General features: G+C 38.0%; 29 protein-coding genes and 7 long non-coding RNA genes across 66 annotated transcripts in view; 14 read left to right on the top strand and 22 right to left on the bottom strand.

The window, feature by feature from the left end:
* The window catches only part of abce1 (ATP-binding cassette, sub-family E (OABP), member 1), a 13658-nt gene extending 4947 nt beyond the window's left edge, over positions 1-8711 (bottom strand). Inside the window, exons 1-12 of the mRNA XM_044342001.1 lie at positions 8582-8711; positions 6336-6477; positions 6151-6236; positions 5876-5973; positions 4710-4827; positions 3544-3681; positions 3339-3408; positions 2352-2448; positions 2122-2211; positions 1314-1435; positions 250-374; positions 61-157 (exon numbers count right to left, since the gene is read on the bottom strand). Of these exons, the coding sequence (XP_044197936.1) occupies positions 61-157; positions 250-374; positions 1314-1435; positions 2122-2211; positions 2352-2448; positions 3339-3408; positions 3544-3681; positions 4710-4827; positions 5876-5973; positions 6151-6236; positions 6336-6438 (1144 nt within the window). The 5' untranslated portion in view covers positions 6439-6477; positions 8582-8711. The remainder of the gene's footprint in view (positions 1-60; positions 158-249; positions 375-1313; positions 1436-2121; positions 2212-2351; positions 2449-3338; positions 3409-3543; positions 3682-4709; positions 4828-5875; positions 5974-6150; positions 6237-6335; positions 6478-8581) is intronic.
* Positions 7957-12838, top strand: anapc10 (anaphase promoting complex subunit 10). 2 transcript variants are annotated; one of them, XM_044342275.1, is made up of 6 exons: positions 7957-8123; positions 10355-10470; positions 10566-10656; positions 11186-11306; positions 11402-11455; positions 12256-12838. In XM_044342275.1, exons 2-6 carry the CDS (start codon positions 10356-10358, stop codon positions 12433-12435), a joined length of 561 nt encoding a protein of 186 aa, XP_044198210.1. In that variant the 5' UTR covers positions 7957-8123; position 10355; the 3' UTR covers positions 12436-12838. The 2 variants fall into 2 exon arrangements, with proteins under 2 accessions (XP_044198210.1, XP_044198209.1); XM_044342274.1 differs by lacking the exon at positions 7957-8123 and adding an exon at positions 8790-8920.
* A 9734-nt stretch (positions 12839-22572) lies between these two features.
* Positions 22573-62156, bottom strand: LOC122974095 (F-box/WD repeat-containing protein 7-like). 3 transcript variants are annotated; one of them, XM_044341975.1, is made up of 14 exons: positions 61931-62156; positions 59734-60290; positions 39520-39602; positions 38721-38856; positions 37397-37531; positions 37150-37273; positions 33579-33715; positions 33345-33458; positions 29529-29710; positions 28599-28824; positions 28429-28495; positions 26694-26837; positions 25367-25516; positions 22573-24651 (listed from the first exon to the last, which is right to left on the bottom strand). In XM_044341975.1, exons 2-14 carry the CDS (start codon positions 60220-60222, stop codon positions 24518-24520), a joined length of 2121 nt encoding a protein of 706 aa, XP_044197910.1. In that variant the 5' UTR covers positions 60223-60290; positions 61931-62156; the 3' UTR covers positions 22573-24517. The 3 variants fall into 3 exon arrangements, with proteins under 3 accessions (XP_044197910.1, XP_044197912.1, XP_044197911.1); XM_044341977.1 differs by lacking the exons at positions 59734-60290; positions 61931-62156 and adding an exon at positions 52877-53051; XM_044341976.1 differs by lacking the exons at positions 59734-60290; positions 61931-62156 and adding an exon at positions 43198-43571.
* A 2684-nt stretch (positions 62157-64840) lies between these two features.
* On the bottom strand, positions 64841-87712 carry LOC122974279 (NACHT, LRR and PYD domains-containing protein 14-like). Its single transcript, XM_044342303.1, has 18 exons — positions 87515-87712; positions 86738-86879; positions 85622-85760; positions 85457-85528; positions 85012-85291; positions 81958-83803; positions 80830-81003; positions 79499-79672; positions 78248-78421; positions 77378-77551; positions 75556-75729; positions 74958-75131; positions 71687-71860; positions 69948-70121; positions 68939-69115; positions 68503-68676; positions 66603-66776; positions 64841-65135 (listed from the first exon to the last, which is right to left on the bottom strand). The coding sequence occupies exons 4-18, from the start codon at positions 85517-85519 to the stop codon at positions 65117-65119; spliced, it is 4125 nt and encodes a 1374-aa protein (XP_044198238.1). The 5' UTR covers positions 85520-85528; positions 85622-85760; positions 86738-86879; positions 87515-87712; the 3' UTR covers positions 64841-65116.
* Positions 87713-89756: 2044 nt separating this feature from the next.
* LOC122974064 (FH2 domain-containing protein 1-like) lies at positions 89757-122585 on the bottom strand. Its single transcript, XM_044341908.1, has 14 exons — positions 122414-122585; positions 105521-106008; positions 105266-105436; positions 105061-105122; positions 102043-102145; positions 101843-101928; positions 100210-100310; positions 99341-99411; positions 98252-98359; positions 97467-97537; positions 97126-97243; positions 96074-96238; positions 94392-94487; positions 89757-94302 (listed from the first exon to the last, which is right to left on the bottom strand). Exons 2-14 carry the CDS (start codon positions 105896-105898, stop codon positions 91768-91770), a joined length of 4065 nt encoding a protein of 1354 aa, XP_044197843.1. The 5' UTR covers positions 105899-106008; positions 122414-122585; the 3' UTR covers positions 89757-91767.
* Positions 122586-128160: 5575 nt separating this feature from the next.
* LOC122974176 (arfaptin-1-like) lies at positions 128161-143157 on the bottom strand. The gene is made up of 7 exons (XM_044342138.1): positions 143093-143157; positions 137569-137665; positions 136232-136350; positions 135898-136119; positions 135088-135245; positions 133245-133419; positions 128161-132288 (listed from the first exon to the last, which is right to left on the bottom strand). The coding sequence occupies exons 1-7, from the start codon at positions 143144-143146 to the stop codon at positions 132133-132135; spliced, it is 981 nt and encodes a 326-aa protein (XP_044198073.1). The 5' UTR covers positions 143147-143157; the 3' UTR covers positions 128161-132132.
* A 7993-nt stretch (positions 143158-151150) lies between these two features.
* On the bottom strand, positions 151151-156604 carry LOC122974206 (low affinity immunoglobulin gamma Fc region receptor II-a-like). The gene is made up of 7 exons (XM_044342177.1): positions 156469-156604; positions 155268-155300; positions 154591-154709; positions 154354-154474; positions 152965-153207; positions 151690-151821; positions 151151-151481 (listed from the first exon to the last, which is right to left on the bottom strand). The coding sequence occupies exons 1-7, from the start codon at positions 156602-156604 to the stop codon at positions 151420-151422; spliced, it is 846 nt and encodes a 281-aa protein (XP_044198112.1). The 3' UTR covers positions 151151-151419.
* Positions 151768-157272, top strand: LOC122974340. The gene is made up of 3 exons (XR_006400351.1): positions 151768-151852; positions 154432-154513; positions 156471-157272. It is a non-coding gene; the product is annotated as an uncharacterized LOC122974340 (long non-coding RNA).
* Positions 157273-161747: 4475 nt separating this feature from the next.
* Positions 161748-167038, bottom strand: LOC122974459 (zinc finger protein 239-like). Its single transcript, XM_044342492.1, has 4 exons — positions 166766-167038; positions 164349-164582; positions 162211-162700; positions 161748-161770 (listed from the first exon to the last, which is right to left on the bottom strand). Exons 1-4 carry the CDS (start codon positions 166853-166855, stop codon positions 161748-161750), a joined length of 837 nt encoding a protein of 278 aa, XP_044198427.1. The 5' UTR covers positions 166856-167038.
* An 18914-nt stretch (positions 167039-185952) lies between these two features.
* Positions 185953-276659, bottom strand: LOC122974260 (butyrophilin subfamily 2 member A1-like). 9 transcript variants are annotated; one of them, XR_006400270.1, is made up of 9 exons: positions 276118-276659; positions 275749-275819; positions 274930-275013; positions 265421-265502; positions 263831-264623; positions 258519-258612; positions 239531-239622; positions 224055-224213; positions 186041-186105 (listed from the first exon to the last, which is right to left on the bottom strand). XR_006400270.1 is itself a non-coding variant. In XM_044342281.1 (4 exons), the coding sequence occupies exons 1-4, from the start codon at positions 191962-191964 to the stop codon at positions 185963-185965; spliced, it is 438 nt and encodes a 145-aa protein (XP_044198216.1). In that variant the 5' UTR covers positions 191965-192513; the 3' UTR covers positions 185953-185962. The 9 variants fall into 9 exon arrangements, 2 of the variants coding, with proteins under 2 accessions (XP_044198216.1, XP_044198215.1); XR_006400271.1 differs by lacking the exon at positions 186041-186105 and adding an exon at positions 222408-222419; XR_006400274.1 differs by lacking the exons at positions 186041-186105; positions 224055-224213; positions 239531-239622; ... (3 more) ...; positions 275749-275819; positions 276118-276659 and adding exons at positions 245480-245687; positions 247157-247204; positions 249748-249858; ... (1 more) ...; positions 258901-258932; positions 259074-259709.
* On the top strand, positions 188441-206067 carry LOC122974223 (sialoadhesin-like). Its single transcript, XM_044342208.1, has 6 exons — positions 188441-188506; positions 198493-198589; positions 199946-200209; positions 200297-200557; positions 203283-203423; positions 204580-206067. The coding sequence occupies exons 2-6, from the start codon at positions 198559-198561 to the stop codon at positions 204627-204629; spliced, it is 747 nt and encodes a 248-aa protein (XP_044198143.1). The 5' UTR covers positions 188441-188506; positions 198493-198558; the 3' UTR covers positions 204630-206067.
* Positions 269528-274795, top strand: LOC122974070 (protein NYNRIN-like). Of its 2 annotated transcripts, none has more exons than XM_044341923.1 (2): positions 269528-273558; positions 273768-274795. In XM_044341923.1, exon 1 carries the CDS (start codon positions 269651-269653, stop codon positions 273287-273289), a length of 3639 nt encoding a protein of 1212 aa, XP_044197858.1. In that variant the 5' UTR covers positions 269528-269650; the 3' UTR covers positions 273290-273558; positions 273768-274795. The 2 variants fall into 2 exon arrangements, with proteins under 2 accessions (XP_044197858.1, XP_044197859.1); XM_044341924.1 differs by having other exon boundaries at positions 273749-274795.
* Positions 276660-277477: 818 nt separating the features above from the next.
* Positions 277478-293980, top strand: LOC122974325. Of its 3 annotated transcripts, XR_006400330.1 has the most exons (4): positions 277478-277559; positions 291186-291230; positions 291317-291423; positions 291502-293980. It is a non-coding gene; the product is annotated as an uncharacterized LOC122974325 (long non-coding RNA). The 3 variants fall into 3 exon arrangements; XR_006400331.1 differs by having other exon boundaries at positions 291317-293980; XR_006400332.1 differs by lacking the exon at positions 277478-277559 and adding an exon at positions 290311-291107 and having other exon boundaries at positions 291317-293980.
* LOC122974231 (low affinity immunoglobulin gamma Fc region receptor II-like) lies at positions 277829-289841 on the top strand. Its single transcript, XM_044342218.1, has 7 exons — positions 277829-279478; positions 280326-280397; positions 283158-283258; positions 284747-285013; positions 285101-285355; positions 286317-286433; positions 288090-289841. The coding sequence occupies exons 3-7, from the start codon at positions 283228-283230 to the stop codon at positions 288137-288139; spliced, it is 720 nt and encodes a 239-aa protein (XP_044198153.1). The 5' UTR covers positions 277829-279478; positions 280326-280397; positions 283158-283227; the 3' UTR covers positions 288140-289841.
* Positions 293981-304439: 10459 nt separating the features above from the next.
* LOC122974201 (low affinity immunoglobulin gamma Fc region receptor II-c-like) lies at positions 304440-313042 on the bottom strand. Of its 2 annotated transcripts, XM_044342170.1 has the most exons (8): positions 312972-313042; positions 312424-312512; positions 311760-312064; positions 309517-309780; positions 308832-309083; positions 308012-308125; positions 306859-306930; positions 304440-305076 (listed from the first exon to the last, which is right to left on the bottom strand). In XM_044342170.1, the coding sequence occupies exons 3-8, from the start codon at positions 311869-311871 to the stop codon at positions 305027-305029; spliced, it is 864 nt and encodes a 287-aa protein (XP_044198105.1). In that variant the 5' UTR covers positions 311872-312064; positions 312424-312512; positions 312972-313042; the 3' UTR covers positions 304440-305026. The 2 variants fall into 2 exon arrangements, with proteins under 2 accessions (XP_044198105.1, XP_044198106.1); XM_044342171.1 differs by lacking the exons at positions 311760-312064; positions 312424-312512; positions 312972-313042 and adding an exon at positions 310850-311248 and having other exon boundaries at positions 304441-305076.
* LOC122974228 (myelin-oligodendrocyte glycoprotein-like) lies at positions 312999-386222 on the top strand. Of its 7 annotated transcripts, none has more exons than XR_006400254.1 (6): positions 352222-352420; positions 354526-354906; positions 373331-373414; positions 373566-373681; positions 373769-373942; positions 385237-386222. XR_006400254.1 is itself a non-coding variant. In XM_044342216.1 (5 exons), exons 1-5 carry the CDS (start codon positions 313154-313156, stop codon positions 345596-345598), a joined length of 654 nt encoding a protein of 217 aa, XP_044198151.1. In that variant the 5' UTR covers positions 312999-313153; the 3' UTR covers positions 345599-345743. The 7 variants fall into 7 exon arrangements, 4 of the variants coding, with proteins under 4 accessions (XP_044198151.1, XP_044198147.1, XP_044198148.1 ...); XR_006400253.1 differs by lacking the exon at positions 385237-386222 and adding an exon at positions 374479-374870 and having other exon boundaries at positions 373769-373982; XM_044342216.1 differs by lacking the exons at positions 352222-352420; positions 354526-354906; positions 373331-373414; ... (1 more) ...; positions 373769-373942; positions 385237-386222 and adding exons at positions 312999-313181; positions 344537-344917; positions 345105-345188; positions 345340-345455; positions 345554-345743.
* Positions 315885-319907, top strand: LOC122974235 (selection and upkeep of intraepithelial T-cells protein 4-like). Its single transcript, XM_044342222.1, has 6 exons — positions 315885-316083; positions 316846-317226; positions 317392-317472; positions 317624-317739; positions 317844-318060; positions 318545-319907. The coding sequence occupies exons 1-5, from the start codon at positions 315990-315992 to the stop codon at positions 317880-317882; spliced, it is 711 nt and encodes a 236-aa protein (XP_044198157.1). The 5' UTR covers positions 315885-315989; the 3' UTR covers positions 317883-318060; positions 318545-319907.
* On the top strand, positions 323578-327564 carry LOC122974232 (myelin-oligodendrocyte glycoprotein-like). The gene is made up of 5 exons (XM_044342219.1): positions 323578-324031; positions 326439-326816; positions 327020-327103; positions 327245-327360; positions 327465-327564. Exons 1-5 carry the CDS (start codon positions 323938-323940, stop codon positions 327507-327509), a joined length of 717 nt encoding a protein of 238 aa, XP_044198154.1. The 5' UTR covers positions 323578-323937; the 3' UTR covers positions 327510-327564.
* LOC122974292 lies at positions 327009-346172 on the bottom strand. Of its 2 annotated transcripts, none has more exons than XR_006400286.1 (4): positions 345754-346172; positions 327571-327672; positions 327215-327315; positions 327009-327122 (listed from the first exon to the last, which is right to left on the bottom strand). It is a non-coding gene; the product is annotated as an uncharacterized LOC122974292 (long non-coding RNA). The 2 variants fall into 2 exon arrangements; XR_006400285.1 differs by having other exon boundaries at positions 327219-327315; positions 345754-346171.
* Positions 330763-341133, bottom strand: LOC122974124 (cytochrome P450 4B1-like). The gene is made up of 12 exons (XM_044342037.1): positions 340648-341133; positions 340021-340165; positions 339834-339878; positions 339614-339741; positions 339314-339438; positions 339022-339176; positions 338746-338852; positions 336522-336712; positions 336293-336426; positions 335601-335665; positions 335104-335186; positions 330763-332566 (listed from the first exon to the last, which is right to left on the bottom strand). Exons 1-12 carry the CDS (start codon positions 340837-340839, stop codon positions 332389-332391), a joined length of 1548 nt encoding a protein of 515 aa, XP_044197972.1. The 5' UTR covers positions 340840-341133; the 3' UTR covers positions 330763-332388.
* LOC122974317 lies at positions 353980-354519 on the bottom strand. The gene is made up of 2 exons (XR_006400321.1): positions 354141-354519; positions 353980-354030 (listed from the first exon to the last, which is right to left on the bottom strand). It is a non-coding gene; the product is annotated as an uncharacterized LOC122974317 (long non-coding RNA).
* On the bottom strand, positions 360633-407739 carry LOC122974275 (butyrophilin subfamily 2 member A2-like). Of its 2 annotated transcripts, XM_044342298.1 has the most exons (3): positions 391062-391194; positions 361492-361594; positions 360633-360990 (listed from the first exon to the last, which is right to left on the bottom strand). In XM_044342298.1, the coding sequence occupies exons 2-3, from the start codon at positions 361583-361585 to the stop codon at positions 360740-360742; spliced, it is 345 nt and encodes a 114-aa protein (XP_044198233.1). In that variant the 5' UTR covers positions 361586-361594; positions 391062-391194; the 3' UTR covers positions 360633-360739. The 2 variants fall into 2 exon arrangements, with proteins under 2 accessions (XP_044198233.1, XP_044198231.1); XM_044342296.1 differs by lacking the exons at positions 361492-361594; positions 391062-391194 and adding an exon at positions 407634-407739.
* Positions 367035-371642, top strand: LOC122974194 (sialoadhesin-like). Its single transcript, XM_044342165.1, has 3 exons — positions 367035-367389; positions 370528-370791; positions 371204-371642. The coding sequence occupies exons 1-3, from the start codon at positions 367077-367079 to the stop codon at positions 371521-371523; spliced, it is 897 nt and encodes a 298-aa protein (XP_044198100.1). The 5' UTR covers positions 367035-367076; the 3' UTR covers positions 371524-371642.
* On the top strand, positions 379478-392707 carry LOC122974215 (myelin-oligodendrocyte glycoprotein-like). 4 transcript variants are annotated; one of them, XM_044342192.1, is made up of 5 exons: positions 379478-379651; positions 381157-381534; positions 383669-383859; positions 384608-384691; positions 392231-392316. In XM_044342192.1, exons 1-4 carry the CDS (start codon positions 379558-379560, stop codon positions 384686-384688), a joined length of 744 nt encoding a protein of 247 aa, XP_044198127.1. In that variant the 5' UTR covers positions 379478-379557; the 3' UTR covers positions 384689-384691; positions 392231-392316. The 4 variants fall into 4 exon arrangements, with proteins under 4 accessions (XP_044198127.1, XP_044198126.1, XP_044198130.1 ...); XM_044342191.1 differs by lacking the exons at positions 379478-379651; positions 381157-381534; positions 383669-383859; positions 384608-384691 and adding exons at positions 389719-389794; positions 391447-391827; positions 391995-392078; positions 392451-392707 and having other exon boundaries at positions 392231-392346; XM_044342195.1 differs by lacking the exons at positions 379478-379651; positions 381157-381534; positions 383669-383859; positions 384608-384691 and adding exons at positions 389719-389794; positions 391447-391824; positions 392451-392707 and having other exon boundaries at positions 392231-392346.
* Positions 391984-392296, bottom strand: LOC122974337. The gene is made up of 2 exons (XR_006400347.1): positions 392205-392296; positions 391984-392097 (listed from the first exon to the last, which is right to left on the bottom strand). It is a non-coding gene; the product is annotated as an uncharacterized LOC122974337 (long non-coding RNA).
* LOC122974306 lies at positions 392613-398630 on the bottom strand. Its single transcript, XR_006400307.1, has 3 exons — positions 398572-398630; positions 398306-398350; positions 392613-392691 (listed from the first exon to the last, which is right to left on the bottom strand). It is a non-coding gene; the product is annotated as an uncharacterized LOC122974306 (long non-coding RNA).
* Positions 407740-423378: 15639 nt separating the features above from the next.
* On the top strand, positions 423379-460317 carry LOC122974168 (endophilin-A1-like). Of its 3 annotated transcripts, none has more exons than XM_044342125.1 (9): positions 423379-423618; positions 450023-450091; positions 450273-450345; positions 450470-450613; positions 451731-451864; positions 451990-452148; positions 453288-453391; positions 453492-453622; positions 454525-460317. In XM_044342125.1, exons 1-9 carry the CDS (start codon positions 423574-423576, stop codon positions 454719-454721), a joined length of 1056 nt encoding a protein of 351 aa, XP_044198060.1. In that variant the 5' UTR covers positions 423379-423573; the 3' UTR covers positions 454722-460317. The 3 variants fall into 3 exon arrangements, with proteins under 3 accessions (XP_044198060.1, XP_044198062.1, XP_044198061.1); XM_044342127.1 differs by lacking the exon at positions 423379-423618 and adding an exon at positions 447740-447902; XM_044342126.1 differs by lacking the exon at positions 423379-423618 and adding an exon at positions 448441-448804.
* LOC122974330 lies at positions 450519-451771 on the bottom strand. Of its 2 annotated transcripts, none has more exons than XR_006400339.1 (3): positions 451695-451771; positions 451100-451218; positions 450519-450605 (listed from the first exon to the last, which is right to left on the bottom strand). It is a non-coding gene; the product is annotated as an uncharacterized LOC122974330 (long non-coding RNA). The 2 variants fall into 2 exon arrangements; XR_006400338.1 differs by having other exon boundaries at positions 450523-450608.
* Positions 460318-462807: 2490 nt separating the features above from the next.
* On the top strand, positions 462808-470802 carry LOC122974220 (acidic leucine-rich nuclear phosphoprotein 32 family member B-like). Its single transcript, XM_044342203.1, has 7 exons — positions 462808-462996; positions 465814-465963; positions 467202-467324; positions 468498-468684; positions 468794-468891; positions 469001-469070; positions 469943-470802. Exons 1-7 carry the CDS (start codon positions 462943-462945, stop codon positions 470017-470019), a joined length of 759 nt encoding a protein of 252 aa, XP_044198138.1. The 5' UTR covers positions 462808-462942; the 3' UTR covers positions 470020-470802.
* Positions 470803-474376: 3574 nt separating this feature from the next.
* LOC122974115 (coronin-2B-like) lies at positions 474377-482919 on the bottom strand. Its single transcript, XM_044342014.1, has 13 exons — positions 482563-482919; positions 481353-481469; positions 480403-480552; positions 479920-480120; positions 479671-479787; positions 478464-478568; positions 477976-478072; positions 477052-477167; positions 476863-476953; positions 476601-476755; positions 475191-475358; positions 474674-474742; positions 474377-474534 (listed from the first exon to the last, which is right to left on the bottom strand). Exons 1-13 carry the CDS (start codon positions 482761-482763, stop codon positions 474469-474471), a joined length of 1653 nt encoding a protein of 550 aa, XP_044197949.1. The 5' UTR covers positions 482764-482919; the 3' UTR covers positions 474377-474468.
* A 3679-nt stretch (positions 482920-486598) lies between these two features.
* Positions 486599-492235, top strand: LOC122974261 (baculoviral IAP repeat-containing protein 3-like). Its single transcript, XM_044342283.1, has 4 exons — positions 486599-486702; positions 488717-488801; positions 490058-490122; positions 491047-492235. The coding sequence occupies exons 2-4, from the start codon at positions 488721-488723 to the stop codon at positions 491432-491434; spliced, it is 534 nt and encodes a 177-aa protein (XP_044198218.1). The 5' UTR covers positions 486599-486702; positions 488717-488720; the 3' UTR covers positions 491435-492235.
* Positions 492236-496291: 4056 nt separating this feature from the next.
* Positions 496292-500170, bottom strand: LOC122974458 (mucin-5AC-like). Its single transcript, XM_044342490.1, has 5 exons — positions 500067-500170; positions 497873-499638; positions 497315-497434; positions 496929-497227; positions 496292-496687 (listed from the first exon to the last, which is right to left on the bottom strand). The coding sequence occupies exons 1-5, from the start codon at positions 500168-500170 to the stop codon at positions 496292-496294; spliced, it is 2685 nt and encodes an 894-aa protein (XP_044198425.1).
* Positions 500171-508460: 8290 nt separating this feature from the next.
* Positions 508461-519082, bottom strand: LOC122974457 (protein-glutamine gamma-glutamyltransferase 2-like). Its single transcript, XM_044342489.1, has 14 exons — positions 519073-519082; positions 518471-518638; positions 516841-516959; positions 516377-516505; positions 515497-515674; positions 515243-515378; positions 514420-514562; positions 514131-514246; positions 513618-513744; positions 512883-512995; positions 512089-512263; positions 511521-511684; positions 509986-510119; positions 508461-509006 (listed from the first exon to the last, which is right to left on the bottom strand). The coding sequence occupies exons 1-14, from the start codon at positions 519080-519082 to the stop codon at positions 508856-508858; spliced, it is 1863 nt and encodes a 620-aa protein (XP_044198424.1). The 3' UTR covers positions 508461-508855.
* Positions 519083-521443: 2361 nt separating this feature from the next.
* Positions 521444-525501, bottom strand: LOC122974456 (galactose-specific lectin nattectin-like). The gene is made up of 5 exons (XM_044342488.1): positions 525480-525501; positions 524975-525084; positions 523194-523328; positions 522996-523104; positions 521444-521634 (listed from the first exon to the last, which is right to left on the bottom strand). Exons 1-5 carry the CDS (start codon positions 525499-525501, stop codon positions 521444-521446), a joined length of 567 nt encoding a protein of 188 aa, XP_044198423.1.
* A 4851-nt stretch (positions 525502-530352) lies between these two features.
* Positions 530353-533795, bottom strand: LOC122974251 (ladderlectin-like). Of its 2 annotated transcripts, none has more exons than XM_044342265.1 (7): positions 533688-533795; positions 533476-533570; positions 533324-533365; positions 532856-532965; positions 531982-532116; positions 531687-531795; positions 530353-530761 (listed from the first exon to the last, which is right to left on the bottom strand). In XM_044342265.1, the coding sequence occupies exons 2-7, from the start codon at positions 533534-533536 to the stop codon at positions 530694-530696; spliced, it is 525 nt and encodes a 174-aa protein (XP_044198200.1). In that variant the 5' UTR covers positions 533537-533570; positions 533688-533795; the 3' UTR covers positions 530353-530693. The 2 variants fall into 2 exon arrangements, with proteins under 2 accessions (XP_044198200.1, XP_044198199.1); XM_044342264.1 differs by having other exon boundaries at positions 533692-533734.
* A 7682-nt stretch (positions 533796-541477) lies between these two features.
* Positions 541478-543039, bottom strand: LOC122974454 (tyrosine-protein kinase Tec-like). Its single transcript, XM_044342487.1, has 4 exons — positions 542978-543039; positions 542209-542327; positions 541880-542037; positions 541478-541561 (listed from the first exon to the last, which is right to left on the bottom strand). Exons 1-4 carry the CDS (start codon positions 543037-543039, stop codon positions 541478-541480), a joined length of 423 nt encoding a protein of 140 aa, XP_044198422.1.
* Between the last annotated feature and the right edge of the window lie 3001 nt (positions 543040-546040).

Here is a 546040-nt window from a genome sequence, read left to right as displayed (position 1 = left end):
AGAACAATTTAATAGAAGAAGAAGAAGATATTTAACACCGATTTTATTGATCCGTCTCACCGTTCTCTCCCAGCATCACCATGATCTCAGAGTCCGTGAACTCTCCTCCTTTGATCTCCAGCGTGAACTCGCCCATCGTCTTCGCCATGTCTGGATACTGAGAGACGACGACAACAAAACATCAGCGACAAACTTTCACCTCAGTCGGCGAGAGAAGAGAGACGACGACGGTAAAGACGGGGAACAGACCTGGTAGTGCCTGAGTCTCTTCACTTCCTCCTCGTTGGCCGTTTCAGCCACCTTGAAGACCAACGAGGTCTCGCGAAACCTGAGATTCTCCGTAGGAACGTAACCGTCCAGGAAGATGTTGATGCCTGCGGGACGGACGCAGGAAGACGTTAAAGAGGATCAAACGGTCGTTACGACTGTCAGAGTATCCTGATGTAGATCTTAATTAATCCTTCTTTAAAACTACTGCGTATAAAACGTCATTATTCTGAGAAATATTGATGACTATAAATACAGAATATATAATATTAGAATCATATTTTCACATTATTATTGATCAAATACATTATTTCATCTTATTTTATCTTCGATCATATTTCACTTAAATCATAGAAACTCTTCTTCTTTCAGCCACTTTAGGTTTTTAATTGATTGTTTGTTAAAAAAGTGAAAAAAAAACATAATTAAAATGTTTAACAGTTCGAAGTTTGATGATTTTCTGTCATAAAAACAACAAAGAAAGAAAGAAAATCACATTTGAGAAGCTGGAACCAGTAAATGTTTTGACATTTTCACTTAAATGATTAATTAAACTAATTTAACTTCTGGCGACTAATTGATTAATCAAGTCATTGTTGTTGTTTTTTATTCCGTCTTCAGCTGCAGATTAAAAACACAAAAACACTGAATCAAACTTCATAAATGTTCATATTTTCTGACAATAAAACTGATTTTTTGTCGGACAAAATAATTTGATTGACGATCAATAATCAAGAAAACAAAACAAAAAAAAGGGACGATGAAAATAAAGAGTGTGTGTGTGTGAGTGTGTGTGTGTGAGTGAGTGTGTGTGAGTGAGTGTGTGTGAGTGTGTGTGTGTGTGTGTGTGTGTGTGTGTGTGTGTGTGAGTGAGAGTGTGTGTGTGAGAGTGTGTGTGTGAGTGAGAGTGTGTGTGTGAGAGTGTGTGTGTGAGTGTGTGTGTGTGTGTGTGTGTGAGTGTGTGCGTGTGTGTGAGTGTGTGTGTGTGTGTGTGTGTGTGTGTGAGTGTGTGTGTGTGTGTGTGTGTGTGAGTGTGTGTGTGTTACCCTCTCGGACGCTGAAGGGCATGGTGACGACTCCGTAGGCGCTGGGGACTCCGTACAGACAGCAGATGAAGTCAGACAGGTAGTCCAGCACACTCAGGTCGTGTTCGACCACGATGATGTACCTGAAACACACACACACACACATACACGTTTACTTTACATCCTTATGAGGACGCTCCTTGACATGATGCATCACGAGCCCCAAAACCATCACAACTAAAGACCTGAACCTGAACTGAACCAGTTCTAACCAGTTCTGAACCCTCAAACTGCCCTTTGCAGTCGTGACGAGGTGAATCAACACTTTACTAGTAATTTAAAACCTTCTGATAGTTTATAAAGACGATCAAAGCTGCTAAACATCAACTAATGATCATTTTCATTATTGATTAATCTGCCAATTATCTTCTTGATTGATCAGCTGATCATTTGATCAATAAACTGCCAGAAAAAACTGAAAAATTACTTCAAACAGGAAACGTCACAACTTGTGAAATATTTTAACTGAGAATGTAAACTGTTGTTCTTATTATCAATCAACATGTCAATTTGCTCCAATCAATCAATCGTTTTATGTTTAAAATGTCAGAAAACAGTGGAAACAGTTTCCAACATTCAAAGATGATCAGTTTACGATCACATACGATGAAGAATTCGCTTTTAAAATGATCAGTTATTGAAATATTATTGATTAATCGACGTTTATCAGCGGAGTCAACGAAGCTTCTTGAACGTTAACTGAACATCTGTTTGTTTCCAGCTGTTATCCAAATGTTATTGATCATCTCTTTAAATCGATCGGCGTTACCTGTCCGGAGTGATGAGCGAGCGGATGGTGATGGCGGCCTTCAGCCTCTGTTTCACATCCAGGTAACTGGACGGTTCGTCAAACATGAAACTGCAGCAGAGAAGAAGAAGAAGAAGAAGAAGAAGAAGGAGAAGAAGGAGAAGGAGGAGAAGAGAAAACACGTCAGTCAGTCAGTGAGTTAAAGTTTTAAGCTGGATAAACGTCGAGTGGCGGTAGAAACGTTTCCTCACATGTCGGCTCTCTGGATGCAGACGACGGCGCAGGCGAACCTCTGCAGCTCCCCTCCGGACAGATCCTCCACGTTCCTCTCCCGCAGGTGACTCAGATCTGCCCCCAAAAACGCACCAAGAACAACCAATCACAACACAGAAATATCTTCTTCACTGATTCTTTGATCAAACTGTTTCCTGATAGTTTTAACACAAAGTTACTGTAAAACAACTGGAAACGATCTTCAAGATGTTTGTGTAACTGTTGGAATCATAACTTCAAACTTTTCTTAACATAGAAAATGAAATATTTAAAATAACTCATGATCAGTTAATTATCAATTAATCTGCCAGATTGTTTAGATTAATCGTTTTATCTTCAGTTACTATCAGAGTGAAACCTTTAAACGTCTCTTTGTCAAACTTATAAAGATAAAAAACTAAGGAAAAGCAGCAAATCTTCACAGTTAAGAAGCTTCAGATATTAATTAACGGCGTCTTGTTTTCTTGTTTATTATCTAAAGTCTCACTGTTGTATTTTAAATCCTGTGTTAATTACATCCATGTTTACAAGCGTACAGTCTTCTTCTTCTCTGCTTTTGTTGGCGTTTTACTGCCACATGAAACCATCATCAGGACTCAACACAAGAAACAAAGTGGAAAAAACTGATCCACGACGCTGTGAAACGGGCTCAGAAACTCCACATGTAGCTTTAAAAGATTAATCAATAATTGTTGTGATTCATTTCCTGTTGCTCATCTCATCATTTAACCCGCTAATTGCTTTCGTACTAAATGTGTATATTCAGTGTGTGATCACATGTTCAGACTCTTTTATCAACAGCAGACGTCTGACGTTGTTCTTTGTTTGTTTGTTGTTATTTATTAAACGTCTCTCAGACTGTGTGTGTGTGTATGAATGTGTGTGTATCCGTGTGTGTGTGTGTGTGTATGAATGTGTGTGTATCCTCGTGTGTGTGTGTGTGTGTGTGTGTGTGTGTGTCTTACCGAGCTGTTGACAGACCAGGTCCTGTGTTTCTGTGTCGTCTTTCCTGCTCAGGATGGCCCCTACTGACCCCTGCAGGCAGAGACCCGCAATTACAACCAAATCCTGACTCACTGCTGCAACATTCAAACCATTAAAAAAAAAACCACAAACACAAGCTGGTGCTGTCGTGTGTGTGTGTGTGTGTGTGTGTGTGTGTGTGTTCACCTTGACAGTCTTTGGGATCTGGTCGACGTACTGCGGCTTGACGATGGCCCGCAGGTCGTCCTCCAGGATTTTGGTGAAGTAGTTCTGCAGCTCGGAGCCTCTAAAGTAGGTCAAGATCTCCTGCCAGTCTGGAGGATTCTGGGACGGAGACAGACCAGTATAACGACATGTAACAGCTGTGATAGTATCCAGTTATTTCACTCTGAGTGTAACAAGTTTGTGTTTTAACCAAATTTATTCTCTCATTAAGTCTGTAAAACGTCGAGTGGAAGCGTTTCCTCCCTGAGTGACTGATCCTGATTAACAACAGACTGAAATAAAAGGATCCTGATAGAAATCTGACTCCATAAACATGAGAAACCTTCATAAAACTCTCTTATTTTGGATTTTCCTCTAATCTTTGGATCATTTTACCTTTTTCACCTCAGATCAGTAAAGATTATTAATATAAATCTCTATCACCTTCAGACTGAGTGACATGAACGATGGTGGACGTACGAGACCAGTCTGAAGCCGTCAGGTTGTTCGGTGAATCGTAGCGCTATGACGTCAACAGTCATCAATAATAAACAATCGTCTAACAGCAAATCCAGCAAAGTGACACCAACGTTATGGATTTACAACCAGAGATTTCACCGTCGTGTTTCAGACGGCAAACACAGCAGACGATTAGTTGATTAATTAACCGATTGAAGGAAAATTTGTTGCCAATTATTCTGATAATCAATTTATCGTTTCAGTTATTTTACGAGTGCTAAATATTTACTGGTTGCAGCTTCTCAGATTTCAGGATTTTATCAGATATCGTTGAAACATTTTTGGTTTAGTAATTGAAGGACACGTTTGGCTTTGAGAAGCTGTGTTTGATGTTTAAAACAATAAATCTGCAGGTGAATCAGTCCTGATCGTTTGTTTCAGCCTCAGTGTGACGGATTATTAAACCACATCGACACAGAATGTAAATACCAGTAAATCCACAACAGCTGACCGTCACATGACTGTCAGAACCCCAGCAGTCCCAGTCCCAGTCATACAAACACCCAGACTGGGACTGCTGGGTGTTTGTATCTTTGACCATAGTGAAGACGTGTCTACGTTTTGAGGGTTGAGACCTGGTTTCAGGGTTTCGGTCGGTGGTACAGTATCTGTGATGTTTGAACACTCACATCGAACTTGCCCAGGTTGGGTTTCTGTTTTCCAGCCAGGATCTTCAGAGCTGTGGACTTGCCGATACCGTTGGTCCCCACCAGCCCCAGAACCTCCCCCGGCCTGGGGATCGGCAGCCTGCGCACACACACACACACACACACACACACACACACACACACACATCTCAGTATTACACCACATTTAACACCAAGTATCCAGCTAATAAACATATCGGCTCATCGTTCAGGACTCAGGTGGTTTAGTCGTCTGTTCTCAGATGTTTAATCTTCTATTTAAAGGATCAGATTGTTCAGAAACATCGATGTGAATCACGACGGACCAGAACGCCTTCACACAACAATTTAACAACGACAGCGGGGAAAACAGTAACTTCCCTCCTTTAGAAAACCTCCTAAAACATAATTAAACATTTTTTTCCTTTGACATTGAAAACTTTTAGTCTGAAATAGTTTGCTGACTGTTGAAGAAAAACCCTGCAGCAGTTCAGTCGCCGACTGACGGTGGAAGCTGCAAATTTCAGGTCTAAAAGTAGCTCGAAATTCCTAAAAATAAACCTTAAATGTAGGACTCGTAAGTTTATTATCTGAGGAGTTTTTCACTAAACATTTTAGCTTCTGACTCACTAAAGACTCACAGTCAGTCAGCTGTAACGAGCCTCGTTGCATCAGTGTCTCATCAACATAAAGTTAATAACATATCTAGATGACGCTCGAGTTAATAAGGATCCAATCAGATCACAAACAAACACAAACAATCCAGTGAATTAATCTCAAGAGGAAACTTTCAGCAGCACTTCAGAGGACTCTTACTGTCACCAGTAAGAGTCCTCTGAACAATACGACCTCTGAACATCAACTTATTAGACGCTGAAATCTCAAATTAAACACAAATTATTTTGTTTCAGGTTGATTTAAAGAGGCTGAAAGCAAAACATGGACTAACCCTAACTTAAATGAAGCTGTAATCACATTATATTCTGTATATAAATATGATTATTTCATGATAAAAGAGTAGTCAGCCTTCAATACTGGCTAAACTGAACTGTTTTAAATGGTCTAAGTCTGGTCACTTCCTTGTATATCCAGTAACATTACTGCTGCTGTGTTTCCATAGTTTATATTCATGTTTAAGTCCCAGATGAACGGTGAGTTTATCGGCGTACCGGTGCAGTTTGAAGGAGTTGGCGCAGTATCTGTGTGTGGTTTCCTTCTCCAGGTTGCTGGGCAGGTTGACAATCGACAAAGCTCCAAACGGACATTTCTACAACGACAAGAAACATCATCAGAACAACTGAAAACGAAGCTGCAAATCATCCTCGTTGTTTGAGGAACAACGATGATATTCTGGGATTTCTGACTGTTGAAGTGAAACGGCAACATGAAGCATGTTATAAGCGATATTTTCTCCACAAGACAGGAGACGTTCAGGTGTTTTTACCTTGACGCAGATGCCGCAGCCTATACACAGAGACTCTGAGATCCAGGCAATCTTACTCTGTGGTGTCACCTCGATACACAGTTTACCTGCAGACACACAAACATGAATACAAGTTAGTTTCTGGGGACGTCAAATCTCTGGAGATGAGAAATAACACACGACGACGACGTCTTCTCCACACTGACCCATGCGGACCACCGGGCAGCTCTTCTTGCACTCCTGACGGCATTTCTTGGGTTTGCATTTGTCGTGGTTGACGATGGCGATCCTCGTGTTTTTATCCGCCATGATGGAGGGCTGGAATGACGGACGCTAGGACCTGCGGAGCTGCAAAAGACACGAGTTGTTAACGAGGTTCATCATGACAGACGTTGATTTCAAGAAGAGTTGAAGTTAGTGAAGCGTTTCCAGCCGACAGACACAAACTTAAAGGACACGTTCATAATTTTTCAAATGTCAGGAGCCCAAATGAACAGTGAAACATGTTTTTCTTGCTGTAATCGTTCATCCTGTTCATACTGACCATTAGAAGATCCCTTCATAATGAACTTACAATCCACAGTCCTCCGTCTGTGCAAAAAATGTATTTCAAAGTTTATCTGAAGCTAATATGAAGCTTCAGCGTCCAGATGAGTCAAATCAAGTAGATATCTTTCAACGTTACAGTCTTTTTAGTGTCAAAGTCCCTCTTTTTGTTACTATACTTCCACCGCAGCTCAACAGGGAAACACAAAGAGTGAATTTGATGCTAAAAAGACTGTAAATGTGTCAGACATCCACTTGATATGACTAACTCAGACTGCTGAAGCTGAATAGAAGCTTCACATCTACTTTTAAATGACTGTGTGGACTTATACTGTCAGTAGAGATGTACCGGTCAAACTGTTTCTACTATATAAAAAGGTGGTGAAACATTGTGACAGTATCAATACCGCCAAACATTTCTATTACTGTCATTACTGTGATTAAGAGCTCGGTGTAACTTTTATTAAACTGTGTGTGTTTCTCTTTAACTGTTAATACTCAACACACTCGCACTCCAGAAATCAATCAAAAACTCATGGATCCGTCTTAAAACTTTGAACGACCTGCTTTTGTTTACAGAGTTTAAACTGTTTTGGATGTTATTATATTATAGCTGCAACATTCAGACCGCTATCGACCACTAAAATCCAAGGCGATCATGTTGTGAAGTAACTTAACTGTATTCTGGCACTAATAGCACCATAATAACACCATTTGTGATATTTTTACCTATGATAATCATAGCGTCGGTCCCTAATTGAAAGCTCATTTGAAGGGGATCCTTTAATAACCAGTATGAAGAGGAGGAAAACCTCTTTCACTGCTCATGTGGACACCTGACTGTTGAGGGAACTCAGTAATATCCACCAAAGTGCCACCAGACTGACATTAACCTCATCTGAAGAGGACAGTTGTGAGGCTCAATCCTGTGTCCACTCTGTTCACTCTGCTGAAGCAACACATTCAATTATGAACAAAAAAAAAACCGCTCAGCCTTTCTATGTAACAAAAGGGCTGCCATACATCTAATACCACAACCCCAAAACCAGCCTCTACCTGAACCTGACTGCACCCACATTTATTAATCAGGATCCTTGGTTTGATTGGATTTTTCCATCTCAGGCCTCAAGAGAGAGATGAAAATGTAGCAGCTCAGTCAGCGCTTCAGTCTTTTTTTAAAGGGAGAGTGAGTCACACCGGAGTCCATTCAAAAAAACCTTGTATTTAATTGTTACCTCACCTCTGAATGTATGAGCCTGCTGCGACGTCATTTAAGGCCTTTAACTAGTAATTAGTGTCCGACTTTTCAATTCGGCGTATATTTCATACATAACAGTTGAATATATCTAGAAATAATCTGCTAATCTGTTGATCTTAACGGTAACATTAACGTTATTCCTTCGTCGAAACGCAACGTGACGGGCGGTGGCGAGCAGCAGCAAATTAAGGTTTGTCCTTGTTTAACCCGCTGATATTTGAGTCATCCATATGCCGAATACTTTCACACATCCTAAAGATTAATTAAACGTCTTCAATCGTGAGCTGACAGTTGTGTATATTTGTCAGCGAGCGGGGGAAGTTTAATTGTTGTTATTTTTTGAAGGGGGTTTGGAGCGCAAAAAGAAAACGTCATCTTTTCTGGGGCCCTTTTGCCATTTAACAACAGCTCTGTTAATTACTGTCAACATATAAATAAACTTTGACTCCTTGTGAGCTTCAATTGTTTCATTCAGAGGTTTAAATGACAACAACTGAAGCTTTAATGAACCGTTAGGTTCGGTTATTAGAGGTTGCTAACGGTTAGCTTCAGCGCAGGCCCAGCACTTTGACAGCTGCTCCGTTAGAGATCAACGCTCGTTTCTATGGCAATAAAAACAAAATCCGGAGTAGTACGTTAATAACTCACCCCTCTTCGGCCCCCGTTAACCGGCTTTGGAGGAAAAAAAGATAATAAATGAGGTTTAGTAACAAATAATTAGGAGTGAAAGTTCTCTTTTTTTCCAGCAACGTGTTCTTCTCCTCCTGGACGCCGGCTGGAAAGATGGCGGGAGATACGCACAAAGCGTGCGACACGGTCTTAGGTGACGTCACTCATAAAAGCGACATAGAAACTACAAAAGTGGGAGATTCGAAGGACCTAAAATAAGCAGTCACAAACAAAAACGGATTTAAACTGAATTTTATTAAACTGTCGGGCGTCTGATGTATTAAGACGACTCAGTGGAGACTTGCACTAATTCGTCTTGTAAGTTTGACTTGTATTTATGTCATGAAATAAGTTTTACTGGCTGTGAGACTGTAAACAGCGAAGAAATGTTAGCTGCTAGCAGCTAGCTCCGCTAAAACTTTATTTACATGTCGAGTTTGCTTTTATTTCAGAAAATAACTTACGACTTATCAATCAAACGACATCTTCCCCCTTTTAAAATTAATTTTAAATAATGAACATGTTTCATATTTCCCGAGTTTCCCTCCTTAAACATGCAGAGTGGAGCCATTATAGTGTTTAAAAATGTGTCTTTTTGTGTGAATAATGTTCAGTTAGTTGCGTCACTTCAATGCCGAATTTTAATTAAGGACCAAATAATTATCTTATACTCTTAAATCAGATGCTGATATTTATATATATCTTGAAATTGACAAGAAAACTTAAAAATGTGAAATTTTTAAAGGGAGTTTGGTGTTATCTCACTAATTTCCGAATAAAAATGGAAATAAACGAGGCTAAAAGACCACGTAGCTTTCACCAAACTTGTGTTTTTATCTCTCCTCGTGTTAATATGATGGTCACCTCCTGTACTGTCATTTATATACAAAATTAAATATACAACAGAACTTACAAAATGTTAGATTTTGAATGCTTAATAAGGAGGAGACAAATCAGGATGCAGTTCTGGCAAATTAAGAGCTGATCCAGGTGTCAGAACTATATATAATGTGGGAAATGGGGGGAAACTTAATGATGTTGTTGTCTTGGAGAGAGTTTGGATGGAAAAATATGGTCAGACAACATGTTGGAGAGCCTGTGGGGTTGAGATTCACTATCATGTGTTTTGGGAATGCTGAAGATTTCCTGTTTCTGGACGGTAGTCTGAGACGGCAGGGAAAAGGTTTAAAAAATCAAAATTGAATTAGTTTTCAGGTGTTGTGTTTGGGGCCACCAGATCCTCCTTGTTGCTAGTAAAAACCAGCCAGACTTAAACCTGACTGGTTTAATGTGATTCATGACATTTTTGTGATGAATAAATTGACGTTTGCTTTGAGACATTTTTGATAAATATTGTAAAGGATGGGTTGAGTTTGTCAAACTATTTAGATCAGATTTTCGGTAAAATTGTATCAGTTGCACAGTAACACTCCTGGTTCTCTGCTACAATCAGTGATGAGTTAATATAATCGACTTTTGATTGTTTTCTCATTGCATATTTTCTGAGTTATCTCTTTTGTTGAAGATTATTACATGCACAGTATACATAATTTTTAAACGTGTATGATGCCTTTATGTTTGTTGATTCTCTATTCCTAAATAAAAAGAGGGTTGGGATGTTGTTGTTTGTTAGATTTTTAAAGGGAGTTTGGTGTTACCTCACTAACTTTAGAGATAATCTGCATCTAAGAGTGATTAGAAGTGAAGTAGTGTTCGCTAAACGTGTGTTTTTGTCTCTCCTGGTGTTTATAGGATGGCCACTCCGAGCAAGACCCCGCCTGGAGCCGACCCGAAGCAGCTGGAGCGGACCGGGACTGTCCGAGAGATCGGCTCCCAAGCGGTGTGGTCCCTCTCCTCCTGTAAACCCGGTCAGCGCCAAAACCCTTCGATGTACAGTCTGATGTGTGTTTGTGTGTAAACAGAGTGATGAATCTAGTCTGATGTTATTTGAACTCATGTCCAGGTTTCGGTGTAGATCAGCTGAGGGACGACAATCTGGAGACCTACTGGCAGTCAGACGGATCCCAACCGCACCTAGTCAACATACAGTTCAGGTAACGTGGAGTTATTTCCTTTCTTTCTGTGTATCTCAGGGATTGTATCACCAGGAGTTTATTAGAATGTGTTTTCCACTTTATTTCAGACCTTTTACGTCAGGATCTTGTATGAAGACCTGGTTGTTTTTATTCCTTATCATTTGATTCCTCTCTTTTTATTTAATTATTAATTTCTGTTTGTTGTTTCAAGGAGGAAGTGAAGATATCTTTGTATTTCTGCTTGTTAATCGTCTGTAGAGCTGCAACGTTTAGTCGATTTATCAACAGAAAATAAATTGGCAATTATTTTGATAATAGAATCATTGTTTGTCATTTTTTTTTAAGCAAAAACACAAATTTTTCCAGTTGCAGCTTCTCAAATGTGAAGATGTGAAGCTTTTCTGTGCAAATATGATAGTAAACTTCTTTTTTTTTTTATTTTGGACTTTAGAAAATAAGAAAATAATCAAAGTCGCAGCCATGATGATCTGTAACTGTGTGTCTGTATTTGTTTTCTCTCATTGATGTTTTTATTGGTTGTGTTCAGGAGGAGGACGACGGTGAAGATGTTGTGTATTTATGCCGATTATAAATCTGATGAGAGCTACACACCCAGTAAGATCTCTGTCAGAGTGGGCAACAACTTCCACAACCTTCAAGAAATCAGGGTAACAAATATTTATTAGATGATTGTCTGTCCTGGATTTAAAAGGTCAAGTTTCATAATCACTCAAATTCTTCCTCTTCCTCTTCCTCTCTGCAGCAGTTGGAGATGGTGGAGCCCAGCGGCTGGATCCACATCTCTCTGATGAATCAGGTAAAACAAAAAAACAGATCACTTTACTTTCACTTTACTGTGTGTGAACTTTATTCCCTTTAAGATGAGCTGTTTAAACACAGAAATCTGCATCAAGACAAACTGAATAGTAACAAATATACAGAAACAAACAACATTTCACAGCTTTAAACACCTTTTTGTTTACTGAATCTCCTTTTTGCACATTTACAAGCTCAGTGTGTTTATAGCTTTGACTACAGCAGCAGACGTCTCTTCCTGTGGAAAACAAACTGGAGGTTAAATGAGCCGCATAAAGAAACAAGATACTGAGAAAGTTTATTTGTTGTCAGCTGATGCGAGTGTTTGTCCTCAGGTTTCTGTCAACAGTTGGAGGTAAATATTAGTTTGTGTGATGGATTTCAGTCATTTTACAGATAAAGTTCTGTTATATTGTGATGAGGTTCATAACTTTAGTATACAGCAGCAACTAATGATGATTTTTATTATCGATTTATCTGCTGATTATATTCTCGAACAATCATTTTATCTATAAAATGTTAGAGTTCATATTTTCAAGTTGCTTGTTTTGTTCAAAAATTTTTAATTTACTGTCATATATGACAAAAAAGTTGAATAGTTTGACTAATCTATTATTAAAAGGACAAATTATTCTTCACAGAACAATCTGAACAAGAACAAACAAATAAATATAAATATAAACACACACACCATCCTAACAAAAAATGGAAAAGTAAAAAACACATGGACATGAATAAAAACCACAAGTAAGATTCATGTGTGAAGTCTTTGCGTGACTCTCGTGTGTTTTTGTGTCTCAGCGGACGAACGAGCCGATCAGCACCTTCATGATCCAGATCGCAGTTCTGGCCAACCACCAGAACGGCAGAGACACACACATGCGGCAGATCAAAGTCTACACGCCAGTGGAGGAGAGCTCCATCGGAAAGTTCCCACGATGCACCACGGTCGACTTCATGATGTACCGCACTATCAGGTGATCTGGACTCGCCCTCCGTGACCCCCCGGAGAGTTCGGGAACCGCACGAAACGAACACTGATATCTGGAGCCACTGCTGTGGAAAAAAATCTAATCTGGTGCATCCTCGATTGATTCCGTATTGATTACGGAGTCGATCGGTCTTTGTGAAAGTTCTGATGTTTTAACGTGAAGCTGCCAATATTTAACGTATTTAAACGTGACTGTAACAAACGTCCAGCGTTTGTCTTCTCAGGATGGAAAAGCCTCGTTATACGACCGCAGGACGATTAAGCTGATGACGCTTAAAGGTCGGCAGCAAATAAATCTTAATATTTCTCTACTTGTGTTAATTAACAATCATATCAGGGGAAGATGACACCAACTAGACAACATCTGATGAATAAAATGTGTTTATAAATGTTCTTTTCCCCAAACAGTTTTATTAATTTTTCAAATATTATGTAAAAAGCACCGTCAGGCTGCAACAAACAATTATTTTCACCATTAATCGATTAGATTTTGGTCTATAAAATGTCATAAAATGAAGATATTCAGTTTATTGTCTTAAAGGACGAAAGAAACCAGAAAATATTCACGTTTTCAGCGTTTTTGTTTCTTCTCAACTCTTCAAAACGATTCCTCAAAAAAACTAATCACTGCAGTTCTAAACATATAAACACATAAAGAGTAAGAAATACACATGAAGACAACAACACAGAACAACAATCAACAACAAAACAAGGTCCATAGTTCAGGTCCGTGTCACCTTTGACCTCTAAGTCCATGAGTCCAACACCAGTATGCTGTCCTGATGGTTTCCAGTTCAAGAAACAAAGTCTCTTTGACAGTAAATCGACTCTCTGCTTGTTGATGGTCCGTCGTTTACAATTCTGATAATCGATTCATAATTTTTAAGCAAAAATGCCCAAAATATGAAGGTTTCAGATGCTCAAATTTGAGTATTTGCTGCTTTTCTCGTCTCACATCACAGACGATGTGAGATCTTTGGGTGGATTGGGTTTTTTTTCACTGTTTAGATTTTTTTAGAGCAAAACAATTAACTGAAAAGATACTGGGGATTAACTGATGGTGAAAATAATCGTTAGTTGCAGGAATCTGTATCTGTATGTAGTTTGGTATCTTTGTTTTAAACGATTATCAAACTGGTTGTTGATTATTTTTCTGACTCGAGAAAGATCGAGGACATTAATATCTGACGTTAACCTCCACGTAGACCATCACGATTACACAATTCAGTCTGTGAGAAGACCATGAGATTTGGTTCAAAGCTCCGGAAACCAGTCAGTCAGTGTATCTCGGACTCTTGATGGTCTGAACATTTGTTTCAGAGGCTTTTCCTTCATGATAAGAAGAAACACTGAATACTGACATTTATCTTTGGCAAGAGAACGTAAAGATATTAAACTCACATGTTTGTTTGTTTGTTTGTGACGTTTTGAAGAAATTTAGCAGCACTTGAAAGAAAAAACAAACTGTAACTTGAACAATATGGTTTTTATGCAAGTAAAGCACATTATACAGTAGATTATGACTAAATTTAATCCTGTTTTTGATGTTTGGGTCTAAAAATATTCACTGAATTTCAGGAAGGACGAAATATTTTCAGGAATTCTGAGCGACATGTTTTATTCATGATCAACATTTTGCTGTGACGAAGTGAATTAAGAAGCCGAAATGTTGAGGTTTTTTGGTCAGTTAAGACTTCTTGTTCATAAGTATCATAAACTCACAGTTGAAAACCCAAACTGCTCCGTGCCTACAGACCGTCTCTGTTGTGGATTTGTTACCAAACACTGAATTAAACAAGTTTCAAAGTGACACGGCTGCAAATGTGACTGAGTTCATGAATGAAAGAAAGAGAGAGAGAGTCAGTCCAATTCTATTATTATCTAAACTTACAGTTGTTGGAAAATCACTAAAAAGACAGTTTCTGCTGCCAAAATGAGCTGGTTTGCACGTTATTCCCAGTAGTTTTCATGGAGACTTTTAGGTTTTCTGAATTCCAGAGATCCTTGAAGAGCTCCACAGACTTTCATACTCCCAGAAACCTCCGAGATCAAGGTGGTGTGCCAAGGCTCCGGGGACGTCCAGGTGCTTTGAGATACTGTCAAGGCTCCTACAGGTAAGTTCAGTGAACTTCAGGGGTCTTTTGAGATATTTTTAGACTTCCTTGGTTCTGAGAGATGTTCAAGAGCCTTTGTGGGTTTTTAAAAGTGAAAAGACGGTTCAGAAGTTTTCAAGTCTGTCTTAAAGGCTGTGGATTTTGGTCTCCATCACTTACATTGAAAGCACATTTGAAGGATCTTTTAATATCCAGTATGAACAGGAGGAATGATTAGACACCTGACTGCTGGTTTAAGACAGATGTTGAAGGTTGTGAATCGTCCTTTAAGAGATTTTTAGCAGCATCCAGAGATTTTAAAGAAATGTTTAGACCACCTCTCATATTAGTCATGAAGTGTTTTGCTTTAAAAAGATGTTTTTTAGCATCTAACGTCATGTCAAAACATTTCCTCCTTATTTCCGTCTCAGCCAGCAGCTCTGTTACTGGTTTACTGTCACTGTTTTTACTCTGAGAACATTTCTGTGACTGAAACTTGCTCACATGCCTTATTTAGACATTTAACGGGTGTGAATTATGTGATTGATTATCTGACACAAAATACAAATATACACAACTCGTACCCAAACCTATAAATATCTAAAGACCAACCAAGGAGGTTGTGTATGAAAATGAGAAAATAATACATAAAGTGGAGAGTTACAGGCAGAAAATAATATTTAAAATCAGCGTTTTTAATTATTTTACTTTCAATGCGGTGGGACGTCAGCTGCAGCAAAGTGCAGAAGAGAATAAAGTCACATTAACTGCAGTTCAACAGTTTCACCACTAGAGGGAGACACATAGATACAAATGATGATAAACTTTATTTATACAGCACTTTTCAAAACAAACTTACAAAGTGATTTACATGGTTAAACATTTAAGTGCTACAATTAGCAGTGGTGGAAAGTAACTAAGTACATTTACTCAAGTACTGTACTTAAGTATAATTTTTAGGTACTTGTACTTTGAGTATTTCCATGTGATGCTACTTTATACTTCCACTTCACTACATTTCAGAGGGAAATATTGTACTTTCTACTCCACTACATTTATTTGACAGCTTTAGTTACTTTTCAGATGAAGATTTGACACAATGGATAATATAACAAGCTTTTAAAATACAACACATTGTTAAAGATGAAACCAGTGGTTTCCAACCTTTTTGGCTTTTGACGTCTTACAAAAAGCAGTGTGTAGTCGGGGTCACATTTCACATGTCTATGAGTTGTTAACAGCTCCACCAAATAGTGATTTTTCCCTCTAAACTTCTCACATGCTTTCATTTCAATAAATGTTCAAATGATCCAATATTTCAGCAAAAATCAAAGATTAGAGAAAAAGTCCAAAAACTGAAAACAGATTTGTGTATCAGAACTTTGTTTTTTCTTCTTTCCTCTCCCATTAATCATCTCACCACCCCTCAGATTTATCTGCTGACCCTTTGGAGGGGCCCGACCCCTAGGTTGGGAACCAGTGGACTAAACTAGCTAACTGTATATAAAGTAGTGTAAACTAGCTCCACCTCCAGCAGCTACAACAGTAACATGCTGCTCTAACACTGATGCTTCACTATTAATAATCTAATGATGTCATATATAATAATATATCAGTCAGAGGGACCAAACCACTACTTTTACTGCAATACTTTAACTACATCAAGCTCATAATACTTATGTACTTTTACTGCAATACTTTAACTACATCAAGCTCATAATACTTATGTACTTTTACTGCAATACTTTAACTACATCAAGCTCATAATACTTATGTACTTTTACTGTAGTAGGATTTTTCATGCAGGACTTTTACTTGTAATGAAGTAATTTAATTGCTGTGTTGCTACTTTTACTTTAGTAAATGATCTGATGATGAGGCAGTAAAATAAAGACAATTGAAATGTAAACAACAGAATGAATCTCTGGTTTAAGATTAAAAAGCTCATTTGAACTGAAATAAACAGCAACACGATCAACAGAAGATTGATCTATAACCTATTTTGATAATCAATGAATCACTTCAGTCATTTTTTTTTTTTTAGCAAAAATGCCAAATATTATGATGGTTCCAGCTTATAAAATGTGAAGATTTACTGTTTTTCCTTTTCATAAATGAGTTAATTGAACATCTGAACATTTTGAACTGTCAGTCACACAAAACAAGCAGTTAGACGACGTCATCAAGCCTCTGAGAAACAGTAAAGATCATTTATCTTATTACTTTTACTTTGAAGAACATTTAAGACAGTAAATTTAATCTAGCAGATACACAGCAATTGAATTTTAAGCAAATTATTAACTTTTTATTCTCCTTGTGCAGCTCTGTGCACCTAAAGAACATTTTTTATTTTAATTTACATTATCAATCAATTAGTTTCCACTATTTTGATAAATAATTAATCATTTTGAGTCATTTTCACACTGAATCTTTATTCCGACTGCTGATCTGAACAAAAACAGACATTTGATGACGTCGTCTTGGAAACAGCGATCGATATTTTATGGACCAAACAACTAATCAAGAAATTAATCAGCAGATTAATCGATACTGAAAATATCGATGCAGCTCTAATTGAAGCACAGAGCAAAGTGTGTGTGTGTGTGTGTGTGTGTGTGATGGGAGGGTCTGATGGGAAATCCTCCCTGGTTGCCGTAGTAACTGAAACTACTTCAGCCAATAAGTATCGCTCTTAGTTGAATTACATTGATCTGATTTGTGTGTGTGTGTGTGTGTGTGTGTGTGTGTGTGTGTGTGTGTGTGTGTGTGTGTCTCTGCCTCACACAGTAAACACATTTAATCTGGATTACACTCTTTTCAGTTTGAACATTTAATTTGGCAACAAACACAGACACACACGGATTTATACTCACACACACACACACACACACTAAAAACAAACACACACTGTGACGGTCGGTCGTTGTCTCGCGTTAACGAGTCCCAGACGGATGTTTTGATGTTGTGTTTTACTGTCTGCTACTTAAGCCAAGTGCTTTTTTTTAAAACTTTATTAGCTGCTTTAATCACACACAGCAGCCTGCTGCAGCACAGATATCCAACGCTGCTCCTCTGTGTGTGTGTGTGTGTGTGTGTGTGTGTGTGTGTGTGTGTGTGTGTATAACCTATATTTTATTTTTCTAGTCCACACTGAGGGGTTGATTGATTATGTATGTTCAGCCTGTAGCACTGTGTGTGTTGTCAGGAAGCACAGAAGACTCGTTTCATCTCCTTCCTCGCCGCTCTGAGCCATGATCTCACACACACACACACACACACACACACACACACACACACACACACACACACACACACACACACACACACCAGCACACACACGCCTGTAGAAAGAACACAGAGTTCTACTGTTTGGGGTTTTATTGTCAGATGTTTGTGCTGTTGTACTGAACTGAGGTGTTTCTGTTATTTTGTCCACACCCTGTGTGTGTACAGAGAGCGAGACGAGTGTGTTTGTGCTTTTAGTGAGATTAAATCAGCCTGATAGTCCTCTGCTTTTTATTTGATGCCCACAGCAATTACATTAATAGCTCACACACACACACACACACACACACACACACACACACACACACACACACACACACACACACTGAGGTGTTTCTGTACTTGTGAGATCCTTCACTCAGAAACCTGAATCTCAGTCTGACCTCTAAACTAAGTCTGACGCCTCAAACAGAAGCGACGACCAGACACAATGTCCTCGAGTTATTATAACGTCTCCACCTTCAAAAAAATGTCCCTCAAAAATTCATTTTCTCAGAAATGCCCTAATTTTCAAAGCAGCAAAAAATGTCAACACTTTACAAAATGTCCTTTATAAATGTTAGCGACGTCCTCACGCTCACGTCAAAGAAATGTTCTCTTTAAAGGTCGTCAGTCTACAAAAATGTCCTTTTATCCCAAAACTGTCCTCACGCAACAAAAATCATTTCATACAAAAATTCTGATTTTCAAAAAAATGTTTTCAATCTTTACAAATGTCTTTTACCTTTTTAAAAATGTCCTAATTAAATAAAAAAAGTCTTCATTTACAAAAATCTCTTCACTTTGTATAAACGGCCTCATTTTCCAGAAATATCTCGACCTTCAAAAAAACGTCCTGATGTCACAAAGTTGTCGTCACTTTCAAGGTTGTCAGAAACATGTAAGAAACACACACACACACACACACACTCACTAACACACACACTAACACACACACACACACACACACTAACACACACACACACTCACTAACACACACACACACTCACTAACACACACACACACACACACGGCGTCCTCTGAGCTGCGTTTGTGTTTATTTGGCTGTTTTTTTTTTTTAAGGTGTTTTAACCTTCAGGTGACAGAAGAAAGTCAAACTGCAAAATGTCTGAAAAGACTCTTTAACACACAGCAGCTACCTGTGTGTGTGTGTGTTAGTGTTTGTTTGTGTGTGTGTGTGTGTACTCGATGACTACAGCTCGCCCTGAGGGGATTCACTATTGTGCTGTCAACAAGCTGCAAAGCCTCATGGGTAATAGTTGAGATGCTTTTCAGCTGTTAACTGCACACACACACGTTTTGTGTTCCTTCCTCTCCTCTTCTTTCCCTCCTTTGCTTTCCTTTCACTTCCTTTCCCTTTCTCTCATTTCCTTCATTTTCTTTCATTTCCTTCTTCTACCCTCGGTTCCATTCCTCTCGTTTCATTTCTTCCTTCCTTTCCTTTCCTTTCGTCTCACTTCCTCTTCTTTCCTTCCTTTCCTTTCTTCTCGTTTCCTTTCCTTTCTTCTCGTTTCCTTTCCTTTCGTCTCACTTCCTTTCCTTTCCTCTCGTTTCCTTTCCTTTCGTCTCACTTCCTTTCCTTTCCTCTCGTTTCCTTTCCTACTCTGTTATCCAGGAACAGAAACTCTTCTCGGGGTTTTTGCTGCGTATCAAACTCTTCACATTTTGTTTCCTTCGGGTCATAAACGTATAAAACTCATAAAATCGCTCCGTTTGCTTTCATGTGGTTTCAGGAAGCAGGAAGAAAACAATCCAGATGTTGTAAATGTTCACATGCGACCAAAACAAACTGTTGGCAAAACAAATCGAGCTCAAACTCAGATAAATAACTTTATGTATGTTTTTACTTTAACAGCTTTTTAACAGTTTCTCTCTCATCTGTTTTATTTGCCATTGTCTTTTAACACTTTTATCTTGTTTTAAATCTTTAATCGTTTTATTTATTGCGTTTGTCTCTTATTGTTTTACTGTTGACATTTATTAGCTTGTCTTTCATCTGTAAAACATTTAAATTGTCCAACAGAAGCTAAAACCACTGAAGAAACATCCAAACTGACAATAATAATCTCAAAATGTGTAATTCTGATATAATGAAAGGAACAGTTTTGTAAATACATGTATGTCTGTCCGTTAAATATGAAGCTACAGTCAGCAGGCAGTTAGCTTAGCTTAGCATAAAGACTGTAAACGGGGGGGAAACTGCTAGCCTGCCTCTGTCCGAAGGTAACAAACTCCACCTGTCAGCACCTTTAAAACCTTCTAAACATCTGATTTTATCTCGTTAATAAACACAAATAAAACAAATTAAATCGTTTAGTCGACACATCGATGATCTGTCAGAGAAACACAAACATCTTAATAATCTTTCTTCTTTCTTTCTCTCCCTGAAGCTTCCTGCTCCTGATGAGGACACAGCCCGCTGCCCTCCGGCACCGTTACCGTGGCAACCTCCACATCAGTTTCTGGGCCAAACGGGCTGGAAACACACAGGATGTGCGACTGCAGTGAGTCTTTTTTTTTTCTTCTTTTAATAAATTCTCTTTTAACTTGTATTCCTCGGGGGAACTTCGGTCTGATTTACATTCACACAGATGCAGCGAGCGGTTCTCTGTGGAGCCGCTGGGGTTCGCTGCCTTGCTCGAAGGCTCCTCGGTGGTGTTTGTGAATCTGACCGATGAGTTATTATCGTTAGTTACAAAGATTTCTTGCTGGACTCGAACCTCAAACTCCTTCCTGTGACGTTTCCTTTATAAACTGGAACTAATAATGTTAAAATCGATACTTTCCTTGAGAGAAAGAAGAGCTCGATTTATGCAAATATCACTTTTTTGCACGTTTTTTGCTCATTCAGTTGACCTGCTGGGAACTGACTCATGTTAAAATAAATGTCCTTCCTCCACTAAAGCTAAGCTGCAAAAACTATAATAATAAAACCTTTAAATTGTATTTCTGTCCAGATTAAATCAACTTTTAAATGTTTACGTCTAACTTTCAAACTTCTAAATAAGACGTCAAATTAATGAGATAAAAACCATCAAATAATGATTATTATATTATATTACTATTAAGATTTCTTGCTGGACTCGAACCTCAAACTCCTTCCTGTGAAGTTTCCTTTGTAAACTAGAACTAATAATGTGAAAATCAATATTTTCTTGAGAGAAAGAAAGGTTCATTTTAAATATTCATTTTTAGTTTGTTCATGTCGACTTTATTCTTCATAAACTAAATGATTTTATAAGCAAATATCACTTTTTTGCTCATTCAGTTGACCTGCTGGGTTAAAATAAATGTTCTTCCTCCTTACAATTTTATTTCTGTGCATCTTCCAGATTAAATTAACTTTCAAATGTTTACTTCTAACCTTCAAACTTCTAAATAAGACGTCAAATTAATGAGCCAATAAGCCATCAAATTAAGACCGTTTCCTTGCTGTAAATGTGTCACGTTTGTCTTTTCTGTGCAGCTCGACTGAATTTGTTAAATGTTCACAAAAATCCGTTTTAAACCAACAGTCAGGAGCCCAAATGAACATTGAAACATGTTTTTCTTGCTGTAATCATTCCTCCTGTTCATACTGACCATTAGAAGATCCCTTCATAATGACCTTACAATGGAAGTGATGGAGGACAAAATCCACAGTCCTCCTTCTGTGCAAAAATGTATTTAAAAGTTTATCTGAAGTTAATATGAAGCTTCAGCGTCCAAATGAGTCAAATCAAGTAGATATCTTTCAATGTTACAGTCTTTTTAGTGCCAAAGTTCCTCTTTTTGTTACTATACTTCCACCTGCAGCTCAACAGGGAAACACAAAGAGGGAATTTGATGCTAAAAAGACTGTAAATGCTTTAAAACCAGAACAAACAGGAAACATTAGCTTCTCTTCACTTGTAAACAGAAGGACAAAGATATAAAATGAGCAGAAAACATCCACCATGTTAAATTATTATTCATAAAAGAGCATCAAGACATTAACATCTGTGGGAATCAACCAGTAAAACCACTCAGCGCTTTATAAAACTCATCTTTATTGATCCTTTTTCATCCCTCCATCCTCGTTCCACCCGGACAATATTTTTGTTTCTTCTTTATAAAAAGCTGAATATTTACATCCTCTGTGTATTTACACTATTTTACATGATTACATCATCAGGACAGCGTCGCCTCTCCGGAGCCTCACACCTGCAAAAAGGTCAACTTCCAGCCTGAAATACCACTTGTTGCTAGGGGAAATATCACCCGAATCTCTGCTTATTGGCTGGAGGTGTTGCCTGGCAACCACAGCTTATTAGACTAATATCTATCTGGTAAGGGGAGATGTTTTAAATTATTTATCTTTTTCTTTTTTTTTTTTAATATTTCATAAGCTCAGGAAACATGTGAGGTGACTGTTTAAAGGATTATTTTAAATTCAGCTGTTGTTATATGGAAGCAAAGAAAAGACAAAACTGAAGCTGCAACAATTAATCTGTTAATTACTATAAACTGATGGTTGCAACGTCTCCACTGTGAGGATTTGCTGCTTTTCTCCCTTTTTATATCATTTAAAACTGAATCTCTTTGGTTTTTGGACGATACAGCGGAAAACAAACAACAAACAAACAAACATAAAAAACATCACAACAAGTGATTTAGTGTTCAGTAAACAGGTTTGGTGATTGTTTTCCTGTCCGTGGCGGAGCTGAGCGCTGTGTTTCAGGTCGCTCCGTTTAGTTTTTCTCGTGTATAAAGTGTAAATTAGTTATTTTAAAAAGTCACAGCTGCTTTTCTCAGTTTCTTTCTTTTTAAATAGTGAATTCTGACACAAGACTAAACTATCAGGAGCTGCTAACAAGCAAACATCGTTTAAACCAGTGGTTCCCAACTGGGATGATTTTCATTATCAAGTTACTTTATCAATCAGTCAGTTTAACATATCGTCTATAAAATGCCTCAAAGCGACATTTTAAAGTAGTTTGTTTTGTCCAAAATCCAAAGATATTGAATTTCTAACAATATAAAAAAAGAGAAAACTGCAAATCTCAACATCTGAGAATCTGGAAACAGAAAATATTTGATTTATTTATTTTAATAAATGTCAGTTAATTTTCTGTGCAATAAATTGAATGAATTCGACTGTTTCGGCATTTTTCCTAACTCTTAAAAAGAAGTAATATATCTATGGTAAATGGCCAAAAAGTTATTAATTGGGTCTGAAGAGGTTAAATCGATCACAAGAGAAACAACTTTGTGTAATTAAATGTGTTTTTTTTCATGTTCCAGGTTGAGAACAGCTGATCAATCCTCTGCTGACTGATAATCTAATTATTATTGATTGTTTGATCCATTTAAGGTTAAACGTGACTCTTAGTAGTGTCCTTGTGAGTTTTGTATGAGTCCAAGAAAGAGGGAGTGACCTAAAATTTGACCTACAGCGAAGAAAACGGCGGCCAACTGAGCACTCAGCACCGTTTTCTACATTTAATTTCACTTCTGGCGGGATAATAAGTAGCACGAGGACCTACATTACGTTAAAATTGCGCCATAAATCACTGAAACACACGAGTGATTTTAATGTGCAGTAAACCTGTTAAGGTTTATAGAGGTGACAAGCAGCTTGGAGTAATTACATTAATCCTCCTCCTGCCTTTAAAAAAAACCAAAATAACGTTTAAAAAGACGACTGTAAAGCTGGAACACTAGTGAGGGTTTTAAATGTTTTGGATCGTGCAGATGTAAGGCTCTGGTTGTGGCTGATTTTTATACAAGTTGAGGGGAAACTACTTTTAATTCCCAGAATCCACCGGTGACGTTCAGAGTTTCACCGGCTGAAATGGCGTCCAGCAGTTTGTTCAAGTTTCCCAAAAAAAAAAAAACCGACATATGTTACAGTACTGCAGGGCCGAAACACAAAAACATACATTTAAAGGCAACGGAGACGATTATGGCGGGAAAAAACCCAACAAACATCCACTCTGATAAAACGGCTGCTGGTATGAAAACAACACTGACTGAATATGAGGTTCTTTTAGCGACGTTGTTCATCTCTGTTGCCTCTAAAAGTGTCTCTGGTGGCCTTCACGATTTGGTACATTTGGATTGGTTGGTTTAAAACAGCGTTGTTGACCTTCCTCATTGGTTAGCAGCAATAAAAGTCAATGCCCTCCTCGTCTCCCATTGGTTACATTCAACCATCATCTTCACTGTTTATAAATCCGTCGTTTTCTATAAAAAAATCCGTCTTCTTCTTCTTCGAGCCGTTCTGTATATCCATCCATGTCTGTTAAACATTCACTTGTTGTCATAGAAACCATTTACATCCATGTTTCAGTCTGTCGTTTGGCGCCACAGCTCCGGGCTGATGGTCGTTTTAGTCCGTCCCGACTGCGGCAAACAGTTTTTTTTTTAAATTTTGGCAGAATCAGTGCAGCCGTGTTTCGTTGCACGTTTATCTTCCATCATTTTGGCTGTTTTTTGTGAATCATTTCTTCATAAATTGTGTTTCCAGGGTTTTTTGGAGGCTTTTTGTTGAATTAAAACAGCCAATCAGGACGTAACATTCATACCTGTCTTGACTGTTGTTGGACAAACTGAATCCAGTCGTGACTTTGGTCAAAGAAGTCAGTGTTTGTTTCCTTTTTTTTAGAAAATAAAATCCTTTTTCGTCGTCATCGCTGTTCCTTTAGCTCTGTTCGATGACATCACTCCCTCCTCCTCAGTCCGTCTCTTTCTTCCTGTCGTCCAGGTCGAAGTCCAGCACCAGCAGTTTGGTTTCCTCAGTGCCGTTCCTGCTGCCGGCGGCGCACACAAGCCGAGTGTCTGACGCCCTGATCCGCCAAACCACACCGCCTGTCGAGAAAAGATGACACGTGATTGAAGTAAAAGTACCAACACAGCAATGTAAAAATACTACATTACAAGTAAAAGTACATAAGTATTATGAGCTTGATGTAGTTAAAGTATTGCAGTAAAAGTAGTGGTTTGGTCCCTCTGACTGATATATTATTATATATGACATCATTAGATTATTAATAGTGAAGCATCAGTGTTAGAGCAGCATGTTACTGTTGTAGCTGCTGGAGGTGGAGCTAGTTTCAACTACTTTATATACAGTTAGCTAGTTTAGTCCAGTGGTTCCCAACCTAGGGGTCGGGCCCCTCCAAAGGGTCAGCAGATAAATCTGAGGGGTGGTGAGATGATTAATGGGAGAGGAAAGAAGAAAAAACAAAGTTCTGATACACAAATCTGTTTTCAGTTTTTGGACTTTTTCTCTAATCTTTGATTTTTGCTGAAATATTGGATCATTTGAACATTTATTGAAATGAAAGCATGTGAGAAGTTTAGAGGGAAAAATCACTATTTGGTGGAGCTGTTAACAACTCATAGACATGTGAAATGTGACCCCGACTACACACTGCTTTTTGTAAGACGTCAAAAGCCAAAAAGGTTGGAAACCACTGGTTTCATCTTTAACAATGTGTTGTATTTTAAAAGCTTGTTATATTATCCATTGTGTCAAATCTTCATCTGAAAAGTAACTAAAGCTGTCAAATAATGTCGTTACCTGATCCTCGGCTCTGCAGCGCCACCACGTCCCGCAGCCAGGCTCCGGTCCGCAGGTCCCACAGTTTGACCGTCCCGTCGTCAGAGCTGGACAGAACCAGACCTCTGCAGAACTGCAGACACGTCACCGCCGACTGGTGCTTGTTGGGACCTGAAGGAGACACATCATCACACTGTGACCTCCGACCTCTGATCTCCTCACCACGGCAACCACTGGTCTCACACACTCATCACCACTGGAGCAGCTTCTTCTACAGCAGCAACGTTCAACTCTGTGTTTATTTTATTTTTCATGATTTATTCTAATCTTTCTCACCAAATATCTCAACTATAAATGCTAAAAACATTAAATTTGGTAAACATGGTCGTTATAAAATGGCACCAACAGCGCCACCGTGTCGCCAGTTATTGACGATTTTGTGACCATCGAGTTTCTGCTAATAAGTCGACTCATGACGTGACGATAATGTTCTGTAAACTGGTTGTTTTGTCCAGTCAAAAACCCAAAATATATTCAATCTGCAATGATTTAAAACAAAAAAGCAGAAAATTCTCACACTTGAGACGCTCTAACCAGAGAATATTTGGCATTTTTGCCATAAAAACTGCTTTAATAATTAATTGTTTATCAATATAATTGTCAATTAAGTTTTAATTTCAAGGTTTGTGCTGGTGGTGCATGACGACCACTAGAGGGCAGAAAGACAACAAAACGTTCTCTCAGAAACAAAACCTGAGATATTATTGTGCTTATCAAGTTATTATGCACCAGTAAGCATCCAGTAGAGTTATCAACCCTCTGGAGTCAAACTGGTTTTCTCTTTGTGAAGATTAATTTAATAATTTAAAAGCCGCAGTTTTGACTGATGTCCAACAGTAAACACATTGTGTCACTTCCTGTTAGTATAAAATGCTTTTAAATATGTTAATTTCTTATATACTAACTGCAAAAACAATCTGCTAAAAAACACGTTAGATGATTTCATCTGTTTGTCATTTATGACAGTAAACTGATGGTCTTTGGGTTTGAAACACTTCAGGATGTCACTTTTTAACAGATATTCTTCACTAATTTCTGACATTTTATAGAGAACAACACACTTGTTTCTCTTCTCTTGTTTTCCCCTCATCCCTCTGCTTCCTGTCTTTCTCCTGGCGGACTGCAGACTTTTGGTGTCGGTGTGTTTTAGTGCTGAGTCAGCGACGAGATGGATCACACACACACACCAACACACACACACACACAGTAACTCTCAACCCTCAAGCTGCTCTCATTGTTTTCTCTTGACACGTAACCTCGGAGGAATGTTATTGTTTCTCCGTCTCACCTTGCAGCGTGTGCAGACACTGTCCCGTCCTCACGTCCCACACTCGGACCGTGGAGTCGGCGTTCCCGGACACCAGGACGTTGTCGCGCAGCTCCATGCCGCTGGTCAGCGACTGGTGGCCGGTCAGCGTGTGGACACACCCACCTGGAGACGACACACACACACACACACACGTACTATGATGTGATGTTGTGATTCTTTGTTAGAAAAAAAAAAGGAAAATCTTGATAAAAAGATGTTGATGTTATGAAAAGAAGGAGTCGTCTGATCTCAGAGGACGAGACAATCAGGAGATCAGATGTTGTTTTTGACTGTTTATAGCAGTTAGTCAGCTTTCAAAGTGTTTTCATAGTTCAGTTTAAGCTCCAGGAGTTTCTGAAGACTGAAGAAAATGAATAAATGACGAGTGAAAATGAATCGTCTGTCAAACAGCCAATAATTACCGCCGTCAGAGACGATGAGGAGCTCGAACTGACGCACACGTTCAGTCTGAGAAATGCTAACTGTCAGAGAAAATCACCCCGGTGCTTCTAAACAGGCTGACGGGAGAGACTGTGATTGATGGACGAATGTCAAGTTTAAAGATGAATTCACAGAGAACAATTTGTCTTTCTGAGTTTTATTACAATAAACAGAGTTCACATTTGCATATGTGGATCTGTGTAAAGTTCAGTGTTGCCGCGTGCGTCAGTCTAATAGGTTTCTTCTGATTAATTTAACATTTTTGTCATATTTATCTCTGGGGAGTTTTTTTTTTTCAGTCTTCTGGGAATTAAAGAGCTGAGAGCTGAATTCTTATCTGCGTTTCCTCCCTGAAAGCTTTCCTCTCTCTGCCTCCGTCTAATGAGAAGTTACAGTTACGGCGACCGAGTCCCGCAGCTCACCTTTGATCACACCTGGTGGGAACGTTTTCACACGAGAAGCAGAAAGTCTTATGATGTGCTTTTGGGTATTAAAAGGCAGAATAACATAAAGTTTCCATTTCAACAAGCTACACAAATGTTGGATTTAATCATTCCTCCTGTTCATACTGACCGTTAGAGGATCCCTTCATAATGACCTTACAAGCTAATATGAAGCTTCAGCGTCCAAATGAGTCAAATCAAGTAGATATCTTTCAACGTTACAGTCTTTTTAGTGCCAAAGTTCCTCTTTTTGTTACTATACTTCCACCTGCAGCTCAACAGGGAAACACTGATGCTAAAAAGACTGTAAATTAGACAATAATCTAACCTTTAATATGGTTTTATGAAAGCATTACTGCTTATTTTATCTTTAACATCACAATTCAATCATATTCGTAACGTTAACTCCTCTAAAGAGGTTTTAGTGAGCAGGCGTTTGGAGAACAGAGATGCAGCGTTTCAGTTCCACAGAAAAGAGACGACAAACTGGTTTGTAATTAAGGATTTAGCCAATGAACCAGTATGAACATGAGGAACCATTACAGCGAGAAAAACCTGTTTCGATGTTCATTTGGTTTCCTGACTGATGATTTAAGACACACCTATGAAATTATAAACCCGTCCTTTAATGGTTTTATTTCTTTTTTATGAGAGAAAAGGCTTCAGGCATGAGAACTCTTCTTCTCCTGGGATTAATTGTATCTCAGGGAAAGTTTCCCAGAAATACCAGTTTGAAGTGTGTTGTATCTTCAAAAAGAGGGGGGCTTATATTCTGGCCAATACGGTATTTATTCTACTCATGTCTGGGCTGAACAGAGAGAGATCAGTACCTGTTTCTGCGTCCCAGACTCTGATTGAAGTGTCCAGCGAGCCGCTCACCACAAACACGCCATCAAACTGCAGAAGAAGAAGAAGAAGAAGTCGTTTAATTTACTGAAATATCAACGACACGCAGCTGTGTGACAGTCGGTTAGTGTGTTTGATGTGTGTGTGTGTGTACCTGCAGTGAGTACACTCGGTTGGTGTGTCCCTGCAGCGTGTGCAGACACGCCTCCGTCTCGGGGTCCCACACCTTCACCATGTAGTCGTAGCCGCCCGACACCACGCGCCGGCCGTCGTACTGAACGCAGCGCACCGCCGCCACGTGGCCCGTCAGCACGTGCTCGCAGCGGCCCGTCGACACGTCCCACACACGCAGCGTGGTGTCCCGGGAGCCCGACACCACCCTGAAGAAGACGAAGACGAAGGAGAAGAAGAGGAGGGGTGTTACATCACTGCAGCATCATCCAATCAAATCAGTTCGATTCTGTGTTTCATTAGCATGAAAGTTGAATACAAGGTTGTGTGTGTGTGTGTGTGTGTGTGTGTGTGTGTGTGTGTGTGTGTGTGTGTGTGTGTGTGTGTTGCTGTGGTGACCCAGTTTCATCATTTCTGTACTTCATGTGTGTATTTTTAGTGTATATTTGCATTAATGTCTATTTGCAATGTAAATGTGTGTGTGTTGGTGTTTGTGTACTGTGCAGATAAGTGTGTATTTATTATTGTGTATTTGTGTTTATGTGTTGTCTGTATTTATTGTGTTAGTGTTAATTTATGTATATTTATTAATGTATGCGTGTGTAATTAGTGTGTGTGTGTATTTTTATGTGTTTGTGCTACAGGTGTGTTTATGTGTGTGTGTGTGTGTGTGTGTGTGTATTCATGGATGTTCATATATAATTAATGCACTACATTAATGTTATGCTTGTTACCGTGGAGATGAGCAGTAAGCAGTGTGTGTGCCATTAAAGTATATGAATCTTTGTGTGTGTGTGTGTGTGTGTGTGTGTGTGTGTGTGTGTGTGTGTGTGTGTGTCCTGGTCGTCATGGAAATCAATGCAGCAAAATGTTAGGTGTTCCTAAAGTGAGAGAGAGAGAGGGAGAGTTTTACCGGTTGCCGTGGAGATGCATGCAGCGCACGGTGGACGTGTGTCCGTACAGCGTGTGGACACACTCTCCGCTCTCGGCGTCCCACACCCGAAGCGTCCGGTCGGTGGAGCCGCTGATCACCGTGGCAACCGCCATCTGACTGCACCACACCCCGCCGGTGTGACCCGTCAACGTCCGCAGACACTGAGAGACAGAAAAGACAAACGTTAATGAACAATCACTCGTTTAATTAAATGATCTAAAGACTCGTTTACAGGTCAGAGGTCACCGTCGCCACAACTGACAACCACAGGATGGCGTTTATTGTTAAAACCAGCAGTAGAAGAAGTGACAACACTGTAAAAACACCTCGTTAAGAGTATAAATCATGTATTCAAAGTATTACTGCAGGAAAACAAGTATACTGTAGTAAGTAGTATCAAGTAAACTGTATTAATTATTATTGATTAGATATTATATAACTGTTTTATTATCAGTAATACATTAATTGTGATTTAACATCCTAAAAACATTGTTGAACCAACAACGGACAGTTTAAAAAAAACACAATTATTTTACTGATAATAATTATAAACTGAAGTTTTTAGTTTAATTTAATTTACAGAGTTTCAGTTGAACAAACTGTTTCTCTCTCTGAATCTCATTATAGATTATCTTTATAAACTGGCCACCAGTAACTAGTCATTTTAATTTTATTTTAATTACTTTGTGTATATGGTCATCTGCTATTGTGTGTAATCTCATATTTTAGTTTTTCTCTCTTTCCTTTTAATAGTTTTTCTCCTTTTCTAACTGAGTGAGTTCTGCCTACTGAAGTCTGAGGATTTATAAATGAACGGCCGCTAACAAACCTACGTCTCTTAAACTTTGTCAAGGACAGACGTCAGTAGAAATGATGCTCCGTCTCCTCCATAGTGAACATAGTGTCACTGCTACAATATGAAGGGCCGCCGTAAAGACTTTAGATTGCATGATCTGCAATGCAGGTTTTATTAAAACTCTTATTGTTTCCACTCAGTTTTAACAATGAAAGCAGGCAGATTGTCCTCAACGAGTGAAGCATTTAAAGACCTGTGAGTTTATTTTTGTATATGTGAAAACAAATATTTTTTAATCTGGCACCTACATCACTCACTACGACTATCAAAGGTAAAAATATCACATTGTCATGATAATCATCCTGCTATTAGTGTCAAAATATAGTTTTATTTTGGGTTTTATTCATTGAACAGTCGTCTGTATGTTGCAGTTTTGTTGGACTTTTTAATAAGAAATAACATCAGAACCAGTTGAAACAGAAGCAGCTCAGTGTGTGTTACAGTCTGCGCACACACCTTCACATTTTGTAAATTCATGTAGCCTCGAGCCGCTAACTACACCCGACTTTAATGTTAGAAACACAGCGAACAGGAAATACGAGCCGGAGCATCGTCAAAGTCTGTTTTATTCACGCACATCAAACTCGAGAGTCTTCTGGGAAAAACACTGTTTTCCATCTTTCTCTCTCTCTTTTGTCAGAGTGTGTGTTTAAAAGTGTGTGTGTGTCAATATTTGTTCCACTTTCACAGCTGAACCTTGAAGGACACACACACACACACACACACGGAGAGAGAGAGAGAGAGCAGTTTCACCTTGAAGGTGTTGTAGTGGTGGTTGCCGTGGCAACAGAGGGAAACTTTGCCTTGGCAACTGTTGCAGAGACAACAGAGGAGATACTGCAGCTATCAGACAGTTACTGCACGATTATCAGCAGCAGCATACAAACTGTGTGTCTGTGTGTGTGTGTGTGTGTGTGTGTGTGTGTGTCTGTGTGTGTGTGTGTGTGTCTCTGTGTGTGTGTCTCTGTGTGTGTGTGTCTCTGTATGTGTGTGTGTCTCTCTCTCTCTTTGTGTATGTGTGTGTGTGTGTGTGTGTATGTGTGTGTGTGTGTGTGTGTGTGTGTATGTGTGTGTGTGTGTGTGTGTGTGTGTGTGTGTGTGTGTGTGTGTAGTGAACCTGTCATCACTTACCGCCAATAAAGATAAACTAAATTAAATTGTGTTGAATTTTACAGTCAGTCATCCCTTCAGGCAACAAGATGTGTGTGTTTTTCTTTCTGCAGGCAGCACACACACACACACACACACACACACACACACACACACGCACACACATACACACACACACACACACACACACACACACACACATTACTGGGCAGGTCCAGGCGGAGGAGAGAGCAGGTGTGTCTACTGGAAGAATGTTTCAACCGAAACCCGACAGACACGCTCGGCGGTGTGTGTGTGTGGGTGTTTTCTTTAACAGCCTGATGATGTTCGATACAAGATGAGAGTAAAGACAGGAAGTGTGTGTGTGTGACCTCTGAAATACACGCACAGCAGAGTCCTAAAGTCCGAGACCACGTTCCCTAGTGGTCTCGGACTTTAGGACCCTGCTGTAAACAAAGAGTCTTATGAGAAACACACACACAGGTTGTGGATGTGGTTGCCTCAGGCTGCGTCAATGTGTGTTTTAGTGAATGTGTGTTTAAACAACAACACACCCCGACTAACACAACCGGTCTGCCTGCTTCTACTCTATTGTATTCTATTGTATTCTATTATACCCTATTGTATTATATTATATTCTATTGTTCTGGTCCATATGAGCTTCATAGTTGATCTTACGAAGGACACGTGGGCCTCGACAGAAAGCACCAATAAAAAGAGGCTGAGAGGAGATTCAGTAAATCAGTTAATAATTTCAATCCTCCTTCTAGAGGAAGTAGTCGGTTCCAGCTTTTCTCTGTTTTAGATTATCGTGAACTGAACAGCTTTTGTTTTTTTTTTTACTGTTGATCAGATGAAATAAGACGTCTGAAGACGTCACGTCGGGCTCTGGGAGGCTTTAACGGACGTGTGTCGCTGTTTTATGACATAATAAAGGACAAAAACATTGTTTGTATAATCAGGAATATAACTAATATAAATATTAAAGTGGTTCCTGCTGCATGAAATTATTACTTTTCTCAAATGTTTGCTTGTTATTTTTTATTGTGAAATACAGGATCCTGTCTTCTCTTCTAACCTCTTAAAGTCTTTTAAATTATATAAATAAAGAAGGAAAAATCCACGTTTCCATGGCTGCAACTAATGATTAATTTCATGATTAGTCAATTAGTTGTCTTTTTTTGTGCCGACCAACAGTCGACAACCCAAAAATATTTAGTTTACTGTCACAGAAAACTGAAGAAACCAGAAAATATTCACATTTAAGAAGCTTTAAGAAGAGAAGTTTAGAATTTTTCCATAAAAAATGACTCAAAAACGTCATAAAAATCGATTATCATAATAGTTGGTGATGCATTCATTAATCGTTGCAGCTCTAGTTGTGTCCACACTAAGTCTGGTGTGACACCTGAATGTTGGTACTTAAGTAGAATTTAATTACTTAAACAAAGAAGCCAAATGTTTAACGTTGTTTAAACACAAAATTAGGATTAAAACAAATAAAAATCTGACAAACATTTAACGTTAACTTTCAATACTTGATAGTTTTTGGCTTTAACTCATTTCAGAGCCAAAAAAAGTAGAAACACAGGATCAATATTTGACATCACGGCTGCTATAAATAAAATAACTGCTTGTAGAAATAAAATATGATCAGTATTTGATCAAACACGTAGACATAATCCCCCGTCTGTCCCTCTAATTTACACAAACGTGTGTTTACAGCTGAAGCAGCAGAAAACATTCATCTACATAATCAATACATCTGTCTACAGACACACACACACACACACACACACACACACACACACACACACACAGCGTCCCACCTTGCCGGTGATGGCTGACCAGACTTTGAGCGTGTTGTCGTCGGAGCCGCTGACGATCAGGTCGCCGCTGAACTGGAGACACGTGATCACATGATCGTCGTGACCTTTCAACACCTACGGAGACGGAAACAGATTTTAACGGCGATTTAACGTCACTCAGTCATATCAAACACACGCCGGTCAGCTGAGTCGGTGTGTGTGTGTGTGTGTGTGTGTGTGTGTGTGTAAATGTACCATGGGCTCCCGGGTGTCCCCCTTCCTCCAGTTGTTTTCTATGCGGTGTTGTCTAATGTAGGCCGACTTCCACGGGCTGACCGCCACGCCTGGCCGCACACACTTGCTGCGACGAGATGACGAACACTCTGATATACCTGAAGAGAAGATGAGAGAGAGAGAAATCTAATCAAAGAGCTTCTCAAGACCCCAATTAGAGAGGACACATATTCTGCATATTTCCAGCTTTATATTTATATTCTGGGGCTCTACTGGAATATATTTGCATGATTTATAGTTAAAAACTCCTTATTTATCTTCTACTGGCTCCTCATGCAGCCGCTCGGTTCAGCCTCCGTCTGAAACAGGCAGTTTTAGCTCCTGATATCAGCTCATTGGTAGGAAAACCCGTCGCACACAAAGCATCCAGAGCAGATTGAAGGCCTGACTTTTGACTTGCAGGAACAAAGATAACATAGATATCAATATCAATCACAGTAATTTCATTCTTAGTACATTTGTTGTCATTTAACAGTTTAATTAACGTGGTTTAAGCTAACATCAGCTGGTGTAGCTTCATAGAAATCACCGTCAGATATTCTTATAATCACAACAGCTGTTAAATCAATCATTAGTTAATCAATAACATTAGTTACTAAGTCCAATCTATTAGTTGTTTGGTCCATAAACTGTCAGAAAATGGTGAATCATGTCCAAGATGCAACCTAAAATGTATTTTTTGTCCCGACCAACAGTCGACAACACAAAGATATTCAGTTTACTGTCATAAAAAGACTAAAGAAACCAGAAAATATTCACATTTAAGAAGTTGGAATCAGAGAATTTGGACGTTTTTGACTTTTGACTTATGTTAAAAACTCCTATTAACTCTCTCCAGTGGGCTTTGAGCTACATGCTAACTTGCTAAAGAGTTCAGCTGAAAGAAATATTGAACTATTTCAGTCTGTTTGGACATTTTTTCTTAAAGAATGACGACTAATCAATCATCAAATGGTTGGTGATTAATTTATTAGTTGACAACTAATAGTATGAGGTATAAATGCTAACATTAGCTGCTTTAGTTTCACTGGTAACTAGCTAACATAAGTTTTTTACCATCATATAACAAGCCCACCATGGCTACTGTCACTGTTACTGGTGTGACTGTGGTGTAGTTGAATCGCATCTACTGTGGTTTTACTGGTATGACCTCACTGTTACTGACATCATCGCTCCTTTCATTAATATGGAGCTGGCGTGCGGCTAATGCAGGCTAACTGCATTCATATTCTCACTGAGTTCTGGCTAATGTCAACACTGTTCCCATTGGTATGACAGAAGTGTAGCACAAATACAAATTAGCCTCATTTGTGAAGCCGGTGAGCTGCAGTTAACGCTGGCTTCATTAGTATGGCTGTGGTGTGGCGCTAACGCTAGGTAGTCTCATTGGTATGGCTGCCGAGTGCTGGCAGTGATTCTCGGCTGACTGGCAGAAAGCCCAGAGAGAAACACACACACACACACACACACACACACACACACACACACACACAGCCACTGCATTGCGCTGAATGAAGGAGGAGTGACTGACTGTGTAGCTGTATTTGCATGTTACACTCGGTTTAGAAAGCACTATACATCCAGTAAGCTCCTGTCTCTATTTGTATCCTGTTTTTCATATTTCCCCCTGTGAAAACACTGGAAACCACACCTACAGAGAGTCTCTGCTCAGGCACCACATGATGAACTCTCTCAGTCAGAACAGAGGATACAACAGCTTTTCCTCGTTTTGAAGGATTAAGGAGAGGATTCATCACCATTTGCCAAAAAACAAAAGAGAGACCAAAAGAGAGACCCAAAAGAGAATGAAGAGGAGGAAAAGGAAGGAGGCAGATCTGCACAGTTAATGATACATTATTATAATTCTGGCTTCTACTATTAAAGGATAAATCTGGTGATGTATAACAAATATATAATATTAAATAAACCCAATGAAAATACCCAAAACACAGCTGGCAACAAATGCACTATTTACTGCTGTTTTAGTAACGTTTGTAAAAACTAAAGTGACCAGATGGAAATTATTTACTTACTATTTGCAATTCAAATCATCAAAATGCAAAAAAAGCCTCTTTTTTTCTGTTTCTTGAGACTCATGATGTCTCAAATACTGACATCATGAGTTCAAACCTCCAACACATTTTCACCCAAGACATTTTTGACTTGAAACTAACCAAATTCTGCAATTTTTCCTTTTGCTAATTTAGAAAACAAACACAGAATCGTACCTTTTTATTAATAAATCTTATCTACTCACTTAGGTCTTCCAACCAAAACCTGTTGGCCGTACCACGTGCCAAACTAAAAACCAAAGGTGTTTTTGCTGCCCTGACAACCAGACTTTCATCAGATCAGCTGAATCTGTTGACTGTTTCACCTAAACACCTAAAAAACCTACTTTTTTTAGAACAGCTTTCTCATAACGTTTCATTAATTCAAGTGTGTGCTCTGGTGATGACTGTATGTGTTCTTGAATGTGTCTTTCATGGTTTTTGTGTCCTATTTTCTTTGTGTCCCAATGTCACTGTAAAGCACTTTGTAACCTGTGTTAAAAAAGGTGCTATATAAATAAAGTTTTACTTACTTACTTGCTTTACTTACTTAACTTATTTTACTTACTTAACTTATTTTACTTACTTACTTACTTACTTACCTTACTCAACTTACTTACTTTACTTACTTAACTTACTTACTTACCTTACTCAACTTACTTACTTTACTTAACTTACTTTACTTACCTTACTCAACTTACTTACTTACCTTACTTACTTTACTTACTTACCTTACTCAACTTACTTACTTAACTTACTTTACTTACCTTACTTACTCAACTTACTTACTTTACTTAACTTACTTTACTTACCTTACTTACTTTACTTACTTACATTACTCAACTTACTTACTTAACTTACTTTACTTACCTTACTCAACTTACTTACTTAACTTACTTTACTTACCTTACTTACTTTACTTACTTACCTTACTCAACTTACTTACTTTACTTACTTAGTTACTTAACTTACCATTTCAATTGTATCTCCCTAAATCAAATGTTCTTTCACATCCTTCTCTACGCTGTCAAGTGACTCACGGCGATGAAGAAAACTAAATTTCTTTTGAGTTGTTTGTTTTTGTGTAATAACAGTCACATTTTAAGATATTTAGTCTTAAAAATATCAGAATCAACATACAGTATGTTGTGTGTTTAATCGTTCAATTCACAGACACATTACTGAAGACTTGACCTCGGTTGTAACTACAGACCTGTTTGTGACCCAGAAAGATCTGCGTCAGTTAGAACCAAAGTACTGAGAGACGGAATAAACACATTGTTGGATTTTGTCTTTTTATGGGATTTGTTGAACACCAGACTTATCTCACTATATTCAATTACTATATTAATTAAACAGAGACAGATAAAAGAAGCCCAAAAAGAAGAGAAATTAAAAAAGGAGACAAAAAACCAGATAAGACACCAGTAAAACCAGTACCTTGTAGACTGTGTATTTAGCGTATTTGTACGTTTCTTTACCTTCCTCGCGGCACTTCTCCCTCCACAGCAGGTTGTCCTCAGCCAGGATCCTCCAGTACCTGCAGGTCTGAGCGGCCTGAAGCAGGTCGCCGGGAGCCAGGAAGGTCAACACGTACAGAGCCAGCTGCAAACACACACATGTTCAATATATTTATCTGTTCTGTCAACATTTCAGGGCAGATTTTGGACTTGAAAGAGTTTTAAGCATGAAAATGTTTGTTTTATGTGTGTGTTGTTTTTTTTGTACCTCTTTGGGCAGCAGGGATATGAAGTCTCTCTGGAACTGGGGCTCGATGACCTGCATCATGTGCTTCACCTGACTGGTTTCACACCTGTCAATCAACTCGTCCAGAGCCAATAGCCTCTCGGGACCGCTCCACGTCTGCAGAGGAGGGAAAGGGAGGAAGAAGAAGAGGAAGAGAGAAACTTAACATCTCTGTTTGAGTGTGTTTTCCTGTTTGTGTCTGACTTTGTAGTTGTGTGTTTGTGTGTTTTTCCATTTGGGTGTTTCAAGGTATTTCTGAAATAGTTTTAACTTCCTCCTCAGGCAACAAGAGACGTCCGTGTTTTTCATCTGAATCTGTGTGTGTGTGTGTGTGTGTGTGTGTGTTTACTTGTACTTGTATGTTTTTTATTAGTTACATAAGAACAGCTCGGAGGCAGCGCTCCTCTACCAGCTCTGTGTTTACGTGCAGCAAGCGGAAAACACACACACACACAAACACACACAGATTACCCAAAATGCAACACGGCTGCATTTTACCACGCTGCAGGACAGTAGTATGTGTGTGTGTGTGTGTATTATTGTTGTCTTGGTAAGAAATCTTAACTGGTTGTAGTTTGGACTCACTAACCACTACAAATATCTGCTATGACACATGTTATATAATGTGGGATAATTAGCAGTTAATTAACAGAAAATACAGTGTAACCCTCCTTAGTTACTGTTGCTATGCCTGTCAAACTCTCTGTTCCTGTACAGATATGCAGTTTATGATGACTGTTGCAGATTTACAACTTGAAATTTTTGAGGATTTTTTTTTAAACAATTCGATTTCACACAGAAGTAAAAAGATGCAGCAACTGTCAATTTTTTCAGCTGTAGCTAGCTAACTGGGGCTGCAACTAATGATTATTTTCATGATTATAGCGAAGATGCAACCTAAAATATCTTATTTTTTCCCGACTAACAGTCCAAAACCCAAAGATATTCAGTTTATTGTCATTAAAGACTAAAGGAACCAGAAAATATTCATAATTAAGATGCTGGAACCAGAGAATTTTAACATTTTTTAGAATTTTTTTTGGATTATCATAATAGTTGGCGCTTAATTTTCTGTTGATCTTTGCAGTTCTAGTTTCCAGCTTACTTGTTTCAAAACAGGAACCCTATAAAAGACGTTTTAAATATCCACATGATGGCTACATACATATCCTGCTAAAAAACTGAAGCTAACGTATCATGTAGATGACATTTAAATAAAGAAGCAGCATCGTTGGTGTTTCAGCGTGGAGTTCGTTAGCTTTAGTCTTCTAGTATAAGGAAGAAACTTGTGTTATCGTGTGCTGACCTGGAAGACGTGAAGCCAGTCCTGCAGACCAGAAGGAGGCGGGCCGGAGGTGACGCGCCGCCGCTGAGACGAATGCCCATTGGCCAGCCGCAGGTCGCCGAACGTGGTGGGCGTGGCCTGAACCAGACTGGAAGGACTGAAGAGAGAAAGAAAGCATAGTTAGCATCATCAGAAAACTTCTTCTGTAGTCCAAAATAACTAATAAAAAATATATATTATATATCAGAAAGAAATTGTTCTGGCAGCTAAAATACATCCAGAAGAATCAGTTTTACCACATTTAAACTTTTGTTTTAGTTTTTCTATCAGATTTTGTGAACAGAATGCTAATTATCAGGGGACAGACTACAGTCGTGGTGATACGTGACTTCTTTCACGTCTCCTCTTGACTGTGTTGAACATTGAAAAGCGTTTTTCACAGCATTAGTTTAAAATGTAGTTATGTTCCTTCGCTGTTTAGAAGTTAAGTTGTTCTAGTTAGCTGTTGGCTAACGACTAATATCCAAAAATGAATATTAAAGAGGATAATGTTAGTTAATGTAGTTTATTTCATTAAACTAAATGTAGTTTAGGTGAATAACACAGACTTCTGTTATTAACTCTCTCCGGTGGGATTTTAACTACATGCTAACTTGCTAAAACGTAAACATTCAGATTAAGTTCAGCTGAAAGAAACATTGAACTATTTCAATTATTTACTCAAATTTCTACAACTGTTAACTTGTAACTTACATTTTTTTTCTGTCAACTCAGAGTGACAATCATGTTTCTGAGACTCGTGTTGAAACGCGTGACTGACCTGAGGTATCCGTTGCCTTTGCAGTGTTTCTTCCCCGAAGGGAACGGCCGGCCGTCTGGACCGTGATCCAACTTCCTCTTCATCTGGTGTTCGAGAGACGTTGACAAGAGACACAGAGAGAAAAAACAGACACAGTGAGAGACGATAACGTGTCAGACTGCTACTTCTATAACGAATTTATAACATTCAGTCGAGTAGCTTCATTGTGTTTTGATTTAACTTCCTGTTACGTTTTTGCTAACTTTATGTGCATTACCACCACAGTCTCGTTTGTCAGAGATTCAGGTCTGTTGTCGTGCTCGTTGACGGCTGTTTCCCAGTTGTACAAACAACCGAACCAGTTGGGAGTTTTGTTGGCGGGATTAATAACAGAATCTGTTTAGACTCAGATATGTTGTGATGGAAAAATGGCAACATGTGGATGTTGATCGACACATGTGTACAGGTCGTTGGAAGCAGACTTACACATCAGCGTCTATCAAAATGACAAATGTTTAAGAGGCTGTAACTGATTCTTTTCATAATAATAACGTCTGATCTGTCAGTGTGTAATGTGTTGGTTGTGGCTCGTAGTGATGAGCCTACAGAGAATTATCAGCGACTCTGCAGCTCCTCTCGGCTTTACGGAGCTTTATAGCGAGTTTCAGCTCGTTATTTATCTGTCCGGCTGCAACTTTACTGTTCTGGTTCACTCACAAAGCTCTTATAGCCTTGTTGTTGGCCGCAGCAGGCAGCTGTTTTCAGACAAAAAGGTCTAAAAAAGCCACTGTACTCTACCTGCTCAGCACCAAACGTAGACTAGCTGGTGAACATAGTGGAGCATTTAGCAGCTAAAGAGCCAGATATTTCCCTCAGGAGTTGGTAGAGAGCAAAAACAGAGCTAAAAGAGAGTGAATACTGGACTTACATTCACCCGGTGGACAGAAACACGACTCCACGTGAATGATAATGTTGCTTGATGTGGAAAATAAGCAACTTGTTTGCTAACAAGTTCAACATATCAGCTTAAAAGCCGATGATGTGTCAGTGTTGTGTTCACTACTTGTTTGTGCTGAAAACTAGCGGCCGAAAAAAAAAAAAAATCAGTCATTGCGGGTTTAACTACTTATAGCTATTGTGTCGACTAACAAAAGAGAAAATAGCCAACGTGAATGTGTTTTACAGCTGGATTTTATGTTGATATGAGGCACATGAACTGTGGTCACAAACAAAAAAACAAAAAAACCCCATGTGTAATTGATAACATTTATATAGATATACAGATAAGCTGCGGCCTTTTATCTAAACTACAGCGACACTGAAAACACCTACGCTGTGAAGTAACACGAACGCAACAACTCAGAGGTCTGAATCAGCCTTCTATCTCTTTCCTCTCTCTGTGTCTCTCAGTGAATGAACGCAGGAATGCAGAAAATCGGAGGAATGTCGCCGGTGCAGCACTGGTCTAAAATAGAGCAGCACGCGCTAACAGGCTGCTGCACACACACACACACACACACACACACACACACACACACTGGAGGCTGGAGATGTACTGGACAGCATGTGTGTGTGTGTGTGTGTGTGTGTGTGTGTGTGTGTGTCCTTCCTCCTCTTGGCATCTTTCTATGAATCACAGCTTTATCTGGCTGCAGTGTTACAAATCTGTGTCACTATACAGGATAATAATAAAAAAAAAAAAAAAAAACGCCAGAAGATCGTCAGTAAAGACGGAATTTAACCCACAAGCCCGCAATCTTTCTACTCACAGAAAAAAAAAAAAAAAATCACAACATACGGCTGTGATTTTCAGCTCTGAGCTTTAGCCTAAACTCATAATCTGCTTTTCATTTTCTGACTTTTTTTTTTTTTTTTTTAATGTCACTGGCTTTTAATAACAGATGTCGCGTCTGTGTGGAACTCATTAAAACCTTAAAAAGAAAAACTTCACTCGGGGGTGAAGAGCAACCAAAAAAAAAAAAAAAAAAGCCGTGTTTACTGGTTTAAACCAGAATTTTTCACAACACAAGACATCTCACAGGAAAAAACACATCTGTATATGAATGTTTGATCTGTAAAATAAGTTTATAATGATACTTTTTGATTGATTTCTACTTTAATGACTTACAGTGAGTCTATGATATGTAATAGGTCATTTACAGTGACCTCATTGTACCTTTTTTTTAACATTTTGTAGCTGTAACATCTCTAAAATATGACTTAAGTGACTCATGGTGTGTCTATGATAATCTGGAGTGGACATATGGTGACCTTATGGTGACTCGCAGGCAATAATGTCCCACTTTAATCTGTTTTTAATAGTGCAGGGAAGCAGAAAATGTACATTTCTAAATCATTTTTATAGATTTTTGCTGCTTTATTTGCCTGTAATAAACCATATTTGACCAAAAACATGCAGTTTACAGCAGGTTCAACACAGATTCAAACCCTTAAACTGCCAGTAAGTATAAACAGAATGATATACAGTGATCTCACTGTATCTTTTTACATTTTGGAGCCGTAGCATCTAAGTAATAATGCTATAATGACTTATGGATACTTATCTTATAATCTGTAGTGAATATACTGTGACTTTACAGTGACCTTTGTGTAATAATCTGTAATCCATAATCTGTATTTTCCTGTGTAAGAAAGCAGAAATGACAATTTCTTTGATCTTGAGGTTTGCAGCTGTAAAGATGAACAAGTGTTAGATACCGAAGTTTTGCTTGATGTCAATTAATTTTCAAGGATTTTTGCAGTTTTATACACCATGTTTGACCCCAAAGACAGCAGCTGTTCCTTTGTAGTATCCCTTCTTTTGTGTTTTCACAGTGTAGGGAGGCAAACACAGATGAACAAGCACTGGATACTAAAGTTTTGTCTGGTTTTAATTAATATATATTGATTTTTGCAGTTTTATACACCATATTTGACTCCAGTAATGCAGTTTACAGCATTTCCACAGTGTAGAGAAGCAAAAATGTCAATTTCTTGAAACTATTAGGATTATCAAGCAGTGGATAGCAGGGCTTCTTCCACAATATTATTACCTGCCATTGATGGTTGCTACTTAATTCACCATATATGTTCCCAAAAATGCAGTTTACAGCAGCTTGGCTGTATATTATCCCTCATTTATTTGTGTTTTTACACTGTAGGGACACAATAATGTAATTTCCCTGAAGCTATGAAGATGATCAAGCATTAGATACTAATGTTTTGTGAGATTTTAATTAATTTCTGCTGTTTTATTCACATGTACAAAGCACATCTGACCCAAAATTATGCAGTTTACAGCAGTTGAGCAGGGATTCAAACCTTTACTAGCCCTGCCTGCCTACACAACACTACACACTACTGAGGCTGATCTATAATCAATAATCATATCAGAGAGAGAGAGGAAGATACAGGAAGGAGAGGAAGACAGAGGATGGACATGAAATGAGTCTCCCGGTTCCGCAGTGGTCCACACACACACGCACGCGCGCACACACACACACACACACACACACACATATATATATACACACACACTACCGAGGCATGTAAGAGAGAGAAACGCCTTGTCATCCCGGTGTACGAGCCTGACAACCTTCAATTCCTGCACGACAGCATTCAACAAAAACTCAAAACGGATTTCAAACCGCAGCTGTTGACGTCAGCCTATCGATCAACACTCCTATAATCAATACTCACTTTGTAGAAGATGAGCTTCAAGGTGCCGTAGAAACCCATGGCTGCACCCCGGTAGGTAGAAACCCTCCCGGTAGTCCGAGAAACGTGAAGATATTACAACTAAAAGCAAAATTTATGACGGGAATGTCAACAACTCCAGAAGAGGGATATCACTAATAGTGAGCGTGACGTCGATGGTCCATCCAGTCAATCAGTGAATCGATGAGGAGCATAAATCGATCCGTGCTTCAGGAGGAGACTGACACTCTCTCTCCTCTCTCTCTCTCTCTCTCTGCCTCGGTGTGACTCGACCTCCAGCAGGAACACGCAGGGACATGCCTCACTCTCTCTGCCGGGGGAGAGAGGGAGGAATGCGGACAGAGAGAGAGGGGTGGAGCCGGGTGGAGAGGGGCGTGAGCGCGGCGCGAACAGGAAGCAGCAGATTCTGATTAAAGTTCACAGTTATGTGGAAAACGTATCCAATTAAACGTTGGAGTTTATATGGAAGCACAAAGGTGTCAAAAGTCACTTAATTGGTTGGAAGTACAACTGAGTATATATACATAGCTCTTTTCACTTCCAATTTATTTTCACTATATTTACGATATTTTTTACATTCTAATTGTAATTTTTTATTCGTAGTTATATCACCTATCGTTCATGTAGTGGTATTTTTCTCTTACTTTGTACAGGTACTTTTGTTTTCTCTTACCCAGTGAGCATTTTCCTGTTGAAAAGACGTTTAAAAAAACGGCTGAAAGTTTTTTTCACCGACTATTTTAAGACGCTGATCAAACGTTCACATTTACACTGTATTTTACACCAGGATTTGCAATACTGGCTTTCAACTGAGAAATTTGGATGCGGTTCGTAGTTAAGCTCCACAATGACGACAGGCTATCATTTGCACATTGTAGAGGATGAAAGTTTTCACTATTGCAAATCCCAATGAAATATGGTCTAGCGAAGGAGGGTTCCCACACCAGGTCTCGAACCCCGGTCTCTTAGACCACAGACGACTGCGCTGACTACTTCCCGAAAACAAATATTTTTTGAAATATTTGTACGAGATAAATATTCATAAAAACCCACTATTTGTGCTTTTCCGAATACTGTATTCGGATTCGGTCCCACCCCTGCTATATAGTTCCGTATTTATGACATTTTATATGAAACATTAAATGCGTTGAAATTACATCTTTGTGTAGACCACATTTAACCAGTGCAATATGAAGAAATACCTTCACATTAATCAATATCATCTCCCTTTCCAGCTACAACTAAACAAATTATCAAAATGATTAAACAAATTTGTGTTTTGTGATACAATGATGTTGTAACGGCATTTTAGCAGAGGGCAAAAAGAGGTCTTAGACATTAAAACAAACATCACCCAGATTTCAACTAGAAATCAACATTGAAATCCCGGTTGGGTCTCAATGGTTACCTTCTGTTTTTTGAGTGTTATGCACCACAACCCAAAGGCAAATGTAAGCCTACCTTGCAATAAACCTGTTTCTGATTCTGATATTTCTATTTTGGCTTGTTTTTACTGTAAATACATTAAAACACTGACACATTTGAGAAGTTTGGCTTATATTTAAAGCTGTACTGATCAATATTTTTACATGAACACTGGTTTAAATGATGTTGGTGGATGTGTAAATAAAAACAGTTTGCTACACGTTTGCCAGAGCCCCAAAGCGGTTAAATAAATCAGTTAATTAACAAATGTTTGTGGTTTAACATGTTTACAACAACAATATCCTGGTATATTGATATTGGTGTATATGTTGGTGATTGTTATAGAAAACTGTAGCACAGATTTACACAGCTGGAAACATCTGGATGTGATGTCAACATAAATATTCTGGTGTATTAGGTTGATTTTTCTTACGTATCGTTGAACCTGAACAGCAGGATCATTATCACCGTCAGAGCTGCCTCAAGTCTGATGAGAAACCTCGAACACAGCAGCCAGACAGTCAGAAATCTCCACTATCAGCACTGATCAGTGAGCTCCAATCAATAGCTAATTGAGCAACTCAAACAGCAGCTGTTAACAAGACTGCAACCCCGGGGGATCAGAGCCTTAACAAGAAGGTAGTCCGATCAATACAGATCTTTAGAGGCTGATACCAATTTCAGTATTCAGTGTTTGGAGTTTTAAAAATCTGACATCAATTCTTCTTCTTCTTATTTTCTTTTACAAAAACACATAAAAACATTTTAATGCAGTGTTTTTAACTTTTACTTGTGTACTTTTTTTTTATCATTATTGAGTTTCAAAGGAATTATATGTGTATGGACTGTGCTGCACCAAATTCCAATCAATTTGTTGCGATGGTGATAAAGTATTGAACTAAACTGAACTGAATTGAACTGAATAAGAATCCTTTAAATTTGGTTATCAAAGAATTGACCACAACACCCCTGGTTCAAATCCTTGTTTCCTGTCTGCATCTCCACTATCAGCTCTGCATTAAAGGGAAAAAATACCCAAAAAACACATCTTTAAAAAAAAAAATAAACCTGTCAGTACTCCTTGGTGGGAAACTATGCAACAGTGACACCGTTTATAAATTACCAAACATATCTTTGGTATTTCTGTGTTGCAACTCCTTGTTACTTATCTGCAGACACATACGTCAATATGAAGTGTTTCCATCCACCGGTTTTTATTCGTATTTTCATTTTGAGCATAAAAAACGACGCAAGTGCAAACGCTGAAAATCAAAAAATATATATATTGAGATATTTGTGGTATTTCACTTTGTGATTTCTTTAAAGAACATTTTGTAATTGTAGCTGAGGTAGAAAAGTTGGTGTATTGAGAAATTAATGACACCGACGGGAGAATTAATGCCACCAACTGTTTATGTCCTGATATTCACATTCAACAGTAGTGGATAGAAACAAGCATTAATTAGCATTTTGCTAATTTTAAAATTAGTGTTACATTTAATTGGAAACTTGGCTACTGATATATATATATATATATATATGTGATAAGCTAATGTCGCCCTAATTAAGACAGACGAGTAAAAGGGTCTAATTTAAAATTGTCACAACAAAAAATAAATACAACATGTGCCCATACAGTGCTTGCATGTACACACACACACACATAGTCTCACACACAAACACACTCACACAGACGCCCAGTAGGGGGGTTGTTAGAGGTCACCGCTTTCTCACAGCTGATTGACCTTTGAGGTCGTCACACTGAAACTCCCACAGGCTCTCTGTACATTAGGTGGTGTTGGGAGGTGGCGGGGGATAATTTGGGAGGTCAAACCTTCACCCAAGAGCCTGGAGAGACAAAACATACAACACCCCCACCTCTCTCACCTGTTCAACCCCCTCCCTCTTGTTTGTTTCTCTCCTGCCTCTACCTGTTTTCCCTTTTTCTGTCTTTACCCCGCAGGCCTCAAGTTGTCAACACAGCGACGACAGAAAACCCACCGACGCACATTCTGCTCAAGTCGTTTCAATGAGAAATCAGGATCCAACACATCAAACAGAAACCTCGAGCAGATTTTCCTTCACATGTTCAGACGAGCGCGTGAGAGAGAAGCTGCGATATAAACTTAGCGTCCAGAAAAACACAAACACCTGTGGAGATAATGTAATCCGACGCAACAGCCCCGCAGCCATCAAAACCGTCTCTGCGTGAAGCGTCAAACGTTCAGTTTCTGTTGACACAGAGTCGGAGAGGTGTTTGTGACGGTGGTTGCACTGGATTGTATCATTTTGACAGGTGTTTCTAATATTTTGTACCTCAACGTATGAAAAAACTGCATATTGGAAACACCTTTCAGTATAAATAATGCATTCCGATCCAAAGATGTAAGCTGGACTCACACTAGAGGAAAATTACCAGAAGAGCTCATGTGATGAACAAAGTCTGTATCTACAAGTAATAAGAAGAAGAACAAGAACAATATAGAAAATCACCAGACTTATGTTCAGGTTGACTTGGATACAGTTCAATTAAATTTAATTTAGGCTGAATTTCTCCCAGATTAGAAGTAAACTGCCAGTGTGAAAGCAACATTAAACTGCTGAAAACTAAGATTCATAAAATATCAAATAAGAAATAAAATCCATAATGAAAAGAGTATTAATGTTTTACATTGTGTACATATTTATCCCACAAACACACCTTTCGTCAGCTTCACCAGCTGTCATTCACCTGACCTGCTTTGACCCCGCCCCCTGGCTTTTTCCATCCCCACCCCGTCCAATCAGGGCCCAGATGACCTTTAACCTTTAAGCCTGTTAATCTGAAAATTTCTCTCCGTGTGTCAGTTTCTATCACTGATCAATCCCATAATGCCTCAGACTTCGCTTCCATCTCCCCTTTTTCTGTTTCTGATTCTCTTCTTCTTCTTCTTCTTCTTCTTCTTCTTCTTCTTCTTCTTCTCTTCGTCGTCGTTCCTTTCTGTTGCAACACTTTCTCCATTCCTCTTTTCTTTTCTTTACGTCTGGTACTAATTCCTACCTCTTTTCTTTCTCCTCCTTCATCCCACTCAGTCCATATTGTCATAAATCTGAATTTAACATCTCCCTCTTTCTGCTTCTAATTTACATCTTTTTCATGTTTTTTCATCCTTCCAACCCTCTGGTCGTTCCTCCCAATTTACTTCAAACATCCTGTATTTGCAAAACAAATTTTTATGTTACAAAAAAAAGACATTTAGCATAAAGAATGAAGTCAAATCCATCTGATGATATAGATGCCAAACTAGGAAGGGAAATATGATTTTAGAATTTTCAAATATTAACAGAAAGTAAAAGTTTGTTTAGTTTTTCACTACATTTATAAAAATAATATAATAGAATAACAGGACATTTGAGATCTGGGGAGTATTTTTAAAAGAAATCTAAAATGTATGGAAGTCAAGAGCAGACGTTTTCTTTTGATACATAAAAATAAACTTAATGATTATGGAAATCACTATTGTTCTTAAATGAACGTATGTTTATGTCACCCTTTTGTAAAGATTTATGCCACAGACACACACTGACTTAATGCTTGTTTTGGTCTTTTCATGAGATTTGTTGACAATAAGAAAAAATACAGAATAACACCAAGTTTTAGCTCATTATATCAAGATAACGATGAAAAATAATGTTAAAAAATGCAAGCTCTTGACTTCCGTACAATTTAGGAACAGTTAAAAAGTCGTTTTTAATCAAACAAACAGGAGGAAATAGTGCATTTGTTAGGGACTATTTTCAGCGGCGGATGAATCCACAGTTGGTGCTCTAGTGTGTATCTCTGGCAGCAGGACGGTGTGTGAGTCAAAATAAACGAGTGTGTCATCATGGTAATGAAGGAACATGTCATCCAGTGCAGCCGTGTGGCTCACTGACGTGTTTTTAATAGTTTTTGGAAAATAACGGAGGTTTACGGCACAGAGGAATAAGATATATCAGGCTTTAGAAACACACACAATACGTGTTAGTCGATCAATTTAGATCTATTTAGTGTTTTTATGGGATTTGTTGACAACAAGAAAAATATAGAAAATCGCCAGAAATATCCCATCATTATCTTGGGATAACTGGTTAAAAGTGTGAAAAATGCAAATATTTATACATTTGCATATTATTCCTTTAAAAAAATAATCATATTACTTTACTACTTACTCTTTTTCACTGTTTTCTGATGTTTTATAGACAGGCACATTAATCAATAATGACAATAATTGTTAGTTGCAGCCTTACAATCATGGCTGCTCGAGGCTTCCACACAACTGTTATAATTAAATAGTAAAAAAAAAAAAAAAGAGACTGCATAAAGGCTTTCTTTCTCTACTCACTCACATGTTTCTTTGTAACTCTGAACCTCCGTCTCTTTTTGATCTGTTTTCACTCCGTCCCATTCATCTTTTAAAACTCTCTCTGGTATGCAAACCCACTGAGTCTTTCCCTCTGATGGCCTTGTAAAACCTGAAACTCGTGTGTGTGTTGTGCATTAAAACAGCTGACTCTTTCCCACACTTGAGGACATACTGTGTGCATGTGTGTGTGTGTGTGTGTGTGTGTGTGTGTGTGTATTCCCCATCAGAGAGAGTGTGAGGATAAAGAAACATGTTTGAAAGTGACAACCGCTTCAGTGCATATGGAGGAAATATATACGTACACTTGTGTTTGTTTTTATCCTCGCAGCTAACTACTGTCAGACACTGGAAACAGAGAAAACCACTTCAAAGACCGAGGCAGATGTGGCCTTTGTGTGTGTGTGTGTGTGTGTGTGTGTGTGTGTGTGTGTGTGTGTGTGTGCGCTAGCTGGATTAGCCTACAAGTGTGTGAAGAATCAATACACAGAGAGAGAGCGAGTGAGGATCAGAGGAATGTGTGAAAGATTGATTTTCAGCAGAAGATGTTTCATCTCTCTGTCTGTCTGTGTATATGACTGAATGTGCTGAGTAGAGTAGAGTAGAAACCGACTCTTATACTTTTAATTCTCCACATCGGACACATAAACAACCAACAGCAATAATTACAGGTCACCAGTAGGGCTGTAGTCTGCTGGTCGATTAGTTGGTCGATATGCTCTCGTCCGACTAAATTCTCATTGGTCGAATAATCTCCGTGTTATTTTCATAAGGAGAAAAGTGCTACATCAACAGCTTTCCAGGATTAATCCATTATTTCCTGCGGCGGGAGGGACAGACTAACAAACTACCTGTGAAAACAACGGGGGTGTATTCAAAACACCCCCGTTGTTTTCACAACTTTGAACTCGCCCAACCTGATGGAGACTGCTGGGTCTAACTGTACTCAACGGTTACTGAACGTATAATCGATTAGTTGAAGATTATGTACGATTTTCGTCGACCAAGATCTTCTGTGGTTGACTGCAGCCCTAGTCACCAGCTTCTAAGACAGCATGAAAGTGTTCACTGTCTTTGTCGGTGTTTCTCTTGCTCTTGGCGTTCAAACTTGGCTCGGCTGCAAGGATTCATCAATTAGTTGATCGACAGAAAGTAATCGCCAACTATTTTGATAACTGATTAATTGTTTTGAGTCATTTCTTAAAGAAAAAGTACTGAAATTCTCCAGTTCCAGCTTCTTAATTGTGAATGTTTTCTGGTTTCTTTAGTCCTCTGACAGTAAACTGAATATCTTTGTGGACAAAACAAGACAGTTGATGACGTCATCTTGGGCTTTAGTGATTGACATTTTCATCTTTGACATTTTATAAACCAAACAACTAATCAATCAATCAAAAAAACAGCCTTAAGTTCAACCATAGATGGATTAATTTTTTCAGAATACTACTTTGAATGATGAGGCTGCAACCTAATTTTTCTTCAAACCTTTTTCTGCCTTTGAAGAAAGTATTGATTATGATATTTGATGGTATTTATCATGATTGTATGTATGTAAAGGGAAATGGAAGCGGCCTCAGACACCACCCTGATGAAGACGAGATAGCCCAAAACGTTTGGTGAATAAAGCCGAGTTAATGGTTTTAATTGTGACGTTAACTGAACATGTTTTCTTTGACTCTGTCTACATTAAGTCGTCCACATTAAAACTCCAAAAACGAGTAACTCTCCTCCTTCTGGGCATGTGCGGAGGACGGACGAGCAGTTCAGCCACAGGAAACCAGCGAAAACCAGCGAAGAAGAAACAGTATACTATACTCAGTTTCCGCAGCGGCTTCCTGACATTTAGTTTATTGCGAGCGGATTACAACAGTTTAGATAGCTACGTATAACTCTAAGCTAGCCATCAAAGTAGACAATAAAGAGAACAACACTCGCATGAAGCCGTCCGCCATTGTCGTGTTTCCTCTTCTTCCTCTTCCAATGAAACGCCGCGCTAATGCCACCATCTGTTTTGTCGCCGATCTGACGGCGTTTTCAGATTTACACGCTCTATTTTCGGGGGAGAAAAGTGTAATTTTTGTCTGGATGGAGGGCCAAAACGGAGAGAAAAAGAGATCCATATTTCCGAACTTAGCCAGCTTAGTGTGGACATGATCTTATATCGGGACATCTTGCTGTTTATTAGAGGTCTTCATGGGTGCAAAGTTTCAAACCTGATCTGAAACGGACCTAAAATAAACACACGAGAACAGTCCGACCCAATCCAAACAGACTGGAGATTTAACTCAGATTCTCTCTTTAAGTTTCAGACATACCGACACACAGACCTGCAGCAACACTTCATCCATGAACTCAACATGGTTTTGACAGTTTAGAGGCGACGTGCCCTCAGACTAACGACTGAGTCGACAGGACGTGTTTCCGGTGGGACAGATTACAGCGGTGCAATGCAGCAAACAACAGGTGCTTTAAAAAGCAAATAAACACAACGGCTGCAGAGCGGAGCGTGTGTTGATCAATAATGAATGCAGGGAGTGTTGCAGGGATGTAAGGGACTTAGTGCTCATGTATATTTTAATGAGCAGCTGTATGTGTGTGTCTGAGCTGCAATCGTTCTCAGGGGAGAAATCGAGAGTCAGTGTTTGCAATCAGGATTCATAAGAAAGGAAGAAAGAATACAAGGATGAAGGCAGGAAGGAACGAAAAATGAAGATTCATAGAAAAAAGAAAATGCACGCAAGTTAAGACAGGAAAGAAATAGTGAAATAAATACTGTATGTGAGGACGAAGTTTGTCAATTCAGCCATTTTTCAAGCAGAAGATGGAGAAAATGCCAAATATTTCTTTGTTCTGGTGTTTATTTCAGAGGATTTGCAGCTTTTCTTCTGATATTAAACTCAATATCTTTAGGTTTTGATGGGACAAAACAAGCAATGTGAACACGTCACTTTGGGCTCCAGAAATTTTGATGGATACTCTTCACTTTTAAATCCACCGATTATTTTCTCGATCAATCAAGTTTATGTCTATAAAATGTCAGAAAACAGTGAAAAATGTCAGTTATAACATCTTCAAATGTCATGTTTTACCTGATCAACAGTCTGAAATCTAAACATATTCAGTTTATTATCATGTATGACAAAGAAAAGCTTCAAATTATCACATTCGAGAAGCTGGAACGGAGACAATTTTAGCTTTTTTGCTTTAAAAAAATGACTAAAACTGTTGTTCGATTATCAGAATAGCTGCAGATTTATTCACTCAAATCAAATAATCAACTAATTGTTGCAGCTCTACAGACGGGAACTCAGAGAAAGAAAAACAACGAAGGGTAGCGCAAGAACGACTGGAGACTGTCTGTGTTGCTACAGTTGTTCAATATATTGTTCATGCTCATATTTCAGATCAGATTCGGGTTCGAACATGAACGGATGTATTTGATAAGTTTACATTTCAAGTAAATAATGAGAAAAAGAAGTGAAATCCTGCTGCTACTGTTTGTTTACATACCCTCCAGAGCCGCCAGAAGTTGTTTTTGCTTAAAAAAATGACTCAAAACGATCGATCAATTATCAAAGTAGTTGCTGATTAATTTTCTGTCAATCAGCCAATTGATTAATTGACTAATTGTAGCAGCTGTAGTTGCAGCTGGGAGCTAAAGAGAAAGAAAAACAGAGCGGGGGAGCGCGAGAACGACTGGAAACTGAAGGTTTTTACTGGCATTCTTCAAGTGTCGCATTACACACTGTAAAACACCGTGTGTGTGTGTGTGTGTGTGTGTGTGTGTGTGTGTGTGTGTGTGTGTGTGTGTGTGTGTGTGTGTGTGTGTGTGTGTAGACAGGACAGCAGAGCACCTGTTCCTCATTGTGTCCTCTGCAGGTCAGTGGAACAGAGCCGCCTGCTGCCGCTTCGTGCAACCCACCAATAGGGACCCGGTGCTGTCCGGTTGCCACGGTGATGATGCTGACAGAGTGGTTAGGCTGATAAGTTTGAGCACACCTGTCTGTCTGACCTGCTTTCTATCTTTCAGCAGCCTGTCGTCTGGCAAAAAAAAAAAAAAAAGAAAGTTGAATGTGGCTCAACTTTTGCTGCAACGTGACATCATCCAGTAAGACGCTGCGTCGACCAATCACATACAAGCACAGGCGCCCTATTTATTCTATTAAAATCAGAAAACTCTAAACATATGAAACGAGACACACGACATACTGTTGAGAAAGGTTCTGTTCAAGACTGGATTTGTAGTTAATAGCAGAGTTATGAATGTCAGTGAGGTTTTCTCACTTCAGGAACAGAACTCGGATGTTCTGGTTTCACTTCAGTTCTTAATATTTCTCCAACTGGAGAAGAACCGGATTGACAGGACAGGATACGGAATAAAACATATTTCCAGCATGCAAAACAGTTGTGAATTACTTTATTTTATCTCCTCAAACCTCTAAAAGTTGTCCAAATAAAACAAAACAAGTCCTCTTCCATTTGACGGATAGACGATGCAACATGTGACGAGGGGTCCCAGGTGGACTTTGCTTTATTTTAAGAGGTCAAAGGCCAAAAAAGTTGACGCAGCATCACCGACGCAGCAAGTTTCAGTTTGATGTTTGAGCTTTACAGAAGAGATACTAAATGTTTTAAATATGTAACGTCATGTTCAGTTGAAGCTAAACGTAGATGAAAACGTAACAAGTGAAGCAGGTTAAAGACTGAAGGTTTAATTATTCGTCTCCATCGAGCTGGTTGTTAATTACACTTCAGACCCAAAGAGACGACGCTGAAACCAGAAGGTCGCAGGTTCAAACCTCCGTCCTGCTGACGAGCAGAAGACTCCAGGAATGCTGCCGCAGCTACAGGAATGTGTGTGTGCTGACTCGGCGAGATCAGTGTGGCGGACTTGACTGGCTGGAATGTGACCTCGCGCACACACACACACACACACACACACATAGAGGGTACGAGGGTGTGTTCAGGTATGTGTGGATTAAAAACAAGAGACAGTAAGGAAACAGAGAAAGTGATTTGAGTATATCTCCTCGGGTGTGACGGCCAATAATGACAATAAATGCTAGTCGCAGCTACTTTTAATTCACTGTCTGCTTATTTCATCCACAGATTTTGTTGCAAAGTAAAATGACACTTACTGTAAAATAATAGGAAACGATTCAATCGGAAAATAGTCAGCAGACTGATTAATAATGGAAATAAACTTTGGTAAGTGTTCAGACAGACATCAGCTCTGCGTGAAAAAGTGCAGAAGAGCAAGTCAGCCACAGAAAACCAGCAAAGAGGAAAGTAAAACCTTGTTTGTTACAAACTGCTGTTTTGGCGTCTGATGAGCCTTTGAACACACTGTTCCACTGTTTTCAGGTGGATGTGAGTTCCTGAAACTAAATTTTGGCGCTGCTCAGGGAGGTGGCACTAAATCTAAGTTCCAGGTACTCATAAGGGGGAAAGGAATGCAACAGCTGGTTCACAACATGGCAAACACTGTGATTAGTAATGGAGGACCAAGTGGAAACCTCCGGGGCTGTAAAACAAAGCCAATGCAGAAGTGCCAAAAACTGCAGTTCCTTGAATGACCACTTGAGGCTCCAAAAGCAAGTCAATCCCCATAGACCCCCATGTTAACTTTACAGCAGAAATAAACATGTTTACAGCCTGGTACAAGAAACGCTTTAGGTCTCTGTAGCTAATTTCCTCGTTCATGACAACTGTACAGTGTGAATTTTTTTATAACTCACCTGTTTAAGTTTTATTAAGCCGTAAAGTTCTGCATAATGAAGGACATGGCTGCTTTGAGTGACAGGTCCGCCAGCCGCTAGGTGGCTTGTTTCAGTCATTCAGCCCCGCCTCTTTACCCATTTTTGATTGGCTGGGAGTCAGGCGGTGTCACGCACTGCCAAGATGGCGACGGCCGGAGCGGCTCGCTTTGAGCTTCAAAACCGCTCTTCAGAAACCAACGGGTGACGTCACGGTAACTACGTCCATATTTTTATACCGTCTATGTGAAGGACATGTGCTTGGATACGTTTAGATTGGACGTTTGGGCTTCAACCAACGATTATTTTCATTATTGATTCATCTGTCGAGAATTTTCTTGATTTGTCGATTAGTTGTTTGGTTTATAAAATGTCAGAAAATGGTGAAAAATGTCGATCACTGTTTTCCCAAAGTCCAAGATGACGTCCTCAAATGTCTTGTTTGTCCCGACCAACAGCCCACAACTCAAAGATATTCAGTTTAATGTCATAGCGGACTAAAGAGAACAGAGAATATTCACATTTCAGAGACTGGAATGAAAGAATTTCAGCATTTTTTTCTTAAAAATGACTCAAAACAAATGATTATCAAAATAATTGTTGATTAACTGATAGAATAATTGCTGCAGCTCTAGTTTCATTACACAAAACATGTTCTGATCGGGAATATCTAACATGTGTTCTGCATTTCTCAAGGTAACCTGTGGATTGTTGGAGAGTACGTCCTTAATTACGATTCCCAGTAACGTTCCGGTAGAGTCCATTTACATTTCTAACATAACAAGTAGCCGCCAATCGTGACCAAAAACTACGACAAAAAAATCAAATTATCTTTATGTAAAAGAAACTCTACATTAGCGGTATGACTGTATTGTTCTCGCCACACTCACCAACCAAACAGATTAAGTGATGATGGACATACGGAGTCGCCTACTAGCGTATATCTGAAACGTTCTAGTCTGAAAAACATATTGGATTACGGATCGTTAGGTTTCCGTAGTAGAAAAGAAGCTAAACTGAACTTCCTGGATTATATTTGTTTGAATTCTCGTTTAGGCCTACGATTGATTTCCAATGTGGTCGGACAACAACAACACATAACTTGAGGCTTCCACATTTTTGGGTGCACATCACACATGTTCTTCTCTGGCTGGATCAGAAAACTCTCCGGACACATGAATGACATAAAAATTAGCCGACACGCTCAGGATTTTATGTCTATGGAGATAAATCTTCACGGGCCAAAGCGTGTCATGTGGCGTTCACTTCCTGGACTTGACCTCCTCTGACAGGAAACAAGCCGTGACATGTTCAGGTTCATCATTTGCTTCCTGATTCCCAGAAACTAACAGAGTTCAGACAAAACACCTCATTTAGGACACAACACAACAGAGAGAGAGAGAAACTGAAATTAAATGAAATGTGTGTCCACATACCAGACATACCGCTGCAGCTCTAATGTGCTTCTATTCACACCAGTCATCTGACCCTAGCATGATCAGTGTGTGTGTGTGTGTGTGTGTGTGTGTGTGTGTGTTAACAACACGCAGAGGTCATGTGTTTCAGTTAAAGACAGAAAGATGGAGAGACTGTAACATATAAGGGAATTATCAAACAGACTGACACACTGTATTATTATTATTATTATTATCATTAATTCCTCTGTATGTGTGTGTGTGTATAATCTCCTATATGTGTGGTAATCTAGAAAAAAGCTCTTAGATTAAAGACTGTTCTCACCAGATTAGTGCCCTAGTTTTTCTGTCTCACTGACTGACACACACACACACACACACACACACACATGAACACACACATCAACAAATCTGATCTTCAAAAATCTACTTTCATGTGCTGCAATTGAATCAAAACCACCACACTGCCTCTAGTGGTCGTAAAAAGAAGTGCAGAACTGGACCTAAATCAATCAGCAGGTGTCCCATCATGCTATGACACCATGTGTGTATGTATGTATGTGGTGTGTGTGTGTGTGTGTGTGTGTGTGTTAATCTAACAGTTCCCATGGGAGCAGACTTCATATCCCATGATCCTGATGGAGCTATGAGTTATGGGAGGAATCTGAGGAATGTTCACTGCTGCACATTCCTGTATAAATCTACTGTCTGTGTGTGTGTGTGTGTGTGTGTGTGTGTGTGTGTGTGTGTGTGTGTGTGTGACATTGGGGGATATTTACTAAGCCTGTCACAAAATTACGGGCAGGGATGCAAAATTTTGTGTCACTGCAATTTTTAAAATTTAGTGAATATCTCTGTCTCTAAGAGAGGTGGGTGATTTTAAAAGGATAAATTCACAGTTTTTACACAAGTTTGTCTTAAAACAACAGTCAGGAGCCCAAATGAACAGTGAAACCTGTTTTTCCTGCTGTAATCATTCCTCCTGTTCATACTGACCATTAGAAGATCCCTTCATAATGACCTTACAATGGAAGTGATGGAGGACAAAATCCACAGACCTCCTTCTGAGTAAAAATGTATTTCAAAGTTTATCTGAAGCTAATATGAAACTTCAGCGTCCAAATGAGTCAAATCAAGTAGATATCTTTCAACGTTACAGTCTTTTTAGTGCCAAAGTTCCTCTTTTTGTTACTATACTTCCACCGCAGCTCAACAGGGAAACACTGTCCGAGGAAACACAAAGAGGGAATTTGATGCTAAAAAGACTGTAAATGTGTCAAATATCCACTTGATATGACTAACTCAGACTGCTGAAGACTCATATAAGCTTCACATCAACTTTTAAATGACTGTGTGGACACACTGTGGATTTTGGCCTCCATCACTTCCATTGAAAACACATTTGAAGGATATTTTAACATCCAGTATGAACAGGAGGAATGATTACAGTGAGGAAAACCTCTTTCACTGTTCATATGGACACCTGACTGCTGTTTTAAGACAGATGTGACAAATTGTGAGTCTATCCTTTAAAATAACAATGATTATAATTACTTTTTTATCTACAAACGAGCCAAAACAACTGTATTTACAGTCACACTTTTAATTAACAAATTCTTGTGCATTTAGTTTTTTAAAAACGCGTTTTTGAAATGAATACTCAAAAGCATATTTACAGTTTAAAGTGATTCATTACTGCAGGAAAAGAAACACTTAAATGACTCTATATTGCTGCAGTATTCTTACACACACACACACACACACACACACACTCGCAGCAGTTGGTGTTCAGCTTGTTTATAAAGACAACAAAACAGGAGACACAATGGCACCTGAATGCCACACACACAGACGCTGACGTCGTCGGCTGGTACCTGAACACCACAAACACAAAACACACAAGACCACACAAAGCATTTCTGAGCCAGCTGTTGTGCTTGTTTCAGCCTCCGTGTGAGTGTGTGTGTGTGTGTGTTTTGTTTCTCATTCACAGTGAGGAGATAAAGTGTGGACTGACGCCACCTGCTGGCTGCTGTCAGACAGTTCAAAAACAAAGATCATTCTGTCAGCAGATGAGAGTAAACAGGGACAAAATTTCTGCCTCCAGTCATGTTCAGTGAATCAGTGATAGTTTGGTGTGAACTTCTTCCACTTTCACTGTCTGAATACGATACTCACATACATTCTCTAATTATTCCCCTTTATTCACAGGGGACATATCGTGCAAATTTCCTGGTGTATATTTATATTCTGGGGCTCTACTGGAATATCTTTGTATGATTTCCAGTTAAAAACTCCTTATTTATCTTATACTGGCCCTTCCTCCGACTCCAGAGGGCTGCAACTACAGATTATTTTCATTATCGACTAATCTATCGATTGTATCAATTAGTTGTTTGGTTTATAAAACGTCAGAAAATGGTGAAAATGTCGATCACTGCTTCCCAAAGCCCAAGATGACGTCCTTATTTTGTCCACAACCCAAAGATGTTCACTTTACTGTCATTGAAGACTAAAGAAACCAGAAAATATTCACATTTGAGAGGCTGAATGACAGAATTTGGACTGTTTTTCTTAAAAAATGACTCCAAACGATTAAACAATTATCAAAATAGTTGGCGATTATATTAATATTGGCAGCTAATCAATTAATTGACTACTTTACTCAAAATATCAACTTCTCAAATATATCTGTACGTGTTCGAGCCAGAATCTGATCTGAAATATGTGAGTAGGACAACGTCAACAACCTCAGTAGCAAAGACAACCAATGGACGACCATTTGTGGGCATGTGCGAACAATCTGATGTCATCGCGAGGAGGAAGTAGAGGTAACTTTACAAACAGAGTTTTCAGAGAAGGTTGAAGCCCTGGATTTTGACTTGCGGGGAGCATTTTTACATACATACGTTGGACCTTTGATAAACTGAAGCTAATATCCGATTCACACTCACTCACTCGTACGAGATCAGTTGAATCAATTGACTGATTTAATTGCTTATTAGTGCTTTACTTTATTTATTTTAAGCCCACATATTAGGGAGGAGGAATGTATGCATGCATGCACTATGTGTATATGTTAGTGTATCCAGTATGTCCGCATGTATTTGTGCATGAATGTTACTATCTTTGTTCATTTAACCCTCAAAAACCCAACTCCCATCCCTGGTCAACGCAACACACATCCATCTACTTGCTCTCATCAGAGATCTTATATTCCTTTCTTTGTCTTATCCCACTTTGTTGTCTTACCATCTGTTATCTTTCTTGGTTGTTTATGTGTTCCTGTACTTACTGTGACCTCACCTGTTTTGTACCCATCGTTATTCACAATAAAAAAAATTACAAAAAAAACTTCAGATAAACTTTTAAAGACATTTTTGCACAGGACTGTGGATTTTGTAAGTGTAAGTGTATTATGAAGGGATCTTCTAATGGTCAGTATGAACAGGAGGAACTCTTTCAATGTTCATATGGGTATGTACGTTTTGTTTTAAGACTTGAAAAAGTCTGGACAAAAAATAGAGGGAGCGGTCCTACCTGGCTCAGCAGGTGATGAAATGGCGACGTCACCTCTAGGTCCTCCTCCTCCTCCTCATTCTCCTCCTCCTCCTCTCTTTCATCACTCTCTTCATCCTCCTCTTCCTTTTCCTCCTCTGCTCCCTGCCTCTCTCCTTCCTCTCTTCCCTTTTCCTCCGTTCTGCCTCCTCCATCCTCCACCCTTGTGATCTGACTGGCCGTTTCAAGGTGTGCGGTGCCGAAAGGCTCCGACAGGCAAGAATCATCCTCGATGGTGACTATGGCGACTCTGACCTCATCTTCCTCTCCGTCCTCCTCGCCTCCTCCTCCTCTTCCTTGGCGGATGGAGGTAGAGAGGTAAGGAGAGGAGTCGAAGGAGGAGGAGGCGGAGATCGGGGTGTGTCCATCAATCAGATCTCTTCTAGCTGAGTCTTTGCTGCTTACCTTCATCATTTCTCTCTCCTCCTCATCCTCCTCCTCTTCTCTCCTTGCTCGAAGTTCACCCTCCATCTTTTCCTCAGTCCTCCGTTTCCTCTTTAGTTCCTCACACAGCAGAGAGAAAGAAGCAAAGAAGCATCCTGGAAAGACACAACATGAATAATAATGATGAGAAAGAGCTGCAACTAATAATTATTTTCAATATTGATTCATCTGTCGATTATTTTCTTGATTAATCGATTAGATGTTTGATAGATAATATGTCAGCAGATGATAATTCATGTATCCGTTATTTACGAGAAGAAAAAACAAGCAAAAATTAGAGAAAATTCAGGAAAAGAAATAAACATAATCTTGTGTATGACATTTTTCAGCATCTTCTGACATTTTATGGACCACACAACTGACTTACTAATCAAAGAAATAAGCGAGAGATTAATCAATAATGAAAATAATCATTAGTTGCAGCCATACTTCTTACATATAACAAGTTGGTTTGTTTATATTAGGTAAACCTGCCACCAGTGTTGGAAAGTAATTAAGTACATTTATTCACATACTGTGCTGTAAGAATAATTTTGAGGTGCTTACTTTCTTTATACTTCCACTCCACTACATTTCAGAGGGAAATATTGTACTTTCTACTCCACTACATTTATTTGACAGCTTTAGTTACTTTCCAGATGAAGATTTGACACAATGGATAATATAACAAGCTTTTAAAATACAACACATTGTTAAAGATGAAACCAGTGGTTTCCAACCTTTTTGGCTTTTGACGTCTTACAAAAAGCAGTGTGTAGTCGGGGTCACATTTCACATGTCTATGAGTTGTTAACAGCTCCACCAAATAGTGATTTTTCCCTCTAAACTTCTCACATGCTTTCATTTCAATAAATGTTCAAATGATCCAATATTTCAGCAAAAATCAAAGATTAGAGAAAAAGTCCAAAAACTGAAAACAGATTTGTGTATGAGAACTTTGTTTTTTCTTCTTTGCTCTCCCATTAATCATCTCACCACCCCTCAGATTTATCTGCTGACCCTTTGGAGGGGCCCGACCCCTTGGTTGGGAACCACTGGACTAAGCTATCTAACTGTATATAAAGTAGTTGAAACTAGCTCCACCTCCAGCAGCTACAACAGTAACATGCTGCTCTAACACTGATGCTTCACTATTAATAATCTAATGATGTCATATATAATAATATATCAGTCAGAGGGACCAAACCACTACTTTTACTGTAATACTTTAACTACATCAAGCTCATAATACTTATGTACTTTTACTGCAATACTTTAACTACATCAAGCTCATAATACTTATGTACTTTTACTTAAGTGGGATTTTTCACGCATGACTTTTACTTGTAATGGAGTAATTTTACATTGTTGTATTGATACTTTTACTTAAGTAAAGAATCTGAATACTTCTTCCACCACTGCCCGACACGCTGGTAAAATATTATTCCTCTTTGTGTTCTTCGAAGTGTAAACAAAGGTTAAATCAACGAATAAATGACATAATTAAGTTGGCTGACCGATACAACTACAGAAACTCATATAGTGTTTATTAAGATGAACGCTTTACGATACTAGATGTTGCTTTGTAACGTTAGACGTTTATTGTCTAAAGTCAACGGTTGTTAGCTTGTAGTGATGTCCCAGTATCTAACTTAAGTAATGTAACATCTACTGTAGTAAAACGTTTCTAAAATATAAATAGCAATTTATGCATTCTTAAAACAAAGACAAAAGTTGTAAATTAAACCGGACTGACCTTTAAACCTCCTCTGGTCTTTAAACTTTAAACACCGGGATTTCTTCTTTTTCTTTATTTCTTTCACAGCCGCTTCGGTACTTCAGCTCGAAATACAACTAGACGGCTTTATATTCAACTTCAACAACTTGGTTAAAAAAAAAAAAATCATCACAAGTTAAAAACAGACTAAAACTTTCTTCGGTTCATTTTGGGTGTATTTTTCCTCCTCCTGCACATGGAGCTTTGTTTGGCGCATTTTGATGACGTCACTCGCTTTATTTACGCGGGTAATGATGGCACCGTAGCATATTAAGTTATCAATATTTTATTATTATTAACTCAAAAAAATACCGATGAAACTATTATAAAACATGTTATATATGGACATCATGGTGTAGCTGATCATTAGCTTATAAGCTTAAAAACTGTATGTGGAATTGGTTACAAATATACAAATATTGTTTTCTGAATTTCTGTGAAACGCTACAAAACAAGGAACATTCAGACAAGAAAAAGAAATAAATAATTTCAATATTTTAAAAAACATTAGCATACTTGTGAAAATCACATACCACCACATCAGGGTTGACTCTTCTCATTTCATCCGTTTGATGAATAAAAATATAAGAGACAACTTTAAAAAATATGTTTTGTATAGAGCAGAATTATTATATCAATCAATTTTTTAAAATGAACTGAGACCCGAAAGGGCAAATGCAAAATCAGTACTCTGTCCACAAATAAGAGTAAAAATCTGAAAATAAATAAATATCTAAATTCCAGGTTAAGCAGGCTTTTGAGATAAAACTCAGTTTAAAATACACTTTTAGCAAGTAGAGTAGTTTTATTAGTGGCAGGACAGGATATAAAGTCATTGATATTCAATTATTATAAACTCATATCAAAATAGTAATACAATTATTATGAAACATGTAATAAAAATGTATGAAAATCATGGTGTAGCTGATCATTAACTGAATATTATATATAATCAGTTTAAGGGCAAATGTAAAAACAAAGCTTTGTCCACATATAAGAGTACAAATCTGGCTGGGGGGGGGGGGGGGCATCTCAAGAAAAGGTTTGAATTAATGCAGGTGAAAAATTTATATTTTTGATAACATGGATGGCAAAAGTGTTTTTTTTAATGGTTTTCCTGCTTGTAAACTTCTTGAGTATGTATTACTAAGGGCAAAACGTCCATACTGTCACACTTGTGCAACTTCCCTGAGTTCAACTTGAAATAACCCTAAATGTAGTTTTATACAGATGTTTTCCAGATTTACTGTCCAATGTTTAAACAGAAACCAACTCTCAATAGTTTTTCATTTAGTCATTTCTCAGGTTAACCATAACTGTAAAGAGCTTTTTTGGTTGACAACTGCAGCTGAACTTCAGTATCCCTGTGTAAGAAATGAAGAGAGGATGTCTAAATTCAATCCAAAGCCTCCAGACACAGCAGATACATACCAACACTCCTCTCCACATATATCATACAAAATACTATTGGACACATAAAACAATATAAGAAACTATCAAAGGAAACCTGTGATACAGGTTATATTCTCTCTGCATTATATGGAAACAAGACAAAAGACATGTGTGACTAAGTAAAGTTTATTTAGTATAGCACCTTTTACAGAACAAAGTCACTAAGTGCTTCACAAGAGTAAAATTATTAAAAAATAAGACTATAAAAAGCAGTAAAGAAAGAAAAAAAATAGAATATAAGCAACAGAAAGACATTAAAAACACAAAATTACAAACACTAGACCACACAAGGAGAGACAAAGGCCAGTTTGAATAAATGAGTCTTCAGCTGATTTTTAAAGGCATCAACAGAGACCGCAGATCATACATCTAGTGGAAGAGCGTTCCACAATGTCAGAGCCACAACTTCAAAGGCATGATCACCTTTTGTTTTTAGTCAAGAGCGAGGGACAACCAGTAAGCCCAGTTAGAAGACCTAAGTGACCTACTGGTGATATCAGGATGGAGCAGGTCACAGATGTACACAGGTGCCTGACCATGCAGGGCTCTATATGTAACAACAAGAACCTTAAAAATAAATCCTAAAATTGATGGGAAGCCAATGTAAAAATGATAAGATGGTACCAGGCTTAAAAGAGACATATAGCTGAATATCACCAGTCCAAGGCACTCCCAGAGACACTGACCCACTCCCTGAGCCTTTCAGTCAGGATGCTGTGGTCTACATTATCAAAAACTGCACCAAGATCCAGCAGCACCAAAACAGAGCATTCACCAACATAAGACATCATTATGTCCTCTAATGTGGGTGTCTGCAGGCTGTACTTAAAGTTATAATCTTGTAGATTTTCATTTAAACAAATGTCTATTAAGTCACTATCTATTGCCAAATTAGGTAACACAATGCTGATTGAGCCTATGGCCCACTAATGACAGCTCTTGCATTTACAGTATTATGATTATTACGAACCAGGTGTCAAAGACAACTTTCCATACATTCAAATCTCAAGTGGCACAGTTAGTGATGCATTTTCCATCACCCAGTGGTTGAGCCGCAAGAGATGGAAGGTGGACCTAACACAACAGACTCACTGTTCACACAACTGATTCACTGTTTGCTTGTGCTAGCATGATGTCACACAGCAATTAGGGGTGGAGCCATAGTGAGGTTACATCGCTGTCTCCATCTCTCTCCTCTGCTCCACTCCATCTATCTCTGTGTCATGAATGTATAAATAGCTGCAGGTCTGTGTGGCAGAGTTAAGCTTTTGTTGAGTAGTCAGCACAAGTTGTCCGTGGTCTGAAAGATTGGAGTTTGAGACCTGGTTTGGTAACCCTACTTTGCGTAATAGTTTATTGAAGAACACCTATTTTTAACACTTTAATATCCTACAATTTGAAGTGTAATAAAAACAAAAACAGGATTGCTATGCCTATTTCCACTTTTATTCAAGCACAAATAATTTTGCTGGCTCAACAAATACAGATACAAATACAAATACTGGGCTCTCTGTACATCCCTAACAGACACACTGTTTGATCTCTGGAAGTGAGGTCCAAAAACACACCTGCGGTTACTACTTAATGCCATATGGTTCCGCAGAAGAGAAGGAAACAGCCACTTTAAGTGAAGATGACAAAATCCAGATTGAGACTCCAGTCCAGATGGATCATCAGGATACAGCTGATCCTCTCTCAACACACTCACTCACACTAAGACCACCCCGTCCAGCTGATGAGAGAAGAAGAAACAACAGAGGTAATAAATCAGTGTTTAGTGAGACTCACTTCATCAGCTGTCAGTCAGTGATGCAGCACATCCAGTATAAAGACCATCAAGGACTTCAGATCCTGTTCAGACCAGAAGTGGAACAGCTGTGAAGCATAGCCAGCTCCTTTTCAGCTCTCATATTAACATGTCAAAAGTCTGTTTACTCTGCAGATTTTACTGAAGTACACAGAGGAAATAAACTGCTGATAGTCATGAACAAATCATCACTGCACCTACATGGCCATTACATGAACGCAACTGTATTACTTATTATAAATTATGCACACTGCATACACTGTTTACTCCTGGTCAATACCCTGTACATTCATTGCATTCTCTTCTGTTTAATATCAACTATGGTGCTTGACTATGGTGTTCTGTTGTACATGCATGCCTCTGCCCAATACTTGCATTAGCTGTATACTGTGTACGATGGCACTCTGAGGTTTGTCACAGGCTGCAAAGCTCTCATTCATCATTGCACCTTACATGCCACAGTTCAGTGGCCATCATTGGCCTTGCGCAGACTCACTCACTGGTACATATTTATTTATAAGTCCATCCTTGGTCCGGTCCCCTCTTACCTTTGTGAGTATATCTCACTCAAAACTAGTAATTGTTTACACTCATATGACACCCTCCTACTGTCCGTCCCTAAGGTTCACACTGAATTTAGCAAACAGGCTTTCATGTTCTCTGCCCCTGCAGCCTGGAACCGCTTGCAGACAGATTTGCATCTAGATGAGCTGATCTCGATGAGGGCATTTAAAAATTTAGGGAAGGGTTTGGACGCAAATTCAATTTGAATTTGTAATTGCTTCCTTAGCTAGATGCGTCACCTCCTGTCTGTCTTTTTAGGCATATGATTCTGTGAGTTGCTACGGTATGTTTTGTTTTATGTGTTTTTAATGTTTTCTTGTATGTCCTTTGAAACACTGTATTGCTGCTATCTTGGCCAGGGCTCCCTCAAAAAAGAGATCTTGTAATCTTAACGGGACTCACCTGGTTAAATAAAGGTTTAATAAAAATAATAACTTCCAATTTTAATCTATAGCTGCTCCTCTCATCAAAATATATTTCCTGTTTTATTTATTTATTTTATATTCATATCTTACATTTTTCTTCTATTGTAATTTCTTCTTTTTAAATTATTTAGGACCCCTTAATTTTGTGTATATCTTTTGTATATTTTTGACCACTATGCACCATAACAACAACAACTAAAATTTTATGTAATCTGATTACCTACTTGGCAATTGAAGCTGATTCTGATTCTGATCAATTCAGATTATTCTCCTCTCACAGCTTCACTGGGGAAAGCAGCCAATGGAGGTTCACCAGGAAAGACTGGATCTTTGCTTTGATACTAACTGTGTTTAATACAATACTGCTGGAACCAGCTTGGACTGACTCCAACTCTCTACTGACCTCAGAATCTCCAAGCTACAGTTTGGACTCTCCTTAAGATCACACAGCAACTTCACATCTGAATCTTGCAACATGTTTCCTCTCAGATCCAGCTCTTTCAGATGGGAAGGGTTGGACTTCAGAGCTGAAGCCAGAGAAGCACAGCCGATCTCTGACAAACTGCACCAACTCAATCTGTAATCATAAAGAATAAATAATGTCATTTTAGAAGACAAAGTTCCTGCTTGAACTGTGTTTCATAATCTGTTCAGAACTAAAGAAGGTTTAGAATGTAGAAGTTTAGAAAATGGGAATTTCAAACACCTGAATCAAACAGGATGCAGGTTAAAAATCTGTCAACAGTTAAAATACAAACAGTGAAAAAGAGTTTTCATTAATATTAATATATGTGGGGGCAGAGCAGGTGAACCCAAGTGCAGATACACAGAGGCAAGGAGACGGGCACAGAAGGGCAAGGTATTTATTAAAGCAGGCCAGAGGAAACTAGTACTGGTAGCTGGGAACCTGGGACTGGGGCTTGGGCTGGAAGCTGGGAACCAGGAGCTGAGGCAGAGTGGGGCAAGGGGAGCAGGTATGGAGTGAAAGCTGTGAAAGCTGGGTAGGAGCTGGGGTCCAAGGCAGGGAAGCAGGACTGACAAGATGAGGGACAGGAGACAGGGGCTGGAGACAGAGCAGACAGGACTGCAGTGAACAGGAGACAGGGACAGGAGCCGGAGCAGATGGGACTGCAGGGAACAGGAGACACGGAGGGGAGCCAGAGCAGATGGGACTGCAGGGAACAGGAGACACAGAGGGGAGCCAGAGCAGACAGGAAGGTCCTAACAGGGAATCCGTCTGAATCAGCTGGCAGGCAGGCCGAGGGTCTAAACCACAGGATCAGTCAGGAACAGGAACAGGAACAGGAACAGGAACAGGCAGAATCAGGAGCAGGATCAGGTTGGTGAAAACTTCAGAGTCCATGGAAGAAACTAAGATGAACTGGCAGGGAATGGATGATAGAGACCAGTATTTGTACTAAGGAGCTGATGAGAGAATGGGCAGCAGGTGCAGACAATTACTGAGTGGCAAGAGGTGAGCAGGTGGGTATGGTAAACAGTAAGAAAAGTCTGGGGGAGTCTAGTGGACAGCTGGAGAAATGGCAAAGACTAGACAGAGACAGAGAGGGCAAGGGAATCACAAACAGGGTGTAAGAAGGAATCATGACATAATATTAATAACAACATGCTCCCACATCAATAAAGACATAGTGACTTCACCTCTTAAACTCTGCAGCTACATCAGTGACTCCATCTATACACATTCATGTTGTGCAGCCAAACACAATTAAAAAGCCAGGAGAAATTTATTTCAGATTCTACTCAACATCTAAACGTTTACAAAGATACTAAATATGTCAAGATGGATTTGGGGAAAATAGGAGAAACAGTATGTTCAGTATATCTACAATATTTACATTTAATGGAATGGTGTCACCATAAAGAAATCACAGCATCTTGCATTAAATATTTCAGCCAGTATAAACACTGCATAGCTTCACAGAAGTGTTGGAACAAGTAAATACTGGATATTATATTGGCTGTCTGATTGAGTTTTTTGGTTTAAATTTAACGAAAGAAATTTAAAGTGAAGGTGAATTTGAATGTGAAAATCAGGAGTTGCAGAGGTTTAGAGTGAGTTATCCAGTGTGGGATTTTTCTTGTTATACGAAAGTTTTAAATGTGCAGCTCATCATTGTTCTGACACAGTCAATGGACTAAAGCACTGAAGAAGAAAATACACTTTACCATTAAGATGGTCAATGTGGATCAGCATGATATTGGCTTTATGTCTGCAGTTTAGTGTTATCACAACTTTCACATCACATTAATCTCAGCACAGAAGTAAAAAAATGGAGTCTGACCTCAGAATCTCCAGTCTACAGTGTGGGCTCCCCAGAAAATCACACAGCAGCCTCACTCCTGAATCCTGAAGTTCGTTGATACTTAGCCACAGTTCTCTCAAATGGGAGGAGTTGGACTTCAGAGCTGCGGCCAGAGAAGCACAGCTGATCTCTGACAAACTGCAGTCATTCAATCTGAATAAAGAATAAACGATGTAGATAAAAATCCATTTGTAATCCAATTAGATATGTTCAGGTTCTAAATGTGTAGATCACCATTATTATGTGCTCATCAATAAGCATCAATACAATACAATACAACTACAGACTAAGCTTCGTACAAAAAAATTAAATGTAAAAAAGGAAATTAACTTCATGGATGTAAGTTATAAATGTCGGTTAATTAGGTTCAGTTGTTAAACATTAAGATCAACATAGTTAGAGTCAGTGAACTGACCTCAGAATCTCCACTCTACAGTGTGGACTCTCCAGAAAATGACACAGCAGTTTCATTCCTGAATCATCTAGGTCATTGTTTTCACTCAGATCCAGTTCTCTCAGATGGCAGGGCTTGGACATCAGAGCTGAGGCCAGAGTAGCACAGCTGATCTCTGACAAACTGCAGAGACACAATCTGAATAAGGAATAAATGATGTAGATAAAAATCCATTCATAATCAAATCAGATGTGTTCAGGTTTTTAAAGTGTAGTTCAACAACACTATGTCCTCATCAATGAGCTTTTTTCCTAAGATTGGTTGAGTAACTTTTTTATTGTGTTATTGTGGATCATCATAATGTCACCTGTATTGATATTTACCGTTGTATACTTTCTAATCTAACAGGCCAGAGCCTCATAACCGGATGTGGTATAATGATGCAACTGCCAAGTAAAGTTATACTGACTAGATTACTGGGTGTGTAAGCCTCATCAATACATCAGCCCTCTACAAACATCATCCAAATGTCACCACAATATTCAGACACATATTGATGTCAGCACTGATTTATGAAGTATACTTTAAACACCTGCATTGATCTCTCTTTGTCCCTCCAAGTGTGTGCATGTGTGTGTTCTGAAGGATCAATATCCATTATCAGTCATTATTCATGAAAACACATTAAGATATAATAATAAATATTTCTCCTTCACCATGTAAACTTGATCAATTTAAAACAGATATTTCTCATATCTCCTCTCATTAGTTGAGAGGATTTTCTGTATACAGATGTGACTCTTTACCAAAAAGTATCAATATTAATTTACGTTAACAACTAACAGTGGACATTTTCTACAGCTTCCTTAAGAATCAGTCATCTTTTATAACTGCAGAGTAAACTTTGTACAATAAAAAATTTAAATATGGAAAAAATAACTTCATGGATGTAAATTATGTATGTGCATAAATTAGGTTTAATTGTTAAACATTAAGATCAACAATAGTAACACACAGTCAGTGAACTGACCCCAGTGTCTCCAGTCTACAGTGTGGACTCGCTAGAAAATCACACAGCAGCTTCACTCCTGAATCCTGCAGCTCGTTGAAACCCAGCCACAGCTTTCTCAGATGGGAGGGGTTGGACTTCAGAACTGAGGCCAGAGAAGCACAGCTGATCTCTGACAAACAGCAGGAACTCAATCTGAATAAAGAATAAATTATATAGATTAAATACATTTATAGTCCAATCATGTTTTAAGGTTTTAAATATGTAGTTCAACATTACTATGTCCTCATCAATGAATTTTTCTCTAAAATGAGAAGAGTAACTTTGTCACTTTAAACACCTGCATTGATCTCTTTGTGTCCCTCTATGTGTGTGTGTGTGTGTGTGTGTGTGTGTGTGTGTGTATGTGTGTGTGAGTGTGTGTGCTAATGGATCATTATCAATTTTATCAATCATATTTTATTCATTAAACACATTAAAGAATATAATAAATAAATATTTCTCCTTCAGCAAGTAAACTTGATTGATTTGAAACAGATATTATTTGATGGATGGATCTTCTATATACAGATGTGACTCTTTACCAAAAATTGACAAATATTAATTTGCCCTAACAACTAACAGTGAACATTTTCTACATTTTCTTTAAGAATCAGTTATCTTTTATAACTACAGACTAAATGTTGTAAAGTAAAAATTAAAATATGGAAAACAGAAAAAATAACTTCATGGATGTAAGTTATGTATGTTCACAAATTATAAGTAATCGTTTATAAGTACAGACTAAATTTTGTGCAGTACAGTTAGGATCAGTTGTAAAACATTAAGATCAACAATAGTAATACACAGTCAGTTAACTAACCCCAGAGTCTGCAGTCTACAGTGTGGACTCTCCAGAAAACCACACAGCAGCTTCACTCCTGAATCCTGCAGAATGTTGTCACTCAACCACAGCTCTCTCAAATGGGAGGGATTGGACTTCAGAGCTGAGGCCAGAGAAGCACAGCTGATCTCCGACAAACTGCAGTGACTCAGTCTGAATAAAGAAAAAATTATGTAGATTAAAATACATTTATATTCCAATCACATGTTAAGGTTTTAGATGTGTAGTTCAACATTACTATGTCCTCATCAATGAATGTTTCTCTAAAATGAGAAGAGTAACTTTGTCGTTGTGTTATTGTGGATCGTCATGATGTCTGCCTTCTACAGACATCGTCCAAATGTCACCACAACATTCAGACACCTATTCATGACAACACTGATTCATAAAAAACACTTTAAACACCTGCATTGATCTCTGTGTGTCTGTATGTGTATGGGTGTGTGTTTGTGTGTTCTGATGGATCATTATCAATGATCAAACATTATTCATTAAACACATTAAAGAATATAATAAGGAAATATTTCTCCTTCAGCAAGTAAACTTGATCAATTTAAAACAGATACTATTTGGGAGGATCTTCTGTATACAGATGTGACTCTTTACCAAAAATGATAAACATTAATTTACTCTAACAGCTAACAGTGAACATTTTCTATAGTTTCTTTAAGAATCAGTCATATTTTATAACACAGACTAAACTTTGTACAGTAAAAAAAAAGTTAAAACAGAAAAATAACTTAATGAATGTAAGTTATGTGTATACACAAATTATAAGTCATCTTTTATACATACATACTAAACTTTGTACAGCACAGTTAGGTTCAGTTGTGAAACATTAAGATCAACACTAGTAATACACAGTCAGTGAACTAACCCCAGAGTCTGCAGTCTACATTGCGGACTCTCCAGAAAATCACACAGCAGCTTCACTCCTGAATCCTGAAGCTTGTTGTCAGTCAACTCCAGCTCTCTCAGATGGGAGGGGTTGGACTTCAGAGCTGAGGCCAGAGAAGAACAGCTGATCTCTGACAAACTGCAGTCTTCCAATCTGAATAAAGAATAAATGATGTGGATAAAAATCCATTTATAATCTAATTAGATATGTTCTGGTTTTAAATGTGTAGTTCAATATAATCATGTGGTCATCAATCAGCATCAATACAATTTTCTTTAAATATCAATCATCTTCTATAACTACAGACTAAGCTTTATACAATGGAAACTCAATCTGAATAAATGATGTAGATTAAAATACATTTATATTCCAATCACATGTTCAGGTTTTAAATGTGTAATTCAACATTAGTATGTCCTCATCGCTGAACTTTTCTCTAAAATGAGAAGAGTAACTTTGTCATTCAGTTATTGTGGCTCATCATAATGTTGGCCTCCTACAGACATCATCCAAATGTCACCACAACATCCAGACACCTATTCATGACAACACTGATTCATAAAAAACACTTTAAACACCTGCATTGATCTGTGTGTGTGTGTGTGTGTGTGTGTGTGTGTGTGTGTTCCGATGGATCTTTATCAATGATCAGACTTTATTCATTAAACACATTAAATAATATAATAAAGACATATTTCTTCTTCAGCAAGTAAATTTGATCAATTTAAAACAGATATTAGTTGAGAGGATCTTCTGTATACAGATGTGATGCTTTACCAAAAATTATGAACATTAATTTACTAACAGTGGATATTTTCTACAGTTCCTTTAAGAATCAGTCATCTTTTATAACCACAGACTAAACTTTGTACAGTACAGTTCAGTTTTAAACACTAAGATCAACAATAGTTGCAGTCAGTGAACTGACCTCAGAGTCTCCAATCTACAGTGTGGACTCTCCAGAAAATCACACAGCAGCTTCACTCCTGAATTCTGAAGCTTGTTTTCATTCAGATCCAGCTCTCTCAGATGGGAGGGATTGGACTTCAGAGCTGAGGCCAAAGAAGCCCAGCTGATCTCTGACAAACTGCAGCCACTGAATCTGAAGAAAGAATGAATGATGTAGATAAAAAAACATTCATAATCCAATCAGATGTATTCAGGTTTTCGATGTGTAGTTCAACACTACAATGTCCTCATCAATGAGCCTTTCCCTAAAATGAGTAGAATAATTTTGTCATTGTGTTATTGTGGATCATCATAACGTCAGCCTTCTACAGACATCATCCAAATGTCACCACAACATTCAGGCAGCTATTGATGTCACCACTGATTCATAAAAAAATACTTTAAAACACCTTCCTTCTGTGTGTGTTGTGAAGTAACAATATCAATGATCAGACATTACGCATTAAACAATAAAAAACATAATTTAAAAAATGATCGTTAAGCAAGTAAACTTGATCAATTTAAAACATATATTAGTTGAGAGGATCTTCTGTATGCAGATGTGACTCTACCAAAAATGAAAGACATTTGTTAATTTGTTGTTAAAGTAAATTATAAAAGTGGACATTTTCTACAGTTTCCATAGGAATCAGTCATCTTTCATAACTAGCAACAACTTAATGGATGTAAATTATGTATGTACACAAATTAGGTTCAGTTGTTAAACATTAAGATCAACAATAGTAACAGACAGTCAGTGAACTGACCTCAGGGTCTCCAGTCTACATTGTGGACTCTCCAGAAAATCACACAGCAGCTTCACTCTTGAATCATGCAGCTCACTGTTGTCACTCACATGCAGCTTTTTCAAAAGGGAGGGGTTAGACTTCAGAACTGTGGCCAGAGAAGCACAGCTGATCTCTGACAAAATGCAGAGACTCAATCTGAATAAAGAATAAATGATGTATATAAAAATCAATTCATAATGAAATCAGATGTGTCCAGGTTATAAATGTGTAGTTCAACATTATTAAGTCCTCATCAATCAGTGTATTTACTTTCTATGTAGTAACCTGGTTACTGTAAATCTTTGTGTACATGCAGCAAATCAGTAATCAGATTTCTCCCCTAAATCTGATTTGAACTGTAATAAGGGAGAAGACGCTGTTTTCTGACCTCTTGATATTAATACAGTGAGAAGAGGACAGACTGAGCAGAGCTTTTCCTCACAACATGGAAATGTCTGAATTTAACAAATACTTAAATGTTCAGAGCTGGAAACCAACTTATTTAGACTTCTACAGGCTGCTTTGTGTAAGTTTCAGTTAGAGTTGGACTTTAGATGCTAACATGTAAAAAGCTAATACATGACAGAAATCAGAGTTCTCCAGGAGAGTGTTCTGAAGGATCAATATCAATGATCAGACATTATTCAATAAAACATATTAAAACTAACATAATCCAAATAATATTTAACTTTATTTTCTATATTAATATTCATGAAATTAACTTGACGTAAAACAGATATTAGTTGAGAGGATCTTCTGTATACAGATGTGACTCTTTACCAAATATTATGAACATTAATTTACTTTTACAACAAACAGTGGATATTTTCCACTGTTACTATTGATACATGTGAACTGTTATAAAAGTTTCAAAGCTACAGAGTTTCTGTGGAATTTGAAGATCTTTCCTGCTGTTTAATCATCACATGACAATCGGTCACAGCTCTCAGCTTAACACCTGCTGTGATTCCTGGACTTCAGTAGAGGTTCTCATCTGTATATGAACCACATAGTTACTACACGCAATGATGGTTTTGTGAAATAAGAGCCAGTGATTTGCAGGCTTTAGTCAGGCTGATTTTAGAGCTCTAACAAGGATGAACTGATAAATTATTTAGTGATGAAATGAGAGAACAAACATTTTCAGATCAGTTTTGATGGTGCAACAGTTTGATGATGAGGACCACTGTCTCTATACATCTTGTAAGGTTGTCAGCTATAATCCAGCTTTATTTTCTGCAGACATGAACGCAACAAGAAGAGTCATTTTCACATCAACCCAAACACACGATCAGAACAAGCCTCTGACTGAACTGATTGGCTGACTATTCTCTCTGTCTGTCTTTCTGTCCAATACTGAAACCTGTCACCATTCTCCTCTCACAGCTTCAATGAGGAAAGCAACCACTGAGAAGGTTGGAGGTTCACCAGGTAATACTGGATCTTTGCTTTGATACTGTTTCTAATACAATACTGCTGAGCCCAGCACAGACTGACTCAAACTCTCTACTGACCTCAGAGTCTCCAGTCTACAGTGTGGACTCTCCTTAAGATCATACAGTTGTTTCACTCCTGAATCCTGCAGTGTGTTGATCCACATCTCCAGCTCTCTGAGATGGGAGGGGTTGGACTTCAGAGCTGAGGCCAGAGAAACACAGCTGATCTCTGACAATGTGCAGAACCTCAATCTGAATAAAGAATAAATAATGAAGAGAAAAATCCATTTATAATCCAATCAGATGTTTTCAGGTCCTAAATGTGTAGTTCAACATTACTATGTCCTCATCACTGTGTGTGTGTGTTCTGAAGGATCAATATCAATGATCAGACATTACTCATTAAAGCATGTTAACAAATATAATAAGGAAATATTTATCTTTCAGCAAGTAAACTTGACCCATCTAAAACAGATATTAGTTGAGAGGATCTTTCACCTACAGATGTGACTCTTTACCAAAAATGATAAACATTAATTTACTTTAACAACTAACAGTGGAGATTTTCTACAGTCTCTTTAAGACTCAGTCATCTATTATAACTACAGACTAAACTTTTTACAGTATAATTAGGTTCACTCGATAAACAATAGTAACAGACAGTCAGTGAACTGACCTCAGCGTCTCCAGTCTACAGTGTGGACTCGCTAGAAAATCACACAGCAGCTTCACTCCTGAATCATGTAGCTTGTTGTCACTTAGTTCCAGTTCTCTCAGATGGGAGGGGTTGGACTTCAGAGCTGAGGCCAGAGAAGCACAACTGATCTCTGACAAACTGCAGAGATTCAGTCTGGATAAAGAATAAATATTTCACTTTAGAAGACAAAGATCATGCTTCAAATCATTCAGTGTTTCATAATCTGCTCAGAGGTGAAGAAGATTCAGAATGCAGAAGTTTAGAAAATTGAAATTCCAAACACCTGAACCCAACAGGATACAGGTTAAAACAGTCAAAAACAAACAGTGAAAAGGAGCTCTCATTAATATTAATGACAACATGCTGCTACTTCAATAAAGACGTTGTGACTTCAGCTCTTAAACTCTGCAGCTCCACAAGTGATCCCATCTATGCAAAATCATATTGTGCAGCCAACACACAAAAAAACTCCACAGAAATGTATTTAATATTCTACTTAAAAATCCCAACATTTACAAAGATACCAAATATGTCAGGATGGATTTTGGGAAAATAGGAGGAAAGGGATGTTCAATACATTTGTATATTTACATTTAATGGAATGGTGTCACCATAAAAATCACAGCATCTTATGTTAATATTCAGTCAGTATAAACACTGCAGTTTTTTGGTTTAAATGTTTAAAGAACAAAATGTGTAGATTTTTCTTGTTATATGAAGGTTTTAAATGTGCAGCTCAAGATTGCTCTGAAATGTGGTCAATGGACTAAACCACTGAAGAAGAAAAAAAGAATCTACCATTAAGATATTCAGTGTGGATCAGCATAACAATTTTATATTTGCAGTTTAGTGTCACCACAACTTTCACATCATATTAATCTCAGCACAGAAGTGAAAAAAAGTGTCTGACCTCAGAGTCTGCAGTCTACAGTGTGGACTCTCCAGAAAACCACACAGCAGCTTCACTCCTGAATCCTGCAGCTTGTTTCCACTCACATCCAGCTCTCTCACATGGGAGGAGTTGGACTTCAGAGCTGTGACCAGAGAAGCACGGCTGATCTCTGACAAACTGCAGCAACTAAGTCTAAATAAAGAATAAATGATGTAGGTAAAAATCCATTTATTATCCAAACAGATGTGTTCAGGTTTTAAATGTGTAGTTCAACATTACTATGTCCTCATGTAGAGTGACTTTGTTATTGTGTAATTGTGGGTCATCATAATGTTCCACCTTCTACAGACATCATCCAAAGGTAAACACAACATTCAGACACCTATTCATGTCAACACTGATTCATAAAAAATATTGTATTCATACTCAACACCTGCATTGATCTCTTGGTGTCCCTCTGTGTGTGTGTGTGTGTGTGTGTGTGTGTGTGTGTGTGTGTGTGTGTGTGTGTGTGTATGTGTGTGTGTTTGTGTTATGAAAGATCAATGTAAATGATCAGTCTTTATTCATTAAAACACATTTAAAATATGATAAAGAAAAAAATCTTCAGAAAGTTAACCTGGTCAATTTAAAACAGATATTATTTGAGAGGATCTTCTGTATGTATATGTGACTCTTTACCAAAATTGATAAACATGAATTTAATTAAACAACTAATAACGGACATTTTCTAGTTTCTTTAAGAATTAGTCATCTTATATAACTAAAGACCAAACTTTGTACAGTAAAAAATAAATATAGAAAACAGAAAAATAACTTCATGAATGTAAGTTGTGTATGTACACAGATTAGGTTCAGTTGTTAAACATTAGGATCAACAATAGTAATACAGTGACTCAGTGAACTGACCTCAGAGTCTCTAGTCTACATTGTGGAATCTCCAGAAAATCACACAGCAGCTTAACTCCTGAATCTTGCGGTTCGTTGCAGCTCAGATCCAGCTCTTTCAGATGGGAGGGGTTGGACTTCAGAGCTGAGGCCAGGGAAGCACAGCTGATCTCTGACAAACTGCAGCCCCTCAATCTGGAAAAAGAATGATTGATGTAGATAAAAATCCATTTATAATTCAATTCATCAAATCAAAGATGTTTTCAGGTTTTTAAAGTGTAGTTCAACAATACTATGTCCTCATCAATGAGCTTTTTTCCTAAGATGGGTTGAGTAACTTTTTCATTGTATTATTGTGGATCATCATCATGTCAGCATTCTACAGACATCATCCAAATGTCACCACAACATTCAACTATTCATGACAACACTGATTCCTAAAAATACTTTAAACACCTGCAATGATCTCTCTGTGCCCCTCTGTGTGTAAGTGTGTTCTGAGGGATCAATATCAATGATCAGACATTATTCATTAAAACACACAAAAGAATATAATAAACAAATATTTCTGCTTCAGCGAGTAAATATGATCTATTTAAAACAGATATTACTTGAGAGGATCTTCTGTATACAGATTTGACTCTTTTCAAAAAATGATTGACATTAATTTACTTTAACAACAAATTACCAAATAACAGTGGACATTTTCTACAGGTTCTTTAAGAATCAGTCATCTTTTATAACTACAGACTAAACTTTGTACAATAAAAAAATCAAATGTGGAAAACAGAAAAATAACTTAATGAATGTAAGTTGTGTATGTACACAGATTAGGTTCAGTTGTTAAACATTAAGATCAGCAATAGTAATACAGTGACTCAGTGAACTGACCTTAGAGTCTCCAGTCTACAGTGTGGACTCTCTAGAAAATCACACAGCAGCTTCACTCCTGAATCCTGCAGCTTGTTGAAGTTCAGATCCAGTTCTCTCAGATGGGAGGGGTTGGACTTCAGAGCTGAGGCCAGAGAAGCAGAACTGATCTCTGACAAACTGCAGCCCCTCAATCTGAATAAAGAATAAATGATGTAGCTTAACCCTAATCGTACTGACTGGGGTACCCACAGACTGTAGAGGTATACTTTTTTGTCATATTTCACAGGTGCTTTATTCTGACATTCTCATCTTTCATGACTTTGTCAATTAATTTTATCATTGTTTTTTGTTTCTGTTTTAATTAGTACTTTTTAAAAGTACCAATGCATTGGGGTTCTGGAGGACCCCAGAAGCACTCTGTCAGTCATTTTGAAGGAGAAAGACACAGATCTAGCAGACACAGATTTCCATATGTGCTCTTTCCACGACCTGCATTTTTTTACACAACATGCAAATTAACTGTAACTTTCCAATAATAATAATAATCTGTTTTTTTCAGGTGACATTAATTACATAACTAATAATGTTTTGAGAAGAAATAAGTTAACATTCTGCTATGATGGTTGTTTCTTACAGTAGTTGATTCTTGGGGTCCACAGAGACCACAGTCAGTAGTCCCTGTATGTTAAATATGTTGGTAGGATGAGGATTAAAATACATTTATAATCCAATCAGTTGTGTTCAGGTTTTATGTGTAGTTCAACATTACTATGCCCTAATCAATGATCTTTTCTCTAAAATGAGAAGAGTAACTTTGTCATTGTGTTATTGTAAAACACTATGTCAGCCTTCTACTGACATCATCCAAATGTCACCAAAACATTCATACACCTATTCATGTCAACACTGATTCATCAAAAATACTTTAAACACCTGCATTGACCTCTCTGTGTCCCTCTGTGTGTGTGTGTCCTGAAGGATCAATATCAATGATCAGACATTATTAATGAAACTCATTAAAGAATATATTAAAGAAATAGTTCTCCTACAGCAAGTAAACTATCAATTTAAAACAGATATTAGTTGAGAGGATCTTCTGTATACAGATGTGACTAAAAATTATAAATATTGATTTACTTTAGCAACAGTGGACATTTTCTAGTTTCTCGAAGAATCAGTCATCTTTCATAACAACATACTAAACTCTGTACCGTGCAGTTAGGCTCAGTTGTTAAACATTAAGATCAACAATAGTAACAGTGAACTGACCTTAGAGTCTCCAGTCTACAGTGTGGACTCTCCAGAAAATCACACAGCAGCTTCACTCCTGAAACCTGAAGCTTGTTGTCACTGAGATCCAGTTCTCTCATATGGGAGAGGTTGGACTTCAGAGCTGAGGCCAGAGAAGCACAGCTGATCTCTGACAAACTGCAGGAACTCAATCTGAATAAAGAATAAATGATGCAGATAAAAATCCATTTATGATTCAATCAGATGTTTTCAGGTTATGAATGTGTAGTTCAACATTACTATGTCCTCATCAATCAGTGTCTTTACATTCTATGTAGTAACCTGGTTACTGTAAATCCTTGTGTACATGTAGCCAGTCAGTACTTAGATTTCTCCCCTAAATCTGACCTCATTCTGGAAGCAAGGCGCACTGATTTGAACTGTATTATTGAAAGAAGATGCTGATTTCTGACTTTTTGTTTGATGTTTTTGGTGTGAGTGTTTGTGTTGAAGCAGACTGATAGCACAGTGAGAAGATGACAGACAGAGCAGAGCCTTTCCTCACTACATGAAAGTGTCTGAATTTAACAAATATTTAAATGTTCAGTGCTGGGAACCAACATATTAAGACTTCTACTGGGTGCTTTGTGTTAGTTTCAGTTTTAGTTGGACTTTAGATGGGCATATTTTAAATACTAGGACACATCACTATGTAATGATCTCTGCTTTAGTCTAGCTGCTCTGTCTGCAGTCTTTTATCCTGCACATGCTCACATGTAAAAGGCAATACATGACAGAGAAATCAGAGTTCTCCAGGAGAAATCTACCTGTGGAAACCAGGTTTCTCTAATCCCCGACCCTGATTACAGAAACCAGGTTTCTTGTTTGTTGTTGTTCAGTTAAAATTCCATTTATAATCCAATCAGATGTGTTCAGGTTTTATATGTGGAGTTCAACATTACTATGTCCTCATCAATGAGCTTTTCCGTAAAATGAGTGGAGTGACTTTGTCAGCGTGTTATCGTGGACCATCATAATCACAGCCTTCTACAGACATCACCTTAATGTCACTACAACATTCAAACACCTATTCATGTCAACACTGATTCATAAAAAATGCTTTATACACCTGCAATGATTTCTCAGTGTCCTTGTTATGGATGTGCAGAGAGGCCAGTATTTGTATTTGTATCTGTATTTGAGAGTATTGAGGCAGCAAAATTATTTGCATTTGTATTCAAATAAAAGAAAAAAAAATCATGCTTTTGTTCTCATTACACTTCTAATTTGCCAGGCACTCCTGTGGCAACTGGTCAGAGTGCTACTGAACATTAAGATGAACAATAGTGACAGACAGCCAGTGAACTGACCCCAGAGCTTCCAGTCTACAGTTTGGACTCTCCAGTCCCGCAGACAGCAGCTTTACTCCTGAACCCTGCAGCTCATTTCCACTCAGCTGCAGCTCTCTCAGATGCGAGGGGTTGGACTTCAGAGCTGAGGCCACAACATCACAGTGAATCTCTGAGAATCTACAGTCAGAAAGTCTGTAATGACACATATATTACAACATATGTTATCATGAAAGAGGACACTTTATATTTACTTTATGCAATTGATGACGAAACAGTTTGATGTTCCATATTTTGATTAACATTTGTTCTTACATGAGTGTTTCAACTAATCTTTTTACGTAACACAATGTCCCTCTTTAAAATAAAAAGTTGAATTCATGAGAAATAAAGGGCACCATTGATTGGTTAACACATTCAGGGGTTTTGTCTCGTATGACCAGTAGTTTATGGAGGCTAATGTTGGTTAATTTTAGCAAACTTTAAATATTGTTGTGTAACTTAATGGAATCAGTTTGCTAATTTGCTGTACCCTGTGCTCACTATGAAGTTGTTCAGAAACCATTCAGAAAAATCAAAAAATGACAATGGAGCAATCTCTCTGACTTCAGAAATCACCTTTGGAAAATGATACAGATCTTATTTTAAACTCTTAATTATAGTGGTAAAAACAGTGTGTGTGAATATATATTATTTACAGAACCATATTTATGCAATAATAATTTTACTGCATTCACTGATAACTGTAAAATACTGATATATGTTGTGATACAATGCTGCGGTAATAACACCTCAACCACAACGTCTAAAGTCCTTTGTTTTACCAGGTTTGAATGGCGCCTCTGTCACCCAAAAGAGGACAAACAGAAGAAAAAAATTGTGAAATCCAATAATTACTAGAAATAAATAGAATAACTGTTCATTAACTTGACAGCTATAAACACAACCAACTGAAAAATCAACATTATTTGCACTCACAATATTTGAAACAGCTCAAGAACATCTGTGACTAAATATAACTGACATTATTTTGGCTATAGACAAGTAGAGCACTATTTTAACAATAAAAAGGATTTTATATTATTTATATTTGAAGAACTAAACTACTAATCTAGACTGATTGATAATGCTTATCACATCTGGACTTACTGAGCCTTTCTGCAGTTCCTCACAGCTGGGATCAGTCTCCGTCGTCCCTCCTCTGATGTCTTGTACTTCTTCAGGTCCAATTCATCCAGAACCTCCTCTGACATCTGCAGCATGTAGGCCAGAGCTGAGCAGTGGATATCAGAGAGTATCTTCTCTGATCTGTTCTCTGACTTCAGGAACTCTTGGATCTCCTTATGTACTGAGTGGTCGTTCATCTCCATCAGACAGTGGAAGATATTGATACTTCTGTCAGGAGAGATATTATGAGTATAGATCTTCTTCAGGTTGTTGATGGCTCTCTGGATGATTGCAGGACTGTTCTCTGTCCGACCCAGCAGGCCTCCTAAGAGACTCTGGTTGGACTGTAGAGAGAGGCCATGGAGGAAGCGAACAAACAGGTCCAGGTGGCCATTTTTACTTTTGAGAGATTTCTCCATGGCTCCCATCAGGAAGTCATTGAGTGATAAGTCACTGTATTTTGTCCCCAGGAAGTGCTCCAGTACCTCTGTGTTGCTGTTGGTGTAACAGTGGTACATGTAGACTGCAGCGAGAAACTCCTGAACGCTCAGATGAACAAAGCAGTAGACTGTTTTCTGGTAGATCCCATATTCTCTTTTGAGGATCTTTGTACAAAATCCTGAGAACACAGAGGCCTCTGTGACATCAAGACCACACTGCTCCAGGTCTTTTTGGTAGAACATGATGTTTCCTTTCTCCAGATGTTCAAACGCCAGCCTCCCCAGCTTCAGAAGAAATTCCCTGTCAGCCTCTGTCAGCTCTTGTGGACTTGTCTCATGTCCCTCTTCATACTTCTTACTCTGTGTCTGAACTTGTGGACTTGACTCATGTCCCTCTTCATACTTGTGCTTCTTCCTCTTTGTCTGAACCAGCAGGAAGTGTGAGTACATGTCAGTCAGGGTCTTGGGCAGCTCCCCTTTCTGGTCTGTAGCCAACATGTGCTCCAGAACTGTAGCAGTAATCCAGCAGAAGACTGGGATGTGACACATGATGTAGAGAATCCTGGATTTCTTGATATGTGAGATGATTCTGCAGGACATCTCTTTATCACTGAATCGCCTCCTGAAATACTCCTCCTTCTGGGCATCAGTGAAGCCTCGTACTTCTGTTACCCTTTGAACAAATGTCAGAGGGATCTGATTGGCTGCTGCAGGTCGAGAAGTTATCCAGACAAGAGCCAAAGGAAGCAGATTCCCCTTGAAGAGGTTTGTCAACAGCACATTGACTGATGACTTCTGTGTGACATCAGACACAACCTTCCTGTTATTGAAATCTAATGAAAGTCTGCTTTCATCAAGGCCGTCAAAGATGAACAAAACTTTACAGTGAGCAAACTTCTCAGCTGTGACCTTCTGTAATGTTGGATAGAAATCATGGATCAGCATGAGAAGACTGTACTGCTCATCTTTGATAAAGTTCAGCTCCCTGAACGAAAGCAGAATCACCAGAGTGAGATCTTGGTTTTCCGAGCCCTCTGCCCAGTCCAGAGTGAACTTTTGCACTGAGAAGGTTTTTCCAATGCCAGCGACACCATTCGTCAGAACGACTCTAATTATGCGTTTCTGTTGGTCAGGTAAGGTTTTAAAGATGTCGTGGCAATTGATTGGAGTATCACAGAGGGTCACCATCTTGGAAGCTTTCTCAAGCTGCCACACCTCATGCTGGGTATTAACCTCTTTACACTGTCCCTCTGTGATGTAGAGCTCAGTGTAGATACTGTTGAGGAGGGTTTCATTTCCTCCTTCATCAGTTCCTTCAGTCACATTTTGTAATCTCATCCTCAGACTGAGCTTATATAGAGCTAAAACCTCCTGCAAACCACTTTCTGCTGAAAGAAAAGAAACATATTGATTTGAACATCCATCAATGTGTTTACATTTGCTTCTGTAACCAGGTTACTGAGAAAAACCAGGTTACGTGGGTAATCAGGGAACGTATTAACATGCACAGAACTGATTACTGTACTGTGTTATACAAGCAACAAATCAGTGATCAGATTTCTCCTCTAACTGATCTTATTCTTAAAGCATGCCTTTCTTATTTTATCAGCATTAGTGATAGAAGATGTTTATTGGTCCTGATTTTTCATTGTGTTTTGCTCTGTGTGTCTGAGTCAGAGCTTTTCCTCACAACATGAATGTCTCTGAATTCAACAAACAGTAAAATGTTAAGGGGTGGAAACCAACTTATTTAGACTTATAGAGGATACATTGTGTTAGTTTCAGTTTTACTTGGACTTTAAATACAAGGATGAATTGTTCTGTGCAATGATCTCTCCTTTCATTCAGCTGCTCCACTTTCCCTATCTACAGTCTTTTGTCAAGTATATGTAATGTGCATACATGGCATAGAAATTGATGTTCTCCATGAAAAATCTACTTGGGGAAATCAAGTTTCTCCAATACCCAATCCCCGTTACAGTAACCAATAACAGTTACCTATCAGAATTATGTCACTGCCCACCTGGCAAGAGTTGTTGTGTTTTCCACAGTTGCACCCACAATCGTTAAATAATCCAATGACGACCCCCCAAATTACCCGCAGTGTGAAACCAGCCTCCAGGAAGTACTATATGTCTCAGAGCCACCAGTGTCTGTTGGTCAGTGGAGGAGCTATTAACAGATTTACTGTAGGCAATGGTTTGGGCGTAGTTTTATCTGTGTTGTTATATGATTGTTTTGTCTGACTTCATGTGTATCTGTCCTATTACTTTTGAACTCCTGTAATTTGGGCACTATGTGTTAAAAGGTCTATATCCTCCACACAGTTCTTTCAATGTTGACGTAAACCTACTCAAATTAAAGCTGCAACTTTAATGTAGTATCAATTATTTTATTTTAAATTAAATGTACTGAAGCACAGAGCCTGAAGAACAAAAAAAAGAGTATGTGTTACTGTCCAAATACTTACTGTCTGGACTGTATCTACAATTATCTTAAAAAAATATAAAGTAAAAATACATAAAGATACAGGGTGTTCCTCCTCACAGACCTGCTGTCTGGATGTAATGTCATGTTTGTCTCTCCTGTGACTGACCTTCTGCTCCTGAGCCGATGTTTGGCAACTTCCTCACCAGATCATTCCTGCTGATCTTCTTTAAAATGCTTTTGAGCACTTCCACAGCTCCAGCAAATTCATATTTCTGCACCATCAGATCCACCGTGTCCCGCCTCTCTGCCTTCGACAGCGGGTTATCTTTGATGGGTGGGATGTCACCCACCTTTTCATCCTTCAGGTGCCACTTGAAGTTGTCAAATTCATTGTCTCTTAAATCATCCAGGATGTTGAGGAGGTCACTCTTCATCATCTTGGCTCTCTGGTAAAATCAGAGAACACTGATAAGAGAACAGTTCTGTCTGTCTGCCAATAGAAACTCATTGTGTTTCTACTGTATCTGACTGATTTGACAAAAAGCCCAGTTTGGCCACAGTCGTTTAAGTGTCTGAGAAACTCAAGAGGATCTTCTGTCAAAATGTCTCACCGTAAGTCTACTCAGTAGCTGTTCTGCAGCTTTCCATCCAAATTTACCTGTTAAAATGTACATTTTTCTGGCCTAAATATTGAGAATAAAAGTTCAATTTTAAACATTAGTCGACAAAGTAATCTCACCACAAAGTCCAGTCAGTCTTCTGCTTTCCCAACTCACCTGTTTGTTATGGTTCAATGAACTCTGGTGTCTTTACGTGTTTTTATTGGCTTGTTAATGCTGGTGTGAAAGCTGTCAACCGAGAGTGCCTGAAAATGATGGTCTTTTCTCAAAGTGCACTCTTGTGTCTTTTTTTGTTCTGTGAAAGCAAAAGGAACAAACCACAGGATTTTAATAGTAAGGTACACATGTGATTTAGTCATTAATTAAAAATTAAACTACTGTTAAATCAATCTGCTGGATGCAAAACCATCAAGGAAGTGATCTTATACATGATCTGTAAGCCAGCAGTTCCCCCCCAAAAAATGAGTGAAACAAGTGAAACACAGTGATTGTCCTCCTATAATATCACACTTTTTCATCATGTTTCATCCTTTCTGTCTGTCTCTAGTTATGATAAATCACATTCTAGTCCTAACTTATGATGCTGATAGTAAGTTATTTCTCTTTGAGCTCTTTGTGACACCAGAGAAGATCAATAAAGTCAGCAGGTTAAGTCTGTGATTTTGATGACTGTATGAAGAATTTTCAGAACTCAACACTTTTTGGAGCTTTTTCTGTTCTGCAAATAAGAAACAAGGTTTAAGTGTTTGTGTCAGAACTGGGCTATTTGTTTTTAACTGGTAATGCTGAACCCAGCTTAAAGCCTTCATCATTCCAGGTGATATTGTACTTTTACGCCATATTCACAAACAAGTGTTTGAATACCAAATAACAAAACGACCAACGTACACACTATGAATATGGCATCTGTGGTTCTTTTTGTATTTGTATGTAGTGAACAGATCTGAGCTTCTAAAAGTGTAAACATTGTGAATATAACACATATCCTGAACATTTATCTCATGTAAACTCACAGTTTGTAGAGTCTGATTCATGCATGTAGTTTGACTGTATCATTTACAGACATTTTATGAGCTGCACAGCTTTGCTAAATACATCAGGTGCCACTTAATATTTAGATGGCTAAGGTTGCTGCAGAAGATCTTGGCATTCACTAATAACTGGTGGAAATGGCTGTAGTGGAGTGTGGGTTGTCAGTCAGTGGTGTTTTTAAATGACATTAAAACACTGTCATCATCTTCAGGTCAGTTTACAGTAGAAACAGTCACTTACTTTGTGTCTGAGGGTCCGGGTTCATTATTGAAGTTTGGAGGATCATCTTTAGACCGGTCACTCTTCATAAACAGACTGCTGGCTATTAGATACTCTACTCCGTCCTCCTCTTCTGACAAGTCTGGGAGGTAAACCAGTAACACTGGAGACACACACACATACACAGTATAATAAGCCCAGTCATACCTTGACAAGTTTACATTATTAATTTCTAATTGACATTGTGGGTGTATGTGATGTGCTGTTGTGTGTAGCTTTGTATTTTGTATGGTGTGTTCTGTGTGTTTTTTTGCTTTGTACTGTCTGTTGTTATGCTGTTGTATGTTTTGATTGTGGGGGACTGTGGATGTAAATTAGCTTTGAGCTAACTCTGGTGCAGTGCATCATTTATGTTAAAAACTGTGCACTGTCCCAATAAATAAATACAATCAATCCTCTCAAGCTAGCAGCTATTAGTTTATATTACTTTAACTACAACCATGCGTGTTTTCTAGCCATCACAAAAATAAAGATACACTTTAAAAATAAACTCTGGTTAAATCCAACAAACAGACTTCAGATAAACATCTGTCTTGTTCTTAACTGTGACTTCTCTCTATTTTGACCGAACCAGCGAGCCACGTTACATCGCTGTGAGGACGCAGCAAACAGGAAAAGAAAAGAGGAAACGTTTGAAGACTGTGATTACATCAAATGAACAATTAATCAGAAAAATAATCAGCAGATTGATCAAAGATGACAGTGCTCATTATTTGCAGTCCTAATATTAACACTCACCCTGCCTCAGACTTGCTGTTTTCCTCCTTCTGCTCCGTCGACTTTAAAATGTAGTCTGTGAACAGACCTAATACTTTCAACTTTACTTCCTACATGTTTTCTCCTCCCCTCCCTTCTTCAGTAGAAATCGTGTGTGTGTGTGTGTGTGCAACACAGATAAACCCCATTAGCCGCCCCGCCTTTGGCAACATCCAACCAGGGCTTCCTCCTCACATACAAACGGTAACCATTTCATGTATTAGCAGTTTTCCTCCTTGTTTTTTAAAACAATATAATCAACAAACAAAGAAATATTAATAAAAAAGGTCACATCAACACAAACGATACAGACATCGAACAATACTTGAACAAGCGTCTACAGCCATGCAGTGAGACTGTATAGTGACTGTCATGCTTTAAATGCTGACATCATCAAACTAACATGGTGATGTTTAGCAAGTGTAATGTTTGTGTTCGCGTGTGTGTGTTCGCTCGCTGTCAAACACAAAAACGAAGACCTCCTTATTGTACAGTTATTTTTCAGTAAACGTGTGTTCTGTGTCAACAGATGAAGTCAAACAGATACATCCGTGCCTACAGTCCACAGGGAGACTACACCAAGCCCTCTGACAGTGAAAAAATGACCATAATACTGTAACACTCACGCTGCGTCACCAATGCTCCTCTGCCAGCAACATCTGTCACACTTCCTCAAACATGATTTGCAGTGTTACACTCTCTGCAGCAAACTTCTTCTGGTCTTCAATAATGGGCAATTTACAGTGGAAAAAGGCTTGTTGTATTCTAAATAATTATTGTTTTAATAATAAAGTGAAAGAAGTATCCTTCAAGATTTCACATTGAATTTACCCTGTTAGAGAAGTGTTGGAAAAATTTAAGCTAAATATAGACTATAACTGATTTTTTTGTAATTCAGAGTGAAAATATATCATTTATTTTTTCAATGTGATAATTCAAATTTATTTTGGACATATATGCTAAACTTTATGAATAGAAAAATGGGTACTAATGTATAGATTAATGTAGCTGATGTAATGTTATATTTTGTGTTCTATGGGTGGACAGCAATATTACCCATATAATTCAGCTTCTGGTCATTCTTGGTAAATTCCACATCCACAAAGCAAAACGGTCTGGCTCCAAACCCTGCTTTCATCAATTTGTTGTTGGATTCTGACTCGAATTTTCTTACTCAAATAATAAAAAAAGAATCAGAGTCAGGATTTAATAAGAACCAGAATCAGAATTGGAGTCAGAACTGATCAAATCTTAAAGCTCAACTCAAACATGGAGCTTTTTCTGTGAAATAAACAAAGGTGTAGGAAGTATTCAGTTCATTTACTCTAAACTGTCAATACTACAGTGAAAAAAATCCATTACAGGTTAAAGTCATCCATTTGTAAGATCTAAATCTGCAAAGTAAAAATAAGTTAAATGAATGTAGTGGAGGAAAAAGTATAAAGTAGCATTAAAATGCGTTTACTCATGTGCAAGTACCTGATGATTGTACTAAAAGATAGTACTTGAGTAAACAGAACACTGGATATAGAGAAAACACGGATGATGGTTTGCTGTTTTACTTCAACACTGAATCTAATCGAGCTCCAGCACCTTTAAAACTTTAAAGCTTTGAGTTAAATGCTAACATCAGCATACTTACATGCTCACAATGACAACGCTAACATGCTGATGCTAAGCAGGAGCAGATTTGAACACACTCACCATCTTTGTATTAGCATGCTAATTAGCACTATACTCAAAGTACAGCTAAGGCTGATGGGAATGTCATTAGTTTTTCAAGTATTTGGTCATAAACTACAGTTTTGGACAAAATACATTTTTGACCTCATTATGGCACTAGATGTTACGTTCCTGATTTCATGGTGATCCATCCAATAGTTGTTGAGACATTTCACTCTGAACTAAAAATGTCAACTTCATGTAACTAGAAGAAAAGTCAGGATCATCAAAGTTAGTAGGAATTATCATCTGGGAACCATGCATATCTGTACACAATCTTGTACCAATCCATTGAGTAGATGCTGAGATAGTTTACTGGATAGATGAAAACTCTGACATGCTTGTGGCACTAGAGGAAAAGTCAGTAGGATTCATTCTCTGTGGATCAGATTATTGTTGCTTTTTTGACAGCTGTTATTGGATTGAATGAACTCTTCCTAGTGCTAAATATATTTTCAGGTGAAGTCCACTGATTCAAATATTCAAAATGGGCAAAAGAAAACTGCAGCAGAAGAAAGAAAAGAAATACAATGACAGTTTTTGAATGAGCTCTGGTGAACAGAAAAAGTGCAGTGTTGGAGGAATAACACTTTATTAATTAGTAGATAGACATATATATATCAAATATTAACTACATACATACATAAATAGAGGTACATAAACATACAAATATCCTCATATGAACAAACTTGGTACTGCAGACTTTTCTCAATATCAGTCACTGTTGGTTTGAATCAGAGACACTTTAAATATCTCCTCGTCTAAACTAATCTCTCTTTTTTAAAATTATATGATTCTCAGTGATTTAGCGTTTCATTTTTTAAATACAAGGATAATTATCATAATACAATTTCTATTCCAATCAGGCCAGATGTACAAAGATTCCTCAGCTTGGTTAGTGAAATTAAAGGTGCAAATCACAAAAGGCATTTCAGACATGAAGTTGTTTAATCAGAAGGAGATAGGAAACAAACAGCTGGGATTCAGTCCCATTAATTATCATAAACATTGCAGAAAAGACAGTATATTTTTTAAAAATCTCATTACATATTTGTAGATGTAGACATTTATTTTCTTCCTTCATCTTCCGTTTAAAACTGACTAATGTGACCGATGTGTTGGACCTGAGCTCTCAGAAGACTGTGTGCATGTAATTATTTGTGCTTGAACCCTGGGGTATCTGTTTGCAGGTCTAAGTATTTTTCATGTTTTGGTTTTTCAAAACACAAAATAATTAGGTCATGAAAACTTTCTTATGATTGTTTTTTTGTGATGATGAGAAAATGGTTTCTGACCTCCAGAAAAGGAGGATTAGTCTAATTAATTGTTGTTTTTCATTTTTTTCATTTATTTAATGACTCTATTGACATTGTATATTGAATATTGTTTGGACCGAAGGGAAGGCAGAAGGCAGATACTCTAAATTAGTTGCAGGAATTTGTGGGGTTATGCATGTTAGAGTGAAAATTCTGTCGACTAAAGTAAAATGGTTTATCACTGAAACAAACAATTTTCAAACGACTAATTGGTTTAATCGATTGATCATTCAAGGACTAAAACGGGGGAATGTTTCATGCTGAAATGCTGCTCCCCTTCATCCTCTGAGGACCAAACATTTTAAACTTTATAACTATATATAACTATAAAGTCATTAGCATGAGCATGCTACGTATTGGAAGAAGACCACTTCGACTTTAGACAGGAAACCTGTATATGTACGTACTATTCTCATTGCATTTTTTAAAAACTAAAAGACTGTTGGCCTCTAAATATTGGAATGTTACTTCTAATGTCAATAAAAAGCTTGCGTGTGGTTTCTTTTGCAATTTTGTCCTCTAATGCTCCGCAAAGGACACATGGAGCCCATGCTTTCAAGAGAAAAAAACTGCAAAATTCAGAAAATATTTCCGCAATAGAAGGCAATTCCTAATTGAAAGCTGGAATGACTGTTTTGTCTGAGGGTCCATGAAACAGTTATTGTATTTCATATTGGAATGTAGCCTATATCTGCTGTGTATAGGGCACTTTGCATGTTTATATTGGAATGGGTCCCCCCATCTCAATGTGGGATTTATGCTGGAATCTGGCCTTTACACACCTGAATTAAATTGGAATGCATTCTCATCTAAAGTGTTTGAATGAACACCTTGGACAGAATTTATTATTAATATTGGAATGCAGCCACTTTAGAAATGATGATGAAATATAATGTACTTTCGTACTGGAATGTGTCCTTTTACCACCACATCAAATATTTTCATATTAGAATTCAGCCTTTCATTCAAAGACTAGAAAGCAGTGTCTGTCTGTCTTCATATCGGAATGCAACGTTCCTTCTTTCATGAGCTAAACCTTTGCTTTGGAAGACCATCTGTTTTTCATATGGGAATGCATCCTTTCTGTATGACTTCATTACTGGAATGTATCATCTGGTTTTCTTTCCAAATCCAGAAAAGGAGGAAGGAGTAGGAGGCACTGTCTAGACTTCATATTGGAAAGCAGCCTCACATTGGTTATCTCCAGCTGGGTCTGGTGGCCTTGCCTGAGTCCCGAGAGTGAGTGGACTTGTCGGAAAAGCTGCCGCTATTGTTCCGCCGGTGGCCTTTCGGGGGAGCCAGTGAGTCATGAAGTGGTGAGCGAGGAGCTGCCCTGATGCTCTGAGTCCTCCTCAGTGGTGAGGAGGCCGAGGAGGGCGGGTTGTGTAGATCTGAGGATTTGGAGGGGGTGGAGACTCTCAGTGAGCCTGTTCGGGTGAAAGGCGTGGAGGTGCTGGTTGGGGGGACGGAGGAGGAGGAAGTCTTGGGGGAGGATTTAGGGGACGAGTCTGAGCCAGTGTGGGCTGAATGAGGAGGAGTAAGGGTGGTGTGGGTCCGTCTGAAAGAAGAAGAGGCGGTGCTTCGGGCAAAACCTGGAAGCAGTGATGATGAAGGGATAGTGGCTTTATGCAAAGGGGTGGCTGGGGCACTGAGGCTGCCTCCTCCTCCACTTCCTTCTACAGCCTGATTGAGTGCCCGCAGAGTGGAGCGACACATCTTCTCCTCTGGCTGGGGTTTGGGTTTCATTAAGGGCCTTTGGGTGGATGGCTTTCTTTCCTGGTTCTGCTCTCTGGCAGACGATTGAGTGCCTGGAACTTTCTGATCCTTTGGATCCTTAGGGTCCTTGTGGATAATGGAGTGTTGGGATGGTGGAGCAGTCGAGGGCCTCCCTCCTTGTCGGAGGGAGGTGCTGTTAAGGTTGGCGACGTTCAAACTGGAGGGCGCTGCAGTGCTGGAAGAACCTCGGTGACCAGGAGGCTTCTCAGGATGTTTGCCCAGGGATGGAGGACCTCGGCTGGTCCTTGAAATGGGCACAACCCGCCTCATGCCTTGATTCTCTGAGTTGGTGAGTGTGCGGACAGGTTTGCATTTGTTGGTGTTTGGGGTTGTGTGTTTGATCCCAGCCAGTCGAGTTTTAGAGGTAGCAAGGTTCTTGGTGGATGGTTTGGACAATGTAGCAGCTTCTGCCTTTCCATTGGTGGAAGGAGCTGCTTCTGTATTTTCACTAGTCATGTGAGAATGAGCAGTCTTGTTTTTGCTCTCTGTTGATTGCTCAGGGGGGGGTTCCAATTTTCTCTCCTCACTGGTGGAGCCCTCTTCTTCTTCTCCTTTATTGACTGGTTCTTTAGCATCTTTAGAGGCATCTGCGGTGATAGTTAGACTGGAAGATGCCGGCTCTGCTGGTTGCCACCTCTTGGAAGATACGGTAAGTGGTGAGTCGTCACAGCGGGAGACAGGCACTGGTTGGCTGCTGATGGGTACAGGCACTGGCGTCTCATTGGCTGGCTGAGGTTCTGAAGGCGTGCGATTGGCTGGGGCAGAGGAAGCTTTCTCATTTCCTCCTTGATTGTCACTTGTACACTGATTCCTCTCGGTTTGTTCAAGTGTGTTGTCAGTGTGTGTGTGCTCACCAGCTGCCTCGCACACACCAGTCACACACCATACAACCACCTTGTCCTCTCGGCCCTCCTCTTCCTCTCTCTGTGATGAGGAAGAACTTGTGTCAGAAATTAGAACACCAAATTTTTCTGTATTCCCGATGTGGGAGTTAGTCTGTGCCTCCTGGACTTTGGATTTGTCCACTCCCTTCTCTTCCATATCTGTGATTACCATATCGTCCTGGTGATATCCCTGGAGATGGCTGTGGTGTGTGTTCTTGTCGAACACTTTCAGCTCAGGAACCAGTGTGCATTTTTCTAAAACCACTGACATGTTGCTGTTTGCAGCACTGGGTTGGGGTTTCTCATCACAGGAGACAATTTGTCCACTAAAATCCTGATCAGCTCTTGATTTTTCAGCATTGTCATTCATTGTAGATGTTTCCCCCCTCAAACCAAAGTACGTTTGATGGTCTGAAGGTGTTACCTGGCTGCTAAAACCCAGACTGAGTCGATCTTTGCCATTGTTGTTGTGGTCAGATTGCTGGTTCAAATCAGAGGTAGGTTTGACTGTAACTTTATTTGTGGGATTGATGGTGTCAACTTGAGTCTGGGTAGCATCATTGTTGAGGTAAGTGGTGGTTGTACGGTATGCGTTTGAGTTTTTTGGACTCCTAGGGGTCTTGGGAGGTGAGGAGGGGGTTTGCGATGCTATCTCGCCTGCCTGAGACTGCTGGTTTTGGGGGAAGCTGAATGTTGTCACTCTCAGATTTCGAGGCCAAGTCTGAGGGGAGAGTCCTGGACTTCTAAGCCCAGATTCAGGTGAGGCTGATTGGAAAGCTGTCCTTGCCTCTTCCTCTCCTCTCTGCTGGGTGACTTTGTGGTCAGGGGTCGCCATTCTGAGGAGCATGCTCAATTCACGCTCAGCAGCAACGGATGGCGAGCTGGATGGAGAGTTCCGGGAACGCCGTAGGCTCCCCGAGCGCCCCAGAGGAAAGTGGGAGTTGTTTAGAGGTGAACGAGGGCTGAATCTAGGAGACAGGAGCTCCATCAGCAGCCCGGCCTCGTCGTGGCGTGACATAGCAGCTGACATGTCTGTCTCGCTGCTGCAGCGCAACCCAAAGGCTCCTCCCACCTACAACAGGATCACATAGTTTAAATTCATTACTAGTCAAGCAGATTGAGTGTATTTATATTCCAGCGTTTGGTTGTGTGTTGTCTTACCTCCTCGCCCCCCGACCAAGAGTGCCTCTTCTGCTCCTCCAGCTCCTGCAATCGACGGCGACGGGCCATCTCTTTAGCCTCCCTCTCCATGTTCTCCTTTAGTGACAGACAGACAGGAGTGAGTCTTATGCAAGTCTTCTATCTTTGAATACCAGGAGCCAGTTGCAGCAGCTGTTCGCATATTCAAACTTAGCCTCATTATAATATAAGTGTTCACTAAGTGCAGATTTAAGCATCAGTAAATTAAACCCTGTTATATCACACAAACTAGTTCTTACATAGAGTTTAGTTGTTGCTAACTATTTACACCCACTAACTGTCAGGTAGAACTGTTGTGTAAACTTGCTAAATGAACCAACTGAAGCTAATATTAGCTTGCTAATATCTGACTTGGATTGAAGAGTAAAAGAGGTAATATGGAATATGGTTGACATATCTGACCAGACACTTTCATTTTCACAGAAAAACACACTAAATCTCAAATTACAAAACTTTATGTCAATAACTTTAGACTAAATAACCAAATAACTAAGTTTATTTAGCATAGCTTAGCATAATCAGATATTTCCCTCTCACTGTAAACTGCGTGAATACTCCTAATTCTAAAACACACATTTTTCTCCAGATATGAAGATATGAATAAAATGGTATAGAGCAACAATTAGTTGATTAATCGATTGAAATGAAATTATTCAGCAACTATTTTGATCATTCAACAATTGTTTTAGCAATTTTCCAAATTGCCAAAAACTCTCTAGTTGCTGTAAAGGTGTTATTTTTGGAAGTTATGTTACAGCTCATGATGCTACAGTGACTTCCTGTTTACATAGCTGGTTGCTTCTTACAGATGTTTCCTTGCAATATATTTACAGATTACTTAAGTGTAGACAACATATTTCTTTTAATGGTGTAACCCAAGTTGTTAAATCACTAGTTTGAAACTAGTTAGCGGTAGGTTAGTTACCTAGTTGTTACTGAAAACTTGGGGACAACTTTACGCAAACTTAGTGATGGATTTATGAACTGCTGGTGCAACTCAATTGGGCAACTGTCATATTTTCAGAAACAGTATGGAGTTGCAGTATGTCACACTGTGAACTTCGGCACAGATTACAGCCTGCGATATGGACACACAAGCACTTCCCTACATCATGACAGGATGCCACAGTAAAATGTGTTGTACTCACTACAATAATGTGTTGCATGTAGCTTTAGATCTAACCAGCTCACTGAGACTGCTTCCTCTTTTACTTACAATATTTAAAACTAATTCATCAATAAAAAGGCATAAAAATTCCCCACCTCTCCTAAAATTTTTGCAAGCAATGAGTTGTGACAAAAACCCTGCTTCTAACGTGAAATAGAAGTGGAAGGAAACATTTGCTTGTTTAAATAAGTGTACAAGATGAATTTTCAAAATGTTTTTGACCAAATATTCTGGCACTGATCATGTAAAGAATTTTTGATGGTTTGTGTTTCGGTGCTTTTAGAGGAACATTCAGTGGTAGAAGCATTCATTTCATAAGTAAATTAATCACATTACAGCTCTAAACTGTACTGCAGCACAGTCGATTACAACATTAAAGCTATATCATAAAATTCATAACCGTTACTAAGCATATCACAATACTGATATATGCCAGCTTTGGTGTATGTTGTTGTTTATATTTAATTGTGTGTACCTTGACAGCATCAGTGAACCTGGAGCAGAAGGTGTGGAAGATGCTGAAGCAGTCATCCAGTCTGAACATGTCTCTGTCCTCACAGAAGAAATCAATCAGCTCACTGCCTTCCTTCTTCAGCTGCTGCCGGCTGCCACGCAGCAAGCATAGAGATGACGTTGCACACTGAGAGACAGAAAAACAGAGGCAGACAGGAGAAACTTTAACTTTATCATTATCCTGCAGGAAATTTAGTTTGTAAGCAGGTGTTAACGCAGAGATCACAGGAATGCACTGATGACAATGAACAGCAAATATCAATAATCAGATATAAGATATAAAAGATAAGATATAAAACAAATAAAATACACAGTATAAATAATAAAATATACCAATAAAAATAAAGACTGCAACAGATTCAGCCAAAAATAGAAACATTACTGCCATACATACATTTAAGAAACTATTTGTGGGTACATACTTGAAAGTTTGAGACATAATTATGTGTTTATTGATTTTAATTGGTGTCTAATTTAATAAATGTATATGGACCTTATATGTGGGTGTATATGGTTTTTTATTTGACCATTTTAAGTTTTACTACCCAACTAACTAGCTATAGTTTGTGTCTATATGTTGGCTTGTCTGGCTATCTTTGTGAGGGCCTATTTCAATTTTGACTCCCAGCAATATCTTTATTAATATTATCAAATAACCTCCAACAATAAGAAGCACATGTGTTCACAGCCAGTATGAGGGATAATATCAAAGACATAATTAGACATTTGAAAGAAAATAATAGTACAAAGAACAAATATATATACAAATTAGAGAGAAAAAAAAGTTTCTCTGCTTTCCAAAAGGGTTCCCATACTGGTATAATCACATGATATTTTCATTATTTGTACATCTGTGTTGAATTCAAAAGTATAATTCACAGAAAACAGAACAATCAACCTACAGTATGTTAATTTTAAACCATCTTAGTGAGGACATTTGGGCCGTTCCTCACAGCCTAAAAGAGCTGTTTGAGGGTGAAGACTTGGTTTTGATGGTCACTTGCAGGAAGTTACCTGCAGGAAGCTGTCCAGTTGCTGCAACAGTTCTGTGTCTCTCTGGACGCTCTCCTCTACTGAGTGTGTGCGCGACGTCAGACACTGCAGGTCAGCATCCAGCGTTTCCAAGGAGATCCTACAAACAAACAAAAAAAGACCATTAAAAACAAGAAATATGGAAAATATTCTGAAACTGAACTATACATTACTCCCTTTCTGCATTTTACACCAATCTACAGGTTTAAATTTGGCGCGAAATCTGCTTTTTACCAGCAGAGGGCGTTGTTACAGAGCAAATGACTTTTAAGTTTTCAGAGGTTTTAAGTTTGAGGTGATGAAGTGATAAAGTGAGTTCTTACCTGGCTGCAGTCTGAACATGAATCAACTTCAGTGGAAACTCCAACAGCTTCTCGTCTTTTTTCTGTGCTTCCTGAAGGAGAGAGAAGGAATATTTAATTTCTAGAGTTTGTATTTAAGTGCTTTCTGTGGTCTTGTTTTCCTAAATGATTTATATTGGGGTCAATTTTAAGATCAGGACAACGCTTTATTTTACAACTCCCTTAATTTTATGCAAATTTCCATGAATTTATTTTACATAATTGCAGATATTTTTTAAGTATAAGTTGGCGGGTTTCATTTTTTTGAATATTTTACAGAAAGGATGGTGCAATTTGGTACAAATTATCAAAGAAAAGTGTTAAGTTGGTTTGGTTGTACCCACTCATTTATATTTGGGTTGTTACTTTGAAAAAAATCTTAATAAATTAGACTCTTAACAATTACTTAACTGACAGAAAATTCTCAGTTTTCAGTGTGCAGTTTTGTACACACTGAAAACTGAGTATTTTCTGTCAGTTAAAGAATTATGAAAGAGTCTAATTCATTAAGAATTTTTACACTTACATCTGCATTATGTATGAACCCAAATATAATGAATCAGCACTTACCAACTAAACCAACTTCACACTTTGTCAGTTTTTTCTTATAATTTTTACCAAATTGCACCACCCTCTCTGTAAAATGTTCTAAAAATTAACTGTTAAATACTTGCAAATTACTCAGAAAATTTCCAGGAAGTTAATATAAAATTAAGGGACCTGTAAACTAAAGTGTTACCAATATTAGCAATTTTTTTGTTACTGACCAGAGCAACAAAGTGCAGTAGGTTCATGCCCGGCTTGTTGGCCTTGGTGTCGGCCAGAGACAGGAGGGATGACAGCTTGAAACCAACTGCGTTTCCTGCATAACCTCCCTGCAACACACAGAAACACAAAACAACACAGCAAATAAACACAAACAAAATTCTGCACATGTAAAGGCTGCAGCACAAGATTCTGCATTTCACATGAAGCGGCTTCTGTTTGCTGTAGATTTTGTGCTAAGTGACAATGAACACTAACAGAAACCACAACTGGCTATAAAAGTATCTTAACACTGGTGAGCATTGAGGGAGAAGGAAGAAATTTAATGAGGCAGTTGAACTTTTTTGGGGTGTTTTTTGTTTATATGTCTAAAAACTAATATGTCTGAAGGGGAGTTTTAAAAGACGGCTAGACAAAAACCAACAATAAAAATAACTTCAACTTTGGACTAAAACAGAAAGTAGAATCTTCTGATCCATTTTTTTAAAATCAAATCCTCACATCAGAAAGACTAACTTAACTAACTATCGTTTTGGAATATATATTGATTTTTTGTATTTTTCCTTTAGACCCACATTGCTATTATTATCATTTTATCATTATAATTTCTATTTTTTATTTAGTCACTGATGTTTATTATTGGGAACATACTGTTTTGTTTTGCCTATCATGAAAGGTATCAATATATTGATATAAAACTGATGAAAATTCAATAAATAAGGGTACATTAACACTAAATACACCTTTTTAGTTAACAAATTACATGCAGTCACATGTATTTAATCTGATTTCAAGGCAATAAATTATGCATTGCACATTTGTTGTTTATTGCACAACACTTTTATATCCATACTGTGGAGGTCAGACAAAAGCGGCATGTTTTATGTCACTTCCCTCCAAATCTGTGCCCTAATCAATTTTACATTTATGTTTTGAGACAGGATAAACTCCATATTCACACCGACTACCTTGTGAACCTTATGTGGTCAGTTTGACCTTGCTTCCACAGTAATGGCATTTACTTTTTCTTTTCTAATTATTCATTATTGCTGTTTTTATTCCTTTATACAGTCTTTAAGTCTCTCACTCACAGCATTGAGGATGTTTCCAGCCTGCAGCACCAGATGAAGAACAGCATGGAGCTCCTCACAGCACATTAACTCTGGAACAGAAGAAGATCAAGTTGTTTATTTGCATCACAACAAAGGACAGACAAATCCAAAAACATCACCTGCTTCAAATCAGGAAGCAGAGACATAAATGCATAAATAAATAATGTGGAAAACATCTTCACACACACACACACAATAAAAAAGATTACCAGGAGTGTATAATCCTAAAATCCCTGCGTGCACCAGAGAGTGTGTGTGTGTTGTCACTGGCAGCGTTAGTGTGTGAAGGGTTAGTTAACATTCATGCAGTTATCAAGTTCACACACGCTTGCTAAAAATAGCAAAGGTGTTATTGTGTCGAATGTGTGTGTCTTTGGGGAGGAGAGTAATTTACTGGTGATGTCTCACTCTGTTTGTATCATTTGTACCAAAGATGGAGACGAGAAACCAACTCTGTATTAACTAAGTACATTTACTCAAGTACTGTACAAATGTGAGGTACTTGTACTTTACTTAGTATTTCCATGTGATGCTACTTTATACTTCCACTCCACTATATTTCAGAGGGAAATATTGTACTTTCTACTCCACTACATTTATTTGACAGCTTTAGTTACTTTTCAGGTGAAGATTTGACACAATGGATAATATAACAAGCTTTTAAAATACAACACATTGTTAAAGATGAAACCAGTGGTTTCCAACCTTTTTGGCTTTATCCTTACGAGACTTTACAGAGTTGTTGAAGCTTCCAACAACATGCAGATGTTAACTGTGAGAGCTTAAAGACAGAGGCCTCATGCAGAGAGCAGTAAACTGATGAACTAATGATGCTGCGAGGTCGTTACCTTTGGTGGCAGAGCGAAGGATCTTAATGTCACGTTTCATGGCGTCACACGCCCCGGGAAACTCTCTCTTCAGCAGCATGGACTCAATACGGACCGAGTAACTATAAATGGAGATAAAAATAAATGAAAACCCTAAATCTTATAAAGATACGAGCCTGAAAGACAGAGAAGGGGAGCAATAGTGGATTGAGAGGTTGATAAAAACAACATAAATAAAACCATAAATACACAATAATTCCATCTTATAATAATAGTCATCAACAAAAATGCATGTTGGACACAATTTTGTATGAGTCACTATGTTTCACCAAATTAAAACTACATTTCCCACCAACCCCCACTGCATCACATTCCCCGACTCCCGCAAGTGAATCAGATTTTGTCGTCTTTTCATTCTTTCCACCATCTGCTGTTACCAGAAACCCTGAAAGCTTTAAGCTCCATTTGCTCTGGATGAAGTCTTTATTCTTCATTTGGATCCCCTTTAGCTTTCACACAGCGGCTGCTACAGTAAGCTTTAAGAGAGCCGATTTATCTTATTTATTGGTTCATTTAACAGGAAGCGCACATTAATAAAAATGATGTAAATATGCAAGTGTGGCCAAGAGGCTATTTTTTTTTAATGGACAGATGTTACAATATCTAATGTAATACTAAATACTCCTGTGTGCTTACAGAACTTAAGGTAATGTCTACAGATTGATGTAAAATTGTAAAATAAAATATGGAGGGAGGGCTCACGCAGTTTAAAGGATAAGTTCACACTTTTTGAGTCTGTCTTAAAACAACAGTCAGGTGTCCATATGAACAGTGAAAGAGGTTTCCCTCGCTGTAATCATTCCTCCTGTTCATACTGGATATTAAAGGATCCTTCAAATGTGCTTTCAATGTAAGTGATGGAGGATAAAATCCACAGTGTGTCCACACAGTCATTTAAAAGTTGATGTGAAGCTTATATGAGTCTTCAGCAGTCTGAGTTAGTCATATCAAGTGGATATCTGACACATTTACAGTCTTTTTAACATCAAATTCCCTCTTTGTGTTTCCTCGGACAGTGTTTCCCTGTTGAGCTGCAGGTGGAAGTATAGTAACAAAAAGAGGGACTTTGGCACTAAAAAGACTGTAACGTTGAAAGATATCTACTTGATTTGACTCATTTGGACACTGAAGCTTCATATTAGCTTCAGATAAACTTTAAAATACATTTTTGCACAGAAGGAGGACTGTGGATTTTGTCCCCCATCACTTCCATTGTAAGTGCATTATGAAGGGATCTTCTAATGGTCAGTATGAACAGGAGGAACGATTACAGCAAGAAAAACATGTTTCACTGTTCATTTGAGATCCTGATTGTTGTTTTAAGACACCAAACATGAGCTGTCTCTTTCTTGGTTCCAGTCCAGCGGGGACCTTTATTGCATCATATCCACTCATTTTCCTGCCATCAACTTCTATAAACTCTCTAATAAATTAACATGTCTACGAAAAGACACAGCGCTTCTTCAACAACAAAATAAACCCTTTGATCACCAACATTATAAACAAATTAATGTAATGCGAATATAAAGCCAGAGGTCACTTCACCTAGACAAAAATCTAAAACAAGATACCACTCTGATCTTTAAACTCGCACCTGGGGAGCTGAATCAGCAGGTACACGAATGAGTCGGCCAATGAGAGTTTAGAGATGTCGCCTTGGTACGCCTTCAGCTTCATCACCTTCAGGAGAGAAAACAGATGAGACACAAACTAACATGATGACATTAATGTGTGTGTGTGTGTGTGTGTGTGTGTGTGTGTGTGTGTGTGTGTGTGTGTGTGTGTGTGTGTCACCTCCTCAGTATCTGGCAGCAGTTTCAGCAGCTCCCTCAGAGGCTCCGCCCCGTATGGATCACTGTTTCCATGGCGAATATCGTCTACTATCACCTGATTGGACCTGGAGGAGAAAGAAGATTTCACATTTAATTAACAGTAAGAAATTATTCCCAAGTAGTTCTGAAATCATTACCAACAGAAAATTAATCATTTCAGTCACTTGTCAAGCAAAAAAATCCAAAACATTCTCTGTTTCTAGCTTCTCAAATGTGAGGATTTGCTGCTTCTCTCTGTTTTATATCATTGTGAACTAAGTATCTTTGGTTGGTCCGACAAAACAAGACATTTGGAGACGGTATTGGGCTTCTGGGGAATTGTGAAGAGCATTATTCACTATTTTCTGATATTTTCCAGACAAAAAAAACGAACAAATGGACTAGAGCTGCTACGATTAGTTGATTAATCGATTAGTTGTTCCACAGCAAATTAATCTGTAACAACAAACATTTGCTGGTTGCAGCTTCTCAAATGTCATACATGAGAGTAAACTGAATATCTTTGGGTTTTGGATGGTTGGTCAGACAAAACATGACATTTGAAGACGTCCTCTTGGGCTGTAAGAAATTATAATTTCTTATATAATAATTTTTTTTTACTATTTTGTGACACTTTATGAACAAAGTGATTAATCAATTATGAAAACAATCATTCGCTGCAGCCCTAAAATGGACAACTGTATTTCAGAGCATTTCCCTCCAAAAGCTGAGTTTCCAGTTACTGAATTGTATCAGCTCTGTACTCAACTTGCATTACGTGGCTGACGTCAGAATGTTTTCGTTAAACTGATGGATGGAAAATAAAGGCCAGCCTGAACCCAAATGGAGATCATGGATACTGTACAAGTGGCCGAAGTGAATTTTCTTCGCAGGGTGGCTGGGCTCACACTTAAAGAGAAGATCCAACATCGAGAAGGAGATCGGGGAAGAACTGCCGGTCTTTGGTATCAAAAGGAGACAGTTGAGGATGGCTGCCGGACCCCAGAAGGATTTATTTATCAAGTCTGGTTGGGGAATCCTTCAGGAGCCCATCAGAAAGAGCTGGAGGTTATGGCTGGGTACTTTGCTTAGCCTGCTGCCACCCTAACCCAGAGGAGTGGTGGAAAATGGATATATAGATGGAGAACTCAAACACACAAGCTCATCAGCTCATGAGCCGTTAATGTCAGCTACAGATGAGGTTTCTATAAAGGTGCTTAACAAGAGAAATCCTTTACATACATACATTACAGTGTTATTGTGCAGGTTTATTAGTGAGGTATTATCGCAGTGAAGGCTGCTTGTTAACGTCCAACTACAATTCATCTATAAGTGTTTTCAGGTGCAGTAACTGAACTGTTTCTAGAGAGAATGGGAAATCATATATATCAATACTTATATAATACTTATATAATACTTATATTTATTGGTGGCTTATGTGCTTGTTTCTGGTTCATACTGTGGCTGTCATACATGCTCTCGCTCCCTCATGCCTGTATGTCTCTCAGTGTGTTTGGTAAGCACTCAGTCTGAACATATTGACACAGTCAATACAACATAAACACATTCAGGACACTTAATGATCCCGTTGCCCTCCCCTTATGTTACTAAAACACTCTGCTGCAGTATATGGACACCATTTGGCTCCCTCCCAGTCTGTGCTGAAGCTTCATATTAACTTCAGATAAACTTTTAAATAAGGTTTTGCACAGAATGGCCAGTATGAACAAGAGGAATGACTACAGCAAGAAAAACCTGTTTCAGTGGTCATTTGGGCTCCTGACTGTTGTTTTAAGACAAACTTGAAAAATTGTGAACCTGTCCTTTGAAGTTATTTGGATGACAGATATTCAATCAATTCTTCTAACTCGTTGTGCTGTGACATCACCCCGGTCCTCTGATGTGATGCAAACGTGGAATTAGTCACATGTCAGCAGCGTGTCTGTCTACATTCTTGCACAACATGCCAGCATAACCACATCTATTTACCCACTACACTTTGTGATGAGGGCGAGAAGACACATCACGCCAACACCCTTTCTGTCAGATTGTTACCCCGGGGCGCGTCCTACAAGAGACATTATTCAAACGCAGATCTATTGAAAGCATCTTCAACTTATCGAGATGTAAACCTCCCATCCTGACTGGACACGTGTGTTCATCAAAGCCATTCAGTGTCCATCAGTCCAGGTCTGCTGTTTGTCTCCCTCGTAAAATATCTGAAATTTCTTTAACTATAAAAAACAGCTGCTGAAATGTGATTTTTAGAGAGTGTTTACATTTGCATTTTGCTCTATCAAAACCTTCTTATTCATGTCAGGGATGCTGTAAAAGATGCTCATACAGAAAACAGGTTTGCTGGCAACAAAAGCTGAACCAGGCTTGATATTAAAGGAACATTTCGAGAAATACATTTAATACATGCTTTCTTGCTGAGAGTGAGCTGAGAAGATTGATACTGCTCTGAAGTCTGTACAGTAAATATGAAGCTACTGTAAGTTTAGCTTAACATAAAGGCTGGAAACAGAAGGAAACTCTCTTCAAAGGTAACAAAATCCGCCAACAAACACCTATAAAGCTCATTAATTTACACGTCATATCGTGTCTGTTTAATTTGTACAAAAACTGAAGTGTAAAAACAAAAATTTTATGGGGACAGATTCAGGCTAAATGTTTCCCCCCTGTTTCCATTCTTTATGCTAGGCTAAGATAACGTGAGTATAGTAAAGTGATTATTGTTGTGATAACTTTCCAGAATTGTAAAATCCTGTCTCATAGCTCCATAAACTGCTCGGTAGTATTTTGACATCTGATAAGCTTTTTAACGCGTGTGATATTTCAATGTAAATAGCCATTTTGGTTCTTGTTTTATTGAATTCTGGAGTAATTTATTTGCCTTTCATGTTAGAAAATATTCAGGCTACAGTGGAAAATCTCAATGGAGGTGAAAAGTGTGTGTGACTGTGTGTGTTTGTTGTAAGAGTCACAAAGTGAGGCTTACCTCTTGAACTGTTTGAGGAAAATCCCAATGTTCATCCCTCTCTTTGAGTCAAGAATAGAGACCTGGTTGGTAGAGAGACATATAGAGACAGAGAGAGAGAGAAAGAGAGGTAAAGGTGAGAAGTTTGAGGTCACACAGCCCAGGTGGAAACTGTCCACACACACTTCACCTCCTCCACACCTTCAACAAACAGCAGCACACACACCTCCTCTCTGATGTCCCTGAACGAGCTCCTGGCCTTCCCTCCTCTTTTGGGCGTGGTCTTGGCGTTTGACTGAGAGTCGTTCTGACCAAACAGCTCCTCGATGGTCTGGACATCAATCTGGTACTCCTGCTGCACCAGACCCTGAGTCCACAGGTTGGCCCGCCCCTTCACCTGTGACACACAAACAGAGGATATTAGGATGTTCAATGTGCTTGAATATAATAAATGTGTGAATCAGTTTTTCAGAGACTTTACCTGCTCCGCTGGTATTGTTTTCCAGAAGAAACTCCTCACCCTCTTCTTCTTCCTCAGGCCTCCTGTGGGGTCTCCCAGTCCAGGGAGCAGAGATGGCAGGGGAGGAGGGGGAGGAGGAGGAAGACAAGGAGGAGGAGGAGGAGGAGGAGGTGGAGGTGGTGGCGGAGATGCTCTCGTCTGGTTATCAGAAAATCTCGATAGAGGACAAGGAGGGGAAGGAGGAGACGTCGGCACAGCCACGGCAACGTCCTCCTCATGGAGAGAGAAACTCTCCCTCTCGTTGGCCGGGGAGACGCTGCCCATCACGTGCATTCTCACAGCCAGTTGACGGAGGGTATAGCAACAGACTGGATGGTCACCGAGCTGATGGGCGACCATAGTGAGAGGAGGGACGCTGAGTGTGGTGATGACAGTGAAGATGCGTCATCGTGTTAGGAACATCAGAGGTCATTAAAAGGTCAAAGGTCAAATCCAGAGGTCAGCAGATACTGCGGAGAAATTAAGAAAAATCTAAATGAGGAAAACTCCAGAAACTTTGTAGAAGCTTTGAAGAAGCTCTGTCTTTTCTTAGACATGTTTTCGACATTTATTACAGAGTTTATAGTACAGATGAAAGGAAAATTAGTGGAAATGATGCAATAAAGGTCCCTAGCGGACTTGAGCCGGGGAAGACACAGCTCATGTTCAGTGCTAAGTTAAAAGGACAGGTTCACAAATGAACACTGAATCCACTTATATTTAGTCATTTCAAAGCTTTTAATATGAAGCAGTAAAGCAGTAAATGTTGGGTTTGCATCGGCAGTAACTTAACAGAACTCTGACACTGCAGCACCTTGGCGGACTTCCAGAAAGCTGGCCAATCAGAACAGGGCTCATCAGGAGGGGGGGCCTTAAAGAGACAGGAGGGGCTGCATAATGGCCTGTATAAGATAAATAAGGAGTTTTTTGAACTGTGAGTCATGCAAAGCTACTCTAGTGGAGTCCCAGAATAAAATTATAGAGCTGGAAATGAGCATAATAGGTCCTCTTTAAATTTTGATTGTAGGTTAGATTGATTATATCAGAAGAAGAAATTGTACTGCAGAGCTAAATGTAAACTGAAACCACAGCACAGACACGAATGACTTGGAAAAATCCATTTGGCATGCGACCATGTTGGACTCACACTGACATTCTTCTGTTTTATTCATATTGACCAATGTGAGTGTGTGTGTGTTGCTTTCAAAAATGTCTTGTAATTATATGAATGTTAATTAAACATTTATAACATTACGTAATGTTAAACATTTCCTTTTGTGTCACGTATATTTGTGTGTGAGTGACTCTTGTCTCCATTGAAACCTGTTTGTTTTCTCTGAACGATCAAACAACTCCAGCTGGCAGTTTCTTTATCATTGTCCTCCTCACACACACACACACACACACACACACACACACACACACACACACACACACACACACACACCTATCACACCTTCACCCTCACCTTCTGTCTGTATTGTGGCTGGATGGCAAGTTGTTGAACAAACTATTAAAGCTGTAGAAAAGTTCAGAAAACATTAAAAGTCAAGAGTTGATCTGTTGTTATTGCAGTATATAAAAGAGACGAGGATTCAATCAGTCAACTGGTATTAATAAATGTGTTGCTGATGGTGACATTTCTACCTGCCGATTATCTTTATTACCTTAAAGCATTTTTTTTTATCTGTATGTCCATCGGTTTTCAACACAGGACAAATATATGAATGGACAGAGGAGAGTAAATATAAATAAATATAATTCTGAGCATTAGTAATGTCATAAAACTATTGATAAAAGTTAATATTAATGGATTTTGTCACTCCTATTATTATTATTTGTGCCTTGTCTTTGATTTGGGGGATAATCATGCTCTCAGTTCCCATAGTGCTTTGATATAGCTGCAGGCTATATTTGTTTACATTTTGGCAAATTGGCGCCATTAAAATAAGCCAAATTAGCTATTATCACTTCCTGTTTGCAGTGTAGACATAAACATACATACAAACATACATACATCTTGATTAGTATTTTCTAGATAAATTGACACACCTGCCGAGTCACATTGCGTCATTTACGAGTTGAGTTGAGTTGAGTGCGTTAAAACTATTGCTTTTCTGAAGCGCTGAAGTGTGTTGAAACTGAGAAATAGGTGTGTTGTATGTTGCCCTTAAAAGAAAAACTCTGGTTGTATTCTATATTTTCCTTATTGTCAACAAATCCCATGAAAAGGCAAAAACCAACAATGAACTGATCTACTTACAAGTGTTGTGTGTATATCCAAAGTCCGATACATTATATGTGCCGTAGACCTCCATTGTTTGTCCAAAAACTATTAAAAACACATCAATAATAGAGGTGACATGCTCCTTCATTACCGTCAACACACACACTGTATTTGGACTCAACCCCACACATACCATCCTGCTGCCAAAAGTACTCAGTAAGTGAACAAACAAATGTGTATTACTCCACCAATGAAAATAGTCCCTAATAAAAGCACTATTTCCTCCTGTTTGAGTAACGTTCATTAAAAACTACAGTGCCCAGCTGTTTTAAGAAATTACTGAGCCTTTTTGAAAAATGACAGTATACAAAATGTGTGCAACAAAACCATTGCGAGTATAATTGTAGCAATTAAATGTTTTAACCATGTAAAGCACTTTGTAACTTTGATTTAAAAACTGCTGTATAAATAATGTTTATATTATATATTATATTTGATTATTTAGTGTCTAAAATGTCGAAAAGAAACATTCAAAATGTTTGCTTATACAAAACATCATCAGTCTTATCAAGCAACTAATTAGCTTTTCCCATAAAATGTGGGAAAATAGTGAAAAATGTCTTCATTTTTGCTTGTTTTAGCAGACCAACTGTGTGAAACCAAAGACATAAAACAGAGATATGACGCAAATCCTCATATCAGAGAAAGTTGGTAGTTTTGCTTGAAAACAGACACATTCTCAATTATCAAAATTTCCTGTTGATCCGTTACTCATTTCAGTAACACATTGATGAGCATTTCTCATTTTGTTTCTACCCACAGATGTTTATATCTGAATAAGGCCACTTCATTATGGTGACACTTGTATTTTTTTCTCACAATAATGAGCAAAAACATTCACTGTAACACTCTGTAATAACTGCCCTTCTGCTTTGTTTACTCCACTCTGCACAGGAAGAGGATCGTACCAGGAAATCCGTATATGGCTGACATCGCATTCGGACTAAATCCCTGCACTGCTAAATTATTTAACACACACACACACACACAGGCGGAGTCCCCTGTGTGAAATTCTGGATACATGTCAACAAAGATATACACTTCCTGCTGATGAATTAAAGATGTGTGTGTAAGTGTGTTACATAACCTAATCTCACATCTCTGTTTGATTGCCCGATTTCTTCCATCAAACTTGCCACTTAATCGTGCTAACAACCCGGCCTGCCCAGTGAGTGAGTGTGTATGAGTGTGTGTGTGTGCAGTGGTGAGTTACTGCTGCAATAAGTTCTGGTCTGTACTGACCTGATTACTGCTGATCCATTTATTTATTTGGGGAAAGAATGGCACATTCAAACTCCATTCAAAAACTCAGAAGTTTAATGCTGCCTTGCTCATAGGCAAAAATAAGTGATTTGTCGAACATGACTTGACATGACAAGCTGTTACACAACTAAAATGTTAAGTTTCATGACTGTTAGTTTTTATTTTTATATAGTTTTTAAATTCTTTTCCACTTTAAATGTGCCAAGATTAACATGTAAGTTCAATAGCATCCTATTCATTCATTAAGTTCCACTTGTTTTTGTATTATTGGCAGACATGCTATAGCTAAAAGGTAACACAGTCACATATATTATGTATCTGTTTGAAGCAGGGGAAGAATACAAACATCTTGAATTCTTTGAAAAATATATATTTAGATTAATTTTTAATGAGCATTCAAGGGAAACAAATCGTTGTTTCATCCTGTGAATAAACAACAAGATGCACATATTTAAAGATTTTTATATTTTTAGCATTACAAGAGTGCAATGTAGCTTTAGTTTAATTTTTTTCTTTTTAATATCCATTTCTGGCTCGTGTCAGTTTAGAAAAACCATTATGGTCGCAACTTGTGCAAATAATGTCGATAAAACTGTCTTTCCATTAAAATAATTATTACTTGGTGACTTCATTGAGCTGAATTTACCAGCACATGTTCATACTTCAGAAAACAGCTGAACTCATTTTATAGGTTTGATGCATTTACTAAAAGGAAAAGTTAACTAAATTAACAGAATTTGCAATGGAGTTTGGTGTGTCGTTCTCTCTCTTGTAGGGAGAGAGTACAAGACATGTGTGTGTGTGTGTTTCAGATGCCAGGGCTGGGGTTGCCATGTCTACCATGGCAACCAGTCAGAGTGCTACTGATTGTTGTGGTAACAGACCTGGTTACAAACAATGACAGTTTGTTTACTTGGCAGACAACAAAATCGGGGTCACAGTGGGTTTTTTGTGTGCTTGTACATGTATGTGCATGTGCATGTGCATGTGCATGTGCATGTGTGTGTGTGTAAACCAGTGGGTCAGATTATTAATATCATCCCTTCATCTTCAAAGGTTCAAAGGCTTACTGTAAACAAAAGGTGACGGGCTGCGATTTAAACTCGAGATGACATCATCCAATCACGCGACTCCAAATGTAAAAATAGATGGGGCCAAACCGCTGACCCGGTTCACACGAAGGGCCCTGATTGGCTAACGGGGTCACAGGGTTAATGAGGAGTCAGAATGAACAAGACGCAGTGATGTGTGAACTCAGTTTGACAACTTTGTTACTACTACTGTCAACAAATATTACTACTACTGCTAACTACTACTACTGCTGCTAATACTATTACTACTGCTTATACTACTACTACTACTACTAGTAATATACTGTTAGTACCACTAATACTACTGCTAAATTACAGTACACTACTACTATTGCCATTAATACTACTACTACTGCTACTAATACTATTACTACTACTACTGCTAAATTACAGTACACTACTACTACTGCCATTAATACTACTACTGCTAACTTATACTACTACTACTGCTACTAATACTATTACTACTAATACTACTGCTAAATTACAGTATACTACTATTACAGTATACTACTACTGCCAATAATACTACTAGTGTATACTACAGTATACTACTACTGCCAATAATACTACTACTAGTGCTGGTGCTTTTACTACCACTACTGTCAACTAATACAATGGGTAACTCTACTGCTGCTGCATCTTTATTTTCTTAGAAAAATTAACTTTTTTAATGTTTGTGGATCCATGATGACTCTGTTTTATCACATTTTCATTGAATCAGATTTTTCTTTTTGCACTGTACTGTGGTATGTGAACCTCAGTCTGTCCAACAAAAATGGATTAAATTGTCTTGTGAAAGTGTCCAGTAAAGTTACTGGAGTGGGCCAGGTTCAGCTCTCTGACATCTATAATAAACATTTTCTCAGGAAGGTTGAGGTTATTCAGGCTTACTAAGACCATCCTTTGTTCAGGGAGTTTGAGTTACTTCCATCTGGTTGTCTTTTTTAGGGTACCAGTTGTAAGGACTAAAAGGTCTAAATCATACTTTGTTTCAGTTGTTTTACTTAAAGGTTATGTCTGGTGATTTCTGTATTTTTCTTATTGTTAACAAACCACATTTACAGAGGCAAACCAACAATGAACTGATCTACTAACAAGTATTGTGTGCGTATCCAAAGCCTGATATATCTTATTCCTCTGTGCCATAGACCTCCGTTGTTTTCCTAAAAACTATTAAAAACATGTTAGTAAGCCACCACTGCTGCACTGGGTGACATGTTCCTTCATCATGAAGAGCTTGGTCACGTTAGTTTGTTTAGAATCCACCATTGGAAGTGACTCTGAACACCATTGGTTGACGCAGGGCAAAGGCTGGTGAAGAGGCTCCATTTCAAACGCATGCTGCGACACTGAAATCTACTCATTCAGAAAAAGAAACTTCTAATTCGCCTGAGCTGTGCTTGTGTGTGTGTTTGGTGAGCTGACTGCGCAATTGTTAGTTATCTTTTCTCAGCCAACCCAATTATGATCCCTTTATACATCCATCTCTTGCCTTTGCTCCACATTCCTACAGCGTCGGCTCTGACCTCAATACAGAGAGAGAGAGAGAGAGTAGGGAGAAAGAGACAGCCCACGGCTCTGAGATGGGAAAAAAAATGAAGTGACGACTCGTGAAAGACTGGTGGTGAAAAAATAGACAAAGAGTGAATGAGTAACTGACAGTGACAGTGCATGACAAAACTTAAATCCACCATGAAAAATCCCTCCCCCCTGTTTTCTCCTGTAATGATTTTTCTAACTAACTGGCTGCTTTACACACATCAGAGTTTAGACGATGGTATGAAACACTGTCATCTGTGTGTTTCCATTATGAAGGAACATTAGAGAACAGTCTGATAGAGGATAATAAGCAGAGAGCCGGTCGAGCAGGATTGTCGTTGAGGTTTGTCCGTGGATGTAATTCAGCTACGTTTGCAGCATGGCTGGGAATTAAAACCATGCAGGCAGGTAAAAATGAACTTTACAGGTTACACTGTAAAAAGTGATACTCTGTTGTCCTAAAATCTCCTTTTGTGGCTGGTAAAAGCTGGAATTCAGTAAGTTACAGTGGATTACAATAAGAGTGGGCAATAGAGTTACAAAGTGGGAGGAGATATTTCGGGAAGTAAAAATTCCATTTATTATTCTCATAGACAATGTTATGTGACTCATAGTTTTAGCATTTCTGCAGCTTTGATATGCATCAAACTCTCCCGCTTAAATCATCAGTACAAAAGGTGAACAACAATATCTGGTTCTTTAGTGAAAAGTAAAAAGGTAAAAGACTGTACTTAAACATTTTGGGCTAGAAGTTAACTACGGCTCCCAAGGATCACCAAGCTTAAAATTTGGTCACATGTGCCTTTATCGGTGGGTAGAAGCTAAAGATTACGGTGTTGAGAAAACTGATTTAACAGTCTACAGAGTGAATCAATACAGTTTAAATTACTGGGTCACTTTTGAGTGAATTCAAACAACTATGGCTACAACTTGTTTACAACTTCAACAAGATAGCGCCCGTTGCTTCTTCTCCAATGCAACGACCACTGAGGCTCATGGGGTATTGTAGTATTCTTAGCTGTCCACCAAAATCAAGGACAAAATGTAATTTCTCAGAAACAAAGTTGAAATAACTGAAACTGATGGTCATAATATAATCCTATAGGATTGTTACATTATCCAGGAGAGTCCTGAGTTTCTATGTGCAGTAACATCGAGGACATCATTGAAAGAAATATTTGAAATGGGAATACAGAATGGGGAAAAGCACTTCCAGAACTAGCGGCCCCTCACATTTCGCAACTCTATATGGATAAAATCCTCTATCGGCAGTACATGTAATTTAACACAGTGATGCCAATAGATTGTGATATCTGGAAAACTAATTGAGAAACTGTTTATGGATACATCAATAGGAGATTAATTTCTGTTTCTGGCCAACTGCAAAATAAGTACCTGCAAAATCAAAGTACTTCATCACATTGATGCCCAGTAAATGTGTTTATATGCGAACTAGTATCCCTGTTTTGATCATATTCGGGATATGGTGTTTACATGGAACATGAACAGGGGTTAAAATTAATACCTGACAATCCCCCAAATGTGGGTAAACATTAACTGTGACGTGTAACATTGTAAAGTTACTTGCAAACTTGGCTGGTGATGAATCAGCTGCAAAACATAACCAGGATACTCCAAAAACCCGATAATATCCAGGATACTAGTGCGCATGTAAACACACTCACTGTGTTAGAAGGTTGGGTTAGCTAGCTAGTTGGCTAGCTAACAGAGGCTAGCAAGGAGGAGGGGCAGGTCTTTGACTAACTATTATTCAGTGCGAAAATTTACATTTGTTAAGAGTCAAAGTCCTGCCCCTGTTAACAAATGTAAAGTTATGTGGCCTTGAGCTAGAGTTGGCAGAGCTGGTTTATGGACAGAAATCAAACAGCATTAAATTCGGGTTTAGTTACTTTTAACAATGAACTTTGGCTGATATAATATGTCATTATTTGTTTGCTTCATGTCAGAGCTTTCAGTAAAACAAAAATCTCAAGGTCATAATTACTACTTGGATGTTGACAAAGATGTCTTATATAATTTATTGAAATTTTATTGGAATTTATTGAAACTGTTCTGGAACAAGATACAAATCCTCCACACCAGACTCCAATACTCCAATACCATACAACAAAACAACATCACAATATACTTCAGTGTTTCCTCTATAATAGTACAGGCCTGGCGGGCCACCAGGCCAACGAGAACCCCTGCAAGGCCAAACAATATTTTTTTAAATGCCAAAAATAATGCCAAACATCCATTCATTTGCAAATCAATAGCCTTTGGTAGCCTCTGAGCAGCGCTGTTTGGAAACGTGAGTCAATGTCTGTGTTGTTGCCTGGGAAACTCCAGGTAGCATAACTCCTTTTAAGGAATAGGGCAGTGATAAGTGAGTGAGTGGTTAAGCAAGAGAGCGAGTGTCAGAAAAGTGATAGTGAATGCGAGCGGAGCAGTGGAAAAGGTTAGCAGTAAGTTGTCAGTCTGGCAGTAAATGTACAGTACAGACTACAGCGTGTCAGTTAATAAATGCTGCAGATTGTCAAGACCATAGACTGTATATACATTTATATACAGTCTATGGTCAAGGCCATGAAAAGTCACGTCTGTTGTTTCCCCAACTGCTGGAAAAGTGAAGGGGTTAGCTCCAAAGTTAGCAATAATGGGTTAGCCTAACCTGCGACGTTAAACAGAGAACTAGAGAACGGAGAAATGTGCGGCTGCTAATCACCCCCTACCCAACCCCCCCACCAGACCAAACCACTCAACCTAAAGGAAACACTGTACTTGTTTAAAATAACAATAACTCTGCAAATAATCACAAATCAACTTTATAATTATAAAAAATATTCTTTGTTGGCCAGAATTTATCCAGTCTATTTTAAAAGGAGCTGAACTACGTTCTCTGGAAGCTTGTTCCATGCATTTACAACACAAAGTGTGACTCGGCAAACTGGGATTATAGTAACTTTTGTACAATATAACCGTGGCATATGGTTATGGGAATCACTGGTTGCTATAGCAACATTCATAGAGCTGGACTGCGAAGCTAATATGGCCGCCAGTGAAAGTGTACACACACACAAAAAAGTCACCACAAACCTGTTTGAGAAATAATACACTGACAAATATTTACACTACAAATGAATTTGACCTCTCAAGGGAGGACACACACACACACACAACACACACACACACAACACACAAAGATATCACAGCATTCAAATCTTTTACTAATCAAACATCTGCTTACACACACTCAAACACACATACACACTCAAACACACCTATATGAGGCTGAAGATGATGACTAACGCTCTGCCACCCGCAGTGACTCATGCTGTGTGACAAGTTATTATTACATGACAGCTGATTAATGAAACAAAGATTATCCGGAACAACCAGAGGTTTTCCAACTTTCTTGACATGTATCTCATGGAAGATGAAAGCTTTTAAGGCAATTGTGAAAAAAGTAAATCATTAGATTATTAATAGTGAAGCATCAGTGTTAGAGCAGCATGTTACTGTTGTAGCTGCTGGAGGTGGACCTAGTTTACACTACTTTATATACAGTTAGCTAGTTTAGTCCAGTGGTTCCCAACCTAGGGGTCGGGCCCCTCCAAAGGGTCAGCAGATAAATCTGAGGGGTGGTGAGATGATTAATGGGAGAGGAAAGAAGAAAAAACAAAATTCTGATACACAAATCTGTTTTCAGTTTTTGGACTTTTTCTCTAATCTTTGATTTATGGTGAAATATTGGATCATTTGAACATGTATTGAAATGAAAGCATGTGAGAAGTTTAGAGGGAAAAATCACTATTTGGTGGAGCTGTTAACAACTCATAGACATGTGAAATGTGACCCCGACTACACACTGCTTTTTGTAAGACGTCAAAAGCCAAAAAGGTTGGAAACCACTGGTTTCATCTTTAACAACGTGTTGTATTTTAAAAGCTTGTTATATTATCCATTGTGTCAAATCTTCATCTGAAAAGTAACTAAAGCTGTCAAATAAATGTAGTGGAGTAGAAAGCACAATATTTCCCTCTGAAATATAGTGGAGTGAAAGTATAAAGTAGCATCACATGGAAACACTCAAGTAAAGTACAAGTATCTCAAAACTGTATTTAAGTACAGTACTTGAGTAAATGAACTTGTAAAAGTTGTGTAGCCTTGAGCTAAAGGTAAGGCAGAGCTGGTTTATGAGGACACAAAATAGTGTGCGTGATCAAAAACAGCACTTAATTAACCTCCTAAAATGAACTTTGGTTGATATAAAGATATGTTTGTTTGCACACTGATATTCCAGAGCTTTTAGTAAATATAAAACTTATAAATTCATAATCACTATTAGGAGAATGAGAAAGATATCTTACAAGTCGGAAAAATTGTGTTCCTTCACCACCATGAACACACACACTGTAGTTTATTTTGACTCAATCCCACACACATCATCCTGCTGCCAGAAAGAGCAAAAATGCTGAAAATAGTGCCCAACAGATGAACAATTTACTCTTGTTTGAGTAACATTTGTTAAAAACTATAGTGCCTAGCTGTTTTAGGAAATTACTGAGCCTTTTTTAAAAATGAAACTACATATTTGTGACCAGTATTAAAAGATCAACATCATCAGGCACCAACTGACAACCAACCAAACAGCTAAACATCCCTTCGGGGCAGGGTAGGGATGGGAAGGGAAACTTCTGCCACCTGCAGAAGTTTCCAAATGACTCAGCAGTCGGCAGGTGTGTCTCGGACACAGAGGAAGGTGAGTGGGGTGAGGAGGCTGATGAAGAACTTTATGCAGACAAAACCACTTTTACAAGTCCACATATACCAGAGAAGTCACCTCAATATAAAATTATCACACCGATGTCCTGCAAGAGAGGGATTAAGTTGACTCAGAGGTGGGTCCCTGTATACCTTACCTGTAGAAAAGATGCTAATACAGAAACAAAAGCCACCACTGCTGACAGCACCATTAATGCTGTTAATGCTTTTTCCAAAATGCTGCAGCTATCAATTTTAGAGTTTCTCCAGTGACTCGGCGGAAAATCTCTGGCATTTTAATGTGACATTAAGGAAAGTTTTGGATCCAACATGGTGAGACGGGACAAAATAAGTGCTAGTTTGCTGGACGAGCGAGACACCCAGACCCTCGTCTCTAATCCCCGGTGGTTGACACTGAGGTTGAGTTCAGATAGTTTCCAGCCAGAGATGAACGTCAGCACAGATCCTCCATCGCTGTGGCTGTTTTCCACCCACGCAGTTTGAGTTTCTGCAGGTGGTTTCTATATCTGTTCTGCCATGATTATTAAAAGAAAATAAAAAAATAAAATCCTCTACAGTAGGAAAGAGCTTACAGACGGAAAGTCTTAAAGAGGACATATTATGCACATTTCCAGGTCTATATTTATATTGTGGGTCTCTGGGGCTTAAAAACCTCCTTATTTATCTTATACTGGCTCTTTATGCAGCCCCTCAGTTCAGCTTCTTTCTGAAACAGGCTGTTTCAGCTCCTTCTCTTTAAGGCCCCCCATCCTGATCAGGAGGAAGTAGAGGTAACTTTGCAAATGAAGCGTCAAGAGCAGGTTGAAGCCCTGGCTTTTGACTTGCAGGCAGTTTTTCATATTTTTTACACATACGTTCACCTCAAGTTTTGGGACTTTGACCATGTTTAACATCTGACTTAACAGTATAAAAATAATCACAAAAAGCATAATATGTCCCCTTTAAAACAGCTAATTGAACGGCCTCACTTACAGCCAGCAGATAAAGAAAAGGAAGATACAACTGTGAGCAGTTATTACTAGAACATCATTTACACCTTGTGAGCACAGAAACGTCTGATTAGCAACCTGACAGTATCGTAATGAAGCTGTTGCTGGAGCTCCGAGGGCTAAATTAGACAGAGAAGAAACTGCTCCAAACAGCAACACATGAGTCACAGCAGGGTTTAAAGCCTTTCCCCCCCTTTTCTTATAATTTCTTTAGGTTTACAAGCTGGCTGGTTGCTGCTCAGCATTCTGACAGATTATCTCCTGCACTTTCTCCAGCAGTGACAGATCTCCTAACGCCTCAGTTTGAGGATTACAGCAGCGGGTCAGCAGACCACACTGCCAAGACTGAATATCCAGAAACTGAAAACAGCATACATGTCCAGAAACTACCCTGACATCATGTAGCAATGATTAAAAAAGTATCCAGAAAGGACACAGGAACTATTCCAGAAATGAAGCACAAGTTCTACAAAAATGTAGCCCAGAAATAATTCAGAACATCTCCAGAAAATATGCAAGAAACCACCCAAAAGAAATCACGGGCACAACCTTGAAACTACTTTAAATTTTGCAGAAACTACCCACTCTTACTTCACAAGAGGAAACAGGTGCAGTTCTCTAGAGCTGCGACTGATGATTATTTTCATTATCGATTAATCTATCAAATATTCTCTCAATTCATCGATTTGTTCTTTGGTCCATAAATGTTAGAAAATGGTAAAAAATGTTTTCTAAAGCCCAAGGTGACGTCCTCAAATGTCTTGTTTTGTCCAACCCAGAGATATTCAGTTTACTGTCACAGAAGACTGAAGAAACCAGAAAAAAATCACATTTGAGAAGCTGGAAACAGAGAATATACTTTTTTTTCTTTAAAAATGACTCAAAATGATCAATCAATTATTAAAATAGTTGGCAACTGTTCGATTAATCAACTAATCATTGCAACTATAAACTTCGCCTGCACTGAAATCCAGTCTGGTGTTCTGCCTTTAAAAAGAAAGCAGTGTCTATGTTCTCCAGAGCAAAGTCACAGTTGACGGTGAAATTTTGGCATTTTTGCTGAAGAAATGACTGAAACAATTCTTCGATTATCAAAATGCTGATTAATTTTCTGATGATCAACTAATAGATCAATTTTTTCATGTCTAAAACAATTACTGAAGAAACAGTGAAAGAAACTACCTCAGAGTGTATCCACAAATTCTTCAGAAACTATCCAGACCCACAGATGCTGGGTACAACAGATTAGACGCACACACACTTTCAGTCACCGTGGAAACCACAGTAAAACTCCCCGAGGAGGAGAAGGCCTCTGTCTTATTTACCAGACAAACAACAGTAAACACATGTGTGTGTGTGTGTTGTTGATGTGATGGAGGAGAAACCAAGGACCCCCCACATTGATGTGGCTCAGAAAAGCTGCTTTTTAAACAACATTAGCATTAAAAAACATCAGTTTTGGCCGAGTTTTTGGCTCTGTTGTACCAAAAAAAAAAGTGTTAAAAAAGTAGAAAAATCCTCTTTAAATCTCTTTCACGGCTCTACTGAGCGACTGACGGGTCCTTTCTTCACCAAAGGAAGCGAGAGAGATTAAGGTTTACAGCTGTGTTTTACAGTCAGGCAAAGCAAATGGCTGGCTGCGCATCGCTCGACTCTGGGGTTACCATGGCGACGGAGACAGGCAGTTCCCCAACAGCGACCTGTATCTAAAATGTCATCACTCGAGCTCCAGGCGGGTCAGGGGGGTCGGGGAAGAACACTCAACCCGCTGAGGGAGCACCGCGGCCTGGCCACGGTCTGCAGGGAGGCCTGGAGGGAGAACCAGCAGGAGACATAACCACACACACCTGTTTGACACACACTATCCAGGAATAAAAGAGATATAGCTCTATATCTTCCATTATTCCAGTAGAAAGCAGTCAAACAAGGCTTTCTCATAAGATTTTGTGACATTAGCATGAAGTCCAAAAGTCAAGATGAATTGTTGTTTGACAGGAATAATGTGCAGCAGGAAGTGAATTAGCATGCTTCATGTTTTGATGCTTGTTTAGTCAATCATAAACTTCCTTCCCAGTGGAAAACTGATCTATTAATTAAGTCTACCTTGGTCTCCCTCTACGACCTGCACAATGATTCAATAAATATTAGAGTTAACATTATTGTTCAATCTTTAGTCTCTATACTCAGTTTTTAATTCTATTCTATGTTATATTTTACCTACATTCTAAGCTATCTATGTAATTCATCTTAAAAGTGAGAAAGATTGAGTTCAATTCTGTTGAAATGATAGAAAAGACTTTCAGTACAGGTTCATAATTAACCAGTTCATCACCAAAAAAAGTTTGTTTAAAGTATTGATTTATTAAGCTGCAGGATGGTTCATGGATTCTTGTCCAGGTTTCTTAATTAGAGAGCATGTAAAGCAACTTTACTAGCAGATACAGTATAAATCCTGGATGTCAAGATTTTTCACATGATGCACTTATATCTGCTATAAAACTTGACAATTTATGAAAATAAGTGCAGCTTTGTGGATTTCAAGTTTGCTGAATTCATTAGATCATGATGTTGAGCTATTGAAGTTGTTAGTGTGGATTAAACTGATTTTTGAATGAAGTCTGGTGTTAGAGATGCTGCAGTTTGAACAGAAGGTTGCAGGTAATTCCTCAGCAGCTGAATTTCCCAGCTGAAGTGCCTTTGAGCAACACACACCCTTGATAGAAGCATCAAGTTCAAGTCTATAAAATTAAAGTTTTCATACATTAAGCTCAACATAAAATTGTGACTGTTTACAGCAGTTTAGTTTAGTTTCTCACGTTGGTGGTTTGAGTTATAATCTGTGTTGACTTGTGTCATGTGCAGTGAACGTTGCGACGCCCCGAGGCCTGAAAACCTGCTGAATACTAATATCTAATCGTCTCTGCAAATATACAGCAGTTTGTGTTTTAAATACTTCTGCTGCACTTATAAGCAAATGGAAAAGAGCTTATATACAGTTGACCCACAGAGCTCAGAGGAATACAATGCAGATTAGTAGACTGATAGAAAATGAATTGATTAAAATATGAATAACCTAACTGTAACATTTGCAGCTTTTCTGTTCATTATAAACTGAATATGGTGTTTTTGTTGGTTTTGTTGGCTGCTGATTAGAAATAATAAAGTTTATTTGGGTTTTGGCAATTTCACTGGAGAGACATGATAGATGAGAAACTAAACTTATCGTATTATTGTGGCTCCACAGTGGAAAAATATCATTAATCATCACAAAAACTTCAATTCCAACAGGGGATCTCTGTTGCATTTCATACCCCCCCTCGTTCTCTCCATATTTCCCTTCCAACCTAATTGCTGTTTTCTTCTGGAGAGTGGGTTGTTCTCTCCACTGAAATCTGTCTAATAAAGCCAAATAGGACAAAAAAAAAATCTTTGAAAAACAGACATTAGGAGGAGTCAGTGAGGAGCTCCATAAGCACACTATCAGGATGTTATTGGAGTTAAAAAGATTAAAAAATTAACAGAAACATATACTGCAACTATTTTGATCAGTTAATTTAGGGCTGCAACTAACAAATATTTACATTATACACAGAGTATTTGCTTGATTCATTAATTTGTTAGAAAACTGTCAAAAATGCCTGATATAACTTCTTAGAACCCATGGTGACGTCTTCAAATGTCCAGTTTTGTCTGATCAATAGTCCAAAATCCAAAGATATTCAGTTTAATATCATTTATGACACAGAAAAGCTTCAAAACACCACATTTGAGAAGCTGCAACTAGTAAATGTTTGACATTCTTCCTTCAAAATGACTAAAATGATCATTTTCTGCTAATTGGTTAATGGAAAAGGTGTTGCAGCTCTAAATTAATTGTTCATTTTTAAGGAAATATGCCTATCTCAGCTTCTCAAATGTGCGGATTTGTTCATTTTCTTTGCCATACAGGACAGTAAAGTATATATATTTGTGTTTTGGACTGTTGGTCGGACTAAACAAGCTATTCGAATACATTGATTTGGGCTCTGGGAGATTAAAATGGGCATTTTTCACTATTTCCTGACATTTTATTGAAGCTGTACTGAGCACCACATACTGAAGATAACATATTGGAATATTATACAGTTAGCACATAAGATGACGCCACTGCCCTTCTATAAATAGCAACTGGGCACCACTATACAGTATATCACTATCAGTATATCATTCAGTCATATGAATATACTGATTACAACAATAATACATAAAAAGTGCCTGAAATAGTGAGAATATTATAGAAATATTAATGAAGATGAAGTGCCACAAAGTCAGAAAAAACTCAGCGTGGACAAAGTGCAAATGACTATGAACATAATAGAGATAAACACCAAAAAAAACATCCAGAGCAACAAAGACAAATTTCATGTCTTTCAATGGTCGTTGGGCTGCAAAGAAACTCACTACAGGAATATTATGGGACATAAACGGTAGCAAAGAGTGATACACCAGGAAACTAAGCATCACAAAGCCATATAATAAAAACATTAATTATTAAGTAGAGTTTACCAGCAACACACGTGTTCTGAGACCAATAAAAACTCACATTGAGGAAATAGAGACGTTATTAACCGTAATTTAAAAGAATACACACCTTAAAGTCAGTATGATCTTACTACATTGCCGATATATTGTAGAGGTTGAACGCCACAATATAAACCACTATCATAGGACTGTTTTAGAGGATGGTTGTAGGCTTTTTGTAAGATAATGCTGGAATGTGGATGCAGTCTGGTTGCTGTGTTAATGAGCCTGTTAGCCTGCAGAGTAAATTCACTGCGCTTCATCTGATCAACACCGAAGTGAACAGACTGTCACAGAGAAACCAACAGGAGTCAAAGATACACAAGTGTGAGCTGATTTTTCCATCAAAACTTACCGGAGAAAAGGTCTCCGGCGGCGGGGACGATCCTCCGCAGAACTCCCGTTTAAAAAATGAGCAAAATTTACGGCAAAACAAGATTTACTGATCCAGTTTGACTCCGGTGGGCATCCAAAGGGCAGCGCGCGCTGTGCAGCAGACCGACACACTGACACTGTGTGTGCGTGAGGTGCGGGAGAGGGAGTGAGTGAGTGAGAGAGAGAGAGAGAGAGAGAGAGAGAGAGAGAGAGAGAGAGAGAGAGAGAGAGAGAGAGAGAGGTGGGAACCCCAGCCATCCAGCGCATGCGTGATCACTCAGGTGGAACGGGGAAGCGTTTTTCTCTCGTACACGCCCACCTGCGCACAAGTCACTCATCAGATTGGAGAAGGAATAGCTTCGTTAGTGCTTTAGATGTCCTAAATTAAATACATGTGGTAATTAACCAACTCGGAATATCCTTGTTGAGAATAATATTCCCTCAGTACAAATGTTCAGCTCTTCTATTTATGGTGACCTGAAATGGAAAAGGCATGAAGAATATCAGACAAATATTATATTAACAATAAAATGAAACAGGTCTAATTAAAAATTTTTCATTGAATATATCCTGTTAAGTTCAGTGTTTCCCAACTTTGGGGTCGGGACCCCAACAAATACAGGAAAAAAACAAACAAACAAACATATTTTGGACTCACAAAATTGTGATCTTTTAATTTTTGCTTTATTTCTTCGAAAGCTGCAAGATTAATCGATTAGTCAATCAATGGAAGATTAAACAGCAACTATTTTAATAATTGAATAATTGTTTTAGTCATTTTTTAAGCAAAAATGGAAAAAAGTAGCTGTTTTCAGTTTCTCAAATGTGATGAGAAACTGAGAACCACTGCTATAAAGGTTTAAACTGAATGTTTACTATTATTGTGATTTCTTTGGTCTAAACAAAGACACACATTTTCACTTATTTTCCATTGTATGTATTCCAAAATATGTTGGATTGATATGCACAACTTTCTATCTAGAAAAACTGGTCACATGTTCACACTTTATAATAGTGACATTTTAAGTATATTTTGAAAATAACTCAATGAACAAGAATGTTAATTTTTTTAATTGAACTATTTATAATTTTTGGCAGATAACATATACATAAAATGAAATGGACCAATAAAAAATGAACTTTACCTTATTTCTAATGGATATTGAGCTCTATTACAACTCTCTTGTCAAGTTGCAATATAAAAAAGCAACAAAGACCCAAACAATATTTAAAACATAGAATCATTGACTAATGTTACTTGATTATTACTTGATCATTATTTATTTATTGCTTTTTCTTCCTCCTCTGTGTTATTTTGTTTTTATTGAATGTAAAAAGCTTCTTGGACAATCCTTTTACCAAATGTTTTTTTAACTTTATTTTATTATGTCACATTGAATTCTCTGCCACTTTGTTTCCTCTTTTTGTTCTTCATAATTGTTTATATGTTACAGTTTTTTGAGTTTGACTGTTGTAAATAAGGTTGAGGGAACACAGACGCAGAGTTAGTGAATTTTACATTAAAGACTTCACTTGTGCAAAAAATAACTGACATCCAGTTGTGTGTTTGTGTGTGTGTGTGTGTGTGTGTGTGTGTGTGTGTATGTGTGTGCAGTCCAGATAAGCTCCGTCAGCTGCCCCGCCTTTGGCAACATCCAATCAGGGCTTCCTCCTCACACACAAACACATACACGGTTATCATGTATCAGCAGTTTCCCTCCTTTTTTTAAAAAAAAATATGATCAATAAACAAATAAATATCAATAATAAAAGGTCACAATAACACAAACGATTCAGAAAGACACCGAACAATACTTGAACAAACGTCAACAGCCATGCAGTGAGACTGTATTTAGTGACTGTGTTGCTTTAAATGCTGACGTCATCAAACTTACATGCTGATGTTTAGCAGGTGTAATGTTTATGTTCTCCATCTTAGTTTAGCATGTTAACATTATGGACTGGATGACATGTTGACTGTTATGTTACAAGTGTTCAGAGATGAAGTTCAGTTGAAGTTATTTTCAAGTCAAGTCAATTCAGTTTTATTTATATAACACCAAATCACAACAGAAATTATCTCAGGGCACTTTTTACATAGATTAGGTCTAGATTGTACTCTTTAATTTACAGAGACCCAACATTCCTCCATGAGCAGCACTTGATGACAGGAAAAACTCTCCTTTAATGGGAAGAAACCTCAAACCTCAAGCAGAAGGGGCGGCCATTTGCTTTCAGGGTTACAATTTGTCAGCTTAGATGCTGTGAAGCCGTCAGTCACTCAGACTAACAGTGATTGATTTGTGTCAGATAATATGCCTGTGATTTGCATAAAAAGTGAATGTTTGATGTTTTTCCTGCTTAGGGGAGCAAGAGTGAGCCAGAGTCTAAGTGAAAGGCTCACAGCTAACAGCACAGATAACAGGTTTTGATTTTTGGTGATAGCCTGTTGACCGTAAATTGTCAGTGAAAGTAGGTGCAGTCTCTTTGTCTTCCTGCTGAGGCTACATAACTAAACACAAAGTACAGCTGTCGTTAGTTATCCTGAGGGGAACATGAATATGTGAACCAAATTTCACAGTTGTTGAGACATTAAGGGGATCACCAAAGTCATCAGGATTCATCCTCTGGGAACCATGGACGTTTGTACAAAATGTAATCGCAACCCATCCAATAGTTGTGTTATTTTAGTCCAGACCAAAGTGGACTGACCGACATCCCTGCGCTGCTAGCATGTATAAAAGCAAAGATTAAAAAAGCGTAACTGTGTGTAGAATAACATTTTTTGCTCTCCTCTTTTCATGGTAATCATCTGACAACCCTTAAATTTTATCTTTTGACTCCAGATTGAGAACCACAACTGTGAACTACTGTAGTCCTGTCAGCTTTTTCCATGACCTCTGACCTTCAATACAGTTCAATACTTCACTGAGTTTCGGTCCAACAATGAACCTTTTTTTTTTAAAAAAGTTGAGAGGTTCGAAAGAGAGAGAGTCTTTGTTGAGTAACTTATTGCCAGCAGTGGAAGAAGTACTCAGATCCAGTAAAAGTCAATATCAATCAATATCACAATGTAAAAATACTTCATTACAAATAAAAATCCTGCATTTAAAATCCTACTTAAGTAAAGGTATAGAAGTATTACCAGTTAAGTACTAAAGTGAAAGTACTCAGTCTGTGACTGTTATATAAATAAATTTACCTAAGACAAACATTTCAATTCAACTAAGTACATACTGATAAGTCAGTGTGTAAGCAACATTTTATTGCTGTAGCTGCTCGAGGTGGAGCTAGTTTAAACTGCTTTGTAAGATAAATCTGAGGGGTTGTCAGATGATAGGTTGGGTAGGAAAGTTCTGCCACGTAAATTTGGGTTATTTTTTCAGAACCTTTCTTTCATATTTGCATTTTTGTGAAATATTGGAGGGTTTTACCTCATTCTCTCTGTAGTGGAGCTGCAAACAACTCATAGATATCTGAAACATGAAAAGGAGACACAAATACACACTGATTTTTTGTAAGATGTCAAAAGTCAAAAAGTTTGGGAAGGTAAGGCATTCTAAAATATTTGGTCCCCATTCTTAGACTATATTGGTGCTAGACTGGCAAACATGGTGTTCATGGGTGTGGTGGACCATAGATAGGAAACCACACAATGTACTAATGCACAACTGATTTCCTATGGGATTGTACAGATTACAATATGCAATTAACAACGCTGTACTGTACAAGAATGCAAGACTTGGATGTTGTCTCTGATGGGGGTGACCCCCTCTTTACTTATCTATATTATTTTATTTTATGATTTATTGGTTGTTCTGTATGTGTGACATGGCCTCCCCCTCCCCCCTGTTTTTATTACTGTTTAATATGTTGGTTTATCTGTGAATTTGTTTACACTGGTCTGTGTATTTGTTTGTGTCAAAGTGTTTCTGATGCTGTACTTTATGTAGGGAAGTGCAAAACTAACCCTTTGTTTCTTTCAGGCTTCCCCCTTGATACTATTTGGCTCGTTGGCCTGTTTTGTAGTTGTTTGTATATCAGAACGCTCAATAAAGACATTGACCAAAAAAAAAATTAAATAAAATAAAAGTAGTAAGGCTGTAAAATAATTGTAGTGGAGTATTGTATAGTATCAAGTAGCATAAAATGAAAATATTCAAGGGAAGTACAAGTACCTTAAAATTGTACTTAAGCACAGTACCTGAGTAAATGTACTTAGTTACAGTACTTAGAGCTTGTTGCTCTCTGTTCTGCTGTTGAAATGTTTGTGAAAATGAGCCTGGATGAAGGAAGAAACAGTCACACAGACAAACAGTGGACTCAGGTTTGTGTGTTGATGTTGCCTGGTGAATAATTGCCTCTATTTAAAGCAGTCAGAGCAACAGAACCACAAACAGACCAGAGATTCATTGTAAAATCACTTCACTAATCCCCCACACTTAGACAGAAACACACACATACTGCATACTAATCCTAACTGTGTTGTGAGTCTTTGGTTCACATTTCTTGATGTTTTATATTTTTTTACATCCTGGTTCAGCCAGTTTTTCATAAACATGACAGAGAGGAGAGTTTTACAGATGCAGGGATTTTTGTTGCAGTATCATGTTACTCTTAACGGATGTTGTCATCTATTAGATGCCCTGTAATTGAGAAAAAGTATATCTTTCATCTCAAAACTTTCTGCTTTCTACTCAAAATCTATACTGGTATTAGACGATAAGACAAGATGATTAACCTCAAATGGTGAACTAAGAAAATTATGCACTTTTACTATTTTTAAAAAAATAATTTACAAACAAAAATGTATTTTTTAAAATTTGAGAATAAAGTGCTTGACCTGAACAACAAAGAAGAAAATTAAACACGTTTGAATAAACTCAAATGTTCCGGCACACATTTTTACAATGAACACAATCTTATTTTCAAAGAAAAATGTAAATATTTGCTATATTTTACCAGCAATAATTGCAGCATTTTTTATTGTTATAAAGATCTGGTTATGATTTATGTTATGGGTCTCTGCTTTCCTGGAAAGAACTATATAACGTGATGGTAATAACAGATAAAGTTATTTGAATTTAGTTAGTTGTGTTGAATTTATAAGCACAACCAATCATTCCAAGTCCAATCAAAGACTCATTCATTATTGATTTATTATTGAAAACTTTGTTTCGTACATTTATAATTGTATTCTTGTCTGTAGACAAATTTGACATTGTTGCATCTTCAGATGACTTGAAGACTGTAGTTTACTCCAGCAACTTGTTTACATTTAATTAAATGCAAGTATAACAATACAACACTTTCTCAATCTCATCCACATTTAGCACCAAATTACACAGTTCTTTCCAGGAAATGTCCTTGGAAATGATCACAAAAAGCACCTTAACATCCTCATTTCTTTTTCTTTTAAATGTTTCTTCTTAACATTAAAACATAGCTCAAATATTTTCAGATTACTGCCAATAAAACTCTTGTTGGAGTGAAAGAAAATAAAAACCACCATGGAGAGGAAGGTGAAATTCAAACTGTGGCAGTGGAAAGCACCTGAAAGATGCACCAAACTAGGGCTGGTGAAACCATTAATTAGTGCGGTAATCATCCAAGTCATTATTTATGATAATAATCTGATCCTGTGAGGACTTTGACAGTTATAGTTATACCTTTTATTGGTTCACATTTACATAGGAACCATTTTTTTGAAGAAAAAAGTTCAGTCACTGTTTTGCTTTCAATAGCTTTATTTGGCAGTTTTCAAACAACAATAAAACAATTTGATATTTCTGCACATTTTGTCCTATTTTGTCATTTATAATGCAAAAGAAGAAGAAAATCCCACTTTACCTGTTAACCCGTGGTCTTACTAGTACAAATGGATTGCAGGCTGATTTGAGACTGATCCATTTTTCAAGATTTTCACAAACCTGTGTTGTGATTATGAGATCAGTCTGTTGGAAGAAAGCCAGGGGACAACCAGCACTATTACTGCTGCTGCTGGAAAAAACCCAAAACATTCATTCCCCTGCTGCAGATCCAAAAGTTTTCCTCAATAGTTAATTGCACAGAATGCTTGGTTTGTGAACAGAGGTTACAAATGATTTAAGTTACGTTTTGGTTTTCATAAAACCCTGAAAATAATTAAGGGAGATTGGAGTAAATCTCATATCAGATTGGAGAATATGAATTACTCAGGAGGTGTGATGGCCAATAACCTCCCTATACATTTTGTCTTTCAAGAGTTGAAAAAACAAACATTTAAGAGAAACGGCACTCGATTTAAAAATTCATCATTATGTTTCCTGTAGTGTACAATATATAATAACAGGTGGAAATTTCCAAGAGGCAAATGTAAAACCAAGCTAAAAAGGTTTTTGCTTTCCAGTGATTATCAGGTAATTATTTATGATTATTGTGTCACGTTTCCAGTGATCAAAAAATAATAATTACAAGATCAAATGGGAATAATAATCTGTCATCACAAGGTAAAGAGTCTTGATAGCATGTTTTGTCATGACCATGAAAAAATAATCTTGAAATAATCTTAACTCAAGGTCCTTTTACTATCTTTTTTCCAGGGTTTTTATCTCATGGTCATCCTCAGTGAATGGAGTTTTGCTCAGTGTACTTAGTACTGGACCTTGAGTAAAAAAATAAAAAGTTTCCTTGCTGGCTTTTTCAGGAGCTTTACTAGGAAAAAAGTGCATCCACTGAGGAAGACCACGAGATGCTGGTGCAAGCTCTGGAAAATAAAGGCTTGTAGGTGGACCTTGAGGTAAGATTTTATCCCCCAAGATTATTATTATGATTTTTTTTTTAAACAAACTACTGGTTTGACAAAATTAAATGACAAAATAATACGTTTTCACTCAAAATCACCATAATCGTTTAAAAAACAAACAAACAAACAAACAACAATGGAAAAAAAATAAAATTACTGTCTTATTATCACCTGGAAACAAAATCTTAAAAAACAAAATTTGCCTCCCAAAACATCCATATTGTTTGCAGTTTCTTTTTGTCAAACTTATTTGACAAAAACTAAGAATTCTGTGGTTTATGACTTTGGTTGGTGGCTGTTTTTGGCCTCTTATCACATGACAGGAACTACAGTTTTAAATTTTTTAATTGAGTGGGATTTCCCTTTAAGGTGATATTTTATCCAGGTGGGACAGTTCTGTTTTTCAAAACACACACTGACTAAGCCAAGACAATTCACTGGCGGTGTACAGTATATATAGTTTTTTAAAGTGAGAAGGACTTTGGGGGTTATTATTGCACAAAAACATCCACAGTCATTGCATAGTTATAACAAGGCTATGAGATACAGTGACAAACAAAAACACTTCCATACATGTTAACAAAACAGTCTGAAAGGAGTAAATTCACTGAACATTTCATCATACAGTATCATGGAAAAAACTGAAGGCAGGTAATGCTTTGGAAAGGCATTTTAAGTGCAAAGAGTGCAAGAACATACAGTAGGTGGACAAAAAAACAGGAACGTTTCACATTATGATGCAATCTAATTCAACACTGCCTAAAAATCTAAAATGAAGGGTGATCGACAAAAATAAACTGTATGAGCTTCACAATGTTCAGGATGTTGCATCGGACAACATCAAACTGTCTAGGTGTTTCTGTTATTTTGTCCACCAAATGGATCAGGATGATCAGGTGGATTTTTGATCTCGATCAGAAAAATACATATAAAATCAGCACAATTACTCAGCATTTTCAACTAAGCTGAGCATCTTTACCAGCATAGTATTGTGGGGGTAAAAACAGAAAAACTGGTCTTTTCAGCACAATTGCAAAGTGTGCAAAAGGAATATTTTGGTTTTAAATTTTAATGAAGACTAAGAAACTAATTATAATGTTGTCTTTTGATCAAACATGGATCATATGTTACCCAAAATGCTTGCGACTGCCAAACTTTCCTAACTGACAATAAAGACAATCATGCACAACAATAGGCAACATTTCTTAAATTGTAGAGATTGAACACACTAGACAGGCAACTCAACTGATTTCTTGATGTTTTATGTTGTGTAGCTGTCTGATAGAATAGTTAAATGAATATTAAGTCAGTGTACATGGAGCCATCTATCAACTGGAATGTAACTGGAGTGCAACACTGGAGTATACTGAGAAGTGACAACCACTGTAGGTTGTGGACGCAACTTAAGTTCCGGTTAATCATATCTGTATAGGAAGTCAGCTGAGGTTTAAACACTTTTAATAAGCTTACAGACTGATGATGATATAGCATTTGATTAGACAGACAGTAAATAAACACCAACACTTTGGCTACTGATGAGACATTGCCTGAAAGATTGGTTATAACCAACCTTTCTTTACCAACAACCAAGACAACATCATCGGCATACAGCAGCATTTTTTGGATTCGCGGAAATGTTTGGTCCCAACACGTTTCTGAACTTCTTAAATCTGTAAACCAGAGAAGGAAATGACCAGCAGACAACCAGACAAGAACAAGTGAAACTAAATCTGTGGCTGGAAAGTTAAGTAAACAAGTGATCATCCATCAGCTGTCCTGTCTTTCCTCAATGTGTAATCAGCTGGTGCGAGGGTTGAGTTTCGGTAAAAATTTTTCAAATCCAAACCCAAATTGTCAAAGCTTTTCTGTGTCATACGTGATAGTAAACTGAATATCTTTGGATTTTTGACTGTTGATGAGACAAAACAATACATTTCAAGAAGTCACCTTGGGCTCTAGGAAATTACAACGGGCATAATAGTTGCTGCCCTACATTATTTAGGTACATCTGACGTAATCTGCTGCTGATGCAATGTTTGACATCAAAACCGGCGAAAGTGGCGGTCAGAGCTAGCTTAAAAAGGCAAGCTGTTACCTGTATGTTTTCTATATTATTTAAAATATGAGACAAAAATTAAATAGATTTGATAGCTTTAGAGCTCAGTGAATCCAGATATTATCAAAATATAACTCACTATAAGAACCTAACCCTAGCTGGTGAAAATGTTTTCTGTGGTGTTGAGGCACTTTTAGTGGCTCTAAGTTTCTGACTGCAGTGGCTGAGGATTTTTAAAGTTCAAAGAAAGGCTTAGTGCCTCACAGAGGATTAGATGGATTTACTCCCAAACACAGTGAGACAGAGGAAAGAAAACCAGGAGGGGTACATATATATATGTGTGTGTGTGTGTCGCTGTTAAACAGGTCAGAAGTCACAAGTACTGTATGTCTGTGAGAGCATGTGAGGTACAAAAAGAGATTTCTTTTGTCCTAAATATAATCTCAACAGTTCAAAATGATGGACATCCATTTCAGAACTTTCTTGACTGACTTTTATGCTGTTCCACAACATTTTGAAACCTGGAGAGTCAACATTTTCTAGGCCTTTCCAGACCAGTATGAGAAACCCCAGGACCCAGAAACCCCATACAATGTCCAAAACAATTAATTTCCCTCTGGCATAATAATCTCAATATATAAAGAGTTTTCCAGAAGCTGGAAATCCATCCCAATTCAATTCATCCCAAAATTCAAATTCACCATTATAAATAGGTATACATCAAATTCCTACCTATCTACGTGACTAACTATTGCTCTCAAACTTTTCTAACAGCAGCGTCCATGAACCCCAGAACGTCTTCCAAACCCACATCTGTCCACCTGCCATACGGTGAATTTTTGTTGCTGTTGTTGTTGTGTCAGCAGTCCTCCAGCCAGGAGGGGGCATCCATGCTGGGGTTGTTGAGGTGCTCGCCGGCCTGCTGGATGTTTTGCTCCAGGAAACTATGACACGATAAACTGTGAGCTGCTATAGCGTTATGGAGAAGCCATAACTGGTTATGAAGGACTTTGACCTGGAGGCAGAGAGAAAAAATGAAGGATATGTCAAGTCTGAACCCGCTAGAATGTGAAACTCTTTACTTTTTTTGTGTATTTGTTCATAAATAGTTATGAATCAATTTTGGCATTTTCATAATAACACTTATTTGTCAAACCAGGGTGGCGACTGCATTTAACTGCCCCAAAATCACACACTTACTAGTCATTATATTACTGTGGCTCTAACTGGAAGTCACTTTACATTAGAGCGTCTGCTGAATTGTAAATTAAGATATTTAGGGCTGCATATCAACCCCTTAATATTAGATACCCCTAAATAAAATATTTTTTTGGTATCAACAGAAATGTGTCCATAGTTCAGAGTATTGAAAAATATAAAGATTAGAGAAAGCTACCCTTTGCAGAGTTACAGAAAGCTAAATCTGTGCATGCTATCGAAAGTGTGCACAGATTTGTAACTTTGTTTACTGTTTTTGATCAGAGAGTTCCTGATTTAATTAAAACTGCCAATTTTAGAAATGTTTTGTAAAGTTGTTGTATGGCTGCTTGTATCTTGACAATATTTAATATTTTTTAACTTTGTTAAAAGGTTTATATTTCTCAAAGTAAGCTATCAAAAGTGTTGTTTGGGTATTAGTACTGATGTTCAGGTATTGTTTTGGCACTGAAACATTTAAAACGATACACAACTTAAGTGATATTATTCCTACTGTTTCTTACCTCTAAACAAAAAGTTATTTATCAGAGAATCTATTTCTTACTTAATGAGATTTATGCAAACTTTCAATTTGCCCACAAGTGTAAATGCCAGAAATCTGGAGAAAAAAAAAGCCAAAAAAAAGAAAAATTTATACTTGACTGATTAGGCAGTTCAGGAGCATCAGCAATGAATGGAAAGATAAATCACATCACAAAAGATGACCATTTCCTGGTCTTCCAAGACCCTGAGTGGTCTCTCATTCTGTATCACCTTATTCTCCTCTAGCAGCTTGAGTTTGACAGACAGGTCGTCTTTGACCTTCTGGTACTTCTCCCTCTGGCTCTGGAAGTCTTTCTGGGCCTGCTCCAGTTTCGGCAGGGTGATGGCGTCACGGGGCTTCAGGTTCAGCTCCTCCAGGTCAACTCGGTACGCATCGTACTCAATTCTGGAAGTCACAAAAATTTGCATGGTCATCTACAATGGCTGTCTCAAACAGTTTTTTCTCACTACAGGTCACTGAGGTCCTGTTGGGGTGGGATATCACTGAATGGATGTTAGGCTCTAGGTAGGTAAAATATCAACTCTACTGATATAATATCTGAAAAAACATGTCCTGAGTTCATGCTATTGATAGTATACAACTAAAAATGTGCAGTTGTGACGTTGTCTACTGCACAAATTAGGGGTGTAACCATTTGTGAATTCATCCCCAACTGTTCGGTATGCAACCTTCCTCAGTTTGGTATGCTCCCTGACCCAAACAATTACTGTCAAAATAGTTTAATAATCCACTTACTCTGACGTGTGGAACAATAATTCTAGGGCTTGAGTTGCACCCGGAATGTTTTGGCAATGCATCACCTACAGTAGCGGTAGCATGCCAGTAGCATACTCATGGATGTAGGCTTAGACAAGTTACTCTGGTTACCTATGCTCATGTAGTGTCACTGCCATCATTATTATTAAAATACGCCCTGTAGTGAAACAATACCATGTCTCCTTGTCCCCCTCGCCTCTCTGTGAGGGTTACCTTTGAGTGAAGGTATTCAGAACAACTGCAAACACATTTGAGTCGTAAGAACCAGTTTTGAGTGAATGTAAATCATCATAAAACAGCTGTCAGCAGGTGTCCTGACCCTGAGTGTGTCACTAATAGTTCTGGTCAGTGAGCCATTGTTGGATGTTTACATTTTTCAAAATAAATATTATTTTCTTCCTTTATTCCTTTCAATTAGTCACTTAGTCAATGGAAAGAAACTATTTTGATTTGATTTATGTCATTTTTTTAAGCAAAAATACCAAATATTTGATGGTTTTAGGTTCTCAAATTTGCTGCTTTTTTCTTGTCTAACATTATAGTAGTAATTTGATATCTTTTGCGTCGTTCATTGGGCTCTAGGTAATTGTGATGGGCACCTTTCCCAGTTTTATGATGTTTTAAGGACCGAACAATTAGTTGTTTGATTAATTAAAATTAGTTGTTTAAATGATTAGTCGACTGACAGAAAATTTATCCGCAACTACTTTGATAATTGATTGAATAATTGTCAGTCATTTTTTAAGCAAAGATACCTATATTTGCAGTTTCTCAAATGTGATTATTTAATGCTTTTCTGTTTTATACTATTGTAAACTGAATATCTTTGGATTTTTGACTGCTGCTCAGACAAAATGATGATTCATTGAGAAAATAACTGGCAGATTAATTAAGATTAATCAATAATGAAAATAATCATTAGCTGTAGCCCCAGTTTAATTTGTTTAGTCTGTGACATTAAACACATTGGACTTCAAGTGCTGTCATCATGTGATTTCTACTTCTATCATGTTTTCCTACATTTCCCAGAATGCCTTTCTTTATCATCCCTTACCAAAACCCCAACCGTCCTTGTGACTGCGTTGCATTCTGGTTTATTTTCATCTCCTGTGCGTGCAGAGACTAGTCTCTCTCTTTCTTTTTTGGTGGATTTCTCTGTTTGACTGTTGAATGTCAAAACATTTTTTGCTATTAAACTCATAAATATCTGGATATGACAGCTGTGACATCATCTACATCCATACTGTTGTCGTGTCTGGATGCTGACAGGAAACAGGAAGTGTGTTTTCCACCTACCTGACAGTCTCGTACTGCTTGGCGTTGATCATGGTGTCCTCGATGGTTTTGTTGACCAAAGTGTTCATGTCGGATGTGAAGGAGTTAATGGCCGCCGTCAGAGTCTCGCCGCTCTTAGACAGAAACTTCTGAGCTTCTGCATTCACACCAAACTCCACCTGATGTCCAGTATAGTATTACAATGATCAGAGCCTCGTTAAGGCCTCAGTGTCAGCCAATAATTTTTGTATTCTTCTCCTAAACTTCTTTCTCTGTTTGTTTGTACGAGTTCGGATTCAACAAACTCTCTGAACCATCTGAAATTAATCGTACGACAGATCTCGTAAATTTAATTTGTACCTCAGAGAAAATTCCACATACAAGAACACTGTAAATACCACAAATTGTCTTATATCACTTGTAGGTGCCACTTAATAATGAATCACTTTGTCTGAGTGTTTCTTGCTTGAGGCCCAATGTGTCAAATTCAGATATTGACAAGTTTTGCAACCACAAAAACAACAACAAGTCGTAAGTGGCAACATTTTTGTTGATTACTGACAGTGATGTTGTGTCCTGGTTTTAACGAATAGTGCGTTAGGTTCCAGCTCTTAAAATCTGAGGATTAGTTGTTTTTTTCTGTTGGTTAAACAAAACAAGCAATTTGAGGACGTCGCCTTGTGCTTTTAGAACTCATGATGGACATTTTATTTTTAAAGGGGGACATAAAATGTATTAACCATAAAAAACCTCATCAGAGCATCCTCGTTAGCAGCAGTAGTACATTAATAGTTTTAAGGGTAATAGCAATGACAATATTTTTAAACTCACATGCAGTGTTGGCGTTTTGAGGCTGAGCTCGTTGAAGGCGTCCCCCAGTGTCTTCTGGGTAACTGTGAACTGAGAGAGCTGATTGGCCAGCGTCTGAGCTAACTTGGTCATGTGATCGTAGCGTTGTCGGTCGTCTTTGAGCAACTCCAGGCGAGGCTCCAGGTCCAGATCCACCGTACGAGATCCACGACCGAGCTTCTCTGACAGAGCCTGCCGGGTGCACTGCAGACAGAGAGAGGGAGGGTACTATTGATCTGAAGATTGATTGATCATCTTTCACCAGATATCAGTTTCATTTTCTGCTTTGTAAACACAGATCTCTCACTTCTCTCACCTTATAGGTGTTGATGCTCCACTTGCGGACTCTCTGCAGCTTCTCGCTGGCCGGGCTCTTGTTGTTGCCTGGGACAATCACAGGTCCACTCTCCTGTTTCTGGGGTGTCTCTGGGACCTCTGTAGGTTAGGTCAAAGGTCAGAGTCTATTTAATTGGCTGAATAGACAGATTGTCTGATATTGAAAATATATTTTTACAAATTATTTAATTTATATAATCTTTTTTTAAAGTGACATTCATGCCAGTAAAGAAAGTAACTAAGTACTTCTACTTTCTACTCCACTACATTTATTTAACAGCTTTAGTTACTTTTCAGATGAAGATTTGACACAATGGATAATATAACAAGCTTTTAAATGTTCAAATGATCCAATATTTCGGCAAAAATCAAAGATTAGAGAAAAAGTCCAAAAACTGAAAACAGATTTGTGTATCAGAACTTTGTTTTTTCTTCTTTCCTCTCCCATTAATCATCTCACGACCCCTCAGATTTATCTGCTGACCCTTTGGAGGGGCCCGACCCCTAGGTTAGGAACCACTGGGCGAAACTAGCTAACTGTATATAAAGTAGTGTAAACTAGCTCCACCTCCAGCAGCTACAACAGTAACATGCTGCTCTAACACTGATGCTTCACTATTAATAATCTAATGATGTCATATATAATAATATATCAGTCAGAGGGACCAAACCACTACTTTTACTGCAATACTTTAACTACATCAAGCTCATAATACAAACGTCCCCCTTGCTGCTTGTTCCTTCAGTTGGATGTTTGAGCTTCACTTTGCAGAATGATGTATGTGCAGAGTTCGCCAAGTCTCGCTGAGCTCACTGAAAATCCAATTTGGGGGTTTTACAAGCATGATTTGTGACATCACAAATAGCTTGGAGCCAATCCTGGTCCAATATTCCCCTTATTACACAAGTGTGATGTGGAAACTAGAAGCCTCCAGTGCACAAACACTGAGGACTGACTTAACAGTGAAGCAGGAGACATCTTCTGTGAAGTAGTTAAACTTTTGAAATGAAATGAAATATGTCTGCATATTCATAGACTCTGGAATTTTTAATGAGGAAGAGGGAGTAGATGCCATTTTAACATGGTGATACTTTCTTTGTGGAAAAAACAAATCAGACACACATTATGTTCCAAGCAGAGTATTCTTATATGTCTAAATATATGTCTGGAGGGGATCTTTAAGTAGGATTTTTCATGCATGCATGCACTTGTAATGGAGTATTTTTACATTGCTGTGTTGGTACTTTTACTTAAGTAAAGGATCTGAATACTTCTTCCAGCACAAGTCACATTTACTCTTCTTCTGCTCTACTTGCCTTTGCTCTGTTCCGTTTCCATGGTGATCTCTGGTGTGTCCTCAGCTTGACAGGAAGTAACATCGTTGTCAGTGTGGTTGCTGTTACTGTTCACTTCCTATAAAAAACAACAACAACAAAACAAAACAAACCATAGTAAGTAAATGGTACACATAGTGCTGGGTATTTCATCAAAGTATGTCCACAAATAAACAGGGCGTCCAATCAGCTTCAAGCCTCCTCAAGTTGGTTTTCATAACTGACTGAAAAGAAGAAAAATCTACACTTCTGTTCAACATCAAGAAAATTCAGACTTGAAGGAGGACAGCACGTTTTAGGGTGCCACTTGGAGGGGAGAAATATGACTGAGAGGTTCTGGTTCAGACCTTCAAAGCAACTAGAACAGATCATCTAGGAGGGAGGAAATTAATGAAAAAACAAAACCTCACATTATCTCTGTTACTGCTGTATTTAATTACGACATGTACGGTGTATAGACGAGCATCACGGAGAACCACAACAAGTGTGGTTAATTGGCAAATTAAATATATTGAGAAAACACATACATTGCCATCCAGGTAGAAGAGGCATTTTTCATCTAGTTATGGCAATATCGGTTGGTCACCACTTTGGACTGGACAGAAATATTGAAACAACTATTCCCATTCATTTCACTCTGAAATGATGAAATCCCTTTGGTGACCCTCTAACTTTTAGCATTGAAAAAACTGTTTTATTTAGTTTTTGTTTTTATTTCTGTGCCAAACATGTGGCCCTTCCCACATGGCATTAAAAAGACCACACAATATTCCAAACGTAGTATCTACTTTGAATACTTTTTGGACAGAAAGTTTTACTGTGGCTGACCTGTGACCAGAGGTATTATAGTGTCCTCTTGCTTTCTAGTAACTGAGACCCAACCCTAACCCTAACCCTAACCCAGACCCAGACAAGGTCCAACTTAGTCTGGGTTTGGTCCTGTTGTTTTGTCACATCGTAAATATGTCAAATACTCGAGTTGAACTGAGCAGACTCTCTGTCAGCTCTGATCACATGATGCGGGAGAAAACTATGAGGTTTTCTTTTTGGTTTGGATGATGGTGCAAAAAAAAAAAAAGACAACTTCCTTCAACCCTGGCTGCTTGTTAATTGTCTGTTTTGAACTGGTTTTGAACGTCCTCGGGTCCCTTTTGGGATCAGAGTCAGAATCAGGTTATTTGCCGAGTAGGTTCACACATACAATGAATTTGCCTCGGTGTTGTGGTGTAAACAATCAAAAAATACAAGATACAAGAGAAGATACAAGTAACAAGAGTTAAGTCATTTGAAATAATATAAAATAGAAATTTACAATAAAACTATTTAGAATATATCGTAAACTGAGAAGAGCTGCAACAGATTTAAAATGAAGAGAATGAAATGTACAAAATATTGTTTACAGTTTATGCAATGTGGAATCTCTATATGAAAATAAATTTTTGCACGTCAAACTGCAGTTGGTTTTCTATTGGTCTGTTTTTTCATCTTGTACAAAATCTTGGACGACTGAAGACCAGTAGCAGGTGGAGTTAAAGGTTGCAGGTTCAAATCCCAATCTCCCTCTCTCATCAGCTGCTGCCTCTGAGCCCTTTATCAAGTAAACCAGCAGAGTTTTCCTGGACTTCCTACAGCCCTCGAACACAACACGAACATCAGAAGTAGTCAACAGTAAAAAAAAAGGTCAAAGGTCAGATGTCAGTGCACTGTGACAATACGGTAAGGATCACCGTGGGAACTGGAGCTTACAGGGGCCAATCAGAATCCAGATCAAAAGGTTGTGAGGTTGCCACGGAGATGATGGCTCCCTGTTGTGATTGGCGGCAGGCAAACAGGTCAGAGGTTAGTGGAGCACTCAAGACAGGAAATAGTCACCTGACACAGATGAGAGGTAACGACACACACACACACACACACACACACACACACACACACACACACACACACGCTATACTGCTGTCCACTCAGATTAAAAGAGATGACACACAAGAAATGTCAACAACCTGTGTGTGTGTGTATGTGTATTTCCAGTCTGGTCCCCGAACATCACTTCCTGGAAAACGGCGAAAACACGACAGAGGAGGGAGTTAATGTTGTTTCACACACACACACCTGTGGAGGGCTCACCGGGCCGGAGGAATTTGGCTCAAAGTTGTTGTGTCGCATTGAAGAGACAGCGAGGCATGTAGTGACGCAAAACGAGCCACACACACACACACACACACACACACACACACACACACACACACACACACACACACACACACACACACACACACACACACACACACACACACACACACACACACACACACACACACACTTTATCCACCTTTGCTTTTACCAAAGGTTAGAGAAGTTGTCGTGTGACCGGAAGGTTGCTGGTTTCTACATTAAGCTCTTAAAGGGAAAATCCGCCCAAAACACTTCAAAGACACACATTTATTTTTGCACTTGTGGCTCCATTTACATCCTCACTTTCAACATCACAGCTTGTTTTAAAGCAACATTCACACAATCCCCCTCCAAAAGACTGTTTGGATCACTGGACTGGACCAGGAACGACTGACCAGTCCCTCCAGGAAACAGTGATTTTGTGATGGCAATAATTAACTCTAATTCAAGAAATGTCAGCAATATTTGTGAAAGCTTGCAATTTTGCTAAATTTACCGCAACTTTTCCGCATTCCCAAACGAACAGACCGCTTGCGTCATCGCAGTGCAATCAGCAAGGACTTAGGCGGACAAATCTCACCTGCCAACAAAAATGATTCCAGAGACCGAGCAAAACAATTCCCAAACGCTCCCAAATGAGGTTTGCAGTCAGTTAGTCAGAAGAATACAAGTTGATGTTGTTCAGACAGCAAAGATAGACGTAATCTACCTCAAACATAGAAATGTGCACCTTCTAAATGAAACTATATTTTTATGTTAATGGATTGATTTTAATAGCATTATTGACTGATTGTATTTGGTGCTAATGTTGAGTAACTACAGTACAGTATTTTTCTTTTTTATATAACTTTGAGCTCATGGTTCTCATATTCAGAAAATAAATAAACAGAGCAAATAGTAGCACTGAAATATAGTTGTTTCTGTGTTTTTATGTTAGAAAATGAATTTTTGTGTTCGTTATCAAACGTTTCTTGGCCACATAAATCCAGCTTCTCATTCACTTCAACAGTCTGAGGTCCTGAGAGCAACATCTAAAGCTACAACTGTAAAACAAAACACTTTTTTAAAGAGACATTTATTCAATCGGGCGCCGTTAAGTAGAAAAATATTTAATGGAAAGGATAAAGTAACACTTGACATCCATTTGCTTTAAAAAAAAACACCCAACAAACTGCTTTTAAATAACGCAGCTACACTTATAAAACAATAAGACTCAAACTACTTTCCATCAGCTGTTATTTGTATTGACTGCTCTGCACACAGGTGAGTCACCTGCTGACATCACAGCAGCAGGACCACGCCCGTTACCTGCCGTCACACGATAACTGTTAACCACAACAACGGCCGTCTTATCAGACACAGAAACACTTTCCCATCCATTTCATCCACACTGTCACCATTTATCACTACAGTTTGCTTTTGTTGTCGTGACAACAGGTGATAACATTGTAGAGGCTGTTCGCGAGTTGTTTTACTCTTTTATTTAACAGGTTACATAACGTGTGTTTGGGAATATCTACAAAGAACAAATAAATCCATCACGTCTGTTTTACACGTGTATAATACAGTGTTAACACGCTCAGTCACTCATGTAGCTGCAGCCTGCGATTACGTGAACATACAAGGATGTGAGGATATGTAAATATACACTTATAGCGTTAAAATGTGAATATTTAAGACAAATTGATTCATACGTATAACTTCAGACATGTAAATTCCTTTTTTTTCTCCAAGATTTTGAACAATTCTCTTTCAATTCAGATATGCAGCATCTCACAAACTTTTAATTTAAGGCTTAAAGCTCATTTGTTGAGACAAAATACTTGCATTTTGTATGTTGTGGCCTTCTTTCTTTGTCCTAATATCTTTTCTAGCAGTTGTATATTTTATTGTTGACATATAATTTATCCTAAATTTTTTTCTATTTTTGTAATTTTTTCTTTTTTGAATGTTATGCTAATGTACTATTTTAATTTCATGTTTTTATAAACTCTTTTTGTTTGTTTGTTTTTAAACTCACCAGCACAATCCTTTTATACTCCTTCAATGCATTTTGTTTTTTTGTATCTTATTATTCATGTGAAAAAATAAACAAAAACTGACACATATAAGGACTATTTCTTCAAAAGTTAACAACAGCAAAGTTTGTAGATTAAAAGTTTGTAGGATAATGTCACAGTTCTTGAGCAGCACAAACTAAATTCAATTCACTTCCACTGCACTAAAGTAGAAGCAGAAACCTCAGAGAGAGATATCTCCAAAACACATACTATCTGCACGGCTAGATACTAAGAGAAGTGAGAATTATTATCTTTTTTTGCAGTTAGAGTGAAACAATCCAATTCAAAAAGCCCCAGTTTTTATAGAGCAGAGAGCAAATAAAATAATGCCAAACCACACACCTGTTAAATATCATCAAAATACTGAATAAATATTGCAGCGCCCCCCTGAGGCCAAAACAGAGTAAATGTTGAAAACACAAAAACAGAACAATGAGAACCTTTAATCTTTGAACCTACAATAAGCAGCAGACACTCATTACCTTACTGTAAGTGCAATAAAACCTCCGCAAGTAAACACCCAATAAGGGTAAATTATTAATGTACAACGCTGTCTGATTTCCATTTGGGCTGAATAATTTGGATTTTGCCTGCATGTCAAGGTCTTAGCAAACTTCTTCTTCTGTTAATTTCTGGTAGACCAGGCACAGGAAGTGTACCGCTGCCTCCCGCCGGTTAAAAACAACAACAACGCATTTGGTCTTTGCAAACAGAAATTATGTACATGTTTATTTGCATATAGAGCGGGGAAGTGGGATCTGATCACAAGAGGTCACTCAAAATGAATGCGGAGACGCATTTTGATGCCAGGTCTGAATTGACGTACTTAGAGCTGCCCACTTGTGGTCGGATCACCTCAAGGAGTATTTTGTCATATCGTCAAGAATATAATTATCGAAGAAATACCCTGAAATATTGTGATGTTACTTTAGGGCCATATATCGCCCAACTGTACCGGACAACTAAACAATGATCTGAAACTCGCTATAAAGCTCCGTGAAGCCGACGGGAGATGCAGAGTTGCTGATAATTCTCTGTAGATTCATCACTATGATTTCATACATTGTTGTTGTAAAATATATCAATTATAGCTGCTTCATGTTTGAGGAAAACACATCCAGCTGTGTTTGAGATCTGCTCCAATGTGAGAGTGAAAAACTAAAAGTCTGTTTTGACAGTAAGAATTATTTTAAAAAAATCAGTTTTCAACACTCTGATTGAGTCAAACAGAGCAGAAGAAATGTCAGTAACGAGCGGTTTTCATGCTGTCTCACCCTGGAAGGAGCTTCCTCCTCCTGGACGCCTCCTTTTTGCTCCACCCCCTCCATCCTCTTCCTCCTCCTCCTCCTCCTCTTCTTCTTCTTCGACTCCCTCCTCTAGACAAAACAGAAAACATCAATCTACAATGTTTCTTGTGGTTGCTTTTATGTTATGTTATGCTTTTATGTTTAGTCAGTTTTATATTATTGTCCTGAAAATATGATATTTCATGCCAACTTTTGCCGACTGAAAATATGAACTTTAAAATCTACAAACAGACCTCACATGCAGCAGAAAACACCTCAGAGGCTTTTTTTTGTTACTCACATCAAAACACAACACTCACACTCATATTACTGTCTGCTATCGCCATCTAGTGGTCATACACTGCTAGTGGATCAAAATTAAAGTCCACACATGCAGCGCTGTCTGATTTCATACAGCAGGAAACAAAAACGACTAAATAAGCTAAGATGGAGGTAAATATAAGATGGAGGTAAGACACACTGACAATCATAACCAACAGCAACATGATGAATCATTTACGAGTCAGGACATGTTTGCACTTTATGAAGCCAAAGCAACAAGTCCCAGCCTCGTTGTTATGTTGCATCAGAGGTTTCTTTCATCATCAGTTGCTTTCATTCAGCAGATTTATGCTTCACAATATGAAATAAATAAAAATACATCCAAAGGAAACATCACAGAGACGCTATCAGTTATTATTAACATATGAATGTTGTAGAAATTTGTTTATAAATGGATTAATGTTGAGAACTCTGCAGCAGTGACGCAGTGTTTACTGCAATTTCACCTCTTTCCTGTCATAAGTAATAAAGTAATTCCCCTAAATCTTTATTTTCAGTAAGTACAAAGTACAATCACCTCATCTTAAGTGTATGATTGGAAACACAAGATAAAAAGTGAACTTTGACTTCTTGTGTGTCATATCATGAGCCAGAAACCGCTAATATAATCATATACAAGAAACGCCCTGACAGATCCAATCTAAAAATCAATAAAATAAATGTCACCTTGTGTGAATTATAAGGCTGCAACTAACAATTATTTTCATTTTGATTCATCTGCCAGATATTTTCTCAATTAATCAATTATTTGTTGATTATCAAAATGTCGGTAAATAGTAATAAAAGCCTGAGTCAAAGAGTCCAAAACCCAAAGATATTCAGCTTACTGTCATGTATGACAAAGAAAAACATGAAATCTCCACATTTGAGAATCTGAAACCTTAAAATTTTTGCTTAAAAACTTACGAAAATGATCATTGGATTACCAAAATGGGCTGCTGGTTAATTTTCTGTGGATCGACTATTTGGTTAATTGTTGCAGCTCTAGTGAATTCCGTACACAAAATGGTTCAAATGACCCTTAAAAAGTAAGGACTCTTGATTTCTGAATATAAAAGTGTGGGCAATCATTAATATATAAAAGAAGACCTGAAAAGATGAGTTGATGAATCGATTAGTCAACTGACGATCATCGATTCAGTCATTGTTAAAGCAAAAATAGTGGAAAAAATGCCAAATTTTCTCTGATTCCAGCCTCTCAAATGAAGGATTTTGCTGCTTTTCTTCATCATATATTATTGTGAACTGAATATATTTGGGTTTTGACTGCTGAAGATGTCAATCGTTGGCTCTGGGAAGTTGCAATTCGAAATTTTTCCCCACTTTTGGACACTGCAATTAATCGGTTAATTGAAAAAAAATAATAGTGAGATAGGCCTAATTGTTTTAGTTGCAGCCCAACAGGGGTTGCAATGAGTAAGAATTCTTCCACTTATTATTAAAAAACTTCTACTTCTGCTTAATAAAAGGGAAGATTAACTTCACTTCTGCAACAGCAAGCTCAGTAAACACTACAGTGAACTAAAGTAAAGCTCCGTCCAAAAACTGAGCACTGAAGGCCGAATTACCAAAGAGGCAAAATGGACACAGAACCCTCAAAAGGCCTCAAGTTCAACTTCAGCTCAACTCAAGATTGTAGTCTCCAGATATTCTGTATGTGAGGCATTGAGGGAACAGTGGTAAATTGTAGTGTCTACCAATAGCCTGCAGCGTCTATTGATAGTCTACATGAGAGGCGTTTAGGGGTACAACCCTCTCTTAGTATTGAGAAAGGCACGTTTTGGACAGGCACTGCACTAGTTAGACTGCAGAAACCAGAAAATAGTCACATTTAAGAAGCTAGAACCATTTTATTTTTCATTTTTAGCTTTAAAAATTGCTTATTTGATTATTTAGCGAGTATCGTTTTATTTTGATGAATTTACTGTCGGTGGCCTAATCAATTAAAGACTGCAGCTCTAATATGAATAAAACATAAAAATAATTAAAAATATTAGGCAGAAATAAAAATAATAGTAAATGCTATAAAATGTACTATTATTGGCGTTCATAATAATAATAATAATATTAATAAGAATAAAATTTAATTAAAACCCAACAAATACTCTGTAAATAACACAAATATATCAGATGTATACGATATTACAAAAGAAATAAGTACTCTACAGGCTAACTAAGGAGAAAAGCGATGTTTAGAAGCTAATTCTACTTTATTAAAGACACGTTTCGGCCACTGTGAATTTTCCAGCACACATTACGAAAATACACTCAGTTGCACTAAAACTAGAGTTACAACCTTCATGCAAGTAACGTAGGTTTTATTGCAGGGCTGTTGTGTTATTTTTATTAAACTATCTGAGTTTAAACATGTTTTAGGATTTTTTTGGTCTGTACTGAAGACATTTTGTTCCCTTACGAACCAGGTGATGTCTGTATACAAACATTTCGAGTTAGAAACATTACGAAGCGAGTAAACGCTGTTTCTGCATCAATTTTGGCAGTTTCTGTCCGTTAAAGGCAGAATAAATGTGACATTAATGAGGTTAAACCGGATAACAACAAACATAAAGAGAAAATAGCGCCCAAAGGTGACAGTTCAAACACGTTTTTACCTTCACAGCTTTCAAAACAAACCCCTCTTTTGTCCTCTTCTTCTTATAACCGTCAGCGTTTCTTCCGTCTGTCGGTTCTTCCGTTAACTCCGCGCATTAAAACGCTCCAAACTGAAAAACTTAACTCTGATTCAAAAGTTAAGAAGCTAAAGCGAGTAAAAGTCAAAGACACCCGGAACTGTTTTCTAACAGCTTTTTCTTCTGTAGCGGATGCTTGGTTTAAGTTAGAGTGTTTACCGGAGGGGCGGTGATAGCCAAGGTGACCCCGAACAAACGGGCTGTGTCGGAGTTTAAAACAAACTTAATTTTAGTGTCAAGGTTACAGGTCAAAAAGTACAGTAAAAATATTTAAAAAAAAAAACAAAAAAAACAAACAGCATTTAGGATCACAAAATACAATTCAAAACACACAAAAAAGTAAAATGTCAACTGAATTTTTGAAAAGCTCGCTCACTCACACAGAAACAGAAAAAAATTCTAATAAAAATAAAAGATTAGCAAAGTCATATGTTTGCAGCAGGGTCAGAATTTCCGAAAACATTAAAAACATTTTATGATTTATGAAAAAATAGAAATACTGAGGTCATGAGTGCCACCACCTCTGTCTAGAATAACTAAAAGAAACATAGAATGTTTCACTATTTTTTTTCTTGGCCTAAAAATAGTTGAATTTATAATGTGTTACTTGTTTCATTTACTTCTTACTTTATATTCATATGTCTATAAGTTGTATAAAGATACGTTTGTGCCAAGTATTTGAGTAGTGTGAAAAGTTGCTTGCGAAAAAAAAAAGCAAAGACCTTTGAGGAGCTTTGAAATACGGTGGCAACTAATGATTATTTTCATTATCAATTAATCTGTCAATTATTTTCCTGATTAACCATAAATTCTGGTCCACAAAATGTCAGAAAATAGTGAAAAATGTCAATCACTGTTTCCCAAAGCTCAAGCTAACGTCTTCAAATGTCTTGTTTTGACCCAACTAACAGTCCTTGACCCAAAAATATGCAGTTTACTGTCACAGAAGACTAAAGAAACCAATCAGTTATCAAATAATTTAATAGGCAACCAATCAATTAATTGAATTGAATTGTTGCAGCTCTGCTTTAAAAACTCAATGTGTAACTGTTGATTATTGAATGTAAACTGCACATCAGTGGATTCATTGAACTCATGAAACATTTTGACCAGAAATAACGAGGACAAGATCTTGGTTCATATTAAAAACTCAACCCATGGACTTTATTTGTATTACTTAAAACTACATTGTTTGACTTTTTTGGCCACAAGGGGGCAGCAGAACCAGCTGCAGCCACTACATTAAGTAAGGAAACAGTTGCCTTTTTACACAGACACGGAGCAACATTATCATCCCATTAGAGTTGTATTTGTGCCCACATGGTGAATGTAATATTCACTGTCTTTTAGCTCTGTTTTTGGTCTCCACCGATTCCAGCTTCTAGATGTGTCACTTTCTTCACTACCTTGTCGCTAATTGGGTCTGCTGTTTGGTGCTGAGCAGGTAGTGTGCAGTCTGTTAAGAGTAGTTAGTTAATAGTGGTGAAAGTAGTTTCAGGCTGAAAACCAAAACAATGATCTGAAAGATACTAAAATGCTCTTTGGACCTGACAGGAACTGCAGAGTTGGGAGATAATTCTCTATGGGTTCATTATTTAATTTATATAATTTGATCCATTGTTCATATAAATATATTGATTAGTGCAGCTTTAAGGCAAATTTCCTTGTCAGTGTAATATATTGTAATTGTGTTTCTCACCTTCAGACCATACTCCAGTCTTTATTTGTTACATGTTTTGTCAGCTGTGACCTCTGACCTTTGACCTCTCCACTGTTGGTTACTTAAGATTCTGCTGATCATAAAGATATAAGGTGACTTTATAGCAGATTGCCTTAAAGGACTGAAGAGCTAAAACGTAAAATAAAATCTCACCCCTTAAAACTTCAGTGTATGAAGTCTGTAAAGATATTTTAGTTACTTTTAACTTTAATAGTAATACATTTGAATAGTACACTCAGAGACACACAGGAAACATACAGAGACAGAGAAGAGGATGTGGTACGCCTTTTAGACCACAAGAACATCAGGACACCCTGCACAGTGCTCTCCATTTTGCTGCGTTGGAGTTTTTTGTTTTTTCTAATCACTAAAAAAAGTGTGAAAAGCAGAGGATCGAGAGTTATGGACAGAGTGAGGGAAAGAAGAGCAGCAGGTTTTCTTCTAAACACGATGCAGTTGCTGTCAAACCGGAAGGTGCCTGACAGCAATGAAACTGGCTAACTAAGGGGAAACAAACAATGGTTGTGCTTACTTTCTGCTGCCTGCTGCTCACCGCTGCACTGCTCTTATACTATAACATTCATAGATTTTACAGATTTGTTGATCCAGATCTCTTCATAATACTATATATCTTAAGCGAGAACTGCTTTTAGTTGCTGGTGGGAAAATCAGAAAGTTTTGGACTTGTTCACACTGAAAAAGTGACAAAAATAAGTATCTCAGTGAACCTACAGATAATTATCAGTGACTCTGAAGCTCTCCGCGGCTTTACAGAACTTTATATTGAATTTCAGCTCATTGTTTATCTGTCTGGCTGCACCTTTACTGTTTCGGTTCACTGTCAGCACTCTCATAGCTTTGTTTTTGACCGCAGCAGGCAGCTGTTTTCAGAGAAAAAGCTCTAAAAAAACCCACTGTACACTACCTGCTCAGCACCAAATAGAAAATAGACACAGCTAGCTGTAGACTAGCTGGTGAACATAGTGGAGCATTTAGCAGCTAAAGAGCCAGATATTTCCCTCAGGAGTTGGTAGAAAGTAAAAACAGAGCTAAAAGAGAGTGAATATTGGACTTACATTCACCAGGTGGACAGAAACACGACTCCAAATGAACGATAATGTTGCTCTGTAACTGTGGAAATAAGCAACTGTTTGCTAACAAGTTCAACATATCTTGTCTGTGTACTCAAGTTTCTGGATTTCTGAGTGTGCTGTGGATAGATATATTTTTAAAAAAATATCAGAATTCAATGCAAATAGAAAACGGAGGAGGTGGCCACAGACAGAAAAAAATAGAAGAAATTGTGATGAAATTTTGCTCACCTAGCTCCAGGAACAACATTAAACTTTGTATTTGTTAACTTTCAAAACAGCACATCAGCAGCTATTTATACTATGAACATTTGCACATTCCTTGTTTTTTTTATTTTAAACTCTGTTACAGCTCTTTTCACTTTATTAAATTGTAAATTTCTATTTTATATTATTTATAATCTTTATTTTTGTACTTACCATGTATATTTTGATTGTTGTGCACCACAACACCTCTGCAAATGTATTATATGTACAGTATTTATAAACTTACTTGGCCATAAACCTGCTTCTGACTTCTTCTAGACTTTCAAAACTCACAGTTTGACTTACATCCGTCAGCACATTTTGTACCATTTCAACAAGATAAGTACATTCATTTCTTGCACACTACCTGCCACAAAAGTATAGTATGGTGATCAGACCACTGTGTATATTTTGAAGTAATAGTATTTAGTAAAACACTGGAGTCCTCTGAGAAGGATCAGGCTCAACGGGGAACTCTTCATATTACTTTCAAGGTTGTTGTTGTGTTTTAAATGAAGATTCTGTGACACAAAGACATCCATGTGTTTGATTTGACAGTAAAGCTGGATGACATCATGCTGTATTACATAATTTCATATTGTTTTGTCTTGCAGAGTGTTGGTGGGCAGCGGAGCGGCTCAGTTGTTAGCAAAGCTTCCTTACAGCAGCTGGTTTCCTTCCACAGTGCAAAGACATTTAGGTTAGTGAAAGTTTTAGGTGTGAATGTGAGTGTGAATGTATGTCTTTATGTATGTACAGGCTGTACCTGGACTCTTGCCCTGCTGCAAATTGCCATTTCCCTGAATACCATAAGCGGCATTTAGAGAACGGATGGCTTGTGGATATTGCACTACATTCTATTTTATCATTTGGATTATATGCTATTATAGTGATTGAGAGTGGGTAAAAACTAATTGGCAAGCAAGCACAGAAGTCTAAACAGTTAGCTACAATTGTTGAAATAGCTAAAAGTAATGGATCAACAGTTAAAATAGTTTGCTTAAAGCAATGGTTCTCAAAGTGGTGTCCAGGGACTCCCAGGGGTCCTTGAGGGGTTCCAGAGGGTCCCCAGCAAAAAGGGGGATAATTTATTTTCTCTATAATTCCATCCATAAGTAAAAGACAGAAAGACAGAATGCATGGGTATTTTGGTCACAGGTTTCATACACTTTCTTCAATAAAACATCTAAAAGCAAAAATCTTAATGGATAGGGGTCCATGGTCTAATGTGTTGGGGTCCTTGATGTGAAAAAGTTTGAGAACCACTGGTTTAAAGAATTGGATAAATGGTTGTAATGCCCAGCTTCTGCCTCTCCAAGCGGCAGTGCTACAAATGCAAACTTGAGCTAAACATTGACTTTTTAAACAATATCCACTTTTATCTAATTAACAGTGTTAAATAAAATCTGGTTAAAATGAATTCCAATGGAACATGACGGGTGGTGTCATGAAGGACACTGTACATTGAAGGTGCAGTACATGTACTTGAGTATTTTCATTTTTTACTTTATACTTCAAGGTCATGGTGCAGGTGTATAACAGCAAAGGCAGTGGTAGTAGTGGCTAGTATCAATATACTGTTGCAGCAGTGGCAGCAGGACCATGATAAGTAGTGGCACAGTAGTATAGTGGTATAAGTGCAGTCGCTATCATATATATAAGTGCAGCTGTAATCTATTAATAATAATGGATAAATTAATATTTACTTATAATAAATGTAACAATCACAAGTTAACAGCAACCATAATTGACTGTTTTATAGCCACTAACACAGATATACACTCACAGCCACCATGCCCACCCTCCACCTCCACCTTACTTCACCTCACACCTCAAACGCCTTCAGCTTCCTGTCAGACCCATTGCCACGGAAACGGTGAGTGCTTTACCTTGGCCACAGAGCAGCCCAAACGCCTGAATGCACTTCTGACTCTATTGATAACAACAGTGAGGCAAATTCAGACGTTCAATAGTTTATTTTGCATGTCAGCAAAACACAAACAAACATCACAAAATGACAGAAAACACAAAGATGTTGTTTAAACTAACAATGTAAAAACTGCATGAAAAGCATCTTTTTAAGTTCATACTGTCTACAGAATGACACCAAAAAGCCTAAATAGGCAACATTTTTTAAAAAGGAGTCAAACCAACAAAACCAGGATGTTTTCTTCTTCTTTTTTGGTTGAATCTGAAGATGCTCGTCCCTCTTAAATGTCACTGTTGTCATGCAGCCATTTCCATTATGACATCATTACATTTTCGCCTTGCTTTATTGGCATGCCGCGCTGCAAAAAAATATGCAAAAACGACAAAAAATTGGCCTTAAAGGGACCTTTCAGTGACACAGTTTTACTTCTTCACCAACAGCTATTCCTTTAAAAAGCCAAATAAAATCTACAGTATTCTGCTTTGTTTAAAATGTGTTTTCTGCAGATCTTTTTCACTCTCTTTACTTTCTGGTTTGGTTTAAATTGTCAGTTCAGCTGTTCTCACCTCTTGCTCTGTCTCTGTATATGAGTCCCAGTATGATGGTGGACAGCAGGTAAGGAGTTCCTACCACCAGGTGGCGCACCAGTGTGAAGACAGGCAACAGGGGCGCTGGAGGATCCTGGCCTTCAGATGGCGCTGCAGAGGCAACAGAGACATCAGTGAGCAAGTCAGTTGCTGGTTAGCTAGTCATAGTTTGTTGTAAGCTCTTGTCTGCTCTCAAGTTTTTTGGACTCGACTTTAAGAACAACAAAAGACAAGAGTGATCAACATGCCATGATGTGAACTTTTTTTTTTTTAAGGATTTTTTTTTTTTGGCGTTTTGCCTTTATTGGACAATGAGAAGCGAAGAGGCAGATAGGAAACAAGGGGAGATAGAGATGGGTATAATATCTGCCCACAATGTGAGCTTGATGGCTGATATCAAGGAAGCATCAGGTGGAGACTTGCTTAATACAAACAACTTAAAACAACAACACAGAGATGGACACAACAAGACACTGATTCAAGTTTAAGTTATGTTCTTTAAAGGGACATATCATGCACGTTTCCAGGTGTATATTTATATTCTATGGCTCTACTGGAATATCTTTGCATGATTTACAGTTAAAACTCCTTATTTATCTTATACTGGCCCTTTATGGAGCTCCTCAGTTCAGCCTCTGTCTGAAACAGGCCATTTTAGCTCTTGTCTCTTTAAGGCCCGCCCTCCCGATGAGCCCACTCTGTTCTGATTGGTCAGCTTCCTCCAGCGCCAGAGGCTATGGAAACAAACTATAATAGCAGGATTTCACTTATTTTTCCTTACTCGAAATGGAAACTACTCAAATACATCCCTACATGTTTGTTTAGATTTTATTTATTGAAGTGGATTTATTCTAATGCATGTGCTGGTGTAGGAACAGTTGGCCGCTTAAGAGCCTCAAATAAGTGAGTTCTTGACAGGGAAATGCAATTTAGTCGTCCATTTATTTCCTCCGTTCAAGTCATGGTTTTCTGTGGTATGGTCAAAGAAACAAATGCATAAATCAATAATCAATACTATAAACCAGCTATCCATCAGTGAGGTAGAAATGTAATCAAACATATGGCCACAAGCATAATTCAAACAATAAACTGAAACTCACATTGTCAGTAAGGCAAGAGGGAGACAGGACTGTCTGCTCTGAACTGGCAGTGATCAGTCTTCACCTGAGTACACCTGGAATCACTTATTCCAATCAGGAGGGTTATGTAAGAGGTAGTGCTTGTTCAGACCTCTTAAACATCCAAATATCTCACCTCTGACAGTCAGCCAGCTCTGTGGTGATTCTTCAAATCCGCAGACATCACACTTGTAGAGTCCCTCATCAGATTTGGTGACATTATGGACGGTCATGTTTCCAGTCGTGCTGTTCTGGATGAGGTAGCCATCTTTATAGAAATTAATGGGGCGGTCACAGGAAACTCTGTGTCTGCAGTTCAGAGTCACATTGTCTCCCTCCATCACAGGATAAACAGGACTCTCCAGTATCACAGAACCAGCTGAATGACAAGTAGATGAACACACAGAGTACACACATCACACATAACCAACAGTATCTTTGTATTGAAGGTTAGATGTGGTTCAGTCTTCCACCCCTGATAATTTATCAGTGCTTTACTAGATGTTGATATAAAAATCTTAATGTTTAGAATTACTATTGTGTTGGATTTTAGTGAACATTTTCACTCACGATAAAGTTCAATTGGAGGGGAAACAGGAAAGTAACTGCTTTAAAATTGTTGAAAACTGGGTTACATACTGTTTTGTAGCTTTAATCTAAAGAACATATCAATTAAGCACAGGAGTCCTTCGAGCTAAATGCTAAAGTCAGTGTGCTAACATGTTCATGATGATAATACAAGTATGTTGATGTTTAGCAGGTATCATTTTTACCATCTTAGTTTAGCATGTTAGCATACTAACATTTGTTAATTAGCACTAAACACAAAGTTTAAATGAAGCTGATGGGAATGTCATTAGTTTTGCTGGTATTTAGTCATAAACCAAAGGGAAGGTCAAGGGATCAGAGTTTTTCAGATCCATCCTCTGGAGATTATGAATGTCTTTACAAAATGTCACAGCAATCCATCCAATAGTGGCTGAGATATTTCAATAAAAAACAATGGCAATGCCAAGGTGGAGCTGCATGGAAAGTCAGGGGGTCACCAGAGTCATTACAATACATTGTCTGGGAACAATTAATGTCTGTACAGAATTTGGTACCAATCCATCTAAAGGAAAAGTCAGCGGATCACCAAAGTTGTGTTTTGGGAGCCTGAATATCTGTCGTAAATTTCATGCCAATGCATCAAATAGTTGTCGAGATATTTCACTTTGAACCATAAGAGGAAAGGTCAGGTGATTAACAAAGTTAGGAGGATTCATCCTCTGGGTAACATGAATGTGTGAACAAAATTTCATGGCAATCCATCCAGTAGTTGTTGAAATATTTCATTCTGAGCCAAAGTGGCTGACCAAATGAACGGCCATCATTACCCCCCTTGGAGCCAGTATGACTAAATCCAGTCCAATCCAGTCAACACTGTCTGATTTAATCCTCTGTCACCAGCATTGACCCATACTTCCACTACACTTTCAAACAGTATATATCAAGTCATCTGTTATTATTTTTGATCCAAGCCTACCAGTGACAGTGATGTTGATGGCACTGCTGCTTGCTCCCACTCCAGTTTCACACCAGTACACTCCGCTATCTGTGGCAGGGAAGGCAGCAATGACGGAGCAGGACAATGGACATGGATGCACCTGAAGGGGAGTGAATCAGAAGTCATCCAACATTTACGAGTTAGTAAATGTTAATAATTAATAATTGTAATCAATGTGCTGTGAGTGGAAAAGCTAATATGTTTTCTCAGACAAACCTCCCCATCCTCCATCCTCTTCATCACCCTCCATTCAGTCATTTCTTCCTCCTCGCAGCTCACGGAAAAACTGTCATACTTAAAGAACTGTGACCTTTCAGGGTGGACCGTCACAGAGACTGAAGGCAGGATGGAGACAGGAGAAGTAAAATTAAGTCAATTTATTTATAGAGCACATTTAAAAACAAGAAAAATTGCGTCACAGTGACTGAGAAACACAATCAAATGAAAACAGAGACATAGTTATGAGGATCAAGTCAATGACCATGTCAATGAAATTGGGAGCATGGAATGAAGAGCAGTGACTGGTCAGCAGATCTGAGAGGTCTGGCGGTAGATAGGGGATGAGGAGTTCAGAAAGATAAGGTAGTGCCAGTCCATCCAGAGCTTTAAAGACAAATAAAAGACTCTTCAATTCTGTATTTCATTGATAACCAGTGAAGACAGACCAGTACTGTTTTTGGTACTAGTGAGTCATGTTGCTGCTGCAGGCTGGATGGATGTGTGAAAGAGAGAGAGCATTAAAATCATACATGTAAGACTGAGAAAGGCAAAACGTAAGGTAGGTTTCATAATTAAAACCAGAATGACTAAACTGTTACAAATAATAATGACTTTGACAAAGAGTTTCATTACTTGTCCTGGACTAAATTTGATACTCCTGACTTTAATCTTACCTTGTGCTTGACCAGAATCCCAAGGACTCATCACTAAATCAGACAAAATGAAAGACACACACATTAAAAGTCATTTTTATTATAAAAAAAAAACATTACCATGTTTGGCAGTGGTGAGCTCATTTGAAATTTTGTTTTTTAATTACCCTGCGAGGCAGCTGGATTTGCAAGATCACAAGATCACATGAGAATCCATTTTGTCATGCTTCAAATTATGCACGTGTCTGAACCACTGGTGGTTTGGACCAATCAGCATTGCGAATCCAGCTGCCTCGCAAGGTAAGACGATGATAGATGGTGATTGACAGATGGTTAATCTAATCACCTGCCAAGTATTTTTAGAAAGTGCCTGCCTTTTTCCAAACAGTTTCCAAGGATGACTTCTCAGGTGGTTCAGTGTAAGAAACCATCTGGTGTGTCAGGTTACGTTTTTAAGGCTGTATGTTACATGTTTTGTGTCTGTTTTTTTTTTAACTTAGTTAGACCAAAGTTGGAAATTAACATGTTATCCTGAGGATTAAGTAAGTTTTGCAGATCCATGAATAAATCAAATCCTTATTTATGAGTATAAAGGTAGAGGAATTACAATATAGTAAAACAAAGTTGCAATAATATAAAATATGTCTTCATAGAAGAAGTTAGAGTTGTTTACACAGTGTACATTAATGAACACTTAAAAATGTCACCTGCTTAAAACTACATTATAGTGTGTTTTAAAGCATGTATTAACTGCTTATATACTGCTTGTAAATGCTAAATAGGTGGTAGAGTGTAAAACATGAGGATCTTTGTGGAAAAAATCAAAATCAGACTCAAAATATCACATAACTCAAGATGAGGAAGGAACACAGGTAGGACAACAAAGTACTGTTTGATATAGAGAGCAAAAAAACAATTGAAACTAATAAAAAGGCTGTAAAGATAAAAGAAAAACAGATTTTACACTACACTCATACACTGTAAGCTGAGATTAAGCTCACTATAGGACAATTAGTGTTTGCATTTGTCTGATTTATACATATACTGTCCAAGATAAAAGTCAATATGCAGAATGTGCAATATAAAAATGTGTAAATCAGCCATGCAGTGATGAAATGTGGCAAACACAGTATAAAACAGGGCATTTAAGAAACATAATAATACAATGAACAAAAGATATAAGTAAAACAAAAGACAAATGTCTCACAGTCATGTTACTTACAGAGAAGCAGAGAGAGAGCTGTTACTTCCATCCTGACCTGCTGCTGACTGACAGAGAGAGTGAGAGGACAGAAAAGACGAGTGAAGACCCAAGACAGGATGTGCAGAAGCAGAACTAGACAGACAGATAGATACATGAGGGCATTAATTTCTATTTATTTCAATACAGAACGCATTTTTTGTATGGTATACTTTTCATTTGAGTCAACTTAAGTGTATGATTTACTGTTTTTGGAGGTTTTAGTTTTTTTGTTTGTGTAATCTTAGGGAAAGAATCTCCTAATGACTCATTATCTCACACCTGTTGTCCAAAATACCCAATTAAAAGGGTCAAGCTACGGTACTGTTTCTTCACTGTTTATGTAACTAATAGAGACTTTTTCCCCAATATTCCATAATCTTCCTCTCCTCTACTGACTCGAGGTGTTTCTGTACAAGCCAAGTTGAACTTATGTATTATTATTTTATTATTTATTTTACATTATGTTATTATTTAGCTTTGATATATGGAGCCTTTTTTGTCTTTTGGCTAGATTGATTTGTTTTGATTGAACCACAAGATGACGCCATAATGTGTAAAGCAGACACACATGACCTAACAGCTGATACAGATGATGCCTTGTTTGATGTTTGAAAATGTATAAAAAGTGGTTTTCAACCCATTATTCCTGTTTAGCCCCTTTATGAAGGTATAAGTTGAAACGTTGGGCTTTGTTCTAACATAATGCCATTTGAATAAAGAGGAAGTTGATGTCCACTTTCAAATTGCTATGTAATTAATAAAGGCTTTTTCCTCAATATTCCATATACTCCCTCCCCTCTGCTGCGATTTCCTTTGTTTTCTTTGCATCTTTGAAGAAAAAGTCATATTTATACCTCAACATTTATGAATGCATAGTTTGGCCAAAAATAATTTAACAATTACACAACATTTCCAATTTTCCTTCCTCCATTATAAGTTTTATATCATAGTAATTTTTATGCATGTGTCCTTTTCAGGTGTCCAGATTCTGCAGCTCTGTGCTTCTTTAAGTTTGTGGATTGATATCTTAAAATCAGTCCAAACATCCCTCCAGAAGAGTCCTACAGACTGTAGAATCAAACCAAGGCTGATGAACGCCACTCTTTAAAAAGATATTCTTTCATTTGGTGTTTTGATGATGGTGGTGGAGAGCGCTGTCTAACACATCAGTCCAAAATCTCACATTGGTGTTCAATTGGGTTGAGAGATTTGAGAGAATGTGTTTCTTTCTTAAAACTAACTCAAAATCTCTAATATTTCCATGTATATCTGGAAATAATCAACGTTTTTCCAGATTCAGACATTTAAAAAAATGCTATGACATGTAAAATGAGGAAGATATATTTAAGATTCTACACTACTTCTCGGTCAGCAATCAAATTTAAGCAAATTTGTGGCTCCTCCTAACTCCTTTGTACAAAATGTGAGATTTCCTTGAGTTGTATCCCTTCCATTGAAGCATGTGTTCAGATGACTCTCAGGCCTTGTTTACATCTGTTATTAACATGCGTCTTGAATGACCACTTGTCTTACTTGTCAGATCTCACCTCCCCGCTCTATATGCAAATAAACACGGACATCATTTCCGTTTTCAATGACCAAATTCGTTCGTTATTCGTCCAAAGCTGTGTTCAACTTGTTAACAGGATAAATATTCAGGATATATATAAATATACCGCGTCGAGAAAGAGACAGGGAGAGAGAGAGAGATGCAACGATCTCCTCGCGGCTTCGTGCGCATTTACGCACAAGACACAGCAGAATAACTTAATTGATTATTTAAATCTCCGACACGCCGACAGTGTGGATTTGATCTACTTATCAGATGCTTGTTCAAGTAACTCAACTTGCAGCCAGTTTTAGGTAAAGTAAGGTACATTATTTTCAAAGTGTACTGCACCAAAAGGTGTCTACCCCGCATGTTCTTACAAGGTTCTTACGGGGGCAATAACATAACATAATGAGAGCAAAAGAACAAATATAATACACTTCCATACATGTCAATCAATGTCAAACTAAATATGAACACAATCCTGCTCCTTTGACATTAAACTATAAAACATACTACTACTATAAAACATAAGTTAGACATATCTGAGGCACAGACTGTCCCTTTAACAAATCAAACATAAAGCACCCTCGCATGGTGTTGCACAAAATGAGCGAAGTGAAACACTTTGTTCGTAAACAGGTACTGATACCTACATTCATCAGACATAGAAATCACATCAGGACATTCTGCAGACATTTTAAGGAAAAGTCTATATTTTAAATTGTGATGCATGTGATGTACAATAGAACAAAAAGTGAATTTCATTTTTGACTCTCACATCTCACGGGTGACACTTTCTGTTCTCCTCAGGAATTGAATGAACGCGTCCAGTTTCCACCGCCAGAGGCATGATAGCACATCTCAGCTGGTCAGGTTAAGGGTGGCGTAATGCTCAGAGTGGCAAGTGCACTTAATCAAACTCTCCGTTCTCACTTTTGGGTTACACAAAATTTCTTGTGACCGTTTCTCTTTATAATTTTCAAACAGTATTGGTTAATTTGACTAACACTACTAGATAATTTCTTTCTAAATATATATTGAAGACCTGCCTTTCCAAATATTTTTGCGAGCTCCCTTATCCAAGAGTAATTATTTGAAAAATCCCAAGAGAAAATTTGTTTGGCAAGTCTGTTATCGGGCATGTTGATTAATCTATTCCACAGTTGCAACATGTCACCCTGATGCTGCACATCCCATGCCACCACATACTGCAAGTTTTGGGGCTGTTTTATGCATAACCAGAAAACAACACACAGCTCTATTCTGAACTGCATCACATTTTTTGCTTGCTTACAATAACCCCAGACTCCTGCACCACAATCTAAAATAGGACAGACACAGAACCTCATGTTTCTGCATTCAACCTTTTACTGAACAAACTGTGCATTATTACATTGTAAAACACATGGCATTGCACTGATTACATACATCTTGTGCTATCAAAACTTCTCTCAAGCTGACCTCCTTCCTCTGCTTGTAACTCTGGTCTGAAACATTACTGCCACCTTGTGGTCTGTATTCACTGTTCACAATCTTTCACTTCTAATACCACAAATAAATGACTCCACATTTGTAAAATTTAACCTTCATAATTGTATATTTTAAACTATATGAACAACTGTATGAATTACTGTATCAGTGAACTAAAGATACAACATCCTCTCCCCCATTAAGACAGTTCATGCAATCAATTCTCAACACGATATGAGTTGAACTGGTCTTCTTATTATTGTCCTGTCTGATGTGCACACTCACAGATTTCAAAAGTCATCTAGTCTCCCAGGTAGCAACTAATGGGGAGCCTAATAAACAAATAAAGAAATACACTTATGGCAGTATGTCCTATTCAGGCTGTTTGCACAGATGTTTCAGTCAAAACCTTTTAAGATTATACATGGTGCAGGTCTGTGAATCCTAGCTCTGCCTTGGACTCAACTCAATGCCAAGTCCCCCTTGCTTTCCACTAAGCAGAAATGTAGAACACATCACTTCCTGTGCAACCAAAACATTTAGAACAGCCAGTTGAAAACCACCAATGAACTGGAATTGGTTAGAATACAAATATACAGAAAGTGCTAAAACAGACTATTTAAACATTGAAATGTTATAGTTTATTGATAAGAATGAAAACCTGTCTCACTTAGAGGAGCTTTCTAGGTTTCACCTCCTTCTCCATCAGAGATCTGCTCAGGTCGAAGGAGCCTCACATCTCTCTGAGCCTCAGGTAAACACACCCTCAGTTCTCCTGTATTCACCCGTTCTCATTAATGCATCATTAGAAGACACGTTACCTTAAATTCTCTCTTAAACCTAACTTTATCAACATCCCATGTATTTTATCTCCTATTTTAGTGTCACCTTGTCTCAGTCTGTCCCCAAACATACTGTTACTCCTTAAAATCGAATTACCATTAAACTCAATGTAAAGTTTAAACTCAACTGTTCCTCAATCTGCTGTAAAACCACCAACTAATGCTAAATCTCAAACTAATTTCAAGGTTTATTTAACTTTTAATATACGCACCTTTAACCACCATACATATCTGCTGTGCCGCGTTTTTTTTGTAGAGCAGTATAAAGTTGTAAAGAGCAAAAATGCTGTTTTTTTCCCCCAATGACAATGTTATGTGACTCACACTTTGAGCACCTCTACAACTTGGATCAACATGAAACCCAAGGTTAAAAAAAAGAAAAATTTCAGGGTTACGTGGGCTGCTAATGGCAAGCATGCTGTTTCTCAAGTTAAAGTTGGCAGCCCTCAGTTTGTAGAGAAGCTCAAGATAGAACACCAATGTTATTAGAGGCATGTAGAGCAGACAGGTGGACATCGCTAACCTGCCTCTAAAACATGTTCAACACAATGCTGAGTGATCAGCATCTGTATTTCCACTCGTTCACTCCATGGGCAGAAGAAGAAGCAGAAGCGGTGTTATTTATGAGGTATTTTTATATAATTCTCAAGAACCGCTCATCCAAACAACTTCACACTTGACACATTACTTCTTTGGGTCCTCAGCAATACATCCGCCAGGTATGAAGTAGATCAGATAAATAGTTTTCGATAAACATACATACCTATATACAGACAGATTCCTTGCTTTATATGGAGAGACACTGAGGATCAGTTTTAGGCCCTACGCCATTTTCTATTTATATCAACAATGTTGCCTTTTCCTTTGATGGTTGTCATGTTCATTTATACGCAGATGATACCATATTGTACTGTACTGCTGACTGTAAAATTAGCCACTGAGGAGTCACAGTTCTCCTTTAATGTCCTTCAAGATGCACTCATTTAGCTCAGACTAGTTCTTAATGCAAATAAAACAAAATTCATGGTGTTCTCTAGAGACAAAAATATAATAATCATAACGACTTGCATATATCCACTACAAATGGATATAACATTGACAGAGTGACAGTATATAAATACCTTGGCATTTGGCTAAACAAGAAGTTTACATTCAAATATCGTGTGCACAACCTGTTGGTAAACTGAAGCAAAAAGTCAGCTTCTTTTACAGAAACACCTTTCCAATGTGTAGTAGGAAGAGGGTGATCAAAGCAGTTTTTATGCCGGTTCTGGATTATGGTGATGTAATGTACAGGCATGCCTCTACCTCAGCAATTAAACCCCTGGACACTGTATAACACTCAGCCTTTATTTTTATTTCAGGTGATAGTTACACTCATCATTGTATTCTAATCAAAAAGGTTGGCTGGTCTTCACTGAAAGACACAACAAGCATTGGTATCTGTTTATCTATAAGGCACTTCTTGGGAAACTACCACCCTACAGAATGAGTGACTGCGTTGGTGGGTTTTTAGGGAACTAGCCTGAGTGAAAGTTTTCCCACATTGCTCACACTTGTACGGTTTCTCTCCAGTGTGAATGCGTTGGTGTTTTTTTAGATTACCGTCTTGAGTGAAAGTTTTCCCACATTGGTCACACCAGTACGGCTTCTCTCCAGTATGAACACGTTGGTGGTTTCTTAGATTACTGTCATCGGTGAAAGTTTTCCCACATTGCTCACACCAGTACGGCTTCTCTCCAGTGTGAGTGCGTTGGTGGCTTTTAAGAGTACTGACATGAGTGAAGGTTTTCCCACATTGTTCACACCAGTGCGGCTTCTCTCCAGTATGAATGCGTTGGTGGATTTTTAAATTACTGTCTTGAGAGAAAGTTTTCCCACATTGTTCACACCTGTAGGGCTTCTCTCCAGTGTGAATGCGTTGGTGCCTTTTTAGAGTACTGTCATCAGTGAAAGTTTTCCCACATTGTTCACACCAGTATGGCTTCTCTCCAGTATGAATGCGTTGGTGCCTTTTTAAAGTGCTGTCTTGAGAGAAAGTTTTCCCACATTGTTCACACCAGTACGGCTTCTCTCCAGTGTGTGTCCGTTGGTGGATTTTTAGATTAGTGTCTGTAGTGAAAGTTTTCCCACATTGCTCACAGCTGTACGGTTTCTTTCCAGTGTGAATGCGTTGGTGGATTTTCAAATGACCGTCTGTAGTGAAAGTTTTCCCACACTGGTCACAACTAGGGCGTTTCTCTCCTGTGTGAACTTTCTGATGAATCTTTAAATATTGTGACGTCGTGAAGGCTTTGTCACAGTGCTGACAGCAGTGATGTTTGAGTCCCTCTCGTCCTGTTTGTTTCTATGACAACAGACATAGAGAGAAAGAGAGAGAGAGAGATGACATGGTGGAACGAGTGATCTCAAAGCATAAATAGAGTTGCATAATGGGAAATATAGGATCCAGAGTTTTTTAAGCTTTATTCCAACCACAGACATAGTCAGGATATCTAGACCTCTCTTGACCTTTGTGCGAAAACTTTACTTTTTCGCTGTTCGGTAAAATAAAATAAGAGCATTGACAGTCAACCCCCCCCACAAATAATTACAAGACAATCAGACAATGGCAGAGAGATTGATAGACAGATTGAGGACAGCTGGCATCATAATTTGAGCACATTTTTGCCATTTTTTTCTGGAGAGAAGTAGAGATGAGTAAATTTAAAGTGCTACAAATGGAGGAGTAAATGCAATCAATAATGAGATCCTACTGACCAGTATTCAGTATGTTGCAGCTTTTTCGGACTCTGGAGAAGAGAAATCAAAAACTTTTTCAACTCTAAAAGCAGGTTGTTCAATGTTCAAGACTGGAAAATGACAGGAAATCACTGTAAATGCAGCTCAAAGTGTCTTGGATTCTTAACACAAATTCATATTTCAAAAATTCATGATTTTACATGTCACTTGCGTCTAAAGAAAATCAAACTACTAATGAAGGCAGGAGAGCTGCTCTGTGGTTCCCTGAAAACACTGAGGAAATGAAGACAGTAATGACAGTAATAGAAATGGTTGCTGGTATTAATACCATCAGCATGTTTCCCATGATCCCAGTTTGGAGCGTTAATATTTGCTGAAACAACAGACATGATATACAGTTTTCTGGTAACGATAACGTATGAACCATTAATATCAGAGCGAGTATTAGTGGAAATAAATGGGGTGTTGTTCTTAAAGGGAAGTTCAGGTATTTTTTAACCTGGAGTCTGAGTGACTAATGGGGACAAAATTTTTTGGAATTGGTCCAGTATTGAGCGAGATCACTTCAGCCAGCAGCCGTGAAACAGGCTGCAATGTAATCCTTGGTGGCAATTGTCCCCTTCAAAGTACGTCCACTAAAAGTACTTGTTTTTGCCACTGACAGGCTCAGACTGTTATAAGTGTCTGATGGTGAAAGTAACCACAGGAACTAGCCGCCCACAGTGGCATTATAGCTAACCGGATAGGGATCTTTATCCAGGGTAACTTGACGGCTAACTGAACCGCCCACATATTCATCCACGCACGCTGGTTTGTTTACATGTATGAAGCTGACTTTCACCACAGTTAGACTGTAAGGAAACTAAAAAAAAAAGAGTGCAATGACAGATTATCCCGTGGACTATTTAGAGGATGATTGTGAGTTATTTCACTTTGATTGACCAACTGTATTTATTTGTGCTGGAGTACTGCTGCGCAGGAGAACGGAAAATTCCTCCAACAAAAAGTAAATGGAGATTATTTTCTAGCTTTGTTCGTTACAAGGTGAAACCAGGAAACACTGAAACCTTTTTGTAGTTTTTACAGCTGAAAAGCTGCGTGAACATAAAGTCTGAAAGTGTTTTAGTTTCCTTTTTCCCAGACTTTCTCTCCAACAACACAATGAACAGATGATACACCAACCCTTAAGACTCGTCCTCATGTCTTAAGTCTCGTTATGAAGCCAGTTTCATCAGGAAGTCATGAACACTGACCTGTTTATCGCTGGTAGCAGAAGGCGAGCCTGATTCTTCCCTTTTAATGGGTTTCTGGTTCTCCATTCTGCTCCTGTAGTGGTCCTGGTCGATGAAATCCAGCAGGTCTCCTCTCTGACTGATGGACTGTTCTTCTTCTTCTTTTTCCTGTTTTATGTTGGGTGGCAACCAGCGTTGAGGTGCATTATTGCCACCTACTGTATTGTTTGAATGTGAACCACAGTCATCTATCCCCTTAAAGAAACAAACACAATGAATAAATATATAAATATACAAAAAACTATATTTTTACTGAACACTTAGTTATTTTGTTCAGTTTAGTTTCTTCCAAATAATGGAATAGACTGCCTAACCTGATCACAAATCCATTTTTCAGACTCAGTTCTTCCGCTCCAAGCTTTCCTCTTTTCCTTTTCAATAATTTTTGTTCAGTGTTTTTGGAAGTGACAAATTATATGCTGCACTGATTTCTCTATTCAACAGTGCTCACATAATCCTGATGATTGCAGTGTTTATTGTGTCCAACCTTCAGCCTTGCTAAGATGTTCTCCTCTTTGTTGCTCCTTTTAACTAACCTCACTGTGCCTAATTTTGGCTGCACTGCATAAAGGTGTCGTTCTGTGTTTGCTGTATCCCAACTGTGCTGCCGCTCTTGATTATTCCTTTTGCCTCAGATTTACTGAGTGAAATGTCCATGATCTCCTTGTGTTTCAGTTTTGCTAATGTGAAACCAGGAAACACTAAAACCTACACCCAAAAAACTCTGAACACTTAGCCTGGAAGTGTTTTAGTCTCCTTTTTTCAGACTTTCTCTCCAACAACAGAATGAAGGGATGATACACAGACCCTTGTAACTGTTTAACAGGTGTTTGAATTAACTGATGATATCCACATGCGTGAGACAGACTGTTGATTGTCCCAATGTTGGCTAACCAGGAAATAAACATTCTGATTACTTTGCTTCTATGGGTACATCTCAAGTCTCTTAATTGCAGTTTGGCTCTGCGTGCCAGATTGGCCGACATTTACGGATGACATCACACATTATAATTGGTTGTATGCTGGAAAGTGTACAGATGCCATATGTTTGCGTCATAGACTAACATTTACATGAGCAAATTTTGATTGTACGATTGTGTAGAGAAAGAGGTCCACATCTAATAAAATGTAGAGGAAAAACTTTACATTTAATTATTTCATATTTTTGTGTAGAGAGTGTAAGTTCACTATGTATATATAGTATGTATACATACACTAATGGGAAAGTGGTCTCAGACTTCTGATCCTTTATAGGTATTTTAATAATACAATAATAGATAAATGTAGATTTTTAATATGTTTAATATATTTAATGTAGACAGTCTCATTTATAAACAAGATTTTTTACTTTTTAAAAATTATTTATTTAATTCTGTGCTGGGCATAAATGTACTGCTGCAGTCATGGGCTGCTCCATTATTAGAAAAAGTACAACAACAAATTCCATGTACAACCCACAAATGGAATTCACTGAGGCACAAATGCTGCAAAACTGTAGTTTGCTCCGTCTTGACAAAGGAAACCTCAGTTGCGTCTCAGCATTCAAATCTCCTACCAACTGTCTTCTTAATACAATATGTAATGTGTGTAATATGGAAGCCCATTTCCACCAATGTGATGAAAAAAAGATCCTGTAAGTCATTATAATGAGAAACTTTCTCAAAATAATGACTGAGTATCTCAAAAATAACAAGTTAGTAGCATTACGCCTGTGGATGGCGTTGTTTAGTTATTTTCAAGCTAATTCACGAACTGAAAAACATAACAAATAGGGGGAAGATGAGACTGACTGAACAACGTCATCTACAGGCGTTATGCCACTAACTCATTTGAGAAAGTTTCTCATTATAATGAGTTACAGAATCTTTTTCTTCATCACATTGGCGGAAATGGGCTCCCATAACTATGAGTCTCTCCTAGAACCATGTATTCGCACGAAAAATACGCCCCATGACGCAAAAAAATACTGTCGAAATAGATTAATAATCCAATTTACTCAGACATGCGGAACAACAGTTCTACAGCGCGAGTTCCACCCGGAATGTTTTGGCAGCGCACCACTTAGCTCTAGCATGTATGCTAGAATCCGAAAAACGGATAAATTCTCCACAACAAAACACGCACTGACTCCACACAAACAAACATAACTCGTGGCATTTCATAAAGGATGATATTCTTGAATTAGATTAGTCAGACAGCTAGCACAGCTAAATTAACACCCCGAGCCGATCTGGTACCTAAATTACACCATAATCCTCTTCTCTAGTGTCCCCAGATCGCCTTCTACCACGTGCCCAATCACGCGGATACCACCACTTAATTCAAAAACCAGTTAAACTGCAACTGCAAATTTTATCATGCAGTCATGACACACTGACCTGTTTATCGGTGGTAGCAGAGGCTGAGCCTGATTCTTCCCCTTTAACGGGGTTGTCGGTGCGGTGCTCCGGGTTCTGATTCTCCTCCATTCCGCTCTTGTAGTGGTCCTGGTCGGTGAAATCCAGCAGGTCTCCTCTCTGACTAACACAAGTTTATCCAGCTGAACGTGCAGCATCTACACGACACACACACACTTGGTCGGGTTTAGGTGGTGGATGGTTGGGTTTAGAGAGGCCGGGGTCATGTAGTAAAGTGGGTGTGTCATGTAGGACATAATCAAAAAGACACTTGTCATACTCAAGAGACTGCAGTTCATTTCAGCCAAAAAACCCCCAACAACACAACAATAACAAAAACAAAATAAATTACAAAACAGAAATAAATAAGAGGCACACAAGTGGTCAATCAGGAATTAAGGTTCATAGATATTCATAAAGGTAAAGAGCTTTTTGAATTTTACAACTACAACTACAACAATATTTTTTTTATATAGTGTTATCTCTTTTAGATGTGTGGAAAATATAGGATTAGTTTTTAAAAGGCCTGCATGAAATATTTTGTCAAATAATCAAATTATTATTACAGATTCTGTTTTCTTGTCCTCCAGTTGGGGACCAAACTTTATATTTTCATGTAGAAACAGAATACTTTGACCATTATATTTTATCCAATTGGCTATTGAAAAGCATCCCAAAAAGTCCCGGTTAATCTACAAAAGAAAAAAAAAGATGTTTTATGGTTTCAACATCTCAGTTACAGAAAGTACAAATATTTAAATCTAAATTAAACCTTTGGTGTAAGAAGTCATTACATGGGTAAATCATGTTCATCATTTTAAAATGAACTTCTTTAGCCTTAGGTGGCATTGGAAAGGTAAATGGTAAGTACTTGTATAGCACCTTTCTAGTCTTCCAACCATTCAAAGCTCTTTTACACTACAAATCACATTCACACACTGAATGGGTACAGGGGCTACCATGCAAGATCCCAACCTGCCCATCAGAGGAAACTAACCATTCACACATATCGGCATGTGGACTGGGGGAGCCGGGAATCAAACCGCCAATCTTCCGATTAGTGGACGACCTGCTCTACCTCCTGAACCACAGCCAGGAGAGGTAACTAGTTCTTACTACTGTTGTATTCTTGGAACATATGTTTCCTCTTCAAGGGTGATGGGAAACAACCTGAAGTGAGAATAGTCATTGACAATGTATTATCGCATTTTTTTATCCAAAAAACTACATCCATCTATAACTAATGAAGGCTTCTGTGAAAAAAACACAGAATAAGTCAGCATGCCTTTGATTAAAAGAATCATTTCTTGCAGGATTGCTTTAATTACTGTATTATATTGCCTATTAGTACAAGCAAGATTGTATTTTTCAATGAAAACATTATATGTCAGAATATTATCATGATTATCTAATAAATGTACAATGGGCCAGATACCTTTTTCCATCATTAATGGAGTGTTGCATGTATTCATACCAAAGACAAAAGAGCTTGTGTAAAAGATATGGAAAAAAGGTTGAAGCCAGTACAATTAATTTTTTCAGACAGCAAATGTGTTGATTCATAATTAATAACAATATATGATTATTATGTGGCCTGGACAGATTGTAAAATTAAATAAATCATCATCATCACAAGCCTTCAAGCTCTTCAGTTAACTCACAGCATCAGTGACTATTTTTGCTGTAGTGGAACAGTGAAACTACCTCGTTCTATCTGCTCTGCCTGTTTACAAGAACAGAGCTGCTGCTGCTGCAGATTTAAAAAAATATACTCACTGTGGTCAGCAGCTAAGATGATGATTTTAAGCCAGTTTTACTAAAAGCAGACACACAGTTTACATCCTCAACTACTAATGCAGTAACATTACATAAATGAAACCACTATCATTATAATTACCTGTTCATTGAACAAAATACAAAACATTTGTGATTTATACACAAGTAACCCATTGTTATTATGGCACATTCAAATTAATAAAAAGTAATGTTCCGCATAACCTTTTACATGAAAATAACATAACATCAAATGTTCAATTGTATTGTTTTTGTTCTTTGGGAATCACATTAAAGCACACATTTGAGGCAAGGCAGGTTTATTTGTGGCACAATATGAGGAAATTCAGTATTTTACAAAATTTAAAAAAATACAAGAACAAGACCAATAAAACAAAAGAGGAATATAAAATTAATAGAACAGTAAAACACATTAAAAGTAAAGGCAGCAAAAGGATAAAAAAAAAATTATGAAGTTTCCTTTACTGAATTTATTTATCAGGGACCATGGACAAATTACATTTATCTCAAACAAAGAGAAGAGATGCTTTGTACCAGATTAACTACTAGCTTATTTCCATCTGTAGTCCCTGGGCAGGTGAATAGAAACAATAAAACAGAGCAAACCTATCATCTCCACTACAAATGGACCAACAACTTATTGACATCCACGCAGAAATATGTGCAGTGCGGCTTTAAACTTTAATTAAAAGCCATGGCAAACAAATGTGTCTTCAGTTTGAATTCAAAAGTAGTCAGCTTTGAAGCTAAAAGCAGCTTCACAATGTTAAACTTTAAGAACAACAACAAGCCCAAAACCAGCTGACCTGAGAGCTCTGGAAGCTTCATAATGTTCCAGAAGATCTGAGATGAAATATTCAGAGACTTATGGACAAGCAGAAATACGTTACAGTTGGTTCTTTGACATACTGGCATATGCTCTGATTTTTACCTTTACCCAAACAGATAAATATCCAAATCCATACAATCACATTTGCAGTTCTCAGCTCTATGCTGCCCCCCCAAAGGATCAATATTGCTAGTAGCAATGTACACATGGTATTTATGGACAGGACTATAATTCAGTTTCACCTGTTAAAACCAATCCAACTCAAACAATCCTCAGCAAAGGCTACCTTTTGAAGGTTAAAATGCAACTTCAGTTTAAATTGTGTGACATGTAGTCTATTCAACTCTATGGTCATTTTAGATGAGGTGATTAGAAATAAATTATCGCTATAAAAATAAAGTATTTTTTGCAAATCTACATTATAAAGGACTTTCTCATGAATATGTGTGTCTTTGCTGTACTTAACAACTGTTTTTCATCAAAAATTATTCAAACTGTTCAAATCTTTTGTTGAGGTTCATGGATCCTCTTTTGTATTCATCTCTCTGAATGGTCTGACTGGAGTTTCTTTTGTATATCATCTCTCTCTTTACCTCATTCAGCTGTTTATTCATTTGCCCCTTGCAGTTATCTAATGCTTTCTGTATCCTGTAGTTGTTTCGTTTTGTAGTCTCAACAGAGAATGTCATGTGACTCACAGTTTGAGCTCTTCTAGGAATTGGATCAACAGGAAACTCAAACATTAAATATAAAAAAAACTTTCAAGGTAGAAGTTAACGATGACTACCAAGATGCATTTCTGCAAGAAATAGTCAAATCACTGAGCTTAAAGTTGCAATACACAACATTCAGCCACTAGATGTTGCACTACAGCACCAACATCTCAGACCAAAACAAACATGTGTTGTTTATTCGATAAAGTTGGGGGTAATTTGAGAACGTTTGTGACGTGGCCGCCATCTTGGAAACGGAGGCGGATGACACGGAGGGTCTCACATGCACTAATATGCACGCTCACATACGTTAACATGCCTGCATGGCCGGTGTATCCACCAAAACAAAGAACAGAGAAGATTTGACAACAACATGCACAGAGGGAGTGCGACTTCACTCACTGGTAAGGACGCCATTACTATGAGATATCGCTACATTGAAAACTGTTGTTTTCTGACAACTAATATGGCTAAAAAACATTTATTGCACCCTTAAGATTTGGTCATGTGCATGCATGCTGATTCTAAAGTTACAGTTGGCAGCACTCAGTTTGTAGAGAGGCTCAGGATAAAACAACACTGTTACTGAAGGCATGGAGAGGAGACAGGGGGACACCACTAACCTGCTTCTAAAACATGTTCAACACGATGCTGAGCAAATGCATTGGTGGGTTTTTAAGTCACTGCCCTGAGTGAAAGTTTTCCCACATTGCTCACAGCAGTATGACTTCTCCCCAGTGGAAATGCATTGGTGGCATTTTAGAGTACTGCGATCAATGAAAGTTTTCCCAATCTGTCACAACAGTGCGGCTCCCTTGTGTGAATGTGTTGGTGGGTTTTTAAAGAACTGCCATGGGTGAAAGTTTTCCCACATTGCTCAAAGCAGTACGGTTTCTCTCCAGTGTGAACACATTGGTGCCTTTTTAGAGTACTAAGGTCAGTGAAAGTTTTCCCACATTGCGTGCACCAGTATGGCTTCTCTCCAGTGTGAATGCGTTGGTGGCTTTTTAGAACGCTGTTCTGAGTGAAAGTTTTCCCACGTTGGTCACACCTGTGAAGTTTCTCTACTGTATGAACTTTCTGATGACTCTTTAAATATTTTGATGTCGTGAAGGCTTTGTCACAGTGCTGACAGCAGTGATGTCTGAGTCCCTTTTTTCCTGTTTGTTTCTATGACAACAGACAAACATACAGAGAAAGAAAGAGAAAGAGTGAGTGAGATAACATGGTGGAGCGAGTGATCTAAAACCATAAATAGAGTTGCATCATGGAAAATGTAGGATCAAAAGATTTCAGGCTTGACTCCGACCACAGACTAAAGTCCCTTTCACACATGCACTGCAACCCGGAAATTTCCATCCGGAGGACGTGCATGTGTGAACATAAGTGTTAAGATGTAGTGTAAATAGAGTACAACTTGCATTGCTTAGTTTTATTACATGTGATTGGTTGTTTATGAGTCATGTCATGTTTCCTGTACTGTGATTGGCTGTGGAGCGGGAGCTAAGAGGAGCAGGGGTCGGGAAAAAGAAAACAGAGTGAGTGAGCGGCAGTGATGAGGGAGCTTGGAGGGAAAGCGAAGGAAAGAAAAAGACTAAGAGAGATGTAATAACAAGATTTACAGTGCAAAGTGAGTTTGCAAGTTATAATGCTGTATAAATTAGATCATTAGACTGCAAACCAGTGAACACTGGATGTGTGTACTGTGAGTAGTGAAGTAACATGTCAACGCAGTAGTCAATATAGTGTGGTTAGCCTTCCCAGCTAGGTAGCCTAGCTAGCTGCCAACGAGGGACTTTCTGAACTGCCCAGAAAGCGTTTGGACTGCTCAGCTAGCAATTTGAACTGCCCCAATAGTGCTTTGGTCTGCCCAGATAGCGCTCCAGGTGACCAGGATAAAGCCTGGTAGCTTCTGTGGCGATGAGGGAGAAGATTTCTTCAGTCCACCATAGTCAGCCAACAGCCCGCCATCAGCTGCCAGTTTATTCCATCATGCCTAGCTGTGTAACATCAGGACTCTGTGAATTGTGTGTGTGTTTGTGTGTGCGTGTGCGTCCGTGTGTGTGTGGGTCCACCAGGTTATTAAGTGTCAGTTAAACGGTACCATAAGATTTCATTTTTTATTCTTTGGGGTTGCTTTATAGGATTTAGGGATAAGCAAAAAAATACTTTAAAAGATAAAATACTGTAACACAGGAAGGTTAAAGGTACACAGATAAGATTAATTTGTGTGAGTAAAAATTGGTTTATTTTTGTGAAAGTTCAGTAGACTGCTCTTTTCTTGGTTTACTGTTATCTATTTTAGTGCAAACCTTTTATTTTTTATTAAATATTACTATTTTCCTCTTTAGTTAATACATTTTGAGTTAATTTGTGGGGACATAGTTGGATTTATTCATCGTCATTTAAATTCTCTGCTGACATAGTTGTTCTGTGCTTTCATTCCTTCTCCACAGGTAGTTTTCCTGACCTGCTGTATTACAATAACAGCCTGACTTTTTACTGCCCCGTCAGATCAGCTGACCAATCAATACACACTTTGGATCAAAGGGGTGTTGTCGTCCATTAAAACACTTCTGTGTAGGATACACCTGTGTTTCCTTGCTCTAAGCACCTCCAGGAGCCTCCTCTCTCCTCGCTCCTCGTCTCCTCCACGTGCATTTAAGGGATTGGAAGATCCTCTAAGATGGCGGAGGGAGATCGGTTTCCGGGTCATGGAGGAGAGAGGACGCGAGGAAGCATAGAATTAGCGTAATGAAAAGCACCTAAGGTGGCGGCAGCAGCAGGAGGAGCAAGTTCCAGTCAAGTTGGAGAGTTTCCAGCAGCCTTTTAAGAATATACAGGAAGTCACAGAAAAATTTACATCCTGTTAGATCTGATCCTGATTTAATAAAATGTTATCAGATCAATCTACTCAAGCTTAGCTGCTCAATCAATAACATTGTTTTAATGCTGTTCTGTATGACAGAGTACAGCCTATTAAAACAGACTCGTGATAAATCAAAACGGCATTTATACTGTAATTGCCAATATTAGGCTATAAAATTATTTTACATAGAAATTCAGCTGATAGCAGTCATAGATATATCAAGATAATGAAAAAAAATCAGATGAAATTAATTTATTTTTATTCAATGTTATTTTTATTCCGTTATCTTGATTTGAGTTTTTGGAAGAGGTCTTGGTATAAACTTTTAGCCTCCTGTCTCTCTTGCACAGATGTTTATTTACTTGAATGTATATCTGAGTAGCCTATATGCAGGTAAAAGTGTTTTATGTGTGAATGTCATTTGAACATATGAAATCTTTAAATGTGTTAGGTAAAAAAGTATTTTCTAATGTGAAACAAATAAAGGAATAAAGTAGAACATCAATCAGTACTCAAACTACAAGGGGACAGGAGCAGAAATACTTATATCCTTTATTTGTCAAATATTTATACTGTCAGGGCTTCACATCTGTACAGAGGAGAATCTTTATGTCACACTTGTTACCAAAAGTTTTATGTCATTTCAGTTCACCATGCAGACAAGAATTAAATTATGACAATATTCATATTGTGTCTATCTTTAATATTTGGTTTGGTTTGGTTTATGCCTCTGGCTGATAAAAATTGTCATCAACACATCTGAACTCTTAGTACACGATCAGACAAATGAAATCAGAATCTTTACAACCAAAACAAAAATGAAGAGTTTCTATAAGACGTCATGTAGTTGATTAAACATCTGAGCCAATCAGCTCTTTGATCAGGTGACAGCCAGGTGTCTCCTATCATGCCCTGATCCTTGCAGTCAGTGGAGAGCAGCTTTTTTAAAACTTTATTTAGAACAATACAGTATATGTACAATTTCTTGGGATTTATTTAGGAATATTGATCATGCATTCCTCAATAAAAAAATAGAAGCAGATTCAAAACAGCAAGGCTATATTGACAATGAATACATATAGATAATAAATAAATAAATAAAAATAAAATAATAAAATAATAGCATGTACATAATAAAAATAAATATACTAAATGCAAAGCATCTTCACATTCCAGCAGTCAATGTAACAATCCTCAACTAGAGTTCAATACACAACCAAACATACCATTGTACCACAAATCATTTATATATCATGTAATTGTTCTGCTGTTCCACAAGGTGGAGCCATGAGGAGTACAATTATGGGTAAATATCATCTTCCAATAGTACATACTGTATTTGTCTATGAAATTCTGACAACTTCAAAGATAATCTTATAATTTCATAATCAAATTTTAACAAAAAATTCAACTCGCTCTTATTACAGTCTTTGACCAGTTGGGATTTTTTTTTTTTACGATTACCTGCAGCAACATGGTGGACGACAATCACAATGGTCATCGGTAAACAGGAGGTAATGTGACAAAATTTCCCACTTTTAACACAGAAGTACAATCTTCCCTATAAACTTTATTTAACTAAAGGACTCACCTTACTGCAAGAAGTCAAGTCATCTTTTCAAACCGGAAGTAGAATTTTCCCACAGAAACTTTACTTAAATGAGTTAACAAACAAAGCCAGGAGTATTTTTCTGCATCCTTGTCATTTCTCATTTATTTATTATCTTAAAACTAACTTAAACATTTTTTTACAGTAAAATTCTGTTTTGTCAAAACTGCAGTATTTTCAAAGACTGCATGAGAACATATAGGTCCTCTGTATAACAACAAAAATGTATTAAGTTTTAAGTAAACGGTATTCTTATTTGCCAGGCTGAAACTCTAAACCCCCCTGGTCAAAAGTATGTAGACAACTAAACATTTTCTCCACATGTAATGGTGATAAGTGATTGTGATACCATGGACATAGAACAGCCTCCAGCCCTCTGGTTTAACTCAGGGATGTGCTCCCATTGACGTTTGTTGATAAGCTCAGCTCACAGTGTTCTGTTTCATCCCAAACATTTTAAAAAGAAGTCTCTCAAGGACACATATCATTTCAAGTCTGTTAATGAAGGGTTTTTATATAGCCTGATGCCCAGTTGCATGGCCCTTTCCTCTTCACAGAACCTGCTGAGGCCATTGCAGCCCTCTAGGACTCTGATTGTCACCTGGAAAACATAAAGAATTAAATAGCACATTCAATTAATTACTTTTTACTACACTGTTAGAAGAACCACTTCTGCTGCATGATGTCAAATGACTTCTGGTGTATGGATGACCTCCCACATGATCTGACCTCCTATTTCCTCCATGAAATCCACCATGTTTCTGCAACTGCCACAATGTTGTTGTGTTTAATCAAAATGGCCCCTTGATTTCCTTCAGATAAATTAAACTGGACTGCAGCGTTGGGACAAATAAATAATAAAGAATAATGAGGTAAAATAAGTTTCTTATAAACTAATTTCTCAGAGTACACCCTGTAAAAACATATGTTACACAAAGATTTGAAGTTTAACAGGATGTAATGTGTATGTTGTTCCTGCCCTGAAATACTTAAATTTTGGAAACTTCCTTTGGACTAAAAAAAATTTAACTGTGAATTTAAATAATTTAAAGGACTTATCTTCTACTATAATGACAATAGAAACAATGATAGTTAATGTCAGTCCTTTTATTGTACTATATTGTACAATATTTTCATACAAAAAAAATTTTTTTAAATTTATTTAAAAAAGTAAATAGTCAGCAAACAAACCGCTAATGAGCTAAAAACAGTAGTTTGAGTTCTAGTCTTTTTAGTAAAGGTTCCTAGGTTGGCAATGTAATGCTTAAGTTTATTTGCTGTGTTTTCTCAGTGTGATTTGTGCACTTATTTGAGTTATATTTGTATAATTCCAGGACAGTTTGGTGAATGACGGTTTATATATGAAGAAGACTGTGCATGGTTATATTGTGGACTTTTATCTGGCTCATGGTGAAGTTCTGTTTTTGATGTGTCCTCAGCCCAGTGCAGTTATTGCTTTTTGTGTTTTTTCTTGTTTTCCTCGGCCTGCTCTTCCCTCCGCACCTGCCCTGCATCAGTTTCCTTAGCTCTGCTCTGCCCTCTGTGTCTTCCCAGCCAGTCAGCTCCCAGCCTGCCCTTGTGTCTTTCCACCTGTTCCTTTTTGTTTCATTAGTTCAGTTTGTATTTAAGTCCATGTTTTCAGTTCAGTCTTGTTGGATCCTTTGTTCAGTCTGCTCAGTTAGTTCTTCTTTGCGTTGTTTAGTTTTGCTCTGTTCAGTTCAGTTTAGCCTCGTCTGCATTCGAGCCTAGATAAAGATATTCTTCAGTTTCTGTGCCCGATGTTTCCTGCACTGGGGTCCACCTGCTCTGTTCCACCTAACACCTCCAGGCAGGTCTTCTTTCTGAACTTCAGTTTTCTGATGTAAGGAATATTATTGTTGTTATTCTAGATTAGTTTCCAGTGAGATATTATTGAGTCTATATTGTGACTTTGCTGTTGTAAACATTACTGTTGCTGCTCTAGAAACAATATTTAGTTATATTTAGAATATAAGTCAGTTTTAGTCCTGTTCTAAATGTATTCTTTTTCATTATAATATATTTTTAAAAATAAATTCTTAAGTAATGAAAAATATCTGGTAAGAAAACTGAATGATAAGGAGTATTGATGAATTCATAATGGTACCCATCCTTACTCACATCACTCTACTGCAAAGTATAATGAATGAGTCACAAACTGTCACTTTTGGCTCTAACCATCATAAAAAAACATGGTCTTTGGTAGAAAATACAATATACTTTTACCAACAAAAACAAACTTATTAAGGTGTTTTTAACTGAGGTTATAGGCATCAACCTACCACAGAGAAACACACCAGTAACAGAATTTGGGTTTGGGCTTACACATGACACACCAGTCCCAGTGAACTAATAATAATAATAATAATAATACATTAAATGCAATAAAAATAGTAAATAACACGATATTAAGATATACAGGTGACCAATAACACATTTGATTTATAGTAATAATAGCAGTAATTGACTAGTGATAGCAAGTGGAATCATTAACTCTTGTTCTTGTCTGTAATCATCTGCTTGTTACGTTTCTGATAAGACCGCCCTCTTTCCAGTAACTATTCACAGCTACAATTTAATGACACTTATTGACACTATTTTGTATTTAATAGCAATATTGAACAAGAAAATGTTAATGTTGAGAAAGCTCATACATGAGTGGTGAATGCTTGCTAAGTTCCTTTTCTTTTCACAAATAACAGATAAAAAAACAGAATATTTTTCTTAATGTTTTATAGAGTGATATTAAATGTACATCAGTGCAGAGGAATTGATAACAAAATTTACTAATTTTATTTAAGCTTTATTTAATCTCTTTTTCAAGGGATACCTGAGAACATGAAACATTGATAATCAGAATGGCACAAAATCAGCAAACAGAAACAACACAACTAAGATGAGGCAGCAAAAATCAATAAAATAATTGATAAAAACAGTCACAACAGTCATAAAAATATCACATAATAATGCTTTAAAAGGTCCAAGGGAAATGAAAGACTCCAGTTTGAAGGCCTTTGTAGTTTTAAAATTTCAGAGTAGCTGAGACCAGTTCTGCCCACATTATATATATATATATATATATATATATATATATATATATATATATATATATATATATATATATATATATGTATATATATGTATATATATATATATACATACAGTACACACAGTAGAATCTCCTGTCAAGAAAAAAAAGAATGATAGTAAAAATGAAAATAATAAAACTGATAAAAAAGATGAAACTTTAAAAAGATCATGAAACTGATAACCAGGCTGCTGCTACCACAGTTGGGAGTTCAACGTACGAAATTTAACTCTTTTTTTTAATTACATCACAGTTAGAGAGCAGCCAGCTGAACTGAACTTTAAAATTGAAGTAGACTACTTTTAGCAGAAAAGTTATTGTTTTTTTTTTAAAACAATGTTGGTATAAAAACTTCACACATCACGTCTCGAGCAAACTAAACCCTTCCTTCACTACAGCTGCTTGTTTTTCAGAAATAGTCGATTTTTCTCAACAAGATTTGTATTTTGGTGGGTAATTTAAGTTAAAAGCCAATATTAGTCCAAACAGCAGAGCACAAAAAGTGCATTGCTCCAATAAAACTAAGGACAATCATCCTCTTTGTAATTTTCAGGCTCCACACCCTCCGACTGCAAAAACTTCCATCACAGTTGTGTCCATGGAACTGTTGGTCTCAGTCTTGGTTTTCTGTGGAGGTTTGATACCGAGAGCTCATAAACAAACAATACAATAAAATCCAAAAGATATACAGCAAGAGACTGGAGGCAAGTTAAGTATTATCAACAAAATGTTATGAAAAGTATTTAAAGATGTTCTGCAGTAAAAGTACATAAGTATTATGAGCTTGATGTAGTTAAAGTATTGTAGTAAAAGTAGTGGTTTGGTCCCTCTGACTGATATATTATTATATATGACATCATTAGATTATTAATAGTGAAGCATCAGTGTTAGAGCAGCATGTTACTGTTGTAGCTACTGGAGGTGGAGCTAGTTTCAACTACTTTATATACAGTAAGCTAGTTTAGTCCAGTGGTTCCCAACCTAGGGGTCGGGCCCCTCCAAAGGGTCAGCAGATAAATCTGAGGGGTTGTGAGATGATTAATGGGAGAGGTAATTTGGGGGTTTTTTGGGGGATAATATTGGATAATTTTAAATTCTTGGACTAGACACTGTTTTTTGTTAGGAGTCACAAGCCAAAAAGCCTCTGATTTAATGTTTAATGTCTGATTTAATAATATAACTTTCAATATGACAGAGTATCTGATAATGACATCATATATTTCTTTGACTGTGAAGCACTTTGTAACTGGTTTTTGTGAAAGATGCTATATGAATAAACTTTGCTTTGCTTGCTTTGCCACTGTCAGATGAATAAATTTCAATAAAAGTACAATATAACTCTCTGAAATAGAGTTAAGTAGAAGTATTAAGTAGCATTGAATGGAAATACTCAAGTACAAGCACTTCAAATTTGCACTTTACAGCACAATACAGTACTTCAGTTAATGTACTGTTAATTTCCACCACTGTATTTAGTAACAGTCTAAGACTCTGTATTTATCATTTATACCCAGTTAATAAATAAACAATTACTAAATACTTCAAACAACTATAACTCCTCCTATGAACACAAGCTGCTGTGTAAACAGATAATGAATGCCTAGATGGCGAAACACAGTTGTAATACTATCAAATGTGTCTTCATAGAGGATATAATTAGAGAAGATATAATTGTTGACAAATACTGTGTGTATTAATGAGGAAATAGGGATTTTATGAGGAAAAGAAGTGAAAATGAGGACTCACAAGAATTTAGTTCATCACTGGGGGTCAACATTCAGTCACCTTCACTTGCACTGAGGAAAAAAATAAAGACAAAACACTTTCATTACAAAATATCCTGCAGTGTTCATAACAAGAGTGAACTTAAAGATTTAGCTCTCAAAATGTGTTTTGCTTCTTGTTCCTTCACTTAGAAGTTGAGCTTCACGGTGTAGAATGATGTATGTGCAGAGTTTGACACTAGAGGAAGGAACGTTTTCAGTCTTAACCTTAAATCTGATTTGTGACATCACCACTAGTTTGGAACCAATCCTGGTCCGTTATGCAACTCACATAAGTATGAGTGAAAACTTAAAGCTTCCAGTACACAAACACTGAGAATGGAGTGAAGTAAGAAACATCTTGTGTCCATCAGGAAAACTTTTGAAGTAAACAATATTTGCATGTTCATAGATCCTGAATTGTTCAATGACGGAGAACAAGTACATGTGTTTTTCTGAATTTCTAACTAGTTAACTGAACTTTTTAATGGGAAAACCATATTAGACACAAATTCTTGTTCAATGCAAATTATTTTGGATGTGTCTGTAAACATGTCTAGAGAGGATCTTTAAATCTGGCATGTTGTCTGTTTTAAAAAAATATAACTATATACTATGTAATATAACTATAGGAGCCTTAGTGCTGTTGATGGGAGTAGAAATGAGATCATTTATTTATATACAAGTAGCAATACCGCACAATAAAAATAGCCAATTTCAGGTAAAACCCTTCATTCATAATTATACTTCAGTGGAAGTATAAAAGCATAATGTGTGTGTATATTATTATTATTATTATCATTTTTCTTCTTCTTCTTCTTCTTCTTCTTCTTATTATTATTATTATTATTATTACTGATGCATTAAGCAGCATTTTAATGATTAGTTATTTGAGGTGGAGCTAATTAGGCTACAATTAACTAAACATCTTGTTTAACTAAAACAGCTCCCATGTTCCTGAACTCCTTCATCCAGGTCTACACTCCCTCTGCTCACTACGCTCTGTCAATGAAAGGCGTTTGGTACCTCCACCACAACAGGACCCTAAATCACTACCCAGACTCTTCTCTTCTGTAGTTCCCTCTTTCACCAACACCTCTGCACTTGATGGATGGAAACCCCCCCCCCCCGCTTCTATGCACTCTGTGCACTGCCTGTTGGCACCTACGTCCTATTGGAACTTAGCTTTATGGCACTTACTCACATTGTTCTCACCAGACTAGATCCTTGCTTGTGTTGTATCAACTCTCAGATGTACGTCGCTTTGGATAAAAGCGTCTGCAATTGTAAAATATTTCTCTTCAAAGTAACTAAAAACTATGTCTTTCAAATGAATGTAGTGGAGTAAAAGAGCACAAAATATGCCTCTAAAATGTTGTGGTGGTGAAGTATTAAGAACCATTAAATGGAAACACTCAAGTAAAGTACCTTCAATTTGTACTTAAACTTGCAGGAACTGATTTTTTGTCCATTTGGGGGCAGCAGAAACAAGTTGTGAACACAACACTGACACATCATCAGATTTCAAAATTATATGTTGAACTTGTTAGCAAACAGTTGCTTATTTCCACATCCAGCAGTTATGGAGCAACATTATCATTCATTTGGAGTCGTGTGTCTGTCCACCTGGTGAATGTAAGTTCAATATGCTCCACTATGTTCACCAGCTAGTCTACAGCTAACTGTGTCTTTTTGCTGTTTAGTGCTGAGCAGGTAGTGTACAATGGACTTTTAGAGCTTTTTCTCTGAAAACAGCTGCCTGCTGCAGCCGGAAACACCGCTATGAGAGCACTGAGAGTGAAGCAAAACAGTAAAGTTGCAGCCGGACAGATAAACAATGAGCTGAAACTGAAAGCTCCATAAAGCCGAGAGGAGCTGCAGAGTTACTGATAATTTTCTGTAGGTTCATCACTACGAGCCACAACCAACATATTACACAGTTACAGCTCATACAGTGGAGTTAAAGAAAATATTGATTATAGCTGCTTTAATTAAGGTACTTCAGTAAATGTACTTGCACTCTAAAACATACAACAGTGGGTTAACTTTACTCAGTAGCAATCTGTTATTTTGACCCAGTGTTACACACAAAAAGCTTTGGCTAAAAGCTGTTACAAATGTATTGTTTCTTGTACAAAACGATGTGCATGTGGCATTCAAAACATACACAAGTTATGAACAATGAATAAAAAAAACTGTGACATGTAAGTACCATCAGAAATATCATCACTGATGGTGAACTACTTTTTTACCTTTGTGTGTGATCCTCTGAACTCAGACGCTCACTAGACTTCCTGTATCTCGGGTTCGTTGTTCCCCTCTCTGGCAGTAGGTATTTAGACCGTTGTTGCTCCTGATTTTCTGTGTCAGCGTCATCTTCCTCCTTCACTGGATTCTCTGTGTGGGATCATGGAGGTTTTTACTGAGTTAATTCAGTTTGACAGTAATAAAGCAACCAAATCTCCAGACAGATCACTGCTACTGGACAATTCTGCAAAACCCAAATTACATTCAATGACAACATTAAGAACATACAACTTCCTGCCTTGACATTAAATGTTGGCATTGGATTTAAATTGTGAGGAATGAAACTGTACACTTCATTCTCAGGATTGCAGGCTAATTAATAAGTTGGTATACTGCTGTAAATGGACATATCACACACATCTAAACATATTCAAACAAAGCAATTGAAATTATATCAAGTTTAACATTATTATTAATTAATTATAGTTTGTCAGTTTCAAAAATTTTTCTGTTTTTTAGAATTTATAATCATGAGTTCACGTACACATATAGTTTCACTGTTGATTGTTGTCGGGTGAAAACTGACCAACCAGTAAGGATTTGAAAATCAAACCAGATGGAAACCAATGCAAGTCAATGGGGGGAAAGAAACAAAACTAGACACACTGAGTATCCATACACTGAATCAGAGCTCCCTTTTCTTTATTTACTTCTTGTATCTAATTTTATTGTTTTCTGTATCCAGCATCTACCCCACTGACTGTTTTGTTTTGCACACGTGACTACTTTGTTTCATTGAACAAGTGCGTGTTTCCAAAAGCTGTATAAAAGCAAACACACCTATTGGTAAGAAAAAAACAAAAGAAAAACATGTCCCATACATGTGGTGCCCCCTCCCTTATTTGGCACACTAGGCAACCACCTATGTGGCCTGTGCCACGGCCACTCTGCAGAGGGGCCATTTAAAAGAATAACCCATCACAAAGTACAGTACTTCAGTTAATGTACTGCTCATTTACACCACTGTATTAGTAACACCTTACTTTAAGCTGCTGTATCATTTATAAGCAGCATACAAACAGTAAATAAATGGTTTATATCAAACTATAATATAGTTATCAGCAGATATGAAGTATTTGATTGATTTTGATGTTTGTCAACAAATATAACTCATAAAATAAAAACTATAAAATATGTTGTCATAGGCGAAATTATAGATGTTGACAATTACTGTGCATTAATAAACACTTAAAAATGTCTTTATAGCTGCTTATAACTATAACCGTTATAGTGTGTTATAAACCATGTATTAACCATGTATGTACTGCTTTTAAATGTTAAATAAAGGGGATTTCTCTGTGTTCTGGAAAATCCCACAAGGACACAATTGGCTTAAAGCTGTCTCCACCTGCAGGACATTCAAATGAGCATTTTATGAGGAAAAGAAGTGAAAATGAAGACTCACGAGGATCTGGATCATCATTGGAGATCAACAGTGGGTCGCCTTCACTTGCACTGAGGTAAAAATAAAGACAAAACGTTTCAAAAACTTAAAAAATCTTTCATTACAAAATATTCTGCAGTGTCCATAACAAGAGTGAAGTGAGAGCCAAAACTTGGCTAAAAAACTGTATTCGCCATTTGGTGCTGAGCAGGTAGTGAACAGTGGTTTTTTAGAGCTTTTTCTGTGAAAATAGCTGCCCGCTGCAGCCCATAACAACAATATAGTTTCAGCTGGACAGCTAAACAATGAGCTGAAATTCGCTATAAAGCTCAATAATGCCAAGAGGAGCTAGATAAGATGAGCCACAACCAACACATTACACACTGACAGTTCATACATGAATATGATGAGAAAATGTACCTACACACTAAAACACACAACATTGAGTTAGCTTTACTCAGTAGCAATCTGTTAGTTTGACCCAGTGTTACATTCAACAAACTTTAGCTAAAAACTGTAACAAATATGTATATGACATTCAATAGATACACAAGTTAGAAACAATCAATAACAAACAGTGCCATGTAAGAGGCTGGAATAGATAATAAGCTTTAAGTTTGAGTAAATAACCCAACAATAAAATTAAAAAATAACATTAAACCTGGGTCAGAATAACTGCTTGTCTCCAGTGGATTTCTGGGTAACATTAACTCAGTTTTGTGTTGGTGCTCTAATGACCCAAACTGGGTAAAATAACTCAGTGATTTTTACAGTGTAAAAGATATCTTATCTGGTAAATTCAGAAATGCATTTAGTTTAGTTTTCTAGGGAGATCATGGACTGCTGAGGAATCAGTTAACAGAGTTACTGAAGCAGATGAACTTCCCCTCAGTGCTGTTGATGGTCTGCAACTAAACCAAATATCATCACTGATGGTGAGCTTCTTTTTTACCCTGCTGTGTTATCATCTCTCTGTTGGTTCTGTGGTTGCTGCAGATTGTCCATCTCCATGCCATCTCCCTGATCCGCTGGATTCTCTGTGTGAGATAATGGAAGTTTTTTAGTTAATTCAGCTTGACAGTCATAATGCAACTGTATCTCCAGAAAGAACACTGCAGCACCCAAATTACATTCATTGGCAATGTTTTGTAATGTCCTCTGCCAACATTTGAAATTATTTTTTTCTACAATATCAGTGCATGACAACTACAATATAGTCGAGGTTAGGGAACTTAAACTGCATACAGCTTTCAAGTGATCACATGATTGATCACATGAAGGAACAGCCAAGCAGGGGTTTGAATTGACAGTACATCTGCTTTATGATATGTTATTTTTCACTCTTCCCTCTTGTGTACTTTGTCCTTAAGGGGCCACCGTATCAAACAGTGATGATAAGCTACATCAACTACACTGCCACATGTGGATTTTTGCCTGCATTTGCTTGCTGAAAGCATGTAGTCTTATGTAGAGTTAGTGCCCTTATTACTTACCAACAATGAGACGAACATTGCAGCTGATTCCACCTCCAACAGAGCAGGAACAGGTGTAGTTTCCATCATCAGTTATTCCAACTGATGAGATTTTCACTGTAAGGTTCCCTCTGCTCAGTTCCTCTACATCAAGAGCTGCTCTGCCTTTGAATTCTTCTGCTTGCTCATCAGGAGACAAACCTCTGTTTTTGTAAATGATGACAAAGGAATCATTGAATTTCCATTCAACTGATTCTCCCGTCACATCACGTTTAGACTTAAGGTGGCAGTCTAAAGTGACGTCCTCTCCAACTGCAGCTTTAACTGGCTCAGATGGGCAATTAATGTCATGACTGCCTGTAACAACACACAGTAATAAATCCTTTAATACAAACAGGGTCATACTCAGGTCCTACCTGTTTGGTGGCACCTGGGTGTTGCCTGATGTCCTCCTGCTATATCCCTCATATATGTTATCATTTATCTATAATTTTGTCATCCTGTTTTTCCCATACTGTAATTTTGCTATTTGCTCTATTCTGTACACCCATCTATTGCATGTGTGTCTGTTCTGGGAGAGTGATCCCTCCTCTGTTGCTCTTCCTGAGCTTTCTTCCATTTTTTTCCCTGTTTAAAGAATGTTTTAGGTGGAGTTTTTCCATTTCTGAATCGAGGGTCTGAAGACAGAGGATCTTGTATCGCTGTACAGATTGTAAACCCCCTGAATAAAATTTGTAATGGTGATGTTGGGCTATATATTTTCTACTGATGAAACACTCCCTATGAAAATGGCCAGTAGTGTGGTCTTTAGAAACCACCCAACCCCTCAATAGACAAGGACCCCCCTCCTCAAAAATCCCTATTTAACCCCTGATTATGGTGTAAACATCAATCCCTCTGGAGCGCTGATGGATGTCTGGAGACATCAAAATGTCCAGAAACAGCCCTGTGGTTAGAGTTAAATATAAAGTGAACAGACACAAACTCCTCGCTACATCAGGAAAACACGACTTCCTGTCTTGATACTTAATGTTTGGCAGCTGACGTTAATCATGAGGTGTGAAATTGTCCATTATGAATGTAATTCCTAGAATACTGGGCTGATTAATAAGGAGGCATACTGCTGTAGATGGAAATATCACACATGTTTCAACATATTCAAAGTGAATTATAACAAGTTTAATGTCAACAAATGGGAGGCAGAAATAAGTAACTTACGTGGTCTCCATCTCCTCCAGATCGAGTGTACTGCAGTGACAGCAAGAGCAACTGTAACAAGAAGACCAAGAAAAACAAGACCATTGAATTATAACAAGTCTTTTATAACAAGTTGTCAAAAATGGGAGGCAGAAATAAGAGACTTACGATCTTGGGGTCTCTTCCAGATCAAGAATCCGAGAACAACAGCAAGAACAACAACAACTCCTCCAAAAAATCCTCCAACAATATGTCCAATGTTCCCACCCTTGTTGCCATCTGGAAGAATAGAAGAGAAGCTGAGTTGAGTCCGGGGAGTTCAAAGTGCTGCACTGCAGGTTACTGTTTACAGGGAGCATTTGTTTACTGTGCTGCAGAACTTTCTCTGCAAAACCATTTTCAACCAATTTGATTACTTTACATACATATGCAATCTGTCTTCATTTACTAAAACAATTGTTTTAATATGAAATAATTTGCTGACTATGAGTAGTGGCACATGAGTAGTTTCACAAACCCTAAAACATTTTATATTCAAAGCAAAAGATAAAAATATGGTAAACAACTGCAAATAATCTGTTTTTTTCTGCAACAACTGAGAAGTCACAGTACTTACTTTCCGGTGAGGGGGTCGTGCCAATAACTTCAGGTGACCTCTCTTGGGATTTGTTGCTCAGTCTATCTGTTAAATCTGCAATGACACAGAAGAGCATTAAATTAGTTGGGACTGATAAAGACATTACACAAAAATCTGTACATGCATTTAATCATCACACACTTTCACACAACTCAATCTGTTCTGTGCTCATTAAAGATACAAACATGGTAAACAACACAACTATGAAGAATGTTAAGACAGTTACTATATTTTCTTCTAGTGCTTTTTCTGACATGTTTTCTTTGATGACTGAAATTACAGCAGCTCTCAAGTGATCACATGATTGATCACATGAAGGAATGGCCAATCAGAGATATGGATTGACAGTACATCTAATTTGTTGTATTTTTTTTCTACAGCCATGCTAGCAGCTCTGTGAGGCTGTAGGTACAGTGATGCTTTGAGCTAAATGCTAACATGCTTATGTTTAGCAGGTAAAATGTTTACCATGTTCATCATGTGAGTTTAACATGTGAGTATGCTAACATTTGCTAATTAGCACCAAACACAAAACAGACCTACAGCTGAGGCTGATGGGAATATCATTTTGCAGGTATTTGGTCAAAAACCAAAGTACTGGATGAACTGAAATTTTGACCTAATGGTGAAAAAGTCTGAGGATCACCAAAGTTATTAGTATATATCCTGAAGGGAACATGAATGTCTGTCATATAGCCCAACCAGTAGGCTATTGGGTTTTTTAGGCCAATACTGAAATAAGACTTTGACAGTATAAAATATCTGATAAGGATATATTGGCCATAGATTGGCCATAGTATTTATTTACATTAATACATAACATGCATAAACAACCTTGATTATAATCTGTTAAATTTATTTCGTTTTTTAAGAATTGTGATCAAGATACAAACATTTCTGATGTTTTACAGTCTAAAAATCAACTTGTCAGTGTTCTCTGGTAGACAAACTACATCATGATGACACTGCTACTAACCTCAAACCCAGTTCAATCAGACAGTTGTTGTTTTTGAGCACACAGGGTTTCTTGGTGCTGTTGAAGCCATTGCACTGTTGCTGTGTGACTAAGAAAAATTTCCTTTGGTAGAATATAAAGATTTCTTTATAAAATTGAGGCCTATTGTGTTGCCTAATGTGTGTACTTTGTCCTTAAGGGGCCACCGTATCAAACAGTGATGATAAGCTACATCAACTACACTGCCACATGTGAATTTTTGTCTGCATTTGCTTGCTGAAAGCATGTAGTCTTATGTAGAGTTAGTGTCCTTATTACTTACCAACAATGAGATGAACATTGCAGCTGATTCGTGGCTGTTTCCCAATTTTAACAGAGCAGGTGTAGATTCCACCATCAGTTGTATTAACTGATGAGATTTGCACTGTAAAGTTCCCTTTCTCTGGTTTCTCGTTAACAAAAGTTGCTCTGTTTTTGAATTGTTCTGTTTGATCATCAGGAGACAAACCTCCACTTCTGTGAACCACAACATAGTGAGAACCATTGAATTTCCATTCAACTAATGCTCCCGTCACATCACGTTTAGACTTAAGGTGGCAGTCTAAAGTGACGTTGTCTCCGACTGCAGCTTTAACTGGCTCAGATGAGCAAATGATGTCATCATTGTCTGTAACAACACACAATAATAAATCCTTTAATACAAACAGGGTCATACTCAGGTCCTACCTGTTTGGTGGCACCTGGGTGTTGCCCAGTGTCCTCCTGCTATATCCCTCATATATGTTATCGTTTATCTATAATTTTGTCATCCTGTTTTTCCCATACTGTAATTTTGCAATTTGGTCTATTCTGTACAAACATCTATTACATTGTTCTGTTACGGTTGTATTTAAATTGTTAAATTGTTGATTAGACACCATCTAGTGGTTGACTGGGGTATTTTCAGTCGTTATTCCATGTTCCACGTCATGTGATTAGACAGGAAATAGGAAGCTAATGCTCAGCCTCCTAACAGACAGTATCGCAGACCTGCAGCTGGTTACTCTGCATCCATCTGCAAACATCTTATGTGTATGGCAGCATCGTCCGTATGTATCTTTGCTTTTTATGCTTAAGTGCATTTCTAGAATTTCATTTCATATATTTGATCATTTTGTGAGTATATAATATATGTTAGCCTCATCCTGTATTAGTTAATACACAACGATAGCTACAGCTATATTTCCTCTAGTTTATAGACTTATTTACAGTAGTCCGGAGATTTAATTGCTCCATTGTTATTGTAATTCATGTTTATATACAATCAGTACAAAAAATAATTTAGTTTAGAAGATAACTTAATAAGCTAAGCATATAATAGCTTGTTGTCGAATTCAATGCAGTTTAAGTAATCACACCTTCTGTATCTGTGTTCAGTTTTACCTTTTCTTAGCCAATAAACCTGTGGGCAAAATACAACCTTGTCTATGGAGTCTCGGTGAAAGTAAGGAGTTTATCTGGCTGTCAAAATACCTCACTCATGTATAGAGGACAGCACATACATGTGCGTCTGTTCTGGGACAGTGACCCCTCCTCTGTTGCTCTTCTTGAGCTTTCTTCCATTTTTTCCCTGTTAAAGGAATGTTTTAGGAGGAGTTTTTCTTTTTCTGAATTGAAGGTCTGAAGACAGAGGATGTTGTATCGCTGTGCCAATTGTAAACCCCCTGAACCAAGGCTATATTCTCCTCACAGGCAGTGACATTTGGAAAGTCTTGAAGAGCTGCACGATTAACAGCCAAATGGCCAAGGCGAGAATGTCGCCCCCAACATGAGATTTAAGAACTCTGTATACTGTGAACTACAGAGAGATTTATCTGACGGTGACAGGCTTGATCAGCATTGTGTGAAGTAGTTTGGTGAGGGCTTGAATGTAACGGATGTTCATTTATATGTTAAAGTTCCGCCTGCAGATTTAAGTTGATATGAGAAACATGTTAGCAAACATCTTCATATTTATTTAGCAGTTACAGTTCAACATTATTATTCATTTGGAGTTGTGTTTCTGGCCTTTATGCTAAATCATCCCAACCAGTATTTTTAACAATCTTCAATGATCTTGTCTTTTCAGCTTGTCATAGTATTTCCGGTAAGATCTTTAGAGTTGCCAGGTTTGTTTTCTAAAAAAGTGGGCTATTTTAATGAAGAGTGACAGAGCAAGAGATGGTGGATACCTGACCTGATGGTCTGGTATCCACATGGTCTGGTCACAGCTGTCACACTAGAAATTTTGCCTGTGTGAGGCAAAATTCTCTTTATATTTCTATTAATATTCTATTAAAATTTTGAACTATTTCAGTATAGTCAGTAAACACAATGCCAACAAAGTATGGAAGTGCATTGCATTTACCAAAGGAAAAAAAAAAGGTTTATTTCATTGCCTACTTTACCTCATCTTACTTTCTTCTGTTTTAGAAATCTGCAAATCAACAGATTTTGAGATAACTTGATCTAGTTTTTCTTCATTCTTTTTTCAGGATTGGTGTAACAAACAACTGTATAACCAAAGAAAAACATTTTGGTGATCCAGGTAGTGGATTCATATGAGGAACCATTAATTCACATCTGGGACAAGATGTGCCCTTGTGGTTTGAGGCAAAATGAGGCATCTTCCCCCCTCATATTTTTCTATGCAGTCTGATTTTTGTGGATGTGTAAAAATTAATAAAAAAGACACAACAACTAAGACATTACATCATGTTTCTATGAAAGGACATAAAAACAACTCATCCTCTGATCATGCTACTAGCCTAATTATGACTACTTGGTGTTTTTTGTGAACCATCAGATTATGTGACCTGATTGGGAATTTCAGCCAAATGTTTTTTTTTTTTTTTTTAAATCATTATTTATTTTGTGCTCTGATAGCTGTTATCAAATGGTAGCATCTTTATATGGGGCACAAATTTTGAAAGCTTGTAGCCCATGTATCCATGAAGCATCCCATCCTACTGGTTTAACTGGTTCTCAACGGACAGACATTTGCCTAATGTTGGCATAATGCCCTCCACATTACTCAGTGAGATTAATATCCCCCACTGTCTCAAAATAAAAGTGCATTAAATAAGGTAATGTCATCATGCCTCAGTGTCCATAGCAATGATTCATAACCACCTTAAACTTTTTTCATCAAGAAAAAACAAACTCATCATTCTTGTAATTATGAGATATAGAAAGTCAAATGAGATACTACGGTTAATTAGGCAACGACATAAACTTTTTCCCCCTTTGGATTCCATACTTTGCTGGCATTGTGATTAGGCTACTGACTTTACTTAAAAGGGTTGACATAAGATTAAACACAAGTTGAGAGTTTAAAAAATAAAAATAATAATATGAGATGATTAATAATGTAAGGTTTAAAAGTGAAGTTAATTTATACATTCAAGTTAATTCACAAAATATGTATTTACAATGTTCACACAGTTAATTATTTATATATCGATGCTGTATTATTTATATATTTACAAGTTCAAATATTTGCATCAGCACCCTGCTAAGGTTGAAACAGTATTGAATCTGCTTCTGTGGTTTTACCTCATTACAGTTGGATCTGCCTCAGTCTAGCTTATGATTGGTTGATTTAGTCACATGTGCCTAAAAGACGAGGAAGTGTTGTTATGTCTCTGATGCCGGGAGCTAGAGTAAAGTGCTGCTTAAAAAGTCACCTGTCTCCATTCTGCTATTTTCTCTCATGAAGAGTGTCAAATTACCACCTACCGAACCCTCACGTTACAATAATAACAGAAAGAGTCTCCAGTGGTCCTCTCGGGTCTCTAAAACAGTAAATCTACACAGGAGACCTGATTTAAATATTAATTATGTTTTTGTTGAATACAACATCAGTTAGGTGATTCTATCTAAATTTCAGGAGTAAGGTGTTAGCTAATGTGTGTTCATTGGTTAATTGTCATTTCAGTATCAGATAACAAAAATGTCACAAATGTCAGAAACAACGTCCCTAACAAGAAAGTTTTGTATTTAAAGCTGAGCAAAGATCCTTTTTGACATCAGTAAGTAATTATTTGGTAAACTAATGCTATCACTCAGTAGTAAAGCTGACATGCACAGATTGACCGGTTGATTAATTTGTTTGTTCGTGAATACTATCGTTATATTGGTTGGCAAGGATCTTAATCACTACTTTTTAAAGCGTGCTGCTCCAATTGTAGTTAGCTACATAACATATATTTTAAACATTTCTGTTTTACCTGGTAGTTCTACAGTTCCTAAATTAAATGAAATCTGAATTTGTTCAAACTGCATAAGATGTGAAGGGGATAAAATGCGATTTAGATAAGGCAGAAGGACGCGCCCAACTCTTGATTTCCGTGAGGAAATCACATCATGGGTGATGAAACCAGGTGCCACCAAAGTTAAATCATTCAAACAAATATAAAAAACTTAAAATAATAAAACATACTAATGTACATTTTGATATAATTCAAGTTAGTAGCCTACCTGTGGCTGAGATCAGTAGAAGAAAAAACAGTCCAATTTCCCTCTTCATTGCACACTGCGTCGATCAAAATATCGATAATCTGCTGTTTTAGCGATGGAAACCGTGAAAAACTAATTTTTTTTTGAGAGTTTAAGAGCTGTCTGAATCGCTTTGAAAGCAAACATTTAAGTTTCGTTTTGAAAACAGGAGGAGCTAAGTGATGGCTCATAATTCATATAATACGTCATTGGCTCTCCACAGAAGTTAAGGATTGACATATCACCTGCACGCATAATCGGACGTGGCGTGGCCTCTGCACTGCATGCAATTTTAAAGTGTAAAGTGTACGCAGATTGATGAGACTGCGTTGATCATTGAATAAACTTGTCACGAAAGTAGCAGGAATGGACCCAAATGCAGAGACCGTAGGCGAAGCAGGTCTGAAGAAAACTTTATTTAAAGTGTGCGGGGAAAAAACAAAAACTGGAGGTTCAAAAGGCAAAACTGAAAGCAGAGCCATGACTGAACAAACTAGAACAGGCTGAATAAAAACAGAACAGAGGATCCAACAAAGACTGACTCCAAACCAAGACTTAAATACTAACTGAACTAATACGGGGATGTGGAACAGGACCAGACACAAGGGCAGGCTGGGAAAGAAACTGGGAGCAGGGCAGGACTAACGAGGATGACTTCAGGGCAGGTGTGAGGAGGAGTAAAGGAACACAGAGGAACCAAAACCCAGAACACACTAATACTCAAACTACAACCCAGCAGAAATTAAACTGTCCCAGAATATGTAAACCTAGATACCCAACACCACAAACCAACTAATAATGTAAGAAAGTCATTCAACGATAAGTCAGACAACATAAATGAGCAAAACCAAATGACCCAACAGACCAGAGTCCCAAAACCATGAGTCCATGACAAAACCTTTCTTTTTGCTAAAATATGATATAAATATCATATCTAAAATAATATTATGAAATTTAGAGAAAGAAAACAACTTTAGCAACTTCCTTTTGATTAACAGAATTAGGTTTATGTCTGTTATTAGGTATTGAAAACTGATAATTTCAGAAGCTCATGTCTTGACACTGAAAAGCTTTTATTAAACTTTATTCAGGAAATCTGACTGAGATCAAGATCTCTTTTGCAGAGAGACCTGAGGGATGTACTGCGAAGCGAGATTAGTGGGTTTAGCATAGTCAGGGTTTTCAATGTCACAAAGATGGCTCTCTTTTAACCTGCTACATCACCATGGTAATTTATACTGCAAACTTAACCTGGTTATGTTCCGAGTTTCAGCTTAAATCGGCAATAAAAAGCGCCGTCCTTTCACTGACTACATGATTTGCTGCCAAGTCCGTTTAACACTGCTGCTACTGCAGCTATTAGAACATCGATTAGAAAACTGATTAGTCTTTTATCATACTTACCATTGATTTGATATGTCATATTGTAAATTTGTAATGGTGCAATAGGTTAGGATTACTTGTGGGAGGGGATTTTGTTACAATTTATCAAACTGTATTTCAAATTGAAAAAAAACTAATTAAAAACAAGAAACTAATGAAGAACAAAAAAATAGAATAAAATTGATTAGTCTATTGGTATTTATCACAGATAATATTAAATATATAATATTAATTTAACTTTGATTTGGCCAAAAACTAAAGTGATTTCCACTGATCCTTCATTATGGGAGTCAGACCTGAATGCACTTCTTGAGAATAATGTTTAAATCTGCTGCATCAATTTCAGAGTTTAAGAGCTCTGGGTGTGGGAGGCACGGAGAGTGCAATGAGTGATAAAATCAGTATATTAACTAATTACGAATTGTTTTTTTAATTACCAAATTCACACGATCAGTAATTATCTGCCAGCATTCCTCTCTCTGCTTCATAGCTCTCCATTAGAATGATCTGTTCCTCCTGATTGAAGCAGGCGGCACGCGATCGGTCCATTTTACGTGGAAAAAGCGTCAAATGACGCGCCAAACGCCCCTTTCATGGGGACGCGTACAGACTCTGAAGCAGAAAGCCTGGGTTAACAAAGAAAGTTCATAACCACCATCGTGATACCACTTATCTCTGATCGCAGTTTGTCGAGCCAGCTCACACAAAAAAAGCCTGGGTATGTTGAACTTGCTTTGTAGTACACCCCTCTGAGAACATACATACATATACATGATAGGAGTGTGCCCGAAAACAAATACATTGTTTGGCAAAGCACAAATAGTTTTTTTTTTTTTTTTTTTTTTTTTTTTTTTTTACGAATATTTGTTTCATACAAATATTTTAAAAAATGATTTGTTTTCAGGAAGAAAAAAAAATAGGCAATAAATGAAAAGGGCAATAATCGCCTTTGAAGTTCTTCCCTGCACACTGTGCTGTCTCTGTGTTATGGTAGTTTATTCATGAACACTTATTGTAACACTTTAATTTTCTAAAATTAAAAGCGTAATAAGAACAAAAACAGGATTTTTAAGCCTCTTTCCACTTTTCGATTTGAATATAAATACAAATAATTTTGTTGCCTCAACAAATACAGATACAAATACAAATACCGGGCCCTCTGCACATCCCTAATACACGTTACAGATACACAGGATCACAATAAGACGGTTCATTCACATCACAAGCACAAAAACAATCATCATACACACTCAGACACACAAACATTATGAAGAACAGCAGCAAGTAAAACTTTAAAATCCCTCAGAGGAACACTGTTCTCTCCAGATCCCTCGTTAACAGATATTACTTTTACAATACAAAATATTTGGCAATTTTCTTTTTTCAGTAGATATTGTCAATAGTATTTCCTAAAGTATTATGATCAGTTTCAATATAGTTCCTGGATCAAACTCAAACTTTCACCTGAATTCTCTGTATGTTCCTGTGATGCAGTTTCTCCAACATACCAGCAGATGATGGTCTTAACCTGAGAATGGTATTTCCTCTTCAAGGTATTACAGTAAATCTTGTTTAGGTCTTTTCTTTTACAGATCAGAAATCTGCTTCTCTGGTATTTACTGTTGTAATTTGTGTTTTAGACGTGCAGCTGACAAACCTTCATTTGTCATTACTTTCATTATTCAGCTCAAAATGTGCTCTCTGGTAGGTTATAGTAAAGATTAGCCTTTTTTAAACAAAAAATATTTAAATCGGGAACAAAACTTGTTTAAAACTAAGACCAATCTTTACAGCTGCAGTGTGAGCCTAATTTTATTCACAATTGGATTGTTAATTGGATTTTCGAGTATACAGAATGCAACCTCTCCTCTCTGCCTTTTCCTCCTCTGCAGCTGTTTGAGCTCCTCCCACCTGCACACACACACACACACACACATACACACACACACACACACACACACACACACACACACACACACACACACACACACACGCATGCACGCACACACACAAAACAACCACAAAATGGAAACCATGACCTATAAATTCATATGTGTCTCTAACATGCAGCTTACCAACTTCTGATGCACACAGCCACCATAAAATGGAGAGATCTTAGCTGATCAAGTTTTATTTTCACCCTAGAATGTCATACAACGAAATTCTTGCTGCTCTTGCACATAAAGGACGAAAAATGGGGCTGCAGGGGCTAATGAAAATCCATTTATAAACAGACAAAATACAGACTAAAATTCTTTTCATGAATAGCTTATTGAATATAACTGCAGACCTGATAACTTAGAGCATGTGAAACACTAACTCTTCATTACTGACAAATCTGATCTTAAAATCTAATCTTAATTATAACTGCAGACCTGATGAACTTAAGGAAAGTGTGAAACATTTAATCCTTTAATGGTTCACAATCATTAAAGTTTCAGAATGATGAGCCCAGCTTGGCTCTAAACTTCCTAATGGTCTACTTGGTCATTTTTTACAGGGACATTATGTCACACGCCAGTGATTTGAGTTAAATATTTAGTTTGACTTGCTTATGTTGTGGTATCGGCATCTGTGTTGGGTTCTCTTTTATTGATATGGTTTTGTTATGCATGTTAATTTGCTTTGTACCTTCTTTGCATGTACAGATGGGTGACAAATTCAAGGAAAAACGGGTACAGGCCTGAATGCTTGACCCCTACAATGAGGAGATCTGGTGGCTCTTTTATGCTTTGGGGGCATTTTGCTGGTATGGTTTGGGTCCACTTGTCCCCTTAGAGCGTTGGGTCACTACAAATCAATACAAAGTTGTTCTGAGTGATCACCTTTATCCTATGATGAAACATTTCTATCCTGATGGGAGTGGTCTCTTTCAGGATGACAATGCCCCAATTCACAGGGCACGAGGGGTCACTGAATGGTTTGATGAGTATGAAAATGATGTGAATCATGTGCTATGACCTTCACAGTCTCCAGATCTCAACCCAGTTGAGCACCTATGGGAGATGTTGGACTGACTTGTTAGATGCTCTCCACCACCATCATCAAAACACCAAATGAGGGAATATCTTTTTGAACAACTTTGTATTGATTTGCAGTGACCCTTCCCTCTAAGGGGACAAGTGGACCCAAACCATACCAGCAAAATGCCCCCCAAAGCATAACAGAGCCACTTGATCCCCTCACTGTAGGGGTCAAGCATTCAAGCCTGTACCGGTTTTTCCTTTAATTTGTCACCCGTCTGTATGTTCATGTGCTCATTTTTCTGATAAGTTTGTTTTTCATTAGTTATTGGTCGATATATAAAAAGGGACCGTGACGTCATGATTGACAGCTATGACAGCCGCTTTCAAACTTCCGTCAGATGACAGAACAGCTGATGGAGCGTATCCCGCCGGCCATCATCCTGCCGCCTGACTCTACTGTGCAGACTTTGGCTCCAAATGACGTCACACAAGCAAAATGGCAGCTCCCAAAAAGGAGATATTTTGGCTTCACTTTTGCATAGCAGTGGGAAGTGGAGGTGCACTGTCCATATCTATATACAGTCAATGGGAACACCTGTGCAATCTAATGCAATCCAATACAACAGCTCTGCCAGAAATTCTTGTTTTACGAGATCTTGTTTTCAAAAGATAAAAAAGTATCACCTTTTGGGACTTTAGGGGCTCCGAAGGTTTGTAGCATGTGCACAAAACTCAGCATAGACAATAAAAAACGCACTCACTAAGAAAGAAAGAGAAACAATCAGAGTATTCCACGACATAGTCCACACATGGCATACATCCTTTGTAAAATTATAGGGTATCTTCAGGCAGTTAATCCACATTCGCTGCAGAGGGAAGATGAATAACTGATTCAAAACTGACTCTATGTTTTGATGTCAGGAATATTATTTATGTTATTTAGATTTTACTTTTGTTTCCAGTAAGATAGCCTATTGTTATTGATTTTCCTTTTTAAAACACTGTTGCTCTGGAGACAAAATGTTGTTATATTAAGAATATAAATAAAATCTAATCTTGTTCTGAACTGATAAGAGTATTGATAAAGTACCAGACCAATAAGAAGCATTTGTAAGAGTAGCGGTAGTAAAAGATACATATCTCTAACAACGAGAGAGTGAAAGTTCACCTACAGTATAGGGCACTAAAGCAGCCAGGACTGCCACTGAGAGCCTACTGTTGCCTTTCAAAGTGACAGGTAGGACAAGAAAACACTTTGATTATAGCTAGCTTCTCATAAAGCAATGCTTATTGATTAATTTACTAAATAAATGACATTACTGAGGTGTAACTGACTAAAGATGGACGTACAATACACAGTGAGAAAACAGAGAAACAGTCTGATGGTGGGTGGACACCATGCAGACCTTCATTTCCCAGACATAGACATGAAATCAGGAAGTGATGTCACGTCATTGTCTGCTAGTGTTGTTGTGGTGAAGTACGATGAGGTTTCGGTGTTTAATTATTAAATTACATCAATGACAATGGTTTTTGGTCCAACAAGTCCTCCAAATTAAATGACCAAATACGTGGTTTGACCATGTGACTCCAGAACGACACATAGGAGCATTTTCTAATCTGTTTTTTCTATTGGCAGGAATATTTTTCTGTGTACATCACTGTTAAGAAATAATGATGTTATATGACTTGGCATTGCTGTAGTTAAAGTCTGGTTGGTTTAATGAAAGATCATGGTTTGGGTCAAAATAATCACAAAATCAGTCTAAAATGATCAAAGCAGTCTGAGTCTTTTATTGCAGTCTTTGTTGAAGTTGTTTATGTGGTTACTTCATATCCTGTTTTACTTAAATGTGACGTAGCTGATAACCAGTGTTTTTTTGTGACAAGAACGGCCTATATTATGATGAGGTTGACTGTTGTTCTCATGCAGATGAGCAGCAAGTGGAATTGATTTGGTTAAACTCAGTAGAAGATCATCAGCAAACTGACAACACAGAATGAAATCATAACTTCCCAAAGAATATTTTTATAACTGAATATTTTAAAAAAACGCTGACATCTGTTTACAGCCAAGGTTGATTACTTTTTAAAGGTTTTGAATACTGAGCTCAAGAGAGTTTGCAAAATTTATTAACTTTGTTGTGGATCATCAGTGTTTTTTATGTTGTTTCTATTTCACCCCTGGCTTTGATGATTTCCTGTGTCAGGTCAGGATGTGGTAGACTGCAGGGCGAAGCATAGACTTAGAGGAAGACAGACTGCACTGACACAACATGGAGCTCACATCACTTTGCCTGATGCTCTGTAAGAAATTTTACTTTTTAAAAATGTTTACCTCCTGTTCTTTCTTTTTCCCCATCTACCAACTACTTGAGCATATTATTTACTTAATCTTTTTCATTGACTTCTCCTTTCTAAATCACGTAGCTTGCTCATAAATCAACCAGGATCTGCCTAACCTTTGGTCTGAAGTCCTTGATGATTTTCTTCATTTATATGTTGTTATAACATAATTGATTTAAAAAAGTCAAGCAGTGTGTAGGCTGTTGATTACTGAGGTATCTGTTTGAGAAAATCTTATAGCAGTAACAACTAAATTTAATTTGCCTGCTGCACTTGGAAAGAAGCTTGTTAACAGCTCTGAGACTGAACAGTCTTTTGGCATGATCAATGTGCTGTAAAACCAAAACGATGATGTAATTAATAAGATTTAATCTTAAAGGGGGCATATTCTGCTTTTAGTAATTTTCTGTCATTTATATGCTGTTATGATGTTGGATGCTAGACATGGTCAAACTTCCACAACTTGAGGGGAGTGTATGCAGAAATGCTCCCTGCAAGTCAAAAGTCAGGGCTTCAACTGGGTCTGAACGCTTCATTTGCGATTTTTTTTCTATCTTGCTGATGAACTGACATTGTCTTGTCACATATGCCCATAAATGGCCGTAGGTTCTGTAGCCTTGGTTAATAAGGTTGTTGCTAAGGTTATTGCTTAGGTTGTTGCTAAGGTTTTTCCATGTATTGTTTGTGGGATCCACTCTCATATTTCGGATTGGATGTCGGCTTAAACATGCACGGATGTATTTAAGAAGTTGACATTTCAAGTAAGGAACAAGAAAAACTAGCCAATCAGAAAAGAGTGGGCTCATTGGGACGGGGGAGGAGGGGGAGGGGTACGGGGGACGGGGGGACGGGTGACGGGGGGGACGGGGGGAGGGGGGGTTCTTAAAGAGACAGGAGCTAAAACTGCCTGTTTAAGACTGAAGCTAAACTGAGGGGTTGTGCAAAGGACCAGTATAAGATAAATATGGTGTTTTTTGAACTGTAAATCATGCAAAGATCCCCTGAATAAAAATATAGACCTAGAAATGTGCAAGATACATGAGTGAATTTGACGGAATACTATTAGTTCTTTGACTTCATAAATGGAGACCTAGTTTCCATATAGCCAATTAAATTAATTTTCAACCACATACGCATGAATTGATAATGTGTTGTTCTATCATAGGCTAGAATGATGCAGCTTTAAATGTTATCAATACTTAACTGCACTTAACAATATAACTGCAGCAAGCAGGTTGTACGCATGTGATTATGAATTATCTATACAGAAGAAAATTTAAATACATTCATAATTATTTCCATTTTAAACCCCTGCAGCCACACTGAGCATCAGTCCCAAAAGATCTCAGTTTTTTCAGGATGACCAAATCTCTCTGAGCTGTGAGGCACCAGCAAACTCCAGCGGCTGGATAGTGAGGAGAAACACCTCGAAAAGGACATCTCAGAACTGCACGTATGGCTGGGGAATCCCAAGTGAATCCTCCTGCATCATTCAGCATGCCTTCCCGTCAGACACTGGATTGTACTGGTGTGAGTCCCAGCGGGGGGAGTGCAGCAACCGCGTCAACATCACTGTTACTGGTAATACTAAATGTAAACCCTTTTATTAATGAATAAAATAACTCAATTATGGAATTTTATACTGATGTTTATTCTTCTATATTTCAGCTGGTGTTGTGATCCTGGAGAGCCCTGGACTTCCTATGACAGAGGGAGACGATGTGACACTTCTGTGTTCCTACAAGGAAGAAGATGAAACTAAATCTACATCAAATTTCTCTGCTTCATTCTACAGAAATGGTGTTTTCATCGGGTCTCAGCCTGCAGGAAAGATGACCCTCCGACCTGTTTCCAAGTCTGATGAAGGCCTTTACAAGTGCCAACACCCCACAAAAGGAGAGTCACCACAGAGCTGGCTGGCAGTGAGAGGTGACGATGATCTTCTGCTTCCTGTAGACACTAGAGTGTGTGATAGGAGGAGGTCAGCTGTAGTGGCACAAATTAGCTGCTTTGGAAGCTGAAATTATGTGATCTGAGTTTAAACCCACTGTGTGGAGCCAAAGCACCATAGTGCAGCAAGTTGGGAAAGAGGTCTGCCTGCAGGTCTCCTGGGGACGGTTCCTTTGCAGGCTGTGCTCTTGCAGCAGCTCCACTGTCAGGACAGTAAATAATATGTTGTTTTTCTTTTCTTTGATCCACATAAAAAACAGTAGAAGAAGACACTATGGTTGTTCTAAAGAGCTGTTCATAGAAAATGTGACCGTGACTTGTTTGGCAATTCATGTTTAGTTGTTTTAAACCTTGTTTTAAACTAGACGAGTTCACACAATGCTAGTTAAGCCAATCATGGCCAGATAAATCTCTGTATTTCACAGTATATGGAGTTTTTAAATCTCATGTTGTTGTATCAAATTGTTGCAGAAAAAGGTACCAGAGCAAAAAACTCTCTCTTGAAAATAAAAAGGGAGTCAGAGGTCCAAGCAGCAAAGTGTTCTTTAATGCCGGCAAAAAAGGGGAGCAATCAGCACTTTTACAACGAACCAAATCGCTCAGAAGGTTTTTTCTTTGGGGCATTGTTTTTATGCCCTTGGGTCGGCTTAGGTCACACCTTCTCATCCACCCTCCCTAATTTTTGACCAATTATTATGTTACTTTTATCTCCGTCACTCGTTGTTGGTCAAAACTCTTCAAAACAGGTTTTGAGCTGTTTGAGGATATGTACTGGCATATTCAATTCTAAGTATTGGGAATCATTTTACACCATTATTGCCAAGTTGTCTTCTAGCCTCTTATTTTTTTTTATAAGTTATTCTAGTCATTTTACACCCTTACTTCTTGATCTCCTCCAGAGAGTATTTTTTTTTAAAAGGTGAAGACTTTAATGCAGACCCAAGCAAAGTGACATGTAATACTAACACACTCAAATTTCTCCAGTGTATGATTATGATTCTTCTACCGTGCCTCTATACGTACATTGTGATTAAATATGGTTCATGAGATTATAACTACACCAATACAAATTGTATCACACTAGCCCTTATTGCTTATAAACTTATAAAATCAATCTGCATAGCTTAATATTGTCTTTAAGCACACCAATGACATTTAATGAAAATACACCACAATGTCCTGCGCTGGCCATTTGGCCATTAATCGTGTCTGGTGTGAGCTCATCAAATCAATCTCACACACACAAAACAAACATTTCCTTATATGCTATATTAATATAAAGCTTGTTTTGGTAGATTTCTCATATATCAATAAATATATAGACTAGAGTCTGTAAAGGTAAATACATCCAAAAAGAGTGTGATCAAATAGACTATCAATTGTCAGCTTTTCATATTAAATTCAACTGATCACAGTTAAATAGTCTGTTTGAAAAGAGAAATGATGACTCAGACATTGTGAATAAAAGGAGAACAGTGCATGTGTTTGTGTCTGTGAGAGAGAAAGAGAGGCTTCAAGCAATACTTGTTGAATCAATGAGCTATAGGCTCTATTTGTTTTCGAATCTATCAATAAATATTGCTATTTTGACAGAGTTAATCACAATGTGCTACACTGACAGAATAAATCAATGCATTCAATATTTAAATAATACTACTGCATTGAGGGCCTATAATTATTGAATCAATATGTATTGTTATATTGGCAGTCAATCACTTCACATAGTATGTTGACAGATGTATGTCGCTACATTAAAAAAATTTATAGGATAACGTTACTGCATGGCAGGATTATTTAATATCTTTTTGCCTGACATTTAAATGTATCGTCTTGTGTGTTTTGTTTTATTTTGATGGCATTTCTTGTCCTGACAGTACAGCTGCCCTGAGAGCAGAGCCTGTACTGGAAGCATCCCCACAGAGGAGCCCTGCAGGCAGACTGTCTTAAGGGTTGTAGCTACCATTTAGGATAATGACATTATGTCCTCTGTATTTTAAGTCTGAGGTTCATGAACTCTAAATTGTAAATTTACAATTGCTTATTTAAAAAAAGAACACATTTGGTTATTTTTTAAGTTTCTCCCAGTGTTTTTGTGTCCAACAGATAAAGTATTCAGTATTTTCCCACCAAACCTTTATTCCTGTCAGTGTGGATAAGGCTTTAAAACACCATTTAGACCTTAATGTTGGGAAATCAAATGTACAGAAAATATAGAGAACTGTTACAGGATGAGCCTGGTAATTTTTTTATATTTCTTCTATTGTTAACAAATTTCATGTGCAGAGCCAAACCAGTGATGTTCTGATCTACTAACAAGTGTGTGTGTATCCAAAGCCTGCATATCTTATTCCCCTGTGCTTTAGACCTCTGTAATCCAAAAACTATTAAAATCATGTCAATGAGCCACACCAGTGCACTGGGTGACATGTTCCTTCGAAATAAGTTTGTTTAGAAACGGCCCCAAAGACTAATAACAGCGATCACGTTTTCAGTCTCCAGATAGTAGTTCTGTGTAAGGCAGACACAACTGAGCATGTGTGGGATTGCGGTTCTGTTTACAGCTTCAGCTACAGTTAGGTTGCAACTTACAGAATATTCCTGTGGCACTAATGTGGAATTAATTAAGAGGGACTTTTTTATGACTTTTTGGGAAATGTCCTTAAATTGAGCCTAATTGTTGATCACGCACTTTTCTTCCTCACAGTTGGAACTCAGCCCATAAGTGTCCCTACCACTCCTCCTCCTCCTCTTATGTCTCTGCGCCTGTTGTACACCATCCTGCTGTTCATCCTCTACAATGTCATCCTCATTGTGTGTGTAATCATTTACCGAAGGTGGGCTCGAGGTAAGAACACCTCAGAAAACCCTTAAAATATCAGAATATATTGATCCCTTTATTGATGATGTTTTCTGTTGGCCTCTTCCACAGGGGGTCAGAGGTCAGACGCTGCAAAGACTAAATGTCAAGACACTGGTGCTAAACCTCAGCACTTTGTAAACTCATATTATCAGTTTAGTTAAGTCAACTTATCTGTTGTCATTAACTTAAATATAATAATTAGATTGGTTTGTCAGTTTTATGTTATGTCAAGTTGACATTAACTTAAAATCAAAACCCATTTCAGAGCTTATAATCATGAATTCAAGTCTTAGGACCAAAAATCAAGAGTTGTGTTTCCCAATACCACCACCACCTTTTTACCCTGCTCTCCTCTGGACAGTGGTGGAAGAATTACTCAGATCCTGCACTAAAGTAAAAGTAGCAATACATCAATGTAAAAATACTTCATTACAAGTAAAAGTCCTGCATGAAAAATCCTACTTAAGTAAAAGTACATAAGTATTATGAGCTTGATGTAGTTAAAGTATTGCAGTAAAAGTACATAAGTATTATGAGCTTGATGTAGTTAAAGTATTGCAGTAAAAGTACATAAGTATTATGAGCTTGATGTAGTTAAAGTATTGCAGTAAAAGTACATAAGTATTATGAGCTTGATGTAGTTAAAGTATTGCAGTAAAAGTAGTGGTTTGGTCCCTCTGACTGATATATTATTATATATGACATCATTAGATTATTAATAGTGAAGCATCAGTGTTAGAGCAGCATGTTACTGTTGTAGCTGCTGGAGGTGGAGCTAGTTTACACTACTTTATATACAGTTAGCTAGTTTAGTCCAGTGGTTCCCAACCTAGGGGTCGGGTCCCTCCAAAGGGTCAGCATCCTTAACAATGTGTTGTATTTTAAAAGCTTGTTATATTATCCATTGTGTCAAATCTTCATCTGAAAAGTAACCAAAGCTGTCAAATAAATGTAGCGGAGTAGAAAGTACAATATTTCCCTCTGAAATGTAGTGGAGTGGAAGTATAAAGTAGCATCTCATTGAAAAAATCATGTAAAAGTAACTAAAACTTTTTAATGCCACTTATGTGGATTTAAATCAAAATAAAAAGTAGAAAAAAAAGAAAATAAAAAGATTCTCTTCTCTCTGCTCTTCTTACAGCTCGAGCTGAAGCAAAGAGGAGAGCCTCTCATCATCTCACTCTGGAGTGATGAGTCCTATTTCCAAGAGGACCAATTATATAAGGGAGTATCTTCATTTTATAATAGTATTGGTGGAAGTACCAGTAGCAGTAGTAATAGTGGAAGTAGTTGCAGTAGTTGCAGTAGCAGTAGTAATGGTGGAATTATCTTAGTTTTAGAATGTATTATCTCTTAGCTACTATAAATTGTGTAGTATTATTCACTTATGTGAAAAGTGATATTGAATCTTTTAATTAACAGTCCTAATAGTCTGCATGCACTGCACATGCTGAAAGTACAATTTTCTGATCTTGCATCTGACGACAACATATATATATTGAATTCTTGAAACTGAATGTCTTTTTATTTATCATATATCATATATTTATCATGATTATATTTGCATATTGAAATATAATCATTTTAATATTTTTTATAAAGACCTAGTTGGTCATGTGGAAGGCTATATTGATTACATAAATACCCACCCCAGTTAGTGTATTCTGGAGCTGGTATCAACAAAAAAATCTAGACTTCCTTGTTCTGCCATGCTTTTATTAATATGACTAGATTCATGGTTTTTCCTATCCTTACATTGTGCTTTTTGGATGAAAAACATATATGCACTGATTAAGAGTAATGGTTCTTTGTACTATTTTATCCATATAGCCTCTGTAATAACACTTAAGTAATTTAAATTATATGTGACTGTATAGATCAATGATAAATTGGCATTTAGGCCCTTATTTCGGCTTTGCATAAATAACACCTTACATCCTTGACTTGTGACAATCTGGTGCCATTTGGAGGTAGATATAATGTTTATTTTATGATGATATTGCAAGATTTTTGACTAATTGCCACTTTTGTCCTTAATTTTATCTTTCCTTTTTGACTTTTTGGATAGAATGGGTTTCCGCTGCAATATGTTTGATAGCATTGTAAGATTTATGATATATCAGTTCTTTTGCTTTTGAGGAACTTGTTATTTTTATTCTTGAGTTTTTGGGGTTTATATGGATATACTGTTACCCTTGTGTCATTTTGTATTTTTCTAGTCTTTCCAATGCTTTTTTCTGACTAACCTGGATGGTGACACGTATGCTCGGGGTTCGTTAAAGGTGTTCATCAGTAAAACTAAATTAATCTGTAGCCCTCTGATTGGATGATTGAGACAGTTATGATGTGTATGAGGTTTATGGGCAATATCATAACACTTCTATACATACAGTGTATGTATAGAAGTGTTGTGATACTGCCCATAAACCTGATGACGGTCAGAAAGACCAAAACATAGTGATTTAATAAATATTCCAGCAGTAAGCGAGACAGTGTGCTGGAGTTCTTTTCATTGTATTAGTTGCACCTTCCTCTGACGCATCTGTCATGTATTCAGGTGTACAGAGATTTTTTTCCCCAAAATATATCATATGTAACATTTCTTATGTGTATTGTTCCTGTAAAATTACCAAAGAAGAAATAAATAAATTGCCTTCTGTTTTATAGGTATTTGTTTTTGGATTGTTTGTTGTACAAGGATAACTTCTATCATACTTTTGGTCATTTTCACTGACAAAAAAGACATTTTAAAGACATTTTAGAGCTGACAGATACATTTCAGAGGCACCATCAGCCATGTAGACGAAATGTCACAGTATGGACCAACTTATGGTCTGGTATCAGCGTCAGCATGCTAACATGCTGTTGTCTAGCAGATATAATATTTACTATGTTCACCGTCTTAGTTTAGCCTATCAGTGTGCTAGCATTTAGCTAACACAGCTGAGATAATGAGAATATGTTTTAAGCTAAGTTGGCTTCCTTCTGTCTCACAAGACAATGGAGTATGTGACTAAACAGCCCAATTCTTGAGTGGCAGTCTCTCTTGCAGTTTCAGCAGGTGTAGTCCATGCCTGACTCTGTGGGTGCTGATTCTGCCTTTTGTCATCTGCGCTCTCTCCTTTCTTCCCACAGGTCCTCTCTTCTCTTCTCGCTCTTCTCGATGCCTGTCTTGATGGCGAGTCTCCATCTGTTGAGCCAGCTCAAGTGCCTATGAGCAAGCAAGGCGAACATGCTTTGTATTCCCGTCTGTGCTACAACTTTTTTGTTTAATGTGGCCCTTCCAGGTGATGCCCAGAATCCCTCTGAGACAGCATAAATGGAAGGCATTGAGTCTGCATTCTTGGCGGGAGTAAAGAGTCAATTCTTTGTTTCCATACAGCAGCATGCTAAGCATGCAGGTATTGGTGGTCAGAATGGAGTTGTCCCAGATGCGCTTTGCTAGGCGGGCTATTGTTGTTGTTGCCCTGCCAATATGTGTGTTCAGTTCAGTGTCAGGGGAGAGGTTGTTGGAGATGGTGGAGCCAAGGTAGGTGAAGACCTCCACCACCTCAAGGGTGTAGTTGCCGATGGAGATGCTGTGGGTGCTGCTAATGTCTTGACCCATAATGTTGGTCTTCTTGAGACTGATAGCAAGACCAAGTTCTCTGCATGCATGTGCGAAGCAGCTTATGAGTCATTGTAGGGCTTCCTTAGCATGTGCTGTCAAGGCAGCATTATCTGCAAAGAGCATCTCACTAATCAGTACTTCCACACTTTAGTCTTTGCTCAGAGACATGCAAGGTTTCCGTCGCTTCTGGTGTAGAGGTGTATGCCGTCATCTGACTGGCTGAAGGTGTAAGACAGCAACAAGGAGAAGAAGATACCGAAAAGTGTCAGGGCAAGCACACACCCTTGTTTCACTCTGCTCCTGTTTGGGAATGGGTCCGAGGAAGAGCTGTCATACTGGACAGTGCCTTGCATGTCTTCATGAAAAGATGTAATCATCCCCAGGAGATTGGGGGGGCATCCAATCCTCTGTAGAAGGGTGAAGAGGCCTTTCCTCCTCTGCTTGCGTCACTTCTCTTGAAGCTGCCTTAGTGAGAAGATCATGTCAATTGTTGATCTTCCTGCTCTGAATCCACACTGTACCTCAGAGTATACTCGTTCTGCAAGTGACTGTGGCCTGTTCAGTACTAAACAAGTGAAGGCCTTGCCAACTATACTGAGGAGGGACATTCTGTGGTAGTTGTTGCAGTTGGAGCTTTACTGCAGGCTAGGGAGTAGATGGCGTTGCTGAACTCTCCTACAGAGGGTTGAAGGTCAAGCTCTTCCATGACAGGCAGGAGGTTGATATTCTCGACTGCTGTCGACTTGAATAGCGCTCCTGGTGATGCTCTGCCCATCTGTTTACCTCAGTCTGTTATAATGTCACCTGAAGCAGACTTTATGGGTGTGATCTTGGTGACACTTGGGCTGGAGACTTTCTTTGTACATGGCGGGAATGTTGCAGTCAGTGGAGAGTTGGATGCTCTGACGAAGGTCCAGCCAATAGCTATTGGACCCATCTCCGGGTGATGACGAGATTCAGCTGGTGCCAGTGATGTACTGGGGTGCAGCCAGGATACTCTGTGGTGGGATTTGGTGGAGAAAAATGTGTTGGTTATGCGAAGGTCATGGTAAGAGCAAAACTCTAACAGTCTCCACCCATTCTCATTCAGCTTGCCGATGTGTGGCCAATGCTGTGGGACCAAGAGTCATAGTCTGCCCCAACTCAGGCATTGAAGTCCTTGAACATGTACAGATATTCTGTTTCTTAAATCCCTTTGACAATGGTCTCAAGCTCCTCATGAAACTTGTCCTTTGCCTCGGCTGAGGAGCAGAGTGTGGGAGTATAAACGATCAGGATGTTCACTGGGCCTGAGGAGGTTGGTAGGCAGAGAGAGAGGATCCAGGCTGTGCCTTTTAGATGGCGGTTCAAAGACAGTAAGGAGTTTTTTACTGCAAAACCAACACCCGCAGTTGATGTTCCTCTGGTTCCTTTCTCTGCCAAAAGAATAAGTAATCCTGTTCTCTGAGGCTACTGTTTGATGGAAGTCTGGTCTCTTGCAGTGCAGCAATGTCGATGTTGAGCCTCTTGAGCTCCAGGTTTATGATGGCCGTTTTCCTTGCATCATTGACCTGTTGTTGGTCATCTGTGAGGCCTGTGTCTTGATGTGCCAGCTTGCTAGCTGCAAGATTGGTAGTTTTCCTCTTTCTTTGCCTGGTGCGAAGTTTACAGTCTGCTTTTCTGTCTTTCCCCTTAGCTCAAAGCAACCATTGAAGCAAGCAGACTGTGGTGGGTCAGCACCTGCTGCTAGATCTGTCAGTTGCCTTTGATACAGATAACGACCAAATCCTCTCCACACTCACTGAGCTTGGTATCTCAGGATCCACCCTCTGCTGGTTCATGTCCTACCTCTCATGTAGATATTTTATCTTGGACAGGAAAAGTGTCCAAACCGCACGGCTTATCCACAGGAGTTCCTCAAGGGTCAGTGCTTGGTCCCCTTCTTTTCTCAATATACACCATCTCACTTGGCGCAATCATCCACTCACATGATTTCTCATACCATTACTATGTTGATGATACCCAATTTCTCCTGTTGTTCCCGCCAAAATACCAGACAGTCTTGGCTTGGATCTCGTCATGCCTTGGCATGGATAATAGAACGGCACTTCAACTCAACCTCTCCTCTGAGCTCCTTGTCATCCCAGCCAGTCCCTCTATACAACAAAACATCAGCGGCCAGCTCGAATCAACCCAACTCATGCCCACAAAGTCTGCCTAAAACTTGGGTGTCATGATCAATGACCAACTAACCTTCAAGGTTCATGTGGCCTCAATCACTGGATCATGTCGGTTTGCCCTGTACGACATCAAGAAGGTCAGACCCTACCTCTCTCAGCATGCAGCCCAACTCCTGGTACAGGCTCTTGTAATATCACGGATTGACTATTGCAACTCCTTACTGGCGGGCCTCCCTGCATGTAAATTCAAACCTCTACAGATGATCCATAATGCAGCGACATGGCTGGTCTTCAATCAGCCCAAAACAGCACTTCACCCCACTGTTGATATCCTTCCACTGGCTCCGAGTTGCTTTCCGCATCAAATTCAAAACCCTGACACTCACTTACAAAACAGCAACTAAAACAGCTCCCGTGTACATGAACTCCCTCATCAAGGTCTACGCTCCCTCTGCTTACTACACTCTGCCAATGAAAGGCACCTGGTACCACCACCACAACAGGGCCCTAAGTCACTGGCTAGATTCTTCTCTTCTGTAGTTCCCTGGTGGTGGTACAAGTTACCAAACTTTCTTTGATCCACAGAGTCCCTCTCAAACTTAAAGAAAAGACTAAGATCCAGCTCTTTTGTGAACACCTCTGTACTTGATGGACTGAAGGAAGAGAAAAAAATAAATAAATAAAAAAAATTACTTCTTAGCAATCTATGCACTCTATGTATTGCCTCTGTGCGATGACTGTTGGCATCTACATCCTATTGGACTTAAACTTAGCTTTATAGCACTCCCGTGTTGTTCCCTCCTTTTGTTGTATCAGCTCTCAGATGTACGTTTCTTTGGATAAAAACATCTGCTAAATGAAATTGTAAGATTGTATCAGGGAGCACCAGGAGGAGCGCTGACTGAGCACTCATGCCGACTCTGTGAGAGTTGGCCTGCAGCGCAGGCTAAATGTTGGGACTCGCAATATATTTTTTGACTGCTCGCTTCCGCCCGCAGCAAAGTTAAAACCACCTTCTCCTGCAAGATTTGCATTGGGTCCCACGGGATCCGCATTGAAAATCATCAGATATGTTTGTGAATATGTGACAAATCTGCTGACAGAGGCAGTCCACAGCTGCTGATGTTAGGTATGGAAACCATTTAGCTTGAAAACCAGTTGTGACATAACACCGGGACCATGAGAGGCTGCTCAGAAAGTTGCTGGGGTCAGGAGAAAACCGGGCTGCTGCCAGTTACAGGGACGATTAGCAGCAGCTGGTGTTATCTCGTTGTATTCACTTGCACTTGGACATTGGTTTTGACCAACCACAACTTTTCATTTATATATTTTTGAATTAGATTGTGGCAGCTGGGGTGACAAGGCATTTTTAGGGGTGGCAGCTGCCACCCCACGCCACCCTGATAGATCCACCCCTGTGTACGAGACATCAGTGTTGACTACCTACAACACAAAACTGCTCACTGTTAAACACCAGCTGGGTTTAAACATATAAATCCAGATATTTTATGTGAATTATGATGAAGTAATGAAATTTAAAAAAAACTTGAAAAGAAACAGAAAAAGTATTTTTGCATCACTTCTGGTTTGATGTTTTTGGATGCATAAAAAAATACACTTGAGAAATATACAACCTGATATGAACAGTGCTTCCAAATAATCCACATACAGATGTTCATGGACAAAAATCAAGACATGTTAGCTTTAGTTAGCTTTAGCTTTAATGCCTGCATGTAGTTCCTAAATGATGTCACCTTCGTAAAAAAGTTTTCTAGACTCACAAAAATAGTTTGTTTTTGTGAGTTTGACTTTAAAGGAAGCCCGTGGAGTTTTCTTGTGAGCAAATAACAGTTATGTTTAAATCATCAAAACACATTGTGTGTATCTTTGAGGTCTAACAGAAGTGTAAAATGTATTTCCTCCCTCATTAAACATTTGCCAAGACAATTTTTAAAGTATTTAACCCTACATTGTTTATATCCATGTATAATAGTTTGCCGTCTTCTTCTTCCCTGCCTTTGTTGGTGTCTTGCTGCGTTTCTTAATGCATTGCAGCCACGTGTAGATCAGCGGAATAGACAAACAATATGGGGAAAAACTCATAAAAACTCCACAGGGTGCCTTTTACTTCTAACACTTGTTTTGACATTAAGAATTAAGTAAGTTTAGTTCATTTTGTTTTGTAAGAATTGAGCAGCACTGCAGGTTTTATATAGATGGTAGAGGAGCAGCATGCACCATCCTTATCGTGCATCAGTATCCTTTTCATTTCAAGTTTGTGTCAAGTTTTATTTTGGGTATGGACTACAACTACGTCCTGTGAAATATTATCTTTAGTACAAGAACAAAGCATTTTGTGACACCAGGAACCAGAAGAATGTTATTTCACCCATTGATCTAAACCTGTTTACCATCTCTGCTGCTGACTGAACAGCCATCAGAAAGATCAGGGACATTAAAGTCTCAATTTGCTTCAAACAAAGTACTCATCAGGTCGTCACACAGAGCCTGAAAACTCCTCTAACACCTCACGCCCTCCTGACATCACAGTTGTTGAATCCAACAATTCAACTATTTCTGGAACTTTTTCTGTTGTTGTTCTTATTTTGGGATTGTTTTTACTGTCTATAAGACAAAAGAAGACATTAAAATATGTCAGTTGCAACCACAAACAGAATTTTATTACAGGTCAATGTTTTGAATAAAACAGAATAATAAAACTGGATCATGTGGAAATAATTTGTTTTCATTTTGTCACAAACATAAATTCACTTAAATATTCCACACAATTAAAGGGGGAAGCAGCTTTCTTAGCATATATTAGTAGCTGCTATCTCAGTTTTTGACTTCTGTGGAGTTCATGTGATTTGGTGCTTAACCAACCTTTAAATCACATATTTAAATTTGTAAATGTGATCTCAATCTGAATCGGAAGACATTCCATTCATGTAAACTACTGCTGGCAAATAATCAAAGTTTGATTTCCTAGACTACTTAAAATGGACAGGAAAGTGATTTTAATTGTTTTATTGCCTGTTTTATTGTCTTATTGCTCTATTGTTTTATCTGCCTAAAAAGGCTTTCCTATATGTTATGTGTAAAAACTTTAAACACAGCACACATACATTACCCTCCCAAACCAGCCCCTCCTGTTATGGTTCTGTCCCAGTCTAGTGTCCCTCCATCAGTCCAACAGATGTCCTCAGGGTTTTCTGCCTATTTAAGACTGGGCTGAGAGGGGGCAGGACAGATAAGAGAGGTTTCACATTATATTTGGGGACCACTTGAGATGCTGTTGCTTTCTACATTGACTCTCATAGTAACTAAGTGCAAGAATGAACTAAAACTCATAGCAACAGTTGTCTTTCAGTCCAATTTATGTTACATGCAGCCTTAATATGCAGAGCACTCAGCTCAACAGATTTATTGTGTATTTGTTCTTGTTTGTCAACAGCAATTTAGTCTTTTTGGTAAAGGTTCTTCGGTTGGCAATGTATGCCTAAGTTTATTTGCTGTGTTTTCTCAGTGTGATATGTACACTTATTTGAGTTATATTTGTGTAATTCCAGGACAGTTTGGTGAATGACGGTTTATATATGAAGAGGATTGTGCATGGTTATATTGTGGACTTTTATCTGGCTCATGGTGAAGTTCTATTTTTGATGTGTCCTCAGCCCACAGCAGTTATCGCTTTTTGTGTTTTTTCTTGTTTTCCTCAGCCTGCTCTTCCCTCCACACCTGCCCCGCATCAGTCTCCTTAGCTCTGCTCTGCTCCCTGTGTCTTTCCAGCCAGTCAGCTCCCAACCTGCCCTTGTGTCTTTCCACCTGCTCCTTTTTTGTTTCATTAGTTCAGTTTGTATTTAAGTCCTTGTTTTCAGTTCAGTCTTGTTGGATCCTTTGTTCAGTCTGCTCTGTTAGTTCTTCTTTGCATTGTTTAGTTTTGCTCTGTTCAGTTCAGTTTAGTTCTGCCTGCACTCGAGCTTAAATAAAGATATTCTTCAGTTTCTGTGCCTGATGTCTCCTGTATTTGAGTCCACCTGCTCTGTTCCACCTCCCTCTACCAGCGGTACCTGCAGGCAGGTCTTCTTTCTGAACTTTGTTATTGACATTTTAGATTAGTTTCCAGTGAGATATTATTGAGTCTATATAGTGACTTTGCTGTTGTAAACACTACTTTTGCTGCTCTAGAAACAATATTTAGTTATATTTAAAATACAAATCAATTTTAATCCTGTTCTCAGTTTATTCTTTTTTATAATAATATTTTTAAAAAGCAGTGCTTTATTAATAAAAATTAACCAGTAAGGGAACCAAACTGATAAGGAGTATCGATAAAATCCTAATGATTCACAACGCTCTACTGCAAAGTGTGATGAATGAAGCACAAACATCACATGTGGCTTTAAGCATCTGTTTATTCTGGTAATAACAAAATGATATCAGGTCTCACACAGTCAGCTTCATGGTAACAAAGTCCACAAAACACTGAAACAATGAAAGAAACTGAAAAATCAATCAATCAAGCGAGCACATCATCATAAAAAACATTTGCTGTGGTCATTGGTAGTACATACAATACACTTTTACCAACAAAAACAAACTTATTAAGGTGTTTTTAACTGAGTTTATATGCATCAACCTACCACAGAGAAACAGACCAGTAACAGAGTTTGGGTCCCAGCAGAGGGCGCTTATGTTACACATGACACACCAGTCCCAGTGCTGAACTAACTATAATAATAATAATAATAATAATACACTATCACAAGATTCAAACAATAAAATAGTAATGTGATATTAGAATATAAAGTTGACCAATAATACATTTTAATTTACAGTATTGACCGGTAATGGAAAGTAGAATCATAAACTCACATTCAAACCAAACCAAGTTCTTGTCTATAATCATCTGCTTTGGCTGCTACGTTTATGATCAAATCGCCCCCTTATCAATAAATATTCATAACTACAATTTAATGCATGTTGACATTAGAAACATCAATAACTGTGCTCTGTCTAACTTAATCAACTTATAAAAGTCAAGGTTCTATTAGTTATTATTGACTAGATCCTTGCTTGTGTTGTATCAGTCTCAGATGTACGTCGCTTTGGATAAAAGTGTCTGCTAAATGAAAAATGTAATGTAAATGTAATCTTTTCAAAGCATGTTAACAATGACTCTTGAATGATTTTGTACAGTGAAACAACTCAAAGAATACAACATTAGGTGCTTAATGGAATTGCAAAGTTTTCTAGAGCAAAGATGAAATTGTATATTTACAAGATCCTCTAGACTCATCTAGCTCCTCCGTTGCTCTGAAATTCTGTTTCATTTTCTGAGACTGTTTAAAATAAAAGGGTGGTAAAGGTGAAGATGTTACGACCTCTAATGTCTAGGGGAACACAAGGAGTAACATAACCAGGTGACAAAAAACCCTTTGTAAAAATGGTAAGAAAAAGGCAGCTGAAACACTTACAAAGTGTGACAAGGAGAACCATTTATTAACAAAAAAGATGATTAATGGAGATAAACCAACTGATATAGTAAAAAAAAAAAAAAAGGAAGCAAATCAAGTGTCAGGGTCTCCAAGGCCAAAATAACAAAATCCCACACTAACTAGAAAAGAAAGGTCTCACTCAGGCTACAGAATGGAAAAAAGACAATGCTACGCTCCCTAGCTAGCCACAAAACAAGAAAAAAAAGGAGAGCAAAATAAAAAGGCAGAGAGCCCCTACAGAGCCTCATGAAAATCATCTACCAGTTACACAGAGCTAAATCAAAGTGCTGATGGCAACACAGAGTATGAACAGCAAAAATTCAACAATAGCACCAGCCCAACCAGCAGCTCAGTGGCAAAATGGGGAGAAGGACTGGTTCAGGGGGGTTGATATACAGCTCCACTGATGATCAGACGGAGTTCAGGTGTGGGTGATCCAAGCATGCAGAGAGACACTTCTATCAATGGCACAGGTGGAGCAGAGTGCCTGTTGACTAGCAGGAAGTTAATGACCAGGTGCTTTGTGTGTCCAGGGTTGTAGTCAGGGTTTCTGTTTCGATTTAGAGTATGAAGTGTGAAGTGGCTTAGATACAAGTCAGAACCTGCAGAGAGACAATCAGGGCATTGACCTGCATTTAGGTAACTTGGTGACAGTCAGCTTTCACCGGTAAGCTGATTCATTAAATGTCACATAAATGAGAAAACTGGTTTTCAGAATCAGGGTAGGGGATTAGAGAAACCTGATTTCCTCAGGTAGATTTCTCCTGGATAATGCAGATTTCTCTGACATGAATACATGTAACCAGTTTTTCTAATCAGCTCTTTATGTGACCATTTGCAGGAAAAACACTTCAGACAGGACAAGACAACAAGCTCTTACTGACATAAGAACTAGTGCTGGTGAGGAATTGATGATTGATTGCAGCTCCTCTGCTGCATGTTAAAGTTCCATTGTGGCTGGGATGTTCATCTGAAAAGTCTGAAACATACTGCCACACAACAGTGAATCAAAAGTGGGCATCATGTTTACTTTAATACTGTAGATTACCAGTTTCAATAAAGTTTTAAGTTGATATGTAATCTATGGGCTACTTTCAAAAAATATGTTTGGCAAAATAATGCTTACAATGGGAAAAAAGAAAAAGGAAAAATAAAAAACAAAAAATTCTTTTTCTCTTTACAAATAACAGGTAAATAAACTGAATATTTTTCTCAATGTTTTATAGAGTGAGATTACATGTATATCAGTGCAGACGGATTGATAAGAAATGTACCATTTTTATTTAAGCTTTACTTAATCTAGTTTTCAAGGGAGACCTGAGAACAAGAAACACTGATAATCAGAATGGAAGACAATCAGCAAACAGAAGCAACACAACTAAGGCGAGGCAACATCAATTAACATAATAATTAATAAAAACAGTCACGAGAGTCATAAAAATATCACATAATAAACCTTTAAAAGACCCTAGTTTGAGGACCATTTGTAGTTTATTCCATTTGAAATGTGCAGAGTACCTGAGATAGATATATATGTGTATATATATATGTGTGTGTGTGTGTGTGTGTGTATCATAGAGACTGAGGATAATCTCAATCAGCTTTTGTTGTTAAAACTTGAGATAAAAAAAAACATTGCAGAACCAGTCCAAAGTCTTTAGGGCGGCCCTTCATATTGGGAAGGTGACATGCAGTTCACTATGGAGGAGAATCTGGGAGAGCATCATTAGTGGTAAGGTTGACAAAATGTAAGAGATGCAGGTTTGTTAGCGGCCGTTCTCACCGTAGTTCAAGCATATTCTGTGCATTTAGAAATCCCCAGATGATCGTTAGGTGGAGATCTCCAATTGTCTGGTATTGTGAGACTAAAAGAGCCTTAAACTTTTGCACAGTGTTGTATATTCCAGAAATATTACATTACATTTAGATTTTCAGTTTTACAGTTGTACAAATTTTAAGTATGTTTGACACTAGCTGCATTTACATTAACATAAAAAAGACACTATACAGTAAGATCTCCTCTTAAAAAAAAAGAATGATAGTAAAAACGAAAAAATAAAGCTGATTAAAATTGGGAAGAAATCCTGATTTAAAAAAAAAAAGAAAATTCAGTTGAACTGAACTTTAAAATCTTACTTGACTGCTTTTAGCAGAGAAAGTGTTTTTTTTTAATTGTTTTTTTTTTAAATTACTGTGTAGTTTCTATTTAAAGGTCAAGGTCTCAGTATGCTTCAAACAAAGGGCTTGTTGGTGTTATGATGTTGGTATAAAAACTTCACACATCACGTCTCAAGCAAACTAAACCCTTCCTTCACTACAGCTGCTTGTTTTTCAGAAATAGTCCATTTTTCTCAACAAGATTAGTATTTTGGTGGGTAATTTAGGTTAAAAGCCAATATTAGTCCAAACAGCAGAGCACAAAAAGTGAAACGTTCCACAAACAACTAAGGGCCATCATCCTCTTTGTGATCTTCAGGCTCAACATCCTCCGACTGTATAAACTCCCATCACAGTTGTGTCCATGGAACTGTTGGTCTCAGTCTTGGTGTTCTGCGGAGGTTTGATACAGAGAGCTCATAAACAAACAATACAGTAAAAATCCAAAAGATATCCAGCAAGAGACTGGAGGCAAGTTAAGTATTATCAACAAAATGTAATGAAAAGTATTAAATGATGTTCTGCAGTAAAATGTTCCCTCTGACTGATATATTGTTATGTAGGCAACACATCCTCATATCAAAAAGACAGAATAGGTCTATTTCCAAAATTACATATTAGTGTTTTCAGTGCTCTCTAGAGGATGGATGGGGACCAGAACCACCCAGAGGAACAAATGGTGTTTTATAGTGTGACAACGCTGTGGTTAAGGTCTGGTTAGGTTTAGTCAAAAAACACTTGGTTAAGGTTAAGACACCCAAACACGGCCACTCGCAATATCTTTCACGGTGAAAGACACTTTGTTGGAAGTGGAGGTGACCAGTGGTCTCCTTCAGCCATCTTCTAACCATCCCCCCTACCCCCACCTCCTGATAAGGAAGTCAGATATTGAAATCACCTGAACAGCATCACTTCCCCGGCTCATAACTACCACAACTGCTAGACTGCATAAACGTAACTATTAGTCATTTTTACCGGCCTGAATTTTAGACCTATACTGTTGTTTGTCTTATGAGGACGGACTGAATATATGACATCATTAGATTATTAATTGTGAAGCATCAGTGTTAGAGCAGCATGTTACTGTTGTAGCTGCTGGAGGTGGAGGTAGTTTCAACTACTTTATATACAGTTAGCTAGTTTAGTCCAGTGGTTCCCAACCTAGGGGTCGGGCCCCTCCAAAGGGTCAGCAGATAAATCTGAGGGGTCATGAGATGATTAATGGGAGAGGAAAGAAATGTTTTTTGGGGATAATGTTGGATAATTTTACATTCTTGGACTAGACTCAGACTTTATTGTTAGGAGTCACAAAACAAAAAGCCTCTGATTTAATGTTCAAAGTCTGATTTAATAAATATAACTCTTAATCTGACAAAGTATCTAATAACGACTGTCATACTGTCAGATAAATAAAGTTAAGTACAATAATATAACTCTCTGAAATAGAGTTAAGTAGAAGTATTAAGTAGCATTGAATGGAAATACTCAAGTACAATAAGAGATATAAGAGAGATATAAAATGTCTTTATATCTGCTTATTACTACATTATAGTGTGTTATAAACCATTTATTAACCATGTATGTGCTGCTTTTAAATGTTAAATAAGGGGAACTCCTCTGTGTTCTGGAAAATCCCACATCTACCTAACAGGGACACATTTGGCTTAAAGCTGCCTCCACCTGCAAAACATTCAAATAAGCATTTTATGAAGAAAAGAAGTGAAAATGAGGACTCACGAGGATTTGGTTCACCACTGGAGGTAGACTGTCAGTCACCTTCACTTGCATTGAGGTAAAAAATGAAGACAAAACACTTTCATTTCAAGATATTCTGCAGTGTTCATAACAAGAGTGAACTTAAAGATTTAGCTCTCGAAATGTGTTTTGCTTCTTGTTCCTTCACTCAGAAGTTTGAGCTTCATTGTGTAGAATGATGTATGTGCAGAGTTTCACACTAGAGGAAGGAATTTTCGATGTTCACCTTAAATCTGGTTTGTGACATCACCAATAGTTTGGAGCCAATCGTGGTCCGTTATGCAACTCAAACAAGTGTGATGTGGAAACTTGAAGCCTCCAGTACACAAACACTGAGAATGGAGTGAAGTAGGAGACATCTTGTATCCAGCAGGAAAACTTTTGAAGTAAACAATATTTGCATATTCATAGATCATGAATTTTTCAATGAGGGAGAGGAGGATCTTTAATCTTTAAATCTGGCATGTTGTCTGTTTTTAAAAAATATAACTATAGGAGCCTTAGTGCTGTTGATGGGAATAGAAATGAGATAATTTATTTTCTATACAAGTAGCAATACCACATGATAAAAATAATCAATTTCAGGTAAAAACCCTTCATTCATAATTATACTTCAGTAGAAGTATAAAAGCATAATATGTGTGTATATAATAATAATAATAATAATAATAATAATAATAATAATAATAATAATAATAATAATAATAATAATAATAATAATAATTATTATTATTATTATTGTTGTTATTATTACTGATGCATTAAGCAGCATTTTAATGATTAGTTATTTGAGGTGGAGCTAATTCGGCTACAATTAACTAAACATCATATTTTTATAAGTCATCATATGGTTTGCATGTAAAATCAAATTCAAATTCAAAACTCTGACACTCTTACAAAACAGCAACTAAAACAGCTCCCATGTACCTGAACTCCTTCATCCAGGTCTACACTCCCTCTGCTCACTACGCTCTGCTAATGAAAGGCGTCTGGTACCTCCACCACAACAGGACCCTAAATCACTAGCTAGACTCTTCTCTTCTGTAGTTCCCTGATGGTGGAACGAGTTACCAAACTCCATCCGATCTGCAGAGTCCCTCTCAGTCTTTAAGAAAAGACTGAAGATCCAGCTTTTTCACCAACACCTCTGCACTTGAGCTTTCAGCACAGTACTTGAGTAAATGTACCTACACACAATCAGCAGCAATCTGTTAGTTTGACCCAGTGTTACATACAACAAGCTTTAGCTAAAAACTGTCACCAATGTGTTGTTTCTTGTACAAAATGATGTGCATATGACATTCAAAATATACACAAGTTATGAACAATCAATAACAAACAGTAACATGTAACAGAGTAGAGCAGATTATAACAACCTTTAGTTTTAGCTTTTAGGAGTAAATAACTCAACAATAAAATTAAATATAACACTAAACGTGGATCAGAATAGCTGCTTGTCTCCAGTGGATTTCTGGGTAACATTAACTCAGTATTGTGTTGCTGCTCTATTGACCCAAACTGGGTAAAATAACTCAGTGATTTTACAGTGTAAAAGATATCTTATCTGGTAAATTCAGAGATGTATTTAGTTTAGTTTTCTAGGGAGATCATGGACTGCTGAAGAATCAGTTAACAGGATTACTGAAGCAGATGAACTTCCTCTCAGTGCTGTTGATGGTCTGCAACTAAACCAAATATTATCACTGATGGTGAGATTCTCTTTTACCCTGCTGTGTTTTCCTTTCACTGTTAGTTCAGTGGTATGTTCTCCACAGGGTTTCCCGGAGCCGCTGGATTCTCTGTGTGAGATAATGGAAATTTTCCTTAGTTAATTCAGTTTGACAGTAATAAAGCAACTGTATCTCCAGACAGAACACTACAGAACCCAAATTACATTCATTGGCGATGTTTTGTCATGTCCTCTGCCAACATTTGTAATGATTTTTTCATCAATATCTGTGCATGACAACTACAATATATTCGAGGTTAGGGAACTTAAACATTTGCTTAAGGTAAAGATCATGGTTATGTGGGGCTTTTTTAGGTGTAGGTGAGCTACTTGGTTGTCTAAGACGAAGACTGCATACAGCTCTCAAGTGATCACATGATTGATCACATGAAGGAACAGCCAAGCAGGGGTTTGGATTGACAGTACATCTGCTTTATTGTACGTTATTTTTCACTCTTCCCTCTTGTGTATTTTTACTCCCTGAAATGAGAAGACAACTTCACCATCATCCAGAAGAAAGATGACCAAAGGCTATTCTTTCTAAGGCAGTTTAGGAACTTTGGAGTGTCAAGGGTTGCAATATTACAGTTCTACAAAGCTGTAATACATACTGTGCTCACTTATTTAATAACTGAAGGATATAAAAACTCTACAGCCAAAGAGAACAAACTGCTAGGCAGAGTCGTGACCACATCTCAAAAATAATTGACTGTGAACTCCCCATCATTTCTGAATTATATCACATCCGCATTCAGTGGAAAGGTTTTAAAATTCAACTCCCTGTTCAGTATTTCCCTTCAGGTAGAAGACTCTGCAGTATTAAGACCAGAACATCTGAAGAAATCTGCATCCTAAATGCTTCAGTGGTTGTTTAAACTTGTATAAACTCCTTTAACACATGCTCTTTAGTTTGTCACTTTGAGGTTATGGGACATATGGTTGCATTAATGAAATATTGAAATATGATTGTAACAGTGCGTTTTTTGTGGACACTTCTTGTATGTATTGTGTGGGTTTATGTTTATGTTATTATCTCTGAGCACACAGAAAATATTCCCCATCAACTATAAAGTTGATATGGCAATAAATGACTGAATCTTGAATCAATGTCTGTAACAACACACAATAATAAATCCTTTAATACAAACAGGGTCATACTCAGGTCCTACCTGTTTGGTGGCACCTGGGTGTTGCCTGATGTCCTCCTGCTATATCCCTCATATTTGTTATCATTTATCTATAATTTTGTCATCCTGTTTTTCCCATACTGTAATTTTGCTATTTGCTCTATTCTGTACACACATCTATTGCATGTGTGTCTGTTCTGGGAGAGTGATCCCTCCTCTGTTGCTCTTCCTGAGCTTTCTTCCATTTGTTCCCTGTTTAACGAATGTTTTAGGAGGAGTTTTTCCTTTTCTGAATCGAGGGTCTGAAGATGGAGGATGTTGTATCGCTGTACAGATTGTAAACCCCCTGAACCAAATTTGTGATTGGTGATGTTGGGCTATATACTTTCTACTGATGAAATACTCTGTATGAAAACAGCCAATAGTGTGGTCTTTAGAAACCACCCAACCCCTCAATAGACAAGGACCCTCTCCTCACAAATCCCTATTTAACCCCTGATTATAATGTAAACATCAATCCCTCTGGAGCGCTGGTGGATGTCTGGAGACATCAAAATGTCCAGAAACAGCCCTGTGGTTAGAGTTAAATATAAAGCGAACGGACACAAACTCCTCACTACATCAGGAAAACACGACTTCCTGTCTTGATACTTAATGTTTGGCAGCTGATGTAAATCGGGAGGTGTGAAATTGTCCATTATGAATGTAACTCCTAGAATACTGGACTGATTAATAAGGAGGCAAAATGATGTAGATGGAAATATCACACATGTTTCAACATATTCAATGTGAATTATAACAAGTTTAATGTCAAAAATGGGAGGCAGATTAAGTGACTTACGATGTTGGCATTTCTTCCAGATCAAGAATCCGAGAACAACAGCAAGAACAGCAATAACAACACTTCCAACAACACTCAATCCAATTATCCAATCCTTGTTGCCATCTGGAAGAATAGAAGAGAAGCTGAGTTGAGTCTAGGGAGTTTAAGGTGCTGCACTGCAGGTGTTTATTGTTTATAAGAGAGCATTTGTTTACTTGCTGCAGAACCTTCTGTGCAAAACCATTATCACTCTTTACAACTGCTTGTTTTCTTACTGTGCTGTCAGACATTTCACTACTTTACACACATGTACAATCTGTCTTCATTTACTAAAACAATTGTTTTAATATGAAATAATTTGCTGACTATGAGTAGTAGTTTCACAAACTCTAAATCATTTTATACTCAAAACAAGAGATAAAAATGTGGTAAACAACTGCAAATAATCTGTTTTTTTCTGCAACAGCTGAGAAGTTACAGTACTTACTTTCCGGTGAGGGGGTCGTGTCAGTACCTTCAGGTGACTTGGCTTTGGATTTGTTACTCGATTTCTCTGTTAAGTTTGCAATGACACAGAAGAGCATTAAATTAGTTAAGAAGGACAAATAAAGACATACACACAAAAAATCTGTACATGCATTTAATCATGACACACTTTCACACAATTCAATCTGTTCTGTGCTCATTAAAGATACAAACATGGTAAACAACACAACTATGAAGAATGTTAAGACAGTTACTATATTTTCTTTTAGTGCTTTTTCTGACATGTTTTCTTTGAAGACTGAAATTACAGCAGCTCTCAAGTGATCACATGATTGATCACATGAAGGAATGGCCAATCAGAGATATGGATTGACAGTACAACCTCTGTGAGGCTGTAGGCACAGTGATGCTTTGAGCTAAATGCTAACATACTTATGTTTAGCAGGTAAAATGTTTACCATGTTCATCATGTGAGTTTAACATATGAGCATGCTAACATTTGCTAATTAGCACCAAACACAAAACAGGCCTACAGCTGAGGCTGATGGGAATATCATTTTGCAGGTATTATCAAAAACCAAAGTACTGGATGAACTGAAATTTTGACCTAATGGTGGAAAAGTCTGAGGATCACCAAAGTTATTAGTATATATCCTGAAGGGAACATGAATGTCTGTCATATAGAACAACCAATAGGCTATTGGATTTTTGAGGCCAATACTGAAATAAAAAGTTGACAGTGTAAAATATCTGATAAGGATATATTGGCCATAGTATTTATTTACATTAATACATAAAATGCACAAACAATCTTGATTATAATCTGTTAAATTTATTTAGTTTTTTAAGAATTGTGACCAAGATACAAACATTACTGATGTTTTACAGTCTAAAAATCAACTTGTCAGTGCTCTCTGGTAGACAAACTGCGTCATGATGACACTGCTACTAACCTCAAACCCAGTTCAATCAGACAGTTGTTGTTTTTGAGCACACAGGGTTTCTTGGTGCTGTTGAAGCCATTGCACTGTTGCTGTGTGACTAAGACAAATTTCCTTTGGCGGACAATAAGGATTTATTGATAAAATTGAGGCCTATTGTGTTGCCTAATGTTTGTGCTTTCACTCTTGTGTGTACTTTGTCCTTAAGGGGCCACCGTATCAAACAGTGATGATAAGCTACATCAACTACACTGCCACATGTGGATTTTTTTCTGCATTTGCTGGCTGAAAGCATGAAGTCTTATGTAGAGTTAGTGTCCTTATTACTTACCAACATTGAGATGAACATTGCAGCTGATTTGCTTATGTTTATCTCTAACAGAGCAGGTGTAGATTCCACCATCAGCTGTATTAACTGATGAGATTTTCACTGTAAGGTTCCCTTTGCGTAGTTCCCCTACATCAAGAGTTGCTCTGTCTTTGAATTCTTCTGCTTGATCATCAGGAGACAAACCTCTGTTTTTGTAAATGATGACAAAGGAATCATTGAATTTCCATTCAACTAATGCTCCCGTCACATCACGTTTAGACTTAAGGTGGCAGTCTAAAGTGACGTCGTCTCCGACTGCAGCTTCAACCTGCTCAGATGGGCAATTGATGTCATGACTCTCTGTAACAACACACAATAAAAAATCCTTTAATACAAACAGGGTCATACTCAGGTCCTACCTGTTTGGTGGCACCTGGGTGTTGCCTGATGTCCTCCTGCTATATCCCTCATATATGTTATCATTTATCTATAATTTTGTCATCCTGTTTTTCCCATACTGTATACATTTTGCCGTTTGGTCTATTCTGCACACACATCTATTGTTCTGGGAGAGTGATCCCTCCTCTGTTGCTCTTCTTGAACTTTCTTCCATTTTTTCCCTGTTAAAGGAATGTTTTAGGAGTTTTTCCTTTTCTGAATTGAGGGTCTGAAGACAGAGGATGTTGTATCGCTGTACAGATTGTAAACCCCCTGAGCCAAGGCTATATTTGCCTCACAGGCAGTTATTTTATAACCTGCAATAACTGATATGTGGAACAAGCTGTGAAAACACGTTTGCATATTATCATCTTTTAAAGCTAAACTTTTAAAAGTAAAGTTAGGCTTTGCTGTCAGCTTCCCAGCTCATTTTTAAACAGACGAGAGAAAAATAGTAAGAGAGAGAGAGAGCAGCTGTAGTCGAGTCAGCTAGAGAAGAATGAAGAGAGGGAGCGGTGGTAGAGAAAGCCAGTGAATCAGATCAGTTAAACGATATTTTCAGATTTTTTCACAGCAGTTACGTTCTAGAGCACAAACATGCCCACACACCTCCGCTCAACCCTGCAGCGGTGCGCTGAAACCTGATTTGGTCTGAATACAGCCAGACACAGGCATGCAGCATGCTCTGATGTGCACCCTGAATGACAGGCACACAGAGAGGGCGGTAAAAACAGATATGGTTTGACGGTCCACTGGGATTTGTCCCAGTATGACGGTGACAGGCTTGATCAGCATTGTGTGAAGTAGTTTGGTGAGGGCTTGAATGTAACGGACGTTTATTTATATGTTAAAGTTCCGCCCTGCAGATTTTAGTTGATATTAGAAACATGTCAGCAAATGTCTTCATATTTATTTAGCAGTTACAGATCAACATTATTATTCATTTGGAGTTGTGTTTCTGTTTGTGGATGTGTAAAAATTAATAACAAAGACACAAAAACTAAAATATTGCATCATGTTTCAATGAAAGGACATAAAAACAACTCATCCTCTGATCATGCTACTAGCTTAGTTGCTTTTAGCAAAACTTAATGCTAATTTCAAATAGGATTTGGTGACAAATTTGGGCAACTATTATTATTGGAAAACAGTTTTTAAGGCTTTAACACTTTAAACCTAATATCATTAAAATCACCTGTTTAAATGAACTTGTCCTTCTTAAAAAGATGTTATTGTAGTCAGTGTAAAAGAGAAGTCAATAAAAGCAAATGTTCTTGATGAGAAATGATTAATTATGTTAATATAAAATCTGTAAAACCAAAATCAAAGAACTACATTTAATACCAACACAACATCACCCAAACTGTGTTGGTTTATGCTGGTTGATGCTGTTCATACTGAAATCACATTCAAACACCGTTTATGTCTTCTCATTAAATAAAAAATGTTCTTATGGTGGGCATCTTCCCCTAATTATGACTACTACCATCAGATTATGCGACCTGATTGGGAATTTCAGTCAATGTTTTTTTTTTTTTTAAATCATTATTTATTTTGTGCTCTGATAGCTGTTATCAAATGGTAGCATCTTTATATGGGGCACAAATTTTGGAAGCTTGTAGCCCATGTATCCATGAAGCACCCCATCCTACTGGTTTAACTGGTCCTCAACGGACAGAAATTTGCCTAATGTTGGCATAATGCCCTCCACATTACTTATTAAATAAGGTAATGTCATCATGCCTCAGTGTCCATAGCAATGATTCATAACCACCTTAAACTTTTCTCAATCAAGAAAAAACAAACTCATCATTCTCCTAATTATGAGATATAGAAAGTCAAATGAGATACTACGGTTAATTAGGCAACGACATAAACCTTTTTTCCCCTTTGGATTCCATACTTTGCTGGCATTGTGATTAGGCTACTGACTTTACTTAAAAGGTTTGAAATAAGATTAAACACAATTTGAGAGTTTAAAAAATATAAATAATAATATGAGATGATTAATAATAACAGAAAGAGTCTCCAGTGGTCCTCTCGGGTCTCTAAAACAGTAAATCTACACAGGAGACCTGATTTAAATATTAATTATGTTTTTGTTGAATACAACATCAGTTAGGTGATTCTATCTAAATTTCAGGAGTAAGGTGTTAGCTAATGTGTGTTCGTTGGTTAATTGTCATTTCAGTATCAGATAACGTTATGCAAAAATGTCACAAGTGTCAGAAACAACGTCCCTCATAAGAAAGTTTTGTATTTAAAGCTGAGCAAAGATCCTCTTTGACATCAGTAACTAATTATTTGGTAAACTAATGCTATCACTCAGTAGTAAAGCTGACATGCACATTATTTATAGCCACAGATTGACCGGTTGATTAGTTTGTTTGTTCGTGAATACTATCGTTATATTGGTTGGCAAGGATCAGGATGTTGTATCGCTGTACAGACTGTAAACCCCCTGAACCAAGACTATATTTGCTTCACAGGCAGTTATTTTATAACCTGCAATAACTGATATGTGGAACAAGCTGTGAAAACACATTTTCATATTATCATCTTTTAAAGCTGGAGTACGAGACTTTTGTCTCCCCCCTCTAGCAGTGAGAGTAAAGGGGGGCACTGATAACTTTAAAAGTAAAGTTAGGCTTTGCTGTCAGCTTCCCAGCTCATTTTTAAAAAACAAGAGAAAAATAGTAAGAGAGAGAGAGCAGCTGTAGTCGATTCAGCTAGAGAAGAATGAAGAGAGGGAGCGGTGGTAGAGAAAGCTAGTGAATCAGATCAGTTAAACGATATTTTCAGATTTTTTCACAGCAGTTACGTTCTAGAGCACAAACATGCCCACACACCTCCGCTCAACCCTGCAGCAGTGCACTGAAACCTGATTTGGTCTGAATACAGCCAGACACAGGCATGCAGCATGCTCTGATGTGCACCCTGAATGACAGGCACACAGAGAGGGCGGTAAAACAGATATGGTTTGACGGCCCACTGGGATTTGTGCCAGTATGCCAGATGGTCAGTACATACTGGCCGTAACCTACTGTTGTGCAGTATCCATAGCAATGACTCATAACCACCTTAAACTTTTCTCAATCAAGAAAAAACAAACTCATCATTCTCCTAATTATGAGATATAGAAAGTCAAATGAGATACTACGGTTAATTAGGCAACGACATAAACCTTTTTCCCCCTTTGGATTCCATACTTTGCTGGCATTGTGATTAGGCTACTGACTTTACTTAAAAGGTTTGAAATAAGATTAAACACAAGTTGAGAGTTTAAAAAATATAAATAATAATATGAGATGATTAATAATAACAGAAAGAGTCTCCAGTGGTCCTCTCGGGTCTCTAAAACAGTAAATCTACACAGGAGACCTGATTTAAATATTAATTATGTTTTTGTTGAATACAACATCAGTTAGGTGATTCTATCTAAATTTCAGGAGTAAGGTGTTAGCTAATCTGTGTTCGTTGGTTAATTGTCATTTCAGTATCAGATAACGTTATGCAAAAATGTCACAAGTGTCAGAAACAACGTCCCTTATAAGAAAGTTTTTACATTTCTGTTTTATCTGGTAGTTCTACAGTTCCTAAATTAAATTAAATCTGAATTTGTTCAAATTGCAAAAGATGTGAAGGGGATAAAATGAGATTAAAATAAGGCAGAAGGATGCGTCCAACTCCTGATTTCCGTGAGGAAAACACACCATGGTGATGAAACCAGGTGCCACCAAAGTTAAATTAATGTACATTTTGACATAATTCAAGTTAGTAGCCTACCTGAGGCTGAGATCAGTAGAAGAAAAAACAGTCCGATTTCCCTCTTCATTGCACAAAATATCGATAATCTGCTGTTTGAGAGTTTAGGAGCTTTCTGAATCGCTTTGAAAGCAAACATTTAAGTTTCCTCAACAGGAGGAGCTACCTGATGGCTCATTATTCATATAATACGTCATTGGCTCTCCACAGAAGTTAAGGATTGGCATATCACCTGCACGCATAATCAGACGTGGCGTGGCCTCTGCACTGCATGCAATTTTAAAGTGTAAAGTGTACGCAGATTGATGAGACTGCGTTGATCATTGAATAAACTTGTCACGAAAGTAGCAGGAATGGACCCAAATGCAGAGACCGTAGGCGAAGCAGGTCTGAAGAAAACTTTATTTAAAGTGTGCGGGGAAAAAACAAAAACTGGAGGTTCAAAAGGCAAAACTGAAAGCAGAGCCATGACTGAACAAACTAAAACAGGCTGAATAAAAACAGAACAGAGGATCCAACAAAGACTGACTCCAAACCAAGACTTAAATACTAACTGAACTAATACGGGGATGTGGAACAGGACCAGACACAAGGGCAGGCTGGGAAAGAAACTGGGAGCAGGGCAGGACTAACGAGGATGACTTCAGGGCAGGTGTGAGGAGGAGTGAAGGAACACAGAGCAACCAAAACCCAGAACACACTAATACTCAAACTACAACCCAGCAGAAATTAAACTGTCCCAGAATATGTAAACCTAGATACCCAACACCACAAACTAACTAATAATGTATGAAAGTCATTCAACGATAAGTCAGACAACATAAATGAGTAAAACCAAATGACCCAACAGACCAGAGTCCCAAAACCATGAGTCCATGACAAAACCTTTCTTTTTGCTAAAATATGATATAAATATCATATCTAAAATAATATTATGAAATTTAGAGAAAGAAAACAACTTTAGCAACTTCCTTTTGATTAACAGAATTAGGTTTATGTCTGTTATTAGGTACTGAAAACTGATAATTTCAGAAGCTCATGTCTGACACTGAAAAGCTTTTATTAAACTTTATTTATTCAGGAAATCTGACTGAGATCAAGATCTCTTTTGCAGAGAGACCTGAGGGATGTACTGCGAAGCGAGATAAGTGGGTTTAGCATAGTCAGGGTTTTCAATGTCACAAAGATGGCTCTCTTTTAACCTGCTACATCACCATGGTAACTTATACTGCAAACTTAACCTGGTCCGGAGCAGGTTATGTTCCGAGTTTCAGCTTAAATCTGCAATAAAAAGTGCCGTCCTTTCACTGACTACATGATTTGCTGCCAAGTCCGTTTAACACTGCTGCTACTGCAGCTATTAGAACATCGATTAGAAAACTGATTAGTCTTTTATCAGACTTACCATTGATTTGATATGTCATATTGTAAATTTGTAATGGTGCAATAGGTTAGGATTACTTGTGGGAGGGGATTTTGTTACAATTTATCAAACTGTATTTCAAATTAAAAAAAAACTAATAAAAAACAAGAAACTAATGAAGAACAAAAAATAGAATAAAATTGATTAGTCTATTGGTATTTATCACAGATAATATTAAATATATAATATTAAATGTATAATATTAATTTCACTTTGAATTGGCCAAAAACTAAAGTGATTTCCCCTGATCCTTCATTATGGGACAGAGTCAGACCTGAATGCACTTCTTGAGAATAATGTTTAAATCTGCTGCATCAGTTGCACGGAGAGTGCAATGAGTGATAAAATAAGTATATAAACTAATTACGAATTGTTTTTTAATTAACAAATTCACACGATCAGTAATTTTCTGCCAGCATTCCCCTCTCTGCTTCATAGCTCTCCATTAGAATGATCTGTTCCTCCTGATTGAAGCAGGCGACACGCGATCGGTCCATTTTATGTGGAAAAAGCGTCAAATGACGCGCCAAACGCCCCCTTTCATGGGGACGCGTACAGACTCTGAAGCAGGAAGCCTGGGTTAACAAAGAAAGTTCACAACCACCATCGTGATACCACTTATCTCTGATCACAATAAGACGGTTCATTCACATCACAAGCACAAAAACAATCATCAAACACACTCAGACACACAAACATTATGAAGAACAGCAGCAAGTAAAACTTTAAAATCCCTCAGAGGAACACTGTTCTCTCCAGATCCCACGTTAACAGATATTACTTTTACTATACAAAATATTTGGCAATTTTCTTTTTTCAGTAGATATTGTCAATAGTATTTCCTAAAGTATTATGATCAGTTTCAATATAGTTCCTGGATCAAACTCAAACTTTCACCTGAATTCTCTGTATGTTCCTGTGATGCAGTTTCTCCAACATACCAGCAGATGGTGGTCTTAACCTGAGAATGGCATTTCCTCTTCAAGGTATTACAGTAAATCTTGTTTAGGTCTTTTCTTTTACAGATCAGAAATCTGCTTCTCTGGTATTTACTGTTGTAATTTGTGTTTTAGACGTGCAGCTGACAAACTTTCATTTGTCATTACTTTCATTATTCAGCTCAAAATGTGCTCTCTGGTAGGTTATAGTAAAGATTAGCCTTTTTTAAACAAAAAAACATTTAAATTGGGAACAAAACTTATTTAAAACTAAGACCAATCTTTACAGCTGCAGTGTGAGCCTACTTTTATTCACAATTGGATCATTAATCGGATTTTCGAGTATACAGAATGCAACCTCTCCTCTCTGCCTTTTCCTCCTCTGCAGCTGTTTGAGCTCCTCCCACCTGCACACACACACACACACACACACACACACACACACACACACACACACACACACACACACACACACACACGCACACACACACACACACACACACGTACACACACACACACACACACACACACACACACAAAACAACCACAAAGCAGAGAGGCCAAAATGGAAACCATGACCTATAAATTCATATGTGTCTCTAACATGCAGCTTACCAACTTCTGATGCACACAGCCACCATAAAATGGAGAGATCTTAGCTGATCAAGTTTTATTTTCACCCTAGAATGTCATACAACGAAATTCTTGCTGCTCTTGCACATAAAGGACGAAAAATGGGGCTGCAGGGCGTCCTAATGAAAATCCATTTATGAACAGGATAAAAATACAGACTAAAATTCTTTTCATGAATGGCTTATTGAATATAACTGCAGATCTGATAACTTAGAACATGTGAAACACTAACTCTTCATTATTGACAAATCTGATCTTAATTATAACTGCAGACCTGATGAACTTGAAGAAAGTGTGAAACATTAAATCCTTTCATGGTTCACAATCATTAAAGTTTCAGAATGATGAGCCCAGCTTGGCTGTAAACTTCCTAATGGTCTACTTAGTCATTTTTTACAGGGACATTATGTCACACGCCAGCGATTTGAGTTAAATATTTAGTTTGACTTGATTGTGTTGTGATATCGGCATCTGTGTTGGGTTCTCTTTTATTGATATGGTTTTGTTCTGCATGTTAATTTGCTTTGTACCTTCTTTGCATGTACAGATGCATGTTATGTTATGCATGTTGACACAAGAAGCATCAATATCTGTGCTGTGTTTAACTTAATCAACTTAGGAAAGTCGAGGTTTTTTGAGTTATTTTCAAAGCGTGTCAGATGTTAACAATCAATCTTGAATGATTTTGTACAGTGAAACAACTCAAAGAATAAAACATGAGGTACTTAATGGAATGGTAAAGAAAATCTAGAGCAAAGTTCACGGTACCCGTTAGTTAAAAAATACTTAAGAGTATAAATTCTATTTACACTCCAAGATTACTGCCCCTTTATTCCCTGAGTTCACATCTTGAATTTGCATTACTTGTACCTACATACACAGTATGAATGCGTATGTAATGTACTGGAGCACCGTTAGAAGAAAAATTACAGTGTAAAGAAGGAATAATTAACTGTCTAAGTTGTGGGCTGTAATCTAAAGCGTTACCAAAAGTACAAGCATTACAAGATGGTTCAGAATCAAGAGTTTATAAAAAGATAAAACTGCCATATTCCTTACACAGATTATATATATATATCTCCAATTGTCTGATATCATGAGACTAAAAGTGCCTTAAACTTGCACAGTGTTGTATATTCCAGAAATATTACATTACATTTAGATTTTCACAGTATTACAGTTGTTCAAATTTTAGGTATGTTAGACACTAGTTGCATTTACATTTACATAAAAAACATAATAATAATAATAGTAATTTACATAATAGTAATAGAAATAATCAATTTTTCTCAACAAGATTTGTATTTTGGTGGGTAATTTAGGTTAAAAGCCAATATTAGTCCAAACAGCAGAGCACAAAAAGTGCAACGTTCCACAAAAAACCAAGGGTCATTGTCCCCTTTGTAATCTTCAGGCTCCACATCCTCCGACTGTATAAACAGTTGTGTCCATGGAACTGTTGGTCTCAGTCTTGGTGTTCTGTGGAGGTTTGATACAGAGAGCTCATAAACAAACAATACAGTAAAAATCCAAAATATATCCAGCAAGAGACTGGAGGCAAGTTAAGTATTATCAACAAAATGTTCTGAAAAGTATTAAAAGATGTTCTGTAGTAAAATGTTCCCTCTGACTGATATATTGTTATGTAGGCAACACATCCTCATACCAAAAAGACAGAATAGGTCTATTTCCAAAACGACATATTAGTGTTTTCAGTGCTCTCTAGAGGACGGATGGGGACCAGAAGAACCAATGATGTTTTATGGTGTGACAACGCTGTGGTTAAGGTCTGGTTAGGTTTAGTCAAAAAACACTTGGTTAAGGTTAAGACACCCAACTGCAGCCACTTACAGTATCTTTCACGGTGAAAGACACTTTGTTGGAAGTGGAGGTGACCAGTGGTCTCCTTCAGCCATCTTCTAACCATTCCCCCTACCCCCACCTCCTGATAAGGAAGTCACCTTATATTGACATCACCTAACTATAAGTCATTTTTACCAGCCTGAATTTTAGACCTATACTGTCGTTTGTCTTATGAGGACGGACTGAATATATGACATCATTAGATTATTAATAGTGAAGCATCAGTGTTAGAGCAGCATGTTACTGTTGTAGCTGCTGGAGGTGGAGGTAGTTTCAACTACTTTATATACAGTTAGCTAATTTAGTCCAGTGGTTCCCAACCTAGGGGTTGGGCCCCTCCAAAGGGTCACCAGATAAATCTGAGAGATTGTGAGATGATTAATGGGAGAGGAAAAAAATGTTTTTTGGGGGATAATATTGAATAATTTTACATTCTTGGACTAGACTCGGACTTTATTGTTAGGAGTCACAACCCAAAAAGCCTCTGATTTAATGTTCAAAGTCTGATTTAATAAATATAACTCTTAATCTGATAAAGCATCAAATAACGACTGTCAAACTGTCAGATAAATAAGTAAAAGTAAAAGTACAATAATATAACTCTCTGAAAGAGAGTTAAGTGGAAGTATTAAGTAGCATTGAATGGAAATACTCAAGTACAAGCACCTCAAATTTGTACTTTACAGCTCAGTACAGTACAAGTACAGGACTTGAGTTAATGTACTGTTAATTTCCACCACAGTATTTGGTAACACTTTAAGACTTTGTATTTATCATTTATAATCAATTAATAAATAAACAGTTAATAAATAGTTCATAACAAATATAACTCCTCCTGTGAACACAAGCTGCTGTATAAACAGATAATAAATGACTAAATGGTGAAACACAGTTGTAATACTATCAAATGTGTCTTCATAGAAGATATAAGAGAAGATATCATTGTTGACAAATACTGTGTGTATTAATAAGCACTTAAAATGTCTTTATATCTGCTTATTACTACATTGTAGTGTGTTATAAACCATTTATTAACCATGTATGTGCTGCTTTTAAATGTTAAATAAGGGGAACTTCTCTGTGTTCTGGAAAATCCCACATCTACCTAACAAGGACACATTTGGCTTAAAGCTGCCTCCACCTGTAAAACATTCAAATAAGCATTTAATGAGGTAAAGAAGTGAAAATGAAGACTCACAAGAATTTGGTTCATCATTGTGGGTCAACATTCGGTCACCTTCACTTGCACTGAGGAAAAAAATAAAGACAAAACACTTTCATTACAAAATATCCTGCAGTGTTCATAACAGGAGTGAACTTAAAGATTTAGCTCTCAAAATGTGTTTTGCTTCTTGTTCCTTCACTTAGAAGTTTGAGCTTCACTGTGTAGAATGATGTATGTGCAGAGTTTGACACTAGAGGAAGAAATTTTCGATGTTCACCTTAAATCTGGTTTGTGACATCAGCAATAGTTTGGAGCCAATCGTGGTCCGTTATGCAACACAAACAAGTGTGATGTGGAAACTTGAAGCCTCCAGTACACAAACACTGAGAATGGAGTGAAGTAGGAGACATCTTGTGTCCGGCAGGAAAACTTCTGAAGTAAATAATATTTGCATATTCATAGATCATGAATTTTTCAATTAGGGAGAAGAGGATCTTTAATCTTTAAACCTGGCATGTTGTCTGTTTTTTAAAAATATAACTATAGAAGCCTTAGTGCTGTTGATGGGAATAGAAATGAGATAATTTATTTATATACAAGTAGCAATACCACATGATAAAAATAGTTAATTTCAGGTAAAAACCCTTCATTCATAATTATACTTCAGTAGAAGTATAAAAGCATAATATGTGTGTATATTATTATTATTATTATTATTATTATTATTATTATTATTGATGCATTAAGCAGCATTTTACTACTTGAGGTGGAGCTAATTCAGCTACAATAAACTAAACATCATATTTTTATAACTCATAATATGGTTTGCATGTAAAATCAAATTCAAATTCAAATCTCTAACACTCGCTTACAAAACAGCAACTAAAACAGCTCCCATGTACCTGAACTCCTTCATCCAGGTCTACACTCCCTCCTGCGCACTACGCTCTGCTAATGAAAGGCGTCTGGTACCTCCACCACAACAGGACCCTAAATCACTACCCAGACTCTTCTCTTCTGTAGTTCCCTGGTGGTGGAACGAGTTACCAAACTCCATCCGATCTGCAGAGTCCCTCTCAGTCTTTAAGAAAAGACTGAAGATCCAGCTCTTTCACCAACACCTCTGCACTTGAGCTTTCAGCACAGTACTTGAGTAAATGTACCTACACACTAAAACACACAACACTGAGTTAACTTTACTCAGTAGCAATCTGTTAGTTTGACCCAGTGTTACATACAACAAGCTTTAGCTAAAAACTGTCACCAATGTGTTGTTTCTTGTACAAAATGATGTGCATATGACATTCAAAATATACACAAGTTATAAACAATCAATAACAAACAGTAACATGTAACAGAGTAGAGCAGATTATAACAAGCTTTAGTTTTAGCTTTAGGAGTAAATAACTCAACAATAAAATTAAACATAACACTAAACGTGGATCAGAATAGCTGCTTGTCTCCAGTGGATTTCTGGGTAACATTAACTCAGTATTGTGTTGCTTCTCTATTGACCCAAACTGGGTAAAATAACTCAGTGATTTTACAGTGTAAAAGATATCTTATCTGGTAAATTCAGAGATGTATTTAGTTTAGTTTTCTAGGGAGATCATGGACTGCTGAGGAATCAGTTAACAGGATTACTGAAGCAGATGAATTTCCTCTCAGTGCTGTTGATGGTCTGCAACTAAACCAAATATCATCACTGATGGTGAGATTCTTTTTTACCCTGCTGTGTTATCATCTCCCTGTTGGTTCAGTGGTTGCTCCTGATTGCCCATCTCCATGCCATCTCCCTGTTGGTTCGGTGGTTGCCCCTGATTGCCCATCTCCGCTGGACTCATGCAATTATATCCATGAGATAATGGAAGTTTTTTAGTTAATTCAGTTTGACAGTAATAAAGCAACTGTATCTCCAGACAGAACACTGCAGAACCCAAATTACATTCATTGGCGATGTTTTGTCATGTCCTCTGCCAACATTTGTAATGATTTTTTTCTACAATATCTGTGCATGACAACTACAATATATTCGAGGTTGGGGAATTTAAACATTTGGTTCAGGTAAAGATCATGGTTATGTGGGGCTTTTTTAGGTGTAGGTGAGCTACTTGGTTGTCGAAGACGAAGACTGCATATAGCTCTCAAGTGATCACATGACTGATCACATGAAGGAACAGCAAAGCAGGAGTTTGGATTGACAGTATATCTGCTTTATTGTACGTTATTTTTCACTCTTCCCTCTTGTGTATTTTTACTCCCTGAAATGAGAAGACAACTTCACCATCATCCAGAAGAAAGATGACCAAAGACTATTCTTTCTAAGGCAGTTTAGGAACTTTGGAGTGTCAAGGGTGCAATATTACAGTTCTACAAAGCTGTAATACATACTGTGCTCACTTATTTAATAACTGTAGGGTATAAAAACTCTACAGCCATAGAGAAAAAACTGCTAGGCAGAGTCGTGCCCACATCTCAAAAATAATTGGTTGTGAACTCCCCACCATTTCTAAATTATATCACATCCCCATTCAGTGGAAAGGTTTTAAAATTCAACTCCCTGGTCAGTATTTCCCTTCAGGTAAAAGACTCTGCAGTATTAAGACCAGAACATCTGAAGAAATCTGCATCCTAAATGCTTCAGTGGTTGTTTAAACTTGTATAAACTCCTTTAGCACATGCTCTTTCATTCGTCACTTTGAGGTTATGGACCATATGGTTGCATTAATGAAATATTGAAATATAATTGTAATAGTATGTTTTTTGTGGACACTTCTTGTATGTATTGTCTGGGTTTATGTTTATGTTATTATCTCTGAGCACACTGAAAATATTCCCCATCAACTATAAAGTTGATATGGCAATAAATGACTGAATCTTGAATCAATGTCTGTAACAACACACAATAATAAATCCTTTAATACAAACAGGGTCATACTCAGGTCCTACCTGTTTGGTGGCACCTGGGTGTTGCCTGATGTCCTCCTGCTATATCCCTCATATTTGTTATCATTTATCTATAATTTTGTCATCCTGTTTTTCCCATACTGTAATTTTGCTATTTGCTCTATTCTGTACACACATCTATTGCATGTGTGTCTGTTCTGGGAGAGTGATCCCTCCTCTGTTGCTCTTCCTGAGCTTTCTTCCATTTGTTCCCTGTTTAACGAATGTTTTAGGAGGAGTTTTTCCTTTTCTGAATCGAGGGTCTGAAGATGGAGGATGTTGTATCGCTGTACAGATTGTAAACCCCCTGAACCAAATTTGTGATTGGTGATGTTGGGCTATATACTTTCTACTGATGAAATACTCTGTATGAAAACAGCCAATAGTGTGGTCTTTAGAAACCACCCAACCCCTCAATAGACAAGGACCCTCTCCTCACAAATCCCTATTTAACCCCTGATTATAATGTAAACATCAATCCCTCTGGAGCGCTGGTGGATGTCTGGAGACATCAAAATGTCCAGAAACAGCCCTGTGGTTAGAGTTAAATATAAAGTGAACGGACACAAACTCCTCGCTACATCAGGAAAACACGACTTCCTGTCTTGATACTTAATGTTTGGCAGCTGATGTAAATCGGGAGGTGTGAAATTGTCCATTATGAATGTAACTCCTAGAATACTGGACTGATTAATAAGGAGGCAAAATGATGTAGATGGAAATATCACACATGTTTCAACATATTCAATGTGAATCATAACAAGTTTAATGTCAAAAATGGGAGGCAGATTAAGTGACTTACGATGTTGGCATTTCTTCCAGATCAAGAATCCGAGAACAACAGCAAGAACAGCAATAACAACACTTCCAACAACACTCAATCCAATTATCCAATCCTTGTTGCCATCTGGAAGAATAGAAGAGAAGCTGAGTAGAGCCCGGGGAAGTTTAAGGTGCTGCACTGCAGGTGTTTATTGTTTATAAGAGAGCATTTGTTTACTTGCTGCAGAACCTTCTGTGCAATACCATTATCACTCTTTACAACTGCTTGTTTTCTTACTGTGCTGTCAGACATTTCACTACTTTACACACATGTACAATCTGTCTTCATTTACTAAAACAATTGTTTTAATATGAAATAATTTGCTGACTATGAGTAGTAGTTTCACAAACTCTAAATCATTTTATACTCAAAACAAGAGATAAAAATGTGGTAAACAACTGCAAATAATCTGTTTTTTCAACAGCTGAGAAGTTACAGTATTTTCTTTCGGATGACTTGCTTGGTTCTTTTGTTAAATTTGCAATGACACAGAAGAACATTAAATTAGTTGGGAAGGGCTGATAAAGACATACACACAAAAATCTGTACATGCATTTAATCATCACACACTTTCACACAATTCAATCTGTTCTGTGCTCATTAAAGATACAAACATGGTAAACAACACAACTATGAAGAATGTTAAGACAGTTACTATATTTTCTTCTAGTGCTTTTTCTGACATGTTTTCTTTGATGACTGAAATTACAGCAGCTCTCAAGTGATCACATGATTGATCACATGAAGGAATGGCCAATCAGAGATATGGATTGACAGTACAACCTCTGTGAGGCTGTAGGCACAGTGATGCATTGAGCTAAATGCTAACATGCTTATGTTTAGCAGGTAAAATGTTTACCATGTTCATCATGTGAGTTTAACATGTGAGTATGCTAACATTTGCTAATTAGCACCAAACACAAAACAGGCCTACAGCTGAGGCTGATGGGAATATCATTTTGCAGGTATTTGGTCAAAAACCAAGTACTGGATGAACTGAAATTTTGACCTAATGGTGGAAAAGTCTGAGGATCACCAAAGTTATTAGTATATATCCTGAAGGGAACATGAATGTCTGTCATATGTGACATTTGTGCTTCCACTCTTGTGTGTACTTTGTCCTTAAGGGGCCACCGTATCAAACAGTGATGATAAGCTACATCAACTACACTGCCACATGTGGATTTTTTTCTGCATTTGCTGGCTGAAAGCATGAAGTCTTATGTAGAGTTAGTGTCCTTATTACTTACGAACTTTGAGATGAACATTGCAGCTGATTCGTGGCTCTTCGCCAATTCTAACAGAGCAGGTGTAGATTCCACCATCAGTTGTATTAACTGATGAGATTTGCACTGCAAAGTCCCCTTTCTCTGGTTTCTCGCTAACAAAAGTTGCTCTGTTTTTGAATTGTTCTGCTTGATCATCAGGAGACAAATCTCCACTTCTGTAAAGGATGACATGGTGAGAACCATTGAATTTCCATTCAACTAATGTTCCCGTCACATTACGTTCAGGCTCAAAGTGGCAGTCTAAAGTGACGTCGTCTCCGACTGCAGCTTCAACCTGCTTAGATGGGCAATTGATGGTATCATTGCCTGTAACAACACACAATAAAAAATCCTTTAATACAAACAGGGTCATACTCAGATCCTACCTGTTTGGTGGCACCTGGGTGTTGCCCAGTGTCCTCCTGCTATATCCCTCATATATGTTATCATTTATCTATAATTTTGTCATCCTGTTTTTCCCATACTGTAATTTTGCAATTTGGTCTATTCTGCACACACATCTATTGTTCTGTGAGAGTGATCCCTCCTCTGTTGCTCTTCCTGAGCTTTCTTCCATATTTTCCCTGTTAAAGGAATGTTTTAGGAGTTTTTCCTTTTCTGAATTGAGGGTCTGAAGACAGAGGATGTTGTATCGCTGTACAGATTGTAAACCCCCTGAGCCAAGGCTATATTTGCCTCACAGGCAGTTATTTTATAACCTGCAATAACTGATATGTGGAACAAGCTGTGAAAACACGTTTGCATATTGTCATCTTTTAAAGCTGGAGTACGGGACTTTTGTCTCCCCCCTCTAGCAGTGAGAGTAAAGGGGGGCGCTGATAACTTTAAAAGTAAAGTTAGGCTTTGCTGTCAGCTTCCCAGCTCATTTTTAAAAAATGAGAGAAAAATAGTAAGAGAGAGAGAGCAGCTGTAGTCGAGTCAGCTAGAGAAGAATGAAGAGAGGGAGCGGTGGTAGAGAAAGCTAGTGAATCAGATCAGTTAAACGATATTTTCAGATTTTTTCACAGCAGTTACGTTCTAGAGCACAAACATGCCCACACACCTCCGCTCAACCCTGCAGCAGTGCACTGAAACCCGATTTGGTCTGAATACAGCCAGACACAGGCATGCAGCATGCTCTGATGTGCACCCTGAATGACAGGCACACAGAGAGGCCGGTAAAACAGATATGGTTTGACGGCCCACTGGGATTTGTGCCAGTATGCCAGATGGTCAGTACATACTGGCCGTAACCTACTGTTGTGCAGTATCCATAGCAATGATTCATAACCACCTTAAACTTTTCTCAATCAAGAAAAAACAAACTCATCATTCTCCTAATTATGAGATATAGAAAGTCAAATGAGATACTACGGTTAATTAGGCAACGACATAAACCTTTTTTCCCCTTTGGATTCCATACTTTGCTGGCATTGTGATTAGGCTACTGACTTTACTTAAAAGGTTTGAAATAAGATTAAACACAAGTTGAGAGTTTAAAAAATATAAATAATAATATGAGATGATTAATAATAACAGAAAGAGTCTCCAGTGGTCCTCTCGGGTCTCTAAAACAGTAAATCTACACAGGAGACCTGATTTAAATATTAATTATGTTTTTGTTGAATACAACATCAGTTAGGTGATTCTATCTAAATTTCAGGAGTAAGGTGTTAGCTAATGTGTGTTCATTGGTTAATTGTCATTTCAGTATCAGATAACGTTATGCAAAAATGTCTCAAGTGTCAGAAACAACGTCCCTTATAAGAAAGTTTTTACATTTCTGTTTTATCTGGTAGGCCTACAGTTCCTAAATTAAATTAAATCTGAATTTGTTCAAATTGCAAAAGATGTGAAGGGGATAAAATGAGATTAAAATAAGGCAGAAGGATGCGTCCAACTCCTGATTTCCGTGAGGAAAACACGCCATGGTGATGAAACCAGGTGCCACCAAAGTTAAATTAATGTACATTTTGATATAATTCAAGTTAGTAGCCTACCTGAGGCTGAGATCAGTAGAAGAAAAAACAGTCTGATTTCCCTCTTCATTGCACAAAATATCGATAATCTGCTGTTTGAGAGTTTAGGAGCTTTCTGAATTGCTTTGAAAGCAAACATTTAAGTTTCGTTCAACAGGAGGAGCTACCTGATGGCTCATTATTCATATAATACGTCATTGGCTCTCCACAGAAGTTAATGATTGGCATATCACCTGCACGCATAATCGGACGTGGCGTGGCCTCTGCACTGCATGCAATTTTAAAGTGTAAAGTGTACGCAGATTGATGAGACTGCGTTGATCATTGAATAAACTTGTCACGAAAGTAGCAGGAATGGACCCAAATGCAGAGACCGTAGGCGAAGCAGGTCTGAAGAAAACTTTATTTAAAGTGTGCGGGGAAAAAACAAAAACTGGAGGTTCAAAAGGCAAAACTGAAAGCAGAGCCATGACTGAACAAACTAGAACAGGCTGAATAAAAACAGAACAGAGGATCCAACAAAGACTGACTCCAAACCAAGACTTAAATACTAACTGAACTAATATGGGGATGTGGAACAGGACCAGACACAAGGGCGGGCTGGGAAAGAAACTGGGAGCAGGGCAGGACTAACGAGGATGACTTCAGGGCAGGTGTGAGGAGGAGTGAAGGAACACAGAGCAACCAAAACCCAGAACACACTAATACTCAAACTACAACCCAGCAGAAAATAAACTGTCCCAGAATATGTAAACCTAGATACCCAACACCACAAAACCAACTAATAATGTAAGAAAGTCATTCAACGATAAGTCAGACAACATAAATGAGTAAAACCAAATGACCCAACAGACTAGACAACATAAGTGTGTACCAAAAGAACAAAACAGAGTCCCAAAACCATGAGTCCATGACAAAACGTTCCTTTTTGCTAAAATATGATATAAATATCATATCTAAAATAATATTATGAAATTTAGAGAAAGAAAACAACTTTGGCAACTTCCTTTTGATTAACAGAATTAGGTTTATGTCTGTTATTAGGTACTGAAAACTGATAATTTCAGAAGCTCATGTCTTGACACTGAAAAGCTTTTATTAAACTTTATTTATTCAGGAAATCTGACTGAGATCAAGATCTCTTTTGCAGAGAGACCTGAGGGATGTACTGCGAAGCGAGATTAGTGGGTTTAGCATAGTCAGGGTTTTCAATGTCACAAAGGTGGCTCTCTTTTAACCTGCTACATCACCATGGTAACTTATACTGCTAACTTAACCTGGTCCGGAGCAGGTTATGTTCCGAGTTTCGGCTTAAATCGGCAATAAAAAGCGTCGTCCTTTCACTGACGACATGATTTGCTGCCAAGTCCGTTTAACACTGCTGCTACTGCAGCTATTAGAACATCGATTAGAAAACTGATTAGTCTTTTATCAGACTTACCATTGATTTGATATGTCATATTGTAAATTTGTAATGGTGCAATAGGTTAGGATTACTTGTGGGAGGGGATTTTGTTACAATATATCAAACTGTATTTCAAATAAAAAAAAAAACTAATAAAAAACAAGAAACTAATGAGGAACAAAAAATAGAATAAAATTGATTAGTCTATTGGTATTTATCACAGATAATATTAAATATATAATATTAAATCTATAATATTAATTTCACTTTGATTTGGCCAAAAACTAAAGTGATTTCCACTGATCCTTCATTATGGGACAGAGTCAGACCTGAATGCACTTCTTGAGAATAATGTTTAAATCTGCTGCATCAATTGCATGGAGAGTGCAATGAGTGATAAAATAAGTATATAAACTAATTACGAATTGTTTTTTAATTAACAAATTCACACGATCAGTAATTTTCTGCCAGCATTCCTCTCTCTGCTTCATAGCTCTCCATTAGAATGATCTGTTCCTCCTGATTGAAGCAGGCGGCACGCGATCGGTCCATTTCATGTGGAAAAAGCGTCAAATGACGCGCCAAACGCCCCCTTTCATGGGGACGCGCACAGACTCTGAAGCAGGAAGCCTGAGTTAACAAAGAAAGTTCATAACCACCATCGTGATACCACTTACCTCTGATCACAATAAGACGGTTCATTCACATCACAAGCACAAAAACAATCATCAAACACACTCAGACACACAAACATTATGAAGAACAGCAGCAAGTAAAACTTTAAAATCCCTCAGAGGAACACTGTTCTCTCCAGATCCCTCGTTAACAGATATTACTTTTACTATACAAAATATTTGGCAATTTTCTTTTTTCAGTAGATATTTTCAATGGTATTTCCTAAAGTATTATGATCAGTTTCAATATAGTTCCTGGATCAAACTCAAACTTTCACCTGAATTCTCTGTATGTTCCTGTGATGCAGTTTCTCCAACATACCAGCAGATGGTGGTCTTTACCTGAGACTGGCATTTCCTCTTCAAGGTATTACAGTAAATCTTGTTTAGGTCTTTTCTTTTACAGATCAGAAATCTGCTTCTCTGGTATTTACTGTTGTAATTTGTGTTTTAGATGTGCAGCTGACAAACTTTCATTTGTCATTACTTTCATTATTCAGCTCAAAATGTGCTCTCTGGTAGGTTATAGTAAAGATTAGCTTTTTTTAAACAAAAAACATTTAAATTGGGAACAAAACTTGTTTAAAACTAAGACCAATCTTTACAGCTGCAGTGTGAGCCTACTTTTATTCACAATTGGATTGTTAATCGGATTTTCGAGTATACAGAATGCAACCTCTCCTCTCTGCCTTTTCCTCCTCTGCAGCTGTTTGAGCTCCTCCCACCTGCACACACACACACACACGTACACACACAAAACAACCACAAAGCAGAGAGGCCAAAATGGAAACCATGACCTATAAATTCATATGTGTCTCTAACATGCAGTTTACCAACTTCTGATGCACACAGCCACCATAAAATGGATCTTAGCTGATCAAGTTTTATTTTCACCCTAGAATGTCATACAACGAAATTCTTGCTGCTCTTGCACATAAAGGACGAAAAATGGGGCTGCAGGGCGTCCTAATGAAAATCCATTTATGAACAGGATAAAAATACAGACTAAAATTCTTTTCATGAATGGCTTATTGAATATAACTGCAGACCTGATAACTTAGAACATGTGAAACACTAACTCTTCATTATTGACAAATCTGATCTTAATTATAACTGCAGACCTGATGAACTTGAAGAAAGTGTGAAACATTAAATCCTTTCATGGTTCATAATCATTAAAGTTTCAGAATGATGAGCCCAGCTTGGCTGTAAACTTCCTAATGGTCTACTTGGTCATTTGTACAGGGACATTATGTCACACGCCAGTGATTTGAGTTAAATATTTAGTTTGACTTGATTGTGTTGTGATATCGGCATCTGTGTTGGGTTCTCTTTTATTGATATGGTTTTGTTCTGCATGTTAATTTGCTTTGTACCTTCTTTGCATGTACAGATGCATGTTATGTTATGCATGTTGACACAAGAAGCATCAATATCTGTGCTCTGTTTAACTGAATCAACTTAGGAAAGTTGAGGTTTTTTGAGTTATTTTCAAAGCGTGTCAGATGTTAACAATCAATCTTGAATGATTTTGTACAGTGAAACAACTCAAAGAATAAAACATTAGGTACTTAATGGAATGGTAAAGGAAATCTAGAGCAAAGTCCACTTAAGAGTAATTATACTTAAGAGTATAAATTCTATTTACACTCCAAGATTACTGCCCCTTTATTCCCTGACTTCACATCTTGAATTTGCATCACTTGTACCTACATACACAATATGAATGCGTATGTAATGTACTGGAGCACCGTTAGAAGAAAAATTACAGTGTAAAGAAGGAATAATTAACTGTCTAAGTTGTGGGCTGTAATCTAAAGCGTTACCAAAAGTACAAGCATTACAAGATGGTTCAGAATCAAGAGTTTATAAAAAGATAATACTGCCATATTCCTTACACAGATTATATATATATATCTCCAATTGTCTGATATCATGAGACTAAAAGTGCCTTAAACTTGCACAGTGTTGTATATTCCAGAAATATTACATTACATTTAGATTTTCACAGTATTACAGTTGTTCAAATTTTAGGTATGTTAGGCACTAGCTGCATTTACATTTACATAAAAAACATAATAATAATAATAGTAATTTACATAATAGTAAGTAAGAGTAATAGTAATAGAAATAGTCAATTTTTCTCAACAAGATTAGTATTTTGGTGGGTAATTTAGGTTAAAAGCCAATATTAGTCCAAACAGCAGAGCACAAAAAGTGCAACGTTCCACAAAAAACCAAGGGCCATCGTCCTCTTTGTAATCTTCAGGCTCCACATCCTCCGACTGTATAAACAGTTGTGTCCATGGAACTGTTGGTCTCAGTCTTGGTGTTCTGTGGAGGTTTGATACAGAGAGCTCATAAACAAACAATACAGTAAAAATCCAAAAGATATCCAGCAAGAGACTGGAGGCAAGTTAAGTATTATCAACAAAATGTTCTGAAAAGTATTAAAAGATGTTCTGTAGTAAAATGTTCCCTCTGACTGATATATTGTTATGTAGGCAACACATCCTCATATCAAAAAGACAGAATAGGTCTATTTCCAAAACGACATATTAGTGTTTTCAGTGCTCTCTAGAGGACGGATGGGGACCAGAAGAACCAATGATGTTTTATGGTGTGACAACGCTGTGGTTAAGGTCTGGTTAGGTTTAGTCAAAAAACACTTGGTTAAGGTTAAGACACCCAAACACGGCCACTCGCAATATCTTTCACGGTGAGAGACACTTGGTTGGAAGTGGAGGTGACCAGTGGTCTCCTGCAGCCATCTTCTAACCATCCCCCCCACCCCCACCTCCTGATAAGGAAGTCACCTTATATTGACATCACCTGAACAGCATCACTTCCCCGGCTCATAACTACCACAACTGCTAGACTGCATAAACGTAACTATAAGTTATTTTTGCTGGCCTGAATTTTAGACCTATACTGTTGTTTGTCTTATGAGGACGGACTGAATATATGACATCATTAGATTATTAATAGTGAAGCATCAGTGTTAGAGCAGCATGTTACTGTTGTAGCTGCTGGAGGTGGAGCTAGTTTCAACTACTTTATATACAGTTAGCTAGTTTAGTCCAGTGGTTCCCAATCTAGGGGTCAGGCCCCTTCAAAGGGTCACCAGATAAATCTGAGGGGTCGTGAGATGATTAATGGGAGAGGAAATAAATGTCTTTTGGGGGATAATATTGGATAATTTTACATTCTTGGACCAGACTTGGGCTTTATTGTTAGGAGTCACAACCCAAAAAGCCTTGAAGGGAAATACTCAAGTACAAGCACCTCAAATTTGTACTTTACAGCTCAGTACAGTACAATTACAGTACTTCAGTTAATGTACTGTTAATTTCCACCACTGTATTTAGTAACACTTTATCAGTCAATCAATCAATCAATTTTTATTTATATAGCGCCATATCACAACAAAAGTCATCTCAAGGCACTTTTCACATAGAGCAGGTCAAGACCGTACTCTTTAATATACAGAGACCCAACAATTCCCCCATGAGCAAGCACTTGGCGACAGCGGTAAGGAAAAACTCCCCTTTAACGGGTAGAAACCTCAAGCAGAACCCGGCTCTTGGTGGGCGGCCATCTGCTTTGACCGGTTGGGTTGAGAGAGAGAAAGAGAGAGGGAAAGGGGGAGGGGGGACAGATAAAATAAGACTTTGTATTTATCATTTATAATCAGTTAATAAATAAACAGTTAATAAATAGTTCATAACAAATATAACTCCTCCTGTGAACACAAGCTGCTGTATAAACAGATAATGAATGACGAAGTGAAAATGAGGACTCACAAGAATTTGGTTCACCACTGGAGGTAGACTGTCAGATACCTGCACTTGCTTTTAGGTAAAAAATAAAGACAAAACACTTTCATTACAAAATATCCTGCAGTGTGTTTAACAAGAGTGAACTTAAAGATTTAGCTCTCAAAACTGTGAGCTTCTTGTTCCTTCACTTAGAAGTTTGAGCTTCACTGTGTAGAATGATGTATGTGCAGAGTTTCACACTAGAGGAAGGAATTTCCGATGTTCACCTTAAATCTGATTTGTGACATCACCAATAGTTTGGAGCCAATCGTGGTCTGTTATGCAACTCAAACAAGTGTGATGTGGAAACTTGAAGCCTCCAGTACACAAACACTGAGAATGGAGTGAAGTAGGAGACATCTTGTGTCCAGCAGGAAAACTTCTGAAGTAAACAATATTTGCATATTCATAGATCATGAATTTTTCAATTAGGGAGAACAAGTACATGAATTTCTAACTAGTTAACTGAACTTTTTCATGGAAAAACCATATTAGACACAAATTCTTGTTCAATGCAAATTATTTTGGACTTGTCTAGAGAGGATCTTTAAATCTGGCATGTTGTCTGTTTTAAAAAAATATAACTATAGGAGCCTTAGTGCTGTTGATGGGAATAGAAATGAGATCATTTATTTATATACAAGTAGCAATACCACATGATAAAAATAGTCAATTTCAGGTAAAAACCCTTCATTCATAATTAGCAAATTCAGCTACAATTAACTAAACATCTTATTTTTATAAGTCATCATATGGTTTGCGTGTAAAATCTAATTCAAATTCAAAACTCTGACACTCGCTTACAAAACAGCAGCTAAAACAGCTCCCATGTACCTGAACTCCTTCATCCAGGTCTACACTCCCTCTGCTCACTACGCTCTGCCAATGAAAGACGTCTGGTACCTCCACCACAACAGGACCCTAAATCACAACCTAGACTCTTCTCTTCTGTGGTTCCCTGATGGTGGAACGAGTTACCAAACTCCATCCGATCTGCAGAGTCCCTCTCAGTCTTTAAGAAAAGACTGAAGATCCAGCTCTTTCACCAACACTTCTGCCAACATTTGTAATGATTTTTTCTACAATATCTGTGCATGACAACTACAATATATTCGAGGTTGGGGAACTTAAACATTTGGTTCAGGTAAAGATCATGGTTATGTGGGGCTTTTTTAGGTGTAGATGAGCTACTTGGTTGTCTAAGAAAAAGACTGCATACAGCTCTCAAGTGATCACATGATTGATCACATGAAGGAACAGCAAAGCAGGAGTTTGGATTGACAGTACATCTGCTTTATTGTACGTTATTTTTCACTCTTCCCTCTTGTGTATTTTTACTCCCTGAAATGAGAAGACAACTTCACCATCATCCAGAAGAAAGCTGACCAAAGACTATTCTTTCTAAGGCAGTTTAGGAATTGTCAAGGGTGCAATATTACAGTTCTACAAAGCTGTAATACATAGTGTGCTCACTTATTTAATAACTGTAGGTTATAAAAACTCTACAGCCAAAGAGAACAAACTGCTAGGCAGAGTCATGCCCACATCTCAAAATTAATTGGCTGTGAACTCCCCATCATTTCTGAATTATATCACATCTGCATTCAGTGGGAAGGTTTTAAAATTCAACTCCCTGTTCAGTATTTACCTTCAGGTAAAAGACTCTGCAGTATTAAGACCAGAACATCTGAAGAAATCTGCATCCTAAATGCTTCAGTGGTTGTTTAAACTTGTATAAACTCCTTTAGCACACGCTCTTTAGTTTGTCACTTTGAGGTTATGGGCCATATGGTTGCATTAATGAAATATTGAAATATAATTGTAACAGTATGTTTTTTGTGGACACTTCTTGTATCTATAATTTTGTAATCCTGTTTTTCCCATACTGTAATTTTGCTATTTGCTCTATTCTGTACACACATCTATTGCATGTGTGTCTGTTCTGGGAGAGTGATCCATCCTCTGTTACTCTTCCTGAGCTTTCTTCCATTTGTTCCCTGTTTTAGGAGGAGTTTTTCCTTTTCTGAATCGAGGGTCTGAAGACAGAGGATGTTGTATCGCTGTACAGATTGTAAACCCCCTGAACCAAATCTGTGATTGGTGATGTTGGGCTATATACTTTCTACTGATGAAACACTCTGTATGAAAACAGCCAATAGTGTGGTCTTTAGAAACCACCCAACCCCTCAATAGACAAGGACCCCCTCCTCACAAATCCCTATTTAACCCCTGATTATAATGTAAACATCAATCCCTCTGGAGCGCTGGTGGATGTCTGGAGACATCAAAATGTCCAGAAACAGCCCTGTGGTTAGAGTTAAATATAAAGTGAACAGACACAATCTCCCCGCTACATGAGGAAAACATGACTTCCTGTCTTGATACTTAATGTTTGGCAGCTGAAGTTAATCGTGAGGTGTGAAATTGTCCATCATGAATGTAATTCCTAGAATATTGGGCTGATTAATAAGGAGGCATACTGCTGTAGATGGAAATATCACACATGTTTCAACATATTCAAATTGAATTATAACAAGTTTAATGTAAAAAAAGTGAGGCAGAAATAACTGACTTACATTGTCGGTGTTTCACTCAGTAATAGACTGCAATGGTAACAATAGCAACAACAACAACTCCTCCAAAAAATCCTCCAACAGTCTGTCCAGTGTTCCCACCCTTGTTGCCATCTGGAAGAATAGAAGAGAAGCTGAGTTGAGTGCTGCACTGCAGGTTGTTATTGTTTACAAGAGAGAATTTGTTAAACTGTTTATTGTGCTGCAGAACTTTCTGTGCAAAACCATTATTACATTTTACAACCGCTTGTTTTCTTACTGTGCTATGAGTAGTGGTATCATGAACCCTAAATCATGTTATACTCACAACAAGAGATAAAAATGTGGTAAACAACTGCAAATAATCTGTTTTTTTCTGGAACAGCTGAGAAGTTACAGTATTTTCTTTCAGATGACTTGCTCGGTTCTTTTGTTAAATTTGCAATGACACAGAAGAGCATTAAATTAGTTGAGAAGGACAAATAAAGACATACACACAAAAATCTGTACATGCATTTAATCATCACACACTTTCACACAATTCAATCTGTTCTGTGCTCATTAAAGATACAAACATGGTAAACAACACAACTATGAAGAATGTTAAGACAGTTACTATATTTTCTTCCAGTGCTTTTTCTGATGTGTTTTCTTTGATGACTGAAATTACAGCAGCTCTCAAGTGATCACATGATTGATCACATGAAGGAATGGCCAATCAGAGATATGGATTGACAGTACATCTGCTTTATTGTAGTTTTTTTCCTACAGTCATGCTAGGAGCTCTGTGAGACTGTAGGTACAGTGATGCATTGAGCTAAATGCTAACATGCTTATGTTTAGCAGGTAAAATGTTTACCATGTTCATCATGTGAGTTTAACGTGAGCCCTCACCCTAACAGCTGAGGCTGATGGGAATATCATTTTGCAGGTATTTGGTCAAAAACCAAAGTATTGGATGAACTGAAATTTTGACCTAATGGTGAAAAAGTCTGAGGATCACCAAAGTTATTAGTATATATCCTGAAGGGAACATGAATGTCTGTCATATAGAACAACCAGTAGGCTATTGGATTTTTGAGGCCAATACTGAAATAAGAATTTGATAGTTTAAAATATCTGATAAGGATATATTGGCTGTAGTATTTATTTACATTAATACATAACATGCACAATCAACAATCTTGATTATAATCTGTTAAATTTATTTAGTTTTTTAAGAATTGTGACCAAGATACAAACATTACTGATGTTTTACAGTCTAAAAATCAACTTGTCAGTGCTCTCTGGTAGACAAACTACATCATGATGACACTGCTACTAACCTCAAACCCAGTTCAATCAGACAGTTGTTGTTTTTGAGCACACAGGCTTTCTTGGTGCTGTTGAAGCCATTGCACTGTTGCTGTGTGACTAAGACAAATTTCCTTTGGCGGGAAATAAGGATTTATTTATAAAATTGAGGCCTATTGTGTTGCCTAATGTTTGTGCTTTCACTCTTGTGTGTACTTTGTCCTTAAGGGGCCACCGTATCAAACAGTGATGATAAGCTACATCAACTACACTGCCACATGTGGATTTTTGTCTGCATTTGCTGGCTGAAAGCATGTAGTCTTATGTAGAGTTAGTGTCCTTATTACTTACCAACAATGAGACGAACATTGCAGCTGATTGGTTGCTTTTCGCCAATTTTAACAGAGCAGGTGTAGTTTCCACCATCAGTTGTATTAACTGATGAGATTTTCACTGCAAGGTTCCCTTTGCCTAGTTCCCCTACATCAAGAGTTGCTCTGTTTTTGAATTGTTCTACTTGATCATCAGGAGACAAAGCTTTATATCTGTGAACCACAACACTGCGAGAACCATTGAATTTCCATTCAACTAATTCTTCTGTCACATCATGTTTGGACTCAAAGTGGCAGTCTAAAGTGACGTTGGCTCCGACTGCAGCTTTAACCGGCTCAGATGGGCAATTGATGGTATCATTGCCTGTAACAACACACAATAATAAATCCTTTAACACAAACAGGGTCATACTCAGGTCCTACCTGTTTGGTGGCACCTGGGTGTTGCCTGATGTCCTCCTGCTATATCCCTCATATATGTTATTATTTATATATAATTTTGTCATCCTGTTTTTCCCATACTGTAATTTTGCTATTTACTTTATTCTGTACACACATCTATTTCATCTGTGTCTGTTCTGGGAGAGTGATCCCTCCTCTGTTGCTCTTCCTGAGCTTTCTTCCATTTTTTCCCTGTTAAAGGAATGTTTTAGGAGGAGTTTTTCCTTTTCTGAATCGAGGGTTTGAAGACAGGATGTTGTATCGCTGTACAGATTGTAAACCCCCCTGAGCCAAGGCTATATTTTCCTCACAAACAGTTTCTTAGAACCTGCAATAACGTATAATTACTAATCATTTCTTTTGTCTTTTTGGCCACCTAGGGACAGTGGAACAAGCTGTGAAAACAACACTGGGATATTATCACCTTTTAAGTTGATATGGGAAACATATTAGCAAACATCTTTGTTTTATTTAGCAGTTACAGAGCAACATCACTCCTCATTTGAACCAATATTTCTTAATAATCTTAAATGATCTCATCATTTTAATTGTCACAGTGTTTCCGGTAAAATCTTTAGAGTTGCCACGTTTGTTTTCTGCAAAAAGTGTGTTATTTTAATGCAGAGTGAAAGAGTGAGAGATAGTGGATACCTGACCTGATGGACTGGCAACCATCCAGCTGTCACACTAGAGATGTTGCCTATGTGAGATGACTGAAACATGGCAGATTCCACATGGATGTAAATGTGTGGTAAAAGTGTATTAGAGGACCACTAAAGACTCTGTACATGTGTTTTTTTTTTAAATTATTCATAATTTCATATTATCATTTATAGTTTTTATTCAAACTCTCAATTTGTGTTTCCTCATATTTTGAACTTTTTCAGTAACAATGCCAGTAAAACATGGACGCGTATTACATTCCCCAAAGGAAAAAAAAAGTTTAAAAGTTTTGATACTGTTCATACTGAAATCACATTCAAACATTGTTTATGTCTTTCAGTAAATAAAAAATGTTCTTATGGTGGGCATCTTCCCCTAATTATGACTACTTGATGTTTATTGTGAACCATCAGATTAAGTGACCTGATTGGGAATTTCAGTCAAATGTTTTTAGCATCATTTATTTTGTGTTCTGATATCTGTTATTAAATGGTAGCATCTTTATATGGGGCACAAATTTTGGAAGCTTGTAGCCCATGTATCCATGAAGCACCCCATCCTACTGGTTTGACTGGTCCTCAACAGACAAACAGTTGCATAATGTTGGCAAACTAATACCTTTCTCATTATCACGAGAAAACGATCTCATGATTCTCGTAATTATGAGATATATGAAGTCATATGAGATACTGGGGTCAATTAGGCAACGACATAAACCTTTTTTTTCTTTGCTGAGTTCAATGCACTTCCATACTTTGCTGGCATTGTGATGACTGACTATACTTAAAATGTTTAAAATAAGATGAAACACAAATTGAGAGTTTGAAAAAAATATAAATAATAATGTGAAATGATTAATAATAACAGAAAGAGTCTCCAGTGTCTCGGGTCTCTAAAACAGTACCTCTGTTGAGGTTAAATATTAATTGTGTTTTTGTTGAATACAACATCAGTTAGTTGATTCTATATAAATCTCAGGAGTAAGGTGTTAGCTAATCTGTGTTCATTGGTCAATAATGTCATTTCAGTATCAGATAACGTTTTGCAAAAATGCCCAAAGTATCAGAAACAGCGTCCATAATGAGAATGTTTTGTATTTAAAGCTGACATCAGTAACTTAATGTTTAGTAAACTAATGCTATCAGTCCTTCCACTTTCCCAAGCAGGAATCAATAGTAAAGCTGTTATGCACATTATTTATATGAATAGCCACAGATATTAGCATCATTATTAATTAGTTTGTTTGTTTGCGAATGCTGTCGTTATATCAGGAGAGTCCTGGTCGCAGCAACTTGGCCAGAGACACACAGGCAGGCGAAGCTACAGCCTGTCAGGTGTTTATGAGCTGATTAAAATATAAAAATAAATGTACGTTTTCAAGAGATTTATGGTTCATATTTGAGCATTGCTGTGGCTCTGGCATGAAACTCCATTTTTAGAGAAGAGCAGAAACAGAAGTTGGGGTGAAGTTTTAAAATGGCTTACAGCAGACAGTTGGGCAACACAGCATAGTGAATATCTTTTAATCTTTAAAATTTTGTTGTAAGTGCCCAAACATATTACATAAAGAAACCATTTTGCAGAATGAGGGTTGATTACAGTAGCCTATATAACTTGATTGTGATTGGCCAGTGAGCCCAGTCCGGAAGCATGCACGCAGCGCACTCTGCGCACCCTGAATAACAGACAGAGAAGATAGGTGTTGTGCCAAAAAGTGATTTTCTGTTAGCCTGTTAACGCTGTATCGCCCCGTTTATTTACATTTACAGTTGTCTTTTTAAAAGTCATGTTGAGGAACTGACTAAAAGGCTTAAATTTAAAAAAAAGGCACTGCTTTTTAGAAATAAGCAACAAGCAAAGCCTCTCTATTAGCAGTAGGTTGCAGTTTGTACAGGCAACATTTTTATCAGTGCTACTACGCAGATGTAATTTACATGCATGCTGCTGCCCATACTCTCAAAACCCTTGATTCTGTTTATCAATCAATCAAACAATTTTTATTCATATAGCGCCAAATCACAACAAAAGTCATCTCAAGGCACTTTTCACATAGAGCAGGTCAAGACCATACTCTTTAATTTACAGAGACCCAACAATTCCCACACAATTATCACAATTCTCTTTATATAGATAGATCACTGTATCTTCTATGAGAGGGTCATCACTTGCCACTTGAAGGGAACAATACCCAGTTTACCTTGGATATCTGAGTGTTTCCCATACATTCATTTATTTGTGGCGGCCTGCTAAAATAAAACTTTTCCCACCAGAAATTGATTTTCTATTTTTGGAGCTGCACACCCCGCTCTCATGCTCTCCCTCTTGAATACACAAACAAACAGATGCAGATGCATCTGCACAGTGGCTTGTTCTGCACACAAACACCCTCCACTGAGCTTCTACCCCGCAGTCACATCACGCCATCTATCCCCACTTAGAAACCTAAACCCCATGTCTAAACCATAGTCTAGACAGGAAATGCAGCGTGAGCAGCACGTCAGCACAGCAGCAGCTCTGTTGGAAGCGCTCACAGCCCAATACTCGTAGTGATGCACGTAAAATGAAGGTAAATAGCCTTGAAGCGCAACTGACCGCTTTAGGTCGCGGTTATGTCCGTGAGACACGGCTGAGACGCAAGCCTGCACGTACAGACAGCTGCATAGATTAAAATGAGAGCCTATCTGTTGCGCTTTGTATGGCAAAGCATGTGAGACTTTAGGGTGCATTTGAGTGCATTTCGTAAACCCAGAAATGTAGACTTGAAAGGCCCTGAAGGTTGTTTAAAACTGGAAAGTTTCTATTTGTTTCTTATTTTCCTTTGTTGAAATACACACTTCTGTCATTACTTTCTTGTTTATTCACTACTGCTTTTTCCCAGTTCGAGTCCCAGTGTGGGGACCTCCTCCGTAAGGTAGTTTATTCATAAACACTTATTGTAACGCTTCGATTTTCTACAATTAAAAGTGTAATAAGAACAAAAACATTATTTTAAAGCCTTTTTAAAATTTAAATACAAATAATTTTGCTGCCTCAACAAGTACAGATACAAATACAAATACAGGGCTGTCTGAACATCCCTACTATCTATCTATCTGTATTGATAAGCTTATTCAAGCATTAATGAAGCAGCACATGCAGTCTGCATAGTGCTGCTGAAAAACTATAGAGCTACTTTTACAGAATGATGTTTATTAAATTGTAACTCTAAAATATGTGGGTGATTATACCAGGAGAGATGAGAAGCCTTTTTGTGGACCCAATGTGTCATGGTCTTGTCACAGTCTGGCTCTGTGTTCCTTACTTGTAATTCTCCTCTGTTCCACCAGAGACTTTCAGCCTTTTTCTCCTTGTTAAGAGTGGACTAAGTTGGTGTAGGCTGTTGATGTTTATTTTCAGTCAATGGTAGCGCTCAAGGAGTTATTTCAAACCCAGCTGAAGCATCCGTTGATGGGTAGAGTTAAAATGTTAAAGCTGAGGTCTACTGAGAGAATATATATATCCATATATAATATATATATCCTGCCCCTCGGTGGCGCTTTTTAAAGAAGCGACTAACGTTGACACCGAACTTCATTGGAAAAAAACGACAATTTACAACAATGATTGGTGATGGATCGCATGTTAACTACTCATATAAGTTACATTTTTACTGAAATAAGTCCACATTAACCTTAAAAATACTTTAAACATTAAACATTGGTGCCTAGTGTTACTTTATTTTTGAAATATCATCCCTGTTGCTTGTCCTACACCTACAAACAAGGCCTATTTTAAATTGTATGTTTTTTAAGGGTGTTCAGCATGAGCGTTGTTAAGTTCAGAGGTTCAGACTGTTCAGTTGGGGGCGTGGTTTCAGCTCCTTCAGTGGACACGGCATCAGCGTTTCGGAGCTCAGAATACTGATTATTTTTCCATGATTTTGCAACCTAATTTTATATACTTGGCAATTTTTTTTTAATCAGTCAAATTTGGTGGTGTGAAAAAACTCAGAACACATATTTATTATTGCTTTACACAGACTTTAAAGGTTCCACTACTATTGTTTCCCAGTACTGTGCCCTAGATGTATTCAGTATTTACAAAAATTCTTACAAGTATAAGTTTTGTCTCCTTTCCCCTAAAACACAGTTGTTCCTCACTTTATCTCCATTGTCCTGCTTTCTTCCACTTGTTGTTGCAGCTGAAATATCAGTTTGTCTAGTTAGGTGAGAAAGGCTACTAGATACCAGACACAGTATTCTCTTGCGGTCCAGTTGCCTTTAATAAATTAAATTAAATAAATTAAACTAAAGTGTATGCATACATCTCTGCAGCAAGAGGGGAGAGCCTTAAATAGCTCACAGACACTTTATACTTTCAGTTTCTGACCAAAACAACCACAAGCATCAGATATGCATTCACACACCACTGTCTGCAGACACCCGTTTCCTGTAAGATAATCAAGATAATTCGATATATGGTGTCATACATGTATCATGCACTTCAGATAACCTTTTCTATTTCCTCTTTCCCACCAGACGAGACACTCAATTTGTCTACACAAGCAAAATGCGAGACATCTTGGTGAGACATCTTAACAGAATCATTTGGTTACAGCGAACTATGTGGTTAATCATACTATGTCAAGAGTGCACGATGTTCTTTTGATTTTTTTTTTGGATTATGTGATCACCCACATTGTTTTTTCACTCCACTTCCACTCGACACCCACCAGTCCAGTCAGCCAGTGACATTGCTCTGTTTTACTCGCTCTCTAAGAGTCCAGCCCCGTTACGTCCTCATACTATCTGACGCAAAGAGTGAGTTTGCATTGTGTTCCCACATGCAGCTGGGAGAAGAAACTTCTTCTTTTCCAAGGAAACCATCTGGTATCCAAGTCGGCCGAGGCTGGGTGACTTTGTTCTCTTTTTTATACTTATTTGACTGAGGCTTTGGGGTTGTATGGATTGAGTGAACAGAACTTCCGTTCAAGAACCACCATTTCATCTATAGATGGATTTGTGTTGTTGTGTTGACAGAGCAGGAGGGGGAGGGGATTGTTCTTGAAAAGTTCATGCCAATAAAGCCCTTTGAATTGAATTGAATTGGATTTAGAGAGAGATAATGGAGATATGTCTCGCTGCTGCGTTTCCAGGTTTTGCTCATTACTGATCATAATTGCAAATGATGATACAAAGAATAACAAAACTGCTTCTATGGTAACCACAAAACAATTAATTTAGACTCAGCTTCATCTGAGACTGGCCTTGATTTATCAAAATGTGTAGATGTCCCTGGCCAGTAAAAGAGACTCAGCTTTTCAATAAAGTTAAGTATTTCTATGACGTCATGTCACATTGCCATACCTTAGTGTTTCCTGAAAAACGCCCCTGGTCCGAGGAAACGCAAAGAGGGAAGATATCCACTTGATATGACTAACTCAGACTGCTGAAGCTGAATATAAGCTTCACATCAACTTTTAAATGACTGTGTGGACACACTGTGGATTTTGGCCTCCATCACTTACATTGAAAGCGCATTTGAAGGGGATCTTTTAACAGCCAGTATGAACAGGAGGAATGACATATCTGTGCCTTAAAACATATGAAAATTGTGAACTTAAGCTCCTTAATACCAAATCTGCGTAAACCATTACCTGAGAAAAATCTGTTTCTTTAGCTGCTAAATGACAGATAGTCGCTAGTATATTACACTAATCTATAGAAAGTCCACAGATCCCCCGCAACATTCACTGTTCGTTGCTGCTTTGAGTACACAGCAATAATCCAATAATCTCTCATCTACAGCATTAAGGCAATGTTTACAGTGATTTTAGTGGGAGAATCAACCTTAAAAACTATAAAAATGAGGGGAATAAAATGTCAGAAGGATGTGCCCAACCCCGATTTACCTGATGAATTATGCCATGAGTGCTGAAACCAGGTGCCACCAAAGTTCAATATATATATACACATGTACATATATACACACACACATATATATACACACACACATATATAAACAGCTCATAAGTGAGTAAATGAAACCCATATCGATGTCAATTTTGATATAATTTAAGTAGCCTACCTGTGGCTGAGAGGAAAAAAAGAAGAAAGAACAGTCCAGTTTTCTTCATTTCACACTGCGTCAGTTAAAGCTCCAAGGTGTTGTTAATCTGCAGCTTGAACGATAATAACCATGAGAAACAAAACCTTAGGTGAGTTTATGAGTTAGCTAAGTCTCTCTGATGGCAGACTGTTCTTTTGGCTTTCATTTTAAGGTGCACACATATCTAAAAAGATAGCCACAATGTCACATGCTATTGGTTGGATGTGAACCAAGATGTAAAGCGTATAAACTGTGCGTGTGTGAGGGATGGAAACTAAACCACAGACCTGAGCATGTAAAAGATCTGAGACCTGAGAACCAGTTACATATACATAGGATCACAATGAGGACTCCAACTTACCAGCAGGTGATGGTCTTAATGATGGTCTTAAACTAGGAACAAAAATTGGACAAAACTAAGACCAATCTTTACAGTTGCAGTGTGAGCCTTCTTTTATTCACAATTGGATTGTTAATTGGATTTTACAGTTGTCATAATGTTTCGGTAAGTTTAATGTTATTTGGTAACAATACCTGCCCTGTTAGTTGGCTAATGTTAGCACAATTCTGCACTGCTCAGTGTTCCCAGCAACCTAGCTTCGCTTCGGTCCAAGTTAGCGGGGCTTGATTCCAGACTCCTTATTTGGAAGGTCAAGGCTCCAAACGGAAAAAATGGCATCGACCGTAAGCAGCGACTCAAAACTGGCTCCAATGCAAACCAATGGGTGACATCACGCCTTGCTCAGTCCATCTTTATATACAGTCTATATGGGTGACACTGCCCAGTCACTGCCCAGTCTCTCTCCAGAGGGTTGTTCCCCTCCCGGCCGCCGGAAAGCATCCAGGAAAGCAGAGCAAGAGAGGGGGATACTGAGTGAAGCCAACAGGGCATGAACAGTGACCGCATACGGGTCAGCCCCCAACTTAAAGAGCTCCCAGAGTACTGCAGTGTGACATAGACAACGGGCAGAGTTCAGAGCTCTGCCTGATTGTGTGAGAGTCTTGTACATCAGTACAACAGGTGGGCTGTCTCGTGTTTCTTTTACATTTTGTCTTGCTGGTTTACTTCACTGCCTGTAGAGTTCTTGTGATTCCCGTTCCCACTGGAGCAGAGGGAAACCCTGAAAACCCTCTGCATGTAAACAGAATATATGTGGAATATTCATTTTCATTTGCCATGTAAACAGCTTAGTAGGAGTATTGTCTTGTTCGGAATAAGGGCAAAAACTGGAATATTTTGTGCATGTAAATGTAGTCATTGACTACGGCAGGAGATGGATAACGGAGGACCGGTGTATATATAGTACTGGGACTGATGGGGTAATGAGCAGCAGGTGAAGACAACACAAGGAGAATAGCAAGAGGGGAGCAGGTGGGTGATGGAACCAGACAGGAAAGTCCAGGGGGGAACTTGTGGACAGGTGGAGAATGGCAAAGACAAGAGAAGAGAGGGTGGGGCCGAAGACAGGGACAGAGGCAAAAAGGGCAAAGGAAACATGACAGGGCCGAGGCATTAATTGTGCAGCTGGAGTTCTGACTGGGTGTCAGCGGGTTGCAGAATTGGCTGGACATCAGTGGCGTGGGCTGACGACACAGGATCTGGCTGGGTGTGGGCTGGGGCGGCAAACGGCAGGAGACTTTACTGGATATGAGAAGCAGAAAAGCAGAGGAGCTGGGCAGGACTAATTTAGTTGTTTAGTTCACATTAAACTAGAGCCCGACCAATACGTTGCTCGGCAGATATTAGCATACTTATTTTATTTAGATTTTTGTCTTGTATAAGTCTGTTTTGTGTAAAACAGACTATTGTTATTGACTTTCCTTTTTAAAGCATTGTTGCTCTGGAGACCAAACATTTTATTTAAAATACAAATAAAATCTAATCTTGTCCTGAACTGCAAAGAGTATTGATTAACTACCAGACCAATAATACCAATAATGAGCTTTCATAAGAGTAGTAGTAGGTTGTAGCTAAGATTCAAATGATACATATCTCTAATAATGATGGGATGAAAGTTCACCTACAGGGCACCAGCCAGTATTGCCACTGATAGCCTACTGTTGCCTTTCAAATGATAGGTAAAACAAGAAAACACTTGGATTATAGCTAGCTTTTCATAAAGCAATGCTTATTGATTCATTTACTAAATTAATCACATTATTGAGGTCTAACCAAGTAAAGATGTACACACAATACACTGACAAAACAGAGAAGCAGTCTAACGGTGTGTGGAAACCATGCAGACTATCATTTACCAGACAGAGAAAATGAAATCAGGAAGTGAAAAGATGTGGGTGCTGCTGCTGCTCTGGGCTCACGTTTGTCATGAGGTCAAGTATAATGAGGTTTTTATGAGAGGCCGACTAGGCCAAAAAAGAATACTTCACTTGCACATACATATATACCTATATACCGGTACTAAGCACTTTTGCATACATGCACACTCTCATGCATATACATATATGTACATACATTTTTGTGTGTGTGTGTGTATATATATATGAGTGAGAATGTATGTATGTGTGTGCATAAGTATGTACGTATTTGTATGGTTGAGTATGTATGTATCCGGAAGGCACCACACTTTAACTGGAAGTTGCTACCACAACATGGGAAGTACATCAAGTTGCAGTCGCAGCATGAACATGAAGGACGTTGAATGTCCAAATATGGTTCATGGGCTGAAGAGAGCCAATGAAGAGAGCGCGTTCAAAATTTGATGACGTTTACCTCGGCCATTCACTGTGTCCGTTTCCAACTTGGCGGCTGTGTCACAATCTTTCTCAAATTACAACAGTAAAACATGTTTCTGAAAACATTTAAGGCGAGAAATAGGCAATGCAGTATCAGAATCTTGATGCATATTTGATCAGCAGTGCCTAGCTTGACAGTTTGATCTGAGTTTTGTGAGCTGTGTGTTTGCTTTCTCCCCCCCCCCCCCCCAACTTTACTGAGTAAATGATACGCATATTTGTTTTGGTCTGAAGTGCTGGTGCTAGTGTGACATCTAGTGGGGCTGGATGTCGTTTATTGCAACTTTGATAACATTTTCAATTTAATTTTCTGCTATAGTATATTGTCTTCCTGTACAAGTGGGCTTGTTTTGGAGGAGGAACCGTTTGGACTCTACCATTGCTGCAAACCATGCCCAAACCATCATAAATTGTTGACAGCAAACATAGATGTATTATAAAGGCTCTTATACACTCTGATACGCTCTCCAGCAGAATGCCAAAACCATTCTCAGCAATGCGTCGGGCTCTGGAGAGGTGGTAGTTGAACACCCGGTGATCCTCTGGCAGATGTTTCCCAGGACTGGGATGAAGGAGAAAGGTTTTCATTGGAAAAGCCTCATCTGTTACTATCACAATTGCCACCAGTCCCAACTCTGGTGCTGAGGAAAGGGGCATGGTGCTGGTACATTCAAGGTTCAAGGTACCAGGTTGAAGGGCATGTCCTAGAGAGGCATTCGTGAAGATGCCTCCATCGCTGTTGCTGCCGGAGCCTCCCACATCGACAGCCAGAAACCGGTAGTCCACATCCACCAGAGCGAGGAGGACCACAGAGAAGGTGCCCTTATAATTATAAAAACGGGAGCCAGAATTAGCTGGTGCCTTAATACTACATGCTTCCCATCAAGTGCACTGATAAAATTAGAGAAATTCCATTTCTCCTGGAACCTCCTGGCAGGGTTCCTCCAGAGCTCCTCCGTTGAGACTGGCATCTGGGTTTCCCTCATTTGTGCCCAGATGACATCACAGTTGTCTTTCAACAAATTGGCTACAGTTGACACATCAAGACGGAAACTGGAGGTGATGGTTGTAAAAGAACCCCCAGTGCTGAGGAATCTGGGGGAGGTGGGAGGAGGTTTTCATCTTGGCCTAATAAACAAAATCTAAGAAAACAACTTGATACATATTTGTGCCAGAAGGTTATGATTTTTTAAAACTGATATTATTTTTTGACTGCACTATCTATCCATAATAAAAATAAACAATAATCTCATTCTCTCTATAAATAGAGGTAGACAGAGGCTAAAATTGGATCAGAAGCATGCATGACATTTTTTTGAAATTGCACTCATGTCCTGGTGCATACACTTGTTTATATTTCTGTTGATACATTATACATTGTTATATTGTTGTGGTATATAATTTGATATATTGTGAGTATACTGTTTACATTCACAGTCTCCTGCTAGAATGCTAAAATAATCATCCAGTAGGTGGCAATAGTAGACAGACTCTTCCTTATCAATCATGCTCCCTCTTGATGAACTGCTATAGCCCTGCAACAATCAATAGCCTCTAATCTACTACCGCCATCTACTGGACTATTGTTTCAACAGTCTAGCAATATACCAAGTTTACAATGTAACCACATTATGGCAAATTATATAGAGGTCTGCATACCTGACAAGCGGGAGATCATGGACAAATTCGAGCTGCTGTTAGACCATATTTGGTGACCCATCAGATTCTGTGACCTGCAGTGTTGGAAGAAGTACTCAGTTCCTTTGCTTAGGTTAGAGGATCTGAGTAAAAGGCCTGCATTTAAAATCCTACTTAAGTAAAAGTATATAACTATTACCAGCTGAATTTACTTGAAGTACTAAAGTAAAATTACTAATTTTGCAGAAAATTGGGCTGTAAATGATATATTAACAACATAATTAACACTGATGAGTCAATGATTAAGCAACATGTAAATAGACTTCTATTACTTAATAGGATTTTACATTCAGGATTTTTACTTGTAATGAAGAATTGATACTTTTACTTAAGTAAAGGATCTGAGTACTTCTTCTAGCACTGCAGGTCACAGAATCTGATGGGTCACAAATAGGAGTTCATTCACCTAACCTAAATATAGCCTTATTGTAGCCTAAATATAAATGATATCACTTCACAAGTTGCTCTTTTAGTGGACAGCCGGTTAGAAGAGATTTGGATTTATGTTCATCTCAAAGTGAGCCTTTCATCATTCATGCAGTTGGATGCAGTGTTTTTTGTTTTCATGAAATAACTGGCCTGTGCCTGGCTTTACAAAAGTGATGTAAACAATGTATCAACAGATTGTACAAAGAAAAATAAAGAATAATAAAAGTAATGGCGGAATATACTTGATCTGTAATGACTGTCTAGTTAAAAAGAGGGTGATATGATAGATAGATACATTGATAGATAAGGCGGTGTTTTGAAAGACTTTGTTCTTATAGTGACAAGCTTTAATATAAATATTTTAATAGATCTGCGTAACTTAGTAGCTTTTATGCTATACAACAACTTACCTCAGACAGACTGACAGATGCTGCTCTGGGTCAATAAGATCCCGGTAGTTGGTGATATGGCACTATCATCCCCAGGAGGACGTCAAACTGTCCCACCGGCATCCTAAAATATGTCCGGAACTGGCCATGGAAGAGCTTCAGCTCCTGTATGAGGCAGTGGAACTCTCCTTCTCTTTCTCTACCTTGTAAAGTGGGATGTACCCAAAATCTCCTCTTCTTTTGTCAAGTGAGGAGGATGAAGGGCCTTCTCTAGCCATTTCAGTTTCCTAGGTGAGATTAGGATTTGGTGCCCAACTACCAACTACCTGTTAGTAACATCCAAGACACTGGCACTTGGTTATTTATAGATTACACTGGATAGATGTCATGTACCCAGAATGTTCTGGACTGTTCCTCTGGGTTTTGAGTATTTCACTGCAATTTTTCCAGTCATTAAGTCCATTACTGATTAGTTTGTAGCTTTTTGTGAGAACAGCTTGCAGCAGAAGCAGTAAAGACTTTTTTTCTTGGAATATAACACCCAACTTCTCTTGATTTTCTCTCCATTCACTAATTTTCTGTAAAAGTGGTAGTGATGGGAACTTCTCCCATCCTCTCATTTTGGAAATGTAGAGTCTTATTTTACCTGATATGATCTCTGCTGACTAACTCCGTCCTCATCATATCAGACAGGATCTATAGCTGCTGCCTTGATGGACTCACATACTTCAGGATCTGTTCCAGTTGATGGTGTCTGCAGGCTGTAGAGTAGCAGTGAATGTTGTGCTTGTTGTTCCTTCACCTGCAGGCAAATCTAAACATACAAGCAAATATAGTTATTAATCCTTTAGTAAGAACACACAATGATTCATAAATTACAACACATTAGGCAATAAACACATCTAAAGCACAAATTATAGATAACGGTTGACCAGAACTGTTCAATTACATGAGTGAAAAAAGGTCAAGTTTCCAGGTTTAAATTATTTTTGATGGGAATAAGTTATTCTAGCTTTAATGTGTCCTGTAGAGAACTAACAGTCTAACAATGATTAGTATTTAAGTTAGCTATGTTCCCTTTCTTAATATAGAAATGATATTTATGATTCAATATATTTTATTGCACTAGTGTCACCATGACAATGCAAATATGTAAGAAACCATTTAATAATGGATCATATTGGTATTTGACTTGAAACTTTCTTAAATGGACCCATAGTTCAGTGTAGTTGTAGCTCATTTGAATTTTTTTTATTAAAAAAAAGTCCAGTAGGTGGCAATACTGCCTAAAAATGAATGAAAAAAATGAATGAATGAAAATGAAAGAAACAGAATCTGTGTGTGCAAGCTGTAGTTCCCATGGCTTTCTGTTATTGTTAAGGGTTAGAAAATGGTTATAGGTTCGGCCAAATTACTGGCATAATAAAAATAGATTCCCCAGCATCCATTTGTGGAAAATGGAGAAAACATTCCACATGTACAGGATGAGTTACGTATGTTCATAACTGACTGTGAATATTTAATAGAATTATAGCAGAAATGTGTCTGGATTTGACCATATTAACATTATTTACATAACTGCAGCTGTAACATACAATGAACAGAACTCACCTGCTGCAGGCTGTGTTTCACTGCAGGTAGCTGGAGTGTTTGATATCATGTTAGATGTTTTTGACCTGAAGCTGTATTCAAACTGCAGAACATCCAGACTGTTACACCACTGCACTAAGTCCTTTGTCTCATTCTACTGCATATAAAGTAGCACTGTACAAATAAACTATATTTAATTTGACTAAGACCTACATTTAATTAGTAACAAGGCATAACTGGTGCAGTCAATAATAATAATAATGATAATAATAATAATAATAATAATAATAATAATAATAATAATAATAATGATAATAATAATAATAATAATAATAATAATAATAATAATAATAATAATGACTGTTATGGATATTCCATAACTGACCAGGACAACAGAATGTCAAGCTGTACTCTTCTGTTCTCTCAAACAGAAGATAACACATGTTGTTTAATAAACCAGGAGCCTCACAGGCGAACCAAGGCCAGAATGCAGGTCATCATCAGACGCAACAAGACAAACCAAAGATACAGATTTAGGTCATAGGTTTATGATTCGGAACTGACGAACTAGTTTCTATGATTGGCTTAAAGGCTGGTTTTGGACTGTGAGGGCGAGACGAGTTTGGGGACACCGTACGAACAGGAGGTGTCCCTTGAGTCGCTCTCCCTTGCAAGGTTCTTCATTAAAGTTTTCCCAGAATCATCATACGAAGTTTGGTTTGGTCTTCTCTTCTTCAAACTGACAACTGCCAGTGCATCAGCTCCGAAAATCCACAACAATTTGGCGTCACGAACAGGATTTCAACACAACAAAGACGTGGTAAGTGCATAATTTTATTTTATTATTGTGCCTTACCATGTCTGCGTTTGACGAAATCACAAAGAAACTGTGCATCACTTTCACTTTAAAGGTGGTCACAAAGTGAACAAAAAAGAAAGCAAAAAGCTGATGGTTAAAGAATCTAAACACATGAAAATGTGTTGAAACTGTGCAGTGATAAGCAGGTGCAAAGCATGTGGTTGTGAAGAGGTAAAAAAAGGCAGAGTTGAGTGAGTCTTAACTCCTGCAGTGCCACAAAAGTGGCTGGGATTTCTGGGCTAGCTTCGGGCTACGTCCGGCACAGGGGGACCCACCTGAGGTTTAAACTATAGAAAAGACGTTTTCGGGGTAGGATTTGGCCTATTTCGTTTAAGCCAAGATCGGGGATCATCCACTCTGTGTCCTGTGAGAAATGTTTTTCAGACTTGGGATTCTAAGTCCTAGAGTCGGGCGCCGGTAAAAATTTTTTCAAACAATAAACAGTGTACACAAGACGAAGAGTTGCTTCGTCGGTTTGGCTTCAGATCACTGCTATTGCACCAGGAAGAGAGGTGTAAAAAAAAAAAAAAAAAAAAAGAACTTCGGTGATGCTGGGAAAGTTTTGATGTGTCTGTTTTGTGTTTGATGTGTTTGTTTGTGTGATGTTTTTAATGTAAATGTGTTAAAATGGGCAACAACACGTCTAAAGCAGTGAGTAGAACACAATCTACTACAAAATTAATTCATTCACCAAAACACAAGAGAAAGAACAAATCTGTTTCAGTAGGAAACAAACGCACCAATTCAGAAGTAAAAGGTCAATCTGCCATTGATAAGCTTCCCGAAGCAAACCCCCACACACTCACAGATGCACAATATAGAGCGATGTTTTCTCCACAATCTCCGGCGGGAGTTGTTGGTAGATTGAAAGGATGGACTTTTGTGTTTCCATTTTGAATCAGTGGACAGATGGCGAATGGCCATACGAAGGAGCGTTTGATAGAGATAAGCTTCAGATTGCTGAGTACAATGTTAACCCAGATTTTGGAAATCCATCTTGGGATAGTGCGTATATGAAAGATTGTGTAAATGTGTGGTTAACTGTTGCTCGTCAGAGGTGTGGAGTGAGTCTGGATGAAAAAAGAGTTGATCGTTTTTCTGATGAGTTCAGAGCAGCAGTGGAGAACTGTGTTAAATGTGTGACAGCATGTCACTTGCCTATGTTGGAAGCAGAGTTGCAAACCAGAGCTACAGAAATGATGAAAATTAAACAGAGGCATGGTGAGAATGTGAAGGCCATTTCCAAAGCTATCATATACGGTTGGGCAAAACGGCAAACTGATGCTCCCTCTCCACAAACTTTGTTGACCATTGTATCCAAAGCTGGAGTGCCTTTGCAAGAGTCACACACAAACAAAACAATGATTTCAATTTTTCCACAACTTTCACCTTCAAACCCCTTTTCAGCTGCTAACATGACTGATCAAACCATTTCACAACAAGCAAAGACTGACGATGAATTTCTCTTACTAGCCGCAGCTGTTGAGGGACAAAGACTACAGACTGAAGTAGAAAATAGAGAAGAGCAGATAGCAGCTAGAGAAAGGGAAAGAGACAGTCAGGCTGCTAGAGAAAGGGAAAGAGTTAAACAGGAAAAGAAAGATAGAGCCGACGAAGAAAAAGCTAGGAAAGCTGCAGAAAAAGAAAAGAAAGCTAATTTGTCATTCAAACAGGTAAAAAGCCAGAAAAGAAAGGAAAAGAAAAGACATTTAGCTGCCGTTGCTGAAGAAACAGAGATAGACACTCAGGACAGCTCAGGAGAAAGTGAGGTAGAACTTGAGTTACAAGGAGCCAGAGGTAAGGGGGAGGAGTCTGACACAGACCATAGTGACGACACAGAACCTGCAGTCAGGCCAAAGATGACACAGAGACGACCCCACACTGCAAGTAGCAAAACTCAGAGACGAGGTACAACTAGAATGACACATTCACATCTGGAAAGACATACAAGATCGAAAACTAACATTTTAGAGCCCCCTCTAAACATTACATCCACCTCAATAAATGCTCCAAAAATCATGGTTGGCAACACAGCTGTCTGCAAACCATGGACTCCTGCTGAGATAGTTGGAATGACACAAAATGCCCCCAATCCGACCACAAACCCAGATGAAAACTGGGGATGGTTAAGATATGTATGCTCTGTGTATAACTGTCTGATACCTGATGTTGAACAATTACTTGCTGGCTCATACAGAACGGAGTGGGATTTGTGCAAAGGTGAATTTCTTTTCCCTGCTCGGACAGAGGATGGCCAGTGGCCTCCTCATAGAACCATGATTGACTGGTTAAATGAAGAAGCAAAAACAGCAATAAGAAAATGTGCACGACAGCGCACTGACTTTAATAAAGTAATTCACTGTGTCCAAGATGCATATGAAACTGTACCTGAGTTTGTTAACAGATTTACACGTACTTGGGATAGCAATGCAGGAATAGGACGAGAAGGAAATGAATATTTTGTTGTTACAACCTTTGTGCAAAATCTAAAACCAAATGTTGCAGCTGCATACAAATTGTCTGTCACCGATTGGCAAACCAAAGACTGGAAAGCAACGGTAAACAAAATGATGGCGCTAGATAGGTGTGAAGTTTTTGCTGAAGACAAATCTGCCTCCTTCCCAAAACAAATGTTACAGCATGCGCGACAGGGGGGTGGACAACAGCATTTCAAAAACAATAACAAGCGAAAACCGGGAAAGTGTCACAAATGTGGGAAAGCGGGACATTGGGCTAATGAGTGTAGAAGTGGTCGTCGTCAGAACAAGCAAAATTACCCATTCCAGGATCACCAAACAAGGAATTTCCAACAAACAGCCCCCCTTGCTTTACCACAACAACAACAACAACCACTACCACCTCCTCCACATGTTGATAATGTGAATCATGGACAATATTACAATCAAGCATAGGGAGGCCATAGAGGGGCAGGATCAGAAAAAACATTTCCCATTCAAGCAGCTGTAATTCGACTTTCAAAAGATCCTTCAGAAGATCCAATAATGCCTGTTGAAGTAAATGGTAGTAGAGTTGACATTATGGTAGATAGTGGGGCCACAATTTCCACTGTTAAAGCTGATGAGCATGTATGTACACCAACACCTAATTTTGTCACCACCGTGGGTGTTTCCGGCGTTCCTGTTGTTGAGCCACTATCACAGAGAGCTAAAATAACTGTTGAAGGTTCAGATGTGCAACATTCTTTCCTGATTTCTGAGAAAAGTCCAATTAATCTCATGGGACGAGATTTACTTTGCAAGTTACATGCCACCATTCAATGCACACCTGATGGATTGTTTTTAAGCCTACCTGATGTGAAGGCTGCTCATGCATTTCAGTTTTTGAAAACTATTGCTGATTGTTTGTATTGTTGGTCATTGACTGATTTTAACATGGCTTCCAGTTTCACAGTATCTAGCATTCAAAAAATTGCTCAAATTTCACCAGCATGTGCAACACAGATGTCTGCCATGAGGCCTGTACTACAGTGTCACTGTACAGCAGCATTTAACCCCCCAGAGGTGTACAAACAATTAGCTGATGTGTTTTTGAATACACAAGAGGGGTTGGAGTGTGAACAATGTTTGTTTGTTGGTCCACAGGGATGTGCAATTCCAATTCGGTTATCTGACGCACAGCGCAAATTGGTTAATGATAAAGATTCATTTCCATACATCACTGTAGCTGTCTCTCCTGGCTGTGACCCACAACAGCTTGAAAGCATGGTGGCACAGTGCCAGGCATTGAGAGGAGCTGCGCAGACTCCTCAAACTCAAACAATAACACACTTGGGCCTTGAGCTGTACATGTTATCTTTAACTGAGCACATCCAGCTACCTCAGAGTAGGTTTGTTTTGCAACAACCACCCCTCCCCACACAGTATGGGCCTCCATCAGAGCTTTCAGAGGTTCCATCTATTTTATGGGCTAAACATAAAAACCATGTGGGTTTTGTGAATTCGGCTCCACCTCACGAAGTCACACTCAAACCTGGTGCTAAACTACCAATGGTCAGGCAATACAATTTGCCACACAAGTCAATTGCTGGTATTGAAGGTGTAATTCAGTCTTTACTGGATCAAGGTGTGTTGGTTCAAACAACAAGCCCATGTAACACACCCATTTTACCCATTCCAAAAGCAAACCGCCCAGATGAATGGCGTTTTGTACAAGATTTGCAAGCTATTAATAGCATTGTAGTGCCAACAGCTCCAATTGTGCCAGACACAAATTCGATTTTAGCTTCACTACCATCCAACTCAACACACTACACAGTCATTGATTTGAGTTCAGCTTTTTTCTCAATCCCGTTGCATCCAGATAGCCAGTATCTGTTTGCATTCACATTCAAAGGAAAACAGTACACCTGGCAGCGTTTGCCTCAGGGTTTTGTCGAGAGTCCTACAGTTTACGCAGCAGCAGTGAAACGGGACTTGGATGACCTCCACTTTCCAGGGGGCTCCACTCTCCTACAGTATGCAGATGACCTCCTGATAGCTTCACCATCACAGGAAGCTTGTCGAACGGACTCCATCTTGCTCCTACAGAGACTAGCTGAGTGTGGTCATAGAGCATCACTTGCCAAACTGCAATTTTGTCGGTCTGAGGTGACATACTTGGGTCATGTTTTGAAAAATGGACAGCGCCTGTTGTCACCGGAGAGGTTGAAACTGCTGGTTAACATGCCTCCTCCCACAACCAAGAAACAAATGCTCTCGTTCTTGGGGATGGCGAATTATTGCAGACATTGGATCTTTGAGTATGCTGCTATGGACTCTGTTTTGCGAAACGCCACACTGCAATCAGCTCCTCCCAAGGTGCAGTGGACTGAGGACATGAACAAAGCTTTTCAGGACCTGAAACATGCTCTCACCTTGGCTCCGGCATTGGGGCTGCCGGACTATCATCAGCCGTTCCATCTGCATGTACATGAACGAGATGGCTTTGCTACAGGCATTCTCGTGCAAAAACATGGGTCTCATTACCGTCCAGTTGCGTACTACTCCTCTCGACTAACCCCTGTGGTTCTTGGCATGCCAGGTTGCTTAAGAGCGGTCGCCGCCGTTGCCATCATGATTGAGAAATCTTCTCCAATTGTACTGGCTCATGACTGTGTTGTGCACGTTCCACATGCAGTACTTCACATCTTGAACACATCTGCTACCCAACACATGACAGCTGCACGTCGTTCAGGCTATGAAGCAATCATTCTTCATAGTCCACACATCACTTTAAAACGCTCACCTCCATTGAATCCAGCTACTCTCCTTCCATTGATTGACACAGATGATGAGCATGATTGCATCACAACTATTGACCTGTGTACATCCCCAAGGCCAGACTTGTTGCAGACACCAATACCCAATTCTGATTTGATTTTTTACACTGATGGTTCAGCTAGCAGACCATCTGATAGCACACATCTAGCTGGCTATGCAGTAGTTAACGATTGGGGGGTAGTAGAGGCAAAAGCACTGCCTCCAGGTACCTCTGCTCAAGCAGCAGAACTGTATGCTCTAACTAGAGCGTGTATTCTTGCTTCTGGTAAGGTGGCTACTATTTACACTGACTCAAGATATGCATTTGGCGCTGCTCATGATTTTGGCCAGTTATGGAAGATGAGAGGTTTTGTGTCATCTTCTGGAAAACCACTACAGCATCACACTTTGGTTAATGACCTGTTAGATGCTATTTTGCGCCCATCTCAGCTTGCAATCATCAAATGTGCTGCTCACACGAATGGAACTGATCCTGTTTCACGAGGAAATGCAATGGCTGACACTGCAGCCAAACAAGCGGCACTTTCCTCTTCCTCTTTGGTACTTCAATGTGCCTCCACACAACCTACCAATCCAATTCCAGTTCCTTCCGCTAATGATGTCGTGACAATGCAAAATCACGCTGATGACAGGGAGCGAAGTCTTTGGTTGCGTAAAGGTTGTAAAGTTGACGCGGAGTCTGGCTTGTGGCTCCACCCTGATGGTCGACCGGTTTGCCCTCGAGCTCTCCTTCATGTACTGGCACGTGTGACGCATGGTCCAGCGCATGTTGGAAGAGGGGTGATGAATGATGTTATTCGCTCACAGTGGTTTGCTCCAGGCATTACTCAAGTTTCACAAACACTTGTGGATAGTTGTATGATATGTCAACAGACCAGAAAAAAGAATAGCACAGTGAAACATGACCACTTAGAACCCCCATCAGGTCCTTTTGTAAATATGCAAATAGATTTTGTACATATGCCAAGCTCACAAGGCTTCAAATACTTGCTAGTCATAACCGACAGGTTCTCGAAGTGGGTAGAAGCTTTTGCAACGAAAAAAGAAGATGCAAGAACAGTTGTAAAGTGTCTGCTAAAAGAGGTAATCCCTAGGTACGGAGTGCCGCAGGGAATAGATAGCGACAGAGGTCCAGCTTTTGTGTCAAAAATCACTCAGGGACTGTCAGAAATCTTAGGATTTAAGTGGCAGTTACATGTTCCTTATCATCCACAGAGTTCAGGTCAAGTTGAGAGAATGAATGCAACTATCAAAGACAGATTGACCAAAACAGTCCTAGCCACAGGCCTGAAATGGCCTGATGCACTGCCGATTGTGCTGTACTCCATTCGGAGTGCACCAAGTGCAACTACAGGACTGAGTCCTCACGAGGTGCTGATGGGAAGACCAATGTCCACAGGGACAAGTCCCCCACTGACACCACACAAAGCTACTCTGCTTTGGACGGATGAGTTCATGACTGAGTATGTGAAAAGACTAACAGAGATTTTGAGAAAGTATCATTTACAGGTGGCTGACAGACTCCCCAAACCATCGGAAGAACCAATTCATTCCTTTCGAGAAGGTGACCTGGTATTAATCAAATCTCTGGAAAAAGTGTCTTTGTCTCCTAGGTGGAAAGGTCCATACCAGGTGCTGCTGACTACTAGGACGGCCCTGAAGGTCGAAGGCAGAGCAGAATGGATCCACGCCACAAGGTGCAGACTGGCCCCCCCAACCACTGGCGGAGGAGAGCAGAGCCCTGGCAGGTAACCGGATGGTTACTCCTTTTTTCTCTCCTGTTTAGTAGGTTCGGGCAGGGGACAGGTCAAGTCGGTCCAAATGAGAGAGAGACAGGAGTCTCTCTGATTCCAGGCGAAGGAGAGCGGAAAGGCTTTCCTTCTCATGACACAGTCGGTGCCATGAACCCAGTGCCCCATGGACAGGGGCGCCCTTTGCAGAATGATCCAGAAAATGCAGACCAAGAGCCAGATCTTGGACATACGGACAAATCAATGAGCCCATTGGGACTCTACAACACTGTAAGTCCTGACAAAACAGTGAGATACATTGACAATGCTGCAATGAGAGAGTCTGAAGAAAAAGAGTCAGAAAAGACTGATGGACATATTTTACCAGCTCTCTCCCGAGTTAAACGAATTGTGAATTCTATTGTTTTTAAATGTCCTATTGACAGATGTAAAATGAATGATTGTAATATTGCATATCCAGTTACTTTTTCTCGAGGTAGATGGCGGTGGTCTACATATGATAAAACACTGTTTGAGACGAAGCAGAGTTCATCCACGTCGACGAAGGAGGATGGATTCCACATCACCATGCATCGTATGTGCTAGTAACCTCTCCATGGTGATGGCCCTCTACTGTACGCAAAGTGCATGGGTTGAAGACTTCACTTTGTGATTGATTTGTTTTATTGTTATGATGTAATCAAATGTTTGTATGACTCCCCTTTAAGTTGCTAGGATTTCATCTAGTAAGAGGCAGGAAGTGTCTTGTCTTAGGTTGTTTGCGCATGTGACTGGTGACCTCTGTCAATGACCTCCTTTAACGCTTTGGTGTTCTAGGAGATCTTCTTTGAGGATTTGCCTCACTACTGCCCCTGGTGGTTGGAAGACAGAACTCATGGGTCACATGACAGTTGTTTTAAAGGGGTACATAAGAGGGGTTTTTTATCTAATTTACTGATTGTTTGCTTTTATTGTTATTGCATTATGTGTTTAAATGATTATGTGTTTTGATGATTTTACTTTTGATTTTGTTCAATGCAATTGTTGATTCTTGTATTACTTTTGTGTGAGAATTGTTATCTGTTGTGCGGATGTTGTTTCTACTCTGTTTGTGCCCTTACAGTCCACCAGTCCAGTCATAAATTGGTAATTTGTATTGATCTTTTGATCAATAAGAGGGGATTGTTATGGATATTCCATAACTGACCAGGACAACAGAATGTCAAGCTGTACTCTTCTGTTCTCTCAAACAGAAGATAACACATGTTGTTTAATAAACCAGGAGCCTCACAGGCGAACCAAGGCCAGAATGCAGGTCATCATCAGACGCAACAAGACAAACCAAAGATACAGATTTAGGTCATAGGTTTATGATTCGGAACTGACGAACTAGTTTCTATGATTGGCTTAAAGGCTGGTTTTGGACTGTGAGGGCGAGACGAGTTTGGGGACACCGTACGAACAGGAGGTGTCCCTTGAGTCGCTCTCCCTTGCAAGGTTCTTCATTAAAGTTTTCCCAGAATCATCATACGAAGTTTGGTTTGGTCTTCTCTTCTTCAAACTGACAACTGCCAGTGCATCAGCTCCGAAAATCCACAACAATGACAACATAACAGTGTATTATCAATTACACAGCGACCACAAATAACTGGCTGAACGTACCTGCTTCAGAGTTTGGTGTAGATGGGAGATCAGATGTAACTTCTCCAGCAGCTGGAGGCTTCTGCAGATGTTTCCTGAGAGCATCTGGACAATTATAGAGTAGATATTAGCCTGTTACAAGCAAACACATGTAGCTAACGACAAACACATGTAGCTAACGACAAATAAGTGCTGCAGCCTGTTGCAACAGCTGCGTTTAAGTTCAAACTTAGTTATAACATAAATTATTACTAAGTTGTGATTTATGCATCACTAAAATAAAATCTTGCACCACGGAGATCGGTTACAACATAACAACTAAATATTTACACACGTCTCTGGGGTAGGTGTCAATCATAACATGTCACAGAACTCACTCACAGTTTTTCTGCCACACAGCGTCATTTTTTCATGAATTGCTGCCATTTTACAACACAGTAATCCAGTATAGACTTAATTTATTGATATGATATTTCAATATTGATCTAGCTTACTACAATGTGCTACAATACCAAGTGGATCATGCAAGCTTACACATAGTTAGTGCAACCAAGTGCAGAAATCTACGTTTTTATGGATATAGTGTTAGTCATTATCACTGACATTGGTCTGAAATTTCAGCACAATGCCTTACGTTGTAGGAAGGAGCAGTTATCCAGACAGCTGCTACTGACTTGCCATTCAGATTCATATCCTTCATTCTGTAACATTATCTGAGTCCAGCAGCTATCGTAGCATCATTGTCTAGCATTAGCTGTATTGCTACTTAGCTAGCTAGCTGCTATAAATGAAACGTCTACACACAAAACGGCATTTTATTACTGACATAAGACGACATACCTCTATATTGGGCTTTCTTTTCCTCCTCCTCTTTTCTCCGTTTTCTTCCTTGCGCACCTGAAGGTTTGGACCTTTACATTATAAAAATAATGGACATAGCCACTGTGATGAATTTAATTAGCTACCGTGGTAACTCACCCACAGTTTAAGTTATCTCTCTTCCTGGAACAGAAAACCCTCATCTCAGGGTTGATGAACTCAGAGTTTTCACTAAACCCACTTTCTGGAATAAAGCCCAGGTATTGGACTCAGTGTGAGTAACATTTCTGCATTTTACATTACATTACATTTATAGTCAACACTGATGTCTTCACTTCTGCAAAACTCAACTAGCTTGTCTGTGTTGTTATGTCAGAACAACAATCTTACCTGCTGGGTTAGATAGTGGTGGCTCTCACTGTGGCAGATGAAGGAATCTGTTCAGCACAGATGATCAGATGACAGCTCACTCTAAATACAACACAGAAAAATCTTTAGTCACTGAAGGTTTCAAGTCCTAAATTTATATAACCACTATAGCAAAAGTGACTGGTGGAAGTTTTACAGATGAACCAATACACAAATACTCTTATATGATACCAGTTCCATTTTTGAGGCCACTCTCAAGTTTCAATTCCTAATGAATTAAAAAAAAATAATCATGTTACATAACTTTGACATATGGTGTGGCTCTATAAACAGAAAAACTATTTCAAAGCAGTACTAAGTAATGAAAACTAATGCATTGTCTAAATTAAAGTCTAAATGAGAAGGCAGTAGCCTGTGTAAATGGTAGTGTTTTCTTTGGTCAATTCCAACTGAAATCCTCATTGTCAAAGAAGAGGCATTTGGGTTTCCTGGGTCTCTTGTGGTGTTTTGGCATGTCCACTTTTAAAAGTTCCCGCTCAGCAGATTTCAGTGTAGACTCTCTTTCTACATTAATATAGGAAGACAGAATTTTAATGCCAAAAATCAACACCATTACAAGCTATAAAACACTGTATACTTGAGGGCTAACAGAATCATTTCAAAATGAATAATGTCACCCTTTATTGATATATTTCAAAAGTAGCCCTGTAAATCCAGGTAATGTACAGCTAGTTGGTCATGTGTGCACCCTGAGTGGTTTAGCCTATTTTGCAGGAAGGTACACTCAGCTATACTTTGCTAATTGCTAACAAGATTAATGTTTCACTATTAGCATGCTGGCATAAGAGTTTCCTAATTTACATTATAGTATTGTTAAAATTAAGAGTTGAACTTGCCTGCTAACTGAAGCACAATCAACTTGCCATGAGTTTACAGGCTTCTTGGTGTTAGCAATGTGACATTCCACAAAATATATGTTCTGGGAGTATATGTTGCATCAAAGTCAATTATCCAGTTTGTTGGTACGATGCTAATCGCATTTTTGTCTGGTCCCTTACTCCAAGAAACAAGGGCATACCTATATTTAGACATTTCAAACTTGACTTTGACCTTGAAAGTTAGCTGTTGCCTAAAAACCTTTCGCTGTACGTCCTTTGTAGCGCTCGTGGTCTTAGCATTCTTAACGGTTGTCCTTTTTGCAAGAGTAGTCCCGCCCTACTGTGCTGTGATTGGCTAGTACTACTGTGCTGTGATTGGCTAGTACTCGTTTGTACAAACCTTCCGATTTTGCGGTCCAATCATGGCCAGCTTCACCATGAGTCAACTCTGCACGCACCACTGTCGCGCTCACAACCAGGAGCGTGTGTCCAAAGAGAGAAAATGGGTCGACCGCAAAGGAAATATATTCTCCCTGGTTCAAATAAAATGGAGATTTCAGCAGGAACAAAACGGTGGAAAAAAAGGTTAGTGTTTTGCTTCATCCTAGCCGACTAGTAAACAGCGCAGTTGTGATTCTGTGCTAGCGTCACCGGTAACTTTGGCTCTGTTTTAGAAGTTCATGCTAACGTTAACTATCTGATGCCTGCCTCAGTTAACTGATTACGCACCAGGGATGATAAAGGTGAAGGGATAGTTTGGTATTTTTTGAAGTGGGGTTGTATGGGGTACTTACACTAGTAACCCCCGTGTTCTGCAAGGTAAAATGACTGTTTTTGTCAATGGAGTCTGCATGCAACAGCTTCAGTTCCCCGCGCCCGATAGGGCTGTCTGACCAAAAGGTAAAGCGGTGAAAATATTCTACGTCTATCATATACTTAAACGGATATTGATTTTTTTAGGTGGCTAAAGTGCGTGGTGCTGCCCCTAACAACATCACTTAAAAAATCCAAACTACCCCTGATTTAAAACCAGCTGACTGGCTATAAAAATCTCCAAGGCAGTAAAAACGTTTTCTCAATGTCATTAGTACAGCAGCGTATTGCTGCCACGCCAGAAAAAGAAAAACGGATCAGTATCATGTTATAAGCTGAAAAGATGTTTTTCATATTATTACAACATATTTTCACGTTATAACAGCATACAAACTTATCACGTTATAACAAGAAACGTTCCTTGTTATAACAATATACTGTTTATCTTGTTATAATGTGAAATGTGTCGTGTTATGTGTGATGTGATTACTTGTTTTGTTACAACGTGAAACTCATGTTTGAATGAAGAAACGGTATGCAGAGAACTGATAAATTGAGGAATATTGCTCATTTAAATCTGCTGTCATTGAGCACAATAGATGATATTGTGACAAGAATGCGCGCACTAAGGAGGATTTTAAAATGCATGGGGCTGCACAGAAATACTGAGTTTGACCCTCTGGAGGTAGCGTCATTTCTCATTGATCAGCTGGAGAGGCAGAATTGTTCATCTGATATTGGAGGAGCTACTAGAGTCCACAAGCACCAGCACAGGTCTCTCTTCATAGCCTTCAAGGCAGGATGAAATGGCCGCAACATACAGGTATGTTTTAACCGTAGATAGAGCCACACTTCTATCTACTAATACTAACCCCTCTTTACACACCAGCACTGAAAAGCGGACTATTCTGTGCGTTTGAAAAGTTTCTTGTTATAATGTGATGTTTGTATGTTGTAATAACATGAAAATATCTTATAACGCGAAAAACATCTTGTTGTAATGGTAATATTTTCACGTTATAACGTGATATGGATGCGTTTTTTTCTGGCATGGCAGCAATAAGTTGCTGTACATTAGTATCTGGTCCTTGAATTGTGCTTATAAACTTTAGTCACAGCATGACTGCTTGAATCTGAATAGACAATTTATGCATACCAGAGGCTCCTAGCTGTAACATTATTTATTCAAACTTGGTTTGCCTTTATTACAAAAATATGAAGCTTTACCAACACTTGTCCTTTAGGGCGATTGCTATATACCGTTCATTTTACTCGAACAGTCACATAGCTCAAATGGAAAATCTGAGTTGATATAACATTATAACTGATTTAGCTGGATTAGTTTCTTGTCAGTTATAATCCCGGGTTTTCCAGTTCCTCAAATCATTTTTAAAATGAACCGTTAACCATAGCAACAGCTCCTTAAAACCAGCCTTGCAAATTTAGTGAGGTTTAGTCAGTGAGCTGGATACTGTGACTTTTTAAACTTCTCACTTCCATGAACTCAGAGAGGAGCCACCACAAAGAATTGATATTCAAGCTTTTAGAGGGAAACATTAAAATCCTTTGGGGTTTTAAAGATACACATTTATTAAAATAAAGCAATTTTTCTGATCATTTGCATCCTTAATCACAGCAAAGCACTGACAGAGGCCAACAACATTGAGATTCATCAGTCAATCAGGGATCTGGTAAGTCATGAACTTTAAATATGTACATATAAAGTTACACCTTTTTGTAGACCTTTTGGAAGTTACTTGTGCCGTGTGTCTATTTTGTCTGTAGCTAGCACATACTACTATGCACAAAATAGAAAAAACAACTTTCAATACTCAGTCTTGTATTGCCAGATTACTCTCCTACAGCAGAGGTCTTCAGCAATATCTTGTAGCATACTGACATTTTGACAATGCCAAGCTATTGGATTGTGTGTGATCCTGTGATATTTATTTTTAGTCTGGAGACAGTATTGGAGATACTGTTTTTTGCAAAATGTGGTGCACTCATTGCATAGAAAGTGTTTTGGACATATGTGAGAGCTTTGTCCTTTTTTCTAAATTTTTAGCCAAGAACCCATGACAGTTCTGGGTCTTGAGCCCCTTAAGTGGACTATCTTCACAAAGTCTATCAGGAACTACAGAAGAAGTTGATGTCAGTCTCAGCTGCTCGATTTCTTGTTACAAAGATAGTCATGATACATGGTGACCAATAATAGCTCAATAGTGTCTTCCCTATATGTTTCTGTGTTTTATTAATATTTCACTGAGTGCACTTAAATATGTTAAGTTAGTCAGGATGTTGGTATTATTCTCATATAACAGAACCTGAATCACAATTTTTCTGAGCACGACTCTGACAATGGCTCTGAAGATACAAATGATATCACCCATGTTGCCCTAAGTAAAGTGTACTATTTTTAATTAGGTTTTGTCTTAAAATATCTGAAGAACTAACCATGTTGCATCTTGGTAACTGTGGTCACATGCAGGTTGGTTTGTAGACTATGTATACTTCTTTATTTTGTAATACATTTTTTAGCTACCTGATGACGATTCTGAGGCATGGGTTCCTCTCAGTGGACAAAAAAGTGTGCCAGGAGCAGAAGTCTTTGTAAGTTTCAGCTGTGTGGTGTGTAGTTGAATGATGTATTCCTTAGCAACGCTATCAATTTTAGCAAGAATCTGGCCTGTATTTGCACTAACATTAGAGAATAAGAAAATAGTACTACTCGACTCTACTACTAGATATAAGAAAATAGTTATCTACTACTATTTTACTATTTATATTTAAAATAGTTACTCTACTACTAGAATAAGAAAATAGTACTACTCGACTCTACTACTCTACTACTAATCGAGTACTACTCGATTTCTGCTGGTATCCAACTGGCCAGCATATTAAAAAACAAAAGCAAAAACAAAAAAAATGCACTAAAGTGGATGGTTGTGCAGGGCAAGGTGTATTGTGATAATAAACCCCCTCACTTTTTTCACATTTTGTTATGTTGCAGAATTATGCTAAAATTGTTTCAATTAATTTTTTCCCTCATCAATCTACACTCAATACCACATAATGACAAAGGGAAAACAAAATTTGAGAAGGTTTTGAAAATTAATTTAAAAAGGAAAAACTGAAATATCACATTGAAATGAGTACTCAGACCTTTTTCTATGACACTTGAAAAATTTAGCTCAGGTGCCTTCCATTTCTCTTGATCATTTTTGAGATGTTTCTACACCTTAATTGGAGTGGATCTGTGGTAAATTCAATTGATTGGACATGATTTGGGAAGGAACACACTTGTCTATATAAGGTCTCACAAAGCATATCAGAGCAAAAACCAAACCATGTGGTTGAACGAACTGCCTGCAGAGTTCAGAGACAGGATTGTGTCGAGGTACAGATATGGAGAAGGCTACAAAAAATTCTGCTGCATTGAAGCTTCCCAACAGCACAGCGGCCTCCATAATTCTCAAATGGAGGAAGTTTGGAACAACCAGGACTCTTCCTAGAGCTGGCTGCCCAGTCAAACTGAGCAATGGGGGAGACGGGCCTTGGTGAGAGTGGTGACCAAGAACCCGATGGTCACTCTGGCTGAGCTCCAGAGATCCTGTGTGGAGGTTGGATAAACTTCCAGAGGAACAACCATCACTGTAACACTCCAGCAATCTGGGCTTTATGGCAGAGTGGCCCGACAGAAGCCTCTCCTCAGTGAAAGACACAGGAAACCCCGCTTAGAGTTTGCAAAAACGTTCCTAAAGGACTCTCAGACTGTGAGAAACACGATTATATCACTGATGAAACCAGGATTGAACTGTTTGGCCTCAGTTCTTAGCGTCATGTCTGGAGGAAATCAGGCAGCACTCATCACCTGCCCAATACCATCCTAACAGTGACGCATGGTGGTGACAGCATCATGCTGTGGGGTGTTTTTCAGTGACAGGGGCTGGGGGACTAGTTAGGGTTGAGGGAAAGCTGAACAGAGCAAAGTACATAGATATCCTTAATGAAAACCTGGTCCAGAGTGCTCATGACCTCAGAGTGGGCCGAAGGTTCACCTTCCAACAGGACAATGACCCTAAGCACACAGCCAAGACAACACAGGAGTAGCTTAGGGACAACTCTGTGAATGTCCTTGAGCGGCCCAGCTAGAGCCCTGACCTGAACCCAATTGAACATCTCTGGAGAGACCTGAAAATGGCTGTCCACCGACGGTCCCAACCCAACCTGACAGAGCCTGAGAGGATCTGCGGAGAAGAATGGCAGAAAATCCCCAAATCCAGGTGTACAAAGCTTGTTGCGTCATACCCAAGAAGACTTGAGGCTGCCAAAGGTGCTTCAACTAAGTACTGAGTAAATGATCGGAATACTTATGTCAATGTGATATTTCAGATTTTCCTTTTTAATACGTTTGCAAAAAATTCTAAAATTCTGTCTTCACTTTGTCATTTTGGGGTACTGTGTAGATTGATGAGGGAAAATGTGAATTTAACAATTTTAGCACAAGGTTGCAACATAACAAAATGTGAAAAAAGTGAAGGGGCCTGAATACTTTCTGATGCACGGTATCTTGCTACAGATTTCAGGTCAATGTCTCTAGCCCTACCGGTTTCTGTGTTTGACTTTCACTGAATTCAATTAAATTCAGTTTTATTTATATAGCGCCAAATCATAACAAAAGTTATATTCACACAGTACTTTTCACAGAGCAGATCAAGTCTCAGGTCTCATTGGTTACTTAGTTTACTTTGTCTTCTCATCAGCCAGCATTTATACCTGTCAGCTTCAACAGATATTTGATCATAAGTTACTAGTATTTAACCACTGTCCGCATATCTTAATAGTCAAAAAGTTTCATTTGGCATATCAAATGATGATGTGTTCTACACTGTACAATAAGGCTCTCTTTTGCCAGTTATAAATGGTAGTGGATCTTGCCAAATAGTGAGCCCGCATTGATGTATGCAAACTGTGTTATGATTTACAAAGTGATATTCTGTTTACTTAAATATGACATAGATTGCATGTCTTGTGGCTGACAACAGGTTTGACTGTGGTTTTTTGTGAAGAGAGTGGCCTATGTTATGATGAGGTCGACTGTCGTTCACATGCAGATGAGCAGGAAGTGAAATCGATTTGGTTAAACTCTGTAAAAGATCATCAGCAAAATTACATCGTAGAATGAAGTCATAAGTTCCCAAAAATATTTTTATAAGTTAATATTAATAAAAATGCTGACATCTGTCTAAAGCCTGGGTTGAATACTTTTGAAAGCTGCTGAGAGTTTGCAAAATGTATGATTTTTGTTGCAGATCATCAGCATTTTCTTTAATATTTGGTTTCTCTTTCACCTTTGGCCTTTCCTGTCAGGTCAGGATGTGGTCAGAATGTGGCAGGGTGAAAGAAACATTCGGAGGAAGACAGACCGCATTAATACAACATGGAGATCACATCATTCTGCCTGATGCTCTGTAAGAAATTTTACTTTTTAAAAATATTGTATACAATATAATATGTTCTTTCTTTTTCTCCACTCATCTACCAGCCACTTGAGCAGATTACTTTCTGTATCTTTTTCACTGACTTCTCCTTTTCTGAATATCATAACTCAACCAGGTTCTGCCTAACCTTCGGTCTGAAGTCCTTGATGATTTTCTCCATTTATGTGTCGTTGTAACATAATTGATGAAATAAACAAGAGGAATGTGTACTGATCACATAGGTATCTGATTGAGAAAATCTTAGCAGTTGCAACTAAATTTAACTTGCTGGAAACAAGGTTGTTGACAGCTCTGAGACTGAGCAGTGTTTTGACATTATTAATGCGCTGTAAAACCAAAACGATGACGTAATTAATAAGATTGAATCTTAAAGGGGACATACTCTGCTTTTTGTGATTTTCTGTCATTTATGATGTTGGATGCTAAACACAGTCAAAGTTCCAAAACTTGAGGTGAACATATGTAGAAATGCTCTCTGCAAGTCAAAAGCCACGGCTTCAATTGGGTCTGAATACTTGGTTTGCAATGTTTTTTCTATCTTACCAATGAGCTGGTGATGTCTTGTTGTGCATGCACATAAACGGCCTTACATTCGGTAGCCTTGGTCAATAAGGTTGTTGCCCAGGTTTTTTCATGTGTTGTTTGTGTTATCCACTCTCATATTTTGGATTGGATTTCAGCTCAAACATGTACAGATGTATTTGAAAAGTTGACATTTCGAGTAAAGACCGAGAAAATCAAATCACTTAATTTTCGACCATATTTGCTTAAAATCGATAACGTGTTATATAATAGGCAGTCGGTCACACTGAGCCTGATAGCTTCCTGTTACATAACATAAGAGCCCTTCCTGCTGAAGTGTCCTCTTATCTAACTTACCAACACAAACACACATCTTGTCCTGCACCTTAGCTTGTTTAACGAGTCTCCAAACAAACATTCGCCGTGGAAAAGTGCACCTCTAACGTCAGTTAGCAGCTAGATAGTAAATTAGCTACTCAGCTGCAGCACTTTAAATAGCATGTAAACATACCTGAAAATGTCACTTCAGATCTTTTAGACACTGGTTTGGTTCTTACTCTTCAATACCACTGTTAACAGAACACTGTCTGTCCATGACTTGTATGCAGCAGTTTGTTTACTTTGTCTCTGATCCTCTACTGGAGCTCAGTCTGCCAGCTGCTGTCAATCAAACACACATGTCCCTCTAGCCCTCCTTCTTTTAATAATAACAAACTATTGGAAATAAAAAAGACAACACTGACATTTTTGACAGCCAAAAGGGAAAATCAAATGTGATTTCAGTTTATTAAAATAAGTTGATTCATGTAGCTTTAAATGTTACCACTCAACAACAATATAACTGCAGCAAGCAGACTGTATTTAACACATATCATCAATTATGTATACAGAAGAAAATTTAAATACATTCATAATTATTTCCCTTTTGAACCCCAGCAGCCACACTGAGCATCAGTCCCAACAGATCTCAGTTTTTTCAGTATGACCGAATCTCTCTGAGCTGTGAGGCACCAGCAAACTCCAGCGGCTGGATAGTGAGGAGAAACACCTCGAAAAGGACATCTCAGCAATGCATGCCTGGCTGGGGAATCCCAAGTGAATCCTCCTGCATCATTAAGCATGCCTACCCGTCAGACACTGGATTGTACTGGTGTGAGTCCCAGCGGGGGGAGTGCAGCAACACCGTCAACATCACTGTTACTGGTAATACTAAATGTAAACTCTATTAGTCATGAATCAAATACACCAATTATGTAAATTTATACTGGTGTTTATTCTTCTATATTTCAGATGGTGTTGTGATCCTGGAGAGCCCTGGACTTCCTGTGACAGAAGGAGATGATGTGACACTTCTGTGTTCCTACAAGGAAGAAGATGAAACTAAATCTACATCAAATTTCTCATTCTACAAAAATGGTGTTGAAATCAAGACTCAGCCTGCAGGAAAGATGACCCTCCGAGCCGTTTCCAAGTCTGATGAAGGCCTTTACAAGTGTAATTACCCCACAAAAGGAGAGTCACCACAGAGCTGGCTGGCAGTGAGAGGTGACAATGATCTTCTGCTTCCTGTAGACCCTAGAGTGTGTGATAGGAGGAGGTCAGCTGTAGTGGCAGCATTTAGCTGCTTTAGAAGCTGAAATAATGTCATTGGATGAGTTTAAACCCACTGTGTGGAGCTAAAACACTATAGTACTTCAAGCTAATTAGACTATAATTAGTAGCTACTGCTGAGGACAATGACATTATGTCCTCTGTATTTTTTCTAGAAGTTTGGGGTCTTTAAATTCTAAATATTATAATATATTTAAAAACTGAACACATTTGTTATTTTTTAGTCTGCTCCCACTGTTTTTGCCTCAGTAAATTAGACTTAATTCAGGGCAAATTTAGGCTAACACAAGTATTGTGTATGTATCCAAAGCCTGATATATCGTGCTCCTCTGTGCTGTAGACTTGTCATGTTCCTTCATGATGAAGTGTTTGGACATGTTAGTTTATTTAGAAATGGCTCCAAAGCAGTAACATTGCAGGGACACACACATAAAGGTTTACGTCTGTCTGATGAAAGACGCTTTCATGTGGAGTGAGCGAACCAATCACAAAACTCCACTGATGACATATTTGAGTCTGCAACTTGTTTAGGGTTGCCTTGCCAATGCTTTCGCGGGTGATTTGATAACTAACAAGCAATACAAGTTCTTTCTCTGCAAATAAGATTCTTTTTTCATGAATGGCTGGGACCTGGACGCGTCTGGAGACGTTTTCCACCACACACACGTACATTCGGCCTTGCCTCTGCTTATCCTGTTGAGTTTTACAGCAATTGGTATCCATAATTGTTGCAATACCACCACCTGCTGGATTGTCCCTTGCCCTGTCTATTCTGGCATTGCCATGGCATTTGTGGAATTAATTAATAGAGGGAACATTTTTTCTTTTGGTGACATTTTTGGAGATTTCCTTAAACTGAGCTGAACTTTTGATCATACACTTTTCTTCCTCACAGCTAGAGCCACTCCTCCTCCTCTTATTTGTCTGTACCTGTTGTGCACCATCCTGCTGTTCATCTTCTACAATGTCATCCTCATTGTGTGTGTACTCATTTACCGAAGGTGGGCTCAAGGTAAGAACACCTCAGAAAACCCTTAAAATAACAGAATATATTGATCCCTTTATTGATGATGTTTTCTGTCGGCCTGTCTCAGGGGGTCAGAGGTCAGACGCTGCAAAGACTGAATGTCAAGACACTGGTGCTAAAGCTCAGCACTCTGTAAACTCCTATTATCAGTTTAGTTAAGTCAACTTATCTGTTGTCATTAACTTAAATATAATAATTAGATTGGTTTGTCAGTTTTATGTCATGTCAAGCTGACATTAACTTAAAATCAAAACCCATTTCAGAGCTTATAATCATGAATTCAAGTCTTAGGACCTAATATCAAGAGTTTCCCATCGAATAACACCACCACCTTTTTTCCCTGCTCTCCTCTGGACAGTGGTGAAAGAAGTACTCAGATCCTTTACTTAAAGGATCAGTGTGTAGGATTTAGTGTTATCTAGCAGTGAGGTAGCAGACTTAATGAATATCCATTACCCTCCCCTTCCGAATGTGTAGGAGAATCTATGGTGGCCACAAAATTCACAAAAAATACGAAAGGCCCTTTCTAGAGCCAGTGTTTGGTTTGTCAGTTCTGGGCTACTGTAGGAACATGGGGGGCTCTGTGGAAGAGGACCTGCTCCCTATGTAGATATGAAGGCCTCATTATAAGGTAACGAAAACACAACTATTCTTATTTTCAGGTGATTATACACTAATCAAAACATATTTATGAATATTATATTAAATGTCTGCCAAGGGAGCCTTCTAAATCTTACACAATGGTCCTTTAAGTAAAAGTACCAAAGTAAAAATTCTCTATTACAAGTAAAAATCCTGCATGAAAAATCCTACTTAAGTAAAAGTACATAAGTACTATGAGCTTGATGTAGTTAAAGTATTGCAGTAAAAGTAGTGGTTTGGTCCCTCTGACTGATATATTATTATATATGACATCATTAGATTATTAATAGTGAAGCATCAGTGTTAGAGCAGCATGTTACTGTTGTAGCTGCTGGAGGTGGAGCTAGTTTCAACTACTTTATATACAGTTAGCTAGTTTAGTCCAGTGGTTCCCAACCTAGGGGTCGGGCCCCTCCAAAGGGTCAGCAGATAAATCTGAGGGGTCGTGAGATGATTAATGGGAGAGGAAAGAAGAAAAAACAAAGTTCTGATACACAAATCTGTTTTCAGTTTTTGGACTTTTTCTCTAATCTTTGATTTTTGCTGAAATATTGGATCATTTGAACATTTATTGAAATGAAAGCATGTGAGAAGTTTAGAGGGAAAAATCACTATTTGGTGGAGCTGTTAACAACTCATAGACATGTGAAATGTGACCCCGACTACACACTGCTTTTTGTAAGATGTCAAAAGCCAAAAAAGTTGGAAACCACTGGTTTCATTTTTAACAATGTGTTGTATTTTAAAAGCTTGTTATATTATCCATTGTGTCAAATCTTCATCTGAAAAGTAACTAAAGCTGTCAAATAAATGTAGTGGAGTAGAAAGTACAATATTTCCCTCTGAAATGTAGTGGAGTGGAAGGATAAAGTAACATCAAATGGAAATAACTCAAGTAAAAGCAATTACTGTCTAATGCCACTTATGTGGAATTAAATCCAAATAAAACGTATAAAAAATGAAATTAAATAGACTCTCTTCTCTCTGCTCTTTTTACAGCTCGAGCTGAAGCAAAGAGGAGAGCCTCTCATCATCTCACTCTGGAGTGATGAGTCCTATTTCCAAGAGGACCAATTATATAAGGGAGTATCTTCATTTTGTAATAGTATTAGTGGAAGCAGCAGTAGTATTAGTAGTGCTAGTAGCAGATGCAGTAGCTGTAGTAGTAGTGGAATTATCTTTGTTTTAGAATGTATTCTCTCTTAGCTACTATCAAGTATTATTGTGATATTTACATGGATCATTTAATTAACAGCCTGCATGCACATGTGAATGTGACTGTATAGATCAGATGATAAATTGGCATTCGGCTTTGCAAAAATAATACCTTACATCCTTGACTTGTAACAATCTGGTGCCATTTGGAGGTAGATATAATGTTTATTTTATGATGATAATGCAAGTTTTTTGACTAATTGCCACTTTTGTCCTTAATTTTACCTTTCCTTTTTGACTTTTTGATAGAATGGATTTCCGCTCCAATATGTTTGAAAGCATTATATGATTTATGATATATCAATTCTTTTGCTTTTGATGAACTTGTTATTTTTTATTCTTGAGTTTTTGGGGTTTATATGGATATACTGTTACCCTTGTGTCATTTTGTATTTTTCTAGTCTTTCCAATGCTTTTTTCTGACTAACCTGGATGGTGACACGTATGCTGGGGGTTGTTTAAGGTGCTCATCAGTAAAACTAAATTAATCTGTGGTCCTCTGATTGGACAATTGAGGCAACTATGATGTGTGTGAGGTTTATGGGCAATATCATAACACTTCTATACATACAGTGTATGTATAGAAGTGTTATGTTAATGAAAAGTTAAGGTCAGACAACCAAAACATAGTGATTTAATAAATATTCCAGCAGTAAGCGAGACAGTGTGCTGGAGTTCTTCTCATTGTATTAGTTGCACCTTCCTCTGATGCATCTGTCACATATTCAGATGTACAGAGATTTTTTTTCCAAAATATATCATATGTAACATTTCTTATGTGTAATGTCCCTGTAAAATTACCAAAGACAAAATAAATAAACTGACTTCTGTTTTATAGGTATTTGTTTTGGGATTGTTTGTTGTACAGGGATAATCTCTATCATACTTTTTACTGACAAGAAAGACATTTTAGAACTGACAGATAGATTTCAGAGGCATCATCAGCCGTGTAGACAAAATGTCACAGTATGGACTAATCGAGCTGTTTATGACTTTCCTCTGTCATCTGGTACATCAGCGCTAACATGCTCACATATGACAATGCTAACATGCTGTTGTCCAGCAGATATAATATTTACTATGTTTACTGTCTTAGTTTAGCCTGTTAGTGTGCTAACATTTAGCTAAACACAGCTGAGCTAAAGGGAATATGGTTCAAAAACCAAAGTATTCAATGAAAAGTTAAGGGCTCAACAAAGTTATTACAATTCATCTTAATTTGTGTACCATCTTTGTGCCAATTCTTGCAATAGTTCTTGTGACATTTCAATTGAATCTATAAATGTGAACCTCATGATGGTGCAAGATAAAGAGTCAGAGGATCATCAAGAGCCACAAATGTCTGTCCAGAATATCACGGTGACACATCCATCTGTTAGTTTTTGAGTTATTTCATCCTGGATCACAGTAGTGGACCAACACTGCCATCCCTAGAGCCTAGAATCTGAAAACATGCAGGTTTGTGCATCAAAACCAGTTTGTAAATTAGATTTCATGAATTTGTTATAAATGGCTCAACTGAGATACAAGAGTTAACCAACAGTTATTGTCTGGTATAGAGAATATCATTATAAATCACATTTGCACCACCAACATGTTCATTCACCTGATTTACTGTTGTCAACACCCTATAAGGACTATGTATCTCAGCGCTCCTTCACAATCTGTCTGTGATCGACTTGTTAGGTCTCACAGCTCCCAGTTACACTTATCTACTGGGAGCCTTGAGCCAGTAAACACTTAAAGACTTGAAGCAGTTATGCAAACACAAAACTTTCTACATGTATTATGTTTTTCTTTTGAATATTACAGTTTTTTAGCAGTTTAACAGTGATGTTATGTCTTTTACATTTTACATAATCCTCCTTTATTCTGGTTGGTGTTTATATCCCACTTCTGTGGTAGGCCTGTGTTAGTGAAACCTTACAACACCTGGCTGACCAGAGGGCTACTGCACAAAACTGCTCCAGACCAGGCTAACAGCCAGGCTTGCTTGATCCTGGTGCCTTATCAGTGTAGTAAGCTGTCACTCTGATTGCAAATAAATGTGTTTTACAGTTTTTCCATGGTCTTCTGTATGTATTTTTCCTCGTTTTTATTAGCCTGCATTAAAATACCACAGATACATTGTCATTCAGTTAAGTAGGCCTACTGTTATTATTTTAATTGTAACCATTATCATTTTTTATAATCATTCATGTGAGTCATTATTACTGTTAGGCCTATTGTTATTGTTGTTTGATGGATATGTGTATTATTGCAGTTGTTGAGATGATTAGAAATGGTTAATGAAGTTGCAAAGGTGGTTTCAATGAAGTCAGTCACAAGGGCAATATATAAAGTCCCATTCATGTGTGTTTCTTCCTTCACAATGGCGTGCTCTTTTTTGGACGACATGTTAGATGAAGAAGCATTAATACTGAGAAGAGTTTTCCAACGTGAGAGAGAGTTTCGGGACAGGTCGGACCCGTTGGCATTTCCCAAAACTACTTGCATGAGAGGTCTTGATTTTCCGGTGATGGCATCTGTTACTTGTGCAGACTGCGGGGTCCCTAAATTCAGCACTGCACAGCGCGGAGCCACGCCCTCAACATCTCACAGATAATCTGTGTTGCACTATGTTTCTTTGCAGGTGGCATGTTCTTATATTCATTTGGAGATACTGAAAATCTGAATAAAGGCATTATTTGCCGCTCCATCAGAAATGTGTATTTGGCATTAAAACATTGGCACACATCTGCATCACCTTCCCTGGCCACAGAAGAATTTGCTACATTAAAGAGGAATTCTATAAGATTGCCGGTAACATGAATTACAGATTACAAAAACAGTGTTACATTAGAACAGTCACAGTAGGATACTCATTATTTTGTGTTACAGCTTCCCTAATGTCATTGGAAATCCTTCCACAGTATCACTGTTCAGGTAAGAATAACTTATGGTTACTGTCAACTACATAAATTAATTCTGTGCATTAATTGACCTTAATAGGCAACATCTTATTGTTTCAGATGATCTTTGATGCTGACTGCATAATTAGTAATTTAGAGGCAAAGTGGCTGGCTCAGTCCATGACGAGTCTTTTGGGCCAGTGCAATTTACCAGCGACAATCACAAGGTAAGCGACACAAATTTTATTGATAAGCACCTTGAACATCATGAGTGTGTCAAAAGTTTTACTCTGCTTTTTATGTAGATTACATTTTCTCTGGCGTGTTGCTGGGTGACAAGGGTTTTGCCTGTCAGCCGTTCCTGCTCACTCCCCTTGCAGACCCTCAAACAGCAGCACAGCAAGCATATAATCTTGCCCATGCAAGAACAAGGGCCTGAATTAAGATGGCATTTGGTCTACTAAAGTCACGTTTTCACTGTCCTCACCACCTGAGGGTCACCCCAGACGGCCTGCGACGTCACTGTTGCCTGCACTGTTGTACACAATATTGCCTGGCTCAGAAGGAAATGGCAACAAAGTGGCATTAGAGATTGACTGAGACAATGCTGCAATATTTCCAGACAATGTCAATGGCATACTGGTCAGAGACCAATACATTGTTAATTATTTCAGTTGATTGATTTCTCTTTGATGTAGCCTACCCTTTACTTATAAAGGATAGTCACTGTTTCATGTGTATGTGTATTTTATCTGGCATTGGTTTCTGGTTGTGAGGTTTCATAATTGTATAATCTTCCCAAATTATAGTCTCACTTCACTGGACCAATAACTATATAGTGTACTGTACATTCATGAAACAGGGAGAGGACACTACAATGTTTTTGACCTTTTTATTTTGCACTCGTCAGCTTGGAGCTTTTGAGAGAGAAAAACAATGATTAATACATTGTGTTACCGTCATGCTCACAGTGTGCATTGAAATCACTTACTTCTCTGTCTAGTTTCAGGATTTCCAGCATCCTGCAGTTTTTTCTTGTCTTCAATCTTCACATCTGCCAGCTCCATTTGTCTTCGTAGGTGTTTGCTGTGCAGACGTCTGACAGTTTGTGAATTTTGTAAAACACCTATCAATCAGCACAGCAGGAATTGTGCATAATGTGGATTTCCCTTAGGCAATACTCACTATGTTACCAGGTTTGCTATCAGGCTGTACAGTGACACAGTCTCCTCCTCATCTGCTGCAGAAGTGCCTCCCCCCTGCCATATTCAATAGAACTTGTATTGACCTAGTGTTGACGGGATGTGTGAAGCCTATGCCTTTAATGAATAATACTCACCAGATTATTGTCTCATGGCTCCAGAGGAGCGAGTGTGTTGCCAGACACTGCAAGGCAAGCCAAAGTCAGACAGTCCACATAACACCAAATAAATGGTGGACTGTGACTCCATGTGCAGTGCTTGAATAATGTACCTTGTATGAAGAGGGCAGTTTCTGTAGGTGGGACAGGGTCAGTGGCTGTTCCACCCCTGGATCCCTTCCATCACAGGCCTCCCTTGGTTCAGGTCAAGGGCTAGCTCCTCTGCTGGGGTGAAGTCTGGGGTTGGTGGGCCATACACATGAGCCTTTTTCTTAACTGCTAAAATCAGTACATGTGAGCAGGTGCCTCCTAAGTAATGTATAAACTTCATTTGTACATGTTATCAACAATCGAGGCATTTCCAGCCTGCAAAATGTTCTTATACTTAATGTATGTATCAGCTATGTATCTTAAAATAGATCAAATTCTTTTCGACTTTCTGGCTGAGACAGCATAAATATTAATAACATATAATTTTGTCCGGAACTTATAAGAGTTTTGATAAAGTACCAGACCAATGAGGAGCTTTCACAAGAGTAGTAGTACGCTGTAAGCTAAGATTCAAACGATAAATATCTCTAATAATGATGCGATGAAAGTTCACCTATAGTATAGGGCACCAAAACAGCCAGGACTGCCACTGACAGCCTACTGTTGCCTTTCAAAATGACAGGTAGGACAAGAAAACACTTGGATTATATCTAGCTTCTCTTAAAGCAATGCTGTAATAAAATACTGATTCATTTACTAAATTAATCACATTATTGAGGTGTAACTGAGTTAAGATGGACATATAATACACAGTGTTAAAACAGAAGCAGTCTGATGGTGGGTGGACACCATGCAGACTTTGATTCTGCAGACAGAAATGAAATCAAGAAGTGAAAAGATGTGGTTCCTGTTGCTGCTTCAGGTTCACATCATTGTCTGTTAGTGTTGTTGTGGAGAGTTTTCTAATCTGGTGCCCCTATTGGCAGTAATCAGCATAGAACATCATTTGTCTGTGCTTTCAAAAAAACAACACTGGTTAAGGTCTGGTTGGGTTTAGAGAAAGATCATGGTTTGGGATCCCTATATCAGTCTAAAATGATCAGTCTGGTTTGTTCAAGTCTTTTATTGCAGTCTTTGTTGAAGTTGTTTATGTGGCTTCTTCATATACTGTTTTACTTAAATATGATGTGCAAATTAATTGTCTTGGGACTGACAACAGGTTTGACTGTGTGGTTTTTGGTGAAGGAAGTGGTCTATTTTATGACGAGGTTGACTGTCATGTAGGTCTCGTGCAGATGAGAAGCAAAAAGATCATCAGCAAACTGTCCTATTGAGATTTGTGGTGACATTTACTGACAGCACAGAATGAAATCATAACTTTCTAAAGAATGTTTTTATAATTTAATATTTAATAAAATGCTGACATCTGTTTACAGCCTGAGTTGATTACTTCTTAAAGGTTTTGAACACTGAGCTCTATAGAGTTTGCAAAATGTATGAATTTTGTTGCAGATCAGTGTTTTCTTTAATATGTTATTTCTATTGTTCACCTCTCTCATGATGTAGCAGGGTGATTGTCTGTCATTTATATCCTGTTATGATGTTGGATGTTAAATGTGTTCAAAGGTCCAAAACTTCATCTTGCTCTGAACAATTCGTGTTGCAGCAGTCTTTTCTACCCTGCTGACAAGCTGATGTCAGCTCATTACACATGTCAATTAAAGTGTGTCTGCTCTGTAGCCTTGAATGCTAAGGTTGTTGCTAAGGTTGTTACATGTGTTGTTCACGTTGTCCACTCAACAAAATTTTGATATCAGGAATTTAAGTCCATTAATGCCTGATTATGGATATTATCCTGCTTATACCATAGTCACTTAACAGAGAACAAATAAATTAACACCACTATTTATGTTTTCATGCATTTTGCAATCAAAATCTTTTCACAAGACATAACTCTGTTTCCCGTGTAACGCCAGTGACACTAATCTCATAAGGTTCTCATGCAATGGAAATGTAGTTCATTACTCTGGTAAACAGGAAGCACCTTGGATAAGATTTGGCAACAGGATATTTTTCTTGTCCACTCAGCCTTTGGTTCAGCTATGAGCTATGAAGCACTGAAGGACTGCACTCAGTGTTGTAAATAAGATATTCAGATTTTTTTCATTTCATTTAATTCCAAAGTCGAGGTATCCAAAGCCAGCTGAGGCCAATGCCAGCAGAGGTTTGTAGGCTTCTAGTAATATAGTAACACTAGTATCTAGTAATACTAGATATATTGTATTAACAGGACCGTTTTTATGAGACTTGCGAAATTTAGGCCTAACCTATATTGCTCATACAGTGGGCTGACTGGATGTATTGTGCTTTTTCATGTTGTAGTCATGGGCTTGTCGAACAATTTTGTTTTAAATAATTAAAAACCACAGGTAGTTATTCAGGTTTTTATTGCAAAAACACATGTCAACAATTAATTCCACTCTACAGATTGTAGCCAATGGAAATCATATGAATAGAAAACAGACTGAATTAACAATTTGCATCAGCTATCAACTATGTGCTACCTACAGTAGCTGTCTTATTTCAAATTAAATTCAACTTTTCCAATTATTGTAAAGTTTGATAGTGATATAGGCAAATCCAGCATAGCAGCCTTTGAAGGAGGGTGTTTTTCAGCTCAGGACTGGCCATGACAGGCACTACTTGTCAGGGCATTGGAAGAAGACAAGACATGGCTCCATTCTCATCTCTCTTGCAGTGACAGAGCCCAGTAAGCCTGCCGGCTGCCCTCACAGCGATGGCCTGTCACAGACATTATCTGGTGGCTCTCCAGGCCAGCGTCTGAGAGCTGGCCTATAGCAGTGCTTCGGAGGCTGTGGTTTATGTAGACCTGTGAAAGACCCACCTGAAAGGGAGAATAATAAGGATATTTATTATATTTTAGGGATGGAGGGAGAAAATATTATTTAGTGTCATACAAAATTATCAGACTGTCATGTCTTTATTAGCCAATAGACTTTAAGCGTGATCACCTTTTCGCTGATCTTTTTCATCATGTTCCTGAGGTAGTGGACAGTGGAGGTTCCTTGCTGTACCACATGTTGGAGGTCTTGATGTGGTTTGGGATTTGGCATCTGACGGACATTTGGTAATATTTAACTTGAATTTTGCGACCGGATACAGCGGATCCTTGGGCCTGGCAAACATAAAACCTCTTTGTCTTTATGACTCTTAGCTTGTGGGTTGTGCACCAGGCTGACATGTTCGACTCCATCCTCGTCTCTCTGAAGTATGAAAGATGCCTTGGATAACTCCCAGTTGCCCTCCCTGCCATGCCGAGCCAAACATAGTTGGATGTCAAACCAGACTTTTCTGACCAGACCGAGGGGTGTATTTGAAGACAGTGCAATGGAATTTCTAATGAGTTCAAGGTCTGACTCAGAGATACGGGGATGGTCGAGGCTGGTATCTTTACCGCTTTTCCTATAACGTTTAAGTATGGCTTTAAACACTGCATTACTGGTCTTGAATCTGGTGTCAGTCATGACATTGAATTCAGTTAAAAGACGGTTAATACCTGCCCTCAGACTCTAGGTTGGCAACGCTGTACTCTCCTCTGCTTTGGTGGACTGGACAGCGGCATAAAACCCCCACAGGGTCTCATTCAGAGCATTGGCGGTATAGTTTTTAGTTACAGTCCATTTGTTTTTGTGCAAGGAAGTCTCAGAATATTAACCGCCCATTTCATTGTTTTTTTTTGTGTTGATCTCACCTTTTTCATCTTCTATTTGATTTAATTCTCCCGGTGTTAACTCCTTGTGCTGTTTCTCCCTTTTCTTTTCAATTTCTCTTTCTTCAGCTGTAGTCCAGTCACCAAAGTTGTCATAGTCTCCAAATAGGTTAAAAGAAATGTTGAAGTCACTCATTGCTGTAATTAGATATTAGCTTGTTAACGTGTTGCAATAAATTGTAAACAGAGGCTTTGACTGCGTCCCTGTTGCTATGGTTACTAACTTTAGTCAGCGCATTAATTTAGAACAGTGAACAGACAGTTTCACTGGAATTTCTCAGTAGGTATCCATTATCAGGAATTAATCCAATATCAGAATTGAGGATTCACCCAGACCATATTATAAAAATGAATAAACATCAAAGGAAATGAGTCAGTCTGAAACTAAAAATGTAACTTGTAATGTCAAACTGCAAACTGAGATCCACATCATCCATGCTGGGTTTCACACTAAAGTTCTGTGTTAAACCATCAAGGCTGTGCAGGTTACAGGCTGACTGCCTCTTGTTTGGTGATCTGGTGGCAGGATGTGGCGAGGGACCCCGGTGCAGTGGAGGGCAGCGCAGCGCAGCGCAGCGCTGCTCTCTCTTAGAGTCATTGGTGACATGGAGTAGCCCTCCCTCAGAGACTTCATCAGTGCTGATACATAAGCTGAGGGAGATAAAAATATTTAGATCACATTCAGTGATATAATATTTAATACATGCTGTAGGAATGTGTGTACTCAAATAGCTTTATGATTTTATGGGGAATTATGAGTTATTATTGTGCACAACTCCAACATGAAATTATTTGTCCAGCGACATACCTCATATTAGAGTAGGTATAATAGGTATAAGTAGGTAAAGGGGAATAGTCGTCCTTGTTGGCCACACAAGAGAGGTCAATTAGAATTATGATTGTCATTAATCTTAATTATGATTTTGCAGGGGTACAGGTCTTTTAAGGTTAAGTGACTGAGATGCAAGCACAAAAAAACACAAACAAGTCCAGTTTAATTACATACACATTTATTACTAATACTACAGCTACAAGTACTAAACACTACAACATTTTACAAACAAGACACAAGAGGGAAAGGGAAACTGGTACACAAGGCTATGGCTAGCAAATGATTTGAATGCATGATGCAGAGTTATGTATTGTGCAGTTGGTATGAGAGACCAGACAAATGGATGAGATGACTGTTACCTGAGAAGCAGTGAGTCAAATCAACGGTACAACAACTTAGTTCTGAATTACCAATTGAAGTTACAAATCATGAAAGTGCCAGGGTTCAAGCAAGTTGATGAAAGTTTTGTACGCATACTTGCTTGCTCCCTGGGGTGGTTTCTTGTGGAGAATGGAGTCCAATGTGCTGGAGTGAGGAGCAGGAGTCTGGATCTGGTAATGATGAGTAAGTCGGCCGGTCCGGACTTGAAAAGTTCCCATTGGAAGAGAGCTCCTGGTTTATGCTCTCATGCTCTCCTAGGCTTGACCCTCAACTCATGACTCCAAATTCTGAGTCAAACACAAAGTCAAAAGCAACAACAACCAGCAAAAAGAAGCCCAAAAGAGCACCTTAAAAACTTAATTTTTCAAATTAGGAATCACATGAATGTGTGTGTGTGTGTGTGTGTGTGAATGTCTGTATGTCACTGGGGCATGGCATATTGTACAGCATGTCTTGCCTTATGCTGGTGCCCAGTGATAAATTCTTGGGTTGGTCACTCAAGTCCTGAAAATCAAATTCCACAGTGGGATTAAAGTTGGTGCCAGCTTGTCTCTGTGTGTGACTGGCTCTCAGAGGTGAGTTATGATAACCGATGTTGGGGGTCTTTTATCCGAATGGTACTATCAGTTCACACTGGGGTATGAATTGGTCTTTGCATCTTGCTGGCTGTTGTAGCTTGAATGATCGAAGATGGTTTGAGTCAGTGGTCTGATTTGATGACCATGCAGGAGATGGGGGGTTCTTTATCGGATCCTGTCTGTTTGCAGGAGGTTGTTTAGATGGTCTGGTCAGTGAGGAGTTTGGGACTCTCTTCTTATATGTTATTGGGGGACTTTACCCTACAATGCACGGACCCAAATAATATATTATATGATGATTGAATGAAATTGGTAACTGGTTGATGACGGCTTGCCTCCACAGCTTCAGGTCCTCCACTCCCTCTCCTTCATGCCTGCATCCAAAGCCTCCCTGGACCTGTTTCAGAACAGAAACAAAATCTTGAAAAGGAAATATTAGATATAGAAAACAGCCAACTTAAACTAAACTACAAACATCAGGATACAATTTTTACCAACATGCCAGGCATTAAAGGAATGGTTTGTTCATTCTGGACTCAACACAAGTTAAAGAAGATGCGGGATATCAAAGAAACTGAAAGTGTTTACATGATGTTGAGACATCATCCAATGCTGCTGAACAATCAGCTGGCTCACCTGCTATTTATTAGCTGTTTCCTGACATCTCTACTTGCTCCTGATATGGTTTCGAAGTTACACAGAAAGCTTGAAACTGCAAATATGCGTCTGTCCTTTTTGAGAGTAACTCTTATTTTACATAACAGTGCAATGTCATACATATGCTATTATGCAGGAGAATATGGTGAAAGTCAATCATTAACTGTTTGATATAGAACAAATGCAGCTAATGTCAGATATGAGAGGACCTCAGAGACACCTCTACTCATTACTGCAGCATCTCCGAAAACCGAATATCACAGCTACATAACACCGCCTCAGAATAAAACCGTATATCACAGCTACGTAACAACATCTGAGAATAAACAATTAAAAATGTTTTAGTTGAGCAAACAGGAAGTCACCAAGCTATGTAACTAGACACCAGGATCCTGCGTTAGATAAGTTAGTAACTAACGTCATGCTGCGTCAGATGGTAACCGTGTTTACAAAATAGGATGCTAACAATGTTAGCTAACTAATGTTAGCATTATCCTTCATCAGCTGGTGGTTTTACAGGTTAGTTTCACTGCCTAACAACAATAAACACACATCAGATGTTACTTAAAATAAATCAAATTAAAAGAATGTAATGTGCATATGGCATCATCATACCTCATAGCTGGACTGTTATCTGCTCTCTTTCAAGCAGCAGCAGGCAGCTCTATCATACATTTTTACTGACAAAAAAGACATTTTAGAGCTGACAGATAGATTTCAGAGGCATCATCAGCCATGTAGACAAAATGTCACAGTATGGACTAATTAATGGAGCTGTTTATGACTTTACTCTGACATCTGATACATCAGCATCAGCATGCTAACATGCTCACATATGACAATGCTAACATGCTGCTGTCTAGCAGATATAATATTCACCATGTTCACTGTTAGTCTGCTAACATTTAGCTAAACACAGCTGAGCTGAATACATTTTAAGTTAAACCCAAGTATTCAATGAAAAGTTAAGGAATCAACAAAGTTATTACAATTCATCTTAATTTGTGTCGAAAACTTTATGCCAATTTCATGCAATAGTTCTTATGACATTGAATCTACAAATGTGAACCTCATAATGGTGCAAGATAAAGAGTCAGAGGATCATCAAGAGCCACTAATGTCTGTCCAGAATATCACGGTGACACATCCATTAGTTAGTTTTTGAGTTATTTTATCCTGGATCACAGTAGTGGACCAACACTGCCATTCCTAGAACCTAAAAACACAATTATTGTAGTCATAAAATGAATAACACATATACAGTAAAAACAGACTAGTTTGTGCATGAAAACCAGTTTGTAAACTAGATTTAATTAACTTGTTTTAAGTCAATTAACTGGGATACAGAGTTAACCAACAGTTATTGTCTGGTATAGAGAATATCATCATAAATCACAACATTTGCACCGCCAACATGTTCATTCACACGATTTACTGTTGTCAACACCCTATAAGGACCATTTATCTCAGTGCTCCTGGAAGTCTCACAGCTTCCTGTTACATTTATCTACTGGGAGGGTTGACCTTTAGCCAGTAAACAGACTTAGACTTGAAGCACAAACACAAAGCTTTATACGTGATTCCTGTTTCAGCTCTCCAACATTTGGGACAGTCTCTCAGGCAATGAGTGTATTATGTTTTTTTGTGTGTGTTTATGTGTGTGTGTGTGTGTGTGTGTAAAAACTTCAATGAATTATTACTTCCTGAAGCACTTAAGGATGTGCAACACCTACATTTCAATAAAGCTGATCAACAGCATCATACATGACTGCTTTGCGCCATCTATTGGGCATTTTAGTCTAAAATATTTTCAATACAGACACAACCAGACAAAATGTTCCCCTTAAGGGGGAAAAACTCTATAAAGAGGCATTTCAAGCCATTTAGTTGGAATGGAAATATTTTTGTTCTTCTTGATGTCTTCTCTGGTTTTTGACTTTGTTCTTTTGATTAATAAGTTCTTATTTTTCCTCAAACAGCATCAGAACCTTTATTGAACAAAGTCTTCAGGATGATATCATCAGTTTTCACTTATACTCACTTTATTAGGAACACCTGTGCAATCATATCCAATCCAATACAACAGCTCTGCATTAAATTCTACTTTTATGAAACTTATACACTTTCAGTTTTTGTTGACATTTTCAGAAAGGTGATAATTGTACTTTATGTTTATCATTGAGGTTGTAGTGGGTGGTGTTGGTGTACTGGAGTGCATTAGATTGTAAAGTGTTCCTAATATTCTGGTCAAAAGGAGAATTTATGGCAGAGTTCTTGTATTGGATTGCATTAGATTGCACAGGTGTCCCTAATAAAGTGCTTGGTTGACTCAACTGCTTCCATTCAAAAACAATACCGATGTTTGGCCAGGAGGTGTCACTATTTGAACATTTCAGATGCTTTGAAACAGATACAATAAAATTTATTTTACACATGTATCCAAACTTCTATTTATAATTCATACACTCATTTTTTTTTAATCACTCGGCTCCTCCTGGACCTTTTCAATTGATCTTTTTTAATTACCATGAGGCCCAGAACCTCAGGGGCCCCACAGGCTCCAGGTTAACCACATGGTAATTTAATTAGTTGATTTTATTTATTTTTTTAAACTGGATATACCACAAAAGGACATTATAAACTGAAATGATAGGGGCTTTAAGGCAACACCTGAATTGTTACCTGATCTTGAGACTCCATCTTGTAGAAGAACCCCAAGTTAAAATCAAATTGAAAAGCTTTTATTATTTCGCTCTAATTTGGGCTGAAATGTTGAATTCTACTAAAGAAATGTGTGCTTAATCAAGTTACCACAAACTAATTGCTAATAAATATGGATCTGAAACAATTAGTCAATAAATCCATTGGAATAATAAAGAACCCAAACATTCTTTAGGTCTAATTCCTTAATTGTGAGGATTTGATGTTTCTTCATCTTTTTTGTCTCTGCAGCGTCTCTTACTTCTTTAACTTTTAAAAAATACATAACGATCTATTGGGGACAATCCCAGATTCCTTTCACCAGTAAAAATCTGTCCTGTTCCTCCTTGTGTAAATTCCTTCCTTGTGTTTCTTCCATTGAAACACAGAAGAGACCTTGACTACACAAGGAAGCTACAGTTTTCTTCCAGGAAGTTATGAAATGACATTTAGAAGATACTAATAAGAGGAACACTGATTGATTATTTACTGTTAATCCCCCCAGCGTTCAGCTTCTGTTTCATGTGTCATATAACAAACTGGCCGATGAGTCAGTTTTCAGGTGATTACCAGGCCAATAACAGCCCCTCTCACAATAATGATCTTTGATCTTTGAAGAGTCTCATTTCACAACGGTGTTTTTAATTTGATGATGTGTAGTTCAAAAGATATCAAGACATCTGTGTTAAAAAAAAAACAGGCTGAATGTGATTGCAGGTTTTTAGACGTCTGTGTTTCATATAACTGATGTTAAACAACATTTCAATGATTATGTTTATTCGTGAGGCAAGTCCTAAATATAAAGAAAAATATTATATATATATATATATATATATATATATATATATATATATATATATATATAGATATATTTCATTACAAGAGTGCACTTATGTAGATTTACATTTGCTTACATATGATGGCGTTCATACTTATACCATTCTTACAATATTTATATGTTTAATAGTGAAAATAATAATATAAAATAAAAAGAAAGGGAAAAAAGAAAAGAAAAATCGGTAAATATGGTGTATATATACATAACACATAGATACAAAGTTAGTTTTATGTAACCAAGATGTTTAAAAACTCAATTGAGCCCAATTTAAGTGTTTATTTTTATGTTTTTTCATCAGTAAATTTTCAAATTAGCGCAGACTCAGTGTTTACTCAGTCGAAGGCGTGACTTCAGTATGGAAGGAATGCCCTGTGACGTTAAACAGGTGGTGAGTCAGTAAAAAGAATGAGGAAACACCTGTTGAATCAGGTATCGATAGCACAGGTGTAGTCGGTCAAAAGTCTAAGCCATATAGCAGCTGCACTTTGGCATCACTTTTACTGATATTAGATAGGACAAAAAAAAGTTTGATCTGATGTTGGCGCTACAGTCAGGACATCACCAAAGTTATCAAAGTTCATCTAGAAGCAGAACATGAATGTCTGAACCATATTTAAAGGCAATCCATCAGGTAGTTTTTGAGATATTTCAATGAGGACGACTGAAATATCGAACAGACCAATATTATCATCAGTTGAGCCATGATGCTAATGTGGCATAATTAAAAAAAAATATGATGTCAAACCCAAGAATTTCGAACATTCAATGGTATTTTAATTAAAGACATATTCAGCACATTTTCAGGTCTATATTTATATTCTGGGGCTCTACTGAAATATATTTCCATGATTTACAGTTAAAACTCCTTATTTATCTTATACTGGCCCTTTATGCAGCCCCTCAGTTCAGCCTCTGTCTGAAACAGGCCGTTTTAGCTCCTGTCTCTGTAAGGTCCCCCTCCCAATGAGCCCACTTCTGATTGGTCAGCTTCAGGAAGCTTCCTCCAGCTCTGGAGGCTACGTAAACAAACTATAGTAGCAGGATTCCTCTTCTTCTTTACTCAAAATGTCAACGTCTCAAATTCATTCATACATGTTGGAACATTCAACATGAACAACCTCAGCCACAAAGACTACGGAACAGACGGCCGTTTGTGGACATTTGTGAACTGACGTCATCACGGGGTGGAAGTAGAGGTAACTTTTCAAACAGACTTTTCCAAACAGGTTGAAGCCCTGACTTTTGACTTTCAGGCAGAGCTTGTACATACGTAAACCTCAGTTTTGGAACTTTGACCATGTTTAACATCTAACATCATAATAGTAAAACATGAAATATCCCCTTTAAACATTGTGGGAGCTGAACAGACAGAAACCCAAAAATATGTCCTTGTGATTTAACTGTTTAAAGGTCAAACAAGTTCCAGCTGCAGTCAAAAACATTTATATATAAACAATTGATCATATGACTACATATCATGTGAAATGTCATACACTTTGTGACAAATCCACAGAGAATTATCGCCTGACTGCAGTTTCCACACAGCTCTACAGACTCTGTTTTGGTTCCTTTTTGTTTTTTTTGGTTTCTAGCTGACAGCTGGACTTTTATCAACTTTGTTTCACGTAGCAGCTGGCAGCTAACAAATTAGCAACTAGTTTGTGAAGAAAGTGGAGCTTTTAGCAGCTAAAGAGCCAGATATTTCCCTCATGAGTTGGTAGAGAGCAAAAACAGAGCTAAAGGAGAGTGAATATTAGACTTATTTCTATGAAGTTGACGCAAACATGACTCAAATGATATGATAATGTTGCTCTGTGACTGCTAGCTGTTAGCTAAAACATTCACCACATTCAACATTATAACTTAATATGTTCCTTTGGTGTTTTTTAAAAATTTGTTTCACTCCCTCCCCCCAAAAATCAATTCATGCAGCTTTAAGATTGTCTTACATAATGACCTTAATACTGAATATCTGTCAGGGTTTTGGTCATTAAAGTCCCCTTCCACTCAAAAATATGTTTTTCTTGTTCCTACAGTTGAATGTTTGAGTTTCACTGTACAGAATGATGTATGTGCAGAGTTTGTTTTCACATTCATCTGCTGAAAGTGGAAAGTTTCTCTGTGCTCATTGAAAATCAGATTTTAAGGGGTGATGTGGAAACTTGAAGCCTCTGGTGCAGTGTTTGTCCAATCATGTCTCTGTTTTATCCTTTTTTCCTGCTTTAGAAACAAATTATCATGAATGTGACATGTTCAATAAATGGTAGTAAAACTTATTTAGTCTTAACGATAATTTTAATCAGTAGCTCTTCTGTTGTCTGTTCAGGTTTCTCTACATCAAGCTAAGAAAAAGTCCCTGTATGTAGTTTCCCACAAGTTTCTTGTTTATATTTTTTGAACAGGTCAGGTGAGTCTCATGAAGACACAGACAATGAACTCTCTGTTTCATTATATTTAGACTGAGAGTTAAGTGTCTTTGTCAAACAATAGGACTTTATTCCCTTGTTATTTAAGTAGTTTCATTTCTGCAAATGTCAGAATGAGTCCTGAACGCTTAGGTGAGTCTTGAACTATTTTCAGCCACAGCGCTGAGGAAAATAAACTGTAATCGATTCTGTTTTCAATAAAAGCAGATTGAACATTTCATCTGTTTAATCCATAAAATTATAGAAATACACATTTCATCACTGGTTCTGTTTCCTGTCAGGTGGTTCCTGGTTTAACTGTTGAGTAGACCGATGCAGCATCCACATCTGTTGAGGAAGGAAAAACACTTTCAGCATGCAAGTACTAATGTCATGCAGTGGACAAAATAATAGAAACACTATAATTTCACTGTGCAGAAGCGAAGCATCTATAACTTTAAAGTTCCCTCAAATCCAAGCAAATCAAATGAACTCTATCAGCTTTTTAACTTAACCTATTATAGGAACATGTAACAAGGTGTGGTCTCATGGATTTTCCCTTTATTCCCTTTGTTTATTTTGCCAGCATAAGAGCTGTTCCATGATAACTCCCAAATCTATTAAAATTCCCCTTCATTATGTGAGGGGGGATTTCTGACATACAGTGTGAAGAGATGAATAATGAAGAAATTGAGTCTCTTTACCACTAAAGAAGAGTGAGAGGTTTGTTTGATTCTCTATACACCTGTGTTTGCACTTTTAATTTAGGTTTCTGCTTATAATATGAACAAAACGAAATGTGAGTATATATGTAAAAAAACACAAACTGTGATAAAATGTTATTCAAATTAATTACAAATAAAAATATACATACATAACATTTTGCAAACAATCAGCTGTTTTACATGTAAAATATTGATCTGACAAGTACTTCAAACTTGTACTTAAGTGCAGTAACTTGAATAAATGTACTTTGTTACATTTCACCACTGTTCAATGGTTCAATAACAGTCAAACTGAGTGTAGTTATAACTGTCAGATAGATGCAGTGGAGTCAAAATCACAGTAGAACTACATAATATATATTATTATAATATATATAATTCTGTCTGTTGTAAATGAATAAATTCATTTTTCATGCAGTTTCAAGCTCCAGAGGTCCAGAAAAAAGTAATAAAATAAAAAAAACAGATCAGGAGCCAAAAGACAGTAAAGCAGGAAAAAATCTGAAGATTAACTGCAGTCAGGTGGACATTTCATGTCTGCAGTCTGTCACTTTGTTTTGGTTCAGTTTGTTCCATAGCCTTTCTATATCTCTCCATTACCATCCATTCAGTCTGTATCTATGTGTTTTGTTTTTCTCTGCTCCTTATCAACATGTTTCTGTTATGTTTCTATCGATGTCCTCATATCTGTTAACCTACAAATCATTGAAAGTAAAGTCTAAGAATAGAAACTCAGGGTTTCCCTCTGAGTTTAAGGGGGCAGACATATGACCTCATTCTTACTGTTTTGTTTACTGTAACCATGGCAATGTCTGCTTGATGTCACTGAGGACCAATAAGAGCACAGAAAAGTGCAAGAGGGCGGAACTTCCGTTTCCAAGCAGATAACAAACACCCAGAGGGACGAAACATAACAGTCATTACATAACAGAAGAATGTGTGTGTGTGTGTTTTAATGTAGATACTCGAAACACTGAGAGGTAGAAAAGTGTGTTTAAATTCTTCTTTTATAGAAGAGCTGAAGTCTGATGTGTTTTTATAAACTGTAAAGTTCTGACATTTGTTTTTAATTCAACATCTCATCTGAATATTTGTGATTTTTTTTGGTCCCTTTTTTTTTTTCTTTACGTCTTTTATATCAACTGTTGGTTATTATTTGGAGAACAAGTCTATAACAGTAGATTATATATTAACTATTATTTGCTTGTTATCTTTTCTAAAAGTCCAAGTAACGTGTTCAAACTGCTCGTTTTATTCAGCCAGAAGATCAAAAACTCAGACATTCAGTTTATTATTATATATGACAGAGAAAAGTGTAAAATCCTCACATTTAACCAAACCAGTGAATATTTGGCTTTTAATTGCTTGGAAAAATAACTTAAACCATTAATAGATTATCAGTTACCTCTGATCCTCTTTGGTTCCACTTGCTGTGTGATGATGACATCAGTGTAGGAGACATCAGTGTTGAGTTTACCTGCAACACAAAACTGCTGACTGTTAAACACCAGCTGGGTTTAAACATTTAAATCCAGATATTTGATGTAAATTATAATGAAATAAAAAAAGAATAAAAGAAGAATACAAGTATAAAGCATTTCGTGACACCAGAAACCAGAAGAATGTTGTTCTATCCACTGATGTCACTGTGCAAAACAAAACCTTGGTTTGCTCTGTTTAATATGAATGCTTCATGGACCGTCATAGCTATTTTTATGTAGCTGGTGACACTCCCAGTTCTGTCTTTGTTGTTTGAAGTTTGAGCTGTAATCATTTTTAGAAACAATTCCTTTGAAATGAGCCGCAGACATTTCTCGAGGATGTAAGATGCTATAAGAATTAGAGCTTCAAAGCTTAGAAAGCTTAGTCGATTAATGGATTAGTTGTCAACTATTAAATTAATCAATAACTATTTGAATGATTGATTCATCATTTGGAGTCATTTTTAAGAAAAAAATATCCAATTTCTCTGATTCCAGCTTCTCAAATGTGAATATTTTCTTTATTCCTCTATGACAGTAAACTGAACATCTTTGGGTTGTGGACTGTGAAAAATATGAAGGCGTCAACTTAGACCAAACAACAAATCAATTAATAGAGAAAATAATCGACAGATTGATCGATAATTAAAGTTAGTTTATTATATAATTAATTATAATTAGTTGCAGCCCTAGTAAGAATCCATTAGATATATCTCTGTCTATCCATGCTGCTGTGGATATAATAAATATATCAAAGATTATGAAGAAGAAATCACTTGATGCTCATTATTTAGTGTCTGTAAAACATATCTGATCCTCCTTCAACAATATTTCACTACTAAAATACAAAAAGCAAAAAAAAAAAAAAGTAAAGCAGTGGAACTACAAATTGAGAAAGATTCATCAATGTGACAGCGGAAGATGGAGTTTCCTCAGTTGTCATAGAGTTGAAAGCATCAGAATAAGCTAGTAAGTGGAACTTGAGTAAAGACAAATTACATAACACATTTATTGTCTGATGTTGACAAAAACAGCAGGAAGAAAAATGTCACGTAATTTACATGAAAGCCGGCTGACCTTTAAGCCTTCTCCAGAGGTAGAACAGCATCAACGAGGCTAGCAAGAGGCAGAAGCCCACCACAGGAAGTAGAATGCATGCGAGGGGGCACTGAGACGGCTTACATCGCCCTGCTTCAAAACAAAAATACCACAAGTTGGCCTCAATATAAAAAGTGTCTACACAGCAGGCAGGCTTTGGGCTAAGTGAGGCTTAACACGCCGTGGTTTCATCTCTGAACAGACAATGATAAATTCATACCAATATTTTCATCAAACTCCTGGTAAGACAGCAAACCAGAACATTGAAGATGTTGGAATATCCCTCTAAAGTAGAGCGTGCTCTGTTATTTATAGTTATGGAACCAAATTCAGTAGTTGTACCTTGTTATCTGTCCACCATATTTTTTGCCAGTTAGAAAATGCGTATTCATCTATTTATGGATTCCCCTGATAAAACCATAAAACAGGGTATTTGCATTTTAAATGAAGCAGAAGAAGCAAATCAAGGTTGTAGAAGTAATGTTGTTTATAAGGTATTTTATACATTTCCGCTCATCTAAACAACTTCATACATCAACATTGCACTTCCTTGTTTCACCAGCAATCCAACTGCCAGGTATGAAGTAGATCCGATGAACGGTTCTCAAGATATGCGAAGGACAAACATACATACAGACAGACAGACATATAAAGAGATGATCTACAATCTTAAGAACAAAATGCTGCAGCTAATGTGACTGACTAGTGCAAGCACCTGTCTAGCGAGTTAGCTGTTAGCTTACCAAGCAATATTTCACCAACAAGCCCTTTGAGTAGTCATAAAGAAACAAGAGCTCACCTCTGACAGCCAGCCAGCTGTCTGGTGATTGTCCAACTCCAGAGATGTTACACTTGTAGAATCCTTCATCGGATTTAGAAATGTTGTGGATGGTGATGTTTCCGGTAGAGCTGGTCGCCATGAGGAAGCCATTTTTGTAGAAATTGGTTGTGAGGTTGGAAGAAGAAGTCGTATTTATATTCTTACAGCTCAGAGTCACGTCGTCTCCCTCCATCACAGGAAGGACAGGACTCTCCAGGATCACAGGACCAGCTGGATAGAAGACATGCTGAATGAGAGATTGCATGGAGCTACAGAAGCTTGTTGAACAGAGGCTATACATGCCGTACAAACACAACAAGTCCTGTAGTGAAGGTACAGTTGTGTATCCTTCAACTAAGACGTGTCACGTGTCAAGACGTTGCTTTGAACCTTGAATGTTGCTCTATGTCTACCTTTGCTATTTAGAGAAGACAGTCACTGCTTTAACCACAAAAGGGTGCTTGTCAGGAGAACGTAAAAATAAATTGTTTGAGGTATTTAAACAAACAACCAATGCTGCTGTTTTTCTGTAGAGGACAGAACTAGATGCACTCAACATGCATTTGAGAACACAAAAAGAATAGTAAAAGTGTTTTCTTCCCTAAAAGCCTCTGACTGTGGTACCTTGAGTGCCTATTTGCTACAGCTGGTAGTTTAAACTCACCGGTCACAGTGATGTTGATGGTGTTGCTGCATTCTCCTGTTCCAGACTCACACCAGTACACTCCAGTGTCAGATGGGTAAAGGTCATCGATCAAGCAGTGAGATTCATTTCTTTCATTCAAGGATGGGCGACACTCTTCGTTTATTAATGTAGATGTGTTCTTTATAACTCTCCAATGAGATGACTTTCCCGGCTCCCCACAGCTCAGAGATAACGACTCGTACTGAAAAAACTGAGATTTGTTGGGAAGGACTCTCAGGGAAGCTGCAAGAGTCAGAAAAATGATCACAAATTGAGTTTTTCATTGTAATCGCAACAAGCAACAAAAGATCTCTCGCAGAAGTGAAAAACCATGAAAACTTTGCTGCTGTTTAGACATCCGGTAAGTTTTTCACCTTCTTTAGAGCTGGTTGCTTCCTTGTTTCACTAAGAATGTTACTTTTAAAAAACAAATGTGATTCAAGCTGCTTTAAGCTTCCTGGTTCTCTGCAAACTTCATTTTAAGTACAAGAGCAATAAAACCTCTCAGCTGCATTCAGTGTTGTGGTCGATGGGAAGCTGTGAATTATTTTGTTGAGTTTATTTTCTATTAATGATACAGGATGATTGCAATGCTATGAAGACGAAACCAAAGAAGCAACAGCGATAACATCTGCAGCTGCAGAGTGATGCAGTACATTCAATGTGATCAAGGGTTGACATATCGCACACAATCAAAGAAAAACGAACAACAGATCAAACTAGCTGCTGTACATTTCTAAAACGACAATAAAGGCTCTCTGCAGAGACAAGGACGGACTCTGTTGGCTTTTGGATTTTTCTGATGGCCTGGTGAGTTCTTGTTGTCTTTTTGTACCTTTTATTGTAACAATGATCATGTTCTTTACTCTTACTTACTTCATTCATTTATTTATCAGGGACAACACATCAATTAACATCAGTATGACGTAAATGTGTAAGATTTAGCCAAAATTTCTAATTTCACCTGCAGTCCCCATGCAGGATGATGTTATACATAGAAAGTAACAAATATAACATATTAAAAACAAACAAATCTACATAATTGTAGTATTTAATTATCAATACATTAGGAGTAACTGTGGTTGTGGTTTATTGTAAAATAAATATTGTCAACTCTAATCTAAAATAATACTCTTGTTGTTTGAAATGATGATAATGATGCATCATATTTTTCAGTTAGAAATAGATATGAACACTAAAACTGCTCAGAAACAAAGATGCACACAAATAAACACACTTTGATATGAATTAGAAGTTTTGCAGCGGATGTTTCATAACAAAATAAGAGTGAAAACTGTCCATAAACACTCACCAACGACAGTGCACAGTATTGTGATCTCCATGCTGCTTGGCTGCAGATAGACTGACTGACTGGCTGGGAACACGATGGAGCTGCTTCACACCTAAAGTCTGACTTTATGACATAGAGGCCACAGCTTCCTGCCCTAATCATAATCTGCGGGTCAAATAGAGCGAAGAGTTTGTTTGTGCAGGATGTCTCAACTTGTTTTAACACCTCAAATGTCAAATGTTTACGACTGTGGCCTCCTTTTACTTTCTGTAGTCTGAAGTTTTTTCTCACGTAGACATTTTTAAATCTGCATCAGAACAGACAATCATCCACTAATCCTGCCTGTTACAGAGTCACAATTTATCAAGTCTGTCCTAAAACAATATTCAGGAGCCCAAATGAACATTGACACGTTTTACTTGCTGTAATCATTCCTCCTGTTCACACTGACCATCAAGAGGTTCCTTCATCATGCACTTACAATGTAAGTGATGGAGGTAAAAATCTGTGTATTTAAAAGTTCATGTGAAGTTGATCGACAGCTTGCGCCATCTAAATTAGTCAAATGAAGTCTTTCAAAGTTTCTGTCTTTTTAGTGCCAGATTTCCTCTTTTTGTTATGATCTTCCCACTGACAGCTAGGTATGACAACACCACTTGGATAAACTATATACACTCGCACAAATGTGATTTCAGCATCAGATGTATTTTTTTCTTTGGGATTGAAATAAACTAACTGAACTTTTTGACGCTAAATTACATCCATTATACACTCATAGAGCACACTACAGACTGGTAAAATATGGAAAAATAAAATAGAAACATAATATAAAATATGTTAAATTCAAAAGCACACCAGCATAAGTTTTCATAGAAAGATGATGTTGTTTTCCTTTTGGTTTACAATCAACAGGACCCAAATTCTACATTACCAGGGAAAAACAAGTGAGGGAGACCATCAGGACCAACCATGGTCTGGATGCCCAGGTCCAGTGGTTCAAGTAGGAGGGCATGGTTTGGACAAACCTCCTCCCCTTCTTTCATCGGTGCCTTGGAGGAAGAGCTGTGCCAGATGTCCTGGTGATCCACTGTGGAGGAAATGACCTCGGGAACATAAAGAGCGTCAAGCTAGTCGCAGGGATCAAGCAGGACTTGCAAGATCTCCACTGACAATTCCCTCAGATGAAAATCATCTTCTCTGCCATCAGCCAGCGGTGCCGGTGGAGGTCTGCCCATCCTAAGAAGATGGACAAAGCCCAGTGCTTTATTAACAGTGTGATGCCTACCTTTGTTTTGTCTGTAATATATTATTATATATATAATTATTATTATTATATAATAATAATAATATATTTGTAACAAATATTGCCCAGTGTCTGAAAGACCAAATCCAGTGTGGTGATACTGGATTTGGATTTCCCATTAATGTTTTGGCAGCAAAAAAAGGATAGGATTTTATACTTTGTGTGATGTTTGATGTGCACTTTTTTTTTTTTTTTTTACATACAAGGGTAGCCATCACACTTGTCAGTTCTGTCACAGCTCTTCCTCTTCCTCTCCCTTCTTCTTCTTTCTTCTCCAAACCCTGTGATTTACCCCAGCCTTTTCACCTGATGGACTTCCTCAGTTGTTGTTCCCCATGGTGAATGTAGCCAGGGGTTTGTAGGGTCAGACAAAAGTTCTGCCTGTTTTTGTGCAAATAAATATTCTTCTTCTATAGCATTACTACTATCAGAAGAATACACAGTGTATGTGAAAGAATTCCAGAATAAAGTTTTTTGCTCAACATACAAGTAAAGACCTTTACCTTACATCACATTGGGTTTTATTTAACCCTGTCATAATACATACATTACATAACAAAACAAATGAATTTCTCTTATAATCATATACTCTTCTATACTCATGTTGAAAAACATTAACAATACATTCTTTTTTAGAACAAATGTTCAAGCAAATACTGAAAGCTTGCATGCTTTTATTTTTTTAACACTACTTTTATTACTTCCAGGGCAAAAGAATTAGATCTTGAACATGAACCAAACAGTTTTAGTTTAATAAACAATATAAAAATCTACACGACCCACATTCACGGTGGAAATTTAAATCGTGACATGCAGTTTGTCCAAGTGGTGTTGCCGTACCTAGCTGTCCAAACGGCGGATCCGCTTCTGTGTGCAGTGACCATAGAAATATGAAAAGAACAAGTAGTGACAAGCAGGATGGCTAACTGGTTACTGAGCGGGGATTCAACTCTTTCTGGAATCAATGAGGCTTATCAAAATAAAGCAAGTGAGGTCTTTATGGAATTTCCTTCTCTGCCTTGATGGAAAACTCCTCTGTTTGTTTTCTGGGTGAGTCACTAATCTGATAATGATGAGTCATGTTGGTTCGTCACCGCCCAGTCATCATGACAGTGATAATGTGAGAGATAAATCAGTAATAATGAACTCAGTGTGAATATGGTTCATAAATAGTTGGGATCGATCTGGGGGGTATTCCATCATGCTGGCTAACGGGATAGCCTAGCTTATTTCGACAAGCTTCGCTAATTGAAGTGAGAGTTCCATCACTGCGGTTTATATGAGTCCCAGCTCAGTAACCATGGTAACTCAGTCAGCTGAACTAGCTGCTCTGTGGCAGGTTAAAGGTCAAGTTTAACTCAGCTGAATGTCAAAGAATGTCTGACAGACGGAAACAGATTCTCACAAGACGCTTCCATCAAGTGTCTTTTCACACTCGCATCACTTGTCTGTGTTCAGGAAACATAAAATAGAAGAACTGTGAGGGACTTTTACAAAAATACTTAACTAGTTCCCCATTTTACTCGCGGTCACTCCTGTATTGGACTGGACCCTTTTATTTAAAAGCTTATAATGTAAGAAATAAAAGTGTGCCAGCGTTATTTTGAAGTTATTTATTTATTCACTCACTCATTTTGTTCAAGATGTGAAGACAAAAAGAAAATTAAATAAAGGCCCAACCATGACCTTCTGCTGTGTTTAACTGTGTACAGTATTAACTGCTTATAGTAATCAGAACTCACCGCTCTCTTCACCTGTTCTGCCGCCGGGAAAAGAAGGAACTTGTTGCTGGCAAAAGTCAGAACCTGCTGCTTCAAAAATGCTCATTATGCGTCTGAAACAGCTGCACTGTAGTTTAGAAACAGTCAATAAAGTTCAGTAACTCTATATTCATGTAGGGTAATAAATATACAAATGTCAATTAGATGGTATTCTGCATGAGAAATAAAGAAAAGAAAAAGGTTATGATGTTATAGTGATATTTGACCCGGACAGACTGTATTTATATCCTTCTCCAGTTTCTTTATCTCCAACTGCAACTTAATTTTTAACTTTCATCGACGCTTGTTAATGGACATTTTGTGAAAGAGAAAATGTGTCAAAGAGTTTGATAATGTTGGGAAGTTGGTTCTCTTAAGTTGCCGACGATGTAATTTTAATTATACGTCTGATATTATCTAGCCAGTGATAATATAACCACACTGATCTGAAGGGCAATACTGCTGAATGCTCATTTATTAACATATAAAGATAAACTCATGAACAGGGACAAGCGCTGTTCTTCACTTTCCCCACCCAGACTCATCAAACTGGATGTGGGATTGAACTGTCAACCTCCTAATGATAAGTTCACTCCTCTAACCTTTAGGCCATCACTACCTGCCTACAGGTATGCATTTAATCTGTCATCAATTTTGTGCCGAGTCATCTCCTTCACCTTGTTAATTGTAACAGTATTGGCCTTTTTGGTGAAAACCCCTTTATATTCTTCATGTAGTTTCATCAGCAGGTTTGTTCTGCTGCTGAGAAGAACAGCGCTCTAGTTTTCTCTTCTTTTTGCGACATAGTATCGTCTTTTCTACAATCGACTGTTCTGGGCTGCTTATGTACTCCATGCACGTGCACACTTCAAGCTTATTCCAGTCTGGATAGACTTAGCATTGACTAGAGGCAGCTAAGCTGCATTAGTGGAACGGCTTGAGCCTCAAGTGAAAGTTGACGTTAATTCTAGCCAGGCTTTTTCAAGTAAGCGCAGCTTTCTTTAGCTGCGTTGATGGAACACTCCTCTGTTTTAGAAAGTGGTAAAAACAAAAACAACAAACAAGAAACCCACAACCCCCTCTTTTCAAGTGTACAGCTGGAAACCACCTTGTGGATACAACTTGTGTTTATAAACACAACAGGGGGTTGTTCCATCAAGCTGGCTAACGGGATAGCCTAGCTTATTTCGATAAATCTCGCTAATTTAAGTGAGAATTCCATCACTGCGGCTTATGTGAGTCCCAGCTCAGTAACCATGGTAACTTAGTCAGCAGAACTAGCCTTGCTAGCTTTCATAGCTGTGTACTGGAGAGAGGTAAGTTTGCCTGTTATGAGCTGCTGCAGTGCTGGACCAACATGGCTGCTAGGAGCTAATTTTCAAAAGTATAGACCCATCTCTCGACTAGTTCTATTCAAATTCATACAATGAAGTGGAAGACATAAGCATAATAAATCTCTTGAGTGTGGGTGAAGCTTGCCTGTCAAACACACATGCATAAAAAAATGATTGTCATAACTGCCATGAGCAAAAACATTTGATTTTAGTACACATTTAGTACAAATATAGTACAAAGTACTGATTCATACGAGAAAATTACACTGTAAGTTCCGGTAAATTACATGGTAATTTATGGGAAGTTACACCGTGAAACACAGGCTGTATTATAAAGTGTCACCGATCGATTGTTTGATATGAACAATCACCTCGTTTTGATTTGTGAATATAAAATTGGTCAAAATAATAAACAAATTCATTCAATACAACTGAGAGTCAGTGAATCTAAACAATACATTTCTCCAAAGTAAAGTAAAGTAAAGTAAAGTGAAGCTAAATGTGATCAGAATTAAAACGTCACAATTTACCTTACAGTAGTTTTATATGCGGGAGCAATAAATATGTCCTAGTTTCACCGAGTGACACACGGGAAGACCTCAACCTGCATCTCGTGACTTCCATAATCGTCTGGATCGGTCTGTACGCGCTGACGTCATGTTAACGCCCACGTTCTTACACGCAGTTCAAAAGCAGAGTAACAACAGAGTGAGTCACAGTCAGCAGCTCTACGGACGTTTCATCTCTGTCTGTCTGTAACTTACATGTTTAAAATGGACTACGAGCAGTTTAGTAACATGTTTACATTCTGGATTTTTATTCTCTGTCTGACTTTCATCGTCTGGACTCCGGTTGAAGGTAAACTGACATGTTTCGCTTTTATTCGCTTGTTTCATCTGAGCGACACATGAATGAATGAATCAGTGAACATGTGAAAATATGTTTTACGGTTCATTTTCTGTGTCCACAAACTGTAATGTGAACTTAAACTAGTCGTCATATCTAATATGTCGATGTATCGCTGCTTTATATTTGTAATGTTGATACGACGTTAAAGTCTTTAAACTTTCACTAACGTTACTTAAACAATCTACGTAACAAACGTAATAGATCTAAAATCTAAATGTGGATAAACTAACCTACAGTTTATTACGCAAAACAAACAAGCAAGTCAAATAAAATATATAATAGTTTGTTCTTATTTTACATAATCTGTTACATATATTTTATTCTTTGTCCTATGTGATAATAAACTCAATTAGAGCTGCAACGATGAGTTGGTTAGTTGATCGACAGAAAATTAATCAGCTGCTATTTTGATAATCGAGTTTTTGTTTTAGTTTGTTTTCTTTTTTAAAGGTAAAATGCCAAAAAATTTGCTGGTTGCAGCTTCTCAGATGTGAGGATTTGAAGCTTCACTGTGTCGTACATGATAGTAAAACAATATCTTTGGGTTTTGAAGTGTTTATCATACAATACAAGCACTAAAATGTGAAGACATCATTTGTTAAGTTTCTAAATTGTAAATGTAAAGTACAGTCATTGTTGCTGGAAGTTTGGATTTACAGACTCCAGACTTCTCGCGCTTTTCAGAAGGTTAAATTTTCCTCCATTTTCCAGGTCAGTCTGAGGTGATTGGGTCAACTCAGCCAATCATCGCTTCTCCAGGTGATGATGTCATCCTGCCATGTCACCTGGACCCTGAGTTCAACGTACAGGGGCTGACGGTGGAGTGGTCGAAGCCCGATCTGAAGCCTGACCCCTCAGATCGGCTGAGTCGGGTTGAATACGTCCATCTTTACCGGCACAGACAGGAAGTCCCCGACATGAAGATCCCAGCGTACCTCAGCAGGACGGAGCTGTTCACAGATGAACTGGAGCGCGGAAACATTTCACTCAAGATCATGAACGTGACGCTGGCAGATGAAGGGAGATACAGATGTTTGGTTCCCAAGTTGAAGAGCAGTGTGAAGTTTGCAATTGTTCGACTTGTTGTTGTTGGTGAGTTTCTTCAGATGTTGTTGATGGTCCAAGATTAGTCTTTTTTTAGATCTGTTGATTTGACTTGTGTGTCACAAGTCATGATTGAGTACTTTTTATATACTTTTTGCCAGTAACTTTTTAGTATTGTGCTGTAAATTATAATAAATCTTGTATTTTATCCAGAATCAAAGTCTGATGAAACCTGGACAACAGAGACGCCGCATCTCCAAACTCCTGATCCAACGGATGAGACGGACGTTAAAGGTGAGAAAACGGTACAAATCTGTGAGGAAGAGAGGAAACGTCTTCAAAATCAGCTGACATGTTGTTTTTAATTACTGTGGTAATTAAAGTCTTCATATTTGTGTATCTGGTGTGTCTCCACTTATTGTAGCTCTATTTCTTTTCCCATCAGGTAGTCGTCACAGTCGGAGCGCTCTGATCTCAACTGTGGTGGTTTTCTGTGTCTTACTAATCTTTGGTGGTCTAGTTGGTGGATATTTATTTAAACAAAGGCGTCAAAAACCAAATGTAAGTCAGAAATAAACAAAACATATTGTTGCTTCTTACAGTCTGAATCATTACAGACTCTTTTGGAGACTGTTGACTAATAATTCTGTTAATTTTCCTTCCAGCATGTGAAGAATGATAACGCCTTACTCAAACCAGTCTAGCTGCCTTGCTCAAAGGTACTTTACTGGCTGGTGTTAAAGGAGATGAGAGCGTTAAACTCACTCTGATCTTTCTGGGGATTTCAACCAGACACATGTGGACTCACTGGATCAGCATTAGGGGGGTTTCTACAGTGGATACAAGCTCAAATCATCTGCTGAGAAAATGATGCAAGTGCTTGTAAGTCTGAACATGACTGTTCTGAATAATAATAATAATATGATGTAACCAGGCAACATCTGAAGGGTTTAAGTGTGATGTAAACACTGAAAAAGTGAAGCTCAGTCAAATATTCATAAAAAGGTTTGCATCATAGAAATGAAATGGACCAAAGAGAATCAGTTTTATTTACAATGTAAAGGTGACTTAATGTTCTGAGCAGCCTCTTCTACTATTTCTGTCTGTGCTGTGAGTTAAAAAGGCATCAGGTTAGTGAGACATCTGGAAAAACTCAAAATTCACCACCCTAGTTTGAATTTGGATCTGTGGCTTCTTGTTAGACCTGCACACAGAGAACCATTTTATTTGCATTTTCTTACTTTGCATCGTAGGTGCAGTCAAATTAAAAAGTTCATCCTTATGTCTTTGAGCACTTTTTTTATGTTTTACTAAAGATCATATGCAACATAATTAATGCATTCTGCTTTGTTTTCTTAATCCACAGCTCAGCTGAAGCTCTTAGATGGATCCTGGCTGGAGGAATGCTGATCCTCAAAGTGACATTTAAAAAAAAAAAAAGAAGCACCGTCTGACCTAAACACAATTGATTCAGGTCCAGAAATTACAACCTGGAGAAGAACTGTGCCAGAACTCTTAATCAACATGATTGACAGCGGCAGGATCGCTTTGCATTGAAAAACTCTGAACATCTGTGGCAGCACTTCAGACTTTACACCTCGTCCATCATTTCCAACTTTAACCTTGTTGGTTGATGAGCAACCAGAGGCGACCTCAAAGAGACCCACGAATAAGAAGAGAAAGGTTTCAGTGCTTCATAAACTTTTCGTCAGGGTCTAAATATCCTTCTCTGGAGGAGGATGATTATCAGATTTATTTTGTGTTGAACAATCTTTTCTGGGACTTTCTGGCTCGTCAGAGAAATACGAGTTAAAAACGTTTAAATATGAACTCACTTGATGGAAGAAAGTCTTATTAGCAACAAGCTTGGGGAGGGAGAAACGTCAAACTGCTGTAAAGTTTTTCGTGACTTTACAGCCACCTGATGTTTTTTTTTTTTTTCCAGCTTTTAAAGTTGAAAAGATTTTCTTTCATCCATTGACTTTGATATTTTCAACATTCTTCCACTGAAACATTTTCTGCTCTGAGATTTAACTGAAACTAATCCAAGAAATATCAACACAGGACTGTGATATGTAGTAAGGATTTTGCTGCAATTTTCAACATTTTGTGACGTTACTGTGATCTGAGCTCCAGTTTACTTAACTATAACTGGAGGAAGAATATTGTTTTTATGTATTTATGTTAAGTGATCCTGAACATTACAACCAAGAAATTTCATTTCTTTCGACTGTTATAAATCCTAATTAACATAAAAAATACAGAATAAAATATAGAATTTGAGTTTTGGCACATGTGAGTTCAGAGCTGAATTTTCCTCATAAAGTTCATTTCAAGTTAAAACGCTCTCCGCTCCCTTAACATCAACTGTCAAAGTACCTTTGAGCAGGGCAGTTATATATTCTCATATTATTCTGTCATTTAAATTACTATTATTTCTACAATAAAAGGTTTTGTTAAATGTTGTTCATTAAACTACCTTTTGCACTTTAAAACAGTTATTGTTACCTCTTGTCATGCTGGTGTTACACTTGAAAAGAACAAATCAAAGTACATTTGAGTTTTTTTTCATCTATTAAATTCTTTTTGGGGATGTCATTCTGTTATTGTGACCTGTATTACAAGGACATTTTTCAAATTTTACATTCTTTAAAACTTGATTTAAGTAACACCACTGTTAGATGAATAAAGTAGGTACAAGTTGTCAAATAAATCATATTTTTAAATGATTTCTGTGTTGTGACTTTAATCTCTCTGTTGTCTCTTTCCATGGAGGTGAAGTTCTCTGTGTGTCAGTTTGCATTTATCTCTGCTGTGTGATTATAATCTGACCTCATGTTGTTGAAAGCAGCTGAACAGATAACTTTTTAAACTGTTCAATCATAAAGGTAAAGTTCAAGCCACCATGATCATGTTTTGCTGCTGCAGTTTAACTCAGCAGTAGGTTAAATAGCTTGTGGAGGCTAATGACAGCTAACTTTAGCTAACTTAGTTTGGTGAATTGTTGACTTCTCTCTACTGTGTGTGTGTGGTTCAACACAAGTTTCATAGTCTTGATTTAGTCTCCAAATGCCAAACTAGATATACTGACAGAGTAGCATCACAGTTATCTGTCATGACTATGCAACCAGACAATTAAATAACACACTAAATGTCACAAAAATATGGAGTTACAGAATCAAGACATTCAGAGAATCCTCAGAACTTGAATCTAAACTTGTGCTTCACCAAACCAGCTGCAGCAACAAGGCTTTTAAAATTTCCACTTCACTGTTAAACCATCATGACCTGCAAGATTAGATGCAGGTTCAGTTTTATTCATCAACTTTTTCAGCAACTCACTTTTAAAAGTGTACTTTGGCAAATCTTGGTGTGTGGCTCCATCTAGTGGTTAAAAACATGTATGTTGTGGACAAGAGAGGGTCAATGTTTCTTCTTCTGGTATTAAAAGGCTCTGTTTAAACTGTGTAGCCTTTAGAAAAACCTTTTTTGTAAATAAAAACCCTTCGTCTTCTTTGTCGATAATTCTGCCTCTTACCTTTTGGAGGGATTTCTGAGCTGCATCAACTCTCAAACCAAAGCAGATACAGTATGGAGCTCAGATGAGAAGATATATTGGATCAGAATAATAATAATAATAAACATGAAGTCTGACTCCACAGTATCCACAGTATTTTATTCTGTGTGCTGAGACTTTTCACTCTATACTTTTAGGCATTTTGCTAAAAATACCCAAAACACAGTTGGAAATTCATTGTAAATAAAAGCTGAAAATCCTTTTGTCTTCAACAGATTGATGAAGGTGAACTCTCTGTAGATCCGACGTTCTTTCTCTTGGAGCATCAGTGCTAAACATCCCACCAATAGACACTGAAAAACCCTAAAAAAGACAAAGGAGTTGTAACATTCACTGCTGACGTGAATCAAATGCAACCACATAAGACTGAGACTGTTACATGAGTGTTATATTATAATTGAGTGAACCAATGTTTCTTCAGATTCATATTCAGATTAATTCTTGGGATAATTTCCACATGAAATTCAGCAGTGGTTGCCAGCCGAGTTTGGTCTCTGAGGTTTATCAGCTGTAACGTGACCACAGTTCACAAGCTGACTGAGGTCTGGATTTTCTTTCTGGCACTTTTCCTCTTTCAGATGAATAATTTCTTTTTCCAAATGCTCCTTTTCTTGCTGCAGATGTGACACTTGCTCCTGAAGATTATTGATTTCATCCTCCAGATGATTCCTGCTTAGACCATCAGTCTCATCACCTGCATGAGGGAAAACTGGTTCACGTCAGATACTTCTGTAGTGCTTGTGGAACATAATTGCAACTGTAATATACTGTAGTTTTTAGATATACAGTTAAAATCACAAAATAAATCTGAAGATGTGTTACCCCTGCTGATAGTCCTTTTCAGACTCTGGAATCTTTGTCCTGGTGTTTTAGAGGCTGGAAAAATATATTTAGTTTCAACCATAAGTTGCAGTATGAATGGATGCATGAACCACATTGTTCAAACTACTTGTGTTTGTTGTCATATGTGTCATATAGAGAAGCTAAATCACTTACTGTATTTGTACATCAATATGAGCAGTGTAACAATAATCATTACACATACAACTGGAAGTCCTTTGAGTGCAGATTCTGATTTTTTCAGTAAGAAGATCGCTGAAAATAAAAAAATAAAGACATTAAGAACAATTTTAATCGCATGTCTGTTTGTCGTGTTAGATGACAGAGTTGTTCTGAATATTAGATTAACAAAGAAGTGAACTCTACTGGATGATGTTTATGTTGTTCTCCCATCGGTTGACATCTTTTGCATGAACTGTAAAGCCATCAATGATATTTTCAAAGTTCCTGCTAAAAACATACATATTTCATTTAAACAGATGGACATTTTTCAGTCTCAGTTCATTTATTTTCACAGACCCAACAGCGACCCCTACTGTTAACCTCTACAAGAGTGAGGGAAAAACTCCCTAAAACCTGAAATTAAGGAGACTATAGAGGAAATCTAGTGAAGGCACCACAAGACGAGGATCCAGCCTCCCTGAACGGAAGCTCTGAAATAACACGGTACTGATAATCACTTAATGATAAAGACGTCTGAGTGGGTGCACATCTGTATTTTACTATATAATATACTGTAAATCATTAAGTTCATGCCTTCAGTACTGTGTCGTGGGTAGAAAAATTCCACTTGTATTCTACTCTTTGTTTATTTTTTAATATTTTATTTAGTGTATTTTTACAGTATTGTCTGAGTTAGATCGTCACTGATTAAAAGCATTTCCTTGTCATAATGTGTACAGTTGTAGGAGGCTGCAATGTAGTGGTCAATATGTTTGTAGCCTCAAGAAATAAACCTTGATAAATGTGTTGTAGTATTTTCCAAGACAAGCCCAGGTAACCAGTTGTTTGAGTATCTGGATGCTGACGTAATATACCAATATGTGATAGAAACAGGAAGTGAAGAAGTTCCAATAGCAGAACAGGATGTGGGGGAAAATAGTACAAAGAGTTTTGATCTAGTGAGAGTTTATATTTCCTTAAATTCATTTTCATCTTGTGATGTGGGGCTGCCACGGTAAGATAATTTTCCCACTGACTGATAAACTCGTGACAACACCGGTGACACCTGTTACACTGGACAGATATTCGTCAATCTGTAGACCCTGCTGAAAAAAACAGCATAGACCAGCAAAGGTGGTTTTCATGGTGAATTTCAGCCAAGATAAACAATTAACTACAATGAAACTAACTATATTAAAGAGTTTCGCTCTAGTGAGAGTTAATATTTCTTTACATTTATTTTCGTGCTGTGATGTTTAGAACCAGAACCGCTTAGAACCAGAACCGGAACAACTCGCCTGTCATCCGGAGAGAGACACACCGAGAGCAGGCAGAGAGCTGCAGAATTGCTGCAGATAAAAAGCACCGAGACCCTGAAACATGAGAGCAGCTGCTCGCTAACAGCTAGCGTTACGTTTGTTTACAGCAGAGAGCAGGAGGGTCAAACGTAAAACTCCGCAACTTTTGGCTGCGACTCTGCTGTTGCTGCAGACGCTCCCGGAGCAGACAGTCAGTTTATAAATGTAGCGGCCGTCGTCCGACTAAGTATTGATAACACGCTTGATACTTTATAAATTGGAGATTTTTTATTTGATGAACGTGGGCGCTGATAACAATGAAATAAATGGGGTTGTTTCTATTGAAAAAGCAAAACTACGCTATGGGCGGCGGGCAAGTAATGTTATCGGTGTATGTCCCGACACCGTGTAACACCGATAACAATGACCACTGCGGCATCTCTACTGTGATACAATACAATCTTATTCGCCGCAGTAGATATGAGATGCGACTTCAAAATCACCATGGAAACCAGTTAGATTGAAAACCATAGGTACCATACCCGTTCACCCGGTTCCGCAGTGGAGAAACAGCTCAATAAATGTGAAACTGAAACTGCTGGATTAATTGAATTATCAATCAACAGGGAAATAATATACAACAACTTTTATTTTGACTTGATTTCTCTTTATTATCTGAGTATTTTTGAGGGCTCATTGTTGTTGGAAGGGGGAAAATGTGACTTCCACAACCACCTGGAAAGTTCCAATAAACACAAAGTGTTATGGCACGTGTCATGTGAACTGAACTTTTCCGCACGTTTAAAAAGCAAAAGTAACAACAGAGTGAGTCACAGTTCAGGAACTCTACAGACGCCTCATCTCTGTCTGTCTGTAATTTACATGTTTAAAGTGGATTTTGAGCAGTTTAGTAACATGTTTACATTCTGGACTTTTATTCTCTGTTTGACTTTCATCGTCTGGACTCCGGTTGAAGGTAAACTAACATGTTTCTCTACTATTCGCTCGTTAATTCAACGTTTCACCTGAGCGACACTTGAATGAATCAGTGAGCGGATGAAAATATGTTTTACGGTTCATTTTCTGTGTCCACAAACTATAATGTGAACTTAAACTAGTCGTCATATCTAATATATCAATGTATCGCTGCTTTATGTTTTAATGTTGATACATGTTAAAGTCTTTAAACCTTCACTAACGTTACATAAACATTCTACGTAACAAACGTAATAGATCTATAGTCTAAATGTAGATAAACTAACCTATAGTCTATTACTCAAAACAAACAGTCAAAAACATAAATAAAATATACAATAGTTTGTTTTTATTTTACATAATCTGTTACCAGTGTAGTACTCGAGTCCAGGACTCAGACTCGATTCGGACTTGCGCACTGATGACTCAGACTTGAACTCGAGCATTGACTGCATTCGGACTCGGAATTTGTGGACGTGGACTCGAAGTTGTTAATTGATAAAGACGTAATATATATTCGATTTTTTTGCCGGTCATATTTTCACATAGCCACCCTCTGGTTCACGTCACGCACACAGCAGCTGCTGCACAGACATTGTAGCCACACACTCACACACACACACACACACACACACACTATGCAGTCGCACACACTGCGGAAAGATACTACCGCCCAGTGGCGGCTGGAGACTCAAAAAATTGGGGAGGACAGGAGGGAAACCAACATAGAATCTTACAACAAACCGCATCAAACTTTATCATTGTCCCCCACCTGATGAAATCAGAGGGATGGGGGGCAATTTTATATGCCAATAAAACAATTTGCTTTCAAAATCAAAAACCCCTGAGTGGTGTAAAGGCTGCTTCTTTAAATACATTTAGCATATACATATTGTTTCTAAACAAAGAAGAGCTCATTTTAGCTGTAGAGTGGTTCAGATGTGTGATTTTACCAACAAAGTATTAATTAAAAGTATTAATGCATGTATCAAATACATGACTTACACACTCTTGTCTATGTTACAAAATACATATACAAAATATAGTCTACAAAGCTGATATATTAACACTTGTTATTCTAGTTACTTTAAGCTTATTACTAAATATACGACTCAGCTTTAGAACCAACAATGAAGAAACTGTCACATGCAAGCAACCAGACCTCATTCACTAATCACACAACATCAACAGGTGACTGAACAACCACTCAATTAAAAACTGGATCAAGTCCAAATGAATGAGTGAGTCCAGACAGCTCACTGTAACTTCAACAGGCAAACTACCTGTTATGGAATTTTTCATCTTTAGAGGTTACAAATTGGGTCACATTGGGTCAAGCTTGGCTTTGAGGTCACACTGTAATTCTTAATCAGAGATGAAGATATCTTCTCCTTGAGACTTCAGCTGTCTGTGATGTTTTGGGGAAGGCAGAAACCTCTCTGATAGAGGGTATATCAGCATTTCCATGGTTACCAAGGTCAGAGGAGGCTTCCCTAAACAACACAGATGGGTGGATGACACAGACGCTCAAACCAAAACTGCTGAAATTACACGCAACATGACTTTAACGGTCACGGGTAAAGTGCAGTTCCTTGTTTAGAAACTAGTGAACCAATCAGACTAATTTTTCATATTGTAGGCTGATAAAGACGAGGACTCGGACCTTCAGAGGGCAGAACGGAAAGAGACAGCATCAGAGCAAGACACTCTGGTGTTTACTGTTTTTCGTTCTCCACTTGACCAAATGCTTCAATAAACATTTTCAGCTTTAAGACATCAAAAGTCTTGTGTGCGCCTTTCTCCACTGCTGACCATTGCTCAAAATATCTCCTATCCTCCCACCACCACTTCACTGTTCTTTCTCCTCCTGCCCTGCAGCTGTCACTGTTGAAGCATTTTAAACAGAATTTCAATAATGGATTTTTTCCAAAGAAGAGAGAAAAAATATTTTATAAATAATGCTGAGATTTGGTAATGGTTTATTTCAACCAAATATTCTTTTTCATATTTTGATCTCCCTCTTGCCTCTCAAAACATAGAGGAGGAGCAACTTCCTCTGCCTCTATGGACCAGCCTCCACTGCTACAGCCACACACACACACACACACGTTGTTGTTGGTATGGAAGTTCTTTAGCGTGAGCGAAGAAGATGCAAAGATCGGAATTTGTAATACCTTTAAGTCCAAAACAAACAAAAAAAAAACTGAAAATGAGAATCGCCAAAAATTCGAGAAAATTGCAATAGGTGCATCATTAATGTTAATATGAAATCACGGCTGTGGCATTTTTGTTTATTTGTATGTCAGCTCTTTGACTGTGCCAGAGTGAAGCACTGGAGCCCATCTTGGAACTCGACTCAGACTCAACCTTAATGACTCAGAAGGTTAAATTTTCCCTCCATTTTCCAGGTCAGTCTGAGGTGATTGGGTCAACTCAGCCAATCATCGCTTCTCCAGGTGATGACGTCATCCTGCCATGTCACCTGGACCCTGAGTTCAACGTGAAGGGGCTGACGGTGGAGTGGTCGAAGCCCGATCTGAAGCCTGACCCCTCAGATCGGTTGAGTCGGGTCGCGTACGTCCATCTTTACCGGGACAGACGCGAAGTCCCCGACATGAAGATCCCAGCGTACCTCAACAGGACGGAGCTGTTCACAGATGAACTGGAGCGCGGAAACATTTCACTCAAGATCATGAACGTGACGCTGGCAGATGAAGGGAGATACAGATGTTTCATCCCCAAGTTGAAGAACAGAGTGAAGTTTGCAATTGTTGAACTTGTTGTTGGTGAGTTTCTTCAGATGTTGTTGATGGTCCAACATTTGTCTTTTTTAGATCTATTGACTTGACTTGTGTCAAACAAATTACATGGTTGAGCACTTTCTATGTAATGAAACCCAGATGTCAGAATGTGATGCTTTTAAAACTTTTTGTCAGTAACTTTTTAGTATTGTGCTGTAAATTATAATAAATCTTGTGTTTTTATCCAGAATCAAAGTCTGATGAAACCTGGACAACAGAGACGCCGCTGCATCTCCAAACTCCTGATCCAACGGATGAGACGGATGTAGAAGGTGAGAAAACGGTACAAATCTGTGAAGAAGAGAGGAAACGTCTTCAAAATCAGCTGAAATGTTGTTTTTTTAATTAAAGTCTTCATATTTGTGTATCTGGTGTGTCTCCACTTACTGTAGCTCTATTTCTTTTCCCATCAGGTGGTCGTCACAGTCGGAGAGCTCTGATCTCAGGTTTGGCGATTGGCTGCATCTTACTAATCGTTGGTGGTCTAGTTGGTGGATATTTATTTAAACAAAGGCGTCAAAAACCAAATGTAAGTCAGAAATAAACAAAACATATTGTTGCTTCTTACAGTCTGAATCATTACAGACTCTTTTGGAGACTGTTGACTAATAATTCTGTTAATTTTCCTTCCAGCATCCAAAGCATGACATCGTTGAAAGCAAATCACCTTCAGTCTAGCTGACTTGCTCCAATGTGGTTTACTGGCTAATGTTAAAGGAGATGAGAGCGTTAAACTCACCTGGATCCTTCTGGGGATTTAAACCGGAGACATGTGGACTCACTGGATCAGCATTAGGGGGGTTTCTACAGCAGATACAAGTTTTCTTTGTCCACAGCTCACCTGAAGCTCCTAGATGGATCCTGGCTGGAGGAATGCTGATCCCCAAAGTGAAAAAAAGTGATTTTTAAAAGCACCACCTGACTTAAAACTGACTTAAACCTTCCTGAAAACGATTGATTTAGATCCACAGCCTGGATAAGAACTGTGCCAGAACTCTTAATCCACATGATCAGCGGCAGGATCGCTTTGCATTGAAAAACTCTGAACATCTGTGGCAGCACTTTAAACTTTACACCTCGTCCATCATTTCCAATTTTAACCTTGTTGGTCGTTGGGAAACCAGAGGCGACCTCAAAGAGACCCACGAATAAGAAGAGAAAGGTTTCAATGCTTCATAAACCTTTTCTTTAACTTTTGGTTCTTAATGTCCTTCTCTGGAGGAGGATGATTATCAGATTTATTTTGTGTTGAACAGTCTTTTCAGGGACTTTCTTGCTTGTCAGAGAAATACGAGTTAAATATGTTTAAATATGAACTCACTCGATGGAAGAAAGTCTTATTAGCAACAAGCTTGGGAGGAAAAATCATCAAACTGCTGTAAAGTACCAAAAGACATGATTTATTTCAACTGAGAAAGGTCAATAGAAGACTTATCAACTTAAACGAATGAATTATTTGAATTATTCTTTTTCAGAATAAATCATGTTTTTTGTTATTTTACAGCCACCTGACGCTGATTTTCTTTCATCCGGTAATATTTCAACATTCTTCCACTGAAACATTTTCTGCTCTGAGATTTAACTGAAAGTTCCAAGAAATATCAACACAGGACTGTGATATGTAGTAAAAAGAGGATTTTGCTGCATTTTGCAACATTTTGTGACATTACTGTGATCTGAGCTCCAGTTTACTTAACTATAACTGGAGGAAGAATATTGTTTTTATGTATTTATGTTAAGTGATCCTGAACATTACAACCAAGAAATTTCATTTCTTTCGACTGTTATAAATCCTAATGACTGTTTTTGTTTCTGTCACAGTGTTAAAACAGTGTCTCAGAAGGATGGAGTGAAGAATTTAGGTTATTATGTTTTGTTGTTAGTTCTGTTAAGCTGATCATTGACTTGAGGTCACCCTTCCCTTTTTTTACTGGTCACATTGACTGATTATGAGCCCACAAGCTTGTTTCACTACTGAAGTGAAACATGTTAAATATAGAATTTGAGTTTCAGCTGCAGTTTTCTGCCACATGTGAGTTCAGAGCTGAATTTTCCTTATTAAGTTTGTTTTAAGTTAAAACGCTCTCCGCTCCCTTAACATCAACTGTCAATGTGCCTTTGAGCAGTGCACCCACAGTATCCCTCAATATAGTTGTATCCGTTATATTTTTTACATTCTCATATTGTTCTGTCATTTTAATGAGTATTGATTCCACAATATAAGATTTTGTTATATCATGAGCATTAAGCTACCTCTTGCACTTTAAATCAATTAGGTAGCATTACCTCTTGTCATGCTGGTGTGACACTGACTAAAAATCTCAAAGCATTAAATGTAAGTACATTTGAGTTTGTTTCATATGGTACATTCTTTTTGGGGATGTCATATTTTTATTGTTCCCTTTATTACAAGGACATTTGTCAAATTTTACATTCTTTAAAATCTGATTTAAATAACACCATTGTTAGGTGAATTAAGTGGGTAAAAATGACCAAATAAATCACATTTTTAAATGATTGCTGTGCTGTGACTTTAATCTCTCTGTCTGCTGTGTGATTATAATCAGACCTCATGTTGTTGAAAGCAGCTGAACACATAAACTTTTTAAACTGTTCAGTTATAAAGGTAAAGTTCAAGCCACCATGATCATGTTTTGCTGCTGCAGCTTGATTCAGCAGTAGGTTTAGCTTGTGGAGGCTAATGACAGCTAACCTCAGAGACAGATTGCTGACTCAACCACGAATGCAAGATGCATCTGCAGAAAAGTGTGTAAGAACCTGCGTGGCCTTAAAATACATCTGGCCAGGATGCAGTGCAGGGAGCAGGAGGATGTACGTGCGTCCATGAAAAATTTGCCAAATCTTCTCTGCCAATTTTTGGCAGAGTTTATCCAGGCCAGCCAAGGCTCCCAGCATCTTAGGATGTAACATAATGTATTACAAGGGTTTGTGACTGTGTCATGTAGCACTTATTTTCTTGATGTTGCTGTTGTTTCTCCAGCTATGAGAGAGGTCCTGTAGCATCGATGCATAGTATAGCCTTTATCTTCATCCTAAAGTGACTGTGTAATAGTTCAGGGGTATTTCACCATGTGCCATTGATGGCTGGGAGTACATTGGTTTTCATTACAACCAAAGACGACAAAAGTTGTACTTGACTCTGCAAACAGATAATAAAATATATGTAAAGTTATCCTGCCAACGCTATCTCGCTATCAATAATGCCTACCGTTTGAATAAAATAACGTAAGTTTTGTTTAGCATGACGTTGCTAATGTTAGCTTGTATTAGCAAAACAATAAAACATTTATAACTGCTATCTTACTTGTGAGCTATAACATATAGTATTATAGACTAAATAATTAAATAACATCTTCACCTCATCGCTTGACTTGTTAGAAATGCTCGAACTTGTTGTGGACGATGACATCTTCAGCAAATAGCTTCTTGTCCTTGAAGGCCACTGTAGTTTCTGGAATCTCTCCAAAGTCTTAGGGAGGGGAGGGGTGAGTGGCGGAGTGCTTCAATCTAGAACCTCACCGTTAGATGCCGCTAAATACCACACATATTACACACTGGACCTTTAACCCCAAACATGTCCAAAATCTACATATAGCATCCCGTGAAAGTGTTGCTGCAAGCTTCAAGTTATTATATATCATTACATTCTTTTGTGGATAAAAGCCATTTGTCCTGTCCAAACATTATGTTGATCACATTTGTCCCTTGACCTTTTCCAGTATAATTGATGGTTTATTGCCCATTTTCCCAGCACCAGTATACTGTAAATACAAGGATTTTACAGTTTTCTGTGTTTGGCAATTGATTGGACTGCTGTCACGTAGTAACAGAATATAGTGGAATGGATTCTAGTTCAGTAATATACCAGTTTTCCTGCAAAATAAAATTTTAGTTAAAACAGAAACAGGTATGGATTTAGGATGTTTTAATGGTTATGTAGCATGTTAACATCTTTCACATGCAACAGAGTACAGTGCAGCTTATATATTACATTGTTAATATTTTTTTTGCCCTGAACTGACTTGACATAGGAACTGTGTCTTTGTGCACAGTAGAAGGAAAAACATAGTTAGCCGTGAAAAACGTAATAAACTGGTGGAACTTTACAGTGTATTCCAAGTTTAAAGGTCTTACTTTCATAATGTGATGTTCTGTATTTCCCTTTTTTAAAGTATTTTAGGGCATTTTTGCTTTTTATTTAAAGGACAACAGAGGAAATGAAAGGAGAGAGATAGCAAATGACATACAACAAAGAGAACCGGACGTTGCGGTCACAGCGTATGGTATGCATCTTAAACACAAGGCCACCACACTCTTCTGTATTTCCTTTTGTAACAGGTTGTGGAAATGTATCTATCTTAGTGTAAACCAATGCACTAGTAGTTATGGTAAAAACGCAGGATGACCTCATTGTTTGAACTTTTTTTTATCCTCTGGTACAGCATAAGGCCACCACTGAAGATTCCCTGTTTTCCAGGAAGTTGTCATTTCATGGGATCTTTAAATTAGCAAAAGTTCAGATATCAAAAGATGAGGTGTTTCATTTTTACAAACTGTGCTGATGACTTTTTGTGCTTGTGGGCATGTGGATTTTGTAATCATATGACTGTAAATAAAAAATGAATTACTTTTGACTCATAACTCTACCGTATTTTTGGCTGTGATTAAATGTTGCACTTTGGTTTTGATATGAACTTCCTGTATTCCAAATTTATACCTAATGAAAAGTAATCTCAGTGAAAGCACTTTGATGGCTTATTTGCAGACAGTATTGCGGCATAGGCATAATTATTGAGAGCATATTGTATTACATACTACCTAAGACTTTATTCTAGGGTTAAACATAAACGTCTCGAGGACTTTAGACCTGGTTCAAATGAGTTCATGTGGCACAGATTAATCACTTTGACAGATCAGACGTCAATCATTACAGCGGCATTACACTCTTAATGTTTAGCTACTGTTTACAGAAATTAATTAACAAAAAATGCAGGCTAAATGTCAAATGTGCTGAGCTATACCTTTTGTTGTGGCTCAGCTATTCACCACTACTAGAGGTGAGAGCCACAAGAACAAGAAGTATCAAGACACTTTTGTACTGCAAGACTTAGTATGCAAAGCTAGCAGAGACGAAGGTGAAGATTTGAAGACTTTCATTATCACAACTAATCCTTTATTTTCATGTATATTTGTGTACATGTTCCTCTATTACGAAATATATTATCTTAGATAATGCATTTACAAACAAAGACAGGAAAATGTTATCTAAACTTGTCATATTTATTATAAACTAATTTGGTGTAAATATCCATCCACAATACAGGTCGTATTCCTATTTCACAAAGAAAGTGCGAAAAATGTATGATAAAAACATTGTTGTGTTAAAATAAAATTGCTTCTTTTTTCAGCGAATAATCTCCCACAAAAACTTATTTTACTACATTCACATTACCAAAATACTGCACTTCATCATCATCTGTTAGACTCTATGTCAGTGCACAGACTTACTAAATTATAAGGCTTCCAGTACTTCCCTTTACATTTGAGGGTCTACAGGTATGATCTTGATGTAGATGCCGTTGAGTGAGCGAAGCACCAGTCTAGGAATTATCTTGGGTTTCCTTGTGGGGTCCTCTATCAGTTGATATCTCTTCAGTGTCAGCGCTATCACCACTTTCATCTCATTCATGGCAAAGTTCTGACCAATGCAGTTCCTGAAGAGGAAAACATAAAACATAATACCAATATGATGATAAATTAAATGCTTTTGAGCAATAACATAAAAGGACAGTAACATGTCATTAGAGTGAGACACGCAGCGGATGAACCATAGATGTTCATCATTTTCACTCGGAGGCAAAAAAATAAGGGTTGTTTTGAGATCAAAAACACCAACTGTCAGTAACAACATGATCAGAATTGCACTTGCACACGTCCTTTTTTGCATGAAGAGGAGGTGAACAATATAACAGAAACAAATTAAAGCTGCAAGCAGCGATGATCGGGCCCTCGCGTCCTTGCGTAAGTCGGGGTGCAGCGTTGGTGAAGGGCTTCTGTCACGGGCATGTAGATGTCTTCAGACCCGGGCTGTTTTCAGACAGTGCAAGAGGAGATTAACATCACTTCCTCAATCACCTACTCTGCCTGATGCTGGGGCTGCTGCATTGAAATGTCATAAGGGGCGCTATGGAGCCAGTTTGCATCACTGACTGAATATTGGTATGTAGACGTGTTCAGGCTGGGAGTCTTATCAAACATGTACAGTTTGATGTAGCCCTTTAGCATTTACACTAAAGTTATAGCAATTTCGTCTGTCATGGCGAAACATCAGAACTCAACGCCACGCCACGGCCATACGCTTCAACGATAGCTAAATCTTTTGATAACTTTTGATCATACACTAGTGTAGATGACACAAACTGATTTTGAAGGTGTTACGATGAATTTTGTAGGAGGAGTTTGTTAAAATACAAGGTATGCGAAATGGCCAAAAAAAACGTGAAAAATGACCACTTTTTTTTTTCAAGATGGCAACTTCCTGTAGGACTTACAATATGGCTCCAAGAGGCTTTTTTGTGCGTCTTGACATGATAAATAAGCCTTGTGAATTTCATTTTTCTATGTTAATCTGGAAGGCAGGGCTACAATTTTGAAATTTTCAAAGGGGTGCTGTTGAGACATATTGCCATGTCTATGCAAATGACCTATCCAGGATTTTAACTGGTGTCACTCCAGACATGTGTGCCAAGTTTCGTGACTGTAGACCCATCCCTTGTCCCTAAAAAACAGCATCGTATTTCATGACAAAGGATGTGTCGCCATGGCAACGGTGTTTGGTTATGGGTCATGACCTGCTAAATTTAGCATCACCAAGGTCTTACATCTTAGCTGAGTCAATTTCAGGTTCATCGGCCAAATTGCCTTGGAGTAATACAACAAAGAATGAGGCATGTTACTTCCTGTTGCCAGTAGGTGGCGCTATGATTCAGATCCAGTATTGACACATGGATGCGTTCAGGGTGGGACTCTTTTCAAGCAAAAAAGGTTTGGCCACGCCCCCTTCGCAATGTCGAAAACTCACCGTTTTAATAACTTTTCATCTCCCAGGTCTGTAGATGATACTGACCAAATTTGAAGTTGCTGAGGTCAAATCTCTAAGAGTTTGTTAAAGTATGTGGGCTGGAAATGACCAAATCTGCGTCAAAATTGCAACTTTGATCCAAAATGGCCGACTTCGTGTTGGACTTCGGGTATGTGTCCAAGAGACTTTTTGGTCATGATACATAAGCATACCGAATTTTGTTCTTCTACGACAATCCGTATCGAGGTGCTCAGTTTTCCAAATTTTCTAGGGGGCGCCGTTGAGCCATTTTGCCCCGCAAAATTTCATCGCTTTTGATGTATGTGCAAAGTTTAACAACTTTTCGTGCACGTTTAGGCCCTCAAAAATGCATTTGTTTCGGAAGAAAAATAATAATAATAGAGAAAAATTCCTTGAGTTACAATAGGGCCTTCACACTGTCAGTGCTCGGGCCCTAATGAAACGTGTGAAAAAAGAAGCTCAAAGCTTAGTTTTTAAAGACTTTTTCTTTGTCACATGAGCAACTGGTGAACAAGCAATAAGCTTCACCAAATTGGTATTTCCTGCACAGCTGTAGTATTGTATAGTGTTTCTTATATGTTGTCCATAAACCGCAACACATTTTTTACTATTCAACTTTATAGAAAATCATTAGAGGTAATTTTATTACACAGATCCATCTTAGTCTTAATGTGTTTGCATAGTAGCATGAATGACTGTCAACTACAAGACTGAACATATTAACAAGCTGATTCAAGACACAATCACCATTTTTAACTGACTAAAACTTGCTTACTAAAATCCTAAATCCAATATAAGGTCTGGTTCTGATGTAAGTTGAATATTAGAAAAAAACAAACAAACAAAAAAAAAAAAAACATACACACCAAAACTCAAAAGTATTCACTGTAAAGACTCATATAATGTATATTAATAAGAGGATTGATCATGGGTTACACTGAGTTCACCCTATCTCTTCTTTACTCTAACCCCTCATAAAACCTAACGTTTTTTTTTTTATTGTGTTGGTAAAAATGGGCTGCTGCTAGCTTACATGTCCACAAAGTGCAGACTTTTGTTAGATTAATAAGTATACAGTGAGTAACTGTAAACTGAGAACACCCCTGCTTTGCTCCGAGTGACAGTTTTCGGTGTCAGGTGTGGACATACCTTGGCCCAGCAGAGAACGGCACAAACGCATGTGGTGACCTTCTGAAAGAATTCTCTGGCAGGAAACGAAGTGGGTCAAAGACCTACGGTGACAAAAGATGGAAAAAACAGTGTGGTGTTATTATCCTGCAGGTTTCTGTGTTGTAAAGCACCTAGACAATCAGAAAGTTTCTATATACTTCATTTGTCCAAGGAGAATTGAGTAAATCCATGCTCATTCAAGCACACACACACACATTATATATATATATATATATATATATACATACACACACCAGTGGTGCCCAGTCTTATTAGAGACATAATTAATCGTCAACAATGTCACTTCCATTATTTGACAAATTTCATATTGATGCAGAACTCTGGTTTGTTATCCATTGTAATATTGTGTTGTTATGTCCACCATGTAGTGAGTGAACACTCATTTACCCAGAATGAAATCAGCACCCTGTAGTGACACGCTCCACTCTACCACCAGCTGATAAACCTTCACTTACATCAGGGTTTTCCCAGACATCTGCATTCCTGTGAATCCCATACATATTTGTTCCGACAATACAACCTAAGGAGAAAAAGAAAATAAGATTTTGATGTAGGCTTGTGCTGGTACTGTAGACTATGTTTGGTATACCTAAAAAGTGAATGACTGCAAACAGACTTAAATACTGTATATTAGGTGGTGACTCTCATTATCACCCATACTGTATGATAAAGCTCTGGCTATCCCTTAACAAGCATCTGTACACTGGTGGATCAGTCATTACAAACTCATGCTGTGCAGCGAAATTTAGTTCAAACCCACATAAGTTAATTAAATTCAAACAGAGATCAGTTTTGTCGGTGCACGTCAAGAATGTTTCCGTTTGATGTTTCCATTTGACATATAAAGCATGATACCGACAGTGTGGAATAAGATGATTTTAACGAGCTTAAAGCTACTTGAGTGGAAACAAAGAGGAGGAAAATGCATGTTAAAGGGTTAATGTGTGCTGCAAGTTGTGCAAGAGCCAAAGGTCCATTATGGAAAAACAAAACAAACAGAAGATAGAAGTTAATATTTTTTCCTAGTAGGGTAAAAGTTATTATGTATGGAACACCGTCCTCTCTTATCTATATGAACTTTCCAAAAACATTAACTGTGACATCTTCACTTCTTCCTTTTATAATTAGACAGAACTACACCACTGACCTTCCGGCAAAGTCCTTCCATCAAAAAAGGTCATGGGTTTGGTTGTTTTTCTGGACGTTCCTGGCACAGGAGGGTAAAGACGCAGGGATTCTTTTATGCACATTGTGGTGTATGGAATTTGACTGAGATCCTCCCTGAAAAAGACAGACACAGTGAAGTGGAGGGCCTTAAAGTCACGCAAACCAGCTGCTGACTTGCATATGGCAACGTTATCAATGTGTAAGCCAACCATTCCATAGTGTCCTTGCCATCCAGGGCTTGAATGATCTCCTCCCTGCATATCTTCTGGTGTTCTGGGTGGCAGGCTAGACAGTAGAGGATGAAGGAGATGCCACTGGCTGTGGTGTCATGGCCCTCAAACATGAATGTGTCCACTTCTGCTCGTATATCGTCATCTGAAAGACCCTGCTGCTTCTCATCCTGATGTTAAGATAAAAGACAAAAATAGAAAAATAAATGACAAATAAATGTATTATTTGTTACTACTGTGACTACTATTACTAATAGACTATATTCATTCAACTATATTTGTTATATATTTAACTTCATTTGTGAGGCACTTTTTAAAATTTCCCTTTGGTATAAATAAAGTATTAATCTATCTATCTATCTATCTATCTATCTGTTAAACCATAATAAAAGCCAATAAAATATACAATAAAGACACAGCAGTCTGGCTGGTGTTGAGTATTGGAGTCATGGAGGTAAAACATGTCTGTCTATTCCCTCAGAGGGTGGAGTTAGCAGTGACAAGGGAAGTGGATGTCCCAAACTGGGATATAACAACATTGGACAAAACGGCAGCTGACAAGTCAACACCAAACACATGTTTGGATCGCGGAGAGAACATAAATTGAGTTGAGGATATAAGACAACAATTTGGTCCCTTGTCTGTGACGCCGGCTGCCAGAAACCAGTCCTGCTTCCGTCAACTAAGAACCATGTCCAGAATTAAAACAATACTTAAACCCAGTGACCTAGAAAAAGTCATTCACGCACTTATCTTTTCAAGACTAGACTACTGTAACTCCTTTTTGGCATAAACCAAAAGTCACTCTCTCACCTCCAACTAGTTCAGAATGCGGCAGCTTGGCTTCTTACTGGTTTTAACAGACAACATCACATCACCACAACCCTGGCTTTGAGATTTTACTGATCACTTTTAAAGCACATTTGGATCTGGCTCCACGCTACATAACAGATATGTTGACCCTATATGAGCAGCCTTAGATCCTCTGGTGGGGCCTTCTGGCTGTTCTGAAGTTGAGGCTTAAATATAAAGGTGACTGTGCTTTTGCCATCAGGGCCCCTCAGCTTTGGTACAACCTGCCTGAGGAGATAAGACTCGCAGAATCAGTTCTTTTAAATCACTTCTTAAAACCCATTTTTATAGACTTGCTTTTGTGTGATGTTGTCTTTTTACCGTCTTTTTGTCTTTCATCGTCTTTTGTCCTCTCTCTACTGTGTTTTTGGTGTCTTTTGTCTTGTCTTAACTTTATCCCAATTTTGTCTTGCTTTTGTTTTGTTTTGGCCTTACTGTTTGGCTTTCTGTTTATTTATTGCTTTCTGTGTATATGCTTTTTAGTATTTGTCCTGTTATGTTTACCCTGTTTAACAGACATTTTACAGAAACAGTTTTATCTTTTTGTGTCGTTGTTCAGTATGAAAACCTTAACATGCTTATATACAAAGTTGTGGTGATTTAGGCCCAACTCAGGAATGTTTACAGCAACCAGAAGCTTGCAGAAGGCCAACACTCTCCTTAGAACTGGAGTTTTTGCCTTCAAGCCGCTGCTCAAGAGTACCTTGTAAGAGGACAAAAACCTGAATGTTGCCTTTGTGTCAGTGGTCATTAATATGCTGAGCATCGGAAAGCTTATGCACAATGATATTTTGCAGCCCTCTCTGCTTGCTTTTGCCACTTGCATGTTATTTGCACTTTATGCTACCGAATCTCTAATATGATCTCAGGTTTTTCACATCATTGCACTTAATTCTTTATCTGTCTCATTGTTTTTATTGTCTCTAGTCTAATTAGTCATTTTCTATTACTCGACATTTTGAGTGGTTGTCCCTATTAGTTAGTGTGGTGTTTTAAACCCTGGCTGCACATCAAACTTTTACCCATTAGAGGACAATAACCAATTACCCTGACCTTAAAATGCTGTGTACCTTGTTGGCCGTATATTTGTTTGCTGTTTGTTTTGGACTGTCTGCTACTTTAGGGCTGTTTTTGCTTTAAATGTTTTATAAATAGTTATTCTCATTAATCATTTTAAAATTATTTTTTCTAAAGCTTTTTGTAACTTCTTGTTTTGATAGTTTATACATGTACAATTTACTCACTTAGAGGTTTGTATACCAGTTTGGTACCAGTGTCATTACACTGACCGAATATCAGAATGTGTAATTTTGTGAAATCAGTGGGTTGGAGTGGACATCACATAACATACTCTTGCAAAGAGAAGTATGTCCAGGAAGTCCAGGTTTCTCTTGGCCTGTATGCGGTCCAGCTCCTTCTCTGCCTTTAGTGCTTCTTTTCTCTTTCTTATGACTTCCTCTTCAACAGACAAGATAATGGATGAGTATTTGCAGACTAACTCTTGAAATACAGCAATGAGTAAAATATCAACCATTTAAAGTGAAAGCTCAGTGTATGGGCACACTATATGGCAAATTGATCAAATCAAGCACTATTGACATTTTGGCAGTTGTTCAGATTGTTTTACCTGTATGACTGTGAGCCACCCTGCATGCTTTCCTGTATCTGAAGCCATGTGGGCTGAGGTAGAAAATGAGGTCGTTGTGGTATGGAAATGTCCTGAACCTCATATTAATCAGATTACTGAGCTCATACACTGCTTTGATATATGCATTTGTTCCACTGCAATGACAATGTAACATTTCACCATTAAACATGACATTTCTTCCACTCACAATTAAGACAGAAGACACAGAAACTGCAAACATACAGTGAACATGAAATTGTGAATGGTGGGAAGAAGGTTTGCATAAACTAACCTCTCGGTTTGACAGTTGCTGTTGTAGCTGAATGCACATTTCAAAATGCTGTCCAGTGTCATGAGGCTCACGTGTTCAAACAATTCAAAGGAGTTGCTGGTGTTTGCATAACTTTCCCATTTGTCCTGGCAACAGTGAGAGAGCAGATGTGACCTCTCTGCAGGAGATGTAAAAAACTCACACAAATATGTCATGTGGAAAGTATCAGCCTAAATGTTTATATCACTACTTCACCATTTTATTTTGTATTTACCTATTATGAATAGTGATTTAAACACATATAAACTGTCATTTACATACCAACATAGTTTTAGTAGAATCTGACATCAGTTTTACGTAGGGTTTCAAAACATCATAATGGAAACCTGGGGTCAATAGCCTTCTATGGCGAAACCACTTCTGACCTTTTGACACCAATAAACCTTCCCCTGAAGACAGAAACAGACAGTGATTGTGCATGAGAAGCAACATCATAATAAGCCATGCAGATGTTGCAGGTGATAGGCAAAATATGTCTTACCAATCCAAGATTCAATAAACTTATACCCCAAATCATCTTTTGGCTCTGTTTGGTAACAAACAAATAGAAAATAGCCTTATGTTGACTTTTGTAAAAATGAAACCCAATGACATTTTATGAAGCACTGAATGTGTTACACTGATTTTAAGATGTAACAGTAAAGATAAAAACAATTGCTCAAACACACCTGTTGATGCCAGTACTGTTTTCACATAATCTGGATGGTGAATGCTGAGGAACCAAACTAATGGACCAAACTTCAGTGGGAAGGCATAAGGGTACTCCTGTCCCCATCTCACTAACATATCCAAGTCGGTCCCATCTTCTTTAAACTGAAAGGGAAATTACAACAGTGGCAGCTTGACTAAACCTATCAACCCTGCAGCCTGCATGCATGCTTTGTAACTAATTAATGGCATGGAGGAGCTGTTTGCTTAAATCGTGATGTTTACCAACTGCGAGTCTCTCAAGAGGGGCAGTGATTTAAAAGAGAAAAAAAGTAGCAAAACCACGACGTAAAAATAGTCATTTACAAGTCTTGCCATATTTTAAATCTTGTACGATTATTGCATGTTTTATTAGTCTACAGAGTAAAACTGTCAGGTGAATGTAGTGGAGTATAAACTAACTTCAATTTCATAAATGGAAATACTCAAAGTATCTTAAAATTGCACTTGGACGAATTTACTTCAACTGCACGACAAAGCGCTCATATACTGTAGACTGCAGCTTAACAAACAGTAAGTATTGTGCGGGCTATGTAACGGTTACACAAAGCGGTTGCTACGTTACCGAGTACTCATGCACGGCTTACCTCCAAAACATGTCCCAAAAGCCAGTGTCCCGGTGGTCCTGAAAAAGGTTCAAAATTTCGAATCACATCCCTCCTTTTGCCAAACGCGATGATTAATTTGTAGACAACGGCGACAAGACAAAGTAGGGCAAACAAGTGATGCATGTGAGGCCAGCCCCACTGAAATGTCACGAGCGCTTCAGCTAACATCATTCCGATGCTGCCTGTGTCTCGCGGAGGAGAAACGACGGAAAACGTCGCACTAGATGATGAGCACTGAAGCACGAAGCAAACGCACAAATAAGTTAGCTGGGTATGACGTAATCATCGCTGGCACCCTGATGGGTGGAGAATCTGCACCGGGACTGCCTATCAAAATGATGACTTCAGGTGTTGACGGAAATATCAGATTTTTGACTTTAACAACGATCGTCCAACAAAAAGGTGGACGGCTATGTAGGACTGGGGAGGTTCAGAGTCAGAATCAGCTTTTTTGGCCAAGTATATTTACGCATACAAGGAATTTGTGGGACTGTCACTTCTATATTATTATTATATGGCCAGCATTCCTGGGGCGCTGAAGAAAGAGATGGTCTGTTGTTTGAGGCGTGTGCTGTCTGCCTTCGAAACATGCAGGTCTTTACCCTACACTTCAAAAATAGAACATTATCTAAACAGAGTAATGGGATCTTATTTGAAAATTTTCACAGATGGCTCAAGGGACCCAGAGCGTGGGAAAGAGTACTTGTTGTAAACTAAAATAATGTGTTATAAGCATTCAAAATGCAGTGCATGGTGTAGACCTTGATTCCAGCCCTTAATTCTAACTCTTAAGCTTGTGTTACTTTGGACGCCATCTTATGGTGAGGAAATAGATTACACTCTACAATCAGTAGTCCTGTTGTGTTTGTACATCAAGAGGGCTTTCTGTAAACTGTATGCTTTAAAACAAAATGTTATGAACATCTATAGCACTGGAGTCAAGGTGGGTGGGGCATTCAAGTCTTTAACTCTGCAGTGAGACGCACACCCAGTCAGTTCAGGAAGATTAATAGATGGATCGGCACAGCTTGCTCCCACCACAGCATGAAAATCCTACTCTGCTGTAGGCTGCTATGTTGGCTTGAAATATTTAACATTGTAGTATTTACATTGCAGTTGTATATTTATATAATGTTCATAAAATAAACTTACAAATCAAATCAAATAAATGAAAATGACTATGTACCATTTACAATATCAATAACACTGTATGAGATCAATAGCTACACAGTTATACCAAAACTAGAATGTATTTCTTAGAAAAGATGTGGGGTTTCCCCCCCCCCCCCCCCCCCCAAGGGAATAACTATTATAGCATTTATGGTCCTCTGCTGCCACCTTCAGGAGTGTTTCAGTAACAGCAGGCAGTGCCGGTTTATCCCAGTTAAGCATGAATGGACAGCCTTTACCATTTAAATGGCTGATGTAACTACACTCTACTTCACATATTTGAATATACAATCATATGTATAAATAAATAAATAATAATAAAAATAAATTAATGATAAAATAAGACCCATGTGCATACTTGGGATATTCTCTAGGCTACCCAAACAAACGGCAAAGGAGATCAGTGCTTAATTAGTGTGGCCTGTTCTTATTCTTTACTGATCTGGTGATTACAGTTCAATTTTATTGGGAAATTGAGACGAAATGTGATTTGGCTTTCCATAAAAACCCTACAAGAAAAAGAAGAACTCACATGTCCGTGCTCTGTGTTCCTGCCACAGCTTTTAAAAGCAGAGTGAATCATAGATGTAGCCTATAATAAGAATTCTTTTTATACATCTTTGGTCCCAGTTCGCTCTACAGACGCTGCATCTCTGTCTGTGTATAATGAACATGTTTAAAGTGGACTTTGAGCAGTTTGGTTACATGTTTACATTCTGGACTTTTACTCTCTGTCTGGCCGTCATCGTCTGGACCCCCGTTGAAGGTAAATTGCCATGTTTCTTTACTATTAGCTGGTTAATTCAATATTTCAACTGAGCGACACTTGAATGAATGAATCAGTGAACTCGTGAAAACATATTTTACGGCTTATTTTCTGTGTCCACAAACTGTAATGTGAACTTAAACTAGTCGTCATATCTAATGTGGAATCGCTGTATTGCTGCTTTATGTTTTTAAATGTTGACACGACGTGAAAGTCGTTAAAGCGTCACAAACGTAAACAAACAGACGTAATAGATCTATAGTCTAAATGTGGATAAACTAACTTATAGCCTGTAATTCAAAGCAAACAGGCAAATCAAATCAAATAATGTATATAACAGTTTGTTTTTATCAATGTCATATTCTTACCATGCTGATTCAGCAGTGACTATGACGATGACTGAAGATGATTTAATTAGAGACTTTTTTCTTTCCTTGTCTCCCTGAGTGACTAAACTGCATGACCCTCCCTCCACCATAAATAACCATGTCTCATTATATTCATACCGAAGATAGCTAGCGTTTGATTAAAATAAAAAATAAAAAGTAAAGGCGGACCTTTTCCAACCATTGGGTCTTAAACCTTGGCCCTGTGACCCCCCTTACCTCGTCGGGAAAAACGGCAAACTACCAGCCCAACTTACTGTGTCTCTCCTATAGTACTGCAAAATTTACCGATGACAGTTCCAGCTCTGAAACAAAAATAAGACGCTAACTTAGTCCAACCAATGCAACGAGCAAACAGCACGGAGGGAGTAACAGTTATCACCAAAACAAACAGATAATTTCTTAAGCAAAATGCAAATCCTCCTTACAAATAATCACATCATCACACAAACTGTGAGCACTTCAGCAGAATAAAGGTGCATGACAGCCACCCTCCTACCACACACAACCAACCTACACACACACACACACACACACACACACACACACACACACACACACACACACACACACACACACACACACACACACACAGCCAACATTAGCAACATGTGCATATTAATGACCGTTTCCCTAAATAAATCGTAACACACACAACAGTGGCCAGAATAATATCAGCTGTCTTGGCGGCCGTTATTAGATTTTAAAAACTTACACTTTGATGATCACATTAACGAAAGTTACTTGAAAACCAAATCCTGCAGTTGAAAAAAGCCTTGGTTTTTTCCACAAAATAAGCTCTGGTGTTGGTCTTCCTTTGCAGATTAATTCCAATTTTTCATAAAAAATTAACCTTGAAAAAGGCATGGATAATCCTCACTAACCACTCCCGGCTTGTTTATCTGTTTTTTCCCGCTAGTTTGTGATTGGGTCCGCTCGATTTCAGTGCACCGGTGCACCTCTCAACACGTAACAGCGAAGGCGGGAAAACTGTTGAAATGGAGTTTGATCTGTCAGCGAGCGGCAGCAACCTTTCTTACATTTCTTAGTTCCAGCTTCTCATTTGTGCTGATTTGTTGCTTTTCTTTGTCTTGTGTGATAATAAACTCATTTAGAGCTGCAACGATACATCCATTAGTTGATCGACAGAAAATTAATTGGCAGCTATTGTAGTTTAGTTTTTGTTTTTTTTAAAACAAAAATGCCAAAAACTTGCTGGTTGCTGCTTCTCAGATGTGAGGATTTGAAGCTCCACTGTGTCGTACATGATAGTAAAACAATATCTTTGTTATTTTTCTGTGTTTTTTCATACCAAAACAATTAAATCAAGAAAATAATCAACTGATCAATCGTTAGAAGTTAAAAATTGGTTTCAGTCTTAGTGCAACATGCTCTCTGTAGCATTTGTTAAGTTTCTAAATTAGCACCGCTGATGTAGGTTTGAGATATAGTTGAGATAATATCGTTGCTACATACAACATACAGAAAACTAGACTCCAGACCTCTCGCGCTTTTCAGAAGGTTAAATTTTCCCTCCATTTTCCAGGTCAGTCTGAGGTGATTGGGTCAGCTCAGCCAATCATCACTTCTCCAGGTGATGATGTCATCCTGCCATGTCACCTGGACCCTGAGTTCAACGTACAGGGGCTGACGGTGGAGTGGTCGAAGCCCGATCTGAAGCCTGACCCCTCAGATCGGCTGAGTCGGGTTGAATACGTCCATCTTTACCGGAATAGACGCGAAGTCCCCGACATGAAGATCCCAGCGTACCTCAGCAGGACGGAGCTGTTCACAGATGAACTGGAGCGCGGAAACATTTCACTCAAGATCATGAACGTGACGCTGGCAGATGAAGGGAGATACAGATGTTTGGTTCCCAAGTTGGAGAGCAGAGTGAAGTTTGCAATTGTTCGACTTGTTATTGTTGGTAAGTTTCTTCAGATGTTGTTGATGGTCCAACATTTGTCTTTTTTAGATCTGTTGATTTGACTTGTGTTAAAAAATTACATGATTGAGTACTTTTTATGTACCTTGAACCCAAATGTTAGAATCTGATACTTTTTGTCAGTAACTTTTTAGTATTGTGCTGAAAATTAAATCTTGTGTTTTTCTAGAACCAAACTCTGATGAAACCTGGACAACAGAGACGCCGCTGCATCTCCAAACTCCTGATCCAACGGATGAGACGGATGTAGAAGGTGAGAAAACGGTAAAAATCTGTGAAGAAGAGAAGAAACGTCTTTAAAATCAGCTGAAATGTTGTTTTCAATTACTGTGGTAATTAGTCTTCATATATTTGTGTATCTGGTGTGTCCCCACTTATTGTAGCTCTATTTCTTTTCCCATCAGGTGGTTGTTACAGTCGGAGAGCTCTGATCTCAGCTGTGGTGGTTTGCTGCATCTTACTAATCTTTGGTGGTCTAGTTGGTGGATATTTATTTAAACAAAGGCGTCAAAAACCAAATGTAAGTCAGAAATAAACAAAACATATTGTTGCTTATTGCAGTGTAAATCATTACAGACTCTTTTGGAGACTGAATAATTCTGTTAATTTTCCTTCCAGCATCCAAAGTATGACATCGTTGTAAGCAAATCACCTTCAGTCTAGCTGACTTGCTCCAACGTACTTTACTGGCTGATGTTAAAGGAGATGAGAGCGTTAAACTCACCTGGATCCTTCTGGGGATTTAAACCGGACACATGTGGACTCACTGGATCAGCATTAGGGGGGTTTCTACAGCAGATACTTTGTCCACAGCTCACCTGAAGCTCCTAGATGGATCCTGGCTGGAGGAATGCTGATCCCCAAAGTGAAAAAAAGTGATTTTAAAAGCACCACCTGACTTAAAACTGACTTAAACCTTCCTGAAAATGATTGATTTAGATCCACAGCCTGGATAAGAACTGTGCCAGTTAAACCATCATGACCTGCAAGATTAGATGCAGGTTCAGTTTTATTCATCAACTTTTTCAACAACTCACTTTTAAAAGTGTACTTTGGCAAATCTTGGTGTGTGGCTCCCTCTAGTGGTTAAAAACATGTATGTTGTGGACAAGAGAGGGTCAATGTTTCTTCTTTTGGTATTAAAAGGCTCTGTTTAAACTGTGTGCTGGGCTCACTGATGTGTCTTTAATAGTTTTTGAACAATAACGGAGGTCTACAGCACAGAAGAATAAGATATATCAGGCTATGATACACACACAATACTTGTTATTAGTTCAGTTCATTGTTGGTTTGGATCTTCACGTGAAATTTGTTGACAATAAGAAAAAAAATAGAAAATCTTAAGATATATCCATTAAAACAAATAGGTTTTCATATGTTGAAAGATTTATTGGTCACTAGTCATTCCCCCTGTCTGCCAGTAAAGAGATCCAGCAATTTATGGCCACATTTTGACTTTTAGCGTTCTGCTGAGACCAACCTGTGATAATATTTCCTAATCAAAGCTGTGTTTTGCTCTACAGTCAGTGCATGCACCTAAATAACCAGTTTAGAGTTGGTTTTCTCCAGCACTCTGATGTCTTAAAGATTACATAGCCTATAAAAGTAACCTGGAGAACTCATTTCTTGGCCATGTGTGTGGATAACCAGGTTTCTAATCAGCTTTTTACATGTCAGCATGTGAAGAACACCTCTCTGAGCCACAGTGGAGGTTTCTTAATTCAAAGTAGGAGTTGCTATGAAAGCAGTGTAAACCTTAAGTGGAATGCCTCAGCTAATCAAAGTGCTTTGGAATATGTTTTTAAAGCCCTGACGAAGACCTACAGAGGTTGAAACATGTTTTTTTTTTTAATGATTTCGTCTCCACAACATATGCTTTTTAATATTTCCTTCCTTGCTGTTACATTTTCTTATGTTTGGAGTGTCTGGATTGTCTTATGTAGAGCAACCAGTCATCTTTTCCTATGTTTGAATGTGTGTTGTTGTGTGCACCTGCTGAGTAAAGTGTGATATTGGCAACCTCACTGCAAATTCTGCCTTCTTGTTGTAGATAATGTAACTGTAAGGAAAATGGATTTGTAACTTACCAATTTTGTTTCAACTCTGATTCTGCACAACCACGACAACTACAACTGCAAGAAAACACACAAAGCAAACAGTCCAAGCAGAAATGACTCCAACAGAAAAGAGTTGCAAGAAGAATCATCTAAAATGATAAAACACAGAGCAGCATGACATTAAAACTAGACCTCAAATTTTTAAAACTGATTAAAATTATGTTATTGATAAAATATGATGTAAATTTATGATTTATTTTTGAATCATTTTATGATTAAATATGAATAATTTCTACCTAGAACAATAGTAATGTGTGTCTCTCTGGTTTGGTTGATGTTCTTCTGTTGGACTCTACAGGTGAAGATGTTGTTGTGTCTCTTCTCTACAGTCACTCTGCTGCTGACAGTATAGAGGTCATCAGGACCTCTGACTGTCTCTGTGGGTTCAGCAGAGAGGAGGTTTCCCTCACCGTCCAGCCAAAACAATTCAGGCTCTGGATACCAGCCTTTAGACTCACACTGTAACACCACCACGCTGCTGTTTATGGTCATATTTATGACAGGTGAGGAGACAGAACCTGATGATGAGAGACAAGAGAAACTGCAGTGACTCTTCTGCACATACAGAACATTTTCAATATTTGGTTTAAGTGACTGGGAGATGTTACCATCTGTTTGATACTGTTTAGTCATTATAAGAGTGTGGCCTGATATCTGTCACCATCTGACTGATAACATCCAGAGCTACAAACATCACGAGTGTTACAGAAAGTGCTTGAACAGAATAAGTGAGAAATATGGTGATGTTCACTAAAACCACATAATCATGGGAACATGTCCACCTGAAACCAAATCATAAAACTAATAAACTAAATAAGTAAAATAAATATTTTAATGAATATCATAAATCATATCCCATTGCCTAAACTACAGTGTGTCCATACACATATATATATATATATGGACACATACATTTTATAGACATAATAAATAACATGTAGGTTTGTTGAACTTTTATTGCACACATAGTGAGACAGTTTTTCTCACTCTTCAAGTCTTAAAACAACAGTCAGGATCTCAAATGAACAGTGAAACCTGTTTTTCTTGCTGTAATCATTCCTCCTGTTCATACTGACCATTAGAAGATCCCTTCATAATGCACTAACAATGTAAGTGATGGAGGACAAAATCCACAGTCCTCCTTCTGTACAAAAATGTATTTAAAAGTTTATCTGAAGCTAATATGAAGCTTCAACGTCCATATGAATCAAATCAAGTAGATATCTTTCAACGTTACAGTCTTTTTAGTGCCAAAGTCCCTCTTTTTGTTACTATACTTCCACCTGCAGCTGAACAGGGAAACACTGTCCGAGGACTTGAAAAATCATGAATCCGTCTTTTAAGGACAAACTCTGGAAACAAATGTTCTGTAGTTTAATTTGCTCCATAACCTGCGAGCTTTATGGGGAGATGGAATAGTAGTGAGCTGATAGAGTGTTCTTACTGTCTCTGTTATCTTACACAGCAAGAAGCCACCTTTCCTTTATAGACGTCAGTTTGCAGTTTCAGTCCAAACATGTTTGGACTGATGTTGATGACATGTTTTTCTTTTCTTTATTTCTCATGCAGAATACCATCTAATTGACATTTGTATATTTATTACCCTACATGAATATAGAGTTACTGAACTTTATTGACTGTTTCTAAATACAGTACAGCTGTTTCAAACGCATTGTGAGCATTTTTGAAGCAGCAGGTTCTGACTTTTGCCAGCAACAAGTTCCTTCTTTTCCCGGCGGCAGAACAGGTGAAGAGAGCGGTGAATTCTGCTTACTATAAGCAGTTAATACTGTACACAGTTAAACACAGCAGAAGGTCATGGTTGGGCCTTTATTTAATTTTCTTTTTGTCTTCACATCTTGAACAAAATGAGTGAGTGAATAAATAACTTCAAAATAACGCTGGCACACTTTTATTTCTTAAATTATAAATGCTAAGCTTTTAAATAAAAGGGTCCAGTCCAATACAGGAGTGACCACGAGTAAAATGGGGAACTAGTTAAGTATTTTTGTAAAAGTCCCTCACAGTTCTTCTATTCTTCTAGTTCTTCTATTTTATGTTTCCTGAACACAGACAAGTGATGCAAGTGTGAAAAGACACTTGATGGAAGTGTCTTTTGAGAATCTGTTTCCGTCTGTCAGACATTCTTTGACATTCAGCTGAGTTAAACTTGACCTTTAACCTGCCACAGAGCAGCTAGTTCAGCTGACTGAGTTACCATGGTTACTGAGCTGGGACTCCCATAAGCCGCAGTGATGGAACTCTCACTTAAATTAGCAAAGCTTGTCGAAATAAGCTAGGCTATCCCGTTAGCCAGCATGATGGAATACCCCCCAGATGGACTAAAAGCTGTAGAGACAAATAAATAAATATCTTGTAAAGCTCACAGGAGTTATATTTTCAAATCAAGTAGATATCTTTCAACGTTACAGTCTTTTTTAATGCCAAAGTCCCTCTTTTTGCTACTATACTTCCACCTGCAGCTGAACAGGGAAACACTGTCCGAGGACTTGAAAAATCATGAATCCGTCTTTTAAGGACAAACTCTGGAAACAAATGTTCTGTAGTTTAATTTGCTCCATAACCTGCGAGCTTTATGGGGAGATGGAATAGTAGTGAGCTGATAGAGTGTTCGTACTGTCTCTGTTATCTTACACAGCAAGAAGCCACCTTTCCTTTATAGACGTCAGTTTGCAGTTTCAGTCCAAACATGTAATGTGTTTCAAACCACACATTATTACATTGTTACTGTAAATTTGAATTGAAAACTAGGTTACATCAACGTTTTTTGGCATGTTTGACAGTTAGTTTTTTTTTTTTTTGAAGTGTCATTCATGAGGTGTGGCCTACTTCAGCTGTTATAAGATAACATCTATATGTTGCAAAAAAAATTGCAACATAAGGAGTTCCCCTCAGACTGCACAACTTCCTTGATTACATGGAAGCTCCTTATGTCATTGAAAAAAGAGTCAAGTGACCCAAATGATTAACATATTAGCCTTCTCTGTATCCTGAGTGGTAAAATGCAGATTTGCGCAATGAACAGGTTTAATCAGTGTTCATGTGCATAACAACAGACTGCAGACAGCGTGGACGAAAAGATCATGACACAAAGTTAAAATAACTGCATCCAAACTACGATTAAAGCTGAAATTATCAAAAAGTAACCTGCAGAAGTCTAAATAAGTCAGTTTCTATCGCTGAACATTTGACTGTTTGTTAAATTCATTTTGGTGCTGTGGGGAAATGAATAGACAATGGAAGAAAAAAAGCCAGGAACCATCATATCCACAATAAGGTTGGTGGTTGGGTTTCCCACATAACTTGGTTTCTCTGAGTAACCAGTTACTTAGTGGAGAACAACCACACTGTAGCAGAACAACCTTTTATCAGTTGTTTATTTAAATCACTGATTCATTGTCAGCCTGTCAGTCATCTGTCTGCTGGTCACATGATGAATAAATGAATAGTTTTTAAAGGTGTTGCATAACTGAAGGTGTGCTTGTGTTTGTGTGTGTTTTTACAGTTCTTGGAATGACTCCAACCTGATAAGATGGTGACGTTAAACTGATTACTGGAAAGTAGAGCGGCAACTAACAACTGTCTTAGTTATTAATTAATCTACCAATTACTTTACATTACTTTATTATCACTGGCTAGATAATATCAGACGTATAATTAAAATTACATCGTCGGCAACTTAAGAGAACCAACATCCCAACATTATCAAGCTCTTTGACACATTTTCTCTTTCACAAAATGTCCGTTAACAAGCGTCGATGAAAGTTAAAAATTAAGTTGCAGTTGGAGATAAAGAAACTGGAGAAGGATATAAATACAGTCTGTCCGGGTCAAATATCACTATAACATCATAACCTTTTTCTTTTCTTTATTTCTCATGCAGAATACCATCTAATTGACATTTGTATATTTATTACCCTACATGAATATAGAGTTACTGAACTTTATTGACTGTTTCTAAATACAGTGCAGCTGTTTCAAACGCATTGTGAGCATTTTTGATGCAGCAGGTTCTGACTTTTGCCAGCAACAAGTTCCTTCTTTTCCCGGCGGCAGAACAGGTGAAGAGAGCGGTGAGTTCTGCTTACTATAAGCAGTTAATACTGTACACATTTAAACACAGCAGAAGGTCATGGTTGGGCCTTTATTTAATTTTCTTTTTGTCTTCACATCTTGAACAAAATGAGTGAGTGAATAAATAACTTCAAAATAACGCTGGCACACTTTTATTTCTTAAATTATAAATGCTAAGCTTTTAAATAAAAGGGTCCAGTCCAATACAGGAGTGACCACGAGTAAAATGGGGAACTAGTTAAGTATTTTTGTAAAAGTCCCTCACAGTTCTTCTATTCTTCTAGTTCTTCTATTTTATGTTTCCTGAACACAGACAAGTGATGCAAGTGTGAAAAGACACTTGATGGAAGTGTCTTTTGAGAATCTGTTTCCGTCTGTCAGACATTCTTTGACATTCAGCTGAGTTAAACTTGACCTTTAACCTGCCACAGAGCAGCTAGTTCAGCTGACTGAGTTACCATGGTTACTGATCTGGGACTCACATAAGCCGCAGTGATGGAACTCTCACTTAAATTAGCGAAGCTTGTCGAAATAAGCTAGGCTATCCCGTTAGCCAGCATGATGGAATCCCCCCCAGATGGACTAAAAGCTGTAGAGACAAATAAATAAATATCTTGTAAAGCTCACAGGAGTTATATTTTTCATGTTTTTTGTACATTCACATATAGAAGATTTGTTGTTTGATATGAACAATCAGCTCGTTTTGATTTGTGAATATAAAATTTGGTCAAAATAATAAACAAATTTATTCAATACAACTGAGAGTCAGTGAGTCCAAACAATACATTTCTCCAAAATAAAGTAAAGTAAAGTAAAGTAAAATAAAGTAAAGTAAAGTAAAGTAAAGTAAAGTAAAGTAAAATAAAGTAAAGTAAAGTAAAGTAAAGTAAAGTAAAGGTAAATGTGATCAGCATTAAAACGTCACAATTTACTCCACAGTAGTTTTATATGCGGGCAAAATATATATATCAGAGTTTCACTTAACTCAAAACAGGAAACTGCTGCCACTAGCTTGTATTATGAGATCCAATTACGGATCTACAACCGCCCACATTACTCAAGATAAATTACATCATGACGCGAACATCCTTACACGCAGTTTAAAAGCAGAGAAACAATAGAGTGAGTCATAGTTCAGCAGCTGTACAGACGCATCATCTCTGTCTGTCTGTAATTTACATGTTTAAAATGGACTTTTATCAGTTCAGTAACATGTTTACATTCTGGATTTTTATGCTCTGTCTGACTTTCATCGTCTGGACTCCGGTTGAAGGTAAACGGACATGTTTCTCTTTCACCTGAGCGACACTTGAATGAATGAAACAGTGAACATGTGAAAATATGTTTTACGGTTAATTTTCTGTGTCCACAAACTGTAATGTGAACTTAAACTAGTCGTCATATCTGATGTGGAATCTATGCTTTATGTTTGTAATGTTGATACGACGTGTTAAAGTCTTTAAACCTTCACTAACGTTAATCAAACAAACAACGTAACAAACGTAATAGATCAGAGCGGTGAACTACGAAGCAAGTTCAACATATCCAGGCTTTCTTTGTGTGAGCTGGATCAACAAACCTTACACTCGCGAACAGAGATAAGTGGACGACGGAGGATATGAACTTTCTTGGTTAACCCAGGCTTTCTGCTTTCAGCTTTGTGCGTGTTTTGGATTTTTCAGCACGAAATGGACAGATCTTGTGCCGCTTACTTCAGTCAGGAGGAACAGATGATTATAACGGAGAGCTATGAATAATATAGATACATTATCACAGCAAAAAGAAATAAGGTGAGAGAGGAATGCTGGCAGCAGGCGCTTTTTATTGCCGATTTAAGCCGAAACTCGGAACATAACCTGTTCCGGACCAGGTTAAGTTAGCAGTATAAGTTACCATGGTGATGTAGCAGGTTAAAAGAGAGCCACCTTTGTGACATTGAAAACCCTGCAGGCTCAACATACCTCACTAACCCACTAATCTCGCTTCGCAGTACACCCCTCTGTAGTCTATCTGTGGATAAACTAACCTATAGTTTATTACGCAAAACAAACAAACAAGCAAGTCAAATAAAATATATAATAGATTGTTTTTATTTTACATAATCTGTTACATATATTTTATTCTTGTCATATTCTTCTGCGAGAAATGTGTGATTTTACTGTTTATTTGCTGACATGATTCATCAGTGACCATGATGATGACCTGACGATTCAGTTATTGACAGTAAAGTTGCAAAGGAAGGATGAGCGACAACGTCTTATCAGTTGTCTAAATCTCTAATTCAGTGTCTATCAGTCATCTGTCTGCTGGTCACATGATGAATAAATAGTTTTGTGTGGGATAATTGAAGGCTAATGTCTGGAAAGTAGAGCAGCAACTAACAAATGTTTTCATTATCAGTTCATCTACTGATTCATGTGATTTGTGTCCATCTCAAGTTTCCAGACCCATGACTGATCTTCAAAATGTCTTGTTTTCTCTGACTATAGTCCAAAACCCAAGATTTATTTATTTTTTAATCATAGCGGAAAATTCACTGGTTCTGATTTCCAGGTTGTTGACTAATTTTCTACCTTCCGCCTGAAGGTTATTAACAATTAAATCAAGAAAATAACAACCGATCAATCGTTAGTAAGTTAGAATTAGTTTCAGCCTTAGTGCAACATGCTCTCTGTAGCATTTGTTAAGTTTCTAAATTGTAAATGTAAAATACGGTCATTGATACTGGAAGTTTGGATTTACAGAAAAGGTTTGAGATATAGTTGAGATAATATCGTTGCTACATACAACATACAGTGTAATTCCCTCGAAGCACAGGCAAACACAAGTGGCTTTCTTGCAACTGGTTTATTTGTAGCTTTCTCTCCAAATCCACCGTGAAAACTACAGACACACACACACACAGTATAAGGACAAAGTTAGCGAAAATAAAAACCTTCACAGCATGTGGAAAACAGCTCACCAAATAAAATAAAGACAAAAACATGAATTACCTCGTTGGCTGCGTTCTGCAAATAAGGGAATTATCCTTGGTCCTTGGAGGGTCCTTAAACATTTCACAACCACTTGAATAGGTTGATATTTAGCATGTATCTCAGCTGGAGCACGTGTGCATCTTTACCTGCTCATTTCTCTCTTCTCACGTATATCAGAACAGCGCAACTGGCTTTCTAAATAAAAGTGGCTGTTTCACAATAAAGCTATCTTCTTAAAATAATACAAAACAACAAAGATAACTGAAATATATTCAAAATGACTCAAATGTATTCTAAAAGACAATACTGACATTACAAATTACAAACAACAGTTACATACAGAAAAATAGATTCCAGACTTCTCGCGCTTTTCAGAAGGTTAAAGTTTTCCTCCATTTTCCAGGTCAGTCTGAGGTGATTGGGTCAACTCAGCCAATCATCGCTTCTCCAGGTGATGATGTCATCCTGCCATGTCACCTGGACCCTGAGTTCAACGTGACGGGGCTGACGGTGGAGTGGTCGAAGCCCGATCTGAAGCCTGACCCCTCAGATCGGCTGAGTCGGGTTGACTACGTCCATGTTTACCGGCACAGACAGGAAGACCTCGACATGAAGATCCCAGCGTACCTCAACAGGACGAATCTGTTCACAGATGAACTGGAGCGCGGAAACATTTCACTCAAGATCATGAATGTGACGCTGGCAGATGAAGGGAGATACAGATGTTTGGTTCCCAAGTTGGAGAGCAGAGTGCAGTCGGCAATTGTTGAACTTCTTGTTGTTGGTGAGTTTCTTCAGATGTTGTTGATGGTCCAAGATTTGTCTTTTTTACATCTATTGATTTGACTTGTGTGTCAAAAAATTACATGATTGAGTACTTTTTATATACTTTTTGCCAGTAACTTTTTAGTATTGTGTTGTAAATGATAATAAATCTTGTATTTTATCCAGAATCAAAGTCTGATGAAACCTGGACAACAGAGACGCCGCTGCATCTCCAAACTACTAGTTAAAGTCTTCATATTTGTGTATCTGGTGTGTCTCCACTTATTGTAGCTCTATTTCTTTTCCCATCAGGTGGTCGTCACAGTCGGAGCGCTCTGATCTCAGCTGTGATGGTTTGCTGCATCTTACTAATCTTTGGTGGTCTAGTTGGTGGATATTTACTTAAACAAAGGCGTCAAAAACCAAATGTAAGTCAGAAATAAACAAAACATATTGTTGCTTATTGCAGTGTAAATCATTACAGACTCTTTTGGAGACTGTTGACTAATAATTCTGTTAATTTTCCTTCTAGCATCCAATATGACATCGTTTAAAGCAAATCACCTTCAGTCTAGCTGCCTTGCTCCAACGTACTTTACTGGCTGATGTTAAAGGAGATGAGAGCGTTAAACTCACCTGGATCCTTCTGGAGATTTCAACCGGACACATGTGGACTCACTAGATCAGCATTAGGGGGGTTTCTACAGCAGATACATGTTTTCTTTGTCCACAGCTCACCTAAAGCTCCTAGATGGATCCTGGCTGGAGGAATGCTGATCCCCAAAGTGAAAAAAAGTGATTTTAAAAGCACCACCTGACTTAAAACTGACTTAAACCTTCCTGAAAATGATTGATTTAGATCCACAGCCTGGATAAGAACTGTGCCAGTTAAACCATCATGACCTGCAAGATTAGATGCAGGTTCAGTTTTATTCATCAACTTTTTCAACAACTCACTTTTAAAAGTGTACTTTGGCAAATCTTGGTGTGTGGCTCTCTCTAGTGGTTAAAAACATGTATGTTGTGGACAAGAGAGGGTCAATGTTTCTTCTTTTGGTATTAAAAGGCTCTGTTTAAACTGTGTGCTGGGCTCACTGATGTGTCTTTAATAGTTTTTGAACAATAACGGAGGTCTACAACACAGAGGAATAAGATATATCAGGCTATGAAGTGAAAAAAAGTGATTTTAAAACCACCACCTAACTTAAAACTGACTTAAACCTTACTGAAAACGATTGATTTAGATCCACAGCCTGGATAAGAACTGTGCCAGAACTCTTAATCAACATGATCAGCAGCAGGATCGCTTTGCATTGAAAAACTCTGAACATCTGTGGCAGCACTTTAAACTTTACACCTCGTCCATCATTTCCAATTTTAACCTTGTTGGTCGTTGGGAAACCAGAGGCGACCTCAAAGAGACCCACGAATAAGAAGAGAGAGGTTTGAATGCTTCATAAACCTTTTCTTTGACCTTTGGTTCTTAATGTCCTTCTCTGGAGGAGGACGATTATCAGATTTATTTTGTGTTGAACAGTCTTTTCTGGGACTTTCTTGCTTGTCAGAGAAATACGAGTTAAATATGTTTAAATATGAACTCACTCGATGGAAGAAAATCTTATTAGCAACAAGCTTGGGAGGGAAAATCATCAAACTGCTGTAAAGTACCAAAAGACATGATTTATTTCAACTGAGAAAGGTCAATAGAAGACTTATCAACTTAAACGAATGAATTATTCAAATTATTCTTTTTCAGAATAAATCATGTTTTTTGTTATTTTACAGCCACCTGATGCTGATTTTCTTTCATCCGGTAATATTTCAACATTCTTCCACTGAAACATTTTCTGCTCTGAGATTTAACTGAAAGTTCCAAGAAATATCAACACAGGACTGTGATATGTAGTAAAAGAGGATGTGGCATTTTGAAACATTTTGTGACGTTACTGTGATCTGAGCTCCAGTTTACTTAACTATAACTGGAGGAAGAATATTTTTTTATGTATTTATATTAAGTGATCCTGAACATTACAACCAAGAAATTTTATTTCTTTTGACTGTTATAAATCCTAATGACTGTTTTTGTGTCTGTCACAGTGTTAAAACAATGTCTCAGAGAAGGTTATTACATTTTGACATGTGTGAGTTCAGAGCTGAATTTTCCTTATAAAGTTAATTTCAAGTTAAAACGCTCTCCGCTCCCTTAACATCAACTGTCAACATGCCTTTGAGCAGGGCAGTTATATATTCTCATATTGTTCTGTCATTTCAATTATTATTATTTCTACAATATAAGATTTTGTTAAATCATGAGCATTCAGCTACCTCCTGCACTTTAAATCAGTTAGTTAGTGTTACCTTGTGTCATGCTGGTGTGACACTGACTAAAAATCTTAAAAAGCATTAAATGGAAGCACGTTTGAGGGGTCACTGAATGGTTTGATGAGTGTTTAATGATGTGAATCATATGCAATGACCTTGAGTCACCAGATCTCAAACCAATTTAACACCTATGGGAGATTTTGCACTGATGTGTTAGACAGCGCTCTCCTCCACCATCATCAAAACATCAAATGAGGAAATATCTTTTGAATGAATGGTGTTCATCCCTCCAGAAGAGTCCAGAGACTTGTAGAATCAATGCCAAAGTGTATTGAAGCTTTTTTGGCAGCACATGGTTTGGCAGTACGTTGGGTTTTCCTTTAATTTGTCACCTGTCTGTATGTGCAGCATGTTTGTGTGTGGCTTAAACTTAACATCAGTCAACAATTAGGTATTTATTCGTCAACATTGTAACACTTGTAAAACAGTGTCTCTAGTCTCTAGAATATCAGAAAATAATTTTGGGGGTAAATTGAGCCATTGGCTCAACTTGCCCCAACATCACTGACACGTTTTACCCCACAACCTCCATTTTAACAAAACTGTTTCACACAGTGGCTCAGATCCATAGTTATGTTTATGACCTTGTTTTGTAGCTGACACTGACTTAAATTAACATATAATAATGTCCAAAATATATCTTTTTTTAATTAAGATACAATACTGATAACTTTAGTAACATGATGAATTCACTTGGCATGACAAAAATCATTTTTTTTGCTCTGGTTTGCTGACCACTTGAGTATACTTGAGTATACTTTCTTAATTTGTGGTCATATGATTACATTTTGTTTATGGTTACCCAGATAAAGGGGGTGGCTCTGTTTACCCCGTTCTCCCCTACATTCATTTTGGGGATGTTATTCCATTATTGTGCACTTTATTACAAGGACATTTGTCAGATGTTACATTCTTTAAAATTTGATTTAAATAACACCATTGTTAAATGATTGCTGTGCTGTGACTTTAATCTCTGTCTGCTGTGTGATTATAATCTGACCTCATGTTGTTGAAAGCAGCTGAACAGATAACTTTTTAAACTGTTTAATCATAAAGGTAAAGTTCAAGTATCCATGATCATGTTTTGCTGCTGCAGCTTAACTCAGCAGTAGGTTAAGTAGCTTGTGGAGGCTAATGACAGCTAACTGTAGAGACAGATTGCTGAGTGACATTACTGAGGCAGAACTGTTGACTTCTCTCTACTGCGTGTGCAGTTTTAACAGAAGTTTCATAGTCTTGTTTTAATCTCCACAGCCGGATTGTCACTAACTGTCAAACTAGATAACACAATATTATCACCATTATGTCATGACTATGTAACCATGCAAAATAACACACTAAATGTCACAAAAATATGGAGCTACAGAATCAAGACATTCAGAGAATCCTCAGAATTTGAATCTAAACTTGTGCTTCACCAAACCAGCTGCAGCAACAAGGCTTTTTGAATTTCCACTTCACTGTTAAACCATCATGACCTGCAAGATTAGATGCAGGTTCAGTTTTATTCATCAACTTTTTCAGCAACTCACTTTTAAAAGTGTTCATTGGCAAACCTTAAATCTTGGTGTGTGGCTCCCTCTAGTGGTTAAAAACATGTATGTTGTGGACAAGAGAGGGTCAATGTTTCTTCTTTTGGTATTAAAAGGCTCTGTTTAAACTGTGTAGCCTCTAGTTTCCTAATTGTGAAAAACCTTTTTTGTAAATAAAAAACCCTTCGACTTCTTTGTCGATAATTCTGCCTCTTACCTTTCAGAGGGATTTCTGAGCTGCAACAACTCTCAAACCAAAGCAGATACAGTATGGAGCTCAGATGAGAAGATATATTGGATCAGAATAATGATTATAAACATGAAGTCTGACTCTTTAAGTATCCACAGTATTTTATTCTGTGTGCTGAGACTTTTCACTCTATACTTTTAGTCATTTTGCTAGTTTAAAAATACTCAAATTCATTGTAAATAAAAGCTGAAAATCCTTTTGTCTTCAACAGATTGATGAAGGTGAACTCTCTGCAAATCAGATGTTCTTTCTCTTGAAGCATCAGTGCTAAACATCCCACCAATAGACACTGAAAAACCCTAAAAAAGACAAAGGAGTTGTAACATTCGCTGGTGACGTGAATCAAATGCAACCATATAAGACTGAGACTGTTACATGAATGTTATATTATAATTGAGTGAACCAATGTATCTTCAGATTCATATTCAGATTAATTCTTGGGATAATTTCCACATGAAATTCAGCAGTGGTTGCCAGCCGAGTTTGGTCTCTGAGGTTTGTTATCAGCTATAACGTGACCGCAGTTCACAAGCTGACTGAGGTCTAGATTTTCTTTCTGGCACTTTTCCTCTTTCAGATGAATAATTTCTATTTCCAAATGCTCCTTTTATTGCTGAAGATTATTGATTTCATCCTCCAGATGATTCCTGCTTAGACCATCAGTCTCATCACCTGCATTGAGGGAAAAGTGGTTCACGTCAGATACTTCTGTAGTGCTTGTGGAACATAATTGCAACTGTAATATACTGTAGTTTTTAGATATACAGTTAAAATCACAAAATAAATCTGAAGATGTGTTACCCCTGCTGATAGTCCTTCTCACACTCTGGAATCTCTGTCCTGGTGTTTTAGAGGCTGGAAAAATATATTTGGTTTCAACCATAAGTTGCAGTTTGAATGGATGCATGAACCACATTGAATGTAATTCAATAGAACGCTCGGATTATATTGACTTTTTTAAATTATGCAACCTGGAAGTTGTCTTTGTATATTAAGTATATAGAATGATTGTCCATACAAATCCTAATTCAAATCCAGTAAGTATTTATTTCAACCTACTCCGCATGTCTTGCATCCTAAAGAACATTTTTGACTTGAATAGCACAAACGGCACATGACAGCATATTATGAAGGTTTCTTTACACATTTATCCCTAAGTTATTTATTAATATAGAAAATAAGACGAATTCTATGTGTTCATATGCAACTTTCAGGGTCATAAAAAGTGGAATTTTGAATGTTCTACCTCAGATTTGTGAAATGTTCTGCTGTTTGGCAAGTGTTTGTCATGTTCTGACCATAAAGGTTGAAACAGCATTGGTTTCGAGGTGGTCTTGAACCATGCTCTGCTGATTTCCAACTTACTGACAAAAAATTTCCTAACCAACCACTGACCTCATAGGAAAGTCAGCTCATATACATCACATGTGAACTACGTCACTTTAGAAATGTTGATATGATACATATTGTTGAAATGTTAATATGCTATGTATTACACGTGTTGAAACTTAGATATTCAATGTTTCTGTGGTTTGCAGAAACGTACAATGCCAAGGTTCTATTCTGGCGACCAAGCTGCACACACAAAACTACTCCCCAGAGACTGAAAACATGATCACTGTTATTAGTCTTCGGAGCCGTTTCTAAATAAACTAATGTGAGCAAACTCTTCATAATGAAGGAACATGTCAGAACATGTCGTTCTGTTGGACTCTACAGGTGAAGTTGTTGTTGTGTCTCTTCTCTACAGTCACTCTGCTGCTGACAGTATAGAGGTCATCAGGACCTCTGACTGTCTCTGTGGGTTCAGCAGAGAGGAGGTTTCCCTCACCGTCCAGCCAAAACACCTCAGGCTCTGGATACCAGCCTTTAGACTCACACTGTAACACCACCACGCTGCTGTTTATGGTCATATTTATGACAGGTGAGGAGACAGAACCTGATGATGAGAGACAAGAGAAACATGTAGTGCCACAATAAGCTGAAAAAAAGATTTGTGACCCAAAGAAGGAAGAAGGCAGCTGTATGTTCCCTCATCAGGGAGTTTCACTTGGGAAATGTTCAGTGAAATGTCTCCGTGCTTCATTTCCTCAATGGACAGTGATGTTCTTCCCATGTATGATGGCTGTTTAAAATCCAGTCTTTCTTTATGTTTTTCCCACACATGGACATACGCTGGGCTCAGGTCAGTTCTTGCCCACTCCAACCACATTTCAGATGCATCCATGAGAGGTTTAAGGTAGCATGGTAAAATGATGTTATCACCAACTGTTGCCACTAGCTGAGGCGGTTTATCCTGAGACTGACCTGGGAAGAAACAGAACCGTTACTCACCAAAAATCAGTGTCCTGTCTTCTTTACAAAACAATAAATTATAGCTGAAAAAAGACATTTTCCAAACATTTTTACTGTAATTCTAGTACAACCTGTTTACATTTACCTGTACATGGGTGAAGTGTTAGGAGGATGGCAGCCAAAACACCGAAGGTAGTCTGTCCAGACAGAGAGACCAGGCAAAGCCTCTGATGAGGCATCCTGCAGCTCTGAAAATTGAAACAAAGGAAGTTTTTGGTTTTCTCACTCTTCAAGTCTTAAAACAACAGTCAGGATCTCAAATGAACAGTGAAACCTGTTTTTCTTGCTGTAATCATTCCTCCTGTTCATACTGACCATTAGAAGATCCCTTCATAATGACCTTACAATGGAAGTGATGGAGGACAAAATCCACAGTCCTCCTTCTGTACAAAAATGCATTTAAAAGTTTATCTGAAGCTAATATGAAGCTTCAACGTCCATATGAGTCAAATCAAGTAGATATCTTTCAATGTTACAGTCTTTTTTAATGTCAAAGTCCCTCTTTTTGTTACTATACTTCCAACTGCAGCTCAACAGGAAAACACTGTCCGAGGACTTGAAAAATCATGAATCCGTCTTTTAAGGACAAACTCTGGAAACAAATGTTCTGTAGTTTAATTTGCTCCATAATCTGCAAGCTTTATGGGGAGATGGAATAGTAGTGAGCTGATAGAGTGTTCTTACTGTCTCTGTTATCTTACACAGCAAGCAGCCACCTTTCCTTTATAGACGTCAGTTTGCAGTTTCAGTCCAAACTGTAATGTGTTTCAAACCACACATTATTACATTATTACTATAAATTTAAATTGAAAACTAGGTTACATCAACGTTTTTTAACATGTCTGACAGTTAGTTTTTTTTTTTTTTGAAGTGTCATTCATGAGGTGTGGCCTACTTCAGCTGTTATAAGATAACATCTATATGTTGCAAAAAAAAATTGCAACATAAGGAGTTCCCCTCAGACTGCACAACTTCCTTGATTACATGGAAGCTCCTTATGTCATTGAAAAAAGAGTCAAGCGACCCAAATGATTAACATATTAGCCTTCTCTGTATCCTGAGGTGCAGACAGCGTGGACGAAAAGATCATGACACAAAGTTAAAATAACCGCATCCAAACTACGATTAAAGCTGAAACTATCAAAAAGTAACCTGCAGAAGTCTAAATAAGTCAGTTTCTATCGCTGAACATTTGACTGTTTGTTAAATTCATTTTGGTGCTGTGGGGAAATGAATAGACAATGGAAGAAAAAAAGCCAGGAACCATCATATCCACAATAAGGTTGGTGGTTGGGTTTCCCACATAACCTGGTTTCTCTGAGTAACCAGTTACTTAGTGGAGAACAACCACACTGTAGCAGAACAACCTTTTATCAGTTGTTTATTTAAATGTGTGGTTGTGTTTGTGTGTGTTTTTACAATTCTTGGAATGACTCCAACCTGATAAGATGGTGACGTTAAACTGATTACTGGAAAGTAGAGCGGCAACTAACAACTGTCTTAGTTATTAATTAATCTACCAATTACTTTACATTACTTTATTATCACTGGCTAGATAATATCAGACATATAATTAAAATTACAGTGATTAATTAAGAGAACCAACTTCCCAACATTATCAAACTCTTTGACACATTTTCTCTTTCACAAAATGTCCATTAACAAGCGTCGATGAAAGTTAAAAATTAAGTTGCAGTTGGAGATAAAGAAACTGGAGAAGGATATAAATACAGTCTGTCCGGGTCAAATATCACTATAACATCATAACCTTTTTCTTTTCTTTATTTCTCATGCAGAATACCATCTAATTGACATTTGTATATTTATTACCCTACATGAATATAGAGTTACTGAACTTTATTGACTGTTTCTAAATACAGTGCAGCTGTTTCAAACGCATTGTGAGCATTTTTGAAGCAGCAGGTTCTGACTTTTGCCAGCAACAAGTTCCTTCTTTAAACACAGCAGAAGGTCATGGTTGGCCATTTATTTAATTTCCTTTTTGTCTTCATATCTTGAACAAAATGAGTGAATGAATAAATAAATAACTTCAAAATAACGCTGGCACACTTTTATTTCTTAAATTATAAACGCTAAGCTTTTAAATAAAAGGGTCCAGTCCAATACAGGAGTGACCGCGAGTAAAATGGGGAACTAGTTAAGTATTTTTGTAAAAGTCCCTCACAGTTCTTCTATTTTATGTTTCCTGAACACAGACAAGTGATGCGAGTGTGAAAAGACACTTGATGGAAGCGTCTTTTGAGAATCTGTTTCCGTCTGTCAGACATTCTTTGACATGCAGCTGAGTTAAGCTTGACCTTTAACCTGCCACAGAGCAGCTAGTTCAGCTGACTGAGTTACCATGGTTACTGAGCTGGGACTCATATAAGTACATAATAATAATTATATATATAACAATATAAATATATTATTTCCCAGAGAGGTGAAATGAACTCTGTCGAGAAAAAAATGGCCAGGACCTCCATGCTTTATCTGAGGATGATGTACAATGCTCTCACCTACAGATAAAACAAAGATCGTCAACATGACACATCATCATCTGTTTTGTGTATCAGCATCTTTACAGATTACTTAACAGATCTCGTTTCATAAACAAAATCATTTTAAAGTCTACATTTGAAACTTGTTTCTTTTCATCTGTCAGATTGAAAGCATTATGATACCCTGGTAAACATCAGCTGAGTTTCTGATTAACTGCAGCAGAGAAGTCCATCGGATCTACTTCATACCTGGCAGTTGGATTGCTGGGGAAACAAGGAAGTGCAATGTCGATGTATGAAGTTGTTTAGATGAGCGGAAATGTATAAAATACCTTATAAACAACGTTACTTCTACAACCTTGATTTGCTTCTTCTGCTTCATTTAACATACAAATACCCTGTTTTATGGTTTTATCCATAAATAGATGAATACACATTTTCTAACTGGCAAAAAATATGATGGACAGATAACAAGGTACAACTACTGAATTTGGTTCCGTAATTATAAATAACAGAGCACGCTCTACTTTAGAGGGATATTCCAACATCTTCAATGTTCTGGTTTGCTGTCTTACCAGGAGTTAGATGAAAATATTGGTATGAATTTATCATTGTCTGTTCAGAGATGAAACCACGGCGTGTTAAGCCTCACTTAGCCCAAAGCCTGCCTGTCGACATCAGACATTAAATGTGTTATGTAATTTGTCTTTACTCAAGTTCCACTTACTAGCTTATTCTGATGCTTTCAACTCTATGACAACTGAGGAAACTCCATCTTCCGCTGTCACATTGGTGAATCTTTCTCAATTTGTAGTTCCACTGCTTTACTTTTTTTTTTTTTTTTTGCTTTTTGTATTTTAGTAATGAAATATTGTTGAAGGAGGATCAGATATGTTTTACAGACACTAAATAATGAGCATCAAGTGATTTCTTCTTCATAATCTTTGATATATTTATTATATCCACAGCAGCATGGATAGACAGAGATATATCTAATGGATTCTTACTAGGGCTGCAACTAATTATAATTAATTATATAATAAACTAACTTTAATTATCGATCAATCTGTCGATTATTTTCTATTAATTGATTTGTTGTTTGGTCTAAGTTGACGCCTTCAAATTTTTCACAGTCCACAACCCAAAGATGTTCAGTTTACTGTCATAGAGGAATAAAGAAACCAGAAAATATTCACATTTGAGAAGCTGGAATCAGAGAAATTGGATATTTTTTTCTTAAAAATGACTCCAAATGATGAATCAATCATTCAAATAGTTATTGATTAATTTAATAGTTGACAACTAATCCATTAATCGACTAAGCTTTGAAGCTCTAATTCTTATAGCATCTTACATCCTCGAGAAATGTCTGCGGCTCATTTCAAAGGAATTGTTTCTAAAAATGATTACAGCTCAAACTTCAAACAACAAAGACAGAACTGGGAGTGTCACCAGCTACATAAAAATAGCTACGACGGTCCATGAAGCATTCATATTAAACAGAGCAAACCAAGGTTTTCTTTTGCACAGTGACATCAGTGGGTAGAACAACATTCCTCTGGTTTCTGGTGTCACAAAATGCTTTATACTTGTATTCTTCTTTTATTATTTTTTTATTTCATTATAATTTACATCAAATATCTGGATTTAAATGTTTAAACCCAGCTGGTGTTTAACAGTCAGCAGTTTTGTGTTGCAGGTAAACTCAACACTGATGTCTCCTACACTGATGTCATCATCACACAGCAAGTGGAACCAAAGAGGATCAGAGGTAACTGATGATCTATTAATGGTTTAAATTATTTTTCCAAGCAATTAAAAGCCAAATATTCACTGGTTTGGTTAAATGTGAGGATTTTACACTTTTCTCTGTCATATATAATAATAAACTGAATGTCTGAGTTTTTGATCTTCTGGCTGAATAAAACGAGCAGTTTGAACACGTTACTTGGACTTTTAGAAATGATAAAAAGCAAATAATAGTTAATATATAATCTACTGTTGTTACTGACCTGTTCTCCAAATAATAACCAACAGTTGATATAAAAGATGTAAAAAAAGACAAAAAAAATCACAAATATTCAGATGAGATGTTGAATTAAAAACAAATGTCAGAACTTTACAGTTTATAAAAACACATCAGACTTCAGCTCTTCTATAAAAGAAGAATTTAAACACACTTTTCTACCTCTCAGTGTTTCGAGTATCTACATTAAAACACACACACACACATTCTTCTATTATGTAATGACTGTTATGTTTCGTCCCTCTGGCTGTTTGTTATCCGCTCGGAAACGGAAGTTCCGCCCACTTGCTTATTGGTCCTCAGTGACATCAAGCAGACATTGCCATGGTTACAGTAAACAAAACAGTAAGAACGAGGTCATATGTCCGCCCCCATTTCTCCAAAGTGACACCCTGAGTTTCTGTTCTTAGACTTTACTTTCGATTTGTAGGTTAACTGACATGAGGACATCAATAGAAACATAACAGAAACATGTTGATATGGAGCAGAGAAAAACAAAACACATAGATACAGACTGAATGGATGGTAATGGAGAGATATAGAAAGGCTATGGAACAAACTGAACCAAAACAAAGTGACAGACTGCAGACATGAAATGTCCACCTGACTGCAGTTAATCTTCAGATTTTTTCCTGCTTTACTGTCTTTTGGCTCCTGATCTGTTTTTTTTATTTTATTACTTTTTTCTGGACCTCTGGAGCTTGAAACTGCATGAAAAATGAATTTATTCATTTACAACAGACAGAATTATATATATTATAATAATATATATTATGTAGTTCTACTGTGATTTTGACTCCACTGCATCTATCTGACAGTTATAACTACACTCAGTTTGACTGTTATTGAACCATTGAACAGTGGTGAAATGTAACAAAGTACATTTATTCAAGTTGCTGCACTTAAGTACAAGTTTGAAGTACTTGTCAGATCAATATTTTACATGTAAAACAGCTGATTGTTTGCAAAATGTTATGTATGTATATTTTTATTTGTAATTAATTTGAATAATATTTTATCACAGTTTGTGTTTTTTAACATATATATTCACATTTTGTTTTGTTCATATTAAAATCACTGATGTTTATATATATAATAATATATTACAGACAAAACAAAGATAGGCATCACACTGTTAATAAAATGGGCTTTGTCCATCTTCTTAGGATGGGCAGACCTCCACCGGCACCGCTGGCTGATGGCAGAGAAGATGATTTTCATCTGAGGGAATTGTCAGTGGAGATCTTGCAAGTCCTGCTTGATCCCTGCGACGAGCTTTATGTTCCCAAGGTCATTTCCTCCACAGTGGATCACCAGGACATCTGGCACAGCTCTTCCTCCAAGGCACCGATGAAAGAAGGGGTTTCTCCAAACCATGCCCCCCTACTTGAACCACTGGACCTGGGCATCCAGACCATGGTTGGTCCTGATGGTCTCCCTCACTTGTTTTTCCCTGGTAATGTAGAATTTGGGTCCTGTTGATTGTAAAACAAAAAGAAAACAACATCATCTTTCTATGAAAACTTATGCTGATGTGCTTTTGAATTTAACATATTTTATATTATGTTTCTATTTTATTTTTCCATATTTTACCAGTCTGTAGTGTGCTCTATGAGTGTATAATGGATGTAATTTAGCGTCAAAAAAAGGAACAACGCTGGGCTGTAAAGCCAATTTGACATAGCGGCCAGACCGCGTAATTACAACGTCACGTGATGCTGTTGAGCCCAAAAAGGCTTTTTCCCATAGACTTACATTGTGAAAGAGACGTCCACAGAACAGCGGATAATTTTTTTTGAGCATCACAACCCCCGCGAAATGACTCGTTTCACTATCAGAATTTGATCCGTTCCGTCCGATCACATGTCAAAAGCCTAAAAGAGCCGCACGGTTGAATTGTTTTATCCTCATTCAAGTTAGCCGGAGGGCGAAACTGGAAGTAGCCGACTTGGCAGGCGAATGCCACTAGTGCGCTTGCTCTATGGGCCCAATGATCCCGGAAGATCCGGGTAATTTTATACACGGAAGTCAAACTTTTTTGGCTTCATGCACCACTGAGCAACTTTCATAGGAATGAACAGGGCCCCGTCTCTGACGCTGTATCCAGTTCTCTTTATACATCATTGATTATAATCAATATCTGATGTAATACTGTATGTTTGTAGTATTTTTTTAGTTGTTGGTGAAATGTTAAAAGTTGTATATTATTTTATATTTTATTTTGATTGATTATTCAATGAATCGGGTAGTTTCAGCACTAAAAACATTTTTTTATTATCCCAACAAATGTTGGAATAAAAGTTTGTACATGTGACATATGGATGACCTTGATAAAACTACAGACAATGAAGGTGACTTATTTGACATAAAAACTGAAATCACATGTACATGTAGACATGAAGGCACATGTTCATATCAACCTGCAACATGTGTCAGCCACCGGTGGCGCAACAGCTACTGATTCACAATTAATTACAATTAATTCAGTAGTGATGAGTCTGACTCACTTGAAATTGTGCACCCTTCATCTTTGTACAAAGATACCATAATATTAAAGGATGGGTTCACAATTTTTCAAGTCTGTCTTAAAATAACAGTCAGCTGTCGACATGAACATTTAACTGTCACCTGTCAATCACAGCAGACATCAAAGCTACTATAAGTCTTCAAATCTCATTAAAGGGGCATTCATTTCCAAAATGTCTACCAGCAAACTCATTAGAGGGCCTGAATTTAGTGATTGAGACCATAATGACTCATTGAAATACAATTATTCACTTAGTATTGCTAGAGAGAAGCTGATGCTTTTTGAATGGGGGTCAGTTGGAGCATCTAGTGGCCATCGGTGGCATTCACTTATTTCAGTGTTCTTCAGACTGAAGTTGCAGCTGGGTCTTGATGGACAGTGTTTTCCTGTTCAGCTGCAGTGGGAAGATCATAACAAAAAGAGGAAATCTGGCACTAAAAAGACAGAAACTTTGAAAGACTTCATTTGACTAATTTATATGGCGCAAGCTGTCGATCAACTTCACATGAACTTTTAAATACACAGATTTTTACCTCCATCACTTACATTGTAAGTGCATGATGAAGGAATCTCTTGATGGTCAGTGTGAACAGGAGGAATGATTACAGCAAGTAAAACGTGTCAATGTTCATTTGGGCTCCTGAATATTGTTTTAGGACAGACTTGATAAATTGTGACTCTGTAACAGGCAGGATTAGTGGATGATTGTCTGTTCTGATGCAGATTTAAAAATGTCTACGTGAGAAAAAACTTCAGACTACAGAAAGTAAAAGGAGGCCACAGTCGTAAACATTTGACATTTGAGGTGTTAAAACAAGTTGAGACATCCTGCACAAACAAACTCTTCGCTCTATTTGACCCGCAGATTATGATTAGGGCAGGAAGCTGTGGCCTCTATGTCATGAAGTCAGACTTTAGGTGTGAAGCAGCTCCATCGCGTTCCCAGCCAGTCAGTCAGTCTATCTGCAGCCAAGCAGCATGGAGATCACAATACTGTGCACTGTCGTTGGTGAGTGTTTATGGACAGTTTTCACTCTTATTTTGTTATGAAACATCCGCTGCAAAACTTCTAATTCATATCAAAGTGTGTTTATTTGTGTGCATCTTTGTTTCTGAGCAGTTTTAGTGTTCATATCTATTTCTAACTGAAAAATATGATGCATCATTATCATCATTTCAAACAACAAGAGTATTATTTTAGATTAGAGTTGACAATATTTATTTTACAATAAACCACAACCACAGTTACTCCTAATGTATTGATAATTAAATACTACAATTATGTAGATTTGTTTGTTTTTAATATATTTGTTACTTTCTATGTATAACATCATCCTGCATGGGGACTGCAGATGAAATTAGAAATTTTGGCTAAATCTTACACATTTACGTCATACTGATGTTAATTGATGTGTTGTCCCTGATAAATAAATGAATGAAGTAAGTAAGAGTAAAGAACATGATCATTGTTACCATAAAAGGTACAAAAAGACAACAAGAACTCACCAGGCCATCAGAAAAATCCAAAAGCCAACAGAGTCCGTCCTTGTCTCTGCAGAGAGCCTTTATTGTCGTTTTAGAAATGTACAGCAGCTAGTTTGATCTGTCGTTCGTTTTTCTTTGATTGTGTGCGATATGTCAACCTTTGATCACATTGAATGTACTGCATCACTCTGCAGCTGCAGATGTTATCGCTGTTGCTTCTTTGGTTTCGTCTTCATAGCATTGCAATCATTCTGTATCATTAATAGAAAATAAACTCAACAAAATAATTCACAGCTTCCCATCGACCACAACACTGAATGCAGCTGAGAGGTTTTATTGCTCTTGTACTTAAAATGAAGTTTGCAGAGAACCAGGAAGCTTAAAGCAGCTTGAATCACATTTGTTTTTTAAAAGTAACATCCTTAGTGAAACAAGGAAGCAACCACCTCTAAAGACGGTGAAAAACTTACTGGATGTCTAAACAGAGTTTTCCTGGTTTTTCACTTCTGCAAGAGATCTTTTGTTGCTTGTTGCGATTACAATGAAAATCTCAATTTGTGATCATTTTTCTGACTCTTGCAGCTTCCCTGAGAGTCCTTCCCAACAGATCTCAGTTTTTTCAGTACGAGTCGTTCTCTCTGAGCTGTGAGGAGCCGGGAAAGTCATCTCATTGGAGAGTTATAAAGAACACATCTACATTAATAAACGAAGAGTGTCCCCTGTCCTGGAATAGAAGAAATGAATCTCACTGCTTCATTGATGACCTTTACCCATCTGACACTGGAGTGTACTGGTGTGAGTCTGGAGCAGGAGAATGCAGCAACACCATCAACATCACTGTGGCCGGTGAGTTTAAACCACCAGCTGTAGCAAATAGGCACTCAAGGTACCTCAGTCAGAGGCTTTTAGGGAAGAAAACACTTTTACTATTCTTTTTGTGTTCTCAAATGCATGTTGAGTGCATCTAGTTCTGTCCTCTACAGAAAAACAGCAGCATTGGTTGTTTGTTTAAATACCTCAAACAATTTATTTTTACGCTCTCCTGACAAGCACCCTTTGTGGTTAAAGCAGTGACTGTCTTCTCTAAATAGCAAAGGTAGACATAGAGCAACATTCAAGGTTCAAAGCAACGTCTTGACACGTGACACATCTTAGTTGAAGGATACACAACTGTTGTGTTTGTACGGCATGTATAGCCTCTGTTCAACAAGCTTCTGTAGCTCCATGCAATCTCTCATTCAGCATGTCTTCCATCCAGCTGGTCCTGTGATCCTGGAGAGTCCTGTCCTTCCTGTGATGGAGGGAGACGACGTGACTCTGAGCTGTAAGAATATAAATACAATGACTTTTTCTTCCAACCTCACAACGGATTTCTACAAAAATGGCTTCCTCATGGCGACCAGCTCTACAGGAAACATCACCATCCACAGCATTTCTAAATCCGATGAAGGATTCTACAAGTGTAACATCTCTGGAGTTGGACAATCACCAGACAGCTGGCTGGCTGTCAGGGGTGAGCTCTTGTTTCTTTATGACTACTCAAAGGGCTTGTTGGTGAGATATTGCTTGGTAAGCTAACAGCTAACACGCTAGACAGGTGCTTGCACTAATCAGTCACATTAGCTGCAGCATTTTGTTCTTAAGATTAGGCTATCCTGATAGCCAGCTTGATGGAATACCCCCCAGATGGACTAAAAGCTGTAAAGACAAATAAATAAATATCTTGTAAAGCTCACAGGAGTTATATTTTTCATGTTTTTTTTTTAATGTTTTTTGTACATTCACATATAGAAGAATTAATTCAATAAAACAGAGTCAGTGAATCTAAACAATACATTTGTCCAAAGTAAAGTAAAGTAAAGTAAAGTAAAGTAAAGTAAAGTAAAGTAAAGTACAGTGAAGGTAAATGTAATCAGCAATTAAACGTCACAATTTACTCCACAGTAGTTTTATATGCGGGCAAAATATATATATCAGAGTTTGACTGAACTCGAAACAGAAAGTGCTCAGTGCTGCCACGTGCTTGTATTATGAAATCCAACAATTGATCTACAACCGCCCACAATATTACTCAAGATAAATAACATCATGACGCGTAGTGCGCATGCCCACTGAACATCCTTACACACAATTTAAAAGCAGAGTAACAACAGAGTGAGTCGCAGTTCAGCAGCTCTACGGACGTTTCATCTCTGTCTGTCTGTAATTTACATGTTTAAAATGGACTTTTATCAGTTCAGTAACATGTTTACATTCTGGATTTTTATTCTCTGTCTGACTTTCATCGTCTGGACTCCGGTTGAAGGTAAACTGACATGTTTCTCTCTTATTCGCTTGTTAACTCGTTTCACCTGAGCGACACTTGAATGAATGAATCAGTGAACATGTGAAAATATGTTTTACGGTTCATTTTCTGTGTCAACAGACTGTAATGTGAACTTAAACTAGTCGTCATATCTGATGTGGAATCTATGCTTTATGTTTGTAATGTTGATACGACGTGTTAAAGTCTTTAAACTTTCACTAACATTCATTAAACTTGTAACAAACGTAATAGATCTTAAGTCTGAATGTGCATCTTTTCCTGCTCATTTCTCTCTTCTCACGTATATCAGAACAGCGCAACTGGCTTTCTAAATAAAAGTGGCTGTTTCACAATAAAGCTATCTTCTTAAAATAATACAAAACAACAAAGATAACTGAAATATATTCAAAATGACTCAAATGTATTCTAAAAGATAATACTGACATTACAAATTATAAACAACAGTTACATACAGAAAAATAGATTCCAGACTTCTCTCACTTTTCAGAAGGTTAAAGTTTTCCTCCATTTTCCAGGTGAGTCTGAGGTGATTGGGTCAACTCAGCCAATCATCGCTTCTCCAGGTGATGATGTCATCCTGCCATGTCACCTGGACCCAGAGTTCAATGTGAAGGGGCTGACGGTGGAGTGGTCGAAGCTGAAGCCTGACCCCTCAGATCGGCTGAGTCGGGTCGCGTACGTCCATCTTTACCGGCACAGACAGGAAGACCCCGACATGAAGATCCCAGCGTACCTCAACAGGACGGAGCTGTTCACAGATGAACTGGAGCGCGGAAACATTTCACTCAAGATCATGAACGTGACGCTGGCAGATGAAGGGAGATACAGATGTTTGGTTCCCAAGTTGAAGAGCAGAGTGCAGTCGGCAATTGTTCGACTTGTTGTTGTTGGTGAGTTTCTTCAGATGTTGTTGATGGTCCAAGATTTGTCTTTTTTAGATCTGTTGATTTTGAATTGTGTGTCAAAAAATTACATGATTGAGCACTTTTTATATACTTTTTGTCAGTAACTTTTTAGTATTGTGCTGTAAATTATAATAAATCTTGTGTTTTTATCCAGAATCACACTCTGATGAAACCTGGACAACAGAGACGCTGCTGCATCTCCAAACTCCTGATCCAACGGATGAGACGGATGTAAAAGGTGAGAAAACGGTACAAATCTGTGAAGAAGAGAGGAAACGTCTTTAAAATCAGCTGACATGTTGTTTTTAATTACTGTGGTAGTTAAAATCTTCATATTTGTGTATCTGGTGTGTCTCCACTTATTGTAGCTTTATTTCTTTTCCCATCAGGTGGTCGTCACAGTCGGAGCGCTCTGATCTCAACTGTGGTGGTTTGCTGTGTCTTACTAATCGTTGGTGGTCTAGTTGGTGGATATTTATTTAAACAAAGGCGTCAAAAACCAAATGTAAGTCAGAAATAAACAAAACATATTGTTGCTTCTTACAGTCTGAATCATTACAGACTCTTATAATTCTGTTAATTTTCCTTCCAGCATCTGAAGAATGATAACGCCTAACTCAAACCAGTCTAGCTGCCTTGCTCAAAGGTACTTTACTGGCTGATGTTAAAGGAGATGAGAGCGTTAAACTCACCTTGATCTTTCTGGGGATTTCAACCGGACACATGTGGACTCACTGGATCAGCATTAGGGGGGTTTCTACAGTGGATACAAGCTCAAATCATCCTCCTGAGAAAATGATGTGCTTGTAAGTCTGAACATGACTGTTTTGAATAATAATAATAATAATAATAATAATAATATGATGTAACCAGGCAACATCTGAAGGGTTTAAGTGTGATGTAAACACTGAAAAAGTGAAGCTCAGTCAAATATTCATAAAAAGGTTTGCATCATAGAAATGAAATGGACCAAAGAGAATCAGTTTTATTTACAATGTAAAGGTGACTTAATGTTCTGAGCAGCCTCTTCTACTATTTCTGTCTGTGAAGACAATTCACGACAAGGTTCGGGAGACATCTGGAAAAATTCACCACCCTAGTTTGAATTTGGATCTGTGGCTTCTTGTAAGACCTGCACACAGAGAACCATTTTATTTGCATGTTCTTACTTTGCATCGTAGGTGCAGTCAAATTAAAAACTCGAGAAGTTCATCCTTATGTCTTTGAGCACTTTTTTTATGTTTTACTAAAGATCATATGCAACATAATTAATGCATTCTGCTTTGTTTTCTTAATCCACAGCTCAGCTGAAGCTCTTAGATGGATCCTGGCTGGAGGAATGCTGATCCTCAAAGTGACATTTAAAAAAAAGAAGCGCCATCTGACCTAAACACAATTGATTCGGGTCCAGAAATTACAACCTGGAGAAGAACTGTGCCAGAAATCTTCATCCACATGATCAGTAGCAGGATCGCTTTGCATCAGCCTATTGAGTGAAAAACTCTGTGGCAGCACTTTAAACTTTACACCTCGTCCATCATTTCCAACTTTAACCTTGTTGGTTGATGAGCAACCAGAGGCGACCTCAAAGAGACCCACGAATAAGAAGAGAAAGGTTTCAATGCTTCATAAACTTTTCGTCAGGGCTTTTCATCGTGAAAGTTCCAAGAAATATCAACACAGGACTGTGATATGTAGTACTGTGATCTGAGCTCCAGTTTACTTAACTATAACTGGAGGAAGAATATTGTTTTTATGTATTTATGTTACGTGATCCTGAATATTACAACCAAGAAATTTCATTTCTTTATACTGTTATAAATCCTAATGACTGTTTTTGTTTCTGTCACAGTGTTAAAACAGTGTCTCAGAAGGATGGAGTGAAGAATTTAGGTTATTATGTTTTGTAGTTATTTTTGTTAAGCTGATCATTGACTTGAGGTCACCCTTCCCTTTTTTCCACTGGACACATTGACTGATTATGAGCCCACAAGCTTGTTTCACTACTGAAGTGAAACATGTTAAATATAGAATTTGAGTTTTGACACATGTGAGTTCAGAGCTGAATTTTCCTTATAAAGTTAATTTCAAGTTAAAACGCTCTCCGCTCCCTTAACATCAACTGTCAAAGTACCTTTGAGCAGGGCACCCACAGTATCTCTCAGTATAGTTGTATCAGTATATCGGTTACATATTCTCATATTATTCTGTCATTTAAATTACTATTATTTCTACAATAAAAGGTTTTGTTAAATGTTGATCATTAAACTACCTTTTGCACTTTAAAACAGTTATTGTTACCTCTTGTCATGCTGGTGTTACACTTGGAAAGAACAAATCAAAGTACATTTGAGTTTTTTTTCATCTATTAAATTCTTTTTGGGGATGTCATTCTGTTATTGTGACCTGTATTACAAGGACATTTTTCAAATTTGACATTCTTTAAAATTTGATTTAAGTAACACCACTGTTAGATGAATAAAGTTGGTACAAGTTGTCAAATAAATCATATTTTTAAATGATTTCTGTGTTGTGACTTTAATCTCTCTGTTGTCTCTTTCCATGGAGGTGAAGTTCTCTATGTGTCAGTTTGCATTTATCTCTGTCTGCTGTGTGATTATAATCTGACCTCATGTTGTTGAAAGCAGCTGAACAGATAACTTTTTAAACTGTTCAATCATAAAGGTAAAGTTCAAGCCACCATGATCATGTTTTGCTGCTGCAGTTTAACTCAGAAGTAGGTTAAATAGCTTGTGGAGGCTAATGACAGCTAACTTTAGCTAATTTAGTTTGGTGAATTGTTGACTTCTCTCTACTGTGTGTGTGTGGTTCAACACAAGTTTCATAGTCTTGATTTAGTCTCCAAATGCCAAACTAGATATACTGACAGAGTAGCATCACAGTTATCTGTCATGACTATGCAACCAGACAATTAAATAACACTAAATGTCACAAAAATATGGAGCTACAGAATCAAGACATTCAGAGAATCCTCAGAACTTGAATCTAAACTTGTGCTTCACCAAACCAGCTGCAGCAACAAGGCTTTTTAAATTTCCACTTCACTGTTAAACCATCATGACCTGCAAGGTTAGATGCAGGTTCAGTTTTATTCATCAACTTTTTCAGCAACTGACTTTTAAAAGTGGTGATTGGCAAACCTTAAATCTTGGTGTGTGGCTCCATCTAGTGGTTAAAAACATGTATGTTGTGGACAAGAGAGGATCAATGTTTCTTCTTTTGGTATTAAAAGGCTCTGTTTAAACTGTGTAGCCTCTAGTTTCCTAATTGTGAAAAACCTTTTTTTGTAAATAAAAAAATGTCAACTTCTTTGTCAATAATTCTGCCTCTTACCTTTCGGAGGGATTTTTGAGCTGCAACAACTCCCAAACCAAAGCAGATACAGTATGGAGCTCAGATGAGAAGATATATTGGATCAGAATAATAATAATAATCATGAAGTTTGAGTTTAACATTTAGGCCTACACCTGGGGTCCGTTTCACAAAGCAGGTTTAGTGAAAACTCAGTCTGTTAACCCTGAAATGAGGGAAACTCTGAGTTTTCCGTTTCAAAAAGGGAGGTAACTCAAACCAGAGAAAGAGGGATAACTCTAGCCTGTTTCAGAGAGAGAGGTAACTTAAGCTCTTGGTCAGTTACCGTAGTAACAGACTCTATGAACCTAACCTGGTCGGGACCAGGTTTTTCCCAATGAACCTTGAGTTTCTCTCAGTCTCCGCCCTCTTTCAGAGCCAAACACTCCATTTGATTTCCTCATTCATTCAGTCAGCAGGCGAGTTTTGGCGTAGCCTAGTTCTGCCGTCTGTCATTTAAAAAATCATTAAAACAATCAGAGTCAGTATATTAGAAGTCCATTAGGCACAGTAGGTGGCGACTTTTTTCACTAACATGGCATGTCCTTTTGATAACGATCCCGTGGATGAAGGTGCAGCATTACTGCGCAGAGAATTAAATATTCGTTGAGAGATGGTTATCAGTCCGCGCATAGATGTTCTAGCATTTCCAGACAATTATCTTTTTGAGAGATACCGTTTCACGTCACAGTCCATCATCTACATACACAACCTAATCCGTCCTTACATTTGCAACATTACCAATCGTAGTCATGCTCTCACATCCCAGCAGATATTGTGTGTTGCGCTGCGTTTCTTTGCAAACGGAAGTTTTTTGTACAGTGTCGGAGCCAGCCACTGGCCTTCCTAAATTCTGGCTTAGGGCCAGCTCCTCTGCCTCCGTTAGAGGTGGCGGTGCTGGACCACCACCCGTTTTACGGGCATCTGCCTTCTTTCTGTTGGCTGAGTAGTTGTGTTAGTCTGTGTTAGTTTAAATAGGATTAATTATTTAACATAACATGATGTAGATGAGGAGACATTTATGTGTGTGAAACCAGCATTATGTTGGGGATAAAACAGCTGCACAGTCAAACAGCCACTTAATATTTACTTTACAATGTAAAACATGATCAAAATGAGGTTCCCCCATGAGATTATGTCGAGGTTTTACTTTTTGTGTTGCACTTCTTTCTGAAAACATGCTCAAACTCACCGTATTATCGCATTAAGATTTCTAGTTCTAGTGGGGCGAAAAACGCCGCCCTCCTCTTCCCCGTTGCCATGGTGACTCGTTGAATCGGGGCTCCATTGATGCTGGCTTTTTATAGTTGTGGTGCACGCGCTTAACTCCAGGTGAAACTACTCCGAGTTGATTAAACTGACTCAAATCAGCTGTTCTGGAACCGGAAACTCAGAGTTTTCTTTCTCAGAGTAGATTAACTCAGAGTTCAGGATTAGACTCAGAGTTTGTTGAGCCTGCTTTGTGAAATCGACCCCTGGTGGTTACATCAGTGATGATACAACAGGTATCATCACTTTCACTTTAACTTTCAGTATTACTTGTAACATGGTGACTAAACTGCTGCAGTCAATAAGAAACTGAGCTGGTGTGGAGTTCACCAGAATCTCCGTGTATCATATTACTTTCAATGTTACAGATTGAAAGCAGAAATAAGTTTTAAATATAGACTTTATAATTATTTTATTTATGAAATGAGATCTATCTATGTGAATCAGTGTGAAATAATACAGAATGTGGTCTATAAAAAGTTGGGATCAATCTGTTTTAGCAAGTGGTGAAAAAAATTCCACAACCCCCCTTTTTTTCAAGCACAGAAAGAAACCAAAACCTTGTGGATACAACTTGTCTATAAACAAGACAGATGGACTAAAAGCTGTAAAGAAGAATAAATAAATAAATATCTTGTAAAGCTCACAGGAGTTATATTTTAACATGTTTTTTGTACATTCACATAAAGAAGAATTATTGTTTGATATGAACAATCAGCTCGTTTTGATTTGTGAATATAAAATTTGGTCAAAATAATAAATAAATTCATTCAATAAAACTGAGAGTCAGTAATCCAAATAAAACATTTCTCCAAAGTAAAGTACAGTGAAGGTAAATGTGATCAGCAGTAAAACGTCACATTTAACTCCACAGTAGTTTTATATGTGGGAAAAATACATATATCAGAGTTTCACTGAACGTCACACAGAAAGTGCTGTCATGTGCTTGTATTATCATTGGTCCGTTTCACAAAGCAGGTTTAGTGAAAACTCAGTCTGTTAACCCTGTAATGAGGGAAACTCAGTTTTCCGTTTCAAAAAGGGAGGTAACTCAAACCAGAGAAAGAGGGATAACTCTAGCCTGTTTCAGAGAGAGGGGTAACTTAAGCTCTTGGTCAGTTACCGTAGTAACAGACTCTATGAACCTAACCTGGTCGGGACCAGGTTTTTCTCAATAAACCTCGAGTTTCTCTCAGTCTCCGCCCTCTTTCAGAGCCACACACTCCATTTGATTTCCTCATTCATTCAGTCAGCAGGCGAGTTTTGGCGTAGCCTAGTTCTGCCGTCTGTCATTTAAAAAATCATTTAAAAAATCAGAGTCAGTATATTAGAAGTCCATTAGGCACAGTAAGTGGCGACTTTTTTCCACCATCATGGCATGTCCTTTTGATAACAATCCCGTGGATGAAGGTGCAGCATTACTACGCAGAGAATTAAATAGGCCTATTCGTCGAGAGATGGTTATCAGACCGCGCATAGATGCTCTGACATTTCCAGACAATTATCTTTTTGAGCGGTACCGTTTCACGTCACAGTCCATCATCTACATACACAACCTAATCATAACATAACAACTCGTAGTCATGCCCTCACATCCCAGCAGATATTGTGCGTCGCGCTGCGTTTCTTTGCAAACGGAAGTTTTTTGTAAGCAACCCACATAGTTTACAGAGCAACAGCAGAGTGAATCACAGTTCAGCAGCTTTACAGACGCGTCATCTCTGTCTGTCTCTAATTTACATGTTTAAAATGGACTTTTATCAGTTTAGTAACATGTTTACATTCTGTTTTTTTATTCTCTGTCTGACTTTCATCGTCTGGACTCCGGTTGAAGGTAAACTGACATGTTTCTCTTTTATTCGCTTGTTAACTCGTTTCACCTGAGCGACACTTGAATGAATGAAACAGTGAACATGTGAAAATATGTTTTACGGTTCATTTTCTGTGTCCACAAACTGTAATGTGAACTTAAACTAGTCGTCATATCTAATGTAAAATCACTGCTTTATGTTTTTAATGTTGATACGACATGTTAAAGTCTTTAAACCTTCACTAACGTTAATTAAACTTGTAACAAACGTAATAGATCTTAAGTCTAAATGTAGATAAACTAACCTACAATTTATAACTCAAAACAAACAAGCAAGTCAAAATATACAATAGTTTGTTTTTATTTTACATAATCTGTTACATATATTTTATTCTTGTCATATTCTTCTGAGAGAAATGTGTGATTTTACTGTTTATTTGCTGACATGATTCATCAGTGACGATGATGACGATTATTCATGTGGTTCATGTCCACCCCAGTTTCCCAGAGCTCATAACTGATTTTCAAAATGTCTTGTTTTGTCCAAAACCCAAAGATAAGTTGTTTTTTTTATTGTCATAGAGGACTATGAAAACAGAAAATATCGCTGCAGCTTTAAGATGTTGAAATGTGACAAAAAAACTTTTCAGGTTCTGTAAAAGTTTGATATAAAAAGGCAAAATCAACCTCTTCACACCACATACAGTACTGACAGAAGAGATAAACACTGTCACACTGTTTAACAGGTGTTTTTTGTTCAACTTGTTCTTTTTTTCAGTGCTGATGCTTTCTTGTCACAAGGGTTTGGGAGTTTCCTGTCATACTGCCAAAAGTTCCCTTTGGTCATTTGTAAAGTCATGATAACTTTACAGAAAACACATTCTGTTTCCAGAAAGAGCTGAAACAATTAGCTGATTAATCGATTAGCAGGTCGACAGAAAACAATTTATTTTCAGACACAAATGCAAAATATTTCTTAGTTCCAGTTTCTCATTTGTGATGATTTTCTTGCTTTTCTTTGTCTTATGTGATAATAAACTCAATTAGAGCTGCAACGATAAGTTGATTGGTTGATCAACAGCAAATTAATCAGCAGCTATTTTGATAAGTTTGGTTTTTTTAAAGGACACGTTTATTGGATTTTGTACTGTTAATCAGAAAACATAAGACATTTGAAGACATCACCATGAGCTCTATGACATTATAACAGGCATCAGCGAGGCCTGATGGTTATTTTTCTCTTTTTTTTTTTCAGATCAAAGCAAACCAAGGAAATAATCAACCGATCAATCGTTAGAAAGTTAGAAATTAGTTTCAATCTTAATTCAACATGCTCTCTGTAGCATTTGTTAAGTTTCTAAATTAGCACCGCTGACGTGAAGTACAGTCATTGTTACTGGAAGTTTGGATTTACAGAAAAGGTTTGAGATATAGTTGAGATAATATCGTTGCGACATACAACATACAGAAAAATAGATTCCAGACTTCTCTCGCTTTTCAGAAGGTTCAATTTTCCCTCCATTTTCCAGGTCAGTCTGAGGTGATTGGGTCAACTCAGCCAATCATCGCTTCTCCAGGTGATGATGTCATCCTGCCTTGTCACCTGGACCCAGAGTTCAACGTGAAGGGGCTGACGGTGGAGTGGTCGAAGCCCGATCTGAAGCCTGACCCCTCAGATCGGCTGAGTCGGGTTGACTACGTCCATCTTTACCGGGACAGACGTGAAGTCCCCGACATGAAGATCCCAGCCTACCTCAACAGGACGGAGCTGTTCACAGATGAACTGGAGCGCGGAAACATTTCACTCAAGATCATGAGCGTGACGCTGGCAGATGAAGGGAGATACAGATGTTTGGTTCCCAAGTTGAAGAGCAGTGTAAAGTCGGCAATTGTTGAACTTGTTGTTGGTGAGTAAGCTTCTGCAGATGTTAATGGTCCAAGATTTGTATTTTTTTGATCTACTGATTTGACTTGTGTGTCAAAAAATTACATAGTTGAGCACTTTTTATGTACAGTGTGATACAGCTAGAGGCTTATTTACATGACAATGATATTTATGAAAAATTTCAGTCTGCTTTTAGAGGTAGACATAGCACCAGGACTGCACTCACTAAGGTCATAAATGATCTTAGAATGAGCGCAGATAAAAATAAAGTTTCTGTCTTTGTTCTTCTTGATTTGAGTGTTGTGTTTGAAACCACTGATCATGAGATACTTCTGAACAGACTTGAAAGCTGGATTGGTCTCTCACCCCGGGATTCCACCGGGGACGTGTGCGCCGCGTTCCGGCTCCGACGCAGTTTTGCTCCGTCCTCTGCACAGCGCCCTATTCAACTGGGAGCGTGTCAGAGGCGGAGCGTCTTCACTGCGGGGAAGCCTTCCGCTGTTTAAAGTCTGTTGCATTCCTACTACAGTAATTACAGCAGCCTAATCAAAGCTGATAAAGTCCCTTAAAGCTACTGTAAATACTGCAGTAGCAGGGCAACTAAACTGTCCAGTTTTGTTAACTTGCTCAACTTTCGTTGATTTGCTAATTTTCCTTGATTTTTGTGCTTCTACTGTGGCTAAGTAGGCTACGTAGTTAAATGGCTTCTTTATTCGTCTGTTTTAATTGCGTTTATTGTTGATATACGACCAGGAGTCTGCATGGGGTGATTTATTTTGAAAATTGACCGGATGCTCAATGCTGTTTCTGTGTCTGACTTCCTGCCCAGCTCGATCTGCTCTGTGCTGCTTGACGCGGCCTCCATAAAAAAATAGACGAGGCACTTATCTTTAGCGCAGCGGAGGGGAGAGCCACTTCTGGGACGCTTCGGAAACGCACCATGGTGCGCCCGGTGGAATCGGATACATTGACTAGAGTGGCTGCGATCAGCTCCGGCAGCTGCGTCGGAGCTGGAACGCGGCACACACGCACCCGGTGGAATTCAGGGGTCAGGAAACACACTGAGCTGATTTAATAGCTACCTCACAGACAGAAATTACTTTGTAAGTCTTGGTGGCGATGTTTCCAAGAAGCGAAGCATTCTCTATGGTGTTCCTCAGGGCTTGATCCTTGGTCCGTGGTTGTTTTCCCTATACATGAACCCGCTTGGAGAAATGATCCGTGACTACAGGATTTATTTTCACTGCTATGCTGATGACACCCAGCTGTATTTATCTGTAGCACCTGACAATAAGGATGCCCTACACCCTCTGCTAAACTGCTTCTCCAGTATTGTGCAGTGGATGAATTAAACAAAGACAAAACTGAAGTCCTTATCATTAGCACAGACACTCAAAGCGATGAAATAATAAATAGACTCGGAAATCTGACCCTACACGTTAAACCGAAAGTGAAAAACCTGAGTGTCATTTTTGATCCTGACCTCAACTTTGAGAATCATATCAGCAACATTACTGAGATAGCCTTTTATCACTTAAAAACATCACAAGAGTCAGACCCTACTCAGACCTCTACCTAGAGGATGCTAAGACACTGACTCATGCTTTTTTACTCTCACACTTAGATTATTGCAACGCACTTTATACTGGTTTGCCAAAAAAAGAACTATTGATCAGCTGCAGCTCGTCCAAAACTCAGCAGCAAGAATTCTAACCAAAACCAGTAAAAGAGGTCACATTACTCCTGTGTTAGCGTCTTGCACTGGCTCCCAGCAATGTTGAGGATAGATTTTAAAATTCCTTTACTTGTTTTTAGAGCTCTGAATGGACTGGCTCCTTCCTACCTGTCAGAATGCCTGTTGGAGCATGTTCCAAATTGTTCCCTCAGATCACATGGTGCCAGTCTGAGGGTGCCATCGGCGAACAGCAAGATGTATGGAGATGCTTCCTTCAGTGGTTATGCACCGAAGATTTGGAACATGCTCCCTCCTCGGTTGAATTTTAAGAAGCAGCTTTTACACACACATATGTTGCGCTTTGCAGATATATATATATGTGTGTGAGTGTAGGGCTGTGTGATATCACAATATATATTGTGTGACAAGAGAAAAATGTCTGGACTCATCGCTGAACATAACATTCCTCCACATGTTCAAGTTCCAGTGCATGTGTTGCCGACACCAGTGCAAACGAGCCTGACAGTGAAGGGCAGCCATGGCAGGCCTCCTGGCAGCCCTATGAGATCAGAGATTGGCTGCGTGCAGTCTGTTCTGGATTGTCCTGGCAGAGAGCCGTCGGCCATATTGTCCTGCAAACCTGTAGAAGACCTGTACCTAAGTGCTGACAGGGTGAGGAAACGGTCTTCTTGGGGTGTTGTCTTCTTGGGACGCCCACTTCACGGCCTGTCTCTGACATTCCCCGTTATATGGAACTTGGCCTTCACTTTAGAGATGGTACTAGGGCTCACTCCAAATAATGCCACAACTTGGTTTTGTGGAACACCAGCTTGAAGTTGCCCTATCACACGGGCCCTATCCAGATCAGTCAAACATGGCATGCCAATTCTTGGAGCAGACACCTATTGACCACTGTAGCAGGGCTCATGCTCATACCTGGGGGTACCAGAAACTCAAAACAAGAGTCAATAGCAACAGCAAAATAAGCTGTTTGGCATTGGCAGAGAAGATTTGGCAAATTTTTCATGGGCGCAACTCACATACTCAGCTCTGCTGCTCATCCCACAAATACATGTTCCTCACAAATGTGGCACCATTTAAAAGGGAAAGAAACAGGCTTTCCAACGGTTTAAGATTTATTGCCAAGAAGCATTGTTACAACAAAGAAATAATCTACCAAACACAAATTTCCTTACTTTTTGTGCTAAGTTTATATATATATATACACACATAATATTTCTTTTGTAAAACACTTTGAGCTGCCTTTTATGTCATGAAAGGTGCTCTATAAAAAAGATTATTATTATTATTATTATTATTACCTAGAACAGTGTCAAAATTCAGTACCTTTTAAAACTTTTGTCAGTAACTTTTTAGTATTGTGCTGTAAATTATAAGAAATCTTGTGTTTTTTTTCCAGAGTCAAACTCTGATGAAACCTGGACAACAGAGACGCCGCTGCATCTCCAAACTCCTGATCCGAAGGATGAGACGGATGTAGAAGGTGAGAAACGGTAAAAATCTGTGAAGAAGAGAGGAAACGTCTTCAAAATCAGCTGACATGTTGTTTTCAATTACTGTGGTAATTAGTCTTCATATATTTGTGTCTGGTGTGTCCCCACTTATTGTAGCTCTATTTCTTTTCCCATCAGGTGGTCGGAGTTGGAGCGCTCTGATCTCAGGTGTGGTGGTTTGCTGCATCTTACTAATCTTTGTTGGTCTAGTTGGTGGATATTTATTTAAACAAAGGCATCAAAAACCAAATGTAAGTCAGAAATAAACAAAACATATTGTTGCTTATTGCAGTGTAAATCATTACAGACTCTTTTGGAGACTGTTGACTAATAATTCTGTTAATTTTCCTTCCAGCATCCAAAGTATGCCATCGTTTAAAGCAAATCACCTTCAGTCTAGCTGACTTGCTCCAACGTACTTTACTGGCTGATGTTAAAAGAGATGAGAGCATTAAACTCACCTGGATCCTTCTGGGGATTTAAACCGGACACATGTGGACTCACAGGATCAGCGTTAGGGGGGTTTCTACAGCAGATACAAGTTTTCTTTGTCCACAGCTCACCTGAGGCTCCTGAATGGATCCTGGCTGGAGGAATGCTGATCCCCAAATTAAAAAAAGTGATTTTTAAAAGCACCACCTGACTTAAAACTGACTTAAACCTTCCTGAAAACGATGGACTTAGATCCACAGCCTGGATAAGAACTGTGCCAGAACTCTTAATCCACATGATCAGCAGCAGGATCGCTTTGCATTGAAAAACTCTGAACATCTGTGGCAGCACTTTAAACTTTACACCTCGTCCATCATTTCCAACTTTAACCTTGTTGGTCGTTGGGAAACCAGAGGCGACCTCAAAGAGACCCACGAATAAGAAGAGAAAGGTTTCAATGCTTCATAAACCTTTTCTTTAACCTTTGGTTCTTAATGTCCTTCTCTGGAGGAGGATGATTATCAGATTTATTTTGTGTTGAACAGTCTTTTCAGGGACTTTCTTGCTTGTCAGAGAAATACGAGTTAAATATGTTTAAATATGAACTCACTCGATGGAAGAAAGTCTTATTAGCAACAAGCTTGGGAGGGAAAATCATCAAACTGCTGTAAAGTACCAAAAGACATGATTTATTTCAACTGAGAAAGGTCAATAGAAGACTTATCAACTTAAACGAATGAATTATTCAAATTATTCTTTTTCAGAATAAATCATGTTTTTTGTTATTTTACAGCCACCTGATGCTGATTTTCTTTCATCCGGTAATATTTCAACATTCTTCCACTGAAACATTTTCTGCTCTGAGATTTAACTTAAAGTTCCAAGAAATATCAACACAGGACTGTGATATGTAGTAAAAAGAAGATTTTGCTGCATTTTGCAACATTTTGTGACGTTACTGTGATCTGAGCTCCAGTTTACTTAACTATAACTGGAGGAAGAATGTTTTTTTTTTATGTATTTATGTTAAGTGATCCTGAACATTACAACCAAGAAATTTTATTTCTTTCGACTGTTATAAATCCTAATGACTGTTTTTGTGTCTGTCACAGTGTTAAAACAATGTCTCAGAGAAGGTTATTACATTTTGACATGTGTGAGTTCAGAGCTGAATTTTCCTTATAAAGTTAATTTCAAGTTAAAACGCTCTCTGCTCCCTTAACATCAACTGTCAACATGCCTTTGAGCAGGGCAGTTATATATTCTCATATTGTTCTGTCATTTCAATTATTATTATTTCTACAATATAAGATTTTGTTAAATCATGAGGATTAAGCTACCTCCAGCACTTTAAATCAGTTAGTGTTACCTCGTGTCATGCTGGTGTGACACTGACTAAAAATCTTAAAAAACATTAAATTGAAGCACATCTGAGGGGTCACTGAATGGTTTGATGAGTGTTTAATGATGTGAATCATATGCAATGACCTTGACAGTCACCAGATCTCAAACCAATTTAACACCTATGGGAGATTTTGCACTGATGTGTTAGACAGCGCTCTCCACAACCATCATCAAAACACCAAATGAGGAAATATCTTCTGAATGAATGGTGTTCATCCCTCCAGAAGAGTTCAGAGACTTGTAGAATCAATGCCAAAGTGTATTGAAGCTGTTCTGGCAGCACATGGTTTGGCAGTACGTTGGGTTTTCCTTTAATTTGTCACCTGTCTGTATGTGCAGCATGTTTGTGTGTGGCTTAAACTTAACATCAGTCAACAATTAGGTATTTATTCGTCAACATTGTAACACTTGTAAAACAGTGTCTCTAGTCTCTAGAATATCAGAAAATAATTTTGGGGGTAAATTGAGCCATTGGCTCAACTTGCCCCAACATCACTGACACGTTTTACCCCACAACCTCCATTTTAACAAAACTGTTTTACACAGTGGCTCAGATCCATAGTTATGTTCATGACCTTGTTTTGTAGCTGACACAGACTTAAATTAACATGTAATAATGTCCAAAATATATCTTTTTTTAATTAAGATACAATACTGATAACTTTAGTAACATGATGAATTCACTTGGCATGACAAAAATCATTTTTTTTGCTCTGGTTTGCTGACCACTTGAGTATACTTGAGTATACTTTCTTAATTTGTGGTCATATGATTACTTTTTGTTTATGGTTACCCAGATAAAGGGGGTGGCTCTGTTTACCCCGTTCTCCCTTACATTCATTTTGGGGATGTTATTCCATTATTGTGCACTTTATTACAAGGACATTTGTCAGATGTTACATTCTTTAAAATTTGATTTAAATAACACCATTGTTAGATGAATAAAGTGGGGACAAGTTGACAAATAAATCATATTTTTAAATGATTGCTGTGCTGTGACTTTAATCTCTGTCTGCTGTGTGATTATAATCTGACCTCATGTTGTTGAAAGCAGCTGAACAGATAACTTTTTAAACTGTTTAATCATAAAGGTAAAGTTCAAGTATCCATGATCATGTTTTGCTGCTGCAGCTTAACTCAGCAGTAGGTTAAGTAGCTTGTGGAGGCTAATGACAGCTAACTGTAGAGACAGATTGTTGAGTGACATTACTGAGGCAGAACTGTTGACTTCTCTCTACTGCGTGTGCAGTTTTAACAGAAGTTTCATAGTCTTGTTTTAATCCAGCCGGATCGTCACTAACTGTCAAACTAGATAACACAATATTATCACCATTATGTCATGACTATGTAACCATGCAAAATAACACACTAAATGTCACAAAGATATGGAGCTACAGAATCAAGACATTCAGAAAATCCTCAGAATTTGAATCTAAACTTGTGTTTCACCAAACCAGCTGCAGCAACAAGGCTTTTTGAATTTCCACTTCATTGTTAAACCATCATGACCTGCAAGATTAGATGCAGGTTCAGTTTTATTCATCAACTTTTTCAGCAACTCACTTTTAAAAGTGTTCATTGGCAAACCTTAAATCTTGGTGTGTGGCTCCATCTAGTGGTTAAAAACATGTATGTTGTGGACAAGAGAGGGTCAATGTTTCTTCTTCTGGTATTAAAAGGCTCTGTTTAAACTGTGTAGCCTCTAGTTTCCTAATTGTGAAAAACCTTTTTTGTAAATAAAAAAATGTCGACTTCTTTGTCAATAATTCTGCCTCTTACCTTTCGGAGGGATTTTTGAGCTGCATCAACTCTCAAACCAAAGCAGATACAGTATGGAGCTCAGATGAGAAGATATATTGGATCAGAATAATAATAAATATGAAGTTTGAGTTTAACATTTACACCTGGGGTCCGTTTCACAAAGCAGGTTTAGTGAAAACTCAGTCTGTTAACCCTGAAATGAGGGAAACTCTGAGTTTTCCGTTTCAAAAAGGGAGGTAACTCAAACCAGAGAAAGAGGGATAACTCTAGCCTGTTTCAGAGAGAGAGGTAACTTAAACTCTCGGTCAGTTACCGTAGTAACAGACTCTATGAACCTAACCTGGTTGGGACCAGGTTTTTCTCAACTTTCAGAGCCACACACTCCATTTGATTTCCTCATTCATTCAGTCAGCAGGCGAGTTTTGGCGTAGCCTAGTTCTGCCGTCTGTCATTTAGAAAAACATTAAAAAAAATCAGAGTCAGTATATTAGAAGTCCATTAGGCACAGTAGGTGGCGACTTTTTTCACCATCATGGCATGTCCTTTTGATAACAATCCCGTGGATGAAGGTGCAGCATTACTGCGCAGAGAATTAAATAGGCCTATTCGTCGGGAGATAGTTATCAGACCGCGCATAGATGCTCTGGCATTTCCAGACCATTATCTTTTTGAGCGGTACCGTTTCACGTCACAGTCCATCATCTACATACACAACCTAATCATAACATAACAACTCGTCGCGCTGCGTTTCTTTGCAAACGGAAGTTTTTTGTAAGCACTTGAGTAAGGAAACTGTATGCAGGCCGGTCAGAAAAGTCTGCCTCGCCCTGAAACGGCTTTTACCCATCTTTGTCATTTTCCCTGGACACAAACTTGTCAGAGCCATCAATGAGGAGTTCCACAGGATTGCAGGTGAATGATGTAGAGATCTGTTAAATTCATTTTAAATTATACTCTGTTAATGACACTGTGCTGCAACCTCAGACTGGGATTAGTAATTTTAATTTCTTTTAGGATTTCCCAGTGTGATTGGCTGCATAGACGGCACACACATTCCCATCACGGCTCCCTCACATAATGAAGCCGATTATGTGAATAGGAAGTCCATTTACAGCATAAATGCGCAGGTACATGTAGATTGACTACTGTTTCAAAATGTTAAAGACTGCATCATAGTTCAACTAACATCTGTCATTCTCTGCAGAGTTTGTTGAACCTGCTTTGTGAAACGGACCCCAGATCTAATCACTACAAACGCCAACAACATTCGTCAAGATAAATGACATGATGATGCGTCATGTTAAAGTGGAACTTCCGTCCTCATGGTTTACAGAGCAACAGTAGAGTGAGTCATAGTTCAGCAGCTCTACAGACGCGTCATCTCTGTCTGTCTCTAATTTACATGTTTAAAATGGACTTTTATCAGTTTAGTAACATGTTTACATTTTGTTTTTTTATTCTCTGTCTGACTTTCATCGTCTGGACTCCGGTTGAAGGTAAACTGACATGTTTCTCTTTTATTCGCTTGTTAACTCGTTTCACCTGAGCGACACTTGAATGAATGAAACAGTGAACATGTGAAAATATGTTTTATGGTTCATTTTCTGTGTCCACAAACTGTAATGTGAACTTCAACTAGTCGTCATATCTAATGTAAAACCACTGCTTTATGTTTGTAGTGTTGATACGACATGTTAAAGTCTTTAAACCTTCACTAACGTTAATTAAACTTGTAACAAACGTAATAGATCTTAAGTCTAAATGTGGATAAACTAACCTACAGTTTATAACTCAAAACAAACAAGCAAGTCAAAATATACAATAGTTTGTTTTTATTTTACATAATCTGTTACATATATTTTATTCTTGTCATATTCTTCTGAGAGAAATGTGTGATTTTACTGTTTATTTGCTGACATGATTCATCAGTGACCATGATGATGACCTGACGATTCAGTTATTGACAGTTAAGTTGCAAAGGAAGGATGAGCGACAACGTCTTATCAGTTGTCTAAATCTCTAATTCAGTGTCTATCAGTCATCTGTCTGCTGGTCACATGATGAATAAATAGTTTTTTTTAAAGTGTGGCATAATTGAAGGCTAATGTCTGGAAAATAGAGCAGCAACTACCAAATGTTTTCTTTATCAGTTCATCTACTGATTAATGTGATTTATGTCCATCTCAAGTTTCCAGACCTATGACTGATCTTCAAAATGTCTTGTTTTTCTCTGACTATAGTCCAAAACCCAAGATTTTTTTTTTTATCATAGTGGAAAATTCACTGGTTCTGATTTCCAGGTTGTTGATTAATTTTCTATCTTTCGCCTGAAGGTTATTTTTCTCATTTTTTTTTCCAGACCAAAACAATTAAATCAAGAAAATAACAACCGATCAATCGTTAGTAAATTAGAATTAGTTTCAGCCTTAGTGCAACATGCTCTCTGTAGCATTTGTTAAGTTTCTAAATTGTAAATGAAAAATATAGTCATTGATACTGGAAGTTTGGATTTACAGAAAAGGTTTGAGATATAGTTGAGATAATATCGTTCCTACATACAACATACAGTGTAATTCCCTCGAAGCAGAGGCAAACACAAGTGGCTTTCTTGCAACAGGTTTATTTGCAGCTTTCTCTCCAAATCCACCGTGAAAACTACAGACACACACACACAGTATAAGGACAAAGTTAGCGAAAATAAAAACCTTCACAGCATGTGGAAAACAGCTCACCAAATAAAATAAAGACAAAAACATGAATTACCTCGTTGGCTGCGTTCTGCAAATAAGGGAATTATCCTTGGTCCTTGGAGGGTCCTTAAACATTTCACAACCACTTGAATAGGTTGATATTTAGCATGTATCTCAGCTGGAGCACGTGTGCATCTTTACCTGCTCATTTCTCTCGTCTCACGTATATCAGAACAGCGCAACTGGCTTTCTAAATAAAAGTGGTTGTTTCACAATAAAGCTATCTTCTTAAAATAATACAAAACAACAAAGATAACTGAAATATATTCAAAATGACTCAAGTGTATTCTAAAAGACAATACTGACATTACAAATTACAAACAACAGTTACATACAGAAAAATAGATTCCAGACTTCTCTCGCTTTTCAGAAGGTTCAATTTTTCCTCCATTTTCCAGGTCAGTCTGAGGTGATTGGGTCAACTCAGCCAATCATCGCTTCTCCAGGTGATGATGTCATCCTGCCATGTCACCTGGACCCTGAGTTCAACGTGACGGGGCTGACGGTGGAGTGGTCGAAGCCCGATCTGAAGCCTGACCCCTCAGATCGGCTGAGTCGGGTCGCGTACGTCCATCTTTACCGGCACAGAAAGGAAGACCTCGACATGAAGATCCCAGCGTACCTCAACAGGACGGAGCTGTTCACAGATGAACTGGAGCGCGGAAACATTTCACTCAAGATCATGAACGTGACGCTGGCAGATGAAGGGAGATACAGATGTTTGGTTCCCAAGTTGGAGAGCAGTGCGAAGTCGGCAATTGTTGAACTTGTTGTTGTTGGTGAGTTTCTTCAGATGTTGTTGATGGTCCAAGATTTGTCTTTTTTAGATCTATTGATTTGACTTGTGTATCAAAAATTACATGATTGAGTACTTTTTATATACTTTTTGTCAGTAACTTTTTGGTATTGTGCTGTAAATTATAATAAATCTTGTGTTTTTATCCAGAATCAAAGTCTGATGAAACCTGGACAACAGAGACGCCGCTGCATCTCCAAACTCCTGATCCAACGGATGAGACGGATGTTAAAGGTGAGAAAACTGTACAAATCTGTGAAGAAGAGAGGAAATGTCTTTAAAATCAGCTGACATGTTGTTTTTAAATTACTGTGGTAGTTAAAGTCTTCATATTTGTGTATCTGGTGTGTCTCCACTTACTGTAGCTCTATTTCTTTTCCCATCAGGTGGTCGTCACAGTCGGAGCGCTCTGATCTCAGGTGTGGTGGTTTGCTGCATCTTACTAATCTTTGGTGGTCTAGTTGGTGGATATTTATTTAAACAAAGGAGTCAAAAACCAAATGTAAGTCAGAAATAAACAAAACATATTGTTGCTTATTGCAGTGTAAATCATTACAGACTCTTTTGGAGACTGTTGACTAATAATTCTGTTAATTTTCCTTCCAGCATCCAATATGACATCGTTGAAAGCAAATCACCTTCAGTCTAGCTGACTTGCTCCAACGTACTTTACTGGCTGGTGTTAAAGGAGATGAGAGCGTTAAACTCACCTGGATCCTTCTGGGGATTTAAACTGGACACATGTGGACTCACTGGATCAGCATTAGGGGGGTTTCTACAGCAGATACAAGTTTTCTTTGTCCACAGCTCACCTGAAGCTCCTACATGGATCCTGGCTGGAGGAATGCTGATCCCCAAAGTGATTTTAAAAGCACCACCTGACTTAAAACTGACTTAAACCTTCCTGAAAACGATGGACTTAGATCCACAGCCTGGATAAGAACTGTGCCAGAACTCTTAATCCACATGATCAGCAGCAGGATCGCTTTGCATTGAAAAACTCTGAACATCTGTGGCAGCACTTTAAACTTTACACCTCGTCCATCATTTCCAACTTTAACCTTGTTGGTCGTTGGGAAACCAGAGGCGACCTCAAAGAGACCCACGAATAAGAAGAGAAAGGTTTCAATGCTTCATAAACCTTTTCTTTAACCTTTGGTTCTTAATGTCCTTCTCTGGAGGAGGACGATTATCAGATTTATTTTGTGTTGAACAGTCTTTTCAGGGACTTTCTTGCTTGTCAGAGAAATACGAGTTAAATATGTTTAAATATGAACTCACTCGATGGAAGAAAGTCTTATTAGCAACAAGCTTGGGAGGGAAAATCATCAAACTGCTGTAAAGTACCAAAAGACATGATTTATTTCAACTGAGAAAGGTCAATAGAAGACTTATCAACTTAAACGAATGAATTATTCAAATTATTCTTTTTCAGAATAAATCATGTTTTTTGTTATTTTACAGCCACCTGATGCTGATTTTCTTTCATCCGGTAATATTTCAACATTCTTCCACTGAAACATTTTCTGCTCTGAGATTTAACTTAAAGTTCCAAGAAATATCAACACAGGACTGTGATATGTAGTAAAAAGAAGATTTTGCTGCATTTTGCAACATTTTGTGACGTTACTGTGATCTGAGCTCCAGTTTACTTAACTATAACTGGAGGAAGAATGTTTTTTTTTTATGTATTTATGTTAAGTGATCCTGAACATTACAACCAAGAAATTTTATTTCTTTCGACTGTTATAAATCCTAATGACTGTTTTTGTGTCTGTCACAGTGTTAAAACAATGTCTCAGAGAAGGTTATTACATTTTGACATGTGTGAGTTCAGAGCTGAATTTTCCTTATAAAGTTAATTTCAAGTTAAAACGCTCTCTGCTCCCTTAACATCAACTGTCAACATGCCTTTGAGCAGGGCAGTTATATATTCTCATATTGTTCTGTCATTTCAATTATTATTATTTCTACAATATAAGATTTTGTTAAATCATGAGGATTAAGCTACCTCCAGCACTTTAAATCAGTTAGTGTTACCTCGTGTCATGCTGGTGTGACACTGACTAAAAATCTTAAAAAACATTAAATTGAAGCACATCTGAGGGGTCACTGAATGGTTTGATGAGTGTTTAATGATGTGAATCATATGCAATGACCTTGACAGTCACCAGATCTCAAACCAATTGAACACCTATGGGAGATTTTGCACTGATGTGTTAGACAGCGCTCTCCACAACCATCATCAAAACACCAAATGAGGAAATATCTTCTGAATGAATGGTGTTCATCCCTCCAGAAGAGTTCAGAGACTTGTAGAATCAATGCCAAAGTGTATTGAAGCTGTTCTGGCAGCACATGGTTTGGCAGTACGTTGGGTTTTCCTTTAATTTGTCACCTGTCTGTATGTGCAGCATGTTTGTGTGTGGCTTAAACTTAACATCAGTCAACAATTAGGTATTTATTCGTCAACATTGTAACACTTGTAAAACAGTGTCTCTAGTCTCTAGAATATCAGAAAATAATTTTGGGGGTAAATTGAGCCATTGGCTCAACTTGCCCCAACATCACTGACACGTTTTACCCCACAATTTTTTACAACCTCCATTTTAACAAAACTGTTTTACACAGTGGCTCAGATCCATAGTTATGTTCATGACCTTGTTTTGTAGCTGACACAGACTTAAATTAACATGTAATAATGTCCAAAATATATCTTTTTTTTAATTAAGATACAATACTGATAACTTTAGTAACATGATGAATTCACTTGGCATGACAAAAATCATTTTTTTTGCTCTGGTTTGCTGACCACTTGAGTATACTTGAGTATACTTTCTTAATTTGTGGTCATATGATTACTTTTTGTTTATGGTTACCCAGATAAAGGGGGTGGCTCTGTTTACCCCGTTCTCCCCTACATTCATTTTGGGGATGTTATTCCATTATTGTGCACTTTATTACAAGGACATTTGTCAGATGTTACATTCTTTAAAATTTGATTTAAATAACACCATTGTTAGATGAATAAAGTGGGGACAAGTTGACAAATAAATCATATTTTTAAATGATTGCTGTGCTGTGACTTTAATCTCTGTCTGCTGTGTGATTATAATCTGACCTCATGTTGTTGAAAGCAGCTGAACAGATAACTTTTTAAACTGTTCAATCATAAAGGTAAAGTTCAAGTCACCATGATCATGTTTTGCTGCTGCAGCTTAACTCAGCAGTAGGTTAAATAGCTTGTGGAGGCTAATGACAGCTAACTGTAGAGACAGATTGTTGAGTGACATCACTGAGGCAGAACTGTTGACTTCTCTCGACTGCGTGTGCAGTTTTAACAGAAGTTTCATAGTCTTGTTTCAATCTCCACAGCCGGATCGTCACTAACTGTCAAACTAGATAACACAATATTATCACCATTATGTCATGACTATGTAACCATGTAAAATAACACACTAAATGTCACAAAAATATGGAGCTACAGAATCAAGACATTCAGAGAATCCTCAGAGTTTGAATCTAAACTTGTGCTTCACCAAACCAGCTGCAGCAACAAGGCTTTTTGAATTTCCACTTCACTGTTAAACCATCATGACCTGCAAGATTAGATGCAGTTTCAGTTTTATTCATCAACTTTTTCAGCAACTCACTTTTAAAAAAGTGTTCATTGGCAAACCTTAAATCTTGGTGTGTGGCTCCATCTAGTGGTTAAAAACATGTATGTTGTGGACAAGAGAGGGTCAATGTTTCTTCTTCTGGTATTAAAAGGCTCTGTTTAAACTGTGTAGCCTCTAGTTTCCTAATTGTGAAAAACCTTTTTTGTAAATAAAAAACCCTTCGACTTCTTTGTCGATAATTCTGCCTCTTACCTTTCGGAGGGATTTCTGAGCTGCAACAACTCTCAAACCACAGCAGATACAGTATGGAGCTCAGATGAGAAGATATATTGGATCAGAATAATGATTATAAACATGAAGTCTGACTCTTTAAGTATCCACAGTATTTTATTCTGTGTGCTGAGACTTTTCACTCTATACTTTTAGTCATTTTGCTAGTTTAAAAATACTCAAATTCATTGTAAATAAAAGCTGAAAATCCTTTTGTCTTCAACAGACTGATGAAGGTGAACTCTCTGTAGATCTGATGTTCTTTCTCTTGGAGCATCAGTGCTAAACATCCCACCAATAGACACTGAAAAACCCTAAAAAAGACAAAGGAGTTGTAACATTCGCTGGTGACGTGAATCAAATGCAACCATATAAGACTGAGACTGTTACATGATATGATGTTATATTATAATTGAGTGAACCAATGTTTCTTCTGATTCATATTCAGATTAATTCTTGGGATAATTTCTACATGAAATTCAGCAGTGGTTGGCAGTTTACAAGTTGGTGAGGTACAGATTTTCTTTCTGGCACTTTTCCTCTTTCAGATGAATAATTTCTATTTCCAAATGCTCCTTTTATTGCTGAAGATTATTGATTTCATCCTCCAGATGATTCCTGCTTAGACCATCAGTCTCATCACCTGCATTGAGGGAAAACTGGTTCACGTCAGATACTTCTGTAGTGCTTGTGGAACATAATTGCAACTGTAATATACTGTAGTTTTTAGATATACAGTTAAAATCACAAAATAAATCTGAAGATGTGTTACCCCTGCTGATAGTCCTTCTCACACTCTGGAATCTCTGTCCTGGTGTTTTAGAGGCTGGAAAAATATATTTGGTTTCAACCATAAGTTGCAGTTTGAATGGATGCATGAACCACATTGAATGCAATTCAATAGAATGCTCGGATTATATTTACTTTTTTAAATTATGCCACCTGTAAGTTGTCTTTGTATATTAAGTATATAGAATGATTGTCCATACAAATCCTAATTCAAATCCAGTAAGTATTTATTTCAACCTACTCCGCATGTCTTGCATCCTAAAGAACATTTTTGACTCGAATAGCACAAATGGCACATGACAGCATGTTATGAAGGTTTCTTTACACATTTATCCCTAAGTTATTTATTAATATAGAAAATAAGACGAATTCTATGTGTTCATATGCAACTTTCAGGGTCATAAAAAGTGGAATTTTGAATGTTCTACCTCAGATTTGTGAAATGTTCTGCTGTTTGGCAAGTGTTTGTCATGTTCTGACCATAAAGGTTGAAACAGCATTGGTTTCGAGGTGGTCTCGAACCATGCTCTGCTGATTTCCAACTTACTGACAAAAAATTTACTAACCAACCACTGACCTCATAGGAAAGTCAGCTCATATACATCACATGTGAACTACGTCACTTTAGAAATGTTGATATGATACATATTGTTGAAATGTTAATATGCTATGTATTACACGTGTTGAAACTTAGATATTCAACGTTTCTGTGGTTTGCAGAAACGTGCAATGCCAACGTTTTATTCTGGCGACCAAGCTGCACACACAGAACTACTCCCCAGAGACTGAAAACATGATCACTGTTATTAGTCTTTGGAGCCGTTTCTAAATAAACTAATGTGACCAAACTCTTCATAATGAAGGAACATGTCACCCAGTGCAGCGATGTGGCTCACTGATGTGTTTTTAATAGTTTTTGAACAATAACGGAGGTCTACAGCACAGAGGAATAAGATATGTCAGGCTTTTGATACACACACAATACTTGTTAGTAGTTCAGTTCATTGTTGGTTTGGATCTTCACGTGAAATTTGTTGACAATAAGAAAAAAATAGAAAATCTCAAGACATATCCATTAAAACAAATAGGTTTTCATATGTTGAAAGAATTATTGATCACTAGTCATTCCCCCTGTCTACCAGTAAAGAGATCCAGCATTTTATGGCCACATTTTGACTTTTAGCGTTCTGCTGAGACCAACCTGTGATAATATTTCCTAATCAAAGCTGTGTTTTGCTCTACAGTCAGTCCATGCACCTAAATAACCAGTTTAGAGTTGGTTTTCTCCAGCACTCTGATTACATAGCCTATAAAAGTAACCTGGAGAACGCATTTCTTGGCCATGTGTGTGGATAACCAGGTTTCTAATCAGCTTTTTACATGTCAGCATGTGAAGAACATGTGGAGGTTTCTTAATTCAAAGTAGGAGTTGCTATGAAAGCAGTGTAAACCTTAAGTGGAATGCCTCAGCTAATCAAAGTGCTTTGGAATATGTTTTTAAAGCCCTGACAAAGACGTACAGAGGTTGAAACATGTTGGTTTTTGAATGATTTAGTCTCCACAACATATGCTTTTTAATATTTCCTTTCTTGCTGTTGCATTTTCTTATATTTGAAGTGTCTGGATTGTCTTATGTAGCGCAACCAGTCATCTTTTCCTATGTTTGAATGTGTGTTGTTGTGTGCACCTGCTGAGTAAAGTGTGATATTGGCAACCTCACTGCAAATTCTGCCTTCTTGTTGTAGATAATGTAACTGTAAGGAAAATGGATTTGTAACTTACCAATTTTGTTTCAACTCTGATTCTGCACAACCACGACAACTACAACTGCAAGAAACAAAGCAAACAGTCCATGCAGAAATGACTCCAACAGAAAAGAGTTGCAAGAAGAATCACCTAAAATGAGCAGCGCACAGAGCAGCATGACATTAAAACCAGACCTCAAATTTTTTAAACTGAATAAAATTATGTTATTGATAAAATATGATGTAATTAAATGTATGATTTATTTTTGAATCATTTTATGATTAAATATGAATAATTTCTACCTTGAACAATAATAATGTGTGTCTCTCTGATCTGGTTGATGTTGTTCTGTTGGACTCTACAGGTGAAGATGCTGTTGTCTCTCTTCTCTACAGTCACTCAATTGTTATATGTTTACTTACTTGTAAGTTTTATAGATTTAATAAATAAAAATCACATATGAAACTGAAGCTATCAGTGAGGTGTTGTAGTACTTTGGCCTCAGTTTTGAAGTGCTGCTATAAGTTCTGCTAACCACCAGATGTCACTGTGCTTACTGAGTTTAAAGCCCTAAAGTTTCAAACATTTTGTTTCCTGAGAGTCAGTGTTGTGTTCAGGTTGTTCCTGCCTATGTCCGCCTAACTGTCTTTTTCAGAAAAGTCATTTTTAACTGCTTAGCCTCATGTCTGTGTTTGTGTCCTCTCATGAACTGATTCAGTAATAAATGCATGTACTTAAATACAGTAACATTTAGTACATATGCACTTACCTACAATAAGCTGAACAAAAGATTTGTGACCCAGTGAAGGAACAAGACAGCTGTATGTTCCCTCATCAGAGAGTTTCACTTGGGAAATGTTCAGTGAAATGTCTCCGTGCTTCATTTCCTCAATGGACAGTGATGTTCTTCCCATGTATGATGAGTGTTTTAAATCCAGTCTTTCTTTATGTTTTTCCCACACATGGACATACACTGGGTTCAGGTCAGGTCTTGCCCACTCCAACCGCATTTCAGGTGCATCCATGGGAGGTTTAAGGTAGCATGGTAAAATGATGTTATCACCAACTGTTGCCACTAGCTGAGGTGGTTTATCCTGAGACTGACCTGGGAAGAAACAGAACCGTTACTCACCAAAAATCAGTGTCCTGTCTTCTTTACAAAACAACAAATTATAGCTGAAAAAAGACATTTTCCAAACATTTTACTGTAATACTAGCACAACTTGTTAACATTTACCTGTACATGGGTGAAGTGTTAGGAGGATGGCAGCCAAAACACCGAAGGCAGTCTGTCCAGACAGAGAGACCAGGCAAGTCCTCTGATGATGCATCCTGCAGCTCTGAAAATGAGAAAACAAAGGAAGTTGTTCGCTTTCGCACTCTGTCTTAAACAACAGTCAGGAGCCCAAATGAACAGTGAAACCTGTTTTTCTTGTTGTAATCATTCCTCCTGTTCATACTGACCATTAGAAGATCCCTTCATAATGCACTTACAATGGAAGAGATGGGGGACAAACCCCACAGTCCTCCTTCTGTACAAAAATGTATTTAAAAGTTTATCTGAAGCTAATATGAAGCTTCAGCATCCAAATGAGTCAAATCAAGTAGATATCTTTCAACGTTACAGTCTTTTTTAATGCCAAAGTCCCTCTTTTTGTTACTATACTTCCTTGAAAAATCATGAATCCGTCTTTTAAGGACAAACTCTGGAAACAAATGTTCTGTAGTTTAATTTGCTCCATAACCTGCGAGCTTTATGGGGAGATGGAATAGTAGTGAGCTGATAGAGTGTTCTTACTGTCTCTGTTATCTTACACAGCAAGCAGCCACCTTTCCTTTATAGACGTCAGTTTGCAGTTTCAGTCCAAACTGTAATGTGTTTCAAACCACACATTATTACATTATTACTATAAATTTGAATTGAAAACTAGGTTACATCAATGTTTTTTGGCATGTTTGACAGGTAGTTTTTTTTTTTTGAAGTGTCATTCATGAGGTGTGGCCTACTTGAGCTGTTATAAGATAACATTTATATGTTGCAAAAAAAATTGCAACATAAGGAGCTGTTATAAGATAACATTTATATGAAATATAAATTGCAATATAAGGAGTTCCCCTCAGACTGCACAACTTCCTTGATTACATGGAAGCTCTTTATGTCATTGAAAAAAGAGTCAAGCGACCCAAATGATTAACATATTAGCCTACTCTGTATCCTGAGTGGTAAAATGCAGATTTGCGCAATGAACAGGTTTAATCAGTGTTCATGCGCATAACAACAGACTGCAGACAGCGTGGACGAAAAGATCATGACACAAAGTTAAAATAACCGCATCCAAACTACGATTAAAGCTGAAATTATCAAAAAGTAACCTGCAGAAGTCTAAATAAGTCAGTTTCCATCGCTGAACATTTGACTGTTTGTTAAATTCACTTTGGTGCTGTGGGGAAATGAATAGACAATGGAAGAAAAAAAGCCAGGAACCAGCATATCCACAATAAGGTTGGTGGTTGGGTTTCCCACATAACCTGGTTTCTCTGAGTAACCAGTTACTTAGTGGAGAACAACCACACTGTAGCAGAACAACCTTTTATCAGTTGTTTATTTAAATCACTGATTCATTGTCAGCCTGTCAGTCATCTGTCTGCTGGTCACATGATGAATAAATGAATAGTTTTTAAAGGTGTTGCATAACTGAAGGTGTGGTTGTGTTTGTGTGTGTTTTTACAATTCTTGGAATGACTCCAACCTGATAAGATGGTGACGTTAAACTGATTGCTGGAAAGTAGAGCGGCAACTAACAACTGTCTTAGTTATTGATTAATCTACCAATTACTTTCTCAATTTATCCCTTATTTGTGTGGTTCATGTCCATCCCAAGTTCCCAGAGCCCATAATTAATCTTCAGAATGTCTTGTTTTGTCCAACTATAGTCCAAACCCAAAGATAATAGTTTTTAATTAAAGCTGCAAGCAGCGTTGAACGGGTCTTCGCGCCCTTGCGCACATCGGGCCGCGGCGCAGTCACCTAAGCTTCTGGGAACCAAGAAAACGTTTGGAGATGATCAGTGTGAGAGTCTTTTAACACACAATACTAACCAGTGTCTCTCTGTGAGCCCACCCCTCTGTTCACAGACAATTATGAATTATGAAATCAAAATATTGTCAACCTTAATCAATAATTCAGGCATCAACTGTAGGATCTGTGAGGAACACAGTTGATCATTTGCTATAATTATCAATTATCAATAATAATTAATTATAACAATTAACAGAATTATTAATATGAACTAACAAATACGGAGCACCACCTGGAAACCGGGACTAACAACCAAACAAGGTAATCTAATAAATGGGAGTTCACCTAGAATGTTAATATCTGAGAGATAAACATTCAAGGGTGAAAAAAGAATGGTTGAATTCGAGCTCTGAGTCCTTCAATCAGTCACTTTTCATAATATGTTACACAATAATGACAAAAGAACTTCTCTTTAAAGATACAACAGTGTTTATTAAACTTAGCAAAATTAACAAAGTTAACAAATGCTTCATTCAATACATAGCTATTCAATCTAATTCTACCAAACAAAACACAAACAGCTTTGCACAGGGTTGGACACTTGCAGGGAATGCGTGTATGTATGTATATATATATGTGTGTGTGACAAGATGGCGACTGGGCCTGACGTGATGACGTCGACGGTCTGCGACGCGGACGTGACTGTGGGGGTAAGTCACGTCACGCGAGACCCGAATGGCAGAAGTACGGCGGTGTCTTGGCTAGACAAAAACAAGGTGACTGGTGGTCGGCGTCTTGCTCTCACCCAATTCCGTGAAAAACACACGTGTCTGATGGCGGATAAGGAAAGACAACGCAAAGCTTTGTCCGATGTTATCTGGCCATCAGATGTGCAAAAAGATGTCGGTGCGTGTATCTGTGCGCGCGTGTGAGTGTGTGTGTTAGTAGCAAGAGAGGGAGGAGGGAAAGCGATCGTGAGAGGGAGAGAAGCGGCTCTTTTGTCCACAGAGAGCGCACGTACGGACGGCAGTCTGTAACGCACGTTGTCTGGTTTCAGATCGACAAAGCAGTTTACTTTCTCACTCACAGGGCACAAACACAGCAGTAGTCCCGAGCGGGACAAACACAAAATAGTCTAGCGTGGTGAACACAACTACAAGCAGCAAACTTAAAATACTCCACAGAGTAAAGCAGAGAAAAATGGACTCGGCGGTCCGTCAACTCACACAACAAGAACAATAGCAATAAAGCTTAAAAGCTAAACAACAGCAACTGATGCTGAAAAGAACACACAACTACTCCTCTGCCCCTGCCCAGACTTATGCCTCTTACTTGGTCGCTTCACAAAGCGAGCAGGGTGTGTGTGTAGTCCGTCTTAATGTCCAACTTTGTCCTTGGCTAAAAATAGATGTGTGCGAAGTGGAAAAAAATACTCGTACATTGTGCGACTACTAATTGCAACCATAAAAGTATATGAATTCTAGAGGGATTGAAAGTTGAAACGACAGATACAGGAAGTGGCAACGCTTGTTAGGGCAGCGGAGCGTTAACTGCAGCATGACCGAAAGAAGCACAACCAGTTAGCCTCTGCTAGCCTCTCAGCTAACCCCGGCTCTCTGTTTAGATCCAAACGGAGCACCGAGTCCCGATTTGTTATTTAGGTTAAAGCGGAGAGAATCAGCGGGTCTGTGGGCCAGCTGAATGAAGTGAAACCTGCAGAAAAAACACAGTCCGTGGATAACTACTGTGTTCAGCTGCACAGATAGGAAATCCCTCGGCTGACAGGATGTACCACTCTGTGAGGAAAAATATTTTACCCTCCCCTTTTTGGTTTATAACAACGGTTGGCAACCAGTATATCAGGTGCATTACTGCCACCCTCTTCCTGAGTTTTTCCCCTCATATAAGCTATAGTTTTTCTTGATCATTAGTACAATATATGATTACATGTGTAATAGTCTCCTCAGCCAAGTGGGAAAAAATGTGGCGGCCGTTTTAGATACATAGGTGGCGCTCTCGAGCACATTTTGGCACATTTTATCAAATTTTTCACCAGACCTGATGTGCGTGCCAAATTTGGTGAGTTTTTGAGCATGTTTAGGGGGTCAAATTTAGAGTTAAAGTGGCGTAACAAGAAAGAAAGAAACACACGAAAAACAATAGGGTCTTCGCCCTTTGGGCTCAGAGCCTGAGTTAAAAAAGAAAGTTCAAAAACCACTGTCATGATACCACTTGTCTCTGACTGCGAGTTTAAGGTTTGCCAAGTCAGCTCACACAGAGAAAGCCTGGGTATGTTGAAATTGATTCGTAGTACACCCCTCTGCTGTTGCCATGAGAAACTCCCAGTGTTTAGAAACAAAGGTAACACCCCCCCCCCCCCCCCCATCTGCTTGGCAATATTAAATTATCAAATTAATCAGTAAATGTTTGTGCAAGTGGTTGCATGGAGCTTAATATTTGTACGGAGCGTCCTCCATGACAAACACAATAGGCATTGCACGCGTTCAGTAAGTCAGCAAGTTACAACCCACTTCCACTCCCAGCTAGATGGTTTGGGATGACACTAAATATAATGGACCCTCCACATGAACACGCAAATGGATTGGAAGTGGGTAGGGAGAGGGTGTAGGGATGATAGGAATTGAAGTCTGATTGGAGTCCTTTTATTTGACTTGGTGTCTTTCCTTCTTATCAGGCTTTGTGACTGCGTGCAGGCCTGCCTTTGTGTTATGCACATGGAATATGAGGCCCAACACCACAGTCACCTGTTATTTAGTCTCAGTTATAACTGAGATTAATTTTACATCAGGCATTGTTCTTTCTTTATTTGTTCCATTTTCTTTTGGATCTTTCTCTGAAATGTTCAATGTTCTGTCATTTTCCAGCAGTTCCACTGTTGTCTGGTCTCTTGTTTCTTTGACATCAAGTTTTGCTTTGTTGATAAAAGTTGTGATGTGGTTCTCTTGTTGTGTCTGTTCAGTTCCATCATTTAGATGCATCGTGGTGTTATCGCGCACTGAAACGACAAAGGTTTATGTTAAAATAAGAAAACTTCAGAAGCATGAATATATGTGATGACAGCTAAACTAGCAAGATCTCACTGGTGTGGATAAAACCTACTCAAACATAACTTTTAATTATCCCAGCAGTGTCTTCATTTATATCTGGTGTATTTTTCAGTTGATCTTGAGGACATTCACCCACAGATGAATAGGAAAGTTCTTATAATAACAATTAATGCAGTTCCTTCTTTATCGTTTCATCAGCAACATTCTGCCATGAGTTTTTCTGTGCTTTGCCTGTGCATGGGCATATTTGAGACTATTTGAGATTAAAGGCATCATATTAAACCCTTTTTACACCCATGATATACAAAATTAATGATATGGTAGAGCACTGAGAACAAACTTGATACTTTGTTCCTTAAATTGACACACTCTCAATTTCACTTCCAAGTTTTGTTGTGATTGAGCAAAATGTACATTCTCCAATAACAGTGTAAAGCTGTAGAGATATCATAGTTTAGATGGCCCTGCTCACACACTACCTTACATGCTTCCAATAATTGGCTGGACATGGGGGACTGAGTCTGTGTGTGGCTGGGAGCATCAGATGACGTTGAGAGAAATGACCAGAGCATTGTTTGATGAACTGGCATGGTGTCTGACTTCCCCTCGTTATCAGTTTGTTTGGTTTTCTTTTGGTTTTCGCCTACTCTGGAGCAGGGATTTTAATAAAACTTGAACGCTGCCAGATTGGCCGCATATCAGTTTCGGCTTTCTGTGGAAACGGGGTGTCAGAGGAAGCAGCAGGTCGGGGCCCTAGTGTGCTTCAGATCATCGGAGCCTGGTAAACCCTCATCTCTCTCCTGCATTTGGTCCAGCCTAAATCACTGATTTCCACCAACATCTAACCTTTGCAGTATAGGTCCAGGCTGAGTATGTAACAGTATTAAAATATGATTTCAATACACATTTCAAGAGTGTAAAAGAAAAAATACAATGTATTTCACTAAACATTGTAAATTTCTCAAAGAACAAATCGAGAGGTTGTGATATGTAGCACAACAAATGAGTGAAGCTATAAATGGAAGTGTTCCTGCACATGCTCAGTGGTGTCTGCCTTACACAGAACTACTCCCCAGAGACTGAAAACATGATCACTGTTATTAGTCTTTGGAGCCGTTTCTAAATAAACTAATGTGACCAAACTCTTCATATTGAAGGAACATGTCACCCAGTGCAGCGATGTGGCTCACTGATGTGTTTTTAATAGTTTTTGAACAATAATGGAGGTCTACAGCACAGAGGAATAAGATATATCAGGCTATGATACACACACAATACTTGTTAGTAGTTCAGTTCATTGTTGGTTTGGATCTTCACGTGAAATTTGTTGACAATAAGAAAAAAATAGAAAATCTCAAGACATATCCATTAAAACAAATAGGTTTTCATATATTGAAAGATTTATTGGTCACTAGTCATTCCCCTTGTCTGCCAGTAAAGAGATCCAGCATTTTATGACCACATTTTGACTTTTAGCGTTCTGCTGAGACCAACCTGTGATCATATTTCCTAATCAAAGCTGTGTTTTGCTCTACAGTCAGTGCATGCACCTAAATTACCAGTTTAGAGTTGGTTTTCTCCAGCACTCTGATGTCTTAAAGATTACATAGCCTATAAAAGTAACCTGGAGAACTCATTTCTTGGCCATGTGTGTGGATAACCAGGTTTCTAATCAGCTTTTTACATGTTAGCATGTGAAGAACATGTGGAGGTTTCTTAATTCAAAGTAGGAGTTGCTATGAAAGCAGTGTAAACCTTAATTGGAATGCCTCAGCTAATCAAAGTGCGTTGGAATATGTTTTTAAAGCCCTGACAAAGACGTACAGAGGTTGAAACATGTTGGTTTTTGAATGATTTAGTCTCCACAACACATGCTTTTTAATATTTCCTTCCTTGCTGTTACATTTTCTTATATTTGGAGTGTCTGGATTGTCTTATGTAGAGCAACCAGTCATCTTTTCCTATGTTTGAATGTGTGTTGTTGTGTGCACCTGCTGAGTAAAGTGTGATATTGGCAACCTCACTGCAAATTCTGCCTTCTTGTTGTAGATAATGTAACTGTAAGGAAAATGGATTTGTAACTTACCAATTTTGTTTCAACTCTGATTCTGCACAACCACGACAACTACAACTGCAAGAAAACACACGAGGCAAACAGTCCAAGCAGAATTGACTCCAACAGAAGAGTTGTAAGAAGAATCACCTAAAATGAGCAGCGCACAGAGCAGCATGACATTAAAACCAGACCTCAAAATTTTAAAACTGAATAAAATTATGTTATTGATAAAATATGATGTAATTAAATGTATGCTTTATTTTTGAATCATTTTATGATTAAATATGAATAATTTCTACCTCGAACAATAATAATGTGTGTCTCTCTGATCTGGTTGATGTTGTTCTGTTGGACTCTACAGGTGAAGATGCTGTTGTGTCTCTTCTCTACAGTCACTCAATTATTATGTGTTTACTTACTTGTAAGTTTTATAGATTTAATAAATAAAAATCACATATGAAACTGAAGTTATCAGTGAGGTGTTGTAGTACTTTGAAGTGCTGCTATAAGTTCTGCTAACCACCAGATGTCACTGTGCTTACTGAGTTTAAAGCCCTAAAGTTTCAAACATTTTGTTTCCTGAAGGTCAATGTTGTGTTCAGGTTGTTCCTGCCTGACTAACTGTCTTTTTCAGAAAAGTCATTTTTATCCAGCCTACTTACCCTCATGTCTGTGTTTGTGTCCTCTCATGAACTGAGACAGTAATAAATGCATGTACTTAAATACAGTAACATTTTATACATATGCACTTACATACAATAAGATGAACAAGAGATTCTTGAGCCAGTGAAGGAACAAGACATCCGTATGTTCCTTCATCAGAGAGTTTCACTTGGGAAATGTTCAGTGAAATGTCTCCGTGCTTCATTTTCTCGATGGACAGTGATGTTCTTCCCATGTATGATGAGTGTTTTAAATCCAGTCTTTCTTTATTTTTGTCCCACACATGGACAGACCATGGGCTTAGGTCAGGTCTTGCCCACACCAACAGCATTTCAGATGCATCCATGGGAGGTTTAAGGTAGCATGGTAAAATGATGTTATCACCAACTGTTGCCACTAGCTGAGGCGGTTTAGCCTTAGGCTGACCTGGGAAGAAACAGAAACGTTACTCACCAAAAATCAGTGTCCTGTCTTCTTTACAAAACAACAAATTATAGCTGAAAAAAGACATTTTCCATACATTTTACTGTAATACTAGCACAACTTGTTAACATTTACCTGTACATGGGTGAAGTGTTAGGAGGAGGATGGCAGCCAAAACACCAAAGGCAGTCTGTCCAGACAGAGAGACCGGGCAAATCCTCTGATGAAGCATCGTGCAGCTCTGAAAATGAGAAAACAAAGGAAGTTTTTCGTTTTCTTACTCTTCAACTCTTAAACAACAGTCAGGATCTCAAATGAACAGTGAAACCTGTTTTTCTTGCTGTAATCACTCCTCCTGTTCATACTGACCGTTAGAAGATCCCTTCATAATGCACTAACAATGAAAGTGATGGAGGACAAAATCCACAGTCCTCCTTCTGTACAAAAATGTATTTAAAAGTTTATCTGAAGCTAATATGAAGCTTCAGCGTCCAAATGAGTCAAATCAAGTAGATATCTTTCAACGTTACAGTCTTTTTTAATGCCAAAGTCCCTCTTTTTGTTACTATACTTCCACCTGCAGCTCAACAGGGAAACACTGTCCAAGGACTTGAAAAATCATGAATCCGTCTTTTAAGGACAAACTCTGGAAACAAATGTTCTGTAGTTTAATTTGCTCCATAACCTGCGAGCTTTATGGGGAGATGGAATAGTAGTGAGCTGATAGAGTGTTCTTACTGTCTCTGTTATCTTACACAGCAAGCAGCCACCTTTCCTTTATAGACGTCAGTTTGCAGTTTCAGTCCAAACATGTAATGTGTTTCAAACCACACATTATTACATTATTACTGTAAATTTGAATTGAAAACTAGGTTACATCAACGTTTTTTGGCATGTTTGACAGGTAGTTTTTTTTTTTTTTTTTTTTAAGTTTCATTCATGAGGTGTGGCCTACTTGAGCTGTTATAAGATAACATTTATATGAAATATAAATTGCAATATAAGGAGTTCCCTGCAGACTGCACAACTTCCTTGATTACATGGAAGCTCCTTATGTCATTGAAAAAAAGAGTCAAGTGATTCAAATGATAAACATATTAGCCTTCTCTGTATCCTGAGTGGTAAAATGCAGATAGTTTGGATTTTATTCTGTGAGGTTAGTCCATAGTCCAAAACCCAAAGATAATAGTAGAGTATGAAAACAGAAAATATTCATGTCTGGAAAGCTGGAACCAGTGAATGTCTGACAGTATTTTCTCAAAAATATCTTGAACCAATTATTCAGTTATCAAAATGATTGCAGATTCATTTTCTATTGATCGACTAATCGATGCAGCTCCACAGTAATGTTCATGCTAGTATCTGCCAGATGCCATGTCACGATGGCTGCAACTAACAATTATTGTCATTATCCATTAATCTGATGATTAATATATTAATCAATAATTTGTCTATATACTGTCAGAAAATGGTGAAAAATGCTGTTATAATTTCTTTGAGCTCATGGTGACTTCTTGAAATGTATTATTTTGTCTGACAGTCCAGAATCTAAAGATATTCAGTTTATTATCATTTATGACACAGAAAAGCTTCAAATTCTCATGTTTCAGAAGCTGCAACCAGCAAATTTTGGGCATTTTTCCTTTAAGAAAATGATAAAATTAGCCTAAAATACATAAATTGAGAACTGTTTTCTGCCTGTATTTCAGCACAGAATAGTTCCCATTAAAACTGTTGATACTGTATTATTTTATCCAGAGTAACTAACGACAAGTCCAAACTAAACACAAGTGAGTCTCTAACTGGAACACTTGATGAAAAAAGGAAAAAGTTGCTGCTGAGTTGATCAAAAGAACTTTTTTTTAACACTGAACTCGAGTCCTAAAGGTAAAGTTATAACATCCTGTATGTTCTCTTCTTTCAATGTAGGTGATGTGATTAATGAATAATTAATGAATTGATTAATAAATAACAGTGTTAAGTCTAATACTTTCTGGCTACAGATATGCGTAATAAAACAATTCCTACCTGAAAGATCTTCTGGCTGCACTGGAAATACAGCTTTGATTCTGGAAAGATATTTTATTAAATAACAAAGAAATCATGAAAGGAAAAAAAAAAACTACTTGAGGATTGAAGTTTTAAAGCTGTTGTTCCTCTTACATGTCTCTCTCTGTCTGTCTCTCAGAGCCGTCTGCTCTGTAACTGCACACCTGTGGTTAAAGTGGGACTTTGGACTTTGTACAACCATAAAATGTTAATGATAAAACTGTAAGAAGCAACCTCATAAAATTGTCTCAGGTGTTGAATGACTAAATGTCATGTTAATGGTAGAGCTGGGAAAGTTTTCTGAGAAAGGAAATGTAAAGAAATGAAGGTTTTAAATGTCCTGAAGGCATCACAAGAACATCTTTCACATGAGCTTTTAAATATTTCGTCTCATTCAGTTTCTCTTATCACAGTGTTGAGTTACAGATACTATTTACTTCATTTGAGCAGCTAGTACCACTGCACTGAATGTATCAGACCTGTAATATTATTAATAATTGAAATGAATTCATACATTATATATTTATGTCTCTCAAAGCTGTTGATGAAGAACTGCAGAGATATAACACTGAATGTCTTCTTCTCAGAAATGGAGGATGTTTTTGCTGTACTAGGAGCACCTGATAAATGTTGTCAACTGAAGAAATTAAATTGCACCCTGTGTGACATTGTATTGGGATTGGTTCTCATTTCATCTTTTCTTCTCTTCTTCTACTGGTCCTTCTCATTCTTGTCTGTGTTTTAGTAACTGTCAGCTCTCCAATGAATGATTGTATCTTTCTGTACTTTTTTATGACCTTTTTTATGACTCTAACTTCATGTCAAACTTTTTATTCTTTATTTTGTCAAAGTAGGCTCTGCTCTGATGACACAGTGTCGGCAGCTGTCGTTTCCTTTCTCATCCCTAAGTTTGTGGCACAAGCACAAATTTCAAGTACTTGCCAGGGTATCTTGCTATGTGTTGTCATCAAAATCTCTAATTGGCATTATGTCAATCCATCATTTAATTTAATCACAATTTACAGTCTAGTATCCCAAGTAATTCCTTTCACATTGTGTGTTTTTGCAGCACACAATTTACATCCAGTACCAACATTCAGGGCCAATGCAGGAAGTGCGATGTCCTTTTATGTAGTGAGGTGGAATGAAAAGGTGTGGAGGTCGAGGTGGTGGAAAGAGAGTGTTTTTGTAGAAGAAACTCTTCTCAGTCTCTTCATGAGTGAGAGAATCACATGCTGCCCTGATAATAAAGGAAACATTGTGCATAAATTCAGGACTCAGTGCTGCACAATTCTGTCTCTGTATGTTTGTGTTGTGGAGTTTCCTCTGTTGAGTCTGTTATTTTCGGTGGTATATTGTTGTATTTCTAGCAGGACCACTTATGGAAGACCAGGTTGGTGCAGCTTAGTCCCTTCCAACTGAGACCGAGGAAAAAGATACAGAGTTTTTTTATAATTAAAGCATGAAAATCTTATCGACAGAAATTTTACAGAAAAAGATCACTACACTTCATAATTTTTGCTAACATTAACATAATGTTGCTTTTGATAAAAAGTTGCACTAATTCACAATTAACTGGCTGACTTTTTAAACAGGAATTTCAGCATCATTGCTTTGAATTATAGCCACAGTTCTCTGACCCTTTAACTTCTTACATCTACCGGTTGGCTGTCTGGTGATAACAGTGTTATTGTCATTATTATCCTTCTCTGTCTCTTTGCCACTTTTTCTATCAAGTCATTTATGTTTCTGATTGTTCTCTATTCAATCTGATTAATCTCCCTCTATAAATTTAAGGTTTGTGTGCCTCCTGCTTCTTGTTGTGACCCTCCTCTTTTGAAACCACAAGTCTTGTTTCTTTATGTAAACACTTAATGTCCTTCTTGCTCAGACCAGACTCTCTCTTGGTTTCTAATTTCCTCCACTGGAAATGACTCTATTGTGTATTTACTTACACGATTGGTCAATCAACTGCTGATCGCTCATGCATTGGATTTAGTGTGTGTTGTAAACAAGGAAGTAACAGCCATGCTTTTCTTCTTCTTGACTTCCAGGTGTAGCCATTCAGTGTTTTTCCTGCTATTGTATTGTTTTTATTGTTTAATTTTTATTATTTTTTATTTAAGAAAGCCGTCATGTTTAGCAACACAATTAGAAAACAGTATTCCACAATTTAAATTATAATGGTGCAAAGTAAATTGAATTTGAGATTTACACAGGACTTTGCACTTAATCACAGGCCAAATCTAGCAACATATAAATGAGTCAAACATTAAACACAATATGGTGCTTGGCTCTGCTTCTCAAAGCTCAGTTTGAGTTTTGAATTGTGTTTGTGAGCAGCTGAACTTTGAACTTGTTGCCAGGTAACTGATCACTGATATGAAACAATACAGCTGCAATCAAAACCATAATTCGTTTTAGCGATTAAGGAAAAAGGGAGTGCTCATTTGGTAAATGTTAGATCTGCTATTTTACTTCTGCTAGAAAATTTTCTTTCATCTACAGTATCAAACATTTCTCTAAAGTGAGAGAATAAGACAGACATTGAACCATTTAAATAGATGCATCCAAAGAACGAGATTTGTGTCTGCAAAGTGAAACATTCAGTATTCATCAAAGTGCATCTGCAGCAGCTCTGTGGCCAGTGTGATGCTACAATGAGTTTTAGATTGAGATTAGCACTTTTTTGTAGTGCTAGTTGTCTTTTTCTGTAGCAGTGGTGGAACAAAGTTAAGTGCTGTATTTAAAGTACGGGTTCATAATTTTTCAAGTGTGTCTTGAGACAACAGTCAGGTGTCCATATGAACAGTGAAAGACGTTTTCCTCACTGTAATCATCAATCTGTAATTCCTCCTGTTCTTACCGGCTGTTAAACGATTCCCTTCAAATGTGCATGTTTGTCTTGTCCACACAGTAATTTTATGCAAAACTGCATTTAAAAGTTGATGTGAAGCTTATATGAGGCTTCAGCAGTCTGAGTTAGTCATATCAAGAGGATATCTGACACATTTACAGTCTTTTTAGCATCAAATTCCCTCTTTATGTTTCCTCAGACAGTGTTTCCCTGTTGAGCTGTGGTGGAAGTATAGTAACAAAAAGAGGAACTTTGGCACTAAAAAGACTGTAACATTGAAAGATATCTACTTGATTTGACTCATTTGGATGCTGAAGCTTCATATTAGCTTCAGATAAACTTTGAAATACATTTTTACACAGAAGGAGGACTGTGGATTTTGTCCCCCATCACTTACATTGTAAGTGCATTATTAAGGGATCTTCTAATGGTCAGTATGAACAGGAGGAATAATTACAGCAAGAAAAACATGTTTCACTGTTTATTTGGGCTCCTGACTGTTGTTTTAAAACAGACTTGAACAATTGTGAACCGTCCTTTAAGTCTTATTACTATGGTCTCAGTCTCATCAAAATCTGTTGGGCATGAAAGGATTAACTGGGATGGAAACATGTAATCTTGTGAGATTATGTATTTAACATTATATTAAAACAAACTTGTTTTTATCACATCATTTAATAATCTTAAAATGAAAACAACAATTTTGCTTTAATCCTTTCTGGTACGCTGTAGATTGAAAGTCTTGCTCAGTGACACTTCAGTGAACTTTTTATGACTAGTCATAACTTGTTATTGTTGCTGACAAGTACAAAGTTCAAGTTCATTGCAGTTTATTCATCAGTGGAAATATGTAGGACAGTGTGTTATTGAGCTCAAACTAGATTTATTGAGCAACATTTCACTTTGATACAACAGCAACTTCTGACCACTTCATTTGTGGTCTGTGGAGGAGGACTGTGGGTTTTGTCCCCCATCACTTACATTGTAAGTGCATTATGAAGGGATCTTCTAATGGTCAGTATGAACAGGAGGAATGATTACAGCAAGAAAAACAGGTTTCAATGTTCATTTAGGCTCCTGACTGTTGATTTAAGACACACTCGAAAAATTGTGAACCCGTCACTGGACTATCTGATAAACAAGAAACCCAAAACACCCAAAAAAAGTGTATTTTCTGTTTGTTTTTGTCATTATTTGGTTGTATGCAGTGAATTACCTTTTCATCTCATTGATTCATTCATTCCTCTCACCTTTTAAATATGGAAGATTCAGCTCTTGTTTCCCTTGTTTACTCTTTGATTTGACAGACTCGCATTCTACAGGGACATCTTGTGGCCACAAGTTGTCAAAGCAGTTCCATTAGTGATTTAATACATGTGAGATCATTATTCCAGGACATACAGCATAATGAGAGACCTTATTGAGAAACCCTGTATTTTTAAATTGTAGCTTAGTATCATAGTCAGTTAATGCAGGTTCAAGTTACATTTTGAATGCAGGAGTTTTACTTTAATTGAAATACTGTTACTTTGACCTAATTAAGTGATTTTAATTTACTGGGTGTTTTTACATTTAACACTGGAGACTACTGACCAGATTACTTCCTAGGTTTCTTGCAGCAGTGATGTACAGAGACTCTTTAGGGGCAAAAAAGTAAAAGAAAGAACATATTTACTGTCTGCAGGGTAAAGGTTACACTAAATTTAGGGATACTTGAACCAATCAGAGAGTCAGGGATGGTCGACCCCTCTTGACTGAGAGCCTATAACTCAAAGAATGTCAAACCACCGGAAGAGGAAGTTCTGACCTACATTATAATTAAGCTGCATTCAGTCTGATACTCAGACAGTCAGCAGCAAGACAGCATGGAGGTCACAGCTCTCTGCTTCAGACTGTGTGAGTTCTCACCTGTCATGGTTTCTTCTCTTTTTACAAGTTTTTCATAGTCCTGCACGTCAAAATATCTGATGTCTGATGTACAACTCTGTTCCTTTGTTCATCCAGTGATGCTTGAAATCATTCAGCAAGTTCAGGAAAGTGGTGAGTAACAAATATACAATCCAAGAAATACTCTTTAATGTTTTGTTTGGGTTTTTGCATCATTCTTTCATCTAAAGAATCAAGGTAGAAGGTTGACATGAACCTTTTGAATCTGTGATGTAATTTACTTTCCTACAATTTGGTTTAATGTTGTATATTCTGTGAAGGGTTCAATCATTAATTAATTAATGTTCATGTTTGTTTCATTTGAAACTTTTAAAAAATAATTATCTCTTGGTTTCAGATGCAGCTTTTCTTCGAGAGAGAAGCATCAGTGTCAACATCACTGTTACTGGTACAGTATGTTTATTGTGTTTTTAAAACCACTACATATCCATTTTCAGCCTGGTCGCTGCAAATGTCCTTACGTCTCGCTAAAAACACCCACCTGCTTTTGTCGGTTGAAACAGGAAGCAGTTTCGAGGTGGTCTCGAACCACTCTCTGCTGATTTCCTGTCAAGAAACTTACTAACCAACCACTTGCCCCTCCTCACCCTAATAGAAAGATCAGCTCATATAGATCGCATGTGAACTACGTCACTTCAGAAATGTGGAGATGATACGTTTTGTAGAAATGTTGATGTACGGTTCGAGACCACCTCGAAACTGCTTCCCGTTTCAACGGGAAAAGCGGGTGGGTGTTTTTAGCGAGACGTAAGGACATTTGCAGCTGTTTTTCTGGCGAAAAACCAAGTGGTCTTTATGCCTAAACCTAACCAGACTTTAACCACAGCATTGTCACACCATAAAACATCATTATACAACGGGTAGAAATGTTAATATGCTGCGTTTGTAGAAATGTTGATATGATATGTATTACACGTGTTGAAACGTAGATATTCAACGTTTCTGTGGTTTGCAGAAACGTTCAATGCCAACGTTTTTTTCTGGCGATTGGGTTGCCATTTTGATCTGGTAATTATCTGTTTCTCACCCAGTATGTCCAGTATGACACTATAGTACACAATATAATGTATAAAATCGTTTATTATCAGATCAACATGTTCAAGATGATCAGGTTTACTGTAAAGTTGGTGGATCTTATTAAATGTATATTCTTACAAAATAATGGAAAACGTATAAGGGCAGATTAAAACACTGAACAATGAACCATCATCTATGTCCCATGATGTCAATACGCTCCTTATTAAGAGAGCAGACAGCTATCTGTGGTGAACTCTATTAAAAATTATTTCTTCAATTATAATACAAAATAACAAATTAACCATGGTACAGATATGGTACAGGTATGTGTAAAACCCTGCCTATACCCTGTACTTTACTATTTTATTTTATTTTTCTATTGTGTTCTGTCTAAATCTGATGTATTGCATTCAGCGAAGAGCTTTGGTTTGCAGTCTGCAAGGGATGGTGCCATATTAATTAAATGTCCATCATGACAATGTACCCGTTAGATACTGGACTCTACTGGTATGAGTCTGATTCAGGAGAACAAAGCCATACTTTACACCTTATAGTTACAGGTATGTTCTGTTAGATAGGTCAGGTGAAAAAACTCAAAACTCTTATATCAGTTATTGTAATTTCTTCCATAGAGATGCATACTCTTGCATATATTGTTATACTGTTTGGTTGATGGGAAAATACGGAAAGCCAACAGAGAGATTCATTAGAACCTTGGATTTTTTTTTTAGGTCTGTACACATATCAAAATTTGGCAGTTTGAAAATATGACAAATCAATCACATAAACATTTTTGCTTTGATTCCCCTAAAGTTGGTTATTTAAGATACAGTATGTACTGAGTGGGATATTTTAGTGTTGAAAAATATATAATGCTCTAAGGCGGACAAACTATGTAATAGCAATATGTTTTTATCTGCTTTTACACCTGACATGTTTGGTTTGGTTAAAATTGTAGCAGTCACCCATTTGTGGGACTTGCTGTCATTTCTCTGTTCTGAATTCATATAGTAGATTCATATAGTAGTATTCATAGAAAAACTCTGGTTTGATTGTCTGTTTGGTTCAGTTTGCTTTTGGCTGCTGTCAGTTGAATTCTAGTACAGTCCAAAAGAAATGCACAGAGATGAATTCAAGTGAACCAAAATGTATTTTGGTGAGAATGTTCACTCCTCACCATGTCCACTTCCTCTAAAGAGAACAAGTGCTGTGTTCAGATCTGCTCAGATGAATCATATCACAGGGGAAAACCAGCCGACCTTACTTAACAACATAAGTTTGAAAATGTCCTAAAAGGTGGATCGCTTTGTGCTTCTAAACAAATTCTGGTGTGGTTTGTTTGTGTGAAAGTGAAGAGGGTCAACCACAGGATTTTGTGATACTGTCATTTTACTTTTTTAGCTGTTAAATCCATGGTAGTGAAGTATAAAAAAAGCAATCTTATACATGACATGTGCAAGTTAGTCAAATGTATTTATAGAACACATTTAAAAATTACAGGAGTTGACCGAAGTGCATTACAGAGAATTTTAAGATACAGCTGAGTAATTTAAACAAAACAAAAATAAGATGATAAATAACTGTTAGACAAAATTAAAACAAATTAATTAATTAAAAAAACAGAGAAGTAACTGATTAGAAGATCTGAGATGTCTGGATGTAGAATATAGACCAGGGAGATCGAAGATGTAGGCTGGTGCCAATTCATTCACAGCTTTGATAACAAATTAAAAAATCTTAAAATAAATCCTATATTTCACTGGTAACCTGTGGTAAGTCTCACTGCTGCATTTTGAACCAGCTGCAGAGAGGACTGTTACCCACATAAAGGGAGTTGCAGTAATCAAGATATGAGGTAATAAAGGCATGTAAAACTGTCTCTGTAAAAGGATGTTGAATTTCCAATAACTCTTCCAAATTAAAAAACCAAATACATGGTTTGACCATGTGACTCTAGAATGACACATAGGAGCGTTTTCTAATCTGGCGTCCCTATCAGCAGTAATCGGCAGGACATCATTTGTGTGTGCTTTCCAAAACCGTTACACATCACTGTTAAAAAATGATATTTTATGATGTGACAATGCTCTGGTTAGGTTTAGGCACAAAAACCACTTGATTAGGTTTAGGAAAAGGTCATGGTTTGGGTTAAAATGATCACTTTGTTTAGGTAATAGAAACATGGAGTGGGTTAAAGTCACTACTTTTTTAAAGTTAGGCGACCTTCGTCATCATGGCTACAATCATAACCATGGGGTTGAGGTTAGGGGACGATCATAGTTACGCTTTTTAAAAAACTGGAAACAAACAGCTGTCTTCTGTGGCAAAGTCCACTGTTGGGTTAATGCCTCCATCCACCCTCCTCCTCTGAATGAGGAAATCTGTATACGACATAATTACTACGGCCATTAGATGACATCTGTCACTATATGTCGTTTTTGGGTAATCGATCTGTTGTGTTGTTTCTTAAAGAAGGCCCACAGTGGAAGCATGTACAATGAAAATAAAATGGAGGCTAGGCTAGGATGGAGCCTTGCGGTACACCACAGAAGACAGTAGCAGAAGAAGCTAAAAAATTATTGATTATAACTGATACAGATCTTTGTTGTGGGTATGATTTAGAGTAAACCACTGTAATGCTTTTCCCTGAATGCCTACCACATATCTGAGACGGTCCAGGAGTACACAGTGGTTGGCCGTATCTAAAGCAGCAGATAGGTCCAATAAAATTTAAATTGCATAGCAGCAACAAGTCATTTGTTACCTCAAAAGCCAGGACTTCAGTCTGCTCTGGATGCTTACGCTGCATCTGAAATTGCATACTATGCACTACATACCTAATATGTGTACTATCGTTCAACATACTTTTGTGTGAATAAACCATAGTATGTATCATTTTGGACACACTGAGTTGTAATTATTATCAGTGCTTGCATACTGTGATATTTCCCCGGAAATAGTACGCACTTCATGTACTATTGGTTTCATACTAAGGTTTTGGACGTACTAAAAAATCTCACATACTGTTTTAGCGTACTAAATAGCATGTTAGTATGGTGTTTCGCATACAACCTTAGTTTGTAAAGTTACCTCTACTTCCTCCTTGTGATGACATCATGCCCACAAACAAAGAAACAGGAGCTAAAACGGCCTGTTTCAGACAGAGGCTGAACTGAGTGGCTGCATAAAGGGCCAGTAGAAGATAAATAAGGAGTTTTTAACTGTTAATTGTACAAAGATATTCCAGTAGAGCCCCAGACCTGTCCTTTAACAGATATATCGTCAAGTTAGGTTTGAATGATTTACCTCCTGATATTGTTAAATTTACCGCTACACCCCAAAATTTCCTCTTAGCTTGCTGCATGTTTTGAGTGTGAAATCTGGGGGAGACACTACTTGGCCTTACATGAGTGTATATTTACATAAATCCCACTTCAGTATGCAGTATCTATGGAAAGCCATGCATACACTCACAGCTATGAAAGATATAGCTATGTTTACTATGAAGTATGATTTATATTTACAATATATTGCAGGCGAAAAGCTGGATGACATTGTTAATATTCAGCTAAATTTCTTTAGTATCATGTAGTAAGTAGTAGTAACCATGCAGTGTACTGTATGTATGTATGGTTAACTGCAATCTATACATTTAAGCTTAATTTAATGCTTTCTTTTGCATGTTGAATTTGGGATATTTGTTTTTGGGGCTTTATCAGTGTTGTAACACAAAACAGAAGTTGAACCTTCTGATACAGCAGCAGCTCCATGTGTAAATGTGCTACTAGCAGCTATCTTCCTTAAGATCCACAGATCTCATGCATATATGTAATTTGTCAGATTTAAACTTGTGCATTGAAAATAAAACTCACAAATCTCTGTCCAGTTTCAGACCCGGCAGTTCCTGATGCTCCTGACGGAGCTCCGCTGGTGTCCGTCTGCAGACTGATAAGCCTTGCAGTCGTGGGGACTCCTTACCTGCTGTCCACCATCATACTGGGACTCATATACAGAGACAAGAGAAGAGGTGAAAACTAACACTACTGACCCAAATAAGTATCTGCATTTGTGGCTGTTCAGGTCAAAGGTTATCCTATATTTTTGTGTGTGCCAACAGTTTGAATTTTAATGTTTTCTTCTGCTGTGTTCATCCCTCTTTCTTCTTTCATGTTGTAGCACGTCAGCTTGTTGCAGAGGACAGGAGCGATGATGTCATCATGGAGATGGAATAGACTACACACAGATATGAAATATTATGACGTTAACATATTTACACTTTACATTTTTATTTGTATACTGTACATTCATCTCATGCTAACAAAACACTTTCACTTACAGGTCCTTTAATTTAACTAATTTGCAGGTATTTAACGGTTAATTTTAGGACATTTTACAGAGAGGCTGGTGCAATTTGGTGAGTTATAAGAAAAAACAAAAAAGTGTGAAGTTGGTTATTTATATTTGGATTTCACACATAGTTGTTAATTTGTAAAAATTCCTAATAAACCAGATTCTTTACAGTTTTTTAACTCACAAAACTTCAGTATGTAGTTTATGTCAACCTACATATTAGCATATTAGGTTGTTTCTTAACAGCTCTACAATTAGCACATTTCCTGTCTACTACAGAATCAACAGTTCATATAATTTGTACCAAATTCCACCAAGATTTCCTAAAAATCAACTGTTAAATACCTGCAAATTACTCTGGAAATTGGTATAAAATGAAGGCACCTGTGAAATAAACCGTTGCCATTTTGTCCAAGTTGCCTGTGACAAAACAAGAGGTGGTGAGAATGTAAAAATCATATTTGAATTTCTTACAGGAAGTATAGTGTGACTTAAGAGAACTGTTATATGTCTGAAACCCACCACAGAGGAAGAGAGCAGGGGGGTCCCGCTGGTTGAGGCTGTGTGGTACTCACACATGCAAACACACCTCTCATATGTGAACAGCACTTCTGAGGTTTCTCACACTTGAGTCATCTGTCTTTTTGGTTGTGTATATAGATAGAATACAGTAATTAAAGGATGTTACCTGCAGATTTTTTAAAAACAGTTTCCCTGTTTCAGTAAGAAATAAACAACATCACACTGAACTCTAATTGTTTAGAAGGCTGAGCCTGTGATGTTTTTATTCTTCAGTGTTTGTGGCTGTGCCTTGAGTGACCAGACATCCCGAAACATTCAGTACAGTCCTGAATTATGAGCAGATGTCCTGAATCCTGAATCCTGAATCCTGAATCCTGAATCCCGTCCTGTTTGTCCTGAAAATTTGACTGTTTGATAGTTTGAGACGGGCACTGTCATGTCTGTAGCCCACATGAATTATGGCTGGGTTTTTTTTGTTTTGTTTTTTTTTTAGTTGTGTACAGTAGTACCGTACTGAAATTAAACCATCTTGATGAAATTAATAAAATAAAATAAATTTTATGTAACAGATAAAGATTTACACACAGTTATACACCCAGTTACACCCACTCTCATCTGGTCACCCTATAGAGGCCCCTTTAATCAACAGTATTATTGTTCTACTTCAATATATTCCTGCTATAACTCCAGTCAGCCACTGGGTGGCAACGAAGACACACAAAGTCTGCTGGTATCCCACCACTGGCCAACAAAATGTAACTTCTGATTTTCATTATAGTAACATCAAATATGTATTTTAATGCAAAAAACAAAGAATTTGAATATTTATGCAGCAATATTGTGATAATAGCTGCATTCCATATACATATAAATACAGATAATTAACGATTATTCAAACATTTTCAATCTTCTTTAAATCTTTAGGAAAACAAAGATGTAAAAATGCCTTTAAATTATGAAAACAAATGGAAATGTAGATTCTATGGTATCCCCCTTTTTCTCTTGAATTGTATTATATGCATTGTATTTTTATATTGCGTTAGGTTATTAAATTTGTTCATGTATTCATTTTTGTTGCATTTTTTTTATAGTTTACTTGTGCTTGAGTAATTTATTGTATGTTTGTCATACAGACTGAATGCTTGTGTGTTGAAATGTTTGGTTAATAGTTAACTGGTTAATAAGTTTTTTAAAAACTTGGAAACTGGAAAACTGAGACATGAGATTAATACATAAAGAGAGCTGTGGTTGTTTGACTTCCAGTGCAGCAAAAGCTCAAAAAGAGCAAATTAACATCATCTTTACTCTGAACAAGTTAAGCATCTGGTTGATTGTATCAACCAAAAAATTTCGTTTTTTTTTATTTTTTAAATGTCATCAATATAAATCGCTGTAAGCTGGCAGAAAAAAAGTCTTTGTGGGTTGTTATTAAAGAAATATGCTCTAAAATATGTGATGGTACAATTTTACAATTGCACTTTTATCCTCCGTATTGTCATTATAAAGTGATATTATTCTGTAATGTCTCCAGTGTGAATGTACTTGGACAAAAGTTTTCTATTGTTCAGATGATTTTTTTTCCTATCTGGATGAAATCTCTCATTTCCCAGCTGTAAGTGAATGCACCATTAGCCCCCTCCTGAGCTGTCCATGGTGCTGAAACACTGAAACCCCTCGATGTCTCTCATTCATCATTCAGATGTTGTTTCGTCTCGTGCGGTCACATTTACGATCACGTGATCTTATTAATATTGTTATTATCCTTCTATTATAGCAGCACGAGCACAATAAATTATCTCGTGCTCAAGGGGCGACGCGGGGAGGCTCGTGGGGGGCGGAGGGCAGCGTGATAACGTCACAGAAATCGTGACGCTCCCTCTCTGTCGCTCTGTCACCGAAGATCGTTTGTGTTGGAAAGATGGAGGCTTCAACCAACAACTAAAAACACTAAAAGTCCTGCATTCAAAATCTTACTTCAATAAAAACACAGACTTATTAACAATTAAATGTACATAAAGTATCAGAAGTAAAAGTGTTTATTCTGCAGTAAAACGTCCCATGTGACTGGTTTATTATTACAAATGACATTATTAGATTATTAATAATGATGCATTAATGTATATGCAACATTGCAGTGTTACGATAAATCTGAGGGAAAGAAAAGAAGAAAGTTCTGGTGGATTAATTGTAATTTTTTGTGAAATATTGGATGATGTCTTTGGGCGTAAAATTGTTCACACTGAGGTTTTTTTCTGTAAGTGGTCACAAGCTAATGTCAGTAGTGCAAGAAGTATTCAGATCTTTTACTTAAGTAAAAGTACATAAGTATTATCAGCTTGATGTAGTTAAAGTATTACAGTAAAAGTACATAAGTATTATGAGCTTGATGTAGTTAAAGTATTGCAGTAAAAGTAGTGGTTTGGTCCCTCTGACTGATATATTATTATATATGACATCATTAGATTATTAATTGTGAAGCATCAGTGTTAGAGCAGCATGTTACTGTTGTAGCTGCTGGAGGTGGAGCTAGTTTACACTACTTTATATACAGTTAGCTAGTTTAGTCCAGTGGTTTCCAACCTAGGGGTCGGGCCCCTCCAAAGGGTCAGCAGATAAATCTGAGGGGTCGTGAGATGATTAATGGGAGAGGAAAGAAGAAAAAACAAAGTTCTGATACACAAATCTGTTTTCAGTGTTTGGACTTTTTCTCTAATCTTTGATTTTTGCTGAAATATTGGATCATTTGAACATTTATTGAAATGAAAGCATGTGAGAAGTTTAGAGGGAAAAATCACTATTTGGTGGAGCTGTTAACAACTCATAGACATATGAAATGTGACCCCGACTACACACTGCTTTTTGTAAGATGTCAAAGCCAAAAAAGTTGGAAACCACTGGTTTCATCTTTAACAATGTGTTGTATTTTAAAAGCTTGTTATATTATCCATTGTGTCAAATCTTCATCTGGAAAGTAACTAAAGCTGTCAAATAAATGTAGTGGAGTAGAAAGTACAATAGTCCATCTTTTACAATAGACGATCTCTCTCTCTCTCTCTCTCTCTCTCTCTCTCTCTCTCTCTCTCTCTCTCTCTCTCTCTCAGACTGAAAATAGATCCAGCTGGGTTTGGTCTGGCAATCATCGGCTTCTGATTCCAGTGAAAATATTCCACCCTAATAAAAGGACAATATATTGACGTCTGGGCAGCGTTAACAGCAGGATTTACCGCCGCTCGGTCCTAATTACTCTCAAGAGCCTTCATAGGCTGTTTTGAAAAAAAAAAGAAAAAAGAAAAAATCTTATATTTCTATTTTAATTTCTCCGCAGCCGAAGTGATGTCTGTGGCGGGGTTGAAAAAGCAGTTCCATAAAGCCACTCAGGTAAGAAGAGACGTCTGTTTGTTTCTGCGATCACAGCACGTTTAATGTTAACAGTCACGCTTTTCTGATAATATCATAAAAAAATAAGCAACTGTGATGTGAACACTGTTATTCCTGTTGTCCAGTGGGCACCAATATCACAAAATATCGTTAAAATGAACATTAAATTCTGCTTTTTTTTGGCTTGGTGTTCGCATTTGAGAATATTTACGTTCCCATTATAAATATATCTGTTTGTCACGATAAAAATGCGTGTTTTTACATTTTAAAAACGCACATTGCGCAGAAATGACGCTTGATATTGGTTCCTCAACATGAAGTGGATTAATGGATGATATATTGAGTGATTTCTCGCGGTGTTTTGGTGGGTGGGCAGCAGCAGCAGCAGGGTTTACCCCCCTGTAACACAGACGGTGGGATGTAATATTACGTAACACAAGACGAGCTGAGGCCGTCTGTGATTGGCTGTTGCTGCACGCAACAGGGAATTCCCTCCATCCTCCTTTTACATCCATCCAACTTCCTTTCATCCCTCCATCATCCCTTCGTTTCCTCTTTATGTTGCCTCTTAACATCCCTCCATCTTCTCTCTTTCTCTTTACATCCCTCCATCATCCGTCTGTCTTTTCATCCATCCGTTATTCTTACAACCATCTTCCTTTTTCCTTCTTCTCCCTCTGTAGTCATCCCTCCATCCTCCTTTACATCCCTCTGTCCATTTTTACATGTCTATCCTCATTCTGCACCTCCTTCCACCCCTCCATCATCCCTTCATCTTCTTTACCTCCCTTTATGATGCCTTTAAACATCCCTCCATCATCTTCTCTTCATCTTCTCCTTCATCTGCCCTTTTCTTTCTTTCTCCCTGTAGTCATCCTTTCATCATGTATCCCTTCATCATCCCTCTATCGTTCCTGTCATTCCTCTAAATAATCCTTCATCCATCTATTATCGTCCCTCCCTCCACCTTTCTTCTCTCCAGTATTCATCCATCCATTCTAACTTCCTTTTACATCCCTCCATCATGTCTTCATCTCTTCTCTCTCCTTTGCTTTTTCATCCATCCTTCATTCCTCCAACCGCTCCCTCCCTTTACATCTGTCATCATCCCTTCATCTTCCTGTCATCTCTCATTTTCATTTGCTTCCCCTCATCAATCCTTCAATCAATCCTCCATCTTTCTTTTTCCTTCAAATCATGCCGCGTTGTCGCTCCAAACATCCTTCTAATTGTCTCTTAATCCCTCCATCATTCCTTCCTCCTTTTTTCACCCCTTAATGGCACCTCCGTCTCTCAATTTTTCTTGTCATCCCTCCACTCCTTCCTTATCTATCCATCCTTTCTATTCTCCACTAGCTATCTGTGTCTTCTCTCTAAGCATCCCTTCATCCTTTCTTTACATCCCTCTATCATGTTTCTATCTCCTCCGTCCTTTTACGTTTTCAGTCATCCCTTCATCATCCTCCTATCTTCATTTACATTTATCATCCCTCCTCTATCATCATCTACACATCCTTCCATCATCCCCCTTTTCATCTTGTTCAACATCCCTCCTCGTCTATATTCCTTTACATCCCTCTATTAACTCTCTAAATATCCTTCCATCCTTCATCTCTCCATCACACATCCTCCTATTCCTCCGTCATTCCCCGTCTCCCTTCGTCCTTACATCACTCCTTCACATCCTCCTTTACACCAACCTGTTATTGTTCCTGTCATCCCTTCATCTTCCTTTACTTCCTCTAAACATCCCTCCATCATTAAGACCCCACATTATTTATCATGAAATTGTTCAGCTAATAATAACAATTAATCTGCTGATTATTTTCTTGATTCATTGTTTTGTCTACAAAATGTCTATAAAATAGTGAAAATGCTCGTTATAAATTAATTTAAACTCAAGGCGATGTCTTCAAATATCTTCCTTTATCTCATCAACTGTCCAAAATCTAAAGATAATCAGTTTATGATCATGTGTGACACAGAAAAGCTTCAAATCCACAAAACTGAGAAGCTACAACCAGCAATTTGTTCATTTTTGCTTTAAAAATGACATAAAACAAATATTCGAGTATCAAAATAGTCATAACAAACGTTGCAGCTCCACAGCTGATGCTTTGTGACAGTCGAGATGAAGAGAAACAGGAAAAGCTTCAACAGATGCCGGCAGGTTTTTATGACCTTTTCAATTCAGATTAAAAGAAGCTGACGGGAGCAGAAACAAACAGAGAGATTTATGAGGAATCTCTTTGACCTGTTGACCTCTTTAATGCCGAGTCTGAATGTGACATGAAGGCAGAGACACGGATCAGACTGACGGACACCTGACGTCTCTTCACTCATCCTCCTCTTCCTCTCACCGCTGTCTGTTTTAACCCCTGAGGGTTAAGCAAAAACGTCAAATATTTCCTGGTTGCAGCATCTGAAATGTGACGATGTGTTCAGTTTGTAAGAAAAACAAGACATTTGACAGAATGATAAGGGGCCTTCTGCACTGATTTCTGACATTTTATAGACAAAACAAAACAATGAATCAAGAAAATAGTCGGCAGATGAATTAATAATAAAAAAATGACTGTTATTTGCCCGCAGCCAAAAGAATCAAAGCTCAATCCAGCATGTAAAGCTTAAAACACATCATCAGTAAAGCTAAAAACAAAACCCAGGCATGGACATCATGTAATATTTGTTTGTAGAATCGGAGTTTAATGGAATATTGTGTTATTAATCAATATAGCTGCATCAACAAGGAGAAATATGGACAAACAAAAACCTTTTTAAATGACTTTTTCAACCGTTTGTTTATCCTCCGTCAAGCTGTCTGAGAAACTGAGTCTAAATCAATAAAAATGTTATTTGTTTGACACATTTCAGACAGTAATCCGATCCCGAGAGCTTCACTAACGTCATTAAAAACTAAAAGAATGTGGATCAACATCAACACGGAGAGAAGAAAAAGTGTAAAACGTTTCCTGTTTGAGAGTCTTTTGTCCCGGCTGTCTGTCATCGGGACGGATTCCTGCACTTTCGTTGCGTTCGTCAGTGATGCTCGTAAAGAGAGGTGATGATGTTTATTGATCCCTGAGGTGGAAAGTGGGTCACTGCAGCAGAACAGAACAGGAAATAAAAATAAAAAAAGTACAGCAGTAGCAGCAGCTGAGACGGAGAGAGAGAGTCCTGAACGCTCAGACGGCTCCAGAGGACGACATGATCTGTGAAACGTCCTCTTTACTGGAACGTGTCTCCTACAGCAGTGAGACTCGTTATTCATTATGTAACGTAATCCATCCAAAACAGACATATAAGGCTGCTGTTGAATCATATTTGGATGATAGATTATATTTTTTCAGCGATTTAATTCAGATATTGGAAAGACATTTCACTTGTTCCTCGGTCTCAGTTTATTGTGCGAAAACCATCATTATTTATTAACTTCATACAAAGTTCAGTAAACAGAAGATAAAGTAAATCAATATTTGATGTGAGCAGATTTGTCTTTAAACCAGCAGCAGTTCTCCACGGTTCAGTGTTTCAGGTACTCGGCAGGTCGGTTGTTCCTGCATCTTGGAAAAGTTGACACAGTTCTTCTGTGGATTTCGGCGTCTCTCTGTCTCTTCATGTTAATCTCAGACTGACTCCATGATGTTGAGATCCAGCCTGGTTGACAATAAAACGTCGGCGTTGTACGTTTCTGCAAACCACAGATTCGTTGAATCTCTACATTTCAACACGTGTAATATGTATCATATCAACATTTCTAAAGTGACGTAGTTCACATGAGATCTATATGAACTGAATCTTATTATGAGGAGGAGGAGGGGTCTGTGGATGGTTAGGAAGTTTGTTGGAAGAAAGTTGAAAATCAGCAGAGAGCACGGTTTGACCATAACCCTAACCCTAACCCTAACCCTGGCCCTAACCCTAACCCTAACCCTGGCCCTAACCCTAACCCTAACCCTAACCCTGGCCCTAACCCTAACCCTGGCCGTAACCCTAACCCTAACCCTGGCCCTAATCCTAACCCTGGCCCTAACCCTAACCCTGGCCCTAACCCTGGCCCTAACCCTAACCCTAACCCTGGCCCTAACCCCGGCCCTAACCCTAACCCCGGCCCTAACCCTGGCCCTAACCCTAACCCTGGCCCTAACCCTAACCCTGACCCTAACCCTAACCCTGGCCCTAACCCTAACCCTGGCCCTAACTCTAACCCTGGCCCTAACCCTGACCCTGGCCCTAACCCTGGCCCTAACCCTAACCCTAACCCTGGCCCTAACCCTAACCCTAACCCTAACCCTGGCCCTAACCCTAACCCTAACCCTGGCCCTAACCCTAACCCTGGCCCTAACTCTAACCCTGGCCCTAACCCTAACCCTAACCCTAACCCTAACCCTGGCCCTGGCCCTAACCCTGGCCCTAACCCTAACCCTGGCCCTGGCCCTAACCCTAACCCTGGCCCTAACCCTAACCCTAACCCTGGCCCTAACCCTAACCCTGGCCCTAACCCTAACTCATGCTCTTTCCTTGACCCTAAACAAGTGTTTTTTGTCTCTAAACCTACCCAGACCTTAACCACGGTGTTGTCATATCATAAAACATCAATATTCAACTGATAACGGCCGACACTGAAATGTAGATATCCAACGTATCTGTGGTTTGCAGAAACGTACAATGCAAACGTTGTATTCTGGCGATCGGGTTGTGAGATCAGAGACCATCTACTGCAGGACTCCTTGTTCTTCTTGTTGATGATGATAGTTCTTTATGACTCTGGTTGGATGTTTTGGGTCATTGTCATGCTGCAGGATGCATTTTGGACCAATCAGATGCCTCCCTGATGGTTTTGCTTTATGGAGAAGAATCTAAACATCTAAAGTGCCTAAAACTTTTGGATAGGACTCTATATTAATGAAAAATGTAATAATTAAGATAGAAAAACTTAACTTAACCACACCTTAAGGTCTTATAAATGGGGATTTGGTCTCTAGAATATCCTCAGTAATCTTAAGCCGTCCTCTGACTCCTGGTTGATGACCTTTGAACTCTTCCTGGTGGATTCTGTGAGCGGTTTTTGTCTGGTGTTAACAGACAGCTGATTTGTTTCTGGTGTTCGCTCAGTTTTAATTGTCATCACATTTATATCTCAGAGCTTCTGGAGAATTTAAAATAAAACCGTGTGGTCTGATGCGGTGTTGTCTCTCTGAGGTGAGGTGTTGACAGCGCGAGGAGGATGAGCAGGCGGGGAACGGAGGCCCAAAATAGATCTGTGAAGCAACAGTAGACGTTAGCTGAAATAAAAGGGGGCAGCACGAGACGTCAGAGACCCGTAACTCACATGTTTCTGTCACCGTGAACTGACATGAAGCTGCTTCGTCTTCTCTCTGGTGTCGATTAACCTTCGAGACGGCTGGCGCTGTGATCTGGTCGATCCACATGGTTTATTCATGACGATGCACACAATGAAAAAAAAAAAAGCAAAGGGACCTACAACTGAGGGGCTGCAGGGTGGATGTTGTGTTGCAGAGGTGAGAGATAATTACAGATGATTATATGCAGCGCCAGTAAAACATAACTACAAAGCACTATAAAGTAATTGCAGGTTTAAAACTGTAATTCAGTATAAAAAATAATACACTGAAGAAAGTCACAACCCTTCAAATATAAAGGGACAGTGTGTTATTATGAAATTACGAATCATTTGTTCATTATAAGGTCAACGAAACAGTGAGTTCATGGTGGAAAAACAGGATGCTTCTGTTTAATTCCCGTGATTTTGTCCAAATTCAGACTTCATTTCCCATCAGCCACCACTCCCTCCACCTGACAAGGGATAAATGTCTTCTGTCATCCATAATTCACTAAATTATGAAAAATTTTTGCTCTGTAAGAACTGTTTTGTGCCGTAGACAACAACGTTTCCCCTCCAAATACAACCGGCTGGAGCTCGATGAAGCTGACAAATATATCACATTATAAATACAGAAACAAAAGTGACAAACAACAATTAGTGAAAAAACAATCAGGAGCAACTGATAACAAACAAACATGTCAACAAGGAATAAAAGTGAAAGTTGACCATAAAACAGACGAAAACCCAAAATCCGTCATCCAACCTCACAAAATATTTTCACTGACACAAACTTCACATAATAATGATAGAAAAATAAAAAAGTACCACCGATAATTCACTTTCATGCAATCTCTATGGTACAAAATGTAAACAAATATAAAGAAAACGTCCATCTGGGAAAAGTCAAATCAACCATTATTGCCCACAGTAAAGCTGCACTATACTAATCAATATTTTAAATCAACAATGGGTCAAATGAGCATCTGTAATGTTAAATGTGTAGCTTGTAGACAATTATCCCATGACGCTTCAGTTCCTTTCAATTCTACAGAGCTTTATAGTGAGTTTCAGCTCATTGTTTATCTGTCCGGCTGCAACTTTACTGTTTTGTTTTGCTCTTACAGCGTTGTTCTCGGTTGCAGCAGGCAGCTGTTTTCAAAGAAAAAGCTATAAAAAGCCGCTGTACACTACCTGCTCAGCACCAAACGGCAAACAGTTAGCTGAAGACTAGCTGGTGAACATAGCGGAGCATTTAGCCACTAAAGAGCCAGATATTTCCCTCAGGGGTTGGTGGAGAACAAAAACAGAGCTAAAAGAGAGTGAATATTGGACTCACATTCACCAGGTGGACAGAAACAAGACTCCAAATGAATGATAATGTTGCTCCGTAACTGCTGGATGTGGAAATAAGCTAGTAGGAATGTGACTTCTTCAGCAATAACCATTCAATAATCTTTCCCTTCACACAAGGGAATCATAGAAAACACCACATGTACTGTAGTCTTGTAATACCAAACAGTCGGAGATTTCCACTTACTGAAGTCCGGAGGTTTCTAAATGCACGGTTAGCTGCTTGAACGGTGGCGAGAAGAGCCGCTAACAAACCTACGGCCCTTACATTTTGTCAAGGACACACCTTACCAGAAAAGGCGCTCTCCCTCCATTCTCCTCTGTAGTGATCTGCATGTCTCCGGCCCAATATGAAAGGCTGCCCTAAAGACTTTTGATTGGATCTACAATGCAGGTTTTTTTGGACTCTCTTGTTTCTATCTAGTTTTAACAACAAAAGCTGGGAGATTGTCCTCAGTCTGTATGAGCGAAGTGTTTACAGACCAACCTGTGAATCTACAGGTACTGGACAGCCCAGTATTTGTATTTGTATCTGTATTTGAATAAAAGTGGAAAGAGGCTTAAAAATCCCATTTTTGCTTTTATTACGCTTTTAATTTTAGACAATTCAAGTGTTACAATAAGTGTTCATGAATAAACCTTATATATATATATATATATATATATATATATATATATATATATATATATAATCTACCTTACGAAGGAGGTCCCCACACCAGGTCTCAAACTGGAGTCTCCCAGATTACAGACAACTGTGCTGACTACTGAGCTACAACTTTACTCATCGCCTCATTGCAGACAGACCTCTAACTAACAAATATTTTTAAAAATATTTGTATGAAACAAATATTCGTAAAAAAAAAAAAAAAAAACCCACTATTTGTGCTTTGCCAAATAATGTATTTGTATTTGGACACACCCCTACTGGATATGATACGGAAGACTTTTATCAAAATTTCAGTTTTAGCAGCTTTAGCAAGAACCTGGTCAGTTAATCAGGATTATCTCTGTTTAGTGAGGAGATAACGTTGCTGCGTTATCAATGACATCAGCTTTATTTAACCAGGAAGTGGTTTTTATTTGGATTTTGTTTGTTTTCAAGGAGCAGAACTTTTTGCGATCCTGTAGATCGACAGGTGTGTCGGAGAAGACCACGGGTCGACTATAGTAGGACAGAGAACTCCTGCACGGACTTCTTCACTTGCAATTAGAGAAGATTTATTGGGAACAATGTTTCAGTACACAGACGTTCATCAGGTTAACAAAACATTGTTCCCAATAAATCTTCTCTAATTGCAAGTGAGGAAGACAGTGTGCAGGAGATGACAGTCAGAGAGAGTGAGCGCTCTTTCTTTCTAATTAAGGTTTGTTGGGTTTGTGTCCTCAGGTGGGTGTTTATTGTCTGTCAGTAGTGAATCAGCCAATCAGAGGTGAGGAGGAAGCCGTGCTATGTTTGGAACATTAAAACTTGATATTAACGCCAACTAAATGGCCACAGAGACTTGAATCTAGGACACATCTCAGCATGTGTGTGTTTATACATGGATCATAAAAACTAGAGCTGAGCGAGTGAGCGAGCGAGTGGTGGCAGCGTGAAGCCAACTGCCAAGTCAGAGTGCCCTCGACCAAGATGGCTGCTGTTGCTGCTGCCACCGCCGCAGGAAATGGGACACCCCGGTCCACCTGGCTGAATAAAACATGAGAGAGAGAGAGAGAGAGAGAGAGAGAGAGAGAGAGGAGAGAAAAGAGATGTTGATAGACAAGACTAGAGTCAGACTAAAGTCAAAACAGAAGAAAAATGAAAAAGAACAAAGGAAAAAAAGAGGCAAAAAGTAAGATTGTTTACCTCAACTGCAGTGAGAACCAGGCCTTTATTTCTAATTTCCTGTTTATATTTCATCATATTTTTGAAAAATGTCTCCTTGTTGATGCAAACTGAACACCTGCTGTCTTGATAATTCAGTATAATGTGCATTTCTGCAGCACCAATTCCATCAGTACAACAACAAAGTCATGCTCTGTTTTTTTTGTTTTTTTTTAACAGAAATACTATTTTTATTCACCAGTAACTTCTACTCAACAGTTTTTTCTATCACTGTTAAAGAATAAGTCTGGTGATTTTCTATTTTCTTCTTATTGTCAACAAATCTCATGTTTGGATCCAAACCAACAATGAACTGATCTACTAACAAGCATTGTGTGTGTATCCAAAGCCTGATATATCTTATTCCTCTGTGCAGTAGACCTCCGTTGTTGTCCAGAAGCTAGTAAAAACACGTCAATGAAGAGTTTCGTCACGTTAGTTTGTTTAAAAACGGCTCCAAAGAGCAAAAACAATGATAAGATTGTAGGATTGCAGGAATGTGGTTTTGTTTCCAGCTTTGCTAGCTTGTTGTGCTACGTATCACAACCTCTTGACTTTCCTACATTGTACATGTCTCAAAGAACTTCAGTATAAAATCAAGAGGTTGTGATATGTAACACAACAAGATAGTGAAGCTCTGTTAACGGACTACGGAACTGTACACAGAACTACTCTCTGGAGACTGAAAATGTGATGCTGTTATTAGTCTTTGGAGCCGTTTCTAAACAAACTAATGTGACCAAACTCTTCATAATGAAGGAACATGTCACCCAGTGCAGTGGTGTGGCTCATTGATGTGTTTTGAATAGTTTTTGGACAACGACAGAGGTCTATGACACAGAGGAATAAGATATATCAGGCTTTGAGTACACTAATGTGTCAGTAGTGTAACAGACTACAATTTCAAATTCAGTGTTACAGTTACTTTTCAATCATAGTTACTAATCCCAGTTACTTTAACACATGAAGGGACATTTGGGGGGGGGGGGTTGATGGGGTCGCTGTCTTACCGGGATTAATGGAGGGTTGATAACATGGTTTCTGTGTTTGGCTGACAAGGAGAAATGTGACTCGCTGTAATTCCATAGTTGTCTTATTCACATATTGTGTGTTGTTAGCTGACTTGCTAATGTTCGCCTCAGGTACGACTACATTCAGGAGTCACCTGACGCTAGTTTAGTTCAGAGTTGGAGGGAGTGGGAATCGTGCAGCTGAGGTCGGGGCTTCTGTTTGCTGTCACTGCTTGTTAAACCGCAAACGTCTCATTTTCTATTTCTGCATGTGTCAGATATAAAGGATGCAGCGTGTGGGTGTGGAGGATTTTGAGTTGTTTAGGCTGCCAGTTTACAGAGAGGTTTTTTATGATGATTTTTATGTCAGTAGTTGTAAGCAGCTGCCTCAGGATGTTTCTGCAGGTCTGTCCAGTATCATCTTGCGTTGCTGCTGACAGTGTAACATACGGTAGGCTGTAATATACTCTCCTCTAATATCTCTGTGACTGTCATGCGACCGCCTCTTATATTAGTCACAGAGTGCTTTGCTTCAGAAAGATGGTTTTTTTAGCATCACTTAAGCATAACTTCATGTCAAAGCGTTCCTTCTTTATTTCTGTCACAGTACAGCTCTGCTCTGATGGATTAATATTTTCTAATTGTTTCAGCTCCTCTAATACGACTACTGACGCCGATAAATGTGTCTGCTGGTTTCTGACAGCAGGACTTGAAGCTCTGCAGTGTTTTTTTCTCTCTTTGAGATTATTTTTGTGAATTAAACAGAGCGGAACACATCGTCTTTTATGGACATTTTAGGGCTGTTGATGATGCTAATAGAGACAGAGCGCAACACGTCAAAAACAATCAGCGCCATAATATGCAACCAGGGGCTGAAATGCTAACAAAATGCCTGTAGCTAGCTAAAAACATTAGATTTCAGCATGTCAAAGGATTATTTCAGCACTCTATGTCTACCAGAGAGGAAAAGGCAGTTATAGCATGTGCAATACATGAGGCATCACATCTACAGTAGAGATAACACAACTGTATAGCAAACCTCCACCACATAACAGGCTGGCATCACACTTTTCACAGCTGATATGGCGACTACAGCTTGTAAACAACAGTCGAGGAAATTACACACGCAGACATGCAATCATTTCCCATTCAGACTCTTTTTACAGTTAACATTTCAGCTGAATGCAGGTTACTACTCTGTGATTTACACGTCTATTACAAACACTACGTACCTTTTATACGTGTTCTCTGTGACCAGCAGCGTGTCCCGGTATATGTGTCATGTTTACGGAGGTTTTTGAGCTGCAGGTCGGGTCTCTCACCACATAGCACACAGTCCTGTAACAGTCTTCTTAAAGGCTCAGTTTTTCACTTTGGCAGCTTATAAAAACTTCATTCTGGGTTCTTTACCCTGTTGGTTGTGCACCCAACTACACAGCAGCTTTTAGGTATTTTTCTGTTGTTTGCTAGCGGACAGAAGTGACAAGGAGGCACCTTCACTCAGTACAAAGTCAATGGAGAGTGATGAATTGTTTTCCCCTCCGAGGTAGACGGGACTTAATTGCACTCTATGATGAAATCTCGGGAACGTTCACCTCCTCATGAGCCGGTGACGTTCATCAGGCTGAAACGAGTGATTTATGGTAAGTTTGTGCAGTTAAGAGAGTTTATTGAATCCGACTTGAAAAAGGCTTAGAGTTTTAGGAGAAGAATAACAAAATGTCCAAAGAGAGGGAAACAAAAAGATGTCAAATTTGAATCGGATTTACTAGCAATGACAGGAAAGGAGCTCAAATAATGAATAAAGTATGATTGATAGATAATGTATCAATAATCAAATCAAAAAACATGATATTAACATGTCAGAATTGCTTTATTTTATGCGAATAAATAGAAGAAGCAAAGGATCTAAAACAGTATGTTTCTCTGTTGCTTCCTCATCGAACACGCCTTCGTTCAGAAGACAGTGTTGTCGTGGAAACCACACACACGTGTGAAGAGAAAGCGGGCATGACGCACACACACACACACACACACACATACTGGCAGTGCTGCTATCTGGTTGGCTCACTCAATAATTGATCGCCCTTGAGGGCATCACACGTGACGGAGAAGCAGAGAAAGGGAGACCCGAGTGTGTGTGCGCTCGTTTTTCTATCTTTGTGAGGACCCATATCAGTTAAAAACCATCATTGTGAGGACATAGCCGGATCCAAGCTACTTTAAAGGGCGGTTTGAGGGTTCAGACTTGGTTTTAAGGTTCAGGTTGGAATTAGGTTTAGAGGCTAGTAAACGCATTATGTCAGTGGGGGTCCTCACAAGTACATAAAGACAAACCTGTGTGTGTGACAGTGAAAAAGAGAGAGTGCTGCATTTCCTTCCTGGCTGTTATTTATTTTCCTCCTCACTCATCTGTGACCACAGTCTTGGGTTTCAGTGGTGTATTAATCACATTTACTGTCTCAGTGCCCTTAACCTTTTGACCTCTGACCTCCTCACTATGGGATGCTTGTAATGTCGATGATGAAAGTTCCGCCGATGTGCATCAAGACAATTCATCTCCTCCTTTTGAAAGCAATGAAAACTGTGAGATTGTAGTTTCTGTTCACTGAAGAGGAGCTGCTCCTGGAGGCTGAAATATTATGTTGAATGTAACTGTAACATACTGTATCATAATTATAGCTAGACAGATATATCAGCTGATATTAGCTTTTTGCAGATAAATAGATAGATAGAAAGATACTTTATTTATCCCAAAGGGAAAATAAAATGCCACAGCAGCCACCCGACATAAATCAAAGCAAAATACAAAAACAAAGAACTAAAAAAGGTAAAAGAAACCAATGCAATTAAAGGCTAAAATATATATATTCAGATATAAAATATGAAAATACTATGAATACAACAGATTTGATGGATAATGTAATAGAATCAAAAAATCATGTGAGTATTAGCCGGTAACAAAAAACTTTGAAATGTAAAAATCCAGCTGAAATCAAACTGCTTTTTTTTTATACTACAGTAACATATCTGCTCTGTAAATCATCTGTCCTGTGTCATGTTTTAATATATATTTAATACTTATTTAATACATGTTTCCATACAGCAAATCAAATCTTCATAAAGTGATAACGTGACGCTCTCGGCAGAGCAGACGGTCACACTGAGCCTGATTGCATCCTGCTACACAACACAAGAGCCACAGACTCTGAACAACAACCCACATTAGCTTCCTTCTAAAGTCTCCTTATCTAACTTATAAACATGAACACACGTCTTGTCCTGCAGCTTAGCTTGTTGGATTAGCCACTAAACAAACATTCACTGGGGAAAAGTGCACCGCTAACAACAGTTAGCAGATTAGATTGCAAATTAGCTGCTCAGCTGTGGCACATTAAAGATGTAAACATACCTGCAAATGTCACCTTGAGATGCTGGTTTGGCTGTTGCTCGTCAAAATCCCTGTTAGCAACACGCTGCCTGTCCATGACTCGTAGCTACTGTCTCCGTTCTGTACGATACTCAGCTAATGTCAATCAAACACAGACACCGACATGCCACTCCAGTCAGCTGAGACTAAAAGGAGCATTTCTGATATTTCCTTTTACTTTTTTTTTTTAAACGATAAAAAACTATTATCAATATATATTTTAAAAAAAAACCATGTTGCAAAATGTGATTTCAGCTGGATTTTAAATGAATCTGTATCTAATGAAGTCATGATATTATCTGTGTAGATGTAAAATATTTGCAAACGTTTTGAGAAATTGATTTATTGTTTTGTAGCTTTTATTTGCATCTGCACACATTCTGCTGAAACAATGGCTGCCACCTCTGCATGTTAATGATTTTGTGTCCAATACTCTGACCTTACGCTGCTCTTTAAATACTCTGTGACAGCTAAAATGACAAACTGACACACTGATGTTGACAGCGATGGTCTGGTCGTCTCTAAGGATATCAGAGGTGTGTTTGTGTCCAGCCTCAGACTATCCATTTTATACAACAAGGAAATCAATACCCAACAGAAGAGAGAAAACCATCCTGATCTATTTTTCCTTTTTTCTTTCTCGTTTTCTGTCTGTCTTGTTTATTTTCCATGCTGTGTGTGTTTTTGTTTCCTGTCACATTATGAAGATGAGGTGAACATATTGCTGAGCTCTCATGCATACTAATATATTACCATCAATCTTCCTCTCTGTTTTTACTGCTCTCTCTCCCATTTTCTCCTCCCTTCCTTCATTCTTTCTGCTGCTCTAATCTCCAAATACCCAATTCAGGGTAATTGTCTACATTACGGCTACCTCCTGTGACAGTATGTTTCTCTTTGCTGGGCGTTTTTATTGCCCCATCAATCCTGAGCTGCTTTCTAAAGAGCCACAACACTGCAGCTCTGCAGGGCTCCAGCAGCAGATCCTTTCATATCCTGAATGAAGATTATAACGCGGTCGAGGCGAAGCTGAGTGCTGGAAGAAAGACGAGTCGAAAACACATCCGAGCCACACTGGAGTATTTAAGATGCCATCGTACAAAACACTAAATAAATTAAAGAGGATTTAGTATTCTCTACCAGAATTATACATTTCTGAAGAGCTGCAACAATTAGTGGATTAAGTGATTAGCTGAGCCACAGACAATTCATTTTTTAAGCAAAAATGCCAAAAATGTGATACTTCCAGCTTCTCAGATGTGAATATTTGCAGTTTTTCCTTTTCATGTATGACAGTAAATTGAATATCTTAACATTTTCGACTGTAAATCAGATAAAACAAGCAAAAAATTGTGAATGCCTCTGACTAATCAAGAAAATAATCAGCCGATTAATTGATAAGGAAACTAATCGTTAGTTGTAACCCTACATACATGTCAGTGAAGGCTTTGAAACAACGTTATGAACATGATGTAGAGATTAAATTTAAAGGAAAATATGATATATAGTTATATTAGGATTAGGTTTATTGATAGCACTCATTTATTTTATAATTTAAATAGTAAGTATTAATTATACAGTATAAATAAGTAATTTATATATATATATTTTTTAACATACTATAAAAAATTGTGCAGAGTTTGGTGATTGGTCAAAATTTGTAGCCATGACCTCAGTATTTGTAAAATCCTGGTCCTGGTGGAAGAGTAATAGAAGAAAATTACATACATAAAACTAGGTGTAAAATAATAAACAATTTAATGTAATACAAAGAAATAAATGTAGTATTCAAAGTAAGAATCACGATCATTTTCACTTCTGAAATGTGAGAAGGCTGAAAATATTCTCTTCACTTAGGAAAAAGTAACAGATTATTACTTTAAAAACGTAATTTTGGAGTATTTATTGCTCTGCTGGCGGCGCTCAGAGTTCCTCACTTTAGTTTGAGACTCATTAGAAAGCAGCTGGTCTGTTCTCTTCTTCAGTTTGACAGAAATATCCCCTCAACGCCATCAAACACTCACAGATTCATCTCACAAGCTGTGAATCGTGACTCTGCAGATGAACGGAGCCGAGACTCTCCTGAAACTGTAGGTTTTAAATGAGCTGCAACAATCATCAGAAAATCAACCTGCAGCTATTTGATAACTGAGTGATCATTTTTCAAGTAGAAATGCCAAACTTTGGTTTTACCTTCTCAAATTTAAGAGTTTCCTGCTTTTACTTGTCTTATATATAGAGCTCCAACGATTGGTTGGAAGCTATTTTGATAATAGAATAACTGTAATTTTTTAAGGCAAATATGCCAAAAACTTGCTGGTTTTGGCTTCTCAGATGTGATTATTCGTCATACATGATAGTAAACTTAATATTTTGGGGTTTTGGACTGTTGTTTACACAAAATAACACATTTTAAAGAAGCAACCATTGACTCTGATGAACCAATTAATCAGTTAATTGAGAAAAAAATCAGCAGATTAATTGAGAAAGTCGCAGTCTTACTTACATTTTTGTAAGTTGAATATTTTTGGACAGTTGGTCAGACAAAACAAGAACAACTATAACAAATATAATTGTAAGTTGCAGCCCTGATGTGAATACAAATGAAGGGTGAAATAAGTCTGAGGCAGATCGTCTTTTTTTCTCTCTTTCATATTAGATATTTCATTCAGGCGAATCGATTTTTGTCTGTCTGAATGTCTCGTCTCCTTGTGCTCTCATTTCTTTTCCAGCTTCTTCACATTTTCTCACCTTCTTTCACACTTTCTCCCACCACTGAGTCTCTGCGTGTGATGTGACACCCTTTCTATGTGTGTGTGTGTGTGTGTGTGTGTGTGTGTGTGTTACAGTAGTAGCAAGATGACCCCTTGTTACATAACACATCGTCATCCTATCTCTGTCTCACATGCACAACATGACTGAAGCCTGGAAGCCTAATTACCAGTATCAAGTCACACACACACACATTTTAAAGGGGACATATTGTGCTTTTTGTGATCTTTCTGTCATTTACATACTGTTATGATGTTGGATATCTGCTTTTGAGGTGAACATATGTCGAAATTCTCCCTGCAAGCTACAAACAGCCGTCCGCTCTGTAGTCGGATTTATTTGAGAAGTTTATATTTCAAGTAAAGCTACTGTAGTTTGTTTATGTAGCCTCCGGAGTTGGAGGAAGCTTCCTGAAACTGACCAATCAGAATAGAGTGGACTCATCAGGAGGCGGGGCCTTAAAGAGACAGGAGCTAAAACGGCCTGTTTCAGACAGAGGCTGAACTGAGGGGCCAGTAGAAGATAAATCAGGAGTTTTTAACTGGAAATCATGCAAAGATATTCCAGTAGAGCCCCAGAATATAAACATAGAGCTGGAAATGTGCTGAATATGTTTAAGTTTAAACCTAACCCTCCGATTTGGCTGACCAATCACAGCACTTCTTCCTGGATGGATCCATGATTACGTGTTTCATCCGGATGAAATGTTTCTTGGCTTCTGGTTCAACTCTCCCCCAAACTGTAGATTTTTAAACATCCTTTTAGCAAACAAAAACATGAAAAACTTCACCTCCTTCACTGATGCTATAAATATTTATGCATTTTCACATTCATTTAATTTTATCACCAAATGTCAACTCATTTTAAATCAAAAACACGAGGTTATGGTGTGAACCGTGTCTTACTGCAATTACTCTCTTCTTCTTCTGTTGTTGTTAATAATGCATGAGTGCTGGCGAGGTGTTTGTATTGTCTCCGAGCTGCTGCACTGCAGCTGGTCAGACGCTTCCTGCTGGAATCTCACCGTCTCCTCCCGAGAATTAAAATGCAGAACGCTGAAACCTGCTGAAATTATAATGCAACACATGACGCTGTTCCTCCTCCTCCTCCTCTATCCTTTTTTCCTTTTCTTTCTACTTCTCCATTTTCCTCTCTTCTTTTATCTTCCCTTTCTCTCATCCTTCCATCCTCCTACCTTCTTTTCCTCTTATTACACCATCAAACTCGTCCTGATCCGATCTTTTCTGCCCTGTCTGGCTCCAAAATCGCTTTCCAATCAATCACGGCTGCCTGTTTGATCCAGTTATCCACTCAAAGCCAGTGTAGATTCACATCACTCAGAGAGGTTTTTGGATCAAATTTTGTGAGCCGCTCTGTTAGTTTGGATATCAGGAACATCAGAGTAAACGTCCTCAGAAGACCTCAGGTGTGTCCCTGCCCTTGAAACATCTAATTATAACCAACACACTCTCTTAAAACTTTTTTTTCTGAAAGAGTGGCTGATGTTTTTAGTGTTTCTTTCATTCTTGTGTCATATTATTCCTGTCCTTTTCTCTCTCTACCACCCATTTTTGTTTCTGCTGCCTGTTTTGGGTCTATAAGAGTCAGTGTTGTTCTACGAGTGTTCAAAAGTACAGCAGTTTATTCTAGTTTAAATCCAGAAGAACATAAAAGTTAATACATACAAATAAAGATCTCAAGTGTATATGTTAGTTAGGACTGTCACTTCTTCAAAAAGTCAAATAGGAATTAATTTGAACTCAACCCACATACCGTAATGTGAGATGGAAGTAATTTAATTCATTCATTCAAACCTTTATTTATACAGGATAGATCACTGAGAGCAACACCCTGGTTACATAACAAATATAAAATATAAGAAACAATAAAAACTATCTATAAAAGCAATAAAACACATAATATGAAATATATTAAGGCAATAAAAGCAATATATGCACATAAAAGGTAAACAGCTCAATTAAAAGACACATTCACATTGCCCTATGTCAGCTAAAAGAGACTTAAAACAATTAAAAGGGATTAGCTCGACTAATTTTCCTATCTTCTGCAAGTTGTTCCACTTGTGTGGAGCATATTATTTAAAAGCCAATTTCTCAATCTCAGTGCTAACACATTGATTTTCAAGGACAAAACAGTCTTGGGACCAAGTGCAGTGTGAAATTGAACTAAAATTAATAAGACATGAAAGGTATCCAGGAATTTTGCCAAGGAGAGCTTTGTATATAAGATTCAGCGCCGTTCTCCTCTCACTGCCAACGACTGCCACCCAACTTTCATAAAAAATACAACAATGAGCTCTAAAGCCATATCCAGTTATGAACCTGAGGGCGGAACGATGGACTGCATCGAGAGGTTTGAGGGTAGAGGCGGCAGAGCGCATATAAATTACATCACCATAGTCCATAACGTTAATACTGGCGGGTTGGAAACAGGAAATGAACAGCGACCTCCTGAAGGCAAAGTCCACTGATGTGTTGAAGCCTCCATCCAACCGTCCTCCTAGGAGATCTGTCCACATATATATACGTCATCTGAACCGCACCACTAGATGGCGTCTGTCACTCAAACGTTGTTTTGGGGCGACTGACATTACAACCTGTTGTGTTGTTTTTCATGGGAGGACAATTACACATGTAATTACAGCAAATAAACGTCTGTATCACAAAACAAAAGTCACATGATGTTCATCTTATAGTCACAACAATCAGCAGCTTATACTCTTGTCTGATTTCAATTTCAATCGGTCTCTGTGCCAATATGAGGCAAATACTGAAGGCTGGATTTCAGTGGCATCTTGGAGATTATGATGTGATTTTCTGATTTTAACAGCAGAGTCTGGCTCTTTTTCTGGATCTCTGTTATTAATTTTGTCTTCCAATATTAGTGTCCTCTCTCCATGAGTAATAACTTTCTGTCTCTCTGTCTTGGTTTACCCTCCATGCTTGTCTGTCTCTATAGATGTGCTTTTATCTTTTCAAACTGATTTGTAGCCCTATGTGTCATGAAATATCACCGCCTTCTCTTCTTTGGCCCTCAGCCTGATTTATTGCAGGTCTAAAGCTCTCTGTGTCTGGTAATTAAATGACTGCTGTGTCTCACATTTTCTCTCTGAGGGGTAACGTGTGAGGAGACGAATCATAATTCCTCGGCTAAATAAAGCTGGAAGGGGGAAAAAAAGCTGTTTCCGTTTCATGTTGTGCTTCTCGGTGTCTGCCAGTGAAAGATTGCATAATTTTCCTCGAAATTCACTTATGATATAACCGACCCGGCTGCTATTAAAACCTGGTGCATAAACAGGGGTTTGACACTTTTTGTTATAAATTCATTGAATTATAAGACAATACAAGTGATGATAAGACATTCTGAATCATCTACAACACTGTAGATTAGTTTTTGTTTGTCTAAATTAAATTCTGCTCCACACAGGAGGTGAAAGCAACAGCAACATCACTGACAGTTGAACTTATTCACCTCTCCACACTTTATGATAATGCTGCTTTCCAGAGATGACACACAGTCAGAAAAGTCAACTTTCAACCACAAAGAAAATGTGATGTGAGTTAAAAATCACCTGCAGGAAACTCTGCTGTATACAGAGGAGGAGGAGGGCGCTCTTCCTTCAAAGCAAACACACCTGATGCTTTCCAGAAATGTTGGAAACTGAGAAATTTAGACTTTCTGTTGTGAAAAACACAACTGGACAACCATTTTTAAAGTCCAACTGAAATCACTTTTTGTGACGTCCTCTTTGCAGTCAAAAATAATGTTTGTTTTAACATATTGTTAATATTATTTAATTATTAGAATGAAGACAAAAGGTCTTTGGGGAAATATCTGAAATGCTCTTTTTTTGTCTCAGCCGGGTGTTTGATTGACATTAGCTGGCAGGCTACCGTTAGGCTACCGCTGTTACACCGTACAGAACAGAGACAAAGCAAACAAACTGCTGTAGATACAAGTCATGGACACACAGTGTGTTGTTAGCAGTGGTGTTGGAGAGTAAGAAACAAGCATTTAACAGGTCCAAAGTGACATTTACAGGTGTATTTACATGCTGTTTAATGTGCTGCAGCTGAGCAGCTAATTAGCTATCTAGCCGCTATCTGACGTTAGTGGTGCACTTTTCCCTGTTAAATGTTTGTTTGGTGGCTCGTTCAATGTGTGTTCATGTTTGTAAGTTAGATAAGAAGGAGGCTTTAGCATGAAAGCTAATGTGGGTTGTTGTTCAGACTCTGTGGCTCGTGTGTTGAGTAGCAGGATGCAATCAGGCTCAGTGTGACCGTCTGCTCTGCTGATAAAAGAACAACACTTTATCGCTTTATGAAAAGATTTATTTGGCTGTGTTGAAATAAGGACTCCAGCTACGTAAGTGGATGATGGAACTGTATTTGATTGAAATAATGAAACTAGGGGGCGCCGTCATGAAACCAGAGAATTTAAAAATATAAATTTCTCCCTTTTGGTTTCTGAAAAAAAATCTAAAATATTCAATTTTTAAAAACATGTAATATAATTGTTTTAATTAATTTGTTTGTTTAATTTGTATAAAAGATTCAAAGATTTTATATGTATGCAAACACACTGACATATACTGTATACTTTTACTTAGAGATATGCGGCTATACATGAATTTAAAGTAGACGAATGCTTGTGCAGAAGAGGTAAAAGCTTATATACATATATCACAGTTATTTCTCAATCCAGTTGTCCAACAGTCAACACTGTGTTTGGGAAGTTGCTGCCACTAATATGTTTTAAAATGTCAAACATAACTCAAAGGATTTGAAATATGAACTGAGTAATAAAATTAGATTTTTTTTTTTTCCTAAAGCAGCATTGTATTTTGGATGAAAAGCCGGAGCTTGGCCATCAATCCAGACGTTTATCCATCTACAGTTCAAGATGGCGTCTGAGTGTTTTGGCAGCTGGTCAGACTGATAGATGAACCGACTGCGGCTGCCAGCCTCTCCTCTCCAGTTCTTATTTCCTCCCCTGATGGGCTAATTCTCATGAACACTAGATTAATGTCAGCTGGAGGAGGGATATCTGCTCCATCTGCTGTCAGGGCGTTGTGACCTCTGACCTTCTCACTGTCAGCCACATGTAATAACAACCTTATAATTAAGCTAATTTTTCTGTCAGTGTGAGAGTGACTCAGCAAAAAGAGGTGCATGAACACAAAATACTGTTGCAGAGGGAGGGGGAAGAAATGAGATGTGGAGATGAAGGGAAAGAGGGAAATATTGAGGACAAGCGAGCGAGAGACGGAGGAGGTCAGAGAAAATATAGCTGAAGAGGTGGGAGTCGCAAAAACAAACGAGCAAAACTGATAACAGGCAACTGTGGAGGAGGAGGAGGAGAGATGTAGAACAGATGGGGTTTGTTAATGCCTCAGTGGTCTAAAAGGTGGTTAGTTCTACTCTCTGCTTGTGTGTGTTGGTGTGAAACGACCGCAAGCACTCATGGGTCCATTTTGAGTTTTTCTGCGATTACTGCAACCGAAACTTCATTTTTCTGCAGCTTTGTGGAGAACATCTATACTTGATGACCAAAGGAAGCGCCGGGCTCTCGTTCTCATCTATATTTCTCTATTTTTATCTTGTAACATACAGTATATTTTGTTCTTATAGGACAACGTACTGAACAATGTCTCTGCTCAGTTACTGCAGTTACAGAAGAATCAAGCCGCCCCACATTAAACTGATATAACAGCTCACATAAGTCATGTTTTACCTGTAATATTTGTGTTTTTAATGCTGTCGTTCATCATCTGTGATGTGATGACATCAGATTTCCACAGTCAGAGAAATGAAAAGTGTTTGTCCTGGTATTAGTTCAGTTATACAATCCAAGCCCAGCACAGGGCGTCTCTCCTGATTGGCTGCTGGCAGCCAAAGAGTCGACCTCATTGGACGGTAGAGGAGGAGACGGTAGAGACAGGTCTGTTTTCTCTTTAGCTTCTGTGCTGTGACGTGTTGTTTTCCCAGTGAAATGGAATATTTGAGCGGTGTACTGTTACAAGAGGGATTTAAGTCAAATCCTTCGCATTTGATTGGAGGCTTAGAGTTCAGCAGCTACAGAGGACGATTCCACACACATCTCCTCACCTGTTAGATGAGGAGGAGGAGGAGGAGGGAGAGATGAATGAATTAGACCTCAGCAGCCACATTGTTTTGGAGATAAAAACAAAGTTTTCGCCCACTGATATACAAACACACATCTCTTCCTGTCTCTCTCTATATCGCTCTTTTAGCTACTACGACCCACAAACAGTTAAGTGTGGTTTTATATGATCAGTGTGGCTGCGACTCGCCCAAAGTCACATTTGACTGGATGAACTTTTGTTAACATCCCTTGAGTGCAGGATGAGTCATCAAACGTTTGAAACCGTTTTACAGGAGGAGAAACAACTTTGACGGGATTTTGATGTAAAAAATACTCTGATACTGATTTTTTGACATATATTTGACATATAACAAGAGATAAATGAACAGTAAACACAGGGGCACAGCGATTTAAAACTGGGAAAATGCATTTTTCATTTCACAGGAGTTTAACCAACTTTGGTGCATTTAACAGCCGAGCTGAGAGCGTCAGAGCAGGAACCACAGTCTCTCTGCGCTGTGCCGTCACAGTTATGTATTCTTATTCATACTGTCACTCTGCATGACTCTGTGTATAATGACATGGCTAAAAAAAAAAAGCACCGATTCAACTGACAAAATGTGTTTTTAGGAGGCCGCCCAAACCAAGATGATCCTAAGGATCAGTATCAGGATGTTTTAATAGGACGGTATCAGCTTCAGTAAATCCAACTCTTCACTGTACCCTGATGCTAACGTGCTGCTATTCAATTCTCTATTTCTTATCAGCAAAGAGCAACATTTCAGACATTCATCTCTTCTCAGTTGTGTCTGTCTCTAATGTCTCTAATTAATGTTAAGTAACTTGTTAAGTAACTCGAGGCCAGAAAGAAACTTGGCTTGTTGGGTTTGTGTGTCTGTATTCGACCAAAGATTGTTTGTGAAGGAAGACGCTCCACTCGGTATCACCGCTGTACAACTACGAGTGTTTTTGTCATTCCGGGAGTCACATTCTCCCAGTTAAACTTTCAATCATATCATATCAATAATTTAAGATGATCAGTTTCATAGTTTTGAATGAGGAGCTTCAGTATTTGGATCAAGTAGCTCATGAAAATTTGTAGGCTACAATATAAGTCCTGGATCGAATTCTGATCGGGATTGAGGCCAAAAATAAAATCAGGACATCCATAATTTAAGATGTTGTTTTTTTTTTTAAATCTGGGAATGTCCTCTCTGCTGCTGAGCTTTAAAATTTGGTCAAACAGAAACAAATTGACGTCAAATACAATGTGAAGGGACAGTAGAAGCAGCAGAAGATGCTAACATTACTCAGAGTTATGTAACAGCGTGTCAGTACATCTCTCTGCAATCAGACTGATTGTTCCTTACAGACAAGAGGAGGACCGTTGGTGTGTGTGTGGTTTCTAGACACATGAGAGGGACCAGTCAGCTCCCTGTCTCCATAGCAACTGCATCTTCCTCCTCATTTATCGGCCTCTCGCACTTTCTTTCCTGGTATGTTTCTGTATTGTTTTTTTTACATTTTATAATACACCTCTATCTCAGGAACAGCCATCTGTCCTCTCCTTGTTTTTTATTTTTTTATCATTTGATCAAAGCGTTTCGTCAGTAACACCCATGCACACAGGTGTGTAAGCGGTTACATAAACACACACACACACTGTTTACCTTTATGTTATGCATGGTTTGTTAGTTTTTGATGAAGACGACATGTGACATCTGCTTCACACACATTAGCACACACATCAGTCATCTGACTACATTGTGATTTGCGTGTTTGCATTATGAGCTTCCATGTGAGCACATGTGTGACCGCATGATTCTCGACTGTACGCGAGCTTGTTTCAAATGTTTCCCGTCACGTAATTGATCATCTGAAATCTAACAAAGACGAATCTGATGACTTGGATGTTGCAGCATTTGCTATTTTAAAGAGATTGTGCCCATTTCCAGCTCTATAATTATATTCTGGGGCTCTACTGGAATATATTTGCATGATTTACAGTTAAAAACTCCTTATTGATCTTATAAACTGGCCCTTTATGCAGCCCCCTCAGTTCAGCCTCTGTCTGAAACAGGCTCCTGTCTCTTTAAGGCTCCGCCTCCTGATGAGCCCACTCTGTTCTGATTGGTCAGCTTCAGGAAGCTTCCTCCGGCTCTGGAGGCTACGTAAACAAACTATAGCAGCAGGATTTCATTTCTTTTCCTTGTTCTTTGCTCCACGTTTCAAATACATCTGTACAAGCCTGAATCTAACACAAAATATGCAAGTGGATAAAACAAGTAACGCTAGCAACAACTTTAGAAACAAACTACGAAACGGACGGCCGTTTCTGGGCATGAGTGAATGATTTGACATCATCATGAGGAGGAAGTAGAGGTGACTTTGCAAACAAAGCCTTCAAAGAAGGTTGAAGCCCTGGTTGAAGTCGCCTATAAGCTAGTTTTATTTTGTCAACAACTATCTGGGTTTCGGTTGTCGTAAGGCGCCTTATCACACCATGTGAGACGGCTCTGATAAAATCTTTTTCACAATCTGTGTCAGATTGTACGATATCAGTTTGTGTTTCTGTCAGATTGTGCAGTGAATTTCTGGTGAATCGTAGCGCTACGATATAAACAAAGTGTTTTGCCTCCTTGTGAAAATTTCGTCTTAAATTTTCTTTCTTTGGTTGCCAAAGCTCCGAATCTGTTGTCAGAGCTGATTCTCACAGTGAATTTTTGTATCTTCTTTCTATCTACACCATCATTAGTTTTCTTTCTTTTATGTTGCATTTTTGCTTATATCTGTGTGTGTGTAGAGTGCATATATACACTCTCTGAGCACTTTACTAGGGACACTTAAAAAAATTTCAAATTAACACTGACAAATATTTGAAATTTTAACAACCTTCCTACAAAAATTGTTATGTTTAATTATTCATGCAACAGCAGCATTTTCATGTGATTTTGTCCCTTTTTTCCATATTTTGTGTGTACTTTTCTCCTGCTGGTACTGTATGCATCCTGTATGTATTTATATTCAGGTGTTTACTGCATGAGTAAGTGTGTGTGTGGTTTACCAACGCGTGGGTGGCTGATGTGAGTCACGATTGTAGAAAATCCCACTCATCTCCTCCTCCCGCCTTGCTTCCTCTTTTCTGCAACCTGAAGCGATTTAGAAAGCGAGAGGTGTCACTCTGCAGCATTTCCTGGTATCACAGTGACAGACGGAGCAGAACAAAGACATGTCCGACGTTGTGAAGGAGGCGAGAGGAGAGGTTGATAACTCACAGACCTTCGGTGTGAATATAACGAGGCTTTATTTACACCACTGTCTCTCTCTGTTTACATATAAATTAAACCAGAAGCTTATTGTGGTAGATCCATTTATTCTCTCTGGGGGAGAAATTATAATTATTACTGTCTCATCAAGCTCATGGAGGTCTGAAGAAAATCAGTTCACTGTGGTTAGTTATTGATTGGATAATAACTAACCCCATCTCCATCTGGTAATTTTATTAGTTTGTCACTTTTCTAAACAACTTTGCCTCCATCAGCTTGACAAAACAGATATTTTAGTGCCAGATTAAGTTTTATTACTTGTTTCCAAATGGATCTTTACTCCTTGATCTTGAGCTTGATCGAAGACTTGAGATTCTCACTTTAGATTTGACACGAGTCGACTCGAGCGAAGCTAACTACCAAGCTGACTGACATTTAAAAACAAAATGAGTCACATAGATTGGTAATGAAATGATTTGGTACCAGTCAGACAGAAATGTTGTTGAGACGGAAACTTAGACAGCTCTTCTTTAAGGAGTAGAACTGCAAAACAGCCTCCAAAGGACGCGTTACGTCAAGTGCTGCAATAGTTTTCTATATATTATTACATGCATCTGTAAAAATCTAACACTTCCACATTCGTAAATATATTCATTACATCCTAAGCGATAATGAAAAAGAGACAAGTCAATGTTACGGTTCATTGAGACGTCTAATGAAAGCGCAGACACTGAATACAGATCCAGATTGTGTGCTGTCTTTATAAACTGTAACGTACTTATGAGAAGAACATTCAAATATAACAATAAAAACAGTGAAACTCAGCCCATTTGTAGACAGACGCTTGAAAGAGTCTTTTATTGTAGAAGGATGAAGAGGCTTTTGGAGAATTCAAACTGCTTGTTTAATGAAATGATAATAATACTACTGAGTCTTTGTCTTTGTTTTCAGTGCTAACCACTTGTGATCAGTAGTCTGAATATGTGTTTGAGCGGTTCAGCGCCAGGCTAATGAAATGCCTCTTTTCTTGATATGATCTCTTGTTCGATATACTTTCTCTTTCTTGCTGCAGCAGCTCACTCCTTTGCTCTGCGGTCTCTTTCATCTCACAGGAAGGATCACAGTTGTCTCCATTAAGACACTGAAACAAGTTCAGTCTTTCTTCTCTCTAGGTTTCCTTCAGAGCAGCAAAGTCTAACTTTCTCTCGCTTTGTCTCTTTATTTCGTCTGTTACAGAAAGTCAGTGAGAAGGTCGGAGGGGCGGAAGGAACCAAGCTAGACGATGACTTTAAAGAAATGGAAAAGGTAAATATCTATCTACCGTATGTTTGTTTAAGAAAATGTTTTTATGTCAGTATACAGTTCATGCCATCTTAAAGGAGACACTGGTGTTATTCTTTGTTTTTCTTATTGTCAAAAAATCCCTTGAGAAGTTGTGACGCTGCTCTTCCCTCACATTTTACCCAATGTGTGTTCTCCTCTGCAGAAGGTGGACATCACCAGCAGAGCAGTGTTGGACATCATGACCAAAACTACAGAATACCTACAGCCTAATCCAGGTATAAAACACACACATGAATATTATCACTGTGAGATAAAACTGGCACATACTGAAACGATCTTAAAGCACAAGTATAAGTCGTTAACACCCCCCTAATTCAACTGATGCCTGCTGTCCTGCAGCATCCAGAGCCAAACTCAGTATGATCAACACCATGTCAAAGATCCGTGGGCAGGAGAAGGGACCTGGTTACCCACAGGCTGAGTCTGTCCTGGGAGACGCCATGTTGAAGTTTGGACGGGAGTTGGGGGAGGAGTCCTGCTTCGGTAAGTAGGAATGAACACAAACAGTATTAATGGTGCTAAGATGGTATCTGCAAAAGTGTGTTATCTTAGAGGAGTTTTAGCTAACGAAAACCTCTGGGATGTAAAAATTACCTCAATGATTGATTGACTTCAGTGGGTCGAGACACAAAATGTAGCATTAGCTTGAAATTTTCAAGAGGACACACAGAAGCTAATTCACTGAAGGTACCTAATTTAACCTTAGCTCTTGCTCACAACTGAACAAAGTTAAACCAGCCTACAGCTATCTAGGGAAGCTAGTGTAGAAGAAAATCACTCAAGTCCTTGTTCAAAGTTTGCTGTGGTGGAGGTGATTTAATAGCATTCCGCTAAACCCCACAACAGTAGTAGTGCTTATATTTGTTCATAATTTAATGACCATTATTTGTGGTAAATTGACCCACTACACTCCAGATATTACACATATTTTCTTTAAAACATAGGATAAGAAAGATCTATGCTCCTTACCAAGTTGCTCCCATCATCTGACACTCCCTGCTTTAGTCTCTCCGGTTGATCCAAAAAGAAGTAGTACCTAAATAAATGATCAGCTCCATCAGATCACGCATCACAGTGATCGCTGCACGCTTTCAGTTAAAACCATGGATGTATAAAGAGAAATGGATACAGAAACAATTTTAATTTTTGCACTACATTAACATCAGATTTCAATAGTGTGATCAGAACTGCAACAGTTAGTCGTTTCATCAATTAGTTAGTTGTTAGAAAATGTATCTCTAACCACTTCTAATCAATTCAACCATTCAAGTGAAGGGAAAGTGGGTCCAAACTCTTTTTAGACTGTTAGTCAGATAAAACAAGCAGATCATTGTGACACACCGATGGCACAGCCTTGGGAACAATACTGGGGTCTTGTGCCCGAGGACACATCAAGAAGTCGAAGTTAAGTGCAGTTTGATTCCACCACGAGTACACCAACACACAATGAATACACTTGAATTATTAAGACATATCTTTATTAATCAACCTGTCCTTCCTTGCTAAGTTGTCTAGTTTTTTCTTTTCTTCTTTACCTGTTCTGTCTTTCTCTGCCTCATCTTACCTCTCTCTCTGTCTATTTTCCATCCCTTCTCTCCAGGCCTGGCGCTGATTGATGCTGGTGAGGCGATGAAGGAGCTCGGGGAGGTGAAGGATGCTCTGGACATGGAGGTCAAACAGAACTTCATCGACCCGCTGCAGAACCTCCACGACAAAGACCTCAAAGAGATACAGGTTAGTAAAACACCTGGTATGGGAAACCTGATGACCCTTAATCTCTGTAAAAATGGAATCTCCATGAACTATTAGCGGTCTCAGAAGTGCTTTATATCTGATGATTTATTTTCCCTCCACTGCAGCACCATTTGAAGAAGATGGAGGGCCGGCGTCTGGACTTTGACTACAAGAAGAAGCGTCAGGGGAAAGTCCAGGACGATGAAATCAAACAGGCGCTGGAGAAGTTCGACGAGGGCAAAGAGATCGCAGAGCAGAGCATGTTTAACCTGCTGGAGAGTGATGTAAGGATAATCTTATCTGTCTCTTGTGTGCAGTAAAATACAGATTACAGAAAATTAATCACCAACTATTTTGATAATTAATTAATCGTTTTGAATCATTTAAAAAAAACAACAACTCATTCTCCTGTACCAGTTTCTAAAATGTAAACATTTTATGGTTTCTTTAATCCTCTATGACAGTAAACCGAATATCTTTTGGGTTGTGGACTGTTGATTGGGACAAAATAAGCCACTTTAGGTGCATCTTGATCTTTGGGAAACAGTATTCATCATTTCTCAGCATTTTCTGACCATTTTTGACCAAACAGTTAATTGAGGGAATAATCAACAGATTAATCAATAATGAAAATAATCATTAGTTGCAGCTCTACTGTTGTATTAAAGTATATTTTGTGGATCAGTTGGGAATTTATTGCACTGTAGGTTGTCTGAGGTAAAGTACAGTGAATAACTGTTTCTATCCACCTGTTTATATACACATTTCCCAAGAGGAAATGCTGAAAATTTGAAAAAAATAAAAAATAATATTACCAAAAGTTTTTACTTTTGGCTGAGGTCTAAAAGTTGGTGTCTGGACAAAAAGAACAGACATAGTGAATAAATGATGAAGTACATGAAGCATTTGAGTTAAACGTCACTGAAGAGCTGAAAACATCAGATATGTGGAGGAGACTGTAACGTTCCTCGAACACATGACTACATGAAACAAACAGAAATGTCATATTTCCATGTTTTCCACATGGTTTTCCATCGTTTGAGCTTCGACTGCGGCTCTTTTAAAGACGTCATCTCGGTGTGTCCACCACCAACTGTTTATTTCCTAATAATCACACAACAGTAATGGATAGAAACAAGCAGGAAGTCAAATTTTCTTTTGCCGATTTGACAAAATGGAAATTTAAAGACATAGAAACAGCACAATAATCAAAAAATAATCATCAATCAAATAATCATCAATTATGACCTGACCAAAACTACAGAAACATATTTATATTTAATTTAGAATAGGATCCCAGTGTGTTCAAAACTGCAGTGCAAAAACAAAGGGCAGAAATCCTGTGCCATGCTGTGCCAAGCCAGACCCAGGCCCAGCATGGGAAGAGCACAGAGCTTGAAAAACACATGTATGTGTGTTGCAGATAGAGCAGGTGAGCCAGCTGGCAGCGTTGGTCCAAGCTCAGTTGGAATACCACAGCCGCACCGCTGAAATCCTCCAACAGCTCTCCAGCAAGATGGAGGAAAGGTATGGATCTATTTACCCACTTGTGATTGAAAATAAACCAATAAAATCAGATAAGATGTGATTAGACAAACATTTTTAACTGGGTCTGACCTTTATTTAGGATAAAAGAAGTGTCTAGTAAACCGAGGAAGGAGTTCACTCCCAAACCCCGAATGACCCTGGAGCTGCGGCCTCCCAGCGAGAGCCACAATGGGGGGATACACTCTGCCAAATCTCCCGGAAGGTCACCAGGTACAGAGAGGGTGCAATCCTGCTTAGGGTGTATGGATGGGTGCTGGGCGTGGTCCAGAGTGGCTGCTAAGAGACAGAAACAATCAAAACCAAGGACTCTATTCCTATTTGTATTCTTTCAAACCACAATCAAAAAGCCTCAAAGGACAGGTTCACAATTTTTCAAGTGTGTCTTCAAAAAACAGTCAGGTGTCCACATGAACACTGAAAGACATTTTCCTCGCTGTAATCATTCCTCCTGTTCATACTGACTATTAAAAGATCCCCTTCAAATGTGCTTTCAATGTAAGTTTTGGGGGGCAAAATCCACAGTGTGTCCACACAGTCATTTTGTGCAAAAATGGATTTAAAAGTTTACCTGAAGCTTATGAGCCTTCAGCAGTCTGAGTTAGTCATATCAAGTGGATATCTGACACATTTACAGTCTTTTTAGCATCAAATTCCCTCTTTGTGTTTCCTTGTTGAGCTACGGTGGAAGTATAATAACAAAAAGAGGGACTTTGGCACTAAAAAGACTGTAACGTTGAAAGATATCTACTTGATTTGACTCATTTGGACTGAAGCTTCACATTAGCTTCAGATAAACTTTTATAGACCAAAACATTATTTGATTAGTCAAGAAAACAATCTGAAGATGAATCTGTAATGAAAATAATCATTAGTTGCACCCCTCTTTGTCCTCTGTATAAACTGTGTGGAAGTCAGCCTTCAATAACTTTTTTATTGAACAAAATGGTGTGCAGTGAACAAAATGCCAGGAAGACGTAGAGAGAAAATGAGGAGACGATCCAGGGGCTATAGTGTCTGAATAGGCTAAAGAGTTAGCAGTTTGTTGCTACAGCAGTGGATGACCAGATGTCTTTTTGTGGTGTAAAAGTGACTTTTTGTTTGTCTCTCTGCAGCCCCCATGGACCAGCCCTGTTGCCGAGCACTCTATGACTTCGAGCCAGAGAATGAAGGGGAGCTGGGTTTCAAAGAGGGCGATATCATCACCCTGACCAATCAGATCGATGACAACTGGTATGAGGGCATGATCAACGGCCAGTCAGGCTTCTTCCCCATCAACTATGTGGATATCCTGGTGCCGCTCCCTCATTAGGTCCCGCCAATGACCTGACCCTTCCCCCCGGCCAATCCAAACGCCCTGAAAACAGTCCCGCATTTGCATAAACAACAAACAACACCCTCCTCCTTCTTCTTCTTCTTCTGTGCTTCTGTGCGATTCTGCTTTCACAAAATGGACTGCAACGGCGAGGAGATGCTGTGTTTGAGATGAGGCAGTAGGACTGTGATTAGAAGAGAAGAAGTGAGGGAGAGGGGGATTTGAGCGTGAGAGGGATTGAAAGAGATGAGGAAGACAACGAGATGATGATCTTCTACAGCACAGTGCTTCGCTCAGCCGGGCAGTACTGGATACCAATGAGGCTTTGGAGACTTACAAATAAGGCACGATGTATATGTACGTGCATGTATGTGTCTGTATGTGCGTTTCGACCTGTTCTTACTCTATTACGATCAAGCCAGCACAAATTCCTGCTTGTCGGTTAAACTGCTGTTACTGACAGCTTTTTTGTGATCCTGTCTTCTTCCTCTCTTCTGTCTTTCTTGCTGTCTTTCACAGAGTAATTCTGTCTTTTTCTACCTTGACTTGCCTTTTTGTGCTTTACTTCAACCCTAGATTCCTCAGCAACTGTCACAGTGTTCCCAACTTTCTTACTCCCCTCCCCCTTGGGTAGTACCGCCTTTCAGCATGGCTCCATACTGTATACAGAACTCATGATCCAGAGTTACAGTTGGTCATCAAACCTTTCTGGTTTTGTTGGAGTATATCTCTTTCTAGCACTCCTTGTGACAAACTCTGCCTTTCTCAGAGTCTGCATAGAATCTCAGACAAATGGCTGCATGCATGAACCAGCCAAAGCAAACATTTGAGTGACAAGACGCCAGTGGAATTCAGGTTTCAAGAGTGCATCATTGTAATAAAGCCGTACGTGCAATAAGTAGGTTTTTCCAGGATGAAGAAGAGGATACTTATTCACTTATTTTGAAACCCATGTATCTTATAATGAGAGTTTTAGCGGGTTTGATGGTCAGGAAACTCATCAATAAACATGTTCAAGCAATAGAAAGGAAAATATGAGGTTACATGATTTACCCAACAGCAGTGATATGCTAACACAACCAGCACAGGCCAGTTGCATTGAACAAGTTGGTGAACAGTATGCATAGAGGAAAAAAGCTTGTTTTTACTAGTCTAAGTTACCCATTCACTGTGTTTTGTGTGGAGTAGTTGCTTGTTGATTCGTCTTATTTGTGGCTTTTGCATGCAAGACTGTGTGAACAGTGGTAGCTGTTCTAAAAATTCCCATATTATATACGCTATATACAACTTGGTTGCAGTACAATGCCTTGCAAAAGGGCACACCAGTCATTGACAAACATGTTGTCACCACTGGGAAAACCCATATATGCGACGATCTTCCCTACCGATCTCATTTCCAACAGCTGTACTTTGTAGGTTGTAAATATTCTAGAGTCTTTGGAGTGTCAGCAGAATATCTTACATTCAGGACTCTATAAACATTCCAGAACCCTCTGAGACATTCGGAACATTCCGGAAGTAACACATGATGGATTCAGAACACTTTTTAATATCCCGTTGTAGTTCTTTTTTCTAAACAATCATGGGGATATTGCACAAAATAACATCTGAATACTCTAAACGGTTCCTATCAGGTTAGTAAGCAGTCAATGTTGATGACAACAATCTGCTGTGCTGGTCCCCTCGAGCATGCAGCGCATACAGTACTAGTGCTATAATTGTTACTCCACCAAAGTACTACCTACCTACAGTATGTGTATGTATTATGTATAAGGCAGTATTAAGGAAACTCCTTTGACAAAGACCTTAGGAAAGGCTGATGGTATTTATTAATGGCTCTTTTAATAATTCAACAATTTATCACTGAAGTTGGATTAAAACTTTGTAAGCCTTCAGCATTCATCCTGAAAGTTTTCTTTCTTCCTGGAATCTAGAAAACTGTTAAATTTTAGCTTGACATATACTGTATTTTTTGTTTTTGCATTCTCCTTTGGTCTTCGATTGACTAAACTATCTACTAAGGACAGTGGAAACCTTCAGTTCACATACAAACACTGAAGTTATGGGGTTTTGTCTTTGACAGAAGCAGAATATTTTTTTAACATTAGAGTGATCACACTATTTTTAGTCAACTCTACCAGCAATAGGAATGTTCTGGTGATGTTTAGAGGTTTGGTCAAATGTTTGAAGGAACATAAGACTCAAGAATTATTTACTGTTACAGTATATTCATGACTTATTTAGGCATTCAGTATTAGGTATGGTGCTGGGTTTATATCGACTCCATTGTACATACAAATCAGAAGAGGATCGACGATCAGCTACAGAGCCTATGCTGTACCCAGGCCATTTCTGCTCCTGTGTACATAGAGAGCTTAAGTCAGTCACCTTAAAATTCAAACTAAAATGTACATGGTGGGATAACGTGTAATGTGTAAACTGTATGGTTAGATTGAAAGGCTTAGAGTTTTTCTATCCAGACATTATTTATTATGTCGTCTGCTTACACAAAGTCCCTGTATTAAACATTGGCAGGAATCTGTGCTTGCATGACTAATGCTAATGTGCCAGATGTGGCTAACCAGCTAGCATTTCGCTTCACTTGATGTTCCTGTACGTATGCTTTGGTGACACAGTGTTGAGCAGAATACTTAAAAGTAAAAGTAAAGTATTTAATGCCTGTTACATACTCAGAATTAATTTGGAATACATCATCAAATATACGGCTAACATGTTAAACTGCTGGACTTAAATTTTTCGTATCCCCTGATTTATATTTGAAATGCTACCATCTTCTCTCTGACCCAAAGACAACTAATCTAACACTACATGATGCACATCATACAAGTGTGCTCATGCTAGTTACCTGTAATTCTGAACCAATAGGTACGAGGTATTCCAAAAATATTCACCTCAAAATGTATCAACTACTTGTATTATAAACAAAGGTGTTGTACAATGTAGTACCGACTGAATACAGATGCAACATTTTTGTGTTCTGAAGATATATTCTGAGTACAACCCAACTGTGTGATGATATCAAAGTGCCAGGACGCTACTGTAGCTGTGTTGCTGAGTTGAGATTGTCTATATTTAAAAAAAAAAAAAAAAAAAAAAGACAGATATTTGTCTAAGGTGTATCATGCGTGCTTCTGAAATGGGATGCATCATACAAATTGTTGACAAGTTCTTCAAAATAGTTATATTTCATAAATATTTTTTAAATCTTTAATTCCACAATGGGAAAGTTTAAGAATTCCTCTTGAAAGCTATAACGGTCTTTTGGACACAATTAGTAATAATAATAGATGCAGAATAAAAATTTGTAGTATTGACCAGATCGCAGGGATTCAACAGTGTCTATCAACAGTCAATAAACATTCAATATCAAGGCAATAAATGATAATGTAACAATAAAATTAAATGTTTCAATAAGAAGAAGAGATGGTGCCGAAGGAAAAACTGTCAAATATGACTGTGCTATATATATCTTTCTGCCTCTCTATGAGCTTGAACATCTCTTCCATTGCCAAAGCACATATGTGACGACAACAGCAACAATACAATCACAAACAAAGTCAAATTAAATAATAGTCTCTCTTTCTCTCTCTCTCTTCTCTTTCTGCCATACTTACCTGCTTGTCTGTAACTGTTTCAGGTTGTTGTAAAAGACGGGGGTTTGGAGCACATCTGTGTTCAGTGTTTTTCTTTGATTTTCTTTCTTTTTTTATTTTTGTCTGTGAGTTATGTGAGTCTGAAAATTGATTTTCTGAGTCCACCTGTGGAAAGTCTGTGAACTGCATGCAACTGATCTGCTTTATGTCTGCTGTTTGAGGTGGTTTTACCCCCCAAAACTGGGGAGATATTTGTCCTGCTGGCTTTTTCTCGTACTGCAGTGAGCCTACAGTATGTTACCTGATACTCTTCATTTTCTATTGTTCAGTTACTTTATTGTTTTTTTTTTTGTCTTTTGACTTGCTTAAGCTATATTTGTATAGCGCTATTCTTTAAAATTACAAAGTGCTTTAAGACCTTTATGAATTTTCTTTAATGTTATTTTGTAACTTCTCGGAAATTATTCTTTGTTGCACTTTTCTTCTTTTTTTTGTGTTTTCTTTAGTTCTGATTTGCCCTCTTATGGCGACATGCATTCTAACCTCAATGAGGGACTTGTACAGTGTTACCCTCCATTTTCCCTTTTCACCTTGATGAGAGTCGGACCTCGGCCACGTTGCCTGCCTGAGCTCAGTTTCAACACTGCTCTCAGATTGACAGATTGAGCGTAGCAATCCAAACAAAGCCTGCAGACTGAACCTTCAGTTGTCCAGATTTCCTCAGAGGCACTGGAGCTCTAAAAGCAGAAATACTCTCATTGGTTTGGCTAAACTTAAATAAGATGAGTCTGTTTTGTCTTCAACCAAAAGTTATAAAAATGCTCCTACCAGCAGCTCTAAATCTCATTATTTAACAAGTTATATCTTCTTTACTTCATACAAAACTGAAGTGCGGAAATGGCAAGTTGTGGTTTTACTGTTTCTTGGCCAGAAGCAGCAACTTCCTGGAGTCTTTTATGGTTGCCAGGTAACTAGGACTTTTAAGAGATGAAATGATTTGTTTTAGTTTGTGAACTATCGACCATCCACAATCATGCATATGTTTAAAAAACAAAAGAAAAGCAATTGTCACTTATGTTTTGTTGATGTGTTGACCAGAGTTCGTCTTATGCTATGAGATTTCCATTTTGCGCTGTAAAACCATAGACTGTAAAAAATATGGACGTAGCCACCGTGATGTCACTCATTGGTTTCTGAAGAGCGTTTTTGAAGCTCAAAGTGGCTCCAGTCGTCACCATCTTGGCAGTGCCTGACTCTAGCTAATCCAAAATGGGTGAAGAGGTGGAACTGAGGTTTCTGAAACAAGTCCTAGCTGCTAGCGACCTGTCACTCAAAGCGGCCGCGTCCTTAATTATGCATAACTTTATGGCTTAATAAAATTCAACCCCTGTACAGTTGTCATGAAAGGGGAAATTAGCTGTAGAGACCAAAACCATTTTTTGTACCAGGTACAACTGTAAAGTTGAGTATTTTAACAAGGGGGTCTTTGGGGATTAACTCACTTTTGAAGACTCAAGTGGCCATTCAAGGAACTGCAGTTTTTGGCACTTCCGCATTGGCACATTTTTCGGCCCCCGGATTTCTTTGGCTCCCCCCACTTAAGTTTTAACTCAACCAATGAGATTTCATCTTGCTCTTAAAGCCGCTTTACTTCAAAAGAAATGTTTGTAAAACGACAGTCTGCAGAATGATTTCCGGGTGTAATAATGTGGCCTTGGTCTGACCTGTGGCTGTGTTACATAAAACTGTACGCCTTGTGGCTGTATAAAATAGCCCTATGCCTGGTGTCTCTGGTGAGCTACATGTGTGTATGTGACTACATACACACCTTGTTGCTAATTTATTTATGTATTGTGTGTATTTATTTGGTTATTTATTTATTTATTTATTCATTCCTGTGTCCTATTTATTGGTTCGGCACCTGTGGTGTATTTGACGATTGTCAATACATTGGTGTATAATGTGGAGGATGGGTGGGGGGTGGGGGGAGTGAAGGCGGATGGGAGGGGGGTGGAGGGATTTTTGGGTGGGGGGGGGTTGTGGTCAATGCAAAAACCTAGCTGTGATACTAACTCTAACTGTTGCTCTCCTCGTATTGGATGATGATATAATCTAAGACCACTGTATGTATAACTGCTTGTCGTGAAGATGACCTACAATGTAATGACAATAAAGAGTTAACACTATGATGACATGCTGTAGATAACGTGACTCCACTCTGTTCTTCATAGATAGATAGATAGGAAGCAGACCTACAGCACCCTAGACTCTACAAAAGCAGATCTACTCAGATCAACTAAACTAAAACAGGGAATATCTCACTTCAAATGACTGTTTCATGAAGTTTTTTAGAATGTAGATGGTGGCCTAAACCCCAAAAAGCATTTATCCCATTTTAGTAGTTTTTTTTTTTTTTTTTTATAGTCAAGACCTCATCCAGTTATCCTCTAGTGTTTTTCCACACTTGAAATAGTTTTGAGCTGTTATATGGCACTTTATCATCACTGTTTCCAAAAGAAAAAGGTTCAGTAATGTTATTTATTTCAATGAGAAGTGCTGTTTTCTTTCTGAAGATTGTTTATTTCAACGTCAAGGTGGCAATGATTAGTTGATGGACAGATAATTCAAGGATATGAAGGATAAAATTGTCAAATATTCTCTGGTTTCAGCTTCTCTAATGTCATATGTGACATTAAATTAAAAAGATAGGTTTTAGGTTTTGGATGGTTGGTCGGCTCTAAGGAATTGTCAATGCCATTTTTCACATTTTTCAACAATTAATCAATTCATCAAGAAAACAATCTGCACATTAATTGATGATAAAAAAAATAATCATATACAGTAGTTGCAGCCCTAATTCTGGTCTGTATACAGTATATGTAGGCTAACTTACCTCTGGCAGTAACATAGAGTCTAATGTTAACCATTAACGAGATGAAAAGTTGTTTTTCTGCCTGATACTTGGATAAAAGTTTCACCCTCCTTTGACTCCTAAAGCCCACAGAGCTAATCGTATAATACATGCAGTAATTTAAGGATAAACTACATGGTGCAAATCCACCAGTCACTGCATGAATATAATTAATATGGTAATTCAAATGGAGATGCTACACATTAATTATAAGATATCTATAAACAAATTAGTATCAAATACTACACAGTCAGTATCTGTAGGATCCATAGCATTATTTTTCATTAAGAATATCCTGTTTTCTGTCTTCTTTTCGAATTTATATGTTAATTTGAGAGAACATATCAATTATGATAAGGTGATGAGTAACTTGTTTGCAATGAATACTATCTCACTGTGTCAGTAGCTGTAAAGATTTATCATACATATATTTTGATAAGGAGTGTGTTGTTTTCTGTCTTTGCAAAAATACCTAAAATGCATAAATGTCCGCTAGAGGCGCTGTGGAGTCTGGTTTCCCTGCTGCTGCCGTTTCCCTCCATTTACAAATCAACACCTGATGCATTCAAGTGCTTCCCAAAAACTCGGACTTTACAGCTCCCGAGCACTGGAGGAAATCAAGCTCCTTTAAAAATTTTCTTCATAATTTCAAATCTGTGACAAGTCTGTTTTTCTTATTATTTCGTATCAACTGAAACATTAAGTGGCTTTAATTATACACATCAGTGGCTTCCTTTCCCAGTAGGTAAGATCATCAAAAGTAAAAGATGACAGTGAAGCGTTGCAACTAACGACTATTGCCTTCAGTGTTGCCATCTGCATGAGAAAATAAACGCTCATGGAATCTTATCAATGAACCAATATTGTTTTGTAATAAGAGTATATATTCTAACTTTCTATTTGATGAAAAACAATGTATTGTGCTGATATGTAGTTAGTATAAATGGCACTTCATACATGAATATATTTATAACTTTTAAATGGTTCTCTATTAATTATGAGATAGTAATAATTATGAGATGCTTTCTCAGAAGTGTGAGATAGTAAGTCATAATTATGAGTTGATGGCTCCATTTTATTTTTTTTCACTGGTGAATGCAATGCGCTACTGTAATAGTTAGTAAAAATAGTCCTTTATAAATTAGGAATGTTTTGATTTTTAAATCAGTTTTAATATTTTTAGGTCGTCAGCATATGGTGAAAAATGCTAAATTCTGATATTTTCGAGGGTAATTAAAAGCGGCACAGGGCTTGACCCACTTTTAACACACGCCACAGGAGCGCTTCACTTGTTCTAGACTCTGTGTTAAGTTCGTTACGAGGAGATAGAGCAAAACCGGAAGCTACATATTTGGCCCTCGGAATTAATGTATATGCCGAAACACTTTTGTAGAGAACGCAGCTGATTTTTCTGAGTTTTAAAAACAATAAACGTCTGTAAAGTATCGAGGATGCTGAGAGTTTAGCTGTAAATACAAACTCTGGAAAACAACAACGTCTCGCTCTGATTTCCGCTGTCGTCAACGGGAGGGATTTATTTTGGAAGTCTTACCCGGAAGTCCTCCGGTTTTTAGCCTCGTTAGCTTCACGCTGGTTCCGCGTGTTGATACTGCAGAGAGGATCGAGGAGAAACAAGTTTTTTGAAACGCAGAGAAACAAAAAACTCCGGCCAAAAAAAACCCCACAGAGGAAAATGGACATGAAGAAGAGGGTCTCTTTAGAGCTGAGGCACCGGTCACCGACAGAAGTGAGTAACCGGTTTGTTTTCTTGTTGTTTTACCGGAGACGTTGCAGTGTAAACTTGACCGGCCGGAGAAGGAGGGGAGGAGAGCACATGGCAGCGTGCCTGCATCTCCAGAAAAGTGCTCAAATATCTGCTGTTGTGCAAAGATAAGCTGCAAGCTCACATAAAGTCTTATGTACAATTAAATAAACTTATTTTTATATATTAATTTCACGTCAGGACTTGGTAATTTTCTCACAGGTAAACAGCCCGGTCACGGAGAGACGCACCGCTGTTTTTTTATCCTTATGTTCACATTTATTTCACTAATTTTGGGCCCAAATCGTCCCTTGCAGAGTCTAAAATTGCCAGTTATATGAAAGGAAAGTTGCATGTTCATCCTGTTCCTGTGCTGAAATGCACATCCGTGTCTGTTACGGGGCCTGGCTAATGTCTGGGACCGCGTTATTTCCCAAGTTAAAAGGCGGTTTATGTTTGCGTTGCATATGGCAGCGCACAATTTAAATTAAATACACCACAAAATTAGACCTTTGTGTTCTCTTTCGTTAAACTTATATACTCTTTGTAGTTATATATTCAAAAAATAACTAACAACGTTAATGTATGCAGATAAATGATTTGTCACGATATGTTCGTGTAATTAGGCAGGAAATGCTTAAATTTCGTTTTACACACTATAATACTGGTAAAATCATTATTCGTGTTATATTAACAGCTCAACACCAATATGTGCGTGGCTTCAGAAATATTTAATCTATATCCTATATATAAAAACCTATAATTTGCGTTGTTGATATATGGCCGCTCCAGAGTTTAGTCGCAGCCCGTGTCCGTAACGCGTTAAGGGCGCGTAGCCAGCGGCGTGCTAGCGCTAGCGTGCTAACCCGGGTACTACGTATGCTCTTGGTTTCAATACTTTGCCTGCGTTGCTCCCCAAAAACCGCCATAAACCAGCTTATTACCCGTCGGGGTCACTTGCGGGGTCACCACCGGGGATATAAAAGCAAGACACCGGCGGAGGGACGGTTAACGGACAGCTAGCAGCAGAGCTAACTTAGCTACGTCACGTGTGTTGGGAGTTTACAAACAGAGCTGCGGCCGCGATCCGTTCCGATATGAAGCCACACAAGAGTCCTTTCCTCTAAAATCCTTCCCCCTTTCCACTAAAACCCTTCACCTGTGGTGTCCTAATGTCTTGCCTCGTGATTGGATCGTGTATATTAACGTTTTAATGACATTTTTGACCGCATAATGTGTAATAAAGAGGCTGCGGCAACGTTGAATTACACACCAGTAAAGGAAACAGACACTTAATTAGAGCTGCAGCTACTAGTTGATGAGTTTCAACTGTTAAATTAATCAGCAACTATTTTGATACTGAAAAAAAAGTTTAAAAACGTCAAAATTCTCTCATTCCAGCTCTTCACATGTGAATATTTTCTGGTGTCTTTAAGTTTTTTGACAGTAAACTGAATTTCTTTGGGTTTTGGACTTAAAACAAGACATTTAAAGTTGCGTCTCGGGCTTTGTGATCAAGATGTTTAATAGTTTTCTGACATTATACAGACCAAACAACTAATTAATTGATCAATAATGGAAATATGTCAATTATTTTCTAGAGTAATCAAGCTGTTTGGTCTATAAAATGCCAGAAAATGGTGAAAAATGGTGTTCAGTGTTTCCTAAATTCCAAGATAACATCATCAGACGTCTTTTTTGTCTCGACTAACAGTCCACGACACAAATATATTCAGTTTACTGTCATAAAAGATTAAAGAAATGATAAAATATTCACATTTTGAGAATCCAGAACCAGAGAATTAGATTTTTTCTTCTTTTAAAATGTCTTAAAATGATTCATCAATTATCAAATTAGTTGGCAATTAAAATAGCAGTTGGAAACCAACCGATTAATCACTAATAATATGTAATAAAGAGCATTGATTGATTGAATCGTTGCAGCTCTGGTCATTTCTAGAGCTGCAACTATTAGTCAATCGAGAGAAAATGAATCTACAACTATGATGCAAAAAATAAAGTCTGTTCATGAGTTTGAATATTTTCTGGTTTCATACAAGATTAAAAAACAAGTTATTTGAATTTGTCAGTTTTAGTGTGAAAATCCGGGAAATGCTGATGAATATTTTACAGATGAAACGATTTGATCAATTAACCAAGAAAACAGTCATTAGATTCATCAATAATAAGAAAAAAATAGTTCAGTATATTCATATATATATTTTATTTGACAAAAGAAGCCAGAAACTGAAAAGTTAAATGTTGTCTGAACACAATCAGCCTTAAACAGTTTAAAACTGGTAAAATTATGTCGTTGAAATCAGTGAATATCATTAAAAGACGAACGAGACGACAGATCGAAACATTCAGTGACTCACGTCTGTGACTCACTTTGTTTTTTTTACCTAACAGGAGTCGTGACATTTGATTCCAAAGTGTTTTTAGAAAAAAAACAACAAAAAAAAAATGGTGAAAACAAAGTGATTTTTTGTACAGTTTAATTTAATAACCGTTATTCGTGTGGTTTCAGTCTCTCGTGATCTCACACATCGAGGGCGTGTTTCTGTGAGAACGCGTCTTTGTGGTTAACTGATGAAGAATAGTGGAGCAGAATTAGTCACGGCGACGCCACAATCTAATCACACGTCTTATCGAGAGAGTAGATTTTGTCATTTTGAAACAGAGCGATGTGTGTGTGTGTGTGTGTGTGTGTGTGTCCACCAGAAACAAACAGTTCATTTCAAACCCCTCCCTGGACTTCTTTTAACCCACTAACCCCCCCCCCCCCCTCCCTCCGTCCAGGTCCAGGAGCTGGTTCTGGATAACTGTCGCTCCAGCGAGGGAAAGATCGAAGGAATCACAGCAGAGTTCTCCAACCTGGAGCTGCTCAGCCTCATCAACGTCGGCCTGACCAGCGTAGCAGACATCCCCAAACTGGACAAACTCAAAAAGGTAAAAAAAAAAAAAAAAAAAAGTACTGAAGAAACGTTCCAGATGTGTTTTAACGAGTGTTTGTGATGGTTTACAGGAGCGTTTGACGGCTGAGTTTTCACATCATTTTGGACACAAGTTGTAGTTTTTCACGGTTCACTCAGACGTTAACGAGAAGAAGAAGAAGCACTTTGATTCAGAAGAGAATTAGAATTGATTTATATTTTAAATATAATTATAAATATCGTTTCTGGAGCAGCAACAGTGATGTTAACAGCAGCAAATCCACTGTATAAACTTTATAATATATCAAATCTATCATGTGAATAAAATAAATAATAATCCTGACATCAGTTTAGAAAGAACGAAGAACACTCCTCCTCCTCCTCCTCCTCCTCCTCCTCTTCCTCTGCTGCTGATGTGAGTCACAGCTGTAGGTAGAGAGGAGAAGCTGTTTTGTCTCAGCTTGTAGTTAAATTAACAAGAATTTGCCAGATTTTAAGAGGCAAACTAAGATAAACAGACGTCTCTTTTGGTTTTTAGCTTGTTTGTAACAATTCGCTAAACACAATCACAAAAACACACCTTGATTTACACACAACAGAGAAAAAAAAAAAAAAGAAGGTGCTAACACCGCAGACACCGCATGTCGTCCCGTGGAGCCGCTCTGAATCACCGCAGGGGGAATTCCTTCAGCGTGTTCGTCGTTTAGCGGCGGCGCTGCTGAAAGTTTTCAGGGGGAAACACTTTGTATCAGATCTGTCTGAAACTGAGAGCTTCAGAAATATCACAAAAAAATAACTAGTTTAATGAGAAAATATAAAGATTTTAGGTAAGAAATCACACTTTATAGTATCGTCTGTATTTTCTAAGATGTGGCTGCATCTTGACTTTACTCCACAGTTTCTTAGAGGATATATTTAGACCTTAAATTGTCTTGTTCTGACTTAATCTGAATATATTCAATTTACTTTTTATATATTTGTGGAAATAAAACAGAAAGTCGTCACATGTGAGAAGCTGGAAGCAGAATATTTGGCTTTTTTGCTTCATAAATGACTGAAATTATTCATCAATTTCAAAATAGTAAAACAGAAAAGCAACAAATTGATACGTTTACAGACGTTAGGTGTTTTATCTTGATAAATAACTTCAATCAATTGATTATCTGACAATCGACTAATCAGCTTTTCATTTACGCTGCTGCTGAAATATGAAGAAAACAATAAAGAATCTGTTTTTTCTTTGTCTCTGTGCAGTTGGAGCTGAGTGACAACAGGATATCAGGCGGTCTGGAGGTCCTGGCGGAGCGGCTGGTGAACCTAACGCACCTCAACCTCAGCGGGAATAAGTTCAAAGACATCAGCACCCTGGAGCCTCTGGTGGGTGGAGTTAAGAACCCATAAATAGTGATAAATGTGTGGAGATCAATCGTGTTTGTAACGAACGACGACTTGGTAAAATACTTTTTTTGCAGCAACGTTTGCTCACAGACGCTGTTACTGTTCTGTGGATCTAAATGAGGTGGAAACAAAAGACGACGACGTTACGCTAATTAAGCTTCACTTTCTCTATAATTAACATGATTATAATAAGTGGGACTAACTTTCTACAGTTACAGGGAATAAACTGCTAAACGGAAACTAAATACTATAATCTACAACAGGAATGCGTCTCGACAGGCTTCACCATCGACTGTATATAAACATGGACGACGCAAAGCCAAAATATCTCCTTTCCAGGAGCGGCCATCTTGCTTGTGTGACATCATTAGGAGTCTGTGCAGTAGAGTCGGGTGGTGGGATGAAGAAAAACGAGCACTTGGACAAACGTCAGTGTCGTAAGAACGACCTGAAATGACAGAAACCATTTTATTTGTCGTGTACTTTGATTTTTTTTTTGTTCGGTTCATGTCCGCTAGCATGGAGGGGGCGGGGCTTATGACCTGTACTGCAGCCGGCCAGCAGGGGGCGATCAGGATGTTTTCACACAGTCGATGGGCTGCACATACAAGACGGATAAATTATTATTCGATATAAACTCGCTGCTAAACTTACAACATTACAGTTTAATCACCAACAGAAACTAAACATCTTCACAATAAGTAAAAGTTATTTGTAAGCGTTTAGTCACAAAGTGAAATACAGAAATACACAATAAAACCATAGAAACAACCAAACGTCTGTCCAAACAGATGTTTTTAGCTGCTTTTTAAATGAATAAACACAATCAGCAGAGCAGTGAAAAGCTGCGTCACCGCGGCTCTTCAGGCGGGTTTGTGGAAGCGAGAGCGAGCCGATGTGTAGACGGGAGCCTGTTAGTGAGAGCGAGAACTTTTAACACATTTAATCCTCATCTGTGGTCACGAACTGAGGAAATCAACTGAAACTGAACGTGTTAGAAACCATTTAACTTTTATGAGGCCGTTCTCGACAACCCAGCGCGCGAGCCGTCTGCAGAAAGGGCGTCGCCTAGCAACAGGCTAACCCTCACTGTTTCCTCGAGCCTCTTGCAGACGAAGCGTGACGTCACGTCTTGACTTTTCTCCTCCCCAGAAAAAGTTGCCCCAGCTGAAGAGTCTAGACCTGTTTAACTGCGAGGTGACGAACCTGGCCGACTACAGGGAATCCATCTTCAAGCTCCTCCCCCAGCTCACCTACCTGGACGGCTACGACATCGACGACTGCGAGGCCTCCGACTCCGACGGCGAGGGAGACGGAGTCGAGGACGAGGACGAAGAAGGTGAGGGTTCATCATCGTCATCGTCGTCGTCGTCGTCGTCGTAGACAGAAGGAGAAACTCAACCGAAGTAAAAAAGTTAAAACATGTTTTGATCATTTCTGTTTTCCAGAAGGAGAGTCAGAGGACTTCGAGGAAGAGGAAGAGGAGGACGAGGAAGACGTAGTGGCTGAAGATGATGATGACGACGATGACAGCGGCGATGACGAGGTGAGTTCGGGGTGTTTTTGTTTTGTCACATATGTATCGTCCCGCTGTGTCGACCTGATCACTGTCGGGATTTAAAGCTGCTTTCAACCACCGACTTTTCTCTCGGCAGGACGGCGAGGTGAACGGAGATGTTGACAGTGAGGACGATGACGACGATGAGGAAGATGAAGAAGATGATGGTCAGTAACAGCTTCGTTCTTCATATTTCAGTTTTACCAACCCGTTTCTGAACATTCAATACGTTAATATACTTAATTAACTCTTTGTCTTATTGATGATGTCATCTTTATTGATAAAGGTGGAGAATAAAGCTGCAGCTGTTATTTAACCTTCATTTATTTTCTTGATCTATCAAACTAAAACCTTTTATAATATTATCCTGATGTCTTAAAATGTCTTGATTTTCTTACCAAAAAGCCTAAAATATACAATTTACTGTCATTAAAGACCAAGAAAAGCAGCAAATTCTCACATTTCAGAAGCTGAAACCATCAAATGATGGTAATAATAATAATAATAATAATAATAATAATAATAATAATAATAATAAGAATAATAATTGCAGCTGTAGTGACGACACTGGTCATGTTTAAGGTTTAACTCAAGTTTTTGCATTAAGTCTTTAAGTTCTTAGTAACTGTTAACTAGTTTCAGTCATTTGCTAACATCATAAAATAATGTAAATCGGTTGCTAGGAAACATCCAACGAGAGTCAACTATTTAAACAGGAAGTGATTGTAGCGTCACAAACTGTAACATAACTTTCAGAAATCAGGTAGCAGTTTACAGTGAAGCTAAACTAACCGACGTTATTCAGTCGTTTAGTGTAACGTCGTGTAGTTTGAGGTTTAGTGTTTGAGATGTCGACCATAAACCTCGTTTACTGTTCAGTCGTAACGACTCAGCAGAAAATAATAAATACTGTTATTGATCCGACTTGTAACGGTCATCAGTTGTTAATTAAAGGTCTTAGCGTCATACTGGATATTCCCAGGAAGTGTTAAACTGGTGTTAAACTGGTTGTTGAATCCTCCTCGTGTCTCCTCCGCAGATGAGGACTCGTCTCCGACCAAAGGAGAGAAGAGGAAGAGGGACCCTGAAGATGAGGATGATGAAGACGATGATTAAGGACCCACGGAGACCCTGCAAACCCCTCTGACCTCTCGCCCGCTGACCCTACATCCCCGACCCCCGCAATCTCCCCTCCCCCACCAACGCTAGCCCCACTCCCCCCCTCTCCCCCCCCCCCACTCGGCCGACTCCCGGGCTGCGTTCCATTTCTGAAACTGGTTTCCTCCCACTGAGCCTCCGTCAGCTCCTGCAGACCAAAAACCCTCCGTTAATTTATAAAAAAATCATTTCCTCCCGTTTTCATAATCTTCAACAGTCAGTTTTTAAATTCATCTCCACAGCTGGATCCAAAATCTGCTAACAGATTCCCGAAAATGTAAAAAACCATCAATTAATCAGTTTACATCATCTAACAACACTTTTAATCTAATAAATTTACATAAAAGTCGCCTAGAAAAACTTGTGTTGCTGTAATTATTATTATTTTCTTGGATCTTTATCGATGTGGCGGCACAGAAACAGCTTCAGACTCTCACAACAATTATTTTACATCTATTAATCTGTCCATTTATTGTCCAGATTATTTGTTTTGTCTCTAAAATGTCAGACAACCGTGAAAAAACGCCCGTAATACGAACCGTAAACAGCAGCGATTCTTCACATTTGAGAAGCTGAAACAAAACAAAGTTTGGAAAAAAAGATTCAAACGATAACTCGATGTTCTGTCAATCAATTAATCGACTAATCGATTCAGATTAAACACCTCGCTGCTTATTAAATAGAAAATTTGGCGCCAAATGGAGCAGAATAAAGAGCATCTGTGACATCACTGGGATTAAACTTTCACTTCAAAAAAGGCACTTAAACAGTCGATTTATTGATTTTTCATGTTAAATCCAATAAAGATACATCATAGAGAAGAGGACTTTGTTAATCCTGGTTTAAAAGTAATAAAACCTCAGTAGTGAGATAAAACGCACAATATTGTTTTATATCTGTAAGTTATGTTAACGGGTAAAACATGACAGTCAATCTATTACATCAACACACGTTTTCAACATGAGTTCTCTTCGGTTTCATCATCAGGCGTCACAAAAACAGTCTGCGATGGGAATTTGTGACAACTCCAAATTCCTACTCCGCTACCAAGAAGTAAATGCATCACCAGTCGTGAAAAGCTTGAAATTGAAGCATCACAGAAGAAAAAAAATTTGCTTCAGTCCGTTTGTACAGACCAGAGAGACATAAATAAGCTTTTTTGTTGTTGTTGTTGTTGTTGTTGTTTTTTTTTCTCTTTTTAGATCTCAAGTTATCTCGATCACAAGAAAAGTTCGTCATAAGCTGCCAAAATTACTTTTCTTTGTAATATTTAGTCAATTAATTCACAACGTCAGACATTCATAAACACATTTAAAACAGCTTAAACGTCAGAAATGATTAAATTTCCGTCATGTCTGTAAACGGAGATGATTAAAGGCTCATGGGAGGAAACTCTCCCAACACCCCTCTGACATCATCACTCTGGGACTGAACCAACGGCTCTGATGTCATCACCCGATAAGGCTCTGTGACGTCGGCGACAGACAGTCGAACCAAGTGAACCATCCAAAAAAAAAAGAAAAAAAAACCTCCCAAACCACCTTTCCTCCCATCTCCTCGAGGCCGAGCGCGCTCAGGGCAAACTGTGTTCTCTCTTTTTTGCCAACAGAGCTTTTTAAAAGAAATATTTTTTCAGAGAAATTGTTTTTTTTTTTTTTTTTTGTTTAATTTTGTATGGTTGTCTGGGGACGCACTGTCTCTCTCTCTCTCGCCTCTCTCTCTCTCTCGCCCTCTCTCTCTCTCTCACCCTCTCTCTCGCCTCTCTCTCTCTCTCTCTCTCTCTCTCGCTCTCTCTTTTCTTTTCTTTCTGCTCGGTAGAGTTCAGTGTAGGTTGTGGTTGAAGTTTGTGTATTTTTTTTTTTTTTTTTTTTTTTTTTTTTTTTTTATTACTTTCTGTAAGTTAAAGGAAAAAAAACCAACAAAAAAAAAATACAAAAAGGACTTTGTAAATAAAATCTTAACATTTTGCTTCTGGCGTCTCCTCTCTCGCCTTTTTTTCTCAATGAAGTTTCTCCCTCTCGGTTACGGCGGGATTAACCTGCAACATAACGTATATCCACGATGCTGAAATAATGAAAGTCACACTAGATTTTTTTAAATAATGACCCTTTTTCACACAGAAAAGCAGGTCTGTCTGTAAGACTCTCATGTCATAGCTGTTTATTTCCAATCAATTTGTTCATTAAACAGTCGCCAGTTTTAGCCAAAATTACACTTTTTTAAGGGGGTGATATTTTGTCTTATGCTTCTGGTTCCTGCTTTTGTTTATGTATAGATATTTTGTCAATACTACTGATTATTACTGTTTGTTCTTCACCTACAAACAGGAGAAATACCCTCCTAGAGCACTTTATTAGGAACACCTGTGCAATCTAATACAACAGCTCTGCCATAAATTCTACTTTTACGAAGTTTATACATTTCCAGTTTTTGTTGACGTTGTCAGAAAGGTGATGATTTTACTTTATAATCATTATTGAGGTCGTAGTGGGTGTTGGTGGTGGTGGACTGGACTGCATTATGTTGAAAGTGTCCCTGATATTTCGCCACCTTCACGTATATTAACCCTTAGATACCCACCATAGACCCATTATTTTAGGGAGAGATAGCAGGTCAACAGTATAGGCCATACAGAAGTGGCATACATCATCTAAAAGCTGGAAACCTCAAGATATTTGAGATGCAGCTCAGCACTGTGTGCCACATCTTTCTAGTCATAAATCTTTAATAAACATGTTTTAGTTAAGCGTCTATTCAAAGTTTAGTGTGTAAGGGCTGAGAACATTATGATGGAAGTGTATGATGGCCATTATGCTCAGTTATATTTTTGGATTGATACCATTTGTTACACAGATTTGGTGCAAAATTAACTAATTTTTGATCACTCGAAAATTGATAAACATGGTCAAAAAATCCCTCAAAATACCACATTGATACACCAAGACCTTGAGGAACCATAGAAAAATTCATGCTGTGATTTGGTATCAAAAACTTTTGACATTTGGAGATTTCTGTAAGAATTGCGTTTTTCAGTGATTGGATGACGAGCGCTTCTGTTCTAGAAATTGCTCAGAAACACCTTATTGTCAATATACCAAGGAAAACCATAAATCCTCTGAATGTCCCGTGTCTCTAGTTTGTGGTTAAAAAGTTTCATGAGGCTTTGAATATCCAAGAAGTTACGTTATTGAGGTGTTGTTCCTAATATTTTGCCCTTCATGTGTTATCAGCTGCTTTCCAGTTAGACTTCACTTTAGTCCAGCTGTTCCACTCCTACAAAGTATGTTATCTCAGGTCTTACCTGTGAAGGTGTGTCCTGAATGAGAAACCTTTTGCCTCGGGTAATTTGCATGAATTTGACTGCTGGATCGTTTGTGTTTATTTGCCTCCAAACAGTCGACGTACTGTTGTGAGCTACCAGCTGTGTTTGTGTTCAGCTCAGCTTGTGACTGAACTCAGAACTCACCACAAACTTATTTCCCTCCAGTCTGTATGTTTATTAAGTAGATGCACTGAGCTCCAGGAAATGTTCACATTTGTTGGCTCAATCTTTGCGTCACTTCACGCTGCCTCGGGCAAATTTGCATCTAATCGTGTCTTTCTTTTCATTGACTTTGTGTCAATTTTGCCACCGATTTTGCCAGAGTGTGAAGCAGATGTCCTCGTTATGTGATCAGCACAGTGTTTACCTCCGGCCCAAACAGCCGACGTGCTGGAACGTTTATGAATTTGACTCAAAGTTCAGGATATGAGCAAATTTCTGCTGAAGTAGAAACATTTTCAACTCGCGTCTTCGCGTCAGTCGAACTTGCATCCATTGACAAATGAGATCGGGGGATTTTTTCACTGATGATTCAACCCAGACGTTTAGGGGGAAACCCCACAAATACCACACACATACATTTACATGCTTTGAACCTCGGCCTTAAATTTAATTTAACCTGCTGCTCTGGTTTGACCATAAAAACCTGGAAACAATGAGGAAATAAAAGACTGTTGAGTTTGGTAGAATAGATATACTTCCATAAAACTTAACAAATTCCCCAAAGAGTTAAGTTCTTTATTTGAAACCCTTTTTAGTGAAATCCTTGGAGGTGATGATTCCTTTGTCCCTGAAGGAAAAGATGTTAATTTGCTAAATTTGTTGCCGTTTGGTCTAAATTTAACAGTTGACGGTAGATCACTTTAATGTGCTGTTGACATTACATATCAACTACTTTATGTCATCAGTTAAAGAAATCAGAGTTGAGGAGTTGTTGGTGATCCAAAGAACGTAACTGAAAATCTTTACAAACACAATAACCAGGTAAAAATATCAAGTGGTGTCTTTCTTTTATTGGTTGGAAACGTTGAGCAGTTCGATTGGTTCGGTGTGAAAACAGCAACGGTGAGAGCAGATCGGTCGAATCAGAAAGTTGCCCTCATGTTGTTTCTGGTGTTTTTGATCTCTAGTTCCAGTTGAGCAATCCTCACCTGCAGAACAGGAACAAACTGGGAATTCCTCAAAATACAAAGATTATTAACTTGTAACAGAATCAAACATTACCGCTTGATAACAAAATGTTTTCTAATCCAAGTTTTCATCTTTTCTGAAGTGTGGTTGCGTACTAACGTCTTTCTGATGAAGTTGTTCTCTCAGGCCTCTAATCTCGTCTTGCTGTCTGTAAAATGCTTGAAGGAGCTGAAATAAAAAGGAAAACTTGAATGAATTTATTAGCAGGAGCAGGGAAACAGACCAATGGATTTAACACACCACAACACCACTAATAAATGTCAAGTTTTTATTGGAAAAGATAAAAACGTGACAGAAATGAACCATTTTCTCTTCTTCTGGTCAGAAGATTTACATGAGATTTATACAACTCACGGTTAACACTTAAAGCCACAAGTCAGGTTTTTACAGGCTTTTTGTTTGATTGTATTCAATGACTGCAACATTATACAAATTAGATGTGCAAAAATATGAACAAATGTAATAAAAAGGAAAATGTTCCTACAAGTTAACAGTGAAGACGTCCTCTAATTCAAATAGCAAAATCCAAAAGATCCAAAGAAAGCATTCACGTTCTCCCAGAAACACATCCTCTCACTTTACCTGCTAAAGTTTATATCTCTGTTCTGTATCTCACCTCGCTCTCGGTTGTGGGTGGCGGTCTCTCTGCGGGTTCGCAGCAGTGCGGCGTGCAGCAATACGTCCACAGCGGGGCCTGCGTCTCATCTGGCTGCCACCCCGACAGATCGCTCACCTCCCTCGGGTATTTGGCGTCTTGGTAGGCCAGCTGCTCCTCAAGGAAGGCCTCGAGAGAGAGAGATGATCAGCCGGTTTATATAAACTAGTCAGAACTGACAGCAACAGTCAGATTTTACTGGGTTTACTGTAATTAAGAGCTGCTGATGTGGAGAAAACATCAGTCTCTTATTGGAGAGAAAGCAAGGTGGGAGTTTTTTGTATAATCACATTTCACACACTGAAGGTTTTATTTGTGTTCAAATCATCTATGATTATATGCTGTGTTGTGACATGAAAGAGTGGCACAATGATGATGGTGCAATCACTATGTTTGGCTCCCTACATGTGACATATTGTTTCATAAGGAGAAAGTGAAGACGCCGGACCTTGCGGCGGTGCTACCTTGGGGGCTACTTTGGTTTTACGTGTCATGATTGTTCTCAAAGTTCAGTTTTTTAGGGTTGACCTTGTTTTTCACATATCCTCAAATGTGCAACTAATAAGACGACAGCTGTCCATGCAAGAGTTCCTGTACAACACCACCTTAATTCTTAAATTCTTAAAACATAACACTCGCAGAAAATGCACGGCAACAAGGGAACAATGCTTAAAATGTAAAACTGTTTTAATCAAATACTCTCCAACCAGTGGATATACATTTAAATGGTCATCAGAAATACCCCCACCCCACATCCATCCTATTATTTCTCATAGTTTGTTGTGTATATTTTTGTTTCCAACAATGTTATAATGTCTTTCTTGCCTGTCGATATATAGATTTCAGTGTACTGGCACTTAAAAGTAGTTGTTTTAACAGCTGAGTGCTGCAAACTTACAGTTGCAGCAAACTATTAATAACCCATTTTACATGTACATTTATTTGATTTGTGTAAGAGCTGGAACGGTGGACTTTACATGGAGGTTCTGCTTTGCTATTTGTCTGTCAGAATATATGGAGGTCAGCCACAAAGAGAACTTGGTGTTGCAGCGTCTTTATCTTATCAACACAACGCAGAAGCCCAACGGTTACATCTGCTCAACCAAAGCACCCCACCTTTCAGTGCTGCTAATCATGTGTAAAAACCTGTAGAATTAGAAACTTAAAGGCATCAGAGACGTTCTCTTCTTCCACTTCTTGTGATATGACTTTACTCACAAACCTGCAAATCCACCACAGGAACTGCAAATCACCCAAACCTCATGTTACTGTATTTTAACCAGCAGCTTAACCAGGCTGCCTCGGTAAAGGTTTCTATGAGGTATGCGTTTGGTTTGGATGTGATTCAAACCATAGTAACACATTTGCTACCTCCTCCATAAAGTCCAGGTCTGATCCTGGCACCGTGCCAACAGCTGGGCTCATCTGGAACCAGCTCAGCTGCCTCACTAGGCCCTTGTCAGCAGGGGTTTCTGGGTAAGGGTTGGCTACTCTAGTCCCAGGCTTCAGAGACATCAGTACTGGGCCTGATGAAAGACACAAGTGAGAGAAAGAGGCATTTCTACTGAGTCATTGAGAGAAACTGGAGGCATGTAGTTATTGTCGGTCGTTCAAAGGCACAGATGTTACTGACTTCTGTTGATCCCTGACAGCCACTCCTGAGCTGTCATGGCCGCCTGGTTTCCTGCTGTCATTGGGTACAGATCCTCTTGAAAAATACCTGACTGAAAGGAAAGACATAACTTTCTATCTTTCAGAGTTTTTCTCTGTCTTGAATATCATGGTAAAATGCAACACATTAATGAGAATGATAAACCTTAACCTCTTTTCGTGGTACGATCATTGACAGTGGTTCCACCAGGTCTTTGACAGCGATCAGACGATAAAATCGAAAAACCTCACAGGCGCTCACATCCAGGCCGCGCTTTGGCATCACTCCTGAAGGGTGGAAAGAGGTTAAAAGACATGAGAGGTCACAGTCAGCAGAGCATTGGGAAAAAAGAGACAAATCACTTTTTGTAACATCTAAAACCATGTGATACTCTTGGTGTTCTTCTAAAATAAGTACAGTTACAGTTTGCTAAGTTGGTCTTCTCAAAAGATATTATTAAGTTTGTCTTTTCCTAAAATAAGTATCGTTACAGATAGCTAAAGCTGTTCTTTTTCTTAAATTAGCACTTTTTAGTACTCTGGAATAAGAATTGGTACAGCTAGCTTAATTGGTCTTTTTTCCAAACTATGTACTTATAGCTAGCTTATCGTTTTCCAAAAACAATGGCTTATGCATCTAGCTAAAGCTGGTATTTTACTAAAATTTGAATTAGTAAAGCTAGCTGAGTTTGTTATTTAGTAAAATATTTATTAGCACAGCTAGCTTGGTATTTTTCTCAAATGAGTATTGGTACAGCTAGCTATAAAGTTTGTCTTTTCCTAAAACAAGTATCACTACAGATAGCTAAAGCTGGTCTTTTTCTTAAATGAGTACTTATATGGCTAAGTTGCTCTTTCTAGAATAAGAATACTGCTGAAGTTAAAGTTTAGCGCTAAGTTGGTCTTTTTAGGTCTGAGTATTAGGATGCAACAAGTTGGTCTTTTAAAAGTAAAGTATATCAGGACATAAACAGTGACATCTATTAATGTTGTTATCTGTTTTTAAAATGTATCACGATCACACCAACAACTTTTATTAATATTAGTGAACAGCCGAGGTTATGACTCTGTGTATGTGTATGTTTGTACATCTCACCCAGTCCTTTCTGTGGCAGCAGTGACCTGTACTCCGTCAGGAAGCTGATGTAAGGTTTCTCAGCACTCAGCTCATAGTACCTGATGTTCCCGTCACCCTACAGCACATAAACACCATTAAACACTTAAGGTGACCCTTGACCTCCTTACTGTTGGTTGTGTGTAATGGTGATCTAGGAATTTTAGGGCACAACAGTATTTTCTGAGGCAGTTAGTTTGAACTCTGGGCACAGTTTTCCAGGTTAGAAAGATGTGATTTGAATCAGGGTAAATCAGTAATCAAAATAAAATGCCTAAAAATATGACTGAAGAAAACAGCCACATAATGCAGTTATAAGTATGAGGAGTCAGACGCAGAGCAAAAAAGCCAACAGCTTTAAGTTTACACATCTCTTGTTTAGACCAAAGGAAACCAACTAAAGGAGTGTAATTCTTCTGTTTGTCCTTAATCAATGATGAATATGTGCATGTTTTTGTGTGTTGTATGACCTTTCCAGCCAGGTAGAGCATATGTGTGTCTGGGTCATAGAACGGGAAGAGAACTCCTGCAGACCCGTCCAAATCTTCTTCGTACAGAGGCTCAGATAAGTCATCCTGCACACAAACACACATAGAGAGCAAGAGAGAGGCACAAACAAAAGTTTATCCTCTACATTTTCTTGATAAACATTATCAAAAACATCATGTTTTGGCAAGTATGAAGGGCCAAATGTTGAAGGACGGGTTCACGATGTCTTAAAACAACAGTCAAGTGCCCAAATGAAAGCATGTTTTTCTTGCCATAATCAATTCTCCTGTTCATACTGACCATTAGAAGATCCCTCCATAATGCATTTACTGTGTAAGTGTAAAATCCCCAAGCCTCCTACTGTGCAAAAATGTATTTAAAAGTTTGTCTGAAGCTAATATGAAGCTTCAGTCGTCCAAATGAGTCAAATCAAGTAGATATCTTTCAACGTTACAGTCTTTTTAGTGCCAAAGTTCCTCTTTTTGTTACTATACTTCCACCACAGCTCAACAGGGAAACACTGTCCGAGGAAACAAAGAGGGAATTTGATGCTAAAAAGACTGTAAGATATGAGTCAGATATGCACTTGATATGACTAACTCAGACTGCTTAAGCCTCATAAGCTTCACATCAACTTTTAAATGACTGTTAAATGACTGTGTGGACACACTGTGGGTTTTGGCCTCCATCACTTACATTGAAAGCACATTTGAAGGATCTTTTAATATCCAGTATGAACAGGAGGAATGATTACAGCGAGGAAAACCTCTTTCACTGATCATATGGACACCTGACTGTTGTTTTAAGACAGACTTCTCAGATTCCTGCCAGTGGTGCTTCACACATCCAATCAGACTGCTGAGCAACTAACCAAGAGATATTGTTGACCCTCACAGTCTCACCAAAAAATGTCATGCAGATTTACTCAGTGAATTTGGCAGCTTCTGCCTTTGTTTTATGCCTTACCGCAAAACATCTTCTTTTCAGGATTGTTTAAAAGAAGAGGTCCAGTTTAAACTGTTTTTCTAGAAGACATTTTGGTAGAAGATGCCGGTCACCATAATTTACAGTGAACAAGGTCATCATGTAACGACCACAGTTCAGAAAAAGGTTCTGGTAATAGAAAGTAAAGAGAACAATGAAAACGTATGTGTACACGTGTTCTGTTGTGTTATGTTTGTGTCTTACAGGGTCCCAGAGAACAATCTGTCTGTGGTTCCAGGGCGAGCTGCCAGTAGACAGCAGCATCTTCAACCCTCCAATGTATAAAACCTTACTGGCCCTGTGGGACTTACTGCTGGACACCTGCAGCAAAAAAACACATAATATACTGTGTGTATGAGATATACATAAATGCACAGACAACACAAGGTCAACTAACAGGTTCAGCCAACCTTTGTTTTCCATTAGTGCAAATTTTCAATCACTAACATACACCTGTAAAATCTTCCCTGTCCGTGGGTCCAGGACTCGAACCCGTCTGTCTTTGGATGTGACTGCCAGCCTGCTGCCATCACTATTGAAGCTGACAGACAACAGCAGCGTCTCGGACGGGTAACGGTGGTGGATCGGCATCAAAACCATACGGACCGGGTACCTGAGCACCGCACCTTCATGGGACACATCCCACAACAGCACCTGGAGCCCAAAGAAAGAGAGACAAAGTCAGGGCTGTTTTGCAGAATACGTTCACCTGATCTGCTCACACATTTAATTTTTGTCATCTTTTATTTAATGCTAAATTAACAATCAATGGAGTTGCAAAAGTAAAACATTAATGCCTCATAACTGAATATTGTATACAAGTTGAAGTGGGGATATAATATAATGTCTGATATGTCTTAAATATCAGTTAGGACGACATAAGAGTAAAAGTAATGTATTAGACTGACAGTAGCACTGACCAATGAGGCTCCTGACCTTGTAGTCGTAGGCGGAGCTAAGCAGTAGATTCTCAGCGGTTGGATGCCACTCAATAAGCCCTACCCTCCTGGAGTGACCAATTAGAGTCTTCCTGGCCAAGGTGAGGTCCTGTTGGACACCACAGACTGGGATGTCCCAGATCTTCACCTGGACACCAACACACATCCTTATTTGTACTATGCTTCTATACTCACTAATGATAATTTTCTCGTTTAATCATTTGGTCTTTAAAATGCCCGTTATAATTTCTTAAAGTTCAAGGCAACATCTCCAAATGTCTTGTTTTATCAAAAATCCAAAGATTTTCAGTTTACTATCATGTATGACATACAAAACCTTAAAATTCTCACATTTGAGAAGCTGCAACCACTGAATATTAATCACAAAAAATGTCTGAAACAGTTATTTGATTATTAAAATAGTTGCTGATTGTCTGTTGATTGACTAATCGATTAATCGACTAATCACTGCAGCTTTATACTTGTATCATTGACAAAATACATTTCCTAGCCCCTGACAATTCTAACCTTAACCCTCCTGTTGTCCCAAGAGGACCTTGTCATTATGGTGCTGTCATCAAAAAAACTGAAATGGTTTTAAAACAGTATCCTGACTAAACTTTTACATATACCAGTCTGCCATAATCCATCAACATATTTTCCTCTGATCTAAACTATAGTTAAAATAATTCATAATTTCTTAGTCAGGATACTGTTTTGAAACCATTTCAATTTTTTTGATGACAGCACATAATGACACCTGTTGTCCTCTCGGGTCAAAGTTGACCTTAGGCCAAGTTTTAACCCTCAAACTGCTCTTTGAAAGATTGAATCAAAACCTTAAATCAAAAACCTAAAAGAGTTTCAGCTAAAACACCCGAGCATTAATGTCAGCACACACACACACACACACACACAGAGGGAAAACATGAAGGAGACAGTGCGTACAGTGCAGTCCTCTGAGCACGAAGCAATGCAGTGATCGTCAAACGGGTTCCACTTAATGTCCAGGACTCTGCTGCTGTGACCGCACACCCTCGGGTGCTGAGGGTCAACTCTGCCTGTCTGAGAGAGACAGCATGAAACCATTTTTACTGCTTAGGTCACTCTGAAAAACCATTACTGCTTATGTAACCTAGAGAAGCTTTTAGTCAGCTGAACATGCAAAAATGTCCAATTTGTCTACAGGCAAGAATAGAATTCACATACTGTACATGAAAAACACATTTTCCAACACTATAAACATTTACTTGGGTTTAAATATAGATTTTCTCATAAGGAAACTACTATTTTCCTTATAACTAGTACCAAATTACAATTAAGACTTTTAACCACTGGAGGGCAGCAAAAAGACTCTTGACATGATAAACATAAACCAGATGAAAACACCCTCACCATACAATGGACTCAAAGGCTGAAACAGGTCATGACAAGCCTATCACAGATGAAGATGGAGACTTTTCTACAAAGATTATGAAAGCCTGAACAAAAGGACATGGATTGTGGTTTATTTTGTTGGCAAACTGTTGTCAAGAACAAATAATAAACTATAAAAGGGCAGAAAATTAAAGAAATTACATATCATATATAATTTATAAGTGTAATAGTTTAGAATTAATTTCTAAGTATATTAATGACCTTTTCTTGGATATTACTTATTTCTTCACTGTATTTATGACTTTCTGTGTGTGTACTTGGTGTCAACCTGTCACATTACAACATCAGATTTCACTTCTAATGCTGAAAGTTCCCACTAAAAGTTCAGTTTCAGAATTATGTTTGAGCTTCAAAGTTTCATGTGCACACGGAAGGCTGCTCCCGTTCATCTGATGTAAGTGACAAATGTATAAGCAGACATTTATGGCACATAACTAGTTTGGAGTGAGTCGTGAGTAAGTATTCCAATTACATAAGTGTTATGTGGAAACTTGAAGGCTCCAGTGCAGCAGGAGACATATTGTGTCTAGAAGTTACACTTTTGATAATAATAATAATAATAATAAAAAATGCAGATTCAGAAGTTTTAAATGAGGGAGAATGAGGAGATGTCATTTTAAGGATTTCAAGGAGGTAATTTAGTGGAAAAACAATATTAGACTCAAATTATTAGTTGAGTATTTGTATCTGTTCAAACATGTCTTTAAAAGTGACTACACACATGATGGATGGGCAGGACCAAAAAGGACCCTCCTCCGGCGCACTCGGTCACCACGGCGATGAAGCAGGGGTTGGCTGAGCAGTGGTGGTTGTCGTGGACGCTGCGTGTGATCGGCACCCCGTCGTAGCTGTGCTCCTTGGTGGCCGGCTTCCCGAAGACGTGACGAAACTTTGAGCAGCGAAAGGACGAACGCCACGACATCTGGAGGACAGGAAGTACAAGGGGAGGAAACCTGGGTGGTTTTATCAGTGTGCGTGTGTGTGTGTGTGTGTGTGTGTGTGTGTGTGTGTGTGTGTGTGTGTGTCATAGTCCAACCTAATCTGATAATAGTGTTGTGGAACTTCAGCAGCGGCATTATCAGGTCTTATCAATAATTCAATCAGCTGTCATTATTGGCTTTGATAATCTTATCAATAATAAATCTTCAATAACTGAACTTTTTAATCATTCATCACTACACACACACACACACACACACACACACACACACACACACACTCACACATACATACAACCTGATAAATCCATCATTCAGAACAGTTTTTCTTGTCTCATCAAATATTCAGAAGTTACATACAAACTTCCTGTGGTTACAAATTCCTCCTGACCTTTGACCTTTACTGTGGCTGGAGAAGATCAGCTTACTATAGAGAGAGAGGAGAAGAAGAAAAACATGAGGAGAGGTGGGCGGAAAGTAGAGAAGAAGAGAGGAGAGGGGAAGAAAGGAAAGGAGGTGAGGGAAGTGTTGTGGAAAAACTTCCCCATTTACTGCTGAAAATTGGTTTCAGTAACACCAATTTTTCAATTTTTTCAGGTTAAGAGATTATTTTCAGTCAGAAAAAGCTGATTTCTTCACTGTGTGTAAACTTAATCATGACAGTTATTCAAAAAGAGATTCAGAAAACATTTAAAAATATATATACAAAGGGCCATTTTTGCACAATATTTGATCTAGTAAAGGGTTAAATTATTACCTCCACCAACAAACTCCCACTTTAAGAATCAGGCATTTAGATTCGGATGGTGATCCAGATGTGCTCACCAACATTATTCATCCTCTCCAATTAGCTAATTTGATAGTCCAGGACTGTCCAGGTTGCATTCATGTCTTATTTCATGATGAAATCAAACCACACAGACGTTTGACTCCAACTTTGACAGTTTGAGGATTGTTCAGCGTAAACTGAGTGACATGTATCATGATTTTATGAGAGCTCAAGTACAACTTCTTGATGATATTTAACTCTCGCTATCAACTGAAATGTCCCAGATGCTCCTTTTTCACTTAACCCTCCTGTTGTCCTCTTGGGTCAATTTTGACCCGGGAGGATAACAGGTGTTATTATGTGCTGTCATCAAAAAAATTGAAATGGTTTCAAAACAGTATCATAAAACGGGCCCTTTCTAGAGTCAGTGTTTGGTTTTTCTGTTCTGGGTCTACTGTAGAAACATGGCGGCCTCCGTGGAAGAAGACCTGCTCCCTATGTAGATATAAAGGGCTCATTCTAAGGTAACGAAAACACGATAATTCTTATTTTCAGGTGATTATACACTAATTAAAACATACTTATGAATATTATATTTCTGCCACTAGATGACACTAAATTCTACACACTGCACCTTTAATAAAGACAAAAATGCCCCCAAAAACTACATATAAAATAAACTAGAAATGCATTTCCTGCGGAAAATGCGTGTGAATGCTGAAAACTGGAAGGAATCACAAAGCATTGCTGAAAATACTAAACACTTGTTTAGGATCCCCATCTGTACAAATAGAATTCGATTACCATGGCATGTTACATTTAAGAGATTTGGCAGTTAACCAGTAGTATGGTGGTGTTTTGTTTATGACCACAAGGTGGGGCTTTTGGTGCCATGATTCAGTATGTTGCGCAGATTCTCATGGAAGACCTGTGTACCAAGTTTCATTTCATTAAAGACAACAGAATTGCTTAAATATCATGTTATAAGGTTACTTTAGCGCCCCCTTTGGGCAGAACTTTATGAAATGTTACACACGTCTGTAAGGTCACCTTGTGTACGACATTTCCAAATTTGGTCACAATCCGATTCAGTATTGAGGAGTTATTGACCATTAAGTGCATTAGGCCACGCCTTCAAAAGTTTGCTAACCAATAACAGGCAAACTGTAAGTGATATCTGAAAACAAATGAATAAGTTGTGTTTGGGGTCCTCTAAATATGGTATGTGCCAAATTTGGTGAAGATTGGATGAAATATGTGCCAACAGAAACAAAACATATGTTTATTAAAAAAAACAAAATGGCGGGAATATTTTACAGGCGCAAATGGGCGTGGCCTATATCAGTCTACTCAGCATCATCCAAGGAACATCCTGACCACATATTTTTTTGATAGGTCTTACGGTTCATGAGTTATTAGCCAAAAGGCTAAACATGTAATAACTGACCACATGGTGGCGCTATTGGTACAATGTTTGAATGTATTTAGCACTTCAACATGGGACACCTGTACGTCAAATATAAACAGTTTAGCACTTATAGTTTTTGAGATATTAGCTTTCAAACATTCCTCCCATAGACTTCCCATTATAAATTTTAATATTTTAAAAAATTATATGAAATCACTGGAATATTCTAGAAAGCTGAAAAGTCATAGCCTGAATGTCCTTAAAGAGCTGAACATTTTGGTATTTGAATGGTTTCTGTCGCTCAAAGTGTGGAGGAGTTGAAAGCTTTCAAAAAACGTACGGAAGAATAATAAATAAAAGATTTGGATAACAAAAGTGTGACTAATAAAAGCATGTTGTCTTACCTTGGATACAGTCATGTAGGAATCAGCGGAACAAACTTCTGCTGTTACCGTGAATACTGTTAAGAGGATTATTATGAAACTCACCACCTCTTCACCTAATAACAGATACAGTATAAGAAAGTAAAAGTACGACTGCTGTCTGCGTCTACAGTCTTGCTGACTTCTGACTGCAGCCACCTCCAGTCTGCTTTATGCTTTGTTTCTGTGTGTGTGTGTGTGTGTGTGTGTGTGTTCACTCCTGATCCATGACATCTAGCCTCCCCTTCCACATTAGCTGGCCAGTTTATGCACGGCTGCATGCACACAAACACTCCTCTACATCCGATACTATGGACACACACACACACACACACACACAGATCACAAAGAGAGCCGTTCCTCGCCCAACTAAGACGACAGTATTAATGTCCGTTAAAATCTAAATCTCAAAATTAATGTTAGCCGGTTAAATTGTAAGAAAGTCCTACAGTATTTCATCCTACAACTTAGTAAATCCTGATATCTGTCGAGGGAAACACCAAAGTGACAGTGTTGATAACGGTGGTGCTGAGCTCTACTGCTACACTACACGGCTAAAAATATGTGGACACTTCTACCAAACGTAGAAATTAAGTGAAACTTCAATGTTACAGCATACAGTTTTAGACAATTTTAGACAATACAGACAACAGTAACTACAGGAAGTTGAAAAAAAAGAACAGTTATGCATTGACCTCCCCAACAAAACAGAACACAGGTCATATAATATGTTTGATAGATAGATAGATAGATAGATAGATAGATAGATAGATAGATAGATAGATAGATAGATAGATAGATAGATAGATAGATAGATAGATAGATAGATAGATAGATAGATGGATGGATGGATGGATAGATAGAGCCGAACAAACCTTTCACATTGTAATTACATAAACATAATGAGCCACCACTACATAAAACAATTAGTAATTGTTATGCAATACGTGTCACCAAAAGTACAAAACAAAAACATAACACCTATATTTTCAATCATCTTCCCTCACTGAGATTAAAATCTGTTTTTTCAAAAGAAGTCTGGCAGCAGGTATCTAAAATAAATTAATAAATGACTGTTGTTATTCTCCACCCTGGTTTCTAGTGTGACTTCTGTGATGTGTCATCATGTTTATCACAAGTTTAGAAATGTGGTTTAAATGTGGTTTTCGTGTCTCTTCATGTCTCTGATTCATATATATCATCTTATGTTGCAGGATGTTCTGTTTGTCATGATGATGTCATAATGTGAACAGAACTTCTGTTCAGCTGCAGAGTTTCTGCACTTCACACATTTATCAACTGACAGACACATCTACTGTTACAGGTAAGAGAACTTCATCTGATGCCGTCATGTTTGCCATTGCTGAGTTTAATTTTATAGATTTTGAGCAATAGATTATTTAGAGTTTAGAGTAATTTCTTTGAATTGTAAATTATATTACTATGAGAAGAAGTCACCTCAGAACTCATCCATCGTTTGTGGGGGTGCACTTAAGTAAAAGAGTTTTGGAAGGAGGTTATTAAAAGATATGTTCACATTTTTACAAGTCTGTCTTAATACAATAATCTTATGTCTGTATATACATTAAAAACTGTTTTTGGTTGCTGTCATTCATTCAGTGGTAGAAGAAGTATTCAGATCCTTTACTTACAAAGATCCAGGAGAGCAAAGTAAAAATACTCCAATAATAAAATACACAAGTTAAAGTCCTGCATGAAAAACCCTACTACAGTAAAAGTACATAAGTATTATGAGCTTGATGTAGTTAAAGTATTGCAGTAAAAGTACATAAGTATTATGAGCTTGATGTAGTTAAAGTATTGCAGTAAAAATACATAAGTATTATGAGCTTGATGTAGTTAAAGTATTGCAGTAAAAGTACATAAGTATTATGAGCTTGATGTAGTTAAAGTATTGCAGTAAAAGTAGTGGTTTGGTCCCTCTGACTGATATATTATTATATATGACATCATTAGATTATTAATAGTGAAGCATCAGTGTTAGAGCAGCATGTTACTGTTGTAGCTGCTGGAGGTGGAGCTAGTTTACACTACTTTATATACAGTTAGCTAGTTTAGTCCAGTGCTTCCCAACCTAGGGGTCGGGCCCCTCCAAAGGGTCACCAGATAAATCTGAGGGGTGGTGAGATGATTAATGGGAGAGGAAAGAAGAAAAAACAAAGTTCTGATACACAAATCTGTTTTCAGTTTTTGGACTTTTTCTCTAATCTTTGATTTTTGCTGAAATATTGGATCATTTGAACATTTATTGAAATGAAAGCATGTGAGAAGTTTAGAGGGAAAAATCACTATTTGGTGGAGCTGTTAACAACTCATAGACATGTGAAATGTGACCCCGACTACACACTGCTTTTTGTAAGTTTATTAATATAGCACCTTTCACAAACACCAGTTACAAAGTGCTTCGCAGTCAAAGAGATAAAATCAAATACAATAATATAAAATGAAGTGAAATAAAAATAAAATAAAATAAAATCAGAATAAATAATAAGCAAAGACATCAGATAAAATACACAAGTAGAGCAGATAAAATGGACAAATTAAGATAAAATATTACATATTACTCAAATGCCTGTCTGAACAAATGGGTTTTTAGCTGCTTTTTAAAGGAGTCTACATTATCCAAGGACCTTAAGTTTATTGGAAGACTGTTCCAAAGCTTAGGGGCTGCTGACTGGAAGGCATGATCCCCCCGGGTCTTAAAATGTGTATGAGGTACACCTGGGTGGAGGATCTAAGAGCTCGACTAGTGGTGTAGGGGTGCAGAAGGTCACTAATGTATTGTGGAGCCTGGATATGTAGTGCTCTATAAGTGAGCACCAAAATTTTAAAATGAATTCTAAAATTTACTGGAAGCCAGTGCAAAGAGATTAAAATAGGAGTTGTGTGTGACCATCTGTTGGATTGTGTTAAAAGCCTAACAGCAGCGTTTTGGACAGTTTGTTGTATGGAAGATTTATTAAGACAGGTAAAAAGAGTTAAAGTAGTCCAAACGTGATGAGATAAAAGCATTTATTAACATCTCCATTTCATTTATTGATACCACAGACCAGAGTTTGGCTGTTTCTCAGGTGAAAGAAATATGATTTAGTTAGCGTCTTAACATGCGCTTCACTATGTGTTGTTTTTTTAAAAGCTTGTTATATTATCCATTGTGTCAAATCTTCATCTGAAAAGTAATTAAAGCTGTCAAATAAATGTAGTGTAGTAGAAAAGTAAAGTAGCAGCTGCTTTTCTGATTCACCCTCAACACAACTTGAAGCTTCACAAAGGTTGTCAGTTCTTGTCCATAACTGGTCTGTTTTTCCTCTCCGCAGCTCAATGGCAGCAATGCGAACCGGCAGCAGTACAAACAAGAAATCTTGCCAGCCAGAGCAGACGCTGAGGCACATCACTTTCATGGTGAGGAGACTCACGCACTCATCAGCATCATCATCATATTAATTCACTGCAGTTGGAGGATTGAATGTTTGACGCCATCTTTGTCAGTTACCGAAGCAAGAAAATCCAAATTTGGCAAAAAGTCGTTGTTGTGGGAAATCTTCAGATGGGCCAATAAATCTTATTGTAGGTTTATATCTCTACCATTGCCTGTAGTGTAGGAGGCTATTGTCTTTTATATGGTAGCTTAGACCCTGGTTTCAATTTGATTTCCGCTGGTTGTGTTGACTTCACTAACCCTACATCTGTTTTATGTTTTGACCAAAGACAATCTGGTATCTGTTGCAACAACTGCTGTCTTTATCATGTAACACTGACATTTCAATGGCCAAAGTGCAAAACCTCCTATCTGTTTTCAGGTAAAAAGATATAGTAAATGTAATAGTTATTACATTGTAGTATACTAGGGTCAGAACTGCTTTTCTTCCAGAGCCACCATGAGGTTGACATTTAAGGTTTTTAGTGAAATGTCTCACCAGCTATTGGATGGATTGCCATGAAATTTGGTACAGGCATTCACAGTTCCCCACAGCATTAATTGTAAAGATTTTGGTGATCCACTGAGTTTTCATTTAGCTCCAACATTTCACTTTGTCCAATACTTTGTTTTATGATTGAATATCTGTACTTCGTGTTTTGTACTAATTTACAAATGTTAGCATGCTAACTACTAAACTAAGCTAAGATGCTCAACATGGTAAACATTATACGTGCTAAATATCAGCAAGTTATCATTGTCATTACACAGTAGCATGTCAACATTAGCATTTAGCTCAAAGCACCGCCGTGATGAAGTTCAACCTCACAGAGCTACTAGCATGGCTGTAGACTCATGCACTTCGTCCCAAATCTATATTACAAAAAAAATGAACGAAGGAACAGCTGGGAAAGGTGAGCTCCCACTTTATCTTCATCAGAGGACAAAGTGGGAGCTCATATTTTCAAATCTATTGGTTGTCAAGGTATTACATCCTTTGCAAGAGGTTTTGCATTACGTCCATTTAGTGAGAGATGTGTAGTGGGCTTCATTTGTTGGAGAATCCCTTCAAAAACAGTATACTGTGATGAGTAGTATGTAGTATATACTGTATAGATTTAGTATGTAGTATGGATTTGCAACACAGCATTAGTGACCTTATTCTGGTGGCCATTAGAAGAACTGCATCTTAAGTAACTGACTTTGGTTATGACAACTATTTTTTTCCTGTCATCTGTAGGATGACAACCAACACTTAGCTGCCTCTTTCGGACAACACTCTGGGCCGTTGGACACCACACAGCAGTAAGAAAACTCCTTAAACACTGTCTAATATCTCTACCTATCAGGTTAGAACCAGAGAACTAAACATGAAAAAGATGGTCACTGTAAATCCAATAAGTAATGTTATCAATCAGTCCAATCACTTTAAAAATACATTTTTAAAATAAATATAAATTATTTTCTAATTTGTCATCATAACTACTTACACACAAGTTATCTGTCTGGGGCACACAAGGTTCAACATAATATAAGTTAAAAAAACAAACAGGAGATAACTGAAAAATTAACACATCGAAACAGCATAAGAACTTTGAAAATGTGTCTTTTTTATTTCACTGTACCATTAAATTTGTTATTGTTAAATCCTACCAAAAGTACTTTAATGACAGGTTCAGACTACACTATATTTTTGTGTGATGAGATGGTCGCTGTGTCAAATTAGGTGATCGTAGAGTGATAAATTCTTGCTGTGACTCGACCTCTGTCACCTCAGTATGTTTGCAATTCTTTGCAGAAGAACGCTCTGTGCACCTATTGGTCAACGTCACAGAACACGCTGTGGAAGTTGTTGTACTCTGCGACACGCTAGTCTATTTATCGTGACATTGTGAGGCGTACCAGTCATTCACTATGATACACTACACGGGATAAAACAATCAATTTTTGCATCCAATGCCCATTTTTCCAACATCTGTCTGGGCTGTTATTTGGCTAATATTGTGTAGTTTGAACATGAAATAAGAGCAAATAGAAATTAAAGGTCCATCAAGCTTTGGGTGTAATGTTGCTCCAAGAGTTCAGACACTGAGAATTGATACAGGAGCGCTGAAGAATATCTTGTTAGCTCACTTAACGTTGTTTGCTTGATTTAAGTCTTGGGTCTACAACAGTTGTTGCCTCTAGCAGTGCTGCTGTCATCATCATTATCAACACCATGTTTTCTAGGCAGTGTAACGTCCTCCCTGGAAACTATCCAGAAAACTCAATGATTGTCCGTGAGGCGCTGAGGATGAACCTCCCTCCTCACCTGGTCCTTGGGAAAGTCCAGCGCAGGGTTCAAACCCACGGAGCAAATTATACTGAAATGAAGGAGCTAGTGGCAGACCTGTTTGCAACAAGCGACAGGTCCAACTCCACAGAGAACCAAGAGGTTCCCATGGAAACAAACCAGCTGGAGGACGCGCTGATGATGAACAGTGAGTTGGTGAAGAAAACTCTGCGGATGGGTGTGCCTCCTCATCTGATCAAGACAAAGGTTCGCGCTAAGATCTTAACCAACGGAGTCGGATACGCTGATGTCAATGAGCTGCTCACAGATCTGGATGTAAAGTAGAGGAAAAATTACAAATGTATCAATAAAGTTTACATATTCATGCATTGCATAGCTGGTGACGCTCTTGTTCAGAACATACCATCCTTGCAGAGTTTTCTTCTCCAGAATAAGCAAGTGAGCTGTGGGACAAACCAGTTTTTATTGTCTTTAGTTCTCTTTAGTTTAGTCTGGGAGTCTGGGACAAGTCTTCTTGGGACGTTGGGCTGGTTGATGGTTATAATCAACCTGGTGCACCTTGGTACTGCTTTAAAGAGAAAAAGTTTGTGTGTAAAGTTTCTTAATTTCTCAGTAACTACTAAGTAGCTTCAAACTTGTGATTACTAAATCATTCTGCACCATTAAAATTTAAGAAATGTCTTAGCAAACCAATTCTGGTTCAGGATGTAATGTCTTTGCTTGATTTATGCTGCCTACCTTATGTTTGCTTTTTGATCCTATGGTTGCTTGTTTGTTTATTTTTGTGGCTTACATTACTTTTGTATTTACTTATAATGCGTATTGAGGTGAGATTCCTTCTATAATGTAGTAATGGTCAGGAAACACCATGTCTTCAGTGACATCATCGACAAACACTCAGACAGAAGAGAGAACAAAAAGAATCATATTTTGTTTACTTTGTTGTTGTGTCATATATGTTGATATGTGTGTGAGGTGAACTGTTTCTTTTTTTGACTGAGCTGAATTTAATGAGCATTAGTGCATGTTTTCATGGTTTGTTTTGTTGTTGTTGCTCAGTCTGGTTATTTTAAGTGGGCTAGTATTCACTGTGTATAGAACAGGGCATTTTACTATCATTTTACCAACTGTCTTGTTAGAGAATTCTAGAAATAAATTGTTCTTACAATTTATCCTGGTGTGCTGTTGTCTGCTTCTTCTCTCACTTTACCAAGGTACAATCATTTTGGTAAAAGGGCCTTCCCCTGTTGCATTCCTTTACACAAGTTACTGACTCATGATGGTAGTCATCATTTGACTAAAGTAACCTAAACTGTGGCAAGAAATGTTCATAAGGAGAGAAAGAGAGACGTAGTAGGAGTAATGATAACAAATTGGCTTCGGGCTTAAGGTTGGATTTGACTCAAGATGAAAGTGATAAAAATTAAAGTTTTTTAGGTATTGAGTCATTAGTCTCATTGGTATACCTTATATTCTGTCTGCTGGATATATAACTGTATATACCTTGCATTTCTTGGTAACTTGAAATGTTACTGTTTTCATTTTGTTACAACAAAGCTTATAAAATCCGATGCTGGTAAAATGGTAGCCTATTCCGCTTCTTTGAGCTAGTTTTAGCTATATTTTAATCACATCTTTCAGTTCCATCTGTGGATTATGGTACTTTTGCTTCGGTACACATTTTGAGAAACAAGATAGACTACGTTTTGGATTAAGAAATTGGATTAAAAGATTAAGTTTTTTGATGATCAAAAATAATTTTCTCATTCACACAAATAGAGTCTTTACATACAGACTTCACATTCCCAGGGTCATAAAACTAATGTAACAAACCAATGAATAATATAAAAAACATCAAAATTACTGTTGTTTTCAGATTTTGCAGCTTCAAAGTTTTTATATTTTTTTAATAACAAAAGTTAGTAAAATAAAGCATAAATCATGGAATATATACTGCGAGAAACCTACTGACTTAGATTAGAGCCTCATGAAATCTGCCAGAAAAGACAGACAATCCAAGTGGTTCTTTATTACACTTTTATAGAAAGGAAACAGTGTTACCATATCTCCAATATTAACTAAGCTGATGAAAGAAGTCTGAATATTATTGTCAATGGAGGTGCTGGTAGTGTGCCCACAAAGGTTTTCTCTTTTTTCCGTTTTAACCTTACCTGAGAGAGAGGTGATGGAGGTAAGACAAGTTCTGTTTGTGGCCATCTGCGGGGGACTTTCCTGACTGATCTGGGATTTTGTATAAGGGGTGCTGGATTCATTTTAGAGGTTCAGGGGCCAAAAAGTCTGTGTTTGTGTGAGGGCCTTTTCATACCTGCAGACAAAGGGGTTTTAGGCTTATCTTGGACTTTTAGCTACATAAAATAACAATGTCCTGACAGCTTTGATGGAGGTCAGGATTCGTCCATAAGGGCTGCTTTATTACAAACAATTCCACCGTATTGATCTGAATTGGTGTGTAACAGCTGACCTCTTGAACTCACAGTCATTGGTGTAGATGGGTAGCAGAACACAGAATATTAACTACTGTCAGATCCTGATCGATGTGGTGTCAATGAAGTTATAAATTGTGTGAATGCGCACATCACTCTCTCAATTTAAAGACACCTATCGTTTCAGCTGCTGTGCGACACTGCAGGTATTTAATAAAGTCAAAGGAAAGAATCTGATGCACAGCTGACTATTGGCAACACACACAACATCGGTACTGATGTTTCTGCAACAACATTCATTGACACCTGAATAACATAAATTCAGTAAAATTCAGACATTAATCTAACACGTTTCAGACCTGCCTGAGTCACATTAATAGCTGTGGCTTATTCTGATGGACATTTGAGTTGATTATGTTAAAGATGCAAAATACTAGAGAAGTAAAAGAGGCAAAATACATGGAAGTTGGTTTGTGATTGTGGAGAATTCTGTGTTTGTGTATCTCTGCTAATTAAAGACACACAAATTGAGGCTTTTGTGCTCTCTGCAGTTTTCATTATGGACCAGTCTCTGTGCTGAAATGTGAAGAAAAGCATGAAACACTGTTAACAGTAACTTTACTGCCTGTATGAGTCTGATTATGTGCAGCAGCATATTTCTCCCCCTCCCCCTGTCACTCCGTGTTAAGTTCCACTCTGTTATATCAAATATACCAGGCTCAAACCATTCGCAGCTGAAGCAGTGGCGGCCCACAGCACCTACAGGACAGACCCAAAGCTCTGGTACCACACTCACCACTGTTGTGTTCACTGTTGCTGTTGACATGAACAGAAACCAGATGCAGGAGGTTTTCTGTAATTCACTGCATCTTTTCATCGTAAGTGTTGGAATATAGGGGCATTTGAGAGGATACACTGATTTGCGACTTAAAAAGAATATGGGAGGAGGGTAAAGTGGGGGCGCCAATGGCCCCTTTGCCCCTCTACTTCTGGCGCCAGTGCCAATAACCTACCACAATTGCAGCAACCAACCAGAGGCTCAACCCTTTGCGGATCCATTTTTATGTCCCAATAATTGCTCAGATCCCAGTATTTAAAAATTAAAATAGATTTCAAATTGAATTTGGTTTCAGAAGCTTTGGGGGCTTGGTATGTCATAAAATTATATAAAATGTATCAAAAAAATGGCTGCGCCTGACAATTACTTAATTATCTATTAATGTCAATCATTTTCTTAATTAATCAATTAAACTTTTGATCTGTAAAACATCAGAAAATTGTGAAAAAAAATCAGTCACATTTTCCTAGATCCAAAAGTGATGTCATTAATTATAAAATGTTTGGCATTCTCCTTGCAAATGTATTTTTAATCAATTCAAAACAATTAATCAATTATCAAAATAGTTGTAGATACATTTTCTGTCAATTGACTTGTAATTGTTGCAGCTGCAATCAATACACAAGCCCACACTGTCTGTCAGTTTTTAATATAAATGAAATTCAAATGAGGACTTAATTCCAGCTGCCGTCATGAGCAGTAACCTGAGCAGAAGAATAAGTAAGAAATGGAGACTCAATTATGATTCTGTTCAAAGGACACAAAAAAGTTCTCAGTAGGGCACAAAATAATAACATGCTAGAAGTACACAGCAGATAAACATAACTTAATGCACCTCTTTTACTATTGTAGGCCTGTAAATATCTCCCTAATGTTGATAAATTTAAGTAAACTTAATTAAAATACACTTTTTAATGATGATAATAATAAACTTTATTTATATAGCAGTGATTTTCATGGTTACAACATTTAAGCACAACAATTAAGCAGTAAAATCAGACAATTGGAATAAAATGAAATAAAACAGAATGAAATACCCATAGTTTAAGGTTAGGAAATAATAATGACAAATATCAAATAATAAAACAACAGTAGTAATAAAACTGATAAGGCATGTTGGAAATAAACAGTGTGGTATAAATTGAATGAAGCCTTTTTTTAAAGACTAGAATAAAAAAGATGAAAGTAGTTTGAATTTAATTAAATCATTATTTTTCATTTTTCATTTAATTTCATAATCATTAATTAAATCATGATCTGAATACAAAATGAAATACAAACCCTGTATTTTCCTGAACAATGATTACACTTAAATCTTCTAATAATCTTTAACATTTCTGTTACAAAATCTACTATGTAGCCATGATAAATGAGCCCTTTACAAATGCATTTTGATATCATTTCAAATAAGATAAATGAAATGTACATGAACTGTAGCAGGCAAATGACAATATTGATTAAACAATTTAAAATATGATTAAAATCCAAGATGAAATAAGACAAGTTAAGGCAGAAACTGCATATAAGCAGTGTTAGAGAAGGGGCGGGGGTGCAGATTTTTTCCTTTGAGATGATGTAATGTACTTGTATATTTCTCATAAAAAGCCAAATCCCACTTTTAACAAATATGTTTAATGAGATGATTAAACAGAAAAGGGAACTTTTTTCCTCAGTCAAAAAAGCTCAGTGTGAAGTCTGAAAAAGGTAGAGTTTTGGAAAGGAAATGTTTTACAATGGTGAAACATGAGGGTGGCCCAATTTGTCCATCTACCTGAGATCTGTAGTATGTATATTTATGCTTCCATTAATTGTATAAGAATACAATGTGTCATATATGAGTTATTATCATAAGTGTTCAATTGGGATGGAAAGTATGAACAGTTAAGCACAAAACACCTGCTAGCGGTTATTCTGGTATTGGTATAACACTTGGTAGTAGGCAAGGACATTCTGGTAATGGTGAAAAATGGATGCTGATGTAAGAGGAGGACACAGGGTGGAGGGAGGGTAAGAAGTTGGAGCAGGAGCTGTAGGGGAAGGTGAACTCTGAGTGTAGATGATATGATGAGTCACTGATGCTGCAGAACTAGTTGAGTTGGACTGAGAATCAGTTGTTGTTGGATGAGCAGAATTCATGGTTTTAAGGTCAGATGTGTTAGTTTGATTAGGAAACAAACTGAAAGGAAAAGTGGCATTTGAAAGGGTAGCGGTGGAGCTTGAAGGAACAGAATGACTAGTGTGAGATGTCATAGAGGTTAATGGGCTCTTTGTAGTTTTTGCAAGGAAAAACAGTGGCTGGTGCCGAGGTAAGTTGAGGAATGGTGGAGTTTGGAGTTACAGTAAAGCCTGCTGGAGAGGTTGTGGCAGATGAAGGTATATTAATAACTCTTGCAGTGATTGGAGAGGGTTTGATAGAAGTACTTTCAGGAGTTTTTTGGGCACTAGTTGCCGAATGATGAGTAATGACTGTGAGGGAGGTAGATGTACTGGCAGTTTGAGATGTAGCAGTGACTGCTGAACCACCACCTCCTCCTACACCAACACCTCCCAGCACACCAATACCTCCTGCACCACCACCACCTCCTCCTACACCAACACCTCCCACCACACCAATACCTCCTGCACCACCACCACCTCCTCCTACACCACCCCCTCCACGTGCACCACCACCACCTCCTCCTGCACCACCACCACCTCCTCCTATACCACCACCTCCTCGTATACCACCGCCTCCACCTGCACCACCACCACCTCCTCCTGCACCACCACCACCTCCTACTGCACCACCACCATCTCCTCCTATACCACCATCTCCTCGTATACCACTGCCTCCACCTGCACGACCACCACCTCCTCCTACACCACCATCTCCTCCTCCTACACCACCCCCTCCTCCTGCATCACCACCATCTCCTCCTATACCACCACCTCCTCGTATACCACCGCCTCCACCTGCACCACCACCACCTCCTCCTGCACCACCACCACCTCCTCCTGCACCAACACCTCCCGGCACACCAATAGCTCTCAGTACACCACTACCTATCTGTACAAAAATATCTCTTAGAGCACCAAGAATTCCCAGTAGAGTATCACCAACACCTCTCAGCGCATCAGTAAATCCTCCCTGATTTCCTCCTTGCCCTCTGTCCTTGTCATTTTCTGAATTGTTCTTTCAATTCTTTGTAGTTGTAGTTGTGGTTGTGGTAGTCGTAGTAGTGCTAACTGTTGTAGTGGAAGTAGCTGTTGTCGCAGTAGTAGTTTTGGTGGCTGTTGTAGGTACTGTAGTTGTTGGTGGAATGTTAGTAGTCTGGGGTTGAGTAGTTGTAGGAAAATGTGTGGTTGGATGAGTAGTAGCGGTAGATGGTAGGACAGATGTGGTCAGAGGAGGAGTGGTTGTTAGTGGACTAGTTATTTTTGTGTCTGTAGTTGTGGGTATAGTTGTGCTCAGAGTGGTAGTAGTAACAGTTGAGGGAGTACTTGTTGTAACACCATGGAGAGTTGTAGGTGTTAGAGGGCCAGGTGTGGTACTAGGAGTGGCAGATGTGGTACTGATCTGGGCAGATGTGGTAGTAAAATGGCCAGATGTGGTAAAGAGAGAGGCAGATGTAAAAGTGCCAGGTGTGCTACTGAGAGTGTCAGATGTAGTACTTGGTGGGGCAGATGTAGAAGTACCAAATGTGGTAGTAAGAGGGCCAGATGTGGTAGTAAAAGGGCCAGATGTAGTAGTGAGGTGAGTAGATGTGGTAGTAAAAGAACCAGATGTGGTAGTGAGAGGAGCAGATGCGGTAGTAAAAGGGCTAGAAGTGCTACTGAGATGGCCAGATGTGGTACTTGGTGGATCAGATGTAGAAGTGCCAGATGTGGTAGTAAAAGGTCCTGATGTGGTTCTGAGAGGGGCAGATGTGGTACTGGGAGGGCCAGATGTGGTATTTGGTGGGTCAGATGTAGAAGTGCCAGATGTAGTAGTAAAAGATCCAGATGTGGTACTTGGAGAGACAGATGTGGTACTTGGTGGGTCAGATGTAGAAGTGCCAGATGTGGCAGTAAAAAGTCCAGATGTGGTACTGAGAGGGACAGATGTAGTACTTGGTGGGTCAGATGTAGAAGTGTCAGATGTGGCAGTAAAAGGGCCAGATGTGGTACTTGGTGGGTCAGATGTAGAATTGCCAGATGTGGTAGTAAAAGGGCCAGATGTGGTTCTGAGAGGGACAGATGTATAAGTGCCAGATGTGGCAGTGAAAAGTCCAGATGTGGTACTGAGAGGGACAGATGTGTTACTTGGTGGGTCAGATGTAGAAGTGCCAAATGTGGCAGTAAAAGGGCCAGATGTGGTACTTGGTGGGGCAGATGTAGATGTGGTCGTAAGAGAGCCAGAAGTGGTTCTGAGAGGGACAGATGTAGAAGTGCCAGATGTGGTAGTAAAAAGTCCAGATGTGGTAACGGGAGGGACAGATGTAGAAGTGCCAGATGTGGTAGTAAAAGGTCCTGATGTGGTTCTGAGAGGGGCAGATGTGGTACTGGGAGGGCCAGATGTGGTATTTGGTGGGTCAGATGTAGAAGTGCCAGATGTCGTAGTAAAAGATCCAGATGTGGTACTTGGAGGGACAGATGTAGTACTTGGTGGGTCAGATGTAGAATTGCCAGATGTGGTGGTAAAAGGGCCAGATGTGGTTCTGAGAGGGACAGATGTAGAAGTGCCAGATGTGGTACTGAGAGTGCCAGATGTAGTACTTGGTGGGGCAGATGTAGAAGTACCAAATGTGGTAGTAAGAGGGCCAGATGTGGTAGTAAAAGGGCCAGATGTAGTAGTGAGGGGAGTAGATGTGGTAGTAAAAGAACCAGATGTGGTAGTGAGAGGAGCAGATGTGGTAGTAAAAGGGCTAGAAGTGGTACTGAGATGGCCAGATGTGGTACTTGGTGGATCAGATGTAGAAGTGCCAGATGTGGTAGTAAAAGGTCCTGATGTGGTTCTGAGAGGGGCAGATGTGGTACTGGGAGGGCCAGATGTGGTACTTGGTGGATCAGATGTAGAAGTGCCAGATGTGGTAGTAAAAGGTCCTGATGTGGTTCTGAGAGGGGCAGATGTGGTACTGGGAGGGCCAGATGTGGTATTTGGTGGGTCAGATGTAGAAGTGCCAGATGTGGTAGTAAAAGGGCCAGATGTGGTTCTGAGAGGTACAGATGTGGTACTTGGTGGGTCAGATGTAGATGTGCCAGATGTGGTAGTTTGATTAGGAGACAAACTGAAAGGAAAAGTGGCATTTGAAAGGGTAGTGGTGGAGCTTGAAGGAACAGAATGACTAGTGTGAGATGTCATAGAGGTTAATGGGCTCTTTGTAGTTTTTGCAAGGTAAACAGTGGCTGGTGCCAAGGTAAGTTGAGGAATGGTGGAGTTTGGAGTTACAGTAAAGCCTGCTGGAGAGGTTGTGGCAGATGAAGGTATATTAATAACTCTTGCAGTGATTGGAGAGGGTTTGATAGAAGTACTTTCAGGAGTTTGTTGGGCACTAGTTGCCGAATGATGAGTAATGACTGTGAGGGAGGTAGATGTACTGGCAGTTTGAGATGTAGCAGTGACTGCTGAACCACCACCTCCTCCTGCACCAACACCTCCCAGCACACCAATACCTCCTGCACCACCACCACCTCCTCCTACACCAACACCTCCCACCACACCAATACCTCCTGCACCACCACCCCCTCCTCCTGCACCACCACCTCCTTGTATACCACCGCCTCCACCTGCACCACCACCCCCTCCACTTGCACCACCATCCCCTCCTCCTATACCACCACCTCCTCCTACACCACCATCTCCTCCTCCTACACCACCCCCTCCTCCTGCATCACCACCATCTCCTCCTATACCACCACCTCCTCGTATACCACCGCCTCCACCTGCACCACCACCACCTCCTCCTGCACCACCACCACCTCCTCCTGCACCAACACCTCCCGGCACACCAATAGCTCTCAGTACACCACTACCTATCTGTACAAAAATATCTCTTAGAGCACCAAGAATTCCCAGTAGAGTATCACCAACACCTCTCAGCGCATCAGTAAATCCTCCCTGATTTCCTCCTTGCCCTCTGTCCTTGTCATTTTCTGAATTGTTCTTTCAATTCTTTGTAGTTGTAGTTGTGGTTGTGGTAGTCGTAGTAGTGCTAACTGTTGTAGTGGAAGTAGCTGTTGTCGCAGTAGTAGTTTTGGTGGCTGTTGTAGGTACTGTAGTTGTTGGTGGAATGTTAGTAGTCTGGGGTTGAGTAGTTGTAGGAAAATTTGTGGTTGGATGAGTAGTAGCGGTAGATGGTAGGACAGATGTGGTCAGAGGAGGAGTGGTTGTTAGTGGACTAGTTATTTTTGTGTCTGTAGTTGTGGGTATAGTTGTGCTCAGAGTGGTAGTAGTAACAGTTGAGGGAGTACTTGTTGTAACACCATGGAGAGTTGTAGGTGTTAGAGGTGTGGTACTAGGAGTGGCAGATGTGGTACTGATCTGGGCAGATGTGGTAGTAAAATGGCCAGATGTGGTAAAGAGAGAGGCAGATGTAGAAGTGCCAGGTGTGCTACTGAGAGTGCTAGATGTAGTACTTGGTGGGGCAGATGTAGAAGTACCAAATGTGGTAGTAAGAGGGCCAGATGTAGTAGTGAGGGGAGTAGATGTGGTAGTAAAAGAACCAGATGTGGTAGTGAGAGGAGCAGATGCGGTAGTAAAAGGGCTAGAAGTGCTACTGAGATGGCCAGATGTGGTACTTGGTGGATCAGATGTAGAAGTGCCAGATGTGGTAGTAAAAGGTCCTGATGTGGTTCTGAGAGGGGCAGATGTGGTACTGGGAGGGCCAGATGTGGTATTTGGTGGGTCAGATGTAGAAGTGCCAGATGTAGTAGTAAAAGATCCAGATGTGGTACTTGGAGAGACAGATGTGGTACTTGGTGGGTCAGATGTAGAAGTGCCAGATGTGGCAGTAAAAGGGCCAGATGTGGTACTTGGTGGGTCAGATGTAGAATTGCCAGATGTGGTAGTAAAAGGGCCAGATGTGGTTCTGAGAGGGACAGATGTAGAAGTGCCAGATGTGGCAGTGAAAAGTCCAGATGTGGTACTGAGAGGGACAGATGTGGTACTTGGTGGGTCAGATGTAGAAGTGCCAGATGTGGCAGTAAAAGGGCCGGATGTGGTACTTGGTGGGGCAGATGTAGATGTGGTCTTAAGAGGGCCAGAAGTGGTTCTGAGAGGGACAGATGTAGAAGTGCCAGATGTGGTAGTAAAAAGTCCAGATGTGGTAATGGGAGGGACAGATGTAGAAGTGCCAGATGTGGAAGTGGGAGAGTCAGATGTTGAAATTGGGGAGGTAGAGGTGGTTGTGGGAGGGGCAGAAGTAGTTGAAATGGGTGGTGGGCACTCGCAGTTAGTGCTAAGATTTTGGTACAACCCAGTGACAGTTTTGTTCAGAGGGCACTGTGTTCCAGGAAACACTTCAAATACGGAGGGAAATGTGCTCAGTTGTCCTTGGAGTTCTTCCAGGGTCTTAGTCTGCAGATATTTGTTTTTAGATTCATCTGGAACGTTGTCACCCCAGTGGGCACTCGCTAGCCACTTGTCCACATTGCTATTGTAGCAGCAGAATGCTGACCAGAGCATGGAGGGAATATTTACCCTGTTTCTGAGGGTGTTGTTGGTGCTGGGTTGTGCTCCTATTACCACAAAGCTTTCAATAACATTGTTGTTGGTGCAGTATTTGTCCATAACACATTTGATGCACTTCTCCATTTTGTTCCAGCTTCCGTTGTTGAATTCGGCATGTTGTGGAACAATGTTGGTCAGGGTGAAGGTAGATATTTTATCAGTTTTATGAAATGCATAACAACTTGGAAATAAATGGCCCCTTTGAAAGACACTGTTGTTTCTATAATCACTGTTCCCAGCCTGATGGTTGTAGTTCTTGATTCTCCCAGCCCTCCCCATGTTCTTGCCTTTCTGTTCGTCCTCAAGCTGTAAGAGTTGGAAGGAAAGTTACTGATGCAGGCAGGGTAGCAGTGAAGTAGATTAAATGTTCAGTAACTAATTGGTTACACAAAGTGAAAATTATTTAATCTCTCAGCAACCTTATGCAATGTGACCATGAAACTGAGCAGGTTTCAAGGGTAAGCTTAATTTATTTTTGTAGATTCTGCTAATTTCCATTTTACAAAGCAAATATGGATTGACAACAGTTAAAAAAATGTGAGAGTATCAGCTTTCATCCAAACCTGGTCAGTGCAGGCATAAAGAAACATGCATTATGGGAAAATATTCTTGACAATGCCTCAACCCAAGATGCTGCAATATTATACAATATAGAGCACTTGCAAAACAGTCAATAAATGATAAACATGATCACTAAAAAAAGTAAAAGGTTATTATGATTATTGTTAATAGCAGTTACAGTTGCAGCACTTTGACAACCAAGTCAATTTGTCAAAGAGGACATATTCTGCATATTTCCAGGTCTATATCTCTGGAGTATCTTTGCATGATTTACAGTTCAATCACCTTATTTATCTTATACTGGCCCTTCATGCAGCCCCTCAGCCCAGCCTCTATCTGAAACAGGTCATTTTAGCTCCTGTCTCTTTAAGGCCCCCCTCCCAATGAGCCCACTCTGTTCTGATTAGTCACCTCTGGAGGCAAAGTACTTTTCAAATAATGTCAAAAAACCTGTGGAACAGCCTCAGCAACAGAGGCTATGCAAGTAGAGGTAAGTTTGCAAAGAAAGCATTTAGAGCAGGTTGAAGCCCAACTTTATAACAGTATATCAATGACAAAAACATTACAAAAAGCATAATATGTCCCCTTTTAAGCGCTGTACTTAGCCCTCTAGGCAGTTGTTAATTAATTCTGGACAGTATGATAGCAGACCAGCCAGATTTACAGTAGTACATAAATCTTTCTCCAGCTATGTAGTATTGCAGTATCATCACAGTTTATTTCAGCCTAAAATATATATATTTCAACTGGCTGATGACTATTTTACAAAATGTGACCAGTTAACACAAGTAAATATTTAAGTAGTTAACTAGCTAAGATAACTCATATTATTAGAAGGCTTGAGTATGTAGAAATTATCTGCACCTAAAAATACAATATTATGGTTGTGAAATCATTTTTTGTCAAAAAACACACCTGTGGCTCTATCTTCCAGGTCAGATGTCTGGGTCTCTTACTTCCATCATCCCCTCTGTACTTGCCAGCAGAAAACACTGGGATCTTGTTATTGGTGTCGTAGAGCGTCACAAACCTTTTTGTGTTTTCAAAAGTCTGGCAAATTAGTTTGTATCGGTTCTGGTTCAGGATGTTCCCGCCCTCCAAGATTCCTGGGACTTGTGGTGGAGTTCCCCCAAGGAAAAACTCTGAACAGTTTGACATGAACTTCACCACTTCAGTCGTTGTGGGAACGATGGACAGGAGGAGGAGGGCAGTAATGGGCAGGAAACACCAAGTCTTCCGTGACGTCATCATCAAACACTGTGTGTCATCAGGTCAGAAGAAGAACAAAAAGAATCATCAAACATTTTAATTACAGTAAGTTAGGCTGCAGTTACATCTGCAAAAGATAACTGTTACATGTCAAGTCAAAATAAATGATTCACTGGATTAAATCAGTGAATAGACTGAGCATATTTATATTTTGTAGTAACATATCTTTATTTATATGTATTGTAGCGAATGAGTTCAGGATTCATCCATAAGGGCTGCTATATTACAAACATATAACCATATAAACCTGAATCTGTGTAACAGCTGTTCTGTGTAGATGTGTAGCAGAACACAGAACATGAAATTACCGCTGCTGTGCCAAGTGCGTAAATGCGCACAACCTCTTTCACAGTTTGGAGACGCACTTATCGTTTCAGCTGCTGTGTGATGCTGCAGCCAACTGTGGGCATCAAACAGAACATCGGTACTGATATTTCGGCGAAATCCTGGATACATTCATTGACACCTGAACAACATTATTCTAAGATTCAGACTAATCTAACACGTTTCAGACATGCCTGAGTCACATTCATTTTGATGTCCTATTTTGATGGACATTTATGTCATAATGTCAAATATTAGATAAGAAAAAGAAGCAAAATACATGAAAGTTGGTTTGTGATTGTGGAGAGTTCTCTGTGTGCACATCTCTGCTAATTATAGACACTTAATTTGAGGCTTTTGTTCTCTCTGCAGTTTTCATTATGGACCAATATTTGTGCTGAAATGTGGAGGAAAGCCTGAAACACTAGAAACGGCTCCGCTCACTCAATCAGACCCCCAAAAAGGGCAAATTGCAATCAGCTGCAAAACTTTATGGGCGTGTTTGCGCCGGCATATCATTAGCGCAAAATCTTTTGTAAACAGGACCTTAAAACGGGGCAGATTGCACGTGCAAATGCTGCGCATTTCGCGGTGCTGTTAGCGGGCGCTGTCCATTCTTTGTAGATTTGGCTCTTAGTGCAGTAACTTTTCTTTCATAACTGAGTAAGCTCTCTGTTTGCTTAATATGTTACTGTTGTTGATACATCAGTTGAATTGACATTTTCTGTTCAGTGTAGTTATAGAATAGTTTCATGTAGGTGAATAGTGGTAAATTGCATAATGAGTATGATATTAATGCATCCTATTCCTACTTTATTATGTTGCATAAACCACGTCAGGTCACAGTCTAATACAGAGTGACTTGCATCATATGTGTGTGGTAATTAGTAAAGCACCAGTTGAGGATATCTTCTTCTTCTCCAGTTCTTACTGGACTGTCTGTGGTGATTGTACATTCATTTAAAATATTACAACTAGGGATTCTCATAAGTAAGAAGTCTTAAGCTAAACAACCAACACCTTCTCCGTCACACATTCCCTCAATTAAAAAAATACAAAACAAGTTGGGATAAAATCACTGTAATATAGTTGTATTTCCTACATTTTTGTGCTGTATTTCAGTATGAATAGTGAAACAACCTTGAAGTGTTCTATAAAAATATTCTCAGTGATTATCACTAAAGCCTTTGCCATTTTTATTGTACTTTGGGTTCCTGGTAGCTTTATACTTTGTTTTATAGTTGAGTCTGTGCTGGAAAAAAGGATACCATACCTGTTGGGTATGGACAATGTGAAAGGTGCTGAGCAAAGATACAAAAAGAAGGCACAGAAAGTCTGCAAAAATTAACCAGAATTGACTCGAGAGAAGACTTTCCTCTGTGACTTTAAATAGAACTGCAACGATTAGTTGATCAGTAGACAACTATTACTATACAGTTTATTTCTGTATCAAGATCATTTTAAGTTAGAAGCCATTTTAATATGAAGCAGCTGTGTGTCTTCACTACAATTACAAATACAAACATGAATAAAATGAAGCATTAACAGGTAAAAGGAAAAAGGAAAAAGCTTACCATGTCTTCAGGTTCACACAGCCATGGAAACAAGACTCCAAGTCTCCTGCAAATCTCAACTGAACCTAAGAAGGAAGTCTGAATCATACAGAATATATAAAGCATTATGTAAAAGTGGGTGTGCTCTTACCATCAGTGATATTGAGTTTACTCTTAATTGACCTTTATCAAGGTCAAAGCTACTTTACATAGCATTACTAAATGATACAAATAAAAAAAATTAAAAAGACAAAAAAAGTAGAAGAATAAATATGGCTTCGTTAAATTGTAGTCACAGAGGCCTCGTAGCACTGGATAGAAAATTAAACAGTTGAGGTGAGTTTTAAGGGACTTGAAGAGGAGAGAGAGATGTGGTGATGGAGAGAGTCAGCAAGATAGGACAGGGCCTATTTATGAACAGTGATTAGAAGGACTTTGAACTGAATTTGTTGCAGGACACGAAGCTGGTGGAGGTTATTTAAGAAAGGGATAAAGAAGAAGCAAGCCACAAACTTTTAAAGGACAAGTTTACAATTGTTCAAGTGTGTCTTAAAACAACAGTCAGGGGCCCAAAGGAACATCGAAACATGTTTTTCTTGCTGTAATCATTCCTCCTGTTCATACTGACCAATAGAAGATCCCTTCATAATGACCTTACAATGGAAGTGGTGGGGAACAAAATCCACAGTCCTCCTTCTGTGCAAAAATAAATGTAAAAGTTTATCTGAAGCTAATATGAAGCTTCAGCGTCCAAATGAGTGAAATCAAGTAGATATCTTTCAACGTTACAGTCATTTCAATGCCAAAGTCCCTCTTTTTATAGTATGAATTTCTGAAAAGCAGCTTTCACAGAAACTTGTTGTTCTTCTTTTTTCATGGTTTCCAGTTATTGAAGTCATGGGTTTAACAAGAACTCACCCTGTGTAGAAACAACAATCAAAACCAACTTTAAAGGATATGGCTGGTGATTTTCAGCAAATCACATCTTTGGATCCAAACCAACAATGAACTGATCTACTAACAAGTATTGTGTGTTTATCCAAAGCCTGATATATCTTATTCCTTTGTGCTGTAGACCTTGTTGTTGTCCAAAAACTATTAACTACTAACTATACACACACAATACTTGTAAGTAGATCAGTTCATTGTTGGTTTGGATCCAAACATGAGATTTGTTGACAATAAGAAAAACATGAAAATCGCCAGACATTTCCTTTAAATTCACAAACTTTTGCCTAAAACATTAACACAACTGCATTATGACAGTTCTTTAGCATTTTAATGTCACAGTTGAGACTAAAGGCCCAAATGCACTAAGCAATAATTGACATTTGATGCTCTTATGGCGCACTGCAAGCATCAGATTTGAAATTCCAACCACAGAACCAACACAGGTTTTTCATTTTTCTATTAACAGCTGCATTAGTTGGATGTAATGAATAAATGAAAAGGAGAAATGCAGAGGAAGACAATCAAACTGAAATTGGAGTGTCTGTTTCCACAATAAATCACCTGTTGACTGTTTGATATTTATTTATTTGGGCCTTTGCAATCCTTCTGAGAATAACTAAACCACTAAAGCAGAAAATTATGCTGACGTTGCATTGAGTCTCAGGAAAAATTGACTGGTTTCACCATTTTAGAGAAATGAAACTGCAGTATATGAAGAGTTGCAGTAGGTTCCTCTATAACACCAAGGGTTAGTGGTCAGGGTGAGCACCATCTGTTTTGCTTGTTAAAAATTGTATTGCAAGAAGTTTTAGGACTAAACAACAACTATTTGACTGAACATTTTATAAACTACTGAACTGTTCCATCCAATATTGGTGGTAATATCAATCATGTTTGTGATTTATGCAAAATAAATAAAGTTTTTGAAGAAGAGAGATGGGGGTTAGGGCACAGTGAAATTCAGATGTGTGTCCTCACTAATTAGCCGATGCTAGAGGCCTGGTGACATGGGGAATACTTGCAGTGCTAATTGGTGAATAACTAGTTGTCAAGCTAATACCTTACACATTAGTCACTATGTGACTTCTACTAGCTTCTGAGAATATGCAAAGTAAACTCCAGGAACACGCTTCATTTTTTTTTCAGAGAGACTGAAGAAACATTGAATGAGAGATTGCATTTGTGTTTTTGTCATGTGGAGGGCATATGAACAATATATTGCTTACTGTTGTGTGATGATTGTCTGGCACCACAGAAATATAAAATGAAATATTCCCGATTGAGCCGTCACAATGCAACAGGACCTCAAGGAAAGGAAAATAAATTTATTTTTTAAATTCTGTTGTATTTTTACAACCTCCACAAGGTTTTGGCCATCATCCCAATTAGTTATAGAAAAAAACCTGACAAAACATTAGAGTGCCAAATGTGGATTCATCCGCCACTGAAAATAGTCCCCAACAAATTCACTATGTCCTCCTGTTTAAGTAACGTTTGTTAAATATTACCCTGCCCAGCTTTTTCAAGGGATTGCTGAGCCTTTTTTTAAAAACTGAAACTATATATTTGTGAGCTGTTTTTTTAAAGGCATCCCCCCTCCTAGAATATGAGAATTATAGTCTCTTGCTGTGTTAAAACAGTTTTAAAACTTGTAGGCTGCATTTTGATTAAAAACCAAGTCATCAAAATCATTCCGTTCAAGAAGAAGAGGGTAGTAAAACTGTAAACTGAAGGAAAAAGCATTTATGCATTAGTTAAAGTCCAACGTTATTCAATTTACAAACAAAGAAAAGCTGAAATCCTCACATTTTTAAGAATCTAAGGGAACGTTTGACATTTCTGACTGATAAATGACTCAAATAATTTATCAGTTGTAAAAATAGTTATTGATTAATTTACAGATTGACTACTCGATTAATGAACAAGGACAAAATGCATTCAACACATTTGTTAGGCCTCAAGGATACACCACAAGTTAAAATGTAATATATGAAGAAAAAAACTACACTGCTCCATGAACAATAATGAGTAACATAGTGAATATCTGACTTTTTTTAGTCTAAATCAGAGCCTGCAAACACACAGGGCGTACAGGAAGTTGTAAGTGTAAGCAAAGCTTCATGGTTTGACGTCGACAGTGCAGGTCCCCTTTATGTCTCTGAAAAGGTGGCAGTCAAAGTCGGCCACCACAGTCTTCAGTCCGGCCTTGTAGGGAATCGTTCTGATCTGAAGCTTCAGTGTCGCATTTGGCGGCAACTCTCTGATGTTGCTGATAAACACAGATACACAATCGTATCAACTAATGGTCTTATTGCATCTAATTTTGACAGCAGTGCTAATTTTAAAGATCAGGTATCATGGCCTTTTTTGACTCATTTTTATAAATTCTAAGTCTTTTTTAAACAAAAGTTGATGATATTTCTCTAAAAGCATCTTTCCTTACAGCTCAGATTCCCCTCTGTCCTCTCTCAGGCTGTTGCCAAAACTACATTGTTAATGACAACCTACTCTGATTGGCTGGAGGAGTGGCGCCCACCTTTACTCCCAGTTGTTCCTTTATGCCGTATCTGTACCTGGAGTAATGTCTGCAGCTGCACAGTATATAATGATCTATGAAGCAGAGTCTGACCCTGAATGAAGGGAAGAACCTGCTGTTGCACAGTTGAGACTTCAACAGGGTGTTTCAGAACAATAAGATCGTGTCTAAGTTTCCTCACAAAGCAAAAGTCATTTTTTAAAAACATAGCTGGAGGTCGCTAGCTTAGTTTTAGTACACTTCCAGTGTCCTGTTTTGCTTGTCATCCAGCTGAAATGCAAACTCTGACTACAGAAGTTACGGCAGTTATGGTCTTGTGCTAAAGCTTCCTCCAGATTTGATTTGACTTTCTGGTGTGATGTATTTTTTTAACTAATAGACTGGCTATTTCTCTCTGCCTCCAGTCTTTATGCTAAGCTAAGCTAATTGCCTCCTGGCTCTAGCCCCATTCTTAATGTACATACATGAGATTGATATCAAGCAAAAATAAACTTCCCCAGATACTGAACTGTTTCTTTAAATGCAGTGAGTCATACAATAGGAAACTGATTCATCTGAGTGGAAGATGAGCTGCTGCCAAAACAACAACTTCACAGCCAACAATTGAGAAAGAGAAATAATTTTAATTATATTAATAAATTGTATGACACCTCTAAGAGGATCTAGATAGTACCATATACTGTAGATACAAACCTGGTAACTGCATACTAACCTTTCTATGCAGTTTGATTTGAACAGGCCATGTCCAATGACGCTCAGAGAGCAGTTTCTGAGCGTCTCATTGCGTGGGTTTATAAATTCCAACTCCATAACCATTGTACGGTCCAGAAGGGCCTGACCCAAAACCTATAACACACACAGATAGCACAGCATTTACATACTTCACATGGCCTGGCCTGGATAAACAAACACACCTGTACATAGCCACAGTATTTTAAGTTGAAAGCTGGAGGACAGGTGCTAAACTAGTGACAATTAGGTTTTTTTTAGCCATGCTAAAGGAATGTTGGTCTGTTGACTGGTCCCTAGTGAAATATCTCAAAAACAATTGGATGGAACTGTAGATTGTAGATTCAGTTTTCTCCACGTTGTGATTTTTAGCTTCCACCCGCCTTTAACAACACAATCAAGGACTTGTAAACTCAGTGATTAGGCATTTCTTGCCGAAATTCACCATGGGGGTCGTATTTAACTTCTGTCCACAGTCTTGTACCTTTGGCTTTTTGTCCAAGTTGTTCATCTTTTGTTCTGATTATTCAACCAGGAGAGTTTCCTGCTGATCCAAGGCGTAGAAGATCTCAAACTGTGAGTAACGTAACATTGTCTTTAGGAAAAAAGTAACGGCATTATTACTGCGGGAACCAAGGGCGCCAAAATAGCTCCTCTGACCTCAACTGGTTTATGACCAAATAATATCCTCATCAGCCTCTGCAATAGGCAGTTGTTTTTAGTGCTAATTAGCAGTGGTTAGCTATAAGGTGGTGAATGTGGTAGACATTATACCTGCTTAAATGCTCTTCTGCACTTTGTTTTCTCTGTAGCACAGTGGCGGAAGAAGTATTCAGATCAGTTACTTCAGTAAAAATAAAAATATGGCAATGTTAAAATATTCCGTTACAAGTAAAGGTCCTGCATGAAAAAATCCTACTACAGTCAAAATACATAAGTATTATGAGCTTGATGTAGTTAAAGTATTGCAGTAAAAGTAGTGGTTTGGTCCCTCTGACTGATATATTATTATATATGACATCATTAGATTATTAATAGTGAAGCATCAGTGTTAGAGCAGCATGTTACTGTTGTAGCTGCTGGAGGTGGAGCTAGTTTCAACTACTTTATATACAGTTAGCTAGTTTAGTCCAGTGGTTCCCAACCTAGGGGTCGGGCCCCTCCAAAGGGTCAGCAGATAAATCTATAGTGGAGTAGAAAGAACAATATTTCCCTCTGAAATGTAGTGGAGTGGAAGTATAAAGTAGCATCACATGGAAATACTCAAGTTCAAGTATCTCAAAATTGTACTTAAGTACAGTACTTGAGTACTTAGTTACTTTCCACCACTGCTGTAGCAGCACATAAAAAATTGACTGACAGAACCAGTTACAGTGTCTGGCTGGCAGTGTCCTGTTATCAGTTGAAGTTATCACCTTGAGTGTACTGTCACTTCCTTGGATGCTCAATCAAACACTTTCTTGCAGTTTTACATAATCAACAACAAAGGATTTATCTGTCTGTCAATAATCTACTGACCTTCATAGAGATGAGAGGGTCCCGCGGGACGAGGCTGATCTCGGTCTCATAGATGTCATCCTGCTTATTTTTGTCAATGGCCACGGCCGAAACCTCTATACTGTCGCAGCTGAGCAAGTTTTTACCGTAGACCGAGAACGGGATCTGGATAGGTAGGGTCACATCTGGAGAGGAAGGAAAGTGAAAGGTCACCATGCATTCAGGGTGTTGATACGTGTGGCAAACAAACAGGGCAATAGTTATGATTTCATTTTAGATTCTGTATCGTGACTTGAGGCGGAGTTTAAACTTGCATTGTAATAAAAGTTATTCATTTTTCTAAGGGCATTTTGTGGGTCTGTTTTCAAACTTTTTTTACAGAATCAAAATTTTCCACATCTAATTATGTTTTACTGTCACATGTGGTCTTTAAAACTTGAAAATGGGTCATAATGGATTCAGCACATTTATAACTTCTTTTGTACACAGCAGTTGCAGTTTTGGGCTTCAAATACATGTAACGGTTCTATAATTAACTTACATTTACATCAAATTCCACTATTTAGCCAAAGTAGAGAATAATGTAGACCTTTTCCAGGCAGCAGCACCTTCTCATGCTCTATGTTCTGGATGTTGCATGCTGGAATGCCGTTGTACCGCATGGTCTTGGCATTGATATGGATCAGCATTGTCCTGATGATGTGATCTTTGCTGTGCAACCTCAGCTTCAGCTTGATGTCCTGACCTTTCATCGCCTTGGTCTCCTGGTGTTAAATAAAAAAGGTAAGAAATGTTGTCCACCACTTTAGCTTAAACTTAAATATCTCAGCTATTATTGGATGGATTGCCAAGACATTTTTTACCAATATTCATTGCAGATGATGTATCCTTCAAACTCATGTTGAATCATTATGTAAAAATGTCACTTTGTCAAATAATTACCTGCAAAATTAATGAAATTCTGTCTATATTTAGTGCAAATTAGCAAATTTTAACATGCTAACATCCTAAATATGGTCCACACAGTAAACATTATACTTGCTAAATGTCAGCATCTGCGAGCATGTTAGCATGCTAACGTTAACATTTAGTCCAAAGCACAGCTATGTACGGTTATGTACGGTTTAAATCTTTTATTCGACATTAGGGGCTATCTGTTCGACAATTTCAATAAGACAGAGAAATTCGACTCTATGCTGTGGAAAAAAACTGTCTTAGTTTGACATTTGACCCTACTTTGTACTCACTTGAAAAACCTGTTTGGACATGAGTTATAAATCTAAAGGAATACCTCAAAGCTGAAGAGGTTTATTATAGCACACTGAACTACTGCATGTTCACACAATATTATAAAGTTGTGCCTCTCAGCATCTTGAGTTTTACCTCTTTGATCTTCATCTCCACTTTCAGCGGCTCCACTGGTCTGTGACACTCTTGATCATCTTCTGAGTTCAAGCTGTTTGCATGCTTGAAGACTTTCCTCTCCTTTGAACTGCCTGTTAAAATAACCACCATTCAATTAAGTTAGGGCTGAGAATCACGTGATTAAAAAACACCAAATAAATATTCTCGTAAAGACACAATGAAGCCCATAGAAAATGCTGATATTGTTGGGTAGCTGCTAGGGTGTTACTAGAACGTTGTGACAGTGTTCTGGGGGGTTGTTACAGTGTTAGTAGTTGGTTGCCAACTCGCTATTTGGATGTTACTTTTCCGTTGCTAGAGATGAAGACAGGGAGTTAGAAATAGTGGTTATAGTGTTTTTGCCGGTTGCTAAGGTGTTGCTATTGGCACAGGTACTGTTGGCTCCTTGTAATGTTGGTGATCTGGGAATTTCAGCCTTTAGTAATGTGGCAATTGGTTATCTTTGGTTAGAACATCAACTAAATGCACCATTTTGCCCTGCAAAACCAGAAAACATCTAAAAAATAACTAATTTGTGTTCCCAGTTTAATAATGTGCTCTCAATTAAATAAATTGTGCTTAAACATATTTTACAGGATAATGGACTTTTTTGCTGTTTCGCCACAAATAAAGTAAAACGTGCACACAAACTATTAAATTGTGAGCAAAAATTTGTATTCTTTGCAAATACACATATTAGCACGCAGTCTTGACCTTCTCTGTGTTTGTAGCTGTTTGTGATATCATTCCTCATATTGGAGCCCACAGCTTTTGTAGAGATGTTTTGACCCACTGTCGTGGTGTCAGACTGAATTTTCCTCCTGGAACCATCAGCGCTGACCTGAGAACAGGAGCATAAAATCAGAACAGAAATCCGGGGTTGTTTTGTGTGAGAAGAGGGTAAAAAACTGTTTACAACTATTTTTATATACACAGCACTTATTTGTTCTTACCTCAATTAGATCAACAAATGTTGGTCTCAAAATTGGTCTCATTTTGAGATTTTTGTCCCAAAATCTCAAAATTTAATCAGTAAATGTTGTTCTCCATTTCCAACAGAAAATAATTATAGCAAGGAAAATGGTAGTAAGAAGGAACTGTGACATGAATTAAGAATTGGGTAGTCTTCTCTTTGATAGTGTTCAATAAACCAGTAGATTGTGTAAAATGTGACATAGGAGGGAAATTTTGAGGAACCCTGTAGAGATATTAAATATCGGTGCTGACCATCCACTTTACAATGTCTGCGTTGACCTCAGCGAAGACAAATGGCACATCATACTTCAAGTTAGTGTCCCCCTTGAGGATGGCAATGACTGGGGTTGGACCACAGCAATACTCCCCTGAGACAAGAAAAACAAAGTTTGACTAAAGTTCGCCTTTTTTGTATATTTTAATAATTTGTCTGTAAACCAAACAGACAACTTGAATTTAAAAAAAAACTGAGCCTATGATTGAACCCTGTGAAACACTTTTTGTACTTTTACAAAACTTTGTCTTAGTTTAAAAATTTCACCTTCACTTTTTTCCTGTGGTGTGGGATCCAAGACCTGCCAGCCGTCGTAGCTGTTATCTTTCTGGAGGTCTGGCCGTTTCATCCATCCCTCCACCCACACATGGAAGTTCCTGCATGACATACAGAAGATGTGTTTCCCAAACCTCAGGATTCTCAAGGGTCGGACCTAATGGTGTTTTCCTGTGGCTAGAGTTGTCTGGTTGATTGCTAGGGTGTTTCTAGGTGGTTCCTGTGATGTTGTCAGGGTTTTTTTAATTGCTAGGGCATTAATCTGTGATTGGTAGGGTACTTGAGATGGTTAATAGTGTGTTTAAAATATTGATGATTGATTAATCATTTTTTAAGCAAAAATGCCAAATATTTTCTGTTTTCAGTCTCTCAAATGCCAAGCTTTTTTATTTTCTCTGCTTCATGTCAATGTAAACTGAGTAAAGTTTGGTTTTGGACTGGTGGTCAGATAAAACAAGATATCTGAAGATGTCATCTTGGACTGTGAGAAATTATAACAGACATTTCTCACTATTATCTGTCATTTTATAGGCCCAATGATAAATCGAAAATATAATCTGCAGATTAATCAACAATGAAAATAATCATTTGTTGCAGTCCTAATTACAAAGACCAAAAAGGGGATCTTAATTATTTTATGCCCTAACCCAAATAAATGGGAGGAAAATAGATGAAGAGGCCATATAGTGTATTGACGGGTTTAATACTGATTCAAAAAAAATCACAACCATTTTAGTAGAGGACTGGGCCTGCTTTCCAAAAAGCATCTTGTTAGAATATTAAATTTGCCTTTTTGTCTGAATGCTTGTCTTACCAGATACTTTCTTTTGCCTTATTGCCTTGCCGTCCATACAAGTCGTAGAACACATCTATAGTGAGACTCTTGTTACTGTCATGAGCTGACTTGAAGTTTGTGACAACTCGACACGGGATACCAAGAAACCGCATCACTGCAATCATAAACGCATTTCAACATGCAGGTACAAATACATATGTAAACAAGTTAATGATCAATTCAGTCTGCAAATAATAATCTTATGTACATGAACAAGACAACATGTACTGTACCTGAACACATTATGCCAGCAAACACCCAGCACTGTCCATACTTGACGGGATGGCAATTTTTTTTATACCACTGCTGAAGGATGTCAACGCTGCCCATCCACTGTGTGGGTCTTACTCCATCACTATAGTCATCATGCCAGCGTCCCTCTAACACACCTCGGTCACCATTACAGTTGATCTGGAATTAGAGAAGCTCTAAATGTTGTGGTCTGCCATTTGAACTATTAGTGCTTTGTATATTGGTTAAAGAGGACATTTCCAGCTCCATATTTTTATTCTAGGGCTCTACTTGAATACCTTTGCATGATTTACAGTTGAGATCACCTTATTTATCTTATACCGGCCCTTTATGCAGCCCCTCAGTTCAACCTCTGTCTGAAACAGGCAGTTTTAGCTCCTGTCTCTTTAAGGCCCCCGGTCTTAAAGAGGCAGAACTTTGGGGCTGCATAAAGGACCAGTAGAAGATAAATAGTTTTTAACTGTAAATCATACAAAGATATTCCAGTAGAGCCCCAGAATATAAATATAGACCTGGAAAGGTGTAATTTAACATAGACATTATAACAGTATATAAATGACAGAAAATCACAGAAAGCATGTTATGTCCCCGTAAAGACGTGGAACTGTATAAGAAGTACTCAAATTTTTTACTTACTTTAAATAAAATTATAAATGCCACAATTGAAGAATGCTTTATTACAAGTAAATACTGCATTTGAAACGTAAAATTGAGTTAACACACATTTTTATTATTTTTGATTAATTAATTAGTTAGCCACTGGGAAAAACATATTTCATCTAGAAAGCTGTCTGGCTGCTGTCAAAAGGCATTCTGGGAAAATGAACAACAGCTCTCATCTTGAAATAACTCTGGTCCTACCATGGCGCTGACCACACGGCTCACATAGATGGGGTTACAGCGAGCAGAGACATCATCAGCTGGATCTCTCAAGTATTTTGGGTTGATGTCCAACATCGTGAGACAAATGTCCACCATTTCCTCCTCAAACTGAGTAGAAAGAAACATTAGAACTACTTAGAACTACCAATTGACCAGCATACCATCCAAACTATTCACAAAAATGATTCATATGCCTGTTTTCTGATTCACCATTGATGTGGTAACGTTTAGTCACAACTTAGTTAGGAAATGATCATGGTCATAGTTAGGAGAAAACAACGTTGACTTTTTGTAGGCACAGTAGACAGAAAATGAACAGCTGTTTCCTGTGTCCAAATCTTTTGTGGCGCTAATAACATCATGCTACATAATTTTACCTGTGCTGAAGCAATGCAGGATATGCGGGGTAGTCATAAGGCAAATTTAATCACTCTAATGCACACCTGTCCAAAGTCCCAGGCCACATGGCTGATGTCATGTGCCGTTCCTACGAAGATGACTCCCTGTTCGTTCATCACATATTCTTGTCTTTCCCTCTCATCAGGAAGGTACACCCAGTCATCTACAAGCAAAAACACACACAAGTGTAATGCTAACATCTGTAAACCAGCACAGAAAACACACAGAGGCTCCTCTTAAATGTCTCCCTCTATTCTTTCCATCTCTTTTAATTTCTTCATACTATTTATTTACATTAATTTGGATCAAAACTTTAAACATATATATTGTGCATCCAGAGCAGAAGCCAAAATGCAGAAGTTATGTTTTTGTGCAGTGGAAGTGCTTCAGTAATGGAAAGTCTTAGTCACAGATTTTTTCAGTTTTTTATCAGGGCTGCAATAAGGCTACCTACATGGGCACCAGGGGTTGAAGAGCACCACCAGGGTCCCCAGAGCGGTTGTTTCTTTCTCCGTCTTTGCAGACAGTGAGTACCTCCCAACAGGAGCGTCAGCTGGCGGGGTCAGGGACAGGGTCACAATGCCCCTCTGCAACTTGGCCCTCCTGTCAATACGACCGCTCCATATCGCCTTGACATCACTGAAGTACATGTGGGAGGGGTTCCCGAACACAGACCGGGTACCTTGTATTAGAGATGGAGCAGGACCTGAGGTTGGGATGGGTGGGGTTAGAGGAGAGGTGGATGAATGAGATCATGTAGGTAGTTTAGAAAAGGCATGTCATGTTTTTCTTTCTTGCATCATCATTACCCAACTGTTTGCAGATATTTTGGCACTTACGTTATTTTGGGACATCAAAATGTTCTGCACCCAATGTAATCACAATGACATTTTGCAGACACTCAATAAATAATGACATTTTGGTGCATTTAACAATCAAATCACATATGATAGTGGAATAAAAAGATATCTAAAACTAGAATTTGTCATTGTTTTTATATTCATTAAATTACTCTTCTAATTTTTAAAATGGCAAGTTTTGCACCAAAAGCATCACTGTAACCACATTTTTGGGGTTAAGATACAAAGACCTTTATTGTCATCTCACCACAGTTACATTTCTAGTTTTCAGTTCAATGCTACATATGATGACATGACATTTCATTTCCCAGGGCTTTGATGCTTTTTCCTTGTCAAAACCTGTTGCCTACATTACTCACAATGCAACTTGACTGCCAACAGTTCAGTCTGAGATTCAGCTGTGTTATGTTAGTAGCGGCTAATGTAGCCTGAAGCTGCTAACCTTTCACTTCCAAGCTTGTAGTCTTCAGCCCCAAGCGACGCTGACTCAGGTTACATCACTTGAGGTAATTTATCACCTGGAAACACACTTTGATGTGGAAAATCTGTGGAGTTCCCCTTTAATTACAGTCTTTAAAAAGTCTATAAAACTATGTACTTTTATTTGAAAGAATGCAGATATAAATGGCTCAGGAGCACCATCATCTAGTTTGATGGAAAGCCAATTTAAAAATTAGTTTTATAATTCATATTTGCCAGCTAACTATGCCAATTCTTCTAAATAATTTGACATTATGACAGAACGGCAACGCAGGTAAATCATCGTTAAAATAGCTGCAAACCACTGTAACAGTGTGACAGTTTAGTAATTTACCCGTCTCCACAGTGAAGACCAGCGTATCGTACACCTCAAATGGTTGCATCATTTCCAGGGTCAGGAGGAAGGACTGGCCCCGCCTCACAATCAGCTGCTTTGTTGATATTTCAATGGTGCGATGGGCAACGTTGTTTGTCTGGCAGTGGAAGTCCACATTCTTGATCACTGCAACAGAAAACGACATTGACAGTTACAGAGAGACAGCTGAAATAACCCTTGAAAGTATTGGTCTGTCATATATGGCAGGTTTGCAAGGGAGTAAAGGCTGTCTTAAATGACACATTTAGAACAAATAATAATCCTGCTTTTCATAAAATCAGTGATATAACAAAAAAAGTTAGAAATGCTGTGTAAATTGCTGTATTTTAAATGCACTAACCCTTCTTAAAAGCATGTTTTCCTCACTACAGAGGTGATACTTAATGTTAGATAATGTTTTACCATTTTTACCACAAAGACTACCAACCCTTACTGTCTTATCTTTGATTGATGTTCAACTCTTGTCTTTTTAGGAGAATATTTATTAACTTGAGCGGAAATGATCTCCTTTCAGGTTGTAAAACTTTCTTTAGATAAAACTGTAGTAGTGCTGTTAGTACCAGTAGTCATTTTTATGATCTTTATCAGTCCCGTCTGTCCTGTTCTGTCTGTCTACATAATCGGTAATCATCTCTGATAGGATGGATAAGAGTGAAGAATTTCTCTCCTAGACGTTACTTTCACATCTGAAAACCTTAAGATGCTGCTTCTGTGATTTGCATGAGTGTGAGAGGTGAAAACAGTTGCTAAAAATTTCAACTTTTGGAGGTGAACTTACTGGACTTTTTTAAAATTAAAAGACAAAATAAAACAAAAGAACTAAATAGCTGAACCTCCTTAATGTTTGTTGAACTTTTAATCTAAAATGAATCTAAAGGAAAAAAATAGTAAAAAAGACTTGTTTTACATGGTTATTATCACTGTAGTAAAAATATTACGTATTTTTTGCAATAATTATTACATAATTATACATATTTAATACACATTTTATTTTATTACTACTAAGCATAGTGTTGACGATGATATTGACAATTCTCTGCAAAGTACTTAAGACATGCCACTCTGAAAATTAAATTAACGGTTCTTTATTTAATTAAGTTTTGTAAATTAAAGCGGGAGAGAAAATGAAACACATTAGTAAATAAAAATCAAATTTTAAAAATATTTCAAATGAAATTCCAAATCAATAGTTAATCATTAATTCATCAATGATTAATTATGTTTTTTTATGAAACGTAGCTTTTGTTTGGAGTTTTTCAGTTGCATTTTTTAAATCTAATATTTTTTTAAAGCAGGTTTTCTACATATATTACTTAACTTATTGATTATGATATAATTATTTTCTTGACACACTTAAGCTTCCATATTTGTGACTCCACATCATACTCCTTATTGTTACTTCATAACAATAAGGAGTAAATTACAGCTGAAACATTTATGTTTAAACTCTCAACTTAGAATAATCAATCGTTTCCTCTAGACAGCAATTAGTTAGTATTTTTGATCAATTATAAAAAACAATAATATTGTATATTATTGTATGTATATATGTATGTATATATATATATATATATATATATATATATATATATATATATATATATATATATATATATATATATATATATATATATAATTACATATTATATATATATATACACAATAATATTACATATTACATACACTGCACTTAATTAATACTCACTCTTTGCTGTCCTGTTAGCTGTTCTTTCTGTACCTGTGAGAAGCAAAGTCTGCACTCAGTTCAGCACTGAAAACAGTGAGTGTGCAACCAGGCAGCGTCCAGCATTTATAGACACGAAGATATGGCTTCTTTACTTCCTTATTATGATAAAATTCCAGTTAAAACAGGTTCTTTGAACGTAAAACAATGAGGGATCATTCTAGACTGTAATCCAATCAAGTATCAGTTAATTAAAGAGGCTGTATGATTTGTGAGGTGAAGCTTTTTATGTTTTGTTTTGTTTTGTTCAGTTTTTTTGTTTTTCAGAAAGTGACAGTTTTCTAGGAAGTTTGAATGTCCATTTCATTGTGTCTATTCAAAGTGAAACCTGAGATACAAATCAAAGTCATGAAGCACAACAAGATTTTGTCGCATGAACTGTTTTGGCAGCAAATACCATCAAACTCATGGATCACTGACAAGCACGCACAGTATTTACTCATGAACCCACAGAACTATGTAACAGAACAGTGTGATTACCCTCCCAATAAAAATTACAGATGCTTTTCAGATGAAGATTTGAAACAATGGATAATATAACAAGCTTTTAAAATACAACACATTGTTAAAGATGAAACCAGTGGTTTCCAACCTTTTTGGCTTTTGACATCTTATGAAAAGCAGTCGGGGTCACATTTCAGATGTCTATGAGTTGTTAACAGCTCCACCAAATAGCGATTTTTCCCTCTAAACTTCTCACATGGTTTTGTAATGGATAACCAATACCACCTGCTGATGTGGATAATCTTAGGGAACTGGATTCGGCCTGGCTTCTATAATCACCAGCTGTCGTTGAACCACTACAAATGAACCTATTTAGTTAGGAATCCTAACAACCAGGGTCACAACAAAGTGTATTGGTGCAATTAGGTGTTGGAGGTTGGAAAGTAGTCAAAGATGACCTTCTAACAGGTAACACGATTGTTATTTCAAGGAGACTGGGCTGGAATTCTTCAGCACTGAGTGTGTAAAATAAGGCCTAGCTGTCAAAACAACATACAAAATATGTGTGAACATGACAATGGTTATAGTTGTGAGAAGAGGATGCAGGGTGGAAGGTGAGTTGTTACTGTCTGTGGTGGATGGTGGGCACTTGCAGTCAGTGTTAAGATTTGGGTAAAACTCAGTGACAGTTGTGTGGATTGTGTTCCAGGAAACACTTCAAATACGGAGGTCGATGTGCTCAGTCATCCTTTGAGTTCTGTCAGGGTCTTAGTCTGCAGATATTTGTTTTCAGATTCATCTGGAACATTGTTGCCCCAGTGTGCACTCACTTGACACTTGCTCTCACTGCTTATGTCGCAGCAGAACGCTGACCAGAGCATGGAGGGAATATTTACCCTGTTGTTGAGGAAGTGGTCGGTGCTGGGTTGTACTCCTGTTACCACAAATATAGTTTCATTTGCAAAGTGCCCATTTTTACACAAGGGACAGATTATGTCAATCTTTGCTGTCTGAAAAAAATCAACTTGTAGTTATAGAAATTTACAGATTTCAAGATTTTTTATTCTGGGATTCAACAGGGGAGTTTATGCTGTTAACCAGCAAAAAATGTCAAAGACAGCATTTATTCACAAATCTAACATTTCAGATTTTGGGTGTCCTGTTATGATATGCAGCTCCTCATATGACTATCAATAGAAACCATTTCTGTAAAACTCTGGCTACTGCAGGAGTAATGGTACCTGACATGCTTCAGTTGGAGTAAATACCAGTCTTCAGGAGGCATAACTTACGAAGTAATGACAGACACACAGAGCTTTTGTAGACAGAAATGTTTTATTTAGTTTTATTATTTGCTATTGCATTTTGCATAAGAATAAAGAACAGTTCACTCTGTGAAACAAGGATGTACTAAAAGCTTTCAGTCTGCTGTTATGAAAGGCACAAGGCCTAAGAAACAATCCAGCTCCTGTTTATGTCACTTGTCATTTTGTTCCTTAAGTAGCATCACAGCGATAGAAAAGAAATTAAGATATAGAGCCTTCAGGTTACACATCTCCACCAATAGTTGTGCTTTCGACAGGTACTTCATGCCTCTGTGTCTGCTCAGGAGTCATCAGATTGTCATGGCACAGACAGATGGGTGGGCGACGTTACACTGGAGATCATCCCAGCAGCTTTTACCTGTAAGTACCAAAAATGCAGGAGTCAATCAACACTACACAAACCAAAAGCTGAGATTGTCTAGGCCATGATCACATCACTGTATAAAATACACAACACAAATAATCTATCTGGGGGCAATGGGCTCATTCTGCATTACGACCTAATACACAGGTACAGATATTTTATCTGAATGAATGCGTCAATTGTTGCATTATTAAGTTACTAAACAAAATGAAGAACATTTGTTCAGCTGAGATTACATGATGGTTCTTATTTATTCATCTTGAGCCATGGAGTTCAGAAGACTGAACTTCCACATCAACAGTTCAGGAGTTGTTGAAAAGATAGCCCAAAGGTTTATAAGGTCTCCTGCTAACAAAAAAAACAACAATGGAGTGATATTTTGGAACTGAAAAATGAATTGCTGACTGTTAAGGTGAGACCCTCCCCCCGCCCCCCCCAAAAAAGAGTTATTTGCACCATGTATCATTTGCCATTTAAACCATAAATTCCATTTATGAATATTTTCTGCACCACTCATATCGTATGCTCATTTCCCTATGGCAAATTTGGGATTTTTGATTTGGGCTATATAAATTAAATGACTTGAAATTATGTGCCATGAATTACCTCTAAAAACCACTAGTAAACAGTGCTGAGCATTTAGGTTATTAGGCTCTCCACTGCACCAATACTTTAAGTTGAAAGGGGTACCATCGCTCCAGAACCAAAGACCCTCCTACAGGATAGAATACAATACAATAAATATATAGATAAATTCAAAAAAAGTAAGCAATATCAGACCTCGTGTAATGTTACATGATATACCTCTTGGCAATCAGAGCCACCAATCCATGCGTAGTCATTCCGATGAACGTGATTCCATATTATCTTCTGAACAGCATGATAGTCATGCCTGCTGTGTACCGATGCAAGGTTTGCACCCATGGACAGACAGTTTTTCTACAGTGGAGAAAAACAGAGAACAGAGTATCATTCTGTATTCCCCTTTCAAATCTTTCTTCAAACAATATCCTCAATATAAAATAAAAACACAGGACTCTCTCAAATGCTATAACAATACTATAAGTTTATTTTGTGATCACCTGCTTTAAAGAGGACCTATCATGCTCATTTCAGCTCTAAATTTTTATTTTTGGACTCCACTAGATTAGCTCTGCATGATTCAAAGTTCAAAAAACCCTTATTTATCTCATACTGGCCATTTATGCAGCCCCTCAATATACAGTTTCTCTTACGCTCTGTTTTAGCTCCTGTCTCTTTAAGGCCCGCCTCCCAATAAGCCCACTCTGTTCTGATTGGCCAGCTTTACGTATCAGAGTTGTGTAACTTTACCATCATTGCAAACCAAACATTTCCTGCTTTACTGCTTCAAATTAAAAGCTTTTAAGTGACTAACTAATGGGAAACTTTTATTGTGAAGAATTTACAGGAAGTAAAAACGTGTTCCTCACTAACTAAACCGGTCGAAACAACAACATATGGAGCTATTTGGAGCTATTTGCTCAACAGATCAGTTAGAAATGATGCAGGGAGGAAGAGTACAAGCAGAAACAGCCACAGTGAGATGTTGAGCTGTAGACAACCAGCACACCTCCAACAGGTAAACTATTTATTTTACTTTGCTGTGCTGTGTAATGGCGTCGTGGCTTGGCGTAGCTACTCTCGTAGTGAAGCAGCAAACTCGCGCGCTGTGCACGTAGCAGATGTCCATATAAAGAAATCCATCACGAACTGATGTCAGCTCAGGCCAAAAGTAGAAAAAACCGTTGGAAACTTAGTGTTCAGAGCAGTCTGAAGCTGTTGCTTTTTGCTCACAGGATTACTGCTACATATGTTTACCTCGTTATTTGACACATCGGCCACTTTTAACATGAATATCTGACATTGTGACATTTTATATATGTCTGAAAATAAGGAAAAGCATAATACCTCCCCTTTAATTATTTCAACTTTGTTTATGAGAAATAATCTTTTGTCCATCATTTTGGGAGACTAAAAATATAACAACATCCATGAGCCTCAACTGCTGTTGCCATGGAGAAAAAGCCAGTCAGGGGTGAGAATCAGAGCAGTAATGAATTTAAAACCATTTGTTGTTGAAGTTGTAAACAAAACATGGCGCCACAGTTACTGAATTCACTCAAAAGTGACCTAGAAATGAAAACTGAGCCAATTTTCCCAACACTTTAATCCTTAGCTTCCACCTGCTGTTAGAGGCACACGTGACTAAATTTTAGGCTCTGTGATTGGTGCACCTTGGGAGTCGTATTAGTTTCGACCACAAAGTTTTGTACCTTTGATTTGATTTTTTTTCATCAGAGCACCAGATATTATCTAATGCAGTTGTTCAACTTTTCTAGTAATGATTCAACTGGAAGAGTTTCATATCGATCCAATCCGTAGTAATGTTCAAACTGGTAGTCACCTAACAATTTGATAGAGCTGCCCAGAAAAAATAATAACATAAGTAATGAGACAACACTTAAGTTAGAAGAGAAAGTTACCAACTGTGCAAGTCAAAACAAACAGAATAAACAAAGAAAATGTTGAAGTGTTCTTCAGTGAATACAAATCATCCCGATTACCTCAGCTTTAGCCCAGCTCAAGGCTCGAGAAACGTGGAGGAAACAGCGGCCGTGGTAATAACTCCAGCCAGGGGGACATAATATTGACCTCTTGTCAACACGATGCTCCTCTAAACACAAATGGTGGAGAAAAGTTGGTCATGTTGACTTTCCAGACAGTGTAATCCTTACATTCTGACAGTAGCTACCCTACAACATGTTAAATTTAACCCAGAAAATCCCCTATGAACAAAAATGTTTTCATGTTAGGAAAAGTCGTAAGTGTTTGTGGTGTGTTTATGGTTCTCAAATCCAAACATGTCAAATTCGACCTGTAAGGATTAATATTAATCTGAATAAATAAATGTATTCACCTTCTTGAATTTTTGCCACTGCCTCATGCTCTTTCTCTGCTTCTTGAAGAGTTGGACAGTTAAACATGTCAGTTAGAGGTTATTATTATTATTTTCATTATTATTTATTGAGGTCTAAAGACAAAAACACACAAATTCAGTCAGATACTCACCAGCAGCTCCAGCCAGAGCCATCATGGAACAAACGAGTACAGACACAGTCAGCAACTTCATGATGGAGATGATGCAGATATGACGCTTTCCTTCAATAAGTATAGAGACAGACATGTTAGTGATATTTAAAGCAGATAAACTGTGGTGAATGATGAGAGAGAACCAAATAGAAGAAAAGAGTGTGAAAAGAGAGAAGCAAAGCAAACCTTTTTTTGGAAAAATGTATTTGTCCCCGTCCTGACCAACACCAACATGTGTGAAAAAGTATTTACCACCGTAGTTACTAAATCCACTAATCTAGGAAACATTGATATTTGGGTTCAGCAGGACTAAACACAGCCAGGCCTGATTACTGCCATCACTGTTCAATCTACATATCAATTAAATAGGTATATTTAAGTAATGTGTAGATGTTTCATAGATAATAGATAGTATTATGTGTTTGCTCTGGTTACCTTTGTTTTATGTTAAATTCTGTTTGAAGGTCTGAAACAATTTAGTATGAAATATAGCCTAAACATACAAATACAAGAAATCAGAAGAGGCAAATACTTTCACTGTGATTTCTATGGAGAGCCCTTTAATTCATAACCCTACCCAAACCGTATACCACCTATCCAGTCATCCTGTGCTGCCACTTAAAGCGAGTTTGGCTTTAAACATAAACATGGCACTGATATGTAATATATTTATTGATGCCTCTAAAGCCTTTGACTGTATAAACCATGAAAAACTATTTAATAAATTATATGAAAGAGGAGTTCCTGGATTTCAAGCTAGAGTCCTGGTTTTCTAGTACGCCCATCAGACGATGCAAATTAGATGGGGAAATTCTGTATCTGCTCCATGTGAATAATGGAGTTCGACAAAGCAGTATTCTGTCTCTTTTTTTAACATCTATATGGATGATCTGTCAGTGCAGTTGAAAAGATGTGGAACAGGATGTATAGTTGGCAAATCTATCATTAAACACCTCATGTACGCAGACGATTTGGTGATTTTCTGTCCATGTAGTGCTGGTCTTCAACAGCTATTGAGGGTATGCTCACAATATGATAATTGAGTGTAATATGAGTGATATGAGTAATTTTATGATAGTCCGAAGTAGGGAAGACAGAAAATTAGTATTTTCTGATTTCTTCCTGCCTGGCATTGCCCTTAAAAAGTGTAAGGAGGCTAAATATTTGGGCCATTGCATAACTAATGATTTATCAGATGATAGGGACATTTACAGACAGTGTTGAAAGATGTACACACAAGCAAACATGTTGGCTTGTAAATTTAGTATGTGTTCAGTGACTGTGAAGATCTCTCTTTTTAAAGCTTTTTGTATCCCACTATATACGGCCCATCTGTGGTGATGTTACTGCTGCTTAAAGCTCCAAGAAACTGCAGCGCAAACTAAATGTTTGTTAATGTTGGTGTACCTACCTGCTCTGATGTAATACGAAATCTTATATGTACATGCAGGTTATCCGATTCTCTTAACAGTATTATTTCAGCTTTGACCAACCCTGAACTGAGTTCCATCAGGTTCTCATCTAGAATGTGAAACCATTGGCGTTTTAGCCTAAATGCAAATTCCTAATCATTATGGAATGCCTGAAGTGGTTTCTGTCCTACAGATAACCGATGCCGGTGTGGATAAGGCACCGACAGACGGCTGTCCTCTACCTCTGACCTAGCTATCGAACATAGTCCCCATAATCTACACGCAAGACCAACCCAGCCTTGCTAGGGAAAAAAATTCAGCCTGGCTTCTATAATCACCAGCTGTCATTGAACCATTACCAACGGGCCTATGTTTTCAGGAATTCCTTACAGCCGGGGTTACAACAAAGTGTTGCAGTGCAAATAGGTGTTGGAGGTTCGAAAGTACTCCAAGATGATCTTCTAACAGGTCGTCTCTGAAGGAGTCCCACTCTGACTGTCGAGGGCATTGCCTGGTTTTATAGGGCGGCTTTGATGCCCTGGTCCGAACAGTTTAGCCAATTAAACATTATTTAACCATAGCCTAATTATACCTCTATCACATGTGCAGCAGGTTGATCTCAATCATTAAATCCAAACCTTTCCAATTCTGTTATTCAATAAACATTGTAAGTTTATCTTTAGCAAAATTCATTATATTTTGTAATCTAAATAAATTTAAAACTCATGTCAGCTATATCCCAAGAGGGTGTTCTTCTTACCTTAAGGAGATACCAGAAGACTTCAGAGATGAGCACAAGTCAGGAACTTGGAGTGTATAGAAATACAAACCAGTTTGATTTGGTTTTCACTAAATACTTGATATAAGACCCAAAAAGTAAAATACAAAACTTGAGTCAAAAGTTAAAGATGAAAAAAGCAAACTGACAAAAGGCCTCACGTGACGACCCAAAAACAGCCTCAAAAAGCCTCTCAGTCACTCTTAGCTTTCTTTTTATATCCAAATATCCTCCTCTTCTTTACATTCTTACATCCATATATGGTCTATCATTAGGACATCTGCCAGTTACATGCTGATGTTATATGACTTAACACAAAATAGTGACATTTTCCTTAACTGTCACTTACAACATACCCCGTGGAACATTGTTTTTTATGTTTGAGGTTAAAATTTCGGTATATCTGCTAGGTGCAGAAAACCGCAGCTTCTCTTTTGGCCTCAGGTTGTCTAATGGTTGTCTATGTATTTGTTGTTTGTGTTTGTTTAGTCACTCTTGACAGTTTAGATCTTGTCAGATATTGTACAAATTGTGCAGGTTCTGCACAAATGGTGTAAGACATTTGACTGTTTTCTTTATCACCAATTAAAACTGAATAATTTAGTTAGAAATAGGCTTGAGTGGATTTGTCTCCAGTTTCATTTCAATAAATGTTCAAATGATCCAATATTTCACTAAAAATCAAAGATCAAAGAAAACGTCCAAAACCTGAAAACAGATTTGTGTATCAGAACTTTGTTTTTTCTTCTTTCCTCTCCCATTAATCATCTCACCACCCCTCAGATTTATCTGCTGACCCTTTAGAGGGGCCTGACCCCTAGGTTGGAAACCAGTGGACTAAACTAGCTAACTGTATATAAAGTAATAATACTTTAAGTACATCAAGCTCATAATACTTATGTACTTTTACTGTAGTAGGATTTTTCATGCAGGACTTGTACTTGTAATGGAGTATTTTTATGTTGCTGTATTGGTAATTTTATTCAAGTAAAGGACCTGAATACTTCCTATAAGTTCTTTATCAGATGAAATGAGACAAGAATTAGATGATATGTGATCAGATGACCTCGGATGTCGCCATAAAGATGAAGCACACAGGTAACGTCAGCTGAGATAAGGAGGAATGTCATTAATATATATATGTGATCATTTATTTGATAAGTCTGCCTCTTCATCTGCATGCTTTAAAGTGGTAGCATCACTCAATAAAAACAATAATAGAGCATAATAAGAGCACACATTGTTTCCTCTGACAGCACAGTCATGAGATTTTCTCCAGCAAGACAGAAGAGGATGTGAAATATCTGCAGATGATAAAGTTACTGCTCAGACAGTGAATGCACATGAGACGCAATGTTGTTTTTAATGTATTCATTATTTCAGTCTATATGTACTGATATTCTATATGTAAATTAATTATTTAATAACACGTTATGATGCAAATGTCACGTAATTTATAGGAATAATTTAGCTAACTCGTGTCAAAATAGCAGTACACTTTCTACTCCACTTTTTTCTCACAGAAACAGACTCTCCTCCTCTCCCTGTAATATTACCCATGATGCAAGTTAAAATGTGAAAAATGAAAAGAAAATCATTCCGATGAATGATGAAAGTTGTTTTATACTTCCTTTATTATTCAGAAGTGAACGCAAATAAAACATTTTTTACTAGATTGGTAATCAGAAAACAAATAAAATCTAAACTTGGGAGTGATGTTACATTCGAGTTGGTTGATATTTGTCTTGGTATAAAACTGAGGTGATGTAATATCTAAAGCTGCAATGATTGGTCAATTAATTGATTAGTTGTCAACTATTAAATTAATCGCTATTGTTGATAATCAGTTAATCATTTGGAGTCATTTCTAAGAAAAAAAAGTCAAAATTCTCTGATTCCAGCTTCTCAAATGTGAATATTTTCTTCAATCCTCTATGGCAGTAAACTGAATATCTTTGTGTTGTGGACAAAACAAGACATTTGAATACGTCATCTTGGGCTCTGGGAAACAGTGATCAACATGTTTCACCATTTTCTGACAATTTTAGACCAAACAACTAGTCAATTAATCGAGAAAATAAGTCAAAAGTTAAAGATGAAAAAAGCGAACTGACAAAAGGCCTCACGTGACGACCCAAAAACAGCCTCAAAAAGCCTCTCAGTCACTCTTAGCTTAGGCATGGGGAGTCAGGAATATTATGTATTATGTATATTTCTTACAGATTTTTGAGCTATTGGTAGTTTGCTTATCATTATTTTTAACTATATTTAACATAGTTTAATATACTATACCTCTCATGTGCTTTAAATTTTAATATGTATATTGCAGAATAACCACACATCATCTGCCAGTTCACCTGGTTCTAAATAAACATCCTGGATTTAACTTCAACATCTCTGGCTGAGTTCTTACTGGACACAGTAGCAGCAGGCCAGTTTCTAGTTAATCAGTTCAAGTACTATTTTTCAGTACCAATTTTTTTTTTAAAATGTATTTTAGGTTTAATTAACTTGAAATTATAAAACATACATATTTAAGTAAAGTTAAGGACAAAATTAGTTAATTCCACTAAATCTCTGAATGATATTTTACAGTGTAGATGTTGATCTGACTGTGATACCCATAATAATTGTTCCATTTAAAATAGAATTACAAACCAGCTTGTTTCATGCTTGCGTCTTTAATTTGCACAATATGAGACAGAACAGTTCACTCTCCAGAGTCAGAAAAAGCATTCTTTTCATAACATATTCAGTTTGGCACAAGACCTAAAAGACAATCCAGCTCCCATTTGTGTCACTTGTTGCTTCCTTCCTTAAGTAGCTTTACAGTGATAGCAAGATAGAAATAAAGATGAAAAATGATTTATAAAGCTGTTAGGTTATATATGAGACTGATGATAAAATGACAGATTAACTTGTGACAATAAACACAAACACATATCCACTAATGTTTGTGCTTTTCACAGGTATTTCATGCCTCTCTTATCTGCTCAGGAATCATCAGATTTTCTTGGCACAGACAGATGACCGGCGAGAATTACACTGTACATCATCCCAGCATTTGTTACCTGCAATTATTAAAAACACAGGACGTCAGCATGATTGTCAATCATATCATGTAATATTTTGATGCAGATGTAGATTAGATTATCATTTCTTAAAGGGGAACTCAGCTGATTTTCCACATCAAAGTCTGTTTCCAGGTTGATGAAAAAAGTCATATAAGCCTTTTGTGGCTCCAGACGGAGCTGTGTGACATCTGATAAATTGTCTGTTGGGGCTGAATACTACAAGTGTGGGGGTGTGGAGTTAGAAAGAAGTGAGGTTACCAGACCCGTGTAGCTGCTCCTCATCTCTGCTGGAGGCTAGCAGCTCCAGGCTACATTAGATTAACTACTAGGATAACACACCTGAAAGGTATAATATGTAACTTTTCTGCATTAAAATGTCTAAAAATGACTAGACCTATGTTATATATTTTGTTAAGTTGTGTACATATGTAATCCCAAATGTTTCCAACAATATTCAAACCCAGACAAATCCGTAATTTTAATCAATGTAATGGTCTGTTTCATTTGGTCACCTGTTAATGATGTAATTTCCCCTTTGTGCATGTGTTAGCATTGCGGTTGCCCACAAGAAACTGAAAGTCATAAATTGACTTTTTACTCAGTTTTAAGCCACATTTTAATGATACACTTTTTAGATCTTGGTTGTTTTTAACTATAGCTTTTAACCGGATGAAGGATTTTAATCATTGGACGTCTGGATCTTAAGTTATCAGAGAAACAAGCTGAGCCTATAGAGCCTATGGACACACAGGTTTTCCAGCAACATCATCAATGAAATGTCCATGCAGGCACATTTTTAGTTTTTCATGAAGTCACCTTGTTTTTGTTATGCGTCCTTTCTTATCTACACCACTTACATAATTACATAATTCTACATAATTACATAATTCTCTCATGCAAAGTAATGTATTTTATGGTTTACCTCCGTAGTTCATCTGAATACAGTCCTGGTTCCAGTTGTTATTAGGCTCTCCTCTGCACCAGTATGAGTAGGCGAAACGTGTGCCATCACTCCAGAGCCAAACACCCTCCTAGAAGATCGAATAGAAGACAATTGATGCATATAAATAAAGATAATCTAAATGTCAACACCACTCTAAATACCAAAAGGTTTGATATTCTTATTACAAGGTCTATTTACTTGATATCAAGTAACTTGAAGTCAAGAATGAACTTTCAAGCTCATAAGACATCTTTTGTTATTATACGTGACATACCTCTTGGCTGTCAGAGCCTCCAATCCATGTCTTAGGAGACCTATGAGTTCTATCTGATATTATCCTTTTAATCTGGTTGTACTCCCGAGTTCCATGAATCGATGCAAGGTGTGCACCCTTGGACTGGCAGTTTCTCTACAGTGGAGATAAACAGAGAACAGAGTAGAGATGTGAATAGGAAGGTGCTGCTAATCTTTCTTTAAACAATATCCTCAATATCACTGAACACAGAAACACAGGACTCTACTGGTGTTATAACAATATGATAGGTCTATGTTGTGACCACCAGCTTCAATTATTTCAACTCTGTTACTGAGAAATCATGTTTTGTGTCTCATTTTGGTGGACAGCTATAGATATGACAATACCCATGAGCCTCAGCTGCTGTTGCTATGGAGAAGAAGCCAGTCAGAAGTGAGAATCACTGCGTTAATAAATTTAAAACCCTTTGTTGTCGAAGTTGCAAACAAAAAGTGATGCCATAGTTGCAGAATTCACTCAAAAGTGATCCAGAAATAAAAACTGAGCTGATTTACACTGCAGATTGTAGTTTTTTACCTTGGATTTTCTTTCTTTTTTTTTTTTAAATCAAAGTACCAGATATTATCTAATGCAGCTGTTCATCTTGTCTACTGATGATTCAACTGGAAGAGTCTAATCTTTAGAAATGTTCCAACTGTTAGTCACCTAACATTGTCTATGGGGAGAATGAAGTGGGTGCACCCAAAATACTTTGCAACTTGATAAAGCTGCCCAGAAAAAATAATAACATGAGTAATAAGAGAACACTAAAGTTAGATGAGGAAGTTACCAAGTGTGCAAGTCAAAGAAAATGTTGAAGTGTTCTTCAGTGAATACAAATCGTCTCGATTACCTCAGCTTGAGCCCAGGTCAAGGTTCGAGGAACGAAGAGGAAACAGCGGCCGTTGTACTTAGTCCAGTGGTAGGGACAAGATGTTGACCTCTTGACAATACGATGCTCCTCTGAACACAAATGGTGGAGAAAAGTGGGTCACATTGACTTTCCAGACAGTGTGATGCACTTAAACCCTTACATTCTGACAGTAGCTATCCTACAACATGTTTGAATAGTGATTTTAGAATTTTTGAATAAACATGGATCAAATTTAACCCAGAAAATCATCTATGTACAGAAATATGTATCAGCTGCATAAAAAATATTTCCAATTTTGTATATTCAGGGTCATGTCAAGAAAAACATTTCTGGCTAAAAGAAAGATGTTTGTGGTGTTTTTAATGCTCTCAAATGTAAACATGGGTCAAATTTGATCTGTAAGTGTTCATTCAGCTAATATTAATCTGAATAAATAAATGTATTCACCTTCTTGAATTATTGCCTCTGTCTCCTTGTCTTTCTCTGCTTCTTGAAGAGCGGGACAGTTAAACATGTCAGTTAGAGGTTATTATTAATATTATTATTATTATTTATTGAGGTCTAAAGACAAAAACACACAAATTCAGTCAGATACTCACCAGCAGCTCCAGCCAGAGCCATCATGGAACAAATGAGTACAGACACGGTCAGCAACTTCATGGTGGAGATGATGCAGACCTTATATGATGCTTTCCTTCAATAAGTATAGAGACAGACATGTTAGTGATATTTAAAGCAGATAAACTTTAGTGAATGATGAGAGAGAACCAAATAGAAGAAAAGAGTGTGAAGAGAGAGAAGCAAAGCAAACCTGCTTTTGGAAAAAAGTATTTGTCCCTGCTCTGACCAACACCAACATGGCTTCTAAGTCACTCTTAGCTTTCTTTTTATATCCAAATATCCTCCTCTTCTTCACATTCTTACATCCATATATGGTCTATCATTAGGACATCTGCCAGTTACATGCTGATGTTATATGACTTAACACAAAACAGTGACATTTTCTTGAACTGTCACTTACAACATACCCCGTGGGAACATTGTTTTTTATGTTTGAGGTTAAAATTTCAGTATATCTGCTAGGTGCAGACAACCACAGCTTCTCTTTTGGCCTGAGGTTGTCTTATGGTTGTCTATGTATTTGTTGTTTGTTTGTGTTTGTTTAGTCACTCTTGACAGTTTAGATCTTGTCAGATATTGTACAAATTGTGCAGGTTCTGCACAAATGGTGTAAGACATTTGACTGTTTTCTTTATCACCAATTAAAACTGAATAATGAACTAGCTAACTGTATATAAAGTAATAATACTTTAAGTACATCAAGCTCATAATACTTATGTACTTTTACTGTAGTAGGATTTTTCATGCAGGACTGGTAATTTTACTCAAGTAAAGGACCTGAATACTTCCTCTAAGTTCTTTATCAGATGAAATGAGACAAGAATTACATGATATGTGATCAGATGACCTCGGATGTCGCCATAAAGATGAAGCACACAGGTAACGTCAGCTGAGATAAGGAGGAATGTCATTAATATATATGTGATCATTTATTTGATAAGTCTGCCTCTTCATCTGCACGCTTTAAAGTGGTAGCATCACTCAATAAAAACAATAATAGAGCATAATAAGAGCACACATTGTTTCCTCTGACAGCACAGTTATGAGATTTTCTCCAGCAAGACAGAAGAGGATGTGAAATATCTGCAGATGATAAAGTTACTGCTCAGACAGTCAATCAATCAATCAATCAATCAATCAATCTTTATTTATATAGCGCCATATCACAACAGAAGTCATCTCAAGGCACTTTTCACATAGAGCAGGTCAAGACCGTACTCTTTAATTTACAGAGACCCAACAATTCCCCCATGAGCAAGCACTTGGCGACAGCGGTAAGGAAAAACTCCCCTTTAACGGGTAGAAACCTCAAGCAGACCCCGGCTCTTGGTGGGCGGCCATCTGCTTTGACCGGTTGGGTTGAGAGAGAGAAAGAGAGAGGGAAAGGGGGAGGGGGGACAGAAGAAAAACAATGACAACAACAAACAACAACAAGCACAAGCAGCAACAGCCAGGGAAGGATGCCATCAGCACTGTGAAGGACCGCGAAGGTTCGGCCCGGGAGTCAGGTTTTTCTGTGAGATGAGAAAGCACAAAAAACTCCGGGGAAGAAGCAAAGTTAGTGACATGCATTGATGTTACATGAATGCATACAGATGGAGAGGAGGAGGAGGAGAGAGGAGCTCAGTGCATCATGGGAAGTCCCCCAGCAGTCTAGGCCTATAGCAGCATAACTAAGGGCTGATCCAAGGCGAGCCTGGTCGGCCCTAACTATAAGCTTTATCAAAAAGGAAAGTTTTAAGCCTACTCTTAAACATAGAGAGGGTGTCTGCACCCCGGACTGAATCCGGTAGATGGTTCCATAGAAGAGGAGCCTGATAGCTGAAGGCTCTGCCTCCCATTCTACTTTTAAAGACTGTAGGGACCACCAGTAAGCCTGCATACTGGGAGCGCAGTGTTCTAGTGGGATAATACGGTATTATGAGCTCTTCAAGATATGATGGTGCCTGACCATTAAGGGCTTTGTAAGTTAGGAGAAGGATTTTAAATTCTATTCTAGATTTTACAGGAAGCCAATGTAGTGAAGCTAAAATGGGAGAAATGTGGTCTCTTTTTCTAGTTTTAGTCAATACACGTGCAGCTGCATTCTGGACCAGCTGGAGAGTCTTTAGAGACTTGTTAGGGCAGCCTGATAATAAGGAATTGCAATAATCCAGCCTAGAAGTAACAAATGCGTGAACTAGTTTTTCTGCATCGTTTAGGGACAGGATGTGCCTGATTTTTGTGATATTACGTAAGTGAAAAAAGGCAGTCCTTGAAATTTGATTTATGTGGGAGTTAAAGGACATATCCTGATCAAAGATAACTCCCAGATTCCTTACGGTGGTGCTGGAGGCCAGGGTAATGCCATCCAGAGCAGCTTTATCATTAGATAATGTGTTTCTAAGGTGTTTAGGGCCAAGCACAATAACTTCAGTTTTATCTGAATTTAGTAGTAGAAAATTGCAGGTCATCCAGGTCTTTATGTCGTTAAGGCATGTTTGGAGTTTGTTTAACTGATTGGGTTCATCTGGCTTCACTGATAAATATAATTGGGTATCATCTGCGTAACAATGAAAATTTATGGAGTGTTTCCTGATAATATTACCTAAAGGAAGCATATACCAGGTGAATAGTATCGGTCCAAGTACAGAACCTTGTGGAACTCCGTGTCTAACTTTTGCCTTCACGGAGGATTCATCATTAACGTGTACAAACTGAAATCGGTCTGATAAATAGGACTTAAACCAGCTTAATGCAGTTCCTTTAATGCCAATTAAATGTTCCAGTCTCTGCAAAAGGATTTGATGGTCAATTGTGTCAAATTCAGCACTAAGATCTAACAGGACAAGTATAGAGACAAATCCTTTGTCTGATGCAGTTAGGAGGTCATTTGTGACTTTCACCAGTGCTGTTTCTGTGCTATGATGTGCTCTAAATCCTGACTGAAAATCCTCAAATAAACTATTGTTATGTAGAAAGTCACATAACTGATTAGAGACTGCTTTCTCAAGGATCTTGGATAGAAATGGAAGGTTAGATATAGGTCTATAATTGGCTAAAACACCTGAATCAAGAGTAGGCTTCTTAAGAAGAGGTTTAATTACAGCTACTTTAAAGGACTGTGGTACATAGCCTGTTACTAAAGACAGATTGATCATATCTAGTAAAGAAGTGCTCACTAAGGGTAAGGCTTCCTTAAGCAGCCTAGTTGGGATGGGATCTAAGAGACAGGTTGATGGTTTAGCTGAACAAATCATTGAAGTTAGTTCAGACAAGTCTACTGGAGAAAAACAGTCCAAATATATGTCAGGATTTACTGCCGTTACCAAGGTTCCTGTGTTTGGGGAGAGAACGGTGCCTGTTGAGGGCAGGAGGTGGTTAATTTTGTCTCTAATAGTTAGAATTTTATCATTAAAGAAGCTCATAAAGTCGTTACTACTGAGAGCTATAGGAACACATGGATCAGTAGAGTTATGACTCTTTGTCAGCCTGGCCAAAGTGCTGAAAAGGAACCTAGGGCAGTTTTTATTCTCTTCTATTAATGCTGAGTAATAGGCGGCTCTGGCATTACAGAGGGCCTTCCTATATGTTTTAAGACTATCTTGCCAGACTAAGCGAGAATCTTCTACTTTGGTGGAACACCAAATCCTTTCCAATTTTCGCGATGTTTGCTTTAATTTGCGGGTTTGGGAGTTATACCATGGAGCTAACCTCTTACGTTTTATTATCTTCTTTTTTAAGGGGGCTATGGAGTCGAGTATTTGTCTTAGTGAGCCTGCAGCACTATCAATAAGATTATCAATTTGGGAGGGACTAAAGTTAACATAAGAGTCCTCTGTAGTATTGAGACATGGCAGTGAATTCAGTATTGACGGAATTGCTTCCTTAAATTTATCTACAACACTATCAGAGAGACATCTTTTGAGGACATTTTTGTCTAATGGTGTATAATCCAGTAATAGGAATTCAAAAGTTATTAAAAAATGATCTGATAAAATAGGATTTTGTGGAAAAATTATTAAATGTTCAATTTCAATCCCATAAGTCAGAACAAGGTCTAGGGTGTGGTTAAGACGGTGAGTGGGATTATTTACACACTGAGAGAAGCCAATTGAGTCTAATAATGAGATAAATGCAGTGCTGAGACTGTCATTATCAACGTCCACATGAATATTAAAATCACCTACTATAATTACTTTATCTGTACTAAGGACTAAATACGACAAAAACTCTGAGAATTCAGATAGGAATTCAGAGTACGGGCCAGGAGGACGATACACTATAACAAATAGAACTGGCTGTAAAGTTTTCCAGGTTGGCAGAGAGAGACTAAGAACAAGGCTTTCGAATGAGTTATAATTAAATTTAGGTCTAGGGTTGATGATTAGGCTTGAGTTGAAAATGGCTGCAACTCCTCCTCCTCGGCCAGTGTCTCGAGGAATATGAGTATTAATATGACTGGGGGGAGTGGATTCATTAAGGCTGACATATTCTTCATGACACAGCCAGGTTTCAGTGAGACAAAAAAAATCAATACGATGATCTGAAATTAAATCGTTTACTAAAACTGCTTTAGATGAAAGAGATCTAATGTTCAAGAGTCCACATTTAATTATCTTATTTTGTTGTACTATTGCAGTAGTGGTTTTAATTTTTACTAGATTTTCATGAATGACTCTTCTTTTATTTTCTTTTCTTTTATTTAATTGATTTATGTGGTCGGGGGACAGACACAGTCTCTATGTGGTTTTGGGTGGGTAACTGCTCTAATGGAAGCGCAGAGAAGCGTGTAGGACTGCAGCTCTGCCTCCTGGTCTCAACTCTGGTCTCAGTGAATGCACATGAGACGCAATGTATGTTTTTAATGTATTCATTATTTCAGTCTATATGTACTGATATTCTATATGTAAATTAATTATTTAATAACACGTTATGATGCAAATGTCACGTAATGTATGGGAATAATTTAGCTAACTCGTGTCAAAATAGCAGTACACTTTCTACTCCACTTTTTTCTCACAGAAACAGACTCTCCTACTCTCCCTGTAATATTACCCATGATGCAAGTTAAAATGTGAAAAATGAAAAGAAAATCATTCTGATGAATGATGAAAGTTGTTTTATGCTTCCTTTATTAATCAGAAGTGAACACAAATAAAACATTTTTTAATAGATTGGTAATCAGAAAACAAATAAAATCTAAACTTGGGAGTGATATTACATTCGAGTTGGTTGATATTTGTCTTGGTATAAAACTGAGGTGATGTAGTATCTAAAGCTGCAACGATTAGTCAATTAATCGATTAGTTGTCAACTATTAAATTAATCGCTATTGTTGATAATCAGTTAATCATTTGGAGTCATTTCTAAGAAAAAAAAGTCAAAATTCTCTGATTCCAGCTTCTCAAATGTGAATATTTTCTTCAATCCTCTATGGCAGTAAACTGAATATCTTTGTGTTGTGGACAAAACAAGACATTTGAATACGTCATCTTGGGCTCTGGGAAACAGTGATCAACATGTTTCACCATTTTCTGACAATTTTAGACCAAACAACTAATCAATTAATCGAGAAAATAAGTCAAAAGTTAAAGATGAAAAAAGCGAACTGACAAAAGGCCTCACGTGACGACCCAAAAACAGCCTCAAAAAGCTTCTCAGTCACTCTTAGCTTTCTTTTTATATGCAAATATGGTCCTCTTCTTCACATTCTTACATCCATATATGGTCTATCATTAGGACATCTGCCAGTTACATGTTGATGTTATATGACTTAACACAAAACAGTGACATTTTCTTGAACTGTCACTTACAACATACCCCGTGGGAACATTGTTTTTCATGTCTGAGGTTAAAATTTCGGTATATCTGCTAGGTGCAGAAAACCACAGCTTCTCTTTTGGCCTGAGGTTGTCTAATGGTTGTCTATGTATTTGTTGTTTGTAGTAGGATTTTTCATGCAGGACTTGTACTTGTAATGGAGTATTTTTATGTTGCTGTATTGGTAATTTTACTCAAGTAAAGGACCTGAATACTTCTTCTAAGAGGAGGAGGAATGTCATTAATATATATGTGATCATTTATTTGATAAGTCTGCCTCTTCATCTGCACGCTTTAAAGTGGTAGCATCACTCAATAAAAACAATAATAGAGCATAATAAGAGCACACATTGTTTCCTCTGACAGCACAGTCATGAGATTTTCTCCAGCAAGACAGAAGAGGATGTGAAATATCTGCAGATGATAAAGTTACTGCTCAGACAGTGAATGCACATGAGACGCAATGTTGTTTTTAATGTATTCATTATTTCAGTCTATATGTACTGATATTCTATATGTAAATTAATTATTTAATAACACGTTATGATGCAAATGTCACGTAATTTATAGGAATGATTTAGCTAACTCGTGTCAAAATAGCAGTACACTTTCTACTCCACTTTTTTCTCACAGAAACAGACTCTCCTCCTCTCCCTGTAATATTACCCATGATGCAAGTTAAAATGTGAAAAATGAAAAGAAAATCATTCTGATGAATGATGAAAGTTGTTTTATGCTTCCTTTATTAATCAGAAGTGAACGCAAATAAAACATTTTTTAATAGATTGGTAATCAGAAAACAAATAAAATCTAAACTTGGGAGTGATATTACATTCGAGTTGGCTGATATTTGTCTTGGTATAAAACTGAGGTGATGTAGTATCTAAAGCTGCAATGATTGGTCAATTAATCGATTAGTTATCAACTATTAAATTAATCGCTATTTTTGATAATCAGTTAATCATTTGGAGTCATTTCTAAGAAAAAAAAGTCAAAATTCTCTGATTCCAGCTTCTCAAATGTGAATATTTTCTTCAATCCTCTATGGCAGTAAACTGAATATCTTTGTGTTGTGGACAAAACAAGACATTTGAATACATCATCTTGGGCTCTGGGAAACAGTGATCAACATGTTTCACCATTTTCTGACAATTTTAGACCAAACAACTAATCAATTAATCGAGAAAATAATCGACAGATTAATTGAAAATGAAAATAACCATTAGTTGCAGCTCAGTATCAGATCAGCAGATTTCCAATAAAGGATGTTTCAGTTTCAGAAAAACCTCCTCACGCCTCTGAACAGCAATGAGGGAATTGAGATGTTCTTCCTGCTAATTCCCAGAACACACGAGGAGCAAGGAGACATGAACATAAGGTAGAGAAACACTGTCTAATCTAATGTGTGCCCACTGTAAGACCAGACATGTTCACAGGGAACGCCACACCTGACAAACAGACTGAAAATGTTCTTTATCATGGAAATATAACCAAAAGATAAATGACAGTCAGTCTCTTTAACATTAATGTGCAGGATGTAATGACAGATTTGTGCTGCTCCAGCAAAAAATTGTCAGACGTTGGTATTAAACAAGAAACGAAACAAAAACAAAAACCGATATCCTGACTTGGCGAGATTCCTTAAATGTCTCAGGAACACACAGCTGAGTCTTTACTGGGATGAAAGTGAAGCTTCATAGTGTGTTCATAGTCTGCTCACTTTCATCCATTTGTCACAGACAGATCTCTGACCAAAGCCCCATGTCCGACTGGGAGGCAGACCGGATGCATTCAGCTACACAGACAAGCAGGCAGATGCTTCCTAAGCTCACGTGTCCACCATGAGAGCCTTTTACACATTTTCTGTATTGCCGTTAGTTCATACAGGTGTTTGTGAAACAAACTTTAAAAGGCTTCTTAAGACAACGTGAGCTGCCGTCCCAGAGTTGTTCTGGTTGAGCAGATCTGAAGTGACTTGATTGGATTAAACAAACGTGAGTGTCAGTTTTAGCACCTTTACACCGAGTTCTCCATGTTGTCGTCCTTTCTATAGCGCTTTCTATAAATTAGATAACACCTTCAAGAACCACAGAAATGGTCGAGGAGCAGGAGTTCGGGGCCAACATGGCACACGCCGCATATGGCGCGAATGGTGAAAACAGCTGATTGGTCAGTTGGTCAGTTCGGGGGAGCGGTGTCACTGTCCAGAGCGTCGGAGATCATTATACAGATCTTAGAGAAAGACGGGCGCTCCTCCAGTCTCTGGAGAGAGAAACACAGGCCATAAATACACGTTATTATTTCAGACTAGAGCTGCAACTAACAATTATTTTCATGATTGATTAATCTGTTGATTATTTTCTTGATTAATCGATTATTTGTTTGGTCCATAAAATGTCAGAAAATGGTGAAAAATGTTGATCACTATTTCCAAAAGCCCAAGGTGACGTCCTCAAATGTTTTTTTTTTGTCCAGAATCCAAATATATTGAGTTTTATATTGAGAATTTAGACATTTTTTCAAACTAATTGGCGAACAAGTGAGATAATACTGAAATAGGTGATTTCTCACAACCCTCACCTCATGCCAACAGCGCTGCATGATGTCATAGATGGCAGGTGTGGCCATTTTGGGCCTGTAGAGGCGGTGACCCTGGGTTATCAGTGTAATGACCTCATGGTTGTGACTCTGTTCAAACGGCATACGGCCCTTAGTGAAGGCTTCCCACATCAACACACCTGGACACAAAAAACATTAGAGGTTTAATTGTTAAAACACTTAGTTCATCATTAATGCGTGGTAAAATAAAGAAAAAAAGGTAAAAATGAGAGTTGAGCCTCTGTTTTTTATGATTATACTTCATTTTCCTAAATGTTCCAGTTCCGGTATTGACGTTAAAGTGTGCTCACCGAAGGACCAGACGTCAGACTTGCTGCTGTATTTGTAGAAGTTAAAGACTTCAGGAGGCGACCACTTCACAGGGAACTTAGCACCCGATGAACTGGTGTACTGGTCGTCCAACACGTATCTGCATAAAACACATTAGCATTTAAGTTTCACAGGAAAAGACAACAGATAAAAACGTGCTGTGTAAATGTCTAGGAATCAGGGTAACGCTTTATTTTACAGGTCCTTTGATTTCCGGGAAATATTCTGAGTAATTTGAATGTATTTAACAGCTGAGTTTTTACAGAGCAGGAGGTGCAATTTAGTACAAACAATAAGAAACAATTTCAAACAGTGTTTAGTTGGTTTAATTAAGTAGACTTTTGACAATTCTTTTACTGACAGAAAATACTTAGTTTTCGGTGTGTAGTTTTGTGTGTCAAATTACATATTAGAATATTAGGTTGTTTTAAAAACTATAACAAGCACATTTCATGTGTAATTACATCACACTTTCAAAGAAATGCCTCAAGAATTAACACAGTAGCTACTTTTAGCAAATCACTGAAAAAACTTAATATGCTAATATTAGGTTTAGCTTGCAAAACTACACACTGAAAACTGAGTACTTTCTGTCAGTTAAAGTACTGTCCAATTTATTAAGGAAAAGAATATTGACGTGAACCAAAATAGCATATAATGACTGGATTCTCATCAACTAAACATGTTGGCTTGTAAATTTAGTATGTGTTCAGTGACTGTGAAGATCTCTCTTTTTAAAGCTTTTTGTACCCCACTATATATGGCCCATCTGTGGTGATGTTACTGCTGCTTAAAGCTCCAAGAAACTGCATCGCAAGCTAAATGTTTGTTAATGTTGGTGTACCTACCTGCTCTGATGTAATACGAAATCTTATATGTATGTGCAGGTTATCTGATTCTCTTAACAGTATTATTTCAGCTTTGACCAACCCTGAACTGAGTTCCATCAGGTTCTCATCTAGAATGTGAAACCATTGGCGTTTTAGCCTACATGCAAATGCCTAATCGTTATGGAATGCCTGAAGTGGTTTCTGTCCTACAGATAACCGATGCCGGTGTGGATAAGGCACCGACAGACGGCTGTCCTCTACCTCTGACCTAGCTATCGAACATAGTTCCCATAATCTACACGCAAGACCAACCCAGCCTTGCTAGGGAACCAAATTCAGCCTGGCTTCTATAATCACCAGCTGTCATTGAACCACTACCAACGGGCCTATGTTTTCAGGAATTCCTTACAGCCGGGGTTACAACAAAGTGTTGCGGTGCAAATAGGTGTTGGAGGTTCGAAAGTACTCCAAGATGATCTTCTAACAGGTCGTCTCTGAAGGAGTCCCACTCTGACTGTCGAGGGCATTGCCTGGTTTTATAGGGCGGCTTTGATGCCCTGGTCCGAACAGTTTAGCCAATTAAACAACTATATTTAACCATAGCCTAATTATACCTCTATCACATGTGCAGCAGGTTGATCTCAATCATTAAATCCAAACCTTTCCAATTCTGTTATTCAATGAACATTGTAAGTTTATCTTTAGCAAAATTCATTATATTTTGTAATCTAAATAAATTTAAAACTCATGTCAGCTATATCCCAAGAGGGTGTTCTTCTTACCTTAAGGAGATACCAGAAGACTTCAGAGATGAGCACAAGTCAGGAACTTGGAGTGTATAGAAATACAAACCAGTTTGATTTGGTTTTCACAAAATAATTGATATAAGACCCAAAAAGTAAAATACAAAACTTGAGTCAAAAGTTAAAGATGAAAAAAGCGAACTGACAAAAGGCCTCATGTGACGACCCAAAAACAGCCTCAAAAAGCCTCTCAGTCACTCTTAGCTTTCTTTTTATATCCAAATATCCTCCTCTTCTTCACATTCTTACATCCATATATGGTCTATCATTAGGACATCTGCCAGTTACATGCTGATGTTATATGACTTAACACAAAATAGTGACATTTTCTTTAACTGTCACTTACAACATACCCCGTGGAACATTGTTTTTTATGTTTGAGGTTAAAATTTCGGTATATCTGCTAGGTGCAGAAAACCGCAGCTTCTCTTTTGGCCTCAGGTTGTCTAATGGTTGTCTATGTATTTGTTGTTTGTTTGTGTTTGTTTAGTCACTCTTGGCAGTCTCCCATTAATCATCTCACGACCCCTCAGATGTATCTGCTGACCCTTTAGAGGGGCCTGACCCCTAGGTTGGGAACCACTGGACTAAACTAGCTAACTGTATATAAAGTAATAATACTTTAAGTACATCAAGCTCATAATACTTATGTACTTTTACTGTAGTAGGATTTTTCATGCAGGACTTGTGCTTGTAATGGAGTATTTTTATGTTGCTGTATTGGTAATTTTACTCAAGTAAAGGACCTGAATACTTCTTCTAAGTTCTTTATCAGATGAAATGAGACAAGAATTAGATGATATGTGATCAGATGACCTCGGATGTCGCCATAAAGATGAAGCACACAGGTAACGTCAGCTGAGATAAGGAGGAATGTCATTAATATATATATGTGATCATTTATTTGACAAGTCTGCCTCTTCATCTGCACGCTTTAAAGTGGTAGCATCACTCAATAAAAACAATAATAGAGCATAATAAGAGCACACATTGTTTCCTCTGACAGCACAGTCATGAGATTTTCTCCAGCAAGACAGAAGAGGATGTGAAATATCTGCAGATGATAAAGTTACTGCTCAGACAGTGAATGCACATGAAACGCAATGTTGTTTTCAATGTATTCATTATTTCAGTCTATATGTACTGATATTCTATATGTAAATTAATTATTTAATAACACGTTATGATGCAAATGTCACGTAATTTATAGGAATAATTTAGCTAACTCGTGTCAAAATAGCAGTACACTTTCTACTCCCCTTTTTTCTCACAGAAACAGACTCTCCTCCTCTCCCTGTAATATTACCCATGATGCAAGTTAAAATGTGAAAAATGAAAAGAAAATCATTCTGATGAATGATGAAAGTTGTTTTATACTTCCTTTATTAATCAGAAGTGAACGCAAATAAAACATTTTTTACTAGATTGGTAATCAGAAAACAAATAAAATCTAAACTTGGGAGTGATATTACATTCCAGTTGGTTGATATTTGTCTTGGTATAAAACTGAGGTGATGTAATATCTAAAGCTGCAACGATTAGTCAATTAATCGATTAGTTATCAACTATTAAATTAATCGCTATTGTTGATAATCAGTTAATCATTTGGAGTCATTTCTAAGAAAAAAAAGTCAAAATTCTCCCAGCTTCTCAAATGTGAATATTTTCTTCAATCCTCTATGGCAGTAAACTGAATATCTTTGTGTTGTGGACAAAACAAGACATTTGAATACGTCATCTTGGGCTCTGGGAAACAGTGCTCAACATGTTTCACCATTTTCTGACAATTTTAGACCAAACAACTAATCAATTAATCGAGAAAATAAGTCAAAAGTTAAAGATGAAAAAAGCGAACTGACAAAAGGCCTCACGTGACGACCCAAAAACAGCCTCAAAAAGCTTCTAAGTCACTCTTAGCTTAGGCATGGGGAGTCAGGAATATTATGTATTATGTATATTTCTTACAGATTTTTGAGCTATTGGTATATTATCAAAATTGATTGATTGTAATACTTTTTTAATGCAACTAACATCAAATCTTTACACTTTGGGAGATGATTACAATAATGATAAAGAATCATTTGAATCCATTCTTTGGTTTACTTTGGTACAATATGATGATTTATAAACTGAAAAAAAAAAACAAAAATCAAAACATCCAAAACCATACTCAGCATTAT

This window comes from Thunnus albacares, chromosome 22 (assembly GCF_914725855.1).
Source record: "Thunnus albacares chromosome 22, fThuAlb1.1, whole genome shotgun sequence".
In the NCBI taxonomy this organism is placed as follows: domain Eukaryota; kingdom Metazoa; phylum Chordata; class Actinopteri; order Scombriformes; family Scombridae; genus Thunnus; species Thunnus albacares.
This window is presented reverse-complemented; position numbering and strand designations above follow the sequence as displayed.

Excerpts from the sequence above, each read along its gene's own strand:
- anapc10 (XM_044342275.1), top strand. The coding sequence starts at position 10,356 with ATGGCCACTCCGAGCAAGACCCCGCCTGGAGCCGACCCGAAGCAGCTG. Across the intron at positions 10,471-10,565 it reads CCTCTCCTCCTGTAAACCCG|GTTTCGGTGTAGATCAGCTG; the intron begins GTCAGCGCCAAA and ends ACTCATGTCCAG. Across the intron at positions 11,307-11,401 it reads ACAACCTTCAAGAAATCAGG|CAGTTGGAGATGGTGGAGCC; the intron begins GTAACAAATATT and ends TCCTCTCTGCAG.
- LOC122974095 (XM_044341975.1), bottom strand. The coding sequence starts at position 60,222 with ATGGAGGGTGAACTTCGAGCAAGGAGAGAAGAGGAGGAGGATGAGGAG. Across the intron at positions 38,857-39,519 it reads AAAGGCAACGGATACCTCAG|TCCTTCCAGTCTGGTTCAGG; the intron begins GTCAGTCACGCG and ends TTCTCTCTTCAG. Across the intron at positions 24,652-25,366 it reads GCTGCAGAGCCGAGGATCAG|GCGGTGTGGTTTGGCGGATC; the intron begins GTAACGACATTA and ends TTTTCTCGACAG.
- LOC122974279 (XM_044342303.1), bottom strand. The coding sequence starts at position 85,519 with ATGTACATTTTAACAGGTAAATTTGGATGGAAAGCTGCAGAACAGCTA. Across the intron at positions 83,804-85,011 it reads CATCGGCTCAGGAGCAGAAG|CAGAAAGTGGTTTGCAGGAG; the intron begins GTCAGTCACAGG and ends CTTTTCTTTCAG. Across the intron at positions 71,861-74,957 it reads TGTAGACTGGAGACTCTGAG|ATTGGAAGACTGCAGTTTGT; the intron begins GTCAGTAGAGAG and ends TTCTTTATTCAG.
- LOC122974064 (XM_044341908.1), bottom strand. The coding sequence starts at position 105,898 with ATGGTCGCCCATCAGCTCGGTGACCATCCAGTCTGTTGCTATACCCTC. Across the intron at positions 105,437-105,520 it reads AAACAATACCAGCGGAGCAG|GTGAAGGGGCGGGCCAACCT; the intron begins GTAAAGTCTCTG and ends TGTGTGTCACAG. Across the intron at positions 100,311-101,842 it reads CTGCTGATTCAGCTCCCCAG|TTACTCGGTCCGTATTGAGT; the intron begins GTGCGAGTTTAA and ends CTCCATTTATAG.
- LOC122974176 (XM_044342138.1), bottom strand. The coding sequence starts at position 143,146 with ATGGAGGGGGTGGAGCAAAAAGGAGGCGTCCAGGAGGAGGAAGCTCCT. Across the intron at positions 136,120-136,231 it reads GGAGCATCAACACCTATAAG|TGCACCCGGCAGGCTCTGTC; the intron begins GTGAGAGAAGTG and ends CTCTGTCTGCAG. Across the intron at positions 133,420-135,087 it reads AAGCAGTACGAGACTGTCAG|AATTGAGTACGATGCGTACC; the intron begins GTAGGTGGAAAA and ends TGTGACTTCCAG.
- LOC122974206 (XM_044342177.1), bottom strand. The coding sequence starts at position 156,604 with ATGTATCTATCTGTCTGTCTAGTTCTGCTTCTGCACATCCTGTCTTGG. Across the intron at positions 153,208-154,353 it reads CATCAACATCACTGTCACTG|CTGGTTCTGTGATACTGGAG; the intron begins GTAGGCTTGGAT and ends CTTGTCATTCAG. Across the intron at positions 151,482-151,689 it reads ATACAGAGACAGAGCAAGAG|CGCGGCATGCCAATAAAGCA; the intron begins GTGAGAACAGCT and ends ATTTTTTTGCAG.
- LOC122974459 (XM_044342492.1), bottom strand. The coding sequence starts at position 166,855 with ATGGAGGAGAATCAGAACCCGGAGCACCGCACCGACAACCCCGTTAAA. Across the intron at positions 164,583-166,765 it reads CTGCTACCACCGATAAACAG|GGGATAGATGACTGTGGTTC; the intron begins GTCAGTGTGTCA and ends TGTTTCTTTAAG. Across the intron at positions 161,771-162,210 it reads GAAAACTTTCTCTCAAGACA|TGAAGACCAGCCAACCTTTT; the intron begins GTAATTTAAAAA and ends TGTGTCTTTCAG.
- LOC122974260 (XM_044342280.1), bottom strand. The coding sequence starts at position 191,964 with ATGAAGAGGGAAATTGGACTGTTTTTTCTTCTACTGATCTCAGCCACA. Across the intron at positions 188,086-191,915 it reads TCTACTGATCTCAGCCACAG|ACAATGATGACATCATTTGC; the intron begins GTAGGCTACTAA and ends GTGTTGTTACAG. Across the intron at positions 186,106-187,740 it reads CAATGTTCATCTCATTGTTG|ATGGCAACAAGGGTGGGAAC; the intron begins GTAAGTAATAAG and ends CTATTCTTCCAG.
- LOC122974223 (XM_044342208.1), top strand. The coding sequence starts at position 198,559 with ATGGAGCTCACATCACTTTGCCTGATGCTCT. Across the intron at positions 198,590-199,945 it reads ATCACTTTGCCTGATGCTCT|CCACACTGAGCATCAGTCCC; the intron begins GTAAGAAATTTT and ends AAACCCCTGCAG. Across the intron at positions 200,210-200,296 it reads CGTCAACATCACTGTTACTG|CTGGTGTTGTGATCCTGGAG; the intron begins GTAATACTAAAT and ends TCTATATTTCAG.
- LOC122974070 (XM_044341923.1), top strand. The coding sequence starts at position 269,651 with ATGGCTTCCAGTTTCACAGTATCTAGCATTCAAAAAATTGCTCAAATT.
- LOC122974231 (XM_044342218.1), top strand. The coding sequence starts at position 283,228 with ATGGAGATCACATCATTCTGCCTGATGCTCT. Across the intron at positions 283,259-284,746 it reads ATCATTCTGCCTGATGCTCT|CAGCCACACTGAGCATCAGT; the intron begins GTAAGAAATTTT and ends TTTGAACCCCAG. Across the intron at positions 285,356-286,316 it reads GAGCTGGCTGGCAGTGAGAG|CTAGAGCCACTCCTCCTCCT; the intron begins GTGACAATGATC and ends TCTTCCTCACAG.
- LOC122974201 (XM_044342170.1), bottom strand. The coding sequence starts at position 311,871 with ATGAAAGAAGGGGAGGAGGTTTGTCCAAACCATGCCCTCCTACTTGAA. Across the intron at positions 308,126-308,831 it reads CAGCTGGCTGGCTGTCAGAG|CAGGGCGATGTAAGCCGTCT; the intron begins GTGAGCTCTTGT and ends TTTGTTTTGAAG. Across the intron at positions 306,931-308,011 it reads CCTCTGGAGAAGGCTTAAAG|GTAAACTCAACACTGATGTC; the intron begins GTCAGCCGGCTT and ends TTTGTGTTGCAG.
- LOC122974235 (XM_044342222.1), top strand. The coding sequence starts at position 315,990 with ATGTTTAAAATGGACTACGAGCAGTTTAGTAACATGTTTACATTCTGG. Across the intron at positions 316,084-316,845 it reads CGTCTGGACTCCGGTTGAAG|GTCAGTCTGAGGTGATTGGG; the intron begins GTAAACTGACAT and ends TCCATTTTCCAG. Across the intron at positions 317,227-317,391 it reads TGTTCGACTTGTTGTTGTTG|AATCAAAGTCTGATGAAACC; the intron begins GTGAGTTTCTTC and ends TATTTTATCCAG.
- LOC122974232 (XM_044342219.1), top strand. The coding sequence starts at position 323,938 with ATGTTTAAAGTGGATTTTGAGCAGTTTAGTAACATGTTTACATTCTGG. Across the intron at positions 324,032-326,438 it reads CGTCTGGACTCCGGTTGAAG|GTCAGTCTGAGGTGATTGGG; the intron begins GTAAACTAACAT and ends TCCATTTTCCAG. Across the intron at positions 327,104-327,244 it reads GGATGAGACGGATGTAGAAG|GTGGTCGTCACAGTCGGAGA; the intron begins GTGAGAAAACGG and ends TTTTCCCATCAG.
- LOC122974124 (XM_044342037.1), bottom strand. The coding sequence starts at position 340,839 with ATGATGTTAGCTGAAGCGCTCGTGACATTTCAGTGGGGCTGGCCTCAC. Across the intron at positions 339,439-339,613 it reads ATTCTACTAAAACTATGTTG|GACAAATGGGAAAGTTATGC; the intron begins GTATGTAAATGA and ends CACTGTTGCCAG. Across the intron at positions 332,567-335,103 it reads CCGTTCTCTGCTGGGCCAAG|GAACTGCATTGGTCAGAACT; the intron begins GTATGTCCACAC and ends TTTCCTCTTCAG.
- LOC122974228 (XM_044342212.1), top strand. The coding sequence starts at position 342,505 with ATGAACATGTTTAAAGTGGACTTTGAGCAGTTTGGTTACATGTTTACA. Across the intron at positions 342,605-344,536 it reads CGTCTGGACCCCCGTTGAAG|GTCAGTCTGAGGTGATTGGG; the intron begins GTAAATTGCCAT and ends TCCATTTTCCAG. Across the intron at positions 345,189-345,339 it reads GGATGAGACGGATGTAGAAG|GTGGTTGTTACAGTCGGAGA; the intron begins GTGAGAAAACGG and ends TTTTCCCATCAG.
- LOC122974194 (XM_044342165.1), top strand. The coding sequence starts at position 367,077 with ATGGGCTTTGTCCATCTTCTTAGGATGGGCAGACCTCCACCGGCACCG. Across the intron at positions 367,390-370,527 it reads CCCTCACTTGTTTTTCCCTG|CTTCCCTGAGAGTCCTTCCC; the intron begins GTAATGTAGAAT and ends TGACTCTTGCAG. Across the intron at positions 370,792-371,203 it reads CATCAACATCACTGTGGCCG|CTGGTCCTGTGATCCTGGAG; the intron begins GTGAGTTTAAAC and ends TCTTCCATCCAG.
- LOC122974215 (XM_044342192.1), top strand. The coding sequence starts at position 379,558 with ATGTTTAAAATGGACTTTTATCAGTTTAGTAACATGTTTACATTCTGT. Across the intron at positions 379,652-381,156 it reads CGTCTGGACTCCGGTTGAAG|GTCAGTCTGAGGTGATTGGG; the intron begins GTAAACTGACAT and ends TCCATTTTCCAG. Across the intron at positions 381,535-383,668 it reads AATTGTTGAACTTGTTGTTG|TTCCAGTGCATGTGTTGCCG; the intron begins GTGAGTAAGCTT and ends CACATGTTCAAG.
- LOC122974275 (XM_044342296.1), bottom strand. The coding sequence starts at position 407,730 with ATGCTTCATCAGAGGATTTGCCCGGTCTCTCTGTCTGGACAGACTGCC. Across the intron at positions 360,991-407,633 it reads AACACTTCACCCATGTACAG|GTTCTGTCTCCTCACCTGTC; the intron begins GTAAATGTTAAC and ends TCTCATCATCAG.
- LOC122974168 (XM_044342125.1), top strand. The coding sequence starts at position 423,574 with ATGTCTGTGGCGGGGTTGAAAAAGCAGTTCCATAAAGCCACTCAG. Across the intron at positions 450,614-451,730 it reads GGGGGAGGAGTCCTGCTTCG|GCCTGGCGCTGATTGATGCT; the intron begins GTAAGTAGGAAT and ends CCTTCTCTCCAG. Across the intron at positions 452,149-453,287 it reads TTAACCTGCTGGAGAGTGAT|ATAGAGCAGGTGAGCCAGCT; the intron begins GTAAGGATAATC and ends TGTGTGTTGCAG.
- LOC122974220 (XM_044342203.1), top strand. The coding sequence starts at position 462,943 with ATGGACATGAAGAAGAGGGTCTCTTTAGAGCTGAGGCACCGGTCACCG. Across the intron at positions 462,997-465,813 it reads GGCACCGGTCACCGACAGAA|GTCCAGGAGCTGGTTCTGGA; the intron begins GTGAGTAACCGG and ends CCCTCCGTCCAG. Across the intron at positions 467,325-468,497 it reads TCAGCACCCTGGAGCCTCTG|AAAAAGTTGCCCCAGCTGAA; the intron begins GTGGGTGGAGTT and ends TCTCCTCCCCAG.
- LOC122974115 (XM_044342014.1), bottom strand. The coding sequence starts at position 482,763 with ATGTCGTGGCGTTCGTCCTTTCGCTGCTCAAAGTTTCGTCACGTCTTC. Across the intron at positions 481,470-482,562 it reads TGGTCCTGCCCATCCATCAT|ACAGGCAGAGTTGACCCTCA; the intron begins GTGTGTAGTCAC and ends TGTCTCTCTCAG. Across the intron at positions 474,743-475,190 it reads CACCCACAACCGAGAGCGAG|CTCCTTCAAGCATTTTACAG; the intron begins GTGAGATACAGA and ends TTTTTATTTCAG.
- LOC122974261 (XM_044342283.1), top strand. The coding sequence starts at position 488,721 with ATGGCAGCAATGCGAACCGGCAGCAGTACAAACAAGAAATCTTGCCAG. Across the intron at positions 488,802-490,057 it reads TGAGGCACATCACTTTCATG|GATGACAACCAACACTTAGC; the intron begins GTGAGGAGACTC and ends TGTCATCTGTAG. Across the intron at positions 490,123-491,046 it reads CCGTTGGACACCACACAGCA|GCAGTGTAACGTCCTCCCTG; the intron begins GTAAGAAAACTC and ends CATGTTTTCTAG.
- LOC122974458 (XM_044342490.1), bottom strand. The coding sequence starts at position 500,170 with ATGGTGGTGCAAGTGGAGGGGGTGGTGGTGCAGGTGGAGGCGGTGGTA. Across the intron at positions 497,228-497,314 it reads TGGTATACGAGGAGGTGGTG|GTGGAGGCAGTGGTATACGA; the intron begins GTATAGGAGGAG and ends GTGGTCGTGCAG. Across the intron at positions 496,688-496,928 it reads GTGTGCTGGGAGGTGTTGGT|CCACTGTTTTTCCTTGCAAA; the intron begins GTAGGAGGAGGT and ends CCTCGGCACCAG.
- LOC122974457 (XM_044342489.1), bottom strand. Across the intron at positions 512,996-513,617 it reads CAGCTACAAACACAGAGAAG|GCAGTTCAAAGGAGAGGAAA; the intron begins GTCAAGACTGCG and ends TTATTTTAACAG. Across the intron at positions 512,264-512,882 it reads TGGAGATGAAGATCAAAGAG|GAGACCAAGGCGATGAAAGG; the intron begins GTAAAACTCAAG and ends ATTTAACACCAG.
- LOC122974456 (XM_044342488.1), bottom strand. The coding sequence starts at position 525,501 with ATGGCTCTGGCTGGAGCTGCTG. Across the intron at positions 523,105-523,193 it reads GTGGCTCTGATTGCCAAGAG|GAGGGTCTTTGGTTCTGGAG; the intron begins GTATATCATGTA and ends TCTATCCTGTAG. Across the intron at positions 521,635-522,995 it reads TTTACTAGTGGTTTTTAGAG|GAGTACAACCCAGCACCGAC; the intron begins GTAATTCATGGC and ends TTGTGGTAACAG.
- LOC122974251 (XM_044342265.1), bottom strand. The coding sequence starts at position 533,536 with ATGAAGTTGCTGACCGTGTCTGTACTCATTTGTTCCATGATGGCTCTG. Across the intron at positions 533,366-533,475 it reads GGCTCTGGCTGGAGCTGCTG|AAGCAGAGAAAGACAAGGAG; the intron begins GTGAGTATCTGA and ends CCGCTCTTCAAG. Across the intron at positions 531,796-531,981 it reads GAGGCTCTGACAGCCAAGAG|GAGGGTGTTTGGCTCTGGAG; the intron begins GTATGTCACGTA and ends TCGATCTTCTAG.
- LOC122974454 (XM_044342487.1), bottom strand. The coding sequence starts at position 543,039 with ATGCAGTTTCTTGGAGCTTTAAGCAGCAGTAACATCACCACAGATGGG. Across the intron at positions 542,038-542,208 it reads GTCTGACGTCTGGTCCTTCG|GTGTGTTGATGTGGGAAGCC; the intron begins GTGAGCACACTT and ends TTTTGTGTCCAG. Across the intron at positions 541,562-541,879 it reads TGCAGCGCTGTTGGCATGAG|AGACTGGAGGAGCGCCCGTC; the intron begins GTGAGGGTTGTG and ends TTCTCTCTCCAG.